General features: G+C 35.9%; 5 protein-coding genes across 9 annotated transcripts in view; 2 read left to right on the forward strand and 3 right to left on the reverse strand.

Annotated features, from left to right (window-relative positions):
- Positions 1 to 10,423: 10,423 nt before the first annotated feature.
- Atg14 (autophagy related protein 14) lies at positions 10,424 to 136,243 on the reverse strand. The gene is made up of 10 exons (XM_090411173.1): positions 136,044 to 136,243; positions 113,656 to 113,718; positions 94,751 to 94,793; positions 87,314 to 87,395; positions 81,417 to 81,654; positions 60,173 to 60,345; positions 53,793 to 53,949; positions 30,453 to 30,629; positions 15,825 to 16,041; positions 10,424 to 11,195 (listed from the first exon to the last, which is right to left on the reverse strand). The coding sequence occupies exons 1-10, from the start codon at positions 136,241 to 136,243 to the stop codon at positions 11,091 to 11,093; spliced, it is 1,455 nt and encodes a 484-aa protein (XP_090267299.1). The 3' UTR covers positions 10,424 to 11,090.
- A 136-nt stretch (positions 136,244 to 136,379) lies between these two features.
- On the forward strand, positions 136,380 to 166,322 carry PIG-F (phosphatidylinositol glycan anchor biosynthesis class F). The gene is made up of 4 exons (XM_090411523.1): positions 136,380 to 136,668; positions 139,759 to 139,850; positions 152,686 to 152,802; positions 166,048 to 166,322. Exons 1-4 carry the CDS (start codon positions 136,396 to 136,398, stop codon positions 166,268 to 166,270), a joined length of 705 nt encoding a protein of 234 aa, XP_090267649.1. The 5' UTR covers positions 136,380 to 136,395; the 3' UTR covers positions 166,271 to 166,322.
- A 15,338-nt stretch (positions 166,323 to 181,660) lies between these two features.
- RabGGTb (geranylgeranyl transferase type-2 subunit beta) lies at positions 181,661 to 294,841 on the forward strand. Of its 3 annotated transcripts, XM_090410967.1 has the most exons (11): positions 181,661 to 181,755; positions 195,822 to 195,911; positions 203,094 to 203,201; positions 234,653 to 234,850; positions 246,468 to 246,573; positions 253,289 to 253,341; positions 262,047 to 262,157; positions 268,064 to 268,175; positions 275,121 to 275,209; positions 275,561 to 275,635; positions 294,570 to 294,841. In XM_090410967.1, the coding sequence occupies exons 2-11, from the start codon at positions 195,909 to 195,911 to the stop codon at positions 294,711 to 294,713; spliced, it is 999 nt and encodes a 332-aa protein (XP_090267093.1). In that variant the 5' UTR covers positions 181,661 to 181,755; positions 195,822 to 195,908; the 3' UTR covers positions 294,714 to 294,841. The 3 variants fall into 3 exon arrangements, with proteins under 3 accessions (XP_090267093.1, XP_090267096.1, XP_090267095.1); XM_090410970.1 differs by lacking the exon at positions 262,047 to 262,157; XM_090410969.1 differs by lacking the exon at positions 195,822 to 195,911 and having other exon boundaries at positions 181,662 to 181,755.
- A 7,550-nt stretch (positions 294,842 to 302,391) lies between these two features.
- On the reverse strand, positions 302,392 to 473,879 carry LOC150094999 (pappalysin-1-like). 2 transcript variants are annotated; one of them, XM_090411011.1, is made up of 18 exons: positions 473,270 to 473,879; positions 464,181 to 464,410; positions 455,836 to 456,272; positions 451,518 to 451,934; positions 439,307 to 439,452; positions 437,748 to 438,038; positions 432,022 to 432,330; positions 431,633 to 431,907; positions 426,805 to 426,977; positions 422,803 to 422,931; positions 419,504 to 419,589; positions 411,911 to 412,113; positions 377,270 to 378,005; positions 361,901 to 362,117; positions 341,897 to 342,062; positions 318,749 to 318,896; positions 307,556 to 307,719; positions 302,392 to 302,879 (listed from the first exon to the last, which is right to left on the reverse strand). In XM_090411011.1, exons 1-18 carry the CDS (start codon positions 473,691 to 473,693, stop codon positions 302,637 to 302,639), a joined length of 4,794 nt encoding a protein of 1,597 aa, XP_090267137.1. In that variant the 5' UTR covers positions 473,694 to 473,879; the 3' UTR covers positions 302,392 to 302,636. The 2 variants fall into 2 exon arrangements, 1 of the variants encoding a protein (XP_090267137.1); XR_016550119.1 differs by having other exon boundaries at positions 302,743 to 302,879; positions 307,556 to 307,715.
- A 12,807-nt stretch (positions 473,880 to 486,686) lies between these two features.
- Positions 486,687 to 576,716, reverse strand: part of LOC150095000 (protein zer-1 homolog) — a 289,217-nt gene continuing 199,187 nt past the window's right edge. Inside the window, exons 11-18 of one of the 2 annotated variants that reach the window (XM_090411704.1) lie at positions 570,861 to 570,931; positions 552,114 to 552,161; positions 526,944 to 527,011; positions 514,872 to 515,069; positions 505,632 to 505,729; positions 488,268 to 488,394; positions 487,151 to 487,199; positions 486,687 to 487,001 (exon numbers count right to left, since the gene is read on the reverse strand). In XM_090411704.1, the coding sequence (XP_090267830.1) occupies positions 487,175 to 487,199; positions 488,268 to 488,394; positions 505,632 to 505,729; positions 514,872 to 515,069; positions 526,944 to 527,011; positions 552,114 to 552,161; positions 570,861 to 570,931 (635 nt within the window). In that variant the 3' untranslated portion in view covers positions 486,687 to 487,001; positions 487,151 to 487,174. The remainder of the gene's footprint in view (positions 487,002 to 487,150; positions 487,200 to 488,267; positions 488,395 to 505,631; positions 505,730 to 514,871; positions 515,070 to 526,943; positions 527,012 to 552,113; positions 552,162 to 570,860; positions 570,932 to 576,716) is intronic. The other variant, XM_090411703.1, reaches the window with a different exon arrangement.

Below are 576,716 nucleotides of genomic sequence, written 5' to 3' on the forward strand. Positions count from 1 at the left end.
TTAAACCCAATTAATGTTTTTAGGCAGTTTTTCCTCATTACATTAAATTTTACCAGATCTTCATTTAATCAATACATAAAATACTTGCCAGTACATACATAGTTTCCATTTATTTCTGTTAGTGCTCCCACACACACATATATATATATATATATACCTATACATACATACACTATTCAACTACACAAATCACCCAACAAATTATCACAGATTACTCTACAAATTACCCAATTCATCTGGGAAGTGGGTAATTTGTGCAGTTCATATCCATTGCCACCCTAGATAGACAGTCACCTAGTGGAGAGAGTGAACTAATATATTTACAGACAGTACTTAAAAGGAAAAAAAAAAGGAAGTGAGATAGCATATTTATGATGAAGAATAAACCACCTTGCAATTCCATTTCAGTAATGATAAATACTGAGAGGATGATTTAAGGCAATATACATCTACTCAAACAGAAGTATATAACTGATAAGTTAGAGCAACATGCATTAAATAAATATATATCCCAACAACATTTCACTTAAAAATATGCTGCATAAAACAGGAAATTTTTCAAATCCTATTTTATACAGCAAACAAAATTTGGTAATGATTTGCCTAAATTTTTGAATATATATAACTATACATAAATTAATATCAGCATTTTGATGCAAAATCTTTATCAGAGAAACTTTGAACATGAAATATGTTAACATCTGGATGGAGAGAGAGAAAGAAAAAAAAACACTTAATAGCAACATGGTGTATATGAGTGTATGTTGGGGGAGGGGGGGGGAATAATCAGGCACTTTTTCTAGGCATCATTTTCAGCAGATTCCATAGTTGTAGAGCTTTTCTTCCTAGAAGAAACTCAGTTTTTTTAGATATTTCTGGAAAATTTTTTATCCGTTTTTATTTAAACCAACAAAATGAACAATAGAGGACAATGATTTCATATAAATAAATACTATTTATGATTACGTCATCTTCTCCACAAAAATGCACTGATAATGACAAAAAGTTGTTAAAATGGTGCCATCCACTTGAACTGTTAAAAATAATGGAAGCATGAAGGCCTAAAGTTTCACTCACCACAATTACAAATGGTACAAGTCGCATTCATTTGTGGTTAGTGGTTGCAGAGATATACAATTTTCAAATCGGGACATTCTTTTTGAAACATCCTGTATTATATTGATATTATATTGGAAGATATGTGGTTGGTTAGAGAATTTGGTGCTCCTGTGAAATTGGTGATTTTTGCCTGTTTTTATTGCGTTTTCCCTCAGAAAATTAGTGCTTTGTAGTATACTAGTGTGGATTTTAGTGTTTTTTAGTGTATTTAGTATTTGATCACATATTTTTATTAAGATATTTCAATATTTAGTATACATTTGAAATGCTGCCAAAAAAAGGGCAAGAAATGTAATGCTAAAAAAAGCACTGCAGGTGAGAACAAAAAAGTTAGCCATGCTAACAAGGTTATTGAGGAGGTTAATGAAAATGAATTAACCTGCAAAATAGTGAAGTTGAAGCAGATCATCAGAGAGATGATGAGGAATTGCAAAAGGTCGAAGTGTTTAAATGAACACAGGGAGAAAAAGAAAATCAAACAGGAAAATAAGAAACAACATAGCACGGAAACAGGTAAGTCAGCAATTAACGGAAATCAGATAAGTGATGGTGTCAGTAAAAAGAATGGCATGATGACTATAATAAAACATGCTATAGATGATCGAATTATAACATCGAGTTTTCCTGGAGCAAAAATTAAGAACATAAAAGAAGCAATTCAAAAACAGAAAAGAAAAGTAAATGAAATCGTAGTTGTAGTAGGTACAAATGATTTAACTGGCGATAAGTTCAGTATGAGAGAGGACATGAAAGGGTTGTTGGAAGAGGTGAGAGTGAAGAGTCAGAAAGAGAAAATCATCAGTATTTTACCTCGCTATGATAAAAATGAATTAAGAAGAAGGGCTATGATGACAAACTATTCGATGCATTGGCTATATAGAAGGAATGGATGCAAGTTTTTGCATGTGTGAAGTGAGTCGAAAGGACGATTGGATTTGTATAAGAGGGACAGCCTACACCTGAATGCGTTTAGTATCAAGAGTCTAGAAAAACTAATAACTGGTATGACCTAACACAGAGAGTCAGGGAAACTAAATTATAAAGGGAGGAATAGTGTGAATGTGAGTGTAAGAGCGACAATGTTATATAGCTGTGTTAATGACAGTAATGGGCTTTGTCATGGAAATGTTGAAAAGGAGAGAACGATTTTGTGTTTGTGTTCATCCAGTTCAGACCCATCAAATGTGTGCAAAGATGTCTACATGTGTAAGGCAATAGAGAAGAATAGAGATCTGCAAGTTGTCCAACTGGGTCAGACAGACTGCAATACAAAAGAACAAACAGGTAGATTATTATATCTGTACACAAATGCTAGGAGTATCAGAAACAAAGGGATAGAGTTTGTTGCCTTAGTCAATATGTTGCGACGTCAGATTGTGGGTATTAATGAGACACCTGGCTATGAATCAGATCTACTAACTGGTATCGAGTGTCAAGGGTATACTATTTTTAGGAAGGATAGAGAGGATAGGAGAGGAGGGACGTGCTGCTAATGATATTGGATGACTTAAATCCAGTTCGAGTTGAGACCTATGATTGCAGTAGTACTACAACTAACAATATTTTGTATGGCAGCGAGTTTGAAGCCATATGGTGTGTGGCTCATAGATCGGTTGCTAGTGAAGAAATGCATCACCAAGTAAAAAAGATAAGTGCGAAAAGAGTAATCATAATGGTGTGAATTACTCTTTTCTAATGGGAGACTTTAATTATCTAAATATTGATTGGGTAGCAGTAGAATCTCATGAGAAGAATGAAAATGCATTTATTGAGCTTGAATCTATTGAAGTTGCAGGACAACTTCCTCAAGCAGCATGTGACAGAAGGATCTCAAGGGCAAAGAGTGTTAGATCTGATTGTAGTGTCAGAAGGCGTTTCAGTTAAAGACAACTATTTTGCCTCCAGTTGGTGACAGTGATCATGCAGTACTCACTTGAGAAGCGACTAAGTTCATCAATGTTCCATTCAGAAAAGGTTATATACAAAACAGGAAATTATCACCAGCTGAGGATTATACTGAGTTCAGTGGAATAGGATCGGTTGCTGGATGGAAAGAATATCAACAGTGCATGGGAAGCATTTAAACAACACTTAAATGATATGATATCAGAATGTGTCCCCGAGAGTTTGAAGAATAAATAGGGTAGGTGTGAAATCTTATTAAGCAAGAGATTCGTAAGAAAAGGACAACGTGGAAGGAATACTGTGTGCATAAAAATGATGTCTGTGATGAATGTTATAAGCAGCAGGCTTGAATAGTCAAATACGGAAAGCAATGTCTGAGTATGAAAAGAAACTGGCTCTGCGTGCTAAAGAGAACCCACAAAAATTCTATCGATATGCTGCAAGTAAAAGAAAGAATGACTACAAAAGAATAACTCTTCTAAATCCAGATGCAGAAGAGGTTGTTCAGCTAGTGAGCACCCATTTTGTTAAAAGCTATCAACCTGGTGTATGCAACATTGAGCTCACTGCTACCTCTTCACTGGATGAAGAAATGCAGGTGTATGAGGACGAGGTATTAGAGCTGGTGCATAAATTGAATAAGAATTCAACAATAGAAACTGATGGGATATCAGCATATGTGCTAAAAGAGTGTTCAGCTGAACTGGCTATTCCTTTGACCAGGCTGTTTAATATGAGTCTCAGAACAGTGCAGATTATGCAAGAATGGAAGGAATGTATGGTAATTCCATTACAGAAGGGTGGTGCAAAGACCAATGAATCCAACTATCGACTAATTAGTATCTCATGAGTGGTGGTGAAGATTTCGGAAAAATTGGTTAGGGCTTGCATTCAGAAATGGATTCAGAGAATCTCTACTTTGCAATGAACAACATGGGTTTACTAAGGGAAGGTCAGGTTTTAGCAACTTGCTCACATTCTATAACAATGTTACCATTAAACTAGACAAGGGGGAATGGATACACCATCATACTTTTGGCTTTTGGTAAGGCTTTTGACAGAATACAGCATGGTAGACTGCTGCATAAATTGGAGAAAATGGGTTTGGGTTATAGAATATTAGCATGGATAAGAGGATGGCTGACTGACATATCAAGAAGTGGTATACGGGGATGTGAGTCTACAAGATTTAAGGTAACAAGTGGTGTACCACAAGGATCAGTGCTTGGTCCACTGTTATTCAATCTGTACATTAATGATATTGGGAAGGATTTGAAAAGCAATATACAGCTATTTGCTGATGATGCAAAGATAAGTAGGGTAATCTGGAATGCTGCTGATATGCAGTACTTGCAGAATGATTTGAATAGGCTGGATTATGGGCAGGGAAAAATGGATGTCAGTTCAATGTCAGTAAATGTAAAGTCATTCACTTAGATATTCCATGTAGTATTATATTGTGGGATTATGTTAGAAGAAACTGATGAGGCTAGGGATCTTGGAGTGTTAATAGCTAGGAAGTTGAAGTTCAGGGGCCAAGTGGCAAAGACTGCAAATACAACTCAAAAGATAATTGCAATGCTGAAACGAACATTCACATGCAAAGATAAGGATGTTATTTTGCTCTTTACAAGGCCTTGATAAGACTTCACTTGGACTATTGGGCATAGGTCTGGTCTCCTGGTTTCTGTTGTGATTCTGATATATTGGAGAGAGTACAAAGGAGAGTGTTAAAAATGATATTTGGGTTGTCGAATACTGAATATGAAGACACATTGAGAATTTGTAGACTGCAGACACTAACAAACAGGAGAAAGAGGGGAGATATGATTGAGACTTACAAACTTCTGAAAGATTCACACAGGATTTCAATTGATGGAATTTTTCAATTTATGGAGAATGAGGAAAGGAAGCTGAGAATGAAGGCCGCTAAAAAGAAGGTGAGGGCTAGATTTTTCTCTCAAAGGGTGGTACGTGATTGAAATGGATTGCCATTGGATGTTGTGAGTGCAAGCAGAGTGAATGAATTCAAGAATAAGTCTGACTCTGGAGGTCTCTCTTAATAATAATATCAAGATATAATAATATCTGGAGTATACACATATAATACAAAGAAACAAGCTACATTACAATCTGCATGGTCTGTTAAAGTCACAGTAATTTGGTCATTCCTTTAAAACTACTGCCTTACCTCTGGTGGAGAAAAAAAAACTTACTGCATCAAAGTAAGAGTCTTGTTATTATTATCTATTTAGTTACAAATCATTAAGAAATATATTAAGCTAGAGAGCAACATGCTCTCACATAATTATAGGTTTTAGTATGAAAACAAATTTAAAGAAGCCTGTGAAATTTTGATCAACTATCCCTAATCTTAACAATAATGGTGGCATAAAAATCCCAAGAATTTTGATGGCACACATTCAGCCCAGTTCATCATCATCATGCATATCAAGGATTTAGGCCTAGCATGGCCTATTCCAGACTTAGAAGTCATCGTTGAATCTTTTAAGAGGGCATCCTGGTTTTCTTTTTTCTAATGGCTTGTACTTTAAGGCTTGTTTTGGTAATCTTTCTATTTTCATTCTTTGAATGTGTTCCATCCATTTATGTTTATATATTTTAATTTTTTCTATTTCTATTATATATATATTCTTGGTTTAATTCTTTCATAATTTCTTCATTTCTTTTGTGATCAAATAGAGTATACTTTGCAGTTTTTCTCATAAACTTCATTTCTGCTGTTAGATTTTGTCCAGATTTCACTTCCATACAATAAGACTAGTAGGGCTAATGTATTGTATATTTTTAGTCTGGTTTGTTTTTGAACTAGGTTTGATTTAAATATAGTTAATTACACCTGTTATTTTTAAATATTTTGCAATTTTTAGGTTTATATCTTTTTCATATGTGATCATGCATCCTGGTAGTTAAATGAATTCACCTGTTCTAAGATCTTGTTATTCAGCCCAGTTAAGTTCAAGTTTTCCAGCAAACCCTTATTTTAAAACTAAGCAATAATTTCAACTCTTACTGGCCTCCATCTATACTGTTTTGTTCTAATTTATGTGAGTAACTATGTGAGACCATGTTGCTCTTTAGCCTAATGTATCTCTTAACGATTTGTAAATAAATAGATAATAACAGGACTCTAGCTTTGATGTAGTAAAATTGTTTTTTCTGTCAGACGTCAGACCAGTAGTTTTAACAGTTGCCCAAATTACTGTGACTTTAGCATACCATGTAGATTGCAATGTAGCTTGTTTCATTGTATATATGTGGATAGCCCAGATGACGACTTTGATAATAAGGTCAAAATGTCAAGTGATTATTTTGGTTTATATTAAACTGAAGTATTACTATAACACGGTAGGTTTCCATAATTTTTAATTAATAATGAATCCTGATCACCATGTAACTATGATGGAAAAGAGCGCCTTCTACTTTGAGTAGTGAAAGGGCATTAGCAATTTACTTTTTTTTTAATTAAAAAAAAAATCAGTATAATATAAAATATTAAATAAACCATAAAAATACAATCAGTACTCAACTTACAACGTATACAACTTATGGTGGACATCCGATTAACATGTTCACTGAATACCACCTCACTTCTGCAAACCATGGATCAGGGTATTTATTGTTGTCTTCAGGACATTATTTCAGAAATACTTTTATTCCTGCTAGTGAGGGTAGGGAAACCATCATACTTTTGGAAAGAATATAATATCATGCAGATGCAGCATGGAATGAGATAATAAGATGCCTTTCAAGATATTGATGACAAGATGGTGCTGCTAGCTTGAGAGTTGGAGGTTAACAATGAAGTAGTAGACTGTCTGTTGCAAGCTCTGTAAGAACCTCTCAAATGAAGAACTTATAGAGCTTGAAGCAGAAGTTTTTTTTTTTAAAAAGGTTTACAGTGATAAAATTAGCAAAGGCATTAACACCATAAATAAAGCAATTCGATTGTTTGAGGGAATGAATCCCAAAATAGGAGTGATTTAGCAAAATAGACAGAATGATGCAAGTTGCAATGTACACATTTTTAAAGAAGCCTGCTCTGCTATCACCTCATTCCCTAAAGATGAGCCTAAACCTTGTACAAGTTATGCATCTGGAGACACCCTCAGAATGTTGCTGTTCAATTCATAAAGCAGAAATTATGAAGAATTACTCTTGCTGCAGTATTTCCATCTGATTAGTTTACTGGTAGGTGCATAGAAGAACTGCACAATCGTGTTTCGTTATTTCTTACAGTACAGTACGGTACGGTAAACCGAGAATTCATTATTATTTTTACTTTATATTACTTCGCTACAAAAAAAAAAAGAATAAAATTAGTTTAAAAAATAACAAACAAACCACAAATTTTAGCACTCCGTCATGTTAAGTGCCAATCATATCTTTGTGGTTCATATAGTGATTTCTGACTTATGACCTTTTCAACATATGGCTGGACCATTGAAATAGAGCCCCTGTCATGAGTCAAGGACTGCCTGTAGATAATTTTTCGGGTAGTGCTATTTTGCATAGTTACATTTATAGTTTAAAATGAACTTTTAAAACTCAAATTCAGATTTTCAATGTTACTTTCATATATAGCCTAGACTCATGCCTCTGGTGCAAACATTGACAACACTGATGCAAAAATAGTTTTTGTTTAGTAATTCATCCTTTATATTAACTGTTTCATTAAATGCAGTAAACTTCCTTGTATTCCTTCTTTCATTTTGTTGCATTTTCCATGTATCTGGTTCATATTTGCAGCATGAATTTTCAGCAATCAGATCAGCTGAAATTTATTTACATTCATAGTGATGAATGAGTTGATATTACAGTGTCATTTTCTTTAAATCAGGATAAACTCAACTCAAAGCAATGCTACCAAGCCACTTCTACAGCATAACATGCATCCACCTACATATCACTTGGCACCAATTTTTATTAAGAATATTAAGCATATTTTAAATATCTTCAAAATATTAGGAAACCATACTGTTAAACATACCCTCCCCCTTTTTTTTTTTGAATCAAACACAATTTTTAAACATACTACAAATTGATAGCCACCTTTAAAGAACTCTATATACTAGTACTATGAATAAGAAAAGTTGGGACATAACTTGGGATTCTATAACTGTCATGCAATGAGTTTTGGATGACAGTTATAGAATGTGTTCTTAATATGTATGCTAATATCGTTAGAGAAATTAAAACATTAATAACTATCTAAATATCAGTTTCTATATATTACTTCTTTATGAGAAAGATAAAGTCAATTCTTACCACAGTAAGCACTATTACGTAAACTCACTCACTATAACAAAAAAAAAATCCACCCAAATGATGTTAGCTGTAATCCTATTTCAAAAGAAATCAGTACAGCAAACTTCTACTATACAAAACTAATCATTTGTTCCTTAGAAGTATGCAAAAGTGCACATTAACTGTAGAGATACCTCTGATGGAAAGAAATATTCTTTCAACATTATATTTTAATGAAAAACTGAAATCAGTTACCAAATGAATGCTACATAAAGAAATTAATGCACCAAATTCAAATATTAGAAATCAAGCTTCAAAATATGATGTAGGCTTTTGTTCCTTAAAACAAACTTCTTGAAATGAATTTATTAACTGGATGCCAAAAGAAATCATATACTTTTATAATAAAAGTACCAAATTTTATTTCTGTAGAGCACAGTAACATTTTATTGTGGAATAATTTAAAATGGGAAGTGATATGCAAAAGATGAAACATGACTTATTCAATATACAACCATCACATATTACTGTTTAGTCTCATCTCATCTTCTTTTTACTCTCTTTTACCTTGTGGTGTCAAGTGTTTATTAATCATCGGACCTCAAACCGTTCACAGGATAAGGTGGTCACTCCTACACCCCAGTGTATCCTATGTCCTGTAGTGTTGAGTTCTCAAGATCGGTTTGCTTGCTTTGCTGGATGAAAAACCCCAGGATAAACTGGAGAAATAACCATACTGTCCACGCCCAAGACCGGCTAACTTGGCTATGGCTGAGGAAGATCCTTCAGCTCCTCACGTCACCGACAGGAATCGAACCTAGGACACTCCTTCCCCAGGCATATGGTTGTGAAGCACACAGCCACTAGGCTAACAGTGCGGACTCACTGTTTAGTAATGCATATTATTTGTATGACACAAACCATTATACGGATACAGAATTCAAATTAATATCCTGAGATTTGCAATACTGTTTTAATCTTAGGCTTTTGATTGTAGCAATGTATCATACAATGTTAACAACAATGTTAACATTGTTGTTAGACAATATTAACAACAATCAGAAATTTCTATTTAAAAAAAAATGCTGTTTTGATGTCTATTCAGAATGGTTATATTAAACTGTGACCAAAAATAGTTAATCTTGGACTAGTTCTCTGGATTTGTTGCATAAATAACCAAGATGAAATACAGTGATGCACAATTACATGCCAATTTCAAGGCATATCCTAGAGTGAACTGAGATATTCATAAATAATTTGAAAATAAAAAAGTTGGGATATAGAAATTTATAATCTATATTTCAAAATTGAAAAGCATGTCACAGCTTATTGTTATTAAAGTAGTCAATGAAAGACCAACATCTGTACTATACGAAACTTGAGCCAACAATTATGTCTGTTTGCTTCACTTGGGAAAAAAGGATTAAAACCTAGCTTATAAAATTGCTTGGTATCTTTAACATAGTATACCCAAGTTAAAACACTTTCTATATCCTAATAACTATTTTCATAAGCAAGTTGCAGAGTTGATCCAAAATTGACCACATCAGAAAATAACTCAAAAGTATCAACTGTTAATGATGAAAAGCAAAGTATTTGATGAAATGTTTAATGAAAATATATATAATATTGATGAACTTTTTGGAAAAAATCTGACCAAAAAAGGAACAAAGCATATGAAATGAAAATTAATAACTGATTTGCCAATGTATAGTTTAAGTTTTAAATAATTTCATATTTAAATTGTACATTTTATTCTTTTTTGTTAACATCTTTCTCTCACTCTGACAAATAGTTATAGTTCTGTTAGGACTGCATATTATGAATAAATACAGTAGATTGTAAGAATAATATAAAATCTTGGTTTAAAATGCAATGAAATAAAGGACATTTAAAATTTTCTTCTAAGCAATTAAAAACTGTGGATAATGCTTGGTGTACTGCCTATTAAACATTACTATTTGATGTCTTTTACAAGTTCAGTCAGATATGTTACAGTTTTATGATTTCCAAAGATCATGCAGTTTCATTCCTAATTTGTGTTATAGCAAAATGAAGGGAACCATGAAATATAAAATGCAGAACAAAAACATAATGATATTTGGAAATACAAAACTGCAACATGCCAGAACTAGATTATACACATAATGATACTTCAACAACAAATGTGGTGCACAAAACACTATACACGCTTTTTTTTTTTACTGTTCAAAAGAAATGATTAGATGTCAGAAAATAAAGAATATATAAAGGATGAAGAACAGTGGGATATATTCACCCAATTAACTCCACATTTGCCCTCCAGTAAAATCACATTTTAAGTAATAAGAAAGTAAACAACTTTGTTACATATATCACATTTAGAAAATACTGACACATAATACTTGCTCTGAAGATTATGAATACTATAGTACAGATAAAATCAACATTCTAAAAATAAAAAAAGATTTCTTTTGTAGTAATTCTTTATGAAAAAAGATATTCATCTAGTTGCACTAATTCCAGTCTCCAGCAGCAAAGGAGGTAAAAAAGTTATACAGTATTTAAAATCACATGCAGAGTAAACAGTTCTTTAATGCTTAACAACTGCTTATAATAATGAGCAGTTGTTAAGAATCAGACCCTTACTTGTAACTTAGGCTATAATGCTCTTGTTCTGGCACAATATGTTGTGTAAATAAAAGGTCATCACTATTCTCTTTCCCATCATAAGGCCCACTGAACAACAACTAGGGCCAATGCTTCTAAACAAGTTCATACAGGTGTACTGACAAAAACATATACACGAAGCAAAAATTCTATTTCTGGCCTGTTGCAGCTCGCCAGAAGGAAGCAACTGATGCCGCAGCAGATGACACAAGTCCTCCAGCCAGACTGGTTGTGTTGGTAGCACCCCTACGAAGCTGAAAAGATATAATGACTTAGTTCATTACATAATGTCAGTTTCATTAACAAATTAACAAAAGAAATTAAAAAAGTACTAAATACACCTGAAGTTTAGTACCAAATTAGAATATTAGTTTTAACTCATGTTCAAAATAATTGAAGGGAATTAAACAACTGTCATATGGAATCCTTAATACATAACTTGCTTAAAGTAATTTAGGCATTCACTTTTTACAAATGTCTGGTTGCGAAGCGCATAGCCACTAGGCTAACCGCGCGGTTAGCCTAGTGACTATGCACTTCGCAACCATATGCCTGGGGAAGGAGTGTCCTAGGTTCGATTCCCATCAGTGACGTGAGGTGCTGAAGGATCTTCCTCAGCCATAGCCAAGTTAGCCAGTCTTGGGCGTGGACAGCAGGGTTTTTTCCCCAGTTTATTCTGGGGTTTTTCATCCCGCAATGCAGGCAAACTGGCCTTGAGAACTCAACACTACAGGCCATAGGATACACCAGGGCATAAGGCTGACCACCTTATCCTGTAAACGGAGTGAGGTCCAATGATCAATGGACCCTCGACACCGCAAGGTAAAAGAGGGTATAAGGAAGATGATAATGACTTTTTACAAAAAGTTAATGTTCATATAACATAATGGTATTGAATAGATCTGTTGTAAACCATAAGTAATCTAGTTATAAGAAATGCCAACTAAACTTTCAGGTGGTAGATGACTTACTGCTTCGTGAAACACCATCACCTTGCTTATTGGAAGTGTGAAGTAGCTATTAGATGTTTCATCTCTAAAATAGGGAAGGGACAAACTGGAAACCCTTTTTTCATATATACATGCAGTGCAGGTGGTCTTGTTGGATGCTCTCCACACCATAATTATTTAACAAAGGATTCAACTCCTCCTCCATTCAAGGTACAGCAGTGAAATGATTTTGCAGGCTGGCAGCCAGATAGTACATATGCAGGGCCAAACTTGTTGGTAACACTGAATCTAGAGGCTTTCCAAACAAAAAGCTGGCAAATAATTCCAATGCTGCTTACTCTGCCATTTTATCTGAAGGGAGTCTGAATACAGCAACTTGCAGGGAATTGTTGAAACTATGCCTGGACAAGCACACTCTCTGTGTGTGGGAGTCATGTCTACTAGTCATTCACCCCTACTGTATATCTAGTTTAAGTTTTCCCAATACTCTACTAACATGAAAGACAGTATAAAAAGTATTACTATGGTTAAACTAAATCTTCTACAAAACCAACAAAATCAGTGGTATGCATCACTGATGTGTACCACTACTTGTAGACATCCAAACCTGATCTGTTATTAACCTCAACTGGCATCCCCTACAGCTCACCCTAACCTTGCCCACACATGGCACTAATGTGCTAAAGGACTTGCATGTGTGGATCAGATAAAAAAAAAATAAATAAAATAAAAACTTTCTAGAGTATATAATGTATAATATCTTTAGAAAGAAAGGGGAAAAATGCGGTTGTCAGGTCTAATATCACATGTCAAAGGTTACCTGATCTGGAATATCCTTTATACAATCTGCTTTACTTCAAATTTCTATGCTTCATTCCCCTTCATTTGTCTTTACCATTCTCCAAATTTTGATAATTAATGATCTTTATGATCATTATCTCTGCAAGTTGATTACATGTGATCTAATCACAAAATGATAAGATACTCTTCCTTTGAGATTTCAATGTCAAGAATTATGACTGGCTCCCTTCTCTAATTTCACAGACCAAGCTGGACAAGAAGCTGAATTGTTTGCTGTCAACAACAATCTAATGTAAACTTTTAACATACTACCAGAATTCCAGATAATCCTCCTCATTCTCCCAATAGCCTAACCTTTCAACCAACTCTCCTTACATCAATTATGTTAAATCTCCACTTCATTTATGTGTAAATACAGCCCTGGGTACTTCAACATAATGTTTATACTGATTAGCTGCTCAAAATGCAGTTATTGGAGTAATGCTGGAGAAAGTACATCCATACAGTTGATTTTATATTAACATAGAAAATAATAAGATGACAGTAGTAAAAGGACACCCTGCACAGGTGAGCTAATTGCTTTAGTGCTGTCTTCATTTTGCATGAAGTGCAGGCCTGGCCCGAGGATGGGGCAGAATGGGCAAATGCCGTAGGCAGAAAAGTAAAAGGGTGGAAAACTTAGAGTTTATGTTACAATTATACTGGAAGCAGAAAAAATTATAAATAAAAAAATTAATTAAATTGGATATATCATATTTATTATTAAATCACTTAAGGAATTGAACAACATAACTACGAATATAAATTAAATTACACTTTAATAAATATTTCCGATATTTCGGCAACATCACGTTACCATCTTCAAAAGGAACTTACAAAAAAAGGCACGTGCACATAGGCACTACAACACAGTAACTGAGAATGAAGAGATGAAGCTATTGTTCTCCTAAATGTCCTGATGGTGCTCTCTAGTGGGTGTTCTTGGCCGTTGGGCTGAAGGTCTGCTGATGTAAGCCTCCCAAATTTGGGGCAGTCGCATACATCCAAATTTGTTGAGGTTTGGAGAATTTCTTAGGGCTGAAGCTGATTCAAAAATAGTCTTTCGAATTTGTATTTGCTACGGTGTATTACTGTAGCTTTCTTCCACCGTATTCTATGGCATGTATCTAGAGCATGGTCTGCAAGACCAGAATGGCTGTACTTGTGAAAACGGATGTAGTCCTTATGTTCAGAAATTCTGATATTCGCTGTCCTGCCTATTTGGCCAAAACTGTCTTACTTTGGCCAAACAGGCAGGACTGCGAATATCAGAATTATATTTAAGTTTATATTTGGCACATTTGTTTGGTATGACATTCTAAGCGAAGTCAATGCATCTAGCAAACAATTCAAAATATCTCTTGCAATATTATGGAAGCCTTGAAACCATTAGATTTCATGAAAAAAATTCTTGACATTATACAGAAGCGAAAATAATTTTTTGAAAGTTAAACACCAAGCCCACTTTGCTCTAAATATTGGGTTAAATGCTGATTTCCCAACTAACGACAGCACATGAACTCGACGTATAAAAACTCAATTTGATTATGTATGTCCTGACGAATCAATTACTAATTTTGAGCGACATTTTCAAATTAATTTTTTTAATGTAATTCTTGATTCAGTAATAACATCAATTACTGAGAGATTTGAACAGCTAAATAAATAAATCAATTTTTGGGTTTCTCTTTAACATTGATAACTTAAAATTTGATAATGATACAGTAAAAAAAGCTTGTTTCGACTTAGAAATTGTTCTGTCTGATGGTGATCAAAAAGATATTTCAGCAATAGATTTATTAGATGAATTAAAAATATTGTCTCAGAGGATATCAAATAATTATTTTACCAAAGAAGTATTAAATTATATTTGTGCAAATAACTGCATAAGTCTTTTTCCTAATGTGTATACATCACTACGAATTCTTTTAACAATCCCAACTACAGTTGCAAGTGCAAAGCGCAGGTTTTCTAAATTAAGACTTATTAAAAATTGAGGTCCACAATGTCCCAAGAGAGAGAGAGATTAGCTGGCTTAGCCACTTTATCTATTGAAAGTGATATAGCTAAGACATTAGATCTAGAAGTAGTAGTAGTCTTTTGATGAAATTAAGGCTAGAAAGGTTTTTTTTTAAATAATTAAAATTGTTAATTCTTAGTTTAGATTTTTTTTATATTTGTTTTGTAATGTTTAATGTGATTTGTGTAATATTTATAAATTGCATTAAAATTATGTACTTACTCATATTATATAATAAACACAAAATATTTAATTTATTCATTATTATTATTTATTTATTCACTATATATATATATATATATATATATATATATATATACACACACACACATATATATACACACACACATATGCAATTTCGACAGAAGGGCAGAAAAAAAAATCTTGCACACGCACTCAAAAATTTGCTTGAGCTGGCGCCGATGAAGTAATGTAAGCATATAGTTTGTGTATATTATGAAAACATCCAGAAAGTGTTAAAATTGGTTCACCATCAAATTCCTGATATGTATCTTCAAATGGATTTATAGAATGCTATGACAGTACTATGTGATTTACATTATTAACCTTTCAAATCTTCATAAAAATTAATCTGCTAGTTACTATCAAACTAACATGAACTTGGGAAAACATTTATTTCTCTAATAACGAGTTCAGTTAGCAAGGACATGAGCGCTGGATTTTTTGCTAGGAGGGTGGTGAATGAGTGGTATGAGTCGTCAGAGTCAGTTGCAAGTGCTGTATCAGTGAACCAGTTCAAGGAAAAGCATAACAGGTTATGCAAAAGAGGGTAGTATTTGGTGTTCAGAATGTTATGGACCTCCCACAATGAATTTATGAATGTGTTGGTTTTTCTAAAAAACAGTGTAATTTTTTAGAATGCTCTAAAAATACATGTAATTATCCATTTTAAACTGAGGAAGTGTTAAATGAAATATATGAAATATTTATTATTGGTATGAAAGATAGTGTAAGAGATTACACATGGGTTAAATGATCCAAGATCTGTACATCTACCTTTTTTCCCCAATATTAAGGTTATAAATCAATTTTCTATACACTTTTATACCCACCTGTGGTGACGGCACTGTAGAGGCACTATAAGTTCCTTTGGCATGAGTGAGTCCATATTCAATGGTAGGGAGATTTGATACAGTTTCCCACTCTCCAGTCAGATCTGTTTCATCGTCGTCAGAATCTTTTCCATCCTCATCTATTAGTAATAAATCCTTCAGTAAGGATTCTTCCATGGAATTTACTAAGCTAGGACTAATTTCAAAAGAACAACATCTGATGGAAGACAAAAAAAACATATGCATATTAAATGAAAATAAATGAATAAATAAATAAAGTACATAATATCTCTAAGAACAAAGAACAATTATGAAATTTTAAGAAGCTTTACAACAACCCCAATTTTTTTTTTTTTTTTTTAACTAACCTAACATTAACTTACATATAACATACATATACTAACCTACATATTGTGTAATTACATAATATTATTTTGCATGATGAATTTCAAATGCTAGCAAGCTATTTATAAGAAAATATCTATTGCAATTATTAATATTTACTGGACAAGAGTAGCACATACTATTGAAATCTTATACTCTAAAAAAAATGGTTAAGGATATCTGAATTATAAGAACTAGTTTGATTTCACATATAAGAAAATAATTTCCAAATTTCTATACACTGTATAATCCTGTCTTTAAACCAACCATTTAAAAAAATACATTTATAGGCCTTCAGTATAATTATGCACTACTATCCAATGTTTAGGGGGGGTTTTATATCTTATCAGCAAAAATTTTTTGTTGATGTGTTTGAGAAGTCAGGTCACAATTATTAATACTCAAGAATGTGTACATGTCTAAATCTTGCTATACTCTTCATTCTCTGTGGCATAATGCCAAGATCCACCCGCTCAAGTTACCAATGTCTCCTGGAACTAAATTCTACAACTTTCGAGCTCTCAATCTCCCACCCACCATTCTTTGCCAAGTTAGTTTCAGCATTTGAATTTTCCCCATGACATAATGTCAAAGCTACCAATTCAAAATTCTCTCATGTTCAACATCAGTACATGTCTGCAAGGATAGAAAAATCAGAATTTCCCCTTCTACATATCTTTTCTTTCACTGTTATGTGGTGATCAGCATTCATTAGTTACAAAAATATAAATAAATTTACTTCAAAATTTTATTTGAATGCAATTTTATTTTAAGATAAAGTTATTAACACAGTAGTTGACTTGTCTATTTCACTAATAATGCTTTCACACACAAACACACCTTTTTACACTGTTTTTTTTACATGATTTCGAAACAACATGGTTTAGAAAACAAAAGCAATGCACTTCATATTACCAAAATGTTTTCTTCATCTTCCTTTGTGCCCATTAGTTGGTCTGTAGAGAACAAGAATGTAGCTAAATGAATATGTCCAAGTTTTTGTCCCACCCACTTCAGCTGACTTTTGGAATTGTTTCTGTTAGGCATCTCTGCTGGCTTTCTTCAACATGACTGGGGATGTGATCTTTCTTTCCATGTGTATCCTAATAATGATCCAAGCCATTGTCCCAAGAGTATTGATGATGTTAACTTCTTGTTCAGTGATGGTGTTATATATCTGGAAATCATAGAAAACTAGCTAAACAAAAGTCATAGGAAAACTTTGGTAAGAACACAGAAAATAAATATCAAGAAGGTGACAAGATATTCTGAAGGTTGTAGAAGAAGCTCAGAAATGGAGGAAAGAGTGCTGTAAAAAGAATTAGAGATGGTAAAAGTGACATGAAAACTGGAGAAAAAGATATCCTTTGTACAGAGTAATTACTTTGAAAAATTGCAAAATGAAACAATCAGTGACAGCACAAAGGTAAAAGACACTCAACAGGCATGCAAACAGGAATACATATCCATACATGAAATAGAAAAAGCCATCAAAAGCCTGAAATGTGGAAAGGCAGCTGGAGTATATGATATTCGACCAGAAATGCTCACGGTATGGAGGTATAAAAATATTACAGTGGCTGCACTGCATAGTTCAGAAAGCCTGGACAGAGGGATGAATTCCAGATGATTGGAGTGGAGCTCTCATAGTACCCATATATAAAAAGGAAATAAAACTAAATATGAGAATTACAGAGGTATTTCTCCACTGAGTGTTCCTGATAAGATTTATACACGTATACTTAAGAAACGGCTCAGAAGGCTTGTGGAAGGGAAGCTTGGTGAAGAACAAGCTGGATTCAGGCCAAATAGAGGCTGTCAGGATCAGATTTTAACTTTATGACAAATAGGTGAGAAATTGTGGGAATATAACAGAGTTCTCTTTTGAAGTCTTGTAGATTTGAAAACGGCACATGACAAGGTGCCAAGAGAAAAGCTATTCAAAACGATACAGTTGTATGGTGTCAATGGGACATTATATCAAGCAATACTTAGTCTTTATTTGAGCTGTAAGTCAGCAGTTAGAATTGAAGTACAGGAAGATCGTTTAATGATAAATCTGGTGTCAGACAAAGATGTACATTATCCCCTCTTTATTCATTATCTATATCAATCACATTATGAAGGAAAGTGATATTAAACCTGATATCAAAATTGGCGATGTTAATGCCAGCTCTTTGTTTTATGCAGATGATGTTATACTTCTAAATAAATCAGTTACAAGTCTGCAAGATTCCCTGACTAAATTGAATAACTGCTGTAATAGATATGGTATGAAGGTCAGCAATAACAAGACAAAGACAATGCATTCTCCATTCACAATGCAGTTGCTTCTGCTTATGAAAATAAGCAGAAGCAACTGCATTGTGAATGGAGAACCTATAGAACAAGTAAAACGTTACAGCTACTTAGGCACCATTTTTAGTGAAAATGGTAAAATAAATATGGAAATAGACAACAGAATCAACAAAGCTGGTATGTCAGGAAGTCAACTGAATAAATTTATATGGAATAAAAGAGAAATTAGTCAAAACACTAAATTAGCTGCATATAAGACAGTATTCAAACTAATTTTTAACTTATGGGTCTGAGAACTGGGCTAGATGTAAAACACTTCGCCAAAGACTAGAGACTGCAGATATGCGAGTCCTGAGAAAGATTAGGGCCGTGAACAAATGGCATCAATGGCAATACCATATTAAAAACGAGGATATTAGAAAAGAACTCCACATTGTCAGCATCCAGGAATGCATTAGCAGAGCTAATCTCAGGTGGTATGGTCACTTAAACAGAATGGGTGAGGAAAGATTAGAAAAACAAGTGTTCTCTGCCAGGTTTGCAGGAAAAAGACTCAGATGGTGCCTTAGAAGATAGAAACATAAGATCAGATAAAGTCTTGACAGGTAACAGATTGATTTGGAGGAAAGTTATAGATAAGAAGTTAGTAATGATGTAAGTTTTTCATATAGTACTATCATATGCTGCATACCCATCGAGGGTACATGTCAGAAATTTGATGATGATGAGCAATTCTATTTTTAGACGGTAGATTTTGATTTAGCACGGTTCAAATGCAGCTTATTTTTAAAACTTCTGTTTGAATTCAGTTCTGTTAAAAAGGGTATTTCCATTATAATTAAATAATTATAATGGAAATACATTTTATTTAATATATATAATACATACTAGTCAGTTATATATTGACCCTCTTTATCAATGACCTCTTGCCATCTGTCCACCAACTTCATTATACTGCGTTCATAAAACTCCTGAGGTTTACTGGCAAAAAACTGATCCAGGTGTCTTTTGACAGCCTCCTCATTAGCAAAGGTTTTCCAGTTCAGAACGATCGCAATAAGTGGTAATAGGAAGGTGCCAGGTTAGGTGAATATGGAGTATGTGGCAAAACATCCCAGTCAAGACGTAACAATTTACTTCGGGTTGTTAACGGTGTGTGGGGTCTGGCGTTGTTGTGTGAAAGACAACTCCTTTCCGATTGGCCAATTTAAGACGTTTTATTTGTGCAAATTGCATGCGTCAGTCGCATTAACTGTGAGCAATAGACAGTTGAATCGATCATTCTGCCTGACGGTAACACCTCGTGGTGGACAACATCTTTATAATCCCACCACACAGAGATCATTATCTTCTTTGGGTGCAATCCCGCTTTCGAGGTTGTTTGCGGCGGTTCGCTCTTGTGCCCCCCCCCCATGATCTTTTACGTACCACATTATTATACATGACCCATTTTTCATCTCCCGTAATCATACGCTTCAAAAATTACTTGTTTTCTTGGCGACGTCACAGCGAATCACAGATGGATATGCAAGCAGTCATTTTCCCCAGTCAATTAATGCAGCACCCAAACATTGAGTTTTGAAACATATCCCAGCTTGTGCAAATGGTTTTCAATGCTTGTATGGGATATGTTCAGTACTGCAGCAATCTCCTGCACTATTTGAGATAGATTTTTGTCGACAATATCCTTCACGACACTCGAATCAACCTCGGCCGGGCGACTGGCGAGAGGTACATCACTGACGTCGAAATCTCCAGAAGGAATTTGGCAAACCACTTTTGGCATATGCGTTCTGTTAAAGCACCATCCTCATATATATACGCTGCATATTTTTTTATGGGCCTCCGCAGCTCGTTTGCCTTTTTTGAAATAAAAAAAGCAAAATATGCCAGTAATGTATGTTATTTCCTTCCATTTCTAAAAATATGTTACACAAACACAACTGAAGTAGGCCAAACGAAAATTCACTGAAAGGTTATGCGAAATGTCGCCTTTCAACTGCACAATAGCGACAGGCAAAGTGGCCTAAACTTGTACTAACGCAATACTTATACTTGACGACAACAAAAAATCAGTTTTTGTAATTACGATTCCCTGAAGTTAAGCCATCCAATGATCCATTATATTCACTTGCCGTTGGTTCGAAGCAGAAGGCGCTATGCTGGTTCCTTGAAGTTAAGTTATTCCATTACGGGAGGCCTGCCTATATAAAGCTGCTTGGAAAGAGTCAAGCTGTTTGTTAAACAATCATTTCTTGTTTACAATTTGAAATATTTACATGTTTTGTTCATGAAAGTTTTGTTCGTGCAATAGAGTTATACAGGTATGTATGTATTAAATTTTGTACACATAATATCAAATTAGTAAAATTAATTATTGATTATTTTCAGATATTTACATAACACCCCATTAATCACGATGTCAGATAATTCAGTTAAAAAGAAAAGAAAGAAAAACTGTTTCTTTAAAAACTAAGATCCAAATTTTAGATCTTTTAGCAGCTGGGGAAGGTTCAACATCCTTAGCATCCTTAGAGAAATATTTTGGATTGAACGAAGCTACCATGAGAACAATTAAGAAAAATGAAGAGGCCATCAGAAAATTATAAAAGTGAAGATGGAAAAGGCCCTAGTGATGTGGATAGAAGATTGCTCACAAAAAGGAATACCTTCAGACAGAAATGTCATCAAACAGAAAGCATTATGGTTGTACAAACAGATTCAGGAAAAGGAGCCAACAACATCAAACAACAATTGTGATTTTTTTGCGAGCACAGGTTGGCTTACAAAATTTCTCAAAAGATATGGGCTTCATAATGTAAAAAAAGGAGAAGCCAGATCTGCAGATGAGTCGGCAGCTAGAGAATTTCTTTCAAAACTGTTTAAAATTATTGAAAATGGTGGCTACGCTTCTGATCAAGTTTGGAACGCAGATGAGACCAGCCTTTTTTTGAAAAAAAAAAAAAAAAAGAAGCCAAGTAGAACTTATATAGCAAAATCACAAAAAAAGTGTTGGTGGCTATAAAGCAGCTAAGAATCGTGTGACTATTATTTTGCAGCAATGCTTCAGGAGATCGTATATTAAAACCATTACTCATTAATCGATCCCTAAGACTGTGTGCAATGAAAGATGTGGATTTTAACATGTTACCAGTGCACTGGAAAGCAAACAAAAAAGGTTGGGTTACAAAAGAAATTTTTAATGAATGGTTCCATCGATGTTTTGTTCCAGAAGTTAAACGCTATTTGATGGAAAAAAAATCTGGACTTTATTGATTACAGACAATGCACCTGGCCATCCTGTTTTAGAACACCCGAATGTGGAATTTTGTTTTCTGCCACCTATGACAACATCCTCAATAATACTTGTACAACCAGGATGTGATCACTACATTCTAAACTTACTAGATAAGAAGAACATTCCAATACATTTTGGATAAACTAGATAAGGATAATTTACTGAACAGTTATTGATGTGTAGAAGAAATTTTTCATTTTGTATTGCATCAAACTTGCTAAATTGGCATTATCAGAATTGAAACCATCAACTTTAAATGCATGCTGAAAATCTACTTGGCCAGAATGTGTGAAAAGAAAAACCCTTATCTTTGCATACAACTGAATATCCCAATATCATCAGATAACACATGCAGTTGGTAGAGAAGTATTTGATGATTTTTCGTCTGCAGATATTGAAGAATTGGTGGTCTACAAGGCTGTTAGTGATGACAAAATAATAGAAGCTGTCTTTGAAAATCTCGATGAAAAAAGTGATGATGTTGAAGAAATTCCACTCCCTGCAGGATTAATTAAAGAAGGGCTTCAAATGGCTAGTAAATTGCAAAGTCATTATCTTACACATGATCCAAATACTGAATGAGCTGAACAGTTTAAACATGAACTGAAGTCATGTATGGTGCGATATGAAGAATTATACAAAGGTCCAGTCAAACAGGGTCTCAACAATTAATTACAGAGTTCGTGGTAAAAAAACAAAACCTTCAGAATTATTGGAAATTAGTGCTAATTTAGTTCTTTTTACTGAAGAAAACGTTTTGCCATTGCCGTATGAGCAGGATGGCCAAAGTATTTCACAAGTGATGGAAGTGATTTAATTCCGGTTTCACACAAAATAATGTGGCTACTCTTCAGAAAGTAACAGTGAATAAAAGTTAACTAATAATAACCATATGCGCAGGTGTATTTGGGCCTTTTCGAATTTGTTTTATTAGTGACACACTATTTTCTTTATGAGAGATACATATGTATATACTCTGAATAAGTATTTAAAATAAAAAATATTCCATTAAAATTAAACAGAGTTGCAATGCATGCAACTAACCAACTTGGATTGTCATAACTTGTTAAAAATTCTTCTTTTATTTTATATATTTTCTTTCTTTTTATAATTGTTATAATATTTTTATAAAAATATTATAATAATTATTTATAAAATAAAATAAAGTATTTATAAAATTTTTATATCTTTCTTTTCTTTTCATTGAATAAATAGTTTTATTCAATGATTTTCATACGTTTTGTTTAAAAATAACTTATTGTTCGTATCGGGTTTTCACATCTGGAACCATTCTTCTATTTTTTTATATGCACTGTATTCTTTTTTACTTGATGTTTTCTGAAACCAATCTACCATATAAATGGAGAATTTGGTGTATATATGTGCATGTGTGTGTGCAGCTCATTTCATGTTGAAGTTTAATGGAAAAAACACATCTAGAGATAATAACTACTAACTAAATTTATTTGGCTCATAAATTACTATGCCAATATTTACCTCTTCTAATTACAATATTCCTCATGTTTTACAATCTCCCAAGTCAAGGCCACACGGTCACTTTCACCAATTGGAGGCAATGTTGTCACCTTGGTTATGGATAGCTCTTCTGATCCTATGACCAGCTCCAATACTCTCCTGCCCCTAGTCCCCTCTATCACATGCTGTCTTAAGTAATTATCCCTCAGCAGGTGTATAAATTCTATTTCCTTTCTGCCATGTGATCTTTCTTAAGATCACATGGCAGAAAGGAGATAGAATTTATACATAATAATCACTCGATTATTGTGTATAATAATCGAGTGATCATTATACATAATAATACATATATAATTGAGTAATAATCACACCATAATAATCACTCGGCATATACTTATTGTACTAATTTGGCGATGCACGTCTTCCAGATCATCTGTGGAATTCCCTAGCCTATAGCAACAACCAAGTGTATATTTTGTCATACTGGTCTCAATCTCACACCACAATGCTTCAAATGAGCAACCACCCTCCTGCTTGTCTCCTTTTCTTTTTGGCTGCAATTCATCTGCTATCATCAACAGTACTCCCCCCCCCCCCAACCTATCTTCCCTGAAAATACAAAACCCTTCACATTCAATCCCTGAACTACATCATCTGCTATTAGCCAAGTCTCACTAATGCCTATAACTTTTGGCAAGGTTGCACTAATCACCAAAAACATGTCTTTTTTCCTGATACTTCTAGTATTAGTATATAAAAATGGCAACATTCCTTTATTCCTCCACCCACCATTACTTTCTGAATTGACTACTAACCTATTCAATATTTTTGCTTGAGAGACTAGATTCCTCACTAGGTCATTCTTGCACTCGCTCCCTTCATGGTTGCCTTCACACAAACTCACTTGCTTCCACTCTATTTGCTTAAGTTTCCCTGAATTTGCACGTCAGCAAGCTCGGTGAACAAAGTTCTCTCTAGACATCTAACACAAAAAACTTTCAGATGTAGTCCATCCTCATTGTACAAATCCTTCTTTCCATCAAACAGAGACCACAGATCCACAAATTCTATATCATTTCTTTTGCACAATCTATGTATAGACTCATTGGCTATCAATACCCTCCTCCTCCTAATTCATATTTAGGAATTTAGGGACACAAAACACACATGTTGAAATGATTATTTTACTAATTATTAATAAAATAACACTTGACGTTTCAACCCCTGTATTGAGGTCATCATCAGAAGGATACATGTGTATAGGGAACCAAGCTACATGCTTTTGCACTCTATACTGGTAAATTAAATCTAAGCTGTTAATTAATCTTTTTCTTAGCCTGACCTCTAGCGATAATTAAATAAAATAAAATAAAAGTCAAAAAAATAAAAAAAATTAAATTAAATTAAATAAGAAAAAAAATTAATAAATAAAATAAATAAAGAACTACAATAAACTCTGGCAATGACAGAGCAGAATGGAGGGAACTGCTGTTGAGCTACCAGTCCCAAGACTAATGCAACTGATGAAATGAATGAATAAACTCTGCTAAAGTCCTCTTCTGGATTTGTACAGTTCAGATTGTTATATAATTATACTATGATTTTCTTCAGGACTTGTACAGTTCAAGTTGCTATGGAATGTTAAGTGGAAAAAAAAAAAAAAAAACACTTCAAGTCTTCTTGTATTGGGATATTTCTTTGGCTTGTTCTGGTTGCTATAAAGGTTGTAGATGGGTCCTCCACATTCTTGGAATGGTTAGGCCATCATTTTTGTTCAGATTTTGGTTATGTTTGAGCATTTCAAATGTTTCTTTGAATTTCCTCTCGAACCAGGTTTTGGTGCGGTGTAGGGACTTGGTATTTTTCCAATTAATTCTGTGGTATGTTTGGAGTGCTTAGTCAGAAAAGCGGTTTTTTCAAAATGGAGGTATTTGATGTGTCGTTTGTGTTCATCCTTGCTAACTGGGATGGTTCACCCTGTTTCCCCTATGTATGGTAGGTTGCATGTGATTTGTATTTTGTATACCCTTGGGTGGGCTAGGTTTGGAAGAGGATCTTTGGAAGAACTGAGTAGGTGTCTTAATTTTGTCAAGGGTTTAAAGGTGGTTTTGAGGTTGTATTTGTGTAGTGTTCTGTCTATTTTTTTGGAAATGCCTCGCAATAGCATTCTTGAAATCTTTTTCATTTTTACTAGTATCTCTGTGGAGGATCTCGTGAATAGTTTTTTTATTGTATCCATTTTTTATAAATGTATGGTTGATGATCTTGTATTCCTGGTTTAGAGTTTCTTCAAATAGTTTGAGCTCTGTGTTTGAGGGTGTTTATGACACCTAGTTTTTGTGTTGGATGGTGATAAGAATTTTTGTGTATGTACTGGCCTGTGTGTGTGTGTGTGTGTGTGTGTGTGTGTAGGTTTGTGGTAGACTGAGAAGGCCAGACAGCCTGAGGAAAGATGTGCGACGAGCATATCTAGGAACGGAAGAGAGTTGTCAACATCTTCGATATAAAAGTTAGCAATTGGGGGGGGGGAGTGGTGAGCCCATGCTGTACCCTCTTTTTGAAGGTAAAAATTGTTTTGCCACACAAAATATCCGGAGCGGAGTAAGTGGGCAAAGAGGGCCATGATGTCATGTGAAAATATGTTCTGTAGGAGTAAGATAGTATCATTGATCGGGATATTGGTGAAAAGGGAAGTTACGTCAAAGCTGACTAATAAATCTTAGTTGTCGAGTGTAATATTTTTAATTTTGTTTATGAAATGTGTATTTATTATGTAGGAGGGGGACCAACCTACCGATTCCTTGAACGTGGCCGCTAATTTTTTGGCTAAGTGGTAATTTGGGCTGTCGATTCCTTCAACAATCGGATGTAGTGGTGTGTCTGTTTCGTGTATTTTTGGCAGGCCATAAATTCTGCACTCACGAGCATAATGAGGTATTAGTTTTTTGTTGTTTCTTCCGGCCATGTGTTAATGGATTTAATTCAGTTTAATTAATTCAATTAATTTTATTTTATTTAATTATAGCTAGAGGTCAGGCTAAGAAAAATATTAATTAGCTGTGTAGATTTAATTTACAAGTATAGAGCGCAAGAGCATGCAGCTTGGTTCCCTATACACATGCATCCTGATGATGATGACCTCAATACAGGGATCGAAATGTCGTGTTATTTTATTAATAATTAGTAAAATAATCATTTCAACGTGTGTTTTGTGTCCCTAAATTCGTAAATATGAATGCTGATCACTGTGTTACCTTAAAAGAAAGAACCAACTTTTAAGGTTGGTACCAATGACCAACCTTAAAAGGATGGTCATTGGTACCAACCAAGACAATCATTTCCTTCGACTTATCTTTTGTGTATCCAGATGGCGTGGCTAATATCGTGAATTTCTGCACCTGGAAAACACAATTTTGAAATACTTTCATTAAGTACTCCCCTGATTGAGTCTCCATACAGAATTTTCTCCTTTACTTGTTTTTCTTGTTTGTTCGGTCAGGCTTTATTATTCTTTGGGATCACCTGCTTCTTTCTTTTTTCAGCCCTGCTTAACTCTTGCTACTTCTGCAGTTTTTTCAATTTTGCGCTTTGTCCTATGAAGGATAAAGTGCGAAATTTAAGTGCACTATTTTTTTTATTGATATCCATTTCGTTCTCATCTATTTCCAAAACCACACATTCGATATTATTAACATTATTTTCCATCTTATCATCAGTATTTGTTGCGTTCTCATCACCTAACAGACACTCACTTTTAAAACATTTAATGCATATTCTCTCTCTCTCTCCAGTTTCAACTTCCTTCCACATATTTTTTAATTTTCTCAATGCATACATACATTTCACATACACTGCACTGAATAATATTCCGCAAATTGCCAGACAACATGGTCTTTGCTGCCATTGTTCATTGCATTGGTGACATGCTGAAAATATCACAACAAAATTGTTATAAATACACTAATACTCTAAAAACACAAAAATCTAAACTACATTTTGAGACATTCGGCTATAGAGGGCAGCGATGCAAATGTTTTTAGATCCTGCCTTTCATACTCAGTCTGTGTTTGTCTTCTTGCTAGTCTGCCTGCATGCATGGCTTAGCTGCATTTCTCTGTGCCCATGAAGATACCTTGGTGACCAAGGCAAAATATTATTAAGTTACACATTATTATTATTATTATTATTATTGGCATAGTAATTTATTTCAAAATAAATTTAGTTAGTAATTATTATCTATAGATAATAATTACTAACTGTAATTATTTACAGTTAGTTTTCTAACTGTAAATAATTACAGTTTTCTCCATGTGTGTGTTTTCTCCACCCCCCCCCCCCCCCACCCCCCCCCCCCCCCACCCCCCCCCCCCCCCACCCCCCCCCCCCCCCACCCCCCCCCCCCCCCACCCCCCCCCCCCCCCACCCCCCCCCCCCCCCACCCCCCCCCCCCCCCACCCCCCCCCCCCCCCACCCCCCCCCCCCCCCACCCCCCCCCCCCCCCACCCCCCCCCCCCCCCACCCCCCCCCCCCCCCACCCCCCCCCCCCCCCACCCCCCCCCCCCCCCACCCCCCCCCCCCCCCACCCCCCCCCCCCCCCACCCCCCCCCCCCCCCACCCCCCCCCCCCCCCACCCCCCCCCCCCCCCACCCCCCCCCCCCCCCACCCCCCCCCCCCCCCACCCCCCCCCCCCCCCACCCCCCCCCCCCCCCACCCCCCCCCCCCCCCACCCCCCCCCCCCCCCACCCCCCCCCCCCCCCACCCCCCCCCCCCCCCACCCCCCCCCCCCCCCACCCCCCCCCCCCCCCACCCCCCCCCCCCCCCACCCAGTATATTTAAAAATTTTCTCTATATTTATGGAATGCTAATTTCAAATTTTTTCAGTAGAATTTGTGCAAAAATTTATTTTTGATCTCACTGGCACAGAAAATCATAAAAATATCATCATTGTATTTCAAGTCATAAAAAATCCCCTTTTTTTTAATATGAAATATATATGTATTCCTGTAAAATTTCAAATTTTATAATTACAAAAGACTGCATAATCCACAAAAGCACCAACAAGAAACAAAGGCAGTCATTACAAACAATAAAGATTTCCCCAATCTCTAATTCTATTAAGTGTGATATTATTGAGATTTCAAAGCATATATTAAATGAACAGCTGTAAGCACACTTTTTACAACTGAAGATTTTTTAAAATTTAATACAAAGTTGCTTTGAAAAAGGATGCTTTATTCTTTAGAAAGAAAAATTTGCACCTGTTCAAATTACAAACAATTCTTTGAAGCTGCAATCATTTTACATACTGATGATGAATGCTAATATTAAACTAAGGAGTAGAGTTTATGTATAAACAGTAGGCTCAAATATACAAATATTAAAAAATAATTCCTTTCACTTTTTAAATAAAAAATAAAAACTGGAAAAAAAATGAAATTGAAAACAAGAACTAAATCATAAAGACTCATTGAAAGTGTCTGCAGAAAACATCAACTGATTCAGATTCAGCCTACATCAACTGATTCAGATATTTCCTTTCTGAACTTCATGAAGGACATAAGTTAAAAAAAAAAAAAGGATTCTTCGAAAAGAAGAAAGTGTACTGAAAGTTCCTACAAATAAGTTAGTATATGACTTGAGAAATACAGAGAAAAATTACAAGTTATGTATAAAAGTAAAGTTGATAAACAAGTCATGGGAAGATTTGGTACACAGAAGATATATATATATATATCAGAAGATGGCAAAATGTTCTGGAGGCTATTGAAAAAAAAAGTTAAAATAGAGGAAAAAATACTGCAAAAGGAATGAGGATGAAAAAGATGACAAAATGAGGATAAAGATATTCTGTTTGGCATAATTATTTGGAAAAAAATTGTTAAATGAAACAAACAGAGACAGAACAGTGGTAGGAAATAAGCAAGAAGAATGCAATCAGAGTACATATATCTATATTGGGTAGAAAAATCTATCAGAAACCTGAAATTTGGAAAGGTGGTTAGAGTAGATGATATTCAACCAGAAATGCTCAAATATGAAGATATAAGTTTTATAGTGGCTGCACTGAATAATTCAGAAGGCATGGTAAGAAAGTCAAATTCCAGATGACTGGAACTGCTCTACAAGTTCCCACTATAAAAAGAGAAACAAAACTGAATGTCTGAAAATTAGAGAGATATAATATCACAGATATCAAAAAGTGGTATATAGGGGATGTGAATCGGCAAGATTCAAGGTTTGTCTCAAGGATCAGTTCTTGGTGCATTATTATTCAATCTGTACATTAATGATATTGGGAAGGATTTGACAAGTGACATACAGTTATTTGCTGATGATGCAAAGATAGGTAGGGTAATCAGAAATGCTGCTGATATGCAGTACTTGCAGAATGATTTGAATAGGCTGGAATTGTGGGAATGGGAAAATGGGTGTCAGTTCGATATCAGTAAATGTAAAGTCATTCACTTCAGCGTGATAAGATATCCAATGTCGTATTATATTGGTGGGATTAGGCTAGAAGAAACTGATGAGGGCAGGAATCTTGGAGTGTTAATAGATAAGAAGTTAAGTTGAAGTTCAGGGGCCATGTGGCAAAGATTGCAAATACAACTTGAAAGATAATTGTAATGCTGAAGCGAACATTCACATGTAAAGATAAAGATGTTATTTTGCCTCTTTACAAGGCCTCACTTGGACTATTGTGAGCAGGTCTGGTCTCCGGGTTTCCATTGTGATCCTGATATATTAGAAAGAGTACAAAGGAGAGTGTTAAAAATGATATCAGGATTGTGGAATAATGATTATGAAGATAGATTGAGAATTTGTAGACTGCAGACACTAGCAAACAGGAGAAAGAGGGGAGATATGATGGAGACTTACAAATTTCTGAAAGGGTCATACAGGATTTCAATTGATGAAATTTTTCAATTTATGGAGGGTGGGGAAAGGACGAGAGGGTATCCTTGGAAGCTGAGAATGAAGGCTGCTAAGAAGGAATTACCTGGAGGTCTCTCTTAATATTAATAATTTGTGACCATAAATTCAGTTATTTAACTATTCTAAAGGAAAGAGATGCCATATATTCTGTGAACAAGTACTTTCAAAATATTTTATATTAGACTTTTTTCCACATCTTCATTACTTTCTATTTAATTATCAATAAACTTCCTTACCTTCCTAAATCACTTGTTGCAGGATTCAAAAGTAAAAGTAAATTAGGAATGGAATATTGTGGCCGGATGATTTTTGGGTCCACATTTTGAGAGAGGCACAAGTGGATAATATTGGCATTGAGCTTGGCAACATTGTGCAAGAACTGTTGTTCAGTCAGTTCACGAGCACAGAAATCCCTGAAAAATAGTTTTTATATTTTTTATTTTCAATGCTTTGAAATTAAATATAATAAGCAGATACATTAAAAAAGATTAAACTAGTAAGTATGAATAATGTGATAAAATTAAACAAAGTTAGGCTATACAAGTTAATAGAATATTAACTAAATTTCTCAGAAATTTAGTTATACTGTACAGTATAACTAAATGTGCAAGTTATACTGTACAATAGAATTTCAAAGCATAAAATACTTACAAATTAATGCATGGTGGTTATTTTAATTGATAAACTAGAGAAAAGATGCTATCAGTTCAGCTAATACCTTTCATTCTCTTATAGGGAGTGGGAAAGGCCTTGTAATCTATTCAGCTTTTGGAGACTTAGTGGGCAGTTCAATCTCCACCAGTAGCCAATCAGAGATAGCTGGTCCAAGACTATCCCTAATTATAATGAGCAACCAATCAAGAGACAGGCAAACAAGTATTGCCAAGATGCAAATAATAAAAATCATAAATATTTACACAACCACACACAGTTTGCACAACTTACCCACAATTCAAATAGTCACCAATATCACTTTCTGGTGTATATTCTCATGAAGTGCCCCATGTATTATGACAGTAACATAACAATATTTCATGAGCAGGAAAAGATCGACAACTTTTTTCAAAATTGGAGTAGCATTTATCGGTGCTCTAATTTGATCAGCTCTAACATTTCAATCATCTAAGCATATCTAACTCAACCAACACATCCATAATCTTAGTCTTCCTCTGACTTTCTTTTCTGACCATTTTATCTTTGAAAACTTGTATTTCTAATTTTTTCATCTCTTCTGTATAAGTGATATCACCTTAGATCAGCTCTGTTTACACATCCTTGAATATTAATGATATCAAGTTGTTTTCTAATATCTTCATTTTTAATATAATTTTACAAATAATGCCATCTGCTCACTCTCCTGATTTTCTTCAGAAAACCTCATGTGCATCTCCAATCTTTACTCAAATATTTTAACACAACACTCAATCCACATTCTTCTTATTGTGCTATCTTCTATCGAAGGTCAGCGACCATCTTGGTGAACAAACTGCGCTCTTGTGCTAATCTGAGCAGTTGTGCACTGCTCTGTCCTGTCCACGTCTTGATGTTGTCAAACCATGATATTCTTTTTCTTCCTTTAGTTCCTTTGCCACCAATTCTTCCTATCAAAATAGTTTGTAGAAGTTGGTATTTGCTGTTTCTCATAATGTGGCCAAGATATGATGTTTTTCATTTCTTGATTATTTGTACAAGATGTTTAGCTTTGCCAATGGATTTTAAGACATCTTCATTGGTAATTTTTTCTGTCCATGATATCTTTAGCATTCTTCTGTATAGCCACATCTCAAAGGCTTCGATTTTCTTGATGGTTGTCGCCTTCAATGTCCATGTTTCAACTCCATAGAGCAGAATAGATCACACATAGCATTTCAGCATTCGGCATCTGACTTCCATGTTTAGGTCTTTATTGCAGAATAGTGTTCTCATTTTCATGAAGAACTGCCGTGCAACTTCAATCCTTGTCTTTATATCTATTTCTGGATCCCACCGTTCATTAAGCCAGCAACCAAGATATTTATATCTTGACACTTGATCAATATTTTTCCCATTGAGTGTCAGTTTCATTGATGAGGCTGGATGTTTGCTGATGATCATGTATTTTGTCTTGTTGATGTTTATATTTATTCCCATTCTTTGGCTTTCTATGTATATTCTGTCAACTGTCAATGAGTTTTTGGAGATCCATAATATTATCTGCAATTAGCACGGTGTCATCTGCATATCGAAGGTTGTTAACAATCTTTCCATTTATTGCGATTCCCTCTGAACATTCTTCCAATGCTTTTTTAAAGATTACCTCTGCATATATGTTGAACAGGAGTGGTGAGAGCACACATCCTTGTCTCACTCCTCTTTTGATGTTAATATCACTGGTGGTAATGTTGTCTAATTGAATGGTAGCTGACTGATTCCAATACAGATTTGTTATTAGTCTTATGTCTTGTTCGTCTAGCCTTATTTGTTGAAGGACTTCTATTAAGTTAGTGTGTCTGACTTTTTCGAATGCTTTTTCAAAATCTATGAAACACAAAGACAGATTTCTATTTTTCTATGCATTTTTGTATCAATATTTGGGTACAGAAAAGGGCCTCTCTAGTACCAAAACCATTCCGAAAGCCGAATTGTGTTTCACTTAGAGTTTCTTCACTTTTTCTATAAATACGATTCTGAATTACTTTCAAAAATATTTTTAATGTTTGGCTCATTAGACTAATAAGTCGGAAGTCACCACAGGAATTCGCTTTGGGTTTCTTTGGGACAGTGATAAATGTAGATGTGAGCCAATCTGATGGAAATTCATCACTTTCATATATTTTATTAAATAGTTTTTCAAGAAGTTTGATGTTATCTGGTTCTATTAATTTTAAAAATTCTGTTTGCACACCATCTGGTCCACTGGCTTTTCCTGTTTTACTTGTTCGTATAGCATTCTCTATTTCGCATTTCATGATTGCTGGTCCTTGAATGTTATCTTTTATATTTATAGGCTTCTTTCTAGTATCATTGAAAAGTTCTGTTACATATTTTATCCAAATCTGTGCTTTATTCTCTTCTTCTAGAACTATTTTTCCATTTTCATCTCTTAGAGACACTATTTGCTTTTTCCTGTTTTCCAGAAATTTCGTTGATTTTCTTATACAGATTGAAATTATCATGTTTCTTCTGAAGCAGTTCAATTTCAGTACATAAATTTTTCATCCAATTTTCCTTGGCTTCTTTTATTTTTTTCTTGATGATGTTATGTGTTTCTGTATACCTGGCAAGGTCTTTGTTTTTGTACATTCTTCTTGTATCAATAAGAGAAAGAATCTCATCTGTCATCCATTCCTGTTGTTTTATATTATTCACATAACCTACTTCTTCAATACTTGTTGTTACGATGGCATTCTTTAAGCTATTCCAAAGAGATTCCACACTTTTATGTTCTTCTATGTTAATCTGTTGTAATCGCAGGTTAAGCTGTGTCTTGGCACTTTTATTTATGTTTGGGTCTTTCAGTTTTTCTACATCCACATTAAAATTAGTTTGAATGCTATCATGTATACCATAATTTAGTATTTGGGTTCCATCTTCCATATGCATTTATTTAAATACTTCCCACCATAAAAGTGATGTATTTTGTTATTAATTTCCAATTTAATTTGATTTCAATTCAAGTTAATAAAATTATTTGAGGCAGTCTCATGCAGGCTGCATGAGACTGCCTCAAATTTGGGAAACTTGCATCAGAAAACCTTCAGCCCAATCGCTCAAGAATACCAACATTGCCGCTAGGGGGCACCATCAGGACTTTAGGAGAAATAATAGCTTCCCGCTTCTTCCTCACTTACTGTTTGTTGTGCCTGCGTGCACGTGTCTTGTTCTCAAGTTTCTTGAAAATGGCAACGTGACTTTGCCAAAATATTGAAGTATGTTAAAATTTATTTTAATGTATATCCTAGTTGACGTTGTAATTTCCTTAAATTATTTAGTAAAAAATGCATAACCAATGTCTAAGCCTTTCCATGAGAAATTTTTAATTTTAACTATTTAGTGTCTAAATAATGAAAATGTGTAATCTTTCTTTTTTCTATCGGTTTGCTATCGATAATGCAATTATCATTTTCTGCTTTCTTGCCTATTTTACAATGTATTTTTATTGCTGACTTTCATGTCAAATTTGTCAGTATAATAATTTGATTTGGCAACACACTTTTGAATATTTGTTTAAGACATTATGCTATCAGCACAGAGTGAAGATCTAAACTTATGTGAATATCAGGATTCTTATCATTTTCCTTATTGCAGCTTGTCTTACACTGATTTAACCATCTTTCTTGCACATGCTTCAAATTCTAATTGCTGATGAGCAACTTTAAGTAATGTATACAATGCTCTGCATGAGGTCTCATTTGCACCAAGTAGTTTTAGTGTTCTGATTTTGTTTTTAATCTAGATAATGTAACTTTTTTTTTTTTTGGAGAGAGAGAGAGATCAAGAAAGCATTATCTTCTTCAAGATCCTTATTAAATTACCATGATTTTTCAACTATTTGTCATAAAGTGAAAAGATCGTTTTGGCAAACTCTTTCGTGTAAACTTGAGCTAGTTCTTCACCCATTTTACTTTCAATTTTTTCCAGCCTTCCTCAAGTATGGTTATATAAATTTTTTCTGGAACGAAATAAGGAAATTCCACTAAAATTCTCGCTTTTGATTTTTTATTATTATTATAATAAGCTGGTATGATCAGATCTCTTATGTAAAATTCCAGTTTGTGATCAAACCTTCTACAAGGTGCAGTGTGATGACTACTACAAATCTTTAATGCCCCATATTTTGGCAACTCAGTTTGATCATCATCTAGTCTAACTGCTACCTTTCTACATTCTAATTTCTGTTTTGTGTGTGTTAAATACTGATACGCACCACTGACTTCATTCTTATAAATATTTTCTCCCATTTAATAATCTTTTCATTTAATTTCATTAAATCTCTCATTTAATAATTTTTTAAAATAGTTAATTCAGATATCTAGATTGCTTCAATCTAACAGATAAGATAAGATAAGCTTAGGCATTGATGGTTATTCATGACTTATTTTTCATGGTATTAACAACACCACAAACACTTTTATCAACAAAGATGTTTTATTAACGCTAATATTTCGCTGATTTTCAACTCAGCATCATCAGAGCACAACACACATGTAAACGCAACAGTGAGTGAGTGAAACGATATAATTGCAAAAGACGAAAGATCTAAAGTCCTATTTTTGGCGCCCTCTAACGAAAAAAAAAAAAAAACAGCAGTTATCCAGGAGTTTTTCTTAGGATAACCCATATTCCTCTAATAAAACTAATATTCCCCTACGCCCCATAGTTGAATAGCATAGATAGTCCCACATATAAACTGGCCCGGCATTTAGCTAAGTCGCTTGCCCCTCTTACTGGCAACTCCTCTACTTTTGTAAAAAATTCAATCCATTTCAAAACACTGGTTAAAAATCTAATCCTAAAAAATTCAGACATAATGGTTAGTTTCGATGTCACCTCCCTATTTACCAATGTACCACTTATAGACACTCTTGATTTAATCAAGTCTAAATTTCCCCCAGATATTTTTGAATTATTTCAATTTACCATGAATGCAGGTTACTTTACATGGGGGGGGGGAATTCTACAAACAGATTAATGGTACTGCTATGGGTTCCCCCTCTCTCCCCCATTAGCAAATTTTTACATGGAACACTTGGTAAACAAAGTACTTACCACAGCTACATACAAGCCACAAGTGTGGTTGCACTATGTAGATGATGTATTTGCCATCTGGCCCCATGGACAAGACACTTTGGATGCTTTTGTCACCTACCTAAACAGCCAACACCCCAAAATTCACTTCACAGCATAAAAAGAATCAAATAACTGTTTACCATTTCTTGACACATTAGTCACCCACCTTTCAGATGGATCACTATCTTTCTCTATTTACAGAAAGCCTACACACACACACAGGAAGATACCTACATAAACAATCACATCATCACCCAGTCCAACAGTACGGCATTTTAAAAACACTTACACACAGAGCCAGAGCCATTTGTTCTAATGATACAGCTCTGACCACTGAACTCCAGTACCTGCGCCATACGTTCTTAGCCAACGGCTACAATCCCTACAAAATAGATAAAATACTACATAGGCCCATTACTCTGCCCTCCCCTAATACACAAGAATACAACATGACCATTTCTATTCCCTATATCAGAGGTACATCGGAAAAGATAGCCAAAGTATTGTTGAAACATGGCCTTCGCACCACCTTCAAACCTCATGTCAAGCTGGCAACTCTGATCCGCTTGCCAAAGGATAAACTTCACCCTTTAGCACACCCAGGAGTGTATGAAGTTCCATGTGACTGTGACTTGGCCTATTATGGGCAAACAGGAAGATCAGTGAACATCCGCCTAGAAGAACATGAAAGATACATTCGCTACTATTACTATTGCAAGTCGGGACTGGCAGACCACGCTTTGGACACTCCTTCACACAGGATTAGATGGAGGAAAACGAATTTGCTATTTAGGAGTCGTTATAGATCTGAAAGATTATTTTTTGAGTCAGCAATGGCTTTGGAGAATTCTCCCAACCTTAACAAATATGGTTGCATTAATTTGCCAAAAATTTGGGAGACGGTTATCCTAAGAAAAACTCCTGTTTTTTTTTTTTTTTCTCGTTAGAGGGTGCCAAAAATAGGACTTTAGATCTTTTGTCTTTTGCAATTATATTGTTTCACTAACTCACTGTCGCGTTTACATGTGTGTTGTGCTCTGATGATGCCGAGTTGAAAATCAGCGAAATATTAGTGTTAATAAAACATCTTTGTTGATAAAAGTGTTTGTGGTGTTGTTAATACCGTGAAAAATAAGTCATGAATATCTAGATTGCTTATTTTTTTATATCACTTCTGTGACCTTTTCATATTCCTCTTTTATCCATTTCTGAGTAGCTTCCAAAGCATTTTGTCATTCCATGATATTTATCTTGGATATTTTTCACAAAATCTTCCCAAGGATTTTTGTTTAGCTATATTTACAAACAACTTAGCTATCCTGTCTCATTGCTCTATATTCCTTAAGAGTACATGCCAACTTCCTTCTTAGGAACGTATGATTTCTTCAACCTCCTTGGTCCATCAGGGAGTTCATATTTTCTATCGCTACAGACAACACATGCCCTCACGAGTGAGCCAGTCAGTTTTTATTTTTATTTTTTATTTCTGATTTCACCACTGAGTTTCTATGGTTTGTTTCTTGATTTCACAATCTCCACTTTTCCACAATAATATTTGTATATTTAAGTCTACAGTTTATACATGAAGTTGTTCAATAAGCATTCTTTACAAAAGTTCACGACATTAATATTTTCAATAGAATTACCCATTCTTATCATGTCAGCTTGTGTCCTAACAGAAATCCAGCAGGTACTTGAAAGTACAATTCGCAATGTATCTTTTTTTTTCAATTTTTCCAAAACATTTCTATATGTCTAGATTCATTTCCTACTCTGCTGTTCAAGTCTCCAACATCTACTAGCTTATACTTTGCTTTAAACTCCAAAAGTAAATTCCATAAGCTAAGGAATGATCTTCCACAAGGATCTGTGTTAGTCCTATTGTGTTTCAATCTCTATAATTATGACATCCCAACACTGTCACAGAAATTTATGTATGCAGATGATATTGCAATTACAACTCAGAACACCTCCTTTCAATTGCAGAGAAAACTTATCAAAATTTGACAACTATTTTAAACAGGAGCACTCACCAACTCTGCAGAAAACTGAAGTCACTGCTCTATTTAAATAACAGCCAATTAAACTATGCTCCAAAAGTATTTTAGAAACAGCATGGTGAAATACATTAAAACCCCAAAGTTTCTTAAAGTGACTCCTCTGGCAAATTAAAATCTTACAATAACATCTTGCAGAAATTAGGAGGTTTTTGATGTGCAGATGCTAGTACATTATAAACAACAGTACTGGTAGTGTTTTCATGGCAGAATATTGTTCTTCAGGGCTTAATAAGTGCTCATACCTCACTGAATGAAGTCCATCTCAACCAAGCTACGAAATTCATCAATGGAACAATGATGTCAATGCCAACTTACTGGCCTCCATCCAACACTTAGTAATAATGCTCCTCCTCCATTACAGAGGAAAATAGCTTTAGGTACCCTCTGGAATAAAATTACTGAGAACCATAACTTACCTATACATGAAGACATTTTCTACACATCTACTGAGAGACTGCAATCTAAAGAACATACTTGAAGAACTGCTGTGCAAATGTTGCATGAAACCATTGATATTGCATCAGTCTTGAAGCTCTACTGCCAACACACCACTAACTTACATATCACTATTCCTGATGCACCTGACTAAAAGGTTCTGACCTTTCAAGACATCTATGGTCTATACTTAACCAGATCAGGACAGTATGCATGTCATGAATACTGTCATGATATGGAGGTCAGTAAAAAAAAAAAAAAAAATCAATTATGTAAGTGGAAGAAATAAAATGAGTAGTGGCTGAAGTGAGTGTTTGTTAGGAAAAAATAGACGTAGTTTTGCAAAGTTTTTTGCCTACTTGAACCTTCCTGTGGGAGCATAAATACAAATAAGCCTCAATGTCGAATTTTCCATTTTGAAATTTGCCCACATCACAAAATTACCTACCATTCAAATAGTTTACCTCCATGCTTGCTAAATGCTATAGTTGTTCCCTATTTTTTTTATTCCCCCCCCCCCAATCACTAGTATCTAATAAAGCATCTTACATAATTATTTAGAAATATCTCATGGTTTGGCGATTCTAGTCTCCATAATGCCAATTATGATAAGATGGTATTTCTCTAATTTACCTACTAGCTTACTTCTTTTTCAATGATGTTTCTTATAGTGATGTTATATGCCTTCAATTCAGTTTAGATTGTTTTTTTTTATGGCATTTTCTGTCATTACCATGTAATGGCAAAAAAGTATAGAACCATATAACCCATTACATAAGAATAAGTAAGTAAGTCAGTCATTTGAACTAAAAATGCTGATTATAAATTCATACCATGCAGCTTATATACATACATAAATTATATAGCTCAAAAAGACTTTAAACTTAAGAATTTTCATTTTACTAATTTTGCGATTCAGTAATAGAACTTAATTCAAAGACTAAACTTGAATAATGTTCATGCTAATGATACCTGCATAATCTTGTAAACTTCCATATGGTCTTTTATATTTGTAAACATTCACAGACCATATGGTTCCACATGGTCTGCGAAAAAAAGACTCGCAGGTTCATTTTAAATCACTAAATACAGTAACTTTTTCTAATTGGTTTTTACAATAGTGTCAATTAATGTTTGAGGCAAAAACAAATAGTCAAAACTGATGAAACCAGAGTTAAAAACCAGTTTTTAACCACAACTCAGCAAATTCAACTGTAGAACATAAGTAAAAAATTTTCACTAATGTCCCTATCAATGATACTATTATTCTCTTACAGAGCATATTTCTGCCCAACATCACGGCCCTCTTTTCCCCACATACTCTGCTCCAGGTATTTTATGTGTAAGGGTCAAAGCTGTATAACTGAGAGGAGACCTCCACATAGCCTTTAAAGGAATGCGGAGAACCGACCAGGGCTTCTGACCTAATGTCCAATCCTCACCTTCTCGTGGTGCACCCTGTTGGGTATCTACTTTGATACTGAACGAACGAGGATGGGCTGGCAATTTGGGATTTAGCCGACCAAATTGTATTCTTATTGGTTAAACCAAAATAAAAAATGATGGTACAACATGACAAAATTTCATGCCGGCTGGGGCGTCGCCCGGTTAAAAAAGGCCCCCGTTGTTTTCGCCAGGGAACCAGGGCGAACAGCGAAAAGTCAGCTACTGGAACAAATCTGAAAACAAACCCCAACTCAACATCACCAGAGTTAAAGATCGGTACTATCAACGTAAGAAGGCTGAATGGCAAAGAAATGGAGCTAGCTGAGGAATTAGATAAGTACCAGATCGACATAATAGGGGTGACTGAAACAAAAAAGACCAAAACTGGTGAGATCTTTCTGAGCAATAAATACAAAATGTTATATTCAGGCAATAACAATCAAGGAAAAGAAGGAGTAGCCATAGTATTCAACACAAAATACGAGGCTAATCTTCTTGAATGGCAGTCAGTCTCAAGTAGAGTAATGTGGGCAAATATGAGAATGGGGAACTGGACAATGAGACTTATTTGTGCCTATGGTCCCACAGAAGGTTCTACTAAGGTAGAAGTGGAGGAATTTTTTGAGGCTTTAGAAAAAGCAACTGACACAATGAAAAAGGAAAAGTTGGTCCTTGTTGGGGATCTAAATAGTAGAGTAGGAAATGATTGTGAGACATACAAAAATATTTTGGGAAAATTTGGAGAAAAGAGCAAAGCTAATAATAATGGCAAATATCTGTTGGATTTCTGCTCAGGACATGGACTGGTTATTACTAACACCATGTTCCAACATAAAAATGTGCACAAATTCACATGGGGAGAAGAGGCTAGGAATAAGAAAAGTCTCATTGACTATGTTATTGTTGATAGTGATGTTTTCTCCCTGGTGCAGGACACCAGAGTGTACAGAGGATTTGAAATTGGAAGTGATCACTATTTAGTCTTGAGCAGGATAAAATTGAATTTCATATTGAAAAGAATAACATGTAAGAAAGTTTTAAAGCGAATAAAAGTTGAGCAGCTCTCAGATGTAAACTGTAGACTAAAATACAGGAATATTATTGAAAAGAAAATGAAAGAGTTTGAGAACAGGAATCAAACCTTGGAGATTCAGTGGCAAACTCGGAAGGAAACATTGATTGATTCTGCCAGAGAGGCATGTGGTGAGGTTGTGTGCAAAGATAAAAAAATCAGAACTCCCTGGTGGACACAGGAAGTTAAAGAGGCAGTGAAGGAAAAGAAGAAAGCACATATCAAAAGTTCCTGGCAAATAAGTCAGCTTTTACTCTTACAGAATACAGAGACAAATGTAAGAAAGCTAAACAGTGTGTAAAACTAGCTAAACAAAAATCATGGGAGGACTTTGGCAAGAATATAGAAAATAAATATCAAGAAGGTGGCAAAATATTCTGGAGGTTGTTGAAGAAGCTTAGAAATGGAGGAAAGAGTGCTGTAAAAGGAATTAGAGATGATAAAGGTGAAATGAAAACAGGAGAAAAAGATATCCTTGAAGTATGGAGTAATTACTTTGAAAAACTGCTAAATGAAACAAGCAGTGATGACAGTACAGTGATAAAAAACACTGACCAGGCATGCAGTCAGGAATACATATCCATACTTGAAGTAGAAAAAGCCATCAAAGGCTTGAAATGTGGAAAGGCAGCAGGAGTAGATGATATTCGACCAGAAATGCTGAAGTATGGTGGTATAAGAGTGTTACAGTGGCTGCACTGCATAGTTCAGAAAGCCTGGACAGAGGGACGAATTCCCGATGATTGGAGTAGAGCTCTCATAGTACCCATATATAAAAAGGGAAATAAAACTGAATGTGAGAATTACAGAGGTATTTCCCTACTGAGTGTTCCTGGCAAGATCTATGCAAGTATACTTGAGAAACGGTTGAGAAGAATTGTGGAAGAAAAGCTTGGTGAAGAACAAGCTGGATTCAGGCCAAATAGAGGCTGTCAGGATCAGATCTTCACTTTACGACAAATAGTCGAGAAAGCATGGGAATATAACAAAGATCTGTATTTAAGTTTTGTCGATTTGGAAAAGGCATATGACAAGGTGCCAAGAGAGAAGCTATTCAATACGCTGCAGTTATATGGTATCAATGGGGCATTATATCAAGCAATACTTAGTCTTTATTTGAGTTGTGAGTCAGCAGTTAGAATTGAAGGAAGTACAGGAAGATGGTTTAATGTTAAATCTGGTGTGAGACAAGGATGTACATTATCCCCTCTGTTATTCATTATCTATATGGATCACATTATGAAGGAATGTGGTATTAAACCTGATATCAAAATTGGAGATGTTAATGTCAGCTCTTTGCTTTATGCAGATGATGTTATACTTCTAAATAAATCCGCTACAAGTCTCCAGGATTCTCTGACTAAATTGAATAGCTGTTGTAATAGATATGGTATGAAGGTCAGCAATAAAAAGACAAAGACAATGAAAATAGGCAGAATCATTGAAAATGTCAACTGTGTTGTGAATGGAGAACCTGTGGAACAAGTAAAACATTTCAGCTACTTAGGCACAATTTTTACTGAAGATGGTAAACTAAATATAGAAATAGACAACAGAATCAGCAAAGCTGGTATCGTGGGAAGTCAATTGAATAAATTCATATGGAATAAGAAAGAAATTAGTCGGAACACTAAATTAGCTGTATACAAGACTGTGTTCAAACCAATTTTAACTTATGGATCTGAGAGCTGGGTCAGAAGTAAAACACTTGACCAAAGACTAGAGACCGCAGATATGAGTGTCCTGAGAAAGATTAGAGGCGTGAACAGATGGCATCAATGGCAATATCATATTAAAAATGAGGATATTAGGAAAGAACTTGACATTGTCAGCATCCAGGAATGTGTTAGCAGAGCTAATCTCAGATGGTATGGTCACTTAAATAGAATGGGAGAGGAAAGATTAGCAAAACAAGTGTTCTCTGCCAGGTTGGCAAGAAAACGACCCAGAGGAAGACCAAGATATAGGTGGATTGATACGGTACAAAGTGCCTTAGATGATAGAAATATAAGATCTGATAATGTTGGAGTCTTGACAAGTAACAGACTGATTTGGAGGAAAATTGTAGATAGGAAGTTAGTAATGATGTAATTTTTTCATGTAGTACTGTCATATCCTGTACACCCCTTGAGGGTACATGGCAGGAATTTGATGATGATGATGATGATGAAAATTAATAATTCCATGCAATGAAGAAATTAATCAAAATAACAGATAATCTTTTGGAAGAATGCATAAACTTTATAAAAGTTGTATATCTGTACTTTGTTACACTTATTTATTTGTATGGAGTTTTCTCCCTTTTTCTCCCCTATCCCTATTGGGGCAAGTTGAGCACCCTCATTGGGGGGGTGAGGTATTTATGGCTGTAGATCCGTGTGTTTTTCATCCCGCAAGCAGGATGAAAAACATTTTTTCCTGCTTGCAGGAAAAATGCCAGACAAACTGGCAGGAAAAACCCTACTGCCCGTGCCCAAGACCAGCTAACTTGGCTATGGCTGGTCTTGGGCACGGGCAGTAGGGTTTTTCCTGCTGCCCGTGATCCTCAAATTCCTCATGTCTTCGACGGGAATCGAACCTGGGACACTCCTTCCCCAGCTATATGGTTGCAAAACACACAGCCACTAGGCTAACTGCATGGACTTTTGTTACACTACCGAGTAGTAATAAGCATATACTCTATATAAGCACATACTCTTGTAAGAGCGTAATTGATGCTTCCAAAAATCAAAAACATGATGCTTAATATTCAGGCAATAGTGATCACAGTAAAGAGTAGCTACAGTAACCAATACTAAATACAATCCCCCCCCTCCCAATGGCAAGATATTTCAATAAGAGATGCAAGAAAATGTCAAAATGAAAATTTGGGTTCTAAGACATATTTGTGCCTATAGTCCCACAAAAGATTCTAGCAAGAAAGGAGGAATATTTTGAGTCTTTGGAGAGCATCTAACACACACACACACACACAATTATTATTATCATCATTATTAATTTCCTGATATGTACCCCTAAGGTGGATGTTCAGATTACTGCACTACATAATTAAGTTTACATTATTATTAATCTCCTATCAACAATTTTCCTTCAAATCAATCTATTATTTGTGAGCAATCCAATATTGTCATATCTAATATTCCTTGCTTCGAAGGCACTTCTGCCCGAATCAATCCACCTAGACCTTGGTCTTCCTCTGGGTCTCTTTCCTGCCATCTTGGCACCTGTTCTGCTAACCTTTCTTCACCCATTCTATTTAAGTATTTAATATTCTATTATATTCCCATATCATCATAGATTAGCTTTGCTGACACATTAATGTCAAGTATCTTTTTTTTTTAATATGATTTTGCCATTGATGCCATCGGTTCATGCTCCTAATTTTTCTCAGAACCCTCATATTTGTGGTCTCTAGTGCTTTATATTTAACCCAGCTCTCAGATCCATAACTTAAATCTGGTTAACACTGTCTATTATGCTGTTAGGTTGGTGTTTTGGCTACTTTCTCTCATATTCTATAAAAAATTTTCAGCTGGTTCCCAACCATTCTATATTTCCAGACCTAACTTGCCATCTTCACTAAAAACTGTGCTTAAACAGCTGAAATATTTTACTTGTTCTATAGGATCTCCATTCAGAATGCAGCTGAAGTTTTTTATGCTCCTGCCTATTTTCATAGTTTTGGTCTTTTTCTTGTGGATTTTCATTCCAAATTTCTTATAGTTGTTATTCCGTTTAGTTAGTGAATCCTGGAGACTTGCACTACAAATGTTTAGGAGTACAACATCATCTGCATAAAGCAAGGAGCTAAGTTTGACATCTCCAATTATGCGAAATAATGTGCATCCTTGTCTTACCCTGATTGCACATCAAACCATCTTCCTGTGTTTCCTTCAATTCTAACTGCTCTGACAACTCAAATATACTATGGATTGCTCTGTATAATAATCTATTCACCCATATGATTGTAGTGTTTTGAAAAGCTTTTCTCTGGGCACCTTGTCATATGCCTTTACCAAATCTAAAGTACAGATTCTTGTTATGTTACCACGATTTCTTAATTATTTGTTTTGAATTGAAAATCTGTTCTTGGCAATCTATATGGCCTGAGCCCAGTTTGTTGTTCTTCAAATATCTCTTCCACAATCATTTTCAAACTCTTTTCAGTATGCTTGTATAAATCTTACCTTAAACGCTTAGTAGAAGAAATTCTTCTGTAATTCTCACATTCAGTTTTATTCCCTTTTTTTTATAGATGGGTAGTATGAGAGCTCTACTCCAATTGTTGGGAATTCGACCTTCTGACCAGGCCCTCTGAATTATGCAGTATAGCCACTGCAAAACTTTTATACCTTGATACTAAGCATTTCTAGTCAAATATCATCTACTCCAGCTGCCTTTCCACATTTCAAGTTTTTGACAGCTTTTTCTACCACAAGTATTGATATTTACTACTCTTTGCATTCCTCTTGAAAATTTTCTAGTACGGTTCTGTTTGCTTCATTCAATTAATAGGTCTTTCAAGATAATTACTCCAGACATCTAGCATATCATCTTTTATTCCTTTTACAGTACTCTTTCCTCCATTTCTAAGCTACTTACATACACAGCCTACAGAACATTCTGCCACCTTCTTAATATTTATTTTCCATACTCTTAGCAAAGTCTTCCCATGACTCTTGTTTAGCTACTTTTACACATAGCTTAGCTCTCTTACATTTTTCTCTGTATTCTTTTATAGTATCTGTTGACTTACTTGATAGGAACTTTTAATATGATTTTTTCTTTTCCAGGACCACTTCTATAACTTCTGGTGTCCACCATGGTGTTCTTATTTTTCTATCCTTTCAGACAACTTCACCACATACCTCCCTAGCTGAATCAATGTCTTCTTCAGGGTTTGCCACTGAGACTCCAAGGTTTGGTTCTTGTTGAAAGTTTATTTTTCACTTGGTTAGAATATAATAAATTTAGTTTAATCCTTTATCAAAGTGTGAGCAAACAAAGTTTGCACCTGAAAGTATCTTCAGGTCTGGGGTAAGGTGGTACAACACCAGGCGACTCCTTGCAAAGGTGGAGCAAGCTACCAACACTCCTATCTCAGTATCTCCCATAATGCAAAACACATCTCCTTGTGGATATGTCTAATGTTATGCATTAAGGGAAGGGCCACTACCCAGACTAGTTTTGACCTTTATTGAGGTCTCTTCAGTGGGAGCCAGGCCCAAGTGGAGATTTAATCCTTTATCCAAGTGTGAGCAAACAAAGTTTGCACCTGAAAGTATCTTCAGGACTGGGGTAAGGTGGTACAACAGCGGGGCGACTCTTTGCAAAGGTGGAGCAAGCTACCAACACTCCTATCTCAGTATCTCCCATAATGCAAAACACATCTCCTTGCGGATATGTCTAATGTTATGCATTAAGGGGGCCACTACTCAGACTAGTTTTGACCTTTATTGAGGTCTCTTCAGTGGGAGCCAGGCCCAAGTGGAGATACCAGTCAGAAGCATTAGCAAAGTCATCTCTACCTTTAAGAGTTGCCAATTGGTGTGCCACCTTTTTAATAAATTACTCTGGATTTAGAGGAAGATGTTGAAAGTTTATTTTTCACTTGGTTAGAATATAATAAATTTAGTTTAATCCTTTTAGTTTAATTAATGCAAAAATTAATTAAATTGTCTGCAACGATCGCTGATTAAACATTTGGATGATAACGGACATGGTGCACATTGATAAGGAGATTGTACGACAAATTTTACATGAGCAATTGAACATGAACAAAATCTGTGAAAAATGGTTCCCAAAAACTTGTGCCAAGAGCAGAAAGATGTCTGGAAACAAATTTGCACTGACATCATGAAACGGCTGACAGCAGAGCCAGATTTGCAGGAGAAGATCATCACATGTGATGAGACGTGTATTTTCCAATGGGATCCAGAAACAAAGAGACAATCAATGCCCTGGAAAACTCCCACATCACCAAGAATGAAAAAAGCAAGAATGAGCAAGTCAAAACTGAAGGCAATGCCGATCAGTTTTTTTTTTATTATTTTTTTTTTATATCAATGGTGTGGTAATCGTTGAATGGGTACCAGAGGGTCAGACATTATTACCTTGAGGTTCTGGCCAAGCTGAGAGAACGAGTGAGGAAGAGGAGACCCGATCTGTGGAAGAGCAATGCTTGGATTCCCTATCAGGACATCGCTCCAGCACACAGTGCACTGTCTGTAAAACAGTATCTGGCTGATAAGAGATTCCAGTGTTGGACCATCCACCTTACTCAATGGACTTAGCTCCATGCGACTTTTACCTTTTTCCAAAATTGAAATATGCATTGAAGGGCACCCATTTTCAGTCAGTGGATGAGGTAAAGGAGAAAACAGCAGTGCTACTGAAGCAGATAACACCTGATGACTTCCAGCACTGCTTCCAACAATGGAAAATTCATATGCAACAGTATATAGATAGAGGAAGAGAGTATGATGAAGTATGTTTATGTGTATAAAAGGTTAATAGGCACACCTTGTATACATACAAACTCCTATCACCACCCAACACAAAAGCTAGGTTCATTAACACACTAAAAAACAGGGTTTTGAGAAGATTTGCTCCAACGAACAAGCACTTAAAGATAAATTAAAAGTTATCAGCAATACCTTCCTAAAAAATGGCTACAGCCAAAATATCATCAACATTCGCAAGACCACACATAAATACAAAAATAAACTACACTACAATAAAACTGTAACCATTCCATACATTAAAGGGATATCAGATAAAATAAACAGAATACTACAGAAATACAACCTTATAGACACCTCTCCTGCAAAATTAAAGAACTTACTCAACTCATCCAAGGATCCACTTCCTCAGCTGGCCCACCCTGGACTATACCATATTCATTGCACCTGTAATTTGCCCTATATAGGGGAAACAGGATGCACAATTCCTATCAGAAAAAAGAAACAAACACAGTAAATTTAATAACTATGGTACAGCTGGCCTTTCTGATCATGCCCTGAACACTTTACATAGAATTGACTGGAAAAGCACCTGATGTTTACGTTACACCAAAACGTGGTATGAACATAAATTTAAGGAGACCTGTGAATTCTTATCAACCACCCTAATCTTAATAATAATAGTCTAAAAATCCCAAGAATATGGAAGGCACATATTCTACCCACATAGCCTTTCTTCCTAAGAGTTAATTATAAATAGGACTGTAGGTAATCCAGGATCTTAAATCTAATATAACAACTCTCATGTTAATTAGAGTATCATTTTTGCTGTAATAAAACTATCTGTGGAAAAAAAATTCTCTGATGTTATCTTAAATAGAATATAGCTTTGATGTAGTTATTTTATTTCAATTATTTATTTCACTAGAGGTCAGGCCAATAGAAGTGATCAAATCATTGTCTCTTTAGCATACTGTGTGAAATGTAATATAATTTGTCTCTGTATACATGTGTATACTCCAGATGATGACCTTAATATGAAGGTCAAAACGTCAGGAAATTAAAATAATTATTTCTAACATGGTTGTCGAGTCAACAGTGAATAAGTTTAAGATGTATGATAGGTAATGTGTCAATGGACAATGCGAGTCTCCTGCGATGAGTCTTGACTCCATGGAATATTGATATAAATAATAATACATTAGTACTGTGGATGGATATAAAGTTGGGAGAGGAGAAACTTCATGTTTGTGAAGACCTGTGTAGTATATTCCTCAAACAAACACATAACAGAGGGGAAGACTGTTCCAAAATACAGCAGCAAAAGGAATGAATGAGAAGCTTGTTCTATGAGTTGAGACCTGAACTGCAAAGGGGTGTTAGGCAGCAGCTATTGTGCTTCAATGGATTTAATAGCAAATGGAAGGAATTGTTTCTTCCCAAATGTGAGAGCAATAATCAATAGTTAGGCAGATTTCTTTGTAATTTGTATAAGCTTAATAGCTGTTCAGAGCTAAAGTGATGCCTTGAACAACAGAAAATCCTAGTTTCTTGGATGCTGAGGAGATGGTTGTAATGTATTTATGTCAAGAGAGGTTTAATGTCAGAGTAATTCCAAGAAAAGAAATCTTGTCTACAGATTTGAATGTTGTAATAATGAAAGTTGTAATAACAGTAATCCTGGAAGAAAACTGTTCTGTCTTATTTCCCAATAAAGAGGACTATAGTTTGCTAGCAATGAAACTGACAAGGTTATCTGAAATCCACTGAAGAATGACTTTGAAATAGCAATTTAATGCTCTGGAAGTTGTGGTGATTTGCAGAGTGAAAGGTTTGTCGAATGAAAAGGAGGAATGCAATGTACTGTCACCAGCAAAACTGTATTCAGTGAATGGTCAAGGGGAGTAGGTCATTCATATTAAAAGAGAAAAGGTAGAATGAGAGAACAAAACCTTATGGAATCCCAGCATTAGTTGCATAGTTAGAAGATAAGGAGCCATCCACCATCACATGTAATGTGCATCCCGTCAGAAAGCTGCCAATCCATTTCACAACTTGAACAAACCGAATGATGGGGACTTAATAGCCCTTCATGCCCAAACTTCATTAAAAGCCTGAAATATCAAAAATGCAACTACTTGAGATTTAACTTTTTCCATGGTATTTATCCAGAGGTGGATGACAATATATAAGCAGATCCCCTGTCTACTGGCAGCAAGAAATCCATACTCGCAGTCATTTATTAGTTCAGTACTTTCAATGTAGTGTAGGAGTTGGATGTTGTAGTTCTCTTCATGACTCTGGAGAGGATCAAGGTGAGAGACTGGATAGTAGTTTTATGGTAGAGATTTGTCACCCTTCTTGGGAATATAGATCAATTTCAATGCTGTGAAGTAGATAACAATGGAATAAAATAGCATAAAAAGGCAACATAAGATAGGATCAGCTCTGAGTTCAGATCTTCAGGATAACTACAAAAATGCCATCAGGACCAGTAGACTTTTTGCTGTCTAATTTGGACAAGACTGCTGATCTATTTCTGACAAAGGGCAGAGAAGACTTTGAATGTTGGGAACATTTACCAAGATAAGTTAAGTATGCATTTGAGGAAATATGAAACCAAGAGATTAGGTTTTCCTGTGGTTGCTGACAAAACAGAGCCATCTGGATGAAATAGGAATGGGAGGAGTGTTGGGAAAAGTTATGAACAGTGCATTTTTTTCTGGGAAAAAAGGTCCTGGTACTCATCATGAAGATGTTATTACAGCAACTTCCACACTTTTAACATATCCTCCGATATACCCTCGTCGTCTCTAGATCGCATCTTGCTTTTGGTATCAACTGCAGAATGATGACCTCAGAGCAGCCATGAGTCCACATATTTGCTAGGGTTGAAGTGAGTGAGAGGAGGTCCTACTATCCTGATGAACATCAGTGCAGAAGTTGTCCGTACAAACAGAGATGACCTAGATGAAGTTACTATACGATTCATCTGAGAGAAATCCCTTTCACATTCAGTGGAAGATATTGTAATTGTGCCCAAAGTGTGCTTTAGAGGAAGTAGTATGTCCAGGACTTTATTTTCTTGAAGATATTGACGGAAACTGTGAACTGCAGAAGTGTCCAGCATTCAGGACAATCATTATCAGAATCTGCTTCCTTTTGACCACATGGATCTTCAGTCTTGGTTTCGTGATCCTCTTCACCAAGTGCATTTTCGGTGCTAGTTTTCTGTTTTACAGGATCACAAGTAGATTCAACAATTTCTGCTTCTTCAGCCTTCCTTTTTTTGCTCATTGGTATAAAGTAAACTACTTATTTTACTCATTTTGAACAATGATTGCACTGATTTAACTTAGATTAATTCAAAACTCAGTGAACACCTGCCTGTTGCAAAGTAAATAGAAAACTGATAAACTGATATTGGAAGCAATCGGAAGTGAACACAACTTCTTGTTTCTGGTTGCGTACTAACCTATGAGTAATCAAAACTGAAAATTCAATTTGTGAACACAGTACCATCTATCGGAATATTTATAATACATTTTTCTGGCAATAAATCGCAAATTTTTAAAAAGAAAGAAAAAAAGGTGAAAAAAAGAAAAGAGGTGCCAGTACTGCATACCACCAGAAAAAAAACATAGATTTCCTGCTTTTGGTTCTTTCAAAATCATTTTGGATGTGTTGATAGTTTTCTTGTGGATGCTTTGACATAAGCAGTAAAGGAAATGGAGTTCCTGATGAAAGCCAATTGTGTGATGCTTGCTTCACTTGAAGCCTTAATGCATCTTTCAGAGAACCAATGCTTAGATAGGAAATGGCAGTTTGGAAATGGGAAATAGGTTTCCAGTAAGGTTTACTTCAGTGCATACTGAACATATCACTGATTAAAAGACCAAAACCAACAGTTCAGCAAAGGGAATGAGGCATGGAAATATGAAGGTCATTCCACTTAGCATTGTTAAATGCCAGATAACTCTTGATTGAGAGTGGCTGCATTAGCATTGTTCCATGGGAGAAGAGATAAGCACTAAATGGTGGTCTGAATTACCTAGAGGACATACAACATTTGCAATTTACTTGGGTCACTAGTGAGGAAGTGATCTGGGGTGTTTGGAGAGTGGCTAGGATTATCTGGTATTCCAGTAAGAATGTGAACAATTTGGGAAAACAAATGAGTAGTGTTTGAGAGAGTTGAAATATGGCTTTCTGCCAAGAAAAGTAGGCAGTGTTTTCCACATATACTTGTGAAGTGGATATGGAAAGCTTTGGGATTTGTCGTTTGGGTCACACATTTCCTATACGGTGCCTAGTTTCTACAGCGACTAATAGGAGCACTTGATTTCCACACTAAACATTCATTTTTCTGCAGTCAATGATTCAACCACTGTAACTACTTCAGTATTTTTCTTTTAATTATTGTTGTTGTAGTTGTCGACCTTGTTCTCAATGAGTGAATGCAAGATTCTTATGTGTGATCAAGTACCTTTGTCGGAAGTTTTTCCCCACTTGGTTAGACTGTAATAAATTTAGTTGAATCCTTTATCAAAGTGTAAACAAACAAAGTTTGTGCCTGAAGTATCTTCAGGACTGAGGCAACTTGTGGTAAAGGTAGGCTAAGCTCTCATCACTTGTCTCAGTATCTCCCATAATACAAAACACATCTCCTTACAGACATGTATAATGCTATCATTAATGGATGGGCCACTACCCAGACTGGTTTCGACCTTTATTGAGGTCTTGTCAATGGGAGCCAGACCCAGAGGTGGTGATACCAAGGTGGAAGCAATGGAGAAGTCATATTTACCTATACAAATTGTCAAAAGGTGTCTCACTTTATTATTAAATTACTCTGGATTTAGAGAAAGATGTTGGAAGTTTTTTCCCACTTGGTTAGACTATAATCAATTTTGTTTAATCCCTCATCAAATTGTAAGCAAATAAAGTTTGCACGTGAAGTATCTTCAGGACTGAGGCAACTCAGTCTGGGCAGTAGCCCATCCATTAATGCATAGTATTATGATGATGTGAGCTTAGCCTACCTTTACCACATGTCCACAAGGAGATGTGCTTTGCATTATGGGAGATACTAAGACAAGTGACGAAGGCTTAGTCCGCCTTTATCACGAGTTGCCTCGGTCCTGAAGATACTTCAAGTGCAAACTTTGTTTGCTTACACTTTGACAAAGGATTAAACTAAACTTATTGTAGTACCTTTGATCTCTATGCTAACTGCCACTATTAATGTGTCACAGTTGCTTACAATGTGTGGAAAGTTCTTTCTATCTTTTCTTTTGTTCATGGGTTTTTCTGGGTCAGAAATGACATTCTCCAGCTAATCCAGAAATAGAATATAACAAGGTACCAAGACAAAATAGATATAATTTCTATTGAAAATAAAGCTTTTCAAATTGCTAAAATTATATGGTGTAAATGGGAGATAATATCACAATATATACAGTAGAGTTTTGAAATCAAACTTAATGGTATTGTCCTTTAGCATTCAGTCTTCTGTGAATCACTTTTATTCATTTCCTTAGGGATTTTCTGTGTGTGTGTGTGTGTGTGTGTGTGTGTGTGTGTGTGTGTGTGTGTGTGTGTGTGTGTGTGTGTTTATTCTGATATCTTATTACATATTCATTTTCTGTATATCTTTGACCATGTCAATGATTTACAGTGGTATCTTTCTTAATGCTAATACTTCCTGGACATCGTGCAATCTGATTCTGTCAAAAACCTTCTCTAAGTCAATGAAATAAATAAATATTGGTTTGTGAAATTCTGCTTTTTCTGTTATTGCTTTATAACAAATATAATCAACATATACAGAATCCTTGTAGTTCATCATCATAACTTAGTCTTGTTTTTAATTCTTCTTTGATAATTCCTGTACATATTTTTAAGGTAGGCACAATTCCTCAAGATTTGTTACTCAACAATTTTGGGGTTGAGATTTTGTTGCCTTTTAAAACATTGGCATTGGCAGTATTCGTTCTCCATTCATTGGGAATCTATCTTTTCTCAAAGATTTCCACACTAACTGTTTTCAGTCATTTCTAAACCTCCATCTTTTAGAATTTTATTATGAATGCCATAAGTTCCAAATGATTTCCTATTTCTTAATTTTCAGATGACTGATTCTATTAAATTATTATTTATTAGAATTTCATGTTTTCTGGCTGTAATATTTCAGACATTTTTCAACTTGGAAAAAAAAACTGTTGATAGTAAACTAGTTGTGAAATATTGTGCAGTGCTGGACTATCACAGTATCCTGCACCACCACACTCCCTGAGTATACAATACCAGCAAATGAAGATGAATCATACTTACTGATAGCATAATTTCTTTGGCATATGAACATCCAAGTAAAAAGCTGATACTGATATTAATTGAGCTGTATAGGTTAGGGCAGCGCTAATACTGTACACAGGATTTCTTTGTCCTAATTCTGCTTGGGTTGCAGGAACTGAATCCTTATGTGCTGTAACTAAAGAAAAACAAGAAGAAATGACAAATTTTATTCAAAAAAAGTACAATGAATTTCTTTTTTTTTTTTTGCATCTGAGCATGCAAGACAAAATAGATATAATTTCTATTGAAAATAGCATGTAGTACATAAACTTTATACTAAAATATTACATAAAGGTAAAATCAACATGTCAAATGAAAAACTTTTTTAATGTGAATCCAATTCACAAAATGTTGTAAACCTACCCTACATTTGGTTCTGCAGGTTAGCTAAAGGTTAAATAATCTGGAAACTTGTGCTAGGGATCAAGCATGGAACATTAAGTCACTTCAGTCCCTCTAATAAGTACAGTGATGGTCTCACACTGACAGTGAATTTCACATACAATCTTTAAAGACCTTCATGGGAATTTAATAGAGTATAACACTGTAAAAGAATTAAAAATACTACTTAATTCTTCCAATACTCCATCTGTCACAGAGACATCTTTAGCATGTACAATATAAACTTGCAACACAAAATTAAATGAAACGTAGAATGAAGCCTAGCGACAACTAGGTGGGGCATCCTGGGTGTCTGATGGAAGTCTTGGTTATAAAGTGGAATCTTGGAGGATTAACATTTTCCATATTTTGGGAAGTTTCATGCATCCATATTTATTCAGATTAGGTCAGTTTCTGAGAGACAGTGCAGATTCTGTAGCCACCCCCCCCCTCAGAGGTTGGATGATTTCGTTAATCATTACGATAATTTATAATAGGCAAAGGGGGGGGATCATTAACATTTATTATAGATCTCCAGGAAGGAATTGGGTTTGTGAACTTTAGGTAAATTGTATATCTGGGATTGAACAACAACTGAAGGTTTTTTTTGTTTTTTGAGTAGACTTTAATATTTTAATCTAAGATTTACTGGGATCATAATTCAATGGAATATAGGTAGAACAATCTCTGAGAATGATATAATTTTTTTATTGTATCACTGGTGTTAAGGATTACTTGTGGTGCTACTCTTATCTGCTCTGGCAATGAATATACTATTACCTTTTTTTGTAGCTTCTTAAGGATGCTGAGTTGGCAATGATAATTACTTTTGGAAGGTGAAGCTTGAGAAAGAATGTTGACGACATCAAGATTAATTTTGTTACCTCTTTCTAGAGCCATATTATGGATTTTGCTTCCAATATTAAACAAGTTCCAATACCAGTACTTGTTTTGGTGCTATGGCAAAATTGTGACCAAGACTTTTTGATGACAGGTTAACTATGGCATGAAGAAGCTGAACTTGAGGATGGGATTTAGAACTGAAAAGACTGTTGTACTTTCTTGATGTGTATTTCTGAGCAGAGGCATCTAAAATGTCCAAGGTAATTGAAAATAACCTTAGACATTTCAGTGATCTTCAGCTCAGGTTGAAGATCACTGAGAGCTCAGAATGTAATCAGCTGATGGCTGTATTCGTAGTAGCAAGAGTAGGACGAGCAGCAGCAATCTGTTCATAAAGCAGAGCAAAACTGGCATAACCTATATATGGCTTTTTTAAAAAAATTAAACTTGATTTTGATAAATATAAATTAATACAATATATAGAGACTGAAGTGTAGATCAATCCTGTAAATCAACTGCACCAATTTGTTATAATTTGAAAGAGTATAATTGCTCCAATTACATTATTCCCCACTTTTATTCTAAACCTTATTATTATTATTAAAAATTATTAAAGTCAGTCGTGGAACAAGATAATAACATAATATTATATAATTTTATTTTACTTTGTTAGAATGTTTCAGATTCATGTTCATGATGGTGCATTGATTTCAAGGATCAACATGTGTATATTCAAAAAATGATGCTCAAATATTTAAAAAAAAAATTAACTATTTAGTGTAAAGCATATAAATATATAGAACAAACAACTTCTGTACATTAAACTATCTCTCTAAAGAGATCTGACTTCATATTACCTATGGAATTAAAAGTAGTGAATTAATTTCTAACTTCTTAATTCATACAAAAAAATAATTAAATGGTCATTCTAAGAAATGCACAATTTGAGCTCAAAATATATATCACTCACTCTCTGACTCAGAGTTAAACACAATTCTGAGATATAACATCAAATACTTCATAAAACAGATTGAACACAACATTCAGCTGAAAGTTCCGTTTCACTTAGCCACATCAAAATTTCCTTTGAAGCATCAATTTTACCTTAAATTCCTTAAATACAATAGCTAAAGATCTCACATGGACAATATAATTGAATGTTTTCCAATTTTCTTAATGCATCTTTCTTTCAATTTTCTGAAGTAGGCATTTCAGAAAATTTCATTAGAAGAATCACTCAAACAATAGGAATATATTAATTGAGCAAATCCAAATACATTTCCAATACAAGGACTTTTATTGCAGATACCATACTGCTCCTTGGAATATATATTACTTGCCTTTCATTGAGCACAAAATATTCTCGTATACAAAAGGCATGGTATATTATTTGTCCTTCAATTATTAACTTCACATTTCCATATCTCTGGAACATAATTAAAGATGTATATAAAATCTTTTGAGATTAAAGAACTTAACTCAGTAGTATATTAGACCTTTTCTGCTTTCCTTCCTTGCTAGCATTCCCATTACTCAGCAATAACTATTCTAATAACTAATGCACATGTCTATTACCAAAATTAAAAGCAAAACTCAAGTACCAAAATGGCTGCTGTTACTACAGTGCTGCACATTGTACAGTAATTACCATTACAATTATTAATAGTGTAACATACGAATACTACTATAAACAAACATACGAAATATACATACAACATTCCTGTGTTATTCCCTAAGGATTACAATATACAATAAGCAAGTTTACTACTCATTTGTGGCAGTTTCATTAATACTAACATATACAAATTAACATTAAATATGAAAAAATTATATATGTAATTTTATATTACTCTATCATATACAGTGCTTGGAAAGAAGTCAATGGACACCATAGTGTGAGTAAAACAGCCATGGTGCCAACCTCAATAAGATGTAGGACCTTCTTTCACTGCAGCAATCCTACGGGGCATACTTTTCACAAGCATATGACAGTGACCAATGAGAATTTTAGATCATCCTTTCTGTAGAAATGTAATGAGGTCCTGGATGTTCAACAGGGTTAAAATCAGGTCTCTTTGAAGGCCAGTAAATATGGTGACATTCATTTCTACAAAATACAACAGCAATCTTATGACAAGTTACAGTGTCTTGCTGAAATTCACAATGGTCAGTTCTGTAGTAATGTTCAGATACCTCTTGGAGTTCAATGTTCATGGCACAAAGAGTTCTGAGGCCATACAATTATACTGTCACCTCCAAATTTCATAGTTGGCATTACCCATCCAACCTCAGTAGAGGGTGTAGCATGATTCATCACTCCATAACACAGCTTGCCAAGCATCCTCTTACTGTACACACCCTTTGCACCACTGAAGATGATGCTGCATGTTGGTTAGATAATGTGAGGCTTGCATATTTGGTCTTACCATGAAAATCCATGTTGTGAGCTTTGGTTCTGAATGTTTTTGTGCAGATTCCTGTTCCAGTCGATGTCCGGAACTTCACATTCAACATGCACCCAAAAGATAGGCTTGCAAAATGGCTTCCTATCACAATGCCTCTTTCAAACTTGTCAGTTCCCATCTCGCAGCCATTTCACCTGGACACAGTGCTACTTGGGAGCATCACATTCCTGAAATTTATACTGGCTAGAAACACGTAACTCACACATGGCACAATACATCTTGCAAATAGTGTCCATCGACTTCTTTCTAAACAGTGCGTGTGCATGCACAAAAATGCACGAGCATATAAAACATTTCTAAAATTAAACATAACAAACGAAACGATTATGTGAGATTTTTACACAATCACATCAGAGGCAAACATTTCAATATGTTTATGTAGTTTATTAAAATAATAATAATAAAATCTACCCTATATATATAAAATGATAAGTTTTTTTTGTCAAGTTATTTGAAACGTTTTGAAACTCAGGGGCTACCCTGAGCGTCAAGTCTTCAAAATTCAAGTAGAACTGGCCAACCAGTTCGGAACTCGGGGGGGGGGTCAAAATTAAATTCGAGGCATCAGAATTCAAGGATAACCGGTCTAAAAGCGGGGGGGGGGGGGGCATCATAGGTGCAGAACCCACTTTCGAGTCATCAGAATTCAAGGAGAATCAGCCTACCAGTCCAGAACATGGGGGGGGGGGGCTGTAGGCACCAGTGCCCCTAGTGCGTGTGTGTGCATGTATGATTATATATATATATATATATATATGCGTGTGTGTATATGTACACATATTTGTATATGTGTTAATACACATATTATATATATATATATATATATATATATATATATATATATATATATATATTGTTAGTAGGATTGACTTGGGATGTATACATTTATAAAATTAATATTTAACTGACTAGAACCCGAGAAAGTATAACACAAAAAACTTTAATAAATCACGACTAGTTTTATCGGTGTCCTGACTTCTTCAGGTGAGTAAGAAATAACACAAAACTTATAAAACTAACAAGGTAAAAAACATGGACTTTCCAGCTTAATAAAAAGAAGAATAGTAACAGTCATATTCGAATTGGTGACCATGTGCTATTGTTAGCAAGAATTGAATGTGAGTGACAGCTAATTTTAGAGCACCAATACTGGATTACTGTGCTACGGGAATCAAACAAATTGTAGCTCAGATTGTTTCATGTGTGAAGGGTCCAGAACTATTTCTTTGGATTCTACAATTAGTCTTTCAAATTCATCATTGCACATATATAAATTGGTTGTGCGGTCCCAATCAACTTGGTGTTGACATTCTTCGAGGTTAGAGTTGGCAGAGAAAAGAACATGACTGGAAAGGGCGCTCGCTCGTGTTCTACTGTAGGAGATGTCACGTCTATGTTCCTCAAGACATAGTGAAATAGATTTATCTGTCTGACCAAAATAAGGTCAACCACAGTCACACATAACTTTATAAACACCAGGAAAATGTAGTTGGTTGTCATTTGGTCGACTCAGAAAAGAACGAAGTTTTGGCAGAGTTGTGTAGTTGGTCTTTATGTTGAATTTCTTCATAATCCTAGAGAGTTCTGGGGTAAGAGAGCTAATAAATGGTAACAGTATGCGAGTGATAGGGTTGGATTCATCTTCTTGTCGAGGTTGTTGATGTGGTCTCAAACGTTTAGTGATGTTATGAGATGAATATCCATTATTTAAGAAGGTGTTTTTCAGGAAGTTAAGTTCTGTTTGAGGGTCTTTTTCTGTGGAAGTAAGACATCTTACTTCTTACATCTTGATGTCTACAAGTTTTGTGTTATTTCTTACTCACCTGAAGAAGTCGGGACACCAATGAAACTAGTCGTGATTTATTAAAGTTTTTTGTGTTATACTTTCTCGGGTTCTAGTCAGTTAAATATTAATTTTATAAATATATATATATACACACACAAATTACAAAACCACTCTAAACAACCAATATGATCAGAAAATTCATCTACAAACAAATAATTAATTATAAAGCATTGCTTGTCATCCTCAAAGGGAACATGCTAGCAGCAGTTATAATATATGTTATCCATTGCTATTTTTAAATATATTTTTAATCATCTAATCCAATATTTTCATCATCATCAAATTCCTGCCATTTACCCTCAAGGAGTATACAGGATATGATAGTACTACATGAAAAATTTACATCATTACTAACTTCCTATCTACAATTTTCCTCCATATCAGTCTGTTACCTGTAAGGACTCCAACATTACCAGATCTTATATTTCTACTGCCCCCCCCCCCCCCCTCCCCGACACCTACGCCGCCCAAACCCCAAGTTTCGGACTGGTAGGCCAGTTCTCTTTGAATTCTGATGACTTGAAAGGGGGGGTTCCTCCCACCGGCATTCCTTTAAAGGCTATGTGGAGGTCTCTCAGTTATACAGCTTTGACCTTTAAGCACTCCATCCAATTTTTTTATACTTTTAATAAAGAATGAGAAAACTAGTTTTCGATAAAATATATTTTTTGTCTGTTTTTTTTTTTTTTTTTTTTTTTTTTGTAATCACTACACAGCAAAAAATAAATAAACCACAATCATTAAGCATCATCCAAGAGGATGAAAAACTTGTACAGCGTGTAATAATAAACAATACAATGATAAGGCAGAGAAATACAACTAACCCGATAGAGAATAGTCAGAATAATTTCCACTTCCTGGAAGGCAAGATTCTATAACTCTGTACTGGACTTCTGCTTCCTTGCTTCTTGTAAATACCCAGTGTCCTCGAACATATGTTGTCTGCTGGGCTTCTTCAAGTTCTGCTAATGGTGATTCTACAGGACTCTCCTCATCACTACACAACAAAATCAGGTTTATATACCTTATAAATATAGGCATGAAAAGCAAGTTATTTCTGAAGCAACAAAATAAGAAAAAAAATTCATTCACATATTACAACAAGGGCTTTTTTTTCCACAACTAAGAAATATAATGAATGACTGCTTTAGCAGTGATTAAGTCAAAGTTTTGAGGAGCCTCCATAGCTCATTCAGTATAGACTGAAGTCCTTTGGTCAGAAAGAGCTGGGTTCAATATCCATCAGTGATATGAAGAACCTTTATCTGGTCTCTTTCGACTAAAGGTGCGTTAACCGGTCTTATACAGAGGTAAAGGGGTTCCCCCCTCCCTCAAAAACAGGCAATCCGGTCCCGTGAACACGCATGGCTACAGTCATAAAATATACTACAACAAGGAGGGCAATGGGAAACCACCTTGCTCATAATCATCTCCCTAGTATGGTAGCACACAGCTACTCCCACCAGCCATATGGCTGAGGGAACAAGATAGGATAGGAGTCAGAGTTTCATATCCTCCCTCTTCCAATTGTGTATGAATACTTTTTTAGTTTCAAACATAACACATAACTCAACCTGTTTATATTATACTTCATTGCATGTTGCATTTGTTTGTACCAAACCTTTTTTTCTTTTTTTTATTACTTTGCTTACTTATGTGATTTACAATAAATTGAAATTTAGAACATTAAAAACAATAAAAATTACATGTACAGTAGGAGAAGGATGTACTCATAAAGTCGGGAGTAACTGTAGCCAACCAGCTGCATTATTCATTAGTTCATGTAACTTTGTCAGTCTATCTTGGAACCACAAAACAGCATAGTTGTTTACGATGTAGAACATAGGCACATCTACAATGGGAAACTCCAACAAGGTAGAATGTAGATTATAATTATCTGGGCAATTCAAATCTACATATTCTTTCAATGGGATTAATGCTGTCAAGTATGATTCCAAATGTTTTTCATGCATGTGAGTACTCCATTATCAGATGTGATTTTCCAGTTTAATGAGTAATTCACTGAGTAGATTTGCATGAATAATAAATAACCAGGTTTTAACTCAGATGTTTGTTTGCTTTTATTAACACTAGATGTATTTCCTCAACATGTTTCACTGTCTATATGGCTGACAGCATCTTCTCTAGGTTGGTTAACATAAGTAAAAAAAAACTGAATGTTTCCCAACTGCAATTATTTCTATAAATTGAAAAGGCTGGAATGATAGTGGACTATCTGATCAAAGTATTTGTAAACTGACGTCTAGATGTCACTATGACTCGCTTACTGGTATAAAAGGAGGCACGGAGCTCTGTGCTGTTCATAGGTCAAGGGAGCTCAGTGACTTCGAACGTGAACTAGTTATTGGTTGTCAAATCAGTAAGAAATCTGTCAGAGACATTTCAACCCTCCTCAAGTTGCCCAAGTCAACAGTTGGCGACGCGATTGTGAAGTGGAAACGTGAAGGGACAAACAAAATAAAACCATGGTCAGGTAGGCAGCATTTAATGACAGACGGGGACTGTCGAGCATTGAAGAAGGTGGTTTCTGGAAATCGCCAGACATCAGGTGAAACGATTGCCCATGAGTTTTGCAGTACTACTAACTGTCCAGCCAGCGCCATGACTATGCATCAAGAGTTAAGAGGAATGGGGTTCTGTGGTCGAGCAGCTGCCCACAAACCAAATATTTCTCCTGTGAACGCTAAGTGCCACCTGGTGTAAAGAGCGATGCCACTAGACAGTGGACAACTGGAAACGTGTGATTTGGAGTGATGAATCACACTTTACCATGTGGCAGTCTGATGGGAGGATCTGGGTCTGACGAATGCCTGGAGAATGATTCCTGCAAGCATGTGTAGTGCCAACAATGAAATTTGGAGGAGGTGGTGTTACAGTGTGGGTGTATTTTTCATGGAATGGACTTGGCCCTCTCGTAACACTACATGGAAATCTAAATGCAGAAGGGTACAAGGACATTTCGATTCATTGCATATTATTTATGGTAGAAGATGAATTCAGTGATGACTACTGTCTGTATCAGCATGGCAATGCTATCTGACATAAAGCAAAGTCTGTGAACATTCGAGAAATGGACTGGCTGGCCTAGAGCCCTGATCTGAATCCCAAAGAACACCTTTGGGATGAATTAGAATGCTGACTTCGCTCCAAACCCCGACATCAAGAACTGCTCTGACTGCAGCTCTTCAGGAAAAATGGGCTGCCATTCGTCCAGAGACGTTCCAACACCTGGAAGAGAGTCTTCCAGGCAGAGTTAGAGCTGTCATAGAAGCGAAGGTTGGACTCACCCCATATTAATGTCGACTACTGGAAAGTGCGTCACAGGAAAATTCTGATTACAGTTTCGAGTAGGTGTCCAGATACCTTTGATCAGATCAGATCAGGAAATTACAACGTACAATAGAATATACATTCAATTAAACTTTAATATATTTCCAATATTTTGGCATCTTCAAAGGAACTTACAATAAAGACACCTGCACGCAGGCACTAAACATAGTAAATGAGAAACGAAGCGAGGGAGCTTTGGTTTTCCTAAAAGTCCTGATGGTGCCCCCCTAGCAAGCTATGTAGGTATTCTTGGCCATTGGGCTGAAGGTCTCCTGACGCAAGTCTCCCAAATTTGGGGCAGTCTCATGAAACCAAATTTGTTGAGGTTTGGCATGTTTCTTAGGGCTGAAGCTGATTCCATAAATAGTCTTTCAAATTTGAACTTGCTACGATGTATTATTGTGGCTTTCTTCCAATGTATTCTGTGGCGTGTATCCAGAGCATGGTCTGCAAGATCAGAGTAGCTGTACTGGTGAAACTGGGTGTAGTCCTTGCATGCTAAAATTCTGATATTCGCTGTCCTGCCTGTTTGGCCAAAGTAGGACAAATTACAGCTGCAAGGGACCTGGTATACACCAGGCAGGCCTAGGGGAGTGGTTGGTCTTTAGTGGAGCAGATAAGGGATTCCAATTTTCTATATGGTCTGTAACAAGAGGTCAAGTCATGTTTTTTTAGGATTTTGGTAATTTTTTCCGAGGTGCCTCGAATGTAGTGTAAAATCATGTAGAAGGACTTTTATACAAAAATACCTTATATACTGATTTTACTGGTAAACAAAATTCCATTCAAAATGCTTATAATTAATTAACAAAATTTGTTGTATTTAACAATATGGAAATAAAATGTTGTGAATTATGAAGTAATATAACTGCCCAAAGTTCTTGTGAAAGAACAAAGAAAGTCAAAGATGAATTAATTTGTGTCTAAAGAAACTTCCAGACAGATTGCTGTATTAGTGTATGACTGGGGCAACTGCAATCACGAAGGTCAATTATTCATGGGGATTTCCCACCTTAATGCATCGACCGAAAAAAGGTGGCAGGTGCAGAACATAATATCCAGGGGATTAATACGTAGCATAACCCAAGGTCATTGGAGCCATATAAAAGGCAGTTTGCTATGGCAAGAAAGGGGGCTTTTTAGTGTTTCGTTGGTCAGCAAGAAGTCACGAGCTCAAGCAGAGTTCCGACGAGAGAGTTACGGGATCAAGAAGGCAAGGAGGTCAGCGAGGATCGAGCAGCTACCGGGATACGATGTACGTTACAGCAACAGAGTTTTGCTAATCACTGTGGAAGATGATTCGCAATCATCAACGGGACCTGCATTCCAGCCATTAGATGCCAAAAGGCAAAACAACTAATTTAAGTTGTTCCTAGACGAAAGTAGATCCCAGAGTTTCATGCCGCCAAGTTCCTGACGCTCACAAATAATAAGAGGAGATCTCACAAATCCCGGAGAAAGGACCCATGTTTGTTTCCTAAGATCGGAAGGTAATAGAATTTCCAGAATTCTTGAGGGACAAATATCTTAGGCAACATGTAATAGAGAGAACAAGAGGTTCAAGAGTTTGGATTTGGTCATAGCATCAGAAGAGCTGATAATAAGCGAGATGACATCTCTCCCACCAGTTGGAGAGAGTGACCATGTGGTTTTCACTTGGAAGATGAATAGATATGCAGGAGTATCAAAGAGACAGGAATATATGTGGAATTATACGGCAGGTGATTACGTAGTCTTAGACATCAACTTGGAGAAGTTTCATGGAGAGAAGAATTGGAAGGCAGGGATATCATTAGTGATTGGGAAATTGTGAAGGAATATTTGTTAGCAGGGTGCTTAAGGGTCAATGCTGTATAACTGAGAGGAGACCTCCACATAGCCTTTAAAGGAATGCAGAGAAACGACCAGGGCTTCTGACCTAATGTCCAATCCTCACCTTCTCATTGTGCAACCAGTTGGGTATCTACTTGGATACTGAACGAATGAGGATGGGCTGGCAATTTGGGATTTAGTTCACCAAATTGTATTCTTATTGGTTAAACCAAAATAAAAAATGATGGTACAACATGACAAAATTTCATGTCGGCTGGGGCGTCACCCGGTTAAACGAGGGCGCAGTTTCGAACAGTGAAAACTCAGCTACTGGAACAAATCTGAAAACAAACCCCAACTCAACATCACCAGAGTTAAAGATCGGTATTATCAACGTATGAAGCCTGAATGGCAAAGAAATGGAGCTAGCTGAGGAATTAGATAAGTACCAGATCAACATAATAGGGGTGACTGAAACAAAAAAGACAAAAACTGGTGAGCTCTTTCTGAGCAATAAATACAAAATGTTATATTCAGGCAATGACAATCAAGGAAAAGAAGGAGTAGCTATAGTATTCAACACAAAATACGAGGCTAATCTTCTTGAACGGCAGTAGAGTAATGTGGGATAATATGAGAATGGGGAACCGGATAATGAGACTTATTTGTGCCTATGGTCCCACAGAAGGTTCTGCTAAGATAAAAGTGGAGGAATTTTTTGAGGCTTTAGAAAAAGCAACTGACACAATGAAAAAGGAAAAGTTGGTCCTTGTTGGGATCTAAATAGCAGAGTAGGAAATGATTATGAGACATACAAAAATATTTTGAGAAAATTTGGAGAAAAGAGCAAAGCTAATAATAATGGCAAATATCTGTTGGATTTCTGCTCAGGACATGGAACTACATGTTCCAGCATAAAAATGTGCACAAATTCACATGGAGAGAAGAGGCAAGGAATAAGAAAAGTCTCATTAACTATGTTATTGTTGATAGTGATGTTTTCTCCCTGGTGCAGAACACTAGAGTGTACAGAGGATTTGAAATTGGAAGTGACCACTATTTAGTCTTGAGCAGGATAAAATTGAATTTCATATTGAAAAGAGTAACATGTAAGAAAGTTTTAAAGCAAATAAAAGTTGAGCAGCTCTCAAATGTGAACTGTAGACTAAAATACACAAAGATTATTGAAGAAAAAAAATGAAAGAGTTTGAGAACAGGAATCAAACCTTGGAGATTCAGTGGCAAGCCTTGAAGAAAACCCTGATTGATTCAGCCAGAGAGGCATGTGGTGAGGTTGTCTGCAAGGATAGAAAAATAAGAACTCCATGATGGACACAGGAAGTTAAAGAGGCAGTGAAGGAAAAGAAGAAAGCATATCAAAAGTTCCTGGCAAATAAGTCAGCTTGTGCTCTTAGAGAATATAGAGACAAATGCAAGAATGCTAAACACTGTGTAAAACTAGCTAAACACAAGTCATGGGAGGACTTTGGCAAGAATATAGAAAATAAATATCAAGAAGGTGGCAAAATATTCTGGAGGTTGATGAAGGAGCTTAGGAATGGAGGAAAGAGTGCTGTAAAAGAAGTTAGAGATGATAAAGGTGACATGAAAATGGGAGAAAAAGATATCCTTGAAGTATGGAGTAATGGTCGAAGAAAGATTAGCAAAACAAGTGTTCTCTGCCAGGTTGGCAGCAAAACGACCAAGAGGAAGACCAAGATATAGGCGGATTGATACGGTACAAAGTGCCTTAAAAGATAGAAATATAAGATCTGATAATGTTGGAGTCTTGACAAGTAACAGACTGATTTTGAGGAAAATTGTAGATAGGAAGTTAGTAATCATGTAATTTTTTTCATGTAGTACTATCATATCCGATACATCCCTTGAGGATACATGGCAGGAATTTGATTTGATGATGATGATATTTGTTAGCAGCGATAGTAAGCTGCATTCCACAATATAAGAAGAGAACACAATTTGGTGTAAAGTGGATGACAAACAATATTAAACAGAAGCTAAATGTGAAAATGAGGCTATGGCAGAGATATAAGGAGACAGGTGAAGAGCAGATGCATGAAGAATATAAGACACAGGCCAGGAGAGTGACTAGTATGGTAAGGAAGGCGAAACTGGAATATGAGAACAGATTGGCTCTAAGATCCAAAGAAAACCCTAGGTAATTTTTTTAGCTATGTGGCCAGTAGGAGGAGAAATGATTGTGGAAGAATGAGATTTGAGATAAAAATAGGAATAGAGTAACTGATGCAGAGGACATAGTGGAATTGTTCAATGAGCACTATTGGTGTATTTCATCCTGGAGGAGTAAATTTTAATACTAGAGGGATAGGGCAGGTTCGAGGTTTAGAGGTGCAGGAGTAGAACGTGTTCTGAATACTAAGTACTCTGGTTGTCAGTAAAGCCGTGTGACCAGATGGTATTTCACCACAAGTTTTGAGAGAATGTGCTAAGGAACTGACAGCTCCTTTGACCTGGCTTTTCGATGAAAGTCTAGCTACAGGAAAGGTGCTCAGGGAATGGAAGGAAGGTAAAATAGTGCCATTGCATAAGGGCAGTAGCAGACTAGAAGTGTCTAATTATAGGCCAGTTTGTGTGTCATCAGTAATAGTTAAGATCTTGAAGAAATTAGTTAGGGACCGTGTACAACATTGGGCAGATGAGGGTCATGTTGTCTGTGAGAGTCAACATGGATTTGTGAGGGGAGCACTCTTGTTTTAGTAATATGCTAGCCTTTTATAATCAAGTTACAAGAGCAACAGATGAGGGAAAGACATATAATATACTGGCATTTTCTTGGATTCAGCGAAGGCATTTCACAGTGTGCCACATGATAAGCTGATATTTAAGTTGCAGCACATGGATTTGGATGTCAGGTTGGTCAACTGGATTCAGGATTGGCTGTCCGATAGGTATCAGAGAGTAATATATGGTGGGGTAGTTTCAAGGGGGCAGTGGGGTTCCACAGGGCTCAGTACTGGGACCTACATTGTTTAACTTTTATATCAATGACATTGTCAGTGGATTGCAGGGGGGATGTTCAGTTGTTTGCGGATAATGTGAAGCTTGGAAGGGTTATTAGTAATAGTGCGGATGTGGTAGTCATGCAAGAGAATTTGAATAAGCTAGACCAGTGGTCGCCAAAGGGGTCGATATGACATTGTTAGGGGTCGATTTGGGCTCAGCGTTCGACAGAAAAATATAAGACATCATTGTATGGGTAATATTTAATTCGGTTAACTTGTATTACCTCCATGACAAAAGAAATGGAGATAATGACAACGCAATTAAGATGAATCGTGTGATCAGTACCTCCATCTTACAGGTCCATGAATAGGACCTGTAAGATGGAGTAAGGTCATGAAAATAGTTACTGAGGCCAATCAAGTAGGCCAAAATGATGTATTTACCAATAAACTGATGTTGGTGGTTCCTGCTGGCCGGCGCAGTGGGAGTGAGATTGCAACACGTGCGTGGTTCGTATTTACTGATACTTACAAGTATTCAATCCCAGTCTCATTTTTGCGCATCGACATACAAGTGAGCATTAATGTTCTAAAATTCATCAACATGCATATTATAATTCAATCGGTATTCATTCACGAACTAAACTTCTCTATGTTGAAGAGTTGAGCAGCGCTGGTAGTAATACCAGTGATATTAATACCAGTAGTTTATTAATATCACTAGTAATACCAGTGATATTACTAGTGATAGTAATAGTAATATAATAATTTATACTATATTATACATACAATAAACACTGCAACTATAAAATAAACAATCTAAAAACTCACATAAGCGTCTTTTTTTGCTTATCCTATTATAATTACGTAATAGTGAAGTATAGGGGGTCGATAAAAAGTCAAGAAACTCTTGAAAGGGTCGACGGGCAAATAACTTTGGCGGCCCCTGAGCTAGACAGATGGGGAAATGAATGGGGATGTCGGTTTAATGCAGCAAAATGTAAGGTCTTGAGGTTTGGGACCCATCGATGGGACACTGCATACTCTATTGGAGGAGATATACTGGAGGAAGTAGGGGAGACAAGAGATCTGGGGTTGATTGATAGAAACCTGAAATTCAAGGGACATATTGGAAAGGCAGAGAAGGTAACACGAAGGATTGCTGCAATAATGAGAAGGACGTTGACCTGCAGAGATAAAACAGTTATCATTCCATTGTATAGGACCCTGATCAGACCACACTTACGCTATTGTTCTCAGATTTGGTCCCCAGGATTTGAAGGGGATAAATTAACTGTGGAAAGGGTACAGAGGCAGATAACAAAAACAGTTTCAGGACTGTACAATGTTAGTTATGAGGCTCGGCTGAGAGAATGTAGACTGCAGAGTTTGGTGGATAGAAGGAGAGGTGATATGATTGAGACTTTTAAACTGTTAAGAGGTGATTACAGGGTTGACACTGGCGAGTTCATTCGCTTGGTTGAACAGCAGGAAGGAGTGATGACAAGGGACCATCCCTGGAAGTTACAAAAGGAAACTTAGCAAGAGGGTGAGGAGTGGTTTCTTTGCATGGAGGGTGGTTGAGCCGTGGAATGCATTGCCTGGTGGAGTGGTGAGAGCGAGAACAGCCAATGAGTTTAAGGAGTGGTATGATAGATTTTGCGTTTCCTAGGAGGGTCCTCCCAAAGTGAGTCTTGATAGACTTTGTGTTTCCTAGGAAGAACCTCCTGCGATGAGTCTTTTGACTCCTTGGAGGCCTAAATAATAATAATAATGATGATGATGTTAAACATAAAACAGCACAATGGTATAACTGAGGAAATATTGCAATACTGATAATTTATTAGCTCTTAAAAAATTATTGATGTGTGATTACAAGAAGACTTTCCCATATCTCAGATAGAGAGAGGCAGCTCCTCCAATTTAAGTTCAGATGCTAAAGTAAAGCCTCGGCACTTTCTTTGAACAAACGTTCAAATTTATGCTCACACCGATGAAGTAAGCATGTTTCAGACCATAAGATGTGGTCTGTACCTATTCCATGTGTGCCAAGCCAGATGTTTCAAATTTACTGTTGCTAATGTAAGATTGGGGGTTCTTCAATTCTCTTTTTCCAAAGAACGTCCAGGTTGTCCCAAAGCAAGGACAATAACAGTCAGAAAGAACTTGTAGATACCAGGGAGAGTTAGAAGAAACTGTTTATCTTTAGAAGATGAAAACATGCTGATAATTTGTTGAATAGAAAGAAAAGCAGCCACTAAATTACATTTCTTAAGAATTCTGGAAATGACTCGGAGATGTCAGAAATTGGAACTCAACATGCTGTTTCTTTGTTATTTGAGCTAGGAATGGAACATATTTACTCTATTTAGTGAAGATCCTAATAAACTTTGTTTGGAAATTTCACCCACCTTACTAAAATACAGACAGCCTGTGTAGCTCAGTGGATGTGGCGTTTGCACACCGCAGCGCTTAATCTCACGAAGGAAGACTTTGTTTTGAATCTAGTCGTCGACTAGAGGAAATTTTTCTGGTTTTTTGTCCCATAAACTCAGGAAAATCGACTGTAGAACCCACATTATTTCAGTCATTATATATAGTGTTAGGGTTAGTGACCACAAGATGGTGGCACTTGTTGAGCCATCTCTCTCTCTTCACTATATGCCGCTTAATTAGTGATAGCCTTGGGCCAGCTATCTCTGATTGGCTGCCAGTGGAGATTGAACTGCCCACTCAGTCTCCAAAAGTTAGATAGGGCTAAACGGCCTTGCCGTTTTAGCTGTTTAGGTGTTAGCTGATTTTTTGTTTACTAAAATACAAGCTTCCACCTACACACAGCACTGTGGCTGTTCTCTGCACCGTTCATTTAATAAACAAAACTAACAATTAGATCATAAATTCAATTCCCTTGTCATAAAGTAAAGCACACCTCATACCATTCCAGTTTGGGTAGTAAACATTTCGGAATGCCTATAAACCGAAAGTGACACCCTTATTCTTCCAAAAGGACATGCTTTCTCCATAGTCCCTAAAACCTTACTTAGATTTCCTCGACATTGAACAAAACTTTTTCACTCTATCTAGTAAACATGATAAATAAACTGCATTTGGAAATTTCATCCATCTTAATGAAATTCAAGCTTCCACCTACAAACATCACTTTATAAAATTTGAGTTTCTTGTCTTGTTTTTTTATTCAGTGTTCTTTTAATTATCCCACAGATTATCTGAAATTTCTCAATTTTTTCATCCATATCTTTATCTTGTAGATATGTTATTATTAAGCCTAAATAATTAAACTGTGCCCTCTGTTCTATTATTTTATATAACTATTTTTGATCTAACATGATTCCCACCTTTAAATGCCATAACTTTTGTTTTCTTTTGTGAAATTTTCACATTGCATTGTTAGCTTGTTTGTTTAATTTCAAGCAAATTTCGTAAATTGAGTTTTGAAAGTCATCTTCATTATCTTGTAATATAATCTGATCATCTGCATACAGCACTCTATTGATAACATTTCTTCTGGTTAACTGGTTAACTTGTTTTACTGTTGTTTTCCATATTTCAATAATCTGAATCAATATATAGAGGTAACCCTTGTATAACGTGGCTGTTAGGTTCCATAGAAATGCCGCGTTATATAAATCGTGTTACGAGAGACTCGGATCACATAGAAAAAGTATGGTTATGTTCCGAATTCGTTTTTTTTTTTTTAAATTATATAAACAACAAGGACATATCCAACAAAAATATATTTTTATTTAATTCAGGTAATTCGTGTAAGTTAAGAAAACACAAACTATGAAACAAATACATAGTATAAAATTATAAAAATTACAACTTGTACGTAAACTTATGCCCATAATGCATAACTATTTTAGGCAAAATAAAATAAAGTGCATATTTTAATCTTTCATAGCACAAGGATCAGCTAATAAACATTGGTTTTGTCATGTAATCACCAGATGCATTACTACAAAACAGCAGAATAATTCTATCTTTGGAAACTTTGAATCTAGAAGGCGATCTTTCACTTTTTGAAATATAGGTGCGTTTTGGCATTTTTTTCCAATATAACCTGGATTCATCCGCATTGAACACCTGGTCTGCATTATAAATGTTTATAAACTTTGAGAGCTTTTTGTTTAATAAAATTTCCATCCAAAGGAATTTTCTTTTGAATGCAATTTTCTATCCAAATCATTAGAAATTTATCCATTTTTTTCCATTAGAATATCGTGTACACGAGCAACGTGCTTTGCACTTACTGCTGACCCAGCAATAACATTTTCTTGGATTTTATGTTCATTTTGTTTGAGTGTTTTCAAATTGTTGATTCATTTAAATTCAAAGTCCTTGCAACAACTTGTTTTTCTCCATTTTTCAACCGATCCATGATTTAAAATTTTTCTTCGAGAGAAATTAATTTTCTTTTGAATGTTGGGTTTCGCTTTCATTGCAGTTTGTGGCCATTACTATAAAAATAAATTTTTTACATAAAAAAAAGTATGACATATTGATTATGTATGTAACTCGCTAGAAAATAAAGTGCTCAGCTTGAGATTAACACACTTATAATTTTTAATGCACTTTCCTGGCAGAAAACAAAGACAATTTTCAAACAATAAACACTCTATACTGTAAACAATTGATGTACATGCATGCTAAAGGGCATTTCTTTTAATATAAATTCGCTACTAATAACTACATGCGCGATACTGGAAAAACAAATTTAAAGAAGATAAAATTTGATTTTTAAGTCCGCAGTGAAAAATATATGAAAAGATAAAGCGTTACTACAATTTGTAGACAGTGATTTTATCGAAACCGCGTTGTATAAGTATTTGAACAAGTTACTACAATTTGTAGACCACGTTACATTGAAACCATGTTATATAAGTACCATGTTATATGAGGGTTACCTGTATATTGAATAGAGTTGGAGATAAGCTACATCCCTGTCTGACCAACTGATTTATTTCAATCTCTTCTGTTAATTTATTAACAAACTGTATTTTGGTATCTTCATATAAACTTTGTATAGCTTGTACCAAATGTAATGGATATCCCTGTTTTTTCATTATATTCCATTGTTTTTCTCTGATTTTTTTTTTCTGTGTATTTAGGTTCTGAAACACACTAACTTCATTGGTGTCAGTATAAATTTGAACGTGTGTTCAAAGAAAGTGCTGAGGCTTTATTCACCATCCGAACTTAAATTGGAATGACTGACTATCTTTATCTAAGAGATGTGAAGGATTTATTCTAATCATCACGAACCATGGGTACACTGCCCGTTGGTGTTCACTGCCTCCTTCACTATCTGTTTCCCTATCTTTGTCCAGTGCACAGTGTCACAGTTTCTGTAACTCCATTTCACATCAGTCCTTTATGTTGTCTATCCATTCTCTGTATGGTCTACCTCTTCTGTTTACACCATCCATAGTACCAAACATGAATGTCTTTATCTTCTGATCCTCACTCATAGTGCAGATATGTCCAAATAATTGCAGGTTCTGTTGTATAATTTTCTGCATTAAATTCCCCTTTAGGTGTATCTTCTGATAGAGCTCTTCATTTGGGATTTTCTGTACCATCCTATTTTTAGAATCTTCCTGTAACAAGGTCTTTCAAATGCATACCCTTGTTTTTCATTATATTACATACTTTTTCCTGAGTATTTAGGATCTGAAACACACTTCATTGGTGTCAGTTTAAAGTATAAATTTATTCTAACCACACATCAACAATTTTTAAGAACTAATGAATTAACAATATTGCAATATCTCCTCAGTTATACCATTTTTTTTTATGTGTTCTATTTTGTAATTAACTACTTTTGCTACTGATGATGGCCTTAAATAAGCAGTATATCCTGGGGTGGTGCTTAAGGATCAAAGCTGTATAACTAAGAAGAGACCTCCACATAGCCTTTAAAGAATGTAGAAAACTGACCAGGGCTTCTGACCTAATGTCCAATTCTCACCTTCTCATGGTGCACCCTGTAAGGTATCTACCTAGATACTGAACGAACAAGTATGGGCTGGCAATTTGGGATTTAGTCGACCAAATTGTATTCTTATTGACTTAAACCAAAATACAAAATGATGGTACAGCATGACAAAATTTCATGCCAGCTGGGACGTCACCCAGTTAAACAAGCTCCCTGTTGTTTTTGCCAGGGAACCAAGGTGAAAAGCAAAAAGTCAGCTACCGGAACAAATCTGAAAACACACCCCAACTCAACATCACCAGAGTTAAAGATCGGCACTATCGATATAAGAAGCCTGAATGGCAAAGAAATGGAGCTAGCTGAGGAATTGGATAAGTACCAGATCGACATAATAGGGGTGACTGTAACAAAAAAGAAAAAACTGGTGAGATCTGTCTGAACAATAAATTTCATTGCTCATTTTGTAAATACAAAATGTTATATTCAGGCAGAAGAAATGAAATTCCTTAGAGAAAAAGAAAAACTAACCATATTAGATTAAAAAAAATGTTAAAGATACCAAGCTATTTTAACATTTATTATACCCAAGGTAAAATACTTTCTAGATTAAAAAAAAGAAAAGAAATAATTTAAAGATTTTTAATTATTTCACTAATTCCATAAGAGACTCAGTGATTAAATATAGGAAAAACTGGCTAGACCATATAGCAAGAATGCAGAGAGAATACCAAAAATGATCTTAACATATAAGCCTAGAGGAACAAGGAATAGGGAACAACCAAGAAGATGGACTGAGTCTAGAAAAGGCTACTTGGCCTAGAACCTGGATAGGAAGAAAAAGAAGACAATCAAGGAAAAGAAGGAATAGCCACAGTTCAATAATATGAGACTAAATATGAGGCTAATCTTCTTGAATGGTAGGCAATTTCAAGTAGTGTGATGTGGGCAATATCAGAATAGGGAACTGTACAAAGAGACTTATTTGTGCCTATGGTTCCACAGAAGGTTCTCCTAAGGTAGAACAGGAGAAATTTTTTTGAGGCTTTAGAGAAAGCAACTAACACAATGATAAAACAAAAAGTTGGCCAGTGTTGGGGATCTAAATAGCAGAGTAGGAAATGATTATCAGACATACAAAAATATTTTGGGAAAATTTGGAGAAAAGAGCAAAGCTAATAATAATGGCAAATACCTAATGGATTTCTGACCAGAATGTGAACATTTTATTAGTAACACCATGTTCCAACAGAAAAAATGGGCATAAATTCACATGGAGAGAAGAGGCAAGGAATAAGAAAAGTCCCATTGACTATGTTATTGTTGATATAAATGTTTTCCCCCTGGTGCAGGACACCAGAGTGTACAGAGGATTTGAAATTATTTTTGAAGTGATCACCATTTAGTCTTGGGCAGGATAACATTGAATTTTATATTCAAAAGAAGTACATGTAAGAAAGTTTTAAAGCGAATAAAAGTTGAGCAGCTCTCAGATGTAAACTGTAGACTAAAATACAAAAATATTATTCAAGAAAAAATGAAAGAGTTTGAGAGCAGGAACCAAACCTTGGAGATTCAGTGGCAAGCCATGAAGTAAACACTCATTGATTCAGCTAGAGAGGCATGTGGTGAGATTGACTTCAAGGAAATAAAAATCAGAATCCCCTAGGGGACACAGGAAGTTAAAGAGGCAGTGAAGGAAAAGAAGAAAACATATCAAATGTTCCTGGCAAATAAGTCAGCTGAGCTTGTACTCTTACAGAAAGAGACAAATGTAAGAAAGCTAAATACTATGTAAAACTAGCTAAACAAAAGTCATGGGAAGACTTTGGTAAAAACATAGCAAATAAATATCATGTGACAAGATATTCTGGAGGTTGCTGAAGAACCTCAGAAATGGAAGAAAGAGCTGTAAAAGGAATTAGAGATGAAAACGGTGATATGAAAACTGGAGAAAAAGATATCCTTAAACTATAAAGTAATTACTTTGAAAACTTGCTAAATGAAACAATCATTCACAGCACAGTGGTGAAAAACACTGATCAGGCATGCAATCAGGAATACACATCCATGGTAGAAAAAGCCACCAAAATCTTGAAGGGTGGAAAGGCATTTTTCAACCAGAAATGCTCACATACAGAGCTTTTATAAAAGTCTTACGGTGGCTGCACTGCATAGTTCAGAAGACCTAGACAAAGGGACAAATTCTGGATGATTGGAGCAGAGCTCTCAGAGTATCCATATATAAAGAGGGGAAATAAAACTAAATGCGAGTATTACAGAGGTATTTCTCTACTGAGTGTTCCTGGTAAGATTTACGCAAGTATACTTGAGAAACGGTTGAGAAGGATTGCGGAAGAAAAGCTTGATGAAGAACAAGCTGGATTCAGGCCAAACAGAGGTTGTCAGGGTCAGATTTTCACTTTACGACAAATAGTTGAGAAATCTTGGGAATATAACAAAGATCTGTATTTAAGCTTTGTATATCTGGAAAAAGCATATGACAAGGTGCCAAGTTATTCGAAATGCTACAGTTGTATGGTGTCAATGAGGCATTATAACAAGCAATACTTAATCTTAGAGTTGTAAGTCAGCAGTTAGAATTGAAGGAAGTACAGGTTTAATGTTAAATCTGGTGTTTTCAGACAAGGATGTACATTATCTCCTCTGTTATTCATTATCTATCTGGATCATATTATGAAGGAAAGTGGTATTAAACCTGATATCAAAATTGGATATGTTAATCTCAGTGCTTTGCTTTATGTGGATGATGTTATACTTCAAAATAAATCCGCGACAAGTCTGCAATATTCCATGCTAACATGAATAACTGTTGTAATAGATATGGTATGAAGATCAGCAATAACAAGACAAAGAATGAAAATAGGCAGAAACATTGAAAATATCAACTGCATTGTGAACAGAAAACTTATGGAAGTAGTAAAACATTTCAGGCATGATTTTTAGTGAAGATGGTAAATTAAATATGGAAATAGACAACAGAATCAACTAAGCTAGTATGGTATGAAGTCAAGTGAATAAATTTGTATGGAATAAGAGAGAAATTAGTCAAAACACTAAATTAGCTGTATACATGTCACTATTCAAACCAATTTTAACTTATGGATCTGAGAGCTGGGTTAGAAGTAAAACACTTGACCAAAGACTCGAAAGTCCCAAGAAAGATTAGGTGCATGAACATATGGCATCAATAGCAATATCATATTAAAAAGGAGGATATTAGGAAAGAACACGACATTATCATCATCCAGGAATGTGTTAGTAGAGATAATCTCAGGTGGTATGGTCACTTAAAGAGAATGGGAGAGGAAAGATTAGCAAAACAAGTGTTCTCTGCCAGGTTGACAGGAAAAAGACCCATAGGAAGACCAAGATATAGGCGGATTGATACGGTAAAAAGTGCCTTAGAAAGAGATGTAAGATCTGATAATGTTAAGTCTTGGAATGTAACAGATTGATTTTAAGGAAAATTGTAGATAGGAAGTTAGTAATGATGTAAATTTTTTATGTAGTACTATCATATCCTGTACATCCCCTTGAGGATACATGTCAGGAATTTGATGATGATATTACTTATCCCTTGTGTTTTTCATGTTAATTAAAGAAAATGAGTATTGGAGTTTTCAACCAAAAAAAAAAACCAAATGTGACAAGTGATAATTCACACTGGGTTTAATAGGTTGTAATAGTTATAGATAGTTAAATTGACTAGTTTCACTACATGTGCTAGTGGCTTCTTCTCGGTCAGAAAGAACAAAAGCATACAATAAGCAGTAAGCACAAACCATTACATAACTAAAACCGAACATTTAGGAACCATTACACAAAGTAAAACACATGGAAGGCAGAAGATGGCATGGGTAAGTCACTGTTCTGTAGGTAGGTAATGCATGATGGCAAAAAAGTTAACATTTGATGTGTGGAAAGATCTAATAAGTGACTTCCAAATATCATCACATAAAATCATTCCCTGGTTTCTGTTGAGTATGCCTTGTGAATGGATAACCATCATACTCTGATGTTGCAGGCACTGAAGCTGTCTTTAGTGTAAGGCATGGAGCTCTTGTCTGATTTAATATTGTGATGAATGTGGGAGAAGTGAAAAGCTAGACTTCAGCTATCTTCTCTATTATTAATGTCTCCAATATGCTCTTTTTTTGTCTAATTTTCAAACTTCTAGAAGTTTGCCCTATATAAGCAAGGCCACAAGAACATGGAATATTGTAAACTCTAGGATGTTTGTTGAAAGGGTAGTGGTCCTTAGGTGAATGTAACAGAACTTATATAGTCACAATGGGCTTGAAAATCACTCATGTCATGAGATTGGCAATTTTATAAGGGATGGAAACAGAGGCTCTGTAGCAAATATAAGAAATTGTTGAGGAGCAGGAGTAGAGAATGGTATTCTTTGTACCATTTTCTTAAAACATCCATTTTTATATAATGAAACCTGTGGTGAATTCATCACTAAAAAACACACGTATACCAACCACAGTGGTAAGTTCTATCACTGTGTTTTTAAGTTTTGCGTAATAAAACTTATCAGTGCGGTTAGTACGCATTTTTTAGTGATAAAATATCCATTGCTCACCAACAGTTGGAGAAGAGAATGTAAACATAAACAGCTGGCTCTAGTCTTCCATAAAACAAACTCCGTCCCATCTGGAAATCATCATTAGTATCATTAAAGACAAAAATAAGACTATACCATGCAACCAGTAGATCCATCTTCTTGTATGGTTCTCAAACCTGGACAATAAGCACCAAAAAAAACTACAGATCTAATTAACTCCTTTGGAACTACATGTCTCAGACTGATCCTTGGATACACTTGGATGGACTGCGTCACTAACTCTGCTGTGCTAAATCTGGCTAAGCAAGAACCACTTGTCAGTATAGTCAAAAAACTACAACTCAGATATCCTGAAGTCTCATCCTTTTTGGAATCCCTCATCCTGTACAAATCAGAAGATGCCAAACGCAGTAGAGGAAGACCATGCAAACAATTTTGCCAATACATATGTGAAACCATCAGTAGGCTGAACTGCAAAACTCCATCTGACATCTACAGGTTATCTCAAGATAGAGAGACTTGGAAGACCATAATTTGCAATATTTAATTTCTAATATAAATCTCTTTTGCTTTTTCACATTGTATCATATTGTGAATAAACTATATATGTATGTACACATGCACACACATATGATAAATTATACACACACTGCTTGGAAAGAAGTCAATGGACACATTGATGGGCACAGTGTATCGTGCCATGTAATTAGTCAATTGTTTGTAGTCATTATAAACTGAAGAAATAGAATGCTCCCAAGTCAGTGAAACTGTGTCCAAGTGAATTGGCTGAGAGAAAAGAACTGACAGTTTGAAAGAGGTGTTGCGATAGGATGTCATGTCGCAGACCTATCTATTTTGTAAATTGTTGACAAACTGGACCAATCTTGGTCAACAATCAGTGATACCATACTGAGATGGAGGCACAGGAAGTCAACGGCAAGTGCTACCTGCAGTGGACAACCCACCACACACTCACTGCACATGACCATAGGGTGCCACAATGGACAATATGTAAAAACTGCCATTGGTCAGCTGACATGTTGAATGCAGCATTCTGGGCATCAACTGGAACACAAATCTGCACAAAAACATTCACAACCAAGGTTTCTATGGGTAGGACTGCAATATGCAATCCTACGTTATCCAAAGGAATATGCAGTGTTGTCTTCAGTAGTGCAAACAGTGAGTACAGTGGGATGTGGAAGCTTGGAAAGCCATGATATGGAACTACAAATCACGCTACATCTCTACCGAGCAGATGGACAGGTGTGGGTGTGGTGGATGCCCAGTGAACATCTCTTACCAGAGTGCATACTCCAACTATGAAATTCGGACGTGGCAGTGTGATGATAAGGTCTTCTTTTTCCTGAACATTGAACTTCAAGAGGTATCTAGAAGTTCTTAAACATTCTGGACAATGCAATGCTTCCTACTTTGTGATGCTTCAATGGAAATGATCATCATCTCTTTCGGCAAGATAATGAACCATGTCAAAAGAGGACTGTTTTAACTGCGTGGTTTGTGGACATGAACATCACTACACTTGTGGAAAGTATGCTCCTTAGGACTGCTGCAGTCATCATGGTGAAAGGAGGTCCTAGATCTTATTAAGGTGGGTGCCATGGCTATTTATTCCTCACATTAGGGTGTCCATTGACTTCTTTCTATGGAGTGTATATAATGCTATATACAATATTCATATGATATATATATATATATATATATTAAAAAAAAAAACAGCTGACACCTTTTATTCCCTATAGAGAATAGACTAGGCCATTTTTGTCATATCTAAATTAAGTGGCCAGCTGTCTCTGATGCCACCAGTGGAGATTAAACTGCTCAAAGATTATCACTAATTTAAAGCGACATCCAGTAAAGAGATGGCTAACAAGTGCCACCATCTTGTGGTCCCTAACCATAACACCATATTTTATTGCCTGAAATAGTGTGGTTTATACGGTAGATTTTCTTGAGTTTATGAAATGAAAAAAAAAAAAAAAAAAAGAGTTTCTGGGGGGGGGGGGAAACAGTTGTCTATGCCAGAGATCAACTCACCTGGGAAGGTCAAAGAAAGGCTTAGAAAAGTTCCTCTTGTCAGTAAGTAGAATTGCACTGTAGATGCAAAATGTCACTTCCACTGAACTACTAAGGCCCTCAATCAATCAATACACACACAAACACAATAAATAAAATAAAATAAATATAATAATAAAACTATGGCAATAATAGTAATGTATTATTAGACTAACAGTCTTTTTTTTTTTTTTTGTGAATCTACTCACAAAAATAACAGCATTAACTAAAAAAATAACTAATGAAGTATAAGTTTGTGGTTGGCATTCAAAAAACTGACATAATGGCAAAGAATTTTTTTTATTCAATTAGTTTCCTATCATTCAAGAATAATATTGTTAACATAAATTATTACATACAAATGAGAATAAATCTTATCAAAAAATACCGATAGAATTGATGTCAAAAATGCACTAACTGATATGTTTCATTGCACTGCAATGAAACATACCGATTTGGGCTGCATATTATCCATCGTAATCCAGTTCTCTGAATTTTATATTTGCATCCACAGCACTAAACTGCTCAAAGGATGTCTACTCTATTTGATTCTGGTCACCAATAGAGGAATTTTTCTAAACTTCTCAACTGAATCCCAAGTTAATCAATCTGAAACAATGAAGTAGGATTTTCACTCCAAGCTCATGTTTTTAACCCTTCACATCAAGAATACTGACTGCACAACTCATACTATTGCAGACAATAATGCAATTGTTAGGATTTAGGGCCTCTCTCTCCTCTGAAAAGCTTTGATTTATCGATAGTTTGAGCTTGCTAACAGTTGGTTGGAGAATGGAGACTGGCTATCCACTAGTCTTCAAAAGTTAGGGCTACAGGAGCTATGCCTACTCCCTTTGAGGAATAAAAGGCATTATAGGATTTACGTTTTATTTTGTAAGTTTTCATAACTGATGCTTAAGGTTTTTGTGATACTCACAATGAAATCAACAATTTCTATCTTCAGCTGTTCAGAATGTGGCTTATTCCTGTTAAGTGGTAAAGCCTTTGCTTTACTACCAAATGGCAAGTGATATGAATCGCTCTTATAGCATGAAAGGACTCACAATAATGCTTGTTTTGGAAATTAGAATCTTTAAAAAATTTAATGAAAATAGCTGTAATATGTCATAATTTCATAAATTTAAAACCATTTAGAAAAAACTTTCAATTAAGTTGGATTATTTATTTATTTTTTTGACAAACTATGTGATATAGGAAAATACTTGGTCATGCTCTTGATTTTCTTGTAACAAGATTATCATTATATAACATAAAATTTTAAACAAGTAAAAACATACCTTCTAGATGATCGAACTTCTGCTATTGGAAATATATAAGTAACTAACTGCTGAACATTTTGTCTTGCTACTTCCTTCAGGTTCTGCCTTGTTGCTGACAAACGCTTTCTCTGTCCTGTTGTATTATAACAACACTTCTCTATACGCCTGTGTGTTTTCTGCACTTTCCCAGAGTATTCCAAGCTTTTTTGCGTAAGCACTTCGACTTGTTCCTCAAGATCAAACAGCTTCTTTTCTTCTAAAATAAAATTAAACTAGATTAAAATTGTGCAGTTACATTTACAAACATATATACTAACATTTCTGTAATGATCTCACAGTTCAGCATGAGTTCATGAGATTCTTAAACTGAAATAAAATAAATGTTATACCCCCCCCTTCTTCATGTAGCTTCCTCAGTGAGAGGGTGCAGCACCATGTCCTTCCAGTTCTCTCTGTTGGTGGTTTTCCTTTTTGTTTCTGCATAGCCATGTGATCTTGTCCATGATTTTACAGGGTGTTAGGGATAAATTTGACAGTTTCGTAAGGAAAAAGAAAATCTTCTTTGTATCTATTAAATTTAATGAATTGACAAAAAACATTACAGGCAGAGTTAATTACAATACTATCAACAAGATTTACTCGAAATAACCACCATTAGCATCGATCACAGCTTCAATTCTGCTTCGGAACCTCGAACAAGCTGATGCTACAGTCTCCCTGGGAAGGGCCGCAAAAACTGTTTTAATTTTATCCATTAACTGGGCTTTTGTATTACTGGAAGTGCGATTGGTGTCTTTTTCAACTGCGCCCCATACAAAATAATCCATGGGGTTAAGGTCTGGGGAGTTTGGAGGCCAAACATTTGGACTGGTGAAGTCGTAGAAATTTTCAGACAACCATTTTTGACTTTTCCCAGAGGTGTGGCAAGGGGCCGAATCCTGCTGCCATACATACGGCCTACCATTGGCTACCCTTGTTATCCAGGGCTTGACTACAGTTAGCAACTCCACGAACAAAGCCCGAATTCCAATGCCAGGGTTCTTCAACACCTGTTCCTGCAGATTTGCGAGGAATTCTACTGTACGAACGCAATCAGATCGTCTGCTAGAGATCTTTCTTCTTGCTACATCCTCGTAGTCACCATTGCAAGTCTCTAGTTCATGCCTGATTGTTTTTACTGTATTCAGGGAGCATTGGGCAGCAGTCGTAATATCCTTATTTTGATGGCAGGCACGAATCATCATGATACAAGTTATTCTCTTCCATGATTCAGGTGGGTTCCAGCTATCCATCCTTTCTGACATCTTGTATATGAATGAAGAAGGGTCCAAACTTTTAAATGAAGAGAAGTGTGTGTTAATACATGTAACTTACGGAAAAATATAATTAATTATAAATATGTCAAATTTATCCCGAACACCCTGTATATCTTCAAGCCATGTCCTTTGTTTTTTGCCTCTTGATCCTTTTCCCATAATTTTTCCTTCTAAAACTGTTAGTATCCACTGTCCTGCTGAACCTCTCAGTACATGTCCTGCCAATCTCATCTTTCTCTGAATCATTTCCTGTAATAAAAATCTTTGTGTTCTTATTCTCTGTAGGACATCTGTATTTGTCACATGCTCTGTCCATGGGATTTTCAGAGCTCTCTTATAGCACTACATTTCAAAGACCATTATTTATTGCCTTACTCTCTTCTTGAATATCCAAGTCTCACTTCCATATGTGAAAATTGGCCACACTAATGTTCTTATCATTCTTTTCTTTGTCTCGATACTCACAGAACTCCTGAGCAGATCTTTATTTTTTAAAATGCATCTTTAGCTATGGCTGTTCTTATTTTTATTTCTTTATCTTGCTTTCCATCTGCAGTAAAGTAGGTGCCTAAATATTTGTATTCTGTTGTATGTTCAATTTTCATATTGTTTATGAATATTTCTGGCTCGTATCTGCTTTCTTTTGAGATTTTCATAAATTTGGTCTTTGCATTTATATCTAATCCAAATTCTTTACCTTCTTCAATTAGTAGATGCAGTAATTTGATTAATTTGTTTCTGTTTTCTGTTATTAGAATAGTATCATCAGCATATCTAAGATTCCTATTTTTTATTTTTCAATCTTTTTCCTCACTATCTCACTATAGATATTAAATAGATTTGGTGAAAGGATACAACCTTGTCTAACTCCTCTCTTTATTTTCACTACAGCAGTCTCATTGTTAAACAGCTGCATTTTCTGTTTGGTGTAAATCATTTTTATAATCTTAAGTACATGATCTTCTATGTCTAATTTATCTAATATGTTGAACATTTTATTATGTTTTATCTGGTCAAAAGCCTTCTGAAAGTCCATGAAGCAAACGTAAATGTTCCTATTTCTTTCAAGTGATCTTTCTATTAGTATTTTTAGTTCCAGGATAGCATTAATGGTTCCCATTCCTCTTCTGAAGCCTTTCTGTTGTTCGCTCGATTCACTGCTTATGGCTCTTTCAATTTGTTTGTTAACAATGGTTAAAATAATTTTAGATGCATGGGATATTAGGCTCACAGTTCTGTAATCCTCGCAATTTTGTGCGTTATGTTTCTTTGGAATTGGTATGCAGATAGATGTTGTAAAAACTTCAGGTAATTGTATTGTTTTATAGATGTCCTGAATGGATTCTAAATAGTTATTATTGTCAGTCAAAGCTTTCAACGGCTCCAGCCGGAATATTATCAGATTATCACACCCAGGGGATTTATTATTAGGAAGATTCTTAATTATATGTTCTACCTCCTTTCTTGTGGGTAGAGTGGTATCTGTTGTTACGTTTAACTAAAGGTGTCGTGAATCATCTAACATGTTACCATTATCATCATCATAGAGGTCTGATAAGTACTCCACTCATCTTCCATTTATCTTTTCCTTATCAATGAGTATGTTTCCATCTTTGTCATTCACCTAACTAATATTCTTGTGTCAGTCATGGGCTCAAACTTATAAATTAAGAAATTTAAATCTTTACCTTTCGTTGGTTAGATACTTTCAAGTTCGTGAATTTTTTTGGGATTATGCATTAACGTTCAGCATCGCTGTGTTGTTATATAAATTAATGAAGCTCACTAAATTTTTCACAATGCTTAATTTAACTATAAACAAATGTACAAGGAATGACTACTCATAGCCTCTAAGATGATAATGATGACATGTCCTTCTTTTACAGATGTTAGAAGCTTAGGTGTATCAAAAGTAAGGATGATGTTCCTGATCAAACAAAGTTACCATCCTATGTATCAGGATGCACCTGATGCCTGTCACTCCCTGATCTTTAAAGCTCTGAACATATCTCCTCACCAAGAATATCAATGATATCCTATTCTGATATCACTCCTTTCAAGAATTGAGCACTTTATGGGGTATTGCTGTGATCAATATTCCATTCTTTGATGTTGCTCTCAGCAGTTTCTCAGAGTGTTGCTGATGTGGTTTCCACAAGGATATCACCAGAACATAGTTCCTTAACAGATTAGGAGATCCTGCTAGTCCTATACCCTTTTGAATGAAGAAGAGTGACATTTTCCTATTGGTTTTTTGCCTGTTGCAAGGATGATCAGAAAAACTTATAAAGTTATACTGGTATATCACATCTTTTGTTCCTTACTTCTGTTACCAAATGCTGTATTCCATTTAAGGCCCCCCTAAAACATCAGAGGATGAAGAATTCATGCTCAAGGGTTTTTTCATTCAGCACCTGAGCTTCCTGCCCACTGATTAGCAAGTAAATGACTGCACTTGGGAGTGAAACACCAGGAATACCCTGGGTGCTATACCAGCACCACAGCAAGCCTTGGGTCCTGACCCTGGGCCAGGATCAGGACCCAAGGATCATTGTTACTACAGCAACAATGATCCTTGCAGACAAGCCCACTAGCTGATCAATTCTGGCCAGGCCATCCAGGTCTGCAGTCTTTCCAAGGCAGAGGACGAAGTAGACAACATTAGCAAGATTCCCCTTTCCAGATATCTATGGGTCACACCTCATGTCAAACACCACAGCAGGGCACTAATCTCAGTAATGATGGTCTGAAAGAAAAGAAGACTCAGGAGAAGTAGAGCAAAGAATATGGGAAGAAAAGCAAAGAAAAAGAGGAAGGATTAAAGGGGCCAGTACCATCATTAGGAGGGTCTTCTCCACCTAGAACAGGTACACGACAGGGAGGGGTATTCCAGGTGTCAGCTGATATACCAACATACTTTTGGTAAGTGCTGTTAGTCTAATGGCCAGATTGATAAGTAAGATTACTGTATTTCAATTTAAATAATATCAAATTCAGCCATCTTTTCATATTTCAGGCATCTAACAGTATTTTCTATCTCTAGTACTGAAATATGCTCTAGGTGATTTTATTTTTCCATTTCATAATTAGTTTTATCACTTAGTAGATTTTGAAAGTTATGCTGACATATTTAAGTTTTTTTTTTATTAGTCTCCTAAATTACCTATTTAAAAATGTTTATTGTCTATGTTATTATGAATTGTTTCTTGCTGTTTTTCTACTTTGTATATTTCTTCTTTGAATAAAAGAATGTCTTCCTAGTAATTAAGTACACAGCAGTTTCTCATGTTTCTATTAGATATAATGTTTTGCAAGAATCTGCTAATCAAAAGTATGGTTCTTGTTTTCAAATGCTTTGCATTTTCAAGTACATAAAATTCTTCTACTTTGATTCCTTTTAAAACCAGTACCTACAGATTTCTTTTAAGTTAGGATATTCATTTCCATCACATGCAGAAATGGTAATATTACAGTTCCCATTTCAAATATTAAAAAAACTTGTATCCAAACTGTTTTGAAAATATGCTGCTCTTCTTAATGGCATTATCAATAACACTTTCTATTTTCTCTTTATGAATTATACCTCTCATTATGCAGAAATGCACTGCAGCATTTGTAACAATAAGCAGAACTCATCTACAAAAATCCAGTAAGCTGTTATTAATTAGTGTCACTCTTTTCCAATTTTTGTCAAAAACTGTATAAATTTGGAATTCATTTCCTATTCAGATATTTAAGTTTTCAAAATAACAAATCTTTTCATTTTTATTTTAGTTATCCTTCAAGACTCATCGTTGGAGATCCTACTCAAACGCACAGCTCATCATACCTTGATTTAAAAGTATTCACTGTCTTTGCATTCACCACGCTCTCAAACAATGCAATCCAATCACTCACCACCCTCCATGCAAAAAAACTCATTTTGAACAATCATATAATCCCGGAGAAAATATAAAATACAACTACTCTAATATATGAATTAATTCGATAAAGAGCCAAGAGGCTATTTTTACGGCGACATAAATTAAGTTAAGGGGTGATAAAATAATCCCATATTATTTTTTTATTTTTTATTTTATTTATTAATTATGAGTACACCGGTCTTGCAATTCGTTAGTAGGGGTATAAGTAAATTCGGTTCACTTAAAACTTGATATTCCAGGTCTACCTACTCACTGATGAGACCTCAATAAGGGTCAAAACTGGTCTGGGTAGTGACCTCTCCCCATAATGTAAAACAGTAATACATCTCCTAGGAGCTGCGTTTTACATTATGAGAAAATATTACGGATAGTGACGGAGCTTGCTCCACCTTTGTTCCGAGTGTTGCACTACCCAAGTGATGACTTACGCTTGGACTCGCCGATAGTTCTTCGGCATGAAACTCTTAGATTTCGATCTCTGAGTTTCATACCCGGCTGTAAAATAATACGGGATTTACTATCCCCCTTAACTTAATATGAATTAATTTTTGGATTTTTTTTAAATTTTAGCCTCACTATGCATCTTATCTGTTGATAATACAATAACAATATCAGCTAATATAATATAATAAAATATAACTGCTAAATAGAAATAGGCCAACAAAACTGAACTAACCATCTTGCTTTTGTTGCAAATTACTTTCAATTGCTAGCTGTAATAATCGAATTCTTTCTGCACACATCTCAATCTCTCTTTTCTGAAATAAAAAATAAATAAGTAAATAAAGTAGTGATTGGTTTAATATCTACACAGAAAAATTAGTCCACTAGTTAAAGTCCAAGTAAGCACTTTCGCCTGGAACAATTATTATCATCATCAGACATTCATGAAATCAAGACTCATCGTGAGAGATCCCACTCAAATGCACAGCTCATCATACCTTGATTTAAAAGCATTCAGTGTCTTTCCACACTCTCAGACAATGTAATGCAACCCACCACTCTACATGCAAAGAATCTACTCCTCAACTGCCTTGCTCACATCCACTTTATACAGTTTCCAGGGATGGCCTCTCTTTCTCCCCACATCTCCAGATATTCTACAAAAAAATCTCATCCACGTTAATCTAGTAATTATCTCTTACCAACTTATACATATCAATCATATCCTTCCTACCTCTATCCACTAGGCTCTGCAATTTGCATTATCCCAATCTTTCCTATTCCGCATTCCAGACTCAAAACAGACTTAGTGAATAATCTATGAACCCTCTCCACCAACTTATCATCCTTTTGAAAACCAGGTAATCAAATCTGTGCACAGTATCCATATGTGATCTGATCAAACTTCGTACAATTGAATCACAAGATCCTTACTTTTAGGTCAATGTTCTCCACATCACTGCCATAATCTGCTGTGAGGTATTCATAATTTTAGCAAAATGTCTGCAAAATTTCAGGTCCTTATCCACCATCATCACCAGTTCTTTCATTTCCTGACCTCCTCTAAGATATCCCACCAATCTTATACTCTGTATCTCATATTTCAAAACTTTACACTTTGCTGCATAGAACTGACATCCCCACTCCCACTTGCATATTCACCCAATCTATTTAAGTTATCTTGCAAGGCTACAACATCCATTCTACTCCTCATACCTGTCTCAAACTCTGCATCATCTGCAGAAAACTATACTTCATCATTCAAGTTCTTCCCAATGCCATTTAGCATATAAATTAAACAATATTTCCAAAACAGAACCCCTGAGGCAACCACTAGTGGCTTTACTCTTCTAGGATATTGCTCCACATTACAACAACCTGCTGATACCTATCAGACAGCCAATCTCAAATGCAATGTACTAATCTACCATCAAACCCCATTTGTTCCAATTTAATTACCACCTTGTCAAATGGCAGTCTATCAAAAGTTTGCAAAATCTAAATATAGTACTGTCATTCATTCCCCCCTTGTCCAAAGCATTTGTTACCTTGTTATAATAGGCAAGCAGACAGCCAAAACCTTCCTTTAGCAAACACATGCAGACCACCCTCGTAACAAAAAAATATTAATCATGATACAATCCATAAATCTAGCCAACTTAAGCTACAACTTTTTTTGCAAACAGCTACTTAAAGTAAGTTTCCCCATTCTTATTTAAGTTAAATACAAAGTAGCAATTCTCAAAAAAAGCCACATTTGCAAATGAAAAACACTACACTATTTCATGAAGGAATTATAATTATCAACACTGAACTATATGCTAAATCAGGTGAAAAATTAGAAGGCTTTTCTTTCACTGAAATATTACATCAAGAGAACTAGAGGGGGGGGGGGAAGTCATTATTTTCTTGAATGGATTCATTTTATTTGTATAAATCCAAATAGCTTATTTTGTCTGCATCATTTTTTTCACATCTCTTAAGTGCTTCAAAATCATAGGAAAATAGTTCTTTTTATATGCTGCTCAACGTTTGAAGGGGTTCAAAAGCTTTTAGCTGTTATGTTACAGAAATTATATGCATTTATTTTATATAGGAAGAAACATGCAACACGCATATTCCAATAACATAACTATTTTCTTACATTTTACAATTATAATTAAACTCTTAATTAAAACAGTTTCTCTAATTTTCAACATGAAACATTTCATTACCATTCTACTATTTTTGTCCTGATAATAGCATATATTAGCTAAATCAGGTTTGACAGAATATTTTACTGACATTTTGTAAAATATCAAGTGGAGAAACCTACATTAATCAATAGAATTATTTTTAGTTCAGAACACTTTTCAAAGAATCCTAAGAAGGATTCGAATACTTTTCCAACTTAAACAAAAATGATTGTCCATTTAAAAGTACAGCAATGGTCTTATTAACCTCCCAACCAGCTCAAGTGGATTAAATACTAAAACCACTTTGTTTCATATTTCATGGATCAAAACATCATAAACATGCTGTATTTCTCATGTAATTACCCTCCTCTGCCATTTATCCCTTTACAATGATTAGTGGATTAACTGTAATGGAGTGACCTTTGTGTCACTTGACTTAAATATACTGTTTTACTTGGAATTTCATTTGCTGTCCTTCAATAACTGAACTTTTTGCCACACAATTTAGTTACTGTGTCTGTTCCCAATTTTCACACGTGTGAAAATAAAGCATGTAATCTGAAATGAAACAAGAGATCACCTCAGCAACGAATTTAATAGTAGTAGACATGCAATATCGTATTCTTCAAATCAGTGCACTGAAACAAGGCAATTTATGTTCTTTCATTCTAATGACAATATTGCAGAAATTATTTTTGTTATTTTTGCTATTTTCAAATAGCTTGCATTGAATATCATCATGTTAAATATTTATAAATATTTTCAAATAACATTTATTGAAATAAATATGAACTTTGTTTTCTTTCCTTGCAAAATATCATTTATATAGATCATCATACTTCAGTTTTAGAACCCGAGCTTTTTTTTTTTTTTAATAAACAATAAATGATGTTCTGGTAGAAAGGTTTATATGATTTGCTATTCATAACTATTATTTTTCAGAAGATTACAATGCATACTAAATATTAATTATAATAACTTTAATACTCCCAATGTTTCGGAAATGTTATATTTCCATCATCAGGTAATGTAATGGCCAAGCCACCCAATTCAGTCCACCATTTAGGATCTAGGCCCAATTTTGGTTGCCTTTCTTCAGCCTCATTTACAAAGTATTAGTGTCCTGCATGCACATCGTTGTGTAAAAATTTGATGTAGCTTAATAATGCCAGAAAGCTTTACATCAATTTTTAGTCAAGCTCTATAAGGATGTTATAAAAATAACCTGTATATCTGTATATAGTTAAAGTTCTAATTGTAAACACTCAAGGTCAGTGTCAGATGGACCAACAAACTTCAGACTCACTACTGCTGCCTGAACAAATAGGATTAAAAGAGTGTAGTAGAAGATCAAATGATCGCATCAAAATATTCAGGGTCCCATATCTTCATCCAGGGATCCGAAAGAAGGTGAATAAAAGGAGTTACCCGTAGGTCGTCATCGATTACCCGTAGGTCGTCAACGGTACTCCAGCGGTTGTCCGTCGGATGTAAGCCATCGAGGACGCGACTTCAGGAGAAATCATGCCAGTAGTCTGAAAGAAAGATGACAGGAGCCAGTCCACCAGGCAAAGCATTGATCCAATGACAAACCTTCGCTGGGAGCTATTGTCCAAACAGAGGAATTTTCGAGCGAGAAAGAATTGCTCAGTTAGTTTAACGTGCATGCAAGTACTCCTCAAGCGAAATTCTTCGCCCAAGTGCTGGGAGGACAGCGTCCCAGCAGAAGCCGTCAGTAAATCTATCGTCGGCGTAAAAAGGGAGAGAAAACCTGATACGGGAGGAAAAGATCAGGACTCCAATCCAAAGCCAGGGAATGGGAATACACAGTGGGTAGCAGCCCTAAAGTGAGTTCGATTTTTTTTCTTCAATTTTGTGAATTACAGGAGAACTTTACTGGAGGACTGTTAAGATTAAACTGCTGAATTTGAGTGAAGTTAATCGTTGGATGTAAAACGTTTAATAAGTAATAGAAGATTATGTGTATAACAGATAAGGAGCAACAGTTTGTTAATGGTGCACTTTGCTTAGAGTATTATCTTAGTATCAGAGGGATCGAACTTTTATGTGTAATGATATTCTTGTGTGTATAACAGATAAGGAGTAACAGTTTGTTAATAGTATAATTGCTTAGAATAGAAACTTGATATTGGAAAGGAGTGGATATTTATGTGACATGATTATCATAAATTGAAAGGGAATCTTAACATAATTTGTGCTATTTAGAATTAAACTAAGCATTTTTTTTTTCTTTGATGAAATAATAGTGTAAATTGTTTTATGGTAAATAAATGTGTTGTTAGAATGTTAACAGAGTGTCATCTGACATTTAATTCTTCGATGCACTGTTCCAAAAAATATTAGAGCCTATTAGTGGGAACCCAGGAGTAGACCACGACTGCAGATATTAATCAATCGGGGATAATTTGAATGTAATGGGTAAACTACTGGACGTACTCACCACTTATTATTACTAGAAAATGGACATCAGTGGCACAGCTTATCAAATAAATTTTCTGGTATAAGAAGGCAGTATAGCTTAAAGAGATAAATAGAGATATAAGGAAAATAATAAGGTATATAAAAGGAGATAACCCCCTTCCCCCATTTCCAATTGCTCTGCGATCCCTGATGATGACAATGTAACATTATAAAAATATTGAAAGTATTAACTAAAGTTATTATGGTGAATATATAGTATACATTGTAATCGTCTGAAAAATAATAGTTAACAAATGATATTAAAATGCATTACTTGCTATACAACTATGAGACTTTTTTAAATAAACATTTATACTGATATTTCAGTTGCCTTCACCTTTCACTTAAAACTGCAACAGACAATGCCTTCTGTACTTTTTTGTAGGATGCACATTCCTATAATATCTAATGCTTTATCACCATAGATATGGCAAAAATATGTTGAAACATATCCTACACAATTTATACTTATTTTGAAGATTTCCAATTGTGCCCCGCCCCACCTCACTCTCTGTTCCTGGAACTGAATTATAACTATATCTCATCATATACTGGTTTGAAATTTTGCATATACACAGTATTCAAAATCTATTACTTCATTTTACCATTTTGACAAAAAAAATAAGACAATAATATTGTTGTATCTGTTGAAGTAGGTACTTCTAATTCCAAACTATTTCTCTACAGTCTAGAAACAGTTGTTCTGCTATTTGCTGAAACTGAGTTTTATAAATACATTTCATGTATTTGTAATATTTCAACCCTATAAAAATTGTTATGCCACAAAAAGCAAGTTCAGTAGTGTTAGCTTTTTAAAAGTCCACGCAGTTAGCCTAGTGGCTATGCGCTTCACAACCATATGCCTGGGGAAGGAGTGTCCTAGGTTTGATTCCCATCGGAGATGTGAGGAGCTCAAGGATCTTCCTAGCCATAGCCAAGTTAGTCGGTCTTGGGCATGGACAGTAGGGTTTCCCCCCAGTTTAGCTGGGGTTTTTTCATCCCGCAAGCAGGCAAACCATGAAAGTTATATAATAGTACACACATAGACTACAGTCATGAATACCTCCAATAGGGATGCAGCAGAGAGGCGACGTGCTGCCTGCATTATTTCGCCGTGACTCCTCATTAGAAGGAGTCACGGTGAAATAATCTTCAGCCAACCTGTCTGAAGCAGATGGAAGGGAGAGATAGTTTTTTTAAAAAAAAGCTTACTACTTTTACTGCTGCTAGTTGCCATTTCTTAAATATGCTACTTAGAAATACTTGACCAACAATCATCTCAGCTCAAGAAAAAGGCTAAATGCTTAGCCTTTTTCTATACAGAAAAATCCTAGCCTATTTCTATATGGAACTTTTCAAAAAACATGCTCTTGACTACAGTTCTCAAACCAACCTGGTTAAGGTGCATTGATAATTTACATTTCACATTGATGGATAATTTAGCTACATAGATCATACATATTCCTTCTAAACCTCAATAGCAGACACCTCAGAATGCAGTTAACTGCTATAGAAAAAGAAAATAACAATAGTCTATCTTTTATGACATTTTAATCACGCATCATCATAATGTTATTTTTTCTTTCTTTCTCAGTTTACACAAAATCTATCCATACAAGTAGATACAGTCACAAACTTTCTCCATCATTCCCCACCCTCCAACAATATGACATAAAAACTAGATAAGAGAGCCGCCAATCTCTGTTCCAACCAGACCACTCTCACAGCTGAACTCTTCTCTTGTTCATCCCATTTCCATAACTGTTACAATGAAAAAAAATAAATAAACAAAATTACAGAATACTTTATCCTCCCTAAATTTCACATCCCTCTTAAAATATAGATTACATTAAAGCTGTTACTATTATCTACATCCAGATCACCCCAGTAAAAATAGCTATAACTTAAAGAAATTTATATGATCAATGCTATCCTTATCCTCTCTTCTAAAGAATAATCCCTCCCCCTCTCAGTTCCAGGTATATACAAGGTTACCTGTTCTTGAAACCTGTCCTATTATGGTAAAAGTGGAAGCTTTAACAACATCCATCTTGAACAAAAGAAATATATCTACAACCACAATTATGGCCAGTCAGATTTAGCTGACCATACTTTGGACACTTTGCACAGAATCAAATTTAAAAAAAACTATGATTCACTGCAGCAAATACAAACTTGATCAACTTTTTTTGGAATCAGCAACAGATTTAAAAATCAGCCAAATCTTAATAAATATGGTTGTGTAAAATTATCATACAGAAATTCTTAGAACTCTCACAGTAATGGCTGTCTACCTACCAGCACTCAGAGAGGGTACACTTCTTAAGACTTTACTCTCAGTCAAATATCTTCCACTTATTTTTTGCATTGTGTATATTACTACAATTCTTATATTGTGTACCACAGATGTCTATGAAAGGGACCAAATATCAGAACCATTAAACCTGTGTTTAATTTTTTTTAACTGTACTATGTATGCTCCATTAAATATCTTAACATGCGCTTCAACAGCACCTAAGCTGAAATGCATGTATACCACTTTATTTGACATCTTAATCTAGATGGGTAGCAACATTTATTTATGACTCCTTAGAGAATTATTTGGAATTAAAATTAACTGTCCTAGGATAATTATTCTTCACTCAACATTTATGGTTGTCTTATATTGGGAAATTTTAAATCTACAAGTATCAAGCTGTGCATTCCTTTATTTTACATGAAGCCAAGTGTTTCTGAATATAACAGTTTGCCTGTCCCTGAAGAAATCATTAGGTAGTTTACGTAACAGCCACTTCATTTTATATGATTTATGGCTTAGGCTGTGACATCCATTTGCTACAGGATGGATTTCTTTCCCATCCATAAAGGAGATCATGATGGGGAGGAGGGGGAGTGGATTACGGCAATATTTTTGCCAATAAAATGAACTTTTCACTGTTCAGAGCTCTTCAGATATACACTTCTGGATAAATTTGTACAGATATCTAATATAACAAAAGTAATATTCCGCTTACCAAACTCTCTGCCTTCAGTTTTTTGGCAAATGCATCTTTAAAACTGAAAATAAAACATATACAGAATATAACAAATGTGTAATGCAAACAGTAAAACATAATATATAGTTGTTTTAAGAGTGCATCCTCATTGAAAAGGGTCCATAAAACTAATCATATAGAATGGCATATATTTTAAATTATGGACGATCTAATAAGTCTTAGATGCAAAAGGCTTTTGCTCCCGAAACTTGGGTTTACCTCAAACAAGACATGCAAATCCAGTCTAGAAATATACGCAAGGGACTGACACAAAACTGGTGTATAGAAGGAAATGTAATAGGTGGGACTGGTGATGAGAGTGACTCATCAGTTAACGTGCACTTCTGTTTGCCAATTAGGAGAATACTTTTAGATGATGAGTAAAGAAACATGAAAGGGAATTCCAGTTAAATCATCTGTTTTGTTTAATGTAAAATAATGCTAATTCTATTGTGCTTTATGTCTACTGGGGCATTCCAGTCATTACTGATGCCTGTTTTGTCAATTATAAGTGATTTTGTCATTTTATCTCCTGAAAGTGCTCAGGCATACTAGAAGTAGCCATCCAATTTCAACATAGCAATTTAAAATAGATCTACATAATTTCATATCCATTGACAAACTTGGAAATATGTATTACTTTTGTTAAGTTTTTTTGCTCGGTTAAAAATGCCAAGAAATTATATTCTTGTTTAATCCTTTATCCAAGCGTAAGCAAACAAAGTTTGCTCATGAAGTATCTTCATAACTAGACTGCTTGTACATAGAAGCAAATAACTTTGCATTAAGTGCCTTAGCATCCCATAATGAGAAGCACAAATTACTTTGAATGTGTATAATCCTATTTCTACGCATTTTGGGAAGGACCACTACCCAGAACTACTTTTGACCTTTATTGAGGTATGCTAAAATGCAGGGATACTTCTTCAAAAACTCTGAATGATCTACAAGATCACTCTAAATCTCAATGAGTCATATTTCCCATAAACAAATAGTGAAAAGGTGTAACCCCTTATTACTAAAATACTCTGGATTAGAGATAGTTGTTAAAAGTTTTTTTTCACTTGGTTATAAATTAAATTAAAGATGCCAAGAAATTATATTCTTATTTACCCTAAAGGATCACTACTAAACTCATCATTTGCTCCACTCTATGACCAGCCACTGAGCAGAACCTCTCTACTTCCCTGGTGAAGCACCATCAGTGGGAACCAGACCCAGAAGAGATAGTAAGGTTGAAATAATGCAGAAGTCATATATTTTCCATAAACAAATAGTGAAAAGGTGTAACCCCTTATTACTAAAATACTCTGGATTAGAGCTAGTTAAACATTTTTTTTTCTCACTTGGTTATAAATTAAATTAAAGATGCCAAGAAATTATATTCTTATTTAATTTTTATCCAAACAAACAAACAAACAAAGCTTGCATGCAAAATATCTTTAGGAATAGGCTATTAAGGATGTATGCTTTGAATTATGAGATAATACAGCAATTAATGCAGTCATTTGCTTCAACATACAAGTAGCCTAGTCATGAAGATAATTCATGAGCCAATTTTCACTGCGTACACTTGGATAAAGGATTAAACAAGAATATAATTCTTGAGATTAGCTCTGCTAAAATACTCCTGAATACTAAAAAGATTAATTTCCCTAATTTTATTTCTAACCCAACTCGCAGATCTATAACTTCAAAAGTGGTTTGAACACTGTCTTGTATACTGCTAGTTTTGTGTGTTGTCTAATTTCTCTCTCATTCCATATAAATTTATTCAAATGCCCCCTCAACACACACACCATACCAGCTTTGCTTATTCTATTGGCTATTCTATATTTAATTTGCCATCTTCACTAAAAACTATCTAAATAGCTAAAATGTTTTACTTGTTCTATAGGTTCTCCATTCAAGATGTAGATGAAGTTTTCTATGCTCCTACCTAACTTAATAGTTTTGATCTTATACTAATATTCATGCCAAATTGGCTATATATGTATTTAATTTTAGTTAGAGAATTCTGGAAACTGCACTGGATTTGCTGAGTACATCTACATTTAAGCAAAGAGCTAAGTTAGATGTATTTGAGGGTAATATCAGAATTAATGCTACTTTCTTACATAATGCAATAAAAGTGGAAATAGTTTACACTCTCATCTTACATTTAAATCAAACCATCTTTCTGTATTTCCTTCAATTCTAACTGCTGACTTGCAATTCAAATATTGACCATATTGCTCTGTATAATGTTCCATTTAGCTGGTATAAATTTATCATTTTGGAAAACTTTTCTCTTTGCACCTTGCTTTATGACTTTTTCCAGATCAACTTAAGTAAAGATTTCTCAACTATTTCTTGTAATGTTAAAATCTGGTTTTGACAAGCTATTTAGCCTGAACCCAGCTTTTTCTTACACATCCCTCCCTCTTCTTATGTATGCTTGCATAAATCTTACCAAGAATACTCAGAGAAATTCCTCTGTAATTCCCCTTTTTAAAGATGGAACTATGAAAGCTATTCTAATCATCTAGAATTTGACCTTCTGACTAGACTATTCTAAATTATAAAGTGTAGCCACTGCAAAACTTTTATACTTCCATATTTTAGCATTTCTATTCAAATATCATCTACATTTCCACAATTCAGGATTTTGATAGTTTTTTCTACCTCAAGTATTGATATGTACTCCTGTTTGCAATTCTTGAATATTTTTAATACTGTTCTCACTGTTTATTTCATTTAAATCTTTTAAAGTAATTACTCCAGACATCTAGAATATCTTTATCTTCACTTTTCATCTTTGGTATAGATTATATGAAATATTATTACTATTATTATTACACTACATCTCCAGGAAGTCCAAAGACTCATAGAGGGAGGGCACCTACTCTACATCTGTCTCTGCCACTCAATCCACCAACGAACCACAACTACACCAATGCCATCTACTGCCCACCACCAGCACTAGTGTATTTCTACAGACAATTACAAACATCAATGCCCATGGCAGGATTCGAATCCACAGTCTTTTGGCTGGAGAGTGGATATGCCAACCAGGCCGGCTTTAAATGGGGGGGGGGGGCATGTCCCCATGATCCCCACCCAGGTGTGTCACTGACTGCACACACAAATTATTGACTTAATTTTTAAACACACTTAGGTAAGAACTGATGTTCTTACTGGCCTGATAAACTGAAAAGAGTTTTACTAAACAGTTTTCTATTGTCTATATTTTCAGTTTTCTATATAATATCTAGGGGTGCTTAAGGGTCAAAGCTGTATAACTGAGAGGAGACCTCCACATATCCTTTAAAGGAATGCGGAGAACCGACCAGGGCTTCTGACCTAATGTCCAATCCTCACCTTCTCGTGGTGCACCCTGTTGGGTATCTACTTGGATACAGAACGAAGGAGGATGTGCTGGCAATTTGGGATTTAGTTCACCAAATTGTATTCTTATTGGTTAAACTAAAATAAAAAATGATGGTACAACGTGACAATTCATGCTAGCTGGGGCATCGCCCAGTTAAACAAGTCCGTAGTTGTTTTAAACAGGGAACCAGTGCAAACAACAATAAGTCAACTACTGGAACAAATCTGAAAACACACCCCAACTCAACATCACCAGAGTTAAAGATTGGTACTATCAACGTAAGAGGCCTGAATGGCAAAGAAATGGAGTTAGCTGAGATATTAGATAAGTACCAGATCGACATAACAGGGGTGACTGAAACAAAAAAGACAAAAACTGGTGAGATCTTTCTGAGCAATAAATATAAAATTGTTATATTCAGGCAATGACAATCAAGGAAAAGAAGGAGTAGCCATAGTATTCAACACAAAATACGATGCTAATCTTCTTGAATGGCAGTCAGTCTCAAGTAGAGTAATGTAGGCAAATATCAGAATGGGGAATTGGACAATGAGACTTATTTGTGCCTATGGTCCCACAGAAGGTTCTACTAAGGTAGAAGCGGTAGAAGAATCTATTAAGGTAGAAGAATTTTTTGATGCTTTAGAAAAAGCAACTGATACAATGAAAAAGAAAAAGTTGGTCCTTGTTGGGGATCTAAATAGCAGAGTAGGAAATGATTGTCAGACAAACAAAAATATTTTAGGAAAATTTGAAGAAAAGAGCAAAGCTAATAATAATGGCAAATATCTGTTGGATTTCTGCTCAGTACATGGACTGGTTATTACTAACTACATGTTCCAACATAAAAATGTGCACAAATTCACAGGGAGAGAAGAGGCAACGAATAAGAAAAGTCTCATTGACTACGTTATTGTTGATAGTGATGTTTTCTCCTTGGTGCAGGACACCAGAGTGTATAGAGGATTTGAAATTGGGAGTGATCACTATTTAGTCTTGAGCAGGATAAAATTGAATTTCATATTGAAAAGAATAGCATGTAAGAAAGTTTTAAAGCGAAAAAAAGTTGAGAAGCTCTCAGATGTGAACTGTAGACTAAAATGCACAAAGATTATTGAAGAAAAAAATGAAAGCATTTGAGAACAGGAATCAAACCTTGGAGATTCAGTGGCAAGCCTTGAAGAAAGCCCTGATTGATTCAGCTAGAGAAGTATGTGGCGAAGTTGTCTGCAAGGATAGAAAAATTATAACTCCATGGGCACAGGAAGTTAAAGAGGCAGTGAAGGAAAAGAAGCATATCAAAAGTTCCTGGCAAATAAGTCAGCTTGTGCTCTTAGAGAATACAGACACAAAAGCAAGAATGCTAAACACTATGTAAAAATAGCTAAACAAAAGTCATGGGAGGACTTTGGCAAGAATATAGAAAATAAATATCAAGAAGGTGGCAAAATATTCTGGAGGTTGTTGAAGAAGCTTAGGAATGGAGGAAAGAGTGCTGTAAAAGGAGTTAGAGATGAGAAAGGTGACATGAAAATGGGAGAAAAAGATATCCTTGAAGTATGGAGTAATTACTTTGAAAAACTGCTAAATGAAACAAGCAGTGATGACAGCACTGTGGTAAAATAACACTGACCAGGCATGCAGTCAGGAATACATATCCATACTTGAAGTAGAAAAAGCCATCAAAGGCTTGAAATGTGGAAAGGTAGCAGCAGGAGTAGATGATATTCGACCAGAAGTGCTGAAATATGGTGGTACAAAAGTTTTACAGTCGCTGCACTGCATAGTTCAGAAAGCCTGGACAGAGGGACGAATTCTCGATGATTGGAGTAGAGCTCTCATTCTTCTTCTTCTTCTGCAGCTTCTCCCACTTAAGTGGGGTCACTGTTTCTTATGAGTCTCCTCCACACCTTCCTGTCTTGGGCTGTCACCACATCCAAGTTCTTCATCTTCAAGTCCTCTTCTACCAGCTCCCTCCATCTCTTCTTTGGCCGCCCACGCTTCCGCCTTACTTGCACATCCATCTGCATGACCCTTCTTCCCACATATTCGTCCTCCCTCCTCATCACATGACCAAACCATCTCAACCTTGCCTCCTGTATTTTCGCTCCTAAGTTCGTAACTTTCACTGTTCCCCTGACATTGTCATTTCTCAGATGATCCTTTCTGGTCACACTGCACATCCACCTAAGCATTCTCATCTCTGCTACTTCCATCCTGCTAATGTTATTTTTCCTCAGGGCCACAGTTTCTATAGCATATGTCATAGCTGGCCTCACTACTGTCCTATAAATTTTGCCTTTCAGATTGATCGGCACCCTCTTATCACATAACACTCCAGCCATCTCCCTCCAGTTCCTCCAACCTGCTTGTATCCTGCATCCCACTTCCTTCTCACCTCCTCCATCTTCTTCCACTGTCGAACCTAAGTATCTAAAGTCTCTCACCTTCCTGATGACATTTCCTTCCAGCCCCAGGTCTGACTCCTGGCCACCGCCCACTGCGCAACACATATACTCTGTCTTACTTCTGCTCAGTCTCATACCTCTCTTCCAGTACTTTTCTCCATCTTTCCAGTTTAGTTTCCGCTTCTTCTCTTGAATCTACACACAGCAAGATGTCATCTGCATACAACATTGTCCAAGGTGCATCTTCTCTCACCTCCTCTGTTACCACCTCCATCACAATATTAAACAGAAACGGACTTAATGCTGACCCTTGATGCAAGCCAACTGTTACTTGAAAACTTTCTGTCTGTCCCAAACAGGTCCGAACACTTGTCTTCACATTTCTGTACATTTCCTGCACCAACCTGACATATTTCTCCGGCACCTTCTTCTCCCTCAGACACCTCCAGACTTCTTGCCTTGGCACTCTATCGTATGCTTTCTCCAGATCAATAAATACCAGATGTAGCTCCCTTTGTTTCTCTCGATATTTTTCCATCATCTGTCGTAACCCAAAGATAGCATCTGTTGTTGATCTACCAGGCATGAAGCCAAATTGTTCCTTTGCAATCTCCACCTCCTCCCTCAATCTACCATCAAGAACCCTTTCTAGGATCTTCATTGTGTGGGACATCAACTTTATTCCTCTGTAATTTTTACAGTCTTGTGCATCCCCTTTACCCTTGTAGATGGGAACAAGAGTACTCTCCCTCCATTCCTCGGGTATATTTTCCTGTTGGCAAACTTTCATGAACAGGTCCCACAGCAGGTCAATTCCCTCTTCCCCCAGTGCCTTCCATGCCTCCACTGGAATTCTGTGGAGTTCTATGAGAATTCCACTGGAATTCTCATAGTACCCATATATCAAAAGGGAAATAAAACTGAATGTGAGAAATACAGAGGTATTTCCCTACTGAGTGTTCCTGGCAAGATCTATGCAAGTATACTTGAGAAACAGTTGAGAAGAATTGTGGAAAAAAAGCTGGGTGAAGAACAAGCTGGATTCAGGCCAAATAGGGACTGTCAGGATCAGATCTTCACTTTACGACCAATAGTCGAGAAAGCATGGGAATAAGATCTGTATGCAAGTTTTGTCAATTTGGAAAAGGCATATGACAAGGTGCCAAGAGAGAAGCTATTCAATACGCTACAGTTATATGGTGTCAATGGGGCATTATATCAAGCAACACTTAGTCTTTATTTCAGTTGTAAGTCAGCAGTTAGAATTGAAGGAAGTACAGGAAGATGGATGTTAAATCTGGTGTGAGACAAGGATGTACATTATCCCCTCTGTTATTCATTATCTATGGATCACATTATGAAGAAGGTGGTATTAAACATGATATCAAAATTGGAGATGTTAATGTCAGCTCTTTGCTTTATGCAGATGATGTTATACTTCTAAATAAATCCACTACAAGTCTGCAAGAGTCTCTGACTAAATTGAATAACTTTTGTAATAGATATGGTATGAAGGTCAGCAACAAAAAGACAAAGACAATGAAAATAGGCAGAATCAATGAAAATGTCAACTGTGTTGTGAATTGAGAACCTGTGGAACAAGTAAAACATTTCAGCTACTTAAGCACGATTTTTAGTGAAGATGGTAAATTCGATATAGAAATAGACAACCGAATCAGCAAAGCTGGTAGGGTGGGAAGTCAATTGAATAAATTCATATGGAATAAGAGAGAAATTAGTCGGAACACTAAATTAGCTGTATACAAGACAGTGTTCAAACCAGTTTTAACTTATGGATCTGAGAGCTGGGTCAGAAGCAAAACACTTGACCAAAGACCGCAGATATGAGAGTCCTGAGAAAGATTGACCATTGATGCCATCTGTTCATCAATTGCCATTGATGAACAGGTGGCATCAATGGCAATATCATATTAAAAACGAGGATATTAGGAAAGAACTTGACATTGTCAGAATCCAGGAATATGTTAGCAGAGCTAATCTCAGGAGGTATGGTCACTTAAACAGAATGGGTAAAGAAAAATTAGCAAAACAAGTGTTCTCTGCCAGGTTGGTAGCAAAACGACCCAGAGGAAGACCTAGATATAGGTGGATTGATACGGTACAAAGTGCCTTAGACGATAGAAATATAAGATCTGATAATGTTGGAGTCTTGACAAGTAACAGACTGATTTGGAGGAAAATTGTAGATAGGAAGTTAGTAATGATGTAATTTTTTTCATGTAGTACTATCATATCCCATACACCCCTTGAGGGTATATGGCAGGAATTTAATGATGACGATATAATATCTAGGTGACATCTATATATTTTCAATAGCCTTCAAAACATTTTGCTATCTTCCTGCTATTTATCTTCTATATTCTTACTGAAGTCCTCCGATGAGTTTTGTTTAGCTACTTTTTCACATAGCACTCTTACATTATTTGCTAGAAATTGCTTGATATACTTTCTTCTTTTCCAAGACTGTTTCTATGAATTCTTATGTCCACCAGGGTGTTCTTATTTTTCTATCTCTGCAGACAACTTCATATCTTCAGAGTTTTCCAACAAGCCTCGAGGGTTTGGTTCTTGTTTTTGAACTTTCATTTTTACTCGAATAATTAAAAGAAATACACGTATTAACCACAGTGAAAATTATTTAATTGTAAATATTTCATCCTAAGTATCTTAGGACATCATCAGTACAGTAGTTTAAAACAATAATAGGAATAACATACAGTTAGGGCATATGATTACAATAGAATCTCATTAAACGTAATATATTCTATTGTAATCATGAGCCCTAACTGTATGTTATTCCTATTATTGTTTTAAACTACTGTACTGATGATGTCCTAAGATACTTAGGATGAAATATTTACAATTAAATAATTTTCACTGTGGTTAATACGTGCGTTTCTTTTAATTATAATCGCACCACAGGTTTCGTTATTTAAAAAAAAAAAAAAAGTTGAATAATGTTTGAATAGTTGAGTCTACTGTTAACTTGTAAAAGCTACTCGGTTTTACAGTCAAATGACTATCATATGATTCAAATATGATATTCATTTCTATCCTACTTAAAACTAAATGATGACCACTTCCAATTTCAAATCCTCTACATACTATTGTATCCTGAACCAGTGTGAAGACATCACCACCAATAGTAGCATAACAACGATGCTTTTATTATATCTTGTGTCTTCTCTCCATTTGAATTTGTGCTTATACACATCAATTATAGTAAAACATAATATTAGTAATGAGTCAGCCTTGTCCTGAGACAAGTAGTATCATATCACATAACAAAATTTGTCAATTTTGGTTCTCTATGTGGTATTCTGTTTTTCCAAGTTGTACTATTATTATATTTCTTAAGCTGACTTAAACTATTAATGATTTCTATATTTTGTTCCCAGGTAATTTTTGTAGTTTCTGCGGGTAACATGTTCTTCAAGACATCTTAATACAAGAGAAACCTCAGTTTATATCAGGATTACTGGAGGTACCAGCATAAACACACACACACACACACACACACACACACACAAAATGGGAATCAATGAAGCATGTTCGTGGCTTTAAAAAAATTATCCTCCTAATTGATTTTGCCTTCCTATCTATTTTAGTAAAGAAATTATATAGGAAAATACTATCTTAATAATAAAATCCAGCCTGAATTCTTCTTGTAAATTCCACTTTTTAACTTCAAATTTATGGACTTACATGTGTTCTTTTTTGTTCTGTTTGCCAGGGACAGATTAAGCCAGATGGGGAGCCCTTGGTGGTAAAATTTATGGTCCCCCTAAAAAAATTTTCTACATTTGGAAAAGTTGATGATATTTCTCTTGCAGCCTGGGATACTTGTGTGGCAGTATTGAATTTGTCTTTATCTTCTTTTAAAAATAGTAGAAACTGTTCCAATTCATCATCAAAATGTGTAATATTTATATTGTTCTTATAGATCTCATTTCATTTTTCCACATAGCTTGGGACCCATGGCAGCTAGACTATTCTGAATAGTCTAGCAGGTCCAACAGCTGTTTAATTCACCTCTGCTGTTTGCCAAGGCTCTCAACTACTAGCCAATTTTTTTATACTTTTTAAATATGCGAAACTTTATACACCAAGATTTAATTCACATAAAATAATGCAAATAAAATTACAGTTTTAGCAGTGCACATGTGAAATTCTGTACCAACTTGCACAGTAAGCCAGATTGCTAATAGACAAAGAAATGCATGAAATTTACCTAAATGTTTGGTAAATCAACATTTTCACCAAACCTCTTCTTCCTTGGTAGAACCTTCTGTGAGACCATATGCACGATTGTCCAATTTCCCATTCTGATATTTACCCATATCATTCGACTTGATACTGTCTGTCATTTAAGAAAATTATCCTCATATTTAATATTGAATATTCTATCTACTCCTTAGCTACAAGTCATTTTAGCATAAAAGAATATTCAACTAATACCTTACTATTGTTTTAACTGTTTAATGTAATATATATGTGTGTGTGTGTTCATATTATTACTGAATTCCAAGAATTAGAAAAACAAATTAATTTAATTTAACACACAACATGTTTCGTCGGAATGCCAACTTCTTCAGGCATGAGAACATTAAAAGCAAACATAAAAAAGTACCGTAAAGAAACACCGTACCACTACAATAACAGACTATGAGCTGGAATTAAGTTTGAACTGAAAGCTACAGTCCCAGGCTAAAGTTCTATTGTTTGGCATATGTGAGCATGTGACTTCACAAGTGCAACAGTATCTGATAGCACAGCTATGTGAGTCTGGTAAACTATAACTAAGGTTACTATGTGAGAAGAGTCTAGGATAATTTCTTCGGATTCAACTATGCAGTGTTCTACTTCATCGTGGCATATATGAATGTTTGATGTTGTATTCCAGTCTATTTCGTGTTGGCAGCCTTCATTATTTGTGTTCACTAAGAACAGGACATGGCTTGAGAGGGCACTTGCTCTGGTTCTACTATAAGCGATATCTCTCTGATGTTCTTCGAGATGTGCAGGAGGATGGACTTCTCAGTTTGGCCATAATATGGCTTCCCACAGTCACATATGATTTTATATGCACCTGGAAACTGAAGATGGTTGTGAGCCTGTTTTGGTTGGCTTAGAATTGATCTGAACTTAGGGAAAGTGGAAAAGCACATTTTTATATTAAATTTTTTCAAAATTCTTCTTAGTTTCCAGGAAAGCGAGCTGATATACAGTAAAGAGATATAACCCTTGGGGCTGTCCTGTATCTCTGTTGTTTTGAGGATGGCGGTATAGTTGTTTATTGATAGTTTTTGAAGAGTAGCCATTATTTATGAAGGTTCTTTAGAGATGTTGCAGTTCATTTTTTAGCTCCTCCTCATCTGACAATACAGACCTGGCACGATCAGCCAGAGTGGAGCCGATTCTTGAACTCTGTGAATAGATTACACAACTGATGCACTGATATTGCTTGAATTGTATTTGTTATTCTGACCCTGATTTCATTCAAAAAATGAGATTCTGATGAGTAAATAAATATTTTGATATGCCCTCCCAACACACACACACAAAAAAAAATCTTATGGGGGTTAGATCAAGCAAACGATACGGTGGCCAAGCAACTGTTCACCTCTACCAACCCATTTGTTTGAGAAGATGTTAAAAACTGTCACATATTCGATGCTAATGACAGAGTGCTCCATCTTGCTAAAAGATGGTGTTTGAAAGATTTTATCACCAATGGAGAAATTCGGCAGCATGGCAAGATACCTTTCTTCATAAGCTGTTGATTCTATAAAGAAGAAAGTGCCTATAATGTGAGAACATGATAAAATAAAAAAATATAAATGCAAAAAAGAAAAATCAGATTTATATGGATGAAATTCTTATATAAAAAGTTTTAAGATTTGAACTTACATAGTTTTTACTAAATAGTTCCATTATTCGTATATTGTCAGTTATTAAAATTTAAAACTAGTACAGAACTTTATGACCATTCTGTATTGTAATAATCAGTATAAAGAAAGCTGATAAAAAATTAAATATGTGTCAATCAGTTCACAAAGGGTCATAAACCTATAGCACATTAGTACTGTAAGTGAGCTAAGGGTTAGATTATTCAGAATCCCGGTTCTGGAGGCAAAACATGTAACTTTTTGCCACCCAATAAGTAGAATGACAGTCTCAAATCAGGCAATGAAAATCACCTACCACCTAAATATATGTCCAAACATCCAGATCACAATGAGATTCAAACCCTGTAAGTTAGAAAGCAGATATACTGTCCACTCAGCCAGCTAAGGAAATGAAATTAAGCTAAAAATTGAATCAGAAAATCTGTCACCACTTGTAGAAGCCAGAATGTTTCCAAAGCAGTCTTGAATTATATCTATGCCAATTTTAATGACAAGTTTTTTCCAAAGCAGCTATTAATGAATACAGAAATAACTACTTTCAAAACTAATCAAGCTGTTTACAGTTTTAGCACTTGAATAATCTAGCAAATTCCTAGATTATTCAAGTGCTAAAACTGCATTTACAAAATTAAATCAAGGAATACAGTGGTAATGGTAAGAAAACTATGATGGCATAGCTCGTGTGAATCGCTACTTTTTTTTATTTACGAATTAAGAGTTATTTTAGAGACCAGTTTTCTGGGAGTCCATATGACTGTTTAAGTCTTAAAAAAAAAAAAAAAAAAAAAGAAAAGAAAAACAATAAATTAAGCAGCTAAATACACATATTGGCCACTAAATCAGAACCTTTTCTGGCAATTTACATAAATATCACTTACAGCATATGTGCATCACCATGTGTTCTAGGCAACTATTTAAGAATGTTACTGGTCCATAATCATCAACAGTGTTAATCACAATGGAAAAAACAAAGGATCTTGCAAAGTTTAATAAAGGACTTATTGTGGGTGTCTGACTGGCTGGAGCCATAAAATCAGAAACTATTCTGGCAATGTACATAAATGTCACTTACACAGCATATGTGCAAAATACTAGGTCACGTGCATCACCATGTGTTCTAGGCCAGAGCTTCTTAAACTTCTTCCACTCGCAACCCCATTCCATCAGAGAAATTTTTACACAACCCCAGGTATATAGGTATATAAAATATACCTATATTTTTACAAGAAGTACAGGAAGATGGTTTAATGTTAAATCTGGTGTGAGACAAGGGTGTACATTATCTGCTATTTTATTCATTATCTATATGGATCACATTAGGAAAGTGGTATTAAACATGATATCAAAATTGGAGATGTTAATGTCAGCTCTTTGCAGATGATGTTATACTTCTAAATAAATCCGCTACAAGTCTGCACGATTCTCTGACTAAATTGAATAACTGTTGTAATAGATATGGTATGAAGGTCAGCAATAAAAAGACAAAGACAATGAAAATAAGCAGAATCATTGAAAATGTCAACTGTGTTGTGAATGGAGAACCTGTGGAACAAGTAAAACATTTCAGCTACTTAGGCACGATTTTTACTGAAGATGGTAAATTAAATATAGAAATAGACAACAGAATCAGCAAAGCTGGTAGGGTGGGAAGTCAATTGAATAAATTCATATGGAATAAGAGAGAAATTAGTCAGAACACTAAATTAGCTGTATACAAGACAGTGTTCAAACCAGTTTTAACTTATGGATCTGAGAGCTGGGACAGAAATAAAACACTTGACCAAAGATTAGAGACCGCAGATATGAGAGTCCAGAGAAAGATTAGCGGCATGAACAGATGGCATCAATGGCAATATCATATTATAAACAAGGATATTAGGAAAGAACTTGACATTGTCAGCATCCAGGAATGCATTAGCAGAGCTAATCTCAGGTGGTATGGTCACTAAACCGAATGGGCGAAGAAAGATTAGCAAAACAAGTGTTCTCTGCCAGGTTGGCAGTACAACGACCCAGAGGAAGACCAAAATATAGGTGGATTGATACGGTACAAAGTGCCTTAGACGACAGATATATAAGACCTGATAATGTTGGAGTCTTGACAAGTAACAGACTGATTTGGAGGAAAATTGTAGGTAGGAAGTTAGTAATGATGTAATTTTTTTCATGTAGTACATGGCAGGAATTTGATGATGATATTTTTACAAATGAAATATTTACTGATAATAAATCATAAAGAAATTTATTTTAAAACAATTCTTTGGTATACATATAATTTTACCATTTACATAGAAAATTACAATACAATAGTCTCGAATCTGAGCCGAGGTGTTTCTGGGTGTTCGTTGGCATTGAGTGACAGCATGCACAGTGCAAAGTACGCATGTTGTGTGTTCAGAACCAAGGCTGCAGTGAAGTAGTGCAATACAACACAGGCAAGCACTGCCAGAAACACCTCAGATTCATTGTGCATTTGATTTTGAATTAATTTTTGGTTGCTGCACATTCAGAAACCTTTTACTGTTGCCAAATTTTTCACGATCCCCACATCCAGTTACGCAACCCCATTTGGGGTCGCAAACCACAGTTTAAGAAGGTTTGTTCTAGGCAATTATTTAAGAATGCTACTGGTCCATAATCATCAATAGTGTTAATCACAATGGGAAAAACAAAAAATCTTTCAAAGTTTGAAAAAGGGCTTATTTTGGGTGTCTGGCTGACTGGTTTCTCAAAAGATTAGATATCCCAGGTGTTTAATCAGTGGAAAAATAATCCACACTGCTTCTGTAAAAGATGTAAACTCTGGTCCTAAGAAGTCTGTCAAGAACGAGATTGCCATAATCTGAGAAAGCTTGTATGGATAAACAGAACTTCCTGAATGCATCTAATGAAAGTTCCCGACCAATAACTCACTGAACTACGTGCAGGGAATTGAAGAGGATCAGTACTGGCAGTCAGTGGCAAGTATGTGTACATAGCTATGCTACTACCTCTTCAACTATCTTTAGCATAAACTGACTCTCAAAAAGAGATTTAAATATAATCAAAATCACTGAAACAAAAAAAGAAATTAAAAGGAACTATGACAACTGTTTTTTTTGATGTGATATACAGTGGAGTCGACAGAGACCAAAGAGCACAGGCAGGAGTCATGATTTGGATTCATAACTCTCTTTCAAAACAATTAAAACATTATAATTATGGAATGAAAGAATAATAGAAGCTAGAATAAAAATAGATAGAGGCTATTTATCAATAATTGGTTTATATGCCCCAGAAGAAGGAAGAGAACAGGATGATAATGATTTTTATAATCAGCTACAAAACATATATAAAATAAATAAAAATGATTACGTAATTTTAGCAGAAGACTTAAATCCAAGAATTAGAAACACGAAAATTAATAATAATATAGGAATACATGGAGAACATACTCTAAACAGGAATGGTAAAAAATTGATTGACTTTGTAGTTTATAATAACCTAAAAATAATGAATTCCTTCTATAAACAAAGACATACATAAATATACTTGGGCAGCAAGAGGATGGAAATCAATATTCGATTATTTTATATTAAATGAAACATCAAAATTTTCACTAGATGTTAGAGTTCACAGAGGATATGAAATAAGCAGTGACTACTTCCTTGTTAAAATAAAATTAAGATTACCAACTAAATGCCTACAAGTAACAAGAGCAGAAAGAAAATTTGAAACATTTGTTCATAAACTAGACTATTGAATGACACAAATGTACAATGGCTATATGAACAAAGAATTAACCAATATCTAGATAAAATAAAATAAAATGAAGAAATAGAAAGGCTTAATATAATAACAATACTAAATGCAGCAGCAAATGAAAGCTTAGGAAAGACCAAAAAATTCAATAAAAGGAAATAACTGAAGATTTGGGATGATACAATCAAAGAAATAATCAAAAAGAAAAAAGAAGCCTATCACAAATGGTTAAGCAGTAAAAGATTAGAAGATGAAATAGAATATAAAAGAATAAGAGCCACAGCTAAAAGAGAAGTCAGAAAAAGACAGAGAATCATGGAACAAATTTGTTTCTAATTTAGAACATGATTTATATAAAATAAGACCCAATGTATATAATATTTTGAAACACTTAAATGCACATACCAAAGAAAACAAAATTAAACACCGAATTGAAATTAGAAGAATTTCTAAATTACTACACAGAATTGTGGACAGACAAATATTTTAAAAAATTATTTTATTTTATTTTATTAACAACTGGCAAACAATAGAAGTTTATTAGATATATGAAGAGCCAAAGGCTTCAATTCGGCGACATATAACTTGTTTAAGTTAAGGGATATTAATATCCCTTAACTTAAACAAAATAGAAGTTTATTTTTCACTTGGTTAGATTATAATAAATTTAGTTTAATCCTTTATCCAAGTGTGAGCAAACAAGTTTGCACCTGAAAATATCTTCAGGACTGAATATGGTGTTGTACTACTTTACTGAGGTAAGGTAGTACAACACAAATTAGCTTGGTCCACCTTTGCTATGAGTTTCCCGGTGTTGTACTACCTTACCTCAGTAAAGTAGTACAACACCATATTCAGTCCTGAAGATATTTTCAGGTGCAAACTTTGTTTGCTCACACTTGGATAAAAGATTAAACTAAATTTATTATGGCAAACAATTAACAAAAATGAAAAAACTAAAGAAGAATTAGAAATCAGCCCGAAAGAAACAAGAAACGGAAAATCACCTGGAGAAGATAAGCTAGATTTAGAACTATATAAATATGCAGGAACAAGATTCAAAGAAAGACTCTTATTATTTTTAAATAAAATTTATTCAACTGGCATCCCCCAATAGAATGGAAAAAAGCAATTGTGATTCCTATCTTTAAAAAAGGTAATAGAGATGACCCTAAAAACTATAGAGGTATCAGTATACTAAATTCCTGTTACAAAATATATAGCAATATATTCCTGTTACAAAATATATAGCTATTTAAGAATCTTAAATAGCAAACTAATGATATATTCCAAAAACTTTATTTTAGAAGTACAGAATGGATTTAGAAAAGGACGATCATGTATAGACCCAGCCTTTTGCCTACAATTAATAATAGAGAAAAGAAGAGAATATAATTTAGAAACACATACTGCATTTATTGACTTTGAAAAAGCATTTGACAAAGTTAAAAGAAACATATTATTTCACATATTAAAAGAAAGACAAATACCAAATAATATCCTAAAAGCTGTCACAAGTATATATGAAAATAATCAAATACAAATATTATTAAATGACGAGCTATCATATATGAGAGAGATAAACCAAGCGGTCCGACAGGGATGTCCCCTCTCAGCAACTCTTTTTAATATCTACTTAAATGAAATAATAATAAAATGGAATAAAAATTTACATCACGGAATTAAACTTTCTCCTACAGTGAACTTAAACACTCTCCTTTTTGCTGACGACCAAATAATAATTACAAATTCTGAAGATAACTTACAGAAAGCTATTTTAAATCTAAATGAGATAGCCGAAGGTTATGGTATGATAATATCAACAGAAAAATCAAAAACTATAGCCTTTAAAGAACAAGATCCAGCAAGAACTAAGATAGTAATAGATAACAAGATCTTAGAACAGGTGAATTTATTTAACTACCTAGGATGTATGATCACATATGAAAATGAAAAAGATATAAATGTAAAAATTGCAAAATATTTAAAAATAACAGGTGTAATTAACTCTATATTTAAACCAAACCTAGTTCAAAACAAACCAGACTAAAAGTATACAATACATTAGCCCTACCAGTCTTAATGTATGGAAGCGAAATCTGGACAATAAAACAAAAAGACAAACAAAGATTAACAACAGCAGAAATGAAGTTTATGAGAAAAACTGCAAAGTATACCCTATTTGATCACAAAAGAAACGAAGATATTATGAAAGAATTAAACCAAGAACCAGTAACAGAAAAAATTAAAAAATATAAATATAAATGGATGGAACACGTTCAAAGAATGAAAACAGAAAGATTACCAAAACAAGCCTTAAAGTATAAGCCATTAGGAAAAAGAAAACCAGGACGTCCTCTTAAACGATTCAACGATGACTTCTAAGGCCGGAACAGGTGATGCTAGGCCTAAATCCTTGATACGCATGATGATGAAATATAATCAAAGGGTATGATTTTAGATTCATTATTCATACTTTTTTGTTAAAAATTACAAGCACAGATTGCATGTTTTGTATGCCTTTTTATATAAAATGTTTGGTATAAGTACTATGATCTACATACTTGTTATACTTTTATTTTATGAAATACAATATACAACATATTTCTATGCTTATACAACTAAATGCATATTTTATTATCTATCTTATACAGTAGTGTTGAAGATGGAAGCTTTCAGTCAGTGTATCTTACTTGTAATTACATATGGGACAGTAAAATGTGGAATTTAACTCATGATATGGTTCACAAATTGAAAGTTTATGAACCATATGAAAGTTTGTGAACAAATTGAAAGAAAAAAAAAAAAACAAGAAAAAAAGTGGAAAAGAATATGCTCAGCTGCAACACTTAAAGAAAAGATGCTCTCCCATTTGATAAGATCAAGAACAGATGTACAGGACAGTATTAGTTACATTATGCATTCAAAATGAAAATGGGCTGCAAGATATAGCACAAGATTCCCTAAATTATTAACAGGATGGAGACAGTAGGCAAAGGGGAAAACCAAGAAAGAGATGCCAAGATGAAATTGATAGGAATGTTGTAATGGAGAAAATTGCAGAAGACCTACATCTAGCAGTGGAGTGATCCAGATTGAAAAAGAAAAAGTATATAAACATGCTTATGAATTTTCCTCATTTCAATAATTAGGTATCATTAGAAATTTAACAATAATTGTTATAAAAATTACTGTTACATTTTTTTAAGAAAAAAATCTAAATAGGAGTGGATGCTACTTGATTCACTGCTCGAGGTGAAAAAATGTCTTATCACAGCTCTCCATACATGAGATCCAATATAGCTAAATGATATGAATGCTAATTCCTGGTAGAAAATAATCAAAGCTAAAACAGAAATGGACAACCTAAAATGTTTTGTGTGAATGGGTGAGAGAAAGAATTCTTTACATATAAAGATCATTTAGGTTACTTACTTTTCTAAAAGCTTTGATTTTTCTTTTGTCAACTTATATAGCCTAAGCTTCTTTTCTGCAAATCTATTAAGATAAAATTAGAACAAATTATAAAAATCACCCTTATTTCAATAATTATAATACACAGAAATTTTTATAAAAAATTACTGTTCATTTTTTTAAAAGAAAAAACTGAATAGGAGTGGATGCCACTTGAATTTATATTATAAATATAAAAATATCAAAATTACTTAAATATACTGTCCTAAATCAAGTAAATCATTCCAAGTTCAGAATTTTTTTTAAAAAATTCTCAGAGAATTTACAACAGTTTTAATTACTTTACAGTACAAACTATTACCACCAAATAATTTTCCTTCATGAACATCAAACAAACCTCAAAAACATTTGGTAGCAGTTATGCATACATCCTAGTATAAATATGAATTTGTGTAATTTCATGGCATTAATATCCCAGATAGATATAAGTTTCCTGATTGAAGACCAATAAGAATGCACTTAAACTGCAAATATAAACAGTGAACAAGTGACATATCGTTTACAGAAACATAAAAAATTCAGAATGCATTTAAACTTCATTACTTGACACATGTCTTATATCAATTCAACCAAATTTTTCTGGTAACAAAAGAACAGGAAAACAAAATAAGTAGTCCATGTTAAAAGGGGAAAAAATTAATATACAATAGTTACCATTAATGAAAATAAGAAACCTGTTATATTTTTATATGAAATGCAAGTTTACTTAAGCAGTTCTTTATCATAAGCAACATTACTACAAACAGCTTGATAACAGCATGTGATATGCAAAATCCCAACTCTCACAACTTTCTGCAATGATCACATTTACTCTGAGGCATGACATAAAAAATTTATATGGAGGGTAATCATATTTCAATTCCACTGATCAAAGGATACCTAAAGCAACTGCTGAATCTACAAAAGTATAGTATTAAGCAAGTAGAAAAATATGAATCATCATCATCAGCTAACATCTTTTATTCACTTATTGGGAGTAGGTGAGACAGTTTTAGAGGTTAGGGACCATTTGTGGTCCCTAACGCAATATTTTTAATTTCTAAATTAGTATGAGTTCTACAGTCGATTTCCTCAACCATAGAACAAAGTTTCCAGGAGAAAAAAACCCTGCTTGCCCTTACCAGAGATCGACTAACTCAGGAACCAGTTGAAGAATAGGTTTAGAAAAAGTTCCTCTAGTTGGTGCTAGAATCAAATCAAATACATTCCTTGTGCAGCCTTTAAATATTGTATTATGATGAACATTTTGCTTATCATGATATTTTCCATCCTATAAATCAACCAAATATAAAGAATAAAGAGATGATCCTATAAATACCACATTTTATTCATCTCACCTGCTAAAAATTTCTACTGAAATTAAGATTTCAAAAATGGTGTAAATAGTAATGTGATCTCAACGATCATATTAGCATTGTACATGCCTCTGCCTCACGGTCACAATGTCAACACAATATCTGTCCTTCACAGTTGGAAAACTTAGATTTAAAACTCACCTAGAAAGTGAGAAACAGAAAATGCTTTATAAGAGCTTTTCAACTAAGGTTGGTCAGTGACAGTTTTTGATCCTGAAAATTCAGGATCACAATTCAGGCTTATTTCACCTGCAAAAAGCCAAAAATGACACAATTAGCTGACATAATATAGCTTTAATTACATCAATTGTAATTCCAATTAATCACAATCAAACCACACAAAACTAATTTCCCCCCTCCAGAATTGGCCTAATAGCCCGAAATGCTCCAGCTGTAAATCCAAATAAACCAAACCAATCCCGTCCCGAAATACTGCTTAAAGAGGGCATTTCTGAAGGGGAAATCTCTTCTTCACTAAAAATCTGGGTAGTATCAAAAATGAGATCAGACAGAGTATATAGGTATTAAATATACATATAAAATTATTTTTTTTTTTATGTTGAGCCCATACACGAGAGGTTGATAGAGACAACCTTTAGTACATTAGTACTGTGTATGGGTTGGGAAAGAAGGTACTTGTTCATGCTGGATTTGAATGACTGTATATTGTACTCCTTAGAGAACACATCCAGGGGGAAGACTGTTCCATAGTATAGTAGTTGCAGGGATGAAGGAGGAGGAGAAGAAACATGTTATGTGGGTTTCAAGATGCACTGCGTAAGGATGTTGAACAGCAGCTGCATGTGTTCCAACGAGCTTAGTACTAAGTGGGAGAATTATTGATGCTATTTCGGATGAACATTTTCCATGGGAATATTTGTAGAAAACACAGTGCAGAGACCAATTGTCTGTGCAAAAGTGGGGGCAGGGAGTTGATAACAGATGAGTCATTAATACATCCTGAGGATGCAATGGTTGTTATCCAGGAGAGGTTTAATGTCAGAGTAATTCCAAGAGAAATCTCAGATTGTCTGAAAATGTGGGTGTTGTCAAAAATAATACTGGGGAAAAATGGTTCTTTTTTTTTTTTTTTTTTTTTTTTTTTTTTAAATAAGACAGTAGTGGGTTTTATTTGCATTGAAATTGACTAAGTTATCTGAACCACATTGGAAGATGGCTTGGAGGTCTGAATTGAGAGCAGTGGCGAGTTGTGTGGAGTACCAAAAGAAAGGGAGGAGTGCAATGTGTTGTCGTCTGCAAAGAGGTAGGCTGAAGTAAGTCATTGATATATAGTAAGAAAAGGGTTCGCGAGAGGACAGAACCTCAAGGAACTCCGGCATTAGTTGAATGGTGAGAGGATAAGGAGCCATCCACCACCACCACCGCCCATAGCGTACATCCAGACAGAAAGCTGGCAATCCAACTACAGAGGTCTTGAGATAGACCAAACGATGGCAGTTTGCTTAGTAAGCCCATGTGCCAGATCCGGTCAAATGCATTGGAGATATCAAGTCCAACCGCTTGAGATTCACCAAACTTCTCCATGGCATTTGTCCAGAGATGGGTGACATATGTGAGCAGATCTCCTGTTGATTGGCAGCGATGGAATCCATACTGGCAGTCGTTTATTAGACAGGTAGCTTCAAGGTAGTGCAGGAGTTGGAAATTGATGATTTTTTCCATTAGTATAGACGGAAACTGAGGTGAGTGAGATAGGGCAATAGTTGGATGGCAGTGACTTGTCTCCCTTCTTGGGAATGGGTTGAATATAGGTCAATTTCCAAGCTGTGGGATAGATACCAGTGGAGTAAGACAGTATATATATGCTACATAGGACAGGAGACAGTTCTGATGCACAAACCTAAAGGACAATTGGAGGAATGCCACCAGGGCCAGGAGACTTTTTTGTGTCTAATTTAAACTGATCTCTTTCTGACAAAAGGATATAGTGGGCGTGGGCATTGTATGTTGGGCATCTGAAATGGTTGGGGTCAATATTTGCCATCGTCAATTATGCATACATTGGAAGCAAAGTGTAAGGCTAGGAGATTGGCCTTTTCTGTAGGTGATGATGCAATGGAGATATCTGGGTATGACAGAGGTGGGAATAGTGTTGGGCAGAAGTTACGACCGATTGCTTTGGCGAGGGACCAAAAGGCTCGGTTGGCACTTGGACAAGCTGCTAATTTCCTACTTTTTGCTCTTTTGAACTCTGTTTTGGAAGCATTGATTGTTTTTTTGCATTTACTTCGGGCTTGGGTATAAGCTCTGAAGGAGGATAGAATTCTTGATTTGAGCTAGTAATGATATGGTTGGTTTTTCATTTGTACAGCCTTGGCACATCTTTTGGAAAACCAGGATTTAGTTAGGGAATGGCAGGTCAGAGTACTGTTGGAAATGTATGATTCCATGCCAGTAAAGATTACTTTGATTATAAGTTCGGTGCATGTATTTGGGCTGGAAGCAATAGTCTAACCATGGAAATGAGGCATAGAAGTTGCAGAGGCTGTCCCACTTGGCACTGTTATAATGTCAAACTACTTTTGTATGGGTGTGGCTGTGTAAGCGTTGTTGCATGGGGGGAAGAGATGAGCACTAGGTTGTGGTCAGAATTGCCTAGCAGGCCCTCTACATTCACTGTGTATTTGGAAGGGTCATTGGTCAAGAAGAGGTCTAGGGTATTTGGAGAGTGGTTCAGGTTGTAAGGTATTCTGGAGAGTAGAGAAGCTATTAACTTAGCCAATCAGACCAAGTGCATTTAGAGGATATTTAATTTGATGTAACTGGAATTATGAATGAGACAACTAAGCCCAAGTAATGCAAAAACTAGTGAAGATTTCTGAGAATTGCCACAGCTGGAAAATTCCAAAGACCTGCGAAGAATGACATCATCACATCCAGAGATTAATACGTGACCATAATTGCCATGGATAAAGAGCTCCAAAGCCACGCGAAGAATGACATCATTATGTCCAAAGGTAAATGCGTGACCAAATTCAAGAGATGCACACGTGCACAAAGAGAAGTCTGGGCCTATATGAGGCAGCTCGCTGAAAAGGAAATTTGTCTTAGGGTTCCCTTACCTGAGATCACCGTCATGCAAGATTTTGTTGTCCAGAATTGAAGGAGAAGTGTCGTTTGTCGTCTACCTGGATAGCCACCACATGAGAAATGTGTCAAGGTATTGTGGAAGGAAGGAGCTGTACATTGCTGCCATGTTAAGGATCCAATAAGGAAAGGCACAGTCGACTACTTGAACAAGGAAGAAATTGGGCAGGAAAACAGGAACGTGTCAGTGAGCGAAAAGAAAGATAAAAAGAAGACTTATGCATATACAAAAATGTGATGTGAGAGACTGTCTGCTGAACAAATATTGTAAGTAATTGTAATACTGAACAAGAGTATACATCTATGTTTGTGAGATATTGTATGTTAAAGGTGAATTAGGCTTAACCAAGATATGTCCTACATTCAAGTAATGTTATGCTAGATTGTGAATTAGCTTAGAGAGAATTGTAATGATATTGTGTGTGTGTATAAATTGCTCTGTAAATACATCCTCCTTTTGACTCAATTAAATGGTTTGTGAACAACACAGTGGACTGATTTTCTGTCAATGTACTATCCTAAAAATATTCAAACCTGCATAAGATAGAAGTTATGATGATTGACATTTAAGCCACGACTAGTTTAAAGTAAAAATAATATAAGATATTTGCTTTGTCTTTGGTTTAAGATCTTATACTCTTGCACTCAATAAGAGTCTAACTGGCACAGTCGTTAAACAAATTTGTTGGACTATAGAGAGCGAGAAATAAGATATAGTAGAAATAAATACATGGCGGCAGTTCAAAGCTTTAGGCAGTCGACCATTAATGATAGCTAAGTAAAAGAAGATACAAAGTCAAAGCAGGGTAGTGGAAGTACACAGTATAACAAAAGGCATACCCGACAAGAATGAATGTACTTTAACAGCAATGTGAGAGATACCACCACCCTGGTTGTTTCAAGCTTGATTTGATTTAAAAGGTATCCTAGCCTGTCTGGTTTCTAGGAGTAGGTTTTTTTATGGTATTAATATGCTAAAAGCTTGAAATTGTAGGTCAACTGTCAAAAAAAAACAAAAAAAAAACAATAATTCTTAGGCTTGCCAGATGTAATAGTTTGCATTCCTACACAGAGAGGTACTTCAGATGAACCTGATGTGAAATGAAAATCTCAAATAAAATAATTAAGTTACAGTATGTACCAGACTGAGCATATAATATGACTCCCAAATCTTTTTTCAGAATGTTTATTTTGTAAACATAGACAGAGCAATCACCTGAAGCATTTTCTTTACTCGTGCGTTAAGGCTTAAGTGCTGGTAGGACATCGTGTTGGAGGTTTAATGGAATATTGACAGCAACATGAAAGATTAGAAACTATTTTTAATGCTTCCAATATTTCATCTCAGTCACTGAGACATCTTCAGGTATTACAAATAACAACTGACACACAAAGGCAATACCACACTGAATGAAACAATGTGGCTATGACTCTAGAGTTCTATCTAGGTGGTGCGCCCTCTTTGTACATTTGTAAGAGACCTAGGATGTAAACTGGGATCTCTAAGGATTAATATTTCCCAAATTTTGGGAAGCTTCTTGTAACCATATTTGTTTAAATTTGGTTGATTTCTGAGTGCCACTGCAGATTCCAAAGGGTAGCAAATTTCCAGTAAAGGCTCACCAGAAACTTGCTATCCTTAACCATTTTAACAAAGATCTGCTCTATCCTTTCTCGGTGCCTAGAGTATATAAAGTATCCTGTCTCTGCAAGTTGGCATACTATGGACAGAGAGATAGCCACATCCATTTAGATTAACACAAAACTTATATCTGCAATCACAAATATAGTCAATCTGGTCTTGCAGACTATGTATCAAACACCACTCAGGATCTTCTAGAAGAAAACCACCATGCTAAATCACAGTAAATTCAAGAAAGAAAGGCTGTATTTGGAATTTGTAGTGGCACTCAGAAATCAATCAAATTTAAATACATACAGTTGCAAGAAACTTCCCAAAATTTGGAATGCAATTGACCAATTGACCCATCGAAAGTTTTGCACACATATGTGATTTTGTCTTTCAAATCCTATTCCATACTGTGATAGCAAATGTAAGGGAACTTGTTGAAATGCATACGATTCTGTCTAGCCCAGATGTGGCAGCATTGAATGCTTACTATTCCACAAACATGAAAATGAGCTTCATCACTCCATAGGAAGTTTCAAGACTAATCCTCATCCTATGTACCAGAAATGTCAATGCAAATGTTTCTCACACAACGGCATCTCCTATTTGTAACTACTGGATGTGGCTAAATTTATATGGGTAGCTTTGCAACTTTAAGCAAAGTTCTCTATGCTTGCCATGGCACTGCATGAACCAATAGTATTTTCATTTGACTGCTCAACATCTTCAGTCATTTGCAGAATTTCTGGATTTACACCTAATTCCTGGTTGGACTATCAAACTGCCTCTCTTCAAACTGACGAACCATGTGTTGCACTGCATTTGGTGTTACTGGGCTTTTCACAAAGTCTTTAGGTATCTATACTCATGAAGTGCTACAGCAGCATTTTCTTCATTCCTACAGAAACACTTCACAAGCATGACACATTCAGGCAAAGTAAGACCACACAAAGTTAAATGACTGCAAAGTCAGTCTCGCACTATTTATATCACATGGTATGCAAAATTCACTCTCTTCTCACTTGCAGTGCAATATTTCCTCTATCAGTCATTCTTTGAACTTTTTTTTTATGGAATGATGCATTAAGAGGAGTTAGGTTGGTTTGAGAGTATCAAGGAGTAATTTATTTTGTTTAAGTGCAATGAGCATGGGAGTAGACAGGGTCTTTTTGTGCTCACAATAGGTGGTTCTTATTCCTCAGAGTTTTCTTGGAAAATGCAGACTTCGATTTCAGGGATGTGTTTAGTTGCATGTAAAGATATTTCAATAGTGGGATTTTTATTGGCTCGAGTGTGTTTTCTTAGTGGTTTAGAGCAAGTAGTCTGATATGGGAATAGCAATCACAATAATATTCAATTAAGTGTAACATTACAAAACAAATGATGGATCAAATGAAACAGGTACTGCATCTTCATTGGCAGTTAAATTTATAAGCCATTTTAAAGGGTTGATCAGAGCTATTATGGTTCTGTGTTTTAGTAAGTTTTGTAGTTTGCTGCTGGTAGGTGAAGAAAATTTTATAATTGGAATATTTGAAAATGCATTACATGGTATTATAAATCTTATGGCTACATGGTAACTTCCTCGAGCATGAATACGTTTTTTAAACTGACTATTTGTGGGGTTGTAGTTTATTTCTTGATATGTAGATCTGTCATGTAGAGGAAGGATATTTTTCTTTTATAGTCTGCAATATCCATGATGAGAGAAGTTTTCCACTTTTATGATCTACCTAAGATCCATAAGGAAAGTGTGCCTCTTCACCCAATGGTAGATTTCATCAATTATCTGACTTATCACCAAGCAAAGTTCTTATCACAACTTCCAGCCTTTATCAAAAACTCTTTAGATTTCCTAATTAATGAAGAAGTTATCTCTTCAACATTCTGACTTAATGTTCAACTAGGTATTTAATCTTTATTTACTAAGATCAAACTTGAAAATTCCCTTCAGTTGCATTCAAATTTTTAAAGCTGATATTGTCAAATTATTTGATTTTGATATTTATAAAAATTATTTCATCATTTTTTTTTTGTAAATCTAGAATGCTTAGGAAGCGATTCTTTTTGCTTCTTCCCATCCTCAACCTTCCTTTTCAGTACACTATATCAATGAAATTTATCATTTAGCCCTACAAGTAAAATACCTTACCAGCTTTTCTAATAATTTGCATCCAAGGATAAATTTTACCATGGAAATAGAAAAAAAGGACAATAAACTGACTTTCCTATATGTCTCACTCTCCCTCAGGTGAATTAACTACCTCCATCCATCGTAAACCTACCTTCAGCGGTCACTACATACAACAACTACAACAATATGCCCTCCATCCCTCACAAAAAGTCAGAATTATAAAATGTTTACTGCATTGTGCTCATACCATATGCCCCAACAATCTCAGGCAGGAACTTCTCAACATCCAATGTATTATGAAACTGAAAGACTTCTCCCTATGAACTATACTTGCTATTGATTCTTACAAGCCTGCTTCCAAATAGTCCTGAAATTTTACAGAAAGTCCCAATTTCATATATTTCTGAATCATTCTCAAGAATCCTCAAGAAATACAACATAGTACCATTCGAGAAACTTTCCACTTGGTTTCCTTCTTCTAAAGATAAATAACCTGCACTCTAAATTCCTGGTGCTTACAAGGTCCTCTTGTGATGGTCATCTCACCTGCTTCAGATAAACTGGATGTTTTGTGGAGAAAAGATTACAAGAACACCAACCATACATCATTAACAAGACATTTGAGAAATCAGGTCTAGCACAACATGGAAATGACACCGACCACAGAATCTTCAACTCTAGGACAAGTTTGCTCGACCATTGTTCGTTGAAGTTTGAATGTTTATGTAAAGAGAGTGTGAAAATCATGCTCCATCATCCTAATTTAAGTCGTAATGACTGCCTATCCTTACCAAAAATATGAGAAAGTTTGATTCTTATCAGTCTTTTTTTTTTATGTTGTTTAAGAGATACTTGTGCCATGAGAAGTTTTTTCAATTAACATAAAAATACAAAGTAATACTATTTATTTAAGATCATATATTTGATCCTGAATATTACAGGCCATCATCAATGGCAACAATAGTTAATTATAAAGTAGAATGTGAACAATGGATTGATTTGAAAAAGTATTGATGTTGAAAGTTTATTTTTCACTTGGTTAGAATATAATAAAATTAGTTTAATCCTTTATCCAAGTGTGAGCAAACAAAGTTTGCGCCTGAAAGTATCTTCAGGACTGGGGTAAGGTGGTACAACACCAGGACAACTCGTTGCAAAGGTGGAGCAAGCTATCAACACTCCTAACTCAGTATCTCCTATAATGCAAAACACATGTCCTTGCGGATATGTCTAATGTTATGCATTAAGGGAAGGGCCACTACCCAGACTAGTTTCGACCTTTATTGAGGTCTCTTCAGTGGGAGCCAGGCCCAAAGTGAGCTGAAAAAGTAAGCTGTGTGATGTCATACATAAAGCAATGCTATGGTATAAGTGAACTAATACTGCAATATTGATAATTCATTAGATATTAAAAAAAAAACGTGCGATTAAAATAAGACCTTCCTCATAGAGAGAGAGAGGCAGTCTTTCCGATTTAAGTTAGAATGGGGAAGTAAGGCCTCAGCACTTTAATCAATCATTCAAATTTATACAGAATAGCAAAATAGAAGGTAAATGAACAAAATGCCAGAATAAATAGTGAATGATCCAATGATAAATGTTCCATAAATTATATATCTTGTTTAATCCTTTATCCAAGTGTAAGTAAACAAAGTTTGTGCCTGAAGTATTGTCAGGACTGGGGCTACTCGTGACAAAGGTGGACTGAGTTCACATTACTTTCCTTAGTATACCATAACTATTACTATTACTACGGGCAACTCCAGGGAGTCATTGGACTCATCGAGGGAGGCCCCAAATCATATTCATCACAACTATTTGACATTCATACAGTATCTATCATACCTCGCCTTAAACTCATTCACTGTCACAGCATCCACCACAGACTCAGGGAGCGCATTCCACTCATTCACTAATCTAAAAGTAAAGAACCCAGCTCTAACACCTTTACTAACCACACTTTTGCCCAGTTTCCATGGATGTCCCCTAGTCCTCCCACAACCAGCCCTGTACTCAAAAATATCTTCTGAATTAATTTTATAGAAACCCTTCAGTAATTTGAATGTCTCAATCATATCTCCCCTCCTCCGCCTATCAACCAATTTTTGCAACCCACAAATCCTCAACCTGTTCTCATACGGTTCATTCCACAGACCTGCTATCATCTTGGTCACTCGCCTCTGGATCCTCTCCATCAAGAAGAAACCTAGGTGACCAAATCTGAGCACAGTAGTCTAGATGGGATCTTATCAAGGCTCGATACAGAGGAACAATAACCTGCTTGTCTCTGCTTGTCATCGTATTCTTCAGCAACCAAGTGATTTGATGAGCTGTTTTGGTCACTTTTGCAATGTGTCCCCTAAATTTCAATTCCTTATCTACCAACACTCCTAAATCTCGTGCCTCATCAATTTCCTGGAGCACGGTTCCACCAATGCAGTAAACTGCTGCCAATCTTTTCACCCCAAAATGCATAACCTTACATTTTGCCACATTAAACTGACATCCATTCTCCTTAGCCCAGACCTCCAATCTATCCAAATCATCCTGCAAAATTTTGACGTCATCTTCATTCACTATTGCCCTACCCAACTTCGCATCATTAGCAAACAAATGAACTGTTCCTCTCAGATCATTTCCTATATCATTTATGAACAAATTAAACAGCAGTGGTCCAAGAACAGATCCTTGTGGCACACCACTAGTCACAGGCCGTCTTGTGGACTCTACTCCCGAGTAAACCACTCTCTGATATCTCTCCGTCAACCACCCTCCTATCCATCTCACCAACCCTATGTCCATTCCCATATGCTGCAATTTACTGATTAGAATTCCATGTGGAATCCTGTCAAAGGCCTTGGCAAGGTCCAGTAGAATCACTGTAAACCCATTACCCTTATCCAGTTCAGCCGTCACTGTGTTATAATACGTGAGCAAGTTACTGAGGCATAACCTACCCTTCACAAAACCATGCTGTCCCCGATACAGTATCCCATTTTCTTCTATCCAATCTTGTATTTTCCTCTTGACTATTTTCTCTAAGACCTTGACAATGATTCCTGATATGCTAATCGGTCGGTAATTTACTACAGCAGTCTTGGAACCACCTTTATGCAGTGGAACTATTTTCCCCTCTTTCCACCCGCTCGGGACTAACCCAGACCCGAGACTCAAATTAAACAAAATGGTCAAGGGTACTGACAATTCTTTAGCTGCTTCTCGTACAACACAAGCTGGTATACCATCCAATTCCACAGATGTATTGACATTGAGGTTATGCAATAGACTACTCACCTCCACTTCATTAACCACAATTCCCGTATAATCTACTGGTTTATTCGTTTCTGCAATGTCACCACCTGGATGATATACTTTTGCAAAGTGCTCACTCAGTAACTCAACTATCTCAACTGATTCAGTTACCTCCCTACCATCGGCATTCTTTAAAATCAATCTGCCATGTACATTTTTCCTTTTACTTGCTACATATCTAAAAAACTATTTAGGATTCTCTTTAGCCTGCATGGCCAATGTTCTTTCGTAATCCTTTTTTGCTTTTCTTACCACACTCGTCACCCTTCTGGCCTGTGCTTTATACCGTTCATGTGCCTGCCGGTCACCCTTCTCCTTAAATTCCCTCCATAGTTGTTTCTTTTTTTGCAACTCAAGCTTAATGGTGTTATTCATCCATTTAACCCCTACTTGATTTATTATTCGGACTCTAGGTATACAGTCAGCCATTGCTTCATGCAAGCACTTCTTAACTACCTCCCATGCACTATCAACTTCTAGTCCTTGCAGTTGTACATGCCATGGCACTGAACCATAACGCAAAGCACATCTCCTTGCGGACATGTATAATGCTATGTATTATGGGAAGGGTCACTAACCAGACCGGTTTCCATGTATTAAGTGCCGGGTTACCTCTCCAAACACTTGTGGGATATCCCAACAATGAGCGACCCCCAAGGATCAAAACTCAGCGTTGTTCCCCACAGTAACAGGCTCACCCCACCACTGAGCAGAACTGCTCATATTTCATCTGAGGGGTAACAGCAACAGCCATGCCTCAGTTAACTTCAATGGCTACAGCACTGCCATCCATCACCCAAGCTTCCAACCGGTTTCTACCTTTATTGAGGTATCTTAAGTGGGAGCCAGACCCTGAGGTGATACCAAGGTTGAAGCAATGCAGAAGTCATATTTCCATATGCCAGTTGCCAAAAGGTGTCACACCTTATTATTAAATTACTCTGGATTAGAGAAAGATGTTGGAAGTTTTTTTTCACTTGGTTAGTTAAATTATATATTTAGTTTAATCCTTTATCCATGTGAAGCAAACAAAGTTTTCGCCTGAAGTATGTTCAGGACTGGGGCAACTCATGGCAAAAGGTGGACTGAGTTTACATCATTTTCCTTAGTATCCCATAATGCAAAACACATCTCTTTGCAGACATGTATAATGCTATGCATTATGGGAAGGGTCACTAGGCCCCTCCCATAATGTCCATTATGGGATACTAAGGAAAGTGTTGTGAACTCAGTCCACCTTTTGCCACAAGTTGCTCCAGTCCTGAAGATACTTCAGGCGCAAACTTTGCTTACACTTGGATAAAGGATTAAACTAAATATATAATTTATACGATAAAGAGCCAAGAGGCTTTTTTTTTAAGCCGGATACGAAACTCAGAGTTTCGTATCCGGCTTTAAAATCTTATATTTCGATCTCCGAGTTTCGTATCTGGCTTTAAAATAATGAGGATTTATTATCCCCTTAACTTATATAATTTATAGTCTAACCAAGTGAAAAAAACTTCCAACATCTTTCTCTAATCCAGAGTAATTTAATAATAAGGTGTGACACCTTTTGGCAACTGGCATATGGAAATATGACTTCTGCATTGCTTCAACCTTGGTATCACCTCTGGGTCTGGCTCCCACTGAATGAGGAAACCTCACTCAATAAAGGTCGATACCAGTTGGAAGCTTGGGTAATGGATGGCAATGCTGAAGCCAATGAAGTTAAATGAGGCATGGCTGTTGCTGTTACCCCCTCAGATGAAATGAGTGGTTCTGCTCAGTGGTGGGGTGAGCCTGCAACTGGGTAGAATCAAATGCTGAGAATTCTTCTCAGTGATGGGGTAAGCCTGTTAGTGAGGGGGAACAATGCTGAGTTTTTGATCCTTCGGGTCGCTCAATGTTTGGTGATCGAGGGGATCTCACCAGTTTTTGGAGATGTAACCCTGCACTTAATACAGGGAAACCAGTCTGGGTAGTGACCCTTCTCATAATGCATAGAATTATACATGTCCACAAGGAGATGTGCTTTGCATTATGGGATACTAAGGAAAGTGATGTGAACTCAGTCCACCTTTGCCATGAGTTGCCCCAGTCCTGAAGATACTTCAAGCGCAAACTTTGTTTGCTTATTAGAGGAAGTGTTCACTTGTTTGCTGATGATGCAAAGTTGGGTAGAGCAATTGTGAGTGCACAGGATGTCAAAATTTTACAGGATGATTTGGATAGTTTGGAGGACTGGGGTAGGAAAAATGGATGTCAGTTTAATGTGGCAAAGTGTAAGGTTATGCACTTTGGGGTGAAAAGAACAGCAGCAGTATATCGCATTGGTGGAACAGTACTCCAGGAGATTGATGAGGCCAGGGATTTGGGAGTGCTGGTGGATAGGGAGTTGAAGTTTAGGGGGCACATTGCAAAAGTGACTAAAACAGCTCACCAAATCACTTGGCTTATGAAAAATACTTTAACATACAGAGACAAACAAGTTGTTGTTCCTCTGTATCGAGCCTTGATAAGACCCCATCTGGACTTCTGTGCCCAGTTATGGGCACCAGGGTTTCTTCATGATGGGGAGGAAGTGGAGAGGGTCCAGAGATGAGTGACCAAGATGATAGCAGGTCTGTGGAATGAACCTTATGAGAATAGGCTGAGGATTTCTGGGTTGCAGAAATTGGACGATAGGCGAAGGAGGGGTGATATGATTGAGACATTCAAATTACTGAAGGGTTTTTATAAGATTGTTCCAGAAGATATTTTTGAAAATATGACTGGTGGTGGGAGGACTAGGGGGCCAAGCATGGAAGCTGGGCAAGAGCGTGGTTGACAAGGGTGTTAGAGCTAGGTTTTTTACTTGGAGAGTGGTGAATGAGTGGAATAAGCTTCCAGAGTCTGTTGTGGTGCTACGACCGTGAATGAGTTCAAGGCAGGATATGATAGATACTGTGTGAATGTTGAATAGTTGTTCCAGACATGATGTTAGGGCCTCCCTCGATGAGTATGTCGACTCCTTGGAGTTTACCGGAACAATAATAATAATAATAATAATTATTATTATTACGGGCAGCTCCAAGGAGTCCTTAGACTCATCGAGGGAGGAGGCCCAACATCATGTCAAGAACAACTATTCAACATTCACACAGTATCTATCATACTTCACCTTGAACTCATTTACAGTTATGGCACCCACAACAGACTCTGGCAGCTTATTCCACTCATTTACCACTCTCCAAGTAAAAAACCTAGCTCTAACACCCTTGCTAACCACACTCTTACCAAGCTTCCATGGATGGCCCCTAGTCCTACCACTACCAGTCATATTCTCAAAAATATCTTCTGAATTAATCTTATAGAAACCATTCAGTAATTTAAATGTCTCAATCATATCACCCCTTTTTTGCCTATCAACCAATTTCTGCAGCCCACAAATCTTCAACCTGTTCTCGTAAGATTCATTCCATAGCCCTGCTATTATCTTGGTCACTTGTCTCTGGATCCTCTCCACCTCCTCCCCATTGAGAAGAAACACTGGCGCCCATATCTGGGAACATTAGTCTAGATGGGGTCTTATCAAGGCTCGATACAGAGGAACAATAACCTGTTTGTCTCTGCTTGTTAAAGTATTTTTCAGCAACCAAGTGATTTGATGAGCTGATTTAGCCACTTTTGCAATGTGCCCCCTAAACTTCAACTCCCTATCCACCAACACTCCCAAATCCCTAGCCTCATCAATCTCCTGGAGTACGGTTCCACCAATGTGACATACTGCTGCTAATCTTTTCACCCCAAAATGCATAACCTTACACTTTGCCACATTAAATTGACATCCATTTTCCTTAGCCCAGTCCTCCAAACTATCCAAATCATCTTGCAGAATTTTGACATCCTGTGCACTCACAATTGCTCTACCCAACTTTGCATCATCAGCAAATAAGCGAACACTACCTCTCAGATCCTTTCCTATATCGTTAATGAACAAATTGAAAAGTAGTGGTCCAAGAACAGAACCCTGTGCCACACCACTAGTCACAGGCCATCATTTGGACTTTACTCCTGAATAAACCACTCTCGGATATCTCTCCATCAACCGCCCTCCTATCCATCTCACCAACCCTATATCCATCCCCATATGCTGCAGTTTACTGATTAGAATTCCATGTGGTATCTTGTCTAAGGCCTTAGCAAGGTTCAGAAGAATCACTGTAAACCCATTACCCTTATCCAGTTCAGCTGTCACCGTGTTATAAAATGTGAGCAAGTTACTGAGGCATGATCTACCCTTCATAAAACAATGTTGTCCCCCATACAGTATCCTATTTTCATCTATCCAATCCTGTATTTTTTTCTTGACTATTTTCTCCAAGATCTTGACAACAATTCCTGATATGCTGATCGGCTGGTAAATTTTCAACAGCAGTCTTGGAACCTCCTTTATGCAGTGGAACTATTTCCCCCCCCCCTCTTTCCACCCCTTAGGACTAATCCAGAACCGAGACTCAAATTAAACAAAATGGTCAAAGGCACTGACAATTCTTTAGCTGCTTCTCTTACGACATGAGCTGGTATACCATCCAATCCCGCAGATGAATTGACATTGAGGTTTTGCAATAGACTATTCACTTCCACTTCATTCACCACAATTCCCGTATAAGCTGTCGGTTCTTCCATTTCTGCAATGTCACCACCAGGATGATATACTCTTGCAAAGTGCTCACTCAGTAATTCCACTATATTGACTGATTCGGTTACCTTCCTACCCTCATCATTTTTGAAAATCATTCTGCCATGAACATTTTTCCTTTTACTTGCAACATATATTGAAATTGAAAAAAATTGAAAAATTGAAATATTGAAAAAACTGTTTGGGATTCTCTTTAGCCTGCATGGCCAATTTTCTTTCGTAATCCGCTTCTGCTTTTCTTACCACCCTTGTTATCTTCCTGGCCTGAGCTTTATACTGTTCCTGCACCTGCTGGTCACCTTTCTCCTTAAATTCCCTCCACAATTTTTCTTTTTTTGCAGCTCAAGCTTAATAGTGTTATTCATCCATTTAACCCCTACTTAATTTATTATTCGGACTCTTGGTTTACAGTCAACCATTGCCTCCTGCAAATGCTTCGTAACCACCTCCAATGCACTATCAACATCCAGCCCTTGCAGTTTTACATGCCATGGCACTGAACCAATCAAACTCCTAAGCTTGTCATGCTTACCAGCCCGATAATTCCACATGTACCCTGTCTTAATTGTAAGTTCCACACCTTTAGCCACCTCCCAAGTTAAGACCCTATGATCACTCTCACCAATTGGTGGCAATGTGGTCATATTCGTTACAGTCAGATCCTCAGATGCAATTACTAGGTCAAGCACTGTCTAACCCCTAGTATTTTCCATTACATGCTGTCGCAGACAGTTATCCCTTAATATCCGCATAAAATCCAATTCCTTCCTCCCATGTGTCCTCTCCTCCCTCCAATCAAGGCTACCATAGTTGAAATCCCCCATAATAATTACCCTCCTTCCACTCATTTCTTCTATTTGCTTATGCATACTATCTCCACCATCTTTTCCATCACCTGGTCTATAGCAGCACCCAATTGTATATTTTGTTTTGCAAGCCTCAATCTCACACCAAATGGCCTCAAATGTGCTCTTCTCTCTATCCTGCAATTCAACTTCTATTCTCCTTGGCTGCAGCTCATCAGCTATCATCAATAACGCTCCTCCCCCCTTTTTATTCACCCTGTCACTCCTGAACACACTATACCCCTCACATTCAATCCCACTAGCTATATCATCTTCAGTCAGCCATGTTTCACTAATGCCAATAACCTGTGGTCTGGAAGTGCCAACCAAGGCCAAAAATTCTTCCTTCTTGTTCCTAATACTCCTAGCATTAGTATACATGAATTGCAGACCTCCATTGGCCCCATTCCTACCTTGATGCCTTATACTAACCATCACATTCTGATTTGTTGTCCTTATTCGCTCGGGCATATTATACTCAATCATACACTCAACTCAACTGCCTCCCTAAGGTCTTGTTACACCCTGATACCTTAAGAATGTAGAATTCCCAGTTATCATGGTGTAACATGAAGAGAAAATAAAATAAAATCCCTGTATAAAAGCTAATAGATGAATTATTTAAAAGAAAGAAAAATATCCTTGCATCCAAGTAATATATATAAAAAAAAAGGGTGTTTGTTGAACTAACTAATAAAAAAAAAGAAGGAAAATATTACCGTTGTGATATAAAACAATTAGCTAAGTAAAACAGAAAAGATTAGTAAATAGAAATTGTATGTGAGAGGGTAGAGATTAAAATATTAAGTAAATTCTTAAAAATTTGGAAGGGGGATTAATTTAGAGGCTAGCAAAAGAAAAACAATAGCTCAGGGTCAATTCCCGGATTTTAGACATCGTCACGGGCTCGCCGACCAAAGGATGTTTGGCAGAAAAACGCCACCCTAATTGGTCGGTGAAGTCGAATCAAGTAAGGGGTGGAGAAAAGAAATTAAAGAAGGTGCCGTTAGGAGTCTAGATATAAAAGGGTTAGAAACCCCTCCCAAAGGGGCTTTTTCCTGGATAGTTTCTTCACGAGTTCCTTCGTATAGGTTTCACGTGGTTTTCCTGAGTGGCGGGATTGGAGTTAATCTCTGCCGTCACAACAAGGAAACAAAAGTGAGCAGGATTTCGATTTCGTGTTTCCTATGGTAAGAAATGAGGAATGCCATTTAGCCAAAGAAAAGAAGGTATTGTCTAAGTGTTTCATCATCCAGTGACAACTACGAAAAAAAGGAAATCTGTAAAGAAGTCGGTGTCCACGTGGAGAGTTTCACAGCCATTGTATAGATGATTCTAAAAGTGTCCTTGATTCAAGTACGAAAGGTTAAGATCGCGTAAGCACAGTTTATTGCCAAAAGAACTTAGGAGTGACAGATTATAGGAGAGATCATACCAGGATAGTACAATCGGAAAAAGGTAGAGGCCAATATAGAAAACTCAAGAGAAAAAGGTACTGTAAAAATCTCACGTTAACTGAAAATCGTTTGTAATTGTAATCATTATTCTATTACTGAACTGTTGAAGAGACTAAAGGAAATTATACTAGGACTTTAGTACATGACTGATTATAATGAGAGCATGCTTGTTAACATTTATATTATATAAGTAATTATGTGTCCTGAGAATCATGCATGTGTATTGTAACGTATAGGAAAGTTTTAAATGTCAAAGTTATGTGTTAGTACAGTGAAAGGATAATTTAATCTACGTAATTTTAGATAGTAAAATAGAGCGAGTTGATCATATAAATCCATGTGCTATAGCATATAGCGCATATTCAGACTAATATAGGGTTAACTAATGTGTTAATTAGATAAGGGATTTTACTTATGATTTTATGTGTTGAATTTGTTATGGCGGCATGATCGTAATACCCATATAGGATCATAGCCAAGTTACTTGTGATAAGCTAATGCTAATTTGTAAATGTTTTCTTACTATTGAATTGAATTATATTAGAAATTGAATTGTACCATACTAATGAGTTTAATAAACCTTTGTTCATTGATAAAACAGTTGTCTGAAATTGCTGCCCAATGCACCACTTGAAACGAGATAAAGTGTCACGACTGCAATATTGTTTCACATTCAGACATATTTTGGTAATTGCTCCTTGTTTTTGTATTTAATATCTCAAACTAAATGTCCCAAAAGGCGCAGTATAATATAAATATTAGGGACACTAAGGGGAGAAATAGCTAAAATATTTGTATTTTGGGGTGATATCTCGTGCATAGATAATAGTAGAACATAGATAAGCATAATTTCAATAGATAGGATAATAATCATAAATTGGGACACAACAGTCTGCATATCTACTTCCCCCCACCCCTTAATAAATCTAGTTTCCCTGATTCTGCACATCCACTTCATTCAACAACACTTTTTCAAGTCTCCTTACACCAAATCCATTCAAATGCAAACCAGCCATCTTATATAGATCCTTTCACCCATCGAACTCACTCCACACGTCCACAAATTCCACACCACTCGTCATGCATAACCCACGCATAAAGTCATTTGTGCAATTATGGCCCTCCTTCTAAACTCTTCACTGTCATACCGCAGCAAAAGACTAATCATTCTAACTCTCTCACTCTTTTCTTTTGCTACATCAAACAATTCATTCAGGTCCTCTATCATTTCCATTTTATCTCCTTTCAAATCATTCATACCTGCCACAACTATCATTTCTTTTACTCTTAGCTTTTGCTCCCTAATAGACTCACGTCCTTTATAGTCACACCAGGTTGGTACAATTTTATCAAATTCTCTACTATCACACCTCGCACTAATGAATCTCCATACAGCACTCACTCCTTCATTTCGTTTACGTTCACAATCATACTCTTATTTTTCCTATCATACTTTTTTTTTTATTGGCTGGTACACTCAGTAGATATTTGTGCATACGCTCCAGCTGCCGCTTTGCTCTATGTATCACTCCTCAACAGCACGATCCCACTCATTGCATCTATCTCATCTTTTTTATTATCTGTTAAACCATTAATTTGTTCTGTATTAATACCTTCATTCACACTTTCTACATTCACGCCCTCACAGCTCTCTGGTACAACCTCGCATATCGCTATTTTCTACATTCTGAAATTTGACAAAAATATCACATGACCTGAAACACACTTTAATTCCTCATTTTCCTTACATTTTCTGCACACATTCACTCCATTATCATCATCTAACCATACTCCAACCGCTCTCTGCAATGCATACATTTCGCAGATAGTACATTGAATAATCTCCTTTATGTTACCATTATTGAACAAAGATGGCGAACCATTATTACTAGCCGCCCTTTTTCTTCTTACCAGAGCCATGTGCTATCGTAACTTATCGAATTAATAATTGAAACAACACCAATACTTGGATAAAGGATTAAACTAAATATATAATTTATAGTCTAACCAAGTGAAAAAAAAACTTCCAACATAAATGTTTCAAGGGAAGGTATGATGTATCTTACAGTCTGCAAGTTTGGCCTTTTGCTATAAGTCTGGACCCTACAGAAACAATACTAACTGAAAGTTTATTTTACTTGCGAGAAATTAGTCTTCAAATTAAAATATTCACTCATATTCATACATGCATTCAAATTTAGAGTGTCTCTGTAGTGAAATTGGAAGAACGACAGTACATTGTACCCTTCCATAGAAAAATGCCTAAGTTTAGTTCTCGTCGTGACAAGAGGAATCTTTATATAGATTTTTTCAACTGAAGGAGAGTTAGCTGAATTTATATATGAATTTTATATCTGACAGAAATTCACGTTTTTAATCCTGCATACAGGAAAATTGGCCTTGAGAACACACAATTCACATGCAAAAAAAAAAAAAAAAATTGTGGTGGTGGTGAATGGTAGATGGCACTGTGTGTAAATGATGATGGCAGCAGCAGTTCTGTCTAGTTGGTAGATGAAAGGGTGGAAATAGTTGTATAGTGGAGTGCCCTCCCTCAATGAGTCCTTGGAGGTATCCCATGATAATGAATATCCTTGGAGATATCCCTCAATAACAGTTCAAGATAGATTTCAGGATAATGAAGGAATCTGCTCCCTGGATAACAGATGGCAATGCTGTAGCCAATGAAGGTTTTAAATGAGACTCAACTATTGTCGTTACCCCACTATGACCAGAGCTTATATAGCTCAATAATAGCTTATATAGCCAGCCAAGTGGTTAGTGTATCTGCTCTCTGGCCGAAAGGCTGCGGGTTCGAATCCTGCCATGGGCATGGATGTTTGTGATCATCTCTGTGAATGTACTAGTGGTGGGTGGTGGCCAGTAGATGGTATTGGTGTAGATGATGTGGTTGGTGGATGAGGTTGAGTGATGGCGATGGAGAGTTGTGTATGTGCCCTCCCTCGATGAGTCTTTGGACTCTCTAGAGTTCTCAAATAATAATAAGAAGAGTTAAAATATGTTCAACTTTACTTAAATTTACCAAATATAACATAAAATGAAAGCATTCAAATTAAGTTTGTTTTTTGGTGTTGCTCATTTTGATTGCTATATAATGGGTGATAAATTTAACTCCCTTTTTATGGGATTACTATTGAAAGAAGGTGAAAAGACCTTCCCATTATTTTTACTACATGCAAAAACTGCCGGGTGAAAATCTGTTTAACCAGACGTAATAATTTGCTTCCATGCTCATTATACAATTTTTGATAAATTCCCAAGTCAAAACTTTTTTCTTATTGCTCAGGTCACATAAAGTAATCTGAGCTGTGGAAAAATTTCTAACATACCAAATTATAGGAATGTGTAAACATTCAGTTGCATAATGTTCACTAAATGAAGGTCGTAATCTAGTAATTGACATGGGTGAACTGACAGTTCTCAGTTGAATATTTTAAAACGATGTTCTTTGTCGAATTATCGGAATAAAAATTGCGCTTTTCATCAAACTTAAAGATTCCAAGAACTTTTCAATCGCTATATCAACAACTTCACATGATGAAATAGGAGTTTAACTAAGTTTACTTATGACCGGAATAATCATTTAAAGTATTATGCAACTCCACCCTACCATATCTAAACACTGTTGAAATAAACTACTAGCAAAATGACAATAGCATTCGCCTGTTTGTGATCCACAAATAATATAAGATATAAATGTTGCAATTTTTGCACCTTACACGAAAATGCGTATTCATTTTTTTTTTTATTCTAATTGTGGCAGCCTTAGAAAAGTCATATAATTGAGCACCGTTCATACCAAAGAAATATAAACAGAAATGTACCTTTCAGCATCAGGAAATCGCGCTTTGGAATGTGTAAAATCTCCGTTTTGAACGCATTCCCAACAGTAAAAAGTTCTTCGTGAGCGTTGACAAACAGGGCATTTTTCAGATGTACTGCTAGATCTTTCGTTGCTACTCGCTAAAAGAAAATTAAATTCTATAGGAATTGTACTACTTTCGTCACTACTATAAGTCGCCATCTGCCAGTTTACAAAACGTATCGTTACTTAAAACCAAGCAGTTGCATGATTGTTGTGCTATCGAAACCTGAACTCCCTCTAGCGGACAAAATGAGATACATGCTGTCATTCTCATTACACATTCACAAGTATGGCGTGTAGATAAAGAAGTGATGTCTTCCACGAGAAGAGCGTCATTATCAACTCACTATTTTTTTACTACTAATTTTGGTCTTATCATAGCCTTATTTGGGATAGTATACGTAATTCTGCACAATTTTGCTTACGCTATTCCGCTATCTGTCGTTGTAATTTATTTTTCAACTCTGAATATTCTCCTGAGACAACGACGGAAGTGGATTCCTCTGTGGACTACAAAGCAAAATGATAGCGATTATCCTTCGAGAAGAATAGCTGCAAATTACCTGTTTCATTTTAAACTTAAGGTAAAAAAAAAAAACGGAAATATGCGTACTATTTCATTAAGCAAGGAAAATAATAAAAAATTAAAAGCATTGATATTGCGATTTTTTTTTCTCCAATCATTGTAATTAAATATATTTTAGTGGGGTGGTTTAGAGATCTTTCTTGTATTTTCTCATTGTGTTTGTAAAGTTGTCATTGTAATGCATTGTTCTACATGCTTTGTAGGCAACTTCACAATAGGCAGTATTTGTGTTTCGTCTCATTATACACACACACACACACACACACATATATATATATATATATATATATATATACGTCCACTGTATATGGTTTGCATGTATTTATCAACATTGGCTAAACCAAGTTTTTGGAAAGAGGAAGTCACATCATGTGCTATCTCAGTTTGAAAGATTCTAGAAGAATAGTCATTATTAAAATTAAGTATCAGGAAGATCAAGGTCTTTTCCAGGGTTTATTAATATTTGGAGATCCTGACAACAGTAAAAAGTTGATGGCAGTATGCAAGTAGAATGATTTCTTTCATTGGTATGCTAAATTTCAAATAAACATGAAATGGAATTTCCCATCATGTTAAAAAATAATAATGATTAAGTTATACTTTCCTAAGGCTGACTATTTACGATAATGATGGATGCCAACATTTTTGTGCCACTTTTCTGCTATTTTCAGCTTTAATTTGCTCCGATTTAATATGTGTATTATGTGTGCATTATTATTATTACGTAACACCTCCAGGGAGTCCAAAGACTCATCAAGAGAGGGCACATCTACAACTCTTCATCTCCACCAGTCCATCAACCACAACTATCTTCATCATCTACACCAATGCCATCTGCCGCCGACCACCACCAGTATTTTCACAAACATCAATGCCCACAGTGGGATTCGAACCCACAGCCTTTTAAGCTAGTCTTCAGTAGCTCATCTCCCAATCACAAAATGTGGCATGTACCCATTTACTGAGGGGGGAAAAAATCAGTTTGTAATGAAAACATTTATAAAGACTTTTTTTTTTTGGTTGAAGGTGAGTTCAAACTGCATTGCTTTAGTAAAATGCAAGGTATACATATAATAAAGAATTGAAAGAAGGAAACTTTTTTTATTGCAACTATTATTTCATTCTTGTTTTAGCAATCATTTTGAAATTTAAGAAATTAGCATTAAGAATGTAGAGTTTAGCAAGAATAACATATTAGTTTCATTCTGTTTAGTCTACAGCTTGTCAACAAACCAGTAGTGTAGGCAACTGTTAGTTTGTTAGTAACCTGTAAAAAATTATGATTTGGATTAAAAAAAATATATCATTGTAGATATATTTAAGAATGGTGGCTTCCACAACACAAAGAACTTGGGCAGTCATTACAATTTATGCATCAGTGTTGCATGGCTTTCTTGAAACATTCTTTCAAATTCTTTACTGTATGTAGCACTATCTGTTTTAACTTTGTAGCTAATTTGCGCTACAAGACCACGTATGATACAGACTTGATCATGAAGCTGCAAAATTCTCAGGCTTCAAATATTTGATATACTACCAGAGCTGAAATCCTGTAAGCACTGAATATAAAATGGTAATAATAATAAAGTGGTGCATTTTCAAAGAAGCTAGTTTGTGAATAAGGTAGATGTGTAGGTCAACTGACCAATGAATGTTGGTAATTTTTTTCTGATATTCCACCTACATATGGGATCATGACTTTGTTAATCTCTTCATTAGAATGAGGCTTAGCTGTTTATTATGTCAGTTTTTAATAATTTTTTTAACAGTATTCAATTCTTCTTGTACTAATGTTTTAATGGCACCCATCTCCTGATGAGAATGGTAATATGACGACTGATGTATGTATCAGACTATTATAATTCTGGGGATAAGACTTATATGTTGGCTATTCATTTAAGGAAATTACAACATATACTGAATATTAATTACAATAACTAATGTTTCTAATATTTCAGGAAAGTCAAATTGCCATCATCAGGGAACACAATGCAGCATGGTGTGCATTCCAGCACTAAAATTAGATATGAGGCTGAAGCAATTCTAAAATTTTCTGGTTCACTTCTGCATTCACTGAACTTTTGTGAAATACAAGCAACCAACACCATGATATGACATGCAGTCCCAGATCATCTACCTAGCTAAGAATTTCACTATTGGCACCTGGCAGTCAGGGTTGAATTTTCCTCCTGATCATCTTCAAACTGTCTGCCATCGGCACCCTGCAGGTTAAATTAAACTTTTTTAAAAAAAATTACTCTTTTCAACTGATCAGCAGTTCATTTCCCATGCCCTTGCACTAATTTAATCAAGCCAATCTAATTTATTTGATTAACAAGGGCATCTTTTTAGGGCACCTGACTATCATTCCCTGTCAAATAAGTTTTCTCCTGACAGTTACAGAGCTTGCCATAACTTCTATTTGTTCTTTTTAGTCCCTTGAAAAAAAAAAAAAAAACTTTCAGCATCTCTAATCCAGAGTATTTTAGTAATAAGGTGTGACACCTTTTGACTACTTGTATATGGAAATATGACTTCTGCATTACACAGAAGTGATACCTTGGTATCACTTCTGTGTCTGGCTCCCACTGATGTAACCTCAATAATGGTCAAAACTGGTATTATACATGTCCATAAGGATATGTGCATTGCATTATGAGATACTAAGGCAATTAATGTGAAGTCATTAACCTCTATAAGCAAACTTTATCCAAGTATAAGCAAACTTTGTTTGCTTATACTTGGATAAAGGATGAAACCAAGAATATAATTTCTTGGCATCTTTAATTTATAGTATAACCAAGTGAAAAAACTTTCAACTCTTTTTAAATGACATTAAGAAAAGTGCAACTGACAATAATTGGGATTTATTTTTAATTATTATTCATAATGACATATGCATTCTGACAGTTTAATGTAGATCGCTTGCAAGGAGGCATTTGCCAGCTGTATTAACAATAACAATATTAATAGTGAAAAGTAAGTGTAATAGAATTTACTTGTAAGATCAAATGATGAAATTTATATTTATATATATAAAGTTTAGTTGATATATATTAATCATTCACATTTCTTTGTTTCTATTTAGGTACAGACATGCTTAAGGCACTGTGGTATACTGCTCTTAAGTGTTGCCATTTACTATGTTGTTGCAGTTTTGTTTGGAGCAGCATTAATGCAGTGAGTACATGAGGTTGTTTCATTGAAAATGTCAATAACTATTTGAATGCCATTTTAAAAATTCAGTACTGCTTAAAAAGTTACTGAAAATAGTTAAGATATATATTATATTATTATTCGTGACACCTCCAAGGAGTCCGAAGACTCATCACAGGAGGACACCTACTATTATACAACTGTCTCCACTGAACCTCTTCTACCAATCATCTCCATCAATGCCATCTACTGCCCTCCTCCACCACAACTAGTATTTTTTGTCTGTAAATTGCTTGTGTTCTGAAGGGCCGATTTGTCTGTATGAGGGATGAAAAACCTGAGTTTCTTGGAGAAAAAACCCTGCTACCTCCATATGAGATCGGCTAACTCACCTTCGATTGAAAATCGTCCACATAAAGATTCCTCCCGTCGCGACGAGAATCGAACTTAGGCCCCCTTCCAATCGAAGGGCGCAATGTACCGTCATTCTTCCAATTGCGCTACGGAGGTGCTATATATGCCATACATTTTTTTGTAAATGTCTAAATATTTCTTCTATATCACATTGCCCATTTAATAATGTTAAGCCTGTTATGTAACACAACACCTCTGTCAACTCAACTGCAGCAGTTGCAATACTTTATATTAATTAAAGAGAAAAATATATATAAGAAATTTAAATTATCAAATAAAATGTTTACCATAATGTCAGACTCTTGTATGTATTACTAAAGTTGATAGAAATAGCTCTTAATGAGTGATCCAAAAGCTGAATAAATCATGTACATTTGAAGGAATGTATATCACAAAAGCAGGTAGTTAATGAGTAGGTGATGAGTGCTCCAATATTGAATATCTTCAAGGCAAGGTATGATAATTATTGTACTCTGTTAAACATGCTGCGATGAGTCTTTAGACTCTATGAAGGCTTGGAAATAATACTAATATTAAAAGAAAACTTCAAGCAAAGTTGGACACATAATGAATGATTGACATTAGACAGTAGAATGCATACATAACTCTACAAGCGAGAATATTTTCCAAACAAAAATGAAATTTTTAATAAAATCAAAAGACATTAAAATTTCTTTTGTAAATTTCAAGCAGATGAGAGAAGTAGAATATTTACAATTATAAATTACAAATATAATTATTTGTGCTATACTGTGCTTATGGTACTGTGCTCAGTACCATAATATTCTGCTTTGTAATTTAATAAATAATACTGTAAGAATATTTTTACTATGATTCCCTCTCCATTGCATTTGACCAGTGGAAAGACCCAGGTTGGAACCCCATCCAAACATGAAGAATCTTTATAAGAGCTTATCCATAAAGTTAGTCTCATACAGAGGTGGCAGACTCTTCGCTTATAGAAACTTGCTTGTTCATCCCATGAAACAAGTATGCTGACATAATTTTGTTAATGTAGCTTATTAAATAGATCTTTAATAAATTCAGTTTAATCCTTTATCCAAGTGTGAGCAAACAAAGTTTGTAGCTGAAAATATCTTCAGGACTTGGGTAAGGTAGTACAACACCGGGAAACTCGTAGCAAAGGTGGAGCAAGCTACCTTCACTCCTATCCCAGTATCTCCCATAATGCAAAACACATCTCCTTGCAGATATGTATAATGTTATACATATCTGCAAGAATATTAAGGGAAGGGCCACTACCCAGCCTAGTTTTGACCTTTATTGAGGTCTCTTCAGTGGGAGCCAGGCCCAGAGGTGGTGATACCAGGCAGAAGCAATAGCGAGGTCATCTTTACTTATAGGAGTTGCCAAAAGGTGTGCCACCTTTTTATTAAATTACTCTGGATTTAGAGAAAGATGTTGAAAGTTTATTTTTCACTTGGTTAGACTATAATATTAATTTTAATATTAAATAGATCTCTACCTAAGTATTTTCAATTTAAGATCCATCCATCCATCCCTTTGGATGGACAGTGTTCCCTGATTAGAATTCATGGTGAATTAATGCATGTGGCATTCCACTCCTCTGCTGTGTCCTCTAAGGACAAGCATTTATGCCCATAGGTCTGTGTTCATGAGGCTGGCTTGCCTGTTTTTAGGGAGAAAAAACCAGTTTCCAGGAGAAAAACCCTCCACTTCTGCATGAGCTTGACTAACTCATTATTTGATTGAAAAGATCTCGAATGGTTCCTCACATCATAGATGAGATTCAAACCCAGGTCTTTCCAGCCAAATGGATTGTCGATACCAGCTGAGCTATAGAAGCATCTCACCTTAAGAGATGCATAGTATAAAATTGCAAAGTTACAACTTGGAATGTATTTTCTCTTTATTTTGATGTTAACTGCATTCATCTCTCTCCTCCCTGTTTTTATAAAGATCGACTTTACTAAATAAACAGTAATTACTTGACACCTAGTCTTAATACAGTAAATGTACTTTTAATAGCATTTACTGAGAGTCTATGTATCTACTCGAAAAAAAAAAAAAAAAAAAATCCACATCAACTTCACCAATATTTATGGCCTTGTTACATACAGACATTACCACATTGTACAGACAACTATGTAACCTGCTATTTTTAACAGAACCTTTACTAATAGCTTCAGCCACTACTGTGCACCTCAACTTTTGTGGCTACACTGTACACAATAGAGTCATGAGGATAAAGCCTGTGCATTGTAAAATTTGACATCCCATTTCAGATAATGATAAATCTTTAATCATCTGTTTATGACTTACTCATCATCATCAAATTCCTGCCATGTACCCTCAAGGAGTGTACAGAATATGATAGTACTACATGAAAAATTTACATCATTACTAACTTTCTATCTACAATTGTCCTCCAAATCAGTCTGTTACTTGTCAAGACTCCAATTATCAGATCTAATATTTCAATCGTCTAAGGCACTTTGTACCGTATTAATCCACCTATATTTTGGTCTTCCTCTGGGTCGTTTTCCTGCCAACCTGGCAGAGAACACTTGTTTTGCTAATCTTTCTTCACCCATTCGGTTTAAGTGACCATACCACCTGAGATTAGCTCTGCTAACACATTCTTTGATGCTGACAATTTCAAGTTCTTTCCTAATATCCTCTTTTTTAATATAATATTGCCATTGATGCCATCTGTTCACGCCTCTAATCTTTCTCAAGACTCTCATATCTGCAGTCTCTAGTCTTTGGTCAAGTGTTTTACTTCTGACCCAGCTCTCAGATCCATAAGTTAAAACTGGTTTGAACATCGTCTTGTATACAACTAGTTTAGTGTTCCGACTAATTTCTCTCTTATTCCATATGAATTTATTCAATTCACTTCCTACCATACCAGCTTTGTTCATTCTGTTGTCTATTTCCATATTTAATTTATCATCTTCACTAAAAATCGTGCCTAAGTAGCTGAAATGGTTTACTTTTTCCACAGGTTCTCCATTCACAATGCAGTTGACATTTTCAACTATTCTGCCTATTTTCATTGTCTTTGGCTTTTTATTGCTGATCTTCATACCATATCTATATGCTGTGCTGCACTGAATGTAGATGTAGTAATTTTTCTGTGAAAGAAGAAAAGTGACAAGCATAAAGAACACTTTTTTTTATTCACTTCCACTATACATTCACAAGCTATACTGTTGAATATGCTTCCATTCCTGGTATGCCACAAACTGCTTCCTTTACACATTGTTTTCAATGACATAACACAGCTGGTCAGGACTGATGTTGCATTAATGCTGCATTATGCTGTCTTTCAGCACTTCAAGTTGTCAGCAATAAACCTTGTCTTCAAGAAATCTCCAGAGACAGAAGTCATGGGGGGTGTCAGTTCAGGTGAATGAGACAGCCAAGCAGTGGGAAATGCATGGCTGATCACTCTGACTTCTGTGAAATGTTCTCAAAAAATCTCCTATATGGATCAACTGATGTGTGTGGAGGGGGCCCCATCCTCCATGAAAATGACTGAATCCACGCACAGGCACTGCTGTAGCTGTGGCTGCTCAGCAGTAACTGAGCAGGTCACAGGACCTGACTGGCAAATGTCCTCAGAGAAGAATGGCCCAGTGATAAATGCAGCTGTAAACCTACACCAAACAGTAACTTTGATGAATGCAAAGAATTTGTTGGATTGCATGTGGGTTTTGCATAGCCCGTACTCAGCAATTGTGAGTTTTCACAGTGTCTGTTTAGGTGAAAGTTAGCCTCATCTCCCCACAAAATCTATTTCCACTTGGGCAAGGAATGTTAAAGCGAGTGTCAGTTGACTTTCAAAGTCCTGCATCCTGCAGGTGGAACTCCTGTATCAGGTTATCTTGAATGGGTAAATATGTTGAATTTTCCACAGTTATGTAAAGCACATCCACATGTCTTGATGCAGCACATGCACTGCAGAAACCAGCACTGTTATTCATGGCCTGCTCCACAACAGCAGTGGCTACTTCATTCACTTGGTGTGAACTGATTTGTGACCTCTGCAAGGTCTAACTTCCAATGATCCCCTTTCTTCAAAACGACTAATCATTCATTGCAGGGCACATGGAGATGGTAGACCTTATCAACAAAGTACGAAATTTGCAGAGTGCAGCAGCAGCATTGCAATTTTTTAGGTAGTACAGCTTTATGAGCAAAGCACGTTGTGGCAAGGTTAGTGCCATCACTGTGGATGGTATTAACAATCAGAAGCGAAAAATTTCATGCCAATCTTTTTAAACCCTCCTGTGCCTGTAAGGTCAAGTGATATGCAAATTCCATGCATCTGGTGTTTACATCACCTCCTGGTGGTTAATTTTGGAACTGTTTTTTCTCAGATATTGCTTTCACATGACACACAATGTGTTCCTGTAAAGTTTTGCAGCATTTAGATGAATAGATGGCACTACACAAGGACTTATATAGTGATGCTTTAATTTTAATCCTGTATACTGTAGATGTCTACTTTCCTCTTGTTAAGTCAGACCATAACTTCCTCCAGGTTTCCTTCCCTATAGAACGTCCTTCACCCAACCACTATCAATCTCATGTTCATTGGCACTACTAAAATAGCACTAAATGGTATGTGACCCACATAATTCCTACTCTTTCTCTTCTTGGCCTGACTGCTGTTTTTGCTCTTCTTACCCAACAGCTGCCTCAACAGAATAAATGAAAAAATCCTTACTTCATCTCCATTCCACCCAAAATACTCAACTGCTGTCCAAACCTTGGTAAGGGAATGAACAAATGGCAGAATTGCATTAAAAATGAAGATGTTAGGAAGGTAGATGACATTGTTAGCATTCAAAAATGTGGGAAAAGAGCTAATCTCAAGTGGTATGGTCACTTAAACAGAATGAGAGAGGAAAGGTTATCAAATCAGGCGTTTAATGCCTGGATCAAAGGAAAAAAACCCAGAAGAAAAAAAAACAAGATGCATATGGATATATGTAATTAGAACTGCCACAGAAGACCGATATGAAATGTATGACAATCATAGAAAGTTTTTTCACTTTGCTACAATGTAAAGTGCGCATGAAATTATATTCTTGTTTAATCCTTTACCAAGTGCAAGCAAACTAAGTATGACATATCTTTCTTCACAAACATGAGGATATTGTCATGTGTAAACTTTATTTGCTTACATTTAACAAAAGATTAAACAAGAAAATAATTTCTTGTCAAACATAATTTAAGATCTGGTACTATTGAAGTCCTGACAGATAACTGTCTAATTCGGAGGAAAATTGTTGATACAAAGTTAGTAGTAACGTGAACTCTTCAAGTAGTACATGTCAGAAATTTCAGTGATGTTGATGTTTGGCATGTTTTGTGATTGGATTGCTATTCTCTCTGATTGTCATTATCAATGCATGTCATTATCTTTTCTTCAGATTTCCCCACTAATGCTGGAGTTTCCCAACACTCTGTAAGCCCACACTCTTTCACCTATCCATAAATGAACTTTTATCACTAACCTCAAATCTTATCCATTTTTCTGTTGGTTACAGTATACTTCCCATTCTTATTTTTCATTTTTATAAACCTTACATTGCCTAAACTGCAAATTATTCCATAATTAGTGTCTTAATTATTACCATATTCTGTTCTGCAATAAAAATATTTATTGTAATAGGATGTAGATATAGATTTTAAAAGAACATATAGTAGACATATTTTTATAATGGCTGGCATGTGTACAGATAAATTAATTTATTTAACTCCAATATATTTTGTCATATGTCCTTCTAGCATTGAATGCAATATAGTAAAGTTAAACAAATTTGTTTTTCTGCACATTTGTCATCCATTATAAAAACATTATATATAAATAAAGATATTTGTTTTTTCTGGAATAATCTGAACTGGTTATAGTAGATTCCCACTTTTATCACTTGATTGGTTTCTGGAAACCATTAAGTGAGTCATCATAAATCAAAAACCTTAATTTCCTGTAGGTTCAGTATCATGAATTGGGGGGTTATGTTGCTGAAAATAAAATTTGAACTTTTGAAACTAAATTGATAATAAATGAAGAGCCAGACAATTTACTATAGTCTGCTTTAACCTTTGACTTCCTCTCTGCACCTGGGAGGTGATCTGGGCACAATAACTCTTATCGGTTCTTTAAAAAAAAAAAAAAAAGAAAGAAAGAAAGATTTTTAAAAAAGGCAAATATGTGTGCACTATAATTTGTGACATAAAATTCTGTCATTGGATAAAAAAATAAACCATGTTATTAGAAATTATTCATACTAATTAAAATATTTTATTCTCAGTCAGTCAGTCAATAACATTGAACAGAAGGATATGCATTCTAGTTACTTGACTTCTATGGTCTGGCATTTCATACATTAATAATAGAAAATTTTTAATAGTTATAAATCAGAGATCCACTGTAGCCTACTCACTGTGTGTCAATTTTCATCTGTCTACACACAGTCCATCACATACATTCTGCCTGCATTTCTTTCTCTTTCTATCTTTCTGATTTAACACTTGTACTCATTACTGTTCACTTCATTTTCCCCCCTTAATGCTTAATTGTTGTCTCCCTTCATGTGTAGCATAATGAACTCTTTTTTTCTAATGGAGATATAAAAAAAAAAAAGAGAGAGAGAGACTGAAAACTGCATGTGATTAAAAGTATTCTTTTATGTAATAGGCATTGCTACCTGAATTAATGTGTATTATTTGAGATCAGTGGTGGAATTCAGTGTATTCATATGGGTTCATGCGAACCACTTTCTTAAATTGCACTTGGTGTTGAAATTGGAAAATAGTTTTGCTTAACCCTTTCAGTCTGTGCTTGATCTTTCTTTATAGAATATATTTTAGAAAAATACACTTTTTGGAATGTGCACAATTGTGTTTTCCAAACAGCATTGTATATTCTTAATCCCCATATATATTGCTTTTTGAAATAGCATTAAGTTGATCACTTGATTTGCTATTAGGTGCTAATACATGCATAAAGTGGGAGGTTAGGTAAAGAGGTGATTAGTGTGTTACTAGCAATAATTTCAGTATTATACATGTATATAAGTATACAATAAGTTACTTATTATATCTGCCACTATATAGTCAATTTTTAACATGGGTAATTAGATCTAGCATTATTAATTGAATGGTAGCATCATTAAGCAGGAGCTACAAAAGGTGGGGGGGGGGTATTATTGGAAGGTATTTGAGGAGAAAGATGATCACCAGTTTCATGACAGTACAAGCACAGGCAAGAAGCATAACTAACATAATGAAGAAGGCAAAAATGAGCGAGAATTATACAAGTAGATCAATGGAAATACCAGAGAGCTCTTGGACTACATGACAAGCCAAAGGAAAAATTACTGTGGAAGGATAACTTTAATGAATACTTTTGGTAAGGAGGTGATAGAAGCAGGGGAAATAGTTGAATATCTGAGCAAGTTTATATCATCAATGAACAATGTGACAGGCATCAAGACTGGAATAGAGGTAGATAAATTTGAGTAGTTTTAGAATATTAAGAAATCATAATGTGCATACAGCCATGGGGTTGGGTTAGGTATCAGCTCGTGTGTTATGGAAAAGTACAGAAGAAATTGTCGTAGCCCTAACTATACTGTTTAAGTGTCAGTGCTGGCAGTGTGCCAAGGGATTGGAAAGAAGACAAAATAGTTCCAACGCACAGAGAAAGCTCAAAGACTGGTGTTTCAAATTACTTTACTGGCCAGTTAATGTGTTAGTAGTGGTTGTTAAAGTATTAGCAGAGTTGTTTAAAATTAGAATTCAGGAATGGATGAATAGGAGTACAATACTATATGAGAGATCATTTCTTATTAATATACTTTCTACGATAAAGAAAATGACTACGCTATAATATTGTCAGTTTTTGCAAAGACATTTGACAGAATACTGCATAGCATCTTCTATGTAAGTTGTTTATGTGTAATGGACATGAAGCTGGTGATATGGATAAGAGCTGATGAACAGGCTTGAAAGAGTAGTATAAGGGGGAGTTGAATTAGAGATAAGGCAGATGGCCAGTGATGTGCTACAGAACTTTGTATGGGCTGCTGCTGTCAATCTGTATAGTATGATTTAAGTGGGAATATCCAGTTTTTGTTCAATAACACTAAACTGGTGAGATCAATTGTTAATTAAGGTGATGTAGAGATCCCGGGGTTTGGGCAGAGGTTTTAAAAAAATAAAAAGTAAAAAAACTACAAGCTATGTATTGTATGGTTGGAACTGCACTGCAAGAAATTAATGGGGCTTGAGATTTAGGGTAATGGTGGACAGAGTTGAAGTTCACTGAACATATTGTAAAAGTGGTCAATATCTGAAGGAATTATGATGTTAAGAACACTAACAAGTAGAAAGAAGGAAGGAAGTTATTATCCATCTTTATAAGGCATTGATATGACCACATGTGGATTATTGTGCGCTTATCTGGTCACCTAGTTTCCTGGGAATGTAGAAGGTAATGGAAAGGATTTGGAGGCCAAATCCTTTTTGTTACCTTTCTTTCGTTTGGAAGCCGTGTCTATAAAGTGGTGATTGGTTTGTGGAGTACTTTCTGTAATGATAGATTGAAGATTTATGAGATACAGAGCTTAGCTAATAGGCAGAAAAGAGGAACATGACAGAAACATATGCTTTTGAAGAATTTTATAGGGTAAATGCTGAAGAAATTTTCTATTGACTGGACAGGAGAGAATGGCAGATCACTCCTGATGTTGTCTAAGAATTTGGTTATCAAGAGTGTAAGGACTAGTTTTTTTTTTTTTTTTGCTTAGAAAGCAGTAAATGAATAGAATAGGATACTAAAAGCAGTGGTGAGTTCTTTGTCATTAAATAGGATATATGATAGACATTGTGTCAATAATGATTACTTTGTGCCTCTGACAGGAGTCTTCGATCTCCATGGAGATCAATGACTCATATCAGGTCCACTAATAATAGTAATAATTGCCATAATATGGTCATAAAACAATGAAAAAATAATAATAATCCAAACTTTTCAATGTTAACATTTTCTATATAAAGGAAATTCATCATACTTCACATGCAAACTTCGTTACCAAACAAAAAAGCTTTCTACATTCTCAAGCCAGATTCTTGCAATAGCAATACATTTGGTGTTCCTTGGAAAGCTACAGAAGAAAACTTTTGTGAATTCAATGAAATTTCTAACTATGATATCAACATCAGTAATTTCCCCAACTATTTCAAAATGTTTTTTTTTTTTTTTAAATTCATCACAATATTGAGATTCCAGTTACTATGCAAAAAAAAAAAAATAATTAAATTAAAAAAATAAATAAATAAATATATCCTTAGTACTGTTGCTGTTATTTCTAGGTTTGCAGAAAGAGAGTGTTTTATCTACAAATAAAATGTTTAAATCAAATAAGCCATCTTAGAATTCAAAACATGCTAATTTGATTGACCTCCCATTTGATTCCTAAGATCCTCATTTCATCAGTTCAATCGTGGATGAGAAATAATCATGCATCCCATGATGAGAGAATACAAAAAAATGGAAGAAATTAAGACTCCACTGATAACCAAGGGATGATCTGGAATATTACAAAAGCAAATGAAATAACAAATGTCAATAAAAAGCATTTTCTTTTAGTAAAAATTAAGTGGATATTAAATCCAGCATTATTTCAAAGCCGAATATAGAAAAAGTTTCGTATAAAATTTGTTATTGTCAGAGACTAGGCAGAAACCTTAAGTAAAGAGAGCAAAAACTCTCAGTACTAAGGAATTTGAAACATCGGAGAGGAATATTTTTCATAAGCGACATTTTCGGTGCGTAAAAGTATTTACTAAAATAAAGAGCCAAAAGGTTCTTTATTCATTCAGTTCACTCCACTTAATTTGCATCTCCAAAGTGAAGCTTTTGGCTCTTTATTTTAAATATCGGCGTGTGTATTCCCGTAAGCTCTCTGGTCAAATTTCATATGAAACTTTTATAGTTTCTGTATTCAGCTTTGAAATAATGCTGGATTTAATATCCACTTAATTTTTATAAATTTTCATCACCGAAGTGAAGCCTTTTGGCTCTTTATTTTAGTAAATACTTTTACGCACCAACAGAGTTTGCTTACAAAAAATACTCCTCTCTGATGTTTCAAGTTCCTTAGTACTTAGAGTTTCTGCCTGGTCTCTGATGATAACCAACCAGTTTGAAACAGCTGTCACACCAGCGAAACCTTTATAAAATGGACCAGTAGGAGGGGAATGTATGGATGCTTGCAACGATCATCTCTCCTATAAGGTCCAGCTAGGGCAACTTGTAAATATCAGCTTGTGTATTCCTGTAAGCTTTCTGGTCAAATTTCATACGAAACTTTTATAGTTTCTATATTCGACTTTGATATAATGCTGGATTTAATATCCACTTAATTTTTATAAATTTGCATCGCTGAAGTGAAGACTTTTGGCTCTTTATTTTAGTAAATTTTCTTTTAGTTTTCATTTCTTGGTTCAAATTTCTGAATCACACCACTGTATCAAATTTTAAATTTATAACATTTGATTTAAGTAAATCTTTCATATAACTGAGTTTATTGGCATTCATTTAAGTATTATTTATATGCTGAAACTAAAGATATAATTTTTTTTCCTCTAAAATTTAGTATAGGAATATCATCATCATCATCATCAAATTCCTGCCATGTACCCTCAAAGGGTGTACAGGATATGATAGTACTACATGAAAAAAATTACATCATTATTAATTTCCTATCTACAATTTTCCTCCAAATCAGTCTGTTACTTGTCAAGACTCCAACATTATCAGATCTTATATTTCTATCGTCGAAAGCATTTTGTACCGTATCAATCCACCTATATCTTGGTCTTCCTCTGTGTCGTTTTGCTGCCAACCTGGCAGAGAACACTTGTTTTGCTAATCTTTCCTCGCCCATTCTGTTTAAGTGACCATACCACCTAAGATTAGCTCTGCTAACGCATTCCTGGATGCTGACAATGTCAAGTTCTTTCCTAATATCCTCGTTTTTAATATGATATTGCCATTGATGCCATCTATTCATGCCTATAATCTTTCTCAGGACTCTCATATCTGTGGTCTCTAGTCTTTGGTCAAGTGTTTTACTTCTGACCCAGCTCTCAGATCCATAAGTTAAAACTGGTTTGAACACTGTCTTGTACACAGCTAATTTAGTGTTCCGACTGATTTCTCTCTTATTCCATATGAATTTATTCAATTGACTTCCCACCATACCAGCTTTGCTGATTCTGTTATCTATTTCTATATTTAATTTACCATCTTCAGTAAAAATCGTGCCTAAATAGCTGAAATGTTTTACTTGTTCCACAGGTTCTCCATTCACAACACAGTTGACATTTTCAATGATTCTGCCTATTTTCATTGTCTTTGTCTTTTTATTGCTGACCTTCATACCATATCTATTACAACAGCTATTCAATTTAGTCAGAGAATCTTGCAGACTTGTAGCAGATTTATTTAGAAGAATAACATCATCCGCATAAAGCAAAGAGCTGACATTAACATCTCCAATTCTAATATCATGTTTAATACCACTTTCCTTCATAACGTGATCCATATAGATAATGAATAACAGAGGGGATAATGTACATCCTTGTCTCACACCAGATTTAACATTAAACCATCTTCCTGTACTTCCTTCAATTCTAACTGCTGACTTACAACTCAAATAAAGACTAAGTATTGCTTGATATAATGCCCCATTGACACCATATAACTGAAGCGTATTGAATAGCTTCTCTCTTGGCACCTTGTCATATGCCTTTTCCAGATCGACAAAACTTAAATACAGATCTTTGTTATATTCCCATGCTTTCTCGACTATTTGTCGTAAAGTGAAGATCTGATCCTGACAGCCTCTATTTGACCTGAATCCAGCTTGTTCTTCACCAAGCTTTTCTTCCACAATTCTTCTCAACTGTTTCTCAAGTATACTTGCATAGCCAGGAACACTCAGTAGGGAAATACCTCTGTAATTCTCACATTCAGTTTTATTTCCCTTTTTATATATGGGTACTATGAGTGCTCTACTCCAATCATCGGGAATTCGTCCCTCTGTCCAGGCTTTCTGAACTATGCAGTGCAGCCACTGTAAGACTCTTATACCACCATGCTTCAGCATTTCTGGTCAAATATCTACTCCTGCTGCCTTTCCACATTTCAAGCCTTTATAGTCTCATTTTCAAATGAATTTCCATTTATTTATTTTTTATTTTTTATTTTATTTTGCTGTTTAAATGAATTTAAAATTTCTTATTATGGATTATGATTATTAAGAAAAAATGAGCATGTGCAGTTTATTGATCAAGTAGTATAACATAACTAAATAACTGATTTTTATATATATATATATGTATAGGTGTTTTTATTATTATTATTTTTTTTTTTTAGATATTTCTATGCGACACTGTATTTCAGTTGCTTTCTGACAGTTTTGACTACCTTTCCCTTGTGTTTATCTGCTGAAGTTAGTCTTTCATCAGTCACCAGAATTTTTGTAGAAAACAGGTAAATGTTTTATTTCCATAACTTGATGTGTTACTATCAACTATTCTATTGCAAACTCTCTTGTACAAGCTCATTTACTGTAACTACTTAAGGGTCCTGACCAATAATTGATACACTGTTATACAAAGAAAATTCTTTATAAATTTCTGTGATCCCTACAAATTCACTATAATAAGAGTGAAGTGTATTGGGTGATACAATCACACCAAGTTCAGAAGAAATGTATATTTAGACTGTTTCTTTAGAATGCAATAGTTCTGTTTTCACAAAAATTGTCCCAGCATCTCCAAACATGCATTTGAAACACCAATATATACTAACATAGAATAAAAGTCAAAAGGCTATTTTTCTGGCAACCTTTATAATAAAGAAGGGGATACAAATATTAGTCAGATCTTAGTCCTAGTTCTTAGAGTTTTGCTTACTGGCAGGTAAGCATCAAAGGATTTGTATCCCCTTCATTACCAATATATCCTGTTTTAAAATATCTGATTTTCAAGATTGATGAAATGTTTTCATGTACATTCAAAAAAAAAAAAAAAAACATCTGTTGTAGAATTAAAAGTATTATTATCTTCTTATAGCTTTAAGTCATATATGAATTTATTTCTATTATCAAAATGTTAGACTTTTTCTTTAAGTCAGCCAACAGTGATATTGCCCATGATATGAACACTACATTCCACAGCACATTGTATTACTATATTTGAATGAAATACTGTTAGTAGTTTTTGCTAATGCTGTCAACACATACTTTAGATAACTAGATGTGTAGATGACTAAATGTCGATAACTAATTATCAGTGTTAATCTTTTTTATGCTTTATTGTTATAAACCATAAAAACTTTTATGTATTTCTGAGTGTTTATTGTACTTACAGCAAGAGGTAAATTGTAAATTAAAATCAATAGCTATGCCCAAAAGAAAATGTAAATTTAGCGAATCAGTGAAGGAAGTATTTATTTACATTTTTTTGAAAATAATGACATTGAAATTATTATTATTATTATGGGCAACTCCAAGGAGTCCTTAGATTCATCGAGGGAGGTCCTAACACGTCAAGAACTATCCAACATTTGTGCAGTATCTGTCATACTTTGCTTTGAACTCATTCACAGTCATGCCACCCACAACAGACTCTGGCAACCTATTTCACTCATTCACTACATTCCACTGCTCTCCAAGAAAAAAACCTAGTCCTAACACCCTTGCTAACTACACTCTTACTCAGTTTCCATGGATGGCCCCTAGTTCTCCCGCCTCAGACCTGTTCCAAAAAATCTTATCACCCCCTTTTCTGCCTATCAACCAGTTTCTGTAACAAATCTTCAACCTGTTCTTGTAAGGTTCATTCCATAGACCTGTTACCATCTTGGTCACTCGCCTCTGGACCCTCTCCACCTCCTCCTCATCACTGAGAAATCCTGGTACCCAGATCTGCACACAGTAGTCAAGATGGGGGTATCAAGACTTGATAAAGAGGAACAATAACCTGCTTTTCTCTGCTGATTAAAGTATTCTTCAGTAATCAAGTGATCTCATAAGCTGCTTTAGCCACTTTTGCTATGTGTCCCCTAAACTTTAACTCCCCATCCACTAGCACTCCCAAGTCTCTGGCTTTGTTAATTTCCTGGAGTATACAGTTGCACAAATGTGGTATACAGCTGATAATCTTTTCACCCCAATATGCATAACCTTACACTTTGCCACATTAAACTGACATCCATTCTCCTTTGTCCAGTTTGCCAATCTGTCCAAATCATCACTTCAAAATTTTGACATTAACTATTGCTCTACCCAACTTTGCATCATTGGCAAATAACTGAACAGTTCCTCTCAGACCCTTTCCTATATTGTTAACGAACAAATTAAACAGTAGTGGTCCAAGAACACTGTAGCATGCCACTAGTCACAGGCCTTCTTTTGGACTCTACTCCTGAATAAACTACTCTGTGATATCTCTCCATCAACAACCCTCCTATCCATCTCACCAACCTTATATCCATCCCCATGTGCTGCAGTTTACTGGTTAGAATTCCATGTGGTATCCTGTCAAAGGCCTTTGTAAAGTCCAGCATTATAAAACGTGAGCAAGTTACTGAGGCATGACCTACCATTCACATAACCATGCTGCCCCCCCCCCCCAACAGTATCAAATTTCCATCTATCAATTCCTGCATTTTGCTCTTGACCAACTTCTCCAATACTTTGACTACCTGATATGCTGATCAGTTGGTAATTTGCTATATCAGTCTTGGAGTCTCCTTTATGCAATAGAACTATTTTCCCCTCTTTCCAACCCAGAGACTTAGATTAAACAATATGGTCAAGGGCACTGACAATTCCCTCACCGCTTCACGTAAAACTCAAGCTGGTTTACCATCCAATCCCACAGCTGTATTCACGTTAAGGTTCTGTAATATGCTATGCACCTCCAATTCGTTTACCTCAGTTTCCGTATAAGCCTTTGGCTCTCTTGTTCCTGTATTGCCACCTGGATGATATACTGTTGCAAAGTGTTCACTTAGTAATTCTACTATTTCAACTGATTCAGTTACCTCCCTACCATCGACATTCATTAAAATCATTCTGCATTTTTTTTTTTTTTTACTTGTTGCATATTGAAAGAACTGTTTAGGATTCTCTTTAGCCTGCATTGCTAACTTCCTTTCATAATCTGCTTTTGCCTTTCTTACCACACATCCTTCTGGCCTGTGCCTTGTACTGTTCATTTGCCTACAAGTCACCTTTCTCCTTAAATTCCCTCCTCAATTTTTTTTCCCTGCTTTAACTTGATGATATTCATCCATTTAACTCAACTCCCATTTGATTAACTCTCCTGACCCTAGTTATGCAGTTACAAAACAATACTTTACCATTTCCCATGCACTATACCATCCGGCCCTTGCAGTTTTACATGCCATGGCACTCATCCAAGCAATCTTCTTAGCTTGCTTATGCCTAAGTCATTCATACTTACCAGCCCTGTAATTCCACATATACCCCATCTTAACTGAAAATTCCACAAACTTAACCACCTCCTAGGTCAAGACCTAGGATATGATCACTAGCCAATTGATGGCAACATGGGCATATTCGTTATAGACAAATTCTTAACTGAAAATGATTCACTACTATATGACATCTAATTTTCTGTCAGGTGTAGAGTACAATCATTGATTTAATGCAGAATGTGAATGTGTGATGGCACAAAAAATGCGGCACATAGAAGCAAAGGAATCGCACTCATCAAGTTGTTAAAGAGTATCATATGGCTAGAAGAGAGGGAAAAGAAAAAATAAATATATGAGCAAACTTGGGGAATAGGAATGTTTTAAAAATATAAATGAAATTAGGTTTTCTATTAAAATTTGATTAAGAATAGGAAAGATTTTCAACTTAGGACGACATTGCATATGGACAATGAAAGCAAGATATCGAATGGGAATGAAATGATACTAGAAAAATAGGTATGGCATCTTGATGAACTGTTGAACACTAATATGCTGATTTGGCAATTGCAGAAATAGAAGCAGCCATCAGAAAACTTGAGAACAAATGTCCCAGGAATGGATTTGATACAAGCAGAACTACAAAACATGTAGGTACATAATATTTCAAATAACCTTGCTGACTTATTGCGAAGATCTGGATTAATTAAACTTTTCCCAGAAGAATAGAATCTGAACATAATGGCTCTTATCTATAAGAAAGGTGATGTAATGAACAGCTCCAAATATAGGGGAATCAGTCTGTTATGTACTGCATGTAAAGTTCTTTTCAGCATTTTATATGAGAGGCTTTCCTATTCCTATATGTACAGAATTGCCAGTTCTTGCTGTCAATGTAGAGCCCATCAGGAAAGTCCACAGGAGTACAAATTTTCAGTGTACACCATACTCTTGAAAAATGCAGTGATTTCAGAATTGAAACACACCTCTTCATAGATTTTAGAGCAGCATAGACAGATAATCCAATTTATGTATTTCACCGGAAGAAGCTTATTCAGCTCCAAAGCTACATTAAGAAACATGGTGTTAGATTAAAATTCAGAATGTGTTGTCAGGTCCACTACACATAAAAATATGGATGTTTTAGCCTGCCCTTATTGTTCAACATAGCTCTTGAAAAGGTCATCAGAGATGCTGATATTAACATAAAGAGAACTATCTTTTGCTAATTATTACAAATGATATCTATATCATTTGTAATTGACACAAACAGTCACAAAAGAAATCTTTATTAGTCTGGGAAAGGCAACAAAGAAGATGCATCTGCAAATCAAGAAAAACCAAAATGTATGCCAGTAACAAGGAGAATTTGTGGTGATGGTCCTTCTCAAATAAAAATCGTTTCCTATAAACATGAAATTATACACTGTTTTACATACTTGGATCACAGATTAACTATACCAATGAGAGTATTCAGATCCAAAAACCAATGTTTCCATGGACTTAGAAAATAGTCACAGTTTGATCTCAAGGAAAACGATGATGTACAAAATATTTGTAAGAAAAGTAAAATGACAGATTAGGTTGGGCTGGACATGTTACATGCATGGATAAATAAAATAATACTGTTGAGGTGTTGATTACATCTTGTAATAAACTTTAACAAAAAAAAAAAAAAAGTTTCAAAAAACATTAGGTTGGTCAATTGGTAGAGCCTCTGCTACTAATGGCTCAGTTAAGTAAGTTTGAGCGTGGTTAGTAGTTGGAAGGGGAACCAATCATTCTATGCTGTTGGCACATTCTCCCTCAATGAGTCTTTGGACTCCCTCGAGGTGTCAAATAATAATAATTCCAAAAGGCAATAATTATTCCTATACATAAGAAGGGAGATATTAATAACTGTGATAGAGGAATTAGTCTCCTAAACTCTGTGATCCAAGTATGTAAAACTATGTATAATTTCAAATTTATAGGAAATGATTTTTATTTGAGAAGGACCATCACCACAAATTCTCCTTGTTACTGGCATACGTTTTGGTTTTTTTTAATTTGCAGATGCATCTTCTTTGCTGCCTTTTCCAGACTAATACTTTTCCAGAAAGACAGCAGGAGTAGATGATATTCAACCAGAAATGCTCAAGTATGGAGGTATAAAAGTCTTACAGTGGCTGCACTGCATAGTTCAGAAGGACAAATTCCAGATGATTGGAGGTACCCATATATAAAACGTGAAATAAAACTGAATGTGAGAATTACAGAGGTATTTCTCTACTGAGTGTTCCTGGTAAGATATATGTAAGTATAATTCAGAGACGATCGAGAAGGATTGTGGAAGAGAAGCTTCGTGAAGAACAAGCTGGATTCAGGCCAGATAGAGCTGTCAGGATCAGTTTTTCACTTTACGACAGATAGTTGAGAGATCATGGGAATATCACAAAGATCTGTATTTAAGTTTTGTAGATCTGGAAAAGGCATATGACAAGGTGGCAAGAGAGAAGCTATTCAATACGCTACAGTTATATGGTGTCAATGGGGCATTATATCAAGCAATACTTAGTCTTTATTTGAGTTGTAAGTTAGCAGTTAGAATTGAAGGAAGTACAGGAAGGTGGTTTCATGTTAAATCTGGTGTCAGACAAGGATGTACATTATCCCCTCTGTTATTCATTATCTATATGGATCACATTATGAAATAAAGTGGTATTAAACTGATATCAAAATTGGAGATGTTAATCTCAGCTCTTTGCTTTACGCAGATGACGTTATACTTCTAAATAAATCCGATATACAAGGCTGCAAGATTCCCTGACTAAATTGAATAACTGTTGTAATAGATATGGTATGAAGGTCAGCATTAAAAAAACAAAAACAATGAAAATAAGCAGAAACACTGAAAATATCAACTGCATTGTGAAAGGAGAACCTATAGAACAAGTAAAACATTTCGGCTACTTAACCACAATTTTTAGTGAAGAGGGTAAATTAAATATGGAAATAGACAACGGAATCAACAAAGCTGGTATGGTAGGAAGTCAACTGAATAAATTTATATGGAATAAGTGAGAATTACTCAAAACACTAATGACACCATATATTAGTTGTATACAACACAGTGTTCAAGCCAATAACTTATGGATCTGAGTGCTGGGTTAGAAATAAAACACTTGACCAAAGACTAGAGGCCACAGATATGAGAGTCCTGATAAAGATTAGGGGCATGAACAGATGGCATCAATGGCAATATTATATTAAAAATGGGGATATTAATAATGAAGTTGACATTGTTATCATCCAGGAATGTATTAGCAGAGCTAATCTCAGGTGGTATGGTCACTTAAACAGAATGGGAGAGGAAAGATTAGCAAAACGAAGATTTAGGTGGATAGATACAGTAAAAAAGTGCCTCAGAAGATAGAAATATACGATCTGATAATGTTGGTAGGTAACAGACTGATTTGGAGGAAAATTGTAGATAGGAAGTTAGTAATGATGTGATTCTTCATGCAGTACTATGATATCCTGTACACCCCTTGATGGTATATATCAGAATTTGATGATGATGATGAACTCTGGATATAAAATCTAGAGTAAAATTCTGAAAAATAGACTGTTCCGATTCTATGAAGATATGATAGCAGAATGGATTCAGTAGAGGCCATCTCTTATGCAGGTGGATACTTTACCTTAAAAATTTTATTGGAAAACCATAAAGAATATAATGTGGAAACCCATATTGCTTTTATTTATTATTCTAAGGCATTTGACAGAGTTAACTGCAATAAACTTTTTAAGATATTAATAAATGGTAGAGTTCCTCACCACCTAATTAAAGTGATCCATGATACATATTATTATTAATATTATTATTAGACACCTCAAGGAAGTCCAAAGACTCATCGAGGGAGAGTGTGCCAACAGCATCGAACTATTATTCCCCTTCCAACTACTAACCGCACTCAAACTTGCATAACTTTTTTCGTGAGCCATTAGTAGCAGAGGCTCTACCAATCGACCAACAGACAACATTATTGCAGTAAAAGTTAATCGAAGAATCTCTGACTGGGAACCTATAAACAGGAGAGTAAGGCAAGGTTGTAGGCTATCAGACATTCTCTTCACAATCTATATGAATTCTATAGTAAGAAGTTGGAGATTCACATTATATGGTTATATCCCAATTAACAAATGCACTAATATAGACACAATACTGTTTGCAGATGATCAGACTATACTTGCAACCTCTGAAATGGATCTGCAATACTCTATCCATCATCTTAATCACCAAAATTTCAAATTTAAGGTACTTGTGTTTTAAGGGAGGAGAACCAATAAGAAGTAAAATCTGTTTAGATAATACAATTATTGAACAAATCAACTCTTTCAAATACCTTGGATATCACCTAACCTATAGAGAAGAAAAAGACATAGAAATGAAAATTAAAAATTTCAATAGATCCTTAAATATTATAATCAAGTTTTTAAACGCTCAAAGGTACAAAAACATACTCGGATTAGAGCTTATAAAACATTGGCAAGACCAGTGCTGACTTATGGGTCTTGCCAATGTTTTATAAGCTCTAGTGTCAAAGCTGTATAACTGAGAGCAGACCTCCACATAGCCTTTAAAGGAATGCGGAGAACCGACCAGGGCTTCTGACTTAATGTCCAGTCCTCACTTTCTCGTGGTGCACCCTGTTGGGTATCTACCTGGATACTGAACGAACGAGGATGGGCTGGCAATTTGGGATTTAGCCAACCAAATTGTATTCTTATTGGCTTAAACCAATATAGAAAATGATGGTACAACATGACAAAATTTCATGCTGGCTGGGGCCTGGTTAAACAAAGCCCCCGTTGTTTTCGCCAGGGAACCAGGGTGAACAGCGAAAAGTCAGCTACTGGAACAAATCTGAAAATACACCCCAACTCAACATAACCAGAGTTAAAGATTGGTACTATCAACATATGAAACCTGAATGGCAAAGAAATGGAGCTAGCTGATGAATTAGAATCAGATAAGTACCAGATCGACATAATAGCGGTCACTGAAACAAAAAAGACAAAAACTAGTGAGATCTTTCTGAACAATAAATACAAAATGTTATATTCAGGAAATGACAATCAAGGAAAAGAAGGAGTGGCCATAGTATTTAACACAAAATACGAGGCTAATCTTCTTGAATGACAGGCAGTCACAAGTAGAGTGATGTGGGCAAATATCAGAATGGGGAATTAGACAATGAGACTTATTTGTTCCTATTGTTCCACAGAAGGTTCTATTAAGGTAGAAGTGGAGGAATTTTTTGATGCTTTAGAAAAAGCAACTGACACAATGAAAAAAGAAAAGTTGGTCCTTGTTGAGGATCTAAATAGCAGAGTAGGAAAAGATTGTGAGACATACAAAAATATTTTGGGAAAATTTGGAGAAAAGAGCAAAGTTAATAATAATGGCAAATACCTGTTGAATTTCTGCTCAGGACATGGACTGGTTATTACTAACACCATGTTCCAACATAAAAATGTGCACAAATTCACATGGAGAGAAGAGGCTAGGAATAAGATAAGTCTCATTGACTATGTTATTGTTGATAGTGATGTTTTCTCCCTGGTGCAGGACACCAGAGTGTACAGAGGATTTGAAATTTGAAGCGATCACTATTTAGGTCTTGAGCAGAATAAAAGTGAATTTCTTATTGAAAAGAATAACATGTAAGAAAGTTTTAAAACGCATAAAAGTCGAGCAGCTCTCAGATGTGAACTGTAGACTAAAATACACAAAGATTATTGAAGAAAAAATTAAAGAATTTGAGAACAGGAACCAAACCTTGGAGATTCAGTGGCAAGCCTTGAAGAAAACCCTGATTGATTCAGCCAGAGAGGCATGTGGTGAGGTTGTCTGCAAGGATAGAAAAATAAGAACTCCATGGTGGACACAGGAAGTTTTGATATGCTTTCTTCTTTTCCTTCACTGCCTCTTTAACTTGTGCTCTTAGAGAATACAGAGATAAATGTAAGAAAATTAAACACTGTGTAAAACTAGCTAAACAAAAGTCATGGGAGGACTTTGGCAAGAACATAGAAAATAAATATCAAGAAGGTGGCAAAATGTTGAAATTTTTTCTTGACAATTATTCATAAGACTATTACACTTTTTTTATATAATCTTTGTCAAGTAGCTTTATTTTATCCTCCTACATGTTTCACCAATCTTTTTCTATTGGCATCCTCAGGGAATACAAACTAGTAAGCTAAAATGAAGGTTACAGACTAGGTTATGACTGATGGTTCTAATTCATACAAAAAATTGGTATTGTGCGTGACAATGTGCATGTCTCGTTAACGTGATTTATTCGTTATGGCTCATGACGTAATTGTTATGAAAGTTCATTTCTTTGATGTTTAATGATCTGATAAAAGTTTTCCAAATTTCTGGTAAAATTAGACCTTGATTCTTGTTTAGGTTTTCAGTTTTACAGGCAACTGTAGCTGCTTCTTTAAAGGTTCTTGAATGGTAGTTATCTTCTATGTATGGCATAAGGCTCTTATCCCACTCAATGTGATGGTTAGTAGAGGCAAAGTGGCACGAAAGGCCTGAAATGTCTTGTCTGTTATTTCTGACATATCCTATGTGTTCTTTCTTTCTCGTTTCAAAGCTTCTAGAGGTCTGACCTACGTAACTAATACCACATGAGCAAGATATATTATATACTCCAGAGTACTTGTAGAATGGGTGAGGATCTTTCGGTGATCTTAAAAATTTCCGAATAGTGTTGATTGGTTTGAATGCTACTCTGATCTTATGTGGTTTTAAAAGGTTAGCTAATTTTTTGGAAAGGTTGCTGACAAAAGGAATCGTAATTGTACTGATGTATTGGATGTAATCACATTGTCGATGTGGTATATGAGTAAAGAGAATCTTGTTATAGAGTCTTTTTGGGTAACCATTTACATCAGTACAATTACGATTCCTTTTGTCAGCAACCTTTCCAAAAATTTAGCTAACCTTTTAAAACCACATAAGATCAGAGTGGCATTCAAACCAATCAACACTATTCGGAAATTTTTAAGATCACCGAAAGATCCTCACCCATTCTACAAGTACTCTGGAGTATATAATATACCTTGCTCGTGTGGTATTAGTTACGTAGGTCAGACCTCTAGAAGCTTTGAAACGAGAAAGAAAGAACACATAGGATATGTCAGAAATAACAGACAAGACATTTCAGGCCTTTCATGCCACTTTGCCTCTACTAACCATCACATTGAGTGGGATAAGAGCCTTATGCCATACATAGAAGATAACTACCATTCAAGAACCTTTAAAGAAGCAGCTACATTAGCCCGTAAAACTGAAAACCTAAACAAGAATCAAGGTCTAATTTTACCAGAAATTTGGAAAACTTTTATCAGATCATTAAACATCAAAGAAATGAACTTTCATAACAATTACGTCATGAGCCATAACGAATAAATCACGTTAACGAGACACGCACAATACCAATTTTTTGTATGAATTAGAACCATCAGTTATAACCTAGTCTGTAACCTTCATTTTAGCTTATTAGTTTGTATTCCCTGAGTATGCCAATAGAAAAAGATTGGCGAAACATGTAGGAGGATAAAATAAAGCTACTTGACAAAGATTATATAAAAAAAGTGTAATAGTCTTAAGGTGGCAAAATATTCTGGAGGTTGATGAAGAAGCTTAGGAATGGATGAAAGAGTGCTGTAAAAGGAGTTAGAGATGATAAAGGTGACATGAAAACAGGAGAAAAAGATATCCTTGAAGTATGGACTAATTACTTTGAAAAACTGCTAAATGAAACAAGTAGTGATGACAGCACTGTGGTAAAAAAACACTGACCAGGCATGCAGTCAAGAATACATATCCATACTTGAAGTAGAAAAAGGCATCAAAGGCTTGAAATGTGGAAAGGCAGCAGGAGTAGATGATATTCGACCAGAAATGCTGAAGTATGGTGGTATAATAGTCTTACAGTGGCTGCACTGCATAGTTCAGAAGGCCTGGACAGAGGGAAGAATTCCCGATGATTGGAGTAGAGCTCTCATAGTACCCATATATCAAAAGGGAAATAAAACTGAATGTGAGAAATACAGAGGTATTTCCCTACTGAGTGTTCTTGGCAAGATCTATGCAAGTATACTTGAGAAACAGTTGAGAAGAATTGTGGAAGAAAAGCTTGGTGAAGAACAAGCTGGATTCACGCCAAATAGAGGATGTCAGGATCAGATCTTGACTTTACAACAAATAGTTGAGAAAGCATGGGAATATAACAAAGATCTGTATGTAAGTTTTGTCAATTTGGAAAAGGCATATGCCAAGAGAGAATCTATTCAATACGCTACAGTTATATGGTGTCAATGGGGCATTATATCAAGCAATACTTAGTCTTTATTTGAGTTGTAAGTCAGCAGTTAGAATTGAAGGAAGTACAGGAAGATGGTTTAATGTTAAATCTGGTGTGAGACAAGGATGTACATTATCTATATGGATCACATTATGAAGGAAAGTGGTATTAAACATGATATCAAAATTGGAGATGTTAACGTCAACTCTTTGCTTTATGCGGATGATGTTATACTTCTAAATAAATCCGCTACAAGTCTGCAAGAGTCTCTGACTAAATTAAATAACTTTTGTAATAGATATGGTATGAAGGTCAGCAATAAAAAGACAAAGACAATGAAAATAGGCAGAATCATTGAAAATGTCAACTGTGTTGTGAATGGAGATCCTGTGGAACAAGTAAAACATTTTAGCTACTTAGGCACGATTTTTAGTGAAGATGGTAAATTCCATATAGAAATTGACAACCAAATCAGCAAAGCTGGTATGGTGGGAAGTCAATTGAATAAATTCATATGGAATAAGAGAGAAATTAGTCGGAACACTAAATTAGCTGTATACAAGACAGTGTTCAAACCAGTTTTAACTTATGGATCTGAGAGTTGGGTCAGAAGTAAAACACTTGACCAAAGACTAGAGACTGCAGCTATGAGAGTCCTGAGAAAGATTATAGGCATGAACAGATGGCATCAATGGCAATATCATATTAAAAACGAGGATATTAGGAAAGAACTTGGCATTGTCAGCATCCAGGAGAGCTACGCTCAGGTGGTATGGTCACTTAAATAGAATCGGCGAAGCAAGATTAGTGAAACAAGTGTTCTCTGCCAGGTTGGCAGCAAAACGACCCAGAGGAAGACCAAGATATAGGTGGATTGATATACAAAGTGCCTTAGACCAGCGCTTCCGAAACTGTGGGCTGCGGCCCCCTTGGGGGCTGTAGGTTTTGTTGAGGGTGGTTGTGAAATAATGAAAACAAATTTAAAATGTTTTAAGACTAAGTAGATTTTTTTATTTTAAAAAAAATGTATTTAAGTTATATTATTTATTATTTCTCTTTTGTTATTTTTTATATTTTAATGGAAAAATTCACACATTGGTGTTGTTTCACAAACTTTGCTTCCTGTGTATTTCGGCGCTTAATGAATATTAGTAAATATTGCTTATTCGTATGTTTCGTTTCAAAGCAGTGGTTAATTGTATTTACTTCGAATGCTCTCCAGGGTAACTCCAAATCTTCCTTTCCCTTTCATCACACGTTCGTAATCAGGGACTGTTGATATTGACTTTATATACATATCAAAACTCGTTTTATATTATCACTGTCATCCAAGCTAGTTTTCTGTTAGCAATAAAAGTTTCGCATATACTTCACACATGAAAAAAAAAAAGCTTAAACAAGTTCATGTGGGGAGATAGTAACTCGCTTGCAGTGGTAAACAACAAGCCCTCCCTGACAGCCACTATACTGCAGAGGCAATAAAAACAAGTACTTTTATTATGCCAGTGAATAAGGTATGAGGAGTCTGTGTAATATATTTCTCAACAATAGTTCTAATTAATGAATCCCATGTCCCCTCATACAGAAACTATGCTGTATAGACTGAAACAAAACCATATGTTGCATGGGCAAACACAGTATCTAACTAAAAACTATTGTTATTAATTAGATGTGTGTGAATTCGATTTCCCAAGGCAGCAATAAAATTCAACTGAACGTGTTAAAATTCGTAAAAGTGTTAAAACTAAGTAATATATATATAATGAATGTTGTGGCAGTTTCACATATGGAATTTGGTTGAAGAGAGTCCATCAGATTCTTCCCTTCTCTTTCAGGAGCATGGGTTAATTATTCTTGATATTGTATTGAATTTGAAAAAATTTAATTTCTGTTTCTAATTTTTTTTCCCCTTTTATAATTTTAGGCATGAAAATACAGTAGAGACATATCTATATGCAACAACAATTGGAAGCATTGTTGGTACCTGGTTTGGAGCATTTCCAATACCATTAGACTGGGACAGGCCATGGCAAGAGTGGCCTGTGAGCTGCTGTATAGGAGCCATCTTTGGATATGCTACTGGTCACTTGTTATTTATGTGTCATATGATTAAGCAGATGTTTTATGAACAGAAAAAATTATACTAGATCATTCCATGTGTATATTTTGTTTAAGCATTAAAAATTTTATTGCCTTTTTTTTGTGTGTGTGTGTTGTAATTACGTATCTTATCTCGTTATCCTTTTACATGTTAGGCTCACTAGCTTGCAATGACCTTGCTCCTTATAAACTTGTTGTTTTTCTTCTATATAGTTTACTATGCATCAGAACAAACCTGTTCTCTGGCTAATGTTATGTAGGAACAAGGGATCCTGATTTCCGTGAGAGGAAACTCTTCTATCTTTATATGATAGCATTACCTCACCTTGAAAAGCCTTATATAAAATATCAGTTTTGTAAGGTCTTTTCACATCCTGTGAAGGATTTAAGCTTGGGTGTTTCCACTGAAGGGTTTGTTGTTCACTACCACTGCAAGTAAAGTGCTGTTGATGATTGTTATACATTTCCAAACATATTTTATATATATTTGGTAACTTTTTATGGTATTGACTCACAACACTATACAAGAACAAAATAATAAATATAATTTTTTAAGTAAATGATATTTTTATGGATTTCAAACTGATGCCCTCAGAGCATAGAAGTCATTATCACAGAACACAAGGCACTGCAGTCAAGTAATTGTGGAAACAGTTTAAATTGTAACAAAAAAAAAAACATCCTATTATTGTGCCCTCTAGGACTGGGTATGAGGTAAGTGCAGTGGCATAGCTTGGGGGTCCCACCCTGGGTGGCACTTTGAACCTTTTTGAACTTTTGCAGTTAATTCTAAAATACAGTCTTGAGAACTCGGTTCCAAATATTATAATACTTATAATACTACTGTGAATTTTCCTCACAATTTGCTGTAAGTGTTGCTAGTTGTGAGAAGAGTTTTTCTAAATAAAATTGATTCAGAATTGCCTAAATTACTACGAAATAGTCTTCGCCAATGTCATCGACGATTTTGCTAACAGAAAAGCAAGAAAAATACATTTTAGAATGTCGAAATTAAAGTTGTACTTCAAAAATAAACATAGTATTTTAATTTATTTCCCTATTACATTGTTTTGACTTTTTGTAGTATTTTTGGTGTGTACTGAGAGGGGTGGCAAACTCAGGGACTGCCCTCGGTGACAAAAGCTCTAGCTTCACCACTGGGTAAGTAGTACACTGCCACTGGATTGGAGATGGTCTTAAAATGGTAGCATCTGAAATTTTGGCATTTTTAAATTAATGCAGCCGTACTTGCTTTGGTTCAGAGAATGCTTCATTGAAATGCTAATGCTGTTCCAAAACTAGTCTCTCAGACTTGTAACAGTGTCTAATATAGTATGATAATTTTTATATTTAATCCTGTGAAGGGACATCTATTACATGGTCTTCTAGTCTTGATTTGCCATACTAATGGAAGTATATATACATATTTCTTGTGTTCTTCTAGCCTTGATGTTAACATTAACAGTTACTTCCTTTCTATAAGGAGTAGGCCAAGTTACAGATTGAATATCTTTTATACAGATAGAGTATTCTTCAGGATAATGTATAAAGATTTGTTAGTTTGTATGTTTTAAAAATGGTATAAAGATTATATATCTTTGTGGCACTTTGGCTATCTTTCCATCATTTTGCAAATCCAGAAGCATAAGAAGTGCACTGTGCCTTCAACTTGACCTGCTATAGAAAGACAGGAAAAATTGTTAGCATCTGCCTTGAAGAACACAAAAAAATACAGTACATATGTCACCATTAAGGAACTTAAGGACTGCTGGACCACACACACACACCGGACAGTTCTTCAAAGAGAATTCCAGTGGGTGTCTGAGAGACTGTTTCATCCTCATCAAATTCCTGATCTGTACACTGGGGGATATTATAATGGTACTACATGAAAGGAGTACATTTCCTTTCATGTAGTACCATTATATTCAGACAATGACATATCGTGTTAGAATTGGGGACCATGAGATGGTAGCACTTGTTTGTTTCTCTCTCTTCACTCAGTGCCACTTTAAATTGTTGATAGTCTTGGGCCAACTATCTCTGATTGGCTACTGGTGGCTATTGAACTGTTCACTTGGTATCCAAAAGCTAGATAAGGCTAAAATGGCCTCACTTGCTCTCTATAAGGGAATAAAAAGAATTAGCCAATAGTTGACTTACATATTATGGTCATCATCTGATATACAATATTCATATGCAGAGAAACAAATTACAGCATGGTTCAAACAGTATTACTAATAACAGTATTATCAGAGTATTACCAATTGTAGCAATTGGCAATACTCTGAGTAAGCCATTAATCTACTGACCTAACTTCTGATTGCGTTGCAGGGGGAGAATGCATTAAAGCTGCCATCCTGTTTTACGTGTCCTGAGAACAAATTCTGATTAACTTATATTGACATCTTATTAGTTGTGGCCTAATCATATTTGAAATAAGAGATCAGATTTATTAACAAATTAAGGCTATTGTTCTATAGTATAACATCATTATCATCATCCAGTTCCTGATATACCCTCAGGGATATATAGTGTGTGATGATAGTACTACATGAAAAGTTACATCATTACTAACTTCCAATTGACAAGTTTCCTCCATATCAATCTGTTATATTGCAGAATAATTTCAGTAGGCTGGAATTGTGGGCATATGAAAATAGCTGTCATTTCAATGTTAATAAATGTAAGGTCACGCACTTTGGTGTGATTAGATATCCAATGTCATATTATGAGGGTGGTCTGAAAAGTTCTCAGCCTAATTTAAAGCGAATAAAAGTTGAGCAGCTCTCAGATGTGAACTGTAGACTAAAATACAGAAATATTATTGAAAAGAAAATGAAAGAGTTTGAGAACAGGAATCAAACCTTGGAGATTCAGTGGCAAACTCTGAAGGAAACATTGATTGATTCTGCCAGAGAGGCATGTGGTGAGGTTGTGTGCAAGGATAGAAAAATCAGAACTCCCTGGTGGACACAGGAAGTTAAAGAGGCAGTGAAGGAAAAGAAGAAAGCATATCAAAAGTTCCTGGCAAATAAGTCAGCTTTTACTCTTACAGAATACAGAGACAAATGTAAGAAAGCTAAACAGTGTGTAAAACTAGCTAAACAAAAGTCATGGGAGGACTTTGGCAAGAATATAGAAAATAAATATCAAGAAGGTGGCAAAATATTCTGGAGGTTGTTGAAGAAGCTTAGGAATGGAGGAAAGAGTGCCGTAAAAGGAATTAGAGATGATAAAGGTGTAATGAAAACAGGAGAAAAAGATATCCTTGAAGTATGGAGTAATTACTTTGAAAAACTGCTAAATGAAACAAGCAGTGATGACAGCACAGTGATAAAAAACACTGACCAGGCATGCAGTGAGGAATACATATCCATACTTGAAGTAGAAAAAGCCATCAAAGGCTTGAAATGTGGAAAGGCAGCAGGAGTAGATGATATTCGACCAGAAATGCTGAAGTATGGTGGTATAAGAGTCTTACAGTGGCTGCACTGCATAGTTCAGAAAGCCTGGACAGAGGGACGAATTCCCGATGATTGGAGTAGAGCTCTCATAGTACCCATATATAAAAAGGGAAATAAAACTGAATGTGAGAATTACAGAGGTATTTCCCTATTGAGTGTTCCTGGCAAGATCTATGCAAGTATACTTGAGAAACGGTTGAGAAGAATTGTGGAAGAAAAGCTTGGTGAAGATCAAGCTGGATTCAGGCCAAATAGAGGCTGTCAGGATCAGATCTTCACTTTACGACAAATAGTCGAGAAAGCATGGGAATATAACAAAGATCTGTATTTAAGTTTTGTCGATTTGGAAAAGGCATATGACAAGGTGTCAAGAGAGAAGCTATTCAATACGCTGCAGTTATATGGTGTCAATGGGGCATTATATCAAGCAATACTTAGTCTTTATTTGAGTTGTGAGTCAGCAGTTAGAATTGAAGGAAGTACAGGAAGATGGTTTAATGTTAAATCTGGTGTGAGACAAGGATGTACATTATCCCCTCTGTTATTCATTATCTATATGGATCACATTATGAAGGAATGTGGTATTAAACCTGATATCAAAATTGGAGATGTTAATGTCAGCTCTTTGCTTTATGCAGATGATGTTATACTTCTAAATAAATCCGCTACAAGTCTGCAAGATTCTCTGACTAAATTGAATAGCTGTTGTAATAGATATGGTATGAAGGTCAGCAATAAAAAGACAAAGATAATGAAAATAGGCAGAATCATTGAAAATGTCAACTGTGTTGTGAATAGAGAACCTGTGGAACAAGTAAAACATTTCAGCTACTTAGGCACAATTTTTACTGAAGATGGTAAACTAAATATAGAAATAGACAACAGAATCAGCAAAGCTGGTATGGTGGGAAGTCAATTGAATAAATTCATATGGAATAAGAAAGAAATTAGTCGGAACACTAAATTAGCTGTATACAAGACTGTGTTCAAACCAATTTTAACTTATGGATCTGAGAGCTGGGTCAGAAGTAAAACACTTGACCAAAGACTAGAGACCGCAGATATGAGAGTCCTGAGAAGGATTGGAGGCGTGAACAGATGGCATCAATGGCAATATCATATTAAAAATGAGGATATTAGGAAAGAACTTGACATTGTCAGCATCCAGGAATGCGTTAGCAGAGCTAATCTCAGATGGTATGGTCACTTAAATAGAATGGGAGAGGAAAGATTAGCAAAACAAGTGTTCTCTGCCAGGTTGGCAGGAAAACGACCCAGAGGAAGACCAAGATATAGGTGGATTGATACGGTACAAAGTGCCTTAGACGATAGAAATATAAGATCTGATAATGTTGGAGTCTTGACAAGTAACAGACTGATTTGGAGGAAAATTGTAGATAGGAAGTTAGTAATGATGTAATTTTTTTCATATAGTACTGTCATATCCTGTACACCCCTTGAGGGTACATGGCAGGAATTTGATGATGATGATGATGATGATGATTTATAATTTCAAAATAATTTTTATTTTTCAACATAATCTCCCTTAGGACTAATACATTTATTCCAGTGCCATATCCTGTCCCTGTAGTGGTTCTCAGTAAGATCTGCAAAATACCCCTCTACAGTTGCAATCACCTCTTGATTCGAAGAAAAATGCTTACCAGTGAAGAAGAGTTTTAGTTTTGGGAAGAGATAGAAGCCAGATGGAGCCAAATCTGGGGAATAGGGTGGATGTTCCAACAATTCATAGTGCTCTGGTTAAAAGATCGGAACAATATTCCCCAGTTATTGTTTTACTCTTTTCAAGATAATTAATAAACAAAATGCCTTTAGCATCTCAAAACACTGATGCCATGACCTTTCCTGCTAATGGAACCGACTTTAGTCTTCTCTGGCACTGAACAACCAGCTTCTGTCCACTGTTTTGACTGCTGTTTGGATTCTGGTGTGTAATGGTGAATCCAAGTCTCATCCATAGTAATAAATCAATGCACAAAATCAATTTTATTCTTGTTAAAACGCTCCAAGCACTGGTCAGAGATTTTCATGCAAGTGCATTTTTGATATTCTGTGAGCAAGCACAGCATCCTTCTTGCACAAAGCTTTTTCATTTGCAATTCTTCATGTAAAATATATCCTACACATTCTTTTGAAATGCCTCTAGTCTCAGCAATTTCACACGCTTTGACTCACCAGTCATCCAATACCATATCGTGCACTTGATCACTGATTTCTGGTGGTGTTACACTTTTTGGATGTCCTTCACGTGGATCATATTCAAGGCTGGTACGTCCATCTTTAAACTTGGCAGCCCATTCATAATTGTCGAAAATGAAGAAGAGTGCCCATAAACTTTTATGAACGTCGAATAAATTTCTTTTGATGTTAAACCTTCTTTTACAAAGAATTTTATAACCGCACAATACTCAATTTTATCCATTTCAGATACACAGACAACCCTTTTGCTTCAGACAGCTGTATAAAACAAACCACTTGATAGAATGACTTGCAATTTCACATGGATGCTTATGACAGATGTACCAACTTAGAAAGAGAAAAAAAAAACCTTGCTGATAATGTTGCCATCAGTGGTCGAGGCCCAGAACTTTTCAGCCACCCTCATATATTGGTGGGATTATGCTTGAAGAAACTGATGAGAATAGGGATCCTGAAGTTCAAGGATCATATAGCAAAAATTATAACAATTCAGAGAATAATGGCAATGCTGAAACAAACTTTCACATATAATGATAAGGAAGTCATGTTGCCTCTTTACAAGGTCTTGATAAGACTTCACTTATACTATTGCATCTAGGTCTGGTCTCTTGGTTTCCGTGGTGATTCTGATATAGTGGTAAGAGTGCAAAGGATTGTGGATTATGAAGATAGATGAGAATTTGTAGGCTTCAGATACTAGTAAACAGGAGAAAGAGGAGTGATATGATTGAGACTTACAAACTTTGAAAGGGTTATACAGAATTTCAGTAGATGGAATTTTTCATTTTATGAAGGGTGAGGAAAGGATGCGAGGACATTCACGGAAGTTGAGAATGAATGTTAGGGCTAGATTTTTCTCTCATAGAGTAGTGCATGATTGGAATGGGTTGCCTTTAGATGTTGTGTGTGTGCAAGAAGCATGAATAAATTCAAGAACAGGTATGACAGCTGGTGTGAATAGTATGGCCTCCCTCTGAGTTCTTGACTCCCTGGAGGTCTCTCTTAATAATAATAATGTCAAGATTCCAGCATGATCAGGTCTCATATTTTTGTCTTCTAAAGCACTTTATTAGTTCTGTTAACAATGGCAAGTTCTTTCCTAATATCCTTGTTTTTAATATGATACTGCAATTGATGCCATCTGTTCACTTTCCTAATCTCTTTCTCATATCTGTGGTTTCCATTCTTTGATCAAGTGTTTTATTTTCCTAACCCAGCTCTCAGATCCATAAGTTAAAATTGATTTGAACACTATCTTGTATGCATCTAATTTAGTGGTTTGACTCATTTCTTTCTTCATTTATTCACCTGACTTCCCTCCACACCATCCTTACTAATTCTGTTGTCTATTTCCATATTTAATTTCCATTCTTCAGTAAAAATAATGCCCAAAATAGCTGAAATGCTTTATTTTATTATTTTTTTTCCGTTGTCCATTCAGGATACAGTTAATGCTTTCAATGTAAATGTTTCTGTCTATTTTTAGTGTCTTTTTATTGCTAATTTTTATATCAAAATTTAATACAACAGTTATTCAATTTAGTCAGGGAATCTTGCAGACCTGCACTGGATTTATTTAGAAGTATAACATCTGCATCAAGTAAACAGCTAAGATTAACATCATCAATTTTGATATTAGGTTTAATACCACTTTCCTTCATATCATCCGTATAGATAATAACATTGGTGATTATGGGCACTCTTGTTTTACACGATTTACATCAATTTTGACTGCTGACTTACAACTCATATAGAAACTATGTATTGCTTGATATAATGCCCCATTTACACAATATAACTAGTATTTTGAAGAGCTTTCCTCTTGACACTCTGCCATATGCTTTTTCCAGATCTACAAAACTTTATCAAAGATTTATATTTCATTCCCAACATTTCCCAATTGTCTTAAAATGAAGATCTGATGCTGACATTTGTTTTGCTTCAGTTGAGCTTGTTCTTCACTCAATTTTTCTTAGTCTTTTCTCAAATATACTTGCATAAATCTTACTAGGAACAGTTAGCAGGGAAATACTTCAATAATTCTCACATTCAGTTTTATATCCCTTTTTTATAGATAAGTACTAAGAGAGCTACTCCCATCATCTGGAATTCGATACTCTGCCTAGACCTTCTGAATTATTCAGTGCAACCACTTTAAAACTTTTATATCTCGACATTTGAACATTTCTGGTGGAATTTACATCTCGTTTACATTTATATTCCTGATGAGTATTTTCTACTGCTGTGCTGATCCTGCTTGTTTCATTTAGCAATCTTTCAAAGTAGTTACCTCAGACATCTAGAGTATCTTTATTTTCAATTTTCATGTCACTTTCATCATCTCTGATTCCTTTTAGAGTATTCTTTTCTACATTTCTAAACTTTTTCAATAGCCTCCAGGATGTTTTACCACCTTCCTGAAATTTTTTTTCTATGTTCTTGTAAAAGTCTTCCCGCGGCTTCTGTTTAGTTAGTTTTACACAGTGCTTTGCTTTCTTACATTTTTCTCTATTCTCTTAAGAGCACAAGCTAACTTACATGCCAGGAACTTTCAATATTATTATTATCTGAGACCTTCAAGGACTCATCAGGTGAGACAATTACATCACCCAAACCAGCTGTCATACCTACCTTAAATTCATTCACAGTAGATGCACTCACTACCCCCTAAAGACTAACTATTCCACTCACTCACTGTGAGAGAAAAACCTAACCCTTACACCTTGCTTGACTGCAAACAAACTTAATTTTCATGGATGTCCCTATGTTCTCTCCCCATCTTTCTTAAAATAAAAAATTTCATCATACGATATTCTATAACACCCATTAAGAAGTTTATAGAATTTTATCATGTCACCCCTCTTTCTCCTGTTAACCAGAGTTTGTAATCCACAAACTCTGGTTTGTGGATTACAAACTCTGGTTAACAGGAATGCTGATCTGTCCTCATAGTCTTAATCCCAATGTAATCTTTGCAACTCTTCTTTGCATCCTTTCCACTTTATCCCCTCTGAAGCCAGGACCAAATCTGCATATATTATTCTGGGTGCAGTCTTATAAAGAGGCAAAATGACTTTCTTATCCTTTACTTCAACATTGCAATTATCCTCTGAGTTGTATTTGCAACTTTTTGCTATGTGACCTTTGAACTTCAAATTCCTATTCACCCTTACACCAAGATCGCTAGCCTCATCAGTTTCTTGTAGCATAACCCTACTAATATAATATGCCACTGGAATTGAACATTAAACTGATAGCCATTTTTGCCCAAATTTCAAACATATCCAGCACTTGCAGAATGATTTGAATATGCTTGAAATGTTAGTAAGTGTAAAGTTATGCACTGGCATGATAAGATTTCCAGTGGCATATTATACTTAATTTTCATGGGTGCCCCTATGTTCTCTCCCCATCTTCCATAAAATGAAAATTTTCATCATACGATATTCTATAACACCCATTGAGAGTTTATAGAATTTTATTATGTTACCCCTCTTTCTCCTGTTAACCAGCGTTTCAGCTGTAAATCAACATCTCTGATTGTCTTGCCTATCTTTGCATCCAGCAAACAATTGCACATCTCCTGTTGACCATTCCTAATGTCATTAATATATAGATTGACAATGTCCCAAGGACTGAGCCCTCAGGTGCACCACTAGTCATGGTAAATCTGACAGATTCACACCCACCACATACCACTTGTTGATATCTCTCAGGCATCCACTTATCCAAGTTGAGAGTTTATATTCCAATCCCATCTTCTCCAGTTTGTGCAACAGCTTTTCATGTGGTATCCTATCAAATGCCTTAGCAAAATCAAATATTATAGTGTATCCATTCCCTTTATCCAACTCAGCCGTGACATTGTTATTAAATATATGAGCAAATTGCTAAAATATGATCTTCCAGGTGTAGCTTGTTTTTCTATCCATTTCTGTATATGAGTTCTTGCCAACTTCTCTAAAATCTTCACCACTATACCAGAGATACTGAAAGGCCAGTAGTTTGACACATTTGTTTTTGCACCACCCTTGTACAATGGAACTATAATACATTCTTTCCATTCCTGAGCTGAGGCTCAAGTTATACAAACATGAGAAAGGCCTAGCCAATTCAGCTGAACTTTTCTTTAGGAAACATGCTGATATTCCATCTGTTTCCCATTGACAAATTCTTATCCATCTTATGCAACAGCTCTTTAACTTCATTCTCATGCACCTCTGACTCTTCATCCAATGCAGTAGTAGCATGGCATGCTATATTACATATACCTGGTTGATGTATCTTAGCAAAGTGAGCACTCATTAATTGAATAATCTCATTAGTTTCTGACACTAGACCATCTGCTTTCATTGAAGTTATTCTTCCACATTTATGCTTTCTTTTGCTTGCTTCATAACAATAATTCTTTTGGATTGCTTTTAGCCTGCATAACTAATTTCTTTTCATACTCCAATTTAGCTTTTGCACATAATACTCATTACTTTTCTGACTTGTGCTTTACGTATTTCATAACTCTTCTCACATTTATTCTCATGATATTCTTTTCACATCATCTTCTTGTGGATCTCTTGCTTAATAAAGTTGCACATCTATTTCACTCCCACCCTATTTATCCTTCAAACTCTATTTACTTCCAGATATCACCTGATTTAAGCACTTTTTCAGATTCCAATGTATTGCTGATACATTTCCCATTCAGTAACTAATACCACGGGACCAAAGAAAGTATTCTAAGTTGATCATTATTTTCCAGCTTTTAAGTTATATTCAGCATATAACATGTTCTTATTGGAACATCAGTATAATTAGATATTTCTCAAGAAATCACAGCATAATCACTTTTGCCAACTGGTGGTAAAATAGTCATATTCTGATGCTATGAGAAAATCTAACACTCTCTTCAATGTCGAGTTTCTTCTTTCACATGCTGCTTGAGAAAGTTGTCTTGCAATAACTCAAATTCCTCTTCATTCTTATCATGAGATTTCTCTTCTACCAAATCAATGTTTGGATAATTAAAGTCACCAATAATGATCACTTGTTTAGTACCCATAATGCCTAATTTGGCAATGTATTTCATCGTCCTAGCTGCCAGGTTTGTAGCAACAGCCCACCATATATTTCATTCTGTTAACCTTCACTTCACACCAGATAGCCTCAAATTCACTTACATGGTACATGATGATGATCATTAATAAAGTTGCACATCTATTTCACTCCCACCCTATTTATCCTTCAAACTCTAGGAATACCTCCAGATATCACCTGATTTCCTTGTGTTTCTACCCTAACTGGATTTAAGTTGTCTGATACCATTAGTAGTACTCCCCCTCCTCTCCTGTCATTCCTTGACTGCCTCTTTAACTTTTTGAGTTCACCTGGCGTTCTGATTTTTCTATCCTTACAGACAACCTCACCACATGCCTATCTAGATGAAGCGATCAATGTTTTCTTCAGGGTTTGCCACTGAATCTCCAAAGTTTGGCTCTTGTTTTCAAACTCTTTCATTTTTTTCTTGAATGATATTTGTGTAAGCTGTTCGACTTTAATTTGTTTTAAAGCTTTCTTACATATTCTTCTTTTCAATATGAAATTCAATTTTATCCTGCTTAAAACTAAATAGTGATCCCTTCCTATGTCAAATGCTTTGTCTACCTTTGTGTCCTGAACTAGTGAGAAAACATTGCTATCAACAATAACATAATGAGACTTTTCATATTCCTTGCTTCTTCTTTCCATGTGAATTTGTGCACATTTTTATGTTGGAACATGTTAGTAATAACTAATCGATGTTGTGAACTGAAATCTAGCAGGCACTTACCATTTTTCTTATTATCTTGGCTCTTTTCTCCAAAGAGTTTCATGCAGAATATAGAAACTATATAAAGTTCAGCGAGTCCAAGGGTAAGCAAATACCTGGAAAGTGCAACACATAATTCATTTGGTAGTGCAACATGGGGCAACTCATAGTGAGGGTGGAGCAAGCTCCGATCACTGTTCTTGGTATTTTCCCATAATGTGAAACCCAGCTCCTAGGAGCTGTATTACTGTTCTACATTATGAGAGAAGGTCACTACCCAGACCGGTTTCAACCTTTATTGAGGTCTCATCAGTGAGTACCTAGAACGAGCTTGCTTCACCCTCACTATGAGTTGCCCCGTGTTGCACTACCAAATGGATTATGTGTTGCATTTTCCAGGTATTTGCTTACGCTTGGACTCACCGAACTTTATATAGTTTCTATATTCGGCTGTGAAATAATATGGGATGTAATATCCCTTAATTTAAATAATTTTATGTTGCCGAATTGAAGCCTTTGGCTCTTCATATATTTAGTAATTAGTCTTTTCTCCAATTATTCCAAAACATTTCTGTATATTTCGTAATCATTTCCTACTCTGCTGTCAACAAAAGCATCAACATTTCCTTTTTCATTGAGTCAGCTGCCTTCTGTAATGCCCCAAAAAATCCCCCATTTCTTCCTTAGAAGAGCCTTCTGTTGATCTACAAGCACAATTAAGTCTATTGTCTGGTCCCCCATTGTGATATTTGCCCACATCACTTTACTTGATATTGCCTGCCATTCAAGAGGATTTTACTTGTATTTAGGGTTGGTTAATATAGTTACTCATTCTTTTCCCCCGATTGTTGTTGCCTGAATATAAGATTTTGTATTTGTTGCTTAGAAACACCTGTTTTTGTCCTGTTTGTTTCAGTTACGACAGCTAGCAAGATGGGCAAAAGGTAATGAATGTCAGTTCAATGTGAAAAAGTGTAAAGTTATGCATTTTGGAATTAAAAGATTACAGCTGTGTGCCACATTGATGGAATGGTACTCCAAGAGATTGATGAGGCTAGGGATTTGGCGGTGTTAGTGGATAGGAAGTTCTGAGAGAACATTGCTAAGGTGTCCAAAATATCTCATAGGATTATTTGGTTATTGAAGAACACACTAATATGCAGATATAAGTTATTATTCCTCTTTATAAGGCATTGATATATCCACATCTGGATTACTGAGTTCAGTTCTGGTAGCCTGGATTCCTTGTGATGAGGAAGTGGTAGAAAAGATTCAGAGGAGAGTGACCAAGTTGGCGAGTGGTGTAAGGAATGCTCCCTACACTGATAGATTGAGAGTTTGTGGATTACAGAGATTAGTTGATAGGCGGAGAAGAGAAGATATATATAAAAAAAAAAATAGCTAACGCCTTTTTATTCCCGTATAGGGAGTAGGCGAGGCAGTTTTAGCCTTATCTAACTTTTGGAGACTGAGTGGGCAGCTCAGTCTCCACTGGTACCCAATCAGAGATAGCTGGCCCAAAGCTATCACTAATTAAGCGGCACGCAGTGAAGAGACGGCTCAACAAGTGCCGTCATCTCATGGTCCCTCACCCAAACATAATATATTTAATGTCTGAAATAGTGTTGGCGAGTTTACGGGATGAAAAACCCACTTGCTTGTGCCAGAGATTGACTAACTCAGAACCAGTCGAAAAAAGGTTTTAAAAAAATTTCCTTTAATCACCGACTAGATTTGAAACCAAGTCTTCCTTCGTGCGGCCAAGCGCTATGGTGCAAACACATCACAACGCTTGGTTGCACGAAGGAAAACAAGCGACGTGATGTGGCGTTTGCACTTTAACGCCTTTTTATTCCTGTATAGGGAGTAGGTGAGGCCGTTTTAGCCTTATCTGACTTTTGGAGATTGAGTGGGCAGTTTAATCTGCACTGGTACTCAGTCAGAGATAGCTGACCCTATCACTAATTAAGCAGCATGCGGTAAAGCGACGGCTCAAGTGCCGCCATCTCGTAGTGCATATACAGTATATTTAATGAAATAGTGTGGGCTCTATGGTCGATTTTCTTGAGTTTACGGGAACGAAAAACCCGCTAGCCTGTGCCAGAGACCGACTAACTCGGGAACCAGTCGAAAAAAGGCTTAGAAATATTTCCTCTAGTCGCCAACTAGATTTGAAATCAAGTCTTCCTTCATGTGGCCAAGCGCTGTGGTGTGCAATTGCCATGTCCACTAATGTATGAGGAGATATGATAGAAACATTTAAATTACTAAAAGATTTTTATAAGATTGATGCAGGGAAAATATTTCAGCAGTGGGATAGTGCTGGAAGAATAAGAGGTCATTCCTGGAAATTGAGTAAGAGTGTGGTTAACAAGGGTGTGATGACTAAATTTTTCGCTTGGAGAGTGGTGAATGCAGTGGCATAGCTAGTGGAGGGAGGCCCGGGCGGCACTTTGCGTTTAAGAAATCTTGCCATACGGTCTATAGAACAGCAACTGTGTGATGAAATAGACTTCGACAATGTCATCGACAACTTTGCTAACAGAAAAGCAAGAAAAATAATATTTTAGAATGCTGGAATTAAAGTTTTACTTCAAAAATACGAGTAAACATAGTGTTATAATTTATTTCCCTGTATGTCGTTTCGACTTTTTGTAGTATTTTTGGTGTGTATTGAGAGGGGCGGCCTAAACTCAGGGACCGCCCCGGGTGACAAAAGCTCTAGCTATGCCATTGGGTGAATAAATAGAATGTGTTGTCTGACTCAGTAGTGCACTCAGGATTTGATCTTGGGTGGGGGGAGCGAGTTGAGTAGATGATTTGAGAATACACACTACTCATCGCATTCGACCTATGACTGAGCATCTGCAATGATCACTAATTCATAAGTAGTATAGTCTGTATAGATATAGAAGACACAACACAACATAAAGAAAAAAAAAGAATTTTAATTAGGAAAGATTTTTGGAAAATTTTTTTGCAAAAAACTTTTTCCAGAAGATTCGTCTAGGTGCGCCACTGACGAAGCTCACCAGTGGCGCAACCAGAGGGGAGGGCAAAGGAGACATGCCCCCCAAAGAAAAAGGGGAAAAAAATTCCAAAAATCTTTTCGTAATTAAAATTCATTTTTTTTTATGTTGTGTTGTGGCTTCTATATCTATACAGACTGTACTACTTATGAATTAGTGATCATTGCAGATGCTCAGTCATAGGTCGTATGAGTAGTGTGTATTCTCAAATCATCTACTCAACTCGCTGCACTCGCCCAAGATCAAATCCTGAGTGGCGAGTGCACTACTGAAGCGCACAACTGAGTCAGACAACGCATTCTATTCATTCATCCAATGGCGTAGCTAGAGCTTTTGCCGCCCGGGGCGGTCCCTGAGTTTAGGCCGCCCCTCTCAATACATACCAAAAATACTACAAAAAGTCGAAACAACGTATAGGGAAATAAATTAGTTCAAGAAGTATGATAGATATTTGTGTGGATAGTTTGGGTCTCTCCCACGATGATTCTTCTGACACCATGGAGATACCCATTAGTGGCGCACCCAGAGGGGAGGAAATTTCCATTGGCCTTCCTCCCCTACAAAGATAAAGGGAAAAAAAAAACACTAGAAACTTTTCCAAAAATCTTTTCCTAATTAAAATTCATTTAAAATAAAAATGATGGTGTCTCGTGTCTTCTATACTTCTTATGAATTAGTGATCATTGCAGATGCTCAGTCATGGGTCGTATGCGATGATTAGTGCGTATTTTCAAATCGTCTACTCAACTCGTCCCCCCCCCCCCAAGATTAAATCCTGAGTACGCTACTGATACAATAATAATAAGAAAGTTTCCAATTCATGCTTAGTTGATTTTTACAACCTAATTGAGGTCACAAGTACTATTTTCTTTTTTATGCTTAGTACATATGCTTGTCTATAGTTGCCGCTAGTGTGTCATCTACTTGTTGTTCGTGTTCGTTACTCGTGCTACGTAATTTTTGTGAATGTTTGTCGAATTGCGGGCAAGGATTGGTAGCACTCTAAATATAAGGTTAAAACTTGGGTGTCTTTTACTTGTTTATTATTATCATATTAAGATGTTGAACGTTTTCTGAGAATGTTTGCAAGTTTTGAATTCAGACGCCTGAAAGCAGCAACAAAGAAAACAAAAACAACTTACTTTGAGGGCTTTACAAAAATAAATTTTTGCTTCTCTGCCTTCAGAACAAGTCGTCTATGAGTTTTCTTTTGAAATGAGGTTTTAAGAAGGTTGGCTAGTAGTGGCAGTATGTTGTAAGGGTTTATAATAATTGGATAGACGCATACAGTTTTGAATTATGTATGCTTGACAATTTTGGATGTTTTTATTACACATTTAAAAAGGGAGTGGTGAGGGGGGGGACTGCACACTTTCTTATTCGTTACTTTTGCAATTGCCATTCTCAATTAGAAAACATGAATAGAAAAATGTTAACTTGTAGAGATCGAGATATTTACCATTTTATCCATAGCATGATGTTATAGCAAATACTATTCTTCCTCATAACACTAATGATCATGAAGAAGAATAGTATTCTTCCTCATGATCATTAGTGTTATGTGAAAAAGCAAGTAAAAAGCTGTTTCATGAATTTTTCACATTGATAAAATAATTATGCTATAGTATTATCAGAGTGATACCAGTCGAGGCCTGATCGTTTTTACATATTGCAAATCCATGAATCCACATATTATTCATAAACGAATTAAATTCTTGAATAAAGTTTGTTATTTTGCATATGGAGACTTTTGACCAATAAGCATAATTAGGGGGGGGGATTTTATTTGGTCATGGATAACTACAAAGATAATGAAACCTCCTAGTTCTTTTTCACCAAAACTTGTGGCTTCTTCTGGGTAAAAAGTTCATAAAAATGAAGGCAGGCATGAACTATTACAATATAAACTGACCAAAACTGCATGGGAGGTGGCATGAGAAACTCACTCATGTACAAATTACTATTCTGTAATCTTTGCTCCATACCAAAATCCTGACATTCACCACAGGACTTCAGTTTCCGTATCTCGCATTGGTAGACTTTATATCATGATCACTGGTCTCCTTGAAGCTCATGACATCAAGTTGGCTTTTAAGCCTATTTTGAGTATATGAGAGTTTCTTCATTCTACTAAAGACCACAATTCCTTCTACATACATCTTGGGGGTCTGTAATATTCCATGCTCTTATGACCTTTCTTTTATAGGTCACATCCCAAGAAGTTTTTGAAATAAGATAGAAAGACCATAGAGACAACTTGGGGCTTGGCTTTTCATTTTTCTCACACACACACACACACTTAATAAGAAGCAAGGATTAATGCCATGTGATATTTGGAAATCACTTATTAGATCTTTCCACATGTCCAAATTTCAGCCAGCTATCTACACGTAATGCTGAACGATAGCTAACTCATGCCACTTCCAACAGTCCAGGTTTTTTTTTTCCTGACTGTTTATATTATAATAGTTCCTACATAATTTGTTTTAGTAACATTTAGAGTAAAGTATAGTTTATGTTTGCCTCTATCGTACAATTTGTATGTATTTTTTTTTACTCAGAAGAAGCTATAAGTTTCGGTGGTGAAACTTTCATTATCTTTATAGTTATGCACAACTGACTAAAAACCTTTTTTTTTTTTTTTAATCTAAGTTTGTCATATTAAAATCTATTAATTGAAAAAAAAATTTTCATAATCGCTTTCATCCAGTAGTTTAAATTTTGCATTTTCCAAGAATGGCCTAGCACTTGGATAATGCTAGATAGAGCTATCCCAAACTGTCCCTGCCCTTCCAAAAAGTATCAGTGAATTGTATTCATTGGATTCTCATTAGAATTATGAGACCAGATTATGCTTTGTTAATTGTATGTATTCTCAGGCCAGTTTGCAGGGGGGGGGGAAGAAATCTTGCTACATCTGTACAGTTTTGATAAGCAAATTCCCCATCTTCCCTTATGGATTGTTAATTAATTATAATAGCGAATGCTCCTTATGTCAGAAATTGTCATATTATTAAAAACGGAAGAGTGGTTATAGATGGGATTAATTCTCTCTCTGTGTTTTTGCAGTGATACTTGTTTCTCCTATCTCTTGCACTTCCACTGAACACCTTTAAATCTGGATAATTTTTGTATTTTTTTTTCTTTTAAATTACTGTTGGCTACATTTAAGTTCCTTCTAAATAACAGTGCCATCTTTAAACACGATTTCAATTCATAAAAGAAGCCATTTTTATCTCTTCTGTATACACATGATTCCCTCTCCCACATCTGCTGTAATTCTTATTTTTTCTTATCTACGTATGTTGGAAGGATGGGTTTGGTTGAGTTGGTTGGAGTTATCTCCAGACAACTAAAGCAATAAAACCATTGTCTGTTAGTGGTGTGCAGTCTCAAGCCAGTTTTCTTGCTTTGCAAGATGAAAAATCCAAGTTTCTGGGAAGGAAAAAAAACTTGCCACCCAAATACTAAACCTTCTAACTTACCTTCTGTTGAAAAGTTCTCCTTATGAACATTCTTTACATTGTAGATAGGATTAAAATCCAGCATTTTCTAGCTGAAGAGTAAATGTTATATCCTCATGAATGCATTACAAAGATTCTCTTTTGCAAAGGTTCAGTTGAAATGATTGACAGCTTTTAGGAGAAATACATTGTCTTCGACTGAGCATTATATAACTATTGGATAAAACTTTTGAGAACTTGCATAATTTTCTCCAAATCTGTGGCCTTTCACTTTTCATTTAAAGCAAAAACAGAGAAACAAAAATGATCTAGTAGATCCCTGGGAATAGAATCACAGTTATTATATTTACGGCTATTTAGCCTGCTTCTGTTTAGGAGTGCCCCTGTTTAAATGTCATTGGCTTTTTACTCACGGATTCTTAGGGCATTGTAGATGTGTATTTACCAATAAATATATGTAGCATAAATTTAGAGAAATTTACACATACCTTTTTCCTGGGTGTTGTGGCATAACAATGACAGATTAAGAATAACAATGTTTCATAAGCATATATTAAATATACGTATAGATAACATTTACAGGATCCTCCAAGAAACTTGTATTTTTTACTGCTCAAGGCTACTTCTTAGCAGTAGAACTGTTACACTATAAATCTACCTCACCCTAGACTGCTGTTCTCACATTTTGGGTAGGTACCTAAACCTCTTTAAAAATGCATAATAATGTTCAGGAGCAGACTCTAGATGAGCCATCTATTAACTAGATGGCTCACCTCTTGCAGACTTACTGTAATCGCTTTCTTAGACATTCTGTTTATGCTTTATGGCTCTTCTAGCTGTTTTCATGAACACTGTTCTACTGTACTGGTTACCATCATTCCTCCGTAAATTTGAAAAAATATTTTTTTTCTTTCATGCTTATACGGTGATCAGAATACATTATGGAAAATTATGGAGACAACTACCGTGTTAGAGTAAAACTTTAGTTTAATTTTGGTTTATTTTAGTTTTGGTTTATATTAAACTAAAGTTTTATTCTAACACGGTAGTTGTCTCCATAATTTTCCATAATGTATTTTAAAAAAAATGAGCAACTTTTGTTCAACATTCATTACTGTCCTGCTTCATGCCTACTGAAATATGTTCTAATGGTCCTCATTAATTTATACGTGTTTGAAACTTCTTCTCCCTCTTGCTTTTCTCCAAGATTAAAACTTCAAGCTGTTCAAGAAACATAACGGGTTTCTTCTTTTTCCATAACCACATTCCTCATTATGTTATATATTGTAGAATTTGCAATGTATTGTGAGTGGCATTGATATATATATATATATATATAGAGAGAGAGAGAGAGAGAGATTAGATTGATTGATTGATTTTAGAGCCTCTGTAGCTCAGTTGGTATTGACAGTTTTCCTTGGAAAGACATAGGTTTGAATTCTGCCTACATCTTTCAAAACAGTCAAAGTAGCCAGAAGAACATATGTGCTTTACAGATGTGAATAATGCAGATAGGATTAACCACCCTTTCATAAGCAGTAATCAAGCCATCAGCTTCACAAACCATTCTGCCACAGTGGGATTTAAACTCATGGCCTGTAAGTTGGGAAGAGTGAAGTACACTTGTATACAATATATATATATATGTGTGTGTTGGGAAGAGGAGTCCACTTGTATACGATATTATTCATTTTTTTTAACCCTACATATATAACTGGAATGTTGATTGATGAAGAAACAATTTGAATACTTGGTTAATCCAAAGTCAGTAAAAATTACTGACTTTGGATTAACTAAAATGAATTAAATTGCTGTATATTATTCTCGTAAGTCAAACTTGTATAAACTGAAATGTTGGCATCAAAAGATCGTATGTTTATAAATATTGACCTGAAGTATACAGTAAATAAGTAGCATTGACGTTACTATTACCAGACCTCCATGGAATGAAGTGACTCATCATTGGAGGTCGCACTACACACATAGCCCATCATACTGTGCCTTGAATCTATTCACTGTCTCCACATTCACAACACTCTCAGGCAGTATATTTATTTAAGGCATGGAATAATAGACTGTGTGTGTAATAGTGGGAACTCCCGTGAATGACCTCTGGTTTTCCCTATGTTTTTCCCCCATTCTATGTAAAACATCATTAATCTGGTAACAACTCCTTAATAACTTATATCTCAATCATATCCCTTCCTCCTTCACTAGGTCTCTGCAATTTCATTTCTGTAATATGTCTTTATACTCAATATTCCAGAGATCAGGAACCACCTCAATCAATTGTCTCTGGACCTTTTTCAATATCTCCTTTTGAAAATCAGGTGACCAAGTCTGTGAACAATACTCCATATGTGTGGCCTAATCAAAGCCTTATACAGTGGAACCATGACATCCTTGTACACATCATTGCCATAATCCATTGTGCTGTCTTCATGATTCTAGCAATGTGTCCCTGAAATTTTAGGTCCTTTTCCACAATCACTCTCATATCCCTCATTTCCACCACTTCCTCCAAGATATTGTCACCAGTTGTATACTCTCTGCATCCCATGTTTGCCTCCCAAATTTTAAAACGTTACACTTTGTAACATTGAACTGATAATCCCAATCACTGGCCCATTTAACCAGTGCATTCAAGTCCTCTTGTAAAGCCATGACGTCGTCTTCATTCCTCGTTGTTCTCCCCAACTTTGCATCATCTGCAAACAATTGAATATCACCATTCAGACACCTCCCAATATAATTAGCATACAAGTTAAACAGCAACATCCCCAAAACAGACCCTTTGGATACACCACTAGTAACTTCCTCTTCTAGGATATCACTCCTCCATACACAACTTTCTGATACCTATCAGACAGCTAATTTCTTCGGTATCAGAATGCCATGCTAATCTACTATCCAACTTCCATTCTTTCCAGTTTAATCACCAGCTTATCATGTGGTAATCTATCAAAGGCCTTTGCAAAATCTAAATATAGCATTGTGTATGCATCACCTTTATCCAGTGCATTAGTCATCTTGTTATAATAAGTAAACAGATCTTCCTTTAGTAAACCCTCTTTCAACTCATTTGGAATTTGGCTCAGTACAAGACTCATATTAAAAGGTATGTCAAAGGTGTTAACTGTCTGGAACATTCCTTCAATAATTGCAATTTGCACTTATTCAATGCAAAAAAAAAATAATAATAATAATTAAAACTGATGAAAATGAATTCTATAATTCTTAAAATGTAGCACAAGTGAATTATGTAAATTAACAATTCACATTTGATATTTCATTAAAATTTAAAAGTACATGAAAAGCAGATTTCATAATAATAATAATAACTTTTTTTTAAGTTTTCAGTTTTTTGTTTAGCTAATCAGTTTAATAGAGATTTTACATATGCATTTTGGAAATATAATTTATTATTATTATTATTATGGCTACTCCATATAGTCCTTAGACTCATCAAGGGAAGCCCTAAACATCATGCCAATACTATCCAACATTTGTACAGTATATATCATACTTTGCTTTGAACCCATTCCCAATCATGGCACTTGCAATAAACCCTGTCAACCTATTCCACTCATTTACCACTCTCTAAGCAAAAAAATCTAGTCTTGACACCCTTGCTAACTACACTCTTGTTCAGTTTCCAAGGATGATCCCTAGTTCTCCCACTGCCAGACCTGTTCTGAAAAATTTCTTCTGTGTTAATCTTGTAAAATCCCTTCAGTAATTTGCATGCCTCAATCATATCACCCCTTTTCCACCTGTCATCCAATTTCTGTAACCCACAATTCTTCACCCTGTCCTCATAAGGTTCATTCAATAAACCTTCTACCATCTTAGTCACTTGCCTCTGGATCCTTTCCACCTTCTCATCCCTAAGAAACCTAGACGACCAGGTCTGTACACAGTTTTCAAGATGGGATTTTACCAAGGTACTGACCCCAAAATGCATAACTTTACACTTTCTTACATTAAACTGACATCCATTCTCCTTTGCCCAGACTGCCAGCTTAACCAAATCATTCTGCAAAATATTAACATCTTTATTCATTATTGTTTTATCCAATTTTGCATCATTGGCAAACAACTGAATAGTTCCTCTCAGATTCTTTCCTGTATTGTTAATGTGCAAATTAAATAGTAGTGGCCCAAGAAAGAGCCCTGTAGCACGTCATTAGTCGCAGGCTTTCTGCTGAACTCTTCTTCTGAATACCTACTCTCTGATATCTCTCCATCAGTCACCTTATCCACTTCAACTTTATATCCATCCTAGTGTGCTAGAATTTATTGATTAGAATTCCATGTGATATACTGTCAAAAACCTTCGCTAAGTCCAGCAGTATCACTGTAAACCTATTACCTTTATCCAATTCAGCTGGCACTGTATTTTAAAACATGAGCAAATTACTGAGGCACGACCTACCCTTCACAAAAACCATGTTTCCCCCCCCCCCCCCTATATAGTATCTCATTTCTGTCTATTCATTCCTGAGTGTTGCTCTTGACCAGACTCTCCAGTACCTTGACTATGACTCCTGATATGCTGATCGGTCAGTAATTTACCATCAGTCTTGGAACTAAGAAAATAGTTCCACTTGGAGCAGTGGAACTATTTTCTCTTCTTTCCGCCCACTTGGTACTGACCCAGAACCAAGACTTAGATTAAGCAGTGTGGTCAAAGGCACTGCCAATTCCCTAGTACCTTCTTGTAAAACTCAAGCTAGTATACCATTTAATCACATAGCTGTATTCACGTTTAGATTCTGTAATATGCTGTGCACCTCCAGTTCATTTACTCAGTTTTCATATAAGCCTTTGCCTCTTTTGTTTCTGCAATATTTTCACCTGTATACTCTTGCAAAGTGTTCACTTAGTAATTCTGCTGCTTTTCCTTATTCAGTTACCTTCTTACCATTGGCATTCATTAAAATCATTCTTCCATGAACATTTTTCCTTTTATTTACAACACACGAAAGTACTTTTTAAGATTATCTTTGGCATATACTGCTAATTTCCTTTGATACTCTGCTTTTGTCTTTCTATACCACACTGGTTACCCTTCTGTTTTTTACTACTCATGTGCCTGCTAGTCACCCTTCTCCTTAAATACCCTCCACAATTTTTTTTATTTTTATTTTTATTTTTTTTTTTAGCTCCAGAGTAATGAAGGTATTCATCCATTTAACTCCTATTTGATTTATTCTCTTGACACTAGATATGCAGTTTACAGTTACTTTCCCAAAATACTCCTTTACCACTTCCCATGCACTATCAGCATTCAGCCCTCACAATTTCACATGCCATGCAACTGATTCAAGCAATCTCCTAAGTTTATCATGATTACCAGCCCTATGCTAGCCAGGTTGGCCAAGTGGTTAGCATGTCTGCTCTCCAGCCAAGAGGCTGCGGGTTCAAATCCTGCAATGGGCATGGATATTTATGATTGTCTTACAGACTCTGTGTGGAAAGAGAATTTCAGATCCTACCACTTATTTTAGCAGAAAACTTCACTCCCAAGACCTGGTGAGGTACGGGAGTGACTATATGGCATCTACGGATGTCAAATGTGAAAAAAAAAAGCCCTATAATTTTCCACATATATGTGAGTCAAGCGTGGTGCACGTGTGTAAGAAGAACTCCAGATTGAGATAAGTATTCTTGGAATAATTAAGTATATATGAGTATTTGTTTGAGTAAGAGCTGCTGTAAAAGTTGTGCGGTACCATTATTATTATTAGTGTGGGGGATTTTGTTTTGCTTAAACTTAATTACGAATTTGTTGTTATCATTAGACTTTAGAGTGACAACCAGCAGATTAAACATGGCAGCAGCTTTGTCATTCCATGACTTTAACTTAGATTTCTGTGATTTGTGGATGTTTAGGGCAGATGGAAGGAGGGTGTGTGCAAAGTGTGACCTGAACGAGGAATTGATGATGGAAAGTGTTAGTAGCGAGAATGTCGCAGGGAAAATGAGAGCACGTTTGAAAGAGGATGGTGTGAAAGAGAGGCAAAAGAATGTTAAAATATCAGTAAAAAAGAAAACAAGTGATTTAAAAATCGTAACGGATGTTAATAAGGATAAAAGTGAGGCGAGAGTGGCAGAAGGAAACAAAATTGAGAGAACGAATGAAACTGGAAATGCAGGAATCGAATTCCACTTTCAATTCCTGCATGATGCAGGAATCGAAACTGGAAAAAATCGAAAGAATGAATGATAGCGAAAGTCGGACGCATGTTGGACCAAAAGTACGGAAGCACAGAAGGATGAATGAGAGTGAAAGCGAGAAGAGGGTGTCGAGAGTTAGAAAATTAGAAAGAATGAATGATAGAGAGAATGTGACATGAGATTCGGAAGTTGAATTGGATTGGATGAGGAAAGTGATGAAATGGATGCAGAATGAAATTAAGAAAATTCAGGTAAAAACTATTAAAACTAATCATGATGGCACGAAAGATGAGCGAGTGGTGTTATATGGCGACTTCATTATTAAAAGTGCTGGATGATAGGATGCACAAGGTATGTTTTCCAGGTGATAAAATGAGTAGAGTGATTGAGGCATTGGATATGAGGAGGGAGTGAGCAAAGAAGTTGATGGTTTTAATCGGCACGAATGATTTGACAGAGAACAAAAAGCAAGTCAGAATGGATGTCAGGAGGCTGCTTAGAAGGATAAAAGAGAATACTGTGACAGGAAGGGTAGTCAGCATGTTGCCTAGGTATGACTGTAGTGAGATGAGGTGGAGAGCAAGGATTATGAATGATATGCTGGCTGAAATGTGTGAGGAGATGGGAGTACAGTTTGTTAATGTGTGGAATGAGTTTGAAGGAAGAAGTGAACTGTATGGGAGTGATGGATTGCATTTCAGTAGTTATGGTGTGAGTCGCTTGGAGAGTGCTGCTGGAAGGTAGAGAAGTGAGTAGAGTTGAGAGAGAATGAATCAGATCAAGCGGGAAGTGATGTGGAAGAGCAGGAGAGATTGAAGAGGTGGTTATGAATGAGGAAGTGAGTGGTATGAGTATAGAAAATGAGAGAATGGGGTGCAAGAGGAGCAGGGAAATGGGGAGGCTCAGGGTGGACAGGGGTACACAGCGTGAGAAAGGTGTGGATGCTCCAAGAGGAGGTGAGAGCATGTGTAGACAGGAAAGAAGTGGAATGACCTGGGATCAAGAGGAAACAGTTGGAATTGAAAAGGGTTTTAAAATGAATAAACAGAAAGGGAAATGGTCCCAGTCGAGCATGGAGAGGTCATATTCACCTATAGGAGTTGCCAACAAGTGTGCAATCTTATTATTGAATTACTCTGGATTTAAAGAAAGATGTTGGAAGTTTATATATGACCTCTCCTATTGCTTCTGCCTTAGTATCTCCACGTTTGGGTCTTCCCCCCACTGACGAGATCTCAATAAAGGTTGATACCGGTCTGGGTAGTGGCCCTTCCCTTAATGCATAGCAGTATACATGTCCATAAGGAGATGTGCTTTGCATTATGGAAGATACTGAGACAAGGAGTGATGAGAGCTTGATCCACCTTTGCTCGGAGTTGCCTGGTGTTGCACTACCTGACCTCAGTCCTGAAGATATTTTCATGCGCAAACTTTGTTTGCTTACACTTGGATAAAGGATTAAACTAAATTTATTATTGTCTAACCAAGTGAAAAATAAACTTCCAACATCTTTCTCTAAATCCAGAGTAATTCAATAATAAGGTGGTACACCTGTTGGTGACTCCTATAGGTAAATATGACCTCTTCTATTGCTTCTGCCTTAGTATCTCCACGTTTGGGTCTGCTTCCCACTGACGAGACCTCGATAAAGGTTGAAACCGGTCTGGGTAGTGGCCCTTCCCTTAATGCATAGCAGTATACATGTCTGCAAGGAGATGTGCTTTGCATTATGGGAGATACTGAGACAAGGAGTGATGAGAGCTTGGTCCACCTTTGCTTGGAGTTGCCTGGTGTTGCACTACCTGATGTCCTGAAGATATTTTCAGGTGCAAACTTTGTTTGCTTACACTTGGATAAAGGATTAAACTAAATTTATTGTAGTCTAACCAAGTGAAAAATAAACTTCCAACAGCTCAAGAGACAGCTTGTGGGTGTAGCATGGAATGAGGAGTTAGCTGGTAAAGAGATCAATGCAGCTTGTGGGATTTTCAAAAACTATCTAGTAGATGCAATGTCTAAGTATATTCCAAGGGTGAGAAGGTTAAATAAGGTGGGTGTGAGATGGATGAATAAACAGATTAAGCATGCAATACAGAGAAAAAGGGCATTGTGGAGGCAGCATAAGAGAAGTGGAAATAACCAATTTCATGAGGTCTACAAAGACCAGGCAAGGAGGGTGACTTGGTTGGTTAGGGTAGCTAAAGAGAGGTATGAACAGCAGTTGGCTAATGAAGCCAAAAAGAATCCTAAGGAGTTCTTTTGATATGTAGCCAGCAAAAGAAAGAATGATTATGGAAGGATGACATTGATACGAGAAAATGGTATAAAGACAGCTGTTGCAGAATGTGTGGTAGAGATACTTAATGAGCAATTCATAAAGATCTTTCAATCTTGTGAATGTGACTTCATGGAGAGATTGAGAGCAGTAGATGATGGGGAGGAGAGACTGACTGTAAGTGAGCAAGAGGTGTATGGGGGAGTTGAGTAAACTAGATGTTAATAAGGCTGTGGGACTTGATAATATATCGCCACGTATTCTGAAGGAATATGCCAGGGAGTTGACACCTCTCTTGACATATTTTTTTAATATGAGTCTTGCACTCGGTCAAGTCCCTAAGGAGTGGAAGGAGGGCAAGATTGTGCCACTTCATAAAGGAGGTGATCAAATTCAAGCATCAAACTATAGGCCTATCTGTGTGTCAGGTATTCTGGTTAAGTTGTTGGTGAAGCTTGTGAGAACTAGGATCCAGAGTTGGGTTGAAAACAATGGTATTATCTTTGATGGACAGCATGGATTTGCTAAAGGGAGGTCATGTTTTAGTAATCTACTTATTACAATAAAGTGACTGCTTCCTTGGACAGAGGAGAAGGATACACAGTAATATACTTAGATTTTGCAAAGGCTTTTGATAGAGTACCTCATGATAAATTGATAGTCAAACTAGAGCAGATGGGGTTGAATATTAGATTAGTGCATTAGATGGGAGACTGGCTATCTGATAGGTATCAACAAGTTGTGTATGGGGGTGCGATATCCAGGAAAAAGAAAGTCACTAGTGGAGTGCCTCAGGGGTCTGTTTTGGTGCCATTACTGTTTAACTTGTATATTAACGATATAGGTGAGGATTTGGATGGAGATATTCAGTTGTTTGCAGATGATGTAAAGTTGGGATGAACCATGAATAGTAGTGAAGATGTTATAGCCTTATAAGAAGACTTGAATAAATTGAGTGATTGGGCACGGAAATGGAGATGTGAGTTCAATGTTGCAAAATGTAATGTTTTAAAATTTGGAAAACAAAGATGGGATGCAGAATTTATGCTTGGTGAGGATATATTGTTGGAGGTGGACGAAATAAAAGATCTGGGGGTGATAGTGGATAAGGATCTGAAATTTAGGGGACACATAGCCAAAATTGTGAAGACAACACAGAGGCTTCTGGGAATGATGCAGAGGACACTGACATGTAGAAATAGGGAGATTCTTGTTCCGTTGTATAAGGCTTTGATTAGGCCACACATGGGCTATTGTGCCCAGATTTGGTCACCTGGTTTTCAGAAGGATGAAGAGATGTTGGAAAGGGTCCAAAGGCAGTTGACTAAGGTAGTTTCTGACCTCTGGAATGTCGAGTATGAGGAAAGATTGAGAAGATGTAATTTGCAGAGTCTGGTGGACAGGAGGAAGAGGGGAGACATGATAGAGACCTACAAGTTGGTAAGAGGTTGTTATAGGATCAATGCTGGAGAAGTTCTACATCAGGAAGAATCAGAGCTCATACCTGGAAACTGTATAAAGAGAGTGTGAGTAGGGGAGTTAGGGGCAGGCTTTTTTCGTGCAGAGTTGTGAATTATTGGAATGCCTTGCCTGAGAGTATGGTGTCTGCAAGGAGTTTGAATGTGTTCATTGCACAGTATGATGAGCTGTGTGTGTGATAAAAGGTAACTCCCAGATGAGTCTTTGACTCCATGAGGTCTTGGGGTTGTAATAGTAATAATAATATATCCCCCTCTTAACTGAAAATTTCACACATTTAGCCATCTTACAGGTTGAAACCATATGATCACTGTGACCAGTTGGTAGCAGTGTGGTCATATTGGTTATGACCAATTTCTCTGATGCATTTACTAGATCTAGCACTCTCGAACTCCTAGTATATTCCATCACATGCTGCCCCAGGTAATTATTCCATAGTAACTGCATAAATTCCATTTCTTTCTTCCCATGTGTCCTTTCCTCCTTTCAATCTATGTTCCCATAGTTGAAGTCTCCCACAATAATTACCTGCCCTCCACTCATTAAGCTTATTTGCCTATACATACTATTCCCATCATCTTTTATATCCCCTTGGTATAATCAGTAGAAGCAATCAGCTGTATATTTTGTTCTGTTGTCCACTATCTCATACCATATGCTATTTTCACTGGCCTGCAGTTGGACTCCTACTCTCTTTGACTGCAGTTCATTGGTTCTCTTCAATAATATTCCTGCCTCCATTTTTTTTTTTTGTCTCTATTCTCCTTGAATATACTATATCCTTCACATTCTATGCCACTAACTATATCATCTTCTGTCCGCCATGTCTCACCAATGACAGAAACTTCTATCTCTTGTTCTGAATGCTCCTAGCATTAATGTACATAAAGTGTAATTGCCTCTTAGGCCCACTGCTGTCATTATGCTTTATACTAACTATCCTATTTAGTATCATAGTGTACTAGTTTATTCATTCTTAAACACAGATACCAGCTGCCTCACTGGTATCTGTGTATGTGCTTAACAGCTCTCTCCCCCCCCCCCCCAAAAAAAAACTCTTGTTTCCTTGATTTTGCACTTCACTTTCACTTCATCTCATGGCACTTTTTCCAGACTCTGAACACCAAATCCATTCAGATGCAAGCCACCCTTCATGTGTAACTCCTTGCGTACATGGAACTCACTCCATGCATCCACAAATTCCACATCATTCCTCTTATTCCCTATTCACTCACTATTATGGCCCTGCTTCTCAGCTCAACTCTGTCACACTGAGGTAACAGACTCACTAACTCTCTCATTCTTTTCTTTTGCTATTTTCAGTAACTCTGTCCTGTCCTCCCACATATCATACCTTTCTCCTTTCAAATCATTTGTTCCAGCCAAAACAGTCAGATCTTTCACTTTATCCTTTTGCATTCTAATAATCTCACATATTAGTTGATTTGTTAATTTTTGCACCTAAGAAGCACGAATTGTCACTCACTCTAGCCAATCACACTTCTTATGATAGAATCACTGTACAAGACTCTCCTTAAAATTTTCAGGTGATTTAAAAGTAAGAGGTTAGATACCTTCCACCCTATAAAATCATATAGATCCTAAGTGTACAAAGTTATAGCAGTGTTAATGTGCAATACATTTAAATTAATTTTGTAAATATTATTTATTTTATTTTCAGCTATCTTCACTCATTCCATTTACTTTATTGGTAGATGAGCTCAGTTTTTGCATTTGTATATAAAATATACATACATATTTTTTACCAATGGTAAGTATTCTGAAATTAATTTTGTGTGTATGTATGGTGGGGGGGTAGAATTTGGTCATAGGCATTTTACACCAAGCCTCTTTTTATGTTTTTTCATAAATAAATACCTTTTAATTAATAAAGTACAATAACATTGCTGTAAAAATTGCACTATAGAGTACCACACAGCTTTCCTGCTGTTTCAGTATCCTGTCTTATAGTAAATTGACTATTAAGGACTCATCATTTTCCAGTGTACATTACCTCAAGATATGTACAGGATATTATCAGTAATATAACATTATTATTTACTAAAATAAAGAGCCAAAAGGCTTCAGTTCGGCAATGCAAAATTATAAAAATCAAGTGGATATTAGATCTAGCTTTATTTCAAAGCCAAATGTAGAAACTATGAAAATTTCATGAAAGTTCACCAGAGAGTTTACAGGAATACACCCACCAGTATTTACAAGTTGTCCTAGCAGAGACCACTTTAGAATATATGAACACTGTCAGGCATACATATATTCACTTTCTAATTAGTCCATTTTGGATAAGGTTTCACTGTCCTGACAGCTGTTTTGAGCTGTTTGGTTCTCTTCAGAGATCAGGCACTGTTTATGTAAAGGTCTCTAAAAATTGGCGACCCCTCCCCCACACAGATCACTCAAAATGAATGACCGAAAGATCGTCCAACTCAGCATTGGTTCCACTCAGTGACAGGCTCACCCCACTACTGAGCAGAACCGCTCATATTCCAGGGAAAGCACTCACCGACACGGCCCCATATGGACCACGTTGGAAAGCACCCTCCTCAGAGACTCAACATGCTCTCTCAGGCAAACCCCCCCCCTCACTGGGAGCAAAATTTCGGAAGAAACCAGAATTTTGATATTAATTATTCAAGAATTATTATTATTCAAGAATTTCTGATGTTGGAAGACATCTCAGGATATCCATAACCTTTATACATACAATGCCTTGATATCTCTCCTTAGACTCATTCACTCTCAGGGCACTTACAACTACTTCTGATAATTCATTCTACTCATTCACTACTCTCAAAGCAAAATATCTAGTCTGCACAAACTTACTGACCACACTTTTATGCAACTTACAGCAATGACCACCTAGTTCTCTATTTGCTATGTATTGAAAAATTTCTTTTAGAAATTTTATAGAACCTTTTTAGTAACTTTAGACACAATAGTAAGTTTCTATTGTGTCCCTACTTTTCTGCCTATCAGCTCAACTGTGCAACTCGCACACTTTCTATCTGTCCTCACAAGGAACATTCTACAGACCTGTCATCAGCTTGGCACTCATTTGTTGATCCTTTCAACCACCTCCTGATCCTCAAGAAATGCAAGAAGGGGACCAATTCTATACACAGTGGTCAAGATGCAGTAAATCTTGACTATTTAAAGAGGGATAATAACCTCCCTATCTATTTAGTGTTTTTCAACATAAAAATAATTCTTTGAGTTATTTTGCCATCTTTTGCAATATCCCCTCTGAACTTCACCTTTCTGTCCACTACTAATCCCATATCCTGGTCTCATATCGATTACCTGCAATCAAGCACCATCAGTTTGATGGTACTTGATTGCATCTGGTTATGTCTTTGATTATGTCTAGCATTGTAGCCTGCTATGTAAATTGCCATTTTTCAATCTATCTGCCACACTCTACTGGTTATTCACTTTGTGTCATGGCAGATCTCTCTCTCTCTCTCTCTCTCTCTCTTTTCAAGCTTTGCCACCAGTACAAGAGCACCTCAGGGCTCTGTTCCATAACTTGCCTGCCTTTCTCCTATACATAAATGACCTACTCTCAATCACCACAAATCATATACACAGCTTTCGTAATGATAGTGGACTCCATTCCTCTTACTCATTCAACAAACCATGCAGTGCTCAAACATCTCAAGCTTTCAGATCATCTGCAACCAGCTGTAAAAACTGATTTCTGTACCATACTTCAGTTGGGTGAGGATAAATAGCTGGTTTCCTTCAGTGCTACCCAAAATGCAATTGTACCTTTTCTCTCACAAAAGGGATCTTAGTTTATCCACTCTTACCCTCAGTAATACACAAATCGCCAGACTGGATTAGCTCTTTCTCTCAAACTGATATTTTCCTCCAGTCTCTCCTGTCACGAATGCATTCACATCAAAATATTCCTCAGCCTCTAAAAAAAAAAAAAAAAATAAAAGGCATTCTTTTCCACTCTGAACTACTTTTAACCCATTCATCTGCTGCTTAAGTTTTAGCTAAGAAAATTATGAATGAAAACTGAAGAAAATTAAACAATATTTAAATCAAATTATAAGCGACCTTTTGAATTTTTTTTTTTTTTAAGGAAAATTTTATTCTTTGTATTTAACTACCCAGCCAGCCATATGGAAGAAATATATCAAACATTACATGCTTCCTATCCATTTTATTTTAATGGTATCTGAAAGCTATTTCAGTTTTACTGGATGGATTTGATTGATATGTATATATACAAGGCATGGCTAGTATTGTGCTGAAAATTGCTATTTTGTAATCTTTGCATTTGTGATGCACCAGTGATTTCTCTTTTTTAAACATTGATAGTATTCCTATTATGTCTCCGGTGTTTCAAATTTTACATATAAGTTCTACAGCCCACTGACTGCATTAGTCAGTTTCAGTGGGGCACCAAAAACCTTCCTAAAAATGCTTTACTAGGAAGGTTTTATATGCACCTGTCAGTAAGCCTTAGAATAACTTAAATGTAGCATTTTAAACAACAGAGACATGACAAGAATACTAAAAATACTTTGCTCGGGTCACTTAAGGACCAAAGCTATGGGAGGAGACCTCCACATCGTCTTGAAGGAATGCAGAGAACTGACTGGGGCTTCTGACCTAATGTCTAATCCTCACCTTGACATGGTGCGCCTTGTTAATAGGTATCCATTAGGTACTGAATGAACAAGGATGGACTGGCAGTTTGGGACTTAGCTAACCAAATTGTACTCTCTATTGGATTAAGCCACAAATAATATGAGGCGCAACATGATGAGATTTCATGCCAGCTAGGGTGTTACCCAGTTAAACAAGCCCCCCCTCCCCCACCACCACTGCTGTTTTTGTCAGGGAACCAGTGTGAGGAGTGTAAAGTCAGCTATTGGAACAGACTCTGGCTCAACATCTAGATGAAGAACAAACCCAATGTTAGAAGAAATGAAGATTATCAACCATCAATATAAGGAGTGTTAATGGAAAGGAAATCACAATTGCAGAACTGAAAAAGTATCACATGAACATAATTGGCATCACTGAAACTAAGACAGGTGAGAAGTTACTATATATAAGTTTAGAATATTATATTCGACCAATAATGATCAAGGAAAGAAAGTTAGTTTCAAGTAGAGTTATGTGGACAAACTTCAAATGAGGAAATGGGCAATGAAACTTATTTGTGCCAATGATCCCACAGAAGTTTCTCATAAGGAAGAAGTGGAGGAATTTTTTTGAGTTGCTAGAGCAGGCAACTAACATAAAGAAAATGGAAAAAAGGGGTACTTGTTAGAGATCTAAACAGCAGAGCTGTTGAGTACCTGCTGATTTTCTACTCAGGATATGGACTAGTCATTACTAACACTCTGTTCCAACATAAAGATGTGCATGAGTTCATGTGGAGAGAAGGCACAAAAAATAAGAAAAGCCTCATGTTATTGTTGATAGTGATATCTTTATGCTGGTTCAGGATACAAGAGTGTACAGACGATTTGAAATGGCCATCACTTAGTTTTAAGTAGGATAAAACTGAATATTACATTGAAAAGAACAGTATGTAAAAAAAGTTTAAAAAAGAATTAAAGTTGAGCAGATTTTAATTTTACAGGTCCCTGTAGACTCAACCATACAAACATTATTGAAAAAAAGAATGAAGCAGTTTGAAAACAAGAACCAAACTTTGTAGTCTCAGTGGCAAACTCTGAAGAAGAAACTAGTTGATTCAGCCAGGGAAGCATTTTGTGAAGTTGTGTGTAAGGATATAAAAATAAGAACTCCATGGTGGACACAAGAAGCAGTTCTGGAAATAAGTTAGCAGATGCCTTAAAAGAATATAGAGAAAAATGTAAGAGACCTAAGCTATGTATGAAAGTAGCTAAACAAAAGTCATGGGAAGACTTCAGTAAGAATATAGAAGGTAAATATCAGGAAGATGATAAAATGTACTGAAGACTATTGAAAAAATCTTAGAAATGGAGGAAAGAGTAATTTAAAAAGAATCAAAGATGATAAAGGTGGTATGAAAATTGAGATAAGAATATCATAGATTGCTTTGAAAGACTATTAAATGAAACAAGCAGTGACAGAACCATAGTAGAACATATTCAAGCAAAATGCAAACAGGAGTACATATCAATATTTGAGGTAGAAAAATCTGTCAAAATCTTGAAATGTGGAAAGGCAGCTGGAATAGATGATATTCAACCAGAAATGCTCAAATATGGATGTATAAAAGTTTTGCAGTGGTTGTACTACATAAGTCAGAGGACCTGTTCAGAAGATCAAATTCTAGATGATTGGAGTAGAGCTCTTATAGTTCCCATTTATAAAAAAAGGGAATAAAGCTGAATATGAGAATTACGGAGGAATTTCTCTGCTAAGTGTTCCAGATAAAATTTATGCAAGCATAAATTTTAATGAACTTGAAAAGAGACTGAAAAAAATGTAGAAGAGAAACATAGAGAAGAACAAGCTGGATTCAGTCCAAATAGAGTTTGTCATTAACAGATTTTCACTTTATGATAAATAGTTGAGAAATCATTGGAATATGACAAGGATCTATACTTAAGTTTGGTGGATCTGGAAAAAGTATACTTCAAGGTGCCTAGGGAAAAGCTTTTCAAATCACTTCAATTATATGGGATAAATGAAACATTATATAGCGGCAATACATAGTCTATATTTAAGTTGTAAGTCAACAGTTAGAATTGAAGGAATACAGGAAGGTAGCTTGCTGTAAATACAGGTGTAAGACAAAGATGCACATTATATCCACTCTTATTCATCATCTATAGATCGCATTATGAAAGAAAGCAGCATCAAACCTGATATTAGAATTGGAGATATCAAACTTAGCTCTGCTTTATGCAAATTGATGTTGTACACCTAAAAATGTCCAGTGCAAGTCTTCAGGATTCTCTAACTAAATTGAATAACAGCTGTAACAAATTTGGCATGAAAATCAGCAACAAGAAGGCCGAAACTATGAAAATAGGCAGGAACACAGAAAAACTTGAGCTGCAAATTTTGGCTATTTGCGCACAGTTTTTAGTGAAGATGTCAAATTAAATCTGGAAATAGACAACAGAATAAGCAAAGCTGGTTCTGCTGGGGAGTGTAGTTAAATAAATTTATATGGAATAATAAAGAAACTAGTAGTATACAAGACAGTATTCAAAGCATTTTTAAGTTATGGATCTGAGAGTTGTGTTAGAAATAAAGCACTTAATCAAAGATTAGAGACCACTGATATGAGAGTTCTTAGACTAATTAAGAGACTGAACAGATGGCATCAATGACAGAATATATTAAAAATGAAGAAATTATGAAGGAACTTGACATTGTTTGCATTCAAGTAAGTGTGAGCAGGGCCAGTCTAAGGTGATATGATCACTTAAATAGATTGGGCAAGAAAGGTTAGCAAAACAGGTGTTTGATGCCAAGATGTCAGGGAAAAAGACCCATAGAAAGACTAAGATCTAGATGGATTGATTCAGTCAGAAGTGCCTTAGAAGAATAAAATGTTAGATACAACAATATTGGAGCACTAACAAGTAATAGATTAATTTGGAGGAAAATTGTTAATAATGTAAATTTAATCATGTAATGCTGTCATATTAGCCTGAACAGCCCTTGAGAGCAGTGGTGGCAAAAAAAAAAAAAAAAAAAAAAAAAAACCTTCCCTTACTCAACATATTTGTTAATTACTGAATAATATGTAAACCTTTTCAGATCACATAATCTGTATAGGGGTGTTACGGTTTCTTTCCTAGACATTGCTGCACAGAACATAAATTAATTTGCAGTTACCATATTTTCTGGTATATAAGACACACCCAAGAAATTTAATACAATTTTCTAGAAAAAAACCTCACAGGCTACTTTGACTGCATGTGTACGAATCATTTTTGTTGAAATGGCAATGCCATTTTGCCGATTTTCTTGCACCCATTTCAAAACTTCGGTCTCTAGTTCTGGCCACTTTGCAATTTTTCCACGTTCCGCACGCTTTTCATTACACAAATTGTACAAAATCTTCTTCTGATCACGCCAAGTTCTAATCATTTTTTCTGTAGGCGGAGGTCCAAAATGTCTTTCAGCTTCCCTATTCCTGTGTTCTTCTGCATATGTTACAACCTGCAATTTGTAACTTGAAGTATATGAATGTCGCCTGTTTTTTTCCATCACTAAAACTACGGGGAAATATCAAACTGAATACAAAATATCTCAACACGTCAACTCAATACTGATAAACATCGGTAACTGATTACTCGGATAAGATATTATGAAACTTGAATAGGGACCCCCCCCCCCCCGTTCTTAGTCAATGATGCGCTAGAAGTCACGTGAAGGTCATGTATCAATTTGATTGCACCATTAACCGCCTACAAAGATCTTGGAACATAAAAGGGAATGCGTATGACTTTGAAAAGAGGAAACAATCTTTACCTTCATTATATAAGATGCACCCCATTTTTAAGGTAAAAAAGTGCGTCTTATACACCGGAAAATACGGTACTTCTTTTCCCTGAACAATACCCATTGTTGCTTTTAGCTAAAAGCCAGCAATCATGCATACCCACCAGTGCAAACTGGTATCATCCAGTTTCCGTGTGTTCAACTGAAATTGAGAGGTATTTTGAGTAGTTTTAAATTAATGTTATTTCTGTAATTTATTTTACTCTCACTTATTTTTAAATGTGTATTTTTACAGTGGTAAAATAAAAATCTAAAGTGATTATTCTTATTTATTTGAAATTATAATTTATGTTTCAAAATGATGGGTCTGTTTTGTTGACATATCACCTCCAGAATACCTTATGTGTCTACAATTTCATATATAAGTTGATTCACAATGTATGAACTTTCTCATGATTGTGAATATCATTTATAATCAAGTTTTTTGTTGTATATCTGATTGATATTTTTTTTTTAGGCTATGCTTATTAAAGATGTAACTTTGAGTGAAAATGTTCCTACAAGTCTTTTGCTGGATAAACATCGTGATTACATAGCTTCTTATGGTTCCAAAAAAGATGATTATGTAAGTTTGTTTGATTCCATTTAGCAAGAAATATAAAACATTCAAAAAAATCATTACTTCTCTGATTATTATTTTTAACTTTTAGTTAAAACCTATAAAATTATTTTGGTTATATAAAATATAGCCATGTTCAAAAGTTATGTTTTCTGAACATAAATAGTTAGGTGGAAAATTTCAGTTAGGTGAAAAGGTAGAGAAGGGAATAACATGAAGATATAGTCTTGGAAAAAGGAATGAGAGAGGCAGAAGACTTATGGAGTTTTGTAAAAAAAAAAAACATTAATTATTGGTGATACTTGGTTCAAACTTCCAAAGAGAAGAAGATATACATGGAAAATGCCAGGAGATATCACAAGATACCAGACTGATTGTATGTTAATACAAAACAGTAAAAAAAAAAGTATAAGAAATCTGCCATTTATGTTATTGAAATACAAGGTGAAAGATGGAAGGAATACATTGAAGAACTTTATGCAAAATATGAAAGGCCAGAGAATAAATTGAATTAGAAGAGCAAAGTGAAATATCAACAGAAGAAAGGTCCTGAAATACTAAAGAGAGAAGTAGAAGCAGCAATTAGGGAATTAAAAAATGGAAAGATGGAAAGAGTGGATGGAATACTTAGTGAAATCCTAAAACATTTGGTGGACAAAGGTATAACAGAAACATGGAAATTTTGCAACCTCATTTACAAAACAGGAGAATGGCCTAAAGATTTCACAGAGAGTATTCTTATACCAATTGAAAAGAAAAGCAATCCTACTAAGTGCAGTGACTAGCATACTCTCACATGCCTCTAAACTACTGCTAAGAATATTAACTCGACCAATGTATAATAGAGTGGAGTATTTTCTGAGAGATGATCAGTTTGGATTTAGAAAAGACAGAGGAACTAGATATGCAATTGGAGTAATGCGAACCATATACCAAAGGAATATAGAAGTAAATAAAGAAGTTTATGTATGTTTCATCGACCTTGAAAAAGCATTTGACATGGTGAAATGGGAAAAGCTGATGGAAGTGTTAGGATTAGATTGAAGAGACTGAAGGTTAATAGCTGAATTATATATGAACCAGACTGCCATAATAAAGACAAAGGTCGGAAAAACTAAAAAATGTGTGATTGGTAGAGGTGTAAGAAAGGATGTTTCTTGTCACCGATGCTCTTCAATATATTTGCAGAAGAAATGATAAAAGAATCATTTGATGAAGAGAAAAGAGGAATCACTATTGGAGGAAGAACAATTCAAAATATTAGATTTGAAGATGATCAGGCAATATTAGCTAATACTGAAGATGAACTACAGCATCAAATGAAAAAATTTGAAAGTATATGCAAAAAATATGGTATGAAAATTAACACAAAATAATAGTGGTGAAAATCTCCAGGAAACAAGGAAGTGTTAATGTGATGATTAATGGAGGAAATGAGACTATACAAATACTTTGGTAGTATAATACAAAAAAATGGAAAATGTGACATGGAAATTAGAAAAAGAATTAACAAAGGAAAATGTGCATTTTATAGTAAGAAAAATTTGTTTATTAATAAAAATGAATAAAAATCTAAAGAAAAGACTTAAGTGTTATATTTGGAGTATAATTTTATATGGGTTGGAAACATGGACAATTGGGAAGAAAGAACCAAAAATGTTGGAGGCATTTGAAATGTGGTTATGGAGAAAATAAAGTGGACTGAAAAAAATTACCAATGAAGCAGTATTACAAAGAGTTGAAGAAGAAGAAAGGAATTTGCTAAAGACTTCTTCTTCTGCAGCTTTTCCCACTTAAGTAGGGTCGCTATTTGTGGTGAGTCTCCTCCACAATTTCCTCTCTTGGACTGTAGCCACATCCAAGTTCTTCATCCTCAAGTCCTCCTCCACCATCTCCCTCCATCTTTTCTTTGGTCGTCCGTGCTTCCTCTTCCCCTGCACATCCATCTGCATGACCTTTCTTCCCACAAACTCTTCCTCCCTCCTCATCACGTGACCAAACCATCTCAACCACTTCCTGTATCTTTGCTCCTAAGTTCATAACTTTCACCGTTCCCCTTACATAGTCATTTTTCAGATGATCCTTTCTGGTCACACTGCACATCCACCTAAGCATTTTCATCTCCGCTACCTCCATCCTGCTGATGTTATTTTTCCTCAGGGCGACAGTTTCCAAAGCATACGTCATAGCTGGTCTCACTACTGTCCTGTAAATTTTGCCTTTTAGATTGATCGGCACCCTCTTATCACATAGCACTCCAGCCATCTCTCTCCAGTTCCTCCATCCTGCTTGTATCCTGCATCCCACTTCCTTCTCAGCCTCACCATCCTCTTTCATTGTTGAACCTAAGTATCTAAAGTCACTGACCTTCCTAATGACATTTCCTTCCAGCCCCAGATCTGTCTCCTGGTTGCCATCCACTTTGCAATACATATACTTGGTCTTACTTCTGCTCAGTCTCATACCTCTCTCTTCCAGTACTTTCTTCCAACTTTCCAGTTTGGCTGCCACTTCTTCTCTTGATTCTGCGCACAACACGATGTCATCTGCTTACAACATAGTCCAAGGCGCGTCTTTTCTCACTTCCTCTGTCACCACCTCCATCACAATATTAAACAGGAACGGACTTAATGCAGACCCTTGATGCAAGCCAACTGTCACTGGAAAACTTTCTGTCACTCCCAGGCAGGTTCAAACACTTGTCTTCACATTTCTGTACATCTCCTGCACCAACTGGACATGTTTCTCTGGTACCTTCTTCTCCCTCAGACACCTCCGGACTTCTTGCCTTGGCACTCTATCATATGCTTTCTCCAGATCAATAAATACCAGATGTAGCTCCCGTTGCTTCTCTCAAAACTTTTCCATCATCTGTCGTACCCCAAAGATAGCATCTGTGGCCGATCAACCAGGTATGAAGCCAATTGCTCCTTTGCAATCTCCACCTCCTTCCTCAGTCTTCCATCAAGAACCCTTTCTAGGATTTTCATTGTGTGGGACATCAACTTTATTCCTTTGTCATTTTTACAGTCTTGTGCATCCCCTTTACCCTTGTAGATGGGGACAAGAGTACTTTTCCTCCATTCCTCGGCTATATTTTCCTGTTGGCAAATTTTCATGAACAGGTCCCACAGCAGGTCAATTCCCTCTTCCCCCAGAGCCTTCCATACCTCCACTGGAATCCTGTCTGTGCCCACCGATTTTCCATTCTTCATCCTCTTCATGGTCTTCTTCACTTCCACTCTACTGATGTTCTGCACCATCCCCTCAGAAGGCTGCCCTTCTTCTCTGTGAGTCCTCACATTTTCCTCATTCAAAACTCCCTCAAAGGATATTCTCCATCTGTTTCTTATGTCCACATCCCTCCATAATATTCTTCCTTCAGAGTCTTTGATCTGCCTACATGTACGATGTCCTTTGAAGCCTTATTTCTACATTTTGCCAATTAATAAATCTTTCTCTGTCCTTCCTTTGTTTCTAATTGATCATAAAGGTCTTGATATTCCATGGCCTTCACCTGTGCAACAACTCTCTTAGCTTCTCGGTTTTACGCTCTGTATTCCTCTCTGTCCTCTTCCACTCTTGATTCATCCCACTTCTGCTTTGCCTTCCTCTTAGTTGTCACTGCTTCTTGTACATCATTATTCCACCAGCAACCCTCCTTCTGCTCTGTAATGTTTTCGAATGTTTCACCAAGCACCTCAGTTGCACAGCATAGAATTACTTTTGAATTATGTCTCCACCAGTCTTGTACACTTTCTAGTCCATCCGAAATCCTCTCTAACACTTTCTCCCTAAAATGGTTCCTCACACTCTCTTCTTTTAAGCAAAACCACTAATTTTCTTCATCCCATGGCAACCAGAAGTTCCTATCTTCGATCTTATTTTAAAGTCTGCGCACAGCAGTCGGTGTCGTTGTGCTACTTGATCTGTTGGAATTACTTTACAATTTGTCACAACCTTAAGATGTTATCTTCTAGTCAATTTGTGAGCTGTTGTTACCACTCCTAAATGTTATCATATGTTCTTCCCTCTTGAAGAAAAATTAGTTCACAATTGCCAGATCAAATGCTACTGCAAAGTCCACAACCCTCTCTCCTTCCTGGTTCATTATTCTTACTCCGTGGCCACCATGCACCCTTTCACAGTCTCTATTCTGTCTTCCTATGTGCCCGTTCAAGTCTCCTCCGACAATCACCATCTCATTTTCTTCCAGTTCCCTCATTTCTTCATCTAACACGTTCCAGAACTCATCTTTTTCCTCTGCTGTACAACCAACTTGCGGGGCATATACACATAATACAACCACCCACTCTTCTCTAAGACCCAATTTCATGTGCATGATCCTGTCGTTCCTTCTACCCACATCCAGTACTTCACCCTTCATTCTGCCACACACCACAATTCCTACACCATTTCTTCCCTCGTTATTCGCTCCAGAGTAGAACAATTTATATCCATCTCCCAGTTCCTTTGCCTGTTCTCCTTTCCACCTTGTCTCCTGCACACATAAAATGTCCAACTTCCTCTTCCTCATCATGTCTGCCACCTCTCTTCCCCTTCCAGTGTCATGCTTCCAACATTCAGTGTTCCCACTCGCAACATCCTCTCCACCTGCTGGGCTCGCTTCTTTAACCGCACCCGCCCTTGATGCGGTAGCACTCGTCCACTTCTCGCAGCTGTAGGGCGATGTGGCTGCGCGTCGCTTAAGGGGTACGCTCTAGCCCTTATATCATTTTCTCTTCGACTCATAATCATAGTTTGAGTTGGCACTGAAGTTTTCCGACCGGATGCCCTTCCTGACATCAACCCTCGCATTTATCCGGGCTTGGGACCAGCACCTATTGAGGCTAGCATGCCTCCTTCAGTGGCTGCATAAGACGAAATGACTTAGCAAGATAGGAAAGACTCACCCCTAGCCCTCGAATACTCTAATAGCATCAGGGGGAAGGAGCAAGGAGAGGAGAAAGAAGCAAAGAAAGAAGAGGAGGGACCAGTCTACAGAATAATATAACAGATATATATTACATGAAGTAAGGCATGGTCCAGCATCAGGTACCTCGGGTTTGCCATGCCCGTACTCACTAAAGTGAGCCCTTGAGGTAGTGCCATATCACAAATGGTTTTGGTTTATATCCAGCCACATTACCCCCTAACAGAATCGTAACACAGTCTTTAAGAGCTTTGAAACCAGGCATGGATTTTAGCATTTTGTGGACAAATTGTCCAATCAGGCATTTTTTTTTCCCAAAACAAGGAGGTCTCATCCATATTAAATATTTTCTGTGGCAAATAATTTTCCTCCGTAATAATTTTTATCCAATTTCTCCACAAACTTCTTGACAGCCTTCTCATCGGAACTTGCAGATTCACCATATATTTTTACATTATGCTGTGCAAAACGCTGCTTGAATCTCATGAACCAACCAGAAGAAGCGTTGAATTTGTAGTCGTAATCAGTTCCTGCTTTCTCCTTCAACATGTTGAAGAGACTTAGTGCCTTAGCCGTAATGGTCATAGTGCTAAAAAGTATGCGCTTTTGGTTTAGGTCCTCTATGAATGATTGCTTTTTCCAATCACTGATAGGACCTTCTCATCATCACTATCGTTGAAGTTGCGACTTCGTTTCAAGATCAATTGCTCGCCTCTTTTTCTGTGATTCTTCACTAGGTTTTTTAATTGGGCATGTAGGGGGCCACGTTGCACAAAATATCACAAAATATTTAAAGATAAATACACAAATAACATATTTTTCAAACACAAAATCAACAGAGGAACTGTTGAAACCAAGTGCCGACTGCCGAGGGAGGTTGTCACTGTATTCGCTGTTGTCACTGAGCATGATGCATTGTTGCTAAATAGAAACCTTTTTACTTTACGCTTACTTGTGTCTTGTTCGGAAGTATAGTCGAAAATGTTATTTATTTCATTATGGGATCACGGATGTAACTCGAACAGATGTAAGTCGAGGGATGACTGTACTTGCATAAATGTGGAGGACCCAACTGCAACCCTTATAACAACTGGATGATGACCTCAGTACAAAGGTCGAAATGTTGATTGTTACTTTCCTAATGTTAAGTAAAGTAATTATTCTAACACTTGTGTTGTGTCTCCATAAATACTTCACTAAGAATGATGCTGATCATCACTATGTAACCTTAAAAGAGAGAATTGGCAATATTTCATGAATTTTAGTGTTGTACTATTTATTTTTGATAATAAAGTATGTCTGTGTAATTTCTATGTGATTTATTAGTTGAAATTGTTTGAACTTACGAGGTCGACCATGTGGGCATCAACCAGTGCGACTAGTCAAGCACTGCGAAAATCAAGTGGCATTAATGACAGACTTTTCAAAAATGATTCAATGTAATATGTATACATGGTGGAGTGTAAGAGATGCATTTGTATGTGTGTGTGTGGGGGGGGAGTGTGAACGGTAGACGAGAGAAAGTATGGGTTTGTAGGAAGTGCGATATATTATTAGACCACGAGGCAATGAATGTGAAACAGACTGAAAAAATAGAAGATGCGTAAATAAAAGAAAATGTTAGTGAAACTGAGGGAGTGAAAGAATGCAAGAATGTGGAAGCAGAAGTTAGTAATAAGGGAGCGAAAGAAAGTATGAATAAGGAAACAGAAGTAAGGTGCTGCAGAACGACGGGTAGCAAGACTTTGGGAGTGAGAGAGAGTAAAATTTTTGCAATACAATATTTGATGAAACAGTTATTGAAAATGAAAAATGAAATGATGAATATACAGGGGGATATTAGACATTTAGTGTAAACTAATAAAAGTGTGCGAGAGAATAGAACGAAAAAAAAAAAGAGTAAAAGAGGTGATGCCAGGATAGAAGTATATGGAGATTCCATAGTTAGAAGATTAGTTAATGAGTGAGTTCATTAGGCTACTATCCAGGAGGGAGAATGAGCAGTATAATTCAGGTGTTGGATATGAGGAAGAAAAGAAAATGATTGTGGGAACAAATGATCTAAGTGGACATAAGCATATGAGGGTGAATATCAGGAGGTTATTGAGAAGAGTGAAAGATAGCAGTGTAACAGAAAAGGTTGTCAGTGTGTTGCTAATGGGTTACATTTGAATGGCTTTGGAATGAGTGCACTGGAGAAAGTGTTGTTAGATGGAAGCACAGTGTGTGTGATGTGTGCAGGAGAAGAAGTGAAAAATCAGGGGAGTGGTATTGAAAAGACAGAAGTGCTTGGAAGTAAAAACAGTAGAAGTGTGAGAGATGAAGAGAGAACAGGAATGCAAGAGGAACATGGAAATGGGGGGAGGGCTGGTGGACAAGAATACATGGTATAGAGAGAGTGGATGTTGAAAGTGGCAGTGAATGCATATATGAAGATGGGTGAAGAAGTTGAGACTGAGCAGATATATGTGGTAAGTAGTGATAAAGGTGATTGGGCAGATGTGGAGAAATCGCAACCAACAAGTGGCTTGGATAGGACTGGTTATAGACCTAAAAATGAATTACTGTTTGTTTACAAACACCAGAAGTATCAGAAATAAGAGATATGAAATGGTTTCACTGATTGAGTTTATTTGTCCCCAAATCATTGGAATAAGTGAAAGATGGTTGAATGAAGATGATATCCTAATGGGAATAGAAATGGAAGGATGCAGTATTTTTTGTGAGGATAGAAAGGACAAGAAGGGAGGGTGAGTGCTGTTGCTAATGTTGGCAGGGGAATTAAGTCCACATAAGGTAGACATGAAAGAGGGAAATAGTGGCAATCGTTATGAGGCAGTGTGTTGTAATGTGGAGGTTGACAGAAAGGCATATCTAGTTGGATGCTGCTATAGGCCCCGAAATGTGGAGTGTGGTGATGAGGAAATGCATTATCAACTTAGATTAGTGAACAAAGGAAGGGTGATTATTATAGATGATTTTAATTATTGAGGTATAGATTGGAATGAAGAGATAGCATTTGAGAATAAGGAAAATGAATTTCTCGAGTTCTTGAGAGATAACTTTCTCAGGCAACACATAAAGGAGGGCATGCAAGGATTGAGAGTTTTAGATCTGATCATTTCATCAGAGGATGTGATTGTGAGTGTAGCTTCACACTTTCCTGCAGTTGGTGAGAGTGATCACCTGAGTTGTGGCTAGCCATATGCAGACTTCTGTGAGGAGAGGATATATGTGGAATTATAAAACTGATGATTATGACAAGCTTAGGAAACAGCTTTATTGACTTTCTAGACTCCCACCCAAAATGCAAAGAACCCTTCTTTATTCACATTCAGGTTTTTACAATGAATTGGCATTGTAATTCTCACTGAGTTATGAAGGCTTCTTTTTTAATTAGTAGTTTGTTTACTAACACAAACTTCATAACTTTTAATTAAATTTAATTATTTATCCATTAGTAACAAAATTCTAAGTTATTATTTGATGACAGTTGTCATCATCATCAAATTCCTGCCATGTACCCTCAAGGGGTGTACAGGATATGATAGTACTGTATGAAAAATTTACATCATTGCTAACTTCCTATCTACAATTTTCCTCCAAATCAGTCTGTTATTTGTCGAGACTCCAACATTATCAGATCTTATATTTCTATCATCTAAGGCACTTTTTACCATATCAATCCACCTATATCTTGGTCTTCCTCTGGGACGTTTTTCTGCCAACCTGGCAGAGAACACTTGTTTTGCTAATCTTTCTTCGCCCATATTGTTTAAGTGACCATACCTTAAATTACTTTATTAAATTATTTAAATTACATACCTGAGATTAGCTCTGCTAACGCATTCCTGGATGCCGACAATGTCAAATTCTTTCCTAATTTCCTCGTTTTTAATATGATATTGCCATTGATGCCATCTGTTCATGCCTCTAATCTTTCTCAGAACTCTCATATCTGCAGTCTCTAGTCTTTGGTCAAGTGTTTTACTTCTGACCCAGCTCTCAGATCCATAAGTTAAAACTGGTTTGAGCACTGTCTTGTATACAGCTAATTTAGTATCCCGACTAATTTCTCTCTTATTCCATATGAATTTATTCATTTCACTTCCTACCATACCAGCTTTGTTCGTTCTGTTGTCTATTTCCATATTTAATTTATCATCTTCACTAAAAATCGTGCCTAAGTAGCTGAAATGGTTTACTTTTTCCACAGGTTCTCCATTCACAATGCAGTTGACATTTTCAACTATTCTGCCTATTTTCATTTGCTTTTTATTGCTGACCTTCATACCATATCTATTACAGCAGTTATTCAATTTAGTCGGGGAATCTTGCAGACTCGTAGCAGATTTATTTAGAAGTATAACATCATCCGCATAAAGCAAAGAACTGACATTAACATCTTAACTTTTTGATATCATGTATAATACCACTTTTCTTCATAATACGATCCATATAGATAATGAATAACAGAGGAGATAATATACATCCTTGTCTCACACCAGATTTAACATTAAGCCATCTTCCTGTACTTCCTTCAATTCTAACTGCTGACTTACAACTCAAATAAAGACTAAGTATTGCTTGATATAATGCCCCATTGACACCATATAACTGTAGCATATTGAATATCTTTTCTCTTTGCACCTTGTCATATGCCTTTTCCAGATCAACGAAACTTAAATACAGATCTTTGTTATGTTCCCATGATTATTATTATTATTATTATTATTTCGGGCGACTCCAGGAGTCCTTAGACTCATCGAGGGAGGCCCTAAGCATCATGTCCACACAACTATGCGATTACATTCTCACAGTATCTATCATACCTTGCCTTGAACTCGTTCACCGTCATAGCACCCACAACAGACTCTGGGAGCTTATTCCACTCATTTACCACTCTAAAAGTAAAGAACCCAGCTCTAACACCCCTGCTAACCACACTCTTGCCCAGCTTCCATAGGTGTCCCCTACTTCTCTCACCACCAGTCCAGATCTCAAAAATATCCTCTGAATTAATCCTATAGAATCCCTTTAGCAATTTGAATGTCTCAATCATATCTCCCCTTTTCCACCTATCAACTAATTTCTGCAACCCACAAATCTTCAACCTGTTCTCATATGGTTCATTCCATAGACCTGTTATCATCTTAGTCACTCGCCTCTGGATCCTCTCCACCTCCTCCCCATCAAGAAGGAACCGAGGTGACCAAATCTGAGCACAGTAGTCGAGATGAAGTCTTATCAAGGTTCGGTACAGAGGTACAATAACTTGCTTGTCTCTGCTCATCAAGATATTTTTCAATAACCAAGTGAGTTGATGAGCTGATTTAGCTACTTTTGCAATGTGCCCCCTAAACTTCATCTCCCTATCCACCAACACTCCCAAGTCCCTGGCCTCATCAATCTCTTGGAGTACAGTTCCACCAATGTGGTATACTGCTGCAAATCTTTTCACCCCAAAATGCATAACCTTATATTTTGTCACATTAAATTGACATCCATTCTCCTTAGCCCAGAACTCCAATCTATCTAAGTCATCCTGCAAGACTTTGACATCTTCTGCATTCACTATTGCCTTACCTAACTTTGCATCATCAGCGAACAAATGAATTGTTCCACTTAGATCCTTCCCTATATCGTTAATGAACAGATTAAACAGCAGTGGTCCAAGAACAGAACCCTGCGGCACACCACTAGTCACTGGCCGTCTTTTGGACTCTACTCCTCAATAAACTACTCTTTGATATCTCTCCATCAACCAACCACCTATCCATCGCACCAACCCTATATCCATTCCCATATGTTGTAGTTTACGGATTAGTATTCCATGTGGTATCCTGTCAAATGCCTTTGCCAGGTCCAGCAATATCACTGTGAACCCATTTCCCTTATCTAGTTCAGCCGTCACCTTGTTATAAAACTTGAGCAAGTTACTGAAGCATGATCTACCCTTCACAAAGCCTTGCTGTCCCCTGTACAGTATCTCATTTTCATCAATCCATTCCTGTATTTTTACCTTGACTACTTTCTCCAAGACCTTGACAACGACTCCTGATATGTTGATAGGTCGGTAATTTGCAACCGTAGTCTTGGATCCTCCTTTATGCAGTGAAACTATTTTCCCCTCTTTCCACACCTTTGGGACTAAGCCAGACCTGAGACTCAGATTAAACAACATGGTCAAGGGCACTGATAATTCCTTAGCTGCTTCACGCAAGACCCGTGCTGGTATACCATCCAATCCCACAGATGTGTTCACATTAAGGTTCTGTAATAGACTAGTCACCTCCACTTCATTCATCACTATTCCCGTATAAACTAATGGTTCCTTCATTTTTTCAATGTCACCACCTGAATGATATGCTTTTGCAAAGTGCGCGCTCAGTAACTCCACTGTATCGACTGATTCAGTGACCTCCTTACCATCGTCATTCCTTAAAATCATTTTACGTGTACAGTTTTTTCTTACTTGCAGCATATTGAAAGAACTGTTTGGGATTCTCTTTTGCTTGCATAGCTAGTTTCCTTTCATAATCTGCTTTTGCTTTTTTTACCACACTCGTTACCTTTCTGGCCTGCACTTTATACCGTTCGTGTGCCTGCAGGTCACCCCTTTCTTTAAATTCCCTCCACAGTTGTTTCTTTTTTTGCAGCTCAAGCTTAATGGTGTTATTCATCCATTTAACCCCTACTTGTTTTACTATTCGGACCTTAGGTATGCAATCAGCCATAACCTCCTGTAAATGCTCCTTGACCACTTCCCATGCACTATCAACGTCCAGCCCTTGCAGTTGTACATGCCATGGCACTGTTCCAAGCAATCTCCTAAGCTTTACATACTTGCCAGCATGGTAATTCCACATATACCCTGTCTTAATCAAAAATTCCACACCTTTAGCCACCTCCCAGGTCAAGACCTTATGATCACTCTCACCAATAGGTGGCAACATGGTCATATTCATTACAGTCAAATTCTCAGATGCTATTACCAGGTGAAGCACTCTCACACCCCTAGTATTTTCACTTACATGCTGTCTCAGATAGTTATCCCTTAATAATTGAATAAAATCCTTTTCCTTCCTCACATGTGTCCTCTCCTCCTTCCAATCAGTGTTACCATAGTTGAAATCCCCCATAATAATTACCCTCCTTCCACTCATTTCATCAATTTCCCTATGCATACTATCTCCGCCATCTATTCCATCACCTGATCTATAGCAGCACCCAACTGTATATTTTATTCTGCCAGTCTCAATCTCACACCAAATAGCCTCAAATGAGCTCCTTTCACTATCCTGCGATACAACTTCAATTCTCCTTGGCTGCAGTTCATCAGCTATCATCAATAATACCCCTCCCCCCATTTTATTCTCTCTGTCCCTCCTAAACACACTATAACCTACACATTCTATCCCACTAACTATATCATCTTCCGTCAGCCATGTTTCACTAATGCCAATAACCTGTGGCCAGGAAGAACTGATCAAGGCCAGAAATTCTTCCTTCTTGTTCCTAATACTCCTGGCATTAGTATACATGAAATGCAGTGATCCCTTAGTCCCACCCCTATATTGATGCGTTATTCTAAATGACCCATTCCCATTTTTTGTCCTTAGTGCTGGCTCGGGTACATTATATACATTCTTACTCATCTGTCTCACTGATGTCTGCATATCCATTCCTCCCCCCCCCCTCCTTGGTAGTTTTAGTTTCCCTGGTTTTGCACATCCATTTTCACCTCATTCAGCAACACTCTTTCCAGTCTCCGCACACCAAGTCCATTCAAATGCAGGCCATACATCTTGTATAAGTACTTTCGCCCTTCAAACTCATTCCACACATCCACGAATTCCACACCACACTGTCTGCATAACCTGCGCATAATGTCATTTGCGATTATGGCCCTCCTTCTAAATTCCTCTCTATCATACCGCGGCAACAGACTAACCATTCTAACTCTGTCACTCTTTTCTTTCGCTACCTTTAACAATACTTTCAAGTCCTCTCTCATAAAAAATTTATCACCTTTCAGTTCATTCGTACCCACCACAATTATTAATTTTTTCACCCTCTGTTTTTGCACTCTAATACTCTCACTTACATCCTTAAATTTCGCACCCGGTAAGTACGATTTAGTTACACTGCCATCTATCACCCCTCTTAATAACGAGTCACCATACAACACTCTTTCCTTCATTTCAGAAACTCTCCTTACGCTGTTTATTTACATTAGCCGAATCACTCTGGAAAGAGTTTTGCAGGTGCTCTAATTACCGCTGCGCATTTTGTATCACCGTGCAACCTAGCGATCTCACTTCCTACAAATAATTCCTCATTATTTTTATCATTTAATCTTTATTTTTATTTTTATTTATTTATTTTATTATTTATTTTATTTAATCTTTATTTTTATCATTTAAAATTATTTTCTCTCTCTGTATGGTTGCTTTCACTCTTTCTTAGATCACCGCTCTCGTTGCCATCTTGTACATCGCAATTCCCTATCGAGCCACTATTTTCACTCACATTCTGGCTTTCTTCAACCATAACTATCTCACACCCTGACACATACTTCAACTCCTCACTTGAAGATCTGATCCTCACAGCCTCTATTTGGCCTGAATCCAGCTTGTTCTTCACCAAACTTTTCTTCCACAATTCTTCTCAACTGTTTCTCAAGTATACTTCCATAAATCTTACAAGGAACACTGAGTAGGGAAATACCTCTGTAATTCTCACATTCAGTTTTATTTCACTTTTTATATATGGGTACTATGAGAGCTCTACTCCAATCATCGGGAATTCGTCCCTGTGTCCAGGCTTTCTGAACTATGCAGTGCAGCCACTGTAAGACTTATACCACCATACTTCAGCATTTCTGTTCGAATATCATCTACTCCTGCTGCCTTTCCTCATTTCAAGCCTTTGATGGCTTTTTCTACTACAAGTATGGATATGTATTCCTGACTGCTTGCCTTGTCAGTGTTTCTTACTACTGTGCTATCACTACTTGTTTCATTTAGCAATTTTTCAAAGTAATTACTCCATACTTCAAGGATATCTTTTTCTCCCATTTTCATATCGCCTTTATCATCTCTAATGGTGACATGAAAGCTTCTTCAACAACATCCAGAATATTTTGTCACCTTCTTGATATTTATTTTCTATGTTCTGGCCAAAGTCCTCCCATGACTTTTGTTTAGCTAGGTTTACACAGTGTTTAGCTTGCTTACATTTGTCTCTGTATTCTTTAAGAGCACAAGCTGACTTATTTGCCCTGAACTTTTGATATGCTTTCTTCTTTTCCTTCACTGCCTCTTTAACTTCCTGTATCCACCATGGAGTTCTGATTTTTCTATCCTTGCAGCACATGCTTCTCTGGCTGAATCAATCAGGATTTTCTTCAAGATTTGGTTGTTGTTCTCAAACTCTTTCATTTTTTCTTCAGTAATCTTTCTGTATTTTAGTCTACAGTTCACGTCTGAGAGCTGCTCAACTTGTATTTGCTTAAAAACTTTCTTACATGTAATTCTTTTCATTATGAAATTCACTTTTGTCCTTCTCAAGACTAAATAGTGATCACTTCCAATTTCAAATCCTCTGTACACTCTGGTGTCCTGCACCATGGAGAAAAACATCACTATCAACAATAACATAGTCAAAGAGACTTTTCTTATTCCTTGCCTCTTCTCTCCATGTGAATTTGTGCACAATTTTATGTTAGTAATAACCAGTCCATGTCCTGAGCAGAAATCCAACAGATATTTGCCATTATTATTTTTATTAAAAAAATAAATAAGGAATCTACTTTTGTGTAGGATTTATGGGTTTTTCTACAAGACTGTGCATAGCAAGGATGGCATGTTTTGCAAGACCAGATTGTTCATAGTTTATGGTACTTGATACAAGCTCTTGAAAACAATAGTAATAATAATAATGTCCCATGTAGTAGTGAGTTTGAGGCTATCTTGTATAAAGTTAAAACCAACAATAAGAAATATATGGTGGGGGTGTTGCTACAGACTTAGCAGTTCAATTGGTGGGGATGAAGAAATGCATTGCCAAATTATCCTGATGTCTACTAAATTAAGTAATCTTGGGTGACTTAAATTATTGGGATGTTGTGAGACAACTTTCTCAAGCAACTCTAAGCTAAAGAGTGTTAGATTGGCTCATAGCATCAGAACCTATGAACCTGCATTTACCCTTCACTGTATTCTGCTATAGTAAAAATAAATCCTTGTTACAGAAACACTTCAACAGGGATAGCACATCCTGAGATATGCAGAAATGATTCTTTGGACTCCAAGAGCATTTCTGAATATTAATAATGCTGCATCATTATTAATATTCAGAAATGAATATTAATACCAACAAAATATTTCATGCTAGTGTTATATCCTAATTGATTACTTTTACTATTAACTACACAAAAAGTTCAAGTTACTGAACTTCTTTTTTTTTTTTTTTTTTTTTTTTTTTTTGCAAGGCAGTGTGCACAGTAAAATTGTAGTCAAAATTCCATATGCTATTACATGCTAGTTTACTTGAATTGACCTTTCCTTCAAAATTCTGCATCAAAACATTTTATTTTCATTAGGAAAGAAATTGGTCTGTAGTTGTCACCAGTTATAAAGTTGACTGGCTGCCAAAGTTTTTCAGGTTATATTTGATTTTAATGGTACAGATGCACATATTTAGGTCATTATGAAGATTTCAGGTATGTAAGCTATTAAAACATTTTGAAACTTAAATGTTACTTAATTTTCATGTCCTTCTATTTCTTTCTTATATGCTTCCAATTATTGTATGGAGAAACCACACACAAAAGTTTGCTTATGTGATTCCTGCCAATCTTTGTGTTCTTTGTCAATCATATGATTTCCCATAATTTCCTTTGTTTACTGATCTCAGCTATAGTTTTCTTCCAAAATTTATTGCTCTTCAGTAGAATAGTATTCTACTGAAGAGCAGACTGAATGGAGAATATAACAATATGGAGAATACAACTATATGAACAATATAACAATTAAAAAAAGATGATCTGTGGATCATCTTTTTTTAATTAATTTAGGATCCAAGTAAAAAAAAAGTAATTTAAATACACCCATCCATCCACATAAATGAATTACAGTGGTGCAGTGTATTTAATAAATTGCCTCTCAAAACTGGGAAAAAAGGTAGTAAATATTATTGTTGTTGACACCTCCAAGGAGTCTGAAGACTCATTGCGGGAGGATACACACTGCATAACTCTCCATCTTCACCACTACACCGAACCTCTACTACCAATCGTCTACATCAACGGCATCTACTGCCCACAACTAGTATTTTTTGTCTGTAAATTATGTGTGTTCTGAAGGGCCAGTCTGTCTGTATGCAAGGTGAAAAACCCAAGTTTCCGGGAGGAAAAAAACCCTGCTACTTCTGTATGAGATCGGCTAACTCACCTTCAATTGAAAAAGTCCATATAAAGATTCCTTCTGTCATGACAAGAATCGAACTTAGGCCTTTTCTAATCGAAGGACGCAGCATACCATCGTTCTTCCACTTGGGCTATGGAGGCGCTTATAAAGAAGCTCCCACCCCCAGTATAGACTGCTTGAAAATTTAACATTATTTGCAACACCTAATTTGAAATTTGAAAATTTAACATTATTTGCAACACCTAATTTGTCTGACCTGGGGGAGACCTGACTCCTACCAGGTGCATTCCTCGGGTGGCAGATGAGGGAAACCCCAATGGGTTTGCTCCGAATAAAGAATAAGGAGTCGTGGACCAAAGGATGCAGCAGAGGAGTGGCAAGCCGGCTGCATTATTCTGCCATTTCAACCCTATGAATCAGGAGTCTCCGCTGTGTCAAGAAAATGTTACTGCATCCGAGGAAATCGATGCGAGTGATCCTAGATCACAGGGAGCAGTCGAGAAGTTTAGTATGTGGTCAGCCAATAGAATTTCGCATCTCTTAACCTTAAATAGGACACTGTTAAAACCTGGGAAAATAAATTTGATGTGAAAGATCTTGCTAGGATGAAATGGGACATTTTAGGTTTGGCTGAAACTCATTGGACAGGAGAAGGAGTTATAAATCTAAATTCAGGAAAACTATTCTACTCGGGCAGAGAGGACTAGTCGTGGCCATAGAACCACATGACCCAAGAATGATCGCTATCATATTAAAAGGTAAAGAAAAAAATGTTCACTTTATAATTATTCAAATCTACGCCCCTGACCAGTCACATGAAGATGAAGAAATCGATACCTTTTATGGTAAGTTGCAAGATCTAATAGACAAGACCAATAAGAAAGATATATTAATAGTGATGGGAGATTTTAATGCCAAAATTGGGAAGTTCACCCCAGGCATGAAGGATGTTATGGGCAAGTTCGGAGTTGATAACAGAAATGAAAGAGGTGAAAGAATTTTGTAAAGGAAATAATCTATTTATCTGTAACACCTTTTTTCCCATAGACCTTCCCACAAATACACATGGACCTCACCAGATGGTACAGCAAAGAACTGTATTGATTACATTCTAATCAAACGCAATTGGAAATCATCAGTGCAAAATGTTAGAAGTTTAAAAACTCCAGACTTCGACACTGACCATGAACTGCTAGCAGCAAAAATTAAACTAAAATTCAAGTATCATAAATCACGAGCTCCTATCAACAAAGTGGACCTGTCAAAACTGAAAGAGAAATCTATACAAGATAATTATCAGACACTAATAGGAAATGAGTTTAGAAGATTATCCTATGACAATATAGAAAATACATGGAATCAAGGTAAAAAAATTGTTACAAGTACTGCAAGAAACATACTTGGTACAACATCAAGACCAAATCATGAATGGATAACCCCTGAAATTCTAAATACTTTAAAAGAAAAAAGAACAGCAAAGCATATATTAAATATAAAAAATACAGAAGAAAATAAACAACATTATAAGAATCTTAAGAACAAAATTGATAAAATGTGCATATCTGCCAAAAATAACTGGTTGGAGGAAAAAGCAAAACTCTGCAAAGAAGCTAATAAAAGAAATGATAATAAAATGGTATACAAAATTATCAAAGAATTAACTAAGATCTATAAAGATAAACCATTAACAATGTAAGATAAAAACAATCTAGAAACTGGGTCAATTCAAAATATTAAAATAATTTGGAAGGATTACTATCAAACATTATTTCAAAAAGAACAGGAGGAGGAAAGTATAACAGGAAAGATGATATATGAAAAGGCACCACCCATAACCTCAGCAGAAATTATAAATGCAATAAACCAAATGAAACTTTCAAAAGTTATGAGTAAAGATGAAATATCTATAGAACTATGGAAATATGGTGGCAAGGAAGCCATTAATTTCTTAATGAATTTATTTAATCAAATTCTTTATACTGGAGTAATTCCAACTGACTGGAAAACAGGAATTATTATACCAATTCACAAAAAAGGAGACAAAAGAATATGTGAAAATTACAGACCCATAACACTCTTAAGTCATAGTTATAAACTATTCATTCGAATTATACAAAAGAGAACACAGGTGCTTACAGAAAAAATCATAGAGGAAAACCAAGCAGGATTCAGCCCACATAGATCCACTATAGACCATATCTTCACCATTAATAATATAGCAGAAAAATATTGGGAATACAACCTGCCCATATACTGTTGTTTTATAGATTTTAACAAGCCTTTGATTCAGTTAATAGAAATAAATTGATTACTATCCTAAAAAACGTAAAAATGGATTCTGATATTTTAACATTTATTACAAATTATTATGGAGATGCCAAAGCTTTTGTTAAAACAAACAACAGTAAAACCGAGAATTTCAGAGTCGAGAAAGGTATAATGCAGGGATGCCCTCTCTCACCTCAACTCTTTATTCTCTTCCTAGAAGAAATCTGTAAAACCATAGCCAATGAACCAGGTGTAAAAATCAATGGTACCAATATTAATCACATAAAATACATGGATGATATCATTATTTTAGCAGATTCTAAACCATAGCTAGAAAAAACCATTAATATTTTAAATGACTCTTGTAAAACTTATGGTATGAAAATCTTCTTCTTCTTCTGCAGCTTCTTCCACTTAAGTGGGGTCACTGTTGATAATGAGTCTCCTCCACACCTTCCTGTCTTGGTCTGTCACCACATCCAAGTTCTTCATCCTCAAGTCCTCTCCTACCAGCTCCCTTCATCTCTTCTTTGGCTGCCCACATTTCTGCCTTCCTTGCACATCCATCTGCATGACCCTTCTTCCCACATATTCGTCCTCCCTCCTCATCACATGACCAAACCATCTCAACCTTGCTTCCTGTATTTTCGCTCCTAAGTTCGTAACTTTCACTGTTCCCCTGACATAGTCATTTCTCAGACGATTCTTTCTGGTCACACCGCACATCCACCTAAGCATTCTCATCTCTGCTACTTCCATCCTGCTGATGTTATTTTTCCTCAGGGCCACAGTTTCTATAGCATATGTCATAGCTGGCCTCACTACTGTCCTATAGATTTTACCTTTCAGATTGATCAGTACCCTCTTATCGCATAACACTCCAGCCATCTCCCTCCAGTTCTTCCAACCCGCTTGTATTCTGCATCCCACTTCCTTCTCAGCTCCTCCATCTTCTTCCACTGTTGAATGTAAGTATCTAAAGTCTCTCACCTTCCTGATGACATTTCCTTCCAGCTCCAGATCTATCTCCTGTCTGCCGCTCACTGTGCAACACATATACTCTGTCTTACTTCTGCTCAGTCTCATACCTCTCTCTTTCAGTATTTTTCTCCATCTTTCCAGTTTAGTTCCTGCTTCTTCTCTTGAATCTGCACACAGCAAGATGTCATCTGCATACAACATTGTCCAAGGCGCATCTTCTCTCACTTCTTCTACCACCTCCATTACAATATTAAACAGAAACAGACTTAATTCTGACCCTTGATGCAAGCCAACTGTTACTTGAAAATTTTCTGTCTGTCCCAGACAGGTCTGAACACTTGTCTTCACATTTCTGTACTTTTCCCACACCAACCTGACATATTTCTCCGGCACCTTCTCCCTCAGACACCTCCAGACTTCTTGCCTTGGCACTCTATCGTATGCTTTCTCCTGATCAATAAATGCCAGATGTAGCTCCCTTTGTTTCTCTCGATACTTTTCCATCATCTGCCGTAACCCAAAGATAGCATCTGTTGTTGATCTACCAGGCATGAAGCCAAATTGTTCCTTTGCAATCTCCACCTCCTTCCTCAATCTACCATCAAGAACCCTTTCTGGAATTTTCATTGTGTGGGACATCAACTTTATTCTTCTGTAATTTTTTAAGTCTTGTGCATCCCCTTTATCCTTGTAGATGGGGACAAGAGTACTCTCCCTCCATTCCTCGGGTATATTTTCCTGTTGGCAAACTTTCATGAACAGGTCCAACAGCAGGTCAGTTCCCTCTCCCCCCCAGTGCCTTCCATGCCTTGGTAGTCTTATATCTAGTAACCTCAACAATATGGAAACAGTAAAACACAGGCTAAACCTAGGTTGGACCAACATGAATAAACTAAACAAAATATGGAAAAATAAAAAAATCCCAACGAGTCTAAAATTAAAATTATATAAAACAATTATTATCCCAACTGCTACTTATGCTTCAGAAGCCTGGAGATTAACTCAACAACCAATCAAGAAACTTCAAGCATTTGAAATGAAATGCCTTAGAAAAATTAATAACATCCATTGGATGCAACACAAGACTAATGATCAAGTCAGAACAGATTTAGACTTCCCAGCTAATATAATAGACACAATCATTAAGCATCAACTGAGATGGTTTGGTCATATTCAGAGAATGGCCCCTCATAGACTCCCATATTTAGCTCTGAATGGATATATCGGAAGAAAAAGACATAAAGGCAGACCAAGAAGTACTTGGATAAAGTTGCTGAAAGAACATTCACATCTACCCAGCTATATAGAGTCATGATTGAGATGGCTAAAGATCGTGATAAGTGGAGAACCTTTCTTCTTAGTGGACTCAACCCGTTACCAATCGGATGAGATGAGATGAATTTGACTGAATCATAGAAACGAAAGTAATCCTAGTGCGGTTCTGAATGCACCTTCATGGATCTACCAGTTGGCATATGATATAAATGACACACAAGGCATGGAACCCAATATACTCCTTGATGGGATAGAGGAAAATATTCAGACAGAGTAGAAAGACTTCTAATTTGTGAACAGCATAGAAGATTTGCTGGTTTGCAGTATGCAAAAAAGTGGATACTTTTCTGATAAACCCTTGACAAAAGGAGCAGAAATCCTAAGTGTCCTATTAAGGATAATAAGGAAGAAGGCCATGGTTATTTATTATCTTACCAACAAGGTTCAGTTTAGTTTGCAGCAATTAGTTCTTCATGAAATTCAATGCCTTTTCTGTTCTGTTCTTGAAGGAATTTTAGTGGAATACAAAGTATGTGTATAATGAACTAAAAATTTAATAATGTCAGACTTTTGGAAAGGATTATGGGAATGGCATGGATATGATGGAACCATATGGATAAACCAGGAATAAAGTTTTTCAGGATAAACTGTTCAAAATGCTCCATGTAAGAGTTAACCAGAGTAGGAAAGATTGGAGAACCTACTCATTCTTTCTTTAGCTTGGATAGTTTCACTTTTCAGTAAAATTTCTCTGAGAAATTAAAATTATTAAATAATAATTTTCTTCCTCAAAATCTTTTTGATTTTTATTATTTGAACACTGGTCATTTTTATGTCAGGAAAAAAAACTAACTATATATATATATATATATATATATATATATATATATATATATATGTTGAAGATACCAAGATATAAAGATACCATATATGTTAAAGATACCAAGAAATTTTATAAAGTTGGTTTTAATCCTTTTTTCCCAAGTAAGCAAACAAGCAAGTAATCTATGTTTGCACCCGAAGTATTTTCAGGTCTGAGGCAACTCGTAAAGGTGGCATAAGCCCTGATCACTTGCCTAAGTATTCCATAATACAATGCGCATATCCTTGCAGGCATGTATAATGCTATGTAGGGTCACTACCCCAGACCAGTTTTGACCTTTATTGAGGTCTTGTCATTGGGAGCCAGACCTAGAAGTGGTGATACCAAGGTTGAAGTAATGCAGAACTGATATTTACCCATATGAGTTTGCCAGAAGATGCTTTGACCTTATTAAATAAAAATCTCCGGATGAAAGAAAAATGTAGAAAGTGTTTTACCTTGGGTGTACTAACATTAAAGATATCGAGAAATTTTATAAACTTAGTTTTAATCCTTTTTTCCCAAGTAAGCCAAGTTTGCACCTGAAGTATTTTCAGGTATGAGGCAACTCATGGTAAAGGTGGCATAAGCTCTGATTACTTGCCTAAGTATCCCATAATACAAAGCACATATCCTTACGGACATGTATAATGTTATATATTATGGGAAGGATCACTACCCAGAAAATGGCAGAGCAACAATCATCAAAACAATTATCATAACAGTTATGCTGCTACACAATCAACTTAGCAAACATCACAGATGCACAAGACAAAGCAATTTACAAACCACTCATCGACTTCTTCTGGAACCAACAGGAAACATGAGGTACGCAGGGCTTTTCTCCATCTGCCCCCCCCCCCCGGCAATGAGGGGTTTGCCCTGCCAATCCTCAAATATTCCCACTTTACTGACACTGTTCAAACAATACAGAAAGCATTGCATCATCAAATCACACATCTGGGCAATCTAATTAAGTAATTTATTGGATATTTCCTACCCTGTTTTGGGACCCTGGCCACGCTGGACCATGTGCAGAGATAGTGCCAGAGTGGTATTACACAGTATGTAAAATGTTAAAAAGATTTATAACAGATGGAGTTCGGGTGCTTCAGCTCAACCCAAAACGGCTGTACTGGAAATTTTTTGATCTTTTCAGGTGTGAAACACCTGATCTGGGTACAAATGAAGAGGTGGTGCTCTTCATGAACATCAAAAACAGCTGGGAGCAACCTTTTCACCGGTATTTGGTATGGCGAATCGCTTATGGCAGACTCCCAGTGAAACTAGTTAAATCGCAATATAGTTCCCGACCTTGTGATCCTTTTTGTGAAGTATGCCATGCAATTGAAACTGTAGGGCACCTCTTCTACCAGTGCAATGCATTTGATGAAGGCTGGCTGAGATACTTAGGATCCTGGTGCTGACTTTCGCTGAAGTGATACTATTACAGTACCCCCCACCGCTGACCAAAAACAAAAAACACCTAATTTTTCTGATCAATATCATCAAACATCACATATGGAAAATATGCAAAAAAACATCTGCTCACTGAGGAAGACCGAATCTATCTGCAAATTAGGAGCTGTTTCTCCACTTATCTATGTTGGTTCCTGGAGCAGAAAAGGTACCTTCTAGGAGAAGAGCGGTTCCTAAGGAGATGGTGCAAGCCACCAACCATATGTCAGATCACACAAGGGGGGGGACTTCAACTGTGTGTACATCTGTGACACCACTGTCCTTATAGCCTCTTAAATCCAGATTTTTTTATCCTAGTTTAAGTTCTTTTATTCCAATGTAGGGATTGGCCTGAATAAACCAGGCTGCAAAGGCCAACATTGAGGTGGTCCCAAACCCTTTTCAGGGTGGGATCTCCCGTGCCAGTTCCTCCCTTTTTTGTTCACGGGGTTTTATTGTTCCTTTTGGTATATTCTACAGATTTTTATACTTGGGATGGGTTTTATAGTACCTTTAATAGTCCATTTTATATATTTATTCCTGTTAGGTTATTCTTAGTTTAGTATATTTTTCCTTTAAAAAGTGAAAAGTCAACGACTGTTCTAGAAGTACCCTGGGGGGGAGTCAACAGCTAAAACTAAACTGGTCAACCGAGGTCTCTTTCTCTCCTCTAACACTATATACTTCTATCTTTTATTTTCCTCTCCCCTATCTGCTGAATCCCAGCATCTTCTTTACTCCAAAGGCCAATGATGAGAGACTTGAACTCACAAATTATTTTTTATTAAGGTCGAAACTGGGTAGTGACCCTTCCCATAATACATAGCATTATACATGTTCTTAAGGATATGTGCTTTGTGTTATGGGATACTTAGGCAAGTGATCAGAGCTTATGTCACCTTTACGACGAGTTACCTCAGACCTGAAAATACTTCAGGCGCAAACTTAGCTTACTTGCTTGTTTGCTTACTTGGGAAAAAAGGATTAAAACGAAGTTTATAAAATTTCTTGGTATCTTTAACGTATAGTATACCCAAGGTAAAAAACTTTCTACATACATATATATATATATATATAAGCAAGCAGAAAGCTATCCAATGCTTTTGCATACTATAAACCTGTGTCTCTTCCTTTCACCAATTTCACAAATTAGAGCCATTTCTATGCTCTCTAAAAGATCAACTTTTTTTTCCTTCTATCCCATATTGTATATTGGCTTCCCTTGTCTGTGATATTTTATACAAGAGTAATTTCAAAAGTTTTGCTTGCTGTCTGTCTCCTTTTGTTAATTGGGGCAGTCCTCTGTTAGCTGACATTTTTGTTGTATTTCATAAGTTGGGTCACTTTAGCAGAAATGTTATCAGTGGTACTGAAGCATTTCCCACAGCATAGTTCTTTCAGCATAGGGAACAAATTAAACTGTATCAAGACCATATGGGTGAGTGAGGAAGCACTTGCCAGCCATACTTTACCATAAGAACAATTTCACATGAAACGTGTATTTCATGTGAAATTTCAAATTCACATGAAACATGTAAATGAGCACACACAGTGTTGTTATGCAGAGTCTGTCTTGGAGCTGTGTGAAAGTGGAAACTCCATCATCTTACTGGCCACATGTGCAGAACTTTTAAAATTTCCCTTGTATTATGGGCAGTCTGATAAGTTTGTTCAGAATAGTGCTATCATTATATTCATTTCTTTAAGTTATATAAAGCAAGTCTTGCAAATTGTGCTCTATCAGCCCAGATACAGAGTTCATTGGAAAGAGATTAAAGACATAGCTGTTTTTTAATGGAAAAATTATAAAAAGAGAGTTGAGCTCTGATTCATCATCTTAGCTTAAATAAAAATTACCATTTCAAGTTTCAAGAGTAATTTTACTAAATATACTTCACCATATTTGTTAATTTTGTGTGTGTGTGTGTGTGTGCGCACATGTGTGAGCCATCTTTGAGAGTTTAGTTTCCACTAATGATGGCCCCATAAAGACTAAGCACATCCTGAATGATAATCTTAAATACACTCTAATGGGAAACAGTATTTGCTTCTGAGTAGAGTTTCCATTGTTTTGTATTAGATACTAAAGATTCATTGTAAATTCTGCTGTTTTGGGGATACACACACACACACACATGCTGAGTTAGCTTTGCATTAGGACCCCCTTCCCCCAATTTACATATTCGGTGTGATAACGAAGTACCACATGATATCAAAGTTACGGCTTCTATAAATGGTCACACTAATCCTCTGTACGTAATCAGTAAATGTTTGCCAGTAACGTGGAAATGTGGTGACATAAGCCAATTTGACTGCCGGCTGATAGTTGGGGCCTGGACAGCATGTGCCAGCCTTTTGGAAACAGCCAGACTTGTTGATTGCTCTTATACTACTGTGTCAAGGGTGTACCAGAACTGGATTAAACATGAACAGACATCCAGCAGAAGGGCTCACATTTGTCAGCCATACATTGTTAATCCTAGAGGTGAACATCAGGTGTCACAACTAGTATCTTGACTCATTTCCACATTCACCATGTGCCATACATAGATGAGTCTTGACAGACTTTATGTTCTTAGGAAGGATCTCCCACGATGAGTCTTTTGACTCCATGGAGGTCTGAATAATAATAATAATAATAATACCTTACTTCACCTGGGGTTCCACAGCCAGAGACCAACAAGGGGTATTTGTACAGATTGTACAGAGAGGTGGACCAATGAGTTATTAGGTGGGTGTTCCTAATGCAAAGCCAACTTGGTGTATATAATTAAGTATAATAAATATATATATATATATATAAATATATAAAAGTATAATAAATATGATTTGGAAAATGTTTATACATTTTTTGAGACACCCTGTATATATACACATAGTAGATTCTGATTAATTTGGGCAGTCATTTTATTTGGACAGGTCTAGAAGAACAAAAACAAAACAAGAATTTGATTCATTTGTTTGGGATACGATGTCATTTAATTGGGTTAGCCAGTAACTTGTACCACGCAGTGTGTTAGAAAAATTACGTAATCTTGTTTCAAAAATTTAGTGCTGATTGAATCTATGATGCTGATTAAACAGGGATATTTTATTGTGCCACATCAAACGGTTCTCTGTTTTATAAACAAGCTATGCTGTTTGGATCAATGAAAGCTATTAATTGTGTAACAGTGTTATGCTGCTCAAATATGTCAGGAACTGGTAAACCAATGCAGTTAGTTGTTGGGGAAAAGGGCCTTGATGCTCTAAATTGGAATGAAGAGTTTGATGGTTCAGTACTGAGAACAAAAATGCATGGATGACACCTGAATTTTTTAAGAATTAGCTTATGAGTTGGTTCTTGACAGTTGCTAAGGAGGTTAGCACAAAGGTTAATCTTTTACAAGTTTGTGTCTAGTTTAGTTAATAGAAAGCTTTTTCACTTGGTTATAAATTAAATGAAAAATTATACAAAATTATTCTTGTTTATTCCTTTATCCAAGCATCAGCAAACACAATTTATGTGTGAAGTTTCTTCATGTCCAGGCTACTTGTATATAAAGAGACTAATGACTTCACATTAATTACGTAGTATCCCAGAAAGCAAAGTGCACATCCTTTCAGGTGTGAAGTCACGAACTGGTAAACTCATTCACAAACTTTGTTTGCTTACACTTGGATAAAGATAATTCCTTGGCATTTTTAATTTAGTTTAGTTTATGGCCAATGGTTGATGAGGAATAAGCAACAAGATCATTCAAAACTGTTTTGCTAACTATGGTTTTAAGCATACAAGCATGGATTATGCCAGATATTATTAGAAATTATGTCCCATTAGAAGTTAACCACGTCAGTAACTATATGAAGAGTTTGTGTCCATTGATAACATGATTCCACTGATGAATGAAAATGAAGGGTTTAAGGAGGAAATTGCAACATCAGAGGACATTAGAACAAGAAATTGATGAGGATGGCACTCCTGAATTTGAATTAGCAACTACCCAGAACACTAGAAAATTTATTACTGGTTACAGCTATGAAGGCAGTGCTATATCTTCAGTAGATACCTGTGTTCTTCATGGAAGAGCTAACTGATGCTAACTCTGTCGCCAAAACAAGATTGGCAAAATAAACTATCAAGAAGAAGAATGAAATCAGTGAAATTAATGAAAACAGAGAAATAACCTCAATCATCACAGACTAAGGATGGAACATTTTAAAGGCATGAAAATTCATCCAAACAGTAGTAGAAGCTATGAAACATGCAAAAACTGTCCAGGAGTTGAACTAACGCCTGTCAATATTTATTCTTGTCCAGCAATTGCTGCTGCTCTACAGAAAATTGACAATAACCCTAGAGAAAAGCTCTACTCCATCAAAGTTCAACAGATTGCCGAAGCAGTTCTACAGATCCACAATGGCAATCCATTACAATCACGCACCACCCTCTGAGAGAAAAATCTAGCCCTCACACCCTTCTTGGCAGCCTTCATTCTCAGCTTCCAAGGATGCCTTCTCGTCCTTTCCCCATCCTCCATAAATTGAAAAATTCCATCAATTGAAATCCTGTATGACCCTTTCAGAAGTTTGTAAATCTCAATCATATCACCCCTCTTTCTCCTGTTTGCTAGTGTCTGCAGTCAACAAATTCTCAATCTGTCTTCATAATCAGTATTCCACAATCCTGATATCATTTTTAACACTCTCCTTTGTACTCTCTCCAATATATCAGACTCACAACAGAAACTAGGAGACCAGACCTGCGCACAATAGTCCAAGTGAGGTCTTATCAAGGCCTTGTAAAGAGGCAAACCAACATCCTTATCTTTACATGTTCATTTCAGCATTGCAATTATCTTTTGAGTTGTATTTGCAAATCCCACCAATATAATACAACATTGGATATCTAATCATGCCAAAGTGAATGACTTTACATTTACTGACATTGAACTGACACCCATTTTCCATGCCCATAATTCCAGCCTATTCAAATCATTCTGCAAAGACTGCATATCAGCAGCAATCCTGATTACTCTACCTATCTTTGCATCATCAGCAAATAACTGTATGTCACTTGTCAAATCCTTCCCAATATCATTAAAGTACAGATTGAATAACAGTGGACCAAGCACTGATCCTTGTGGTACACCACTTGTTACCTTAAACCTTGCAGACTCTCAGACTCAGATCCCCCATATACCATTTTTTGATATGTCAGTCAGCCATCCTCATATCCATGCTAATATTGTATAACCCAAACCCATTTTCTCCAATTTATGCAGCAGTCTGCCATGCTGTATTCTGTCAAAAGCCTTAGCAAAATCAAAAAGTATCATGGTGTGTCCATTCCCCTTGTCTAGTTCAATGGTAACATTGTTATAGAATGTGAGCAAGTTGCTAAAACATGACCTTCCTTTAGTAATCCCATTGCAAAGTAGATATTCACTGTCAACCCATTTCTGAATGCAGTCCCTAACCAATTTTTCCAAAATTTTCACCACCACTCCTGAGATACTAATTAATCGATAGTTGGATACATCAGTTTTTGCACCACCCTTGTGCAATGGAATTAACATACATTCCTTCCATTCCTGTGGAATCTTCCCTGTTCTGAGACTCATATTAAACATCATGGTCAAAGGAATGGCCAGTTCAGCTGAACACTCTTTTAGCACACATGCTGATATTCCATCATTCTCTGTTGCTGAATTTTATCCAGTTTGTGCAACAGCTCTAATACCTCGGCCTCGCACACACACACACACCTGCGTTTCTTCATTTAGTGAAGAGGTAACAGTGAGCTCAATGTTGCGTTCGCCAGGTTGATAGCTTTTAACGAAATGGGCACTCATTAACTGAACAACCTCTTCTGCATCTGTAACCCTCACCCCCATCTGGATTTAGAAGAGTTATTCTTTCATATTCATTCTTTCTTTTATTTGCAGCATATCATTAGAATTTTTGTGGATTGTCTTTAGCATGGAGAGCCAGTTTCTTTTCATTATCAAACTTTGCTTTTCATACAACAGTTGTGACTATTCTAGCTTACTGCTTATAACATTCATAATGGACATCATCCTTATACAAATGGTATTCCTTCCACATCGTCCTTTTCTTACGAATCTCTTGCTTAATAAGATTATACATCCATTTGACTCCTACTCTATTTATTCTTCGAACTCTCAGAACACATTCTGATATCATATCATTTAAGTAAAGTATTATTTAAATGATTCCCATGCACTGTCAATATTCTTTCCATCCAGCAACCGATCCCATTCCACTGAACTCGGTATACTCCTCAGTTGGTCATAATTTCCTGGTTAGTTGTAGTTCAGCATGTAACCTTTTCTGAATGGAACATTCAGAAAAGGTTACATGCTGAACTACAACTGAGTATCGCATGATATCATGCGATATCATGATCACTATCGCATGATGATCACTCCAGTTGGTGATCACTATCACCAACTGGAGGCAGAATAGTTACGTCTTTGACTGAAATGCCCTCTGACATTACAATCAAATGTAACACTCTTTGACCTTGAGTTCCTTCTGTTACGTGTTGCTTGAGGAAGTTGTCCCGCAATAGCTCAATAAAAGCATTTTCATTCTTCTCATGAGATTCTACTGCTACCAAATCAGTATTTGGAGATTATTAGATATGTGAAGAGCCAAAGGCTTCAATTCGGCGACATATTCTACCACGAGTTGCCCCAGCTTGCACTACCCTTTGGGATCAGTGCTGCAGTATCCGGGTATTTGCTTACGCTTGGAATCGCCGAACTTTATATATAGTTTCTACTATATTCGGCTAAGAAACTATACGGGATGTAATATCCCTTAACTTAATCAATATTTGGATAATTAAAGTCTTCCATTACTCTTTTCATGCTCACCTTTTCTATTTGGCGATGCATTTCTTCATCACCAGCAACCGATCCACCAGGTCTGTAACAACACCCCACTATGTAATTTGTCTTGTTAGATTCCCCCTCACACCAGATGGCTTCAAACTCTCTGCCACATAAAATATTGTTAGTAGTATTATTACATTCATAGGTCTCAACTCTAACTGGATTTAAGTGAAAATATAAACTGTATATATAAGTGAAATTTTTATGTGAATTAAAGCCAGTTGTTTATCTTTAAGTTGTTAATTTTTCTACACAATGAATGAAAAATCTTCTTCTTCCTAGTGTTATGTCCCACTTGGTGCAAGGTCTGCTGTTTTCCATTTGGCCCTCCATTTCATTTGGTTTGTAGTATCAGTAGGGCAGACACCAATCTAAACATTTATTTTGTTTTATGTACATGTGCCTTTTAAACTCTGCGTGCTATTTTGTGTAATTGGGAGAACTACTTAATTATGCCAAATTATGCTATTCCTGGTGTGGCCCAATTAACTAGAATCCGCGTGGATAGGCTTATTTGTTTATCAGGCATTTTTGTAATAGATTTCACGGTTTGATATGAACACAGATGATTAAGAAAATAGCTATATGTTAACTTAAAAGCTAATATTTCGCTGGTATTATATCCAGCATCTTCAGAGCACACAACACAAAGTTTGTTACAAATGCAAAACAACCACAATCCGGTGTAACAGTGGGGCTAGTAATAGTAATTGCAGTGTGCAACACAAGACTAAAGTCCTAATATGGCGCCATACAGGTTTAAAAAAAAAAAAAAATTCAAAGTTTTGAAATAATAGTCCAAATGATAGTCTTAGAAAGTTTGAAAAAATGAAATAAGATAAAAGTAATAAATATTAATTTGGTCTTAAGATGACTGTCTCCCAAATCTTTGGTAGATGTATACAGCCATACTTGTTAAGGTTTGGAGTATGTTTTAAGGCTTCTGTTGATTCCAGGAACAACCTCTCTGACTTGTTGAAGCTTCTGTGCATTACTTTTGTTTCTTTCCAATTGATCCTGTGTGCAAAAAAAAAAAAAAAAATAACTAGAATCCACTGTATATTATTTTCGGTTAGTTTCTGAATATTTTGAAAATTATTAAGACAAGGCACATAAATTGAAGCTAGCTTATTCATAGCAGGTTTTTATAAGCATCCAGAAATTTCTCTCAGTGTAGTGGCTTTTACATCCGAGCTACCAAGCGGACTATTAATGCAGTGTAACTGTACAGTACACTGCATTAATAGGAGTTAATGATATATATAGATTTCTAATTATATTCATTGTGTCTATTGTGCAGAGTATTAGAAGATCATATGTGATTATGCTTGCTTTGAATATTTTTACAGGAATATTGTATCACAGAATATTTACGGATGAGTGGTATGTACTGGGGACTTACTGTTTTAGATTTAATGGGACAAATAGAAAGGTTAAATAAAGAGGAAATCTTGAAGTTTATCCAGAACTGCCAGCATCAGTGTGGAGGAATTGGAGCCAGCAGTGGGCATGATCCACATTTATTATACACTTTAAGTGCTGTTCAGGTAAGAGAAAAATTATTTTAAAAACTTCCTGTTTACCAAATGATAAGCTGTTTAATAATGAATAACTATATATGTAAAATTATGTTGAATTATGATGAATTTGCCACTATCATTCCTCCACTCCTCTGAAATCATAAACCACCACCCTTTGATAGTCCAGCTTGAAACTTACCAAACTAACTTCTCTGCTTTCCCCAAAAGAATATAACCTTCAACAATTCAAAAAAAAAAAAAGTGATCGGATTTCTCCTTTCTTCTTTCAAACCTTTGCTTTATGTTTTTTTCAAACCTTTGTTTTTTTTTCCAGTTTTTATGCATATTTGGTATGCCTTCATTTAAAAGTAACTCTCCTTCATGTTATTTGAATCAATTTGTTGTGAAACAAACTGTCATGTTGGTATTTTTTGACCCCTTTTCTGCTCAAGCAATCGGCAACAGCAGATGCTGGCAGATCGTTTCTGGTTTGCACAGTACTGGAATTGGATTTTTATACAAAATTTGTTATGACAGTTAATCAGTTTAGTTAAAGAGTCAAGTCTTGTACTGGATTTATTTTGGAGTATAATATTATATATTATCTGCTTAAAGTAAAGAGCTGAGATTAATATCTCCAATTTTCATCTCATGTTTAATTCCTCTTTCCCTCGTAACATAATCCATATTGATGATGAATAACACTGGAGATAGTGTGCACTTAATTTTAGATTGAGCCAACTTCCAGTACTTCCTTCAGTTATAGCAGCTGACTTACAGCTTAAGTATAGGTTAATATATGCTCTGTGTAATCTAATTTACAGCATATAATTTTGGCATTTTGAAATAGTTTTTCTCTTGGCACCTGATCCTAGCCTTTACCAGATCTACAAAACATATAGTTCCTTGCTGCAAATTCTCAACTGTTTGTTGTAAATTAAAAATCTTCTTGTGATATTATTTAGCTTGAATCCAGCTTGTTCTCTTCCTTAAGCTTTCTTAGCATTATTATCACAATTGGAATTTTAGGAATGAGTGAAGTTAGGTGGCCAGGATCAGGCAAAACTCAAGTCAATGACATGACAATGTATCACTCTGGAAGTTGTGAAAACAACCATCAAAATGGAGTGGAATAATAATAAATAAAGATATCAATAAGTCACTGTTGAGCTTCATCCCTTACTCAGATAGGATGATGTTATTAAAACTGAAAGGACAACCACTAGATGTTAATCTTATACAAGTCTATGCCCCTACTGCTGACAAGAGTGATACCGAGATTGAAGAATTTTATGATCAATTAAAAGAACTAATGAAAAACACAAAAGAGCATGATATTAACATAGTCATGGGTGATTTCAATGCTAAAGTTGGGAAAGGTAGAAGTGGAGATGTAGTTGGCGAACATGGACTGGGCACAAGAAATGAGAGAGGCGACTGTCTTTTTCAATTCTGCCAGGAAGAGGAGCTAATAATCACAAACACATGGTTTAAGCTACCACCTCAAAGATTGTATACTTGGCGATCACCACAGGATAATAATGGGAATATAGTCAGAAACCAAATTGATTACTTACTAATTAATCAATGATTTCGAAGTTCTATAAAGAGTACAAAAACCTATCCTAGTGCCGATATTGCTTCTGATCATAACCTACTGGTGGCAGAGTTACAACTTAGACTGAAAGCTATGCTTAAGAAACATCAACAAAAAAGGTTTGATTTGGGAAAATTAAAAAACACAGAGATAAGAAGCAAATTGAGTCAAGATCTGAATCAAGAGCTAGCACTTATCAAGAATGATGACATCATGAGGGTTGATGAATCGTGGGACAAATTGAAATCTGTCTTCATAGAGAAATGTACCAATACCTTATGTCCTAATAGAGCGGTAAAAAAGAAAGATTGGATGACTGATGAAATTCTTTCTCTCATGGATCAACGCAGATCATATAAAAATCATAATTCAACAAAATATACAGAGGTTCAGAAAATTATTAAACACAAGATCAAAAAAGCAAAAGAAATCTGGATGAATGAAAAATGTAAACAAATAGAAATTCTACAGGAGAAACATGACAATTTTAATCTACACAAAAAGATGAAAGAGACCTCAGGTATATAAGAAAAAACAATTCTGTATCCTTTGAAACAAAAAGGGAGAAATTATATCCAAAAAGGATGACAAAATACAAGAATGGGTGAAATATATAGAAGAACTCTTTACTGATAACAGACAGAACCCAGAAAATACTTATGAACATATGGAAGGTCCATGCATTCTAAAATCAGAGGTAGAATGTGCATTAAACTCAGCTAAAAATGGTAAAGCCCTAGGACCAGATAGAATACCAGCAGAAATAGTAAAGTTATTAGAAGGTGACAACATTAACATATTAGTAAAGCTATTTAATAAGATCTACGATACAGGCATAATCCCTCAAGACTGGTTATAGTCGACCTTCATCATGCTACCTAAAATAGTAAATGCGAAAACTTGTAATGACTATAGAATGATCAGCCTAATGAGTCACATTCTCAAAATGTTTCTGAAAATAATTCAAAAAAGAATATACAGAAAATGTGAAGATACCATCAGTGATACCCAATTCGGCTTTAGAAACGGCTTGGGAACAGGAGAGGCCCTTTTCTGTTCTCAGATCTTATTTCAAAAATGTATTGGCCAAAACAAGGTAATATTCATTTGCTTCATCGACTTCGAGAAAGCATTTGACAAAGTCCAACATGCTAAAATGATTGTACTATTAAAAAGAATTGGATTAGATGGTAAAGACATCAGGATCATTAAAAACTTATATTGGAACCAAAAGGCATCTGTTCAAGTTGATGACATTATTACAGACTCCATTAACATCAAACGAGGAGAGGCAAGGATGTGTGCTGTCACCTCTTCTTTTTAACATCTACTCAGAAGCCATATTTCAAAAAGTCTTGGAAGGAAGAAAGGAAGGGATTAGTGTAAATGGTGAAATCATCAGTAACATCCGATATGCCGATGATACAGCTCTTCTGGCTGACAATATTCAGGATCTTCAAAATCTTTTGGAACTAATACATGCAGAGAGTGAAAAAATGGGATTAAAAATAAATATCACCAAACTAAATTCATGGTCATAAGTAAGAAACCAATTCTTAATTTAGCACTTTCTTTAAATAGGAAACAAATAGAAAGAGTGGCAAAGTTTAAATATCTCGGATGCTGGTTAAATGAAGATTGCAATCCAGAAATGGAAATAAAAGTTAGAATTGAAATGGCAAGAAAAAATTTTCTCTTGATGAAATCAACACTGTGTAACCGCAGTTTAAACTTAGAGCTTAGAGTACGCATGGTTAAATGCTATGTATGGTCTGTACTGCTGTACGGTGCAGAAACTTGGACCTTGAAGACAACATCAATAAAAAGACTTGAAGCCTTTGAGATGTGGTTATACAGACGAATGTTAAAAATCTCATGGACAGCAAAAACGTCCAATCAGGAAGTACTGGAACAAATGGGGAAATCACGTGAACTTTTAGATACCATAAAAAGAAGGAAAACTGCATATCTTGGTCACCTACTTCATAATGAAAAATATAAGATACTTCAATTGATTATAAAAGGGAATATAAATGGAAGAAGAGGACAAGGAAGACTAAGAAAATCTTGGCTGGCAAATATCAGACAGTGGACTGGTATGAACTCTGAGAGACTGCTCAGAATAGCTGAGAATGGCCCAAAATTTGCCAAGGTGGTCGCTGACCTCTGATAGGGGATGGCACTCAAAGAAAGAAGAAGAAGCATTATTATTGTTATTATTATTACAGGCAACTCCAAAGAGTCCTTAGACATACAGGGATGCCCTAAACATCATGTCAAGAACTATTCACCATTTGCTCAGTATCTATCATACTTTGCTTTGAAGTCATTGGCACCCACAACAGACTTTGGCAACCTATTCCACTCATTCACTACTCTCCAAGCAAAAAACCTAGTCCTAATACATTTGCTAAATACACTCTTACTCAATTTCCATTGGCCCCTAGTTCTCTCACCAACACACCTGTTCTGAAAAAATTTCCTCTGAATTAATCTTGTAAAAACCCCTCAGTAATTTGTATGTCTCAATCATATCACCCCTTTTGTAGCTATCAACCAGTTTCTGTAACCCACAAATCTTCAACCTGATTCTCTTAAGGTTCATTCCATAGACCTGCTACCATCTTGGTCACTTGCCTCTGGATCCTCTCCACCTCCTCATCACCAAGAAACCCTGGCACCCCAGATTTGCATGCAGTAGTCAAGATGGGGACTAGCACTCTCAAGTCTCCGGCTTCGTCAATTTCCTGGAGTACAGTTGCACCAATGTGAAATACAGCTGGTAATCTTGTCACCCCAAAATGCATAACCTTATACTTTGCCACATTAAACTGACATAAATTCTCCTTTGCCCAGTCTGCCAATCTATTCAAATCATCCTGCAAAATTTTGACATCATCTGTATTAACTATTGTTCTACCCAACTTTGCATCATTGGCAAATAACTGAACAGTTCCTCTCAGATCCTTTCCTACATCGTTAATGAATAAATTAAACAGTAACGGTCCAAGAGCAGAACCCCAAGCATCTAAGTTTTCTTGCATGTATCTTACTGGAATTTTCAGTTGGGTGACACTAATTCTCACAGTTTTATTTTCCTTTATTCACAGATTGTTACTAGGAGAACTCTACTCCAATCCTCAGGACTTCACCATGCCTTCTGTTAATCACACATTGCAGCTACTGTAAAACTTTTAAACCTCCATATTTGAGCATTTCTGGTCAAATGATAGAGAATGATAATGGAAAGATTAGCAATTTGTATCAGAATGGCAGAAAGAAGATCTAGAACAATATCTATTTGAATTGGTATAGTTAGTAGCACCTGTAAGATTTGAAAATATTGGCAACCTAACTTATCCATTTGGGGTGGGGGCGGGAGTTAATAGAATGCTAGTAATAATGCAAACTTAATTATTTAATATCATCGGAGTTTGCACACCTGTGATGTTATGTATTAGGAAATGATGATGATGAGATATGAAATTGTTCTAGTGGTCAACTTGCATGAAATCATTATTCCCAAGATCTGTGCTGATAATGTGGATTATGGTGCATATCCCAGCTTGTATCACAATAAACACTTCACAAATTTTTGATTAGTAAAGTGCCTGATTGCAAACCTGACAGAATATCTGTGGTATGATCTAGAATGCAAGTTCAGGACACTGTTGAAATGACCCACTTTAAAAGTTGGAAGTCTTCATCTTGACCCATGTTTTTTGTAAAGAAATTAATTTCTGCAGGATATTGCATAAGCTCAGCTTACTCTTCTTCTTCCAACATGGATTTTAGGCCAGGTGACCTGTTCTGGTCTCATGCCATCTCTTTGTTGGTCTTCCAATTCTTCTTTTTCCTTATTTTATATTTGTATAATATTTTTTATAGTCTGTTGTTGTCCATTCGATTTAAGCGTTCTGTCCATTTTTGTTTATACTGTCTCATATAGTAATTAATTGGTTTTATTTCAGGGTTTTTAATTCAGGGATTGTAAAATTTCTTCATTTGTTTTATGGTCCCACTTGGTATATCCAGCCATTTTTCTGAGAAATTTCATTTCTGCTGTTTGAATTAGTTTTTTATCTTTCCTTTTATGGTCCATGTTTTGCTTCCATATAGTAGAGTTGGTTTTGACAAGACATTATATAGTCTGATTCTAGTGTGATTTTGTATTAGGGATGGCTTAAATGTATTATTTATTATGCCATTTACTTTGACAAAGTCTGATATTTTAGTGTCTATGTCTTTTTCTTCTTCGTATGATAAATCACACCCCAAGTATTTGAAAATATTTACTTGTTCTAATACTTTATTAGAACAAGTAAATTATCTATCACTATTTTACTTGTTATTGGGTTTTCTCCTTTCAATGCTATTATTTTATTTATTTTATTTTTTTAAGACATTGTCATATATTTTGTTTTGAGATATCATTTAATGATTTTAATGATCTTTGTAAATCATCTTCTGATGTAGCTAATACTATTTGATCATCTGCAAATAGTAGTGTATCTATCTTCATTTGTGGGGTTATTGTATACCAAATGGGTTATACCGTTTCCAGATTGTTATAATTTTATTTATATATATATATATATATACACTAGGGGGATCTGCCCCTCTGACGCCTACGGCACCCCTCCTGAGTTCCGGACTGGTAGGCCAGTTCTCCTCAAATTTTGAAGACTCGAAAGGGAGCTCTCCCCCCCCCCCGAGTTCCAGACTGGTAGGCCGGTTTTTGAAGACTTGAAAGGGGGGGTTACTCCCCCGGTGCGTAAGGTGCCCTCCCCAGATCTGGACCGGTAGGCCGGTTCGCCTTGAATTCTGATGACTCGAATTTTGAAAACCCGAAAGGGTCTCTTCCCCCCCCGTGTTCCAGACTGGTAGGCCGGTTCTCCTTGAATTCAGATGACTCAAATTTTGAAGACTCAAAAGGGGCCTTCCCCACCCCCTAGCGCCTACAGCACCCAACCCTCCCAAGTTCCAGACTGGTAGGCCAGTTCTCCTTGAATTCTGGTGACTGGATTTTTAAGACTAAAGGGGAGTTACTACTACCCCGGCGCATAAGAGCCCAACTCCCCGAGTCCTGGACTGGTTGGCCGGTTCTCCTTGAGTTCAGATTATTCGAATTTTGAAGACTCGAAAGAGGGGGATATCCCTCTGGTGCCTACGCCGCCTAACCCCTTGAGTTCTGGACTGATAGGCCGGTTCTCCTTGAATTCTGATGACTCGAAAGGGGGTCCTGGCGCCTACAGCGCCCAACCCTCCCGAGGTCCAGACTGGTAGGCTGGTTCTCCTTGAAATCTGATGACTCGAATTTTGAAAACCCGAAAGGGGGTTCTGTCCCTTGGCGCCCTCCCCCCTCCATGTTCTGGACTGGTAGGCCGGTTCTCCTTAAATTCAGATGACTCAAATTTTGAAGACTTGAAAGAGGGGGATACCCCCCCTGGCGCCTACGGCGCCCAACCCCTCGAGTTGCGGACTGATAGGCCGGTTCTCCTTGAATTCTGAAGACTCGAAAGGGGGGATACTACCCCCCCCCCCCCCCCCCAGCGCATAAGGCACCCAATCCCCCGAGTTCCGGACTGGTAGGCCAGTTCTCCTTGAATTCAGACGACTCGAATTTTGAAGACTCGAAAGAGGGGGATACCCCCTGGCGCCTACAGCGCCCAACCCTCCCGAGGTCCAGACTGGTAGGCTGGTTCTCCTTGAATTCTGATAACTTGATTTTTGAAAACCCGAAAGGGGGTTCTGTCCCTTGGCACCCTCCCCCTCCGTGTTCTGGACTGGTAGGCCAGTTCTCCTTGAATTCCTGGTTATTAACCCTTTATCACTTCCATGTTTCTTAATCATGTGATGTGTGTCTGCTTCAGATTATGAACGTTGGAGGCTAACCACTTTTTTCCTTCAAGTGTCCTATACTTTGAACAATTCACATCACTGTTCAATTTCATTACTTGTCAATTTCATTGACAAGTAATGAAATTGATTAAGTATCAGTATTTAGGTTTTTTTCAAGATATATGAGCAGAGGCTAGTTAATTTCCTTTCAGTAAAATTATGGGGACTACAACCGTGTTAGGAATAATTACTTTAATTTCACGATGTTTTGACCTTCATATTAAGGTCATCATCTGAAGTATGCACATATATCTACAAAGACAAGCTATATTATATTTCACACAGTATGTCAAACTGACAATGATTTGATCAATTTAATCTCCATAATTTTACTGAAATGCTCGTAGACAGGCTTATATGTTGATTATGCATTATTAAATCACTTAAGGAATTGAACAACGTAGATACGAATATAAATTAAATTACACTTTAATAAATATTTACGATATTTCGGAAACACCCCAGAATCAAGTTCACCCTGGAAAAAGAGGAAAACAACAGCCTCCCTTTTCTAGACACACTAGTCACCTGCCAGCCTGATAGAACCTTGGTTTTCTCAGTTTATAGAAAACCCATCCATACAGGCAGATACATTCACCAACAATCCCACCACCACCCCCTCACAACAATATGGAGTGGTGAAAAAACTATACAACTGGGCTAAACTAATCTGTTCTAACGACATGGCCCTAAACGCTGAACTAAATCACATCCTCAACACTTTCTCAGCCAATGGCTACCCCCCCCCCCAAAAAAAATCCAAAAAACTATTAAAACCTACAAACCACAGCCCCCCCTCCACAACAAGGATTACTCTAAATCCATCACCATTCCCTACATCCGAGGCACCTCGGAAAAAATTACCAAAATCTTAAGAAAACATGACCTGACCTCCTGTTACAGGCCATACAGAAAATTGACATCCCTTATCCTCTCCACTAAAGACCAACGACTTCCCCTAGACCTACCTGGTGTATACCAGGTCCCTTGCAGCTGTAAACTGTCTTACTTTGGCCAAACAGGCAGGACAGCGAATAATCACAATTTCTGAACACAAGGACTACATCCGTTTTCACAAGTACAGCCATTCTGGTCTTGCAAACCATGCTCTGGATACACACCACAGAATACAGTGGAAGAAAGCTACAGTAATACACCGTAGCAAATACAAATTCGAAAGACTATTTATGGAATCAGCCTCAGCCCTAAGAAACTCTCCAAACCTCAATAAATTTGGTTGTATGCGACTGCCCCAAATTTGGGAGGCTTACATCAGCAGACCTTCAGTCCAACGGCCAAGAACACTTACTTAACCCGCTAGAGGGCACTATCAGGACTTTTAGGAGAACAATAGCTTCATCTCTTCATTCTCAGTTACTGTGTTGTAGTGCCTACGTGCACGTGCCTTTTTTTGTAAGTTCCTTTTGAAGATGGCAGCGTGATATTGCCGAAATATCGGAAATATTTATTAAAGTGTAATTTAATTTATATTCTTATCTACGTTGTTCAATTCCTCAAGTGATTTAATACTGAAATGAATGCTTATCACCACTAAAGGAAAAGAAGCTAGTTGAGCTAGTAGCTTGCTAAATTATTTGCTAAATCTCTGAGATATTAGTTGATTAAAATCTGAATATATAAATTTCTCACACATTTTCTTTCCCTTTGTAAATTAATTTTGTAAAATTTTGATGTTTTACATAAATTGTATATTTATTTTTATCAATAACCATTATATTTTTCCACCTAACATGAGTTTATTGATGAACTGTGAAGCATTTTCAATAATTTTTGAGTTGGATAATTTTTGAAAATTATCCCATTTCCATTTCCCTTTGTATGTTTTGGCTCAGTGGCCTGTCACAGCCAACTTAGCTTCTTTGAAACCTGATTGCTGCTTATGATGAGGCAGTTAACCCTATCTGCACAGTCTTTCCATTGTATGGTCATTTTGCCTATTTTGTAAGTTGAAAACTGTGAGTTCCCAGAAGGAAAAATTGTCCCTCCTCTGTTGAGACCAGTTATTATTATTATTATTACGGGCAACTCCAGGGAGTCCTTAGACTCATCGAGGGAGGCCCCAAATCATGTTCATCACAACTATACTACATTCATACAGTATCTATCATACCTCACCTTAAACTCATTCACTGTCACAGCATCCACCATAGACTCTGGCAGCTTTTTCCACTCATTCACCACTCTAAAAGTAAAGAACCCAGTCTAACACCCTTACTAACCTCATTCTTTCTTGCCCAGCTTCCATGGATGTTCCCTAGTCCTCCCACCACCAGCACTGTTCTCAAAAATATCCTCTGAATTAATCCTATAGAAACCCTTCAGTAATTTGAATGTCTCAATCATATCTCCCATCCTCCGCCTATCAACCAATTTCTGCAACCCACAAATCCTCAACCTGTTCTCATAAGGTTCATTCCACAGACCTGCTATCATCTTGGTCACTCGCCTCTGGATCCTCTCAACCTCCTCCCCATCAAGAAGAAACCTAGTTGACCAACTCTGGTCACAGTAGTCGAGATGGGGTCTTATCAAGGGTCGATACAGAGGAACATTAACATGCTTGTCTCTGCTCATCAAAGTATTCTTCAGCAACCAAGTGATTTGATGAGCTGATTTGGCCACTTTTGCAATGTGCCCCCTAAACTTCAACTCCTTATCCACCAACACTCCCAAATCTCTGGCCTCATCAATTTCCTGGAGTACAGTTCCACCAGTGTAGTAAACTGCTGCTAATCTTTTCACCCCAAAATGTATAACCTTACATTTTGCTACATTAAATTGACATCCATTCTCCTTAGCCCAGACCTCCAATCTATCCAAATCATCCTGCAAAATTTTGACATCATCTGCATTCACTATTGCCCTACCCAACTTTGCATCATCCGCAAACTAATGAACTGTTGCTCTCAGATCCTTTCCTATATCGTTAATGAGCAAATTAAACAGCAGTGGTCCAAGAACAGATCCTTGCGGCACACCACTAGTCACAGGCCGTCTTTTGGACTCTACTCCTGAATAAACCACTCTCTGATATCTCTCCATGAACCACCCTCCTATCCATCTCACCAATGCTTCATTTTACTGATTAGAATTCCATGTGGTATCCTGTCAAAGGCCTTAGCAAGGTCCAGTAGAATCACTATAAACCCATTACCCTTATCCAGTTCAGCCATCACTGTGGTATAATACATGAACAAGTTACTTATGCATGACCTACCCTTCACAAACCCATGCAGTCCCCGATATAGTATCCCATTTTCATCTATCCAATCTTGTATTTTCCTCTTGACTATTTTCTCTAAGACCTTGATAACAATTCATGTTATGCTGATCGGCCAGTAATTTTCAACAACAGCCTTGGAACCACCTTTATGCAGCAGAACTATTTTCCCCTCTTTCCATCTCCTTGGGACTGATCCAGACCTGAGGTTCGAATTAAACAAAATGGTCAAGGGCACTGATAATTCTTTAGCCGCTTCTCGTACGAGACGAGCTGGTATACCATCCAATCCCACAGATGTATTGACATTGAGGTTCTGTAATAAACTATTTACCTCCACTTCATTCACTACAATTCCAGTATAAGCTGTTGGTTCTTCCATTCCTGTAATGTCACCACCTGGATGATATACTCTTGCAAAGTCATATTTGCATCAGAAAACTATAGATAGTTTTCTCACAGTAACAGTAATCCAGAATCCTAAATCTAAAATAACAATTGTAATGTTAAAAATAGGACATCATTGTTACTGTAAGAAAACTATCTATAAGAAAGAATGTTTTTCTCATGTTATCTTAAATAGAATTTAGCTTTGATGTAGTTTTTAAATAATTAATTAATTTGTAATTTTATCTGTTTTTTTTTTCCCACTAGAGGTCATGCCAGTAGAATAACCGGTGATCAAATCATTGTTTCTTTAGCTTACTGTGTGAAATGTATGAAGTTTCAACTCCCGATGTTTCAACCTTAATATGAAGGTTGAAACATCGGGAAATTAAAAGAGTTACTTATAACATAGTTCATTTTATGATACCTTTATCAATCATGGAGAGATTTTACTTTATTATCTTCAAATCTTATTTCATTTGTATACTGCATATATAACGTTTCACTTTTTTTGTCAGATTCTTACTATATATGATGCTCTCGATGTCATTAATGTTGATAAAGTGGTAGAATTTGTGAAAGGTTTACAGCAAGAAGATGGGAGCTTCTTTGGAGATAAATGGGGTAAGATTTTATTCTGTATATATTAGGAATTTAATATTTTTGGTATTCTTTATTTTCATTTTACTTAAATATTTTGAAATATTTCATTATGCTATTATAAAATGATTGTAGAATTACTTTTTTTTTTTTTTTTGACTGAATGCTTGCTTTTTCAGTAATGTTACAGTTAGACACTTCGACATATATTCTAACTAAAAATGAAGTTGTAAATTTACTTCACAGTTGTGGGTCATGGTTAGCAAAATTTCATACTTCACATGCAGATTTAATATATCTGTTGCATGCCAAAAAAAAAGAGCTTAAAAATCAAATAAAAACAACACCATATTAAAACTATATTGTAAAAATTTTGAATTATTTTTCAAAAAAAAAAAAAAAAATTCACTTGTTAACCTACAGTGGATAAAGTGAGATTTAAAAATGGCTGCATACTTTTAGCACTATCATGCCACTGAGAATGTACATAATTATAATCTGAACTCAGGCTGTTCAGTGCTATACTTTTAGGATGATTGCCTTATCCTGTGCCTCATTGAAAATTTTGAAAAATAATATCATACCTTCATTTTTAATTTTAGTTTGATAGTTTTGATGCCATTGTTAAATATGTCTTTAATCATTCCCTACTAAAAGTTGTTTTCATCATGTTCCATGTACCTTTTGTTAACCTACAGTAATTTTTTATAAAAGAATCCAGTCATGACTTCTGAATTGTTTTTGATATGGTGTTTTTCAATTGTGATATGAAATTCTCTTGTGAAAATAATCATAATTTATAATTATGAATCTTTTTACATATAAATTTAAAGGTGCCAAGAAATTATTCTTGGTTTAATCTTTTATCCAAGTGTATGCAAATAAAGTTTGCGTGTGAAGTAATTTCATGAATAGTTTTGATGCCATTGTTAAATATGTCTTTAATCATTCCCTACTAAAAGTTGTTTTCATCATGTTCCGTGTACCTTTTGTTAACCTACAGTAATTTTTTATAAAAGAATCCAGTCATGACTGCTGAATTGTTTTTGATATGGTGTTTTTCAATTGTGATATGAAATTCTCTTGTGAAAATAATCATAATTTATAATTATGAATCTTTTTACATATAAATTTAAAGGTGCCAAGAAATTATTCTTGGTTTAATCTTTTATCCAAGTGTATGCAAATAAAGTTTGCAAGTGCATGCAAATATAAAGTTTGCGTGTGAAGTAATTTCATGACTAGGCAACTCACATATAGAGGCTAATGACTTCATATCACTTGCCTTAGTATCCCATAATGCAAAGTGCATATCCTTACTGTATAATGTTATGCATTATGGGATTAATTTTAGTAATTAGGTGTGACACCTTTGGCTACTACTTGTATATGGAAATATTATTCTGCATTACTTCAACCTTGGTATCATTTCTGGGTTTGGCTCCCACTGACAAGACCTCAATAAAGGTCAAAACCAGTCTGGGAAGTGATCCTTCCCATAATGCATAGTTATACATATCTGTAAGGATATGTGCTTTGCATTATGAGATACTAAGGCAAGTGATGTGAAGTCAGCCTCTATATACAAGTTGCCCAGTTGTGAAATTACTTCACTTGCAAACTTTGTTTGCTTACACTTGAATAAAGGAAACCAAAAATATCATTCCTTGGCACCTTTAATTTATAGTATAACCAAGTGGAAAAACTTTCAATTTCAAAAATCTTTTTACAATTATTTCTCTATATACTGTATATTATTAGTTTTGGTTTCATAACATGTATATCGGCACTTGCGATGTGCCCATTATTGATATTATTATTGTCCAAATGAAATTTTGATGTACTTACTAGATTCTGAGAGTTATGTTACTTGCAATCTTTTTTTATTGTAATTTAAAAGTGTTGTTCTTGCTTGCAATTTGCAGCTGACAGAGAGAATGTTCTGTATCGGAGTAATGAGGAAAACAAGTAGAGAGAGAATGAAAATTTGAGAAAAGCAACCAGGGAATTTGTTCTCAAGTTTTTAAGTTTTACATGACAGTCAGGAGAATATTAATAGAAGATTCTGAATAGGAATCGTAGCACTGCGAATCTTTAAACTGGAAGAGTTGAGACTGACAACATGTGTTTAGAAAATAAAATAAGATATTTGGAGATTAACATTCTAATTCAGTGTTCAACGAAATGCTAAGTGAAAAGTTTCACCTTCTGTCTTAAAGACACCAGATCTATTTGTTATTCTACTGGGTAAAAAGCAATGGAATTAGTGAAATGTGGATCTGTAAAGTGGCTTAACATGAAGAGCTCTACTTAGATATGTTCTTTATGAAGTAGTAGAAGAAACTTCTTTCTCTAGTACAAAAATTGATAATTTGTGCATCAAATTGAACTGCAAGAGGTAAGAATATTTATACTCCAGTGAAACTGGAGGAATGATTGCAAAAATTGTATGCGAGAGACTTAATAATAACAGATATGTTTTCCACAATATGTGAACTCCCTATAGTTCACATTATTAACACTGCTGTAATGTATTCCACAATACCTTAATGTTTTCTGATTGAGATATATTGATTATGAATGCATTTATGTTAATTTTTTGCACCATTTTTCTACAATCCTGATGAAGAGGTAGTGAAACTGTTTAGCATGATCTTTAATGTCTTATTTATGTGGTACACATAGAATAAATCTGTAGGTTAGATATAGGCAGGGCTTGACAAATTATACAGAACCTTACCATGCCAAAGATAGACTCACCCAAGTATCCCTCCCCTATAATTTTTTTAATTATATGTTCCACAAGGAATTAGTGATTAGGGGTGGGAGGCTGTACCTTGATGGTTGAGAAGTTATTTTTTTATATATATTAAATAAAAAGTATTCTGTTTTGTCCACATTTCAGCTACTTGCTAGTTAGCAAAATCCACTCACCAGGTGAGTAGGTGAACATATTTGTTGAGCTCCTGATATAGGAGAGATTTGTCAGTTCATTGGAAAAGGGATAATTACTGAATTTCTGAAAAATGTGAAGTAAGAATGTAGTAAGCCTCAGGTAATAAGGGCAAATTCCATTTTGGTGCAAAGTTAAATAGTTTTCCATAAATTAAAGATACCAAGAAATTATATGCATGGTTTAATCTTTTATCCAAGTGTAAGCAAACAATGTTTGTTTGCAAGTGTTTGTATATAGAAGCTAATGACTTCACATTAATTGCCTTAGTATTCCATAATGCAAAGCACCCCCCCCTCCATCAGATATATAGGAATATATCTGATAGGGTGTGTTAGGAATAAAAAAATATATAAAAGATTTTAAAAAGGTTTTTAATGAAAGAATTTAATCCTTTATCCAAGTGTAAGCAAAACAATGTTTACACGTGAAGTATTTCACAACTGGGCTTGTATATAGAGGCTAATAACTTGACATCAATTGCCTTAGTATCTCATAGTTCACATGCAAACATTGTTTGCTGACACTTGGATAAAGGATTAAACTAAGAATATAATGTCTTGGCATCTTTAATTTATAGTATAACCTAGTGAAAAAAACTGTCAACATCTGTCTCTAATCCACAGTATTTTAATGTTCTGGGTTTTTCTGGGCCTGCCTCCCACTGACGAGACCTCAATAAAGGTTGAAACCGGTCTGGATAGTGGCTCTTCCCTTAATGCATAGCTTTATACATGTCCGCAAGGAGATGTGCTTTGCATTATGGAAGATACTGAGACAAGGAGCCTGGTCCGCCTTTACTACGAGTTGCCTCAGTCCTGAACTACTTCAGGTGCAAACTTTGTTTGCCTACACTTGGGTAAAGGATTAAACTAAATTTATTATAGTCTAACCAAGTGGATAATAAACTTCCAACATCTTTCTCTAAATCCAGAGTAAATTAATAATAAGGTGGTACACCTTTTGACGACTCGTGTAAGTAAATATGACCTCTCCATTGCTTCTGCCTTAGTATCACCACTTCTGGGTCTGTCTCCCACTGACGAGACCTCAATAAAGGTTCAAAACTGGTCTGGGTAGTGGCCCTTCCCTTAATGCATAGTTTATACATGTCTGCAAGGAGATGTGCTTTGCATTATGGGAGAAACTGAGACAAGGAGCCTGGTCCACCTTTACTTAAAAAGACCAGTTGGCCAAGTGGTTAGCATTCCTGCTCTCCAGCCAAGAAGTTGTCGGTTCGAATAATGCTGTAGGCATCAATATTTGTGGTCATCTTCAATAAGCAAAGCAGTATGAGACCACTGCCTTGCTTGCTAAAAGGTTCAAACAGCTTGAAAAAGTTCCATGTTGGTGTCTAGAGCATGATTTTTGGACTATGTAAAAATACAGAGGTTGTCTGCAAGAATAGAAAAATTAGAACTCCATGGTGGACATAAGAAGTTTAAGAGGCAGTGAAGGAAAAGAAGAAAGCATATCAAAAGTTCCTGGCAAATAAGTCAGCTTGTTATCTTAGAGAATACAGAGACAAATTTAAGAAAGCTAAACACCGTGTAAAACTAGCTAAACAAAAGTCATGGAAAGACTTTAGTAAGAACATAGAAAATAAATATTAAGAAGATGGCAAGATATTCTGGAGGTTGTTGAAGAAGCTCAGAAATGGAGGAAAGAGTGCTGTAAAAGGAATTAGAGATAATGAAGGTGAAATAAAAACTGGAGAAAAACATATCCTTGATCTATGGAGTAATTACTTAGAAAAATTACTAAATGAAACAAGTAGTAACAACACAGTGGTAAAAAAAAAAAAAAACACTGACCAGGCATGCATTCAGCAATATATATATCCATACTTGAACATCTTTATCTTAAGTTCCCATGAAGATGGCAATGTGACGTTGCCGAAATATTGGAAAGTATATATTAAAGTTGATTTAATTTATATTTCTAGTGTACGCTGTCAATTCCTTAAGTATTTAATTATCATATAAAAAAGGAAATAAAACTGAATGCAAGAATTACAGAGGAATTTCTCTACTGAGTGTTCCTGGTAAAATTTATGCAAGTGTACTTCAGAAACGGTTGAGAAGGATGTTAGAGGGAAGCTTGGTTAAGAACAAGCTGGATTCAGGCCAAATAGAGGCTGTCAGGATCAGATTTTCACTTTATGACAAATAGTTGAGAAATCATGGGAATATAACAAAGATCTGTATTTAAGGTTTGTAGATCTAGAAAAGGCATATCGGAAAAGGATCTTGGTACCTTGTCTCTCTTGACAAGGTGCCAATAGAGAAGCTATTCAAAATGCTACATTTGTATGGTGTCAATCGGACATTATATCAGCAATACTTAGTCTTTATTTGAGTTGTAAGTTAGCAGTTAGAATTGAAGGAAGTACAAGAAAATGGTTTAATGTTAAATCTAGTGTCAGACAAGGATGTACATTATCCCCTCTTTTATTCATTATCTATATGGATCGCATTATGAAGGAAAGTGGTATTAAACCTGATATCAAAATTGGAGATGTTAATGTCAGCTCTTTGCTTTATGCGGATGATGTTATACTTCTAAATAAATCCGCTACAAGTCTGCAAGATTCTCTGACTAAATTGAATAGCTGTTGTAATAGATATGGAATGAAGGTCAGCATTAAAAATACAAAGACAACGAAAATAGGCAGAAACATTGAAAATATCAACTGCATTGTGAATGGAGAACCTATAGAACAAGTAAAACATTTCAGCTGCTTAGGCACGATTTTTAGTGAAGATAGTGTTCAAACCAATTTTAACTTATGGATCTCAGAGCTGGGTTAGAAATAAACACTTGACCAAAGACTAGAGACTGCAGATGTGAGAGTTCTGAGAAAGATTAGGGACATGAAGAGATAGCAGCAATGGCAATATCATATTAAAAACGAGGATGGTAGAAAAGAACTTGATACTGTTAGCAGAGCTAATCTCAGGTGGTATGGTCACTTAAAGAGAATGAGAGAGGAAAGATTAGCAAAACAAGTGTTATTTCCCACGTTGGCAGGAAAACGACCCAAAGGAAGACCAAGATATAGGTGGATTGATACAGTAAAAAGTGCCTTAGAAGATAGAAATATAAGATTTGATAATGTTGGAGTCTTGGCAGGTAACAGATTGATTTGGAGGAAAATTGTAGATAAGAAGTTAGTAATGATGTAAGTTTCATGTAGTACTATCATATCCTGTACACCCTTAGAGGATACATGTCAGGAATTTGATGATGATGATGATGATGAAATACAGAGAAATATATAAGATAGAAAAAAAAATCCTTATTCCACCCATAGTACTAAGGTATTGTTGGTTTACAACCTTAAGTGGGTAGGATTTGTGTTATAAAAAAAAAAAAAAAAAAGTATTTCAACTGACATGTTGTAGTGATGTTCTGAATACTTCTGTACTTGTGCCATCTATTTTATTTAATTCTCATATAAGTTTAGAATGATGTTCTACCACAGACATGCCAGATACTTCCATAATACATGGTTCTCAAATTTGCTATTACAAGAACAATTTTCTTTTCCTTTTTTTTTCAGATATTGTGAAAAAGTATACTCCATTTTGTGAGAACTGTATGTGATAAGGAAAAATGATTATTTTTTTCATGTGCACAGTAACTAAATGACAGCTAATCCATCTCAAATTCTACACAGGCGTATCTAATTATGTAGGCCTGTATAATTAAGTCTATTTGTATATAAATTTCTATAAAGAACATTCTGATATGCCCCCCCCCCTTTTTTTTTTTTTTTTTTTTTAGGAGAAGTTGATACCAGATTTTCCTTCTGTGCTGTAGCTTGTTTAGCATTACTGGTAAGTAAATCAGTTTCCATTTATTTTATTATTTTGATTTTAAAGTTACATCAAATGCTTCTTGTGTCTGTATACATTTAATCATGTATACATTCAAAACTAAACAAAAAATGTAAAATTTTTTTTTCCCCACTATAGAATGATTTGGTTAGGATTGTATTTATATTAAGCAGTAATTCGAAATAGCAGGACTGATTATTTTGTGAATCCCATCCAAAATTGTTGCAAACCTAAATTACATTAATTTGGGCTAGATAATTTGAAAACCCTCATTAAAAACATTTACAAATGTCAATTCCATAGTGGAATTCCAACCTGAAGAGACTATCCAACCAGGCTTGATATAAATAGTTTATATATATATAATAAATTTAGTTTAATCCTTTATCCAAGTGTAAGCAAACAAAGTTTGCACCTGAAGTATCTTCAGGACTGAGACAACTATAATAAATTAAACTAAATTTATTATAGTCTAACCAAGTGGAAAATAAACTTCCAACAAGTTTATTTATAATTTTTGTTTTGTAACCAGTGAGACTTGTAATATCCTATCTTTATTTATATATATATATATATATATTGTATCTCCACACTTTGCTATGTAACTTGTATAAATTGATGATAGTGTGGTGTCTGATTTGGGAAATTTTGCTTTTGGTCATTCTATATATAGATGTTCTATATATTCCTTTTATTAGAATGTCTTATGACTCCCTCAATAAGTTGAGAAAATTTATACTTAGAAAAATATTTTGTTGATCTGCAATGGTGATATGCCTCTGTTATCAAAGTGATATCTAATTTCAACTGTTGTTATAAGCTATCCCGTGCTGGAGATGTTATAAGCACCACTTTCTCTAGATGGAGTCCTATCTTGATTACAGCTTACCATAAACACATAGTCATTACACAGGTAGCTCTCATTTTAATGAAGTTGCATTCCCAAACAAGCAGATTCCAATCTTTCAAGATCAGTTTAATCAAAAATGCACCAATTTTTCATTCATATTAAGGCATAGAAATAGTAAATAAAATATTCAGTATGTATAAAACAAATAACAAAGTAACTCTTTATTTTCAAGATCAATACATCAATGCAACTCTCCCAGAAAATATTCACTGAAAATCTGTGATGTAATCCAGCCTTCCTTATTCCTCTCCAAAAAGCAAGTAGTCTTGCCTTTATGTATCCTTTCAATCATTACAAGTTTTCTGAGTAGTATACCATGAGAGATCTTATTCTGTAGTCCCTGGAAGCATTGCCTCCCAAAAGCAACATAGCAGTCTTTAGCTGTCTTTTCTTCATTGGATAGGTAGGTACGACCAGTCATAAGCTTCCAAAACAGGCCAATTTCATCTAGTTTTGAACACCTTATTTGGTGGAGAACATCCTCTTACTATTTTTGCTTTGAAGAGAAAATGAACATTTTAAGTGGTAACATGATCTGCTGCTGCTGCAGCCTTGCTAGTCATGTTGACATTGTGCAATGCATAGCGACTTTATAGCAGTCAAACCACACACAACTTGCTGCAGAAAGGTGTTGGCTACGTTTCATCTTTCATGAGATCTTCGTATTTGTAAATAAAGACAATAACACATAGACTAGAAGTAGCAGTGATAAATGAAGAGGATGATTTAGTTCAATGTATGGTATATTTGATGTATTCATTGCCTAGATGAATGGGTTTGTGGTATAAGGGCAAGAACAGAAAGAATGTTTGTTGTAAATGAATATAAGAAATGCAAGTTGTGAAAGAATGAAGTGACTGATAATAAGGATATAAGGCAGGATTGTCAAGATATCATGCAGAATGTAGTAGTGGAAGCAGTAAGTGATAGTGCACAAACATGACTGAGAGTGTGAATGAAGTGGTTAAAAGTAATGTGGGTGATGAGATGCTAGTGCAGAAAGAAATTGCATGCTTAGGTGGACTCCTTCACAGGACAAAACATGAACTTGAGCAACTGGAGAAACAACTGGCAGGTGGTACAGAAGGACGGAGCATGAAAGAAAGAGTGAATGGGAAAAGCATAAAAGTGAGAAAGTGGGAAAAAAAGCTATAGTATTATGGGGATTTAATGATAAGAGATGTAATTAATGAGAAAGTGACAAAAGCATGTTTTCCAGGTGCAAATATAAAGGATGTTAGTGATGCTATAAGTATGCAGAAGAATGAGGTGAACAAGTTGATTGTATTGGTTGGCACAAATGATTTGAAAGGTGAGAAATATACAATGAAAGAAGATGTGAAAGAGTTGTTATTGGAAACGAAAATTAAGAGCAAGAAAGTAAAGATTGTGAGTCTGCTGCCTTAGTATGATAGGACAGAACTGAGAAGAAGGTCTGTGATTCTCAATGAGAAGATTGTGCAGGAGGAATGGTGTGCAGTTTATTGATATATGGAGTTTGATGGACGAAAGGACTTGTATATGCCTGATGGACTGCATTTGAATGGTTTTGGAGTTAGATGTTTGGAGAAAGTGTTGTTTAGTGAGAATGTGTAGTGCAAAACCAGGAAAACTAGAGATATTAGAGAGGATGAAATCAAGCATGTGTCTAGCCATCCCTGTGATAAATGAGCATGGGTACAGTAATGATTATGCAATGCCAAATGGGATTTCACAGGTCTCCAATTTAAATGGGTTGATAATGACATCACACAAGGGTAACTATGAGTACAAAGGGATATTGAAATGCATGTACACAAATGCAAGAAGTATCAGGAATAAGGGTGAGGAGTTTTGGGCATTGGTAAAGCTCATCTTGGCCAAAAATTATAGGCATCACTGAGACCCGGTTGACTGAAATTGATATAGCTAAAGGGATAGAATGTAAAGGGTATTGTATTTTCAGGAGGGATAGAAGGAATAGGACAGGAGGTGGGTGTGTGTGTGGGGGGGTGTTGCTGATGATATCTGCAAAATTACAACCACGAAATTAAAAGTTAAAGAGGATATTAGGTCTGAGGAAGATGGTTTATTTGAGACTGTGTGGTGTGGGATAGAGGCAAATGGGACAAAATACATTGTTGGGTGCAGCTATAGACCAGGAGGTCCACAGGAAGATGCCATGTATTGGCAAATCAACACAAGTGTCAGCCGAACAATTATTATGGGAGACTTTAACTATGTGGACATTGATTGGACAGAGGAAAGGGGACATTTTTTTTTTTTTTTGCATGGAGTGGTAAGTGAGGAATGAATTGCCAGAATTGGTGTTAGTTCTTTGACAGTGAATGGATTCAAGGAGAGGTTTGATAGGATTTATGTGTATGATGGTTCATTTGGGTCTCCCGTGATGAGTCTCCGGACTCCATGGAGATTATTATTATTATTATTACCCCAAGACCTCATTGAGTCAAAGACTCATCTGGGAGGTCCTTTTATCACACACACACACACACACACACACACACACACACACACACACACACACACACACACATCTCATCATACCGTGTTTTAAACACACTTAAACTCCTTGCAGACTCTCAGGCAAGGCATTCCAATCATTCACAACTCTGCACGAAAAAAAACCTGCCTCTCACTACCCTACTCACATCTTCTTTATACAGTTTCCAGGGATGACCTCTGGTTCTCCCCTGATCTCCCACTATTCTCTGTAGAACTTCTCCACCATTGATCCTATAACATCCCCTTACCAACTTGTAGGTCTCTATCATATCTCCCGTCTTCCTCCTGTCCACCAGACTCTGCAAATTACATCTTCTCAATCTTTCCTCATACTCGACATTCCAGAGGTGTTAATAATAACAGTGTTAAACTGACATGATGATTGATGCTATTTGAATTTTAGCATATTGTGAGAAACACTGCCTGTAGAGGTCCTTCATAAACAAAGAACAAACAGGCATTGTGTACTACACCAGATAATGGAATAAGTTGGTATAAAAGGGGTCATTAATCAGTCTGATTGCTTTTTTGTGGAAGAAATCTGGTGGAATTTTTAAGGCTTGGAGATACCTCCCCAGAAATTGAAATAATATTCTGTAACAGAAAAGTTGAGGATTTGTAAAGAGTTAAAAAGGTGTTTAGAGGAGACATAACATCAGTTTTAGAAGTGAAGTCCAATACTTTTGTATGCTAAGGTAGCTATAGTTATGTTAATGCTGAGAAAAGCTTGAAAACTATCATTATACTTGAAAAAGAAATATTTCATCTTTAAAACTAAGGGTGGAATCTCAATCTGGAGTTATTTTTCATAAAGACAAATGACTTCAGATTGATCTGAGGAATTTAATGTTGTTGCTTAATGTTGTTAGCTTATTGGAGAACAGTATATTTCTCCATAATTGAAAAATATTTAGGTATTTTTCCATTAGTGTTAGATATGATCTTTTGTAAAATGTCCACAAATATAGTCTTGAGATCATGCTTTTCATTACAAGTTTATGAAAGAAGTAGTACAGAAGATGTTGAGTTCAAAGCCATGAATAAATGTGTTGCAGATTCTTCTTTATGAAAAATAAGGAAAGAGTGGATTAGTGTACTAAATTTTTCTCTTATTTTTGCCCATTTGAGAACAGGTCAGAGAACAACTTCTGGCAAAGTAGTTGCAAATATTCTTGATGTTACTTTTGCAGATCTCAGGTGTATGAAGAGCAGAGTTTATGATCAGGAAAAGAATATTGCTGATATACATTAGGTAGGAAGAATGATAGTTCACTGCTTGGAAAAAAGTCAACGGACACCATAGTGTGAGGAACAAACAGCCATGGCATCCACCTTAAGATGTAGAACCTTCTTTCGCTGTAATGACTGCAGCAATCCTACAGAGCATACTTTCCACAAGTGAACGATAGCAATCAATGGGAATTTGGACCATTCTTCCTGTAAGCATGCAATGAGGTCCTGGACTGTTATGGGAAGATATCCCTCAACCTCACCCAATGCTCCAGTTCATTCCTCAGATTTTCAATAGGGTTGAGATCATTTCTCTGTGGAGGCCAGTCAAGTGTGGTGAAGTTCATGTCCACAAACCACGCAGTTATGGCAGCAGCCTTATGACATGTTACTATTGTCTTGCATCAATTCTGCAGAAAAGCTACAAAGTAGAAAGCATTGCATTGTCCAGAATATTCAGATACCTCTCAGAATTCATTGTTCAAGTAACCATAAACAGAGGTCCGAGCCCAAAACAGGACAATATCACACCACCACCTCTGAATTTCATAGTTAGGGTTATTCACTCTTGTAAAAGATGTTTCCTGGGCATCCACCAGACCTGTCCATCTACTTGGTAGAGGGCATAGAATAATTTGTTGCTCCATAACACAGCTTTCCAAGCTTCCATGTCCCACTCTCTTTGCACGACTGAAGATGACTGTATGTTAGTTTGGGTAATGTGGGTTTGGAAACCCATGTTGTGAGTCTCAGTTTTTTTTTGGTGCAGATTTGCATTCCAGTTGATGCCTGGAACTCCACATTCAATATGTCGGCCAGGGAATGGCAGTTTTTACATATTATCCTTTGTAGCATCCTATGGTCACATTTGGTGAGTGTGGATAACACCTGCATTTGACTCCTTGTGCTAACATCTCAGCATGGTGTCACTGACTGTTGACCTGGGATTACACAATTTGTCAACAGTTTGTCGAACAGATGGACCTGCAATATCCTATTACAACACCTCTTTCAAACTCCATCAGTTTCCTTCTCACAGCTATTTCATCTGGGCACAGTTGCACTGACTTAGGAGTGTCATATTCCTCCAATTTATACTGGTTACAAACACATGACTCGTTACATGGCATGATACAGCTTGCCCATGGGATGTCTATTGATTTCTTTCCAAGCAGTATATCTGAAATACAGAGAGCACTTCTTATTTTATTTAAAGAAATTAAAGGATTAAAAGCTGCAAATAATCACATACAATGAGTAACCAAAGAGGAAACCAGACATACTAGAGGAGGAAGACTGCAGAATGGTAGTTTGCTCTTGATAGACCTTTGGCATAATTACCTGGTTTCTCCAATCCTGCCCTTAGCATTTTTCCAGAGGTCTGCTATGGAAATGTAGTGCCTTCACAGCTTAGCTAGGATGACAAAACCTGCATCTTTTGGTTAGAAAAAGAAAAAAAAAAGTAGTCATTTCTCTGAAATAAATGGCCATTTTATATCTGTGTTAGCTAGTTTTAACAGAAAAGCGGAGCTCTTCTCTCAGATAGCCTGGGTTTTTCATCCTGTAAACACTGCCTGAAAATATAGTCATTCAAGAACATTGGAAAGTACAATGGCTGATTAAAATGCTTAAGTGCAATAGGATACTTTGAGCGATTGGGGACCTGGATTTGGAGGCTGAGAAAATATCAGGAATGCAATTTAGTGACTAAAATATCAGTCATTTAGATTTTAGAGGCTGTAAATGTCAGAATCTTGAATATGAAGGTGCCATACAAGTGAACCTGTAAATGGGCCAACCTGAGGGTTGTATGTTAAGCCAGTATAGCTCTTCCCCATAACAGCCACCCTATGGAATAGCTAGTTGAAAATCCCCCCACTCAATCTCTGATTTGCAGGCAAGTGCTGTCGAACAAATGCTTCAACAAAGTGTTGAAGTTGGCTGTCATTGCCTTTTCATTATCCTGGAAAATGCCAAAGTGAAAACAGTATATTTGTAGTTATTCCTCCCAGTCTTGATCCATGGTACCAATTTACTATAGGTTTACAACCTTTCCTGACGGAGTCCCATAAAAAAAATAATCTGACCTAGATTATTAGGTTATGTTTGATGCACTATACTGTCTAGTGGCTAGTCTATAGAATAATAAACTTACAATAACTGTTTTTTATTTGGCACCATTAAAAAAGAATTTTAAAATGTTGAGTCTCTCCATGATGTTTCATGTAACTCTGAATCACTGATGTTACATGAAGAAATGGGGGGACGGAGGGATAAACTAGATCTTTTCCCCAAGAATCAAAATGTGATTTTTAACTTCAGAGTTCTATTAAGCAAAGTGTTAGTATTATGCCATACGATGAAATTCATCTGCTATCAAATAATGCCTTATACCAAAGAAATTTGTTTCTGTGAGAACATGAATGTCCCACCTTGAACTTTTGCTTAAGTTAATTCACTCCTAGATAGTTTCCTTCACTCTCTGATCACTTAATGCCTCTTGATTGGGGGGGGGTACACACACACACACACACACACAGTCATACCCCGACTTTCGTGAATCCGGAGTTACGTGGTTTCTTATATGTACGTATTCCCACTTCACCACTAGTCGTATCTTTCCAGCACCGGCCGCATTCGCCAGTGTCGCACATGCTGTGAACAAGCACTGACGTGTTTTGCGCGGTCTCCATTCATACACGATTTTTATAGTCTACAAACCTTGCGATTGTTTAATGTTATATTCTTGATAAAAATTTTATCACATAAAAAATAATAATGTGGTCCAAAAGAAGCAAGTCCGATTCTTCTACAGCTAGCAAAAAAAGAAAAACATTGACTTTAGAACAAAACTCAACATTATTAAGGATTTTGATGACAGAATGAAATTTTGTGAGCTAGCAAAGAAGTTCGATCTACAGGAATCCACACTAAGAACAATCATAAAAGAAAGGTTTATAGATTTTGGAGGACATAGATTCTAACGAGGTACGAATTGTAGCCACAAGGCAAGGAATAAAAAAATCATTAGCTTGCTATGAGGAAATTTTGTGTGACAAGGAAAAGACATTATGCCGTCAGACGAATCTATTAGATTTTATGAAACCATCGGCATCAAAATAACTTTCTTTTTTTTTATGTATGAAAAACTACAATTATGATTATATTTCTTAAAAAAATAGGTGTTTTTGTAAACCTTTGGTCCCAATTAACTAATATTTTGTATGTTTGTATATATAAATTACATGCAAATTTATACTCCAAGTTATGCAAATTCCACTTATGTGTGCTTTTTGTTGGTCCCACCTACTGCGTAACTTCGGGGTATGACTATATATATATATATATATATATATATATATATATATATATATATATATAGGGCTGCAAATGGCCTACTAGCATGAAGCTGTAGGTAGAGAATTGGCTGGTACAGACACCGGGACTATGCTGAAATTCCATATACTGCATGTTGTTGAGGCCAGAACATCAGTTCGATCAGCACTATACATGCTGCAACCATGAAATCTTGGCTATCTTAGAAGAAAAAGTTTTCTGTCCTCCTTTTTGGCCCAAATTGATGTATTAGCATTTAGAAGTTCTAAAAGATGGAAACTTACAAGGTGACGAAATTGGAGCTGCGATAGATAATTGATAATTAATAGGCCAGCTTGTAAGAAAGTTGTTCGTAATAAAGTAGTAATGACATGCAGCTGACTCTTACTGTAGCATACACCATTATAACAAAATCACTCACTATAATGGTTTCTGCTAAACCATTATGGTGGGTGAGAGGATTTTTGGTAGTTCACTCCAAGTCCTGAAGAAAGCCCTATAGACATAATGTTGTGGTAAAAGAAATTCACTATAGCAAATTATTTGCTATAACAACTATTCCAGTAGATCCTATAAGTGTGCTGTAGTTAGTGTCAGTTGTATTAATTTTCTTGTCTTTTGCTTTGTTGTGGCATCTGAGCTGGTGTATACCTCTTGAGGGTATATGTTAGCATCAGAAAATGATTGTATTAAATTCACAAGGAATGATTTTTTTCCTCCCAAGGGAAGATTAGATGCAATAAATCTAAATAAGACTGTGGAATTTGTGGTATCGTGTATGAATTTTGATGGAGGATTTGGGTGCAGGCCTGGATCAGAAACACATGCAGGACAGGTAAATGTTTGTTTACTTATATAACATGGCAACTTACTTAAAACTATTATTAAGAATTATAAATTAAAGATACCAAGAAATTATATACTTGGTTTAATTCATTATCCAAGTGTAAGCAAACAAAGTTTGCACCTGAAGTATCTTTCAGGACTGGGGAAACTCGTGGCAAAGGTGGTATGACATCACATCACTTGCCTTAGTATCCCATAATGCAAAGCACATCTCCCTGCCATATATAATGCTATGCATTATGGGAAGGGTCACTACCCAGACCGGTTTCAACATTTATTGAGATCTCATCAGTGGGAGCTAGACCTGGAGGTGAGATACCAAGGTTGAAGTAATGCAGAAGTCATATTTTCCTATATGCATTGTCAAAAGTTGCCCTTCCAATAATGCATAGCATTATATATGTCTGCAAGGAGATGTGCTTTGCATTATGGGATACTAAGGCAAGTGATGTGAAGTCATATACCACCTTTGCCACGAGTTGTCCCAGTCCTGAAAGATACTTCAGATGCAAACTTTGTTTGCTTACACCTAGATAATGGATTAAACCAAGTATATGATTTCTTGGTATCTTTAATTTATAATGTAATATAAGCAAGTAAAAAACTTTCAACAACTATTGTTAAGAGTTATATAGAAAAATAGTGATAGTTAGAGTGCAATTAACTTATAAGAATCTCTTAAACACTTTTTTGTTTAAAGATATTCTTGTGGTTTCAAATCAGCATCTTCGGTGCACAAAAAGAACTTGTCACAATCAAGTATAGAAAGAATTGGACAAAGTAATTGACTTATTTTGGTATTATATATCAGCTGTTTGCCAACATTAGACATATTGTTGGAGACAGCTACGAGGGTGTTCTGAAAAGTTCTCAGCCTAACAATGAAAAAACGAATATATAATTTGAAAATTATTTTTATTTTTCAACATAATCTGCCTTAAGACTAATACATTTATTCCAGCGATGCACCAGCGCCATTATCCAATCCCTGTAGTAGTTCTCAGTAAGATCTGCAAAATACCCCTCTACAGCTGCAGTCACCTCTTGATTCGCTGACCAGCGAGGAAGATTTTTAGATTTGGGAAGAGATAGAAGTCAGATGGAGCTAAATCTGGGGGAATAGGGTGGATGTTCCAACAATTCATAGTGTAGATCCCTTAATTTTCCCATTGCCAAAACACTTTTATGGGCCAGTGCATTGTCCTGATGAAAGATGATTTTTTTTCTTCTGCAAACCGGGTCTTTATAAATGAATTTTTTTTGTCTAGTCTGGTTAAAGGATTGGAATAATATTCCCTGGTTATTGTTTTACCCTTTTCAAGATAATTAATAAGCAAAATGCCTTTAGCATCCCAAAACAGCGATGCCATGACCTTTCCTCCTGATGGAACCGACTTTGTCTTCTTTGGCACTGAACAACTGGCTTCTGTCCACTGCTGTTTGAATTCTGGAGTGTAATGGTGAATCCACGTCTCATCCATAGTAATAAATCGACGTGCAAAATCAGTTTTATTCTTGTTAAAATGCTCCAAGCACTGTTTAGAGATTTTCTGTAATTTCTCTTCCTTTATGCTACATATATTTATTGGTAAATATACATCTACAATGCCCTAAAAATCCGTGAGTAAAAAGCCAATGACATTTAAACAGGGGCACTCCTAAACAGAAGCAGGCAAAATAGCCGTAAATATAATAATCTATTTTTATTCTTGTGATATTTTTTCTATACCACTAAATGGTAAGATGGAACAGTTCATAATGATGTCCGTTCATAAAGATCACAGCTTCACTCACTGTGTGTAAAGATTTCTGCAACATTCAAATTGAAAGAAAAAAAAATAGATGTTACTTCTGTACCAACTCTCATACCTATTTTCTATCCAACTTCTTTTTTAGTTTTATCCTAAGTTGTTTTCAGATTAACATCATGTCAAGATCCTCATGAAAATGTGTAAATAATCTGAGTTCGGATGAGTTGGTTGGCATTAATAAGCAAAATGCCAACGTTATGATGACATCATTATGACGTTTCTAACCAAAGGTCATAATGATGTCCTTTGGTTAGAAAGACTTAGATATCAATCCTCCTGGCTAGAATGCAAGGAGCATAAACTTTAATTACAGCTGATGTACCTTCTTCATCAGAGAACTCCACTCACATTAATCACCTCAGCTGTAATGCCAACCAACTCATCCCAACTCAGATTATTTACACATTTTCATGAGGATCTTGACATGATGTTAATCTGAAAACAACTTAGGATAAAACTAAAAAAGAAGTTGGATAGAAAATAGGTATGAGAGTTGGTACAGAAGTAACATCTATTTTTTTTTCTTTCAATTTGAATGTTGCAGAAATCTTTACACACAGTGAGTGAAGCTGTGATCTTTCACATCAGCTCAGCACACAGTTAATTCAAAATGGTTGATGTTATATAGATGCACATACAAAGCAGAGAATGGTGATTGAATTCCTTACTGTGGAAAAGGTGAGTCCAGTGAAAATTCATACCCATCTGAAAAATGTGTATAGAGATGACACTGTTGATATAAGCACAGATGGTGGGTCAGATACTTGATAAATGGTGAAACCTCCTTCTTTATGATGATGATGCCCAGCCTGACACTAGTTTGCACACAGGGATACAATTGCAACATTTGGCTGGGCTGATCTGACTACTGTTACCTGTTTGGCTGCCTGAAGGATCCCATTTTGTGGATGATGAAGAGTTGAAACAATTTGTTCATGAAGAGTTCCCGTATTGAAGTAAAGACATTTACAGGGTCAGCATATTGCACCTCATTGAACAGTGGTAACAGTATGTAGAGACTGTTGAAAAATGACAAAATGCTTGCAAAAAAATAGATTAATCCTTGTTTATATAAGACATTTAAATTATAAATTATATTTTCTGAGGTGGGGGGAGGGTTGATGGAAATAGCAGGCATTACTTTCTTACTGCCCTTCATATAATTAAATGTGGGTGCAGAGTCCATACACTTTCTACTTTTTCTCTCTACCTTTTTCAATAGTCCTATTGCTTTTTCTTTATTTGAGCTACTTTTTTTTTTTATGATCAAATTGTTTTCATAGTTGGTTGTTAAATTCAGCTTAGCTTGTATTCTGTAATGTTAAAAAGGATCATACCAATAAAATATCTAAAAGAACTTTTTTTTTTATGTGATTCTTGCCCACTAAAAGTTATTAGTAAACCTATGATACATTTGTACTGTGGGTCAGCTAAAGATTTTTTATATCTATTTTTACATAGTCTGGAAATCCTGCTCTAGGGACAAAAAATGGAACTTTTTCAAGGCACTTTAGGCCTCTAATAAGTGGGAGCAGTGGTTTCACACCAGACAATGAAATTATTTTCCACCTAAAGACATTCACAAACATCTATACCGACAGCAGAATTCGAACCTGTGAGCTGTTGGTTGGAGAGTGGGTATGCTAACCACTCGGCCAACCAGGCTGGCATCTATAAGGTAATGCCAATATAAGATTGTCAATCTTTGTAATATTAATATAAATGCCATATGTTGCAATTATTTCTGTTTACTTATAAATATGATAAGCAAGTGATGTAATCAACATTTAGCTACTTTGATTAAAAATGTTGCAACTTCCTTTCATTTAAATGTAATTAGGCTGAAATTTCTCAGATCTTTAACACCATAAGAGACAATGATATTCTAAATTTGATCAAATTTAGAATATCATTGTCTTTTACGCTATATTCTAAATTTGATCAAAAATTGTTGAACAGTGTGACCTGTGGGTATGTCTCTGAAGATAAAACCATTTAAGCTGATTTCTGAGGGACCTTGAACAGCATAAAGAGCACCTATATTTCAAATTGGTTGAAATCAGTTGAATGTGTGACCTATAGATGTCAGTAATGGATAGCCCCCCCCCCCCCTTCATTTATGTCTGATTGGACTGGATAGTTCTTTCCAGTCTATATGATCAGGGTGAGAATAAAACAGTATAAGGAAAGTATTTTCCAAATTTGATTCAAATTGGTTGAATGATGCAAACTGTAGAAGTGTATTGCTATTAAGGCAAAAAAGGGAGCCTACTCCTCTCCATGTCTCTCACCATGGCAGTTTGTCTCATATATAGTGAGATAATTAGCCTTCTGTCTTTCCAATCTATACCACTTCCACTTACTCTGTGCTAAATCATGTCTGGAAGGAATCTGAGAAACTATTAAAGCACAGAGTAAGTGGAAGTGGTATAGATTGGAAAGACAGAAGGCTAATTATCTCACTATATATGAGACAAACTGCCATGGTGAGAGACATGATACCAGAACCAGGTATCATTGGACGAGGAGTAAGACAAGGCTGTTCTCTGTCTCCAATTTTGTTCAACATGTATTCCAAAGCAGCACTGGAGAATTCAGAAAAAGGAATAAAGATTGGAGGTAGATAGATATTTGCAATAAGATACGCAGATGACAAGGCATTACTATCGAACACTGAAACAGGACTACAACATCTGTTGACCAGATTACTGGAATCCTGTATCAATTATGGAATGAAAATTAACATCAGAAAAACAAAGGTGATGAAAATAATAAGGAAAGAGGCAAATATGGATATCAGAATAAATGGGGAAAAATTGAATCAAGTAAAGACATTTAAATATCTAGGAAGTGTTATTACAGTGACGGAAGATGTAAAAGTGACATAAAAGCAAGCATAGCGATGGGAAGAGATGCCTTTAATAGAAAATGGAATTTATTCAGAAGTAAAATGGATAGAAACCTAAAGAAAAGACTAATAAAATGTTATGTGTGTGTGGAGTGTTGCCCTCTCTGCATCTGAAGCTTGGACATTGAAGAAAGAAGAAATTAAGATTTTGGAAAGTTTTGAGATGTGGATTTGGAGAAGGATGGAAAAAATCAAATGGACAGATAAAATAACTAATGAAGAGGTCTTAAAAAGAGTAGAAGAAGAAAGAAGTCTGTTAAGGAGGATAAAAAGAAGCAAGGGAAATTGGATCGGACATGTTCTGAGAGGGAATGGAATCATCAGAGATGCCATCGAAGGAAAAATAGACAGAAAAAGACCCAGAGGAAGAGTAAGGAAAACAATGCTAGATGACGTGCTCAATGGAGACAGGTACACAACCTTGAAGAAGAACAGAGGAGAGTGGAAGGAAAGTTTCTGCTACTAAAAGAAGAACCTGCTCAATTGCAGAATACTAAGGAGAAAGAAGTAGAAGTAGAATATGCTAGTTGGTTGGGAAGCTTCCTGGTACATTACTATCAGGTTTGATCCCATGTATTGTCTGCAGCCAGGCTGGTTTGTTTCTTTGGTTTCTATTCCTATCCTTTCTCTCTTGCATGCACGCAAGTGTGTGAGAGAAAGGATAGGAATAGAAACCAGAGTCCTTGTTCTGGTGGCCAAATATATTAGCAAGCCACTTCAGGCCCCGATAAACATGGTATAGGTCTTCAGTGAAAGTCACCTATCACCTGGAAGTCTGGATGCTGAATGAGCAAAAATTGTAAAGATGATAGAGGATGGTGTTAATTCTAGAGCCTAATTTTATTTTATTTTATTATTATTATTATTTTTTTTTTTAATATTGTTGGAATTGTTACGTTGTGAAAAAGAATCAGGAATAGAATATTAAAATCAAGTTTTCCATGCTCTTTCTTCTGCCTTTTTGGTGAAAAAGAAGTCATTCAAAAAAGTATCCTTGATATGGAAGAGGTACTTTTCTTGGTTATCTGTGTAGAAATTACAGAGGAATTATGTAAGAAGTCTTATTTTTAGGCGTTACAATACTATACCATCTTACTATCTATCTATCTATATATATATATATATATATATACACACACCTAATGACATGCATTCTTTATAATTATTATTCAACAGATTTATTGTTGTCTTGGAACATTGTCTATAGCAGGCCAGTTACATCGTGTTAATTCTGATCTCTTAGGATGGTGGTTATGTGAAAGACAGTTACCTTCAGGTGGCCTCAATGGTAATATTTTTATTCTTGTTCAAGAAACCAGACTTAAATTTTTTTTTCTCTTCATTTTGGAATATTTCCTTATAGTATTTGCTTTGTGAAAAAGAAATAGAAATTGTCTTTTAATAAGATTATTTTTTGCAGATTTCACTAAATTAAGAGGACTGTGAATTCAAGTGAAAGCTTTGAATAAAAAGGGATATGCATATGGGACTATAAATCAGGTGATTATGAAAGAATGAAAAGGCAACTTGAAAGACTATCTTATCGTGAAAAACTGCATGGTGGAAGAATCTGGAGTGCTTAGGAAATGGTCAGAGGATGTCTAAAAGAAGCATTATCTGCCTGCCTCCCTAGATTTTGGGAAATAAATTGCATGGGAGTTAAATGGATGAATAAAACTTTGAAACAAGAGCTGCATAAGATGAAATTGGACTATGAAAAACAATTAACTTCACAGACCTTTAAAGAGAAATAAGAGAGAATTTTTTTCTTAAGTGATGATTGAAAGGAAGATTTATTATGGAAAAATAATCTTAGTGAATGCATAAGGTAGAGAATTGTTAGCTTTTTTAGAACTGGTGATCACTTTAGTAAAGTATAAATCCCAGATAGATCCATTAGCTCTCAGGATGCAGAGGATGAATGAAATGCTAGGAAAGAAGTGAATGAGCATTGAAGCTAATGTAAGAGTGGATTTGAACACAGCAGCAGGATTGGATGGATATCCAATTGTGTGGAAACCAATTTGGTCTCAACACGTACACGGTTCCTAAAGAATGAAAAGAAACTGGGATGAAAACATTATAGAAGACAGAAACAACTAGTTAAAGGTCACTCGATATCTCTGGAGTGGTTGACAAGGTATTAGCAAGGCTAATTAGGATCTGTAATCAGAGGTGGGTAGGTAGCAGCACCTTGATCCTCTATAAACAGGAGCATGGCTTTCTTAAAGGTAGCTCTTGCTTTAGTAGTTTACTCATGTTAGTAGAATGATGCTGAATTAGATAAGGGGCATGGATGTATCTCTGCAGCAGTATATCCATTTTGCATTTAGATTTTGCTAAAGCATTTGGAAAGATTTGGAAAGATGAATGACAGGTATTGGAGTGATATATGTAGGTGGCAAGTCTAGGAAAAGGATGGTGACAAGTATGGGATACCTCAGCTTCTGTACTTGGAGCATCGTTGTTTAACTTGTATGTTAATGATATTGTGGTTGGTCTTAGATAGTAATGTACAATTATTTGTTGTTGATGCAAAGTTTGGAAAGGTGATAATGATCATTAATGGTAAACTTCAGCTCTGTCAACTACCATTAATAGGTGCTAACTACCATTTTCAAGGTTGTTAAATCATTGCATCAGATAACTGCAGTATTGAAGAAGACACTAACTTGTAGAAGTTGGAAAGTTATCCTTTCACAGGCTTTGATAAGACTGCATCTTAGCTAAATGTGCTCAGATATGGTCACTTGCATTCAAAGGAGATGAGGAGACTTCCTAGTTTTGAAAAGCTCTATGAATGCTATCATGCCTTTGGAATTGTGCGTATAAGAATAGATTGAGGGAGTGTGGTTATCAGAATCTAAGTAACAGATAGAAGAAAGGAAACATGATAGAAATAAGTTGGTAAGGAAATCTTACAGTATAGACAAAAGTAAGATTTAAATACACATAGTGAGCGGGGGAAGAACTCAGAATCATCCCTGAAAACTGATATGGATATAGGAGAGTGCAGCTGAATGACAGGTATTGGAGTGATGTATGTAAGTGCCAAGTCTAGGAGAAGGATGGTGACCAGTATCGGATACTCAGCTTCTGTACTTAGAGCATAAGTTCTTCTGGTGGCATGTGGTGAGTATAGAATGGGCTGCTCGTAGATATTGTGAGGTGCATCTTTGGTGAAACTTTTCAAATAGATTGAGATAAGAATTTAGGTATGGTGATTTAGAAGAGCCCCCCACCCCACCCCTTCAAAGAATCAATTTACCAGAGGAGCCTGTATTATAATAATAATATCAATAGCACCTTACTAGTATTTTAAAAAAAACTTAATAGAATTATCTTTGTGAATTTTCCAACCCTTATCCTACTCCTGTGACACCTGGATGGTTTTACTGCATCATTGCTCACAACAAAAGCCAACTTCCTAGTTTTGTAAATTTTTTTCCTCTAATGGATGCATAGTTGATCTCAGGAAAGGTCTCTCAATCATTCCAAAAACTCAACATGACCTACCCTTTCCTTCATCTAACAGATTTGAACAATCTTGTACAAATTAGATACAAAAATATCTTTTGGTCCTGATGGCATTTCTCTCTTATTGTGTTCCTTTGAATGCAAGTGATCATATTATTATTATTATTATTATTATTATTACGGGCAACTCCAGGGAGTCATTAGACTCATCGAGGGAGGCCCCAAATCATTTTCATCACAACTATTTGACATTCATACAGTATCTATCATACCTTGCCTTAAACTCATTCACTGTCACAGCATCCACCACAGACTCAGGGAGCGCATTCCACTCATTCACTACTCTAAAAGTAAAGAACCCAGCTCTAACACCTTTACTAACCACACTTTTGCCCAGTTTCCATGGATGTCCCCTAGTCCTCCCACAACCAGCCCTGTTCTCAAAAATATCTTCTGAATTAATTTTATAGAAACCCTTCAGTAATTTGAATGTCTCAATCATATCTCCCCTCCCATTGGATGGATATCCAATTGTGTGGAAACCAATTTGGTCTCAACACGTACACGGTTCCTAAAGAATGAAAAGAAACTGGGATGAAAACATTATAGAAGACAGAAACAACTAGTTAAAGGTCACTCGATATCTCTGGAGTGGTTGACAAGGTATTAGCAAGGCTAATTAGGATCTGTAATATCTGAGCACATTAGCTAAGATGCTATCTTATCAAAGCCTTGTACAGTTTTTTGTTCTATGTCAGCCTTTTTATGCTCTCTTATTACACTAGCATCTACATATAATGCATTCCTAAGGATGACAAATATTCTTTTTGTGAAACCAATTTCTTACCTAATTGCCCAGTTTCTTTCAACTCTCAACTAAATAATCATCAGTATGGATTCTGCATTGTTAATGAACAGGAGATATGCTTACTTATGTCATCCATTTCTCTAAAAAATAAAGTTTTGATATCCCCAAAGCTTTTGACTGGGTCTGGCACAAGAGTCTATTAAGTAAGCTAAAATCGTTTGGTCTGACATATCTTCTGCAGCTGCACTTTCAGACTGGATGCCCACTATGCATGATGGTGAATGATTCCTTATATTGTGGTGATTTGACACAAATCATCACAACTTCCAGAACATTGACCTCCACTGCCCTAAATTCTGATCTCCAACCCATTCTTCAGTGGGATTCAGATAACATTATCAATGTCACTGCTACCAAAACATAGTTCTGCCTTATTTCCTACAAAAAAAAAAAAAAAAAAAAAAAAACCTTTTTTTTCCAGTCTTATTGTTTTTGACAATACTCAAAACTCCAAACAAAGAGGTGTGTGTGTGTGGGGGGGGGTTCTCTTCTTAGGATTACTCTTGTATCAAGCCTCTCTCTCAGCATAAACACATCACAACTTGACACCCAAAAAATCAAGAGGTAAAGTAATCCAAGGCCATTACTTTGCCATCGAACAACTATTAACTCTGTACAAATCGCAAATCTTCCCACCCATACTGCTCTCACATTTGGGGTGGTTGCCCCTAAGAGCTTCTTAAGAATATTTGACTTGGTACAGAACAGCAGTTAGGTTGATTAATGACCCATCTCTTACCAATTCACTCTATGTATGTTCACACAGATGTTTAGTTTTGTTGTAATATTTTGTCACTATTCTGTCAGTTCTTGTTTCATTTAGCAACTTTTCAAATGAATCACTCCAGACATCCCAAATATCTTTATCTTCAGTTTTCATGTGACTTTTACATCTCTAATTACTTTTATTGTACTGTTTCCTCCATTTCTAAGCTATTTCAATAGCCTCCAAGTTCTGTTACAAAGTTCATTTTAAAAGTTTCTATTAATTAAAATCCACAATAATGAGTATTTTGACAACATAACCAGTGGTGAGCTATGGAAATTTTAACAAAGGGCTCACATCGTTGAGCAAAAAAAAAAAAAAAAAAAAGCCTAACTTAGCCCTTATAATATTTATATTGTGACTTTGTAGAGCTTCTGACAGATATGATAATTCCTGTAGGATATCAATCATTAATACTAGATCTTTTAAAAATTCCAAATTGAGAAGTCGGTTTAAAAAGCCCTTATATTTATCGTTCGATGCAAAATGCTTGCATAAAGCTGGCTCTTGCACAAAGCAAGAGCCATTCGTAAACTGCAAGTTGCCCATCTTGGTCCAAACATACGGCCAATCTTTAAAATTTCAATACCAAGGTCTTTTGCAATCGTATTTAATTCTCGTTGATTTTTTGGTGATTGATGATAAAAAGCATATAATTTGTCCATAAATATTTCAAAATGATTTATTTCTTTAATGTTTTTTATCGAATCGTCTAATGCTAAGTGTAAACGATGAGCGCAATGCCAAATCACAATGTTGGGAAATTTTTGTAGAAGTTTGATTGCAACACCTGATTTGTTTCCTAACATTACACTAGTTCCATCAGAACAAAATGCAATGAAATGATTTTTTGTATAGTTATCAGAAAATCCATATGAATTTAAAGTAGCAATTATAGTAGCATGTTTCTAGTTCTACAAGATTATTAAACAAGAAGAACAAGGGGCTCTCAAATTTGAATAAAAATTAACAAAGGGCTAGCGCGAGCCCCTTATAGCTCACCACTGAGCATAATCCATCAGAAAATAAAAGTAGTAAGAGATTACTACAGTTCCTTTACTAGTGAGTCTCACTAGTAAATGTAATAATAAACTTTGGCATGATTAGAGTTCCAGCGGCATATTATATTAGCGGGGTTATGCTACAAGAAACTGAACTTTAAATTCTTATCCACCATACACCAAGGGATCTTGGTGTATTGGTGGATAAGAATTTAAAGTTCAAAGGTCACATAGCAAAAGTTGCAAATATAACTCAGAGGATAATTGCTATGTTGAAGCGAACTTTGACATATAAGGATAAGGAAGTAATTTTGCCTCTTTATAAAGCTTTGATAAGACCACACCTGCATTACTGTGCACAGATTTGGTCTCCTGGGTTCCAAGGGGATAAAAAAGCTGTGGAAAGGGTGCAAAGAAGAGTTACAAAGATTATATCTGGATTATGGGATTTAGATTATGAGGACAGATTGTGAGAATGTGGATTGCAGACTCTGGTTAATAGGAGAAAGAGGTGTGATATAATAGAGGTCTATAAACTTTTGAATGGGTGTTATAGCATTTCAAATGATGAAATTTTTCATTATATGGAAGGCGGGGAGAGAACACGGGGACATCGATGGAAGTTAAGGTTGTTCTCAGTTAAGAAAGGGGTAAGAGCTAGGTTTTTCTCCCAGAGAGCAGTGAGTGAGTGGAATAATATTTGCCCTTAGGGGTAGTCAGTGCATCTAGTGTAAATGAATTTAAGGGAATTCATATTTACGAATTCAGGGACACAAAACACACGTGTTTAAATGATTATTTTACTTATTATTAATAAAATAACACTTGACGTTTCAACCCCTATATTGAGGTCATCATCAGAAAGATACATGTGTATAGGAAACCAAGCTACATGCTCTTGCACTCTATAAAGGTAAATTAAATCTATGCTGTTAATTAATCTTTTTCTTAGCCTGGCCTCTAGTGATAAAAAAATAAATAAATAAATAAATAAAAACTACAATAACTCTGCTAAAGTCCTCTTGTACTAAGATTCTTCTGGATTTGTACAGTTCAGATTGTTATACTACAGTTTTCTTCTGGACTTGTATGGTTCAAGTTGCCATTGAATGTTAAGGGGGGGGGAAACACTTGAAGTCTTCTTGTATTGAGATTTTTCTTTGGCATGTTCTGGTTGCTATAAAGGTTGCAAATGGATCCTCCACATTCTTGGAATGGTTAGGCCATCATTTTTGTTCAGCATTTGAGCATTTCACATGCTTCTTTAAATTTCCTCTCAAACCAGGTTTTGGTGCAGTGTAGGGACTTGGTACCTTTCCAATCAATTCTGTGGTATGTTTGGAGTGCATGATCAGAAAGGCCGGTTTTTCCAAAATGGAGGTATTTAATTATCGTTTGTGTTCGTCCTTTCTAATGGTTCGCCCTGTTTTCCCTATGTATGGCAGGTTACATGTGCATTGTATTTTGTAAACCCCTGGGTGGTCTAAGTGTGGAAGATCCATTCTCACACCTCAATACAGGGGTCGAAACATCAAGTGTTATTTTATTAATAATAAGTGAAATAATCATTTCAACATGTGTGTTTTGTGTCCCTAAATTCGTAAATATAAATGCTGATCACCGTGTAACCTTAAAAGAAAAGAATTTAAGGGACGGTATGATAGCTGGGTTGGTAATTTAAAGCTTCCATCGATGAGTCCTTGACTCCCTGGAGGTCTCAGATAATAATAATAATAATAAATAATAAACTTCCAAAAAAGTACTAGTAGACACAAAGCTATTCTAAAGAAAATTCACTATAGCATATTATCTACTATAACAAACTATTCTTGTAGTTCCTTGAAATTTACTTTTGTCAGCTATTCATGATACCATGTTTGACACTGGATCCAATTCCTTCATTGCTCCTAAGGACAGAAATCTCTATTATATGATATGCAAAGTTTTTAGTTGCTTGAATGCTATCTCATTTAATGATTATGTATATATTAAGTGTATGCTAATTTCTTTTTAGTTTTTAACTGTTAGCCACAACTTTTGAAAATAATTTGTAGTGTATCAGTTAAATTAACTTGTGAAGAGCTATAACAAAAATTATCGCACCTTCCATAAAATATTTAGGTCGACCAGAAAAGTTGCCTGATGTTTGTTACTCGTGGTGGGTATTAGCATCATTGAAAATTCTTGGTCGCCTTCATTGGATAGATAAGGTAATTCTGATATATTTAAAATTATATTCCAAAATTGTTACAATTTTTAATTTATTAAATATTATGATAAATTTGCATCTAATTCACTTTTATGAACTATAGAAAAAATTCAATACCACTAATGTAATCTAATAATAACTGATTCTAAATCCTTATACTTTCTTTTCTTAAAATCTTAGCATTAACGTTCTTTCTCATTTTCTCTCCTACTCATGAAGCATAGAAAAAAAAAATGTAAAAAAAAAAATAAAAATCTAAACATGATAATCAATAGTATATAAATTTATAAAACAATGATTTAGGAGAAATTATATTAAAATCATAACTACTTTATTTACTTACTGATTTCAGGAAAAATTAATCCAGTTTATTTTGGCCTGTCAAGATGAAGAACTAGGAGGTTTTTCAGACAGACCTGGTGATATGGTAGGTTTAAATGATTTAAACACTTAAAAGAAATTATAATGTTTATTATAAATAATAAATTACATGAAAACCACAGTAATTAACTTTAATCAAATGAAAGTACGGATATTTCATACTCAAACTAACAGTACATCATCAGTGTGTAGAAACAAGCAACTTAAAGGAACCAGATTACAAAGTACATACAGTAGTCGGTGGTTTTCCAATTAAAAACTGTTGCTGCATGCTAGAAATTAGTATTATAAATAATATTATTAAAAATATTAAACAACTATTTTTGATGGTTACATAAGATAAGAATCTCCCAAACTTTTGGGAGAGAGAGACAATCATTCCGATTCAGATTTAGCTGATGTAAAAGGGCTTCACAACTTTCTTTGAAAAGGCGTTCATATTTAAACCTGCATCTATGGAGAAGAAGAGGTGCTTGTGGATATTGTGTTTAGTGTCAATGCTATATTGTGCCAGACCAGAATTTGAGGTTTCATGTATTTGATATAATATTGATGTTCTTTAATTCTTTTTTCTACAGAACAGCATGTTTGTCCAAAGTATGTTAAATTACATTCACACGGCATCTGGTAAACGCCAGCTAATGATAGAGGTGCCAGTTTGTCTTTTGTAGATGGCAACAGATGAGAAATTTTGTTGATCAGAAAATATGTGGGAACGAGATGATACTTTCTCAAAATTGTACCAATCAGTTCCGAGATGCCAGAAATATAAGGGCGGTCTGTTGGAAAATCCTGAGGTGTTGGAACATAGGAGTCCATTATCTGCTGGATTTGATTAGGATTGTAACCATTAAATTCCAATAACTTTTTGATAGTGAGAAGTTCTTGTTGTAAGCTTGAGGGAGAGGAGCACACCTTATGTGCTCTATTAATTAAGGACTTGATAACACCAATTTTTTGAGCGGTGTGATGAGCAGACTTTTTGATAGATGTATCTGGCACTGAAGGTAGGTTTTCGATAAACACTGGTTGATAAATTACCGGAGGCTATGTGTGTTAGGCAGATGTCCAAGAATGGTAAACTATGAGCCTTTTCTTTTTCCATGCAAAATTTAAATTATGTTTTTTTTTGTCAGTTCATGACATAATTTGTGAATATAATATTCTCATATTAACTTGAGTGGAAAATGTGTTAATTGCAAGGAGAATTTTTCAAAACAGTAATAGAAGGTAAAGTTCCTGGAAAAACAGGAAGCAGTAGATCCTTAATGAGATGGATGTTGTTTCTGTAGTAACTAGTCTTCAGAGGGTGGAAGCCTAAAGAAGAACACACAGCCGAATCACCTTGTTAGGACTGGTGTGGCACATCACTAAAGAGTGGAGTGACGATAGTATCTTGTTGTTAGCATATAGGAGGATACCAGTACTGGCATTTAGATCCCCCTGACTAGGAAGCTATTGCAGGTTACTGTCATTCCTCAAAGTGTTCCACGTGTGTTAGATCTTTGTGTTCACAGGGCTGGTTTGCCTTCTTTGGAGGGATTAAAAACCTGAGAGTTTGGGAGAGAAAAACCTCCACCACTATGAGACCAGCTAACTCACTTTTTAGTTAAAAACACCTGATAAAGGTTCTTCATGTCATAAACGGGAATCAAACCCAAGTCTTTCCTACTGAAGAGCTTTGTCTGTACCAACAGAGCTATGAAGGCTCATTATATGCAGCGGTGACGAACCTTTTTATGTGCGTGTGCCAAAAATTTAGCACTCAAGTTGCTGATGTGCCGAGAAGTTTTTAATATGGGAAAATTAATAGAAAATTAATCTAACTTAATTCATTTATTTATAATATATATATTATAATATTTTATAAATAATTATTTATAATTTTATAAATATTTTATTTTATTTGTAATATTTATTTATATATAAATTTATAATATTTTTCAGTGTAAAATTGATTATTGTATTATTAAATTGATTTTAATGATGGTTTGAAAATAAAAATGGTAGTGAGAAATATATTTATGCATTGTAACTCACAATAGAAGTCAGCTGAGCAGGGGAGGCAGCAGAAGGATGTCAACTTGTCAGAGAAACGCTTACCGTATTTACTCAAACATAACCTGCCCTCGCGTGTAACTCACACCCTTGATTTTACTTTACGAAAAAAGACATTAAAAAGTTTTGCATATACCTCGGACACAAAAAATGTTTAAACTTGTTCATGGTGAGGCAATAGTAATTCGCTCCCCACGGTTAACAACACACCCTCCCCAACAGCCATTATACTGCAGATGCAAGAAAAACAAGTAGTTTTATTGTATCCCTGAATAAGGTACAGAGGCTTTTGCTGTCTGTGTAATATATTTCTCAACAAATAGTGCAATTAGAGACAGCTGAAATAAAAACGACGCTAACTAATGAATCACATGTCCCCTCTCACAGAAACTATGCTGTATAGACTGGAGCAAAACCATATGTTGCACAGTATCTAACTAAAAACTTTTTTAACAATTTTTCAATTATATGAAATCAGTGTTTGTTTGATTGTATTTGAAATTCTCGATGTCATTATGGCAGATCACAAAGGCTAACTTCAAATAAAATTCTACCACGAATTGAACCATGCATATAATGCTTGTGTGAGTTCCCCTACCAGTTCAAATGCAAACAAGCATCAATAAAAATCAGCCAAGGGTCAAAACCTTGTGCGAGTTGAGCCTGCTGGTAATGAGAAGTTCCGTCGGAACAATAAACGATACCCCATCATGAATGTGTTAAAACTAAGACGTATATAGCGAATGTTGTTATGACAGTTGCAGATGTTATGGGATTCGGTTGAAGAGAATTAGCATTTCAATTCAAAAATTGTCAGCTTGCTTTTATCTTTGAGTCTCGTGATCTTTTGTTAATACTGCACCAATTATATGCATGTCTTCATAGATGCTCTCTCGTGTAAAACAAAATTTAACTTGTTCCTATTGTAACAATTAAAAAAAAAGTTGAATAATTTATAAGCATATAAAAGGATATCACCTGTAAATCGTTGACAGGTCAGCAAAATTCTGCTACATGCCATAGGTTCAACATCTATGTCATATGGCATCTAATGTAAACTTAATTATCTATTAATAATACTATTACTAAAAAAAATTAAATGACAGGAAGCATTAAATGCTTTGTGTCATTTAATTTAATGTCATGTCATTTAATGCTTCCTGTCAGCAGTTTTCTTCCAAATTAACCTGATATTTGACACGTCTCCATTGTTGCCATATCTTATATTTCGGTTATCTTCTGGGCCTGTATCCTGGATCTTTATCCTCAAACTTTGCAAGTAATTCCAGATACCACGAAATTTTTCCTTCATCTACTTTTTTTTTTCCTTTACATCCCTGGCTTCCTCCTCCAGATTCAATTCATAGTTGTGTAATGACTCTTCCCTTTGTTCCTGTTATTCATTTTACAAAGCACTAAACAAATGGGCAGAATTTCCAGAGTATTTCCTCTACACCCTTACTAATCTTCATATCATTCTTCATTAGAGAATTTGACCTCGTTAACTGTTATAACAAAATCCAGTCCTGTCTTATTTCTCAGTAAGGTGATAACTTTACTTCAACACTCCCTTTGAAAAATGCTACTATATCATCTCAAGTTGAACCATAAGAACTGTCTTTCTTTTCTAAAATTTGAGAGAGTCTCATCTTTATTAGTTGCAGGCAGTAGTTTATCATGTACCCATCATCTCCAAAACTTCATTTCTCTTCTTCTGAATCCACGAGATCTTCAGTGCTCTTCTGTACATCCACATCTCATTTGAGATGTGGACAAACATACAAGTTACAAATCTGTTCAATGATTGAATACTGTTCTCACATCTAGTGTAAGACTTGCTCAGATTTGCACCACTGTTCACATAGTTCAATTTCTGCTGCATTTTATGTTATTGGAATTGGCTGTCATCATTCATCCATTCACATTTCATCTCCAAACTCTTAACCTATTTTTCTTCCTTTCTATAAATTTCATGCATGAAGTTTAATATGTGAGATAACCAAAAAAAAAGTTTGTTCAGCTTTCGGAAAGTTAATATTTTGAAAAAATTCTATCTACTGTACTGCATTATGCTAGTGCATAGCTCATATATTTTGAAACTGTTGTCATTGTTCTACCTTGTTCAATTGTCTATTCACTGATGGTCTGTTATATTCATATTGGACTATTTGATTTAATAGTGTATTAAAGCTTCATTTGTATGCAGGTTTGCTGCGAGATTATGTAGAACTCATCTTCTAATAACAAATTTACCATTGCTTTCATGTTAATAAGTGTTGTTGGCATAGCTGAAAAATGGTTTATATATAGCATCATACAGTCATGTGATTGGTTATCTAATGAGCTAGATGAATTACAACCAAAGATTTTGCTGTGTGTGTGTGTGTGTGTGTGTGTGTGACTGACTCACTGTAGTGGACTAATTCATTGTACCACCTTCCGAATAGTCCTGACCAGAGTTCCACAGGCACAGTGGAACTAGACAAAATTTATATATAATTATATATATTATAATATTTATATATATACTAGACGAAATTTGCCATAAATTTCTCTAGTGCAGTAAGTGTTCCCTCACAGAATATGCAAAAGTCCTTTAGAGGAGTACGAGACACTTTTTTTTTAATTTTAATTACTGTTTTTAATTTTTTTTTTCAGCTCAGCTCAGCTAACGCCTTTTTATTCCCGTATACAGGAGTAAGTGAGGCCATTTAGCCCTATCTAACTTTTGGAGACTGAGTGGGCAGTTCAATCTCCACTGGTACCCAATCAGAGATAGATGGCCCAAGGCTATCACTAATTAAGCGGTATGCAGTGAAGAGAGACGGCTCAAATGTGCCGCCATCTCGTGGTCCATAACCCTAACACAATATATTTAATGTCTGAAATAATGTGGGTTCTACGGTCGATTTTCTTGAGTTTACAGAACGAAAAACCTGAGTTTCCGGAAGGAAAAACCCGCTTGCTCGTGCCAGAGATTTTTTTTTTTAACTTGTATATTCTTGTGACTATATTGTTGGAGATAAGTGCAGGTCTATTCTATAATTAATTTTTCAATAACTTAAAGAAAAAAAAGGATAGGAAGTTTTAACAAAATATCTCTCATCATGCATCAACTGACTTCCAATAGAGATATAATGCAAAACAGCTTTCAGCTTACCAGTTGTTGGAAAACTGATTCACAAAGGGTACTTCTTGCCCTTTGTGTCACAAGTTGCGATGAACATATAGATGCACACATCAGTGGTGAACAAACAACAGCTGCACAAAGTATGGCTTTTTGTGCTTGCAACCTTTTAAAAAAGAAATAAAAACATCTTCTTGATGTAGTGTCCCCTCTATGGCTAAAAATAACAACTATGGATTTCACCATTTGGAATTCTTCCCAGACATAGTTTCATTCATCTCAAACACTTTTTTGTTACTGAAAATTTAATTTTTCAGTATTCAGTATTTTTCATAATTTTTTGTTTCTACTTTATTGGATTCATTTAATTAAAAATGTATTTAATGATTAAAAATTGTTTTACTTCTTCTCACTTGTATGTATTAAGCCTACTGACTTACAGAGCTATCTTAACCCCTTAACATACAAAGACGTCTGTGACATGTTTTTTGTTTATTGCACCAAAATTGATTTTGAATTTTGGCTTCACATATAAATACAACCGAATATAGACACTAGACAATCTTGTGCCTATTTCCTTTCAGCCAAGAAAAGTTGCACGGCATGTATTATTGGCTATTTCATTTGCATTTGCACGAATTCATCATTATTTTTCAAATAATGATGAATTTGATCCAGCAAATCACCCTCGCCCAAAAAATTGGCAGAAAAATGACTGCTTTCTGATTTTTAATTGGTAATGTGTTCGTCGAACATGTTGTTTATTAGGGGTTAAGACCTACGAGGGTGGTCTGAAAAGTTATCAGCCTAACAATGAAAAAAACAAATTTATAATTTCAAAATTATTTTTATTTTTCAACTTAATCTCTCCCTTAAGACTAATACATTTATTCCAGCGATGCTCCAGCTGTTATCCCATCCCTGTAGTAGTTCTCACCTCTTGATTCAAAGAAAAACGCTGCCCAGCGAGGAAAAGTTTTAGTTTTGGGAAGAGATAGAAGTCAGAGGGAGCCAAATCTGGGGAATAGGGTGGATGTTCCAACAATTCATAGTGCACATCCCTTAATTTTCCCATTGCCAGAACAGTTTTGTGGTTAGGTGCATTGCCCTGATGAAAGATGATTTTTTCTTCTACAAATTCTGAGAAAAATTCTTTTCTCACGAATTGTTTCGTCTGGACTGGTTAAAAAATCAGAATAATATTCCCCAGTTATTGTTTTACCCTTTTCAAGATAATTAATAAACAAAATACCTTTAGCATCCCAAAACACCGATGCCATGACCTTTCCTCCTGATGGAACCGACTTTGTCTTCTTTGAACGTGTGGACAGACTTATGTGTTCGTCGAACATGTTGTTTATTATTTTAACGGTATATAATAGAACACAGAAACTAAGTAAATAATTAATTTATTAACTTATTGCTGATATTTCGCTGGTGTTATAACCAGCATCTTCAGAGCACAAAAACACTGTTTGTCACAATATGCGAGACTATAACAACATGGTGTACTTAAACAAAATTGTAGCAGCAACACAAAGACTAGAGTCCTGATTTTGGCGCCCTCTATCTGGAAAAAAAAAAAAAACAGAGCTATCACATATTACTAGAGTCCTAGAAAAGTGCTAGTTTTTTCTTAGTATGACTGTCTCCCAGATCTTCGGCAAGTTAATACAGCCATATTTGTTGAGATTTGGAGTGTGTTTTAGGGCTTCTGTCGCCTCTAAGAACAATCTCTCTGATTTATACGGGTTTCTGTGTAGTACTTTTGTGTTTTTCCAGTTGATCCTGTGTGCAGGGGTATCCAGAGCATGGTCTGCTAGGCCCGACTTCCCATAATGATAATTCTGGACGTATCTTTTGTGTTCGCTGATGCGGATGTTCATATTTCTTCCTGTTTGACCGTAGTAGGCGTGATTACATGAGCAGGGTACTTGGTAGACTCCTGGATGTGATAAAGGAGGAATGCTGTCCTTGGGTGAGCGGATGAGGGTAGCTAATTTGCTACATGGTCTGAATGTAGTGCGTAGTTTATGTTTATTGAGAATTCTTGAGATCTTTTTGGATGTGCCTTTAATGTAAGGGATGGTGACTGTTTTATTGTAGTTCTCTGTGGTGGATGGTGGGAGGGGTTTCTTAAGAGTGTTTAGTATTTTGTTTATTTTATGTGGATTGTAGCCGTTGGCCAAGAAGGTGTGGCGTAAGTGAGTCAGTTCAGTAGTAAGAGCCTTGTCATTGGAACAGATTGCTCTCGCTCTATGGGTTAGCGTTTTTAATATGCCATATTGTTGAGAAGGATGATGGTGTGATTGTGTAAGTATCTACCTGTATGTGTGGGTTTTCTAAAAACTGAAAATGATAAGGAACCATCTGGAAGACGTGTGATAAGTGTATCCAGGAAGGGCAGACAGTTGTTGGCTTCCAGTTCCATAGTAAAGTGGATTTTTGGATGTTGGCTATTTAAATGTGCTAAGAATGTTTTTAATGTCTCTGGGCCATGTGGCCAAATAGCAAGCACATCGTCAACATAGCGTAGCCAAAGTGTTGGTTTGAGAGTGGCTGTATTGATTGCTTGTTTTTCCAGGTGTTCTATGTAAAAGTTGGCTGGGGGGAAGGGGGGGGAGCCCATGGCTGTCCCATCTATTTGTTTGTATATTTTCCCTTTCCATGTGAAATATCCTGCATGTATTGTGAATTTGAATAGTTCAAATATATCAGGGGGGAAGTGTGACTTCTGTAGACTGAGGGTTTCTATTAGTGGTACTTTTGTGAATAGTGAAGTGATGTCATCTCTCCATATTCTCCCAGATAACTTGTCATCTGTTTTCTTTTCCTGTTGCTGGACAATCATATGTACAACCAATAATTCTGAAACTGAGAGGTGTTGGAAACAAAGTTGATTAGTTCAAATTGAGAGTTTTAAAGGAACTTTTCTCATTGGGAAAAGTTATTGTGATGGTTCATTATTTTGTGAATGTTATAATTTTATCCTAAAAAAACTGTACAAACATTTGCTCTGATTTAATTTTGATGGTAGATGATTTTTTTTGCTCAGCGGTAGAACACCATCTTTCTTATTGAGGTCTGAAATGGTTTAAAGTTCTATGTTTCATCTCTGATGCATGATTTATGGATGATTTAATGATTAGTCCACTAATTTGCTATAAGTTGCAATCTTTCATGGATGAAGTTAACATTAAAATAAATAAATGAATGAATGCTTGAATAAATCTTTTAACTCAAATAACCAACTGACCGTATTACAACTATCTATTGTAAACTAAGAATTACAATGATCATTTTAATAGTCTGATAATTTTCTAGTATTATAATAAATTTTAAAAACCTCTGAAATAGAGTACCAGAAATGAAAGGGGGAAAAAGTTCTAGATTTCATTGTCTAGATAATAATAGGTTCTGTAGATAGTTTCTGGTATTGAGACCACATGTTTTAAGATAATAAGTTTAATAAAATATAATCCTACAAATTTCGTAAGTCATCGGGGATATTAGCAAAGGTTGTACTGAAAAGACACTAGAAACAATTAATTACCCATATAAGATGTTACCAGAACATCACAGTTCATACATATAAATAAATAGAATGTTTTAATTTTTTTTTTTTTTTTAAATGTTGAGTCCATACACAAGAGGTGGGTTGATTTATAATACTCATATTTATAAATTTAGGGACACAAAAACACACATGTTGAAAAGATTATTTTATTAATTATTAATATAATACTCTTTGACATTTCAACCCCGATATTGAGGTCATCATCAGAAGGATATATGCGTATAAGGAACAAGCTACATGCTATAGCCTTGTAAACCCCGATGAACTAAATCTACTTAGTTAATTAATTAATCCTTTTTCCTAGCCTGACCTCTGTGTTTAAGGGTGCTTATGACACCTAGTTTTTGTGTGTGTAGGTTTGCAGTAGACTGAGAAGAATAGACAGCCAGAGGGAAGACGTGTGATAAGCGTGTCTAGGAACAGAAAAGAGTTGTTTTTTTCCATTTCAATGGTGAATTGGATACGTTTGTGTTGTTTGTTTAGGTGGCTAAGGAATGTATTTAGTGCTTCGCGGCCGTGGGGCCAAATCGCGAAAATATTCTACATATCTGAGACAAATTTTGGGCTTTAGACATGCTGTCTCTAAAGTATGTTGCTCAAAGTCTTCCATATAAAAGTTAGCTATTGAGGGGGGGGGGGAAGAAGTGAGCCCATGGCTGTACCTTCTTTTTGAAGGTGAAAATTGTTTTGCCACATGAAATATCTGGAGCAGACTACGTGGGCAAAGAGGGCCGTGATGTCTTGTGGAAATATGTTTTGTAAGAGCAGGATAGTGTCATTGATTGGGACATTGGTGAAAAGGGAAGTTATGTCAAAGCTGACTAATAAATCTTAGTCGTTGAGTGTAATGTTTTTAATTTTATTTATGAAATGTTGTGTATTTTTTATGTAGGAAGGGGACTGACCTACCAATTCCTTGAGTGTTGCTGATAATTTTTTGGCTAATTTGGGCTGTCATTTCCTTCAACAATTGGGCGTAATGGTATGTCTGCTTTGTGTATTTTTGGCAGGCCATAAATTCTGGGCGTGCGGGCATAATGAGGTATTAATTTTTTTGTTGTTTGTTCTGGCCATGTGTGGATGGATTTGATTAATTCAGTTGTTTTCGTTTTGTTATGTTTTGTGGAGTTGTAGTTTACCATTTGGTAGGTGTTGTGGTCCGATATCAAATGATTCATTTTTTCAATGTATGTTGTACGGTCTAAAAGGACAGTGGTGTTACCTTTATCTGCTTTCATGATTATAATGTCTTGGTTATTTTTTAAGGATTTAAGGGCTAGATTTTCGGTTTTGTTTAAGTTGCTGCTTAGTTTTTTGTTTGAATTCAGTATACACGATGTTTCCATGCTTATTTTATCAACTAGATTGGTGGGAAGGGATCTTAAACCTCTCTGGACATGATAAATGATATCAAGTCTGTTCACTGACCTCGGAGCAATAGCATTCAAACCTTTCTTTAACAGTGAGAGTTCACCTTGGAGAGAGATTGTGATTTGATTGGTTGATAACCAGGCTGTGGTCTGTTGCTCCTACATTTGTTTGTGGGCGATTGGCTGCTCCTTGTGATGCCGGTTTGTGATTGGCTGTTCCTTTCGGTATGGCATCCTAATGGTCTTGCATTTTTCTGTTGTTGTAGGGCTTGAAATTTCATTATTAATTTTTCTTTGTTTTTTATTAATAAGTGCTTGGCCGAGTCGTCTGTGATCCTGTCTAAAATCTCCCAAATTTCTGGATTGATGTAGTCAGATATCTCTAATTTAAGTTGTGGAACTTTGGCTTGGGTAGATGCTAGGTTTTTACATGCCTCATGGATTTGTTCTCGTTACAAAGCTTTTTCGAACCAGGCATGTAAATACGGAATGCTTTGGCTGATTTAAACTTCTTTAGTTTCATGTCGAGAGAGGTTTAAGATCTCTCCCCACCAATGTAGCTGATAAAATATGCATGGAAACATCGTGTATATACTAAATTCAGTCAAAAAAACTAAGCAGCAACCTAAACAAAACCGAAATTCTAGCCCTTAAATCCTTAAAAAATAACCAAGATATTATAATCACGAAAGCAGATAAAGGTAATGCCACTGTTCTTTTAGACCGTACAACATACATTGAAAAAATGAACCATTTGATATCTGACCACAACACCTACCAAATGGTAAATTACAACCCTACAAAATGTAACAAAAAGAAAACAACTGAATTAATCAAATCCATCCACACATGACCAGAAGAAACAACAAAAAAATTAATACCTCATTATGCCCGTGCACCCAGAATTTATGGACTGCCAAAAATACACAAAGCAGACTCACCATTAAGTCTGATTGTCGAAGGAATTGACAGCCCAAAGTATCTCTTAGCCAAAAAATTAGCGCCAACACTCAAGGAATTGGTAGGTCAGTCCCCTTCCTACATAAAAAATACACAACATTTCATAAATAAAATTAAAAACATTACACTCAACGACCAAGATTTATTAGTCAGCTTTGACATAACTTCCCTTTTCACCAATGTCCCAATCAATGACACTATCTTGCTCTTACAGAACATATTTCCACAAGACATCACAGCCCTCTTTGCCCACTCTGGATATTTCGTGTGGCAAAACAATTTTTACCTTCAAAAAGAAGGTACAGCCATGGGCTCAACGCTTTACCCCCCAATAGCTAACTTTTATATGGAAGACTTTGAGTAACGTGCTTTAGAGACAGCATATCTAAAGCCCAAAATTTGTCCCAGATATCTTGAATATTTTCGCGATTTGGCCCCACGGCCGCAAACACAAACGTATCCAATTCACCATTGAAATGGAAAAAAACAACTCTCTTCCGTTCCTAGACACACTTATCACACGTCTTCCCTCTGGCTGTCTCTCCTTCTCACTCTACTGTAAACTTACACACACACACAGGCCAATACATACACAAAAATTCTCACCACTACCCAACACAAAAACTAGGTGTCATAAGCACCCTTAAACACACAGTTCGAACTATTTGTTCTAATGAACAAGCTCTAAACCAAGAATACAAGATCATCAACCAAACATTTATAAACAATGGATACAGTAAAAAAACTATTCACAAGATCCTCCACAAAGATACCAGTAAGAACAAAAAAGATTTCAGGAATGCTATTGCCATTCCTTATGTTAGAGGCATTTCTGAAAAAATAGACAGAATACTACGCAAATACAACATTAAAATGACCTTTAAACCCCCGAATAAATTAAGACACCTACTCAGTTCTTCTAAAGATCCTCTTCCACACCTAGCCCACCTAGGGGTATACAAAATACAATGCACATGTAACATACCACACATAGGGGAAACAGGGCAAACAGGGTGTTCATCTTGTCCCAATTAGACAAGACGAACACAAACGACACATTAAATATCTCCATTTTGGAAAAACCGGGCTTTCTGACCACACACACTTTAAACATACCACAGAATCGAATGGAAAAATACCAAGGTCCTACACCGCACCAAAACCTGGTTCGAGAGGAAATTTAAAAAGTCGTGAAATGCTCAAACATAACCCAAATCTCAACAAAATGATGGCCTAGCCATTCCAAGAATGTGGAGGACACAACTACAACCTGTTTAACAACCTAAACAAGCCGAAGAAAAAAAAAAATCCCACTACAAGAAGACAACCTGGTGTAGTGTTTGTAACATTCAACAGCAACTGAAGGAAATCATATTATAACAATCAGAACTGTACAAATCCAGAAGAATATTAATACATGAGGACTTTAGCAGTTTATTGTAGTTGTATTTTTTTTTATATATATGTATATATATTTTATTTTTTATTTTATTTTATTTATTTATTTTTATTTTTTTTTTAATATTTTTTTTTATCGCTAGGAAAAAGGATTAATTAACTACGTAGATTTAGTTCACCGGTTTACAGGGCTATAGCATGTAGCTTGTTCCTTATACGCATGTATCCTTCTGATGATGACCTCGATACAGGGATCAAAACATCAAATAGTATTTTATTAATAATTAATAAAATAATCTTTTCAACATGTGTGTTTTTGTGTCCCTAAATTTATAAATACGAATGCTGATCACCGTGTAACCTTAAAAGAAATGATGTATAGCACATTAGTACCATATGTGGGTACACCACTGTATATGTTCAGGAGCAATGCGCTATTTGCTGCTTTCATGTTCTGTAGCATCATGCATATTGTATCCTGGGTCCATGGCAGTTAGATTTTTAATGAAAGCAGACCAAACTTGGTAAAGGATTTAGCCTTGGTTTTTGTTACATTATGTAGAGATCCACAGCATTTCAGAGGCTTTCTTGTAAAAGAATTATGATCATCAATATAAGGCAATTTTGTTTGTTGCCAAACATTGATGGCCTGTGGTGGTTGTATGGGATGCCAAACCTGATTTATGCTGTCTTCTTTTTTTCAGCATCTCTTATGTGTTCAGACATATGGATTTCCCCTGACCTTCCCATTTGGCATATGTAGCAAATGCCACAAGAGCAGTGAAGCTCATAAACGCCTGGTATTTTCATGGGATGATGCAGAGGTTTTGGTCGATGTAGAATCTGGAGATTTTATGCAATGGTAAAAAAGCCACTTTAATACTCGTGGAGCAACTTTGCCAATTTGTCTAACATTGTTGATGTAAGGCAGCATAATTGCATTCTTAAAATCTTGTTTAAGTACAGAAGCTGTAGGAAGTGTATTAAGAATTTTGTCGATCATCTTGGGTTCATGACCATTGAGGGCCTCAGGTAGTGTAGTTCTTCATTCCTATTAATTGATATACTGGACATTTTGTATGCTCTATCTAGTAATGTTTTAATCATGCCTATTTGAAATAAATGCTATGAAAAACCATTACAAGAAACCAAATGCTGGGTGACGTTACACTGATGATATTTTCATTATTTGGTCAGGAACAATGAATGACGTAATTTATTTCAAGAACCATCTGAACAATTTGCATCCCAATATAAAATTCACCCTTGAACTGGAAGATCACAAAAAAATTACCATTCCTTGATAACTTGTAAAAATAAAAGAAGATAAAAACATATTATCCTTTTCAGTATACAGAAAACCTACCACAACTGGAAGCTTTTTATGTGCTGCTTCATACCATCATCCATTACAAAACATAGGCATGATTAAAGCATTATGAGATAGAGCATACAAGATGTCCAGTATGTCAATTAATATGAATGAAGAACTACACTACCTGAGGCATAATCTCTCCCTCAATGGTTATGAATCCAAGACCATCAACAAAATTCTCTTACAGCTCCTGTACTTAACCAATATTTTAAGAATGCAATTATGCTACTGTTACATTACCTCAAGAACATTAGACAAAGTGTACAAAACTTCCACATCATTCCATGAAAAAACCAGGCACTTATGAGCTCCATTGCTCTTGTGGCATTTGCTATGTAGGCTAAACGGGAAGATCCATGTGTCTGAATGTCAAAAAAAAAAAAAAAGAAGAAGACAGCATAAATCAGGTTTGGCATCCCATACAACTACCACAGACTGTCACTTAGTTTGGCAACAAACAAAAATGTCTTATATTGATCATAATTGTTTTACAAGGAAGCCTCTAAAATGCTGTGGATCTCTACACAATTTAGCAAAAATCAAGGCTTAATCTTACACTAAGTTTGGTCTGTGTCTGCTTTTGTTAAAAATCATCTAACTGCTGTAGACCCAGGATACAATACACCCATGGCAGCAGCAACTAGCATTACTCCAACACATATACAGTAATTAGTTTAATGTTTTCATTCTGGCTATTTATTTATATGTATGAATTGTGAAGTGCTAATAATATGGGTAATTAATTGTTTTTAGTCTCTTTTCTATACGACTTTTACTAATACCCCTGATAATGCAACTCTGATGACGAAACTTGTAGAGTTATATTTTATTAAATCTTAAAACAGAAGTTGAATGCTAGGATGGCAAGAAAGGGAACCATGTTTGATTTCCGTGATAATACTAAATTAAAAGAAAATGTGAGTTAGTAATAACTCGTATCAACAGGTCTCAATACCAGAAACTATCTACAGAACTGCTAAACCACAGAAACTTATGCATTCAATTAAAGACTCAAAATTTCTCACCAAATATAAGAAAAAAAAGTATCTCAGATAAATACAATTAGTGGAATATTTTTAATATATATTTCTTCATAATAAAATTCCTGATATGTACATTCAGGTTGTGTATAGGATACTATAACAGTATTATAAAATACTGTTATAGTATCTATAACTACTGTTATAGTAAGTAATATCAAAAATTTTATGTTATTACTTACTCACATCAACAGTTTTCCTTCAATTTATGACTATTAAATTATTTAAGGAATTCACAACGTATATATTCGAATATTAATTAAAAGAAACTTGAATAAATACTTCCTATATTTTGGCAACGTCACATTGCCATCTTCATAGGAACATACAAATATGACACGTTCACCCTTGACCAACTTCTTTATGGAGACTTTTGAAGAGAAAGCCTTAAACTCTGTCCCACAAAAACCCACAGTTTGGCTTTGCTATGTGGATGATGTGTTCGCTATTTGGCCACATTGGCTCATATACACTCCTTCTTAACACACTTAAACAACCAACACTCCTGAATCCTGTTCACCTTGGAAAAAAAAGAGGAAAACAACTGCCTCCCTTTCCTAGACACTCTAATCACGTGCCAGCCTGATGGATCCTTGGTTTTCTCTGTTTATAGAAAACCCACCCATACAGGCAGATACATTCACCAGCATTGCCCCCCCCCCTCACAACAATATTATTAAAACACTATATAACAGGGCAAAATTAATCTGTTCAGATGACAATGCCCTAACCACAGAACTAAACCAGTCCTTAAAACTTTCTTAGCCAATGGCTACAACCCCCACAAAATCCAATAAATATTAAAAAGAGTACCCCCCCCTTTCAATAAAGGTTACACTAAATCTATCACCATTCCCTACATCCAGGGCATCTCTGAAAAAATAACCAAAATCCTTAAAAACTATGACTTGACTTCTTGTTACAAACCATATAAAAAATTGGCATCCTTATCCACTCCACCAAAGACCAACCACTTCCTCTAGACCTACCTGGTGTATATCAGGTCCCTTGCAGCCGTGAACTTTCCTACTTTGGCCAAACAGGCAGGACAGCTGATATCAGAATTTCGGAACACAAACATTACATTCAGTTTCACCAGTACAGCCACTCTGGTCTTGCAGACCATGGTCTGGATACCCACCACAGAATATGTTAGAAGAAAGTCAAAGTAATACACTGCAGCAAGTTTAAGTATGAAAGATCATTCATAGAATCTGCCTCAGCTCTAAAAAATGTTCCAAACCTCAACAAATTTGGGTGCATGAAACTGCCCCAAATTTGGGAGACTTACATCATTAGAACATCAGCCCAACGGCCACCCAATATAGCCCGCTAGGAACAACAATAGTTTCTTATCTTCTGCCTCATTTGCTTTTTGTAGTGCCTGCGTGCACGTGTCATATTTGTATGTTCGCATGAAGATGGCAATGTGACGTTGCTGAAATATAGGAAGTATTTATTAAAGTTTCTTTTAATGAATATTCCAGTATACGTTGTGAATTCCTTAAATAATTTAATAGTCATATTGCCAATGTATAAGCCTTTCTACAAGAATTACTATCCTTCAATTTAGTATTATCTCGGAAATCAAACATGGTTCCCTTTCCTGCCATCCTAGCATTAAACTCCTGTTTTACTAACCTTTACACGTACATTCTGTTTAAGTGACGATACCACCTTCGATTAGCTCTGCTCACATGTTACTGAATGGCAGCAGTGTTTTGATTAACTCTTTCTGATTCCACATAAATTTACAGCCAGTCCTTGACTTATGACATATGCAACTTACAATGGCCATCCCATTAACATGTTCACTGAATATACTCATTCCTGCAACCAGTGTGTTATTGCTATTTTCAGAGAATATTATTCAAGAAATACTTGTGCTCAGGCTATTCTGGGTTAGAAAAACCCCCAGAGACTTTTGAAAGAGCTGTTAAATAAAGACCTTACAGACCTAGATGGATAGAAATTAGCAGAAGAGAGAGAAAAAAGCAGAAAAAATAAATAACAGAACAAGAGGTAGCCAAGTCTGCCAAAAAGTTTACAGTGAAAAAAAATTAGTAGTGCATCTACCTTTTGTTAAAAAGGCAGTTTGGTTATTTGAAGAAATGAATACCAAAATGGAGAAATTTAGCAAAGTAGACAGAATGATGAGAGATGCAATTGCTTACTACAGAGAAATTCATGCAGAAAAGAAAAGGAAACATGCGTGCGAACTAAGTTGGATGTAACGTACAAATTTTTAAAGAAGCCTACTCCTGCTATCATCTCATGCCCTGAAAATGAGCCTAGACCTTCTAGAGATTATGCATATGGCTCCTCTTGTGAATGGGCCAATTAATGAAGCAGCAGCAGCAGCAGCATTGAAGAATTACCATTGCTCCATGTGATGGTAAGCGCACAGAAATACTGCACACTCATGTTTCATTATTTATGATAGTATAATATGTATAGGATTTTTATTTTATGATTTGTATTACTTTGCTATAAACAAAAAATAAAATTATGTAAAAATGTATAGGTCTCTGTTTATAAAATAAACATTATTATCCACATGTTGGGATATAGAGTCCGCAAATTTGTCTCACACGAAGACGAGGTTCAGGCAGAACTGTCTCAAATTGTTACAACACTATCTCAAAACAAATCCTTATTGCCTTTTTGACTTATGATGGGATCATTGGAATGGAACCTGTAGGAAATCAAGGACTGCCTGTATTCTCTCATCCTTTTCCATATCCAATTTGCCATCTTTGCTTAAAATTGTGCATAAATATTTCAAAATTTAACTAAATACTTGAAACATTTGATGCTGTATAGGTAATTCAAAATGCAATTGATATTTTCCATGTTCCTAGCTATTTTCATGCATAGTTTTTTTTTTTTTAACTGTTGCTTTTCATGCCAGATTTGTTATAAGTTATTTGGTTTAGTTGAGGAATCATGAAGACTGGATGTATTTAGGAGTATAATGTTTGCATGAGCCTCCATAGCTCAGTCAGTGTAGACGAAACCCTTTGGTCTGAAGACACCTGGGTTCGATTCCCATCCGTGATGTGAATTTTGAGGTCTTTTCGACTAAAGGTGAATTAACCGGTCTCATACAGAGGTGGATGGTTTTCATTCCTCAAAAAAAGGTAAACCAATCACATGAACACACATGACTATAGTCACAAATACAGCAAGAAGGCAACTACTTTGCTTCCCACCAACCATAAGGTGAAGGGAAGATGCACAATGTTTGCATAAGAGCTCACTTTAGCATCTCCAATTTTGATATCATGAAAATGTTTTATTTAAGAAATAAAGTTCTGTACATGAGCTAATGTGATCTGTATAGACAAATGATGAATAAGTGAATATAGCATGCATCCTTGTCTTACACATGATTTTACATCAAATCATTTTCCTGTACCTTTTTCAATTCTAACTGCTGATGTACACTATCTATTGCTTGATTTAGCATTCTTTTTACGTTATATAATTGTAGTATTTTGAACAGCTTTTTCCTTTGCCCCTTGTCATATGCCTTTTCAGATCCAAACCTGGATACAGATCCTTGTTATATTCTCATGATTTCTCAGCTATTTGTCTTAAATTGAAAATCTGATCCTGACAATCCCTATTTGGATTGAATCTAGTTATTGTTCTTGGATTTTCTCTTCCACAATTTTTCTTAGCTTCTTAAGTATACTTGCATAAATCTTACACGGAACACACTGTAGTGAAATTCCTCTGTAATTTTCACATTCAGTTTTATTTCCTTTTTTTCTATAGATGGTACTATAGGAGTTCAGATCTAATCATCTGGAATTCACACCTCTGACCATGCCTTCTTAATCTGTGGTGCAGCTGCTGTAAAACTTTTATTTGTTTGTTGAATATTATTCCACAAACTTTGAGCATTTGTCGAATATCATTCATCTGCTTTTCTATATTTCAGGTTTTTGGTAGCTCTTTTATACCTCTGTTATATGTACTCCTGTTTTTATGCCACCATTCTGTTACTTTTAGTATATTTATTAATAATGTATATGCAAAAATTCTAAATGGATACTTAAACTTTTTTTAGGTTGACCCTTTCCACACCCTTTTTGGAATTGCAGGCTTGTCTCTCCTAGGAGATACTAGGATAAAGTTGGTAAATCCTGTCTTTTGTATGTCTGATGATATTATAAAACATGTTGGCATCAAAATTCAGTTATTAACACTGTAACTAGGTAATATTTTTTAGGATGTGCACAATTATTTGTACACTTATACATCAAACAACAGCAATGTAAATAAAATCAAAATACATTTTAAATGTTTTATTTAAGAAATAAAGTTCTGTACATGAGCTCATATGTTTCTAGTTGCCACTTTATTACATTTCTTTTATTATAACTAATGTCAGTTATCCTATAAAAACAGTGGGATTTTTTTTTCCCATGCAGTAATATTCATTGGCTACATTTTTTTAAAAACAAAATTTATAATTCTTGAATCTGCCATATGTAGGTTTATTTTTTTTTGTGAATTAACTACTATTTATTTGAAAAGTTAATTGATTTTTTTTCTCATAGTTAATGAAACTAGCTAGAATTATATTTTTATAGTCCTTTCAGCTCGCCATTTTAGTTGTCACATTTGTTGATATAAACAAAAAATTATAATGGTAAAATGCAAACATAAGATTCTTTGAGCATTATTTGAAGTAATATAAATAATCAGTCATTTTACTACTTGTTGATAACATTCAGTGTTATTAAAATTATGTTGTTGGGCAACAGAAATGTTCTCATACTTTTCATAAATGTTACAAACTTCTTAAACTTTTCTAAATACAGTCATACCCCAACTTATGCGAATCCAGAGTTATGTGTTTCTTATATATATGTATTCCGGCACCGGCCGCATTCGCCAGTGTCACACATGCTGTGAACAAGCACTGACGTGTTTCGCACGGTCTCCATTCATACACGATTTTTATAGTCTACAAACCTTGCGATTGTTTAATGTTATGTTCTTGATAAAAATTTTATCACATAAAAAAATAATAATGTCGCCCAAAAGAAGCAAGTCCGATTCTTCTACAGCTAGCAAGAAAAGAAAAACATTCAAAGCGTACTACACATGGTGTTCGTTTGCAAGTCTGAATGAAGCTATGAGGCAAAATGAGCAACTGTCTGTTAAAAAGTTTTGGAAACGGTTTAATGTTTTAGATGCTGTAAGGATTATTGGAGATTCTTGGGGTGTCTCCGATATTGGAGACACCCTTCAGTAGCGAAACCTCAGATCCAGTTTTACCAGAAAAGCACATGACAATTGCAAAATTAACAGAAGGTCTCAGCTTAATTAAGAAAGGCTTACAGACTTTGGAGGACATAGATTCTAATGAGGAACGAATTGTAGCCACAAGGCAAGGAATAAAAAAATCACTGGCTTGCTATGAAGAAATTTTGCATGACAAGAAAAAGACTTATGCTGTCAGATGAATCTATTAGATTTTATGAAACCATCAAAATAACTTTCTTTTTTTTTATGTACGAAAAACTACAATTATGATTATATTTCTTAAAAAAATATAGGTGTTTTTGTAAACCTTTGGTCCCAATTGTATGTTTGTATATATAAATTACATGCAAAATTATACCCCCGAATTACGCGAATTCGACTTACGTGCTTTTTTTGTTGGTCCCACCTAACACGTAACTTCGGGGTATCACTGTATAACTAAATAAAATTCATTCACCTGAATTCTTGAAAATAACAGCTCAAGAAAGTTAAACTGCAAACTCTAGTACAGGCTCTTCTAGTAATATCCTATTAAGCCTACAATATTTTATTTATTTATTAGTTATCTGAAACAGAGCAAGACTCATCATCATCAAATTTCTGACATGTACCCTCAAGCAGTGTACAGGATATTATGATAGTACTAAATGAAGACCTTACATCATTACTAACTTCCTATCAACAATTTTCTTCCAAATCAATCTGTTATCTGTCAAGATTCCAATATTATCAGATCTTATATTTCTGTCTTCTAAGGCACTTTTTTACTGTATCAATCCACCTATATCTTGGTCTATCTTGGTCCTCTAGGTCTTTTTTTCCTGTCAACCTTGCAGAGAACATTTGTTTTGCTAATTCCTCTCCCATTCTGTTTAAGTGACCATACCAACTGAGAGTAGCTCTGCAAATAAATTCCTGGATGCTAACAATGTCAAGTTCTTTCCTAATATCCTCATTTTTAACACGATATTGCCATTGATGCCATCTGTTTACACCCCTAATCTTTCACAGGATTCTCATATGTGTCGTTTTTAGTCTTTGGTCAAGTGTTTTATTTCTAACTCAGCTCTCAGATGCATAAGTTAAAATGGATTTGAACACTGTCTTGTATATAGCTAGTTTAGTGTTTTAACTAATTTCTCTCTTATTCCATATAAATTTACTCAGTTGACTTCCTACCATACCAGCTTTGTTGATTCTGTTGGGGCCATAGGCACAAATAAGTCTCATTGTCCACTTCTCCATTCTGATATTTGCCCACATCACTCTACTTGATATTGTCTGCTATTCAAGATTAGCCTCATGTTTAGTGTTGAATACTATAGCTACTTCTTTTCCCTGATTGTTATTGCCTGAATATAGCATTTTGTATTTACTGCTTAGAAAGATCTCACCAGTTTTTGTCTATGTTTTGTTTCAGTCACCACTATTATGTCAATCTGGTACTTATCCAATTCCTCAGCCAGCTCCATTTCTTTGCCATTCAGGCTTCTTACGTTGAGTACCGATCTTCAACTCTGGTGATGTTGAGTTGGGGTGTGTGTTTCAAGATTTGTTCCAGTAGTTGACTTTTTGCTGTTTGCACTGTTTCCTGGCAAAAACAACGAGCGCCTTGTTTAACCGGGCGATGCCCCAGTCACCATGAAATTCTGTCATGTTGTACCATCATTTTATATTGTTGTTTAAGCCAATAAGAATACAATTTGGTCAGCTAAATTCCCAAATTGCCAGCCCATCCTCATTCATTCAGTATCCAGGTAGATACGTAACAGGGTACGCCATGAGAAAGTGAGGATTGGCCATTAGGTCAGAGCAAGACTGAGTGTAAATTTATCTTTCAGGTTCGATGTATGAAATTGCTGGTATTTTCACCTAAGAAATTTGTAAATTACTGATTCAGGTTATTGAATCTCATGTTCGGTATTCCACAAAAAAAAAAAAAAAAAAAAAAAAAAAAAAAAAAAAAATTATTACATGGGAATCCTCTTCAAGCAATAAAAGTGTAATCTTTTACTGCCTTACTTTGTCACCATGCTCTTACACGAATTTCAAGGATGGCCCCCTTGTTTTTTTCCATCCAGCCATGTATTGAAAATTTCTTCCTTCTGCCCTATAAAACCCCTTTCATAACTTATATGTTTTTATCATATTCCCCTTCTTCAGACCTCCCCATAAGGAGCACTCCATGAGTGACCAAAATGGTGATAGATCATTCATGTCTCATTCCGCACTACTTTCGTATCCCTGAGAAACCCAGGCAACTAAATCTGTACATAGTACATCATCATATCAAAAACATAAAATAGGGATAATAACTTCCTTATCCTTACTTGTCAGTGCATTTCTTAACATCCAAACAACCCTTTAAGTGCTTTGCCCACTTTTGTAGCATGAACTTAAACTGTATTCAGTATCCCTAATTTCATCTATTTCTGGTAGTCCAGCTCCATTGGTATAATAGACGTAATCTTTGATCCCCAAAAGTGCATACCCTTATACTTTGTCACTTTGAGTTGGCAACAGTTGCTCTTTGCTCAAACCTCAGTCTTTTTAAGTAATCCTGTAGTATTTCTACATTACCATTACTAACTGTTGCCCTCTTCATCACTGGCAAACAACTGTATATTCCACTTTCAAATCATTCCCAGTATCAAAAATGTATAAATTTAATAGCAGTGGCTCTGTCCTATCGCTGATTTGACTTCAAATAACTGCTTTCCGCCAACACTCTTATCCATGTCACCAGTTTCATTTCCATCCTCATTTGCTCCAATTTATGTAATAGGGTACTGAGTGATATCTTATAAGGAATAATCTTTTCAACCAAATTGATTGTATTATTGTTAGACAGAAAAATTTATATTGTGTGATTTACTAATTTTAATACTAACCATATTACATTTTCATCTGCAAATATTGAATATTTACTTTTATACAAAATCAGTTTCCTAGAAATTATCTTGAAAATTTTTCATAAATTCTTTATTTTATTTTAGTAAGTAAAAATAATAAATTAAAACTCAAGCATATTGATTTTTGCTCTCAACCTATACTGAATCTTTACTAGATTTTTTAGTTAAGAGAATTTATAAATCTGGAAGTGAATTTTTGATATAAGTGCCAGAAGTTAGTAGTGATCCTTTGTTGGAAAGCCCTGGGTTGTCTAGGGTACAAAGAACACTTTATAAGGGCTTTTCATTTAAATGTGATTAGCAAATCCCATACAGCAATGGCAGTAATTTCCTCCAGAAAAAGTTTATTTACTTAGCTGTAGCAGACCATTAAATTATAAACTTCTTTCTGGTGGAAATTCCTGTCACTACTATATGGGATTAATTTAAAGATTAAAAAAAAAGTTTATTTAGATATAAACAAAAATCACTCATAACAAGATTGTATAAATGTGGAACAAAATTCCACATTTATAAAATGTTATGAGTGATTTTGTTTAAAAAATATACTTTGTTGCTCTTTATTTACATATTTGGAACAACCTTTTTTCCTGTAAATTAAACATGCCAAGAAATTATATTCCTGTTTAATCCTTTATCCAAGTGCAAGAAAACAATGTTTACACTTGAAGTATCTTTATGAGTAGGCTACTTGTATATAGAGGTTAATGACTTCACATCAATTGCCTTAGTATCCCATAATGCAAAGCACACATTCATTGAGATATATATAATGCTATGTATTTCAGAGAAAGGCTATTACTCAGCCTGATTTCAACCTTTGCATAAGTAAAGGGTCTTCTTCAAAAACTAGGTGATCTTATAACTCATAACCCAAATATCTTATATAATCCAAAGGATCTCATAACTCATTACACCCCATTAATCTCAGCAGTGGTTCTGCCAGACAAAACCTGCAGAGGCCTCATCTCCACCCACTGCAGACAAAAATCAACTGCTAAAACAAGCATCATCCTCCACAAGCTGCCAGCCAGAACCATTCATTTCCCAGGGTCCTGATAAAGGCCACATCAGCAGAGGTCATACCATAGGCAGGCATCTAATGGAATGCATTAATCGAGACCACTTCAGAAGATCCCACATCTGTGGAAGGGAGCCAAACCCAGAAAAGATACCAAGGTTGAAATAATGCAGAAGTCATATATCCTCCTTATATACAAAATTGTATTGAAAAGGTGTATCACCTTATTATTAAAATTCTGTGGATTAGAGATAGATGGTAGAAAGCTTTTTTTTAGTTGGTTATGATTTATATTAAACATGCCAAGAAATTAGATTTGTGTTTAATTTATTTTAATAATTAGATGATACATCTTTTCACTACTTGTATATAGGAGATATATGACTTATGCATCACTTCAAACTTGTTTCTCTCTTTCGAGTCTAGCTCCCACTGAAGAAACCTTAGTAAAGGTTGAAACTGGTCTGGTAGTAGCTTTTCCCATAATGCATAGCATTACACACATCTGAAAGGATGTGTATGTGCTTTGCATTATGAGATACTAAGGCAATTGATGCAAAGTCATTAGCCTCTATATACAAGTAGCCTAGTCATACGATCCTAGCAAACTTTTTTTGCTTTCATTTGGATAAAGGATTAAATAAAAATATAATTTCTTACCATGTTTAATTTAAATTATAACCTAGTGAACAAAAACTTTCTAAACCTTTTTTTCTCTCCATAGGAATGTATTTCCAAATATAATTGAGAAATTATGATTCAACATACATGTTTCCAAAATATTAGAAACATCCTCATGTTGAATATAATTGACTAGTAACATGCAACCACATGTAGGAATTGGCTATATAAATAGGTGGTAGATTAACTAAACCTAGGTAATTTTATATTGGTTGGGGGGGGGGATGGTGGTGGTTATAGTGTTGTGATAAACAGAAAACATCCAAGTCAGTGTCCAAGTATACATCTGGAAACATATGATCAATGTGAGAGAGAGAGAGACAGACAGACATTCTGTCCTGAATATAGTATGACAGCAGACAACCATTGATATTATGGCTGTTCAACAAAAGTAAGCAGCAATGATTAAGTCTACCCAATTGGCATTCATACAGTCCTTCCAGTTTCCTCTGAACCCACTGAAAGTATCAGCTGGTCACCACTAAAGTCATCACTTAAAAAACCATCTGTGCATCTACTGAACAACTCTTTTCATCACACATATGCCCCTCTTTGGAACAGCTTTTCCTCCAGCTTTACAGGAAAAACAACAATGGTGTGTACGTGTCTGTAAATATTCTGAACACAAACAAATAATTCATTCATCATGTGTCAAGACAATACTTAAATACATGACAGTTCAAAGATATTTGCAGTTGACAGAAGAAACAGTCGCACATTTTACACTAGGCGGTGTTTAACGTAATTTTTCCTAAAGAATATATCTTATGAGACTATTTTTTATTAATCTCACTGTTTTTTCAACAAATAATGCATTGCCTATTTTGTAAAAATGATTCAGCACCAGTGTTTGTTTGTTTGTGTGTGTGTGTGTGTGTGTGTGTGTGTGTAAATTATTTAAGAGGGAAGGGAAAACAGTTCATAATAAATTCCATATTCAAAGTAACTTTGGAATTGCAATACACTTATAAAAAAGATTTTATCCCTCTTAAGTACTATATCTTACTCTGATCTCATCATTTTGAACTCTACATTCAGATATATATATATATACAGTCATACCCCGAAGTTACGTGGAAGGTGCAACCAACAAAAAGTGCATAAGTCGAATTCACGTAACTCGGGATATAATTTTGCATGTAATTTATATATACAAACATACAAAATATTCGTTAATTGGTACCAAAGGTTTACAAAAACACCTATATTTTTTAAGAAATATAATCATAATTGTAGTTTTTGGTACATAAAAAAAGAAAGTTATTTCAATGGCGATGGTTTCATAAAATCTAATAGATTCATCTGACGGCATAATGTCTTTTTCTTGTCACGCAAAATTTCTTCATAGCAAGCCAATGATTTTTTTATTCCTTGCCTTGTGGCTACAATTCGTTTCTCATTAGAATCTATGTCCTCCAAAATCTGTAAACCTTTCTTTTATGATTGTTCCTACTGTGGATTCCTGTAGATCGAACTTCTTTGCTAGCTCACAAATTTTCATTCCGCCTTCAAAATCCTTAATAATGTTGAGTTTTGTTCCAAAGTCAATGTTTTTCTTTTTTTGCTAGCTGTAGAAGAATCATACTTGCTTTTTTTGGATGACATTATTATTTTTTATGTGATAAAATTTTTATCAAGAACATAACATTAAACAATCACAAGGTTTGTAGACTATAAAAATCGTGTAAGAATGGAGACTGTGCGAAATACATCAGTGCTTGTTCACAGCATGTGCGACACTGGCGAATGCAGCCAGTGCCGGAAAGATACGATTAATGGTGAAGCGGGAAGGGAATACGTACATATAAGAAACTGCATAACTCTGGATTCCCGTAAGTTGGGGGTATGACTGTATTTATATATATTTGTCAGGCATTGGTAACCCATTATTTGTGAAGAAAACAGTACTGTTTAGGTGTACATTCAGCATCTTTACAATCCTTTACAGACAAAGATATCCATAATTTTTAGATGTTCTAAAACTACAATGAATGAAATTTGAGACTAGATTAAATATTTATTGAAAGCGCTTTGTAAAAAAAAAGTAACAATAAGTCATGATATAATGAAAGATCTTACAATGTTAAATGATCATGAAAATGAACATTAAAATCAACTCATAATAAAACAGTGCTTCAGTATCTACAGTGAAATATTGGAAAAATTGCAGTGTATCTACAGTGCAATTCTTAAACATGCAGCTGTAGTCAACTACTATACATAATGGTATTGACTATGCTTCATTTAATCACAGAAATTTTTGGAGTCCTTTTAATAAATCATAAAAAAATCTGTTGCTATCACGTTTGCTTTCACTGTTTGCTTTATTTTCTGAAGCTGTAGGGTCTAAACATCTGCATTCCTCAATGCAATTTGAAGGGAAAGGCTTAACCATAGAATCATGAACTGTTGATGCACAGCAGTCTCCTCCATCCCAGTTGCATTTCTTTTGATTATTATCACCATCACAAAATCCATCTCCCATATATGCCTAAAAGAAAATTTACAGTGCTGTAAGAATCAGTGGATGACAAACTATACATGAGCCTATGGATATAATCATTCTTTCACATCAAAATGTGCATCTGTTGAATATTGCAGTTAATTTGCTTTTGTAATCTATAAATAATTATTCATATTGCTCAAAGTTAAGAAATAAGAGCATGTTTTGTTCTCTATCCATTAAGCTGTTGACATGATTATTTTACGGCATCTCCATGGAGTCTGGAGATTCTTCATGGAAGACAAATCCCATCATACCTCTCCTTGAATCCATTCCACTCATTCACCACTCCACATAAAATATCTGGTACACATACCCCTACTAACTACACTCTTACACAACTAACACAGATGACCCCCCCCCCAGTTCTCTATTTGTCATATATTGAAAATTTTCACTTGCATCAATTTTATAAAACCCTTTAATATCTTAAAAGTTTCTATCATGTCCCCTCTTTTCTGCCTATCAACTAAACTTGTAACTCACAAACCTTCAGTCTCTCCTCATAGGAAGTATTCTACAGACCTGTCACCATCTTGGTCACTCATCTCTGAATCTTTTTGACCACCTCCTGGTTCCCAAGAAACCCAGGTGACCAAATCTGTGTGCATTAGTCAAGATATGGCCTTATAAAGAGGATAATAACTTCCTTATCTTTACTTGTTAACGTGTTTTTCAACGTCCAAGTAATTCGTTGAGCTATTTTTTACCAACTTTTGCAATGTGCTCTCTGAACTTCATCTCCTTGTCCACCAATATCCCCAAGTCCCTAGCCTCATCAATTTCCTGCAAACCAATACCATCAATATGAAACACCATATGCAACCTTTTCAACTTGTAGTGCATAACCGTATATTTTTGCAACATTAAACTGATAATTGTTATCCTTCACCCAAAATGCCAATTTATTTAAATCATAATCCTTCAGGATATCTACATTAAAGAACTAAAAGAGCATCAAGTATGCAAGTGGAATGATGTCAGCACGTTATAGCCGAAATGTGCAAATGTCCATTAGTTACTGCTCATTGTATACATTGACATTCCAATCAAAATTACTGAAGATAAAATTTTTCAGTTACAAATCTTAAATATTTTGATTAATATCTGTTTTCACAAAACAGATTTTTTGTGCAGTTGCATTTCAAATTGTCTCTCTCAAATATATAAAAAAAAAAGCATAAAATGCTAATCCAGTCATCTCATGTTACACATCAATTTACAGAATTCCTCTGCCACTGAAAATAACTGCAGATTCAATGTAACTATCTCTAGCAACTGGGATTTTTCTGATCTCCTATAATCAAAATTGTCTGGTCTTTTGCTAGAGCAATGACATATAGGTGATATAGACAAAATTGGGGAGGGGGGACATTAAAATGATATATTAAGTAATAAAATGGAATCGAGATTTGCACAAGATGTAATATTAGTAATAAATTATTCATTTATGCTGATTTTTCCTCAACTCTATCATCGTTTGGAGCACAAATACATATTTTGGTACTTTAAAAAGAACTAAAAGAGCATCAAGTATGCAAGCAGTATAATGTCAGCACATTATAGACAAAGTTTTTTTTTTTTTTAATCTCAGGATTAGGTTTTAAATGTTTCAGATACCCACTTCCTGTATCCATGAAAGAGGCATAGAATCATTCTTATTTAAGATTCATTCTATGACAAAATGCTTTGTAGTACTCTTTATACAAAGAAACTCCCTATTCTCCAATTTGAAAGAAATACAATAATGTAATGTCATTTGGTTCCACTAGATTGCATAGTCTGTAGATAAGATATGGTCATCTAGGCGGCTGGACTAGTCCACCAACTAATGAACTCTGCATTCTTGCTAAAGGAATGGATTGTGAACTCCATGTTTAGTGTAGAGAAAGGAATCCAGAATCTTCTGTATGAGATAGTAGACAGTATGGAGTTACTCAGTTATCTATGCTAGAAAAACCATAATCCTATAATTTTTTCAAAAAAAGAGTTAAAAACCATCCTATGATTGGCCTCTAACAAGGCAACTGTCATAATGAATATTGTCCATTATTATAAGAAAATTTCCATTGTTAAATGATTATGGCGTCTAGAAAATAATTAATTACTAGCGACCCCTACTAAAACCAAACTAACTCAGTACAATTCTAGATCACATCACTTCTCTAGAACCTAAATACTGGCCTGATTGGCTGAGTTGATAGCATCCATTTTTCAACCACAATGGGTTTGGTTCTCACTCTAGACATGAAGTTTGTGAATGTCTTAAGATGGTAGATCAATTTCATCACCCAATTTTAAATCACCCTCCTGCATATTGGAATCCTTAAGTAGCTTGAAAAAGTTCCATGTTTGCTCTCTTGGACAGTTTTCTGATCATCTAGATCTTAATCTACCTGAAGTACTTCTAATGTACCATAGGTTTACAATTTTTATATATTCACATAAAAGAAACATGCCTTTGTTAAAATCTTCATATGTGCAGTCTCTAAGATCCATAAGACTTGCAAGCCATTACCAGTCGGACACTCTACAGGCATTGTCACATACCAAATGTCAACACCATCATCATTAAATTTGTAATATAGAAGGCAATTATAATTAAAGGGTGATACATGGTGCTGCAATACATGTAAATTACATATGATACTCCTGTTATTCAGTGAAACGCTGAGACCGTACAATTTATGCAAATGACCGCAATGACGTATGCTTTGAAAGAAGCTTCTATAAAAGCAGGTAGCTTCAGAAATGCATCAGTTTATGGCCTGTGAGCAGACAATGTGTTAAAGCATGTCACCATTACCAAAGAATCGCACACTTCTTGTGAAGTTGTTACACCAAAATAACAGCTATGCCTTGGCAGCATTGCAAAAGTTCAGAACATTAAATGGATTAAAAATGAGTCCTATGACTGCAAATGGTTTAAGCAGAATGATCCGGAAATTGAAGACACGGGTTCCTTAGATGTCAAACCTGGCAGACAATGGAGGAAGTGGCCACAGCATTAGAGGAAGAAAAGAATAGCAAATGTCGTAGGAAGCGGCAGCACATTGATTGTACGGTCTTTAGACAAACCCGTAAGCACAGTTCACAAACTCATAAGGCAAATTCTGTGCTGTTATCCATACATGATTTCCCACATTCAGCAATTGCGTAATCCTAACCAAGGTGCACGAGAGACATTTGCCCTGCAGTTTCTTGCTTGGACTGAACTGGACAACAACTGGCTATGGAACATTTTCTGGACTGACAAGGCTCACTTCCATCTGGATGGTACTTTGAATACACAACTGCAAACCCACATGTCATGCAACTTATTCCCTTTCATTCTCCAAAGATCACCATTTGGTGCGGTTTTACAGCGGACTTCATTATTGGGGTCTTTCTTTTTCGAGGAGCTTGGTCCTGCTGGTCTTGTTATCTGTTAATGGCCAACAATATGTATCTATCTTAGCCATAAGTATTATTCGATAAGTACAGTTACAGTACTGTGAATTATTTTCTTTAATGACATTTTCTTTTCTCTAGCTTACTTTATTATAAGAATACAGTATATAATACATACAACATATGTGTTAATCGACTGTTTATGTCATCGGTAAGGCCTCGGTCAACAGTAGGCTATTAGTTAAGTTTTTGGGGAGTCAAAAGTTATACATGGATTTTTGAACAACGCAGGAGGTCAGCACCCCTGACCTCCACGTTGTTCAAGGGTCAACTGTATGTGTGTATATGACAACCCGTTAGATATTTTTTCGCTTAGGAGTACCATGAAAAAATTACTGAAACACTAAGGGCATATGGAACCAAGAAAGTTTGGTGACCTCTGCTCTATGGAATACACTGCTTTCTGTATGGATATGGGGGGGGGAAAGCATTATTTGGATCTGTTACAGTTATACTGCAGAACATACTTCAGTATTACAAGATAGTAATCCATATTAAATCTTACTTCCAGTAAGAATCAGTCTACCCCCTCACTTTTCAAATATGCCAAAATCCAACTTTGTGGGATTTGTAGATACAGTATTACATTATGATCTCATGTATACATGATCTTTGTTCTTACAGATCAGCTGTTTAGAATAATTGAATGCTAAACATTTTTGTTGATAGGGGAAGAGGGGATAGCTATTGTTAACCACTAAAACTGCAGTAACAGACATATTAATTATTCATTTTTGGACTATTCTAGTGTTTGGATTTAATCATCTGATAATACAGCAAATAATGGATGTTTTGATAATTATTTTCCATATTAGGTCAGAGTCTGAAGAGGTCAGATAAATGAAAAGTTGGATATTACTTAAAATGTTTGAAAATCAACTTAAATTGCATTAAAATTTGAAAATCTCCAAGACTAGCTATGCAAAATGCCATATATAATCTATCATTTGAGGGGGGGGGGTGACCATCCTATCCATTTTCCAGACAACAGAAACATATGCAGCATGATGAGCTGATTTGGCTAGGCAGATACATTTTTAGGAGAGATGAGCACAATATAATATTCTATTCAAATCTGCTGAAGCCAAATGGTTCAAATTTTGAACCAAGTACAGTATTTTAAATAATAACCTTATCACATTTTTGTGTTATCTTTTGACGTAATGATAAAAGACAATTTAAAAACAACATATTTCACTTTATATCATACTTACATATTGGCAGTTATAATAGCACTTGATACTTTGTGGATCTGGAGACCATTTTCCATGTTCAGTGCACTCAAGTTTCTGTTTATCAGTTATTATTTCTTTCCCATATTCATCCTTTATCAGAAGTCTTCCATTATATTTGGCACAAAACACTTTGCAAGAACTGCCTAGGCAAAGAGAGAATTACTCCCTTGGTATTTAGAAATACTTAGTAAAATGTGAAACTCTCCGTAAATAACATGAACATTTTTATACTGATAAAAAAGTGATAAATCTTCATAATTAAAAACTGCGATTAGAAAAAAAAAACACATAAGCAATTAACTGAATATCAACATATCTAATTGCTTACTGAAAATAAGTGAAAACACTTGTAATAGATAAAAATCCTCTTCTCTAGTGGGATGACGTCTTTTAAATTACAGGTAAATTAGAAAAAAATTAATATTCATATTAAGTCACTACTATAGTAGTAATTTTGCGATTAACACTTTTGACAGTTTGCTAACTTAATATGAAAATTAATTTTTTGCACTTATAAGTAGCATTTTTTTTTATTCTAGAAAGAAAACCTGTAATAAAAAAAAATAATTTAGTGGAAGAATCAAAAATTTCTGTTCAAATGCAGTTTTAAATTACTGTAGTTGATGGAGACCGATGAGCTCTCTTTCTCCATTGTTTACCAGTATTTACATGACACTGTAAATGAAGTTTTCAAAGTCAGCAGCTTTCAACCCAACAGTTTACTTAAATATATACATGGTTTCTTTGCTATTTAGCTCTGAGTTTCTCTGTTTACGAAACCTAAACTCCTTTAATACCTTATAATAAAATAAGGTTCACCTACTGTTTTTTTTTTTTTTTTTTTTTTTTTTTTTTGTTGTTGTTGTTGTTTTCTTTATAGTACTGAGTTAGTCTCAGATTGTGACTCTGGGATGTTTTCCTCTTGAAGTTAATTTCTCTTTACAAACATAAAACTGACTTTAAATTTAAACACATTTGCTAGTAGTTACATGTACTATAACAATATAAAGTATGAAATGGGTAATTTCTGAGTTTATACTATAGCCAATTTGGACAGAATCAAGTCTCATGGAAGACCAATAATAATAAATTTAAACTGGAGGAAAATAAACAAGGAATAATTGTACCCTTTTTCTTAGCACTTAACCATACCTGAATATAACATCTGGATGATAGCATTACTTAACAGTACAAATTTGAAGACAGAGCACTACTCAATACACTAAAAGTTGCCTCCAAGTTGCTCTTTCTCAAATAGCAACCCTAAATTGTGAAAATATGAACAAAGAAGCAGTGATAAGCTTCTCAATCATGATTTTCAATTTTTCTGATTAAGAATAAGTGTATTCTTAAAATCATGCAAGCAGTAAGAATATGCTTATTAAGGTTTCTTGTTTTATTTATGCATCATTTTTGTTACTTGGAAACATAATTTGCATATTCAACAGAATATGCAAATTGTATAATTATGCCTCATTATATCCTGCCCTACACAGAATTTGAGATTTTTTAATTTACTCTATACAAAAAAAACATTTGAAGCACAAGTGTCTTAATGGTCTTCATACACAAAGAAGTAAACTTTTTGTTTTGATTAAGATTAAATGAATTAAAATGTTGAGTTTGAATGAACATATGAAGGAAAAGAAAATTAAGCATCAAAATAAGAAACAAAGCATGGAATCGAATAAGTCGGTAAGTAAGTAACGAAAATCAGGTAAGTAACGTTTGTAAAAAGGATGTTATTTCCTATGCCGACTATTATAAAACATGCTGATCAACAGGTTATAACTTTGAGCTTTACAGGACCTTAAAAATATGACACAAGTAATTCAAAAACAAAAAAAAGTAAATGCGATCGTAATTGAAGTAGTTACTAACGACTTAACTGATGATAAATTCAGTATGAGAGATGATATGATATGTGGAGTGAGTTTGAGGGAAGATTAGATTTATATAAGAGAGTCTGAATGTGTTTGGTATCAGGAGTCTTGAAAAACTAATAACTGGTATGAGACCTAACACAGAGTCAGGTAAACTAAATTATAATGGGAGGAATGGAAGGAATACGAGTGTAAGAGCAATAATGTTATATAATTGTGCTAATGATGGGTATTATCATGGAAATTATTACAAGGAGAGAACGATTTCGACTTTGTGCTCATCCAGTTCGGACCCATCAAACATCTGCAAAGATGTCTATATGTATAAGGCACAAGAGAAGAATAGCAATCTGAAAGTTGTCCAACTGTGTCATGCAGACTGCAGACAAGAGCTTATTATCTGTACATGAATGCTAGAAGTATCAGAAACAAAGGGGTAGAGTTTGTTGCTTTTGGTCAACAAATGTTGGGACCTCATATTTAAGTATTAAATCTGAGGTCCCAACATTTTGAGGTTGGCTACCAGAATCATACTAACTTGTATCGAGTGTAAAGGGTGCAGTATTTTTAGGAGGTATATAGATAGGAGAGGAGTGTGGCTAATGATATCAAATGACTTGAATCCAGTTAGTGCTGAGAACTATGATTGTAGTACTAGTAACAGTATTTCATGTGGCAGTGAATTTGAAGCCATCTGGTGTGAGGTGAAATCTAACAAGATCAATTATATAGTGGGGTGTTGTTACAGATCTGGTGGATCAGTTGCTAGTGATGAAGAAATGCACCATCAAATAGAGATGATGGGCATGAAAAGAGTAATCATAATGGAAGACTTTAATTATCCGAATATTGATTGGGTAGCAGTAAAATCTCATTTATAGAGTATAAAGTCTCGTTCATAGAGTTTAAAGAGGCATGAAAAGAGTAATCATAATGGGAGACTTTAATTATCCAAATATTGATTGGGTAGCAGTAAAATCTCATTTATTGAGCTGTTGCAAGACAACTTCTTCAAGCAGCATGTGACAGAAGGAACTCGAGGTCAAAAAGTATTAGATTTGATTATAGTGTCAAAGAGTGTGTCAGTTAAAGACTTAACTATTCTGCATCTGGTTGGTGACAGTGATCATGCAGTACTCACTTGGAAAGTGACTAAGTTTATGAATGTTCCATTCAGAAAAGGTTACATGCTGAACTACAAAGCAGGACATTATGACCAACTGAGGAGTATACTGAGTTCAGTGGAATAGTATCAGTTGCTGGATGGGAAGCATTTAAAAAATACTTAAATGATGCAATATCAGAATGTGTCCTGAAAGTTCAAAGAATAATTAAGGTAGGAGTCAAATGGATGTGTAATATTAAGCAAGAGATTCGTATGATGTGGAAGGAATACTGTATGCATAAGGATGTCCGTTATGAAAATTATAAGCAGCAGGCTAGAATAGTCACAACTGTTGTGACTATTCTAGTATGAAAAGAAACTTGCTCTGCAAGCTAAAGACATCCCACAAGAATTCTATCGATATGCTGCAAGTAAAAGAAAGAATGAATATGAAAGAATAACTCTTCTGAACACAGATGGGGTTGAGAGATGCAGAAGAGGTTGTTCAACTAATGAGCGCCCATTTTGCTAAAAGGTATCAACCTGAAGTATGCAATACTGAGTTCACTGCTACCTCTTCACTGAATGAAGAAACTCAGGTATATAAATAGGAGGTATTAGAGCTGCTGCACAAACTGAATAAGAATTCAGCAATAGGGACTGATGGAATATCAGCACAGGTGCTAAAAGAGTGTTCAGTTAAACTGGCTATTCCTTTGACCAGGCTATATAATTTGAGTCTCGGTAGAGAAGATTCCGCAGGAATGGAAAAAATGTATGGTAATCCGACTGCACAAGGGTGGGGTCACCATACATATGATATGTCAAAGAGTCACATATCAACTTCTAGCAGTTGATATGTGACTCTTTGACACTATAATCAAATCTAATACTTTTTGACCTCGAGTTCCTTCTGTCACATACTGCTTGAAGTTGTCTCGCAACAGCTCAATAAATGAGATTTTACTGCTACCCAATCAATATTTGGATAATTAAAGTCTCCCATTATGATTACTCTTTTCATGCCTCTTTAAACTCTATGAACGATTAATTTTGAATAGGCTATAACCCCTAATCGAACCCCATCCTATTGCTGAGCAGGCTGGCTTTAGACCAGGCAAATCCTGCACATCACAAATTCTCAACCTCACTCAATATATAGAAAATGGTTATGAGCAAAAACTAGCCACAGGAGTAGTCTTTGTAGACCTAACTGAAACATATGATACCATAAACCATCTCACACTCAGAAATAAAATATACAGAATAACTAGAGACTATCGCCTTGTCCTCCTGATCCAATCACGCCTGGAAAACAGATGTTTTTATGTGGACTTTGGGGGTAGGAAGAGCCGCTGGCACCACCAAAAAAATGGCCTCCCCCAGAGAAGTGTGTTATCGCCATTACTTTTCAACATCTACGTCAATGATCTCCCCATCTTTCCAGAAACTAGAAATTTTATCTATGCTGATGACCTTGCCATAGCTACTCGGTCAAAAAATTTCAAGTCCATCGAAACTACTCTATCACTTGCCTTAAATAGTCTAACCACATATTATACTAGCAATCAACTAAAACCAAACCCCTTGAAAACCCAGTGGCCTTTTCCACTTTAACAATAAGGAAGCTAAGATTTCTTGGGAAGGCTCTAATATAGAACATTCCTGGAACCCAATCTACCTTGGTGTGACTATCGATCGCACCCTCTCATATAAAACCCACATAGAAAAAACAAAGGCAAAAGTGAATGCAAGAAACAACATACTAAGAAAGCTTACCTTCTCCAAATGGGGTGCTAGGGTCTGCACCCCATTTGGAGGAGGAAGAATAGCAAAGGGCCAAGGCAGATCTTCTACCTTGGCCCTTTGCTATTCTTCTGCTGAATATGTCTGCCCAGTATGGTCCAGATCCTGCCATGCTGAAAAACTTGATCCTGCATTGTATGAAAGCTGCCGCTTAATTATAGGATGCCTGAAACCAACACCACTAAAAGACCTGTATACTTTGGCTGGTGTTGCACCCCTCTTCAATTCGAAGATCTGCATTCTCAGCTAATGAAAGAAGTAGACAAATGAATGATGAACGCCACCCACTGTTCGGCCAGACCGCAGTGCCCCAAAGACTAAGATCCCGACATAGCTTCCTGACAACTGTTGAACCACCTAAAAAACTCCCAGAGAACAAGACTTCAACAATGGCTTGCACTATAACCTGAAAATAATACTGGTATTCCAACAGCCGAACATCTTCCATGTGGTGCCCACTTGGACTGGAATACTTGGAAAAGCCTCAACAGACTCCGGACGACTCGACGCTGCAAACAAAACCTCATCAAATGAGGCTACCTCACTGGCCCAGACAATTGTGAGTGTGGGACAACCCAGTCCATGGAACACCTTCTTTCTTGTCCCTTTCTTCCATTGCCTTGTGCAAAAGAGGACCTTATATCCTGCACAGAAAGAGCAGTTGATTGTGCAAGATACTGGAGAAACATCTGACCATGTTTATTGTATATAAGTTATTGTGTAGTTTCCTTTTTTTCATATTTAATTATTATTCCCTGTATAATTCACCTACCAAATCTAAGCTGATCTCATTGTAATGTATCCTAATTTGTTGTAAATCATGTTGTACCATTTACTTACTACTCTACTACTTGTGTTTGGATACGAAATAAATGAATAATAACCAATCAATATCTCAAGAATAATGGTGATTTTGGAAAAATTGGTTAGGGCTCGCATTCAGAAATGGATTGACAGTGAATCATTTCATTTGGAATGAACAGCATGGGTTTATTAACTAGTATTGAGTGTACCAGAGCAACTTGCTCACATTTTATAATGTTACCATTGAACTAGACAAGGAGAATGGATACATGCTTTTGGATTTTGCTAAGGCTTTTGACAGAACACAGCATGGAAGACTGTTGCATAAATTGGAGAATATGGATTTGGTTTAAGGTGATTAGGGGTGCTTAAGGGTCAAAGCTGTATAACCGAGAGGAGACCTCCACATCGCCTTTAAAGGAATGCAGAGAACCGACCAGGGCTTCCGACCTAATGTTCAATTCTTACCTTCTCGTGGTGCACCCTGTTAGGTATCTACCTGGATACTGAACAAACGAATCCTCGTTTGTTCAGTATCCATGGATGGGCTGGCAATTTGGAATTTAGCCAACCAAATTGTATTCTTATTGGCTTAAACCAATAATACGATGTTACAACATGACAGAATTTCATGCAGGCTGGGGCATCACCCAGTTAAACAAAGCCCCCGTTGTTTTCGCCAGGGAACCAGGGTGAACAGTGAAAAGTCAGATACTGGAACAAATCCCCAAACACTCCTCAATTCGTCACCAGAGTTCAAGATCGGTACTATCAACATAAGAAATCTGAATGGAAAGAAATGGAGTAAGCTGAGGAATTAGATAAGTACCAGATCAACATAATAGGGGTGACGGAAACAAAAAAAGACAAAATCTGGTAAGATTTTTCTGAGTAATAAATACAAAATGTTATATTCAGGCAATGATAATGAGGGAAAAGAAGGTGTAGCTATAGTATTGAACACAAAATATGAGGCTAATCTTCTTGAATGATAAGCAATATCAAGTAGAGCAATGTGTGGCAAATATCAGAATGGGGAATTGGACAATGAGACTTATTTGTGCCTGTGGTCCCACAGAAGGTTCTACTAAGGTAGAAGTGGAGGAATTTTTTGAGGGTTTAAAAAAAGCAACTGACACAATGAAAAAGGAAAAGTTGGGTCCTTGTTGGGGATCTAAATAGCAGAGTAGGAAATGATTGTCAGACATAGAAAAATATTTTGAGAAAAATGGGAGAAAAGAACAACGCTAATAATAATGACAAATATCTGTTGGATTTCTGCTCAGGACATGGACTAGTTATTACTAATACAATGTTCCAACCTTAAATATGTGTGCACAAATTCACATGGAGAGAAGGAGCAAGGAATAAGAAAAGTCTCATTGACTATGTTATTGTTGATAATGATGTTTTCCCACTTGTGCAGGACACTAGAGTGTACAGAGCATTTGAAATCGGAAGTGATCACTATTTAGTCTTGAGCAGAATAAAATTGAATTTCATACTTGATAAGACCTCACTTGGACTATTGTGCACTGGTTTGATCTCCTGGTTTCCGTTTTGATTCTGATATGGTGGAGAGAGTGCAAAGGAGAGTAAAATGATATCAGGATTGTGGAATACTGATTATGAAGACAGATTGAGAATTTGTAGACTGCAGACACTAACAAACAGGAGAAAGAGGGGTGATATGATTGAGACTTACAAACTTCTGAAAGGGTCATACAGGATTTCAATTGATAGAATTTTTCATTTTATGGAGGGTGGGGAAAGGACAAGAAGGCATAATTAAGAGGGAGATGTTAAATCCCGTTTTATTTTATATTTTATAGCCGGGTACGAAACTCGGGTCGAAATCCATCGACCTCCATAGAGTTTCAATGCCGAAAAAACTATCGGCGGAACCAAGTGTAAATGATCACTTGGATAGTACAACACCAGGGCAACTCCATGCAAAGGTGGAGCAAGCTCCACTCCCTCTTAACATCTTAACTTAACATCTCCCTCTTAATTAACAAATTCGCCGGTAAAATAGCCTTTCGGCTTATTATCTTTGTAGACAAGAAGGCATCTTTGGAAGCTGAGAATGAATACCACTAAGGTGGGAGTGAGGACTACATTTTTCTCTCATAGGGCATGATTGGAATGGACTGTCATTGGATGTTGTGTGTGCAAGCAGTATGAATGAATTCAAGAATAAGTATGATAGCACGGGCATGTAGTATGTGGCATCCTTCAATGAGTCCCTGACTCCCTGGAGGGCTTTCTTATTCTTAATAATAATAATAATAATTACGAATCACTCCAGAGTAAATATTTCCGACAATCAGTACTTTATTTTTCTATAGATGAACAGTGCCATTGGTTACATTGTATAAGGCATTGTATAGATTACCATGCACAGATTTGGTCCCCTGGTTTTCATGCTGATGAGGATATATTGGAAAGGATCAATAGAAGGCTACTGGTCTTTGGAATGTGAGATATGAGGACAGATTGAGTGAATGCAGTTTGCAAAGTCTTGTGAATGAGAAGGAGAGGAGTATAATTGAGACATATAAGTTGGTAAAAGGTTGTTAGTGGGTTAATGTGGAAGAAATTTTTCATAGCATGGGAGAAGGGACTAGAATAGCAGGACATACCTGGAAGAATGTGAGCAGGAACATAAGCAGCAGGTTCTTTGCAATGAGAGGCTGGTGAGTGGCCTGCATTGCCCGACACTGTGATGAATGAGGATACGTTGAATGAGTTTAAGGCATAGTTTGACGTGCTTTGTGTGTAACAGTGTTTGCCTCCCGCAACGAGTCTTTTGACTCCATGGAGGTCTGGTGTTAATAATAATAGCAATAATAATAATTCAGTGTTCTCTCCTACTTTCTTGTCTATTTTGCAGGAAACACTTAAGTTTTCAGACTGTATGTCTATTCTCATAGAGAGTATTCCACAGATCTGCCGCAATCTTTTTCACTTGCCTCTGGATCCCCTCCACTAAGTCTTCATTCTCACAGAATCCAGGAGTCCAGATGTGGCCTTATTAAAGCCTTATATAGGGGAACAATAACTTCTTAATCCCTGCTTGTTAGTGTGTTCTTCAACAACTACATAATCCGATATGTTGTTTTCGTAATATTCTTTCATAATATTTCCTCTAAATTTCAAATCCCTGGCCTCATCAGTTCAGTTCCATCAATACAGTACACAGCTTGTGCTCTCTTTCCAAAGTGCATCACCTTACACTTGGCCATATTAAACTGGCAGCCATTTACCTTTGCCCATACTGCTAATATGTTTAAGTCTTCCAGCAGGATCTCTGCATCACTTTCATTTACCATTGCTCTTCCCAGTTTAACGTTGTCAGCAAAAAACTGAACATTTCTTGTCAAATCATTTCCTGTATCATCATCATCAAATTCCTGGCATGTACCCTCAAGGGGGTGTATAGGATATGACAGTACTACGTGAAAAATTTACATCATAACTAACTTCTTATCTACAATTTACCTCCAAATCAGTCTGTTATCTGTCAAGGCTCCAACATTATCATATCTTATATGTCTATCTTCTAAGGCACTTTTTACTGTATCAATCCACCTATATCTTGGTCTTCCTCTGGATCTTTTTCCTGCCAACCTGGCAGAGAACACTTGTTTTGTTAATCTTTCCTCTTCCATTCTGTTTAAGTGCTCTTAATAATAATAATAATAAGTGACCACCTAAGATTAGTTCTGCTAACGCATTCCTGGATTCATTCTGTATCATTGATATACAAATTAATGATACAGAAGAACAAGTACTGAGCCATGTGGCACACTACAGGTCACTTACCTTGGACTCAATCCAGATTCATATCTATCCCAATTTTCCCCAGTTCATGAATAAAGTTCTATGTGGAATCTTGTCAAATGCCTTTGAAGTCTAGCAATATCACCGAGTAACCATTTCCCTTATCCAACTCCATTGTCACTTGATTATAAAAAAGTAAACAAATTACTAAGGCAGGACATACCCTTCACATAATCATGTTGGCCCTCATAGAGTATCACATTCCTATCCACTCAGTCCTGAATTCTGTCTTTCACTAATTTCTCCAATACCTTAACCACCACTCCTGAGATGCTGAGTGGTCTATAATTTGCTACTTCTGTCTTAGAGCATCATTTACGTAGTGGGACTATTTTGCCCTCTTTCCACTCCAATGGCACCTTTTCCTCAATTGAGGCTTAAATTAAATAGCTTGGTCAGAGGAGATGATAATTCTCTTCCACATTCTCATAATATGTGCTGATATGTCATCTAATCCCATGGCTGTGTTCTTATTGTTGTTCAGCAATATTTTAAACATCTCCGCTTGGTGTTCTGTTAACTCCCCACCATGACAATTTTTAAAGTCATCCTTCCATAGTCATTTCTCCTTTTACTTGCCACACAGCAAAAGAACTCTTTAGGATTTCTTTTGGCCTCATCAACTAGCTTCCTCTCATAATTAGCTTTGGCCTTCTTTACTATATGAGTCATCCTTCTTGCCTGCGCTGTGTACTACTCATGAGCAAGCTGTAATCACCTTGTTCTTTATAATCCCTTCACAATTTTTTCTTTATGTGTAACTCCTGCTTAAAAGCTATTCATCCATCTAACTCCTGCCTGAGTTATCCTTCCAACTCTAGGTATACATTCAGATACTGCTTTCTTCAAACACCCTGTAACCATCTCCCATGCACCACTACCATCTCCCATCCAAAGTCTTATGTCATAGCTCTGCTAAAAACTGACTCCTAGTTTGTCATAATCACTTACTTTGTAATTCCCTTCTTAATAGAAAATTTGTAATATCCCTTCTTAATCAAAAATTCCGCATGTCTGGCAATCTCCCAGGTCAAGATTACACGATTACTTCCTCCAAACAGAAGCTGCATAGGTTGATTGACTGCAACTGATTGGTTAGTGTTGAGTTTTCTGTTGCAATGATCAGATCCAGAACGCTTGAATTATAATCAATTTCAAATTATAATCTTGAAGAAATTTTGAATTATAATTACTGAGTCTGTTATAAGTATAATCAAAGTCCACAATGTAACATGTGCGAAATTATTATTATTATTATTCAGGCCCCCATGGAGTCAAAAGACTCATCATGGGAGGCCCATCCTAGAAAACACAAAATCTATCATACCACTTCTTGAACTCATTGACTGTTCGTGCTTCCCACCACTATGCATTCCATGGTTCAACCATCCTCTGTGCAAGGAAACCACTCCTTATGAAAGCTTCCTTTCATAACTTCTTTGAAAGAACTCCCCATGTCAATCCTATAACTACCTCTCAAGAGTTGAAAGCCTCAATCATATCACCTCTCCTTCTATCTACCAACTCTGCAGTCCACATTCCCTCAGCCTGTCTTCATAACTAATGTTGTACAGTCCTGATACGATCTTTGTTACCTGGATCAAAATTATTTCTGCAATTATAAGAGCTGTGTTCTGTATGTAAAGCATGTTTCAAAGTACTAGAAATGCAAAACAGGATTTTTATATAAGCATATCATTTTTAGCATAATTTTATACCATTGATACATACCTATATTTAGGCCATCACAGTGGACTTGGAGACCAGAATCATTTAATTTAGGCTTTGTGCAAGTTATTTCAGAATGATCAGAAAGTGTAAAGCAAGAATAAAATGTTTGACTCCAGGTACCATCCAATTCACAGCGGGTACTTATAACCTGTAAGAAAAAAGACTATTCATTATTTCAGAATCAAGAAGCTGCTGTTCATATTTATTCTTTTTATCTGAATGACACAATGTTTAGGAATTAATAAACAAGAAAATGTGCTGTAGCATTTTCTGGTGTTGACTCTTAAAAGGAATATACATACTGTGATAGTGCAATACGATTATCATCATTAGGTTTCTTTGAACCTAATTACTTTGCTGTGATAGCCATTGAGTAACACGTAAGAAGACAAAGATAATGAGGCTATTTGTATGCTGTGTGGGAATTGCTGATTACTTGTAGTATAAATTAAAGATGCCAAGAAATTATATTCTTGGTTTAATCCTTTATTCAAGTATGAGCAAACAAAGTTTGCACCTGAAGTAATTTCAGGACCAAACAACTTGTATATAGAAGCTAATGACTTCACATCACTTGCCTTAGTAGAGCACAGCATTATACACGTCTGTAAGGATATGTGCTTTGCATTACCGGATACTAAGGCAAGTGATGTAAAGTCATTAGCTTCTATATATGAGTTGCCCAGTCCTGAAATTACTTAAGGTGCAAACTTTGTTTGCTTACACTGGATAAAGGATTAAACCAAGAATATAATTTCTTGGCATCTTTAATTTATAGTATAACCAAATTTTCCTATGTGGTCACCCGGAGGAGACCATACTCCTACCGTGCCCATCCCTCAGGTGGCAGATGAGGGAAGCCCCAAAGGGCTGCTCTGAATAAGGAATAAGGAGCTGTGAACCAAAGGTTGCAGCAGATGAATGGCAGGCCACCTGCAGACAGTTTGACATAAACACCAATGAACTTGGAGGATCCAAATAGACAAAATGCTACCGCATCCATGGCAGCTAACACGACTGCTTCTCGAGCATGGGAAGCAGTTGGGAAATATGTGATGTGGTCAGCCAAAAAAATGTTCTTACCTCATTCCCCTCGATATAATAATGCTTTATAAGACAGGAAAGCTGGGACAAATGGAAAAGGAATTGAAAAGAATCAAATGGGATATAACTGATCTTGCAGAAACACATTGGCCAGGAGAAGGAGCTATAAACTAAGAAAGTGGAAGATTGCTCTACTCAGGGAGAGACAGTAATGTCCACAGAGAAGGAGTTGGCTTGCTAGTAAAAAAATACCCATATAAAATCCATCACAGCCATTGTGCTATGATCTCGATTAGAATGAAAGCTAAGGAAGAGGGGATATACATAAAAATAATCCAGATCTATGCACTGGACCATTCACATGATGATGAAGAATAGATGTCTTCTATCACAAACTACAAGACTTCATAAACAAAACTAATAAAAAGGATATCCTAATAGTCATGGGAGATTTCAACTCCAAAATAGGGAAATACTCACTAGATATGAAAGGTGTCATGGGCAAATTCGGAATAGATGAGAGAAATAACAGAGGAGAAAAATTACTTAAATTCTGCAAAAAAAAAAAAAAATAATAATAATATTAATAATCTATTCATTTCCAACACTCAATTTTACCATAGGCTTTCCCATAAATATACTTGAACATCACCGGATATTCCATCCGGTGATGTTCAAGTCACCAAAAATTGTATTGACTACATTTTAATAAGAAATAAATGGAAAGCATCAGTCCAGAATGTCAAAGCTCTAAAAAAGCCTGATTTCAACTCTGACCATGATGTCCTCTCAACAAAGATTAAATTAAAATTCAAAAATAACATTCCAAAGAGCAACTGTAACCTAATAAGACATAACAAAATAAACAAAGAACATATAAATAAATTATATGAGAATACCATAGAAAGAGAATAGTAAAACATACCCTTTGCTAACATAGAAACTGTATGGAACCAGGAAAGAACAATAATCAAACCAAATAACAACTGGTTTAAGAATAATTCCAAAGAAAGCAGACAACACTATAAAAAGTTAAAAAATAAAATCGATAGAATGTGCAAAGCAGCAAAGGAATTATGGTTAGAAGAAAAAGTAAAACCATGTGAGGAAGCAAATAAAAAGCATGACACTAAAACTGTTTACAAAATAATAAAAGATCTAACCAAATAATAAAAGATCTAACCAAAGAATATAATAACATCACCTTAAAAATGACAGATTCTAATAATATAGAAACTGGCGCAATTCAAGATATACAAAAATATGGAAAGAATACCACACACTATTCCAAAGAAACCCAACATGGAATTCATCAAATAGTGAAGAAAAAGAAAGAGCACCTGATATTCTAAAAGATGAGCTACTTAAAGCAATAAACCAAATGAAAACATCCAAAACTCTTGGAATTACCAAATTCCTACTGAACTCTGGAAACACAGAGGTCAGGGAACCACAAAATATTTATTGAAATTTTTAATCAAATCTTATTCTCAGGAAAAATACCTAAGGATTGGAAAACTGGGATCATAATAACCATTGATAAAAAAAAAGGTGACAAACAAAAATGTGAAAACTATTGCCCTATCACCCTTTTAAATCATAGCTACAAGATATTTGTTTGAATTATACAAAACCGCATGCATAAATTAATGGAAGAAATCGTCGAGGAGGAACAAGCTGGTTTCAGACTGACAATATCTACAATTGATCAACTTTTCTCAATTAATACTATAGCAGAAATGTGCTGGGAACACAATCTTCCACTGTACGTTGATTTTAAATAAGCCTTTGATTCCACGGATAGAGACAAACTGATCAACATCCTAAACTCTAAATCAATAGCCTCCAAATTGTTGACGTTCATTTCAAACTTTTACAAAGACACAAAAGCACTCAGCAAATTTAATAATATAAAAACAGATAAGAATATAGATAACAGATAATATAAGAATTTAAGATAGAAAAAGGAGTCATGCAGGGCTGCCCACTTTCACCACACTCATTCAACATATACTTAGAGGAAATATGCAAGGAAATCTCCAATGAACTAGGGATAAATATAAATGAAAGAAACATCAACCACATCAAATATGCAGATGATAGTAATCCTGGCAGTATCTAAGCTACAATTAGAAAAAAACAGTCCATCTTTTAAATGAAGCATGTAAAAACTTTGAAATGAGGATCAGCAGCAGTAAGACCAAAATAATGAAAATAGGAAGAGAAGGTAAAAACATCTCAATAACTCTGGAGAACCAAATCCTAAAGCAAATAAAATCCTATGTGAACTTTAGAAACACCATTACACACAATTTAGATAGTACTGAAACAGTAAAACACAGAATTAACATTGGATGGTCAAACATGAATAAACTAAACAAAATATCGAACAATAACAAACTCTTGAAACGTTTTAAAATCAAACTATTCAAAGCCATGATCATCCCTACAGCAACATATGGAAGTGAGTCATGGCGACTCACTAAGAAGGAACTACTCAAAATAAGTGCATTCAAGGGAAAATGCCTAAGAAAAATAAACAAAACACACTGGACTGAACATAAAACCACAGAACGAGTAAAGCAGGGTCTCAACTACCAGGACAACCTCACAGACATTATTCTTCAGCAACAACTCCATTGGTTTGGCCATGTCTGGAGAATGCCTCCTCACAGACTTCCAAACATTGTGTTAAATGGAAGAACAGGAAAACGGTGTCCACCCAGAAGACCGAGGAAAAGTTGGCTCATATCCTTAAAAGAAAGAGGCAAATTCTCCAACTTCATTACTATGTTTGAGAAGACTAGAAGTAGAACCATTTGGAGACAGATTGTACAAAGGGGACTCAACCCATCACCAGATGGAGGAGAAGAAGAAGAAGAATAACCAAGTGGAAAAACTTCCAACATACTTGTAGTAATGTCAAACCAAAACTATTTCATCAATCAGGCAAGTCAGTATAATTTATGCAACACTTGAAAAGAATTGTTTTACATTAACTATCTTTCCATGTGTATAATGCTTTTTGCTTATTAAATATTATTAATCCAAAGAAGCTGACTTATTAGGTAGGGAAATATGTTGATATCCTATTTCTGCTCTGTAATAACAGTAAGATCTCAGTTAATTAGTTATATAAAAAATATCTGTTTTGAAGCCATCTCATCATAAATCATCTTATGAAATAAAATTATTTCATTTGTTTCAGTCCTCTTCATCTCATTAACATCAATCGTACTGACAGTGTAATTCTTCTGTTAACTCACTTCTTTTCCATCAGAGCTTTTATTTTTGCTCTGGTTATTGTGTTCACAACTAGACACTGTTTCACCAACTGACTTTCAATGCTTACATGGTTTCTTAATGGAAGCAAATTATTATTATCATCATTATTACTATTACTATTATTAACAACTGACCTGCATGAAATCAAAGGACTCATCATTGGAGGTCCACACTCCCTCATACCCAATGATCATTAAACCATGCCTTAACCTCCTCCTCTCTCCCAATTTCTGCACTCACCACACTTTCAGGCAATACATTCCACTCACCTATCAATCATTCTCCATGCAAAGAACCTGCTTTTCACTCCCTGCTCAGATATGACATGGTCCAGCAATGGCTTCCTCTGCTGTATAAAAAACCACCACATTAATCTGGTAACAACTTCTCACCAACTTGTACATCTCAGTCATATTCTCTCTCCTTATCCTATCAAATTCTCTCCTTATCCTCTGCAAATGGCATTCCCTCAATCTCTCCTCATATCTGACATTTCATAGACCTAACACTGACTTAGTGAACCTTCTAACCCTTCCAATACATCTTCTCCCACCAGAAAACCAGGTGACCAATTCTGTGCACAATAGTCCATATGTGGCTTGATCAAAGCCTCATATAAGGGAACCATAACCTCTTTACTTCTGCATGTCAATGTCCTCCTCATTATTTTCATAATCAGTAGTGATGTTTTTAGTAATGCAAACCCCCTAAACTTCATCTGTCCACGATCACTCTCAGATTCCCTTATACAGCTTACATGAGAGATCTGTGGTTGATGTTGGGCAGAAATTTGAAATTTAGGGATCATTTTGTTAAAACTGTAGACAAGGCTGGAATGCAGAGTATACGGGAGTGGCGAACCCAAGATACCTGATGCTGGACCATACCTTATTTCATGTACTATACATCTGTTATATTATCTATAGGATGTCCCTACTCTTATTTCTTTCTTTCTTTTTCTTCTTTCTTGTTCCTTCCCCCCAATGCTATTAGAGTACTTGAGGGCTAGGGGTGAATCTTTCTGTGTTTCTACTTTTTTCATTTTTTCATGCATAAAGGCAATGGGAAACCACCATGCTTCTACTTTTCCCTAGTTTGGATGAGCAGCAAGGATCAAAATGACGAGCGATGCACAGCTCAGGATGGGACTCCTGGGTCCGGAACTGCGCAATTGGCTACAATTATCCTCTGTATATATCTGGTCAATATCCATACTTGTTCCAGTATAGATATTGACCAGAGTGCATGTCAGTCATATGAATCATCTTTACTAAAGCCTCCAGGAGGTGGAGAAGAGGAAAATGGAATATATTCATGTGGAAAAGCGGCTAAAAGTAATTTTCACATTGGAGATTGTAAAGATGGAAATGCTAAGATTGAAAATATATGTTCTGGGAATGACTGAGGTGAGATGGAAAGGAATAGGAGATTTTAGAACAGAGGATGGAATGAGAATAATTTATTCAGGAGGCGAAGAGCAACATCAAGCAAGTGTTGGTATAATATTGAATAAACGAGTGGCAGGATGTGTGGAAGGCTACTGGCAAATCTCAGACAGAGTTTTGGTGGTAAAGATGAAAGCAAAACCAAGAAATATTCTACTTATTCAGGTATATTTACCTACTTGTGATTATGAGGATGAGAAGGTAGAGAGAGAGTTTATGGTAATATAGAACAGGATTTGAAATGTAAAGAAACAAAAGATATAATTATAATACAGGACGATATGAATGCAAAAATCGTAAGAGGAAGGGAGGAAGATATTGTTGGGCTATATGGATTGGGAGTGAGAAATGAAAGAGGAGATATGCTGTTGGATTTCTGTAGAAAACATGATTTAGCAATTATGAACACTTGGTTTAAGAAAAATCCAAGAAGATTGTATATGTGGAAAGTCCCAGGGGAGGATATAAATAGTAGAAGAAATCAGATAGATTATGTTTTGATAAACAAAAGATATATACAAACATTATAACAGATGTGACAACATATCCAAGAGCAGACTGTAATACAGATCAAATATTGCTGTCAACTAAGATTAGGATTAATCTAAAAAAGGTAACTGCATGGAAACAGAACAAATCATGGAACATGGAACAGCTGAAGATAACAAGTACGCCGAATGAATTCGCAAAGAAAGTAGAGGAAGAAATGAATGAGAGAAATATACAAGAAAGTGATGATGTAAATAAAAAGTGGAAGATTCTGAAGGAAAGCATAATTACCGCTACAGAATTACATTTAGCCAAAAAAAAAAGAAGAGGAAAGAGAGTAAAGAAAGAAACCATGGATGACGGACAATATCTTGAGGAAAATAACACAAAGAAGAAAGTTAGTTAATAGTAAATCAGAGGAGAAAAAAAGCAGTATAAAGACTTGAGTAAGGAGATACAAAGAGAGATAAGAAGGAAAAAGGAAGAGTGGTTAGATGAAATAAGTAAAGATACAACAGCAAAGGCAGAAAGAAATGACATAAAAGGTGTTTATAAAAACATTATTATTATTATTATTATTATTATTATTATTATTATTCAGGCCTCCATGGAGTCAAAAGACTGATCGTGGGAGGTCCTTTCTAAGAAAAACAAGTATCTAGACTCATCGAGGGAGGTCCCTCCTAGGAAACACAAAGTCTATCATGACTGTTCCCGCTCTCACCACTCTATCAGGCAATGCATTCCATGGTTCAACCATCCTCCATGCAAAGAAACCACTCCTCACTCCCTTGCTCACAGTTTCCTTTCGTAACTTCCAGGGATGGCCCCTTGTCATCACTTCTTCCTGCTGTTCAATCAAGCGAAAGAATTCCCAGTGTCAACCCTGTAACTACCTCTCAACAGTTTAAAAGTCTTAATTATATCACCTGTCCTCCTTCTATCCACCAAACTCAGCAGTCCACATTCCCTCAGCTGATCCTCATAACTAACACTGTACAGTCCTGACATCATCTTTGTTATCTGCCTTTGTACCCTTTCCACAGCTAATTTATCCCCTTCAAATTCTGGGACCAGATCTGAGAACAATAGTCTAAGTGTGGTCTGATCAGTCTTATACAACGGAATGATAACCATTTTATCTCTGCGGGTCCTTCTCATTATTGCAGCAATCCTCTGTGTTACCTTCACTACCTTTGCAATATGTCTCCTAAATTTCAAGTTTCTATCAATCATCAACTCCAGATCTCTTGTCTCCCCCTACTTCCTCCAGTATATCTCCACCAATAGAGTATGCAGTGTCCCATCGATGTGTTCCAAACCTCAAGACCTTACATTTTGCTGCATTAAACCGAGATCCCCCATTCATTTGCCCATCTATCTAGCTTATTCAAATCCTCTTGCAGGACTGCTGCATCTGTACTATTACTAATAACCCTTCCCAGCTTCGCATCATCCGCAAACAACTGAATATCCCCTTGCAATCCATGGACAATATCATTGATATAAAGGTTAAACAATATAGGTCCCAGGCCCTATGGAACCTCACTTGTAACCTTCTGCCTCTTTGATATTGCTCCACCATACACACCTCTCTGATACCTATCGGACAGCCAATTCTGAATCCAGTTGACCAATCTGACATCCAGTGCTACAACTTGAATATCAGCTTATCATGTGGCACTCTGTCAAATGCCTTTGCTGTCTAGGAAAATGGCAGCATATGCCTTTCCCTCATCCCCATATGCTAACCTTTTATCATAAATGGTTAGCATATTGCTAAAATAAGAACTCCCCTTCACAAATCCACGTTGACTCTTCACACAGATAACATTACCCTCATCTGCCCAATGCTATATACTGTCCCTCGCTACCTTCTCCAAGATCTTACTAACTACTGATGACACACAAACTGGCATATAATTAGATACTTCCAGTCTGCTAATATGATAACAGGCAGGAGAAAGATACAAAGGACTGGGGCAGTCAAGAATGAAAGAGGTGAAATTCTGATAGAAGAAGAGAAGATATTACAGAGATGGGAAGAATATGTAAGTAAACTTTATGAAGACAGAGAAAGAGGAGAAAATCAAATGGAAGAGCATAGTGGGCAGAGACTGTACATCATGAGGAGGAATTGAATCTAGCAATTCAAAAGATGAAAGAAGGATAATCCCCTCATGATGTACAGTCCCCATATAATAGAACTTATAAGGAATATAGGTGAAAAAAGTATGGAAGTGTTATGGCAAATTATTAATGGAATTTATGAGAGACAAGAATTACCAGATCAATTTTTAAGATCAATTTCTTTAATTGATCTTAAAAATTAAGAATTAATAATCATTAAGATCAATCCCTTTTTTTTTTGGAATGGGAATAAAAATTGATCAATTAGAAGATCAATTTTTATTCCCATTCCAAAAAAGATGGGAGTTTTAGATTGTAACAATTTTAGAACGATGTCTTATAACTCACACAGCAAAAATTCTGGCACAAATAATTTTAGAGAGAATTAAGAATAAAATAGAAAAAGAAATGAATGAGGAACAGTTTGGATTCCAAACCCACAGAGGAACTAGAGTGGTTATAACTTGTCTAAGAATTATTGGGGAGAAAACACTAAACCATGGTAGAAAGTTGTTTTGGGGATTTCTAGATTTTGAAAAGGCATTCGATACAGTGAAACATAAAAGGCTTTTTGACATTCTAGAAAATGCTGATACTGACTCTTATGACTTGGAAATTTTAAAGAGATTATATTGGTCACAAACAGCATCAGTATGTGTAAATGGAGAGGAAAGAGGAGAATTCCCAGTGGAAAGAGGAGTTAGACAAGGATGCAAATTATGACCATTATTGTTTGATCTTTATAGTGAACAGATGCTTAGAGAGGCACCTGAGGATGTAGAAGAAGGAATAAAAATAAATGGAAGAATCATTAAGATATGCGGATGATGTAGTGGTGATGGCAGAAAGTGAAAATGGATTACAACAAATTGTTCAAAGAATTGAAAACTCTTGTAAAGAATACAGACTAAGGATTAACACAAAGAAGACCAAGATAATGATAATGGGCAGAAAAATAGGAGATAATGTAAAGATAAGATGTGGAGGAAAGATTTTAGAGGATGTGGATAGATTTCAATATTTAGGTAGCTGGATCTCAGAGAAAGGAACTTCAGAGTTGGACATTAGAAATAGAATAGGCAAAGCTAAATCGGCATTTATGGAAATGAAGAGAATTTTAATAAACAAGAATATTAAAATAGGTGTTAGAGTTGGAATAGTTAAAGCAACAGTTTGGAGTACTGCAAGTTATGGAAGTGAGTCATGGACATTCAGAAAGAGAGAAAGATACGGAAAGAATTAATGCATTGGAAATGTGGTGTTATAGAAAGATGGAAAGATTAGCTATATAGAGAGAATATCAAATCAAGAAGTTTTAAGACGAGTTGGAATAGAAAGAACACTGCTCAAGAATATTATACAAAGAAAGACCAGATTTGCAGGACATCTTCTGAGAGGTTCTTTGGGACCTGTCAAGAACTATATTACAAGGGAAAGTTGAGGAGAAGAGAAGATGTGGAAGACCAACTAAAGAGTGGTTCAATGATATCGTGGAATGGACTGGTTTAAGAATGACGGAGGTGAAAGACAGAGAGAAATGGAGAAGAGCTGCTCATCTGCTGCAACCCTCTTGCTAGAGGATGCTACCAGACGACAAAAATTGCTAAAACTGTAGGCAAGGCTGGAATGCAGAGTATATAATTATTGGAGAAACTCTGGAGGTGGAAGAGATGAGAGATCTGGAAGTGATGGGGGACAGAAACTTGAAGTTCAGTAGGTCACACTGATAAAACTATAAGAACATTATAATGGATTATGCCAATAATGAGAAGGACACGGGGAAGCAAAGAAGCTATGGTTTCCTTGTATAAGAATAATCGGGCTGCATATGAACTACTGTGTGCAGATTTGGTTGTGTAATTTTCAAGGGGACAAGGATATATTAGAGAGGGTACAGAGAATGTTCACTGAGTTGATCACACAGGTTGCATTTCTCAAGATTTGAGGAATGAAACTTGCAGAAGCTTGTGAATTGAAGAAGAAAAGGAAATATGGCTGAATAGAAGAGGATGTTATAGGGTAGAACAGGAGGCCATCCCTGGGAGCTGTATAAAGAGGATGTGAACAAGGGGAATGAGGAGCAGATTCTTTGCACAGAGAATGGTGAGTGGAATGCACTGCCTGAAAGTCTGGTGAGAGTAGAAACTGTGAATGGGTTTAAGGCGGTTTATTGATCTTTTCTGCTTGAGAGTGCAAACTTCCCACAGTGAGTCTTTTGACTCCATGGAGGTGTAAGCTCGTGCCAACTATTAAAAAAAAAAAAACATATTTGTAATAGCAATTAAAATGAAATTAAAGGCAAATACAAACACATTGATTTTTCTTTTTATGGCAGGCTGGAACATACCAACTTGCATATTGTGATTTATTATTATTATTATTAACATCCGACCTCCATGGTAAAAAAAAAAAAAAAAAAAAAAAAAAACTCATCACAGAAGGTCCACATTTTCATGCAAGAAGATCAACAAAATGTGCCTTAAAACCATGTGCTATTAGTTTAGTGTTATGACTGCATGTGTCAAAAAGTGATACATCTGCAATCACAAGGTTTGTTGTTATTATTAACATCAGACCTTCATCGAATCAAAAGACCCATCATGGGAGGAGGTTCATACTCCCATATAAAAAGAACATTAAAACATGCCTCAAAGCCATTCATAGTTTCTGCACTTACCATACTTTCATGCAATGCATTCCATTCATCAACCACTCTCCATGCAAAGAACTTGCTCATAACTTCCTTGCTCCCACCCTTCTTATATAACTTCCAGGGATGACCTCTTGTTCTACCCTTTGTCTCCTCTACTTTATTAAAAATATCTACATTAATCTGGTAACAGCCCAGTCCCCAACTTATGCATCTTAATCATATTCCCTCTCTTTCAAGTCACAATACTTTGCAGGTTGCATTCTCTCAGTCTGTTCTCATGTTCTTCATTCTCTGGACCCAAAAGTGACAGTGAACTTGCTCTGGACCCTCTCTAATATATCCTCCTCCACTTGAAAACCAAGCAACCAAATCTGTGTACAGTAATCCATATGCAGCCTGATCGAAGCCTTATACAAGGGAACAATAAGGAACTGTAACCTCTTTGCTTCATGTCAATGTCCTCCTGATTATGTTGTACAAGATGGAAATGAGAGTGGTGATCAAAGAGAGAGTGAAAGTAACTATACAGAGAGAGAAAATGGTTTAAATGATGAAAAAAATGAGGAATTATTTGTAGGGAGTGAGATCGCTAGGTTGTGCGCAGTGATACAAAATGCGCAGCGGCAATTAGAGCACCTGCAAAAGTCTTTCCAGAGTGATTCGCCTAACGTAAATAAACAAGTGTTTGAAAGGAAAAATAAGCGTAAGAGTGGGAGAGTTTCTGAAATAAAGGAAAGAGTGTTGTATGGTGACTCATTATTAAGAGGAGTGATAGATGGGGGTTTAACTAAATCATACTTACCGGGTGCAAAATTTAAGGATGTAAGTGAGAGTATTAGAGCGCAAAAAACAGAGGGTGAAAGAATTGATAGTTGTGGCAGGTATGAATGAATTGAAAGGAGATAAATTTTTTATGAGAGAGGACTTGAAAGTATTGTTAAAGGTAGCAAAAGAAGAGAGTGACAGAGTTAGAATGGTGAGTCTGTTGCTGCGGTATGTCAGAGAGGAGTTTAGAAGGAGGGCCATAATCGCAAATGACATTATGCGCAGGTTATGCAGACGGTGTGGTGTGGAATTCGTGGACGTGTGGAATGAATTTGATGGGCGAAAGGATTTATACAAGATGGATGGCCTGCATTTGAATGGATTTGGTGTGCGGAGACTGGAAAAAGTGTTGCTGAATGAAGTGAAAATGGATGTGCAGAACTAGGTAAACTAGAACTACCAAGGAGTGTGTGTGGGGGGGGGTGGATATGCAGACATCAGTGAGACAGTTGAGTGTAAGAATGTATATAATGTACCTGAGCTAGTATTAAGGACAAAAATGGGAATGGGATAGTTAGAATAACGCATCAAGATAGGGGTGGGACAAAGGGACCACTGCATTTCATGTATACTAATGCCAGGAGTACTAGAAACAAGAAGGAAGAATTTTTGGCCTTGATTGACTCTTCCTGGCCACAGGTTATTGGCATTAGAGAAACATGACTGACAGAAGATGATATAGTTAGTGGGATAGAATGTGTTATTAATTGTTAGAATTTGCTGTCGACCACGAGATGATGATCTGTAACACAAGATTCCAACAAAAGGAGTGTAGAAAATGGACATGGCGATCAAATGATGGGAAAACCAAAAACATGATTGATATGACTATGATTAAAAGAAGATGGATAACATCAGTACAGCAATGTCGAACTTTTCAAGGAGCGGATATAGACTCGGACCATAGTTTAGTGATTGCAAACATCAAGATGAAATTAAAAAAGAAATATAAACCCCAACATCAGAATAGAAGAGATACAGCATGAATAAGTGAAGCAGAAATAGGAAGAAGGTACAGAACAGTGTTAGAAGAGAAACTTAAAAGTGTGGAGAAAGGAAAAAACTCAAATTGAAGAGTAAAAAGAGTAATGAAGGCGATAGAAGATGCAGCTGAAGAAACAGTACCAGAAGAAGAGAAAATCAAGAAGAAATGGATTACACAAGAAACACTGAAGTTAGTACAGGAGAAAATAATGTTGAAGATAAGAAGGGATACATCAGAACAAATAGAAGAGCAATATAGAAGAAAGTGTAATGAGGTGAAAAAAGCAGTCAGAATGGATAAGATGAAATGGTTAGAAGCCCAATGCAACAATATAGAACAGTACTATGGAGAGCATAAAACAAGGGAGGTATACAAAATGATCAGAACCATTAATAGAAAGTGGCAACCAAAACAGACCACAATTAAAGATGAAAAAGGCAAAGTATTGATGAATAAAGAAAAAATTGTACAGAGGTGGACAAGATACTGTAGTGAGTTATATGAAGAAAAACTAGATTCAGATAGCATTGGGAAACTAACTGAAGAATTGAAGCAGATATCACCACCAGGTAATGAGCATGATATGGACATTTTAAGAGGAGAGGTAGAAAAAGCAATAGGATGGCTAAAACACAACAAGAGTCCTGGTAACAATAACATTACTGGAGAAATGATTAAATATGGTGGTAAAAGTATGGTTACAGAAATGCACCAACTATGTAATATAGTATGGAAAGAAGGGAAAATGCCAGAGGAGTGGGTGAAATCAATATTGGTAACATTATATAAGAAAGCAAATAAGCTAGAATGTAAAAATTATAGAACAATTGCCTTGATAAGTCACCTTGGTAAAGTGATGATGATCGTATTGACAGAAAGATTGAGAACACAATTGGAAGCATACCTTGCAGATGAGCAAGCAGGATTTAGGAAGGATAGAACTACAATTCAACAGATTTTGACAATGAGGTTAATAGCAGAGAAGGCTAGGAGAAAAAAAAAAACATATATACTTGTTTTGTTGATTTTCAGAAAGTGACATTAGCAGTTCTGGAATCCTATGGAATTGGTAAAAAACTAATAGCTGTATTAAAAGATGTTTATCAAAATGCAGTTGCAGCAGTTAGAATAGGTGATGATTTGGGGAAATGGTTTAAAACAAGCAGAGGTACTAGACAGGGAGATCCAATATCACCAACCATTTTCATTGCACATTTAGAAAGAGCAATGGATGAAATGAAAGAAGATGCCAAAGGAATATCTGTACACAGAATGAGAATTAACAATCTGAAATTTGCAGATGACATTGTTATTATTGAAGAAGACAAAAGAGAACTACAAAAAAAAACAAAAAAACACTGAAACTGTTAAATGAGGAAGGGAAGAGATTTGGACTTGTTATGAACTTGGAAAAAACAAAGACAATGGTATTTGGTGAGAAGAACATGAAACAAAAGCTACAAGTGGATGGAACTGATATGTAGAACAATTCACATATTTGGGAAGTAAACTGACATATGACTTCAACTGTAAAAAAGAAATAAAGATCAGGATTGCAAAGGGAAGAACAAATGTGAAGGCCATGGATAACATCTGGAAAAGTAAAGTGATCAGTCTGCAAACAAAACTAAGAGTATTGGAAACATGCATCTTCAGCAGTGTACTGTACGGATCTGAAACGTGGGCAATAAATAAAGAATCAAGAAAAAGAATTTTGGCATTTGAAAGAACTTGTTACAGGAAGGTTCTAAGAAAAGAGAATTTATAGATGATATAAAAGACTGGTGTGGAATGGGTGTACAAAAACTACGACACTGTGCACTGGACAAAGAAAGGTGGAAGAAGATAGTGAAACAGGCATCAGACATCAACGGGCAGTGAGCCCATGGTTCGTGATGATGATGATGATAGAATGTCTAGGTTATAGTGTGTTTAGGAGGGACAGAGAGAATAAAATGGGGGAGGGGTGTTATTCATGATAGCTGATGAACTGCAGCCAAGGAGAATTGACGTTGTATCGCAGGATAGTGAAAAGAGCTCATTTGAGGCTATTTGGTATGAGATTGAGACTGGCAGAACAAAATATACAGTTGGGTGCTGCTATAGACCAGGTGATGGAATAGATGGTGGAGATAGTATGCATAAACAAATTGATGATATGAGTGGGAGGAGGGTAATTATTATGGGGGATTTCAACTATGGTAACATTGACTAGAAGGAGGAGAGGGCACATCTGAGGAAGGAAATGAATTTTATTCAATTATTAAGAGATAACTATCTGAGACAGCAGGTAATTGAAAATACTAGGGGTGTGCGAGTGCTTGACCTGGTAATAGCATCTGAGAATTTGACTGTAATGAATATCACCATGTTGCCACCTATTGGTGAGAGTGATCATAAGGTTGACCTGGGCTAAGGAGAATGAATGTCAATTTAATGTGACAAAATGTAAGGTTATGCATTTTGGGGTGAAAAGATTAGCAGCAGTATACCACACTGGTGGAACTGTACTCCAGGAGATTGATGAAACCAGGGACTTGGGAGTGTTGGTGGATAGGGAGATGAAGTTTAGGGGGCACATCGCAAAATTAGCTAAATCAGCTCATCAACTCACTAGGTTGTCGAAAAATACCTTGACGAGCAGAGACCAAGTTATTGTACCTCTGTACCGAGCCTTGATAAGACCTCATCTCGACTACTGTGCCCAGATTTGGTCACCTAGGTTCCTTCTTGATGGGGAGGAGGTGGAGAGGATCCAGAGGCGAGTGACTAAGATGATAGCAGGTCTATGGAATGAACCATATGAGAACAGGTTGAAGATTTGTGGGTTGCAGAAATTAATTGACAGGCAGAAAAGGGGCGATATCATTGAGACATTCAAATGGCTAAAGGGTTTCTATACGATTAATTCAGAGGATATTTTTGAGATCAGGACTGGTGGTGGGAGAACTAGGGGAGACCTATGGAAGCTGGGCAAGAGTGTGGTTAGCTGGGGTGTTAGAGCTGGGTTCTTTACTTTTAGAGTGGTAAATGAGTGGAATAAGCTGCCAGAGTCTGTTGTGGGTGCTATGACGGTGAGTGAGTTCAAGTCAAGGTATGATAGATACTGTGAGAATGTCGTATAGTTGTGTGGACATGATGTTTAGGGCCTCCCTCGATGAGTCTAAGGACTCCCTGGTGTCGCTCATAATAATAGTAATAGTAATAATTATTTCCATAATCCATTGTGGTGCTTTTACAATTTTATCAATGTGATCTCTAAACTTCTGCCATCACCCTCAGATCTCTTCCATCTCCTTCAGAATTTTTCTATTAATTGTATACTCTTTATTCCAGCCTTGTCTACCTACCAGCTTTCAAGATTTTGCACTTTGCGACATTCAACTGATAACTCCACTCACACAGTGCTGAGATTCTCTTGCAAGGCTACAACATCTGCTCCACTTTTCGTAGTTCTTTCTAATTTGCATCAATGGCAAACAGCTGCATATCTCCAGTTAAGCCAGTCAGAATGTCATTAATATAGAAGTGAAAACTTTGGTTCAGTTCTATATGAATCACTCTGTATTTGCCTTGTATTTCCTCTCTCTCTTTCTCTCTGAATTGCTTATTTCTTCCACACTGATGATGTACTGCTTAGTTTTGGTACAAAATATTTGTTTGCTAATTATTCATGAAGTTAAGCACTGTGTCCAGCATATTTCACTCTTGATTACTATGCCACATCTGCCAAAAGCTGGAAACTATGGAAAATGAGAAGCAGCCTATTATAATAGGTGTATATGTGCTAAAGGTGACTGTCATTCATATGCCAATTCATGTATACTTGGTTGATACCAAAACACTATTAGAAACTCAAGAATTAAATATTCACTTCACATATTATTATTATTATTATTCAGGCCTCCATGGAGTCAAAAGCCTCATCGTGGGAGGTTCTTCCTAAGAAACAAAGTCTATCAAGACTCACTGAAGTGAGGTCATCCCCCCCCCCCCGTAAGAAACACAAAGTCTATCATAACACTCCTTCAACTCATTGACCGTTCTCACTATCACCACTCCATCAGACAATGCATTCCATGGTTCAACCACCCTCCATGCAAAGAACCCACTCCTCACCCTCTTGCTCACAGTTTCCTTGCGTAACTTCCAGGGATGGCCTATTGTCATCACTCCTTCCTGCTGTTCAACCAAGCAAATGAACTCCCCAGTGTCAACCCTGTAACCACCTATCAACAGTTTAAAAGTCTCAATCATATCACCTCTCCTTCTTCTTCTTCTATCCACCAAACTCTGCAGTCCACATTCCCTCAGCCGATCCTCATAACTATCATCGTACAGTCCTGAAACCATCTTTGTTATTCGCCTTTGTATCCTTACCACAGTTAATTTATCCCTTCAAATCCTGGGGATCAAATCTGAGAACAATAGTCCAAGTGTGGTCTGATCAGGGTCTTATACAACGGAATGATAACTGTTTTATGTCTGCAGGTCAGTGTACTTCTCATTATTGAAGCAATCCTCTGTGTTACCTTCACCACCTTTGCAGTATGTCCCCTAAATTTCAGGTTTCTATCAATCATTAACACCAGATCGATTGTCTCTCCTATTTCCTCCAGTATAACTCCTCCCATATAATATGCAGTGTCCATCGATGTTTCCCAAAATGTAGGATCTCAAGATCCTACATTTTGCTGCATTAAACTGATACCTCCATTCATTTGCCCATCTATCTAGCTTATTCAAATCCTCTTGCAGGGCTACCACATCTGCACTATTACTAATAATCCTTCCCAGCTTCACATCATCCGCAAACAACTGAATATCCCCTTGCAATCCACTGGCAATGTCATTGATATAAAGGTTAAACAATATAGGTCCTAGTACTGAGCCCTGTGGGACCCCACTTGTAACCCTCTGCTTCCTGGAAACTGCTCCACCATACACAACTCTCTGATACCTATCAGACAGCCAATCCTGAATCCAGTTGACCAATCTGACATCCAGACCCATGTGCTGCAACTTAAATATCAGCTTATCATGTTGCACCCTGTCAGATGCCTTCACTAAGTCTAAGAAAATGGCAGTATATGCCTTTCCCTCATCTAATTATTATTATTATTATTACGGGCGACTCCAGGGAGTCCTTAGACTCATCGAGGGGAGGCCTTAAACATCATGTCCACACAACTATACGACATTCTCACAGTATCTATCATACCTTACCTTGAACTCACTCACTGTCATAGCACCCACAACAGACTCTGGCAACTTATTCCACTCGTTTACCACTCTAAAAGTAAAGAACCCAGCTCTAACACCCTTGCTAACCACACTCTTGCTCAGCTTCCATAGGCGTCCCCTAGTTCTCCCACCACCAGTCCTGATCTCAAAAATATCCTCAGAATTAATCTTATAGAAACCCTTTAGCAATTTGAATGTCTCAATCATATCTCCCCTTTTCCACCTATCAACTAATTTCTGCATCCCACAAATCTTCAACCTGTTCTCATATGGTTCATTCCATAGATCCACTAGTCACTCACCTCTGGATCCTCTCCACCTCCTCCCCATCAAGAAGGAACCTAGGTGACTAAATCTGGGTACAGTAGTCGAGATGAGGTCTTATCAAGGCTCAGTACAGAGGTACAATAACTTGCTTGTCTCTGCTCGTCAAGGTATTTTTCAACAACCAAGTGAGTTGATGAGCCGATTTAGTTACTTTTGCAATGTGCCCCCTAAACTTCATCTCCCTATCCACCAACACTCCCAAGTCCCTGGCCTCATCAATCTCCTGGAGTACAGTTCCATCAATGTGGTATACTGCTGCTAATCTTTTCACTCCAAAATGCATAACCTTACATTTTGTTACATTAAATTGACATTCATTCTCCTTAGCCCAGAACTCCAATCTATCCAAGTCATCCTGCAAGATTTTGACATCTTCTGCATTCACTATCGCCCTATCCAACTTGGCATCATCAGTGAACAAATGAACTGTTCCTATTAGATCCTTCCCTATATCGTTAATGAACAGATTAAACAGCAGTGGTCCAAGAACAGAACCCTGCAGCACACCACTAGTCACAGGCCATCTTTTGGACTCTACTCCTGAATAAACTACTAATGCTCTTGTAACTTTATCATAAAAGGCTAGCATATTGCTAAAACAAGAGCACTCATTCACAAATCCATGTTGACTCTCACAAATAACATTACCCTCATCTGCCCAATGCTGTATACGGTCCTTCACTACTTTCTCCAAGATCTTACTAACTACTGATGACACACAAACTGGCCTATAATTAGACACTTCCAATCTATTAAGGACTATAAACTTAAGTTAAATGTTATTTGATAAAGTCTGATCAGTTTTCCAGACCTTCATTGCACTTTAGACTCGGCTATCACAGTAAGGCTTAGAAACTTTCTTTGAATATACACCCTCTGTTCAAAAAGAAACCGACCATTTTTCATAGAAAATAAAACACAGGCAAATTATAATTATTCAAATCATTTATTTCAATCAATATACTCTCCCTCAGCTTCAATACAGCATTTGACATGGTCAATTAATTCGTTAAACGAGTTTATTATATCGGTTTTTGGGATACTATTGAGGGTTGTGGTTACTGCCGCTTGAACGTTTTCAATGGTGTCGTATCGCTTTCCTTACATCTGCAAATGAAGTTGAGGAGAAAGAAGTCACAGGGTGCTAAATCAGGTGAATACAGCAAGTGATCAAACACACAAACTTGTTTTTTGCTCAAAAACTGTTTCACAATGTTTGAATGATGAGATGGTGTATTATTGTGCAAAAGTGACCAGCTGCCTGCATCACGATATTCATGCCGCACGCGACGATTTCTCGCTATCAATCACTTCGAGATAAAACTGACCATTTGGCTGGCAGAATGAATTCTTTGTGGATAATGCCCTATTAATCGTAGAAAAATCAGCATTGTCTTTACTTTTGACTTCTCCAAGCGACTTTTTTTTTTTTCGGATGTCCCTCTTCTGGTGGTCTCCACTCAGCACTCTGGTGACGATCACTAGTAACGATCACTTCAAGGAAGTTTGAGTCCTTATGATACATTTTTTGGTCATCGGTCAACTTGTGGGGAACAAATCACGAATTCAGTTTATGAAAGCCTACACTCTCGCTCAAAATGTTATGCACAGTTGATTTTGGAATCCCCAATTCATTTTCAATCACTCACGGATGATTTGGGGTTTTCTTTGATGAAATCATACACTTTTTGGATGTTAACTTCACTCAGTCCAGTTTTTGGACGGCCTAGCTTTTCGTCGTCCTCAAACATTTCACGACCACTTTGAAATCACTTAAACCACTCGTAAACTTGAATATAGAATAAACATTCATCACCGTATGCTTTTTGAAAAATTTGATGCATTTCAGTAAAACTTTTACCAAATTTAACACAAAAGTCAATCTCAGCTCTCTGTTTGAAATTAATTTTCCGACCGTTCGTCAAAACACACTCTCACTCTTGGGACTATAACTCGGCTTCTAATGAAACAAATGTCATAAACAGTTGACACAACACTAATGAAGGTCACTGCTTTTGACAACAAAAAGATACAACAGGTGGTGCCATCAGTTTCTTCTATTTTCAAAAAGTTCGGTTTCTTTTTAGACAGAGGGTGTACAGGACTGTACTTATATTTAAGATGCTTTGGTGCAGTAATCTAGAGAAGTCAAAAAGTTCCTAGGACTAATGTCAAATCAAAATGAGATCGAGATTATGGTTTTATAAACCTCCTTTTGATGTTTAGAAATCTGCTTATCTAGTGGAAGGCCAATTTGACAAGTTTGAAGTAAAATAAGTTACTTGAACATGGGACTTCATAAATACCAGGTAGAGACAATAGGACAAATTTGTATTTAAGAAGGGATATAATTAACAGATTTAATATTTATTGTAAATCATACTTTAAGTTTCAGAAGTGTGTGAATAAGCCATTCAGTTAGAAATATATACACGTTTGCACAAGAATAATGTTTAATTTGCCAAATATTTTGGTCTGAATATTACAGACCATCTTCAGTGGCTACATAGGAATAGTTTCAAAAAAAAAGTGGAATACGAACAATTGATCATTCACACATAGAGCATTATTCTTGTGCAAACATGTATATATTTCTAATCACTATGTCACAAGTATTGTTAAAAAATCAAGCCATTCGGTACTTTCTATAAAACAAATATATTTTGCTTGCTTCAAAACTTCATTGTTGTTGTTGTTTTTAGGTGACACTTTCAAGGAGTCCAAGGACTCATCATAGGTGGGCACTTTACATTACACAGTCTATTATCTGCACTACTTGATCCTCCACATGCTACTTCACTATTCACCATTTACATCCTGTGCTATCTGCTGCCCACTAGCATTTTTGTCTGTTATTTGAATGTAGTATCTGATTTGGATACATGGTAAACCTGAGTTTCTCAGATTTATCTCCTGTGGGTCATGCAACACCCGTTATGTTCTGGATGATTGGTGGTTAAAGAAATACTTTCCTTTATTCCCAGCTGGAAGAAAGAACCCAGCTACCTCTGTATGAGATTGGATAACTCACCTTCAGTTGGAAAACCATATAAAGATTTCCATACTCATGATAAGAATTAAACTCAGGTCTTTTCCATTCAGAGGATGAAATGGTCTATTATTCTTCCAACTGTGAAAATGGATTTCAGTTTTCTCATTGCTTTTCATTTCATACATTCATAAAAATTTCATACATCTTTGATTTTTATCATTATTATTATTATGGGTATCTCCATGGAGTCAGTAGACTCATCGCAGGAGACCCAAACTATCAAAACAATATCTGTCATAGCTGTTCTTGAATTCATTTACCAACAAAGAACTCACAACTGAGTCAGGCAGTGCGTTCCACTCATTCACCACCCTCCAGGTGAAAAACCTCATTCTCACGCCCTTGTTAACCACACTTTTCCTTAATTTCCAGGGATGACCTCTTGTTCTTCCATCACTATCACACAACTGAAATATTTCCCTTGCATCAATCTTATAAAAACCTTTCAGTAATTTAAATGTGTCTATCATATCTCCTCTTCTCTGCCTATCAAACAACCTCTGCAATCCACAAGCTCTCAATCTATCAATGTAGGGAGCATTTTTTACATCACTCACCAACTTAGTCACTCTCCTCTGTACCCTTTCCACAACCTCCTCATCTCCAAGGAATCCAGGTGACCAGACCTGAGAACAGTAATCAAATGTGGAAGTATCAATGCTCCTCCCATGATGAGTCTTCGGACTCCTTGGAGGTGTCACGAATAATAATAATAATAATAATAAAGGGGAATAATAACCTCTTTATCTCTGGATGTTAGTGTGTTTCTCAATAACCAAGTAATCCTATGTGCAATCTTGGACACCTTAATAATGTGTCCCCTGAACTTCATCTCCCTATCTACCAACATCCCTAAGTCCCTAGCCTCATCAATCTCTTGAAGTACCGTTCCATCAATGTAGTACACAGCAGGTAATCTTTTAATCCCAAAATGCATAACTTGACACTTTTCTACATTGAATTGACATCCATTTCCTTTCACCCATTTTACCAGCTTATTTAAATCATCCTGCAAACTCTCAACATCAGCTTGATTTTTTATTGTGCTACCCAACTTTGTATCATCAACAAACAACTGAATATCTCCCTTTAAGCCATTTTCTATATCGTTTATGTACAAATTAAACAACAATGGCCCAAGCACAGAGTCCCAAGGGCTCCAATTTGCGCAACAGTATTCCATGGGGTATCCTGTGAAAAGCCTTAGCAAAATCCAGGAGTACCACTGTGTAGCCATTTCCTGTCCATCTCAGATGTCATTCTATTATAAAAAGCTAATAAATTGCTAAGGCAGGATCGACCTTTAACAAAATCATGTTGGCCCCTATAGAGTATCATATCCTGATCTACCCATTCTTGAATTTTGTCTTTAACCAACTTTTCCAATACTTTTACCACCACTACCGAGATAGTGATTAGTCTGTAATTAACTACTGCAGTTTTAGAGCCACCTTTATGCAAATCAACTACTTTGCCTTCCTTCCATTCTCTAGTGACCATACCAGAGTTCAAACTTAAGTTAAATAACCAAGTAAGAGGCGTTGACAATTCCTTTGCACATTCATGCAACACCCGTTTTTGTTCTGGATGATTGGTGGTTAAAGAAATACTTTCCTTTATTCCCAGAAAGTTATTTAAAATATGAAACAGTACTTAATCATTAGCTTACCTCTTTCTCATCACTGCAATATATAGTACATACACTACCAGCCTTAAAAGCATTAGTGCATTCGTAATGACCATTTAATATCTGTGGTGGTGGGTGACAAGTGACAGGCACACAGGATGGCCCTGTCCATGATCCGCTACTGTTGCACTGCAAATATAATGTTCGTCTAGGAAGGAAAAGAAATAAACTCAGTATGTTTTACATGTTTTTTTTACAATATACAATATTTACTGATTACTCAAAATATTATTACCACTATTCTAATAGTTCATAGGCTACATACACTCTTGCTGCCAGAACTTGATAAGAACTTTGAGCGCTGCAGGAGGCTTGCTGTACCATGATATCAGGATGGGAAGCAATCCTGATATCATGAGAATATATGGGAAGCTTCCCATATATTGCTTCCCATTTTATGTATACTAATGCCAGGAGTATTAGGAACAAGAAGGAGGAATTTTTGGCCTTGGTTGGCTCTTCCTGGCCAAAGGTTATTGGCATTAGTGAGGCATGGCTAACAGAGGATGATATAATTAGTGGGATAGAATGTGAAGGGTATAGTGTTTCAGGAAAGACAGAGAAAATAATGGGGAGAGGAGTCATTGTTGATAGCTGATGAACTGCAGCCAAAGAAATAGAAGTTTAACTGCAAAAATTGAAAATAGCACATTTGAGACTATCTTATGTGAGATTGAGGCCAGCAGAACAAAATATACAGTAGGGTGCTGCTATAGACTAGGCGATGGAATAGATGATGGAGATAGTATGCATAGGCAAATAGACTCAATGAGTGGAGAACAGGTAATTATTCTGGGGGATTTCAACTAAGGTTAACATTGATTGGAAGGAAGAGAGGACACATGGGAGGAAGGAAATGGATTTTATGCAGTTACTAAGGGATAACTACCTGTGATAGCATGTAATGGAATATACTAGGGGTTCGAGAGTGCTTGACCTAGTAATTGCATCTGAGAATTTGACTGTAATGAATATGACCACGTTGCCACCAATTGGTGAGAGTGATCATAAAGGTCTTGACATGGGAGGTGGCTAAATGTGTGGAATTTTCAAATAAGACAGGGTACATGTGGAATTACCAGGCTGGTAAGTATGACAAGCTTTAGAAAATTGCGTGGATCAGTGCCATGGCATATAAATTCCCTCCACAATTGTTTCTTTTTTTGCAGTTCAAGCTTAATGGTGTTATTCATCCATTTAACTCCCACTTGATTTACTCTCCGGACTCTAGGAGAAAGATGACCTGGAGGCACACGAACAGTACAAAGCACAGGCCAGAAGGGTAATTAGTGTAGTAAGAAAAGCAAAACCAGATTATGAAAGGAAATTATCATCGCAAGCTAAATAGAATCCCAAACAGTTCTTTCGATATGCTGCAAGTAAAAGAAAAAAATGTATATGGCAGAATGATTTTAAGGAATGCCGATGGTGGGGAGGTAACTGAATCAGTTGAAATAGTAGAATTACTAAGCAAACACTTTGCAAGAGTATATCATCCAGGAGGTGATATTGCAGGAATGAGGGAACCAATGGCTTATACAGGAATTGAGGTGAATGAAATGGAGTGAATAGTATATTACAGAACCTTAATGTGAATACATCTGTGGGATTGGATGGTATACCAGCTCAAGTCTTACGTGAAGCGGCAAAGGAATTGTCAGTGCCCTTGACCATATTGTTGATTTTAAGTCTCAGCTCTGGGTTAGTCCCGAGGGGGTGGAAAGAGGGAAAAATAGTGCCATTGCATAAAGAAGGCTCCAAGACTGCTGTCGCAAATTACTGACCGATCAGCATATCAGGAGTCGTTGTCAAGGTTTTGGAGAAGGAAGTCAAGAGCAAAATACAGGAATGGATAGATGAAAATGGTATGCTCTATGTGGGGAGCAGCATGGTCTTCTCCAAAACCTTGACAATGACTCCTGATATGCTGATAGGTTGGTAATTTGCAACAGCAGTCTTGGAGCCTCCTTTATGCAATGAAACTATTTTCCCCTCTTTCTGCTCCCTTAGGACTAACCTAGAGCTGAGACTTAAATTAAACAATACTGACAATTCCTTTGCAGCTTCATGTAAGACTTGAGCTGGCATACCATCCAATCCCATAACTTGCTCGCATTTTATAATACAGTGACGGCTGAACTGGATAAGGGTAATGGGTTTACAGTGATACTGCTGGACTTTGCTAAGGCCTTTGACAGGATACCACATGGAATTCTAATCAGTAAACTGCAGCACATGAGGAAGGATATAGGGTTGGTAAGATTGATAGGAGGGTGGTAGAACTAGGGGCCATCCATGGAAACTGAGCAAGAGTGTAGTTAGCAAGGGTATTAGAACTAGGCTTTTTACTTGGAGAGTGGTGAATGGGTGGAATAAGTTGCCAGAGTTTGTTGTGGGTGGCATGACTGTAAATGAGTTCAAAGCAAAGTATTATAGATACTATGCGAATGCTGTATAGATGAAGAGATATCAGAATTGATGGAGAGATATCAGAGAGTAGTTTATTCAAGAGTAGAGTCCAAAAGAAGGCCTGTGACTAGTGGTGTGCCGCAGGGTTCTATTCTTGGACCACTACTATTTAATTTGTTCATTAACGATATAGAAAAGGGTCTGAAAGGAACTGTTCATTTATTTGCTAATGATGCAAAGTTGGGCAGAGCAATAGTGAATACAGATGATGTCAAAATTTTGCAGGATGATTTGGATAGATTGGAAGACTGGGCTAAGAAGAATGGATGTCAGTTCAATCAATATGGCATACAGCAGTATGCCATATTGATGGAACTGTATTCCAGGAGATTGACGAAGCCACAGATTTGGAAGTGTTGGAAGTTGAAGTTTAGGGGACACATAACAAAAGTGGCTAAATCAGCACATCAGATCACTTGGTTACTGAAGAATACTTTGACGAGAAGAGACAAGCAAGTTATTGTTCCTCTTTATCAAGCTTCAATAAGAAAGGATCCAGAGGTGAGTGACCAAGATGATAGCTGGTCTATGGAATGTACCTTACGAGAACAGGTTGAAGATTGTGGGTTACAGAAATTTGTTGATAGGCAGAAAAGGGGTGTATGATTTAGACATTCAAATTACTGAAGGGTTTTATTATTATTACTATTACCACCCCAAGACCTCATGGAGTCAAAGACTCATCTGGGAGGTCCTTTTATCACACACACAGCTCATCAAACCGTGTTTTAAACACATTCAAACTCTTTGCAGACACCACACTCTCAGGCAATGCGTTCCAATCATTCAGAACTCTGCACGATAAAACCTTGCCTCTCACTCCCCTACTCAGACCTCTCTTTATATAGTTTCCAGGGATGACATCTGGTTCTCCCTGGATTTCCCACTATTCTCTGTAACACTTCTCCAGCATTGATCCTATAACAACCCCTTACCAACTTGTAGGTCTCTATCATATCTCCCCTCTTCCTCCTGTTCACCAGACTCTGCAAATTACATCTTCTCAATCTTTCCTCATACTCGACATTCCAGAGTTCAGAAACTACCTTAGTCAGTCTCCTTTGAACCGTTTCAAAATCTCTTCATCCTTCTAAAAACCCGGTGACCAAATCTGGGCACAACAGTCCATGTGTGGCCTAATCAAAGCCTTGTACAACGGAACAAGAATCCCTCTACTTCTACACGTCATTGTCCTCCGCATCATTCCCAGAAGCCTTTGTGTTGTCTTCACAATTTTGCCGATATGTCCCTTAAATATTAGATCCTTATCCACTATTACCCCCAGATCTCTTATTTCCTCTATCTCCAACAATATATTCTCACCAAGCATAAATTCTGCATCCCATTTTTGTTTTCCAAATTTTAAAACCCTACATTTTGCAACATTGAACTCATATCCCCATTTCCGTGCCCAATCACTCAATTTATTCAAGTCTTCTTGCAAGGCCACAACATCTTCACTACTCTTTATGGTTCGTCCCAACTTTGCATCATCTGCAAACAACTGAATATCTCCATCCAAATCTTTGCCAATATCATTAATATATAAGTTAAATAATAATGGCCTTAAAACAGACCACTGAGGCACTCCACTAGTGACTTTCCTTTTCCTGGATATCACACCCCCATACACAACTTGTTGATACCTATCAGATAGCTGTTCCCCAATCCAACGCACTAATCTAATATCCAACCCCATCTGCTCTAGTTTCACTGTCAACTTATCATGAGGTACTCTATCAAAAGCTTTTGCAAAATCCGAGTATATTACTGTGTATCCTCCTCCTCTGTCCAAGGAAGCAGTCACTTTATTGTAATAAGTAAGTAGATTACTAAAACACGACCTCCCTTTAGCAAATCCATGCTGTCCATCAAAGATTATACCATTGTTGTCAACCCAACTCTGGATCCTAGTTCTCACAAGCTTCTCCAACAACTTAACCACAACACCTGACACACAGATAGGACTATAGTTTGATGCTTGAGTTTGATCACCTCCTTTATGAAGTGGCATAATCTTGCCCTCCTTCCAATCCTTAGGGACTTGACCGAGTGCAAGACTCATATTAAAAAAATATGTCAAGGCAGATGTCAACTCCCTGGCACATTCTTTCAGAATATGTGGTGATATATTATCAAGTCCCACAGCCTTATTAACATCTAGTTTACTCAACTCCCCATACACCTCTTGCTAACCTACAGTCCGTCTCTCCTCTCCATCATCATCAACTGCTCTCAATCCCTCCATGAAGTCACATTCACAAGATTGAAAGATCTTTATGAACTGCTCATTAAGTATCTCCACCACACATTCTGTATCAGCTGTCTTTATACCTTTTTCTCCAATCAATGTCATCATTCCATAATTATTCTTTCTTTTGCTGGCTACATATCAAAAGAACTCCTTAGGATTCTTTTTGGCATCATTAGCCAACTGCTGTTCATACCTCTCTTTAGCTGCCCTCACCAACCAAGTCACCCTCCTTGCCTGGTCTTTGTAGACCTCATGAAATTGGTTATTTCCACTTCTCTTATGCTGCCTCCACAATGCCCTTTTTCTCTGTATTGCATGCTTGATCTCTTTATTCATCCATCTCACACCCACCTTATTTAACCTTCTCACCCTTGGAATACATTTAGACATTGCATCTGCTAGATAGTTTTTGAAAATCCCCCAAGCTGCATTGATCTCTTTTCCAGCTAACTCCTCATTCCACGCTACACCCGCATGCTGTCTCCTGAGCTCTTCATAATCACCGCCCTTGTAGTTCCACATATACCCTTTTCTCACAGGGGTCCTCGCACTGCTGGCAACCACCCAGGTAATCACCTCATGTCACTCTCACCAATTGGTGAATGATTTGACACCTCATTTATAATTACATCCTATGATGAGATGACCAAATCCAAGACCCTCAATCCTCGTGTGCCCTCTGTTACATACTGTCTGAGGTAGTTACCCTCAAAAACTCAAACTCATTTTCTTTACTTCCAGTTGCTATCTCATCATTCCAGTCTATATTGCCATAATTAAAATCACCCATAATGATCACCCTTTTTTTTATTTGCTTGGCTAATTTAACTATCCATTTCACTATCACCACCATCCACATTACCTGGTGTATAACAACATCCCACCAAGTATTTGATTCCATTCACCTCTATCTCCCACCATACTGCCTCAAAAACCACTGGCACTATTTCCCTCTTTCATCTCTACTTTATATGGACATAACTCTTTCTCTATCATCAATAGCATTCCCCCTCCCTTTTTACCCCTTCTGTTCTCACGAAGTAAAACACCTGACCCTACTACCTGATCCCAGTCCTGAAGATATTTCAGGTGCTAACTTTGTATGCTCACACTTGGATAAAGGATTAAACTAAATTTATTATAGTCTAACCAAGTGAAAAATAAACTTTCAACATCTTTCTCTAAATCCAGAGTAATTTAATAAAAAGGAGGCACACCTTTTGGCAACTCCTATAGGTAAAGATGACCTCGCTATTGCTTCTGCCTGGTATCTCCACATCTGGGTGTGGCTCCCACTGAAGAGACCTCAATAAAGGTCAAAACTAGTCTGGATAGTGGCCCTTCCCTTAATGCATAACATTATACATATCTGCAAGCAGATGTGTTTTGCATTATGGGATATACTGAGATAGCAGTAATGTTAGCTAGGTCCAGCTTTGCTGCGAGTTTCCCAGTGTTGTACTACCTGACCCCAGTCCTGAAGATACTTTCAGGCGCAAACTTTGTTTGCTCACACTTGGATAAAGGATTAAACTAAATTTATTATAATTGGACAGTGGAGAATGAGCAGAATAAGTTGCCAGAGTTTGTTGTGTGTGCCATTGACTGTAAATGAGTTCAGAGCAAAGTATGATAGATACTGTGCGAATGCTGAATAGTTGTTCTTGACATGATGTTTAGGGCCTCCCTCGATGAATTTAAGAACTCCTTGGAGTTACCCATAATAATAATAATAATAATATCTGTGAGATTTAGGGTGAAGGAATCAAACACCAGATATCTCTCTCTCTCTGGCATTGTGACACTGCACATTATCCTGCTAGAACATACCTATGCCAGACAAATATCCATTATGAAGGGATTATACCATCAGCCATAATGAATAGAGACTTTGAAGCATTCATAGTATGATCTATAGGTATCTGCTCTCCAAGGGCTTTTCAGGAAAATATCTCCAATAATGAAACTGCTTTCTATCTGTTTCTGGATCATGATACTGGAGTGTCAATTTATTTGATGGCATTAATTTACAACACAGAATAATAAGAAAATAATTAATATTTATTTAACTTATTTGCTGGTATTACATCAGGCATCATGCCATTGACACCATGCCACATGACAAACTAGTAATTAAATTGGAATAGATGGGGTTGGATAGTAGATTAGTGTGTTGGATTGGAGATTGGTTGTCTGGTAGGTGTCAGCAAGTTGTGTATTATTATTATTATTATTATTATTCAGGCCTCCATGGAGTCAAAAGATTCATCATGGGAGATCCTTTCTAAGAAACACAAGTCTATCAAGACTCATCGAGAGAGGTCCCTCTTAGGAAACACAAAGTCTATCATACCACTCCTTAAACGCACGTTAAACGTTCTCACTCTCACCACTCTATCACGCTATGCATTCCATGGTTCGACTACCCTCCATGCAAAGAACCCACTCCTCACCCTCTTTCTCACAGTTTCCTTTCGTAACTTCCAGGGATGGCCCCTCATGACTCCATCTCGCTGTTCAACCAAACGAAAGAACTCCCCAGTGGCATGCCCCAGGGATCTATTTTGGGGCCATTGTTGTTTAAATTGTATGTAAATGACATTGGAAAGGGCTTAAATTGTGATATACAGTTGTTTGCAGTTGATGCAAAGTTAGGGATAACTATGAGAAGTAGAGCAGATGTTGTAACTTTGCAAGAAGACCCAAACAGACTGTCTAAATGGACAAACATGTGGAGATATTAGTTCATTGCAGCAAAGTGTAAGGTTTTAATATTTGGGAAGCAAAGATGGGATGCAGAGTATAGGACTGGTGGGAATATTTTAGAAGAGGTGGAGGAGATGAAAGATCTGGGGGTGATGGTAGATAAGGACTTGAAATTCTGTGAGCATTTTGCTAAAATTGTGAAGCCAACACAGCAGATTATGGGATTGATTCAGAGAACATTGAACATGTAGAAGTAAGGATGTTTTACAAGACTTTGATCAGGCTCCTTGTGGATTACTGTGGTTTTCAAAGGATGATGAGATGTTGGAGAGGATTCAGAGACAGTTGACTAAGTTGCTTTCTAGTCTCTGAAATGTGGAATATGAGGACAGATTGAGAGAATGCAAATTCAGAGCCTAGTGGGCAGAAGGAAGAGGGAAGACATGATCGAGATGTAAATGTTGGTAAAGGATAATTACCAGATTAACGTGGATGAGATTTTTCACAGAATATCTGGAGACGGGAAGAATGAGGGGACCATTCCTGGAAGCTGTGTAAGGTGGGTGCGAGCAAGGGGGTGAGGAGTAGATTTTTTGCATGGAGAGTAGTGGGTGATTGGAATGCATTGCCTGAGAGTGTGGTGAGTGCAGGGACAGTGAATGCATTTAAGTCGAGGTATGATGAGATGTGCATGTGAGATTGGGACCTCCAATAATGAGTCTCTTGACTCCATGGAAGTCTGCTGATAATAATAATAATAATCTTCAGAGCACGAAAACTGTTTCTCACAACAGTACACAAACAGATCAGAAATTAAATTTAATTCTTAAGAAATGCAATTGAATGGCTACTTTTCTTCCTATCAACAAATTATCAGCATGGTTTCTATCTTCAAAAGGTAAACAGTGTCTCTCTCTCTCTCTCTCTCTCTCTCTCTCTCTCTCTCTCTCTCTCTCCATGTGATGACTGTCATGTGAAAAATAAACTTTTTCACATGACGGACTTTTTCACATAAAAATTTGTTCTTACTTTCGACAAACTGGATGCTCCGTAGAGAATACAAGAACACCAATCTGAAATCAGCACTGCTTGGCACAACATGGAATAGATACAGACCACATCCTATGGTCTGAAACTCACTTCATTGATGTTCAGTATAAATTTGAATGCTTGTTTAAAGAAACCACTGAGGCCTTTTTCACTGTTCGAACTTAAATCAGAACAACTGTCTCTGTCTTTCTAAGATATGAGAAAGTCTTATTTTAATCACACATAAACAATTTTTAAATAGCTAATGAATTATCAATATTTCCTCAGTTATACCATTGCATTGTTTTATGTATAACATCATGCTAATTTTTCAAATCAATCCATTCTTTGCATTCTACTTTGTAATTAACTGTTGTTCACTACTGATGATGGTCTGTAATATTTATTCTGAAATATATGACCTTAAATAAATAGTATTACTTATCCCTTCCACCATTAACTTGCAATCATGTCTTTTTTCACAGTCTAATAGATCGCATCCCTTGCTTATATCAGCTAGCAATTTCTAACGACCACTTAATATTTTGACTGGACTATGTGTATGTATATACATATATACAGTCAGTGGTACGTTTTTTTTTTACATATATACAGTCAGTGGTACGTTTTTTTTTTACATATATACAGTCAGTGGTACGTTTTTTTTTTACATATATACTGAATCCTACTTATGACATTACCAGTGTACTATAGTAAACTGAACCATCACTCATAACTGCTCCAAGAAGTGTAATAAAACTGTACAACAGAAAAATCAAGTATATCACAGGCTTTCATTAAAATCTACATATTTTTCTGTGTATACCAATGCCTAAAATAAGAAACAACTAAAAGTAAATTATCAGCACATCCAAAACTGATTTTGGTTATGCTAAAAGCAGGAAAACATGAAAGGAAGATATGCACTCTGGCCTCTTAGCAAAGCTGCTGGCCATAACTTTGTTCCATCCTATTTCTGCTTCTTTAGCACTTAAGATGGTTCTTGCACTGTAACCCATATAAAAAGTCACTCTTCTCATTTCTTGATTTTCTTCCAGTTTTCACATCAACAGTCTTCATAAATACTTCTGCTATTCTAAACATTTAACATCCACCTTGATTTTTCATCAAAAAGAGATCAGAAGATTATGTCCAAATTGAATACAAAAAGTTTCCTGATGGCATTTCTCTGATTGTTCTGAAGGTTTGCTGCAGAATTGACCCCTATTCTCTGTTGCCTTTTAATTCTCTGCTATTCCACTGACATCTCTCCTGCAGCCTGGAAATTAGTTCACATTCAGTCTATTCCTAAAAGAATGACAAATTATCATCCAATTTCCCTCACTTCATTTTCATGCAATTTCTCTCACTTCAAGTAGTGCAGAACATATTCTGCACCACTTTTTTTCTCACATGATAAATCTTGCGCTAAGCAAATTACCAAAACATCCAGAATATCAACCAATAATTTTGATCCACAAACCATTTTTCAGTTCTTCGGTTCTTAAAACTTTTAATTTCAGTCCTAGTAAAAATCCATCCCATCTTATGTCTAACAAAACAAAACCTTTTCTTCGGTCTTACTTTTGAAAATGCCCAGATCTCTGGACAAGATAGAATTTCTCTTCTTGGGATAACTGTAATCTGGAAATCTTTCTTGGCATAACCATGTTAGTAATAGCTCCTACTCTGCATCTCAGAAAAAAAAAATGTTTTCTCTCTCATTCACTATGGAACAGCTATTAGCAACATATACAAATTGCAAATCCAATTGAACCATTGAATATTGTTCTCATATTTGAGGTAATGACTCTTAGAGCTCCCTAAAAATACTTGACTTAGTACACAAAATAGCAATGAGATCGATTAATAATCTACCTGAGCCCAGTGGAGACTAGATGGGATAATGCTGGGTATAGAAACAAAGGCATTTATATGCTTTATACTAATGACAGGAGTATCCGGAATAAGGGAGAGGAATTGGTGGCACTAATAGCATCAGCCTGGCCAAAAATTATTGGGATCACTGAGACGTGGTTAACAAAAGAGGATATAATAACAGGAATAGAAGTCGCTGGGTACAGCATTTTTCAGCAGGATAGGAAGGAAAAGTGTGGTGGTGGAGTACTGCTTATGATAAGTGACGACCTATTTTCCTCTAAGAGTGGAGACTTTGGATGGCAGTGACACTAATGATTTTGAAAGCATATAGTGTGAGATAGAGGTGGGCAAGACAGGATATTTAGTGGGGGTGTTGCTACAGACCAAGGAGCACAGAGGGTGGGGACTAGGAAATGTTTAGACAGTTGAGTTTGGCAAGTGCAAGAAGAATAATTGTTATGGGAGATTTTAAATACAGCAGTATAAATTGGGGAGAGGAAGATGCATGTAGCAATAAGAGAATAGAATTTCTAGAATTCTTGAGGTACAAATATCTTAGGCAACATGTAATAGAGGGAACAAGAGGTTCAAGAGTTTTTGGATTTGGTCATAATAAGGAAGTTGCCATCATAAGGAAGTTGTGATGACAAGAGGCCATTCCTGGAAGTTACGAAAGGAAACTGTGAGAAAGAGGGTGAGGAGTGGTTTCTTTGCATGGACTGTGGTTGAACCATGGAATGCATTGCCTGATAGAGTGGTGAGAGCAAGAATGGTCAACGAGATTAAGGAGTGGTATGATAGCTTTAGTGTTTCTTGGGGGGGGGGGCTCCCCTCGATGAGTGTGATAGACTTTGTGTTTCTTAGGAAGGACCTCCCACGATGAGTCTTTTGACTCCATGGAGGCATGAATAATAATAATAATAATAATAATAATAATAATAACATCACATTTGTTGTTTTAAGGATACTTGCGACATAAGACTGAATGATATAATCACGTAATCACAAGAAAGATATTTATTTAACCAAATATTTCGGTCTGGAAATAGCAGACCATCGTCGGTGGTATTACAAGAACAGTTTAAAAAATATACAAGCTAGAATACTAACAATAGATCGTTGAAATTAGAACATGCCGCGTGATGTTATATCACTAAGTATGAAACGAAATATTTTGAAGTAGAAACATGATTGAATTTGCTATTAAAAAAAAAAAAAAAAAAAAAAAAATTAATGAGTAATCTTGATTAGGCTTTCCCAGATTTTTGATATAGATATGCAGTCATTACGATTCAGGTTGGGATGATGGAGCAAGGAGGCCTCCACGCTTTCCTTGAACAAACGTTCGAACCTGTAACGGGATCTATGTAAGAGGCGCGTCTTGGACCAAAGGATGCTGTGGTCAGTTTCAATCCCGTGTTGAGCCAAACCAGACTTTTCAGGTTTATTGTGAAGAATGGATGATTGATGTTCTTGGATTCTTTTTTCAAGAGAACGTCCAGTCTGTCCAAAGTAAGAGAGATCACAGTTGCAAGGAATTTGATAAACTCCAGGAAGAGATAAAGTTGAGCGTTTGTCTTTAGGAGAATATGATTTAACAGCTACGTATTCTCCTATTAACAAATTGTCTTCTCATTTTCCTTCTCCTAAAGACAAACGCTCAACTTTATCTCTTCCTGGAGTTTATCAAATTCCTTGCAACTGTGATCTCTCTTACTTTGGACAGACTGGACGTTCTCTTGAAAAAAGAATCCAAGAACATCAATCATCCATTCTTCACAATAAACCTGAAAAGTCTGGTTTGGCTCAACACGGGATTGAAACTGACCACAGCATCCTTTGGTCCAAGACGCGCCTCTTACATAGATCCCGTTACAGGTTCGAACGTTTGTTCAAGGAAAGCGTGGAGGCCTTGCTCCATCATCCCAACCTGAATCGTAATGACTGCATATCTATATCAAAAATCTGGGAAAGCCTAATCAAGATTACTCATTAATTTTTTTTTTTTTTTTTTTTTTTTTTTTTTTTTTTAATAGCAAATTCAATCATGTTTCTACTTCAAAATATTTCGTTTCATACTTAGTGATATAACATCACGCGGCATGTTCTAATTTCAACGATCTATTGTTAGTATTCTAGCTTGTATATTTTTTAAACTGTTCTTGTAATACCACCGACGATGGTCTGCTATTTCCAGACCGAAATATTTGGTTAAATAAATATCTTTCTTGTGATTACGTGATTATATCATTCAATAACATCACATCTCACACACACACACACACACACACGAGTTTCTGTTGATTCATTTTCTACAAATCTTTCCATCATCACTGTTCATCACATTTAGCACTGGCAATTCCTCCACTGCCAGCCTGGTTGGATGAGTGGATAGCATACCTGCTCTCCCACCAACAGATTGTCGGTTCAGATCCCACCATGGGCATGGATGTTTGTGATTCTCTTACTAATTCTGTGTGGAAAGGGAATTGTGACCCTACCTCTTCTTCTTTTAGTAGAGACTTTGTTCCCAAAATCCTATGAGGTATGGGAGTGACCATATGGCATCCAAGGAATGGCAATGTGACCAATTACCCCACTTGACTCTAAATGTGCAGACTGTTCAACAGTTCTCCCTACCCCTCGCCTTCCTTAACAGTTTGACTCCAATCTCACAGGATAAATTTTTCTTCCTGTTCATTCATTCTTTTGCTGTCTTATGAACAGTTTTGTATCTCCTAAAGATTACAATGTACAGTTTTTTCAAATCCAATCTTAACAATTTTCTGTTTCATTTCCACATTTTACCTCTCCATGGTACTAATGTACCGGGTGGCCATAAAATAACTTTCCCTCTTTGGAGGCATCTGTAGCTAAAACCAATAAATGGATTGAGACCAAATTTTATATTGAGGCTTTTGAAGGCATGGGGAGATGATTTCCGCGAAAAAAAGGTTTAGTACCAAAAGTCACCGATAGGGGAAATTTTGGCACTGACTGAGCCAAAAGAATCAAATATTTGCAGTAAACCCAGGTAAAAAAGGATTATGCGAATTTTACTGTGCTTACATGACAACAGCGCCACCAATTCCTTAAAAGGGGATTGGGAACGTTCAGGCAGTTATTCAAATGACTGACAAATTATGCTCAATATGCATCCTACCTTGTCTCAGCATGCTTTACTTGTTAAGTTGTTTTACCTTAAACAGTGCAATGCCGTAGCAGCCCTTCGGGAATTTAGAAGACCTCATAACCTGCGTACAGGTCCTATGTCAGCTGTAGCACTGAGAGCTATGATTAAGAGGTTTGAAGAAACTGGATCACTGGGAGTTAGACCTGGCAGAGGATGGAAAGCAGTGCAAGAAGAGACAGTAACAGGCATTGCTACTATGGTGTTCAACAACACAGAGACCAATACTGGTCCAAGCTCTCATGCCATAGCACGCAAATTTGATATGGCTTATGGTACAGTCTGGAAAATCTTTTTTGAGTGTATTACCCCTACAGGTCTTATAACCTGCTCCATTACTGGAGAGATTTATCGATGAATGCTGGAAAATTTGTCATTCCTTCATTGCAGCAAAGACAATGTTTGGACTCCATAATTTTTATGCAGGATGGAGCACGGCCACACATTGAATGTTCAGTACAGCGCCTTTTACGCCAGCATTTCAGTAATGAGAGAGTTATCAGTCAGTTCTTTCTGACGGCATGGCCACCTCGATCCCCGGACATCACACCATGCGACTTTTGGCTGTGGGGGTATTTGAAATCCATTGTGTATGTTGGTGGCGTTCCCAACTTGCATGTCTTGAAAGAGAACATAAAACGGGCTGTTATGAAAATCCAATCCAGCCCCTTGCGCTCAGCTGTAAGAGCATGTTGCACACGGGATGCAATTTGTTGTACACAAGAAAGGTCAGCACACTGAAAATCATGTATGTGGTCCAGGGGACATTGATTCTGATGAATAAAACATTATTTCCTGTGAGTTCAATAATTACATTAATTTCTGTGTCTCTCACAAGTTGTTGTTTTAGTTTAATTATTATTATTATTATCATTGTAACATGCCACATATCCAGCTAGAATGAATGATGCGGCTGTCGCTTACACCGTCGAAATGTTATTATTCCATTTTATCTGCCTTTAATGTAATTATCTACTTGTTTTCAGTACCGCCAGTGCCAAAATTTCCCCTGTCAGCGACTTTTGGTACTAAATCTTTTTTTTGCGGAAATCATCTCCCCATGCCTTCAAATGTCTCAATATAAAATTTGGCTCATTCCGTTTATTGGTTTTAGCTACAGATGCTTCCAAAGAGGGAAAGTTATTTTATGGCCACCTGATACTATGGCTTAAAAAACCTAGCATTTATGAGATTGCTATAAAAAAAAAACTGTTTAGTAATGCAGAAAAAAGAGACTATTCATAAACTGAATGTTGTACTACCAGTTAAAAACAGCTTTTCTAATAGTGATATTAATTTCAGTGTGACTGTTTTACAGGTTTCAGGTATATCTTGGATTGCATTTCATATAGTTATTGAGCAACAGGATAAATGCCTTTGCTTCATAATGGTATTCAAGTAGGTTGATGTGGGAAAATTGCAAACTGGAAAAAATTTTGACAGTGAAATTTTCTTAGTGCTTGATATCTTAATCCCAGGGAAGGTTTCAGTAGGGAAAGAAGAAGTCTCTAAGTCATAGTGGAGAGCTACTGACAAGACTGATTCTTGTTGAAGAGCTCAACAACAGAGAAGAAAATCACTTCCAAATGTTGGATCCTACTTCTTAATTTATACTTTGGATCCGACATGTTAGTCACGATGATGTTCTTAAACAAAATTATAAGTTGCTAGTTGATTTCTAATTCAATATAGAGAAAATTTATATTTATAGACTGTGCCACTCTATATCTGAATTAGTTCAAGAATTGAAGAAAAACCAACTCACAACTATCCTCTTTTATATGATGTTATTATATATACTGGCCGAGTATATTTAACCTACTTAATTTTCCCGCTTTGGTTCGAATATTTTAGGAATGCAGTAAAAGAGATTCAGGCAAAATACAACTTTTCATTAACAAAAACAAACATTTAATTTTAAAATCATAAATTTTAAACTTAACTTCAAATCAGTAATTAAGATATCACAATCACTTCAGTTTCTCCGATAAGTACAATCAAACTCTGACAAGATAAATCTGTTATCTCTATATCACAGTCTTTTCATAGTTCCTTAAGTTCCAAATACAATAAAAATTGCAGTAATACCTCTTCATAAACAGACACTTTTAATTTTACGCTTCTTTTAATTCTCCACGATAGTTACTGTTAACATCAGGGAATTCTAAGATGAAACTCACACACTTCTCTGAACAGAAATATTAAAGTTGGAATAATCTTACCATTAATCTTCTTCCTTCATCAACATACACACAAACACTTTTTATAACTGTAAACACTTTTAACAATAAACAGCACTCATTAAAATAAATCTTCTAGCATTAACTGAATTAATTTACGAGCACAATACATATAATCAGATGTTCTTGTATGAAGCACTACTGATTACTCTTGAATTAGGGCAATACACAATAATTCTTTAACTTGGGGTTTTATATGTACAGATATTCATTCCTCCGGCATTCAAATAATTCTTTAGGCACTATAATTCTAAACACCGCTATCATTAAACACAACCCTGTTGCCTCTATTTATTCTCTAGTCACTTCTTACTATGCTTCACGTTTCGGTGTGTCCTTGAAAGGTCGGCCCTGAAAATAAATCTCAACTAAAATATCGCTAGTCATTCAGTAGTCACTCAGCTATCTTCCGTTGCTTTATTTGTTATTCAGAAACTTATTAGCTAACTGCTTCTCAACTTGTAGACTTTATTTAGTTGCTTGAGTGACTTGCCGACTCGCTATTATCACACTGTGATTGCTGAATGCCCGATTCCAACCTAATGCCAATCCTTCTCTCTCTAATAAATCTCTAATGCTCTATTCTCCTAATGCTTTTTTTTCCAGCGTTCCTCCTTTTTATATCCATTTTTCCCGCCTAAATTCTTCTCGAGATCTCTTTAACTTTCCAGTAAACTTTCAGCATTTTCAATAAACCTCCTCTTCACGTTCTGTTCCAATTCTTGCTCTCGCTTACTTACATGCGGCTCCATGACAACAAAACAAAACATAAATAAAATTGAGCTATTACATAATGTTAAACTTTCACAAACAGGAATAAATAGAGAATATTTACATTTCAAATAATGCGCAGTTAAATTATCAAATACAAGGTCTTATAATATTAACATAGTAATAATTAAAATAGCTTAATAATATTTTATCACAGAGTTTTTCTATTATTAATACATACGTTCTTGATTAAATAATTAAATATTAGATAAAATTAAAGGTAGTTATATGAATATTAAATTATAAACAAGTGATTTACATTAAATAATATTTACAAATGTAGCCTTTGCCATAGTGGATTATGTTGGATTCTGAGGAGAGTATTAATAATTTAAATTTCTCTTCATTCAGAATCCAACACAAACATACATAAATATTTTCAAATGATATGAGGGGTGGGGGGGGGGGGAAGAGGCAAACCTATGGCAAACCGCATTGAATCCACTTTCATCATCAATAACGCCAAACCTCCTACAGACAATATCTCTTCATCGGACAAAAATATAATTATTCTTCCTGCAGATAAAGGCAAAGCCACAGTTGTTCTTAACATTGATAAATATCATAACAAGATGATGGAATTGTTACAGAGTGACACTCGATCCTCGAGTGTCACTCTGTAACAATTCCATCATCTTGTTATGATATTTATCAATGTTAAGAACATTGATAAATACACCGAACCAACAACCTACTGAAAACTACCTCTGAACTACCTAGAAACATACGCCTTTCTCTTCATTCTCTCCGTCCGCTTATTCCAGAATTATATGGACTTCCTAAATTTTATAAAGAAAATACCCTACTTCGACTTATCATAGAAGGAATTGATTCTCCAACATATCACCGTCTTTCATTAAAAACTCCGTAGATTTTGTTTCATGTATAAAAGATATTATTATTAAGGAAGATGAAATAATGACTAGTTTTAATATAGTCTCCTTATTTACTAATGTTCCTATGGGTGAAGTTCTTGTATTACTCAAAGATAAATTATCTAGAAAGATCATGGCCTTACTTACTCAGATGAGTCTTTGACTCCATGAGGTCTTAGGGTAATAATAATAATTGCATCCAGTCAGGATACTTTAAGTTTCAGGACGCCATCTATAAACAAAATTTTGGCCTTGCAATGGGTAGTCTGTTGTCACCTGTACTTGCAAACATCTCTTTAGAAGATATGGAAGTTAAAGCCATTCTTCTTATCCTTTAAAACCAAGAATTTGGAAAAGATATATTGATGACATTTTCCTGATTTGGAGCCATGGCTGTGAATCTCTCCTGAACTTCCTAGAACATCTAAATAATCAACATCTGAACATAAATTTATGGCTGAGTTTAAAGCCAATGGTGCTCTTACTTTGTTGGACATCAAACTGACCAGTTCCTCAGAGAAATTAAACATTTCAATTTACAGAAAACCTACCCACACCAACGGTCACCATGGTCACTCCCATCATTATCCTCCTCAAAAGTTTGGAATCATTTCTACACTAGGACATCGTGCTCGCTCTCTTCTTGATGATAGATAAAACTTAATAAAGAACTCAATATAAGGAGAGGGGATGGAGACAGGTGCATGAAGAATATAAGACTCAGACTAGGAGAGTAACTAGTATGGTAAGGAAGGCAGAACTGGAATATGAGAAGAGATTGGCCCTGAGATCCAAAGAAAATCCTAAGGAATTTTTTCACTTGGATTTGTTAAGGGTTGCTCTTGTTTTAGTAATATGATTGCCTTATAATAAAGTGACAAGAGGGGTTGATGAGGGAAAAGGCATGTTCTGCCATTTTTTTCAGATTTTATAAAGGCATTTGACAGGGTACCACATGATAAGCAGATATTTAAGTTGCAGCACATGGATTTAGATGTCAGGTTAGTGAACTGGATTCAGGATTGGCCATCTAATAGGTTTGAGAGAGAGAGAGAGAGATGTGTATGGTGAGGCAGTATCAAGGAGGCCGAAGGCTACAAGTGGGAGTCCCACAGGGCTCAGTACCAGAACCTGTATTATTTAATCTTTATATCAGTGACATCGTCAATGATTTCCAGGGGAATATTCAGTTATTTGGAGATGATATGAAGCTGGGAAGGGTTATTAGTAATAGTGCAGATGTGGCAGCCCTGCAAGAGGATTTGAATAAAGTGAAAAGGTGGGAAAATGCATGGGGATTCGTTTAATTCAGCTAAATGTAAAGTCTTGAAGTTTGGAATATATTGATGGGAGGCTGCATACTCTTTTGGAGGAACTGTACTGGAGGAAGTGGAGGAGATAAGGGATATAGAGTGATGATTGAGAGAAACTTGAAATTCAGTGAAAATATTACAAAGGTGGTGAAGATAACCCAGAGGATTGCTGCAATACTGAGAAGGATGATGACATGCAGAGATAAAAGAGTTGTCACTCCATTGTATAAAGCCCTGATCAGATCATATCTGAACTACTGTGCTCAAATTTGGTCCTCAGGATTTGAAGGGGATAAATTAACTGTGGAAAGAGTGCAGAGGCAGATAACAAATATGGTATCAGGACTGTACAATGTTAGCTATGAAGATAGGCTAAGGGAATGTGGACTGCAGAGTTTAGTAGATAGAAGAAAGAGAGATGATATGATTGAGACTTTTAAACTGTTGAGAGGCAATTACAGGGTTGATACAGGGAGTTCTTTCATTTCTGGAACAGGGGAAAGGAACGATGATAAGGAGCCATCCCAGAAGTTGCAAAAATAAGTTGTGAGCAAGTGGGTAAGGAGTGGTTTCTTTGCATGGAGCATAGTTGAACCATGGAATGCATTGTCTGATAGAGGTGACAGAACAAACATTCAAGAAGTGGTATGATAGACTTTTGTGTTTTGTAGGGTGGGCCTCCCAAGATGAGTCTTGTGACTCCATGGAGACTAGAATAATTAATAAAGGTTGGTTGATTGGTAGAGCCTCTGCTACTAATGGCTCAGTTAAGTAAGTTTGAGCGCGGTTAGTAGTTGGAAGGGGACCAATCATTCGATGCTGTTGGCACACGCTCCCTCGATGAGTCTTTGGACTCCCTGGAGGTGTCAAATAATAATAATAATAATATGTTCAAAATGTGTTTTTAATTAATTGATGATATTTAATATAAAGAGAAAAAAAGAGGATCAAGCTGAGTAACTTCCTTTTCATAAAGAAATCAGACAAAAGTTAACCATTCTACTAGTTATTTCACTCTGTTAGTAATAAATCAGCCTTATTTTTATTATAGCAGCATAAAAGTTGATATTAATGTTCTATTACTTGCCCTTATCATTCTTAATCATTCCAGCATTCATTGAAATATGCATTGGAATGATTTGACTAGGATAATAGAAAACTAAGGGTGTAGTTTTTATAATTAAATACAGCTTTATAATCAATGCAGTTTTTATACATTCAACTATTTCAGTAACTTTAGAAAACATGTCTATCTTACTTTCGGATAGAGAAGCCCTCCACATAATATCCAGCTTTACAGCGGAAACGACAGCGATGACCATAATATAGGTAATCAACATGTCGACAATGATGGCTATCCAAAACAGCATGATTTGGAGCAGAAGGAGTGCTGCATGTGATCTGGCATTGAACTTCAGGAATGGACCAGTGGCCACTCTTTTCACAAATCACTAAACCACTATTAGAGGTACCACCTATAAAAAATTCATATTATAAATAATCATATATGTTACATAATGAATAGTTATATATTTCACACACTGTAAATTATTATGTTCATTTTTATTAAATAGATTTAACTGAGTTAAATCTCTTGTGGAAGAGGGGTGCCTAATGGTCAAAGCTGTATAACTGGAAGGAAACCTCCATGTAGCCTTTTAAGGAATGCTGAGAGCTGACTTGGGCTTCTGACCTAATGCCCAATCTTCACCTTCTCATAAGGCACCCTATTAGATATCTATCTGGATGCTGAACAAATGAGGATGGGCAGGCATTTTGGGATTTAGCCAACCAAATTGTATTCTTATTGGCTTAAACAACAATATAAAATGATGGCACAGCATGATAGAATTTCATGCTGGCTGGGGTATCACTTGATTAAACAAGGCCCCATTGTTTTCATCAGGGAACCAGGGCAAACAGCACAAAGTTAGCTACTGGAGCAAATCCCAAAACACATCTCAACTCAACATCAGCTAAGTTAAAGATTGGTACTAACAGTGAAAGAAGTATCAGTGGAAAACAAATGGAACTAGTAGAAGAATTGGATAAGTACCAGATCGATATAATAGGCATTACTGAAACAAAGAACACAAAAACAGGTGAGATCTTTCTAAACAACAAATACAAAATGTTATATTCAGGCAATAACAATTAGGGAAAAGAAGGAGTAGCTATAGCATTCAACACCAAATACAAGGATAATCTTCTTGAATAGTAGGCAATGTCAAGTACAGTGATGGACAATAATGGACTTTTTTTTTGGATTTGTGCCTGTGGTCCCACAGAAGGTTTCCAAGAAAGAAACAAAGTCGTTTTTCAAGGTAGAGAAAGCAGCTGACTCAATGAAAAAGGAAAAGTTGGTCCTTGTTAGAGATCTAAACAGCAGAGTAGGAAATGATCACCAGACATATAGAAATGTTTTGGGAAAATTTGAAGAGAAGAGCAAAGCTAATAATAATGGTAAGTGCCTGATGGATTTTGGTTCAGGACATAGAATAGTTACTACTAACACCATGTTCCAACATAAAAATGTGCAGAATTTAGATGGAGAAAAGATGGAAGAAATAAGAACCATCACATTGACTATGTTATAGTTATACTTGATAGCAATGTTTTACTACAGGTGTAGGACACAAGATTATACAGAGGATTTGAAATAGGAAGTGATCACTATTTAGTTTTGAGCAAGATAAAATCGAATTTCATATTAAAAAGAAGAGTGTGTAAGAAAGTTTAAAACGAATCAAAGTTGAACACTGTTCAGAGGTGAACTGTAGATTCAAATACACTTAAAAAAAATGAATGAAAACAAGAATCAAACCATAGAGATTCATTGTCAAATCCTGAAGAAAATATTGATTGATTCAGCCAGAGAGGCATGTGGTGAAGTTCTCTGTAAAAATAGAAAAATAAGAACTCCATGGTAGATACAGGAAGTTAAAGAGGCAGTCAAGGTAAAGAAGAAAGCATATCGAAAGTTCCTGGCAAGTAAGTCAGCTTGTGCCTCTTAGAGAATACAGAGAAAAATGTAAGAAAGCAAAGCACTTTTATAAAACTAGCTAAACAAAAATCAAGGGAAGATTTTGGAAAGAATATTAAAAGTAAATGTCAGGAAGGCAGAAAAATATTCTGGAGGCCATTGAAAAATCTTAGAAAAGGAAGAAAGAGTACTGTAAAAGGAATAAAAGATAAAAAAGGTGACATGAAAACTGAAGATAAAGATATTCTAGATGTCTGGAGTAATTACTTTCAAAGATTGCTAAATAAAACAAGCAATGTGCACAGTCTTAGAAAACTTCCAGCAGGAGTGCATATCCATACTTCATCATCATCATAATGCTAATTATGGGTATAGACCATATTGGTCTGTTCTGGTCTCATTATCCATCCAATATCCTTTTTTGAGATCTACCCTGCCTCGTATCCTACATGAAATAGAAAAAGCCATAAAAAAACTGAAATTATTATTATTATTATCCCAAGACCCCATGGAGTCAGACTCATCTAGGAGGTCCTTTTGTCATACACCCAGCTCATCATACAGTGCCTTTAACACACTCAAATTCTCTGCAGACACCACACTCTCAGGCAGGGTATTCCAATCATTCACAACTCTGCATGCAAAAAACCGGCTTCTCACTCCCCTGCTTACACCCTCTTTATACAGCTTCCAGGGATGGCCTCATGTTCTCCCTGATCTCCCACCATTGATCCTATAACAACCCCTTACTAAATTGTATCATATCAATCATATCACTCCTCTTCCTCCTATCCACTAGACTCTGTAATTTTCATCTTCTCAACCTTTCCTCACATTCAACATTCCAAAGATAAGAAACTACCCTAGTCAGTCACCTCTGAACCCTTTTCAACATCTCTTTGTCCATTTGAAAAACAGATGACCAAATCTGTGCACAGAAGTCCATGTGTGGCCTAATCAAAGCCTTATACAATGGAACAAGAATCTCCTTACTTCTACAAGTCAGTATCATCCACATCATTCCCAGAATTCTTCGTGTTGTCCTCACAATTTTGGCAACTTACTTACTTAATCCTCTTCACTCCACCTGGGAGCATAGGTCTTCCACCACAATTTTCCACCGGACTCTGTTTTTTGCTTCTGCTTTTATTTGGTTCCAGTTTTTATTAATATTTGTTATTTCTTTCAGTATTGTTCATTTCCATGTTTCTCTTGGCCTTCCTTGTCTTCTTTTACCCTGTGGGTTCCAATCTAGAGCCTGTTTTACTATTATTTTATCTTTTTTCCTCAACACTTTTTGCCCCAACCATCTCCATTTCCTTTCACGTATCTGTTGCAACATGGGTTTCTGGTTTATTCTCTGTTATAGTTCTTCGTTTGATATTTGTTTTGGCCAATATATTCCCAGTATCATTCTTAAAAATGGAGCTGGGAAGTTAGATAACCTTATACAAGAACTTGAAGCAATGAAAATTGACATTGCTGTTATCAATGAAGTCAAATGGACTAATAGTGGAAAAATAAACAGAAAGAGCCATTCAATTATATACTCATGTGGAGACAGTCATAGGAATGTAGTAGCATTTGTACTAAAAAATAAGATTGCACAATCCTTACTTGGATTTTGGCCCATAAGTGACAGGATAATTGCATTAAAAATTGCAGCTCAACCTTTTAATATATTTATTGTTCAAATATATGCACCTACTTCTGATTACCCAGATGAAGATGTAGAATATTTCTATGTAGGTATTCAAAATGCACTTAACAATGCTAAATCAGATGACATAAATATCGTTATGGGAGATCTAAATCGAAAGTAGGCTCAGAAAAGATCTCTTCCTGCATGAGAAACCAGGGCCTGGGACATAGAAATCCAAGAGGAGAAAGATTAATACAGTTCTGTGAAGAAAACAATCTGGTAATAGCAAATACTTTATTTAGCCACCTTCCTAGAAGATTTTACACATCTCCCTTACTTCCTCCAGTTTAACTCCTCCCATAGAGTATGCAGCGTCCCATCGATGTGTCCCAAACCTCAAGATATAACATTTTGCTGCATTAAACTGATACCCCCATGCATTTGCCCATCTATCTTATTCAAATCCTTCTGCAGGGCTACCACATCTGCACTATTACTAATAACCCTTCCCAGTTTCGCATCATCCACAAACAACTGAATATCCCCTTGCAATCTGCAAACAATGTCATTGATATAAAGGTTAAACAATATAGGTCCCAGTACTGAGCCCTGTGGAACCCCACTTGTAACCTTCTGCCTCTTTGATACTGCTCCACAATACACAACTCTCTGGTACTTATCGGACAGCCAATCCTGAATCCAGTTGACCAATCTGACATCCAGACCCACGTGCTGCAACTTGAATATCAGCTTATTGTGTGGCACCCTGTCAAATGCCTTTGCTAAGTCTAAGAAAATGGCAGTATATGCCTTTCCCTCATCTAATGCTCTTGTAACTTTATCATAAAAGGCTAGCATATTGCAAAAACAAGAGCGCCCCTTCACAAATCCATGTTGACTCTCACAGATAACATTACCCTCATCTGCCCAATGCTGTATACAGTCTTTTGCTACTTTTTACAAGATGTTACTAACTACTGATGACACACAAACTGGTCTATAATTAGACACTTCCAGTCTGCTACTGCCCTTATGCAATGGCACTATCTTAACTTCCTTCCATTCCATGAGCACCTTTCTCACAGCCAGACTTTCATTGAAAAGCCAGGTCAAAGGCACTATCAGTCCCCTAGCACATTCTCTCAAAACTCATGGTGAAATACTATCCAGTCCCACAGCTTTACTGACATCCAGAGTACTCAGTATTTGAACTCTCCTCCTGCACCTCTAAACCTTGAACCTGCCCAATCCCTCTAGCGTTAAAACTGACTCCTCCAGGATGAAATACTCCAATAAAGTGGTCATTGACCAATTCTACTATGTCCTCTGCATGTCACTCTATTCCCATTTTTATCCCACAATATCATTCTTCCACAGTCATTTCTCCTCTTACTGGCCACATATCTAAAAAATTCCCTAGGATTTATTTGGATCTTAGGGCTAATCTTCTCTCATATTCCAGTTTCGTCTTCCTTACCATACTAGTCACTCTTCTGGCCTGTGTCTTGTATGTTGTCTGCTCCCGGTGCTTTACCTGTTTTGATCTGAGTTATTGCTTTTGTAATTTCTATTTTTGTTATTTCGTTCAAATTTATATCTAATGATGCATTTTGTTCATTTAATTCTAGATTCTGGTCACCATCAGTCATTTCTTGTAATATCATACAACTTTCTAGTATCATTTATATATGCATCATCCTCTGCCTCTTGTGCTAGATTCTCTATGTATTTTCTTTTATCATTTCTTACACTTCTTTTTATTTCTTTGTTAATTGCTGTATATCTTTCTGCTTGTTTTTGTTCAACATTTTTGCCAATCTGTAACAGTTTCTCTTTTATTCTATCACTCTCCTCTATTTTTAATTTGGTGTTTTTTGATATCCATTTCTTGTCTGTATTAGTTCACAATCCCAATATCTTTTCTGATATGCTTATTAGTATGTCTTTCACAATTTTGGCAATGTGCCCACTAAATTTCAGGTCCTTATCCCCTATCACTCCCAAGATCTCTTATTTTCTCCACCTCCAAAAATATATCCCCACCAAGCATAAATTCTACATCCCATCTTTGTTTCCCAAATTTTAAAACCTTACATTATGCAATATTGAACTTTCATTCCCATTTCCATGCCCATCACTCAATTTATTCAAGTCTTCTTGAATAAATTCCCTAGGCCACAACATCTTCTCTAATCTTCATAGTTCATCCCAACTTTTGCATCATTTGCAAACAACTGAATATCCCCATTCAAATCTTCGCCAATATCATTAACATACCGGTTAAACAGCAATGGCCCTAAAATAGACCCCCGAGGCACGCTAGTGACTTTCCTCTTCCTGGATGTTGCTCTCCCCATACACAACTTGCTGATATCTATCAGATAGCCAGTCTCCCCTCCAATGCACTAATCTAATATCCAACCCCAACTGCTTTAGTCTGACTCTCAACTTATCATGCAGTAAACAATCAAAAGCCTTTGCAAAATCTAAGTATACTACTGTGTATCCCTCTCCTCTGTCTCCAATGAAGCCATCACCTTATTGTATTTTTTTTTAATTAATTAGAAGAAACACATGTATAAACCACAGTGAAAATTATTTAATTGTAAATATTTCATCCTAAGTATCTTAGGACATCATCAGTACAGTATTTAAACAAAAATTAGGAATAACATACAGTTAGGGTGCATGATTACAATAGAATCTCATGAAAACGTGCATAACGTGCTAAAGTAGTACAAAAAAAAAAAAAAAACGTTAATTATTTAACACGTTGTATGATAATTTCCCATACTTTAGGAATAGTAAGAATGTCGTTGCGGTTTAGGTTTGGTCTGTGTAGTAGGGCTTCAGAACTTTCTTTGTATAAACGTTCATGTTTAAATAAAGATCTATGTAAAAGTTTAGCCTTTTCCCAATGGATCCTATGGTTTGGATTTTCAATTCCGTGTTGAGAGAGGCCAGATTTCTGCAGTTTAAGAAGACGAATGTGGTCTGTGTAGTAGGGCTTCAGAACTTTCTTTGTATAAACGTTCATGTTTAAATAAAGATCTATGTAAAAGTTTAGCCTTTTCCCAATGGATCCTATGGTTTGGATTTTCAATTCCGTGTTGAGAGAGGCCAGATTTCTGCAGTTTAAGAAGACGAATGTGGTCTTGATGTTCCGAGATGCGTTTCTGAACAGACCTACCTATCTGTCCAAAGTAAGATAATTTGTAATTACTAAAACATGACCTCCCTTTAGCAAATTCCTGCTGTCCGTCGAAGATAATACCATTGTTGTCAACCCACTTCTGGATCCTAGTATAAGGTGTATAATGAAGTTGTATACACCTGTATACATCTGGAAGCTGAATAAGGATGGTGTGAACAAGGGAGTGTGAAGCAGATTTTTTGCATGCAGAGTTGTGAATGATTGGAATACCCTGCCTGAGGGTGTGGTATCTGCAGAGAAAGTTATGTTGAGCTGTGTATATGACAAAGGGATCTTCTAGATGAGTCTTTGACTTCATGGGATCTTAGGATAATAACAATAATAATGTCTTCTCTAGATCTACAGAACTTAAATACACATTATTATTATTAAGGCCAGACCTCTATGGAGTCAAAGACTCATTGTGAGAGGTACACACTATCAAACACACAAAGCTCATCAAACTGTGCCTTAAACTCATTCAGTGTGTCTACATTCACCACACTCTCAGAAATGCATTCCATTCACCACTTACTGACTGCAATGAATCATTTCCCACTCCCTTACTCACATTCTTCTATAGTTCTAGGAATGGCCTATTGTTCTTCCTCCTCTCCCATTCTATGAAAAATTTCTTCCACATTAACCTAATAATTGTATGCTTTAGTCATGCGTATTCCCTCTCCTCTTATTCATGTGGCTTTACAATTTGCATTCCTCAATTTTTCTTCATATCTCAAAGACTAGTTACTATGTTCTGTGAATGTTCTTTGAACCTTTTTTAAATCTGTGTAGATCTGAATTATAAATCTGAGCATGGGTAGACAGGAAAGGAATGGGATGACCAGGGATAAAGAGGAAACAGTTGGAATTGAAAAGGGTTCTAAAATGAAGAAGCAGAAAGGGAAATGCTGGAGAGATCACTCGATGTGATCTCTCCATGCTGGAGAGATCACATCGAGTGAGTGGTATCAGTGGAACTAGCTGTAGATCCAGAAATGAGCTGTTGTTTGTATACCAATGCTAGAAGTATAAGAAACAAGGCAGATGAAATGGTTGCACTAATTGCGTCTGTTTACCCAAAGATTGTCAGAATAAGTGAGACATGGTTAGATGAGGATGACATCCTGACAGGAATAGAGATGGAAGGGTATGATGTGTTTCGTGAGGATAGAAGGGGTAAAAAAGGGAGAGGGAGTGCTATTGTTGATAGAGAAAGAGTTATGTCCATACAAAGTAGAGATGGAAGACAGAAATAGTGCCAGTGGTTTTGAGGCAGTATGGTGTGAGATAGAGGTGAATGGAATCAAATACTTGGTGGGATGTTGTTATAGACCAGGTAATGTGGATGGTGGTGATAGTGAAATGGATAGTCAAATTAGCCAAGCAAATAAAAAAGGAGTGATCATTATGGGTGATTTTAATTATGGCAATATAGACTGGAATGATGAGATAGCAACTGGAAGTAAAGAAAATGAGTTTCTTGAGTTTTTGAGGGATAACTACCTCAGACGGTATGTAACAGAGGGCACATGAGGATTGAGGGTCTTGGATTTGGTCATCTCATCAGAGGATGTAATTATAAATAAGGTGTCAAATCATCCACCAATTGGTGAGAGTAACCATGAGGTGATTACCCGGGTAGTTGCCAGCAGTGCGAGGACCCCTGTGAGAAAAGGGTATATGTAGAACTACAAGGGCAGTGATTATGAAGAGCTCAGGAGACAGCTTGCAGGTGTAGCATGGAATGAAGAATTAGCTGGAAAAGAGATCAATGCAGCTTGGGGGATTTTCAAAAACTATCTAGCAGATGCAATGTCTAAATGTATTCCAAGGGTGAGAAGGTTAAATAAGGTAGGTGTGAGATGGATGAATAAAGAGATCAAGCATGCGATACAGAGAAAAAGGGCATTGTTGAGGCAGCATAAGAGAAGTGGAAATAACCAATTTCATGAGGTCTACAAAGACCAGGCAAGGAGGGTGACTCGATTGGTGAGAGTAGCTAAAGAGAGGTATGAACAGCAGTTAGCTAATGAAGCCAAAAAGAATCCTAGTGAGTTCTTTCGACATGTAGCCAGCAAAAGAAAGAATGATTATGGAAGGATGATATTGATTGGAGAAAATGGTATAAAAACAGCTGTTGCAGAATGTGTGGTAGAGATACTTAATGAGAAGTTCATAAAGATCTTTCAATCTTGTGAATGTGACTTCATGGAGAGATTGAGAGCAGTTGATGATGGGGAGGAGAGACTGACTGTAAGTGAGCAAGAAGTGTTTGGGAAGTTGAGTAAACTAGATGTAAATAAGGCTGTGGGACTTGATAATATATCGCCACGTATTCTGAAGGAATGTGCCAGGGAGTTGACACCTGTCTTGACATATTTTTTTAATATGAATGTTGCACTCGGTCAAGTCCCGAAGGAGGGCAAGATTGTGCCACTTCATAAAGGAGGTGATCGAACTCAAGCATCAAACTATAGGCCTATCTGTGTGTCAGGTGTTGTGGTTAAGTTGTTGGAGAAGCTTATGAGAACTAGGATCCAGATTTGGATAGAAAACAATGGTATAATCTTTGATGAACAGCATGGATCTGCTAAAGGGAGGTCATGTTTAAGTAATCTACTTACTTATTACAATAAAGTGACTGCTTCCTTGGACAGAGGAGGAGGATACAGAGTAATATACTTGGATTTTGCAAAAGCTTTTGATAGAGTACCTCATGATAAGTTGACAGTGAAACTAGAGCAGATGGGGGTTGGATATTAGATTAGTGCATTGGATTGGGGAATGGCTATCTGATAGGTATCAACAAGTTGTGTATGGGGGTGTGATATCCAGGAAAAGGAAAGTCACTAGTGGAGTGCCTCAGTGGTCTGTTTTAAGGCCATTACTATTTAACTTGTATATTAATGATATTGGCGAAGATTTGGATGGAGATATTCAGTTGTTTGCAGATGATGCAAAGTTGGGACGAACCATAAAGAGTAGTGAAGATGTTGTGGCCTTGCAAGAAGACTTGAATAAATTGAGTGATTGGGCACGGAAATGGGGATGTGAGTTCAATGTTGCAAAATATAAGGTTTTAAAATTTGGAAAACAAAAATGGGATGCAGAATTTATGCTTGGTGAGAATATATTGTTGGAGATAGAGGAAATAAGAGATCTGGGGGTGATAGTGGATAAGGATCTAAAATTTAGGGGGACACATAGCCAAAATTGTGAAGACAACACAAAGGCTTCTGGGAATGATGCAGAGGACACTGACGTTTAGAAGAAGGGAGATTCTTGTTCCATTGTATAAGGCTTTGATTAGGTTACACATGGACTACTGTGCCCAGATTTGGTCACCAGGTTTTCAGAAGGATGAAGAGATGTTGGAAAGGGTCCAAAGGCAACTGACTAAGGTAGTTTCTGACCTCTGGAATGTTCACTATGAGGAAAGATTGAGAAGATGTAATTTGCAGAGTCTGGTGGAGAGCAGGAAGAGGGGAGATATGATAGAGACCTACAAGTTGGTAAGGGGTTGTTATAAGATCAATGGTGGAGAAGTTCTACAGAGAATAGTGGGAGATCAGAGGAGAACTAGATGTCACCCCTGGAAACTGTATAAAGAGGGGTGTGAGTAGGGGAGTGAGAGGCAGGTTTTTTTCGTGCAGAGTTGTGAATGATTGGAATGCCTTGCCTGAAAATGTGGTGTTTGCAAGGAATTTGAGTGTGTTTAAGGCTCGTATGATGAGATGTATGTGTGTGTGATAAAAGGACCTCCCAGATGAGTCTTTGACTCCATGAGGACTTGGGGTAATAATAATAATAATTATTATTTAAATTAAGGGGATGTTAAATCCCACATTGTTTTAAAACCGAATAAGAAACTCAAAGATTGGATATCAGAGATAATAATAATAATAATAATCTTTATCACCATGAAAACCAGGTGACCAAATCTATACACAATATAATGCAATGAATCATCTCCTCACTCCCTTACTCACATTCTCCTATAGTTTCTAGGAATGGCCTATTGTTCTACCCCCTCTCCCATTCTATGAAAAATTTCTTCCACATTAACCTTGTAATTGTATGTTTTAGTCATATAATTACTAGGTCAAGAAGTCTGGAGCTGTCTGAGGGAGAAGAAGGTTCCGGAGAAATATGTCAGGTTGGTGCGGTAGATGTACAGAAATGTGAAGACAAGTGTTCAGACCTGTCTGGGACAGACAGAAAGTTTTCAAGTAACAGTTGGCTTGCATCAAGGATCAGCATTAAGTTCGTTTCTGTTTAACATTGAGATGGAGGTGGTGACAGAGGAGGTGAGAGAAGATGCACCTTGGACAATGTTGTATGCAGATGACATCTTGCTGTGTGCAGATTCAAGAGAAGAAGCGGGAATTAAACTGGAAAGATGGAGAAAAGTACTGGAAGAGAGAGGTATGAGACTGAGCAGAAGTAAGACAGAGTATATGTGTTGCACTGTGGGTGGCAGCCAGGAGACAGATCTGGAGCTGGAAGGAAATGTCATCAGGAAGGTGAGGGACTTCAGATACTTAGGTTCAACAGTGGAAGAAGATGGAGGAGCTGAGAAGGAAGTGTAATGCAGGATACAAGGGAACTTGTATCCTGCATTACTGAAATGACTATGTGAGGGGAACAGTGAAAGTTACGAACTTAGGTGCGAAGATACAGGAGACAAGGTTGAGATGGTTTGGTCATGTGATGAGGAGGGAGGACGAAGAAGGGTCATGCAGATGGATGTGCAAGGAAGGAGGAAGCGTGGGCAACCAAAGAAGAGATGGAGGGAGCTGGTAGAAGTGGACTTGAGGATGAAGAACTTGGATGTGGTGACAGCCCAAGGAGGATGTGGAGGAGACTCATCATCAACAGTGATCCCACTTAAGTGGGAGAAGCTGCAGAAGAAGAAGAAGTCATACGTATTCCCTCTCCTCTTATTCATGTGTCTTTACAATTTGCATTCCCCAATTTTTCTGATGTATGATATACATCTTAAAAATAACTGTTACAGATTTTAAAAATTTTCTATCTATACATTTTTATGGCTAACTATTTTAAAAAATCACTCACCAGAATGAAATAATTTAGTTACGATTTAAAAACATTTTACAAAGTTATTTTTAATAGCATACTACACTACTTGCATGTACACTATGTATACTGTGTTCCAAATTTTTACTGCCAAAATTTATGTCGTCTGCTATAGTACGCCCACAGATTTGAGACCCTTCGACACTTCTCTGCATGTCACAAAAAGGATAATCCATTCAGAAATAGGATAATCAATCCGTCTTCTGGGATAAGTTGTTTATTATTACACGTCGGAAAATTAACTTCTCTTTTATGATCATTGTAGTTTTTAAAGTGGTAATTAATTTGCTTGTTGGGAAATTTCCAGTTGGGAAATTTTATCTATAAAGCACATTATTTTGCGTGTTGGTGACCAATTCGTACATCCTTCATTTCTTTCTCCCCTTCAATGATAACGTCCTAGAGTTAATTAAATCTCATTCTGAAGAATTGAGTGATTCCGACCTGCTAAATTTAGATGCACAGTGGGAAGATCCCGAAGAATATGAAGAAAATTTAACCACTGATAGTCAGCCAAAAGAGATTTCACAGAAACAATTTGAAAATATTTTTCGTACAATCGAAGTTTTTAAGCAGCAATGCTTAGAAGCTGACCCTGATGAAGACAGAAGCAGTAAAATTTGCAGAAGAGTAGAAGAGGCAATAGGGCCATACTGTCGGTTGCACAAAAAAAAAAAGAAACAAAATGCCTGCCAAACTACATTAGCTCAATTCTTTGTTAAGAAGTAGAATAATAACATTTATATTCTGAATATGTTTTATTGTCTTTCAGCTTCATGATTTTACTTTATCTAGGCCCTGAGACATACCTTAATTCTTTTATATAAAAAAATTAAGATTCAAAAAAGAAATTTGAGGAACGAATTATACTTTTTCCCCTAGGTTATTATATTCGATTTAGTGCATTTTTGATTGATGCGCCTGTTTTAAAGAACGCATTAGGCACACTAATTGAGGGATTGCTGTACTTTCATCTGCCCCCATTAGGGACAGATGAGAGTAATGTTATCTGTGAAAATTAACATGGATTTGTTAAAGCGTGGTCTTGTTTAAGTAATGTGATTGCCTTTTATAAAGTGACAAGAGCAGTTGATGAGGGAAAGGCATACACTGCCATTTTTTTTTTGGATTTTGCAAAAGCATTTGACAGGGTGCCACATGATAAGCTGATATTTAAGTTACAGCACATGGGTTTAAATGTTTAGATGTCTTAACTGGATTCATGATTGGCCGTCTGATAGGTATCAGAGAGTTGTGTATGGTGGAGCAATATCAGGGAAGCAGAAGATTACAAATTGGGTTCCACAGGGCTCAGTACTGGGACCTGTATTGTTTAACCTTTATATCAATGATATTGTCAATGGATTGCAAGGGGATATTCAGTTATTTGCAGATGATGTGAAGCTTGAAAGGGTTATTGGTAATAGTACAGATGTGGCAGCCCTGCGAGAGGATTTGAATAAACTAGACAGATGGGCAAATGAATGGGGATATCGGTTTAATGCATCAAAATGTAAAGTCTTGAAGTTTGGGATACATCGATGGGAGGCTACATACTCGATTGGAGGGGGAGACAAGAGATCTGGGGGTGATGACTGATAGAAAACTGAAATTCAGGTGGGGCAAATGTAGTGAAGGTAACCCAGAGTATTGCTGCAATACTGAGAAGGATGCTGACCTGCAGAGATAGAAGAGTTATCATCATCATCATCATCATCATTATTATTATTATTATCTGAGACCTCCAGGGAGTCAAGGACTCATCAAGGGAGGCTATAAATCACCCAAGCCAGCTATCATACCATCCCTTAAATTTAACTAGATGCACTCACTACTGCTAAGGGCAAATTATTCCACTCACTCACTGCACTCTGTGAGAATCATTCCATTGTATAAGATCCTGATCAGACCACACTTAGACTATTGTTCTCAAATTTGGTCCCCAGGATCTGTGGAGAGGGTGAAGAGACAGATAACAAAGATGGTTACAGGACTGTGCAATGTTAATTATGAGGTTCAGCTGAAGGAATGTGGACTGCAGAGTTTGGTGGATAGAAGAAGGAGAGGTGATATGATCAAGACTTTTAAACTGTTGAGAGGCAGTTACAGGGTGGACACTGGGGAGTGCTTTCACTTGATGGAGCAGCGGGAAGGAATGATGACAAGGGGCCATCCATGGAAAGTACGAAAGGAAGCTGTGAGTAAGAGGGTGAGGAGTGGTTTCTTTGCATGGAGGGTGGAACCATGGAATGCATTACCTGATAGAGTGGTGAGAGCAAGAATGGTCAATGAGTTCAAGGAGTGGTATGATAAACTGCTTTTCCTAGGAAGGACCTCCTGCAATGAGTCTCTTGACTCCATGGAGGCCTGAATAATAATAATAATAATAATAATAATAATAACAATAACTGTTGATAGAAAGTTAGTAATAATCTTTTTCATGTAATACTATCATAATATCCTGTAACCCCCTACCCCAAGGGTACTTATCAGGAATTTAATGATGATGAGTTGTGTAATTTTTCATGAAAAATCTCATTTCTTTCAAGATCCTTATCATTTGATGATATGTAAATTTGTATGGTTAATTTTAATACATTCTTTATTATAATCTAGACATTAGTATTCAATTACTTTTCAGGCTCCCAATTCAACAAGCTCTTACTTATCTTTTCGTTCAGTATAAGTGCTACTTCTTTTTCAATGTTTTCATCACATTATAAATGGATATTGAATACTATTTGATATCCATCTACATTTATCACCTTTCCAAAGCCTGTCCACCTTAATTTACTTATTCCTTAAAATATATATTTTGTGGAATCTAGAATTTCAGTTAGTGTTTTTTTGTTTAGGTGAAAGTATGGGCTTTGCACTTGAAGCCTCATCCATGCATTATTCTCTCATGCCATCTTAAATAAGAGTTATCTGGAATCTGGCAAGCCTGCATTGGAGCATCTGTTATTATTACGTAAGAAGAATGGGACAATGGCAAGTGAAATGATTCTTGTAGTTATTCAGTGATACAGTAATTGGTTGAAATATCATTACCATGACTCTTGATTCACTGAAAATCCCAATACCATTGATTCCTAAACTACTATGTGTGATCAAAAAACTTTGCAGTATTCCAACAGATAGAATTTTTGGTGTACATTTAAACAGTGTTAATTTTTAAAACAATAACCAAGGATTATATTTAATTTCTATTTAATTTCTGGCTCTTCTCCTTGATAGATTTTTCAATTTAATGTGTGATCAAAGCTCACTCTAGATCATCTTAACCAATAGTTCACAAATGGTTTTGTAAAAATATGAAATACAAGAATACTGAACAGAGGACAGAATTAGTACTTAAACAGTAGAAGTTTGATAGCTACTGCTCCAAAGTAATTTGAATGAGACTGAAAAATATATATTCGATTTAATTCTAAATTGGAATTGTAGTATTAAATGCTTTATCAGTGTTATTCTGACATTCATTTATTGATCAGCATGATAAAGAATTTCTCTCTCAAATAGAAAGATCATTCTTTATTTCTTCCTTCTTACTTTGTTGGTAATGTTGATTAACATTATCATTATTCATACTGCTTTAAAGTTGAGTAAAAGCTCACAAAATATGCTAATGATATCAAACTTGAAAAATAGGCATTTTCATTTACAGTTGTTATATTCACCCCAAAATATTAAAATTTTCTAATATTACCTTTAAGTCGTGCTGGTGGTCGGCATTTGAAGTTGCATACTTTCCCAAAAGTTGTACCATCCGGACAGAAAGCATCTGCATGGGATATCATTGGCGGTCCACAATCCATAGGTTTGCAGTGCAGATCTGCTCCCACCCAGTTCCCACCTATGCATTTTGTCTCATTATCATCAGCTGTTTTCCAGTGACCATCATCACATTCAACCTGACAGGTATCTCCTTCTTCATATCCAGTGCAGGAAAGCTTTGCATGTTTGGAAAGTGGTCTAATACATAGTGGTATTTTGCAGTTGTAGGAAACACACTTCTGAACACGAGGATTATAAAGTTGTTTCCCTTGACATTGGCTTATTGTAACAGGATTTAGGTACTCTGAATTCCTAAGACGAATTGCTGCAACTGCAACATCTGATGAAGAAAATGTCACATTTACTCCTGTAGTTAAAAAAAATGGTGTTGACAAATCATGGATGATATCAACCACTGTAGGATTATCTAGACATGAAAGAGCAATATCCCTGACAAGATGTTGATTACCAGAAATATCTATAAGGTTCAAGGTGGCGCTAGTGTAATGTGATATAAAAGGAATAGAACCATCTGAAGACAGAAAGATGAAAACTGAGGTAGCTACAACAGGTTTTTGGAACCAAGCTGCTAACCAAAATTCATCTGTGTTAGAATCTTCACAAGGATGCCAGCTGTTATTGTAATTTGGATCAGGACCACATGTAAGCTGTAAATAGAAAAATATTTGTTAAATTCTAGAAAAAGCAAAGCAAAATTAATTAATTGAGTGAAATGCGATAACTTGACAAAACATAGGGATTGAACATCAAGTATATGGAATATGGATATTGAGCTACTGACATGAAAATATTATAAATTATGACTCTTTCTTGCAGATTTTCAAGATAGTTATTTTTCATTAATATATACTACATATACACTGATTATGCATTATAGCATAATACACTAATGCACAATACATAGAAAGACATTTTATGCATACAGTATAAAGTACCATGTTCAGTATAGGTGATAAGTTTACAAACTTTCATCATAGAGAGTGCATAAAAATATCACCACACATCTTAAGGGAATGTTCCAGGGAATTGGCAGTAGCATTGGCATGCCTGTTTAATAAGAGTTTTGCAACAGCACAGGTTCCAAGGGAGTGGAAGGAGAGTAAAATTGTTCCACTGCATAAAGGCGGTGATAAGGCTGTAGCTTCAAATTATAGGCCAGTCTGTATATCTGGAGTTGTGGTGAAGGTCCTGGAGAGGTTGGTGAGAAGTAGGATACAGAAATGGGTTGATAACAGCAGTATTCTCTGTGGTTATCAGCATGGGTTTGTTAAGAGGAGATCATGTTTCACTAACTTACTTATGTACTATAACAAGGTGATAAATACCTTGGACAGAGGAGATGCATATACAGTGGTGTACTTGAATTTTGCAAAGGCTTTTGATAGACTGCCACATGACAAGCTCTTAAATAAATTGAAACAGATGAGATTGGATAACAGACTTCTGTGTTGGATCAGTGACTGGCTGTCAGAGAGGTATCAGAAAGTTGTATATGGGGGTGCAGTATCTCGAAAGAGAAAGTCACCAGTGGTGTACTGCAAGGGTCAGTTTTTGGGCCATTGTTGTTCAATTTGTATGTTAATGATATTGGGTCAGGTTTAACTAGTGGTATCCAGCTGTTTGCAGATGATGCAAAACTGGGGAGAGCAATGCACTGTCAGGCTGATGTTAATGCCTTACAAGAGGACTTGAATAGATTGCATGAATGGGCATGTAAGTGGAACTATCAGTTCAATGTTGCCAAGTGTAAGGTTTTGAGATTTGGTAAGCAACGATGGGATGCAAAGTATACACTTGGTGGGGAAACTTTAACAGAAGTAGAGGAGATGAGAGATCTAGCAGTGATGGTGGACAAGGACCTGAAATTCAGGGCCACATTGCACAAGTTGTGATGACATCACATCAAATAATGACAATGATGCAGAGAACCCTGACATGTAGAAATAGAGAGGTTATGATTCCATTGTATAAGGCCTTGATCAGGCCCCATATGGATTATTGTGTAAGATTTGGTCGCCAGGTTTTCATGGTGAAGAGGATATGTTGAAAAGGGTACAGAGAAGATTCACAAAGGCAGTCAGTGGTCTTTGGAATGTGGAGTATGAGGACAGATTGAGAGAATGTAAGCTGCAGAGCCTTGTAAATAGGAGGAAGAGGGGGAGGGATATGATGGAGACATATAAGCTGGTCAGGGGTTGTTATCAGGTAGACATGGAAGAGATTTTTCATAGAATGGGAGAGGGGAGTAGAACAAGAGGCCATTGCTGGAAACTATAAGGAGGGTGTGAGCAAAGGAGTGAGAAGCAGGTTCTTTGCATGGAGGGTGGTTGGCGAGTGGAATGCATGGCCTGTATGTGTTGTGGATGTGGACACATTGAATCAGTCTAAGATACGGTTGGATGAGCATTGTATGCAATAGTGAGTACCTCCCACAATGAGTCTCTGACTCCATGGAGGTCAAATGTTGATAACAATATAATAATAATGACACATTTTAACTATAACTTTTAATTACTAAATGTGGTAATATAAATGCTGCCAAAATTTTTTCTTCTCTGTAGTGGCAATACCACTACAATTAGGGAGAGGAAAAGCCAATAAGTCTCACTGAAAGCACTTCAGGGATCCCACAAAATTTATAAATGGGGATTTTATGCTATTTTATGCCTGCACCACACTCATCTTTTTCTAATTTTTTTTTCCCCTCCTATAAAAATAAAACATTTAATACCTTTTAATTCCCCAAAGGGAGTAAGCACAGGTTTATTTATTTTATTTTATTTATTTATTTTATTATTATTATTTTTTTTTTTTTGAGAAAAATTTTAGAATTAAATATTTCAAAGGTTATTGGAATCAGTGAAACATGGTTGACATAAAATAATGTCTTGACAAGAATAGAAGAGTATAGCATTTTATAGGAAAGGAAGGGCAAACCAGATGGTGGAGTGTTACTTATGATAGGTGACAAATTGTGTCCCCTAAGAATAGAAAATTTGGAAAGAAAGATACTAATGGTTTTGAAAGCATATGGTGTGAGGTGGATGCAAGCAGACAGTACAGGATATTTCAGGGCTGCAGCTATAGGCTAGTGAACATAGAAGATGATGAGCAGGAAATTTTAGGCAAGTAAGCTTGGCAAATGCAAAGCAAGTGATGATTATGTGACATTATGCCTTCACAGCACAATTTGAAGAACGATGATATGTTGTGCCTTTCAAATGGAAAATGCCTAAGTTCAATTCTCCTCGTGATGGGAGGAATCTTGATATGGGTTTTTTCAACTGAAGGTGAGTTAGCTGATCTACTAGCATGGTTTTTCACCTGGAAACTTGGGTTTTTCATCCCACATACAGTCAAATCAACCTTCAGAATACATGCAATTTACAGACAAAAATACTAGTGGTGGTGGTGAGCAGTAGATGGTGTTGGTGTAGATGATGATGGCAGTGGCAGTTCAGTATAGTTGGTGGATTAAGTGGTAAACATGGAGAGTTGTTGAGAGGTGCCCTCCCTCGATGAGTCTTTGGACTCCTTAGAGGTGTTATGTAATAATAATAATAATAATAATAATAATAATATCCTATAGCAGTTTAAATTGAGCAGAAGAAACACTGTACACTAATAAAGAAGCAGAATTTCTGAAATTCTGGAGGGAATATGACAATCAAGAATTTTGGATTTGGTCCTAGTAACGGGGGGGGGGGATCTGATTGTAACCAAGATGCCATCCTTGCCCCCAATTGATGAAAGTTATCGTGTAGCCCTGACTTGGAGAGGATAAACAGATTTCCAGAAGAAAATAATTTATTTGGAATTATAAGGCAGGTGACTATAAAATCTTAGAAGTCAGCTTGGGACAATTTCATGGAAGGAAGACTTAAGAAGGCAAGATATCAGAAACAGCAACAAAGGCAAATTATAGTCTGCTCACAGTTGTGAGAATCCTAGCTGACACAGCACCAAGAAGGGTCAGTTCATGTCGAATGGGAGGAAGGAATAAGGCAATGTATGAATTCATCACCAACATGCAAAATCACCTGCTTTATACGTAACATTTTCCAACGGTTATTATTATTATTATTATTATTATTAAACAAGACCTCATGGAGTCAAAGACTCATCTAGGAGGTCCTTTTATCTTACACACACATCTCATCATACCGTGTCTTAAACACATTCAAACTACTTGCAGACACCACGCTCTCAGGCAAGGCATTCCAATCACTCACAACTCTGCACGAAAAAAACCTGCCTCTCACTCCCTTACTCACACCCTCCTTATACAGTTTCCAGGGATGACCTCTGGTTCTCCCCTGATCTCCCACTATTCTCTGTAGAACTTCTCCACCATTGATCCTATAACAACCCCTTACCAACTTGTAGGTCTCTATCATATCTCCCCTCTTCCTTCTCTCCACGAGACTCTGCAAATTACATCTTTTCCATCTTTCCTCATACTCAACATTCCAGAGGTCAGAAACTACCTTAGTCAGTCGCCTTTGGACCCTTTCCAACATCTCTTCATCCTTCTGAAAACCCGGTGACCAAATCTGGGCACAATAGTCCAAGTGTGGCCTAATCAAAGCCTTATACATTGGAACAAGTATCTCCCTACTTCTACATGTCAGTGTCCTCCACATCATTCCCAGAAGTCTTTGTGTTGTCTTCACAATTTTGGCGATGTGTCCACTAAATTTTAGATCCTTATCCACTATCACCCCCAGATCTCTTATTTCCTCTACTTCCAACAATATATTCTCACCAAGCATAAATTCTGCATCCCATCTCTGTTTTCCAAATTTTAAAACTTTACATTTTGCAACATTGAACTCATATCCCCATTTGCTTGCCCAATCACTCAATTTATTCAAGTCTTCTTGCAAGGCCACAACATCTTCACTACTCTTTATGGTTCGTCCCAACTTTGCATCATCTGCAAACAACTGAATATCTCCATCCAAATCTTCACCAATATCATTAATATATAAGTTAAATAGTAATGGCCCTAAAACAGACCCCTGAGGCACTCCACTAGTGACTTTCCTTTTCCTGGATATTGCACCCCCATACACAACTTGTTGATACCTATCAGATAGCCAGTCTCCAATCCAATGCACTAATCTAATATCCAACCCCATCTGCTCTAGTTTGACTGTGAACTTATCATGAGGTACTCTATCAAAAGCCTTTGCGAAATCCAAGTATATTACTGTGTATTCTTCTCCTCTGTCCAAGGAAGCAGTCACTTTATTGTAATAAGTAAGTAGATTACTAAAACATGACCTCCCTTTAGCAAATCCATGCTGTCCATCAAAGATTATACCATTGTTGTCAACCCAACTCTGGATCCTAGTTCTCACAAGCTTCTCCAACAACTTAACCACAACACCTGACACACAGATAGGCCTATAGTTTGATGCTTGAGTTCGATCACCTCCTTTATGAAGTGGCACAATCTTGCCCTCCTTCCACTCTTTAGGAACTTGACCAAGTGCAAGACTCGTATTAAAAAAATATGTCAAGGCAGGTGTCAACTCTCTGGCACACTCCTTCAGAATACGTGGTGATATATTATCAAGTCCCACAGCCTTATTTACATCTAGTTTACTCAACTCCCCAAACACCTCTTGCTCACTTACAGTCAGTCTCTCCTCCCCATCATCAACTGCTCTTAATCTCTCCATGAAGTCACATTCACAAGATTGAAAGATGTTTATGAATTGCTCATTAAGTATCTCCACAACACATTCTGCAACAGCTGTCTTTATACCATTTCCTCCAATCAATGTCATCCTTCCATAATCATTCTTTCTTTTGCTGGCTACATATCGAAAGAACTCCCTAGGATTCTTTTTGGCTTCATTAGCTAACTGCTGTTCATACCTCTCTTTAGCTACTCTCACCAACCAAGTCACCCTCCTTGCCTGGTCTTTGTAGACCTCATGAAATTGGTTACTTCCGCTTCTCTTATGCTGTCTCCACAATGCCTTTTTTTTCTGTATTGCATGCTTAATCTCTTTATTCATCCATCTCACACCTACCTTATTTAACCTTCTCACCCGTGGTATACATTTAGACATTGCATCTACTAAATAGTTTTTGAAAATCCCCCAAGCTGCATTGATCTCTTTTCCAGTTAACTCCTCATTCCATGCTACATCTGCAAGCTGTCTCCTGAGCTCTTCATAATCACCCCCCCTTGTAGTTCCACATATACCCTTTTTTCACATTATGGTTCGTCCCAACTTTGCATCATCTGCAAACAACTGAATATCTCCATCCAAATCTTCACCAATATCATTAATATATAAGTTAAATAGTAATGGCCCTAAAACAGACCCCTGAGGCACTCCACTAGTGACTTTCCTTTTCCTGGATATTGCACCCCATACACAACTTGTTGATACCAATCAGATAGCCAGTCTCCAATCCAATGCACTAATCTAATATCCAACATACAACAATTATACAAGCAAAATAGTTACCACTTTTAAAAAACTAGAATTTTCATAACAGAAAAGCTACTTTTCTGAGGTGTAATAAAAAACACTCATCCTACGATTATAGAAAAAGCATAATGCGAGGTAGAAATCAGTTGCTGAGAAATATAAGATTTGAGCCAGGACAGTGACTAGTATAGTGGCAAGCAAGACAAAAATGGAAAAGAAGAAGAGAGCAGCACTCTCTTCTTCTTTTCACTAAAAATCCTAAGGAATTCTTTCATTATGTGGCCAGTAGAAGGAGAAATGATTGCAAACAAAGACCAGTTTTTATTTCTTGTGCAGTTGTTATGACTTTAAAGTAATCATTGAGTGATCATGTAAAAATTGGGCAGATGAAGATAATATTATTTATGAAGATAAGTATGAATCTGTCAAAGAGCACTCTTGTTTCAGTAATCTTCTTGCCTTTTATAATAAGGTAACAAGAGTGGCTGAAGAGAAGGAGAGAGCTGTATCAAGGAAAAAAAAGGTCAGAAGTGGAGTTCCACACAGCTCTCAGTATTGGAAACTTTGCTGTTTAAATTTTATGCCAATGATATTGTCACCTCTTTACAGGATGGTATTGGTATTCAGTTGTCTGCAGATAAAGTAAAACTAGGAAAGATTATTAGTAATAGTGCTGATGTTGTAGTCCTTCAGAAAGGTTGGGTTTGGATGATCGAACAAAGATGTCAGTTTAATACAACTTTTTTTTATTACTCCCATCCATGAAAGATTTTTGTAAACTTACAAAGTAAACTTTGGGGTGCTTAAGGGTCAAAGCTGTATAACTGAGAGGAGACCTCCACATAGCCTTTAAAGGAATGCGAGAACCGACCAGGGCTTCTGACCTAATGTCCAATCCTCACCTTCTTGTGGTGCACCCTGTTGGGTATCTACTTTGATACTGAACGAACGAGGATGGGCTGGCAATTTGGGATTTAGCCGACCAAATTGTATTCTTATTGGTTAAACCAAAATAAAAAATGATGGTACAACATGACAAAATTTCATGCCTGCTGGGGCGTTGCCCGGTTAAACAAGGCCCCCTGTTGTTTTTGCCAGGGAACCTGGGCGAACAGTGAAAAGTCAGCTACTGGAACAAATCTGAAAACAAACCCCAACTCAACATCACCAGAGTTAAAGATTGGTACTATCAACGTAAGAAGCCTGAATGGCAAAGAAATTGAGCTAGCTGAGGAATTAGATAAGTACCAGATCGACATAATAGGGGTGACTGAAACAAAAAACACCAAAACTGGTGAGATCTTTCTGAGCAATAAATACAAAATGTTATATATTCAGGCAATGACAATCAAGGAAAAGAAGGAGTAGCCATAGTATTCAACACAAAATACGAGGCTAATCTTCTTGAATGGCAGTCAGTCTCAAGTAGAGTAATGTGGGCAAATATGAGAATGGGGAACTGGACAATGAGACTTATTTGTGCCTATGGTCCCACAGAAGGTTCTACTAAGGTAGAAGTGGAGGAATTTTTTGATGCTTTAGAAAAAGCAACTGACACAATGAAAAAGGAAAAGTTGGTCCTTGTTGGGGATCTAAATGGCAGAGTAGGAAATGATTGTGAGACATATAAAAATATTTTGGGAAAATTTGGAGAAAAGAGCAAAGCTAATAATAATGGCAAATATCTGTTGGATTTCTGCTCAGGACATGGACTGGTTATTACTAACACCATGTTCCAACATAAAAATGTGCACAAATTCACATGGAGAGAAGAGGCTAGGAATAAGAAAAGTCTCATTGACTATGTTATTGTTGATAGTGATGTTTTCTCCCTAGTGCAGGACACCAGAGTGTACAGAGGATTTGAAATTGGAAGTGATCACTATTTAGTCTTGAGCAGGATAAAATTGAATTTCATATTGAAAAGAATAACATGTAAGAAAGTTTTAAAGCGAATAAAAGTTGAGCAGCTCTCAGATGTGAACTGTAGACTAAAATACAGAAATATTATTGAAAAGAAAATGAAAGAGTTTGAGAACAGGAATCAAACCTTGGAGATTCAGTGGCAAACTCTGAAGAAAACATTGATTGATTCTGCCAGAGAGGCATGTGGTGAGGTTGTGTGCAAGGATAAAAAAATCAGAACTCCCTGGTGGACACAGGAAGTTAAAGAGGCAGTGAAGGAAAAGAAGAAAGCATGTTAAAAGTTCCTGGCAAATAAGTCAGCTTTTACTCTTACAGAATACAGAGACAAATGTAAGAAAGCTAAACAGTGTGTAAAATTAGCTAAACAAAAGTCATGAGAGGACTTTGGCAAGAATATAGAAAATAAATATCAAGAAGGTGGCAAAATATTCTGGAGGTTGTTGAAGAAGCTTAGGAATGGAGAAAAGAGTGCTGTAAAAGGAGTTAGAGATGATAAAGGTGACATGAAAACAAGAGAAAAAGATATCCTTGAAGTATGGAGTAATTACTTTGAAAAACTGCTAAATGAAACAAGCAGTGATGACAGCACAGTGATAAAAAAACACTGACCAGGCATGCAGTCAGGAATACATATCCATACTTGAAGTAGAAAAAGCCATCAAAGGCTTGATATGTGGAAAGGCAGCAGGAGTAGATGATATTCGACCAGAAATGCTGAAGTATGGTGGTATAAAAGTCTTACAGTGGTTGCACTGCATAGTTCAGAAAGCCTGGACAGAGGGACGAATTCCCGATGATTGGAGTAGAGCTCTCATAGTACCCATATATAAAAAGGGAAATAAAACTGAATGTGAGAATTACAGAGGTATTTCCCTACTGAGTGTTCCTGGCAAGATCTATGCCAGTATACTTGAGAAACGGTTGAGAAGAATTGTGGAAGAAAAGCTTGGTGAAGAACAAGCTGGATTCAGGCCAAATAGAGGCTGTCAGGATCAGATCTTCACTTTACGATAAATAGTCGAGAAAGCATGGGAATATAACAAAGATCTGTATTTAGGTTTTGTCGATTTGGAAAAGGTGCCAAGAGAGAAGCTATTCAGTACACTGCAGTTATATGGTGTCAATGGGGCATTATATCAAGCAATACTTAGTCTTTATTTGAGTTGTAAGTCAGCAGTTAGAATTGAAGGAAGTACAGGAAGACGGTTTAATGTTAAATCTGGTGTGAGACAAGGATGTACATTATCTCCTCTGTTATTCATTATCTATATAGATCACATTATGAAGGAATGTGGTATTAAACCTGATATCAAAATTGGAGATGTTAATGTCAGCTCTTTGCTTTATGCGGATGATGTTATACTTCTAAATAAATCCGCTACAAGTCTGCAAGATTCTCTGACAAAATTGAATAGCTGTTGTAATAGATATGGTATGAAGGTCAGCAATAAAAAGACAAAGACAATGAAAATAGGCAGAATCATTGAAAATGTCAACTGTGTTGTGAATGGAGAACCTGTGGAACAAGTAAAACATTTCAGCTACTTAGGCACAATTTTTACTGAAGATGGTAAATTAAATATAGAAATAGACAACAGAATCAGCAAAGCTGGTATGGTGGGAAGTCAATTGAATAAATTCATATGGAATAAGAGAGAAATTAGTCGGAACACTAAATTAGCTGTATACAAGACAGTGTTCAAACCAGTTTTAACTTATGGATCTGAGAGCTGGGTTAGAAGTAAAACACTTGACCAAAGACTAGAGACCGCAGATATGAGAGTCCTGAGAAAGATTAGAGGCGTGAACAGATGGCATCAATGGCAATATCATATTAAAAATGAGGATATTAGGAAAGAACTTGACATTGTCAGCATCCAGGAATGCATTAGCAGAGCTAATCTCAGGTGGTATATTATTATTATTATTATTATTATTATTATTATAATTCAGGCCTCCAAGGAGTCAAAATACTCATCGAGGGAGGTCCTTCCTAAGACATAAAGTCTGTCAAGACTCATCGAGGGGAGGTCCCCCCTGAGAAACACAAAGTTTATCATACCACTCTTTAAACTCACTGACCGTTCTCGCTCCCACCACTCCATCAGACAATGCATTCCACGGCTCAACCACCCTCCACACAAAGAAACCACTCCTTACCTTCTTGCTCACAGTTTCCTTTCGTAACTTCCAGGGATGGCCTCTTGTCATCACTCCTTCCTGCTGATCAACCAAGTGAAAGAACTCTCCAGTGTCAACCCTGTAACCACCTCTCAACAGTTTAAAAGTCTCAATCATATCACCTCTCCTTCTTCTATCCACCAAACTCTGCAGTCCACATTCTCTCAGCCGATCCTCATAACTATCCTTGTACAGTCCTGAAACCATCTTTGTCATCCGTCTTTGTATCCTTTCCACAGTTAATTTATCCCCTTCAAATCCTGGGGACCAAATCTGAGAACAATAGTCCAAGTGTGGTCTGATCAGAGACTTATACAACGGAATGATAACCCTCTTATCTCTGCAGGTCAGTGTCCTTCTCATAATAGCAGCAATCCTCTGTGTTACCTTCACCACCTTTGCAATATGTCCCCTAAACTTCAGGTTTCTATCAATCATCAACCCCAGATCTCTTGTCTCCCCTACTTCCTCCAGTATAACTCCTCCCATAGAGTATGCAGCATCCCATCGATGTTTCCCAAACCTCAAGACCTTACATTGTGCTGCATTAAACTGACACCCCCATTCATTTGCCGATCTATCTAGCTTATTTAAATCCTCTTGCAGGGCTACCACATCTGCACTATTACTAATAATCCTTCCCAGCTTCGCATCATCCGCAAACAACTGAATATCCCCCTGCAATCCACTGGCTATGTCATTGATATAAAGGTTAAACAATATAGGTCCTAGTACTGAGCCCTGTGGGACCCCACTTGTAACCCTCTGCCTCCTGGAAACTGCTCCACCATACACAACTCTCTGATACCTATCAGACAGAATGATATAATCACGTAATCACAAGAAAGATATTTATTTAACCAAATATTTGTGATTACGTGATTATATCATTCAGTCTTATGTCGCAAGTATCCTTAAAACAACAAATACCTATCAGACAGTCAATCATCCTGAATCCAGTTGACCAATCTGACATCCAGACCCATGTGCTGCAACTTAAATATCAGCTTATCATGTGGCACCCTGTCAAATGCCTTCGCCAAGTCTAAGAAAATTGAAGTATATGCCTTTCCCTCTTCTAATGTTCTTGTAACTTTATTATAAAAGGCTAGCATATTGCTAAAACAAGAGCGTCCTTTCACAAATCCATGTTGATTCTCACAGATAACATTACCCTCATCTGCCCAATGCTGTACACGGTCCCTCACTACTTTCTCCAAGATCTTAACAACTACTGATGACACACAGACTGGCCTATAATTAGACACTTCCAGTCTGTTACCACCCTTATGCAATGGCACTATCTTACCTTCCTTCCATTCCCTGGGCACCTTTGCCAAAGCCAGACTTTCATTGAAAAGCCACGTTAAAGGTACTGTCAATTCCCTAGCACATTCTCTCAAAACTCGTGGCAAAATACCATCCAGTCCCACAGCTTTACTGACATCCAGAGTACTCAGTATCTGAAACACACTCTCCTCCTGTACCTCCAGACCTCGTACCAGTCCTATCCCTCTAGCATTAAAACTGACTCCTCTAGGATGAAATACTCCAATAAAGTGTTCATTTAACAATTCCACTATGTCCTCTGCATCAGTCACTCTATTCCCATTTTTATCCCACAATATCATTCTTCCACAGTCATTTCTCCTCCTACTGGCCACATAGCTAAAAATTTCCCTAGGATTTTCTTTGGATCTTAGGGCCAATCTCCTCTCATATTCCAGTTTCGCTTTCCTTACCACACTAGTCACTCTTCTGGCCTGTGTCTTATATTCCTCATGCATCTCTTCACCTGTCTCCTTATATCTCTTCCATAGCCTCTTTTTCGCATGCAATTCCTGTTTAATATTGTTTGTCATCCACTTTACTCCAAATTGCGTCCTCTTCTTCACTCGTGGTATACAACTTACCATTGCTGATAACAAATATTCTTTCACAATTTCCCATGCACTGGTGATATCCCGGCCTTCCAATTCCTCCCTCCATGAAACTTCCTGAAGTTGACGTCTAAGACTATTATAATCACTTGCCTTATAATTCCACATAAGTTCCCGTCTCTTTGATACTCCTGCATGTCTATTCATTTTCCAAGTCAACACCATATGGTCACTCTCTCCAACTGGTGGGAGAGACGTCAACTCAGTTATTATCAACTCTTCTGATGCTATAACCAAATCCAAAATTTTTGAACCTCTTGTTCCCTCTGTTACATGTTGCCTAAGACATTTGTCCCTCAAGAATTCTAGAAATTCCATTTCCCCTATTGTTACATGCATCTTCCTCTCTCCAATTTATACTACTGAAGTTAAAATCTCCCATAACAATCATTCTTCTTGCACTTGCCAAACTTAGCTGTCTAAACATCTCCTGGTCCCCATCCTCTGTGCTCCTGGGTCTGTAGCAACACCCCACTAAATATCCTGTCTTGCCTACCTCTACCTCACACCATACGCTCTCAAAATCATTTGTCTCACTTCCTTCCAAATTCTCCACTCTTAGAGGACATAGGTCATCTCTTATCATAAGCAGCACCCCACCACCACGCTTTCCCCTCCTATCCTGACGAAAAATGCTATACCCGGCGACTTCTATTTCTGTTTTTATATTCCCTTCTGTCAACCATGTCTCAGTGATCGCAATAATTTTTGGCCAGGCTGATGCTATCTGCACCACCAATTCCTCTCCCAGGATACTCCTGGCATTAGTATACAGCATATAAATGCCATTGTTTCTATACCCAGCATTATCCCTTCTAGACTCCACTGGGCTCAGTGTTACCTGACATTGTCTCCCTTCTCCCAAGTATCCATTCCCACAAGAGGCCACCCTGCTATCATCCTCCCTGGGACACACTGATCACTTGAATAGAATGGGAGAGTAAGGATTAGCAAAACAAGTGTTCTCTGCCAGGTTGGCAGGAAAACGACCCAGAGGAAGACCAAGATATAGGTGGATTGATACGGTACAAAGTGCCTTAGATGATAGAAATATAAGATCTGATAATGTTGGAGTCTTGACAAGTAACAGACTGATTTGGAGGAAAATTGTAGATAGGAAGTTAGTAATGATGTAATTTTTTCATGTAGTACTCTCATATCCCGTACACCCCTTGAGGGTACATAGCAGGAATTTTATGATGATGATGATGATGACAAAGTAAACTGTAAGTGGACTAAGGATTTTTTTCTGTTAAATTTATATATATATATGTGTATTCTTAATTATTTTTATATAGTCTAGGACTCCTGCTCTAGAAACCAAACAAGGAACTTTTTCAGGCCCCTTCCGACCTCCAATAACCAGGGCAGTGGTCTCACACTAACCAATGAAATTCATTGCTTAGTGTGAGTTAATTGATAACAAAAATTATATCTGGACAGTATAATGTTATGTGGATAGACTGAAGATAGAGTTTGGTAGGCAGAATGGTTTCAGGGCATCTCGTCCAATAATTTTCGTCCAATGAAAATCTCGTTCATTCCCACATTTCATTCATTCCTTTTCTCGTCCAGTAGGACATTTCGTCCAATCCTATTTCATCCATTACTTTTCTCGTCTAGTAGGACATTTTGTCCAATCCTATTTCGTCAAATCTTTCCTATTTCGTCCAATCTTATTCAAAAATAATTGGATGAAATACTCTGAAAGTGCCTGGGTTTGAGATTCGTCCAAGGAGTTATAAGTAACTTGTGATCATTAATAATAGTCAATTGACGTTCAATTTTTTTGTAATTTATCCCAACTGCCAGTTTAGACAACATCCTGGTGTACAAAGACGGCAAGGACGATCACCAACATGAATCAGGCGTGGACGGAGAGGTTAGGAAAGTCAAAATTAATCTATCTGCAGCAGCAAATGAAAGCTTAGGAAAAACCAAAAAATTCAATAAAAGTAAAAAACTGAAGATCTGGGATGATACAATCAAAGAAATAATCAAAAAGAAAAAAGAAGCCTATCACAAATTGTTAAGCAGTAAAAGATCAGAAGATGAAATAGAATATAAAAGAATAAGAGCCATAGCTAAAAGAGAAGTCAGAAAAAGACATAGAGAATCATGGAACAAATTTGTTTCTCATTTAGAACATGATTTATATAAAATAAGACCCAATGTATATAAGATTTTGAAACACTTAAATGCAGATACCAAAGGAAACATAAAATTAAACACCGAATTGAAATTAGAAGAATTTCTAAGTTACTACACAGAATTGTGGACAGACAAATATTTTTAAAAAGACAACTGGCAAACAACGAAAATGAAAAGGAAATAACTAAAGAAGAATTAGAAATCAGCCTGAAAGAAACAAGAAACGGAAAATCACCTGGGGAAGATAAGCTAGGTTCATAACTATATAAATACGCAGGAACAAGAATCGAAGAAAGACTCTTATTATTTTTAAATAAAATTTATTCAACTGGTATCCCCCAATAGAATGGAAAAAAGTAATAGAGATGACCCTAAAAACTATAGAGGTATCAGTATACAAAATTCCTGTTACAAAATATATAGCAGAATCTTAAATAGCAAACTAATGAAATATTCCGAAAACTTTATTTTAGAAGTACAGAATGGATTTAGAAAAGGATGATCATGTATAGACCTGGCCTTTTGCCTAAAATTAATAATAGAGAAAAGAAGAGAATACAATTTAGAAACACATATTGCATTTATTGACTTTGAAAAAGCATTTGACAAAGTTAAAAGAAACATATTATTTAACATATTAAAAGAAAGACAAATACTAAATAATATCCTAAAAGCTATCACAATTATTTATGAAAATAATCAAATACAAATAAGATTAAATGACGAGTTATCATATGTGAGAGAGATAAACCAAGGGGTCCGACAGGAATGTCCCCTCTCAGCAACTCTTTTTAATATCTACTTAAATGAAATAATAATAAAATGGAATAAAAATTTACATCAAGGAATTAAACTTTCTCCTACAGTTAACTTAAACACTCTCCTTTTTGCTGACGACCAAATAATAATTACAAATTCTGAAGATAACTTGCAGAAAACTATTTTAAATCTAAATGAGATAGCCGAAGATTATGGTATGATAATATCAACAGAAAAATCAAAACCGATGGCCTTTAAAGGACAAGATCCAGCAAGAATCTTCTTCTTCTTTTTCTGCAGCTTCTCCCACTTAAGTGGGGTCACTGTTTGTTATGAGTCTCCTCCACACCTTCCTGTCTTGGGCTGTCACCACATCCAAGTTCTTCATCTTCAAGTCCTCTTCTACCAGCTCCCTCCATCTCTTCTTTGGCCGCCCACGCTTCCACCTTCCTTGCACATCCATCTGCATGACCCTTCTTCCCACATATTCGTCCTCCCTCCTCATCACATGACCAAACCATCTCAACCTTGCCTCCTGTATTTTCGCTCCTAAGTTCGTAACTTTCACTGTTCCCCTGACATAGTCATTTCTCAGATGATCCTTTCTGGTCACACCACACATCCACCTAAGCATTCTCATCTCTGCTACTTCCATCCTGCTGATGTTATTTTTCCTCAGGGCCACAGTTTCTATAGCATATGTCATAGCTGGCCTCACTACTGTCCTATAAATTTTGCCTTTCAGATTGATCGGCACCCTCTTATCACATAACACTCCAGCCATCTCCCTCCAGTTCCTCCAACCTGCTTGTATCCTGCATCCCACTTCCTTCTCACCTCCTCCATCTCCTTCCACTGTCGAACCTAAGTATCTAAAGTCTCTCACCTTCCTGATGACATTTCCTTCCAGCTCCAGGTCTGTCTCCTGGCCACCGCCCACTGCGCAACACATATACTCTGTCTTCTGCTCAGTCTCATACCTCTCTCTTCCATTACTTTTCTCCATCTTTCCAGTTTAGTTTCTGCTTCTTCTCTTGTATCTACACACAGCAAGATGTCATCTGCATACAACATTGTCCAAGGTGCATCTTCTCTCACCTCCTCTGTTACCACCTCCATCACAATATTAAACAGAAACGGACTTAATGCTGACCCTTGATGCAAGCCAACTGTTACTTGAAAACTTTCTGTCTGTCCCAAACAGGTCCAAACACTTGTCTTCACATTTCTGTACATTTCCTGCACCAACCTGACATATTTCTCCGGCACCTTCTTCTCCCTCAGACACCTCCAGACTTCTTGCCTTGGCACTCTATCGTATGCTTTCTCCAGATCAATAAATACCAGATGTAGCTCCCTTTGTTTCTCTCGATATTTTTCCATCATCTGTCGTAACCCAAAGATAGCATCTGTTGTTGATCTACCAGGCATGAAGCCAAATTGTTCCTTTGCAATCTCCACCTCCTCCCTCAATCTACCATCAAGAACCTTTCTAGGATCTTCATTGTGTGGGACATCAACTTTATTCCTCTGTAATTTTTACAGTCTTGTGCATCCCCTTTACCCTTGTAGATGGGAACAAGAGTACTCTCCCTCCATTCCTCGGGTATATTTTCCTGTTGGCAAACTTTCATGAACAGGTCCCACAGCAGGTCAATTCCCTCTTCCCCCAGTGCCTTCCATGCCTCCACTGGAATTCTGTCAGGGCCCACCGCTTTTCCATTCCTCATCCTCTTCATGGCCTCCGTCACTTCCATTCTACTGATGTTCTGCACCATCCCCTCAGAAGGCTGCCCATCTCCTCTGTGAGTCCTTGCATTTTCCTCATTCAGAAGTCCCTCAAAGTATATTTTCCATCTGTTTCTTATGTCCACATCCCTCCATAATACTCTTCCTTCAGCATCTTCAAGATCCAGCAAGAATAAAAACAGTAATAGGTAACAAGAGCTTAGAACAGGTGAATTCATTTAACTACCTAGGATGCATGATCACATATGAAAATGAAAAAGATATAAACGTAAAAATTGCAAAATGTTTAAAAATAACAGGGGTAATTAACTCTATATTTAAACCAAACCTAGTGTAAAAACAAACCAGACTATAAAAGTATACAATACATTAGCCCTACCAGTCTTAATGTATGGAAACGAAATCTGGACAATAAAACAAAAAGACAAACAGAGATTAACAACAGCAGAAATGAAGTTTATGAGAAAAACTGCAAAGTATACCCTAATTGATCACAAAAGAAACGAAGAAATTATGAAAGAATTAAACCAAGAACCAGTAATAGAAAAAATTTTAAAATATAAACATAAATGGATGGAACACGTTCAAAGAATGAAAACAGAAAGATTACCAAAACAAGCCTTAAAGTACAAGCCATTAGGAAAAAGAAAACCAGGACGTCCTCTTAAATGATTCAACGATGCCTTCTAAGGACGAACAGGCCATGCTAGGCCTAAATCCTTGATATGCATGGTGAAAAATAATCTAGAGAGAAGGGTGCAAGACAATATGCATGGTCCACCCTCACACATTATGCGTAGGGTTATAGGACAAGTTCAGCAAGATGAAGTATTACTTATGTTGCCAGAGAGCAATAGTTTACGGAGGCAAGTCAGTAGATGGCAGAACACTGCGATGCCTCGTACTCCCGCAAGTTTGGTTGGCGTTGAGCTACTGGAAGAATATCAATAAATGTTAAATCATTGGAAGGCTGGGATATCGTTAGTGCGTGGGAAATTGTGAAAGAATATTTGTTAGCAGCAATGGTAAGTTGTATACCACAAGTGAAGAAGAGGACACAATTTGGAGTAAAGTGGATGACAAACAATAATAAACAGGAATTGCATGTGAAAAAGAGGCTATGGAAGAGATATAATGAGACAGGTGAAGAGAGGATGCGTGAAGCCTATAAGACACAGGCCAGAAGAGTGACTAGTGTGGAAAGGAAAGCGAAACTGGAATATGAGAGGAGATTAGCCCTAAGATCCAAAGAAAATCCTAGGGAATTTTTTAGCTATGTGGCCAGTAGGAGGAGAAATGACTGTGGAAGAATGATATTGTGGGATAAAAATGGGAATAGAGTGATTGATGCAGAGGACATAGTGGAATTGTTCAATGACCACTTTATTGGAGTATTTCATCCTGGAGGAGTCAGTTTTAATGCTAGAGGGATAGGGCAGGTTCAAGGTTTAGAGGTACAGGAGGAGAGTGTGTTTCAGATACTGAGAACTCTGGATGTCAATAAAGCTTTTGGACTGGATGGTATTTCAAAGATCAAAGGCAGATCAAAGATGCTGAAGGAAGAGTATTATGGAGGGATGTGGACATAAGAAACAGATGGAAAATATACTTTGAGGGACTTCTGAATGAGGAAAATGCAAGGACTCACAGAGGAGATGGGCAGCCTTCTGAGGGGATGGTGCAGAACATCAGTAGAATGGAAGTGACGGAGGCCATGAAGAGGATGAGGAATGGAAAAGCGGTGGGCCCTGACAGAATTCCAGTGGAGGCATGGAAGGCACTGGGGGAAGAGGGAATTGACCTGCTGTGGGACCTGTTCATGAAAGTTTGCCAACAGGAAAATATACCCGAGGAATGGAGGGAGAGTACTCTTGTTCCCATCTACAAGGGTAAAGGGGATGCACAAGACTGTAAAAATTACAGAGGAATAAAGTTGATGTCCCACACAACGAAGATCCTAGAAAGGGTTCTTGATGGTAGAATGAGGGAGGAGGTGGAGATTGCAAAGGAACAATTTGGCTTCATGCCTGGTAGATCAACAACAGATGCTATCTTTGGGTTACGACAGATGATGGAAAAATATCGAGAGAAACAAAGGGAGCTACATCTGGTATTTATTGATCTGGAGAAAGCATACGATAGAGTGCCAAGGCAAGAAGTCTGGAGGTGTCTGAGGGAGAAGAAGGTGCCGGAGAAATATGTCAGGTTGGTGCACGAAATGTACAGAAATGTGAAGACAAGTGTTCGGACCTGTTTGGGACAGACAGAAAGTTTTCAAGTAACCTCCAGCATTGTGATGGAGGTGGTAACAGAGGAGGTGAGAGAAGATGCACCTTGGACAATGCTGTATGCAGATGACATCTTGCTGTGTGTAGATTCAAGAGAAGAAGCAGAAACTAAACTGGAAAGATGGAGAAAAGTACTGGAAGAGAGAGGTATGAGACTGAGCAGAAGTAAGACAGAGTATATGTGTTGCGCAGTGGGCGGTGGCCAGGAGACAGACCTGGAGCTGGAAGGAAATGTCATCAGGAAGGTGAGAGACTTTAGATACTTAGGTTCGACAGTGGAAGAAGATGGAGGAGGTGAGAAGGAAGTGGGATGCAGGATACAAGCAGGTTGGAGGAACTGGAGGGAGATGGCTGGAGTGTTATGTGATAAGAGGGTGCTGATCAATCTGAAAGGCAAAATTTATAGGACAGTAGTGAGGCCAGCTATGACATATGCTATAGAAACTGTGGCCCTGAGGAAAAATAACATTAGCAGGATGGAGGTAGCAGAGATGAGAATGCTTAAGTGGATGTGCGGTGTGACCAGAAAGGATCATCTGAGAAATGACTATGTCAGGGGAACAGTGAAAGTTACGAACTTAGAAAATACAGGAGGCAAGGTTGAGATGGTTTGGTCATGTGATGAGGAGAGAGGACGAATATGTGGGAAGAAGGGTCATGCAGATGGATGTGCAAGGAAGGCGGAAGCGTGGGCGGCCAAAGAAGAGATGGAGGGAGCTGGTAGAAGAGGACTTGAAGATGAAGAACTTGGATGTGGTGACAGCCCAAGACAGGAAGGTGTGGAGGAGACTCATAATAAACAGTGACCCCACTTAAGTGGGAGAAGCTGCAGAAGAAGAAGAAGACTGGATGGTATTTCACCACGAGTTTTGAGACAATGTGCTGGGGAACTGACAGTGCCTTTAACCTGGCTTTTCAATGAAAGTCTGGCTTCGGCAAAGGTGCCCAGGTAATGGAAGGAAGGTAAGATAGTGCCATTGCATAAAGGTGGTAACAGACTGGAAGTGTCTAATTATAGAGTAGTCTGTGTGTCATCAGTAATTGTTAAGATCTTGGAGAAAGTAGTGAGGGACCATATACAGCACTGGGCAGATGAGGGTAATGTTATCTGTGAGAGTCAACATGGATTTGTGAAAGGGCGCTCTTGTTTTAGCAATATGCTGGCCTTTTATAATAAAGTTACAAGAACATTGGATGAGAGAAAGGCATATGCTGCACTTTTCTTAGACTTAGCAAAGGCATTTGACAGGGTATGATAGGCTGATATTTAAGTTGCAACACATGGGTCTGGATGTCAGATTGGTCAACTGGATTCAGGATTGGCTGTCTGATAGGTATCAGAGAGTTGTGTATTGTGGAGCAGTATCAAAGAGGCAGAAGGTTAAAAGTGGGGTTCCACAGGGCTCAGTACTGGGACCTATATTGTTTAACCTTTATATCAGTGATATTGCCAGTGGATTGCAAGGGGATATTTAGTTGTTTGCAGATGATGCGAAGCTGGGAAGGATTATTAGTAATAGTGCAGATGTGGTAGCCCTGCAAGAGGATTTGAATAAGCTAGATAGATGAGCAAATGAATGGGGATGTCGGTTTAATGCAGCAAAATGTAAGGTCTTGAGGTTTGGGAAATATCGATGGGATGCTGCATACTCTATGGGAGGAGTTATACTGGAGAAAGTAGGGGAGACAAGAGATCTGGGGTTGATGATTGATAGAAACCTGAAGTTTAGGGGACATATTGCAAAGGTGGTGAAGGTAACACAGAGGATTGCTGCTATTATGAAGACACTGACCTGCAGTGATAAGAAGGTTATCATTCTGTTGTATAAGTCTCTGATCAGACCACACTTGGATTATTGTTCTCAGATTTGGTAGCCAGGATTTGAAGGGGATAAATTAACTGTGGAAAAGATACAAAGACGGATGACAAAGATGGTCTCAGGACTGTACAAGGATAGTTATGAGAATCGGCTGAGGGAATGTGGACTGCAGAGTTTGGCGGATAGAAGAAGGAGAGGTGATATGATTGAGACTTTTAAACTGTTGAGAGGTGGTTACAGGGTTGACACTGGGGAGTTCTTTCACTTGGTTGAACAGCGGGAAGGAGTGATGACAAGAGGCCATCCCTGGAAGTTACGAAAGGAAACTGTGAGCAAGAGGGTGAGGAGTGGTTTCTTTGCATGGAGGGTGGTTGAACCACGGAATGCATTGCCTGATAGAGTGGTGAGGGCGAGAACGGTCAATGAGTTTAAGGAGTGGTATGATAGATTTTGTGTTTCTTAGGGGAACTTCCCCTTGATGAGTCTTGACAGACTTTATGTTCTTAGGAAGGACCTCCCACGATGAGTCTTTTGATTCCATGGAGGCCTGAATAATAATAATAATAATGATGATGATGATGACAGATTTATTTTTTATGATTCTGGTGAACAGGACAAGGATCATCTTCTTGTTTTTGCCACAATGGAGTACCTAAGATTATTTGGAGCGAGTGGCATTATCTTCTCCGATGGCACATTTTCTTGAAGTCACTCCGCATCAAAATTGGCAAATTTTATCGCAGACAATATCTTACCTTTTGTATGTATTTATGCAACGTAGGAAAATTTCCGCAACTTTGGGAAATGCTTACTTTTTGAATAATTTGATATTTTGTTAGGAACTCTTTCCTGTCCAACGATATGTGAGGAAGTGTTAAATATCCAGAAGACAGTTTTAGTTATTTTACCCTTGTTTTAATCATGTGTCCAAAGATCAATTCTGGGTGATTTAACCCCTTAACGTACGAATTAAAAATCAGAAAGCAGGTCGTTTTTCTGCCAATTTTTTGGGCGAGGGCGATTTGCTGGATCAAATTCATCATTATTTGAAAAATAATGATGAATTTGTGCAAACACAAACGAAATAGCCGATACATGCCGTTGGCAACTTTTCTCGGCTGAAAGGAAATAGGCACAAGATTGTCTGGCATCTATATTCGGTTGTATTTATATGTGAAATAAACAAAAGATGTGTCACAGACGTCTTTGTATGTTAAGGGGTTAACAGGGTCAGTTTGACTAATTGCTGTTTCCAGTTCTATCATTGGAAGGTCCTGTGTAAAGATGTCTCCAGAAGGATAGGTTCTGGATTGTGTTAGCAGATGTTTTGCAGCTTTCCTGCACTTTAGAGTAATGTTTGGCTAATAGCCATGTGTTTGTTTAATTACTGAGGAGATGTGTTCAAAGAGTGATCAATAGTATTCGGAAGCGTTGTGTTCATTAACAATCTGATGATATTCCAGTCTTGAATGTAGTCTATTGCAGAATTCTTCCTACTTTTTTGTTTGAAGTTAGAAATTTCATCTCTATGCTTTTACTTAATTCTACTCACTTCTTTCTGTTCTCATGTTGGAACAGTTTACATGTCGAATCAGAGTGCGTGTAGGTCTAAGTTGTCGTGGGCAGATCGATGGGGATGAAATTCAAAATTTGTTGTGGGGCAAGTTTCATGATTCTGAACAAACGAATGGGGATGACAGATAAAGCAACCTGTGGGCAGATAAATGGGGATATCAGCCGGACGGAACTTATATCCCGATTCATCTACCCACAACGACGTTTATTTGTAATCCTCATCCATCTTCAAATTTTATATTTCACACCGTTATCCCCATTCCTTCTTCCCACAGTCATTAAGCTCAGCCCACAACTTGTTCAGTGTAATAGCGGGATGAGACAGCCCTTAACGACGTTTATCTTTAATCCCCATTCATCTTCTCACGGCAACTTTTATATAATTTTATCTGTTACACAGCAACTTGTAGTAGGTTAGTCAGTTGACACAGGTGACAATAATAGTCAGTTGACATCCATGGGACAAACTGAGATTGGACGAAATGTCCGACTCGACGAGTCTAGTTATCATCATCATCATCATCAAATTCCTGCCATGTACCCTCAAGTTGAGTTGAGATTGAACGAAATGTCCAACTGGACGAGTTGAGATTGGACGAAATGTTCTACTGGACGAGTGTTCCATTGGACAAACTTATCAAAGGACAAAAAATCTTGGACAAGCTGCCCTCAAACCGGCGGAAAACATTTAAGTTGTTGAGAGAGAGAGAGAGAGATTTAGCCCTGACACTTGGATGATTTTTCATGTGGTAAAACAAGAGGAAGGAACAAAATTAAGGAACCATCCTTGGAAGTTGAGAGCGAGGATGATGGTTGGACTATGGAATGCATTGCCTGATATGGTGGTGAAAGTGCAGACTGAATGGATTTAGGCAGTTTTTTAGTCTACGATAAGCTTCATAGTCTACGATAAGTAGACTATGAAGTCTACATTTTTTAGTCTAAGTCTACATTTTTTAGTCTACGATAAGCTTCAGGACCTCCGTAGTGTCACAGGACTCATCACGTTGTGATGAGTCCTGTGACACTATGGAGGTCCTGAATAATAATAATAATAACAGTTAATTTGAAATGGGTCCACACGGTTAGCCTAGTGGTTATGCGCTTCGCAACCATATGCCTGGGGAAGGAGTGTCCTAAGTTCGATTCCTGTTGGTGATGTGAGGAGCTTAAGGATCTTCCTCGGTCATAGCTAAGTTAGCTGGTCTTAGGCATGGAACAGCAGGGTTTTTTCCCCAGTTTATCCTGGGGGTTTTCCTCCAGCAAAACAGGTAAACCGGCCCCATGAACACACACACACACCGACAGACATGGGATACCACCGGGAATAAGGAGTAATCAACCTATTCCATGGGATTATCGGTTACAGAAGCTTAAGCAGTAAAATATGTAAGCCTGCGTGAAATCGTAACATATGATGACGATGACGATGAATTTGAAATGGAAAAATTTTACATGCTGTTTTTCAAAAATTCTCACCACCATCATCATCAAATTCTCTATATGTATACTGCTTTAGGATACTGTGATAGTACTATATGATTAGTGTGCATTCTTACAAGACTCCTATTGACAGTTTCTTCCAAATTCACTCTTTTTATTTTATTAATTTTTTTTTCCGGACTACAGTATATCTAGATAGAAAATTTTCATCTTCTAAGCCATTGCTAACAGATGTTGGTCATCTTCTGTGTCCTCATTCTGTCATTGTAGCATTGGTTGTTTTTTTTTTGCTCTATGACTGTTTCCTGTTTATGTGACCATACCACCTCAGATTAATTATCTCTGTGCACCCATCTTAAATGCCAACAAGTGAAGTTCCTTTCTGCCATTAGTGCTTCTGTTCCCACCCCTAATTTTTCTCAGACATTTCATTTCTATGGTATCTTTGTTTTCATCAGCTATTTGATTTCTAATCCACCTTTCAGGTCCATAATTTAAAATTGGTTTAAATACTATCTCTTATACTGCTAGTTTAGCGTTTTGGCTATTTATCTCGTATTCCATATAAATGTAATCAACAATCTCCCCACCATACTTGTTTATTCTGTTATCCATGTCCAAATTTAACTGCCATCTTCTCTCAGAGTTGTGTCTAATAACTGAAATACTGAAATTTTGAATTATTCTATGGCTTCTGTATTGAGAATGTAGTCCATGCTTTCCATACTGTCCTCTTTTCACAGTTTTATTCTTAATTTTCTTACCATATTTATTACAGCAGTCAATCGGTTTATCTAAGCATTCCTGAAAACTTGTAGCAGATTTCTTCTTCTTCTTATTATTATTATTATTTAGGCCTCCGAGGCGTCAAAAAACTCATCGCGGGAAGTCCTTCCTAGGAAACACAAGTCTATCAAGACACATTGTGGGAGGTCTCTCCTAGGAAACACAAAAAAGTCTATCATACCACTCCTTAAACCCATTGACCGTTCTCGCTATCACCACTCTATCAGGCAATGCATTCCGTGGTTCAACCACCCTCCATGCAAAGAAACCACTCCTCACCCTCTTGCTCACAGTTTCCTTTTGTAACTTCCAGGAATGGCCCCTTGTCATCACTCCTTCCCACTGTTCAACCAAGTGAAAGAAATCCCCAGTGTCAACCCTGTAACCACTTCTCAACAGTTTAAAATCCTCAATCATACCACCTCTCCAGAAGAAGAGGTGTTATGATCTATCCACCAAACTTTGCAGTCCACATTCCATCAGCCGATCCTCATAACTAACATTGTACAGTCCTGAAACTGTCTTTGTTATCCGCCTCTGTACCCTTTCCACAGTTAATTTATCCCCTTCGAATCCTGGGGACAAAATCTGACAAAAATAGTCTAAGTGTGGTCTGATCAGGGTCTTATACAACGGAATGATAACTCTTTTATCTCTGCAGGTCAGCATCCTTCTCATTATTGCAGCAATCCTCTGTGTTACCTTCACCACCTTTGTAATATGTCCCTTCAATTTCAGGTTTCTATCAATCATCAACCCCAGATCTGTTGTCTCCCCTACTTTCTTCAGTATACATCCTCCAAATAGAGTATGCAGCGTCCCATCGATGTGTCCCAAACCTCAAGACGTTACATTTTGCTGTATTAAACCGACATCCCCATTCATTTTCCCATCTGTCTAGCTTCTTCAAATCCTCTTACATGTCTACTACATCTGCACTATTACTAATAACCCTTCTCAGCTTCACATAATCTGCAAACAACTGCATATTGCCCTGTAATCTTCTGACAATGTCATTAATATAAAGGTTAAACAATATAGGTCCCAGTACAGAGCCCTGCGGGACCCCACTTGTAACCCTCTGCCTCCTTGAAACTGCCCCACCATACACAACTCTCTGATACCTATTGGACGGCAAATCCTGAATCCAGTTGACCAACCTGACATCCAAACCCATGTGCTGCAACTTAAATATCACCTTATCATATGGCACCCTGTCAAATGCCTTCGATAAATCCAAGAAAATGGCAGTGTATTCCTTTCCCTCATCTGCTGCTCTAGTTACTTTATTATAAAAGCTGGTATATTATTAAAACAAGGTGTTCCCTCACAAATTCATGTTGACTCTCAGAGATAGCATTACCCTCATCTGCAAAATGTTGTATATATACAGTCCCTAAGTAATTTCTCCAAGATATTAACAACTACTGATGACACACAAACTGGCCTATAATTAGACACTTCCAGTCTGCTACTGCCCTTATGCAATGGCACTATCTTACCTTCCTTCCATTTCCTGGGCACTTTTCCCGTAGTCAGACTTTCATTCAAAAGCCAGGTCAAAGGAGCTGTCATTTCCTTAGCACGTTCTCTCAAAACTCGTGGTGAAATACCATCCAGTTCCACAGTTTTGCTGACATCCAGAGTACTCAGTTTTTGGAACACATTCTTCTCCTGCACTTCTAAACCTCAAACCTGCCCTATCCCTCTACTATTAAAATTTACTCCTGCAAGATGAAATGCACCAATAAAGTGTTCATTGAACAATTCCACTATGTCCTCTGCATCAATCACTCTATTTCCATTTTTATCCCACAATATCATTCTTCTGCAATCATTTCTCCTCCTACTGGCCACATAGTTAAAAAATTCCCTAGGATTTTCTTTGGATCTTAGGGCCAATCTCTTCTCATTTTCCAGTTTCGCCTTCCTTACCATACTAGTCACTCTCTTGGCCTGTCTTATATTCTTCATCTATGCATCTATGCATCTGCTCCTCACCTGTCCCGTTATATCTCTTCCATAGTCTCTTTTTCACATGCATCTCCTTTTTAGTATTGTTTGTCATCCACTTTACACCAAATTATGTCCTCTTCTTCATTTGTGAAATACAGCTTACTATTGCTGCTAACAAATATTCCTTCGCAATTTCCCAAGCACTAATGATATCCCGGCCTTCCAATTCCTCCCTCCATGAAACTTTCCCAAGTTAATGTCTAAGACTATTATAATCACCTGCCTTATAATTCCACATATGTTCCTGTCTCTTTGATACTCCTGCATGTCTATTCATCTGCCAAGTCAAAACCACATGGTCACTCTCTCCAACTGGTGAGAGAGATGTCATCTCAGTTATGATCAACTCTTTGATGCTATAACCAAATCCAAAACTCCTGAACCTCTTGTTCCCTCTATTACATGTTGCCTAAGATATTTGTCCCTCAAGAATTCTAGAAATTCTATTCCCTTATTGCTACATGCATCTTCCTCTCCCCAATTTATACTGCTGTAGTTAAAATTTCCGATAACAATCATTCTTCTTGCACTTGCCAACCTCAACTGTCTAAACATCTCTTGGTCCCCACCCTCTGTGCTACTTGGTTGGTAGTAACACACCACTAAACTGCCCGTCTTGCCTATCTCTACCTCACACCATATGCTTTCAAAATCATTAGTGTCACTGGCTTCCAAAGCCTCCACTCTTAGAGGACATAAGTCGTCACTTATCATAAGCAGTACTCCACCACCATGCTTTCCCTTGCTATCCTGCAGAAAAATGCTGCACCCTGCTACTCCTATTCCTGTTATTATAACCTCTTCTGTTAACCACGCCTCAGTGATTCCCATAATCTTTGGCCAGGCTGATGCTATTAGTGCCACCAATTCCTCTCCCTTATTCCGGATACTCCTGGCATTAGTATAAAGCATACAAATGCCAGTATTTCTATACCCAGCATTATCCCCTTCAGACTCCACTGGGCTCAGCGCTACCTGATGTTGTCCCCTCCAAAATACCCTTTCCCACAAAAGGCCAACCTTGCTACCATCCACCTTTGGTATTCTAGCTTCCCTGCATTGACACACTGACTCGTTCAGAACAGTAATCTCTCCAGATGCCTACGTCCTTCTTCATTCAAATGCAAGCGGTTTCTCGCATACAATTCCTCTCTGATCTTAAATGCTCTCCAAGCATCCACATATTCCAATCCTCTCTTCTGACACATTCTAGCTAATATGTTATTCAATATTACTGCTCTTCTGCTCAACTCATCACAATCATACCTAGGCAACACAGACACTATCTTTCCTCTCTGCATCTTCTTTCTTACTACCTCAAACAAGAATCTCATATTTCTCGCTGCCCAATTTACATTACCTCTCAAGTCATTTGTTCCTACCATCACAATCGTCTCATCCACCCTTTCACCCCTCTTAATTGTCATAGCCACACTTTCTATTGTTCCTTCAGGCAAACACTCCTCACGCTCCTCCTCCAATTTATTTAGCAGTATAACATCATACATACAAAGTAAAGCGGTAATTTGATATCTCCATTTCTCATATGAAGGTTTAATGTCTTTCCTTCATAATGTGATCCATACAAATAATGAATAACAGATGTTCACCCTTGTCTTACATCTGTTCAACAAACATCTTCCTCTACCTCCTTAATTATAACAGCTGATGACAACTTGGGTATTAGCAATATTATCTTGTAGGAGCCTAGACAGCTTTTCCCTTGTAACCTTATCATATGCATTTTACAGATCTACACAACTTAAATACAGATCCCTCTTATATTCCCAGAAATTCTTGACTGTTCATTTTAAAGTAAAACTATGATTCTTACAACACCTATTTGACTTAGTATCCGGCTTAGTTCGAAATCCCCAATTTTTGTTAGGCTGTTCTCAAGTATGCTTGCGTACTGATAAATCTTACATAGAACACTCAAGTGGGGAAATTGCATTCTTTCCCCTATTTATGAATGTGTTATGAGAGCTCTATTACAGGCATCCAGAACTGGACCAGGACTTACGAAATATGCAGTATACATCCATTGAATAATTCAAATGGCCTGATAATTTTTTTTTACCTTCATATTTGAAATTTTTTTTCACTTATTGATATTACAGAAGTATTATGTACATCTGATTGCATCTATTTCTGAATATTTTCTCCACTGTTCTGTGACTTCTTGTTTCATTTTTCCCCCTTACTGGCCATTATGGATCAAATATGCTCAAAAACATCATATCCATCATATATTTCAATGTAATATCAATGGATTACAATTTTAATATGCACTTCGCATCTATGGCAACTTGGACGTATATATACGTCCTGGCCAGTAGCATGGTTAACAGGCTTTCAAAAGTAATTACTGCAGATATCTGCACTATCCTTATATTCCAGGCTTCCAGACCATCCTTATCTTAAGTTTTTATCTTGATCATTCCTTATTAATTTTTAAATGAATGGGTGATGATTAGGATCTCTTTCCTCCACTTTTAAGATTTTCAATAGATTCCAGAATATTTTCTCGATTTCCTATGACTGTTGTTTAGCTATTTTACGTGCAGCTTAGCTTTCATTTTTCTCTTTATTCTCTCATCTCAGGAGGAAACTCTATTCCCCAGCCTACCATCTATACACCACATTATCTACTGCCCACTAATGATATTTTTTGTTAATTATTATTATCATCATCATCATGATAATAATATCATGATGCCGGCCTGGTTGGCCGAGTGGTTAGAGTATCCACTCTCCAGCCAAAGGCTGCAAGTGGATACTCTATAATGCTCTATAATTCTAATCCCACCGTGGGCATGGATGTTTGTGATTGTCTGTGAAAATACTAGTGGTGGTGGGGAATAGTAGATGGTGCGGTTAATGCATGAGGTTGAGTGGTGGAGAAGGAGAGTTGTAGAGTAGGTGCCCTCACTCGATGAGTCTTGGACTCCCTGGAGGTGTCAAATAATAATAATCATTATTTCTAGACTTCCATGGAGTCAAAAGATTCATCATGGAAGGAGTAAGCAAGCAAAAGCATTGGTATTCATAGCAAAATATATGATATGGTTGGTAACAATGAAAATGAATATTATGAGGTTTTTTCTGACGGATTTGCCCATATGTAGGATGAAAAACCCAAGGTTCAAGAAGGAAAAAATCTTGCTGCCTCCTGAAGTCAGCTAATTCACCTTAAATTGAAAAAATCTATATAAAGATTTCCTCTTTATATATGTTTTCTTCCTTTAAAGGACTGTTTCTTTAGATTCATGAGTCTGTCATGAAGTTCTGGCAACCTATGGTGAATTCCTGTTTTCTTCAAATTTTTCTACTGGTCCCCAACATTTAACTTTCATAATTCTTCCATTTTTGTATCAAAAATATTTGTATACATTTGTCTATAGTTCAATCTGACTCAAATATACATTTTCTTTTATTCCATCAATGATGGTGTGTGATTCAAGCCTGTTTTATAAATATGAAATTTAAAAATGTTAAAAACAACCCAATAACAAAATGGATCACCAAGATCTTTACATTCTAAAATGCTTAAAATTTTGGTGTGTTTCTTGTAAAAGTATATATATATATTAAAGATATATATATATTAATACCAAGTAATTTTATAAGCTAGGTTTTTAATCCTTTTTCCCAAGTAAGCAAACAGACAAGTCAAGTTTGCGGCTGCACGTAGTGCAACACTAGGCAGCACATTGTAAAGGTGGAGTAAGCTCTGAACACCTTTACAACAAGTTGCCTAGTGTTGCACTATGTGCAGCTGCAAACTTGACTTACTTGTCTGTTTGCTTACTTGGGAAAAAGGATTAAAAACCTAGCTTATAAAATTGCTTGGAATCTTTAATATAATATATACCCAAGGTAAAAATATTTCTACATCTTATCTCATCTTGAGATTTTTATTTAATGAGGTCAGAGCACCTTATGGCAACTTGTTTAGGTAAAATATTTATAAGCTCTGTATTACTTCACCCTTTGCATTTTTTAGGTCTGGCTCCCACTGAAGAGACCTTGATAAAGGTCGAAACCGGTATGGGTAGTGACCATTACCTTAATGCATAGCATCATACATCTCCACAAGCAAATGTGCTTTGCATTAGGAGAAAATTATAAGGAAAGTGATCGGCGCTTACTCCACCTTTACAACGAGTTGCCTAGTGTTGCACTATGTGCAGCCGCAAACCTTGACTTACTTGTCTGTTTGCTTACTTGGGAAAAAGAATTAAAAACCTAGCTTATAAAATTGCTTGGTATTTTTAACATAATATATATCCAAGGTAAAAAACTTTATACATATATACATGGTGTTCGGGATAAATTTGACATATTTATAATTAATTATATTTTTCCGTAAGTTACATGTATTAACACACACTTCTCTTCATTTAAAAGTTTGGACCCTTCTTCATTCATATACAAGATGTCAGAAAGGATGGATAGCTGGAACCCACCTGAATCATGGAAGAGAATAACTTGTATCATGATGATTCGTGCCCGCCATCAAAATAAGGATATTACGACTGCTGCCCAATGCTCCCTGAATACAGTAAAAACAATCAGGCATGAACTAGAGACTTGCAATGGTGACTACGAGGATGTAGCAAGAAGAAAGATCCCTAGCAGACGATCTGATTGCGTTCGTACAGCAGAATTCCTCGCAAATCTGCAGGAACAGGTGTTGAAGAACCCTGGCATTGGAATTCGGGCTTTGTTCGTGGAGTTGCTAACTGTAGTCAAGCCCTGGATAACAAGGGTAGCCAATGGTAGGCCGTATGTATGGCAGCAGGATTCGGCCCCTTGCCACACCTCTGGGAAAAGTCAAAAATGGTTGTCTGAAAATTTCTACGACTTCACCAGTCCAAATGTTTGGCCTCCAAACTCCCCAGACCTTAACCCCATGGATTATTTTGTATGGGGCGCAGTTGAAAAAGACACCAATCGCACTTCCAGTAATACAAAAGCCCAGTTAATGGATAAAATTAAAACAGTTTTTGCGGCCCTTCCCAGGGAGACTGTAGCATCAGCTTGTTCGAGGTTCCGAAGCAGAATTGAAGCTGTGATCGATGCTAATGGTGGTTATTTTGAGTAAATCTTGTTGATAGTATTGTAATTAACTCTGCCTGTAATGTTTTTTTATCAATTCATTAAATTTAATAGATACAAAGAAGATTTTCTTTTTCCTTACGAAACTGTCAAATTTATCCCGAACACCCTGTACATATATCTACATATATACATACATATATATATATATATATATATATATATATATATATATATATATATATACTGTGTGTGTGTGTGTGTGTGTGTGTGTAGAAAGTTCTCGGGGCTCCCACGGGCTACTGAGCACGACTCCCTAGGTGACGGATGGGGGAGGAACCCTGACTACCATCCGTTTGATATCAGGGCAGTTTTGAATATATTGAATAAAGAGCCGTGGACCAGTGGTTTTGGGACTGGCGATCCCATGTGAAAATATTGCCATTCACCAACTCGTACTTGGCCGGTGTGGTGAATTTATGGCCTAACCTTCCACAATGAATCTGACAGAAATAAAATGTCCCTCATTCCCAGGAGGCTAGATTGTTACTACCTATGGCAGCATGCAGTTAAACATGAAGGTAGACGGTGATAAGAATCCCCAGGTTCAGAACAGCAATCTCTCCAGATTCCTATGTCCTTCCTCATTCAAATGCAAGCGGTCTCTCGCATACAATTCCTTTCTGTCCTCAAGCACCCTCCAAGCATCCACATATTCCAATCCTCTCTTCTGACACATTCTAGCTATTATTTTATTCAATATTACTGCGCTTCTGCTCAGCTCATCACTATCATACCTAGGCAACACATGCACTATCTTTCCTCTCTGCATCTTCTTTCATACAACCTCAAGCAAGAATCTCATAGTTCTCGCTGTCCAATTTACATTACCTCCCAAGTCATTTGTTCCTATCATCTCATCCACCCTTTCACCCCTCTTAATTGCCATAGCCACACTTTCTATTGTTCCTCCAGGCAAACACTCCTCAGGCATCCTATCTTGCACACCACAGATCATTTAGTCTGCATACATTACCACCCTGTTCCTTGATTGCTCACATGCATCCCTCACTCTCTCTCCTCTAACACTTTCTCTCTATGTTCCCCTATTTACCTGCCTTCCTGACATCACTCTATCCCTGGTTCCAGTGCTCTCTCTCTCTCTCTCATTCCCTCTCTTCCACTTACTCTATTCTCTCCTCTTTTATCATTCCCATAGCTCTCTCATTCCCTCTCTCCTACTGTTTCCATTCTCTCGTCTTCTATCATTCCCATAACTCTCTCATTCCCTCTCTTCTACTGTTCCTATTCTCTCCTCTTCTATCATTCCCCTAACTTTCTCTCATTCCCTCTCTTCTACTGTTCCTATTCTTTCCTCTTCTACTGTTCCCATAACTCTCTCTCATTCCCTCTCTTCTACTGTTCCTATTTTCTCCTCTTCTACCATTACCATAATGCTCTCTCATTCTCTCTCTCTTCTACTGTTCCTATTCTCTACTCTTCTATCATTCCCATAACTCTCTCTCTCACTCCTACTCTGATTTGCCTTGCATTCGTCTCTTCCATTCACCTAATCTCATCTTTCACACTTCTCATCTCATTCCCTAGACATTCCACCTGCTCTTTCAGCTCATCTATCTCTCTCTGAAAGTCAGCCACTCTTATTTGCCATTCATCCTCCCAATTGAGATCACTCCAAAAACTGCACAATCATTCAACCTTTCCATACCCCACTCTCATTATTTTATTCATATTTCTCTCCTAAAATAAGCCAACTAGACCCTCCCAAGTACTGACCAGGCTAAACCTTGCTTAACTTCGGTGATCAGACGAGAACCAGTGCATTCAGCTTTGTATGATAGTTGGTATATATATATATATATATATACTTATCGGATGTCCTGAACACTGATCTCATTATTCTCCAGTGGGGGGGGTGAAGTTTGTCTATTACATTTCAGTGCTACTGAAACCAGTCCTATCCCATAAGGTCTTACTTAATTTTCCTTTACATTTGATAATTCTGATCACCAGTCAAAATCAGTTTTGATAGGAGATCTTGGGTTAGCTTTCATATATAACCTTTCCTGGTACAACCACAGTCTTCTTAGTATACAAAATTTTGTATCTTTCATTCAAAACCAGACTTCTCACCTTCCCAACTTCTAACAATACATTAAATTCCAAATTTACCCAACCTTAGAATACTATACATACATGTGTGGTAGTGCACCAAATTCCTCCCTAAAAATACTCTATGCTATCCAGAAGAGGACATTCAGCTTAATATATGATTATTTTCTTATAACTTCCTCTACTAGCTTCCATGTGGATATTCTGTTTCTGATTTATGTTTATATATATATATATATATATATAATCAGAGAAAAAAAACTACAGTATACCTTTGGATCACGTGGAGGCCCAACAATCACCTCAGGAGAAGAACATGGTTCAAGAATCAAATCTTGATCTGTATTTATAAATGATGCCCATTGGTCTTGAAATCCTGATGGTGTATAATAGCCACAGTCATGAATACTGAAGTGACGTTCAAAATCTTCACAGATGCCATCACCATCATACCAATAGCAGTAGCTTGGTTCTCCTGTAACAATAAATCAGAGGGAAATGATGGGTTAAAAAATAAACATAACAGTATGTTTGTATATAAATATTGCAGTATCAACATGTAATCCCTGCTTTTTTTAATTATTATTTTATTACCTCTGTACTATATTTTAGAAATGATGATACCAGGTAAGATGATCTAATTTCTTGGAAGTTTTTTCACTTGGTTATACTATAAATTAAAGATAAGAAATTGCTGGCCTGGCTGGCCGAGTGGTTAGCATATCCACTCTCCAGCCAAAAGGCTGTGGGTTTGAATCCCGCAATGGGTATGAATGTTTGTGATTGTCTGTGAAAATACTAGTGGTGGTGGCAAGTGGCATTGGTGTAGATCAGCGGTCGGCAACCTTTTTTGAAGTGAAGAGCCATTTTTAAAATTACATCTATTAAAAAAAAAAATTAGGGAGCTGCACACACTGATGAACAACCAATGGTACGTGGGCTGCATACGGCCCTCAGGTTTTTTGTACAGTTCACGGTGTTCGTTTTGTATGGCAGAATTAGTATATTTTAATTAAAAATCTATTTTATGAATGTTGATTTTTACATGTGGATTTATTTGTGCAGGTTAAAAAATTAAAATATATCTAAATAATGGAAAATAAATTAATACTTTCTTATCAAAGAAAAAGAAAATATTCTTTATGCGGATCGAACCGAGTATTTGATTTACTATTCAATTGCTCGTCACTGCTTCAAATTTAGAAACTACATTGAAAAATATTATAATTAAATTATTTATTCAGTTTTTTTTTTTTTTACAGTAACACGTTATCATACTTGTAAAACACAAGGGTGGCATGTCACACGAAATTATGCGATATTTTTAAATATTAAAACAAAGATTTCCTCCTCCTCCTTACAAAAACATAAAGTATGTATAAAATTCAATAACATACTTATTTCTTTAATTTAAAATATCTTCTTGTAGTGCGACTTTTGCTGTTGAACTTCTTGCGATAGTTTCTCAATATGCAGCGAATAGCCGTAAATTTCATTTTCAAGAGCCGCAATTATCCATTCAAAGAGCCGTACGAAAAAAATTCTTGCATTTTACAAGTTACTAAATTCTTAGTAACTTGTAAAAAATTTTTAATAATTTTTATAAGTTTAACTATCTTTTAGGAAAATAAAAGAAACTCAAGATAGATGAGAAAATAAGAAAAGAATTCAGAAATAATTAGAACATTTAATATAAGTATTCAAAAAAATAACATCTTTACAGAATAACAGAAAATAAATTAAATTACATAAATATACTTGCATTTTTTTAAAATTAAAATTTTAGGATTTTTGATTTCATATTCACAAAATTAGAAATAATGGTCTTAACGTCTAATTCCGCACATATATCATTTTCAATAGCTATTAACGCCAAACTAACAAGCCTCTTTTGTGACATACTTGTTCTTAAGTAGGTTTTAATCAATTTCAACTTGGAAAAGGAACGTTCACCGCTCGCTACACTAACATGTAAGGTTAATAATATTCTTAAAGCAATTGAAAAGTTAGGGAAAGATAAATTATTGGACACAATAAAATTAAGAATATCGAAAGGGTTTTGAATATTTAAATTACCCTTCCGAAAAATACCCCGGAAAGTACATAACTCGTCATATAGTTCTATTGCATTTACGTCTTTATTGTTGCCGTCCTTCAAGAGAATCTCTAAATCGTCACAATTTTTTCGTACATCTTCGTTATTAATTTGTAGTAATCTATACAAGAAATTGAAATTATCATAATATGTTTTTAGTTGTTCTATTAACGAACACATTGCAACGTCTAGAAGCGTATAAAACACATTCACTCTAAATTTATCTTCTGAGATTGTGGCGTTTCGTCATGATGTTCGTAGTCAAATTGTCATGTCTTCTTTCATCGTCGGACTTCCGTACCAGTTTTAAATTCTTGTTCTCCGTCCACTTCTTCACATAGTTCTTTTGCCGTTTTAGAACTTCTTTAAAATATCTATCCGATCGATACTCTTGTAAGAATATTTTTAAGTTTTCGATAGATTCTAAAGCAAGTGTAATGTTCATATTTTTGTCTTGAAGCATTTTACTCACATGGTTTATTCTGTTAAGTAAATCATGCCCAGAGAATGAAAAGAAATTGTATATTTCTTGAATAACTGCAAAGAAACTAATTATATCTGCATTCACTTTGGCTGCATCCTTAATGATTAAATTTAGAGTATGAGCAGCACATGGCACGTAAAAAGCTCGAGGATTTTTGCTTAAAAGCAAATTTTGGAGCCCATATTATTTCCCCTATTGTCATACCCTTGACCTCGCATGTCTTAAATGGGAATGTTCCATTTTTCCAGTTGTTCCATTATTGTTGCACATAAACAACGTCCTGTGGAATCTGATATATCTGCAAAACCTAAAAAGTTTTCCATGATCTTGACAATTCCATTGTCACAGGAAACAAAGCGAATAATAATGGTCATTTGTTCTGTTTTACTTGCATTAGGTGTGCAGTCTAAAATTATGGAATAATATTTTGATTTTCGAATTGATAATAAAATTGTATCCCTGATTGCGTTACTTAAAGTTTCCAGTATTTTATTTTGACTGTCTTTACTCAAATAGTATATTCTATTGTTTCGTTGTAGGGCCTTTTCAACATGATTTTCCATAACGGGATCAAACTTCGCAAACAGTTCGACTAAATTTAAAAAATTGCCGTTATTCCTTTCATATAATTTATCAGATAACCCGCGAAAAACTAAATTTTGGCTGCCAAGGAATTTTATAATTTCAATGAAGCGTTCTAAAACACTCCAATGTTTCTTTTCCATTGAGTCTGGCAATCAATAGTAGTTTTGTTTTTAAAATTTTTATCAACTTCCTTCCGTTTTAAGAAATTTTTCATGTGAGTTAAACTAGTCTCATGTCTATGCAAAGTTGTACTTACATTTCTCCAATCGTTATAACCTTCTACAAGACTACTTGATTCAGTAGGTGCGAGAAGTTTGCAACAAAAGCAAAAAACAGAATTTAAAGTTTCGGAATAAATGAGCCATGTTCTTGGCACGAGCTCCCCGTTTTCCATTTTTCTATTATAATACGTGTTGCCAAATTTATGACCATATGTATCTCTGGGATATATTATATATTTCTTTTGAACAGGCAAATTAAAATAGCTCAGAATTTTTCACCAATATTTCCCCATTCACCTGGATCTTCTTAATTTACAGAGACTTACAATGCGTTAGTTTCGTGGTCAACTACAACTAAATCTTCTCCTAACTGTTTTTCACTTAAATCATGCGTCTTGTTATCTTGTTCAATAGTTGCAATAGTACTTTCATTCAAACTGGATGATATGCACGGTTCTTCAACTCTGATTTCTGATGTATCGAGTTGGTTACAATCTGCATCAGAATATTTTAATATTTTAACAAATTTATTAAGAGCCCCAGTTTGTTTCTTAACATCTGCTTCTTTCGCAGCATGACGCTTACGATTTTGTGCACCGGATAACTTTTTTTTTAATTTTTGATTCCAATTCTATTTTATACCCACAAAAAATTATTACGCAACACGACACAGAGACGAAATAATAGTCCGCACTGCGCTGCTGTCAGTAGCCTACTGAGATGCGTACCATATGACTGGTTAACCAGCAACAAATGTTTTGTACGAAAATTCGTTTCTGCACATGAAAACCGTTCACCATTTCACGTTAGATAGACTGCAGTAGACACAACATTCTGTAGGCAAGCATTTAGCCTGCTCTCGCTGCCAAAATTGTAAACAGCCGGCTGATCAAAGAGGCGGCAATATACAATTTTTTAAAATTTTTATTCGGCGTATCTGGCCATATTTATTTTAATATTGATCATTCTAAGAATTTTTTGTTTTCATGATAAAAATTTTGTTTCTTAAAAATGAACTTATGAACGGTGGCCCGGCGGCGGGGCCCCCTTCGTAGCGGCGCCCGCATGCTCTGCATGCGCGCTTCCGTCGGCCCTGGGAATCACCCTTTAGCACGCATGTACGTCAATTGTATACCGTATAAAGTGTTTATTGTTGAAAATTGTCTTCGTTTTCTGCCAGGAAAGCGCATTAAAAATCATAAGTGTGTTATCTCAAGCTGAGCACTTTATTTTCTGGTGAGTTACATACATAATTAATATGTAATGATTTTTTATGTAAAAAAAATTATTTTTATAGTAAGCCACAAATTGCATTGAAAGGGAAAAAATGAATATTGAAAAGAAAATTCGTCTCGAAGAAAATTTCTCTCGAAGAAAAATAATTAAAATCATAGATCGGTTGGAAAATGGAGAAAAACCAGTTGTTGTAAGGACTTGAATTTAAATGAATCAACAATTCAAACAATCAAACACAATGAACATAAAATCCGAGAAAGTGTTTATTGCTGGGTCAACGGTAAGTGCAAAGCTTGTTGCTCGTGTACGCAATTTTCTAAGAGAAGAATGAAGAAATCTCTAATGATTTGGAAAGACGATGCACTCAAAAGAAAATTCCTTTGGATGGAATTCTTATTAAACAAAAAAACTCTCCTAGTTTATAAACATTTATAATGCATACCGGGTGTTCAATGCTGATGAATCCGGATTATATTGGAAAAAAATGCCAAAATGCACCTATATTTCGAAAAATGAAAGATCAGTTCCTGGATTCAAAGTTTCCAAAGACAGAATTACTCTACTGTTTTGTAGTAATGCATCAGGTGATTACATGACAAAACTAATGTTTATTAACCGATCCTCAAATCCTCGTGCTATGAAAGATTAAAATATGCACTTATTTTTATTTTGCCTAAAACATTTATGCATTACGTGCAATGAAGCTTAATTACAATTTGTAATTTTTATACTATGTATTTGTGTCATAGTTTATATGTTTTCTTAACTTACATGAATTACCTGAATTAAATAAAAATTTATTTTTGTTGGATGTCATTGTTGTTTATATATATATTTTTTTAAAAAACTGATTTCGGAACATAACCCTACTTTTTGTATGTGATCTGAGTCTTGCATAACGCGATTTATATAACGCGGCATTTCTATGGAACCTAACATCCGCGTTATACGAGGGTTACCTGTAATTCATTGTTCCGATAATCAGATTTCAATCACACCTTTCACTCCCTGAATGATGACAAGAGCAAGCGTGAATTTCAAAACCAGCATTCGCCCCCGTATAGAATCTTAAAATCTTAAAATGTGGATTAGATTTTTTACATGGAGAATTGTCAATGAATGAAACGCATTACCAGAATGTGTTGTTAATGCAAGCAGTATTAACACTGCTTGCATTAACAACACATTCTGGTAATGCGTTTCATTCACTGACAATTCTCCATGTAAAAAATCTAATCCACACACCTCTCTTCACCACATTTTTACATAACTTCCAGGAATGACCTCTGGTTCTTCTACTCTTTTTATAATCCCCTCTGGATTAATCTGATAAAATCCTCTCACTAACTTAAATGTCTCTATCATATCACCTCCTTTCTCTTATCCACAAAACTCTATAATTCACATCTCTTCAACCTCTCTTCACAAGCAGCATTCCAAGTCCTGACATTGTCTTAGTCACTCGCTTCTGAACACTTTCCAATGTCTCCACATCACGCTGAAACCCAGGAGACCAGATTTGAGCACAATAGTCCAAATGTGGTCCGACCAGTGCTTTATACAGTGGCACAGCCACTTCTTTATCCCTACATGTTAGAGTACTTCTTATCATGAGAGTATTTCTTATCATGATAATATAATGAGAGTAATTAAGGCCTTGTGGAGCGTCACTCAGTGATCCAAATGCTGCAAAACTTGCCAAGAATACATTTTGCATCACGTGGAAGCAATATCTGAGGGAAAAGAAAGTAGTTCTAAAATTCAACACCACGGAGACACTGTATGATGTACCAAATGTTTTTCTGTGTGCGTAAGGAGAAAAGTGACATAAGCATAAATATCACAGTTTTATTCACTTCTATTATGCATTCATGTACTGTTCAATGTGCTGCCCTTCCTGGTATGCCACAAACTGCATCCTTTGCACAGTGTGTTCAACAGCAGAACACAACTGATCGAGAATTAATGTTGCGCCATGTTGCATTATGCTGTCTTTCATGGCTGGCAAGTTATCAAGATGATTCCAGTAAACCCTGTTTTTGAAATCCTCCAGAGAGAGAAGGTTGATCACTGGCTTCCACGAAATGTTCTCGATCAACCTCCTATACGGATCGACGGTTGTGGAGGGAGCCTCATCCTGCATGAAAATGACTGAATCCATGCACAGGCACTGCTGTAGCTGTGGCACAACAAAATTGTTTATCATATTGCAACACCTCTTGACAGTAACTGAGTAGGTCACAGGACCCCGACAGGTGAATGTCCTCAAAGAAGAATGGTCGAGTGATAAACAAAACTGTAAACCCATGCCAGACAGTAACTATAGGTGAATGCAAAGGTTTTTCTTGGATTGCATGTGGGTTTTGCATAGATGATTACAGCTCTGTTCAGATGAAAGTGAACCTAATCTCCCAACCAAATCATCCACAGCCACTAAGCATCCGACGCCTACTAAAGCCAATATCAGTCCACTTTCAAAGTCCAGTGGGCACAACTCCTGTGTCATGGTTATCTTGAATGGGGCGAAATGCAGAATCTTCCATAGAATGTTCCAGGCAGTTGTATAAGGCATGTGCACTGCAGGAACCAACACTGTTATTCATGGCCTGCTCCACAAGACAGTAGCAACTTCATTCACTTGTTGTGAACTGATTGGTTTGCGACCACTGCCAGGCCTACTCCTAACGACCCCATTTCTTCAAAACGATTAATCATTCGTCACAGAGTATATGGATATAGCTGACCTCGTTGACAAAATTTCAGGTTACGAAATTTGCGAAATGAAGCAACAGCATTGCAATTGTTTAGGTAGTACAGCTTCACCAGAAGCATGTTGGGACAAGATCAGCCATCACCGTGGTCGCTATTAACAACCAGAATGAAGTGAAAAATCCTGTGTTCATTTTTTAAACTCTCCTGGCACCTGCCGAGTTGCGTGATATGCAAATTCCAAAGCCCGTGGTGGTGAATTTTGGAACTACTTTTTTTCTTAGTTATCACTTCCGCATGATGCACAATGGATTCCTGCAATGTATTCCTGCATTTGGATCACTGGGTGGTGCTTCAGAAGGCCTTAAACTTTAATTTTGACCACCCTGTATAGTTGAAGGAGAGAAAATTAAAAGATTAATAAAAAATTGCTTGAGAACACGATCAAGAATGCTAATTTAGAGATTTAAATGTTATTTCTGAGAATTATTTTCAGATTAAAATCAAAAGAAAGCACTGCAACTTTTTAGTTTACCTGAACAATGAAATGACTCTTCTTGTTGACATCTACTGCTGCACCCATCACCATCTCGAATATTTCCATCATCACAGCTTTCATTTCTATGAGGGAAAAAAAAAAAAAAAAAAAAAGAGGAAAATAGTTTGCGGTTGGTAAACAACAATTGATCAGATGATCCCAATTTGATATTCGTGCTAAAGTCTATTCTCTTTGTAAAATTTTTCTTATCACATCTAGTGTTTTAGTAATAGGAACTGGAAGTTTTCAAGTATAAGCTACGTTTGTACGTTACCTAGGTACTGTTATTTTAATAATTAAGGTGTATGACACAGATTTTGAAATTCAACATTCCATGATTTAATTAGTCATTTTACACCGATTTGTGGATGAACTTCTGTTTTAATTTTTATTCTTTTAATTTTTATATCAAGTATTTAACGGAAATTGAAGGCAGCTATTTCGTGCGCATCAGGGAAGTGTTGTGAAAAATATTAATAATGTGTCGTTAAATCAAACAATTTTGGCCATGGTAATGGAGACCACAACATACAATGTGTTGCATAGGATATCAGATAAGTAATTGGTGCCATATATTTGTCGTGTTTCCTGTGTGATATCTGTATAGAAAGAACAGAGGAATCTAACTGGCTACTATTTTTACATGACAAAGATATCAAGATTCTCTTTAAAATAATAAATAAATAAATTACTGGTAGGGCTGGCGGGTACTTTATTTATTATATACTATCCACTCGACCCGGTCGGCCGAATGATTAGCGTATCAGCTCTCTAACGAACAGGTTTGCGGGTTCCACCATAGGCATGGCTGTTTGTGATTGCCTTTAGATGGAAGACGGATTTCATAATGTGGTGTGAGACATATCCTTAGCCCTCGTGGTACTAATGTGATATAGGCTTATAATCTTTTGTAAGTGAGAATCACAGAAAAAGAAAGTTAAAAACGTAAATAAATAAATAAACCTATATACAATAATGATCAGAAGTAAGGTCTGCTATCCATTGTGATAATCTTCCCCTTCCCGTACCACATGAAATATATTGTATAATACTTGAGAAGAAGTGATAATAAAATTGTAAAGTTGTAACAATAGTAACCGCCGTAACGCAATTGGAAGAATAGCGGATCATTGCACCCTTCGATTGGAAAAGACCTGGGTTCGATTCTTGTCATGACAAGAGGAATCCTTATATGGGTTTTTTTCAGTTGAAGATGAATTAGCCGATCTCATACAGTGGTAGCAGGATTTTTCTCCCAAAAATTTGGTTTTTTCATCCCACGTACAGAGAAATCGGCCTTCAGAACACACGCAATTTACAGACAAAAAATACCATTGTTGGTGATGATGGGCGAAAGATGGCGTTGATGGTAGTAGTGTCGTAGTTGGAGAATTAAGTAGTAGTGAAGAGGATGAGATGTATTTAACAAAGTAGAGTAGTGTGCCCTTCCACGATGAGTCCTTGGACTCCCTGGAGGTGTCACGTATTAATGATAATAATAATAATAATAGTAATAATCCGAAGTTCACTCCAAAAGAATTTAAGTGAGCTGATGCCTGGGCCGTACTTACGCTTTTCCCGAGGCTGGTGGGGCCCGAAGGTGCTAGCGTGCTCCAGGGTACGCTACTCATTATTTGGGGCCCTTAATTTGTTCCTATTTTTCGGAGCCACCAGCTAGTCTCGTGCGCCTCTGCATAAGTACGGTCCTACTGATGGTAGGATTGAATGACTCATGTTTCATAATCTGAAATTAATATTTGTTAATAACTGTGGAAATTTAAATTTTATAGCTTTGTTATTAGAAATGCAATTATGATATACAATGTAGGGATGTTTATGTCAATCGAACACCAGTCTCAGATACAAAGTTGTGAAAAAATAGCCAAACCAAAAAAATAGTATCCATATACAGTACTAATGTACTATAGGTTGATCAACCGACTTTTATGTTGTACAGGCTCAATATAAAAAAAAAAAAATTTATAAAAAAACAAGCATTTAGGAGGAAAATGCTCTTGTATGGTCAGCGTTATATGACTTTGTCTTTTTATTGCGAAAAAATAATAGTAATAAAAACCGAGCGATTAAATGAAATGCTGTATTAATTACAGAGCTCTCTCCTCATGGAGGAAGTCATACCATCTAAAGTATTATTATTATTATTATTATTATTAAGGGCAACTCCGAGGAGTCCTTAGACTCATCGAGGGAGGCCCTAAACATCATATCAAGAACAACTATTTGGCATTCGCACAGTATCTCTCTCATACTTTGCTTTAAACTCATTTACAGTGATGGCACCCAGAACAAACTCTGGCAGCTTATTCCAGTCATTCACCACTCTCTCCAAGTAAAAAACCTACCTCTAACACCCTTGCTAACTAAACTACACTCTTGCTCAGTTCCCATGGATGGCCCCTAGTTCTCCCATCACCAGACCTGCTCTGTAGGCATCATCAATTAATCTTGTAAAAGCCTTTCAATAATATGAATGTCTCAATCGTATCACCCCTTTTCTGCCTATCAATCAATTTCTGTAACCCACAGTCTTCAACCTGTTCTCGTAAAGTACATTCCATAGACCAGCTATCATCTTGGTCACTAACCTCTGGAACTTCTCTACCTCCTCCCCATCAAGAAGAAACCCTTGCATCCAGATCTGGGCACAGTAGTCAAGATGGGTTCCTATCATGGCTCGATAAAGAAGAACAATAACTTGCTTGTCTCTGCTCGTCAAAGTATTCTTCATTAACCAAGTGATCAAAGGTGCTAATTTAGCCACTTTTGCTATGTGTCCCCTAAACCTCAACTCCCTATCGACCAACACTCCCAAATCTCTGGCTTCGTCAACCTCCTGAAGTGCAGTTCCACCAATGTGATATACTGCTGCTAATTTTTTTAACCCCAAAATGCAAAAACCTTACACTTAAAAAAAAAAAGAAAAGAAAATCTTTTTTTTTTTTTTTTTTTTTTTTTTTAAGAAAGACCAGCTTCTTACATGACTTGTGATATTTGTTTCATAAAAAAAAAAAAAAAAAATTTCTAATTCTGAAAACAGATTTGGATTTAACCACCTTACCGGCCATTATGGAACAAATACGCATCCTCATACGCTTCGCATCCATCATATATTTCGATGTAATATCAATGATATTACAATTTTAATACGCACTTCGCATCCATGATAAACCGGACGAAGAAACCAAAGGGAAAAAAAAGTTCGTTTTTACTAAATTATCATTATTATTTTAAAATTCATGTGAGGGAAATCTTTTAAATAACTAAATAAAACTTACTCATCTACTTTTTCATTGCCACAGAATGGTGATCCATGATGATAAACTGCTGCAGGTGATAGGATAGACGTTCTTGATCCCAGCCAAGCCTGTACTCTGTAGACGTATTCATTATTCAATTCCACTTGTCTGAAAGGACCAAGAAAATTTGATATATATCCGTTATCATTTCCTAAGTATTCTGAACTTTTTTTTATTACTGAACACAAATCAAAATGAAATGGTGGCCTGTCCATCTTAAAATCATTTCATTTTAATGGTAATGTCGTATAACAACGCCGGACTGGCCGACTGGTTAGTGTATTCGCTCTCCAGACAAAAGGTTGCGGGTTCGAATCCCACCTTACTCACATTCAGTTGAAAATCTATTAAAGGTTTTTCATGTCTGTTAGACGGAATTCTAATTTAGATCTTTTTAACAAAAGGACATCGTCTTTCAGAGTGCTGCTACATCAGATTCTACTTCAAAGTGAGAAAAGTGCCTCGTGTTGACTTGCTATTGAAGGAAAAACAATAAGCAAAACGAAAGCTACTTTATTTGTTTATCAACCTCATAAGTGGAGATGGAGGTGGTCACAGATGAATGATTTTGATGATGAACTATTAACTAATTTCAAGTAATAATGACAGTGCTAGAAAGGCTGGTTACAGTTTTTATACAGCACTGGATTGATGAAAATAGGAATTTCTAGAGGGTAGAATGTGTTTATTAAAGAAAGGTCTTGGTTGTATTAATGAAATGCGTTATTTCAATAGTTCTGCAAGTTTTATAACAGAGTGATATCAGTAATTGAATAGAGAAGATGCAAATCATAGTTTTATTTATTTAGATACCTATTCTTTAAATACCTTTTTAATTTAAATACCTATTCTAAATAGGTATTTGGAAAAATAATATCGCATAAAACACTAGTAATAAAATCGAAGAGATGGAAATGGACAATAGATGAGTGATTTTTATATGCGAATGGTTGCCTCATAGATATCATAAGTGTAAAGGAGATCTTATAAGTGATTTAACAAAGCATTACATCCGTATACTAGTGAATTTACATGTTGGATTTATATCTGAACATTGGGATATAGTTCAAGGTCTGAAGAGAGATAGTGGCAGAAAGAGATATCTATATTGCTTGGAAAGAAGTCAGCGTACACCCCTATACATAAGGTGCATCGTGCCATGTAAGGAGTCACGTGTTTGTCGTCGGTATAAATTGGAGGAATATGATGCACCCAAGACAGTACAACTGTGTCCGGGTGTGGCTGCGAGAAGGGAACAGGCGGAGTTTGAAAGAGGCGTTGTGATAGGATGCTATGTCGTAGGTCATAGGATGCCATATCTCATTGGCAAATTGTTGACAAATTGGGCCATCCCATGTCAGCAATCGGTGATACCATAGTCCATAGTGAGATGGAATCACGGGAAGTGAACTGCAAGTGCTACCCTTACCACCCTTACGTTCGGTAAGGGTGGTAAGGGTAAGGATAAGAATGTAAAAACCCCATTCGTCGGCCATTCTCCATTCGACACGTTGAATGCAAAATTCCGGACATCGATTTGGACACGAATCTGCACAACAACATTCAGAACCGAGGCTCACAACATGGATTCGGGTAAGGTGCGGATTACATATTGCTGTCCTACCGCAATATTACCCGAACCAACATTCAACGTCGTCTTCAGTGACGCAAAGAGCGTGTACAGTGGTACGTGGAAGCTTGGAAAGCTATAATATGGAGCTATGAAACACGCTACACCCTCTACAACAGATGGATGGGTATGGTGGATGCGTGGTAGCCCTTTCTTACCAGAACTCAATGAAAATAAGGTGACGGTGTGATGGAATGGTCCTGTTTTTGCTGGTTTGGCCTCTGACCTCTGTTTGTGGCGCCACGAATATTGAATTCCGAGAGGTATCTGAACATTCTGGACAATACAATACTGTCCTTTGTGGCGTTTCTACGGATCATTACCTCTTTCAGTAAGACAATGTGCTCTACTTAAGGTTGATGCTGTTACTGAACATCTTTGGAATGAAGTATATACTGTATGTCATATTGGTGAAAATGAACTTCAAGAAGCAGAAAACACTACGGAAAGTGAATGAGGTAATAGTGGATATTGCACCAGTCATGAAGGTTAGCTGGATGATTAAAGGATTGCTGTCATATTGGGATGATCCTGACAAGTCAGAAGAAGAAAAATGTAATTTCGCTATTCGTTGCATATGACACTAATCAGGCCGCATTTGGATTACTGTCAACATTTCTGGTCTGCTGACTATCTGGAAGAGAATGAGTCAACATTTATGTAAGTATATACAGTATACAGCATATGTATGACCCTCAATATAACTTCTTCCTCAATACACCTCTTCCATCATAGTCCTCCATGTGTTAGTGTGTGTGGATTAATTGTCGTAGTATGTTTTCCTCAGCTTCTGCTGTCCTATCCTCAAGTTCCTTGTCCTTTTTCATTTGTGCAGAAACTTTACTATGGTCACAAAAATTTTGATGGTGAAGACGAATGGATGTTCGTGAGCATGGAATTCGGACCTAAGAAAGCCTCTTGATAAAGCCGACGTGATTCATGTACGTTTCCGTTGATATGTCGGTAAGATAAGTACTTATCAGCGAATTCAATAAACGTGAACTCGCAATTCATTGCAAAACACCATCGTAGATGTTTAGAATAGCATTCCTAGTTCAAGATAAATTTTTAGGCTGAAGACAGCTCTCGACCCGTCTTGCATGTGATTCTGTTTGTTTTGCCATCACGTAACTGAACGAAATGCGCCTTTTTTTTTTTTTTAATTGTGAAATGATTCATGTGATTGGAGGGTCATAAAAGGGATAATTATCCAATCCAACAAAACATTTTGGTGAGGTAAAATTTTGTGAGGTTTCGTATGTTCGGCGAAATTGTCCGAACACACTGTCCGTAAATAGTTAGCATTAGTTCAGCTCATAGCTTATATCCTAGACAAAGGCTAAATATCATTTCGACGTGTACATGTCCACTATACCAAGACTTGAACAAGGAAAACATTAAGCACAGCAACTTACTGCATGTACATAACATCTTTGAAGGGTTCCTAGAAGAACTGGTTGTGTTTTCTAGATGTTCTCCAAATTTTGTAAAATATCCTCCACCTCCTCGCAAAAGAAGTTTGGGGAAATGCTTCTAATACTACTTAACAAGAACAGAATTTGCTATTATTTATTCGAATGATTGGTTTATATATATTTGGATCAAGGATACAAAAATCGTTTCTAAGTCCCTTTAACGAAACTTACTTTAATTAGTCTCAGAGTGTCTCTCTTGGAAACTTGAATGTTAATCCGCACAAAAGAAAGTACTGCAAACATACTCAATGACAGATATAATTATATACAACCTTATCTCTTATTAATACTTACTAAACAACCGTAATCTGCGCGAAGTTGAGTTTACTTCCCGTAAAATAAACAGATTGTGTTCTGCGAACACATAGTTTATAAAGAGAACCAGCTTTAATTCTAAATATAATCTGACTCGTGATATTTCTTGAGAGTGTAACTGGGTGTGGCCCAGCTTCATAAAGGAAACACTTCGAGGAAAATAAACAAGAAACCGAGTTGTAGAATTACCTGATTCTCAAAGTCCAGTACCACTGCGATAACGCTCCGCTTCTCGTATTGCAGTGGGAAATGAGCTGGAATTCAAACTCAATTCTGAGAATTGTTATCATTATTACACTTGAAATTCTAAATGCTTGCTATCAAGAACGGATAAAAAACATTCCATAAAAAATCAGTGCTGTTGAAGTGGACTGTCAAGAATCATTGCATTAACAACTAAGGCAGAAAACTATCAGTTACATCTGTCAACGGCGCACGTATATTCTTTTCTTTATGGTTTGGCCTCTGTTTGTGGTGCCACGAATATTGAATATTGCTTTTCTTGGTAAAATGAGGCCTAGATCTAGCATCATTTGTTATTTGAAATTTAATTCAACTTACCGGTCAGTAAATTCTGTAGAGTCAATTTCTTTGAAAAGTCCGGAATCAAAAGGTGGTTGTCGAAATATTCTATATCTCAAGGGTTTACAAGGAGCACAGAGAGGGTGATTTGTTGTCGATATTACCTGAACCGCATCCACACTTACGAAAGCGTTACTGGCTTTCAAGATAAGCTGAAATGAATCATGAACTTTATTTAATACGCACACAAGTAACGTTAATAACTGAATTCATCAGTCCACTAAAATAGTAATCTATAATAATTAAAAAAAAGCAAAAAGTATCATATTTAATTATAATTATCGTGTTTAATATAAATTATTATTTGTCAAGTCAATCAATCTTTTGAATAACATCTAATGCCACTTAATATTTTCGAACATACGAGGAGATTATGTACGAATACTCGTACATAATCTGAAGAGCATGTTGTTCACGATGATTCCGGTTATTGCTGGAAAAGCCACAAAGTAGAAAGTATGGCATTATCCAGAATGTTCAGATACCTCTCGGAGTTCAAATATTCGTGGCACCACAAACAGAGGACCGAGGCCAGACCAGGAAAAACAAGACCATACCATCATTCCGCCACCTCCGAATTTCATAGTTGAGGATTACGCACTCTGGAAAGAGACGTTCACCCTGTTATCCGCAACTGTCCATCTGCTCTGTAGAGCATGTAGCGAGATTCCTCGCTCCATAACACAGCCTTCCAATCTACGTCCCACAGTTATACACTCTTTTTCCCACTGAAGACGACGCTGACATTAGTTCGGATAATATGGGCCTTGCATATTGAGGTCCTGCCATAGAAATCCATGTTGTGAGCCTCAGTCCTGAATGTTTTTGTGCAAATTCGTATTCCAGTCGATGCCTGGAACTTGGCATTCACATGTCGGCAGACGAATGGAGGTTTATACATATTATCCTTCGTAGTATCCTACGGTCACGTTAATAAGTGGGGGTGAGTTGTCCACTGACGACCCACTCGACTCATCGTCAGTGATACCATCAGTACGGTATCGCTGATTGTTCACTGGGAGGGCCCAAACTGTCAACAAGATTGGGCCATCCCAATCTTGTTGCAGGATTATCTTGTTGACAAGATAATCCTGCAACATGGCATACTATCGCAACGCCTCTTTCAAACTCTCCCAGTTCCCTTCTCATAGCCTTTTCTCCGGATAAAGTTGCACTGATTTGGGAATATCATATTTTTCCAATTTATACGGGCTACAAACACATGATTCGTTACATGGCAGGATGCATCTTGCCATGGGGTAATCCGTTGACTTCTTTTCAAGCAGTGTATTTCTTCCCTAATTGATTTATCTTTGTCATCCCAAGAAAATCATTCATCGCTGCTATTAGATATTCCTGAACTAATTCACAAGCAAACTGAACTTTCTTCATGTTTGCCCATTCGATATCGCCACATGCTTGCTTGCTTTAAATTAAACCACTTCACTCTCGCTAACTGTACATGATGTCATCTTAATCACAATCGCAATTAGATGATTTTCATCACCTGGTGTAAAGCCACTACCCCGTTCATTCATTGGAGGTTTGAAAAAGTGCTACATGTGGTCCCTAGAACAGGATTTCTGAATTACATAACCCATGGCCCACCTGTGGTATTGTGCAGTAGGTTTCCAATAATAAATCACATCCTTCTGATGCTGAAACAACAACTATCGTATATTGCTTTCTCTTTTCTGTTTATATTTCCTATCTGGATCATTTGGCTAAGTAATGCCTAAACATTTCTTTCTTGTCACCCTCTATATTCTCTGACCTATAGCAATGTCCCACTACATATTCCACTCCTGCCCATTCACCATCCTGGTTTTCAACACCCTGACTAGTCAGAATTCATCTACTATCACGTCGTACTCCCCACCACCCATTTTCTCCTCCCAAAATATACTGCTATTCATTTCCTCTCAGAGTAGCATATCCTGTCAACTACGTTTCACTGGTATCAATGACCTTGAAGACTAAATTCACCAAGTCCATAACCTCTTTCTCCTCGCTCATGATAATTGCAACATTCATATACAGAAAATGCAGAGCAGTGCAATAATCCTATTAGCTCTCATCATTGTTATTCTCTTTACTCTCCATTTGCTCCGTTACATATCATGCACTCATCGCCTAAGCCATAATCCCTACACAAGGATATTAGAATACGGGGGTGGTCTGGAAAGTTCTCCGCCTAACAATGAAAAAACGAATTTATAATTTCAAAATTATTTTTGTTTTTCAATATAATCTTCCTTAAGACTAATACGTTTATTTCAGCGATGCTCCAGCGCCATTATCCCGTCCCTGTAGTGGTTCTCAGTAAGATCTGCAAAATACCCCTCCACAGCTGCCTGCAGTCACCTCTTGATTCAAAGAAAACCGCTAACCAGCAAGGAAGAGTTTTAGTTTTGAGAACAGACAGAAGTCAGAAGGAGCCAAATCTGGGGAAAAGGGTGAATGTTCCAATAATTCATAGTTCAGATCTCTTAATTTTTTTCCCAATTTCCAAAACGCTTTTGTGGGCAGGTGCATTCTCCTGATAGAAAATGATTTTTTTCTTCTGCAAATCGGGTCTTTTCTCAAATTTCTTCGTCTAGTCTTATTAAAAGATCGGAATAATATTCCCCGGTTATTGTTTTACCCTTTTCAAGATAATTAATAAACAAAATGCCTTTAGCATCCCAAAACACCGATGGCATGACTTTACTGCTGATGGAACCGACTTTGTCTTCTTTGGCGCTCAACAACTGGCTTCTGTCCACTGTTTTGACTGCTGTGTGGATTCTGGTGTGTAATAGTGAATCCAAGTCTCATCCATAGTATAAATCGATGCACAAAATCAGTTTTATTCTTGTTAAAACGCTCCAAGCACTGTTCAGAGATTTTCATGCAAGTGTGTTTTTGATCTGCTGTGAGCAAGCGCAGCACCCATCTTGCGTAAAGCTTTTTCACATGCAATTCTTTACGCAAAATATATCCTACACGTTCTTTTGAAATGCCTATAGTCTCCACAATTTCACGCACTTTGACTGGCCGGTCATCCGGTACCATATCGTGCACTTGATCAATGATTTCTGGTGTTGTTACACTTTTTGGACGTCCTTCACGTGGATCATGTTCAAGGCTGGTACGGCCATGTTTAAACTCGGCAGCCCATTTCTTAATTGTCGAAAACGAGGGAGAAGAGTGCCCATAAACGTTTATGAACTTTGAATGAATTTCTTTTGTAAACGAATTTCTTTCATTCGAATTTCTTCGAATGAACCTTTGTAAACAAAGGATTTTATATTTTATACGATACTAGATGTTATCCATTTCAAGGGATACAGACAACACTTTTCCTTCAGACAGCTGTATAAAACAAACTACTTGATAGAATGACTTGCAATTTCACATGGATGCTTATGATAGATGTACCAACTTAGAAAATAAAAATCTCTTGCCGATAGTCTTACCATCTATGGTCGAAGCCGAGAACTTGTCAGACCACCCTCTTAGAAATCCTATCGATTTACATTTAGTGGAAATGTAAATTAAATCATCGTGCAAGTCACCTAATTAATAAAATGTATTAATTTTATTATAAATATGGTTATATTCTTCGCTATGAATCTTCTTATTCCACCCTTACCCCTCTACAAATCATCAAGGACTTTCGTCAATTTCGGTAATAATAAGTTGAGTTAACGACGTGTATGTTTTCTGCTCTGAATATTAGGCTTAATTTGCCATTCATTTAGTAAAGATTTTAGTAAAATCTAGCACAGTATTAGGAATCTTTATTAAAAGTTTTTGAAGTTTCATTTATGCGATACACTGAAATTATTTATAACAAAATTAATGCACTCAAGTCCGAGCGGTTAGCCTAGTGGCTTTGCGCTTCGCAACCACATGCCTGGGGAAGGAGTGTCCTAGATTCGATTCTCGTCCACGACGTGAGGAGCTGAAGGATCTTCCTCAGCCATTGCCAAGTAAGCCGGTCTTGGGCGTGGGCAGCAGGGTTTTCTCCGCCAGTTTATCTGGGGTTTTTCATCCCACAAGCAGGCAAACCGGCCCCGTGAACACACAGGTTACAGTCATAAATACTTACGGCAAGGAAGGCAACGGGAAACCACCTTGCTCATAATCATCTCTCCCTAGAATGGTAGCATATAGCTACCCCCCGCGGCCGTATGGCAGATGGGAACCAGAAGAATGCACTCAAGTCTGGACAGACGCTGTGAAATGAAAATTTGGTATTTGGAATCTTATACATATATCGCAAAAATGGGACAAAATAAATCGAAGCGATACAAAAAAAAATTTATGCGATACGAATTAAACTGCCTGCAGTGTATACACAATCCAAAACTGATACGGTTCAAAGCTCTAATAAAGAATTACATTACTGCATGAGAATGCTATCGGGAAAATCATGTTTCTCTGCATTATTTCCATTCAAAATTCAATCCTAACATTTTTGTCCAATGATGAGAGAATAGCTAATGGTTCTACCACTGTTTGATGCCATTAATATTAAACTTTATTGCTGGATGAATCAGGTATACGTATAATCAATACTGTACGTTTTTTTTTTTTTTTTTTTTAGAAAATCATTTTAACGGTTTATACGATTTTTGAAACATGATATTGCATTTTTAAGCTAGAAAATCAAAATTTTGCAGTCTCTGGATCCATAGAAGTGATATATGTGGTGCCTGGAAGATGCAGGGATCTATAACATGTAATGATGTTTGAAGGGTATGCCTGTGTTTTCGTAATCTCATTACAGTGATATAATTGAATATCTTTAGAAAACATTTACCTTATCCAGTTGCTTCTCAAATGCTAGAGGAATCGTCAATGGCATATCGCAGAAAGCTCGTATGTCAGATATGATTTCATTTGTTCCGTCCTTGAAAATGAATTGTATTTCGCTAAGGCCGTAATGTGCATTCCATGTGATCCAAATAGAGAGGAAAGCTGGAATCACGGTATGTTTGAAAGACAACGTAAGTGTACATCCTTCGTCTGAACAATTCGTCGAATCCGGTATCCATGCTTTATAACTAAGGCTGCAAACTTCAGCGTCTGGTGGACCTGAAAGATATTTACATATTGAATTATAGAGTGAGATTAATTTGTTAACATGATTAAAATTATTAAAAATAAAATAGACTTCATTATTTCAACCAATAAACTCAACCAATCTACCTGTTGCTTGGAATGGCTGTCCATATGTTGGACTTGAATTCAATGACGTAGCTTTCGATGCAAATTGAATAAGTTCTCGATCCTGAGTGCATTGAGAACAATCCGCGTTCTCATGGAAACCTGTGATGGATAATGGTGGAGGCCATACTAGAGTGACTGCTGTATCAGTGGCAGAAGTGACGATGGGTTCCAGAGGTATTGTAGGAAGCTCTTCGGTAACGGCATTCTGCAAGGTGCCGTATCGCAAGTCTAAGTAACAATGCATTCGAGCCACTTGCTGATCACTGAAGAAGTCGGTACATGCATCATCTAGTGGAAATTAACGGAATTAGAAATCATATATTTTTATGTTATTTTGTAAACTCTATTACAGAAATTCCCTGATGAAGAACATGTTCCTCAAAAATAAAATAAAAACAATGGCAAGCAGTATAAAATTTTTAGAATAACCAAAGTTGTTTTAAATGTCAAAGACTCCATGAAGAGTCTGTAAACAAATTTATTTAGTGGAAATGCAAATTAGTCCTTGTTAATGTCAATGCAACAGTGTTTAAGACATTTTCCTTCAGCACACACACACTTTTTCTAATTAAAATAGTAGATATTAAACCAATGTTCGGATGACACTTTTTTTTTACTATTCTCTCTCTTAGTGTTTATGCAGTCCAAACCTCTTTCTTCAGACCATATGTTATTCATTATTGAGAATATCCTTTCAACAGGTGAAGATGTGCCTGGCAGGCTGAAAATGTATTCTATAATTTGGACAAGACTGGGCAATGAAATGTTCTTTTCTTTGAAATGAATGAATAGTTGTATCCATTTTTCTCCGCAACTTATATTTTTCAAAATGTCATAGTTTGCCGACCAAAAACCTTTTGCAATCACCACTTCATCAAACAGTTCATCCATGTTTATTGCATTATTTGCAAGAGTTTCATTAATTTTTTCACCTAAAGCTTCAATTCTGACCAAGTTAATTCATTGTTGTTTATCCAAGTAAAAGATTCTGCTCCACCAAAACTGTTTTCCCAAAGCTCAATGTAAGAAAGACATCGGTCATAAAATTTTGTAAACTCTCGTAGTATTGTATTAATATTAATACTTGCGTTATTTTCCAGCATTCTAAAAAGCTTTTTTGCTTCTTGAGGTATAAATTTATTATCACGCCTTTCCTCAAGATTTGTTTTTAATTTTTTTCTAAGTTCAATGACAATATCTGTTGCACTCGCTTTTGTACTTTCCATAATCAAAATAGATTTGTTAAGCAATTTGAGTTGCCCGTGCACAAACTGCAAATACATTTCACCACAATCATTATCAAAGAACTGTTTTATCATCAGCGGACAGTGTTCTTGTGAAATAAAATATGATTTCAGTCCCTCATAGATGTCAAGTATTCTGTCAATAGCTGGAAGTAGCGAAAGAAAACGGGTGTTGCCATGTTGAAAGAACCTTTTTATACTCTACATCTACAAATTCACAGAACGCTTTTAGTTGAGTGACTCGAACCGTATAAATGTGGAAATATTTATAAATTTCGACTATTAAACCTTCAGTGCTCACAATATTTCTTCCTAGTTCCTTCTTCAATCGACTGTAAATATTGTTTTCTCCTCTCCGTTTTAGACCCCCCCAAAAAAATGGTATTGCAGTTATCTCCACAAAATCCAATAATTTTTTTGTTATATTCTGAGTTTTCATAACTGACATTAAATGGTTTGTCAGTATTTCTGCAGTTTCACCGGGAACTGATTGAAAGTCTAAAAGTTTAACTTTTACTCCACAATCTGGTGCAAAATACCGCACAACACATGGCACAGTTTTGATTTCTTTCCTGTTGGAAGAATCAATTGATATCGTCACAAAATTTGTTTTGTTTAAATCTTCACAAAGTTGCTGAAACAACAGAGGCTCAATCACATTAACAATGATGGCTTCACATTTTGTTCTACCCCCAGTCTAAACTTTCTTTCAAAAAGCTTTGATATCAATTTAGATGAACAATCGGCAGACTTAAAGCTGAGATTGTGAATAGCAACATGAAATGCAAAAGTTGCTTCTTTAGCAGCTATTTAAAATTCTCTGTCACTTGGATCGTCACCTTTAAAATATGACAATATCTTTGAGGAAGTTCCTGCCGCTGCGAGACTAGCCTTATGTTTCGCACATGTCAAGTGATTTTTTATGTCCGAACGCCCACCATGAGCCACAGAAAATTCTGAAGAGCACTGTTCACATTTCATTTTGTCAATATGACCACAAACTTTTTTCAAAAACGGATAATCCTTTTTTAATTCATCCGTAAACACACAGTTTCGTTTTAGCATTTTGGGGTTAAATTAATTTAATGAAGTAAAAAAAAATCACAAATAACACGCCGAAAAGAAACACCGACTTGCAATCTAAACCCAACTAAGATTGCGCATGCTCAACAATGACTTGCGACGCAGCGTACAGGCCAGAGTCAAAGTGGGGTATTCGTGTTGCCTAATCGCCATTTTTCGAGGCTGCACTTTTTGTACTGCGTGTATATTCTGCACTTTTAAATTTTTACCAAATAACTGGGACAAAATGACAAACTGGCTAGGACGCCGGGACCATTCTTTCAAACCGGGACGCATAGTAAGCCCATCGGTACAGTATGTGTAAGTTTCTGTTCACTACCATCTTGGCATCATTCAGGTCTACCTACTCACTGACGAGACCTCAAAAAAAGTCGAAACCGGTCTGGGTAGTGACTTTCTCTCATAATGTAGAACAGTAATACATCGCCTAAGAGCTGTTGTTTTACATTATGGGTAAATACCAAGAATAGTGATCGGAACTTGCTCCACCTTTGCAAAGAGTTGCCCTGGCATTGCCCTACCATGTGTTGGCTTACGCTTGGACTCGCCGAACTTTATATAGTTTCTATATTCGGCATGAAACTCTTAGATCATATTTCTATCTTTGAGTTTCTTATTCGGCTTTGAAATAATGTGGGATTTAATATCCTCTTAATTTAAATAATTTTTACGTCGCCGAATTGAAGCCTCCTGGCTCTTTATTTTAAATAAGTTTAACTAAGTTTTGGAAAACGATAGCTGAGTTCAAGGCTATTGATGATTTCGAAGACCATGGGGAGAGAGTACCAGACAATGTTCTACTACACAGTGTTCTTCATCCCCTAATTTGTCAATTATATATGTGCAATGGTATGAATTATAAGGCCATTTGGTATAGTTTCGGTGTTAAAATTCCGAGTTTTAAAGAGAAAAACAATATTTGCTTGCAACAGAGATCGGCTAATTCAGGAAAACAGACTAAAAAAGTAGATAAAACTTCCTCCAGTGGGGGCCTAGAATCAAACCTACAACGTGGTCTAGGCTTTAATTAGAACTAATTAATTGTGAATTATTTCTTTAAAACCTTTTCATTGTTGTTATTTTTTATGCATTCACTGTAAGCAGCGTATGAATCAGTTTTGCTTTTGTACTAAAACAGAAACAAAAAGAAACGGTGAAATGAAGTTTTAGTCAGAATCCACAATTAGATGCTTTTTGGTGAAATGGAAAGCTTACCAACTTCTGTGGACTGTTCAGAATTAATAATTTTGTCGACCAAAAGTACAGATGTAAAAACATTAATTTGATCATTCATGCAAAATACATATGACCATCCATTCTGTATTGTTTGGCGAGCTTCCATAGCTCAGTCGGTACTGACGATGTCCTTTCGTATGGAAAGAGCTGGGTTCGAATTCCGTCTAGAACGGAAATAATATATATTAAGTTTATATTAAGTTTTCAACTGAAAGTGAGTTAGCTGGTCTCATATGGAAGTAAAGGATTTTTCCTTCAAGAAACTCCACAGAAAAATTAGTAAGAAGATCGCATGCAGTTAGGCAAAATACAATGACCTTATAGTCCTGGTTGCTTCAGCCGTAATCTCAAACAACAGATTGGTTTGGAAAACGGAGACTAGATAACAGTCCTTGCGACTATCAACACCACTTCGTTAATACAACTAATGGACAAGAGCGTAAACTCGGAAAACTGGGTTCGCGGAAGACACAGTAAAAAATCGCTCGGTAAAAGTTTATTATTGTTATATTGTATTTGCATTTGTATTTTCACCTGTCTAGTAAAATATAATATTATAACGATCTCACGTCAAATGTACTACAGTTTACGTCCTTTTGTAAGTGAAAGTGACATAAAAATGTAATGAACAAACATTTTAGAATAATAAAACTTGTAAACATCTAGTTACTGTGATTTTAGTTTCGTATTTACTTTAAAATTCATAAACAATGAGATAAGTTCATATAGAAGATACTTATTTCAATGATCTAATGATAGCAGAATCCTTAATCCGTCACTGGGGGATAAGAGTAAAGTACAAGTGGGTCAAAATAGGGGGACACATTTTCCGGAGGACAAAATACATATCTAAGGAGCACTGTTTCCACTCATTCACACTGCTGAGATAAATACAGTATGTTATATAGTTACATATGTAAATAGGCGTTAAAAGCTATACTATTCGTCTGGTAGCTTTTAAGTTCGTCTGCTAGTTTTTTGAACTAAAGCTGATATCTGAAAAACTAATTACTATTTTCTATTTCACATGATAAGACTAAATAGTAAATAATGTTTCATAAAAAGAAAAGTAAATTGACTCTAAATCGGGTAGACCTTATGATCGCAGTTATCAAGATACTGAAAAAAAAATCTAAACGAATCCATATAAGTAAACAATATTTTCCAGTTAAGTTGAATATATACTAGTTTTTACAGAAGTACAGGATTTTTATATTTTACATCTCTCGTTCTATTCAATGACAATAGTTACTATCAGGATAATTGACAGAAACAAAGTATGTTTCACCAGTTTCACTGTGAAACAGGGAAAACTGTTTATACAAAATAATATTCTGAAACTGAACAAAACAACTATTAAAATCGATGATGACTACCTAATCATGTTGTCTGTGGCTTACATAATAATAGGTAATTTAACCGAAAAAGTTAAAACGAAATTTTGCAATTAATGAATTAATTTTAATAATAATAATAATCCTTCGGTTAATTATGAAAATTAATTCATCAAAATGATTGGTGAATCACTTTTTAGATAAAATGTTTAAAATGGACTGTCATTAGACGAACTTCTTCCCCCCACCCCCCATTAATTGTTGCCCGAAGAATTGTTGTTCAGTGTATTGTATTTCGATTAATTACATTCACATACCACTCAGTGATTTTTTTTTATATATAACGATAAATCAATCGGTGAATTTTTTTTTTTTTGACGAACTGCTTTTTGAATGAATTTTTTTTTTTTTGGCGAATTGTCTTTGGAATATCCAACTCTGCCTTTCGAAGTTTCTTTATGGAACCATCATCTGCGACCTATGAAGAGGAGTCATGCGAAAGCTCATCCATCAGCTGCAGAAACGCTGGACTCAGACCTCATTTACAGAAACGAAATGCAAGTGGTATTGAAGAGAGGGAGAGGGAGAGAGAATACATTAATGAATATGTTAGTGAATACATCAAATACGTTTTTCCTGACAACAAACGAACAACCACTTAAACAAAAATGGATGATCAAACGCCCTATTCGGCTTAATGTTTGAATAATGTTTAATTTATATTCCATATATTCGTTATACACAACCAGTCTTCAGAAACAAACAACAAGAATAAAAATCTATACACTCGCACATCAATATGTCTAACCTGCATAACTCATGTAGTTCCTGAAGGGCGTATTTTCGAACTTTTTTACTCCACAAATTGTCATTTCAGTAGCTGGATCCCGGCACTCGTCATTTTCTATAGTAGGTGCAGTATCTTCACACAAATCACCAACACGCAAGGATGCTTCCTTTTCAAAGCAGGGATCACGGCAATCCACTTCAGATACTCCTCTGTGCACGTGCCACAAGCCAAGGGCGTGACCCAATTCGTGGACTAATGTATCAGTGTGACCATCAAGTCCAAATTCATAAGGACGAACAACGATTCCCCCTATCAAAAATACACATGTATATTAGTTACGTTTTATGCAATTGGCATTTATCAGTAATTGTATTTGAAATGGGTATTATAATAGATAAGATATTCCATCATCACTCTTATTTACAGGAATCATGGTAAAGATAGTTTCTGAACTTCTTTACGATATTTTCTATACTAGTAACAAAATTCTTTAACATTCCAAAACAGCCTACAGTTTAAGGTGTTATGGCATTTGTGGTTTAAGACCACAAAAACAGAACAGGAATGTTTTCGAAAATACAAGCGTTAAGTTATTTCAGTTATTACTGCAGTACTTAGCAAATTCTTAATATTCACTTAACAGACATCTTTAAGTGTATGAATGATATTCAAATATGAATTACAATCGAAAAAGAAAGGGTCACGAGGTTATTTTATGGAAAAATTACTTTCCCAATAGAAAATTAAATAAATTAATTGATGTTTCAACATACAAGAAGCATCTGAATAGGAACATGCTTTTCCTGTTTTATGTCATACAGGATCACTCCTTATCAGGATTCAGGATATTTTAAATACATGAGTCATGACTATAAAATATTCAGAATGATTTTATCCAGAATGATATTATTGAACTGCTTGTATGTGTTGAATAGAAAGAAGTTTCGTGTGCCCAAGGCATGTCTGATACGGTTCTACACTATCCCTTTCGGTATGTAGTGTGCAGTGCGCTCTGAGGATGCTGAGGGTTATGCTGACGATAGTGCAGCTCTCAGCAGGGTCTTCCGCAAAAAATAATAACTAAATATAGATAGTTATTAGTTGATCGTGTTTGGTTAGCTTCCAAATAGTTATAAATGCAAAGTGTGCTGTCATCAGTATGAATAAACTGTTCGTTTGATAAAAAGCAGTCAAAATTCGAAGAGTGGTCTGTTAAGGGATTACAAAGTATAATAAGAAAGTAAAGGGCGCTTGCCCTCGGTCATAGTTATCGACCTTCGAAGTAGTTCCCTTTAATGTCAGGTATCACCATAGTTAGTAGAGCACACTGCTATGTTTTGCAAATTCACACGACATCCTCTAGCCTAGTTTGTATTGACGTCCATAGATAAACATTTCAATTCCCTTCATTTTAAGTGCAATGGCATAAAATCGTTTTCTTTTTTTTCTTTCTTTTTTTGTAATAAATAAATGCTAGAAACTTTTCAAATATACTTTACAGTCAAAAAAGTACTGTCTACCAATATTAGATAACATATTTTTCTGAGGAGTATTATATATATATATATGCATCTCACCTAACTCGGAAAAGACATCTTTTTCCCACGGAAATGTAGCAACACCTATAATATATTTATTAGTCCACTGGGCAAACATGATATTAACATGCCTGGAATTATCATATTTTAATATGGCCTTATATTCAAACACGTCCAAGTATGCTCTGCAAGAAAAAAAAAGAAGCTCAGAATTCAGATAGCATGAGATAAAGTTTTCTTTTTCATGATATAATTCATTATGTATATGCAATTATAATTACAATTACTTTTTGTAATTGTATATAAAGTACTCTATAATAAATCCATATGAACAGCATTTTATTTCTCTCTCTCTCTCTCTCTCTCTCTATATATATATATATATATAGAGAGAGAGAGAGAGAGAGAGAGAGAGAGAGAGACGCTTTCAGTTGAAATCCCCTTTCAAAAAGCATATTGTCCACTAATCAGAATCGTTAAATAAACAGTGAGAAGATAACTAAATTAGAAACTTTTTTTAACAGAAATACACCGATGTATTACACCGGTGTAATTCAGTGCAATGCGACTCATCGCCTATCTGCGCATTAGAATTATGAGACTAACTCATCTTGAATTAATTTCAACTTGCATGCATTATCATCCCTATAAATGCAGTATTACGTGTGGTTATTTATTATATTAATGATATCCAATCCTATTTATTAATTTTTGTTTTTAATATGTCATTGTTATAAAAATTGCCCACTCAGTCTCCAAACGGCAGATAGGGTTAAAAGGATGTCTCTTACTCCCTATAATGAAAATAAACGGATGTGTTTATCATGTGTTTTCACAACAGTGTAATTATCAAAAATCACACAATGCACATAAACCATTGCTGCTAAAAGAAGAAATTACATCATATATATGAAAAATCAAAAGTATTCAACAGTATGATTTCTCTCTCTTAATACTAAAGATCATAATAATTCAATAAATGTTATCGTTCCCTGGGAAAGTGTGTGTATATATATCCATCCTATCCCTTCTTGAAATCATCATTGAAATCAGACAAAGCACTCACAACTGACTTAGGCAACCCATTCCATTCATTCACCACTCTCCAAGTGAAAATTCCAGTCCTCACACCCTTGCTAACCACAGTCTTACCCAATTTCCAGGGGGTGAACGCTTGTGCATTTTGGGATAAATATATTACAAGTTGTGTATCACATTGATGGCACTGTACTCCAGGGAATAGATGGTGGAGATTTAAGGGTGGTGGTAGACAGAGAGTTAAAGTTTAGATGACATATTGCTAAGGTAGTCCATAAAATTACTTGGCTATTGAAGAATACATTAACAAGTAGAAGAATTTATGGAGACACAACACACGTGTTACAATAATTAATATACTTGACATTAAGCAAGTAACAATCGACCTTTCGTTCTCTGTATTTAGGTCGTCATCAGGAAAACATATATATTTTACAAGCTACATGACAATGCGCTATACAAAAGTAAAATGAATCTAAATGTTTGTTAATCGTTTATCCTAGTCTGACCTCTGCTGAGAAAAAAACGGAACTACACTGAACAATTTCTAAAGTCCTTTCATAGTGAGATTTTCTTCTGTCTGGGGTTGTTCATATAGCAACCAGAACAACCCAGACAGAAAAAATCTCAATACGAAAGGACTTTAGAAATTGTTTAAAGTAGTTCCGTGTTTTTTTTTTTTTCCTCACCAGAGGTTAGGCTAAAATAAATGATTAACAAACATTTAGATTCATTTTACTCTTGTATAGTTCAGCGTCATGTAGCTTGTATCTTGTACATATATATGTTTTCCTGATGATGACCTTGATACAGAGATCGAAATGTCGATTGTTACTTGCTTAATGCCAAGTAAAGTAATTATTCTAACACGTGTGTTGTGTCCCCATAAATTCTTCTACTTGTTAATGTGTTAAAGGGTTTTATAGAATACATACGGGGGAAATGTTTGAGCACTTGGCTAGAGGGACCAGAGCAAGAGGTCATCCCTGGAAATTGAATAACGGTGTGAGGACTAGATTTTTTACTTGGAGAGTTGTAAATGAGTGGAACGGGTTGCTAGAGGCGGTTGTGAGTGTTTTGTCTGTTTAATGGGTTCAAGGAGAAGTATTATAGATTGTGTGGATAAATTGATTCTCCTGGGATGAGTCTTCGGACTCCATGGAGGTACCCATATAATAATAATAATATATTGCCAAAAGGCTGGGCATGACAGATTTTTTGTAATCTCAATAAAATCACACCGATTGTTGTTGTTTAGGTATAATTTTTCATTTCCCACCATTAGATTTTTTTTTTTTTTTTTTGTAAATAGGCAGAAAACATAAACGGCGATATTGGTGCTATTGATTCCCCTTAGGGAATCAGGGGTACTAATTTTTTTTTTTACTAAAAATAAAGAGCCAAAAGGCTTCAAAATTATATAAATTAAGTGGATATTAAATTCAACATCATTTCAAAGCCGAATACGGAAACTATAAAAGTTTCGTGCGAAAATTGACAGAGAGCTTGCGGGAATACACTCACCGCCATATATGTTTTGATAAGATTTCACTGGTCTGACAGCTGTTTCAACTCATTGGTTTTCGTCAGAGACCAGGCAGAAACTTAAGAGAGCAAAAACTCTCAGTACTGAGGAACTCGAAGCGTCAGAGAAGTGTATTTTCTGTAACGGAGGCTTTGAATGTTCGTGTCTCCTATAAGGTTCGGCTAGGGCAACTCGTAGTATGGCAGTGAGTGTATTCCCACAAGCTCTCTGGTCAATTTTCGCACGAAACTTTTATAGTTTCTGTATTCGGCTTTGAAATTATGTTGGACTTAATATCCACTTAATTTATATAATGTTGCATCGCCGAAGTGAAGGCTTTTGGCTCTTTATTTTTAGTAAATACTTTGCACAGCAACCGACAGTTCGCTTACGGAAAATGCACCACTCCGACGCTTCGAGTTCCTCAGTAGTGAGAGTTTTTGCTCTCTTAGGTTTCTTCAGGAATTTCGCTCTCGGTGAAGGGGGGGAGGATTAGAATTCGGGGATTTGCATTGAGAGAGCGATTTGAGTCTCCGGGGAGCGTGTTCTAAGGTGTGGCCCATGGGGGACCTTGTAGGCGGATGATTTTCCCTGGAATATGAGCGGTTCTGCTCAGTTGTAGGCTGAGTCTGTCACTGAGTGGAATTAACGCCGAGTTGGACGAACGTGCGGTCATTCGTAGGAAGCGGTCCGGGGGATCGCCTAATTTTTAGAGAGGCCCTTTACTTAAACACCAGTCTCTGACGAAAACTAATGAGTTTGAAACAGCTGTAAAACCAGTGAAACCTTATCAGAATGGACCAATGGGAGGCGAATATACGGGCGCTTTGAGTGTTCGTGTCTCCTATAAGGTTCGGCTAGGGCAACTCGTAGTATGCGGCGAGAGTATTTTCGCACGTCAATTTTTTATTTCTTTGGCTGAACTTTTTCAAAAACGGTTGCCATCCAGCCAAAAATGTAACAGTACATTTATTATTATTATTATTATTATTATTATTATTATTATTATTATTATTATTATTATTATTATTATTATTACATATAATTAATATAACACACAGAGGGCGCTGTGTAGCTGTGTAACGAACGGTTGCATGGTCGTATCGCTCGTCCCGTTTTTATAGTTTTAATGTGGTTCTAACTCCTGTTTTTAATTTAAAAGTGCCATAAAGAAACTCTACTTGTCACGCTGAAGACAGTGACATATAATTCATCGAAATCGGCCAAGTGGAACCCCAAAATCTGAGTGTGCTAAAAAAATTGAAGCGTACACCACGGTTGCTAACGAGTACAGAATAAAGGACGTCTCCATCTTTACAGCTGTCCAGAGGAAGAAAGGAGAGTCATGAAGTGCAACAAGTGTCAGAAGGAATTGCCGTCCGACGGAAGTTACATAACCTGCAGGAAATACCATAGGAATCTTCACTTTACATGTTCCGGACTTTCTCATACAACCTGGCAACGCAAATCCAATGCCAAATGAGAAGAATGGAAGTGTCTAAACTGTAGAGAGAACAAAGAAACGCCACCACCCACGACGCAACTGATTACGCCGGAGGCAGAGTCGGACGATGAACTGAACAGACAACAAAACACCGGTGAGTCTTATAATTTGAGTTCTGTTAATTTATTACTAGAAAAAAGGTTTAGAAAATATAAAAGCCAGCTTGGTAGATCTTGTCCAAGAACTATTTGACAAACAGAATAAAGAAATAACAAAAAAAAAATTGGCGAATATGAAGAGTTTGTTAAATTTAATAATTCAAAAGTCGAAGAAGTCTTACAAACAGTAAAAGACATTAAAACCCGCATTAACTGAGAGGCAGCACAAATTGATAAAAGACACATCGGAACTCCGTCAAGAATTTAATTCCCTGAAACAACAATACGAAGTTTTAAACCAACAACAACATAAAGAAGACCTTGTCATAAACGGTCTTCCAGAAACCGAATCCACAGAAAATCTCAGAGACGTAGTTCTAAAGTTAGGCCATGCAATTGACATCCCCTTACAGCATAATGATATTCAGACCATAAATCGGTTTCCCAGGAAGAACAGAAAACAAGGTTCGCCACGACCGGCACCAGTCATAGTTCGTCTGACAAGCAAGACTACAAGAGACAATCTCATAAAAGCCAGCAGACTGAAAAAACCAGTAGTCAAGGATTTAAATGCATCGCAAGACAATACGCCAATCTTTCTATCTGAATATTTAACACCTTTCAATCAGAATCTTTTGTACCAAGCAAGAAAGGAAAAAATAGAAAAAAAGTATCAATTTTTATGGATCAAAGACGGCAAAATATTCTTGAGAAAGTCACAGACTTCAAAGTCTATACAAATAAAAAGCTCGGAAGATATAGACAGGTTGAAAAGTGAAACAAAAGACTCTAACTTAGTTCAATAAGAAGATCTCAACACAACAAAAATGAATGTGAACCATCAGATAGATGTAATTACACCAGAATACATAAGTAATTGTACTTTCGAATCTCTTGATGCATGGAAACAACACACAGTACAAGCGAGAGGTCTTTCAATCTTGCATATTAACATCAGAAGCATCCGAAAACATTGGTTATTATTACAGACTTATCTGAGGAATTACACTGATATTATTGATATATTGATTCTTACAGAAGTATCCATAACTAATGACGAAGCGACTGCTTTCCAAATTCCAGGCTTCCAACAACATAGATCATGCCGCCAAACAAGAAGAGGGGGTGGAATACTAATATTTATGAAATAAAAATTAATAGCAAAAGAAATGGCCTATCAGTTTGAGCATGCTGAAACCCTCTGCCTCGAAATCATTAATACCACGAATACACAGCATCCCATAATACTAAATGCTATTTACAGGCCACCAAACCTAAACCTGATAAAATTCTTACACGAACTCAATTGCTGGCTTTCAAGCCAAGAAATATGCTCAACCGAACACCTAATTGATAATAGGCGACATAAACATAAATATTGCAAATGAAAACCAGAACAACACTGTACAATACCTAGACACACTATCCATGTACAATCTAATACCAACAATAACATCATGTACTAGAGAAGAAATATTCGGAAATATTATCACTGCCTCCTGTCTAGACCATATAAACGTCCGAGCATCACCAAATAGTTACACTGCATCAGTCATAAAGTGCAAAGTAGCAGACCATTACTTCACCGCTCTAAACCTGCACACCAAGACAATACCCATGCAATGTCCCACAGAAGAAAAACGACAGAAAACAATAATAGACGAAGAAATAGTCAACCACGAAATAAGAAAAACAGACTGGGAACACCTGGCACCAGATTCAGCAGATATCTTATACAACAACATTAAACTCACACTGGAGGAAATATATCAAAAACAACACAACCTTGGATAACACAAAACTTAATCCTAGAAATACACAGAAAGGACGCTTTATGGAAAGAATTAAAGCGATATCCAAATAACACAACTTTAAAAACTGAATATAAGATAACAAGGAATCGCCTTACAACACAAATCAGAAATGCAAAAAGAAGCTACTACAGAGACAAACTAACCTCCGCACAAAACAACATGAAACAAACCTGGCATCTGATTAATGAGATGCTAGATTCTGTTCCCAACACCACTGCCTCCGAAACCATAAAACACAGCTTCATGAAAGACGCAAAACCTATCCAACAACTGGCAAATGACTTTAACCAATACTTTGCAGACTCCATCCAAGAACTTCACAGAAATATTCCCCCAATCACAAAACGAGACCCTCCACTTGGACCGCGATCAAAACAGACATTATGGTTCCCAACCATAAAAGAAGCAGAACTTCTCTCAGCAATACATCAAATCACACCAAACAAAGGCCCAGGAATAGATGGTATCAGACCTAAAGATATAAAGCAACATGCAACTAGTTTAAGTCCTATCCTACTAAAACTAATAAATAAAATATTAAAACAGGACAGATACCAAGTATGCTAAAGATCGCCATAATTACACCCATATACAAACAAGGAAAAAGAAACTTAATCAGCAATTACAGACCCATAGCAACATTACCAATTATCAATCAAATTATGGAGCGGATCATACTGAAGAAACTCACACCATACACTGAGATCTTTAATATTATCCCCAAAACACAATATGGTTTTCAGAAAAATAAGGGAACAACATCTCTCTTGGAAGACTTTACAGACGTAATTAATACCGCCTTAGACAAAAACAAAATAGCCATGGTAGTCTTTATAGATCTAACCAAAGCATTCGATACACTCACACATCAAACCTTGTTAGAAAAGCTGAGGCATGTTGGAATAGACGGGACTCATCACTGGTGGTTTACAAACTACCTCCAAAATAGAAAGCATATCACGTATCGGATCAAACCGAAGCAGGGAGCTACCAGTAACCTGTGGAGTGCCACAGGGAGCTGTACTCTCCCCAACTCTATTCAACATTTACACGCACGATATTAATCAGTTACCACTCAAAGGTAAGATATTCCAATACGCAGACGATACAGCAATAATCTCCATCCATAATAACGCAAGCATAGCCCAAACAAATATGCAACATGACATAAATGTGATCATAGACTGGCTCACTAAAAACTCCATACACCTAAACTCAGAAAAGACAAAATTAATGATATTCAGAAATCCACTGACTCGACCAGTTGATAACAAACCATCCAACATCCACTTTCCAACACAAAAAACACACAGAACAGCAAAATCACTACAATCACTCAGGTTGAAACAATACGATACCTTGGAATTTACCTCGATACAGATATGAACTGGAATAGCCATATAAAACATCTACACAACAAACTCCGAACAATAAGTGGCAAACTCTACAGATTAAAATACATAATTCCCATACGCCTAAAAACACTAATATACAAAGCACTATGCCAAAACATACTAAGATACGCTATAACAACGTATGCTTTCTGTGCACCCTACAAATTAAATAGATTAATGTCGCTACAGTACAAAATGACAAACTGATCTTTTGGGAACAAAGAGAAAATCACGACCTTGTAAACATTGCAATGGCAGACACAAAATACTGACAGCAAAACATTTATGTCACTATGCAGCCTTGCTAAATCATTATTTCGATGCCAACTACAGGACAGTCAGAAATACATACCGTATAACAAGACCTCAGACTACTAATTATATCACATATAAATACAATAATCACTACGGAAAGGCCACGCGAAACTTCTACAACCCAGACATGATAAACAAATTACCTTTTGAATACAGAAACCTTACAAACTACAATAGCCCGAAAAGAGCTCTAAGGATATACTACGAACAAGAAACACGCACCCAAAATACCATACAAACTTAATGAAACACAATATATTCGCTCAGGCTTCCAGTTCAGCGACGCATCAGTACATTCCAATTCATTGTGTGTGTGGGGGGGGGGGGGTGCGCGTGTGCGTGTGAGTGCGCGCGCGCGAATTTCTCAATCATAAATTCCGTAGCATCCTAACACAGCAAAAAAAAAAAAATACATAATAACCAACTGGTGTCATCCTCAGATAAGCTTACAATTAAGCTTCGAGGATGAAAGGAAAAACAAATTAGTTCTCATCTAAGATGTATCATATGTAACCAAATGCATGTAATGTACGTATCACAAGAAAATCAATGTATGTATTATATGTAAACCAATGTATGTATTATATGTAATGTAAATATCACATGTAAACAAATGTAAGTAATGTATCATATGTAAACAAATGAATGTAATGTATATAATAATTGTAACAAATGTATGCAATGTAAAAAAAAAAAATTATTTTAAAAGTAAATCATGAGTTTACACCGTATGTTTGTGAAAATAAGGACACATAATATTCAGATTGCATATGTGTAAATACTGTTGTATAATCACACCTTTTCAAACTTGAAAAAAAAAAATAGTAAACCACAACATGTAATATTATACAACTTATGTAACTCTGAACAATATAATTGTAAATTATTATTATGATTGTTATGAAAAAAAAACTGTTATCATCATTACTATTTAAAACTCATTATATGTAGCACAAAGTGCTGAACCTTGTAAAATAATATACTGAATAGATGATCATTGTACATATGTAAATATTTGAAAGAACAATAAAAAAAATTATTATTATTAAAAAAAATATATTATTATTATTATTATTATTATTATTATTATTATTATTATTATTGCATGGTCACCTCCATGGAGTCCTAAGATTCAAACCATATACCCCTTCTTGAAACCATTAATAGGCAAAGCACTCACAACTGACTCAGGCAATCCATTCCATTCATTCACTACTCTCCAAGTGAAAATACCAGTCCTTACACCCTTGCTAACTACAGTCTTACCCAACTTCCAGGATTGAATGCTTGTGCAACCCCCCCCTCTATCCAAGTGCTGAAACATTTTCCCTGCATCAATCCTATGAAACCCTTTAAACACTTAAATGTTTCTATCATATCTGCTATTTTTCTCCTCTCAACCAACTTCTTTAATCCACACATCCTCAAAGGGAACATTCCTCATTCACTCGCCATCTTGGTCATTCACCTCTAAATCCTCTCCACTGCTTTCTCATCCCCAAGAAACCCAGGGGACCAGACTTGAGCACAGTAATCCAGATGTGGGCGTATTAAGGCCTCATAAAGAGGAATCTCATCTTCCTTATCTCTACTTGTTAATGTGTTCTTCAATAGGCCAAGTAATCTTATGAACTACCTTAGCAATATGTCCTCTAAACTTCAACTATATATACTACAATCCCCAAATTCCTGGCTTCATCAATTTCCCAGAGTACAGATCCCTCAATATGGTACAAAGCTGGTAATCTTTGCATTCCAAAATTCATAACTTTATACTTTTCAGCATTAAATTGATAGGAGGTCTGTGTAGCTCAGTGGAAGTGACGCTTCCATCCTCAGCGTTTGGTCGCTCGAAGTTAGAACTTAAGTTCAAGTCTAGTCGCCAACTGGAGGAACTTTTTATAAGCCTTTCTTCGACCGATTCCTCAGTTAGTCGATCTCTGGCACGGACAAGCGTGTTTTTCCTCCGGAAAGTCGGGTTTTTCATCCCTTAAACTCAAGAAAATCGACCATGGTACCCACATTATTTCAGACAGTAGCACATCTTGTTAAAGTTAAGTACCAAGAGATGGCAGCACGTGTTTGCCAGCTTCTTCATCGGTGGCTGCTATAATTAGTGATAGACATGGACCAGCTATCTCTGATTGGCTACCAGTGGAGATTGAACTGCCGACTCAGTCTCCAAAAGCTAGATAGGGTATAAAGGCCTCGCTTTCTCCCTATAAGGGAATAAAGGCGTTTGCTGATTTATTTTTTATTTTTACATTAAATTGACATCAATTATGTTTTGTCCATACTTTCAGCCTTTTTCCCAACTTTGCATCATCAGCAAACAACTGAACATTTCCTTTCAGGTTATTTTTTATATCATTTATGTACAAAATAAACAGCAGCGGTGGTCCAAGCACAGAGCCTGTGGTACATACACCATAGGCATTGTGGTGTACCTGTGGTACACCACATGTCATCCGCATTCTCCTGGATTCTGCTACTCAATATACTACGTTTTGGTATCTGTCAATCAGCCACTCTTTTATCCATATTATCAGTTTCATACCCATCCCCATTTGGTGCAGTTTGCATAATGGAGTTTCATGTGGTATCCTGTCAAACTCCTTTGCAAACTCCAGCAGTATCATTGTGTAGCCATTCCCTTTTTCCATCTCAGCTGTTGGTCATGTCTTATGTTATTAAGACATGACCTTCACAAGGACATACTACCCTCATAAATTATCTAATTTATCTGAACTCCCTTTTTTGACCAACTTTTACAGCCATCTGAGACACTGATTGGTCTATAATTTTCTACCACAGACTTAGATCCTTCAAGATTCCCCCCCCCCTCATTATGGAAAGAAATTATTTTGCCCTCCTTTCACTTTTGAGACTTTGCCAGTGCCAAGTCAAAGATATCGCAATTCCCCTGTACGTTCTTTTAAAACGCGAGCCGATATCTCCCATAGCAGTATTTGCATTCAGATTCTGCAATACCTGAGTACGTCCAATTCATCAACCTCTATTCTCACATTAGTCTCTGTCACTTCTGCCATAACAATATCTTCATTTGGATGTATACCCTCGCAAAATAGTCACTCAGTAGCTCAAGAATTTCGTCTGCCTCTGTTACCTCTCTACCATCTGCATGCCTTAAAGTTATTCTTCCATAGCCATTCTTCCCCCTACTTGCCACATAACGAAAAAAAGAAACTCTTTGGATTTCCTTTTGCCTGCTCAACTAATTTCTTCTCATAATCTGATTTGCCTTCATTACCATACTGGACACCTTTCTCCTTATGTACCCTCCACAACATTTTCTTTTTTGCAGCTCATGCTTAATAATACTGCTCATCCATTTAACTCCTACCTGATTTACCTTCCTAACCGTAGGTATATAGTGTGATATTCCTTCCTCCAGATATCTCTTGACTGTCCCCTATGCACTGTGAACATCCTTCCCTCGCAGAACATTATGTATTGGTACTGCTTCAAGCTGTCTCCAAAGAGTATCATAATCACCTACCTTATAGTTCCACATATGTTCCCTTCTTAATGGAAATTTCCATATGTTTTGCTACCCCCCATGTCAAGACAACACGATCACTTTCCCCAACTCGAGGCAATATTATGGAGAGGTCTTCTGTTTTTATAACCAGATCCAACACTCTCGTACCCCTAGCCCCCCCCGTCATATTCGGCTTTAAGTAATTATCTCTTAGTAAGTGTATAAAGTCCATTTTTTTTCCTGCCATGTGATCTTTCTCCTTCCAGTCTCTCCGAAAATGAAATCCTCATTATAATTACTCGACTTGCATTCATTATACTAATCTGCTAATATATGTCTTCCATATCATCCCTGGCCTAAAACAGCAAATAATTTTATATTTTGTCCTATTTGCCTCGCTGTCACACCAGATTGACTCAAATGAACTGCCATATGCCTGATTGATTCCTACTCTTGTTAGCTGTAATTCATTTGCTATCATCAGCAGTATCCCATCTCACCATCAAGGTTAAATGTACTCCATGGAGTGCTGGATTACATATTCCTAATCCTAACTATTTTTTCATGTAGTCGTGTGGTTCTATCTTGTCGAGTTGAAGGATTTAAGTTTTTCTTGCAGCAGGGAGTGAGGAACCTTATATAACTGCGGCATGAAGTCGATTACCTCTGGATAGTCTGGGGATGGGAGAGAGGACCTTTTTATCAAAAGGTTCTGACAGAGAGAGAGAGAGAGAGAGAGAGAATGGAACCAAGCCAGAAAACTGACACAAAATAGGAAAGAATGTAGAACGGTCTTCAAAACCTCGACACCGTAAAGGTAGAAGAGGAGGATTAGTATAATCGGAACCTATATTTGCATAACTTATCTCAATGTTCCAATAATTTGGAAAATAAGGCATATATATACTACTCCCTATTGATTTTCCATTAAATACAGTTGTGAACTCCAGTATATAACATTTTTAAAACTCACTCATTTCTACCATTATCAACAATGATACAAGAAAAGTGACATTTTATAGTAGTAATATTTAGAAAAAGGAAGAAATAAATAACTGACCTGTGTGGTGAAGTAGGACTATAGCAGTTCTGTAATGTGTCTGAATTTTGACCATTACAGCAATCTCCACCATCCCAGCCATGATAAGCTTTATTACATGACGGATCGCATATTCCATTTCCCCAGAGAGTTCTATTACACTCTGCCATTTCTCGATCGCAGTCGCCACCATCATTTCCAGTCGTGGGAAACTGACATTCTGGATTGCACTCACCGTTACCAATTTTGTCTGGGTTACATCCAAATAGAATATCCCTTTGTCGTAAAGATGTATTGTGTACAGTTTCTATAGTCAGATCCCAGCTAATATTGTAGGGCGAAAAGGCCATTTGAAGTGCGTTATGCTGAGCTAAGATTTGATCTTCAGCAACAGTAGGATTCGATCCATCGTTGTTGCAAACAGATATCACTCTGTACCTGCAAATTAAGAGAGAGCGATTTAATAAAAGTAATGCACTGTAGATCAGTACTAGTCAAATTTAATAACTGTATTGTTCTGGTTAGAATTGTTAATGTACTTATTGGATTTTCCTTTTACAGTTCGACAATGAAAGGCTATTAAAATTTACGATATCAAAGGTGTATTGAATCAAAAGGAAGATGATGTTTCCAGCTCCTCACAAAAATCACAGTTTAATCCTATTACTATTGCTACGTCAGGATACCTTCAAGAAGTCCAAGGACTCATCGTGGGAGGGCATTCTGCTCTACTCCACCACTTAATCTTGCACCTACACACAACGATACAACTATAAAAAAAAAAGTTCGACCACAGATGAGAGAAGCCTCGACTCTTCTGCGCATGGCAGAAGAAGACGAATCCATTCTGATAATAGGGTAATCAATCCGTTTCGTGAGATGTTTATTATTAAGTGTCAGAAAATTAGCTTTTCTTTTATGAAAATTCTAGTTTTTGAAGTGATAACTATTTTGCTTGTATAACAGTTGGAAAATTTTACGTATAAAGCACGTGATTTTCACTTGTTGGCGATGAATTCGTACATTCCTTATTCCCCCCTCCCCCTTAAACATGAATTGACTCTTCCTGGCACTCTCCCAGCTATGGTTCTCTCACCTGTAGGCAGACCATACTAACATCAACACACACAACGCGCTACCGCCCACCGCCAACAATAATATTTTATATCTGTAAATTATGTGTGTTCTCATGACCAATTTGCCTGTATGTGGGATGAAAAACCATAGTTTCAGGGAGAAAAACCCTGCTATCTCATATGGAGATAGCAGGGATAACTTACCTTCAATTTCCTGAAAATTTTCATGTATAGATTCTTCTTGTCCCGACAAGAATTGAATTCGGATCTTTTCCAATCGAAAAGGGAAGTGTCCCATTGTTGTCACGTTTTACTCGATATAATAATTGAAATTATCGTTTGACACGTTCTGGATAACTATAGGACTTTTTTTTTTAAATGAAGTAATTTTTGAAGAATATTTAAGCAATCAAATTATGTGCGTTATAGATAATCATCAGTATACTCACATTTCGTGGACAAATTCTTGACTCTCAATAATAGAAGTTTAATAATAAAAAAAATAAAACACAATAAATTAAATTAAAAAAAAAACTCCGCTTATGAAATATCAAAATCGATCTAACTGATTGCGCCAATTTAAAAAATTATAAAAGTGCTGTTATTTCTGTAGAAAGCAAACTCTTCATTAAGGAAATAATTGTGTGCAGATGATGTCATGTGTATTATTATCTCAGAGGACTATGTTCCTCTTGGAAATTCAGTTAATTCCTCATGCAATTAACAGACATTATACTAGTCTTAGTTTCTTCGGCGATTATTGAAAACAAACAAATCATATTACTATAACAAGTCAAATAACGAGAGCTCTCCTGTTTTGCATTGACATCTTTGTCATAAATTTCAAATGTTATGGAAAATAAAGCTGAGTGTAGGTGTTTTTCTTATTTCTTTACGAAACTGTAGTTTAGAAGCCATTGCTTTTTTTAGCACTAAAATGTAATCTTTTGTCCTCAAGGAAGATGTCGTCAGTTTCTAACAATGTTAGGCCATATTTAGTTTACTGTTTTTGCGAAATGAAAAACCTAACTGTCAGAATGAAAAATATTCATATGGGATATTAATTATATCGTCCTCAAGCCTCCGTATCTCAGTCGGTTTCGACGATGCCTTTTGTTTGAAAAGACCTGGATTTGAATCTCGTCTAGGAGGCAAAGAACCTTTATTCAGGACTTTTCAACTGAAGGTGTGTTAGCCATCTCATACGGATGTAGAAGAATTTTTTCTTTTTCCTTCTCGCAAACCGACCATTAGACCACAAGCATTTCACATACATAATGCACTGGCCGCATAGCTTGAGTTGCTTCGGCCGTAAGTCCAAATCAACCAATCACCATCATTCGCACAAAGATTAAATTTTAGCGTCTCAGGGTATTTTTGCCTTTTTTTTCCCCTACTCAGGGTACAAGTTCTTAATGTTTAGATTAGAATCACGACAAAGCAACTAAAACTGTGACATGAGTATATTCTCAGGTTGGTTTGACTGCTTTCAGCGAAGAAAATTCTTCCATTACGCATGCGAAACCGAATAATTCATTTTTCAGCTGAAATGCTATTATAGGTTATTATTTTATTTTATTTACACGACAGATATTGCGCATGGAGCTTACCAAGAAATAAATTAAAAAAAAAAACAACCAAGAAATAAAATATGATTGAATTATCGTAGAACATGGCCTGAAGTTCAACAATATTGGGAGCTCGTAGGTAGTATAGTAATATCGTTTCTCTCTCTCTCTCTGGCTTTGTTTCGAGATGTAGACAGGTCTATTCTGTCTTGGACTTCTTAAGCGGAAAGGGAGTGATCGTTCTGTATGCTTTTTTTCGTAATTTTGTAGCACCCAGATGGTGATTTTCCAAATTTAACATGAACTATTCGATTCTTGTACAATTAAACGTATCTCATTGCGAAATGCCATAGTAGATGTTGAAGACTCTCCATAACTTATCTGAATCGGCGAAGCACTTTAGATGACCTGTCAAAAGACATGGGTCCGAAACCCGTCTAGGAGGCGAAAATCTTTTATCACGACATTTCAGTTGAAGGTGAGTTAGTTAGTATCATATGAAGGTGGAGAGGACTTTCCTCCCGAAATTCTTGTTCTGCAACCAGGAATGAGCCACACGAAATGGTTCACACACAAAAATATACATCCATGAGCCAAAACATTACAATCCCAGCTGGTTTTCGGCCAACAAGACTGCTGTTGGCCGAAAACGGGCCGGTAGCGACAATATCCGAATATGGGAATTATTCTCGTGGACAGCATTGAGTCCTCTCATTCCCATTGAACACATCGTTACTATTAATTCTTACATCGGGATTTTTTCGGGTATTGTCCTATTTAGTGACAACATGGCTTGATTAATCTGGATGCTTCTAGTAAGACAGTGCGAGCCTTGCAACACTGCGCCCAGTGTCATAAGGCTCGCATTGTGCAAGAATGTTTGAAGAGCATATCCAAGTATCTCGTGTGCTCCCTTGCAGTCAGATTTTCCTGATTCGAATCCCATCGAAGATATGTGGGAACATTTGCGACGCAGTCCGCTGGTCAATGCCAGTGCTTAGTTCGGAGGCTGACTTCCAGGACGTTATTCTGTCTAGTTGGTCCAGAATATGCAAGCGTTATCTCGGGTAAAAGAGGCGCAGTAGGCTACTAAGTGGTTATAATGTTTTGGTTCATGAACGTATATTTAGGCATAAGACTAACCAGGTTATCCTAAAATTATGGTTACCAAAGTGAAGGATGATTGGCAGATCGTGGGCCTTTTTAAGAGCATGCAAGAATCGCTGATTTTGCTGAATTGAACCACCACAAGAGAATTCAGGACTATTGAACTACCACAAGAGAATGTAGTGAATGGCGTCTGATTATGTTTTCACCTCCCCTTTCTTCTTTACGAACTCCTTATTTTATTCACAAAATATTTTCTTAGCTTTATTCTGTGTATATTCTTAAAATATAAAGTATACCAATTTTGATTCTGGTCATTTTAATTTATAGGCAGAATATTTTCACAGTTTATGAAAACCTCTTTATGTCGAGTACATCTCATAGTCCACGGAGTACAGCTAGGCATGCCCATTGCAAGTTCTAGAACACTAGATTTTCACATTTCAAGAAACGTAATAGAAGCTATATATACTTTAGCTTTCCGAAAGTGTTTCTTTGTGTAGAATCAACAAATGTATCATTAGAAGGATATATACAATGATCATTTAAAAAAATATAATAATAATTAAAAATCATTACATATATTACCTCACCACTTTAGGATGCCTGAGTTCGCAGTTCTTTTGGTAACTGCGTACCACGTCTGGTGCATCGCATATCGTAAAACCACAAGATGGAGGCCGAATAAGTGGATAGTAAGGTTTCAATGGAATATCAGAGACCACTAGCAATGGCGTGTGAACTGTAAAGTCTAATTTGTTCGTATTACTCCACTCCCAGTTGTCCGTTGTATCGAATGTATCCACAAATACTAAGTCGGATTCGTTGGGTAAGGTGAATCTTTTTTGTCGGGAACTCATGGATTTCATAACTTCTTCGTGAGTGAGAGCTCTTTTCCATAACCTTAAATCGTCAACTGTTCCTCTAAAAAAATTGTCAGGTTCTCCCCCAATGCGAAGTATGCGACATGGGTCTGCAGATGTTTTCATAAAGGTATCTCCTTTCTGATCATGACTTACTCCAACCTGCAAACAAAAAATAAACAACAACACTACAAGCTTAAAGTAGAAAACTTTGATGTTCAATTTATTCTTATAAACAACTTTGTTAAAAATATTTTCGCAAATAAAAGTATAACTAAATAACAGTAGAGTTAAAAATACTTCGAATTTGAGTAATTCAGTTTGAATTTAAAGAATTCTGAAAATGTTTTTCAATTTAATCTTGCAAAATTATCCTTGTATTTGTTCCCTTAAGATGAGGTCTTAAAAGAAACTTTTCTCTGCCCTAACTTGGGAGCCAATTGAGTCAATAAAGTAACCTAGTCAATTGAATTGACCAGGTTATTTTATTGATATTATTTTATTTATATTACTTTATTGCAATGGGCATATACGTCAGGTGGTGAAATATCAAGAAGAGGCGTAGCGTTTATTGTAAGTAAGAAAACTAATAAAAACATTATCTATATAATCAAAAAATCAGATAGAGTAATGTCAATTCTAGTGAAATCTAAATCTAGAGATATGCTGATCATTCAAATATATGCTCCTACAGAACAGAATGAGGAAGCAGAAATAGATATCATGTATGCTGAAATAGAATGGTGTATAAAGGAAGTCGGAGGCAAGAAAGATCGAGTTATTTGTGCTATGGGTGACTGGAACGCAAAAGTTGGATCAGAGAGAATACCTACACACGTGGGTCCATTTGGACTAGGAATTCGGAATGAGAGAGGACAAAAGCTGATTGATTTCTGTAACAAGCACAATCTCATCATAACTAACACTTATTTTGAGCAAAAACCAACAGCAAGATACACATGGGAAAGTCCGGATGGAAGATACAAAAATCAATTAGACTATATTGTAGTCAGTAAACGTTACTTCAATGGAATACGGAACTTAAAGGTGATGCCAAGTGCTGACTGTCGATCTGATCATAGGTTGGTCTTAATGAAGATGAATATTCGCCCGAAAACAATAAAATTTAAAAGAAGTCAACCCCTAAAATGGGATCTGCAAATGGTACAAAATCCGATCATAAAATCAAAATTTAATGAAAATATTTGAGAACTGCTGTCTGCACAGTGGCAAAACGAAAATGAACCTTCTAAATGGAATAGACTACAAGCAGCTATCATAACATCTGCTAAAAACCACATCAATAAACAAGAAGAAAGAAAGAAAAAACCATGGATAACTCATGAGATAATCAACCTTATTGATGAAAGAAGAAGAACATTGAAAAGAGGAGCAAATGAAGAAGAAAGGTTAAGATATAAAACTTTGGATAAAAGAATCAAACAGTTATGTAAAAGATTGAAAGAAAACTAGATAAATAGGCAGTGCACTGAGATAGAAGAATTACAAAATAGGAACAAAACCAGAGAAGCATTCCTGAAAGTGAAAGAACTTAATGGAAAAACAAAACGCACACAGTCTAATAACATCAAGGACAAAGATGGAAACATACTCATTGATAAGGAAAAGTTAAATGGAAGATGGGTGGAGTACTTATCAGATCTCTATGATGATGATAATGGTAACATGTTAGATGATTCACGACACCTTAAGTTAAACGTAACAACAGATACCACTCTACTCACAAGAAAGGAGGTAGAACATGTAATTAAGAATCTTCCTAATAATAAATCCCCTGGGTGTGATAATATTCCGGCTGAGCTGATGAAAGCTTTGACTAGCAATAATAACAACTATTTAGTGGAATCCATTCAGGACACTATAAAACAATACAATTGCCAGAAGTTTTTACAACATCTATCTGTATACCAATTCCAAAGAAACATAATGCACAAAATTGTGAGGGTTACAGAACTGTGAGCATAATATCCCATGCATCTAAAATTATTTTAACTTTCGTTAACAAACAAATTGAAAGAGCCATAAGAAGTGAATTGAGTGAACAACAGAAAGGCTTCAGAAGAGGAATGGGAACCATTAATGCGATCCCGGAACTAAAAATACTAATGGAAAGATCACTTGAAAGAAATAGGAACGCTTACATATACTTCATAGACTTTCAGAAGGCTTTTGACTGGGTAAAACATAATAAAATGTTCAATATATTAGATAAATTAGACATAGAAGATCATGTACTTAAGATTATAAAAATGATGTACACCAAATAGAAAATGCAGCTCTTTAACTCTGAGACTTCTGAAGTGAAAATAAAAAGAGGAGTTAGACAAGGTTGTATCCTTTCACCAAATCTATTTAATATCTATAGTGAAAGAGTGATGAAAAAGATTGAAAAACAAAAAACAGGAATTAGTATCAATGTTATAAAATACAACAATCTTTGATATGCTGATGATACCATTCTAATAGCAGAAAACAGGAACAAATTAATCAAATTACTGCAGTTACTAATTGAAGAAGGTAAAGAATTTGGATTAGATATTAATGCAAAGAAAAAAAAAATTTATAAAAATCTCAAAAGAAAGCAGATCCGAGCCAGAAATATTCATAAACAATATGATAATTGAACATACAACAGAATACAAATATTTAGGCACCTACTTTACTGCAGATGGAAATCAAGATAAAGAAATAAAAATAAGAACAGCCATAGCTAAAGATACATTCTGGAAAAATAAAGATCTGCTCAGAAGTTCTGTGAGTATCGAGACAAAGAAAAGAATGATAAGAACATTAGTGTGCCCAATTTTCACATATGGAAGTCAGACCTGGATATTCAAGAAGAGAGTAAGGCAACAGATAATGGCCTTTTGAAATGTGGTGCTAAAGGAGAGCTCTGAAAATCACATGGACAGAACATGTGACAAATACAGATATGTCCTACAGAGAATGATAACACAGAAATCTTTGTTACAGGAAATGATCCAGAGAAAGATGAGATTGGCAGGACATGTACTGAGAAGTTCAGCAGGACAGAGGATACTAACAGTTTTAGAAGGAAAAATTATGGGAAAAGGATCAAGAGGCAAAAAACGAAGGACATGGCTTGAAAATATAAGATCATGAACAGGGTCACATGGCTATGCAGAAACAAAAAGGAAAGCCACCAAGAGAGAGAACTGGAAGGACATGGTGCTGCACCCTCTCACTGAGGAAGCTACATGAAGAAGAAGAAGAAGATTACTTTATTGAACAAATCATCCCATAATTTTCGAGTGAGTTTCTAAAGGTATGTCGTTACTACAATTAGAACTCCTACATAATAATCATTTTTTTTATTGTTTTTTCAAATATTTACATATGTACAATGATCATCTATTCAGTATATTATTTTACAAGGTTCAGCACTTTGTGCTACATATAATGAGATTTAAATAGATTTAAATAGTAATGATGATAACAGCTTTTTTTTTATATATATAAGAATTATAATAATAATTTACAATTATATTGTTCAGTAATAATAATAATAATAATAATAATAATAATAATAATAATAATAATAATAATAATCATAATATCAGAGGAACTTGGTAGTGTAAGGAAATCAGGGAGACAAAACCATTGTTCTAAAAATGCAAAATTTTTTCCCCATAGCTTGTAAAATAGCAACCGATTCCCGCCTAGCTGATTCTGTCTGCTTTCTAATTACTATGAAAGTTTGCATTAAAAAAAAAAAACGCGAAATAATATTAAAAAGAAAAGAAAGCAAAATTTACGAATAAGCAAAAAGTTCAGAACTGGCGCTATAGATTAGCAAATGGGCTATTTATCTTAGAGACATCACATTAAAACAAGTTTGCAAATAATCGGGCCTCTCATAAAAAGATGACTTTTGCAATAGCATTCCTGTACAGTGACATCATTTGCTATGCTGCAACTGAAATTAGAGCCATTTTTAGCTTCATTACTGTCCAGTTTATTTATTACCATTTGTAAACACAGTTGTATATTTCTGTGTCGTTTCAAATGGTAGGCCAAATTTTGCTAATAAAATTGATCCCATTTAATCTAAAGTTTATATGATTTAACAAAATTTAGTGAAAATCCTAAATAATTTCATTAAATTCCATCCACCAACACTGAAATTGTTATTTTATTTTTTATTTATTTATTTTTGTATCGTTTCGAAATATTTTTCATAAATTTGCCAATTTGCAATCGGTCCGATTGACAACAAAATTGAGTGAGAGAGAGAGAGAGATGGACAAAGTTTAGCACAAACGTCCCTCTCAAATTAACAACTTTTATTACAATCCGTCCAACCAGAGGGAGTTGTTAGATTTGCGCAAGTGGAGGGAGGGGATGAAACACAGATAGCTAAACATAAAAGTTGGCTGATTTGAGCAAGGCGCCAATTTCAAAAAAAAAAAAAAAAACACCGAACTACTGTTTTTGTTTTCCTTTCTATCACCAAAATACCAAGCGACTTATAACTACGTATATAACTGCTTCATTACAATGGCATATTTAAATATCTTCTAGAATTGAAAGATTAGAAATTAGACATATTAAACGCAAACAGTTATCAAAATTACTAAAGAAAATTTTATTTAAAAATGACACAAACTTTTCCCCCCCAAAATCTACCTTTATTATTACCGTTTCAATTCGATGTTTATGAATCTAAACTACTACTACCAATAATATGAATAATAAAGAATCAATCAGTCTTTATTATTCTTACCTTACTATTTACAATATATGCATGTGCAGAAATGCGCATACACGCACATAGGTTATACGCATTTAATAATAATTATTATCATCATACGTCTAAGATATTATTTTTATTATTACATTTCCTGTTCACTACAATGATTCAATATACACAATGCTTACTATACTCATTTTAATAATAATAATGATGATGATGATGATGATGATGATGAGCCTGTGTAGCTCAGTGGATGTGACGTTTGCCAACCACGGCGCTTGGCCGCACGAAGGAAGACTTGGTTTCGAGTTTAGTCGGCGACTAGAGGAAATTTTTCTAAGCCTTTTTTTCGACCGGTTCCCGAGTTAGTCGATCTCTGGCACGGGCAAGCAGGTTTTTCCTCCCGGAAACTCGGGTTTTTCGTCCTGTAAACTCAAGAAAATCGACCGTAGAACCCACATTATTTCAGACATTAAATATATTGTGTTAGGGTTAGGGACCACGAGATGGCGGCACATTTGAGCCGTCTCTCTTCACTGAGTACCGCTTAATTAGTGACAGCCATGGGCCATCTATCTCTGATTGGTACCAGTGGAGATTGAACTGCCCACTCAGTCTCCAAAAGTTAGATAGGGCTAAATGGCCTCGCCTACTCCCCGTATACGGGGAATAAAAAGCGTTAGCTGATTTTTTTTTTAATAATAATAATAATAATAATAATAATAATAATAATAATAATAATAATAATACAGGCATAGTTCATTCTATTCCCATCTTTCGAAGCTAATGTAATAATGATTATTATTTTTGTAATAAATACACAGTCTTGCCATAAATACTGCTACAATTTCCTTATGGGCCCGCACTGCTCACAGAATCTCGAGAGCCCAATTCCGTCAGTGGCTCTGTGCGCAGCCAACATTTGGGTGTTTATCCGTAGAGAGAGAGAGAGAGAGAGAGAGAGAGAGAGAGAGAGAGAGAAATGTTTAGCTGTATGGGTTAACATGCAGTGGGCAGATTATGAGAACTGTGTAGCTGTAATAACACTTCACAAGGTTGGAATGCAGTCACCTATCATTTTCAACACGCTAAAATACTCGGGATCAGCAGGATGCTTGTGTATCGGACTATCAGCAGTTATAACGATACAGAACACATATCTGGCTCACAAAGAACATGTCGACTACGCTGCATTAGGAAGCAACAGCTTGTGAGGGCTGTGAAGGCACGCCTCCGTCGTCATCCTGTGAGAATGCAGAAAGTGATGTCGCGAGAGATGAACGTTCCGCAGAGAACTATGTCATCTGTACTAATTGATGACCTGGGGTAAGAGCCTATCATCGTTCTACTGAACACTTCCTAACACCACAACTTATGGGGCAGAGAGTGATAAAATCAAAGGCACTTCTCCGGAGGTACGCTGACAACAGACACAGAGATATCCTCTTCACAGATAAGAAGATTTTCATCCAGGATTCAGAGAGGTCATTACCCCGCATCAGTGATGGTTTGATGGGGAGTGACATATCAGGATGTATCCAAATTTCATTTCTGCGAGAAAGGGTTCAAAACCTTCACAAAAGTGTATCAAGACACTATGCTGGAACCTATGGTACGGTCCCTAAACAACACTTTGTTTCATGGTAGGCAGTGGACATTCCAACAAGATTCAGCCTCTGCACACAAGGCGAGGACCAAACAACAGTGGTTGGAGGCGAATGTACCCGACCACACATCACCATCTGATTGGCTGTCTGGAAGTCCCGATATGAATCCACTGGACTTGAAATTGTAGTCGGAGCTCGAGAGAGTGGTCTGCAAGAAACGACACTTCAGCATCCAGCCTAAAGGTGGATTTGGGATGAGCAGTGGCAGCGTTGCCGTTGGATGTTGTGCGTGTTATGCCATCGATATTTAGTCTCACAGACTTCGGGTGCGTGAAAGAGTACTGCTATATGCACGTTATATATACAAATACATACAAACCATGCGTATGTGTGTGTATTTATGGCCAGACAAGGTACACTGTATATGTATGATGGAACGCGTGCACTACGTACATTCCATGTAAGAGCCTGTGTAGCTCAGCTGGTATAGACGAGCCCTTTGGTTGGAAAGAACTGAGTTCGAATCACGTTTATGACAAGAAGAACGTTTAGTGGGTGTTTTCAATGGTGAAAACACTTGATAAAGTGAGTTAGCCGATCTCATAAGGTGGCACGAAAACACAGGATTTTCGTTCCTCAAAATAAGCAACCGGCCCCATGAACACAAACACACATATCTGCAGACATATATTAATTGCGAGTTATAAGAGATCAAAGCCTCACCATCTTATCTTTCTACTGCACATTATGGATCGCAAGTAGAGATTACACTTGACAGGACAAGATTTCGCCTGTGTTTGGGGGTGCGCGCGCGCGCGCGCACAGCATGGTTAGGCTTGTTGTAGTTAGTGACATTTATTGGAACAAAAAATTTCAGTTTTTGATAGAGAAATATTCTTTGAATAGTTTACTATATTGTTTACATGTTTACTTGGAAGTATACCGATAGCGATATAGTGAAGATTAATCAGCGTATCAGACATCTGTGTAAAATACTGATAACGATTAAACGACTCGTATACGAAAATATAACTTCTGCATTACTTCAACCTTAGTATCACCTACGGGTCTGTCTCCCAATGATGAGATCTAAATAAAGGTCGAAACCGGTCTAAGTAGTGACCCTTCCCATTATACATGTCCGCAAGAAGATGCGCGTTGCATTTTGGAATACTATGTCAAGTGACGTGAAGTCATTAGCTTCTTTATACGAGTTGTCCGTCCTAAAAATAGTTCAAGCGCAAACTTGTTTGTGGATAAAGAAAACGAAGAATATAATTTCTTGGTATCTTGAATTTATATTACAACAACACAATAACGATTACAAATCACGATACTGTAAACATTCGTAACTTTGAAAATTTCTATAAAATGCATTTATATAAAATAAATGAATAATATATACTGGCTTAAATAAACAGTCGGAGGAACTTTTTCAAGTGACTAGACTTGAACTTAAGTCTAGTTCAGGCAGCCTAGCCCAGAAGATGCAAGCTTCACTTCCACTGAGCATAGGCCTCATATTATTTTGACACAATCTCAAATTTAAGTGTTAATATTTTTATCTTAAATAAGGTAAAAATACTTTCTAATTTTGTTTTTCATAATCACTTAGAAATTTAGGTCTCTAAAGTTGATATTGAGAATATATCCTATCATATGTGTTACATTGTAGAATGTGAAAGATATACAGCATCAGAATTCCAAACCCAAAATTCATCAACTTACCTTGGCTCCATTCACGTAAAATACCAGTTGGGAACCATCATATGAAATCATTAGATGGAACCACTCTCCGGGTACAAAGCCAGTGGGTGAAACTAACAGCGAACTCTCGCGACTTTGAAACGTCTGAAGACTGAAAAAGAAACGAGCATTTCTCTCGTTCATTTTATCCAGTGTTTTAATTCCCAGCTTCCAGCCTTTTCCTGGAAAAGGAGAACAGGCATCTACGCTTTCTAGAAAGACAGAAATGCAAGCAGTGAGATAAAAATCCGATATTATACAATGGTATAAACACGATTTTGGCCCACCCAACACTAAAGTGCAGCTAGCTATTCATGAATTTTCTTTAGACTTTGTGAGCTCTCAGGACCTTCAAAGTGAGAGGGATTCGAAGTACTTACGTCCATTGATGCGTTCACATAAATCCCAGAAGTAAAAAAGGAATATGGAAAAGCCTAAACGTACTTAGAAAAGTATGTGACAGAATAAGAGAGAAAGATAGCTGGTTGGCAGAACAAAAGAGGAGCAGAGTTTATATATATATATATATATATATATATATATATATATAAACACACAGTATGACTTCCATGAAACACTGTATATTTACAGTACCAACGTATGATGAGCGGGCCAAGTATGTGTAGCTTAGTAGAAGTGGCGTTTGCACTCTACGACGCTAGACTGGACAACGAAAGTCTTTGGTTCGAATCTAGCTGCTGACTAGAGGAACATTTTCTAGCCTTTTCTCGATCGGTTCTGAGTTAGTGGATCTATGGCATGTACAAGCAGGTTTTTTTCTCCCGGAAACTCGGGTTTTTAATCCCGTAAAATAAAGAAAATTGGCCGTCGAATCCACTATTTTAAGACATTAAAAATATTGTTTTAGGGTTAGGGACCACTAGATGGCGGCACTTACTAGCCGCCTTCTTCACTGCGTACCAATTAATTAGTGATAGCCTTGGGCCAGCTATCTCGGATTGGCTACTAGTGGATATTGAACTGCCTACTCAGTCTCCAAATGTTAGATAAGGCTAAAACAGCCTCGCCTACTCCCTATGCGGGAACAAAAAGGCGTTAGCTGAGTGTTTTTACAATCCTATAACGCCGTTTATTCCCCCAAAGGGAGTAGATGATGGTCCCTCAGCCCTAACTGTTTTAAAGACAGCAGGACAGACTGCCATTGCTGAATTCAAGTTATTAATGAACCAAAACATTCCAAAGTACACAACAGATGACTGCCGCAATCTCGTAAAATTCCTCTTGTGCCTTATCCCATCTATTTGGAGTCAGCATTTTTACGTGATGCGCCTTTACACGAGCGATCCCAACCGACTTCTCGCATAACCTGACGATTGGGGGAAAGGTATTGTATGTTTGTGGAGGTGTGTTCACAGGGCTGGTTTGCCTGTTCTGAGGGACGAAAAATCCGATTTTCCAGGAGGAAAAACCCTCCACCGCAGTGTGAGACTGGCTAACTCACCTTTAGTCGAAAGAGACCAGATAAAGGTTCTTCATGTCATGGGCAGGAATCAAGTCCAGGTCTTTCTGGCCAAAGGGCTTAGTTTATACTGACTGAGCTACGGAGGCTCCCTGCCACCTCGTAGCCCTAAACCCTAACAATTGTATTATTGTCTGTAATAGTACGAATTCTACATTTTTTTTTAGATGAAAGAGTTAAAAATCCGAGTTTTTGGAAGAAAAGCCTCCTTACCTGTGCCAAAAAATGCATAGAAAAAGGTCCTGTAATCGGCGCCATATAAAACTTAAATTTAATTTACTTTACATTAAATTATAGTAAGTTTAAATCCATCTCATTCATTAAAAATTTCATTCAAATCATATATACTAGTTGTGGTAGTGGTGGAGGTGGGCGGTAGATGGCGTTGATGGAGATGATTCGTAGTAGAGGTTCGGTATAGTGGTTGAGACAGTTGTAGGTGTCCTCCCGCGATGATGAGTCTTCGGACTCCTTGGAGGTGTCACGAATAATAATAATAATAATAATAATAATAATAATAATAATAATAATAATATATATGACTAGAGGAAATTTTTCTAAGCCTTTTTTCGACCGGTTCCCGAGTTAGTCGATCTCTGGCACGGGCAAGCAGGTTTTTCCTCCCGGAAACTCGGGTTTTTCGTCCTGTAAACTCAAGAAAATCGACCGTAGAACCCACATTATTTCAGACATTAAATATATTGTGTTAGGGTTAGAGACCACGAGATGGCGGCACATTTGAGCCGTCTCTCTTCACTGCGTACCGCTTAATTAGTGATAGCCTTGGGCCGTCTGTCTCTGATTGGGTACCAGTGGAGATTGAACTGCCCACTCAGTCTCCAAAAGTTAGATAGGGCTAAATGGCCTCGCCTACTCCCGTATATACGGGAATAAAAAGGCGTTAGCTGATTTTTTTTTTTTTTTTTTAATAATATATGTGTATGAACATCAAAATTTTCATCGAATATTTTTTAAAACTTATGTTTCAGTTGACAAGCTTGAAAGGACCTTATGAAACGTTCCTCTTCTAATACAACGGGAAATCGAATTCAGAGCTTTTCAAGCACATGACCAATTAAATCACCAGTGGAATGAAACCAAACAACAACAAAAAAAAAAAAAACATGTAGAAATATCACTCTAGTCCATGTAACTGTTTTCAAGTGAAGGCATTTTAAAAAGTAATTCAATTATTATTTAAATATTTCCAGCCATACTCGCCTACGATTTAGACATATACCTTTATTATTATTATTTTATTCACATAATTGATACACTGTCAAAACAAGATATCATATAAATAAAAATTTGACTGGTGATTCAGAACAATTCAGATTCTACCCAAGAATCCAAGAATAGTCCGTCAGGTAGCGTCGTAAAATATGGACTGTTCCAAGTAATGCTGTTTTTTGTAGGTCATATGGGGTCACTTAGTTGATGTTTAATTGCTGTAAATAGTTGGATAGCTTCTTTGAAGTTGCACCAAGTGCACCGATAACTATTGGGGTGACTTTGGGGACTTAAGCCACAGCCTGCCAACTTCGATTGCCAGATCTCGATATTTAGTCATTTTTCCCAGTTCTTTGTTGTTAATGTTGTTATCACTGGTACTGCGATATCAATAATCCAAACCTGTCGATGTTCGATAATTGTGATGCCAGGTCTATTATGTTCCAAATGCCGATCAGTTTGTATTCTAAAGTCTCACAGAAAGTTTGCTGTTTCGTTTTCCAATACTGTCTCTATTTTATGCTGCCACCAGTTATCAGAAGTAGGAGAGCCATATTTTTTGCATACATGCCAATGAACTATTTTGGCCACTTGATCATGGCGGTATCAATAAAAAAAGAACCATAGCTGAAATACTGGAAGAATCTCTAGATAATGAAAGTTGGCATACCTTTAATACATACTGTGAATCTCAAGCAGCCAGAATACAATATAATAACAAAGTAAATCTTATAAGAAATTTTGAAACGTTAAAGAGATTACAAAATAATAGGAACTCAAAACCACACATCAATATTGACAAAGTCGTTATCAACAAATCCTCCTATATACTTTCAGATGTAGAACAAAGCATCCTTAGTAAAGGTCTAAACTTCATTCCTTCACCAAAATTAATACCAAAGGAAACACTACTTACAAAAATAGAAAGAGCTGCTTCTTTTCTCCCTCCACAAGATGCAAACCTTCTACGTATTGAATCAATCTTTATTATCAATAACGCAAAACCACCTGCAGACAACATTACTTCAACTGAACGCAAAGCTATTAAAAGTTTAAAAAACAACAGAGATATAATCATCCTCCCTGCAGATAAAGGAAATGCAACAGTCATCATGAACTCCGAAGATTACAAGAATAAAATGATTAATTTACTACATAATGATACCTACTCAATACTTGAGAGAGAGATCCAACTCGTGAACTTCAAAATCGTACAAACAACTTATTAAAAACAACAACTGAATTATCCCGAAACGTCCGTTTATCTCTTCGCTCTCTCCATCCGTTAATTCCTCGCATATATGGTGTTCCTAAAATCCATAAAGAGAACACTCCATTACGCCCAATTGTAGAAGGTATCGATTCTCCTACATACAATCTTTCAAAATACCTTGCCAAATACCTCAAAAGTTTTTCAGGGAAATCACCTTCCTTTATCAAGAACACTACAGAATTTGTTACATACATCAAGGATATTACAGTTGATGAAAATGACATCATGGCTAGCTTGGACATAACTTCTTTGTTCACTAATGTCCCAACAGATGAAGTCCTAACATTACTCAAGGACAAGTTATCCAAAAAAATGTTAGCCTTGCTTACACATTGCATCAGGTCCGGTTACTTCAAATTTCAAGATAATATTTACAAACAAAATCATGGACTGGCTATGGGTAATCCTTTATCTCCTGTTCTTGCAAATATTTACTTAGAAGATTTTGAAACCAAGGCTATCTCTTCCTTTATTTTAACACCTAAAGTTTGGAAACGTTATGTGGATGATGTCTTCATTGTTTGGAGCCATGGACATGAATCCCTTATGGTTTTCCTCGAACATCTCAATAGCCGACATCAAAGTATTAAGTTTACTGCTGAGCTTGAAACGGATAATTCCTCGCCTTTTCTTGATGTCAAACTGACTCGCTCTTCTGCTGGTAAACTAAAAATATCGATATATAGAAAACCCACACAAACCAACAGATATCTGCACAGTCAATCTCATCATTTCCCTCCTCATAAGCTTGGAATAATTTCCACCTTGGGACATAGAGCCCGTTCTCTTCTTGATGATCCAAATGAACTGCTTACAGAAATAAACCATCTGAAAACTTCTTTCGAAGTTAATGGATATTCCAAGAAAATCATTAACAAATTCCTTCTTAATCCTCCCAGACATCACTCAGAAGATACAAATAGATTCAAAAGCAATATATCTATTCCTTACATAAATACTGTTTCACATAAATTAGCAAAAGTTCTAAAAAAATACAATATCAGAACCTTGTTCACTCCACTTCCAAAGATCCGTTCCTTAATTAGCCACCCAAAACCTTGTCATCATCAACTCAAATACCCTGGCGTATATAAAATATTATGTGACTGCGATATTCCTTATTTCGGGCAGACAGACAAATCTGTCGAAATGCGCATGGAAGAACACATGAGAGACATTACTTACAAGAGACAGCGAGCAAGTGCATTATCAAGTCATATCCTCTTCTCGGCTAATCCTAATGATAATAACCGAAGTCACAAAGTCTGCTGGGAAAAATCTACAAACATCTTCCGTTGCAGTGACGAAATAGAGAGAAACATTGTGGAATCGAGAGAAATCATCTTCAATCCTGTTCATCTAAATAACAACTTAAGCTACACCCTCCCGGATAGTCATTCAGCTGTAATCATGTACTGGCGTTCACGTGATGCAGCAAGCACGCACTCTCCCAACAATGCAACAAATGAAAGAACAGCTTCAAATACAACTACAACGTTTTAATGCTAATTATGTATAAAGACTGTCTATGATGTTCATAGTCTTTTAACCCTCAATGTTTAGTGTTTTTTCTTTTATAATGTCACCTGAAGAAGGCTGTTACAGGCCGAAACTAGTAGTGTGTTTATATTAAAACCTTTTTAATTAAATCTCGGTTCTAGTCATTCAATATTTTTCATAAAACTATGTATGTTAACCGAGTCAATGATCATTCTGTCATATATATATATATATATATATATATATATATATATACAGGGTGTTCGGGATAAATTTGACATATTTATAATTAATTATATTTTTCCGTAAGTTACATGTATTAACACACACTTCTCTTCATTTAAAAGTTTGGACCCTTCTTCATTCATATACAAGATGTCAGAAAGGATGGATAGCTGGAACCCACCTGAATCATGGAAGAGAATAACTTGTAGCATGATGATTCGTGCCCGCCATCAAAATAAGGATATTACGACTGCTGCCCAATGCTCCCTGAATACAGTAAAAACAATCAGGCATGAACTAGAGACTTGCAATGGTGACTACGAGGATGTAGCAAGAAGAAAGATCCCTAGCAGACGATCTGATTGCGTTCGTACAGCAGAATTCCTCGCAAATCTGCAGGAACAGGTGTTGAAGAACCCTGGCATTGGAATTCGGGCTTTGTTCGTGGAGTTGCTAACTGTAGTCAAGCCCTGGATAACAAGGGTAGACAATGGTAGGCCGTATGTATGGCAGCAGGATTCGGCCCCTTGCCACACCTCTGGGAAAAGTCAAAAATGGTTGTCTGAAAATTTCTACGACTTCACCAGTCCAAATGTTTGGCCTCCAAACTCCCCAGACCTTAACCCCATGGATTATTTTGTATGGGGCGCAGTTGAAAAAGACACCAATCGCACTTCCAGTAATACAAAAGCCCAGTTAATGGATAAAATTAAAACAGTTTTTGCGGCCCTTCCCAGGGAGACTGTAGCATCAGCTTGTTCGAGGTTCCGAAGCAGAATTGAAGCTGTGATCGATGCTAATGGTGGTTATTTTGAGTAAATCTTGTTGATAGTATTGTAATTAACTCTGCCTGTAATGTTTTTTTGTCAATTCATTAAATTTAATAGATACAAAGAAGATTTTCTTTTTCCTTACGAAACTGTCAAATTTATCCCGAACACCCTGTATATATATATATATATATATTTATATATATATATATATATATATATACATATTTTTTTTTTAATTTCTTTATTTATTTTTGTTTTTCTTTTCTATCACTAGAGGTCAGGCTAGAAAAAAGATTTATTAACTACGTAGATTTAGTTTACTGGTATAGAAAGCATGAGCATGTAGCTTGGTTCTGTATACAATTGTATTCTTCCGATGATGACCTCGATATAGAGGTCGAAACGTCAAGTTTTATTTTATTTGTAATTAATAAAATAATCTGTTCGACACGTGTGTTTTTGAGTCCCTAAATCTACAAATATGAATATTATAAGGGAAAGTTGAGGGGGAGAGAAGACGTGGAAGACCAACTAGAGAGCGGTTCAATGACATTGTGGAATTGAATGGTTTAAGAATGATGGGAGCGATAGACAAAGAGAAATGGAGAAGAGCTGCTCATCTGCTGCAACCCTCTTGCTAGAGGATGCTACCGGACAACGATGACGACGAATTTATAAAATATAAAGTGCAATTAATAATTTAACTGTATTAATTAACACAAATCTTTCTGATATACAGATTCAAGTAAGCACACAAAAATAGAGCGATTTGAATAATTTATCTTAGAATCAATAGCAGGTTTCCGGAAACTGTACCGTCTAGAAACAGAAGAGTTTTTTAAGATGAACAGCTAGTAAAACAATTGCAAGAAAAAAAAAAAGAGAGGAATATTCTCAGAACAATTACACTATTAAAGACGTAAAGCGCATGTCAGACCAACCCATGTAGTCATAAGGGCGAGTATACCAGCAGCACGTATATCCAAGACGCAATGAATGTGTCTTTATGACTACAGATTCTAAGAAACTGTGATTTAAATTTGAAACCATTATAGTACATCCCAGTTTCTCAAATTCAGACCATTCTCTCATTCACCAAACCCTATTTTGTTGAAATATTCCAGAGTATACAGTATCCTCTGCTCTTACAAAAATCCCGGTTCTACGGTCAATTTTCTTGAGTTTGCGGACGAAAAACTCAAGTTTCCAGGAGAAAAAACCGGCTTGCTCATGCCAGAGATCGATTAACTCAGGAACCGGTTGAAAAAAAAAAAAAAAAAGGCTTAGAAAAAGCTCCTCCAGTTGGCGACAGAGTTGAACTTATTAAATATAACTATGCATAAAAGTAAAAAATCTACGTCGAGACACTATGCTTTGTTCAACTCCTGATCAGAAGACGCCGAACTAGAGGGGGATCCCTTAGTACAACTTAAAGATCCATTCGAAAGGTACCATCACATGATGTACACATTCTAATACACTTGAAAACAGGACATCTTCTGTTCTTCTGTATTTGATGTCTGTAAGGGCAACACCTGATCGAAATAACTAACAACGTAGCAGATTTCGTGATGGCAAAACACGCTACTCGCCAATAAAGTGATTTGCTTTGATTCAATAATTTCTACAATCTCAGCGAATTCCTGCGCAATCTAATTCTCGTTCGCACTCTTCCGTTTACAGGAAATAATAATGAATAAGTGGTTAGCTAAAATATAAAATATAACTTTCGTCCATCCTAACCTTTCAAGGTTTCCTTTTTTATTTTCTATTTATTTATTTATTTTTTGTGATTCATACTCATGAAAGATGTAATCTTCAAGTACATTAGGAACAGGAGTGATGTAAGATTTTTTTGCTATTTTTTATTATATATATATATATATTATATACAGTATATTAAGTTAGATTGGGCTAAAAACGGCCTCGCCTATTCCCTATATATACGGGAATAAAAAGGCGTTAGCTGATTTTTTTTATTTTAATAAATAAATAATGGTTTATTCCTCATAATTTGAAAACCCTGTTATAAAGAGAGCAAGCATGGAACTTTTTAAAGCCACTTCAGGTCTACAATATGTGAGGCGGTGGTCTCACATCGTGCGATGAAATTCCTTTCTCACGTAATAAGACCTCCACGGCTATCCATGCCCAGAGTGGGATGATTTGAACTTATAGCCTGTTGGCTGGAGAATGGATATGCTAACTACTCAGCCAACCAGGCTGACATTGAGAGAATTAAGAGGAAGACCTTTAAATATCTCAATAAATCGCTTGTAATATGCGCTGCTCAGAAACTACACTCAAATTGAGTATTCTAACATGATAGCGAAGAATGAAATATGATTCACAGTACGCTGCAGGAAATAATCATTAGTTAACTATATCTATTCGGCATGAAAATAGATGTTGATGCATCTAATTTTCATGCCATAACCAGTAATGATAATTATTCTACCAATAATTATCGTTACTGGTAGAATATCAGTAATGATAATTATTTCTGCGTATATTGTATCTAGCAATGAACTTTAGAAATGCAAATAATTTACCGAGTATACGTGAAATAAAATAAAATAAATCCGCTTACCGAGTATTACTGCTGGATTGGCTTGCCCTCCCTCGGGCTTGCATCGCAGTTCGACAGTGAATGCTTGTCTAGGAATAGCTTCGTTAATTTTTCCATCTTCTCTGGCTAAAATACCGGTGTTAGCTAACAGCAGTAAAGCTGTGTCTTCGTGTTGAACGTGTGGTAAATCACTAGCTACTGCACGCCTTCCTCGGATATTACTGCCACCCCTAAGAAAAATTCGGTCTGAACTGAAGTCCCCTAACTGAACAGGTGACTGGGGGTTAGAAGAACACTGAGTCCATGCTTGTTCGCGTCTTTCGAGATGCAATTGGTAAGCATAGTCTTTTTGGTGTTGTAATTTGTTAATAGATGACGCTCTACTGCTTTGACACGCTAACCAAAAGATAAATATATGAAAACACGTAATTCCAGGCATCTTCATGTTGATTTCTATTTTTCTGCAGTTGCAGTAAAAGTCGCAAAAGTTTGCTTACATCACATCGCTAAATATTACAAAATACTCTTAACTGTATTAAGTAATTGATAATAAGAACAGATTACTAGCGTTATAAAATAGGACCGACAGTCGCGAAACTGCTCCCAAATCTCGATCAGTTTATTAGGTTAATAGCTGAGCAGATGTCTTGGTTACAATCGACTCTAGTCCACGGTCACAAAGCGACACCTTATTTTGTCTTCCAGTGTGACGTCATAACCTTGGCTCATCGTCCATAGAATAAGGTTACAGAAACGAAAAGAAAGTACAAAGGTTATGATGGCCAGTAACGATAACCTAGAAGAACTATTGCAATAATGACCTTTAAGTTAAGACAAAGTATGCTATTTGTTTACATGTTACCATTGCGACAAGGAAGTCAGTTAAATACGTGATATCCAGCTTGGTTTGTCCAACTGAAATATACTTATTTATTAATTGTTAAATCTATCAGTTTTAACAAAGCCAAATGGATTGCATATATATCCATGCTTAACATTAAAGGTATATATAACGCATACTAACTTATTAAGAGAAAAAAGGTACCTTTAATGTGTATGATTTAAGATTTTGAGTGTCGTTGTTTGCGAGGTTTTTATGAGAACCTGTCGAAGACAGGTTGAAATAATTTCGTTTCAATTTAGTTATCTTTAGGCTTTAGTCTGTATCCCTGTCGCTATTGATTGTCTTTTGGATTGAAAGACCTCAATTCGAATCTCATTCAGGAATGGATGCGATGAACCTTTATGAGGGACTTTTCACCTTTACTAGGAGCGAGTTAGCTGGTCTCATAAGGGAAATAGAGAGAGATTTTCTCCCAGAAACTCTCCATCCTCTTATGAGACCAGCTAACATATGTCATAGCCCCTAAGAGCCTGTGCTCATTAGCGAATGAATACTCTCTACGTTTAGACTTCTATACTGAAGTTAAGTTCAGGAGCATTTTCAGTATATAGAAATTATTTTTAGCTTGCTCTAAAAGCTTTCCTGGGAATCCTGCCAGAGTAATTTCGTTGTCCTTACTACGTTTTCTGGGAGAGGAGGGGGGGGGTGAATTCTCGGCATTGTAAGATATCATGGCATGGTTGGTTGGCATTTTTATGGGGATTATCCTATGTTATTTATAGTCGTCAGGCCAGCATCTAATGCTCAGTATGGTCTACAAGAGAGAATGTGCAGACTCTCTCTTTTTTGAGAGAGTCTGCACATTCTCAAAAATTGGGAGACCAAGAATTCTTTCAATTAACTTAAATCGTTTGCTGTTCTTTCCCACGAAGGTAGGTAATTTAATAGACAACACGATTATGAATTGATTTACATCTTAACTTGATTAATTTTACTTCTGTATGGATATTACTGCACACCTAAAATGCTTGTTATAAATAATTATTTGAATTTACCCTAAGAAGTGACAGCTCGTCGCTATTGACTGCAGCCCTGCAGCATTTATGGACGAGCCACCACTGCCCAAGAACAATAACAAAATCCAGACAATGCCTCTGGGGCAGTTCAAAGTTATAGTTATAGCTCTCTTGCTGCTTAATATAATTATTTTCTTGCCAGATGTCAAATCATATTATTATTAGATAAAATAAATCCTCTAACCCCTTCTATCTCTGAAATAGATTAGAGATTCATCCTTCACGCACCTTGTCTAATAGTGAGCCAAGCAAGAGAGAGAGAGAGAGAGAGTACATCAGATAAGTGCGGCCATCTCAGTGTTAAAACACTGGTATTATAGTCTGTAATTGAGTGAGTTCTTCATCCATGTTTTTCGAAATGTAGGGTTAAAAATTCGACTTTACTGGAGAAAGAAAATGCCAAAGATCGAATAACTCGAAACCGAAGAAAGGCTTACAAAAAGTTGCTCTACTCTAGTTAATAAGAGTCGACGACTACTATTAATTATTTTAGAAGTAATTATTCAATAATATGTTGTATGTAAATTCACGTTTTAAATGTTCGAAGATTTGACGCTATGTACACATTACAATGTCGGAGATAGTGGCAAGCCGCATTGGACTAATTTATTATAAATGATTGCTAACTTTAACTTCTAACAGAGTTGGCATTCAAGTTTCTATGCCAAATAATAGGTTTCATTTGAATGGCATGGTTCGTTTTTGTTGAAGGATGTACAGATTATTTAGCGATATAGCAAAAAATAATTTTTCCCACCTCAGTTCACAAGCTAATATATAAGGACAAAATTGAACGATTCCCTTTCTCCGCATCTTTAAAAAGTGTGGAAAAGATTTGAAAGGTTGAAAACATTCACAGTGGTGGCCAGTGAAACTTTTAAGTGGGGGTGCTGCATATTCAAAATAAGAAAAAGAATTCATTCTTTCCTAATTAGTAACCAATTTATTAATAAGTAAATTTACTATTAAAAAATGCTTTATTAAAAACATTTCACCCTAGCCAAGAAAACACACACAAACACCAATAATAAAAGTTTCGTACAGCGAAATAACGCGCGCAAGCATACAATTTATCTGTAGCGACACTGCTCGTTGAGCAGTGTCGGTTTCGACATTCCAACACTGCGTTAGATCGCAGTGCATTTGTATCGTATAACGATGTTTCATGCAACGATAATTGAGAAAATATAATTCTTTTCATATTTTCAACAGTGACACTCGTCATAATTCAGCCTTGTATTTGTAATAAATAAATAATTATATGTGATTTTAACAGAATAAAATAAGAATTACCAAAAAAATTTCACCATCACTACGAACACACACACCAATAAAAAAAAGTTTTGTATCTCACAGAAACAACGCGCGCGCGCGCATACAATTCATCGGTAGTGATAATTTACCGAACGTGATAATTCCAACACTGCGATCTAACGAAGTGTCGGAATAATCTAAAGCGTTAATCGAACAATTCCAATTAACTATTCAATCAATGTCGAAACATAAGCACTAACCTTTGACATGTTGTATTGCATTTATGTAATGTTGTAAGCATTGTTATTATTTATAAACAAACAAAATTTAATTTTTTCGTTTTTTCCTTGGGGGGTACTGCAGTGTCGCAGTGCTTATGTACAAGTCGCCACTGAACATTCAGTTAACTAACATCGACATGTCGAGATTTAAACAAGAGTTGGTTATGCATGGATTTCGAATTATAAAAATAAATACGAATTTATTGCATTAGCACGAGTTGGAAAAGAGTCACATTTTTTACTGTTTCGGCACAGTAACTATTAAAAACCAAAGAAGCAGTATCACAATATTTTGTATTTACATTATTAACAGCAGGCTGCTGGTTTGAATTACATCGATGTTTGTAAAAAAAAAAAAAACTCCTTAGGTAGAAAATGATTTTCATCGCACAGTGTGAGATTACCACCTAATTTATTTTTAATGCAGACTTGCTAACTTGTTTACTCTTAGCAGTTTCCCGCATTTCCTAATCGGGAAAGTAGTAGACAGTTTGTTAAAGTGTTTTGAATATAAATATTACCGTGAAGAAAAGAAAAGAAAAATAAATAAAAACACTTGAAACTGAACTCACGGAACCTTTAATTTCGAAATATCTTCCTATCAAGACCAATTTACCTAAACATTTTGAGCAATTGCACTTAAAGTCTAAAGGTTTATGCTATCATAAAGCTCAATTTTGAAAGCATTTACTGTGATGGAACTGATTAGCAAAAACTGTGAAAAGGTTTTAAAACAGCATATCTTAAAAGGACGCGGACGTCTATATCGACACAAGAGCTGTTGGTCAGTAGAGCCTCCCATCGGTATGAAACACTGTACTCGGGCTTTTTATTTTCTTTCTTGTGCGCAAGAAATAAAAACCTGCTGAAAGCAATATGCTAAATTTCGGAGGATAATATAGAGTTAGAAATGCTCTTATATCTTGCGAATTCCAATAATCGTAAGAGCGCGCTAATGTGGGTTTTGTGTTTTCATTACACACATTGATTCGATCTAAACATTACATCACCAAGGTTGCCAAAAGCACTGATAACACTGGTCAACAAGATGTTTATAACTAGGACCAAAAGAGCCCGGAAATTGAAAGAAAAAAAAAAAAAAAAAAAAAGAGAGAGAGAGAGACATTTTGAATATTCCAGGGCTTAGAATTTACAAATGGAACTTTTTCAGCACTTCAGAGTTATTTGTTACAAACATACCAAAATATAAGTTTTTGTAAGGGGGAGGGGGAGGGAGCGCATTCTATAAAATAAACAGGTGTTGTTTATTAAGTGTATTTTATAAAGTTCAGTATGTTATGTCTGTTAATCGCGTGCGTTTTCTAGCTAGTTTTTTCTTCATGTAAATTGACTAGAGTTAGCTTAATGTATTTCGCCTCCAGCTGAAAAGCTCTTGTGTATTCAGGTTCCAGACGAAATTAGTCTGGGACGCGCACCAGTTAAAAACCAAAACTGAATTACGCAGATTTTTTTTTTTATTATATATATAATCAACTTTACCTATATATATATATATATATATATATTAATATATATATAGGTAAAGTTGATAAGGCTCAGTATTACTAAAACCTTGGTATTTAGGGTCTAGCTACTCACTGAGAATACCTCAAAAAAGGTTGAAACCGGTCTGGGTAGTGACCCCACCATAATGTATTGCAGTATACATCTCTTAGTAAGATGTGCTTTACATTATGGAAAATACTAAGAATAGTCATCGGAGCTTTACCCACCTTTATAATGAGTTGCCCTGGTGTTGCACAACCTTTAGACTTGAACTACGTTCAGGTGCAAACTTAATTGTTTGCTTACTTGGGATTAGGAGTAAAATAAAGAAGTTTATAAAATTACTTGGTAACCCTAATATATATTATTCTCAAGGTAAAAAAACTTATTTACATATATATAACCCTAATATACATTATTCTCAAGGTAAAAAAACTTATTTACATATATATAACCCTAATATACATTATTCTCAAGGTAAAAAAACTTATTTACATATATATATACTGGGGGGGGGGGGATACGCGCCTACGGCACCCAACCCCCAGTGTTCTGGACTGGTAGGCCGGTTCTCCTTGAATTCTGATGACTCGACACTCTGGGGCTACCCTGAGTGTCGAGTCTTCAAAAGGGGGGTCCTCCCCCCAGCGCCTAACCCCCCCGAGTTCCGGACTGGTAGGCCGGTTCTCCTTGAATTCTGATGACTCGAATTTTGAAGACTTGACACTCAGGGTAGCCTCTGAGTTTCAAAACGTTTCAAATAACTTGACAAAAAACGTTTCATAAAAAGGCTTATCATTTTATATCTATAGGGTAGATATACAATTAAGCACCGTTGTGGCCTCTCTTTGAAGATATTGAAGAGTAAAACACGTCATAACATTATATTCCCTGATATCGCTGTTCTATTTTTGGTTTTTAATTTATTGATTCGTGTCATTTATTAATCGATGTAATTCCACCCCCACACACATTTTTTTTAAGTACAAAGCATGAAAAACTAACGAAGATTAGAAATATCAGGTGATTTATGTCAGTAATTTATGAATTTGTAGCATTATCTTATATTAATATCTTAATTGATAATGTATAATGATCAAACTTAAAGCGAGAATGTAGATAAGACCACAAATTCATCAATCATTAGGAATGATTTGTGGTCATAAGCATACACCTAATATTAAGATGGACTTTGTGAAAATTAAAATCTTATTTAAAATTCTTATCCTACTTTTAACGAACCATAATGGATTTAATTACATTTATATTAAAGGAATAAAATCCTTTTATTTACGACAGTCAAGGATTTTTTTTTTAAGTGAAATATAGTGGTGTTTGAAATCAAATGAATGGCACCACACAGGGTTGTTTTTGCACCAGACGGCAACTCTACAGATTTGTATTTATTTTACAAATATTTCGTCTTACGTATCGGAAGATATCATCAGTGCGAAGGACACTAAGGAATTTGAACAATAGAACAGTAGGGTGCATGTGCGAAACTCCATAGGACTCCAACACTTCGTCAAAGGCATCTTTGGACTAGTAGAAAATATTATGGAAAAATGCCAACTTATCGCCGCCTTTAAAGAAATTAACTGCCCATTAAACCACACAATTCTGGCCTGGCACATGGAATTGAAAATGCGAACCATAGGATCCGATGGGAAAACACTAAAGTATTGTACAGATCTATGTATGGATATGACCACTATTCAAATAATATACCAAAGCCCTACTTCGACCAAAACCTTAATCTCAATGTCTGCCTTACCATCTCAAAAGTATGGGAAATGTTATACTCGATTGCATTAAATAGATTGTATTATAGATAAATTAAATAAACTGCTTATCATTTTCAGTCCAATAGTTTTTAACTTAACAAACTCACTACATATATAGAGGATTCACATTTGGCACACGTGCTGTACTATTCTATTGTTCAAATTCCTTACTGTTCTTCGCTAGCAGTGATGCTGTCGTACGATATTTTTATATATTTCGCAATATTCCTAAAAATATAACTTTCTACTGCAGCATGTGTGATTGTATAATTCTTATAGGGAATGTTCATCACAAATTCATCATACTAGCTAACACAAAGAATCCCTGTAGCTTAGTGAAAGTGACATTTGCATCCTCTGTGCTAGGCCACCCAAAGAAAGATTAAGACTAGTGACTGGGTAGAGGAACTTTTTCTAAGCTTTTCTTCAGCCAGTTGCCAAGTTAGTCAATTTCTGGCACAGGCAAGATGGATTTTCTCCCTGTAAACTCAAGAAAATCGACCATAGAACCTACACTATTTCAGACAATAGCATATTGTGTTAGGACCACGAGATGGTGGCACTTGTCAATCATCTCTTCATCAGATGCTACTTATAATTAGTGATCTTGGATCAGCTCTCTCCAATTGGCTACTGGTGGAGACTGAACTGACTCATCTCCAAAAATAAGAAAGGGCTAAAACGGCCCTATCTACTCCATATAAGCGAATACAAGACATTAGCTGAGTTAGTTTTATGTAAACCATGCATTATTTTGGAAATTGGGAACTGTTTTACATGTGCTAATATATTTATATGTGTAACTGTTTTATGGTATTACTCTGGGAAACACTGGTTATACTTGCAGTAGACTAAACTGGTTTGTGAAGCATGTCAGGGCCAGGGATAATATATAATATGTGATTATAGCCTGCTATACCTATCCACTATGTAGGGAAAAAATTCCAAGTTTCTGCCCAGAAACTTGAAATTTTCAAAGCTTTATCTTTCAGGTTTTATTACTTCTGTCCTGGCATCCTGATATGTTTAGTTCGGGACGCTAAATGTCGCCGATTTTTTAGAATATAAAAATATTAACATTTCTAATAAGTACAAGTTGTAATATTTTTGGGTGCTTTTAAAAATGTATGTCTACAAAACCCACAAAGCAGACATATTTATTTTGTAGTTCAGTGAATTACCAGAATGTTAGAATTTTGGGAAAACGATTTAGTTCCATACATTTCATTCAGCTGGAGAAATGAATGTCAGAATGAGGGAGACAATCGCCCAACTGTATGTTTAACTAATTGCAACCACGGCAGCTATTTCATTCGCCTGGTCGGCCGTAAATTTATTTACTGTCGACTTAATTTGGGTATAGTCTCATTTTTGAGCCTCTGTAGCTAAGTCAGCATAGATGAAGCCCTTTGGTCTGAAAGACGTGGGTTCGATTCCCATTCATGATGTGAGGAACCTTTATCTGGTCTCTTTTTACTAAAGCTGTGTTAGCCTGTCTCATACAGAGGTAGAGGTTTTCCCCCCTCAAAACAGACAAACCAGCCAGAACACATGCGATTTAGACAAGAATACTTGGAGGTATAGGGGTAACCACCTGATCCTCGTATTACAGTTGAGAAGTCCAATGATGCTTGAAAGGCTATGAGCACTTAAGTGCCTGTTAAAGCCACTGATGGATGTATATAATCTTTTATTAGCATGATGTTGTCAGATGAACCACACATATATACCAGACAATGAATTAGAAACTTTTAATGCTGTGTTGTCCTTTAGTGTGAATCAACACACGTGGTTTGGCATAGATTCCACAAAGTGTTGGATTGCATCTATATCTGCAAAATACCAGGCATTCACCAGACCGACCTTTAACTGGCACAAATTTGATGGATGAGGACTTTTCTCCTGGATGTTTTTCTAACATGTCCCATACATTCTCAATGGGTTCAAATCCTAGCATTTGAACCCATTGAGAATTTGGACCTAGCATTATTGTGGAAGTCACCATCATGCTCTCTGAATCACTGCTTATTCTTGCATGATAGACTAGCATTGTTGTCCATGAAACAACCATCACCTGCTGGATAAAAAGTCAACATTGCAGGTGATTGGTAACAATGTTCAATTATTCCTTGGGACACCTGACCTTTCAGTAATATCAGGGAGACCCATTCTGTACCAACAGAAGTCAGCTCACAGCTCAATATTTTGGAGGTGGGTTTACAAGACAAACTAGTTCATTTCATGGGACTTCCACCAAACTCTCTGCCTAGCATCAGTACATAAGGTGTACCATGACTGATTGGACCACAACTCTCTTCAAGTATCCAGTAACAGTGTTCCTGACACCACTGTAGACGAACTTTCCAGTTCTTTGGAGAAATCAGTAGTTTCCAGATTGGTCTACAGCTGCCAATACTGATCATCTTCAATTCCCTGTACATAGTTTGGTGATATATGGGTTGGGAACAGCATTCATTAAATGATTCAGTCAATTGTTGCACACAGGAAGTTCTGGTTTGTCCATAAAAGCCTTCTCAGATGACAGCAATTTTTCTTCTGATAGACTGTCATAAGACCAGTTACACCTTCTAGACAAACGTCGGTTGTTTTTCCACTGATTAGACACACAGGATATCTCACCTTTTGAGATACTGGTCAGCCCAACAGGCACTTACAATAAGCCTTTATCGAACTACAAAAGATCCTTTATTTTTTCCACAGTGATCAATGATGTTTACTAACAGCGGAATTCTTAAATAGTTGCCCAGAACATGCGTGATACACGTTTTGTACATACCCCACATAAGTAACATTTATGTACATCTGCATAAAGGTTTCTAATTAAGTAGCTCGTATGTGTATTAAAAGAAACACTGATCGTTGTGGTACACCACTTTTTTTTTTTTATTTTAGACTTTTCCACCTGCTATCCTAACACTATTCGAATTTGTAATCAATTCTAGATATTTAAACAAACAATAAATAATGGTTTCTCCAAATTCACTTATCCTTGCAAACTATTTCTTACAAAACTTCAAACAACATATTTCCATCATTCCCTGTCCTTCAGTGTGGCTATATTATGTGAACAAATTTATAGCTTTTCCTATATCAATTCAACTGAATTGAACCAAACACCCATCTCTCATTCTGAGACCTTATTCTAAGGTAGCCAAGATGATAATCTATTTTCTATACACGAATGAAGCCACCAAGAATTTTTGCCTAGATGCTTATTCTCATCAACATTTATCTCTTACTCAAAAGCTAGGTACTATTAAAAACATGTTTGAGTTTAAGCACTGGTTAGAACTCATGTAAAATTAGAAAAAAAATAAGAAAACAAGAAATGAAGGTTATGCAAGTTCTTCTCTTGGAAGAACAAGAAGGTATTGCAATTGGTTCTTTCCTCTTATTCCCCCTTGTCAATTTTTATTGGATAGTTTTGAAAAGCATACTTTTAACACAACCCCACTTAAGCTTTCTATGTAGCTAAGACACTCCTCATTCACTTATACATCCAAGAATCCATTTTATTATGAAAAAAAGAGAACAACAATAGGCTAGCATTTCTAGATATCTTAATAAACATGCCATCCAAATGGTAACTTTTCTTTTACAGTATACAGAAAACCTATTCATGAAGACAGATATAGTCAAATTTGACCATCTCTCCCCGCCACACACACACACCTCTCAAGCATTATGGTATTATTAAAACTAATAGCACCATCAACCTCTGTTCCAATGATGCATCTCTTACAGCTCTCAAATATATGACACCTTATCTAATGATACAATTCCTACAGAATTATCAGAATACTTAATCCTTCAACCAATCCTCAACTGCATACAGATTATAGTAACGTTATTCCCTATATACAGGGTATAAGGAATTTTTAAAAAATACATTCTCTCCACTGCCTCCAAGTCACATCTGAATCTGGCTGCCCTTATCTGTTTCTCTAAGGACTAACTCTTCTATTCTCAATTCCTGGTCTGTTGTTTCTGCAAATTGGCTCATTATGGGCAGACTAGACTGGCAAACCTCCACTTGGAAGAACATAAAAAAAAAACATTTGAAATCTATATAACTACAGACAATCAGGTTCAGTAGCCCATGCTTTGGACACCAGTCATGGAATCAAATGGGAAAAACCTCTATGTTTCAACTTTTTTTTGAATCTGCAATTGTCCTTAAAAACCAACCAAATTTAAGTAAACAACCTTTTCTACCAGCAATCATGGAGAGCACCCTTCCTAGCCAAGACTTTATAGACTTCAGTTTGTTTCAAGACTTTAGTCTGCTAAAGTTCCACTTTACCTTGAATTGTGTGTTTATCATAATTCATATTTGTATTCCTGAAGATGTCTGTGAATTAAAACACTGGAAGCATTGATCATCAATTAACTTTGATGTACTGTAGTGAGCCAATACATACGTTCACAGAATATAACTTATTACAAAGGGAAATGTAAATTAATAAATTTACTTTTTAATGATAACACTTGCCTCCATAGATATGATACGAAAGGATTATGGTCAAGGTACTCCATCTTCTCGAGGCAGAAATATAGAATTTCTATTCTTAAATCCAAAGCATATCAAGTGTGTGTTTGTTGGTGTAGATCATATTTGGATTACTGTGCTCAAGTCTGGTCACCTGGATTCCTTGGAGATGAGGAATTGGTGGAGAGGGCTCAGAGGAGAGTGACTAGTTGGCGAGTAGTGTAAAAAATGCTCCCTACATTGATAGATTAAGAGCTTGTGGATTACAGAGGTTGGTTGATAGGTGGAGAAGAGGAGATATGATATACACATTTAAATTACTTAAAGGTTTTTATAAGATTGATGCAAAGGAAATATTTCAGCTGTGTGATAGTGATGGAAGAACAAGAGGTCATCCCTGGAAATAAAGGAAAAGTGTGGTTAACAAAGGTGTGAGAACTAGATTTTTTGCTTGGAGAGTGGTGAATGAATAGAATGCATTGCCTAACTCAGTAGTGAGTTCTTCGTCTGTAAATGAGTTCAAGAAGAGGTATGACAGCATTTAGATAGACATTTATCTCCATGGAGTCGGAAATACCCATATATAATAATAATAATATTCCACTCTTTAGTCCACTTGGTCTCCTTCTTAGAGAGAGACAGTACTCAATTTTCAAAAAAGTAAGAAAAATAAGCAATGTATATTTTAGCACTGAAACTTATGACACTTCTCATAACATCTTTAAAACTTAATTTTCTAAGCTTGAGGAAACAAAGCTGAAACTTTCCATTATGTTAATATTTTTGAACAATGCTTAAATTATCCTTTACTTAGCTATAGCAATGAAGATGGCTATGAAATTTGGCTAAAATTATGCTAAAATAAATTATATCCATCTAATATCACTCTTTCTGTGATAACTGTCTTGAACCAAGTTGTTTCATGGTTTCCACACTCACTCACTTAAATCTAAAAAAAGCTCCTCTATATAGTGTATTAAAAGACAGTGGCTGTATCTCTCTCTCTCTCTCTCTCATCCAGCAACTGCTGACCCGAAGAACTGTAACACAGCACAATTTGTGCTGTGTATGAGAGTGAGTGAAAGAGAGAGAATCACATATATGGTGGACTTTAAATCTATCATATGTTTGGGTTAAGTGATCTGGACACATTACTTTGAAGATTAAAAAAAAAAAAAAACGAATTTAAGCCACTTCAGGCATCCAATAAGCAGGGTGGTTGTCACACTGTAATGAAATTCACCTGTCACCTAACGATGAATGAACTGGTCTACTGCTTTAATATGCTAAGTTTGATGTACTAATACTGAATTTCCAGATAATACAAAATTAGGTACTGGTTTGTTAGCTGAGCAGATAACATATCTAATCCCTAACTAATAGGCTGTAGGTCAAATCATGGCATAAAACCACCATCCTGTTTACTGGAGGTCTGAAGTGGCTGGGAAAAAAGTTAGTTTGGTCTCTGGAGTAGGGTTTTCAGATTAGCCAATCCTCAGCCCACCACAGTACTAATGTACAATAGATTTAACAACCTTTAATGGATGGGATTCACATTAACAAAAAATCCTTTTCAAGTGTATGTTTGTTGGTTCACTTATCACATGTTACCCATAGAATAAATATCTGAAAACCAAAAAATCATAAATAGTATAATGCACTTACTTAGATTACAAAGGTTGGGTATGTATATTCAGTTATCCTTTGCTTATTCATTACATCTGTGGAATTAAGTGAGAAAGAGAAATAAAAAATCAGTATTACACATTTGATTTATTCAAAATTTTATATGCATCATACTGTATTTTCATTTGTTTATTTGTTGCAGAAGGCTTTGAATAATGTTAATGTTTTCTTTTCTTTTTTTTTTTAGTTAATAAATTTTTATTGGCAAGAAAACAATATAAAAACTTTTGTACAAGGCAAATAAAGTCAATCATCATCCGTTAAAAGAGCTCCTAGAATCTCTTCCATCCCTTCAAATGCACAAAACTGAATTCTTCAAGTACTGTTCTTACTTGATAATATAGAAGAGTGAAATTTCACTCTCTCTCTCTTCCTTCTCTCTATGCATATTTAGTTCCTTATGTAAATAATAATAAAAAAAACAAATATGAAGAGCAGTTCCCCCCCCCCCCCCTTCTACTAATTTTTCATTCTCAACATTCATGGAAAAACTGAAGTTCACAGTACACAGGGATATCACTTTATTACACACACTTTATAATTATTAACTATTAATATTAACTTAATAAACATAAAACCATACTATTCATGTATACAGGAGACAAGATGTACAACACATTCTAGATCCACTAATGAATCAAGAAGAATACTTGTCTACATTACAAAGGATCAAGACTTCACAAAGTGCTACAATTACAGGTGTAAATTAAATGCGCGCACACACACACTGCACAAAGTTTAGAGAATGTCACTGTACAGTTTACCCTTGGCAAGCTTGTAGTAAATCATCTACATCATCATCCTCTTCGTACCTGGATAGGAAAGAGGGCAGACATTCAAAATTTAGACCAACTAATCTGAACAAACAGTAAAGTTAAAAGAATTATAACATACTGTGAACAAAAAATAAATTCTGTATGTTCTAAAATAAGTATGTAACTTTTCAAAAATCAATACAAACCAGAAAGGCCTCTTCTGAAATTCTTCATTTTTCTGACTTAGATAAGCATCTTTTTATGAAAACAATAAATGTAATTTTTATTTACTGCACTTATAAGTTTTTTTTTTTTTAATTTTAAACAAGTTAAAAAAAAAAGAGTTACACTATTAATGCAGTACCCTAAAACTAGTGATTTTCTTTTCTTAATTAATTAAAGTAACCAGACACTTTTACTGCTCCCAAATGAATTGGGTGTGATTCATTTATGCAATATTAGTTGTATGTTTATATAATGTTTTTGCTGTTTTTATTTAAATCTCTTTAATAAAAATTTTTAGTTAAGCAAGTTTTATAAATTAATTTTCTCTCTCCATGATCATATATGAAGAACTATTTCAAATCCAAAAATTATGAATTGACAGTTTGCACACACTCAAAATATATTTAAATATGCATTGCAGGATATGCTTAAATTTCATTAATATTTTTAAGTAGTTAATGCATAGTATTATTTAGCACATCAGATTGGAGTATTTGATCTGATTTGTAAATATGATTATATTAAATTTTGGTTTTAATATTATACAGCTTCAAGCTGTGTGCTATTTGATTAAACTATATATATTGTTTATTATATTTTGAATTATGTTTTTAAGACATTCACAAGGGAAATACACACCAGTGTTAGAAACAAATGTGGTTTATTGAAATTAGCAATTACAAGACAGAATTAGTAAACAGAACAAAGACACAGAAGAACATATTGTACTGCCATAGTAGTAGGTAAACAGAGAAACACATTTATGTTAATATGAAGAGTGCATTATTTTGAGAAGTATGTACATAGTTTAAGATTAAATAACAAATGCTGTTATAATGAAAACAAACAGACAGTACTATTTAATAGTATTGCAAAATTATAGGGCTATGACCTGCCAAACATCTTTGTGATAAAATATATTTTTTAAGATTATCACACACACAAAACACTGACAAGAATGCTAATGGACAGGATGTATACTTTTCATAAGTAGTTCTGTTAAGGCTTCAAAGATCCATTTTAAATGAAACTACATATTTAAAGTGTTCATAAAAATACTTTTAATAGTTTTATTTAGTGAAGTAAAAAAAAATGTACCTTTCACATCTCTCTATAATAATACATGCCAATTCTTCAATACGCTTATATGCTATTGGTTTCTTAAGGAGTTCTTCAAGCATCTCAATACCACCTTCCTCCTCCAGCAATGAACAGTATTTATCAGCTAAAGAAAAAATAACTAATACTCAATACAATATTTAATATATACGCATCAGTATCAATACTATAGAATACTGTGACAATATATATATAAAAAAAAAAAAATCAGTTTCTAAATCATATTTAGCTTATTATTATTACTTGACACCTCCAGAGAGTCCAAAGACTCATCGAGGGAGGACACCTGCTCTACAACTCTGTCTCCACCACTCAATCCACTGACCCCAATGAACTGCAACTGCACCAATGCCTCTACTGCCCGCCATAACTACAAGTATTTTCACAGACAATCATAAACATCCATGCCCACGGTGGGATTTGAACTCATAGCCTTTAGGCTGGAGAGCAGATATGCTCTCCATATTCATTTTCATATTGGAACAGGCTAAAATTGTAGACATCAGTGTCTTGGTTAAAATGTAAGAGATAGAGTATTTTCAGGGGAGCAAAAAGAAATATGAATGACATGCATTAACAAATTAGCTCAATGAGCACAGGACGAGTAATCATTATGGGAACCATCAACCATGGGGAAAAAGACTAAAAGAAAGAAAGGAAAGGAAATAGAATTTTTGCAGTTACTTAGAGATAATTACCTGAAACATCATGTGATGGAAGAGATATCTCCAGTGTTTGAGTATATCAGATTTTGTGACAGCATCGGAAAATTTATCCATAACCAAGGTAACCACAATTTACTTCTATGACTGGGGAGAGTAATCATACAGTTTTGTTCTAAAAGGTAGCTAGTTAAGCATGTGGAATTTTCAGTTAAGATGAGATTTAACTCAAAAGCTGATGATTATGACAACCTCACGGGGCAGCTTGTAACAGTGCAAAGGCTTAAAAATCTACAATGGAAAGATGTTAGTAATGCATGGAAATGATCAAGGGGTATTTAGTATCAGGTAGTATCAGATTGCATATCTCAAGTTCAGGAGATAAAATCAGCTGGTAATTAAATGGATTTGTAACATCATTAAGCAAGCACTGAAAAACAATAAAATATTATGGAGAATACATAAGGTGAAAGATAGTAAGCATGCTCAAACTACAAAGCACAGGAAATAAGAGTGATTAGTGATGAAATCAGATTATGGGAAAAAATTAGCCCTGCAGATCAAAGGAAATCCGAAAGAGTTCTTTTTGATATTTGACAAGCAAAAGAAAGATAACTTTCATAAATGCTAATTGTATGGAGGAAATAGAAGAAGAAGAAATAGTTGAATTACTGAGTGACCACTATACAGTGTTACTATCCCCTGTGGATGATGACTGATGTGATAGGGATTAAGCTGAGGACAGAAGTAGATGACCTTGAGAAGTGTGGGATATTAAGAAATCTTATTGTGAATATAACAATAGGGTTGGATAAGATATCAATCCTTGTGTTATGGAGAAGGTTCAAGAGAAATGATAGTGCTCCTAACGAGACTAAGAAACAGCACTGGTAGAGTGCCAAGGAAGAGTAAAGAGGACAAAATACTTCAATCACACAGAGGAAGCACAAAGAATGAAGTTTCAAATTATAGGCCAATTAATATCTCAGAAGTAGTGGTAGTTATGTATTGGAAAAGTTAGTTAAGAGCAGAATTCTTAAATGAGTGGATAGGAACATGATACTGTATGGGAGAGCAAGGTTTTAGGAAAACCTTGCTTTATGAAGGGGAGGTTTTAGGAAATTACTCACTTTCTGCAATAAAGTGACAGCTGAGTTGGATAAGGGAAATGGCTACAGCATGATACTGCAGCAGAATGACCCCTTGATGTCTTTGTGCTATAAAAATCAAAAATAACTAACCTAATTTTCACACACAAACTTTATTACAATTGAATAAAGGATTAAAAAGAGGAAAGAGGAATTTAGCAAGTTTAATTTAAAGGAGTTTGGCCCTTTCACTTGTTCACGTGTGGTGAACAAGGGTGAAAGCGCCTAGATTTTTTTTTGCTTATATAGTGGTAAACGTGGGGAACAGGTTGCTATAGGCTGTCACAAGTGCTTTATTAGTGAGCAAATTTAAGAAGAGATACAGGCATTTTGCCAGTGGTGGTTTGCACGGCCAGCCTTGCAAGGTCTTCTTCATGGAGCCCTTGGACACCATGAAGAGGCCCATTAATAACAATAGTTCTGCTACCTTGCAATTATTACAACTGTGTAATAAAAACTATTCTGACCTTAAAATTATCTTAATTAGAAATATAGTACAGGTATCCCTCAATTAACGCAGTTAATTAATCCCTCGATGTTACCACGTATATCAAAATCACATTAATCAAATCTAATAATCAATGGGAAAAATTACAATTCGTCCATGATCGATTACTGTATTAATAATTCGTTTTATATGGTACTCTTTTAGGAAAAATAAAAAACGAATGCAAAGTAAATGTTTAATAAATACTTGTACCTTCATTATTTACTGCAATATTTTTATCAAAAGAAGTTATCAAGAGTCATTTGAACAGTTTTAGTTTTTTCTTATTGGCATAAATTCTCCGATAACAAGCAAAATGACTCTCCAGATCTCGGCAAACAAGCAATAAAACATAAAGAAAAAACACTGCAAATATAATACCTGATGATACCAATTAAGTGGATATTGAATCCAACATTATTTCATAGCCGAATATATAGAAACTAAAAGTTTCGGAGAATGCAAGCATAAGCAACCTTATGGGCAACTAGGAAAATACTAAGGAAAGTGATCTGGAGTAAACTCCAGATCACTTTCCTTGGTATTTTCCATAATGTAAAGCACATCTCCTAGAGGACATGTATGATAAATAAGCCTTTGGCTCTCTATTTCAGTAATACATGATGGTTTATTTATTTTCAGTTACAATCTAGAAATTATTGAACAAAGAATAAATAAAACAACCACCACCACCATACTATACTGACATCGGAGGTCACAGTATCTCTCAGATACAATTTACTGTCAAATATCACAAACCTTTACATAACATGTGTTAAACCAAACTGACAGCAAAGAACAGTGCGGAATATCACTCGTAACATATGAATGCACAGTTACGCATTACTTCCAAGCTATACACTGAATTGTGTAAGAATATTTATATAAAACATTTTGCATGTATCTGTCAGATCAGCTGCGAGCTCCGTAGGGTTAAAGGCGCGTTAATCAAGACACTTGCTGCGTATATCAAGGGATTGCCGCAATTAATTTTGCCATGTTAATCAAGGGATACCTGTATTTTCATTCACATCCACAAAGTCAAGTCCAAACTTTCATGTAAGTAATGTTACAGATGTTTTTATTATTGATTTTTCTGGTAGATCAGTAACTTAGGCTAAAATATATCATGATAATGGTTAAAAAATTATGTAAAACTATGGCATAAATTATATTTCAAAATTCATGAAAATTGATTAAAAAATTAGCTTCACTTTAAAGATAATGCATGTAATTTTAAATACAGGTAACCCTCGTATAGTGCAGTACTTATACAATGCAGTTTCGATAAAAAACATGGCCTACAAATTGTAGTAACCTTTATCTTTTCATGTGTTTTTCACCGTGCGACTTAAAAATCAAATTTTATCTTCGTTAAATTTGTGTCTGCCTGTATCCCGCATCTAGTTATAAGTAGTGAATTTATATTAGGGTTAATACCCTTTACCACACATGTACGTCAAATGTTTACCATATAAAGTTCATTGCTGAAAATTGTCTTCATTTTCTGCGAGGAAAGAATATTAAAAATCATAAATGTGTTTATCTCAAGCTGAGCACTTTATTTTCTGGTGACTTACATATATAATTAATATGTAATGCTTTTTTATGTAAAAAAATATTTTTATAGTAATGGCCAGAAACTGCAATGAAAGGGAAAAACCAAACATTGAAAAGAAAATTCATTTCTCTCGAAGAAAAAATTAAATTCATGGATCGGTTTAAAAATGGAGAAAAACAAAGAGATGTTGCAATAACTTTCAATTTAAATGAATCCCCAATTCGAACAATCAAACAAAATGAATACAAAATCCGAGAAAGTGTCATTGCTGGGTCAACAGTAAGTGCAAAGCGGGTTGCTCGTGTACACGATATTCTAATAGAAAAAAAGGAGAATTCTCTAATGATTTGGACAGAAGATTGCACTCCAAAGAAAATTCCTTTGGATGGAAATCTTATTAAACTAAAGTTTAATAAGATTTCAAAATTTATAAACATTTATAGTTCAGATCAGGTGTTCAATGCAGATGAACCTGGGTTATATTGGAAAAAAATGCAAACACGCACCTATATTTCGAAAGATGAAAGATCACCTCCTGGATTCAAAGTTTCCAAAGACAGAATTACTCCTAAGTTCATGTACAATATGTAATTTTTATAATTTTATACTATGTATTTGTTTTATAGTTTTATGTTTTCTTAACTTACACGAATTACCTGAATTAAATAAAAATATATTTTTGTAGGATATGTCATTATTATTTATATAAATTAAAAAAAAAACAATTATGGAACATAACCCTACTTTTTCTATGTGATCTGAGTCTCGCATAACACAATTTATATAATGCGGCATTTCTATGGAACCTAACATCTGCATTATACGAGGATTACTTGTATATAATTATAAGGGTTAGTCATTTGTGAAAATTTAAAAACATTGGAATCAGATAATCTGCCAAAGTGTATAAGCCCAGGGAGATTATTAAAAATGCTAATATACATATGACTGACTAATGCACAGCCACAGTACTCACACACATGCCTATCATTATCCCTCAACAGGAGAGAACGTCCTAAGATGACTATGGCCTATGCAGAGCTGAGCAAGAAAAACTTCCTCTCTGAAAATCCTGTACAAACTAGATCATCATAGTTTAATTCTAGGTAATCTAGTATAGCTTATCATCATCATCATCAAATTCCTGCCATGTACCTTCAAGGGGTGTACAGGATATGACAGTACTACATGAAAAAATTACATCATTACTAACTTCCTATCTACAATTTTCCTCAAATCAGTCTGTTACTTGTCAAGACTCCAACATTATCAGTTCTTATATTTCTATCGTCTAAGGCACTTTGTACCATATCAATCCACCTATATCTTGGCATCAAGGGCAATATCATATTAAAAATGAGGATATTAGGAAAGAACTTGACATTGTCGGCATCCAGGAATGTTTTAGCAGAGCTAATCTCAGGTGGTATGGTCACTTAAATAGAATGGGAGAGGAAAGATTAGCAAAACAAGTGTTCTCTCCCAGTTTGGCAGGAAAAAGATGATGATCTGGGTGGATTGATACAGTAAAACGTGCCTTAGACGATAGAAATATAAGATCTGATAATGTTGGAGTCTTGACAAGTAACAGACTGATTTGGAGGAAAATTATAGATAGGAAGTTAGTAATGATGTAATTGCTCATGTAGTACTATCATATCCTGTACACCCCTTGAGGGTATATATCAGGAATTTGATTTGATGATGATGATATATATATATATATACACAAAATTATAAGCCTTTTTATGTCACATTTTTTGAAACGTTTTGAAACTCAGGGGCTACCCTGAGTGTCAAGTCTTCAGAATTTATGGAGAACCGGCCTACCAGTCCAGAACTCGGGGGGGGGGGGGGGGGGGGGGGGCTGTAGGCGCCAGAGGGGCGGTACCCCCCCTTTTTTTTTTGAGTCTTCAAAATTCAAGGAGAACCGGCCTACCAGTCCGGATCACATGGGTTGGGCACTGTAGGCGCCAGGGGGACATAGCCTCCCTAATATATATATATATATATACATATATATAAAACTGCTGGAACAAGGCACTAGCCACTGAATTCAGCAATGAAAAAACAACAAGCAATTGTCTACCTCCACTAATTTTCTGTGTAGCAGTATTATGTTATATTAGAGGTTCCAACCTCTACACAAAGGAAATATGAAGCTGGTTTTAAGATGAAAATTGTAGCATACATCAAAGAACACAACAACTGTACCACTGCAAGAAATATGATGCAGCAGGAAAGATAATAGATCAAAGGAGGGCATATTACCCAGGAGCAAATGTTAGCCGGCCAACAACGCTAACATTTGCTCCTGGGTAATATGCCTTATACATTTGCTAATTATCCGCTCTCCAGCCAATGGCTGGAGAGCAGATAATGTAGATAAGGCTGTGGGTTCAAATCCCACCGTGGACATGGATGTTTGTGATTGTCTGTGAAAATAGTGGGTGGTCAGCGGTAGAAGGCATTAGTTCTAGATGACGAGTGGTGTAGAGCCCTCCCTCGATGAGTCTTTGGACTTTCTGGAGGTGTTATGTAATAATATGTTAGATATATGTAATGTGGTCTAACAAGCTTTTCAGCTCACTGTTATGGTATTACATGTGCTGGGTTACATAATGCTAAGAAGACACAACTGCAACAGGCTTAATACTTTCTTATAAAACTTATCTTTTCAGTTGGCAGATTAACAATAAGGTTCTCTTGTTAAAATACCATAAAATTTTAGACTTGTAAGAACTGCTAATTATTTCTATAATTTCAAGATAAGACCCCCCATCATGGCTCCAACCTCTACACAAAGGAAATATGAAGCTGGTTTGAAGATGAAAATTGTAGCATGCATCAAAGAACACGACAACTGCACTGCTGCAAGAAATATGGTGCAGCAGGGAAGATAAGAGATCAAAGGAGGGCATATTAAGTAATATCCCCAAGAGAAAATGTACAATGAGAAAGGGCAGTGCCCCACTGTCTGAACTTAGAGAATCAGACAAGTTTAAGTTTCTTACTGGAGTTTTTGTTCATATGAATGATAAAGGTTGGAGAGATGAAGGAGGACAACATAATATATGGAGTAAGATACATAGTGGCTTTAGAAAACTGCATAGTCTTTTGCTGTGCAATATGTTTAAAAGTCATTTGATCCAGGAAACCAAGAAATGTCTGGACAGAAACAACACTCGCAGAACAGTTATTCCTTGTGGATTAACATCCATCATCCAATCCCTCGATCATTGTTCAAGCAAGCCATTCAAGAACCATTTTCCCAAGCAGGGGAATGAATGGATGGTCAGTGATATAAAAAAAAAAAAAAAAAAAAAAAAAAAAAACTATATATATCAAACACACGGTAATATGCATCCTACTGAACTGGGTTGTACTGTGTGAATTTGTTATAAGGCAATGAAATGACAGTCAAGTTGAACCAGTCATTAATTCTTTTAAAAAAGTGCAGCATATCTAATTTGCTTGTATAGAGGATGAAAAGAAAGTTGAAGTCATTGAAATCAAAACAAAACCTTACTGGTGTGATTATGTGAATTACAATATATGAAACCAATGTAAACATAAGGGAAGACATTGTTCATAAATTACAGTAAAGGAAATAACTACTGTGATTTTTATGCCTATATTATATTAATGTGTAAGAAGTTGTCAGTGAAAAGTGTAAAATTTGTGGTCTTATATGGTAAGTATAGCACAAAATCAACTTTCTGCCAGGGCTAAGATTATATACTTGTATGATGTTCATGTAAGAAGGTGGGTGGATATCATAGGAAAATAACTGATCCCACAGATGTTACTTCTCATTTAAACAGTGAGAAAAAGAATGATGAACAAACTGTTAGGTTGAAAACAGAGAATGTTCAGATAGGAATGTGGATGAAAATGTTACTTCCAGTATTTAAGACAGAGAGAGAGGTTATTGTTATTAGTAAAAATACTTGATAAGGTGCCCAGAGAAAAGCTTTTCAAAACACTACAATTATATGGGGCGAATAGAACATCATATAGAGCAACACACAGTCTATATTTAAGCTGTCAATCAGCAGTTAGAATTGAAGGAAATACAGAAAGATGAATTTGATGATGATGATGGTTTGATGTAAAATCAGGGGCAAGACAAGGATGCACATTATGAAAGAAAGCAGCATCAAGCTTGGCATTACAATTGGAGATGTCAAACTTAGCTCTTTGCCTTATACAGATAATGTTGTACTTCTAAACATCTATTGCAAGTCTCCAGGATTCACTAACTAAATTGAATAACAGCTGAAACAAATTTTGCATGAAAATGAACAATAAAAAGACCAAAACTGTGAAAATAGACAGAAGCATAGAAAACTTCAGCTGTGTACTGAATGAAGATCCTATAGAACAAGTAACACATTTCCATATTTCAGCTATTTAAGGCACAGTTTTTAGTGAAGATGGCAGGTCAAATCTGGAAATAGACAACAGAATAAGCAGAGCTGGTATATGGTGGGTAGCCAACTGAATAAATTTATATGGAATAAGAGAGAAATTAGCCAAAAGACCAAACTAATAGCATACAAGAGTTGTTCAAACCAGTTTTAAGTTATGTATCTGAGAGTTGGGTTAGAAATAAAGCACTGATCAAAGCACTAGAGCCCACAGATATGAGGATTCTGAGAAAATTAGGGGAGTGAACAGATAGCATCAATGGCAGAATCATATTAAAAATGAAAATATTAGAAAGGAACTTGACATTATTAGCATTCAAGAATGTGTCAGCAGAGCTAATCTAAGCTGGTATGGTCACATAAACAGAATGGGTGAAGAAATGTTAGACCATCTTGGCATTAAACATGTGTTGAATGCCAAGTAGGAAAAAGACTAAGGTCTTTTTGATTCAGTCATTACTTTTTGATTCAGTACATTCAGTAGATTGATTCAGTCAGAAGTGCCATAGAAACACAGATATGATAATATTGGAATGTTCACAATAGATTGATTTGGAGGAAAACTGTTGATAGGAGATTAATAATAATGTAAACTTAATCATGTAGTGCTGTTATAGTAACCTGAACACCCCATTGTGAGATACATATTAGGAAATAGATGACGATGAGGTTATTGTTAGTAAAAATAACTAAGTGGAACATACAAAGCATAATAACAAAGGAATTAGAATTAGCAAAACAACTAAAAAATATTAATATAGCCACAATAACAAAAACAAAAAAAAAAAAAAAGAAATTAAAGGGAACAAAAGACATAGATGGTTTTATTATGTTATATAGTGAAGTGGCCATTTTAATTGATAATAAATGGAAAAAGAGAATACCAAAATACAATTTTGTAAATGATCAAATTACAAGTTAAATTAAAAACAAACAGAAGTACTTAAATATCATATATTTCTCTGAAGAAGGTAGAAAAGAGGACTCAGAACAATTTTATGAGGAACTACAAAAACAATTAAATACAATAAAAATGACTACATATTAATAGCAGGAGATCTTAATGCTAGAGTTGGAAAAAAATCCAATCCCAAATGTCTTAAGGAAAATGTGAACAACTCTGCGTGAATAACAGTGGTCAAGAACTTTTAGACTTCTGTACTTTGAATGATTTTAAAATAACATACTTTTTTTTTTCAAAAAAAAAAAAAATATATATATATATATAGAGAGAGAGAGATAAATATACTTCAAATGGCAGAGGAATAAAAGCTATAATTGATTATATCATTACTAATCACAAACTACCACCACATGTAAGAGATGTACATGTTTACAGAGGAAATGTAATTTTTTCAGATTGTTACTTGGCAGTTTCTAAAATAGAAATACTAACAAAATTGAAAGGAAGTAAATAAGAAAAAAGAAATATAACAAGTATACAAAGTACTGTGTATATCTATTACAAGAAGAAAGCATTAAAATGCTATATCAATCACGATTAAGAGATTATCTAAAAGAAACCGAAATCAATGACGATAGTGAAGAAGAATGGAAACTTTAATAAAAAATAATTCATAAAGCAGCCTCTGAAGTATTTCAAAAGAAAAATAAAATATTAAAAATTTGGAAGAGATATAGAAAATGCAATAAAAGAAAAACTAATAGCATACAAATCACCCCTTCAAAACCATACAAAGGAAATAGAAGAAATATACAAAAACAAGAAAATTGCTAAAACCATAGTACAAAAAGTCCAGCAAGATTCTTGGGACAGATTTATTAATAAAATAGAAGAAGACATACATGGAAGACAAGATATGGCCTACAAAATATTAAGGAAACTAAACGATGAAGAAAGAGATACAGCACAAATGCACATTACAAGAATTTATGATATGACTCAAATTTAATAAAGAAAATAATAATGAAGAAATGTACTGATATAGAACCAATTAGATTAGAAGAACTAAAAAGAAGCAATAAAGATATCAAAAAATAGAAAATCAGCTGGATTAGATGGAATAAATACAGAGCTTTGGAAATATGGTGGAGAATATTTACATCATAGATTCTTAAAATTATAAATAATTGTTGAAGAAATGCGAGGTGCCATCAGTTTGGTAGAAAGCTAAAAGGTTATATCTACATTTAAGAAAGGAGCTAGAGATGATTGTGGAAATTAGAGGAATAAGTTTATTAAATACAGATTACAAAATTTACAGTAAAATCCTGGATAAAAAACTTATATTGCAAACAATGTATGCTCAGAAGAACAAAATGGTTTCAGACATGGAAGATCATGGATAGACAATGTTTATACCAAATATACAATGTGTTAAAGCAAATCAATCAATATATATATATATATATATATATATATTGATCAGATTATTAAAATATGGGAAAAAAAACTAGTACAAAAAGTACTTGTTTTTAACCAGAAGAACTGTTATCAATACAATGCTGTATGCAGATGATCAGATTACAAGACAATGAAGATCTTCAAAATTCAGTTTATGAATTAAACAAAGTAAGCGAACAATATAATTTAAAAATTTCACAAAAGAAAACATGGCATTTAAAGGCCAATATCATGTTAGATCAAAAACAGTCATAGAAAATAAAATAATAGAACATGTGACACAGTTTAATTATTTAGGCTAAAATATAGATATAGATGAAAAAATAAAGAAATTTCAGAAAATCTGTGAAACAATTAGAAGGACACTGAATAATTAAAAAAAAAAAAACAAGATCAGAAACTCAACCAAAACTTTATAAAGTAATGGCCACCCCCCATTCTATTATATGGCTCAAAAACATGAACTATTAAAAAGAAAGATGAAAGTAAAATACAAGCTGCAGCAAAGGAGATTTTTAAGAACAAATAAAACATGCACAAAATGGACCATATAAAAAATGAACATGTCAGAAGAGAGCTAGATATTTACAACATGAATCAAAAGATCAAGGAATGTAGAGAGAAATGGAAAGGGCATCTATTTAGGATGAAAGAGACATTGGCTACCAAAAGAAGAGGACAGATATAGATGAAAGGAAAAGAGAGAAAGACCAGTTGCAAGATGAAAAGACCAGTGACAGGAACAGGCAAATGCTTCATCCTTGAAGAAAAGAAGGTTATTGTTGTTGAGCATGTGCATTATCCCACAGAGTATTGTGGCTACTTAAATCTCTTAAATCATTAAGAGTACAGAGATGTCAACTGCGACACAAGGTCATCAAATTCATCTTGGGAAATATGTGCATGAGGGGGCATGTAGATGCAGCATACTGTAATAAGAGATCCTACTGAGAGGCAAACCGCTACTGCCTCTATGTCAGTATTAAGTGGGACTTGTTGGAATTGGATATAGCTACCCACAAGGATGGTTACTTCTCCAAATATATACAAATACATTAAGTTTCTACAAGTCCTTGATATCATCTGTATTTTGGGCAGAATCCATGCCAATTCCATTGTAGGAATTTGTTAGTTATTTGGCTTCTGGTTCTGTGAGGATTGCTTTTATCAGTCTTGGATTTTTTTTTTTAGGGAATTGTGGAAGGCCTGTGTTCATCTCTGCCTCCTCAGGAAAGATATCCAAGATGTCAAATTCTACTCTGTCCAGGGCACCAGAAATTTCATCATCATCATCAAATTCCTGATATGTACCCTCAAGGGGGTGTACAGGATATGATAGTACTGCATGAAAAACTTACACCATTACTAACTTCCTATCTACAATTTTCCTCCAAATCAATCTGTTACCTGTCAAATCTTCAACATTATCAGATCTAATATTTCTATCTTCTAAGGAACTTTTTACTGTATCAATCCACCTATATCTTGGTCTTTTTCCTGCAAACCTGGCAAAGAACACTTGTTTTGCTAATTTTCCCTCTCCCATTCTGTTTAAATGACCGTACCACCTGAGATTAGTTCTGCTAACACATTCTTGGATGCTAACAATATTAAGTTCTTTCCTAATATCCACATTTTTAATATGACACTAGAAATTTTAATGTTTTTATTTTGGGGAGAGACAGAAGTAACCATTCCATCTATTAATGCATCTGGACGCATGCATTTTATTCACTATTATTTTTCAACTAGTGCATTTAAATGTGGTGGAACCATTTCCAGTGGATTTTCAGGAGTGAGGCCATATTCACCCCCCCCCCCCCCCCACACACATTTTTTCTTCTCTAATTCACTCTATGGAAATTAGAAGTAAATCATATTGCTCAGGGATGATAAAACTAAGGTGTGTCAGACAAGCTCGGTCTTGATCCTTTTAAATTTCTTTTCATATTTCCAGCTCTGGTATGCTTGGGAGTAAGCTGAATGTTCTCCCTTGCAATAGTGCACATCTAGGTGTTTTGTACTTGGTCTTTATTCTCATGTTCTTTTACTGCAACATCAAGCAGAGATGGAAGGTAGAGATCAAGTAGAGATGAAAGACAGGCGGTCTGAGCATGGCTGGAATTTTGAAATTTCAGGCAGTGCAAAGTGTTTGAGATGTTTCAGTTGTCCTAAACAGGACAACTGAGATACTTTGCTTTTACTGATGATGGGGATGTAGAGATATTAAATGTATGAATATCACTGTTCAGTACTGGAATACTATCCCTATGTATCAAGTAAGTTTTCCACTCTGATATTACTCCTTGAGAAAAATTAAGAGTATTGTGTGGGATTACCAGAGCTACTGATGGAAGTGGTGTTTGCATCTTCTTAAGGTTGCCCAAAGTTAGACTTAAGTTCAAGTCTAATCACTGACTGGAAAAACTTTTCTAAGCCTTTCTTTGACCAGTTCCCGAGTTAGTCAATCTCTGGCACAGGCAAGTGGGATTTTTCTTCCAGGAAACTCAGGTATTTCATTCCATAAACTCAAGAAAATCGACCGTAGAACCCACAGTATTTCAGACATTAACACATTCTGTTAGGGTTAGTTACCAAGAGATGGCAGCACTTGTTTGCTCATCTCTTCATCAGTGTCTCCAACTATAATTAGTGATAGTCACAGGCCAACTATCTTTCATTGGCTACCTGTGGAGACTGAACTGCCCACTCAGTCTCCAAAAGGCTCATATCGTAGTTTATTCACAATATGATACAATGTAAAAAGGGAAAAGAAATTTATATTAAAAATTAAAGATTGCAAATTATGGTCTTCCAACTCTGTTGTTTGATTTCACATATGTATTGCCAAAATTGTTTGCACAGTCTGCCTCTACTGTGATGGCCATCTGGTTTGTACAGGATGAGGGATTCCATAAAGGTGAGACTTCAGGATGTCTGAGTTGATGTCCAAGTCATCCGAGTTGCAGGTTGCAGTTTTTTGACCAAAATGCTAGATAGGTTAAAAAGGGTTTTTTTTTTTTTTTAATGTGAAGGAGTGACCCCACGATTTCTGAGAAGCTGTTTCAGCAAGAAAGTCTCCTAAGGAAATTTTGAGGATCCTGCTAACCCTCACAAACCATTCTGAATAAAGAACAATTTCCTGATTGGACATTCACTTGTTGGATGTATAATAAGATAAGGTGGTATATTTATAGGAGTCTCTGATGTTTATTGCTTTTTATTTTAAAAGTCAGTTGATGTGCAAATCATTTCTATATTGGGCTGTAGCTTATTGAGACCTTGATAAACTTGAGAATGAAAGACTTATTTTTAAATGAAGGGAATATTCTATGCTAAAGCTCTTCATTCACCATGGAGTCACACATGGACGTCAAGTATTTGGCAATCAATGATTATGCTCAGCAAGCTTTTGGCCCTATACCCAAAGCATGGAGAAGGAGACTTAATACAACACAGCTAATCCCCTGTAGGTGGGCCCACTACCTAACTGATCCAGATATGCCATCCAGGACTGCACGTCTTGCAAAAGCAGGGACCAAAGTAGTGTAAGATTACCAGGTTCTTCCTTTTCAGATTTCCACACAACAAATACAGTAGAACTTTCTAGACCATCATTTAGATAAAAAAAAAAAAAAAAGATTTGGGAGAAGTAGAACAAAAAATATGAGAAGAAAATGACAAAGATGAAAAATGAAGACAATGAAAATGAATGAATTTTCGCATGTTGGAACATGAAAATTGTGGAACATTAACTATGATGTCTTATAGTTGGTGGAAACATTCAAGATAAAATGTTTATTGTTTCAATCCATGTATCAGAAAAAAAGCCTGGTCTTTAAAAAAAAGTACAACCTCTGCACAGCTTTTAATCCCTACCGGATCTGCTGGAAGAAGACCACCGTGCTCTACCATAGTAAATTTAAAAAGGAAAGACTGTTTTTAGAATCTGCAGCAGCACTTAAAAATTGACCAAATTTAAATAAATATGAATGCATAAAACTTCAAAAAATGTGGAAAACAATAATTGTCAGAAGTCCCACTTTACATCCTAGGCCACCTAGATAGAACTTTAGAGTCACCCACGTGTTTCATTTAATATTTTGTGTGTGTGTTACAAGAGTTATTTGTAAGATATCCTGGAAGATGTCTCAGTGACTGAGGTGAAATATTGGAAGGATTAAAATTAGTTTTTAATCCTTTTCTAGTGCTGTAAATATTCCATTAAACCTCCAATATGATGTTCTTTTCCAAAAGTTTCATATATTCTTAGTAAGCATGCTTGCACAAATCTTATCTAATATTTAGTAGGGAAATTCTTATGTAATATTTCATCTGGAATTTGATCTTTTGAACATGCCTTCTGACTCATGTAGTGCAGCCACTTTAAAACTTTTATACATCCATATTTGAACATTTCTGGTCTAAATTAAATTTAGACCAGAACTAAATTTAGCCTTTTGCAGGGACTATTTTTAATTTTCTCAGACAGGAGGTTGTGATCTTTGTAAAATTAAGCTTAAATTTTTTTCTTACTGAATATTTTCAGAGCACATTAAGTATTAGATGCAAAGATACTGTTTACAAATGATCATTCTATGTCATGCTTAATACTTTCTCTCTCTCTCTCTCTCAGTAAAGTAGTTAGTATCGTCTTGTGAACATTTCTATTTCAAATGCGAATGTAAAATACTCCATCAGGAAGTGAGGGCCATTCTTCAACTGTCTACTTGAGATACAATGAAACAGAAGGATCATTCCATAAAATCAAATGTGTTGTACTTTGCAAAGAAATTTGATGTACATTAATTTTGTGTCAAAATTATCTATGACAGAAAAAAAAATTCTGTTGTGGTTAATTTTGATCACAGCCTGCATTTCAAAATTTCAGCTTGTCCATGTTTACATTCAACTATATGTATATACATATTAAAAAAAATAAAACACACACGTGCGTGTAGAAAATTTTCAATATTAGTAATGTTCAACCTTCAAAGTTTATTATAATAATTATTATAAGATTTAATAATAAGAATTAACAGATTTTATTAATAATAATAATTATTAAAATCTATTTAAGAAAGAACTTGTTTTTATTTATTAAATTTAATGAATGTTCTATTCTAAAAAGCATTTTTAAAAAAAAAAAAATCTTTGAAAGATATTTGTGCATCATATTCAGGAAGATCAAGCTTCAAAATTAAATTAGTTTAAAACCAATTTAGTTTCAAATGAAGGCTTCAATGGTTCACTAGTTTTTCAAGAATCATCTGGGTTAAAATAAGAACTATCTTATAAAATAAGTGGAAAACAAATAACGGGTAAGCAAGTCTGATGAGAAAGAACTAAATATGTGCAAATAGAATGCGCATTGAGTGCTAGTGGCAGGAATTATGGCTAAAGCAACCAAGTACATGGACTATACACTATCTGTAATTTGTGTTCTACATGTTTTGTGGAAGTAACAACCCTACCATCTCTGAATGAGACCAACTAACTCACTTTTGATTAAAAAAGTCATTGAAGTTTGAATGAATTATCGATACTTGAAATGGTTATATACTGGACCTTTATGTTGATCTTGAGAAGTGTTTTCTAAGGTGTTGGAAATTGTCACTGAGATTCAAGATGGGATAGTTTATTGTTGCCTTTGCCGATTCTTCCTCGTCTATAATGGCTTCCATATTGGATACTGGTTTATCTCCCCAACATCTGTGTAGTATGCAAAGATGACATATTGAAATTTTTCTTTTCATCACAACCTTCCTATGAGTGTAGACCATGCTCATTTGCCTTATGGTGAATTGGAGGGTAATCACAAAGATATAACCAATGCAATCAAGATTTCAATAATTTCTTTCTAAATTGTTGAAATGTTCTATGATTTGTTTTGTAGCCACTTTAATTTGATTAGTCCTAGTTTTCAAAATCTTAACTTAAAAACATCTACATCGGGATGTTTTCCTTTTCTTTCTGCTTCATATATTTGTTATATTATCTTCATCTTCCATTCTATTATTATGATCAAACCCACTTCTAATTAACTCTGCTTATTAAAAATATCAAACTTTCAGATTTTAGTTCTTAGAAACAGCTTAGAAAAAATTTGAAGTTATTAGAAATAACCGATCAAATATTTGGAGAAAATTACTTTGTTTTCTGAGAACTTGGTTATAATAACAAAATAGTATTCAAACCAATATTAACAATTGAACACTTGTTTGCTCATCTCTTCGTCGGTGGCCGCCTATAATTAGGGATAGTCACAGGCCAACTATCTTTCATTGGCTACCTGTGGAGATGGAACTGCCCACTCAGTCTCATCATCATAGTTCATTCACAATATGATACAATGTAAAAAGGGAAAAGAAATTTATATTAAAAATTGCAAATTATGGTCTTCCAACTCTCTCTATCTTGAGCTAACTGGTAGACGTCAGATGGAGTTTTACAGTTCAGCCTACTGATGGTTTCACATATGTATTGCCAAAATTGGTCTTCCTCTACTGCGATGGCCATCTTCTGGTTTGTACAGGATGAGGGATTCCACAAAGGGTGAAAAAAAAAAAAAAGATTTAATTAAGGTTTGATCACTATTTTGTGTGTGTTTGGATGCTGACAGCTATAAAAAATGAGTAATAAATATTTTATAAGCAACAGCATTAGAATTTTAATAACTCTAGCACTTACGATACACTTTGGTGAGATTGGCCAAAGCCCACACTGCCCAATACTGTGCTTCAGGAGTGTGATCGACATTCAATAACCGTAATATTGGTTCAAATGACCTGAAATTTAGAACAAAATAACAGAGAATTTCTAAAGAACATTTATATAATAAGATATCCAATGATTACTCTATATAAGTAAGCATGTAATTTTAAGAAAGTAACTAAAAAATTTTATTCCAAGAAAATATAAATTGGAGTCACTCTTCTAATTTCATTCTTGACCTGAGGAGTAAGATGCTACATATATTCTCAAGTGATATTACTGTATGCAATGCACAGACAAATTAACATGAATTTTCTAACAAACAAAAAAAGAATCTCTGATGGTCTGCCTAATAGAGGGTGCAACTGCAGTCCATCTCGAGTTTGTATGAGCTGAAAGAAGTTATTTTAGAAAATTAGCCACAACTAATTTATTTTTTCTGGACTAATATGTTTATTAGTGTTTGTTTGCTTATCTGTGTGGTATTAAGAGCAATTATTTTTGTTACAAGTATATTGTAACATATTGACAAGGGGGATGCATATATAGTAGTATATTTAGATTTTGCAAAGGCTTTCGAAGATTGCCCCATGACAAACTAGTAGTTAAATATGAACAGACAGGTTTGGATAGCAGATTAGTGCATTGAATTGGAGACTGGCTGTCTGATAGGTATCAGCAGGTTGTGTATGGGGGACTAATATCCCAGAAGATAGAAGTGACTAGTGGCATGCCCCTGGGGGTCTGTTTTAGGACCATTGTTGTTTAATTTATATGTAAATGACATTGGAAAGGACTTAAATGGTGATATACAAGGGCAGGGGGTGGGGGGGCTGAAAAGTTCTGATAAACGTCTAGAACAAAAATGATATTAAAGCAACTGATTATTACCACAAGAAAGAACATGAGTTACCTTCATAACTCTATTAGTAATATATTCTTTCTTATGGTTACATCAGTTGCTTTAATATCATTTTTGTTCTAAATGTCTATCAGAACTTTCGAGCATCTCCCCCCCCCCCCACCCAACATACAGTTGTTTGCAGATGATGCAAACTTTGGGGAGTGTTATGAGAAGTACTTGATGTAGTTTAGCAAGAGGACCTAAATAGAGTGTTTGAATGGGCGAGTGTGTGAGGATGTCAGTTTAATGTTGCAAAGTGTAAGGTTTTAAAATTTGGGAAGCAAAGATGGTATGCAGAGTATAGGATTGGTGAGGATATTTTGGAGGAGGTGGAGGATTTGGGGGTTGTGGTGGATACACAGTTGAAATTTCATGGACATTTTGCTGAAATTGTGAGGATGACAGAGCATATTATGGGAATGATGCAGAGAACACTGACATGTACACCTCCGAATCAAAAAATTAGAATAATCAAAGAAAATGTGTTGAATGATTTGCAATTATAATTTATTGCATAGAAAATAATTTTTACCAAATATGAATTAGCATCACCTAAATCTACGTACTTTGTAGAATATATAACCATATACACACATAAAAATGTAATATAAATTATAAGAAACTATTATTTGAAAACATTCTCAAAATTAGAATAATTTTTAACATGATTCAAAAATATCAGAATAATGTGCACAAAAATTACAGTCAAAGGGAAACAACATGATAATTAGTACTTTGTTGCATCCTCTTAGCTTTTATGACAGTTCGTGAACGGTTGGGCATATATTATTTACTAGTGGTTCAGTCTTTTTTTTTTTTTTTTTAAATCAAAACATGCCAATATGGTCAGCAGACTAGAAATAAGTCCATCTTTGTCTTTTTTGTTCATCTTTTAGTGATAAAGTTCATCTTTGTCTCTTGGGACAACTTCTTGAAGATGTCTCTTCATAATTCCTCACAAATTCTCAATGGGGTTTAAATCTGGTGAGTTTGCCACCCAAGGAATTACACTGATTTGCCTTTCTTTGAGTCATCTAGTAGTGGTCTTGGAAGTGTGATAAGCAGCAGAATCTTGCTGAAAAAAAGAAATCACTATCACATAAATCTTCCGACGCTGGTTAACTGCTCAAAAATTTCGTGGTACACTATGGAATTGACTCTTTCATACACAATACACAACCTACCTTGATCCTCTGGGGTCATACAAGCCCATACATTGACAGAGGTTGCAAATTTCACTGAATGTCTCATGCATCTTTTACCAAATGCTTCTTGCTTAAGATGCCAAACACATATTCCTTGATGACCATGGAAAACACAAAATATACTTTCATTGCTAAAAAGTACCCTTTTCCAGTCCTCTTGATCCCACAACAGTCTTTGCTTACACATTCTATCTGCATTTTGCTTGGAAGTCATAAGCAGTTTCCACACGTGGCTTAAAACTCAATTTGTGAAGTCATCTCAACATCATAGATTTAGACACATTCACACCTTTCCATCCCCTGTGAGAATACTTACACTTCAGAAGTGGTTTTTTGTCATGATTTTTTTAAATCTCCTCTCATCTCTTGATGTAGTTATTAAATTTCAATTGCTATTGCAGCTATTATTTTGAATACTCCAGTTATTAGAATACTGTCTCAATACTTTACTCACACTTACTTGAGAATATTTCAATTCCTTATCTAAAAACTGTTGAGTTTGGCCTTCTTTGTGTAGAGACACCATATGAAACTTTTTAGCTTCTGATATGTTCACTCATTCAACCCATGTTTAACAAATGATTCCTCACACGAGTCAGTCCTACAGCTAGTGAAATATATGCTATTTCTGTGCTCTCCTCAAAATCAATCAGAAAAATTTGGAATATTCTATTTTTTTTTTTTTTTTTTTTTTTATTTGTGGGAAATAAAGCAGCACTGTTTTGCCAGCATTGAAACTGCAAGATTATTTGAGCCCCGAAGAATGGTTTGGAGATCAGAATTAAGGCATTTAGCAGTTGTTGCTCTGTGAGTTGTGGTGATTTGTAGGAGGAGGAATGTAGTGTACTGTCATCAGCAAAACTGTATTGGATTGAGTCAACTGGAACAGAGTCAGTGAGAGGACAGAACCATTTGAAACCCCCAGCATTAGTTGCATAGTTAAACAACAGGGAATTGTCAACCCAGCTGCAGAAGTCACAGGACAGAATGAATGATGGAAGCTTAAGTAATAGGCCCTTGTGCCAGATCCTGTCAAAAGCCTTGAAGATGTCTATTGCAACCAATTGAGATTCACCGAACTTTTCCATGGTGCTTATCCAGAGGTGTGTGACACAGATGAGCAGATTCTCTGTTGAATGGAATTGATGGAATCCATACTGGCAGCCATTTATATGTTGAGTACTTTCAAGACAGCATGGAAGTTTGCTGTTGATGATTCTCTCCATTACTTTAGAGAGGACTGAGGTGAGAGAGATTGGGCAATAGTTTCATGACAAGGATCTGTTACCCTCTTAGGAATAGGTTGGACATGGACTAATTTCCAGGGTGCAGGGTAGATGCCTGTGGAGTATAGAGGCAACATAGAATAGGAGTCAACTCTGATGTATAAACCTTCAGGACAATTGAAGGAATGCTGTCAGGACCAGGGGACTTTTTGATATCTAATTTGGATATCAAGAATCACAGGCATATAAAATATTTTTCTGATAACTTCCTGGTGAAAGGTTAGAAGGCATTGAGTGTTAAGTGTTTGGATTGGTTGGGAGATATTTGCCAAAATCATCTATACAGGCATTTGAGGAAAAGTATGATGGCAAGCGATTGGCTTTCTCTGCAAATAGACCCAAATGGGTACACGAGCAGTGTTGGACAAAAGTTGTGGCTAACTGCATTTTTTTCAGCTCTTTGATGCATTGATGATTTTCTTGCAGCTGGTGTAAGTGGTGAGAGAAGGCAGAGTTCATGATGATAGCTAGTTGCAGTACAATATAGATGCTAGAAAATAGCATCAAATCAATTTAAATAAAACTGAAGGTGTGGTGGGAGAGTTATAATAGAAGAATTAGTAACAGAAAAAAAACTTTTTAGCTGGAAAGAAAGGCACATATGCACAGCCTAGTTTAACTATCAATTGCTGGCAAAATGACGGCCTATCAAAATGCTTCAGCACAAACCGAGTGAGGGAACAACTATTGAATATAATACAGTACTTTAAATTGATATTCAGCACTGCTCTAAATTGCTGATCTCAGCTTGGTTCTGAAAAAATCCAGTGAAAATGGATAACTGAAAGAAACATCGAATGATATAATCACGTAATCACAAGAAAGATATTTATTTAACCAAATATTTCGGTCTGGAAATAGCAGACCATCGTCGGTGGTATTACAAGAACAGTTTAAAAAATATACAAGCTAGAATACTAACAATAGATCGTTGAAATTAGAACATGCCGCGTGATGTTATATCACTAAGTATGAAACGAAATATTTTGAAGTAGAAACATGATTGAATTTGCTATTTAAAAAAAAAAAAAAAAAAAAAAAAAAAAAAAAAAAAAAAAAAAAAAAAAAAAAATTAATGAGTAATCTTGATTAGGCTTTCCCAGATTTTTGATATAGATATGCAGTCATTACGATTCAGGTTGGGATGATGGAGCAAGGCCTCCACGCTTTCCTTGAACAGACGTTCGAACCTATAACGCGATCTATGTAAGAGGCGCGTTTTGGACCAAAGGATGCTGTGGTCAGTTTCAATCCCGTGTTGAGCCAAACCAGACTTTTCAGGTTTATTGTGAAGAATGGATGATTGATGTTCTTGGATTCTTTTTTCAAGAGAACGTCCAGTCTGTCCAAAGTAAGAGAGATCACAGTTGCAAGGAATTTGATAAACTCCAGGAAGAGATAAAGTTGAGCGTTTGTCTTTAGGAAAAGGAAAATGAGAAGACAATTTGTTAATAGGAGAATACGTAGCTGTTAAATCATATTTCTTCAAAATTCTTGCGATAGGTTCTGAAATACCGGAGATATAAGGAATAGGTACTCGACGTATTGAATCTTTGTTGTTTTGTGGAGGATTATAAGATGTAAGAAGACGTTGAATACTTTTTTCAGAAAAGCCATTGAGTTTCATGTGTTGCTGGATAGTAGAAAGTTCTTTCTGTAGATAATCAAAAGTAGAACAATTAGTTTTGGCTCTTTTGATGAGACATTTTATAATTCCTGTTTTATGACATGGATGATGGGCTGATTCTTTCAGAATATAACGACCTGTGAATGTTGGTTTCCTGTATACTGTAGTTGTAAGAATATTTGAAGATGATCGGATGAGGAGAACGTCTAAAAAAGATAACTGGTTGTTTTCTTCTAATTCCATAGTAAACTTTATGCGATGATGTAAGGAATTAATACTGTTTAAAAAGGAAGATAAAGTGTTTTTACTGTGAGGCCAAATAGCAAATATGTCATCTATATATCTTACCCAAAAAGATGGTAAAGGGAAACCAGATGTGAAGAGGACTTTTTCTAAATGTTCTAAATAAAAGTTGGCTAAAGCTGGAGAAAGAGGACTTCCCATGGCTGTTCCTTCTACTTGGCTATAAAATTTGTTTTGACATATGAAATAACCAGAATGTATAACGAAATCGAATAGTTTTATAATATCTTGAGGAAAGATGTCAGCAAGTAGTTTTAAAGTTTCCTTAAGAGGTACATTGGTGTATAAAGATTCTATATCAAAACTAACCATAAGATCTGTAGGTTGTAATGAGATATCTTTTAATTTTTCTAAGAAATCTGAGGAGTTTTTTAAAAAAGAACTCGAGTTGCCAATGTAAGATTTCAGTAATTTAGCTAGATATTTGGCTATACGGTAAGTAGGAGAATCAATGCAATCTACTATTGGACGAAGAGGATAGTCAATCTTATGGATTTTTGGAAGGCCATAGAATCTAGGAGGTCTTGCAAAATGAGTTTTAAGTCTTTCAATTGTGTCTTTATCTAAACTGATGACTTCATCAAGGAGAGAATTTAATTTCTTTAGTTGTCTGTTGGTTGGATTATAATCAATTTCTTGATATGTGGAGCGATCTCGAAGCAAAAGAGAAAGTTTTCTTCTGTAATTTACTGAGTCCATAACTACTGTTGCTTTTCCCTTGTCAGCTTTAGTGATAATGAGGTGATTATTTTTTCTCAAGGACTGTAAAGATTTCATTTCAGAAGGAGATATGTTAGAAGGAGGAAGTTTAGCCTTAAGTAGAGAAGAAGCGACTTCTAGGCGAAGAGCATTAGCTTTATCGCTGGTTAGATGATTAAGATTCCTTTCAATGTTAACTAGGAAATCTAGATATGGTATTTTATTTGGAACAATAGAAAAATCATGTCCTTTTGAAAGGATGAGGGTTTCGCTTTTAGTCAAAGGACGTCCGGATATATTTACAATCCAATTATCTGGAGTTATGAATGCTTTGGATTGTTTAGACGAAAGAGCCTCATATTTACGGTTAAGATGTTGACTTAGTTTATTATAAGCACGTTGAGTAGAACGTTTAGCTACATTTAGAACTATGTGAGAAAGATGTGGATCCAAATTTGTGGATATATAGGTGCGTAAATCAGAAGGTTTTTTTTTTTTTTTTTTTTTTTTTTTTTTTTTTTAAATAGCAAATTCAATCATGTTTCTACTTCAAAATATTTCGTTTCATACTTAGTGATATAACATCACGCGGCATGTTCTAATTTCAACGATCTATTGTTAGTATTCTAGCTTGTATATTTTTTAAACTGTTCTTGTAATACCACCGACGATGGTCTGCTATTTCCAGACCGAAATATTTGGTTAAATAAATATCTTTCTTGTGATTACGTGATTATATCATTCAGTCTTATGTCGCAAGTATCCTTAAAACAACGAAAGAAACATCTTTTTTCTGATATCTATCCTCAAGGGCATATAAAATATTATGATGTTCTCATGACTAGTTCTTTATCAACAATTTTTTTTTTCCAAATTGGTCTATCGTTTGTTAGGTCTCTAATTTGATCAGTTCTTGCAGTTCCTAAGAGCACTAGTCTCTGAGAGGGTCTTTTTCTGTCATTTTTGCTTCAAACATTATGAAAATCTTTCATTCTGTTTAAGTGACACACACACACACACATGAATTTTCTGATATCATTTTTAATATGATTTTGCAATATATTCACTTCCTAATTTTCCTCAGAACTCTTAATCTATGGTCTCCAGTCTTTGATGAAATATTATTTTCTCCGATCACTAAGTTAAAACTGGTTTGCACATATATTCTTCAACTATTGGTGTTTGGCTGATTTCTCTTTTTCCATATTTAACTTATTCTCACCATACCAGACTTACCGTATTATATATTTCCACATGCAGTTTGTCATCCTCACTAACAATTTATCTAAAATTGTTTAATCTGTTCTACAGGTTCATCACTGAGGATGAAATTTTCCCTCTTTTGATGTATTTCATACATTTTATCACTTTATTACTGAGTTTTATATAAATCGAACACAACAATTATACTGCACTGCATAAAGTGAAGAACATTTCCTATTTGAATATCGATTTAATAATACTTTCTTTAATGATATGATTATTATGGATTATAGATAACAATGAATGTTTGAACATTGAAGAAAAGCAAAGCATGAAAATTGCTTTTATTTTAAGTATCATCAAAATTTTGAATTATTATTTTTTTCCAACGAGTGACATATTGTCACTTATTTTAACAGATTATTAAAAATGCTGGAAAGAGAACATGATCTGAAAGAAATGCATTCTTTGCACACACAGCAAAATAAGTATTCCTCTACTCAAGTAGCATAATGCTATCCATATTCTACACTATATTGCATTGTATGCATTGTAGTCTATATAGGCTGCAGGCCCATTAAAAGTGCTATCACTAAGTGAGAACAGTTTTAATGGGCCTAAAGGTATTGTGTTTTATGCCAGTTGAGCTAAAAATGTCATTTATGAAGTTAAAAAAATAGCTAGTCTAACAGAGTTTAATGCAGGAGAGAAAAGGATTTCACATCCTCCACCTTGTGAAGCCTGAAAAAATTCTCCAGCTGTTATCCAACATTCAACTGTTTCCTGAACAACTTAATAAGAATTGTGGTTTCCAGTATTTAAAGAACAAGTAATGCAAAAAATAAAGCAGCATTCTTACTGGCCCACAACAATAACATTTCAAATAATGGTAAATAAAGGCATGGAAGGCTCTCAATAGTTGTTACTGACCATTTTTAGGATATGCAAAAATAATTCTACAAAATCTTTGACAATTACAGAGAAGCAAACAAAGTTTGCATATGATGATACACCTTTTTACTACTTGTGCATTAACAACCTTGGTATCTTTCTAATAAAGGTTTAAACCAGTCTGGGGAGTGACCCATCCTATATTGTTTAGCAAATATAGGATGGGGTCACTCCTATATTTGCTTTTAGATGTGTGAAGATATACACATCTAAAAGGAAGTGTGCCTTGCATTTTGGGATACTAAGGCAACTGACATGAAGTCAACAGCCTCTATATGCAATAGAAGTAGCCTAGTTGTGAAGATATTTCACACAAACTTTACTTACTTACACGTGGATAAAGGATTGAACAATAATATAATTTCTTGTCAAGTATAATTTATATTGTTAGTACACTCTAGATACTGTTGTGTAAACATCCTAAAACAGTTCTACTTTACTTGTGCTGGCATATGTTCATAAGGAGGACAAGAAGAACTATGAGGACAACCTTGAAATGGTTACATACCATCATAACTATCTAAAAGCTGCTACTCTTCAATTTTATTGTGTTCAAATGCTCTAATCATTCATATAGTCATTTCAACTGTTCACAGGTTTAATTTTGAATATTAAAATTACATCCATGATTTTATTTTGACAAATTTTAGGTTTACAAATATTAAGATTCTCTCTCTCTATAAGATCTATATCCTTCTTGGGTCCGATAAATTTATCACATCTGCTATTCTTGAACTTCAGAAACAGTCCAACCAAAATCTACAGGAAAATTGGACCCAAAAAGTATGTCCAAATTACTTTAGTTTAATTCCTGCATTATCTTAGAATGAAATAAGGTTTGAAGTTAGAGATCTAGGAGATGATTTAAGAAGATAAGCCTTGCTTACCAAGCATTAATATTCGAAGAAATGTAGCTATATGAACTTAGGTTCAGAAATTCTCTAAATGCATTAGTTTGGTGTGTGTGCTATTCTACATAAAAATTTTGGTTACTTTCAACTGTGAATGTCACAGTGATGGATGATAAGTATACTATACCTGTAATTAATATTTCTTTTAGTATCTAACTTCCATCTTTCAATGGCTTCAACCATTTTATGTAAAACATCTTCTCTCTTCACAGCCCTAATGTTATGAGATAGCCAGGGTTCAGGACCATCGGAAGCTATATGAGAGAGTATGCCAGCTGCATTGTAACTGACTTCGATCCCATCGCTGGTACTATCCAGAAGGTCACTATTATTAAGATAACAAAGAAGAAGACTGTGGTTAAAAAAATTATATTTTAGGATACCTAAGAAATTATTTTAACATATTTTACTCAATTTCGGGTAATTTTATCTTTAGCATTGACATAAACAAAAAAAAAGTGTGATTATGCATTAACACATATTTCTATTTTTCTATATAATATAAAAATGACACAAGCAGATAATGCAAATGAAAAACAGCACAAAATCCAAAAAACCCTCTGAGATATGCTAAAAGTTGACTTATAAACTCATTACTTCTTTTGTTAAAAAAAAATTCTCCATGGTAAAGTTCTTTAACACAGTGGTTAAAGCAGAAGACCATGACAAGAAGAAATTGTATAAAAAAGTTCCTGGCTATGAGCAATATCTTAGAGCAGTGTTTCTCAAACTTCAGATATCTGCATACCCCTTCTTAAATTTTCATTATTAAAAGGTACTCCCTTATCAAATAATAAATAAATAAAGTATATTTCATTGTAAATGTCTATTTTATTTGAATTTATATGTTCATGTAAACAAAAAATATGATTTATTTTTAATAGAACAAAATTTGGAATAGGTTCCTCTTCGTTTCCCGTCCATGAAAATTCACATTTCAAGTAATTCATATCATACTTGTGAAGATTTTTCATCTTCTTCCTAGTTGGTTCTCTACAGATGTCAGACGACACACCCTTATCAATTTCATTTGATCCAGATGCAATATCAACGTTTTCTTGTTGCTTACAGCTACTTGTATTTGCTATATTGTTCTCTTTTGTGGGTTTTATAAATCCAATCTTTAACCAATGATCCATACTTAAGAATTTGAAAGCTAAAAAAATTGCCGTATTTACTTGAATATAACTCGCACTTTTTTTCCCCAAAATTAAAGCTAAAAAATCGTGGTGCGAGATATATGCAGGGATTTTCGGAAACTAAAGTTTTCAGAAAAAAACTGCAAATGATTTACCAAGAAGCTCCTACTTGCTATCGCTACTTTAGGCATCAAAAACGGTTTCCTTGTGTGCGGTGTCAAAGTCATCAACCCAATCATCTTCTTTCCCATTATTTCAAGCAAAAATTACCAGTAATTTACAAGACTTGATATACGTAGAGCAGCCATGAAGAAGTGCATATAATTAGTGCAATATTAATAAAAGATCCCGCAAACCAAAGACAAATTAGCATTTCAACAGTTGAGTTGAAATGCTAATTCTCTTCAACCAAATTTCATAATATCTGACACACATTCGCTATATATTTCTTGGTTTTAACACATTCACAATGGGGTGGTGTCAAGCAAACCATATGTTGTACTAGCAACATATGGTTTTGCTTAAGTCTATACAGCACTTTCTGTTGGAGGGGAGATGTGATTCATTACTTAGTGCAGTTTTTATCCCAGTTGTCTCTAACTGCACTATTTGTTGAGAAATATGATTCCATGCATTAATGATGCATAGCTGAAAATTGGCACGTACCCCCTGGAGACCTTTCGTGTACCCCCAGGGGGTACGCATACCACACTTTGAGAAACACTGTCTTAGAGGTAGCTAAACAAGTCACGGGAAGATTTTAGAAAGAAATCAGAAGATAAATAGCACAACAGTGATATTTACATTCTAATCTTAATATTCTATTGAAGACTACTAAGAAATTTAGAAATACATGTGAACCTCCAAAGAGTACAAAGACTCATTACAGGCAACCCATGCTGTTATTTACACAATGCTTGCCATCTCGCTCTCCCTCTTTTAAAATTCATTCACTGATAATGCACTTGAAGCTACCTCTGCTTACATAATCAGGATTGACTCCTTGTTCTCTCCTGTTATACATTGGAAAAATTTTCTTCAATATCTACTCCATAAAAATCTCTTTAGTAATTTATATTTCTTACCTCATATTTATATCATATTCCTTCATTTTCACCTATCAATCAACCTTCAGTATCAGTCACTACTTTGGTCACTTGCTGATTCTTGGAGTTGTTTTGCTCACTTTTGCAATATGTCCCCTCAACTTCAATTCTCCCTCCACCATATTCCCACAACCCCAGTTTTGTCAATTTCTTGCAGTCCAGTACCTTCAATGTAATGCACAACTTGAAATTTTTTCACCCCAAAGCACATAATGTTGCATATTAAACTATTATCATTTGTCCACACTGTCAGTCTATATAAATCATCCTGCAGAATTCCTACATTACTATTAACTAATGTCCTCTTCAGTTTTGTACCATCAGAAAACAACTGTTCACAATCCTCTCAAATAATTTCCAATATCATTAACATGCAAATTAAATAACAATGGTCCAAGTACAGGGTCTTGAAGCACACGACTGGTCATCTGCCCTTTTCTTGGATTCTGTTATATGCCTCTTTGATATCTATCAGCCACCCTCTTATTCATGTCACAATGTTTATATCTATCTCCACTTGCTCCAATTTATGTAGCAGAAGTCCATTTGTTATCCTGCTTAATGTCTTTGCAAAGTCCTGCAGTGTGATGGTGTAGCTATTTCCTTTATCCAACTGAACTGCCACTTTATTGCAAAAAAAAAGTAAGTAAATTAGTAAGACCTGTTGCATTCATATTCCTGTCCACCCTTCCCAGATCATAATGTTTCTGGAACATTTGATTGGGTCTTAAAAGAAGCCTGCTTAGCAAACTACCATGCTATATCTGCCTTCTATCCTTTGCAAATGGGATGCCAGAGCTTCATTTCCTCAGATTTTCTCACTAATGCTGAAATACACAACTCAAATACATAAATGATCTCTCACTGACTTCAAATCCTATCTATAGTTTTGTAGAAGAAACCCCCCTCCTTTCATTTGCCAACCCTTGTAGGGAACAATGAACTGTGATCTCTATACTATGCTTAAGGAGACAAGGATAACACTGTGAACTTCAATGCTACCAAAACACAGTCCGGTCTTATTTCTTGTGAGAAAGATCTCACATCACCCTTATTTTTGATAATATTCAGAACTTCAAACATGATCAGTTTTCTCTTCTTTCTTCTCTAGCCTGCCTTTCCAAGTGAAAACTTGTTGACCATAGCTTCTTTAGTCACTAAAAAACTAAGTGTATTTTTTCCACCAAAGATCTTCTCACCTGTACAATTGCTGACACTGTATAAATCTCAAATTACCCAAATCTTGGAATTCTGTTCATAGATTTGGAATGGGGAACTGAACTTAAAATCTATGAACAGAATTCCAAGGTTTGGGTAATTGTCTTTGAGAGTAATTTGGTTTCTGACTTATGTCTATAGTTATTTTCATGGACAATGTTCTGTTGAAACAGATCCACTTTATTCCAGCAGCTGCTGGTCAACGACCATTTACTATTCAGCTTCATCACTTAGCAAACCAACTTCTCTTCCTTCTTGTTCAATCCCACCTCATTCTTTGGAAGATTCTGTCATTGTATTTTTGAAGATTATAATTTAAGCTGTAAAAAAACTCTTTCTACTCAAGTTCACCTCTCCCAGCACTAATGTGCTTAAGTTTTGCAATATTCTGCATGTAAGATTGATTAAAAGATTAAGTCTTTATTTTAAACAGGATGAAGTGATAAAATATGCAATGCTGCAAAAGAAATCCTAGTTAACTGCCTATATAATACATGGTGAACATATATGCACACTGGAGTTTTTACATTTAAAATTTTTTTATACTGCTTCACCCACAAAACTATAGTACATTTTGTTTCTATTTTTATCAATTTTATATATATATATATATTTTAAAGAATAAATTTTAATATATATATATATATATATATATTTTTTTTTACATAGTCTGGAAACCCTGCTCTAGAGACCAAACATGGAATTTTTTCAAGCCATTTCAGGTCTCCAAAAACAAGTAGTCTCACATCAGGTGATGAAATTCATCTCCTACTTAAAAATTGCTAGCAATTCTTAAAAAAAATAAAAACTAATTCAGTAACAAGCTTAATGAATAGACTTTCATGATATAAAAATATTCATAACTATGTTGAATGCTACTTTAGACTTCATACAAACTGGTATCAAGAGTGAATTGTATGGATTTTTTCTTTTTTTTTTTTATTGTGTACATCTTAAACCCCAATTTCTAAGTAAGATGAGATTTCTCTCCTTGGGATTACCCCGACATCCAGCCTCTCCTGGCATAAACACCTTACAACTATTGCCTCCTCAGCTTCCAAAAAAATTAACATTCCTTTTTCACTCAAGGCATCACTTTACTTACAAACATCTATTAACCCTGTATAAATAAAAACATTTTTGGCATTAGTTAGCACATCTTGGTCAAAGTTATAGGCATTAAGTGAGACGTGGTTGACTGAGGATGATATGGTCATAGAAATAGCATGCAAGGGATGTAATGTCTTCAGAGAAGACAGAAGGAACAGGATGGAAATGAGATGGGGGGGGGGTATATAAATGAAAGCAGAGGAATTAAAGCCAAAAAAAGAGTAGAGGTACACCAGGGGACACGAATTCAGAGAACAGTTCATCTGAGGTTATCTGGTGTGAAATAGAGACCAACAGGGCTAAATATGTAATTGGCTGCTGTTATATTCCATGAGTTATACAGGAGAATACAGATAACATGCTTGCAAATTAGCATGTGAGTACAGGTCAAGTAATTATTATGGGATATAGTAATTGATATCATACCCCATATATTGATATTTACTTGATATACTATATCAAGTAAATATAGGGACATAGATTTGGAGGAAGAATAGTCCCAAGGCAGGGAAGAAAATGGGATTAATACAACTGCTGAAAGATAATTACCTAAGGCAACATCTGTGATGGAGGGGATATGAGATTCAAGAGTGCTGGATCTGATCAATGCATCACAGAACTTAACAATAACCGATAATAGCTACACTGCCTCCACTTGGAGAAAGTGATCATGTGGTCTTGAGACTGCCATACATGAAGAACTTTCTATTAAGAAGGGATATATGTAGAACTACAAAGCAGGTGATCATGACAACCTGAGGAGACAGCTTTTAGCAAGGCAATGGCATAAGAATTAGGGGAAAGATGTTGTTAGTGCATGGGAGGTGGTCAAGGGGCAGTTGAAGAAAGCAGTAGATGAATATATTATACCTAGAGTCAGAAGTATAAATAGCTTCATTAAGCAGGAGTTGCACACAAAGAAAAGGTTGTGAAGGGATTAAAAAGAAAAAAAGTGATCAGCATGCCCATGAGAAGTATAAAGCACAGGCAAGAAGGGTGGCCGGTATGGTAAGGAAGGAAGGAAAAGCTAATTATGAGAGAAAGCTAGCTAATGAGGACAAAAGAAACTAACGAGTTCTTTCACTATGTGGCAAGAAAAAGGAGGAATGACTATGGAAGGATGACTTTAAAAAAATGCTGATGGAGGGGAGGTAACAGAAACCAAATAGTTGAACTACTGAGTGAGCATTTTGCAGGGTTGTACTATCTGGATGGTGACATTGATTGATAGGAGAAAAGAGATTGAAGAAATGGAGGTGCTTAAAATATTGCAGATTCTCGATACAAACACAGCCATGGGATTAGATGGCATATCGTCCTGAGTAATACAAGAATATGCAAGGGAATTATCGGCTCCTCTGACCAAGATGTTTAATTTAAGCCTGAGTAGTGGGAAGGTACCAATGGAGTGGAAAGAGGGCAAAATAATCTCATTGCATAAAACAGGCTCCAAGACAGAAGTAGCAAATTATAGGCCAATCAGGATCTCAGGAATGGTGGTTAAAGTATTGAAGAAATTGGTGAAAGACAGAATTCAAGACTGGGTGGATAGGAATGTGATACTTTATAAGGGACAACATGGTTTTGTGAAGGATAGGTCTTGTGTTATCAATTTTCTTACTTTTTATAATCAAGCAACAATGGAGTTGGATAAGGAAAAATCACTGCTCAGTGATTTCGCTAGACTCTGCAAAAAGCATTTGACAAGATTTCACATAGAACTCTATTGCATAAACTGGAGAAAATGGCTATGGATATGAATCTGGTGATTCAAATTAGAGGGCAGCTGATGGACAGATATCAAAGAGTGGTTTATGTAGAAGTTGATTCCAGTAGAAGGCAAGTGACTAGCAGTGTACCACTGGTCACTTGCCTTCTTGTCAGTACTTGGTCCTCTGTTGTTTAATTTGTATATCAAAGATATAGGAAATCTGACAGGAAATATTTAGTTGTTTACTGATGATGCTAAACTGGGAAGAGCAATGATAAATGAAGGTGATGCAGAGATCCTGCAGGAAGATTTAAACATACTATCACTTTAAGTAGAAAGATAAATGGCTGCCAGTTTAATGTGGCCAAGTGTAAGGTGATGCACTTTGGGAAGAGATCAGAAGCAGTGTACTTATTGATGGAACCGAACTGCATGAAACTGATGAGGCCAGGGCACTTGGGTATGATGTGGACGTGGAATGGAAGTTTAGAGGGGCACATTGCAAAGGTAATCAAATCAGCACATCAATTTATGTGGTTGTTGAACACACTAATAAGCAGGAATAGACAGGTTATTGTTCCCCTATATTAGGCTTTAATAAAGCTACATCTGGACTACTGTGCACAGATCTGGATACTGTGGTGATGAAGTTGTGGAGAGGATCTAGAGGTGATTGACAAAGATTGTGGCAGGTCTATGGAATGCTTCCTATAAGAATAGATTGATGGTCCGTAGCTTCAAAAATTAGCTGAAAGACGAAAAAGAGGAGACATGATAGAAGCATTTAAGTTATTAAGGAATTTCATAGGATCGACATTGAATTTTTTTTTTTTCGGTGCATCGCAAGAAGGGAGAGAACAAAGGGTCACCAGTGGAAGTTGTGTAAGAGTGTGGGTAGCAAAGGAGTTAGGACTAGATCGTTTGCTTAGAGGGTGGTGAATGGGTTGCCAGAGGTGATTGTGGGTGTTTCATCAGTGAATGAGTTTAAGGAGATGTATGATGAGTATTGTGTGAATAAATGAATCTTCCACAATGAGCCTTCTGACTCCATGGATAATGCCTGGATAATAAATACACAGTGGCATTTTTTTAAAAATTACCCCTGAGTCATGATGGGGACGTGTGCTGATAATTATTGCATATGTTGATATTGTACTTTATTTCTTTCAATGAAATGCTGTGAAACTTTGAAGGAATAGATTGTGTGGCATGCAGAAGTGATATCTGAGGGGGAAAAAAAAAGTTCAAAATTCACCACCAGGGTTGTTGTAAACACCAAATGCATAGAATTTGTATATCAAACAACTCTAAAAGGCACCAGGAGGATTTAAAAAGGTGGACACAGGATTTCCCATCATTCTTCATTCTGGTTGTTAATACCATCCACAGTGATGGCAGTGACAATACGTTTTTCTTGTGAAGCTGTACTACCAAAACAACTGCAATGCTGCTGCTGTTGCTGCACTCTGCGAATTTCATCACCTGAACAAATGTCAATGAGATCCATGATCTCCATGTGCTCTGCAATGAATGATTAGTCATTTTGAAGAAATGGGATCATTGGGAGTTAGATTTGGCAGGGGTCACAAAAAGTGAACGAAGTTGCTACTGCTGTTGTGCACATGACCATGAATAACAGTGTTGGTTACTGCAGTGCACATGTTGTAACAAGACACATGGTTGTGCCTTACACAACTGTATGGAAAATTCTACAGAAGATTCTGCATTTCTAGCCATTCAAGCTAATCCTGGCACAGGAGTTGTGCCCACAGGATTATGAATGGTGAATGACATTCGCTTAAAAATTCCTTTCTCAGCGGAGTTGAATGCTGCTTGGCCATGGATGATTTTGTGGGGAGATGAGACTCATTTTCACATGAATAGTCATGACTGCCAGGTATGGACTATGAAAAACCCACATACAATCCAACAAATTCCTTTGCTTTTTTTACTATTATAATAACGGAATTCACTCACGTAAAATATTCTTTATTCGTAGAATTTTCGCCTGAGTATCACAGGCATCATCAGTATAGGTACAAAGGCTAATTAAACAATAACTGGTATATTCACAAAGTGCCACCTAAGTAGCTAAGGTTAAATTTCATAAGGATAAATTTCATAAATTTATTTAAAAAAAAAAAAATTTTTCCCCCATCATTCTTGTTTAGATTTGGATGATGTTTCAACATTTTACAGGTTTCTTTGAACTTTCTTTCAAACTGGTTAATGTAGTTCTGCTATGAAACTTTTTTTTTATCATCAGTATATATTATTATACTGATATGTATGAATAGTTTCATTTATTTTGTGAATTAATTTTTAATTCATATTTTGTTTAGTAATATTTTTTGATTTAAAGTTTTTTTTTTCGAGATCAGGCTAAGATAAATGATTAACAAAACATTTAATCTTACTTTTGTGCAGTGTCATATAGCTTGTGTCCTGTACATACGTATCTTTTCCTGATGATGACCTGACCTCAATATAGAGGTCAAAATGGTGAATATTATTTCCTTAATTATAAGTAAAGTAATTATTCCAGCACATGGTTTTGTCTCCATAAATGCTTCACTATGAATGCTAATCAATGTGTAACTTTGAAAGAAAGAAGGGATACTTTGGTTAAGTGCACAGGGTGATCAAAATTAATTATAAATAACATACATGATACAACTTGATAAAAGTATATTCTTTTCTTAAAAGTAAACTTCAAACAGGGAGATTAATAAGTGTTGTCTGCTGGCTTTCTGAAAACCTGAATGCCAGTTCATGTCATTATCAGCTAATTACCTCGGACTGAAACGATGGAACAATGTCACACTTTTCAAGAGCTTAATCAAAGAAAATGATAAGTATCTTATAAGGAAGTTATTCTGAAAGATACTGCTATCTATCAGTCACAAACCAAATGTAAACTTGCAACCAGTTCATAGATGAGTCAGTCAATTACAGTAAAACAGAAAGGAGTCAGGTGATACTTGTCTTGTTTCTACAGAAATTGCTGAAGAAAAAGGGAGGGAAACAAGTGGTTTTCAGTGCCATAGCTTCCATAGTGAAGTGCCATAGCTTTCACTGTAATGTCCCTATATATTGTTACCTCACAGTATTGCTATTATATATGTATTGCTATTATATATGTATTGCTATTTCATAGTGTGATGTTTTCTTTCTTAAAGACAGTAGCTGTTTCTCTCTACTTTCACCAAATTAGGCAACTTCATTGTTTGCTCATTCCTTCGAAATCTTCATGCCCATCTTCTTTTCCACTCCAAGAGGTCTTTCCATTTGTTTACATGATGCACATCCAAGTAGATCGTAACCCACTAAGCAACTAAGACAATGCCTAGGAGAGGACTTAGAGAGCTGCAAAATTGTTTCAACAATCAAAGAACACTTCAAGAAAATATTTTTCATTTTATATAAATTAAGTGGATATTAAATCCACCATTATTTCAAAGCTGAATACAGAAATTATAAGTTTCGTGCGAAATTTGACCAGAAAGCTAACGGGAATACACTAGCAGCCATACTATGAGTTGCGCTAGCCGAACCTAATAGGAGACATGAATGCTAGTCCGAGCGTCCATATATCCGCCTCCTACTGGTCCATTTTGATAAGGTTTCACTGGCCAATAGGAGGTGAATATATGGATGCTCAGTTCATGTCTCCTATTAGGTTTCAGGGGGGGGATGTGAAAGACTCAGAAGACTTGAATAGATCGATGCAGTCAAAAGTGCCTTAGGACCAAAATATACAATTTGATAACATTAGAATCCTGACATATAGGACTAATTTTGAAAAAATTTGTTGACAGGAAGTTAGTAATGTAATCAATCAATCATAAATATCTTGCATAATGCTAGAAAGTTGTTGGAGATCACTAGACATCCTCCTGTTATAAGACACATACAGGATTCATTTTTATTCAGGAATAGATGGAATTTTACTCACTGCATCTTCTTTCTGAAGACTGAAATGAAAAGTCTTTGTATAATTTGTATCATTAGGACAGTTCACTAATTTTACAAATAAAATTCTACCAAAAAACTGAAACAAGCTGTATACGTTGAAAACTTTGTAAAAAATGCACCAAAAACTGTATAAATCATCTTGTACACTTTGTGCTTATTAGGTGTACTTATTTCCATTTTTTATTTATATTTCACTTTGTTTTCTAATATGTGGTAAAGCGTTCAGGCAGGAAGTGAAACAACACCACACAAACATGTTAAGATATCAAGAAAATTGTGGGAGTATACAGTGATAATTTTGAGAATCTTCTTGTAAGATGAAATCTGATGAATTTATTTAACAGAAGACACACAGAGGAAATTTAATAGAAGTTCATAAGTTAATTCAAGGCATATATAAGATGGATACCAGGAATTTGCTATATAGTTGAACTAGGCTCGAAGCCATAATAATAATAAAAAAAAGTTCCACTTTCTTTTTAGAAGGAAGAGATCTTTTCTTTATTATCAGAAATAAGTTTTCCCAAACTAATTCCTGATACTATAGTAGTATTCTTGTCAAAATAGTATTTCTTTAATATATTACTATGTGCTACAATAAATCTACTATTTCATGTGTCACTCATGAAATTTTCTTCAATATCCTATATGGTCCTGAAGCTCCCACACCCAGCTTACCTTTTTTTTTCCTTAAATTACTTTTGTCTTTGAGTAAAACTAGGGCACCAACTTGTAACTCTCTACTTCTAAATTTATTTATCCTGACTATTCTTTTCTGAAGAGCATCTACTGGTGCTCTTAACCAAGGATCATGGCATCGGAATTTTGTAATATATCAGACAAATATTCATCTATATCAATAAAACTAGAATTTACAGAACCCATCTGTAAGAAAGAATGTTTAATCCTGTCATTATAAATAGAATTTAGCTTGATGTAATTTATATATATATATATATATATATGTTTTTTTTTTTTTCACTAGAGGTCATGTCAGTAGAATAACATGTGATCAAATCATTGTTTCTCTAGCTTACAGTTAATAATGTAAGCTTATCTTATATATTTATGTATGCTCCAGATGATGATGTTTCGATCTTGATATGAAGATCGAAACGTTGGGATAATAAAAAAGTTTTTTTTTAACATGGTTGTAAATTCCATAAAATTTTTAAATGAATGCTGATCACCGTATAACACTAAAAGAAAGGAATAGAATTTACAGAATCTAAATGCAGATTATTAGGAAAGAGATTAGATCAAAACCAAAAAGTGCAAAAAATGGCTTTTCTTTAATACTGGAGTAGAGTGTATGGCAAATAAAGCTTCAGGTAGAAAAAGATGCCAGTCTTTAATTTTGTCATAAGACATTGTTGAGAGTACTAGTTTTAATGTCTTATTGATTCTCTTACAGTGAGATCTATAAGCTTTTGTAGCTTACAATAACAATTCAGAGGTAAAGTGAATTTCTCTAGTATAGCACTGTGCCTATTGTGATTTGGTCAGAATTTTTCAGGAGCTTGCTGCATTGAGCAAGTTAGCGAGTTTGTTATAAAGGCATTTGCTGTAATGAGAGTCAACTGAAGCAAGCAAGATTTCTACAGTCAACTCTCACTATAGCAAACTCATAGAGACTGCAGGAACACTTTATTATAGTGAGTAATTAGTTTGCTACAGTAAATTATGTTTAAATAGTACTGTGCCTAAATGAGACCTGCTCGCTTTAGCGACAAATGTCATGTGATCAAATATAGTTTCACTAATTTGGCGGATATGCTCACAAGCAAGCAATTTTGAGTGAACTTTTGCAACTTTGAATTCTGCAGAAATTATGTAACTTCAGCATGCAGTTTAGCAAGAAATATGTATAGTTACGAAGCAAAATATATAACAAATATAATTTTTAACAGAAAACAAAAATTGAAGTTAGTATGTATTACCTGAATACTGATAAATATTCATCCTTCATTAGGTGGGTACGTAAATGTTTTACTTCAGCAACATTACCCTTTCAAAAAATATAGTATATTATCATCGCAGTTCAAAAATATTTTTGTACATAACATACTAATATATATAAACAAACTAAACACTGTTTTGAATGAAAAGTATTATTCTTATAAAATGTTCGGTACATTTCTTCTAGAATTTGCTTCTACACACTAAATACTTTGAATAGCTATAAATATTGAAAACTGGATACATAACACATTTATAAGTCATGCAGTGAGTGAGCACTTCCATCTGCTCTTTTATTTTTTTTTTTAATAATACAGTAGCAGTATTCAAAAAATGTAACATCTTTTGATTTTATTGTTACACTTTTAGTTTACTTTTTAATATTCTTTATATTTTCATTATATGTATATAAATTAAAAACACTTGTTGAAAAGCTCTTTACTAGATGCAACTGTCGCACATCTTGGCTCACAGCACATGTACACACTAAGATTAAATGCTTAAGTGTTCTAAAGAGGATGTGATACCTGAAGTCACATCCTAGCTCACAATATATTAGGCTCTAGTTGGATCTAGAAACTTCATAGACCTTCAAGTGACGCTGTCAGCTTTCTTATACCTTACATGGTGGAACAATGTCAGCCCTGCAATCAGGTCTTTGATTATAATTACACACCTAATACCTTCACAGTATTAGGTGTGAAACTTTTGTTTGCATGTTAAAAAGTGATAGACTACAGTGAATTTTCGACTTACTCGCATTCAAGACATTCATTTGATATTGTCAAATGTGATACATTGAACAATTATTCGTGAATATGATACATTCTTTATTTTCACTGACACTATCATTGATTGCAGTAATTTTCTATTTTTCAGCTACTTATTGGGACATCAATTTCTGCACTTACTGTCCTTACTGCTGCATGGGAGTATTCTATGATTTTTGTATATCTCTACTGGGATCTCTGTCTGTGTATTAACTAGCAGGTTTACCATTCCTATAAACTGACTATTATCAGACTACTGTATATCAGTGAGACAGAGGTTCATCACACTGATGAATAAGAATGAAGGCTGCAAAAATTACATATTGTATAAAAAGAATAGATATATATATATATATACAGTCATACCCCGACTTACACGGTTTCTTATATGTACGTATTCCTGTCCCACTTCATGCCTCACCACTAGTCGTATCTTTCAGGCGCCAGCCGCATTCGCCAGTGTCGCACATGCTGTGAACAAGCACTGACGTGTTTCGCACAGTCTCCATTCATACATGATTTTTATAGTCTACAAACCTTACGACTGTTTAATGCTATGTTCTTGATAAAAATTTTATCACATAAAAAATAATAATGTCATCCGAAAGAAGCAAGTCCGATTCTTCTACAGCTAGCAAGAAAAAATAAACATTGAGTTTGGAAACAAAACTCATCATTATTAAGGATTTTGAAGGCAGAATGAAAATTTGTGAGCTAGCAAAGAAGTTCGATCTACAGGAATCCACGGTAAGAACAATCATAAAAGAAAGGTTTACAGATTTTGGAGGACATAGATTCTAACGAGGAATGAATTGTAGCCACAAGGTAAGGAATAAAAAAATCATTAGCTTGCTATGAAGAAATTTTGCATGCCAAGAAAAAGACATTACGCCATCAGACGAATCTATTAGATTTTATGAAACCATTGACATCGAAATAACTTTTTTTTTTTTTTTATGTACAAAAAACTACAATTATGATTATATTTCTTAAAAAATATAGGTTTTTGTAAACCTTTGGTCCCAATTGTATGTTTGTATATATAAATTGCATGCAAAATTATACCCTGAGTTACGCAAATTCGAATTACGCGCTTTTCGTTGGTCCCACCTACCGCGTAACTTCGGGGTTTTACTGTATATATATTCCAATCATCCCAATTTTCCAGGCATGTAGACTCAATGGCTTGTCAGCAAAGTAGCATGGCATCTTTGAAACTTGATCGATACTTTGATAGGGCAGTTAATCCTATCTGCATAATGAATTATGGCTGTCAGTTATATGCATTCTTCTGTCTGGTTTGCCTGTTTTGCAGGGTGAAAAACCTGAGTTTCCAGGAAGAAAAATCCTTCTGCCTCTGTATGAGACTGGTTAGCGCACCTTCAACTAAAAAGCCTTGATAAAGGTTCTATGCATCAGGATTTTAACTCAGGTCTTTCCAATCAAAGGGCATCATCAAAACTGTAGTGTGTGTGTGTGTGTGTGTACACAAATACTGCAGTCACTATACGGTAATGATTTGTAGAACAGTTGGACACAGTTAGCAAGAATCCATCATTGTATATTCCATGTATTGCAATTCACTTTAAACAGAAAAAGGCAAACCTTCCAAAACATCTATCTGCTTCACAAATATACGTATTCTCAGTTCAAGCATCAATGATATTTATTTCCATTTCCATTCTGGAAAGTTTCAGCTAAGAGAAACTCAAACTTTCAGTTCTTCAAATAGATACTCATTTCATTATTTCCAAATACTTTTCTGATGTTCTTCATCTCAAAGATAATATGAGCATGTGTGTGTTCTAATATCCCATGTCCAACTTATCCTGTTTTTGATATTCTTTGGCTAAAAATCTCTTTGCTGCATTTTCTCAAATTCTTATGTTGCCTCCAGTGGTGGCCAGTGAAAATTTTAAGTGGGGGTGCTGCATATCTACTTTTTTTTTCCTAATCAGTAACAAATTCATTAATAAATAAATTTACATATTAAAAATTGCTTTATTAAAAATATTTAATCGTCACCAGGAACAAACACTAATAATAAAAGCTTCGTATCAATAGCAATGACAAGTGCAAACGAATATCGATGTTAGATTGCAGTGCATTTGTTTCATGTAGCGATAATTGAAAAAATATAATTCTTTTCATATTTTCAATAGTGACACTAGTCATAATTCAGCCTTTTATCTATAATAAATAAATAATTATATGTTATTTTAACAAAATAAAATAAGATTTACAAAAAAAATAGTTCACCACGAACAAGCGCAAATAATAAACATTTCATATCTCACAAAAATGAGTGTAGGCATAAGATACACTGCCCAATCGGCAGTGTATCTAATGACATAAAGTGCAACGACAAGCGCAAATGAATATCGGTGTTTAGATCGCAGTGCATTTGTTTCGTGTAACGATAACTGAAAAAATATTATTCTTTTCATATTTTCAACAGTGACACTCGTCATAATTCAGCCTTGTATCTATAACTAATAAATAATTATATGTTATTTTAACAAAATAAAATAAGATTTACAAAAAATAGTTCACCACGCACACATAATAAAGGTTTCATATCTAACAGAAATAAGGCATGTAAGCATGCTAAAAATACACTGCCATTTGAGCAGTGTGGGAATGATGTAACGTGCAATGACAAGCAAACGAATATCGGCGTTAGATCACAGTACATTTGTTTCGTAATCTAAAGCGTTAATCGAACAATTCCAATTATTAACTATTCAATCAATGTCAAAACATAAACTGTAACCTTTAACATGTTGTACTGCATTTATATAATGTTGTAAGCATTGTTATTATTTATAAACACAAACAAAATTTAATTTTTTTCATTGGGGGTGCTGCAGTGTCGCAGTGCTTATGTACAGGCCACCACTGGTTGTCTCTAATGTCTAATTCTCCTAATGCCATCAACCATTCCAAAAATTTTTTTTCTCCTTTCATTAAATCTTGATTGTTTCCTCAACTTTACTGACAATGAAGTCATCTTTCAAAGAGAATTTAACATCCACGACTCCAAGTGGATTTCTTTTCTAACTACATTAAATCAGTAGGAAGAGAAGGAAAGGCATTTGATATAACCAACTATCTTACACAATTTGTTTGCATGGCTACAATACCAGAAGATAATCATAACCATTTTCATTTAATTTCTGGCATGGAGATCACATGTTTCTAAAGATAAAAAGATTTATTAAAATAAACAATATAACCTAACAAGTTTCAAAAATTGTCAGACTTGAATCATCAGGGATACAAGATGTATAAAAAAGACTAGAAAAATTAATTACACAATAATGTTATAAAACTCCAGCCAGTACGTATGATTTTTAGTCACCCTCTTGATATGTACTAGTTTATTGCAGTTCTTATAACATCTGTTATGTGTAATTAATTTTCTCTAGTCTTTTTTTAAACAAGTCTTGTACTCCTGATTATGTAAATCTGATGACTAAGTAGTCATCAGATTTACATAATCAGATATAATTTACATAATCTGATGACTATTTAGATTACGCTGTTTATTTTAATAAATCTATGTATGTTTAAAAACATGTGGTCTTCATACCAGATTAAATGAAATGAAAATCAATCCTAATCATTCTTCAAGCACTCTTGATCTTTTGCTTACCAATAATCCTTCTATACTCTGGATATTGTCTGTCATTTATCACATAATGATAGGTTTACAACCTTTGATGGGTAGTATTTGCATTAAAAAAAATTTGGTTCAAGAATGCTTGGTAAGAGAACCCTCACCCCTAATTATAATTATGATCATAATCTAGTATGTATCTCTTTCTGAAGAAAGAAAAGAGATGTTGGACAGGATGAAATGCTACATGTTGAACTGTGTGAAATTTTCAGGATGTTCTGATATTCCTTTGATATGTGGAATGGAAATAATTTCTTCGTGAATCAAAGAAGAACAGAAATCTCATAACTATTGATTGCTTTGTTAACAAAGGTCTCACTGAAGCCATTCTCTAGAAAGTTGACTTAATATATTGTAACTATTGATGTAGTAAATCGTATGAAGAATATAAGATTTAAAAAAAAAAAAAAATCAGCTAACACCTTTTTATTCCTGTATAGGGAGTAAGCAAGGCCGTTTTAGCCCTATCTAACTTTTTAAGACCGAGTGGGCAGTTCACTCATCACTGGTACCCAATCAGAGATAGCTGGCCCAAGGCTATCACTAATTAAGTGGCACACGGTGAAGAGAATGGCTCAACAAGTGCTGCCATCTCGTGGTCCCTAACACAATATATTTAATGTCTGAAATAGTGTGGATCTACGGTCGATTTTCTTGAGTTTACGGGATGAAAAACCCGAGTTTCTGGGAGAAAAAACCAACTTGCCCGTGCCAGAGATCAAGTAACTCGGGAACCGTTGAAAAAGAGCTTTGAAAAATTTCCTCTAATCGCCGACTAGACTCAAAATCAAGTCTACCTTCATGCAGTCAAGTGCTGTGGTGTGCAAACGCCATATCCACTGAGCTACACAGGCTACGAATATAAGATGTGGGAACAATATATTAGGGTAGGGTTTTAATAGCCCCAATTAACTTTCTTATGGGAAATAGTACTACCTCAATAATAATAATAATAATAATATAAAGATTAAAAAAAACTAGGAAATGGCTGCCATCTGCAGCCTTTTCTAGCTGTTATATATATAAAATTAATTTTTTAACTTGGGGATACTGTATATTAGGGTTACCAAGTAATTTTATAAGCTTGGTTATTTAACTCCTGATCCCAAGTAAGCAAACAATTAAGTTTGCACCTGAAACATAGTTCAAGTCTAAAGATGGTACAACACCAGGGCAACATATTGTAAAGGTGGGTAAAGCTCTAATCACTATTCTTAGTATTTTCCCATAATGTAAAGCACATCTCACTAAAAGATGTATACTGCAATACATTATGGGCAGGGTCACTACCCAGACCGGTTTCAACCTTTTTTGAGGTCTCCTCAGTGACTCATTGTCTCCTTGGTCTGGGTAATGACCCCACCCATAATGTATTGCAGTATACATCTTTTAGTGAGATGTGCTTTACATTATGGGAAAATACTAAGAATAGTGATCAGAACTTTACACACCTTTACAATGAGTTGCCCTGGTGTTGTTCCATCTTTAGACTTGAACTATGTTTCAGGCGCAAACTTAATTGTTTGCTTACTTGGGATTAGGAGTTAAATAACTAAGCTTATAAAATTATTTGGTAACCCTAATATATATATATATATATATATATATATATCCATAGGACCATTGGCTCACTCATCTCGTCTTCTGTCTTTGTCTATATGTCATATGGCTGTATCCTGTATGATCACGGGTCCGGTTTGTGGAATGAAAAATCCCAGGATAAGCTGGGGAAAAACCTTGTTGTCCACACCTAAGACCGGCTAACTTGGCTATGGCTGAGGAAGATCCTTAAGCTCCTCACGTCTCCGACTGGAATCGAACCTAGAACGCTCCTTTCCCAGGCATATGGTTGCAAAGCGCACAGCCACTAGGCTAGCTGCATGGATATATATATATATATATATATATATATATACACACACACATATACATATATATACAATAATACCCCGACTTACGCAAATCCGGAGTTACGCGGTTTCATATATGTACGTATTCCCACCCCGCTTCACGCCTCACCACTAGTCGCATCTTTCCGGCGCTGGCTGCATTCGCCAGTGTCGCACATGCTGTGAACAAGCACTGACGTGTTTCGCACGGTCTCCATTCATACACGACTTTTATAGTCTACAAACCTTGCAATTGTTTAATGTTATGTTCTTGATAAAAATTTTATCACATAAAAAATAATGTCATCCGAAAGAAGCAAGTCCGATTCTTCTACAGCTAGCAAGAAAAGAAAAACATTGACTTTGGTAACAAAACTCAACATTATTAAGGATTTTGAAGGCAGAATGAAAATTTGTGAGCTAACAAAGAAGTTTGATCTACAGGAATCCACAGTAAGACCAATCATAAAAGAAAGGTTTACAGATTTTGGAGGACATAGATTCTAACGAGGAACGAATTGTAGCCACAAGGTAAGGAATAAAAATATCATTAGCTTGCTATGAAGAAATTTTGCATGACAAGAAAAAGACACCGTCGTCAGATGAATCTATTACATTTTACGAAACCATTGACATCAAAATAACTTTTTTTTTATATGTACGAAAACTACAATTATGATTATACTTAAAAAATATAGGTGTTTTTGTAAACCTTTGGTCTCAATTAACTAATATTTTGTATGTTTGTATGCAAAATTATACCCGAGGTACATGAATTCGACTTATGCATTTTTTGTTGGTCCCACCTACCGCGTAACTTCGGGGTATGACTGTATATATATATATTATTATAAAGACACCTCCATGGAGTCCAAAGACTCATTACGGGAGACCCGATCGATATCATACCTCTCCTTGAACCCATCAACAGACAAAGCACTCACTCCTGACTCTGGCAATCCATCCTATTCATTCACAACTCTCCAAGAAAAAAATCTAGCCCTCACACCCCTACTAACCACAACTTTCACCTTTATCCAACTTCCAGGGATGACCCTTTGTTCCCTCTAGCCACGTGCTGAAATATTTCTCCTGTATCTATCCTGTAAAACCCTTTAAGCAACTTAAACGTTTCTATCTATCTCCTGTTTTTTTCATATCAACCAACTTCAGTAATCCACACACCTTCAATCAATCCTCATAGGAAACATCCCACAGGCCACTCATCTTCGTCACTCACCTCTGATTCCTCTCCACTGCTTCCTCATCCCCAAGAATCCCCTGGGTTTCTTAACTTTTTTCCAGACTCGAGCACAATAATTCAGATGTGGGTGTATCGAGGCCTTATAAAGAGGAATGACAACTTCCATATCTCTACTTGTTAATGTGTTCTTCAGTAGCCAAGTAATCTTATGGGCTATCTTGGCGACTTTAGCAATATGTCCTCTAAACTTTAACTCTGTCTACCACCACCCCTAAATCTCTAGCTTCATCTATTTCCTGGAGTATAGTGCCATTAATGTGATACATAGCTTGTAATCTATTTACCCCAAAATGCATAACTTTACATTTTTCGACATTAAAAGGACACTGATTAACTTTTGCCCCTACTGACAGCCTATTTAAATCATCCTGCAAGCTTTCCACTTCATCTTGATTAACTATTACTCTTACTAATTTCAAATCATCAGCAAACAACTGAATATTTCCTTTCAGATTATTTCCTATATAATTTATGTACAAATTAAACAGCAATGGTCCAGTACTGAACCTTGCAGCACACTACTTGCCTGTTTTTGCCTCAATTCTGCTCCTCCATATACCACTTTTTGATATCTGTCCAGCAGCCACCCTCCTATCCACTGAACTAGTGTCATATTCATCCCCATTTGTTTTAATTTGCATATCAGAGTTCCATGTGGTATTCTGTCAAATGCCTTTGCAAAATCCAGCAAAATTATCATGTAACCTTTTCCTTGATCCAACTCAGCTATTACTCTATTATAAAAAGTTAGTAAATTACTAAGGCATGACCGACCCTTCGCAAAGCTATGTTGACCATCATATAGTATCATATATATATATATTTTTTTTATCTGCACATGCTTGAATTCTCTTTTTTAGCAAAATTTCTGGTACTTTTACCACCATGCCTGAGATACTGATTGGTCTAAAATTTGTGTCCGACCACGGATTTGAGCCCACTCGACACTTCTATGAATGATTGGGTAATCCAATAATTCATAGAACCAATAATTGGGTAATCAACGAGTTTCATGGGATGAGTGTTTATTAATATACGTTGAAAAATTAGTTTTTCTTTTATGAAAATTCTAATTTTTAAAGTGGTAACCTATTTTGCTTGTACAACAGTTGAAAAATTTTAAGTATAAAGCACGTGATTTCATGTGTTGGTGACAAATTCCTACATCAACCTTATTCCTTTCACCCCTTCAACATGAATTGACTCTTCTTGGCAATCTGCCAGCCAGGGTTCTTGCATCTGTAGTCGGACAGTATATATCATCATCGTGCTTTACAAGGATTTAGGCCTAATGTAGCCTGTTCCAGCTTCAGAAGTCATCGTTGACTCCCTTTAGAGATTCCTGGTTTTCTTTTTCCTATTGGTTTGTAATTTAAAAAACTTGTTTTGGTAATCTTTCTGTTTTCATTCTTTCAATGCATTCCATCCATTTATGTTTATTTATGTTTTCTATTATCGATTCCTGGTTTAATTTTTTTCATAATTTCATTTCTTTTGTGATTGAATAGAGTATACTTTGCAGTTTTTCACATAAACTTCATTTCAGCTATTATTAATCTTCAATTTGTCTTTTTGTTTTATTGTCCAGATTTCTTCCATACAATAGGATAGGTAGGGTTAATGCAATTAGTTTATTTTTGAACCAGGTTAGGTTTAAATATAGAGTTAATTACATCTGTTATTTTTAAATATTTTGCAATTTTTAGATTTATACCTTTTTCATTTTCATATTGTTGTGCCCCATTTTATGATTTTTATTCTAACTAGTAATTTCCTCTCATCTATGTTCTACTATTATCTATGCTCGAGATATCACCAAAAAATTTACTAATACTTAAGTACCCTTAGTACCCCTAATATTTGTATTATACTGCACCTTTTGGGATATTTAGTTTAAGATATTATATACAAAAACAAGGAGAAAGAACTAAAATATGTCAGAAAGTGACACAATGTTGCAGTCGTGACACTTTATCTCGTTTCTTAACACATTAATTTCCTGCGTGATTAGGCTCGTAAATTTTCAAGTGGTGCATTGGACAGCAATTTCAGACAACTGTTTCATCATTGGACAAAAGGTTTATTAAATTCCTTAACATCGTACAATTCAAATTTTAGTTATTACTCAATTCAATGCTATACTAAATATTTACAAACTGACATTAGCTTACCATAAATAATTAAGCTATGATCCTATAATGGGTATTACGATCATGCCGCCATACACATAACTTCATATGACATGGACATATAAGATTAATTCACACTATTTAACTATCCAAACTTAAGTAGCTTAACTAAACCATTTACTAACACATAACTATGACATTTAAACTTTCTTATACAATATAACAGACATGCAAAATTCTCAGGACACTTAATTACTCATATAACATTAACACTAGCCAGCTTACTTTCAATATATTCTGTCAGATACTAAAGTCCTAGTATTGTTTTCTTGGTCACTTCAACAGTTCAGTATTAGAATAATGATAACTAATACAGACGAATCTTAGTTAACATGAGATATAATTTACAGTACCTTTCTTTCCTGAGTTTTCCATATATGGGCCTCTATCTTTTTCTGATTGAAGTATCCTGGTATAACCTCTCCGATAATCTGCTTCTCCTATGTTCCCTTTTGAATTGAACTATGCCTACGTGGTCTTTACCTTTCATTATTCAGGACACACTTTGAATTGTCTAAATAACGGCTGCGCAACTTGCGACGTGGATATCGATTTCTTTACAGCTTTCCCTTTTTCGTGGTTGCCTCTCACATACCATCTCTTATGACTAATCCTTTTCTGTCTTATTTAGTTAAATTTTCTCTTTTATATCATATTACAACATTAATATATTCTTTCTTTTTGTTAGTTAGTTCAACAAACACCTTTATATTTTATATATTTTATTGGATGCAAGAATATTTCTTTTTCTTTTAAATAATTCATCTATTATCTTTTTTGCAGAGTTTTTAATTTATTTATTCTTCATGTTACACCATGATAGCTGAGAATTCTACATTCTTAAGATATCAGGTGTAACAATATGTAATCATACACCCTAGGTAGTTAAATGAATTCACCTGTTCTAAAATCTTGTTATCTCTTACTATTTTAGTTTTATTGGATCTTGTCCTTTAAAGGTCATCGTTTTTGATTTTTTCTGTTGATATTATCATTCCATAATTTTTGGCTATTTCATCTAAATTTAAAATATCTTTCCTTGATTTATCTCTCTTAGATATAATAGTTCATAATTTGATCTTATTCACATTTGATTATTTTCATATATACTTATAATAGCTTTTAGAATATTATTTGGTATTTATCTTTCTTTTAATATGTTAAATAAAATACTTCTTTTAACTTATATAATAAGCATATGTATTATATATATATATATATATTATTATTATTATTATGTGACACCTCCAGGGAGTCCAAAGACTCATCGAGGGAGGACACCTACTCTACAGCTCTGTCTCCACTACTCAATCAATCAACTACAACAAACCACAACTACACCAATGCCATCTACCGCCCATCACCATCACTAGTATTTTGACAGACAATCACAAACATCCATGCCCATGGCAGAATTCGAACCTGCAGCCTTTTGGCTAGAGAGTGGATATGCTAACCACTTAGCCAACCAGGCTGTGCACGTGCACGCACACAGCCTGGTATCCCTTGCTTAATGGGGAATTTGCTTAATGCAGCAAAATTAATTGCAACAATACCTTTATACACGTGGCAAGAGTTTTAATTAATGCGCCTTTAAATTTGCCATGCAAAAACATGCAAGCCTCGAGGAGTGTTTTCTGGCTGAGAGAAAGAAAGTTGTGAGGATGATGACGTTATTCCTCCCATTAAGCATTAAGAGTGGATGTATTACAAGTACCAATTGTTCTGCTGAATTTAAAAAAAAATTTAGATAAAGCACCTGGTCATCCAAACTCTCTTAATGATCTGTGTTAGAATGTGAATGTTTTATTTTTTCCACCAAATATGACATCATTGCTACAACCCATGGACATCATTGAAACTTTCAAAGCCTATTTTCTTAAAAAGACATTCTCAAAGGCAGTAGAAACAACAACGGGAAAAAATGCAATTGTGCCCCAAGAATTTTGTAAAAATGTTAACATTAAACATGCAATTGAATACATTAATGACTCATGGGGGAAAATGTCTTCTAGCTGCATGAGAAAAACCTTCTGCCAGAATGCGCTAACGACTTAGGTGGTTTTCAAAATCCTGTGAACGTGGTTTTGAAGAAATCGTTGCAATTGGTGAAGACCTTGGTTTTGATGGTGCTGATGCAGAAGATGTTAAAGAATTATTGGATTCAAATTCAAAAGATTTCAGTGACAACGATCCTCTTGAAATTGAACGACAACTCGCATATGAAGACAATGAACAAATGGAATGTGAAGATGAGGTTTCAAAGGAGATAACAATCAAAGAACTGGATGGAATATTTCACAGTTTAGAATAGCCTAAGCAGCAAGTAATGGGTATGGATCCAGATGTTAATCGAAGAATGCTTGTTTGCCGAGGTCTAGAGAGTTGATTTTGCTAGTTATCGTAAAATATATGCTTATAAGAAAAAAACAAAACTGTTCAAACGACTCTTAACTTTTTTTTGGTTAAAAACTTAGTAACTAATGTAGGTACAAGCATTTATTAAACATTTACTTTGCATTCATTTTTTATCTTTCCTAAAAGAGTACCATATAAAGCGAATTATTAATACAGTAATTGATCGTGGACGAATTGTAATTTTTACCATTGATTATTATATTTGATTAACGTGGTTTTGATATACGTAACATCGAGGGATTAATTAATCGCATTAATCGGTTTGAGGACAGATGGTCCAAGTTTTTTGTCCTTTTATAAGTTTGTCCAATTGGTCATTTTGTCCAACCTCAATTTGTCCTATATATACATCACTATGTCCAACCTAGATTTTTCCACAGTGAAAATGCAAGAGTGATTCTGAGCGACTTGTTTTTATTTGTACAAATTTCTACAAGATATGTATGTGAGCATTTAATTATAACAAATCAAATAAGAAAACAACAAAATTAATTCGGAAATTGATGTGAAGTGGTACATGAAAACGAGATAATGGATTTTGAAATCTGCAGAGTTGGAGAATTTAGTCTTCCTCAGCTGGGTTCACATTCAAACGATAAGTGACTGACCGCAGGCACGTGTTGAGCATTGTATTGAGGCTGTACTATTGCTGTTGAGCATTGTACAACACATACCTGCGATTGACCGCAAGTATGTGTTGTTTTCAGCATTGTACTGAGGATATTGCTGTACTAGGGAGAAAATGCGTTCTTGGTTACATAGGTACCAGCTATTCACAAGAGCTGGTCAAAGAAACCCTGATGTTTCTTTGACCTCCAAGAAGGTGTGTTATATCTTGTTCATTCTGCCTCTGTTCCTCCTTCAGGGAATTGATGAACCTCCAAAGTGATGGATGATACACCATCATCAACTTTTGGAATTTGTTATGCCAATCTTCTACAGAATTGTTGGTTCTCTGTGTCCTAGTGATGACCAAATCATGGACATTCCATACCTCAGGTGGAAAGCGAGGGTTTTCCACCTCCCTATGCCCCCAAGTTCAACGCCCTCTGATGTAAACACGTTCAACATACTCTATCATTTCTTCCAGGTCTTCCGAAACACTCTGCAATGTAGTCAAATACCTCAAGTACGTCATCGATTGGCAAATGGCAAGCCGAACAGCATTGATGCTTCTTCACGTATAGGGCTTCCTGCAACTTTATACTGCTGTCTCAGACCCAAAGCTGCCATATGTCGCCAAAGGGCCTGAGAAAAGTGAAATAGACAACACTTTTATATTTGTATTAGGAAATATCTCCCATGCAGCATTCATATTCACCAGCTCGAAATCCACCATAACAGTATGTGGATTCACAATGATTCCTGCTTGTTTTGCCATGTTGACAACATGCTGGTATATTGACCGATATGTAGTCTCAGTTTTTGAGGGAGTTAGAGCATACACTAGAGGCATGACATGCTCTCGAAATATTCCATGCATAGTAAACAACTGAGCAAATTGTGAGGGTGCAGTTTTAAATGTGCCATTGGAGAAGATAATGTCACTTGCTCCAAGTAATCTTAGGTTCTCTGTTGTGGCAAAAACAAGAAGACAATCATTGTCCTGTACACCAGAATCATAAAAAAGAAATGTCATGATTTAACGTTACTTGATATTCTTCCGAACTTGTGAGAGTACCAGGCCTCATGAGAGTATGAGGCTTCGCAGTGTTCTGCCATCTATTGACTTGCCTCCGTAAACTATTCCTCTCTGGAAACATAAGTAATACTTCATCTTCCTGAACTTGTCCTATAACCATATGCATAATGTGTGAGGGTGGACCATGAATATTGTCTTGCGCCCTTCTCTTTAGATTATTTTTAACTTTCCTAACCTCTCTGTCCATGCCTGATTCATGTAGGTGATTGTCTTGTTGTCTTTGTACACCACGATGTTGTCTAAACTGGCAGTTTGATACAGTAGCATTGCAACTGTCATGAACCATGCATCGCCGATACCATCTAGTCTTATTCTTGTTAGAAGAGTGAAAGCGATAACAATAATTTTGTAGGTAAAGCATTGGTTTATCCTTGTCACTCATCACAATTTCCACCATATTCAGCACTGCCAAATTTTAAGGATAAATTACAAAAATTTATCCTTAAAATTTTTGTCAAAATAACGTCAACTGACTATTATTAATGATCACAAGTTACTTATAACTCCTTGGACTAATATGAAGAATTGGACAAATAGCATTGGATGAATAACCTCAACCCCAGGTGCTTTCAGGGCATTTCATCCAATTATTTTCAAATCAAAATAGGACTGGACGAATAACCTCAAACCCAGGATAAATAAGTTTGGACGAAATGTCCTACTGGATGAGAAAAGTAATGGACGAAAATAATTGGACGAACTGCCCTGAAACCCGTTAATCAAGGGATACCTGTATATATATTATTATTAACTCTAGGAATTTAATGACATTACCTCTAAAACTACTGTCATGCTTCAGTGAATTTAGTTCTTTTAAATTTTATGCTATTCTATTTTTGTATTGATAATGCCCATGATATTCTAATAAATATTAATATTCTAATAAAGAATTGATTTTATGTAAGTTCTTCATCCTTTATTCATTTTAATTATGTCTATTGAAATTCCTATCTTGAAAAAGGAAAGGTCATTAATATTCTTAAACATATTCTTTATTAAAATATCATCTTTATAATAGCAACATTATTACTATTATTACTATGTAACACTTCTATGGAGTCCAAAGACTCACTGCAGGAGGCTACTCCACCACACAACTCACTTTCTACACTACTTAACCCATCACATACAACTACTGAACCCTGCCATATCCACCATCTATACCAGTATTTCCCAACCTGTGGTCCGCGAATCCCGGGGGATAGTTTATTTTCATTAAACTTTATCTCATCATGTTGCTAACATCTGGGATATTTGCAATATATATCTCTGGCTCTTGAGGCCCATAGTTTAAGTAAAATTTAACACAAATGTTGGTACCGTTACTTCTTCCCTTTGTAAAGCAGAGGTGAATAACCAACCATTTGTAATTTAATTTAATAAATTATTATAAATTTAATTTAATGAATTATAATTTATATTATATTGGGTTTGAGATTTATAATATTATAATTTCTATTATAAATAAATTTTATAATATTAGACAAGTGTGTTTTTCTCGGTTTAATATTCAGTTTTTCTACTTTTGATCAAATAATTGAGTTCACAATGAAACTTCTGATTTTAAATTTGTTCACCATCTTATTTAAATATGAATCGGTGTTTAAATTGTGGATCGTTGAAACACAAGTCAGACGATAATCCGAGTGGATCTAGTGTTGTCGAAAATAGTACTAGTGCAGATAAAGTTCCTTCCCTAAAAAAATCACACAAATATTGTCCATCCTATTTGCAAATGGGATTTTACGTTCTGAATAGACGGCGAAGGGAGACCACAGTGTGTTCTTTGTTGCAAAGAGTTATCGAATGAATCTATGAAGCCGTCGAAGTTGAGATGCCACCTTGAAACAAAACATCGCGAATCAGTTAATAAGCCAATAGAATATTTTCAAAATAAAAAATTGCAACTTTGTGGTAGTCCGTGCTGTTAGCCTAGTGGCTATGCGCTTCGCAACCATATGCCTGGGGAAGGAGTGTCCTAGGTTCGATTCCCGTCGGTGACGTGAGGAGCTGAAGGATCTTCCTCAGCCATAGCCAAGTTAGCCAGTCTTGGGCGTGGACAGCAGAGTTTTTTCCCCAGTTTATTCTGGGGTTTTTCATCCCGCAAAGCAGGCAAACTGGCCTTGAGAACTCAACACTACAGGCCATAGGATACACCGGGGCATAAGGCTGACCACCTTATCCTGTAAACGGAGTGAGGTCCGATGATCAATGGACCCTCGACACCGCAAGGTAAAAGAAGGTATAAGGAAGATGGGATGAGATGATGAGAACTTTGTGGTTCACAGAATTTAGTTAAGGACATTGTGCGTGGAACAAAAAATGAAAAGGCTGCTCTTGCCTCTTACGAAGTCGCCCTTCTGATCACTAGAAATGGACAACCCCATAAAATTGGGAAAGATTTAATTTTGCCTGCGACAAAAGCGATAACAAAGAACTTGTTTAGTGAAAAACATGTCAACGAGGTGTCTCTAATATCGACAATACTGTGAAAAGAAGAATAGATGAGATGGTTCAAAATGTGAAAGATATTTTGCTAGAACGGTTACGTCATAGCGAATATTTTGCGTTGCAGTTGGATGAAAGCCATGATATTTCGAATAATGCTAATTTGCTAGCTTTTGTATGATATGAACACGAAAATAAAGTTTGTGAAGACTTTTTGTTCTGTGAATCGTTACCTTTTCATACAACTGCTGAAGCCTTTTTCAAAGTTGTCAGTGACTTCATAACTACAAATAAACTTCAATGGGAAAAATGTGTAGGTATCAGCAAAGATGGTGCTCAGGCAATGTTGGGAATACATAAAGGTTTGGTCACACATCCAGAAAGTCACACCTCCTGTGAAATGGACACGTTGTATACACCGTGAAGTATATGCCCACCAAAATGAAAACCGTTCTAGACGAGGCAGTAAAAATTGTCAATATTATTAAAGCCCGTCGTCCTCTTAACAGTCGGTTATTTTCTGCACTTTGTAATGAAATGGGAAGCGACGAACATTTATTATTGCACTCAGAAATCCGAGTGCAATAATATTAATAGTAATATTACTATTAATAATATTAATAGTAATCTTACCCCGGCTGTCCCGGGGTAAGATTCTGACGCAGTTGTTTGAGCTTCGTGACGAAGTAAGGTTGTTCCTCATAAACTCCAAATTTGAGTTAACACACTATTTAAATGACTTCACATGGCTCTCATCTCTTGCTTACTTGGCAGACATTTTTAACATCTTGAATACTCTTAACTCGAGCCTTCAAGGTACATCTGTCACTGTATTTTCTGTGCAAGACAAGACAAAGGCAACAATCAAGAAGTTAAATTTGTGGTGCAACCGTATCGAGAAAGGAAAATACGATTCCTTTCACATGCTGAGTGATTTCATTGATTTCAGTGAACAACCCCTTTCTGGTGATGTTGCTGAAAGTATGAGTGAACATATAAGGTCATTGGCATCTCAACTACATCTGTATTTTCTGCTTTGTCCTGAAAAAAAAAAAAAACGACCGGATGAAAACTGTCTTTCTAGACTTGGAATATGAACTTCCTTCTGTCGAAGGAGAACAACTTATCAAGCTGTCCTGTGCTTCAACTTTCAAAATGCTGTTTCCTTCGTTACCGTTACTGGAGTTTTGGTTTCAAGCTAAGTCTGTTTACCCTGAAATTTCCAAAAGGGCTGTAAGACATCTGTTGCCATTTGCCACTACATATCTGTGCAAGACAACATTTTCTCATCTTGTATATAAGAAAAACAAATACAGGAACAGAGTTAACGTGGAGCCAGATCCACATCTGAAATTATCCAGTTTTGATCCTGACATCTGAAAGGTGATGTCTGAAAAACAGCACCAGTCATCACATTAGGTGAGTGTTAAATTCATAATATTAGGCCTAATTGATATGTTCATATTCTTCTGAATATCTCCATTTATAACAGTATTACATTGTCATAAATGACACATTTAGTGTTGTAAAATTGTAATTTATTACTTCATCTTTATGATATGTAATATAAAAAATTTCCGTTTTGGATTTTATGGGGGCCACAGTGAATTAACGTTCGCTACACAGGGTCCGCAACATCAAAAAAGGTTGGGAAACACGGATTTATACTTTACTATACTATGTACCACCCACCTACATTTTATGTAGGTTATGCATAACTGCATCTGTTCTCTGGGAGAAACCCTCCTACCTGCATATGAGATTGGCTAATTCACTTTCAACTTCAAAAGACTGCACAGCAGATAAATACTGAAGTAAACTCACTGGGATTTGAGTGTAGATGGTTTTCTATACTGAATTCAGGGAAAAATGATTGTCTCCATCTTTATTCCCGAGAAATAAATACCTTCTTTATTAATAATAATGAAGAGAGTGATTATGGCTTTTGAATTATCTGACACCAAGCTTCTGCTAGTCTTTAATTTGCTTCCTCCAATGCACAGCAGAGTTTCAGGTATGTTAGTAGCTGCAAGTTATGAAGCATTTTAAAATTTGAATGGCTAAGGACTAAACTAAAATTCTTTTGTTACCTTATTCCATATTTAGTATTACAGAATAAAAAAAAATAATTAAGATTTTTAACTCAGGAACATTAATGATCTACATTGTGTCTGTACAATAAATTCATTTTGGCATGGATGTAAGCATATAAATTCTGAGATATAGCAATAACTAAAAGCATAACAAATTTTGATTGCTACAAATTACGCTGCAAACGACTTTTTTTTTTGGGAAAGGGGGAGGGATTCGGTAACTTGAATGGCAGAATTATTAATGTTGGTATTTATTTAATGCAGTTGTTTCGTTAGTAGTTATTTAATGCTTTAAAAACTACTTTGTGCTATATCTATTACAGTACTGCTCTATTCAACTAAATGCAGTATATTCATAAAGTAAAGAAATTAATTAAATTGTTGTTTGAGGACAACTAAACACTTAATTTCTTTCCTAATGAAAATGAAGTAATTTAGATGCCCAATTTCAAGAAAAGAACAAAAGTAAACTGGTATTCTATAATGAATGCTACTGCTCTGAGAGAGACAAAAAGTTCAATAATTTAAGTGGCAGAATTAATGATGTTCGTATTTGTGCAGTTAATAGTAAATGTAATTAATTCAGGCACAATACTAGCATAAACATTTTTGTTGGTATTTATTTAATTCTACAGCATTATTAATATTCAGAAATATCCGTGGACTCTAAAGAATTATTTTTGCATCTCTGGGGAGAGGGATAGAGAGAGAGAGAGAAAGATCAAACTGCTTTCTGCTATCTCATCATCAAATTCCTGCCATGTACCCTCAAGGGGTGTATAGGATATGATAGTACTACATGAAAAATTTACATCATTACTCACTTCCTATCTACAATTTTACTCCAAATCAGGCTCTTACTTGTCAAAACTTCAACATTATCAGATGTTATATTTCTATCGTCTAAGGCACTTTCTACCGTATCAATCCAACTATATCTTGGTCTTCCTCTGAGTCGTTTTGCTGCCAACCTGGCAGAGAACACTTGTTTGGCTAATCTTTCCTCACCCATTCTGTTTAAGTGACAATACCACCTGAGGCTAACTCTGCTAACGCATTCCTGGATGCTGACAATGTCAAGTTCTTTCCTAATATCCTCATTTTTTATATGATATTGCCCTTGATGCCATCTGTTCAAGCCTCTATTCCTTCTCAGGCCTCTCATATCTGCAGTCTCTAGTCTTTGGTCAAGTGTTTTACTTCTGAACCAGCTCTCAGATCCATAAGTTAAATCTGGTTTGAGCACTGTCTTGTATACAGCTAATTTAGTGTTCCGACTAATTTCTCTCTTATTTCATATGAATTTATTCAATTGACTTCCTACCATACCAGCTTTGTTAATTCTGTTGTCTATTTCCCTATTTAATTTACCATCTTTACTAAAAATTGTGTCTAAGTAGCTGAAATGTTTTACTTTTACTATCCATTGACAACACAGTTGACATTTTCAACGATTCTGCTTATTTTCATTGTCTTTGTCTTTTTAATGCTGACCTTCATACCATATCTATTACAACAGTTATTCAATTTAGTCAGGGAATCTTGCAGACTTATTGCAGATTTATTTAGAAGTATAACATCATCTGCATAAAGCAAAGAGCTGACATTAACGTCTCCAATTTTGATATGTTTAATACCACTTTCCTTCATGATGTGATCCATATAGATAATGAATAACAGAGGGAATAATATACATCATTGTCTGACACCAGATTTAACATTAAACCATCTTCCTGTACTTCCTTCAATTCTAACTGCTGACTTACAACTCAAATAAAGACTAAGTATTGCTTGATATAATGCCCCATTGACACCATATAACTGTAGCATATTGAATAGCTTCTTCCTTGCCATGTTGTCATATGCCTTTTCTAGATCAACAAAACTTAAATACAAATCTGTTATATTCCCATGATTTTTCAACTATTTGTCTGATCTGATTTGTGAAGATCTGATCCTGACAGCCTCTATTTGTCCTGAATCCAGCATGTTCTTCACCAAGCTTTTCTTCCACAGTTCTTCTCAACCATTTCTCCAGTATACTTGCATATATCTTACCAGGAACACTCAGTAAGGAAATACCTCTGTAATTCTCACATTCAGTTTTATTTCCCTTTTTATGTATGGGTACTATGAGAGCTCTACTCCAATCATCAGGAATTCGTCCCTCTGTCCAGGCCTTGTGAACTATGCAGTGCAGCCACTGTAAGACTCTTACACCACCATACTTCAGCATTTCTGGTCGAATATCATCTACTCCTGCTGCCTTTCCACATTTCAAGCCTTTGATGGCTTTTTCTACTTCAAGTATGGATATGTATTCCTGACTGCATGCCTGGTCAGTGTTTTTTACCACTGTGCTGTCATCACTGCTTGTTTCATTTAGCAGTTTTTCAAAGTAATTACTCCATACTTCAAGGATATCATTTTCTCCCGTTTTCATGTCACCTTTATCATCTGCAACTCCTTTTAAAGCACTCTTTCCTCCATTCCTAAGCTTCTTCAACAACCTCCAGAATATTTTGCCACCTTCTTGATATTTATTTTCTATATTTTTGCCAAAGTCCTCCCATGACTTTTGTTTAGCTAGTTTTACCCAGTGTTTAGCATTCTTGCATTTGTCTCTGTATTCTCTAAGAGCACTAGCTGACTTATTTGACATGAACTTTTGATATGCTTTCTTCTTTTCCTTCACTGCCTCTTTAACTTCCTGTGTCCACCAGGGAGGTCTGATTTTTTTTATCCTTGCAGACAACCTCACCCCATGCCTCTCTGGCAGAATCATTCAATGTTTTCTTCAGAGTTTGCCACTGAATCTCTAAGGTTTGATTCCTGTTCTCAAACTCTTTCAATTTTTCTTCAATAATCTTTGTGTATTTTAGTCTACAGTTCACATCTGAGAGCTGCTCAACTTTTAAGATGGAAGCAATAAAACTATATTGTTTTTCACTTCACCCCTCTTTTATTATTCATCAATCTGCTGCTAAATTTTTTGCTGCAGAATGACAAATAATAAATGAGAGGTAAAGTGAAAAACAATATAGTTTTATTGCTTCCGCCTTCCCTTGCTGTTTTGTCAGATTTGAAGTGAACATGTGTTATCCACATTTCAACCAATTGCTTGTTGTGTATTGATTTTTATTATTGAAGGTTTCCATCAACCAAGGCTCAGTATATCTTCAGAAGTGCTAAGTGATACTTGAACAAGTATGTCATGAGTTAACCGCAGTATTTATATATTTTTCGGAAATGTTTTATTAATAATGGAAAAGTGGCTTAGAACTGGAACAAATGAAACTAGTTCTAAGCCACTTTTAAACACTTAAGAACTAGAGCAAATGAAATAAGTGGCTTAGAACTTAGAGCAAATGAAACAGGTTTTGCTAACCCTAATTGTAATACATGTGTTGTAATGGCCAGTAAATCTGATACTATTAAAGTAGAAGAAACAAGCAGTACAAAGAAAAAATACAGTAGGAAATATAATAGTTCATATCTGGAATTCGGGTTTACTTGGTGTGGAGATGAACGTGAACAGAAACCTCAATGTGTTATGAAGTGTTGTTCGAACGCATGCATGAAACCTGCAAAACTCACTCCTACGACATTTAGAAACTAAACATTGTGATGTGAAAAATAAGCCAATTGAATTTTTTCAGTGAAGTTTAGGGACATTAAATCATGGGAAAGATATAATTTCAGCCATGGGTTCCATTAATAGCAAAGCACTGGAAGCATTCTATCTCATAAGTTTGTGCATAGCAAAAACAGGGAAACCTCATTCTATCGGGGAAAATTTACTACTTCCAGCTATAAAAGATGTTAAAAACTATGTCTGGCAACAAGTTACTAAAAAATGTTGATTTGATTCCTCTTTCAAATGACACTGTCAGTCGCAGAATTAATGAAAAGGTCAGGTGACATAGAATATCAGTTAATCGAAAGAGTTAAGAAGAGCCCTTATTATGCGTTACAAATAGACAAGACTATCGATGTTACAAATGATGCGCAGTTAATATGCTTTGTAAGATATGCGCATGATAGCAACATTCATGATGATATTCTGTTTTGTAGAAGAACTTTGTCATCCCGAACAACTGGAGAAGAAATATTTCACACTCTCAATAATTATATAATACACAAAGGGACCCAGTGGGAAAAATGTATAGACTTCTGTTCGGATGGAGCTCACGCTCTTACAGGCAGGCATAGCAGGGTTGTTTCTAAGGTCAAAGAAGTAGCTCCGGATATGAATTGGGTGCATTGTTTCATACATACAGAAGCATTAGCCTCGAAAGGAATGCCACCAGAATTTAAAACTGTGCTATACAACGCTGTGAAGCTAGTTAATTCTATTAAAGCTCGACCATTAAATAACAGGTTATTTTCAGTACTCTGCTTCTGAAATTCGCTGGCTTTCCAGGAGCAAAGTACTAACAAGGTTATTTCAATTAAGGCACGAAGTTTTATTATTTGTAAATGAACGTAATTCTGATTTTGCATCACTCCTTGTTGGTGAAGCATGGTTATGAACGCTATCCTATCTTTCAGACAATTTTTCGAAATTAAATGAACTAAATCTCTCTCTCCCTTCAGGGAAATTTTTTAACTCTTCTTGATGCCTATGACAAAATAAAGGCATTCGAGAAAAAACTGGTTTTATGAATTAATTATGTAAAAGACAGACAGTTTACACCTTTTCCAACATCGGAATTCTTTTTAGTTGAAAATAATATTTTTGTTCATTCTGAGTTTGTGACCACCTCAAAAATCTGAAATGGAATTTTGAAACATATTTTCAGAATAACTTTCTGTGGGTTCGTGATCCATTTCAGGCTTGCAATCACGAGAACGACCTTTTGTTATCGAAAAAGGAACAATTAATTGAGCTTTCAAGTGACAGTGGGCTTAGAATGCATTTCCGTTATCTTGGTTTTGCTCAATTTTGGATCTCATCTTCGGTGAGAAGTGAATTTCTGGAATTATCTGAACAAGCATTGAAAATCGTCCTGCAGTTTTCTACAACCTATCTTTGTGAGAAAGGATTTTCATTGCTCCTTCAAATAAACACAAAATACAGAAATTGTCTTAGTGTGGGTGCTGATCTTCGACTGAAGTTGACCAATATTGAGCCAGATATCCAGCAACTCTGCAAGGGCTGAGAAGCTCAATCATCTCATTAAAAGAAGGTAGTAACATAATTATATCATCTTATTTATTTGTTTAATAAAAATTAAAACTTTCTTCAATGATAATACGATTATAATCATTTACTTCCAATTTAATTAATTATGTTTCCATATCTTTCAAAACATGCTTTTAGATTTATTATGTTATAAATGGCACAGTTTTTCTGAAATGTTGGTAATTCCTACATAGGTTTTTTAAAAAAAATTACAAAAAGTCAAAACAACGTATATAGGGAAATAAATTAAAAACACTATATTTATTTTTGAAGTAAAACTTTCATTCCAACATTCTAAAATGTTTAAGTTAAGGGGATAAAAATCCCTTATTGTTTTTCAGCCAGTAAGTGAAACTAAGATCGAACACTACGATCTGTAACGTTTCATGCCGTGTTTTATACCAACCTCGCCAGAAAAAAAATAGCCTTTTGGCTTTTCATTCTAAAATGTTATTTTTCTTGCCTTTCTGTTCGCAAAATCGATCACATTATCGAAGTCTATTTCATCACTCAGTTGCTGTTTTATAGACAGTAAGGCAAGATTTCATAAACGCCTAAAAAGATGCTGCCAGGGGCAGATCTCTCCCTTCCCCCCATCTACGCCTCTGCAACTTAGTGGTCCGCAGAATTGCTTTAGGCATTTTACTGGTCCTTGGGATTAGAAAGGTTGAGAAATGCTGCATTATTCTTTATAGCACTCTACAGTCATGTTTTCAATGAGTGTGGTAGATCACCCAATGCAGGTAGTACTTGCAGTTGACTCACTATGCATAATCACTGTATGGTATCACTGTTGACTTGGGATGGTCCAATTAGTCAACAATTTGCCAAACAGATAGGCTTGCTACATGGTATCCTATAATAATGCCTCTATCAAACTCCATCAGTTCCCTTCTCATAGCCATTTCACCCAAACACAGGTGCAGCGATTGTGAGCATCATATTCCTCCAATTTATATCAGCTACAAAACATGTGGCTCATTAAATAGCACGGTGCAACTTGCCTATGTCCACTGATTTCTTTCTAAGCAGTGTGTGTGTTCAATTGTGAGTAATTAATTTGTGAAATATAAAAACGACTTTTGAAAACAATAAAACTTATAAGTTATAAGCTAATTCAGCATACTGGTAAATTTATGATAAATGTTTTTCTACAATTCTACCAATTTAGCATTACAGTTAACTTGTAAAAATTGTGGCTCTATTTTTTCCCATGTATAAGTCCAGCATTATAACAAACCATTCGAAATAATATTAAAAAAAAAAGTCGGAAAAATAAAACAAAGCATGCAGACCCGATAACTAAATCTTAACATTTTGCGGAAATTTATTTATGTAACTAATGTAGTAATTATTACATTTTTGAACATGGATAAATTAAAATGTATATCTTTCATAATAATGAAAGAATGGCATGATTTTTTTTTTTTTTTTTTTTTTTTTTTTTAAATATCTCTATAATTTAATCTTTTTCAAAAATAAAAAAGTACAGCAGAACTGGATAGAATACTTACCAATAAGCCCATCATATTTCTCAAAAGCTCTGGTTTGGTAGGAAAAATCTGGAAAAGAAAAGTATAAAAATTGCTCGTTTTTACAAGACAGATGGAAAAAAAAAAAAAAAAAAAACTAGAGTTCACTTTCATCATCTTTCTCTCATTCATTAGATGATGGACCATGTCCCCTAGGAACAAATCTTTGCCATATTGCTATTTCTGTCATCTCTCTGAAGCTTGATAACTGTGACCTTTACTTCACTCTTTCATCAGAAATATTTTAAAATGATTTTTTTTTTAATTTGTTATATTTGCTAGGGCATGTCTGAGGTCTGAGTGGAAATGACAAAGATTTATGATTTTCTGCATTTAATAATTTCTTAAAATTCAAACTTCCAGTAAGTCAAAATAGAAAGATTTGAAAATGAGAATGCTGAATTCACTTATAGATGGCTTCAGGAGTAAACACAGCAGCAGAGAAATAATTAATTATGAAGCTTAAAATTGAGGGTTGATAATATCACAAATCAAAGAACTAAATTATACTCTTACTTTAAAATAACAAAAAAACAATTTATCTGTTCTACTGGTAGGGCTTTTGTTACTAAGTGCATCATATCACAAAAAAAATCCATTAACTGTTACTGTAATTTCATGTGTACTTGTGAAATCATTAATATCAATGATATACATCTAACAAGGTCCCAAAGAACTGGGAAAATGGCAAAACTGTTCTACTTCATAAAGGAGGTGATAGGACTAAGGCTTCGAATTATAATCCAATTTGCTTGTCTGGGTTGTGGTCAAGGTGTTGGAGAAGCTAGTGAGGACAAGGATTCAGAACTGGGTGGACAGCATGGGTTTGTTAAAGAAAGATTGTGTTTTAGTAATCTGCTTACTTATTATAATAAGGTGAATGCATATAGAGTAGAGTATATTTAGATTTTGGAAAGGCTTTCAATAAATTACCACATGACAAACTAGCAGTGAAATTGGAAAAGATGGAGCTGGTTAGTGTATTGGTGTACTGGATATCCAATACACCAAAGTGTATTGGATATTGGCTACCTGATAGGTATCAACAGGTTGTGCATGGTGGAGTGATATCCTAGAAGAGGAAAGTTACTAGTGGCATGTCTCAGGGGGTCTGTTGTGAGACCACTGTTATTTAATATGTATCTAAATGATATTGGAAAGAGCTTAAATGGTGATATACAGTTGTTTGCAGATGATACAAAGTTGGGGAAGAGTTATGAAAAGTAGAGCAGATGTTGTGGCTCTGCAAGAGGACCTAAATAGACTGTATGAGTGAGTGAGTGAGTGAGTGAGTGTGTGTGTGGGGGGGGGGGAGTCAGTTTTAATAAGGTTATAAAATTTGGGAAGCAAAGATGGGATACAGAGTATAGGATTAGTGGAATATTTTGGAGGAGATGAAGGATTTGGGGGTTGTGGTGGATAGATACTTGAAATTTTGTGGACATTTTGCTAAAATTGTTATACCTTTGATCAGGCTTATATATGGATTACTGAGCACAGATTTGGTCACCAGGTTTTCAAAAGGATCAAGAGAAAGGATCAAGGAGAGGGATCCAGAGACAATTGACTAAGTTGGTTTCTGATCTCTGCAATGTGGAATATGAGGAGAGATTGAGAGAATGCAAATTACAGAGCCTAGTGGATAGAAGGAAGAGGGGAGGGGTAATTACCAGATTAGTGTGGATGAGATTTTTCATAGAATATCTGGAGACGGGGAGAGGACATCCCTGGAAGCTGTATAAGGTGGGTGATTGGAATGCATTGCCTGAGAGAGTGTGGTGAATGCAGGGACAGTGAATAAATTTAAGTTGAGGTAATGAGCTATGCATATGAGAGTGGGACCTCCCATGACTTCATGGAGGTCTGTTGATAAAAATAAATTATATATTTCAGGTAGAAAATAACCACCCATCATCAGTGATGGCATATTAGGCAAATTCAAAACAAGGGAGAACATATATGGATGATATGTTTGTGATCTGGCCAAATCCAGAAAACAATTCGGTCCTCTTTTCACAGCAAATTAACACCCTTCATCAATGGATCGGATTCACTATGGAAAAGAAGAATGAGGTAATTTGCCTTTCCTGGACTTCAGTACTTACCAGACTTATAGATATAAATACACATATAAACCAAATTTAAAAACATTTTAATCATTTAAAATCACTTACAAATATTTTGACAAAGGTGACATGAAAACAAAAGATATTCTAGATGCTGGAGTACATGCTTTGAAAGCTTATTAAATGAGATAAAGCAGTCACATAACAATGTTAGCAAATATTCAAGAGGAATGCAATCAGAAGTGCACATCAATACTAATAGAAAAAGCCACCAAAGCCTGTTGAAATGTGTAAAGGTAACTGAAATAGATATTAGATCAGAAATGCTGAAGTATGGAGTATAAAAGTTTCATAGTGAATACACTGCATAAATCAGAGGGCCTGGTCAGAATGTTGTATTCCAGATGACTGTAGAAGAAAGGATTAACTTATTTCTGCAAGTATACTATACTGGAGAGAAGGCTAAGAATAGCTGCACAAAAGAAAGTTAGGGAAGAATAAGCAGAGTTTCATCCTAGACAGATGCTGTCAAGATCTTTTTTTTTTTTTTTTTTTTTTTAAATTACTAAATACGAATATTCAAGAAATCATGAGATATAATAAGCATCCATATTAACATTTTGTCAATCTGGAAAAGTTATGTGAATATGTTGCTAAGAGAAAACCTATTCAAAATGCAACAGATGTTTAGCTAAAAATGGGATATTATGCTGAGCAATATACAGCAGACTCTCACTGTAGCAAAGACCATTATAGCAACTTTGTCTGATACAACAAACTACTGAAAAGTATCAACCAAACCCTGTACAATGCTCTTCTAAAGAAGATTAGCAAACTATTCCTACAGTCCCTAAGAGTTTGTTGTAGTGAGCTGACTGTAGCCTATACTTAAGTTGTAATTCAGTAAAGATGTGCAGGAAGAATGGTTTGTAAAATTGTGATTAAAGCAAAGATGTGTATATACTGTGTACCCTGCTATTCATCAGTTTTATAGATTACATTGCCTCTTTATGCGGTGTTGATACAACTGCATCTGAAGTATTGCATGTAGACTTAGTCTTCTGGGTTCTTAGTGACATATGCAGTGTGTGTATGTTATACCAAGAAGAATTACAAAGTTCAAAGACAGACAGAGTATGCAGACTGCAGACAGTGGAAAGTTAGAGATGAAGAGGTGATAGGATAGAGACCTATAAATTTCTTAAAGGGTATTATGGGACATCCATAGAATCTGAGTTTGTGTGTGGTTAAGAAATGAGTGGGAGCTAGATTTTTCTCTCACAGAGCAGTGAGGAAGTGGAACAGACTGCCTGGTGAAGTGGGGAGTGCATCTGGCATGAATGAGTTTAAGAGAAGGCATAATAGCTGGCGTGGTCCATATGTGGCCTACCTTGACTCCTAGAGGTCTCTGTTTATTATAATAATAATAATGACATTCAGTTTCTGCCTATCTAGAAAATGAATGTATAAGAATGAAACAACTATAGCTACTATGTTGCTGTCTAATGTGAATGAGTTCATACTGTCAATGGAAATATACACTCAGTGATCTACATAAAATACATATACCAAAATCTCTCTCCACGCCCACTTCCTCATCTTTTTCCAATAATCTTTTGAGATGAGCATATTATTATTTTCATTTTAGTTCATTCCAATTCTAGATGCTCACAATGCACAGTACTTGACAGCAGCAGATATCATGTACTGTCTGGAGATGCCTGTATGTGGGTCAAGGTGCCAATTCTACAGTGGTAAAAACTCTAATGAGACAAGCTTAGTCACTTTCAAGTTGAAAAACCTTTATATGCTGAAAAAATTTCAGCAAATGTTATTCATATCATATTATTATGAATGCTGTAATCAAAGACCTAGTTATTTTTATTGCAAAAAAAAATGGTGGCTCATGTAGATGGAAAGAGTTTCCATCATCATATGAATGAATTATAAATATACAGCAACATTTTTAATACTAACAAATTAACTAACCATTACTGCAATTCAGGAATACAGAAATACTGATTTATTTTTGCATTGTAAATGCCAATAATGTGAATTCAAAAATTCACATAATAAATAGCTAATGCAGTCTTTGCAATATAACACACACACACTATTACTTGAGTTCAAGTAATGGAATGCGTGTTCACCATCGAGGCCACACACTGTTAACCTTTGCTATAAACTTGTAGGAACCAAAGGAATAGTTTTGGAATATTTTTATAGTAAATTTCCTTGAGCATAACACTGATATGGGATTTTGACAGGGACTTTTAAGTAATCATAGTAAAATTCATGTGATATTTATTATATAGTGAACATCTGACTATGTAAGTTTTATATTCAAGTAACCATTTGTACTGAATTAATTAGTATACATTTTTAAGATGAAAGAATACAGCCTCCCTATTTAGGGATGCAGAAAAATATTATTATTGCACAGGCACCTCTATGAGCCCAAAGACTCATTGTGGGAGACCCAAACTATCTACACAATATCTATCGATATCTCCATGAACTCATTAATAGGGGGCGCTTGGGGATCAAAGCTGTATAACTGAGAGGAGACCTCCGCATAGCCTTTAAAGGAATGCGGAGAACCGACCAGGGCTTCTGACCTAATGTCCAATCCTCACCTTCTCGTGGTGCACCCTGTTGAGTATCTACTTGGATACTGAATGAATGAGGATGGGCTGGCAATTTGGGATTTAGCCGACCAAATTGTATTCCTATTGGTTAAACCAAAATAAAAAACAATTGTACAACATGACAAAATTTCATGCCGGCTGGGGTGTCGCCCGGTTAAACAAGGCCCCCCCGTTGTTTTCGCCAGGGAACTAGGATGAACAACGAAAAGTCAGCTACTGGAACAAATCTGAAAACACACCCCAACTCAACATCACCAGAGTTAAAGATCAGTACTATTAACATAAGAAGCCTGAATGGCAAAGAAATGGAGCTAGCTGAGGAATTAGATAAGTACTAGATCGACATAATCTGGGTGACTGAAACAAAAAAGACAAAAACTGGCGAGATTTTTCTGAGCAATAAATACAAAATGTTATATTCAGGCAATGACAATCAAGGAAAAGGAGTAGCCATAGTATTCAACACTAAATAAGAGGCTAATCTTCTTGAATGGCAGTCAGTCTCAAGTAGAGTAATGTGGGCAAATATGAGAATGGGGAACTCATTCAGAGTTCATTTCAGAGTCTCATTGACTATGTTATTGTTGATAGTGATGTTTTCTCCCTGGTGCAGGACACCAGCATACAGAGGATTTGAAATTGGAAGTGATCACTATTTAGTCTTGAGCAGGATAAAATTGAATTTCATATTGAAAAGAATAACATGCAAGAAAGTTTTAAAGCGAATAAAAGTTGAGCAGCTCTCAGATGTGAACTGTAGACTAAAATACACAAAGATTATTGAAGAAAAAATGAAAGAGTTTGAGAACAGGAATCAAACCTTGGAGATTCAGTGGCAAGCCTTGAAGAAAGCCCTGATTGATTCAGCTAGAGAGGCATGTGGTGAAGTTGTCTGCAAGGATAGAAAAATTAGAATGGTGGACACAGGAAGTTAAAGAGGCAGTGAAGGAAAAGAAGAAAGCATATCAAAAGTTCCTGGCAAATAAGTCAGCTTGTGATTTTAGAGAATACAGAGACAAATGCAAGAATGCAAAACACTGTGTGAAACTAGCTAAATAAAAGTCATGGGAGGACTTTGGCAAGAATATAGAAAATAAATATCAAGAAGGTTGCAAAATATTCTGGAGGTTGTTGAAGAAGCTTAGGAATGGAGGAAAGACTGCTGTAAAAGGAGTTAGACTACAGGGAGTGTTGATTGTATATGAACAGGACCATGCCAATCACGTTTCACCGTATTCATCTAGGTGATATAAATAAAAATGAAATAAATCTGCTAACGCCTTTTATTCTCAAAGGGAGTAGGTGAGGCCATTCAGCGCTAATTGTCTGAAGACTAGTAGGAAGCTAGTGTTAGTAATTTTTATTGGTACAAGGTGAAAGGAGAGTACAACAGACATCAGCTGCAACATCTAGTGGTCTCTAGCCCTGTACATAAAGGGTGTCCCAAAATTCACGAAAGATTTAAATTTAGCGCCATTTGTGCGGTAAAGTGTTGACAACAAGAAAAAAAAAGACAGTGTGACAGCTGACAGTTCAGGGTTATTAAAAACGGAGCGCTACACGAAAGAACAACGCATTTTCATTGTTGAACAATATTTTAAAAATAACGAAGGTTTGGCAGCTACAGTTCGCAATTTTCGTACAAAATATGGTTGGAATAGTGATTTAACTTCATCAACTGTGAAAAGATTAATTAAAAAATTCAAGGAAACTGGATCAATTAGTGATCTTATACACTCTGGCCGTCCTTCAACAAGTCGTTCAACAGAAAACATCGAAGCAGTTCGTGAGAGCGTTGCTGAGAGTCCAGGGACATCAATTCGGCACTGTGGTCTTGAATTGGGCATTTCGAGAAGCTCTCTACAGCGTATTCTCATGAAAGATTTGCATCTTTATGCTTACAAAGTTCAATTGACTCAAGAACTGAAGCCTACTGACCACACACAGCGAAGAGAGTTCGTTGAATAGATTATGGAACAACAACAAGTGGATGCTTATTTTTCGAACAAAATCATCTTCAGCGATGAGGCTCATTTTCATCTTGATGGCTTCGTTAATCGACAAAATTTTCACATTTGGGGTTCAGAAAATCCACGAGTGATTATTGAGAAACAAATGCATCCACAACGTGTCACTGTTTGGTGCGGATTTTCGGCTGGAGGCATCATCGGTCCATTCTTCTTCAAAAATGCGGCTGGTAAGGCAATAACAGTTAATGATGCTCGCTATCGCGACATGATAATCTAGTTTTTTGTGCCTAAATTGCAAGATATGGATGTGTGGTTTCACCAAGACGGTGCCACATGCTATACAGCCCGAGAAACAATTCAATTACTGCATGAGTCATTTCCTGGTCGTGTAATTTCCCGTTTTGGTGATCAGAATTGGCCGCCCAGATCTTGTGACTTAACGGCGTTGGACTTTTTTCTTTGGGGTTTTTTGAAGTCTAAGGTTTATGCCAACAAGCCCACGACCACCCAAGCCTTGAAGGAGGAAATTGAGCGCTGTATCAACGAAATTCAGCCACATTTATGCAAAATGGTCATGGAAAATTTCGACAAAAGAGTGCATATGTGCCAGCAAAGCCGTGGAGGCCATTTACCCGATATGCTATTCCATGCATAACCCTATACTGTATACTTTATGAATCAATAAGAAATAACAATTTTTAATTAAAAACCTGTGTTTTCTATCAAAATTACTTCTTGCGTGAATTTTGGGACACCCTGTATATATTTCTATCTAAAATAGTGAGAGTCCTATGATCAATTTTCTTGAGTTTGTGGAATGGAAAACCAGAGTTTCTGGAAGAAAAAAGTTGCTTGCTTATGCTAAAGGTTGACTAATTCGGGAACTGGTCGAAGAAAGGCTTAGAAAAAAAAATTCTAGTCAGTGATTAGAATCAAACTCGAGCAATTTTTTTTCAGGTAGCCAGAACTATGGATGCAAATTACATTTCCACAGGGCTACACAGGCCAACAATTTAGATGTTACTATGCAATGCATCCAACCTCTAACTCAGCTCCAACATTACAGATACTGCACAAAAAATCAAAGCATGCAAGATCTGGATTACAAACTGGTGATAAAATCGGTACTTCCTGTCATGCCAGGATGTTGTCTATCCACCTAGAAAATGATAAAGACATGGCATCAGTTAAAGATATCATCACAATCAATTTCCTAATATGTATGTACTCTCAAGAGGCGAGCTACAAAAGTGTCAAAAAGTTGACAGGAGTCTATTATGGGACATTGTTGGAACGTTTAAAAGAAGAACTGAAGAAAAAACGGCCAAGATTAGCACACAAAAATGTTCTTTCATCAAGACAACGCACCGTCCCACACATTGGTCATTGCAATGGCAAAATTGCACAAATTGAGGTTCGAATTTTTTCCACATCCACCGTACTTGGTCCTGTGACTACTTCTTGTTCCCAAACTTAAAAATTTGGCTCGGTGGGAAAAAATTTTCTTCGAACGAGGATGTTATCAACGCTGTCAATGACTATTTTGCACAATTTGACAAATCCTACTTTTTAGATGGGATAAAAAAATTGAAAACTGCTGGACCAAATGTGTAGACCTCAATGGAGACTACGCAGAAATATAGGTGATTTTTTCCAAAAAAATGTGTCATCATCATCATCAATTCCTGCTATGTACCCTCAAGGGGTGTACAGGATATGACAGTACTACATGAAAAAATTACATCATTACTAACTTCCTATCTACAATTTTCCTCCAAATCAGTCTGTTACTTGTCAAGACTCCAACATTATCAGATCTTATATTTCTATCGTCTAAGGCACTTTGTACCGTATCAATCCACCTATATCTTGGTCTTCCTCTGGGTCGTTTTCCTGCCAATCTGGCAGAGAACACTTGTTTTGCTAATCTTTCCTCTCCCATTCTATTTAAGTGACCATACCATCTGAGATTAGCTCTGCTAACGCATTCCTGGATGCTGACAATGTCAAGTTCTTTCCTAATATCCTCATTTTTAATATGATATTGCCATTGATGCCATCTGTTCACGCCTCTAATCTTTCTCAGGACTCTCATATCTGCAGTCTCTAGTCTTTGGTCAAGTGTTTTACTTCTGACCCAGCCAGCTCTCAGATCAATAAGTTAAAACTGGTTTGAACACTGTCTTGTATACAGCTAATTTAGTGTTCCGACTAATTTCTCTCTTATTCCATATGAATTTATTCAATTGACTTCCCACCATACCAGCTTTGCTGATTCTGTTGTCTATTTCTATATTTAATTTACCATCTTCAGTAAAAATTGTGCCTAAGTAGCTGAAACGTTTTACTTGTTCCACAGGTTCTCTATTCACAACACAGTTGACATTTTCAACGATTCTGCCTATTTTCATTGTCTTTGTCTTTTTATTGCTGACCTTCATACCATAATCTATTACAACAACTATTCAATTTAGTCAGTGAATCTTGCAGACTTGTAGCGGATTTATTTAGAAGTATAACATCATCTGCATAAAGCAAAGAGCTGACATTAACATCTCCAATTTTGATATCAGATTTAATACCACTTTCCTTCATAATGTGATCCATATAGATAATGAATAACAGAGGGGATAATGTACATCCTTGTCAAACACCAGATTTAACATTAAACCATCTTCCTGTACTTCCTTCAATTCTAACTGCTGACTTACAACTCAAATAAAGACTAAGTATTGCTTGATATAATGCCCCACTGACACCATATAACTGCAGCGTATTGATTAGCTTCTCTCTTGGCACCTTGTCATATGCCTTTTCCAAATCGACAAAACTTAAATACAGATCTTTGTTATATTCCCATGCTTTCTCGACTATTTGTCGTAAAGTGAAGATCTGATCCTGACAGCCTCTATTTGGCCTGAATCCAGCTTGTTCTTCACCAAGCTTTTCTTCCACAATTCTTCTCAACCGTTTCTCAAGTATACTGGCATAGATCTTGCCAGGAACACTCAGTAGGGAAATACCTCTGTAATTCTCACATTCAGTTTTATTTCCATTTTTATATATGGGTACTATGAGAGCTCTACTCCAATCATCGGGAATTCGTCCCTCTGTCCAGGCTTTCTGAACTATGCAGTGCAGCCACTGTAAGACTTTTATACCACCATACTTCAGCATTTCTGGTCGAATATCATCTACTCCTGCTGCCTTTCCACATTTCAAGCCTTTGATGGCTTTTTCTACTTCAAGTATGGATATACATTCCTGACTGCATGCCTGGTCAGTGTTTTTTATCACTGTGCTGTCATCACTGCTTGTTTCATTTAGCAGTTTTTCAAAGTAATTACTCCATACTTCAAGGATTTCTTTTTCTCCTGTTTTCATGTCACCTCTATCATCTCTAACTCCTTTTACAGCACTCTTTCCTCCATTCCTAAGCTTCTTCAACAACCTCCAGAATATTTTGCCACCTTCTTGATATTTATTTTCTATATTCTTGCCAAAGTCCTCCCATGACTTTTGTTTAGCTAGTTTTACACACTGTTTAGCTTTCTTACACTTGTCTCTGTATTCTGTAAGAGTAAAAGCTGACTTATTTGCCAGGAACTTTTGATATGCTTTCTTCTTTTCCTTCACCGCCTCTTTAACTTCCTGTGTCCACCAGGGAGTTCTGATTTTTTTATCCTTGCACACAACCTCACCACATGCCTCTCTGGCAGAATCAATCAATGTTTTCTTCAGTGTTTGCCACTGAATCTCCAAGGTTTGATTCCTGTTCTCAAACTCTTTCATTTTCTTTTCAATAATCTTTCAGTATTTTAGTCTACAGTTCACATCTGAGAGCTGCTCAACTTTTATTCGCTTTAAAACTTTCTTACATGTTATTCTTTTCAATATGAAATTCAATTTTATCCTGCTCAAGACTAAATAGTGATCACTTCCAATTTCAAATCCTCTGTACACTCTGGTGTCCTGCACCAGGGAGAAGACATCACTATCAACAATAACATAGTCAATGAGACTTTTCTTATTCCTAGCCTCTTCTCTCCATGTGAATTTGTGCACATTTTTATGTTGGAACATGGTGTTAGTAATAACCAGTCCATGTCCTGAGCAGAAATCCAACAGATATTTGCCATTATTATTAGCTTTGCTCTTTTCTCCAAATTTTCCCAAAATATTTTTGTATGTCTCGCAATCATTTCCTACTCTGCTATTTAGATCCCCAACAAGGACCAACTTTTCCTTTTTCATTGTGTCAGTTGCTTTTTCTAGAGCGTCAAAAAATTCCTCCACTTCTACCTTAGTAGAACCTTCTGTGGGACCATAGGCACAAATAAGTCTCATTGTCCAGTTCCCCATTCTCATATTTGCCCACATTACTCTACTTGAGACTGACTGCCATTCAAGAAGATTAGCCTCGTATTTTGTGTTGAATACTATGGCTACTCCTTCTTTTCCTTGATTGTCATTGCCTGAATATAACATTTTGTATTTATTGCTCAGAAAAATCTCACCAGTTTTGGTCTTTTTTGTTTCAGTCACCCCTATTATGTCGATCTGGTACTTATCTAATTCCTCAGCTAGCTCCATTTCTTTGCCATTCAGGCTTCTTATGTTGATAGTACCGATCTTTAACTCTGGTGATGTTGAGTTGGGGTTTGTTTTCAGATTTGTTCCAGTAGCTGACTTTTCGCTGTTCGCCCTGGTTCCCTAGCGAAAACAACGGGGATCTTGTTTAACCGGGCGACGCCCCAGCCGGCATGAAATTTTGTCATGTTGTACCATCATTTTTTATTTTGGTTTAACCAATAAGAATACAATTTGGTCGGCTAAATCCCAAATTGCCAGCCCATCCTTGTTCGTTCAGTATCAAAGTAGATACCCAACAGGGTGCACCACGAGAAGGTGAGGATTGGACATTAGGTCATAAACCCTGGTCGGTTCTCCGCATTCCTTTAAAGGCTATGTGGAGGTCTCCTCTCAGTTATACAGCTTTGACCCTTAAGCACACCTTAAACAAAAACGTGTTTAACTTATTTTGTTACCAAACTTTTCTAATGCCAGCTGCCCATCATTGGGTTTCTGTCCAATTAAGAAGCATCAGCTATGCCAATCACTTTTAACCTTGCCTTAATATGACTAATGTTCATCATTAGTCATATTAATATATGACTAATATATTAATCATATGTGAGAGAACTTGTGTTCTCTCCCACTCTATACTTGGAGGCAATTAATGATAAAGTTGACTGACTTCTGAATTGTTCAGGGTGTTTTTTTTATCGATTTATTTTTTATTTATGTAAGAGAGTTATATGTAAAAGTAGCTAAATAAAATTCTTGGGAAGATTTTGGAAGAATATAGAAAATAAATATTAGGAATGTGGCAAAATTGGAGACTAAAGAAAATCTTAGAAATGGAGGAAAGAAAGAATTCTGTAAAAGGAATTGAAGATGATAAAGGTGACATGAAAACTGCAGATAAGGATTACTTTGAAAGACTGTTAAAAAACAAACAGTGATCGAATGGTTCATGGACAATTCATCGCAAGGAAAATTCACCATGGGAACTATTCATCACAGAAAAAATTCGCTGAAAACATTATTCGCCAGAAAATTGAAATGATATTGCATTGATACTAATATATGAAAAATAAATGCAGTTGCAAGGTAAATTTCACAAAATATAGTTTTTTATGTAATTATGTATTATTTGTTTGATTTTAATAATATTTTTATTCTTATACAATGAAAGTAATATTATTTATTGATTGGTAAGTTTCCTAAATTCAGTTTTGTTGTAATTTTTATTCTTTTAACCTGGGTCGGAAATCCTGCTCAAATTCCATGACCAAACATGGAAATCACTCAAGTCACTTCAGACCTCCAATAAGCAGTCTATTCCGTGTCTCACATCAGACAACGAAATTCATCTCTTACCTAAAAACAATTACAAACATCCATTCTCATTGTGGGTTTCAAATCTATAGCTCACTGGTGGGAGAGATTATGCTATCTAGTCAGTTGTTAACTATTGATATTTCATTAGTTTATTTTTGAACGCTTCACAAAAGAAGTAATTAAGTACTTATTCCAGTTTGGCAGCATGCATCTATATATATTTTTTTTTTGGTAAAGAAGACTAAATATAAAATTTTAAATTTCTTAGTGTTATAAAATACTAGTATTGGAGGAAAAGGTAAAGACTACTATTGCACCTACAGATGGTAATTTAGCTTATGCTGATTTACATAATGATGATAGCATTTACATAATTTTATTATCATTTTCTTTAATATAATTACTCAAAAGTGAACCTATGATCTTAAATTAGCTCTGTAAACAATAACAACATACAACATGTCTTTGGCATGCAGGAAAAGTGGAGTCATTTTCAAAATACATGTGTATTCAATAACTGAAACACGTCACCTTCTGAATTAGTTCAGATAAAAAAATATATCACACCTGGATGGATGTCTAAATGTGCAGAACAGAAAAATAGTGAATAGTTAGAAGAATAAATATTCTTAAATATTGTGCCCTTTCCCCTTAACTATTCTTAAATATTTTATTCTCCCTAATAACTATTCTAACTATTAATAGTTAGAATAGTTAACAGGAATAATAGGAATATGTAAATAGTTAACTATAAATTTTGGATATAACTACTACTTCTTTCACTAGACATTATTCCCACTTCCTGTGCAGGGTCCGCGTATTACTTGTTAGTACCACTCCCAACCACCCTGTCCCCTAGTCTACCGCTGGTGGTGGTGGTGGGGGGGAATTAGTTGGATATAACTATTATCCCTAAATATTCTTAAATATGGTGCTCTTTCTCCCTAACCATCCTATCCCAGTTCTGTAACAATTATTATTCCACAGAGCCTGCAGTAAGAAAGAATATTAATAACTTTATAAGGAATAAAAATTTTCAGAAAGCTAAATATAATTGAAACATTAAATAATACTTGTTAAATATTTATGAAGAAAATATTTCTTAAATTTTTTAAAAGAAATATTTTTTTAATATTTCTTATATGGGAAATTTTTTTTTTTTTCACATATCCACAAAGAATTTAAGTGCGATTAATTACCCCACAATTAATTTTCCCGTGATGAATAGTCTCCAGGATGAATTGTCTGGACATGGATCAAACAGCATTAAAAATTTTTAGAGGTATGCAAACAGGAGCACATACCAATATTTGAAATAGTAAAAGCCATTAAAAAACTTAAAATGTGGATGGAATAGATCAGTGTTTCTCGAACTGTCCGTGGCGATGAGACATGTGGTCTGCAGGCAGACTTAAATTAATTAAATATATATTTTTAATTATCCAAACAAAACAAATTAAAATTGAATAAAATTGAATAACTGTTGTAATAGATATGGTATGAAGGTCAGCATTAAAAAGACAAAGACAATGAAAATAGATGTCAACTATGTTTTGAATGGGGAACCTGTGGAACAAGTAAAACATTTCAGCTACTTAGGCACGATTTTTACTGAAGATGGTAAATTAAATATGGAAATAGACAACAGAATCAACAAAGCTGGTATGGTAGGAAGTCAATTGAATAAATTCATATGGAATAAGAGAGAAATTAGTCGGAACACTAAATTAGCTGTATACAAGACAGTGCTCAAACCAGTTTTAACTTATGGATTTGAGAGCTGGATCAGAAGTAAAACACTTGACCAAAGACTAGAGACTGCAGATATGAGAGTCCTGAGAAAGATTAGAGGTGTGAACAGATGGCATCAATGGCAATATCATATTAAAAACGAGGATATTAGGAAAGAACTTGACATTGTCAGCATCCAGGAATGCTTTAGCAGAGCTAATCTCAGGTGGTATGGTCACTTGAACAGAATGGGCAAGGAAAGATTAGCAAAACAAGTGTTCTCTGCCAAGTTGGCAAGAAAACGACCCACAGGAAGACCAAGATATAGGTGGATTGATACGGTACAAAGTGCCTTAGACGATAGGAATATAAGATCTGGTAATGTTGGAGTTCTTGACAAGTAACAGACTGATTTGGAGGAAAATTGTACATAGGAAGTTAGTAATGACGTAAAATTTTTCATGAAGTACTCTCGTATTCCATACACCCCTTGAGGGTACATGTCAGGAATTTGATGATGATGAATAAATTAAAATTGAATAAGTAAGTGAAAATTATTGAAATCAAATGGAAACACTTAAAAAAAACCAACAAATAGCATCAGAATGTTCAAAGGGGGAAGCAATATTGTTGTTCACTTCACCCTCTTTTATTATTTGTCATTCTGCCACTAAATTTGAAGCAGCAGAATGACGAATAATAAGATGGGTGAAGTGAACAACAATATAGTTTTATTGCTTATGCCTTCCCTTGCTGTTTTGTCAGATTTGAAGTGAACATGTGTTATCCACATTTCAACCAATTGCTTGTTGTTTATTGATTTTTATTATTGAAGATTTCCGTCCTTCAACCAAGGCTCACTATATATCTTCAGAAGTGCTAAGTGATACTCGGACAAAGTGTGTCGTGACTTAACCCCAATATTTATATATTTTTTGGAAACGTTTTTTACTAATGGAAATGGAAAAATGGCTTAGAACTAGGATTTTGAAAAGAAGAGCAAATGAAACAGGTGATGCACGTATTGTAACGGCAAGTAAATCTGATACTATTAAAGTAGAAGAAACAAGCAGTTCAAAAAAAAAAATACCGTAGGAAATATAACAGTACATATTTGGAATTCGGGTTTACTTGTTGTAGAGATGAAAGTGAACAGAAACCTCAATGTGTTTTGTGTTATGAAGTGTTGTCAAACGAGTGCATGAAATCTGCGAAACCCCGACGACATTTAGAAACTAAACATTATGATGTCAAAATAAGTCAATTGATTTTTTTCAGCACCGCTTACGGACATTAAATCATGGTAAAGATATAATTTCGGCCATGGGTTCCATTAATAGCAAGGCACTGGAAGCATCCTATCTCTAAGTTTGCACATAGCGATAACAGGGAAACCTCATTCTATCGGGGAAAATTTACTACTTCCAGCTATAAAAGATGTGGTAAAAACTATGTTTCACAACAAGTTACTAAAAGATGTTGATTTGATTCCTCTTTCAAATAACACTGTCGGTTGCAGAATTAATTATATGACAGCTGATGTAGAATCTCAGTTAATCGAAAGAGTTAAGAAGAGCACTTATTATGCGTTACAAATAGACGAGCCTACTGATGTTACAAATGATGCACTGTTAATAGGCTACATAAGATATGCGCATGATAACAACATTCATGATGATATTCTGTTTATGTAGAACTTTGCCATCCTGAACAACTGGAGAAGAAATATTTCACACTCCCAATAAGTGCATAATACACAAAGGGATCCAGAGGGAAAAACATATAGGCTTCTGTTTGGTTGGAGCTCGTGCCCTTAGAGGCAGGCATAGTGTGGTTATTTCTATGGTCAAGGAAGTAGCTCCGGATATGAATCCAGTATATTGTTTCATACATAAGGAAGCGTTAGCCTCCAAAGATATGCCACCAGAATTTAAAAATGTACTATACAACGCTGTAAAGCTAGTTAATTTTATTAAAGCTCAACCATTAAATAACAGGTTATTTCCAGTACTCTGCAATGAAATGGGCAGTGAATATATGAAACTTTTGCTTCATTCTGAAATTTGCTGGCTTTCCAGGGTCAACGCATTAACAAGGTTATTTCAATTAAGGCACGAAGTTTTGTTATTTGTAAATGAATGTAATTCTGATTTGGCATCACTCCTTCTTGACGAAGCTTGGTTGTCAACACTGTCCATCTTTCAGACATTTTTTTTGAAATTAAATGAACAAAATCTCTCCTTTCAGGGAAATTCTTTAACTGTTCCTGATGCCTAAGACAAAATAAGAAAAAATAAAAGCATTTGAGAAAAAACTGGTTTTATGAATTAATTATGTAAAAGACAGACAATTTGCACCCTTTTCAACATTGGAATCCTTTTTACTGGAAAATGATATTTTTGTTGATTCTGAGTTTCTGGAAAGGGTTTGTGACCAGCTCAAAAATCTGAAACGGAATTTTGTAACATATTTTCTGAATAACTTTTATAAGAAATTTCTGTGGGATCGCGATACATTTCAAGCTTGCAGTCATGAAAATGACCTTTTGTTATCGAAAAAAGAAGTCATTTGAGCTTTTAAAATTGGACTTAAAATGCAATTCCGTGATCTTGGTTTTGCTCGATTTTGGATCTCACCTTCAGTGACAAGTGAATTTCTCGAATTATGCGAAGCAGCATTAAAAATCGTCACGCAGTGTTCTACAACCAATCTTTGTGAGAAAGGATTTTCATCGCTCTTTGAAATAAAAACAAAATACAGAAATCGTTTTAGTGTGTATGCCAATCTTCGACTGAAGTTGACCAATATTGAGCCAGATATCCAGCAAATCTGCAAGGGCCGAGAAGCTCAACCATCTCATTAAAAGTAAGTAGTAACATAATTATATCATATTATTTATTTGTTTAATAAAAATTAAAACTTTATTCAATGATGATACATGTTTAATCATTTACTTCCAAAATTGTTTCAATATGTATTCAAAACATGCTTTTAGATTTATTATGTTATAAATGGCACAGTTTCCTAAATGTTGGTAATTACTACATAGGTTTTTAAAAAAATTACAAAAAGTCAAAACAACGTATATGGAAATAAATTAAAACCACTATGTTTATTTTTGAAGTAAAACTTTAATTCCAACATTCTAAAATGTTATTTTTCTTGCTGTTCTGTTCGTAAAATCGTCGATAACATTGTCAAAGTCTATTTCATCACTTAGTTGCTGTTTTATAGACAGTATGGCAAGATTTCTTAAATGCCAAAAAAGTGCCCCCTGGGGCAGATCGCCACCCCCAAAACTACGCCTCTGTAACTTAGTGGTCTGTAGAATTGTTTTAGGCATTTTACTGGTCCTTGGGCTTAGAAAGGTTGAGAAACGCTAGAGTAGATGATATTCAACTGGAAATGCTCAAATATAGAGATATAAGTTTTGCAGTGACTACACCGCACAGTTCAGTAAACTTTGCCAGAGAGTAAAATTCCATATGACTGGAGTAGAGCACTCATAGTTCGCATCTATTAAAAAGAGAATAAAGTTGAATGTGATAATTACAAAGGAATTTCTCTACTGTTCTGGGTAAGATTTGTGTAAGCATTCTTGAAAAGAGACTGAGAAAATTTGTGGAAGAATTTTGAAATTTAAATGTTAACACTGGATTTTCATTTCTGTAATTTCAAACTCCTATCTTCTCTCATTTCCTATATCTTTTTTATATATGGTTCCTGCATTCCTTTGGATAGTCAATGAACAATTTCTTGTGATTTCTTTTACAATCTATTCCTCACATTTTACTTTGTTTATATATAGTTTCTGCCATAGATAAATATTATTCTGTTATCAGTATATGATTTCCTGCCATTTACTTTGTTTCATGTGAATGAAATGGTAAGAATCATCTTTTCCTCTAAATTCACTATAGCGATCCCTTGAGGTTTCTAAGAGGTCACTAGAGAGGATCATTATAAACTATTTCTCTGATCCCTATGATTATTTCACTACAGCAAGTGTCTACCATGAAAATGTTCCTTGTATCATTATAACAAGTGTATCCCAGGTGGAATTTGAACACAAGTCTTTGCAATCAAGTGCAACATGGAAGAGCTGATTTTCACTTTTTTCCTTACAACTAGTCCCAATATTTTACTATACCTTACTATTCATTAGAGGAATAAGCACAGTTACATATGACCACCTATGTCTCATTTTTAACAACTTTTGTCCTTCAGATCTTTATGTATTCATGAAATAAAACAGATTTTTATCACTATTATGAAGGTAAAAAAAATGCAAAACTTTCTGAATCATTTTTTTCTAATTCAATGAAATATGCACTGTTTATTCAAAACTAGCTATCAAAATAATATTTATTCAAAACATTTGAATAAGTAAAGCACATTCAATTTTCTCACCTGAAGACAGCCTAAGAATAAATCTAATCCTTTACCATCGAGAAATCTCTGACAGTTAATGGGAGTTTCATCTAAAAAATATGAAACACCATAAACATAATTGTGACAACAAATCTTTAATAATTTAAAGATTTTATCTTGCATAATTATTTGTCAAGTCAACATCAATTAATCCGTTAAACGTTTTCACCAATAAAAACTATATAGCTGAGTGTTTTAAGCTTTTAAATTATTATTTTATTTTATGACCTCATTTTAAAATCAAATATTAATATATGCATTACATGAGATGTACAGAAGAAATATTTTTGGAAAAAATAATTTAAGAGTGGTCTGAAAAGTTCTCAGCCTAACACTGAAAACACAAATTTATAATTTAAAAATTATTTTTATTTTTTAACATAATCTCCCCTAAGACTAATACATTATTCCAGTGATGCTCCAGTGTCATTATTCCATCCCTGTAGTGTTTCTCAGTAAGATCTGCAAAATACCACTCTATAGCTGCAATCACCTCTTGATTCGAAGAAAAACGCTGCCCAGTGAGGAAGAGTTTTAGTTTTGGGAAGAGACAGAAGTCAGAGGGAGCCAAATCTGGGGAATAGGATGGATGTTCCAACAATTCATAGTGCACATCCCTTAATTTTCTCATTGCCAAAACACCTTCGTGGGCAGGTGCATTGTCCTGATGAAGGATGATTTTTTTATTCTGCGAACTGGATCTTTTCTCATGAATTTTTTCGTCTAGTCTGGTTAAAAGATCGGAATAATATTCCCCGGTTATTGTTTTACCCTTTTCAAGATAATTAATAAACAAAATGCATTTAGTATTCCAAAACACAGATGCCATGACCTTTCCTGCTAATGGAAACAACCTTGTCTTCTTTGGCACTGAACAACCGGCTTCTATCCACTATTTTGACTGCTGTTTGGATTCTGGTGTATGTAATGATGAATCCAAGTCTCATCCATAGTAATAAATCAAAGCAAAAATCAGCTTTATACTTGTTAAAATGCTCAAAGCACTGTTCAGAGATTTTCATGCAAGTGTGTTTTTGATCTGTTGTGAGCAAGTGCAGCACCCATCTTGCACAAAGCTTTTTCATTTGCAATTCTTTGTGCAAAGTGTATCCTATACGTTCTTTTGAAATGCCTATAGTATCAGCAATTTCATGCACTTTGACTCGTCGGTCATCCAGTACGATATAGTGCACTTGATCAATGATTTCTGGTGTTGTTATACTTTTTGGATGTCCTTCACATGGATCATCTTCAAGGCTGGTACAGCAACATTTAAACTCGGCAGCCCATTTCTTAATTGTCAAAAACGAAGGAAAAGATTACCCATAAACTTTTATGAACTTCGAATGAATTTCTTTTGGCATTGAACCTTCTTTTACAAAGAATTTTATAACTGCGCAATACTCAATTTTATCCATTTCAAGGGATACAGACAACTCTTTTGCTTCAGACAGCTGTATAAAACAAACTACTTGAAAGAATGACTTGCAATTTCACATAGATGCTTATGAAAGATGTACCAAATTAGAAAAAAAAAAATCATGCCGATAGTGTTGCCATCCATGGTCGAGGCTGAGAACTTTTCAGACCACCCCTGTAATACATTTAATGTTGATTGTAATTATAAGGTAAAAAAATAAGCCAAGCAGAGAAGGGCTAATTCATAATCCCCTGCTTTTGATCTTCCCTTGCTCAAGGTTTCTTTGCTCCATTTAGGAACTTTAATTTGTTGCATTTACTGGTCTCCAAACACTAATAACCACTCAGATCTCTTCATTTTTATCTATGAAACTTGACCACCTGCTATCCAAATAGTGAGGACATCTTCCTGGGCAACACAACATCCACAATTCTAAGTGGCTCCCCAACTCCAACACCACTGACTAACCAAGAGGAGAAGCCTTTGCTATAAGTCAGGGGTGTTCAACCCATCAATCGCAGAGCGATTTTTGGTCAATTCCTCCTTACTTACAAATTTAATTAAAACTGAAAACTTGTTTATTTATTTTTCGTTAAAATTTTCAAATCAGTAATTTTCTTATAAGTCGGGTAAATAAATTAATTTGGATCGGTGGAAGTCAACGGGCGAGCCGACTGAATACGATTATAAGTAAATTGTAAAACTTGATTGTAGCTTAAATATTAAATATTCCAAAGCACATTTACATCGATTTTTTACTTAGGTTAAGTCCCATGTGAATATTGCAAAAAAATAAACTTTGTTTGTCTCAGTATAGTTAGTATTAGATGTTTTTGTAAATAACTCTTTTGAAGCTAATTGTATATACTGCTTTAATAAGAATATGTTACAGTGTTAAAAACAAAGGCAATGTTTTTGTCGCCGAAGCTGTACATAGCGCAATTAGAAAGATTGTTATTAAAACTTGTATATATGAGCAAGGCTTGCAGGCTCTAAGTGTAAACATCTCCGAAGTCGGTCAGAAAGAGTTCAAACAACTTTCCAATGGCCGGCAACTTACAATCAAAAGAAAGTGGAAGAAAACAAAAGGCATGCCGAACTTGAAACTTAAGATGAAAGACTCATTCTTTGAGGGTTGCCAAACTTCATACGAGGTCTCGGAGGAGGCCTAATAAAAAGGGACTGAAGTAAGCAGAAGGGGTCTTGGTTCCAGAATTGCTGTCAGAGAGGAGGCCGCCCGGTCCAGAGTCGCCATCAGATAAACTGCCTGGATCCACACTGCTTGAGAGAGGAATTTCCCACTTCCAGAAAGGAGCTTTCGCGGTTCAAGACGTCGCTAGAGAGAGACTACTTCTAGGCAGCAGACAAGGTTTCAAATTGCCGAAGAAAAGTTTCCAGGCCAGGTTAATATCAGACATTCACCAGTGTGTTGCGTTTTCATTACAATTTGATGAATCAAACGACTTCACTGATATTGCTCAATTAATGGTATTTATTCGCATGGTATTTCAAGATTATTCAAGTAAAGAAGAACTTTTGAAAATTATACCATTATTGGGAAGGACTAGAGGAGAAGACATTTTTTCTGCATTTGATGAATTTGTGAAACAACACAAACTTCCGATTTTTAAACTTGTGTCTATTACTACTGATGGTGCAATGATAGGTAATAAATCAGTCTTCATTTCATTATGTAAAAACGATGACAAATATCCAGATTTTTTAACGTACCACTGTATTATTCACCAACAAGTACTGTGTAGTAAAAGATTAAACAAAAAAGATGTTTTAGATATTATATTTAAAATAGTAAATTCTGTTCGAGGAAAAGCCTTGCAATGCCTGTTATTTCAATTACAAGCAGATGATGATAGGGAACTTACAATAATGTTCGCTGGTTCAGCAGAAGTCAATTTTTAGAAAGATTTCTTGTATTAATGACATAAAAAATTTTCTTGGTGAAAAAGGAGATATTTATCCACAATTGAGTGATAAAAGATGGTTTTTACACTTATCATTTTTAATAGATTTTTGTACGAAATTAAGCAATTTAAATTTAAAGTTACAAGGTAGAGATAAAAATTTAATTGACATGTTAAGTTCAATAAAAACTTTTCAACAATACTTTCTTTTGTGAAAGAAAAATATAAATGACCGCATTTAATAAAATCTCCCATATTTATTAAAAATTTTTTAACAAAATCAAGAAATGCTTCGCTATGATCTAAAAGAATTTATTCGTGAAATAGAATTAGTCGAGGAAGAAATAAATTCGATATTTAAAGATTTTAATAAAACTGAAATGATTGCATCTTTTATTAATAATTAATTTCAAGAAAACTTGAACATCACAGAAATTTCAAATAAAATTAGTGCGCTGTTTGATATAAACCAATCTGAAGTAGAACTTGAGATAATAATCATTCAGAATAGTTTACATTTAAAACCAATAAACAATGAAGTCATTTGGAAGTATGCACATGAAAAATTCCCAATATTAACTGATATTGTGTGAAAAATTCTGTCGTGTTTCGGATCGACATACTTGTCAGAATCCACTTTTACAAATATGACCGACATAAAAAATCAATTAAGAAACCAAATTACAAATAATCATTTGGATGATTGTCTGCGGCACATGGCAACCTACGTTTTTGGGGAAGACCCACAAGTGCAAAGGAATAACGTGTCGGGTGAAAATTTAGGGTTACAAGGAGTCCCGGTAGGGGTTGATATAAAAGGGCTAGAACCCCCCCCCCCCCCCGAGGACTTTTTAGCTTTTTGTCTGGAGTCTCTGTTTTCACTCGGTGGCAGAAGTCAGAAGTGTCAGATTGTGATTAGAGGGATCGTGGATTCCAAGCCCTACGATGAATGAATAGAGGAGTTTCGAAGCAACCGGGAACTCCCAGAAAAGATAGTGGCCAGGTAGCGTGCCTTATGGATGCAGAATTGCCTCACGCTAAAAATATTCTAGGCATAGATGATCAGTATGTAGACTCCATGAGGACCAACCTAAGCTGACAGGAATTTTAGCCTTAATATAGAGGGAAGAAAAAGTTTGGAAGGAAAGGAATTCAAGAATTGAAAGGACAAGAATGAGGAATCCTCGAGTTCGGTATAGTAAACCTTTAATCAAGTAATGTGTGAGAGGAAGGTAATTGTAACTTAAGAATCATAGACTTTCATAAAGTTTTGAGACTATCTAAAATTAAGACAGAACCGTGATATTTTAATCGTAGTCAGTGAGCAATATGTGATATGCATTATAATTGTACCTGTGTTGATTGCTAGCTATGTTTAAGAAATGTAGAGATGTCTAATCCAGACAGCTTGATTAACACCTAAAAGTCATTATTGGTTTTATAATCTAAGAGTGCGAGCTTTGAATCTTTGAACATAATGTTTTTGTAGTATTAATTACTGTGTGATGTATATTGATTAATTTTACTTTGTAATCTAGTAGTACAGTGATATTCCAAAGTTCTTTATTCTGTCTGATGATCATTATGTTAAATAAACCTTTTGCTCTTATTAATTTGGTTGCCTGTGTCTAAGAATCCGATGCACTACTCATAAATTATTCGGATTTAAGCGGGAGATAATTGTTAATTAAGACCATGACTGCCAACATGGTTGATTATAGAAGGTAGTGATAATTGATAACTTAGTATAGAAATATATTAGATTAACCACGTGCATATCTGGAGGTTCACTTTTTGACTGAGAAGTTTTTCCAATCTAAGGGCTCTGGGTGGCACAGTGGAACAAACAAATTTTCCCAGAACCTTAAGAGAAGTTAACTTCAGAAGCTTTGTTACCAAGGTGTTGGCTTAAGCTTGAGACAATCCCTTTGTAGATCAGACTCACACACGTGATAAACTAAGGGGCTGAAGTATATAATAGTAAGACAAAAACAGATACATTATAGGCGCTGCTGAGATAGGACAAAGTATTCAAGAGATAGTTAAGTAAAGGAGTTAAACCATATTAAGTAAATACTAATACGTCGACACATTATAACAACATCTACCCACTCAAATCCCTGATAACCCTCTTCACTTTCCAAGTACTCTGGATCTTTTTCTGACCATTTATCCATCAAGATACATTGTAGAGGTCTCCTCTCCTCTTGAAAACTAAGACCACAATCTTATACAAGTCTCCTCTCACAAATTCCCATCCTCCAACCCCACTCCCAACCTCACAGTTGTAGTGTCTGGCACTACAAAGGGCACTACAATTGTAATGACTTCTGGAATTTCCATTTCTCCTTTCCCTGGTCTGACTACTGCTTCCAGTCAAATGATCCTAACACCTGCTGTGAATGAGTTACAGAAATTATTCTCACTGTATGAGGGCCTTCATTCTCCATTCAACCCATAATCCACATTCGCTTTCTAGGTTCTGGTTCAACC

The sequence above is a fragment of the Typopeltis vanoorti genome, chromosome 21 (genome assembly GCF_054136105.1).
Source record: "Typopeltis vanoorti isolate ZY-2024b chromosome 21, IOZ_Tvanoo_1.0, whole genome shotgun sequence".
Classification (NCBI taxonomy): Eukaryota; Metazoa; Arthropoda; class Arachnida; order Uropygi; family Thelyphonidae; genus Typopeltis; species Typopeltis vanoorti.

Excerpts from the sequence above, each read along its gene's own strand:
- PIG-F (XM_090411523.1), top strand. The coding sequence starts at position 136,396 with ATGTCTTCCACGAGAAGAGCGTCATTATCAACTCACTATTTTTTTACT. Across the intron at positions 136,669-139,758 it reads TGTTTCATTTTAAACTTAAG|GTACAGACATGCTTAAGGCA; the intron begins GTAAAAAAAAAA and ends GTTTCTATTTAG. Across the intron at positions 152,803-166,047 it reads AGAATTTTTGTAGAAAACAG|GCATGAAAATACAGTAGAGA; the intron begins GTAAATGTTTTA and ends TTATAATTTTAG.
- Atg14 (XM_090411173.1), bottom strand. The coding sequence starts at position 136,243 with ATGGCGACTTATAGTAGTGACGAAAGTAGTACAATTCCTATAGAATTT. Across the intron at positions 94,794-113,655 it reads AAATCAAAGCTTTTAGAAAA|TTTTAAAGATGCATTTGCCA; the intron begins GTAAGTAACCTA and ends TTTTATTTTCAG. Across the intron at positions 60,346-81,416 it reads GAAGTTCGATCATCTAGAAG|TGATGAGGAGAGTCCTGTAG; the intron begins GTATGTTTTTAC and ends TTTGTTGTGTAG.
- LOC150094999 (XM_090411011.1), bottom strand. The coding sequence starts at position 473,693 with ATGAAGATGCCTGGAATTACGTGTTTTCATATATTTATCTTTTGGTTA. Across the intron at positions 432,331-437,747 it reads GAACTACATGAGTTATGCAG|ATGATGCATGTACCGACTTC; the intron begins GTTAGACATATT and ends AATTTCCACTAG. Across the intron at positions 426,978-431,632 it reads TTGAGAAGCAACTGGATAAG|CTTATCTTGAAAGCCAGTAA; the intron begins GTAAATGTTTTC and ends GATTCATTTCAG.
- RabGGTb (XM_090410967.1), top strand. Across the intron at positions 253,342-262,046 it reads TAGCTTGTTTAGCATTACTG|GGAAGATTAGATGCAATAAA; the intron begins GTAAGTAAATCA and ends TTTCCTCCCAAG. Across the intron at positions 268,176-275,120 it reads ACCTTCAGGTGGCCTCAATG|GTCGACCAGAAAAGTTGCCT; the intron begins GTAATATTTTTA and ends TAAAATATTTAG.